Source organism: Perognathus longimembris, chromosome 23 (genome assembly GCF_023159225.1).
Source record: "Perognathus longimembris pacificus isolate PPM17 chromosome 23, ASM2315922v1, whole genome shotgun sequence".
NCBI lineage: Eukaryota > Metazoa > Chordata > Mammalia > Rodentia > Heteromyidae > Perognathus > Perognathus longimembris.
Window position 1 is genome coordinate 27,482,443 of NC_063183.1, and position 509,334 is coordinate 27,991,776.

The 509,334-nt window shown below is 41.7% G+C and overlaps 8 protein-coding genes and 2 long non-coding RNA genes across 18 annotated transcripts; 6 read left to right on the forward strand and 4 right to left on the reverse strand.

Moving 5' to 3' along the window:
- Positions 1 to 84,994: 84,994 nt before the first annotated feature.
- On the reverse strand, positions 84,995 to 119,544 carry Dtwd1 (DTW domain containing 1). The gene is made up of 7 exons (XM_048332811.1): positions 119,451 to 119,544; positions 111,664 to 111,938; positions 110,254 to 110,391; positions 108,748 to 109,000; positions 102,099 to 102,317; positions 100,088 to 100,284; positions 84,995 to 85,122 (listed from the first exon to the last, which is right to left on the reverse strand). The coding sequence occupies exons 2-6, from the start codon at positions 111,904 to 111,906 to the stop codon at positions 100,199 to 100,201; spliced, it is 939 nt and encodes a 312-aa protein (XP_048188768.1). The 5' UTR covers positions 111,907 to 111,938; positions 119,451 to 119,544; the 3' UTR covers positions 84,995 to 85,122; positions 100,088 to 100,198.
- Positions 104,090 to 115,895, forward strand: LOC125340913. The gene is made up of 3 exons (XR_007208835.1): positions 104,090 to 104,104; positions 105,452 to 105,455; positions 115,675 to 115,895. It is a non-coding gene; the product is annotated as an uncharacterized LOC125340913 (long non-coding RNA).
- A 3,059-nt stretch (positions 119,545 to 122,603) lies between the features above and the next one.
- On the forward strand, positions 122,604 to 222,275 carry Fam227b (family with sequence similarity 227 member B). The gene is made up of 12 exons (XM_048332808.1): positions 122,604 to 122,742; positions 124,026 to 124,079; positions 125,071 to 125,320; positions 128,461 to 128,528; positions 129,862 to 129,897; positions 130,746 to 130,850; positions 132,334 to 132,432; positions 132,983 to 133,084; positions 134,036 to 134,162; positions 136,177 to 136,311; positions 220,030 to 220,124; positions 221,595 to 222,275. The coding sequence occupies exons 1-12, from the start codon at positions 122,692 to 122,694 to the stop codon at positions 221,862 to 221,864; spliced, it is 1,392 nt and encodes a 463-aa protein (XP_048188765.1). The 5' UTR covers positions 122,604 to 122,691; the 3' UTR covers positions 221,865 to 222,275.
- Positions 141,004 to 197,020, reverse strand: Fgf7 (fibroblast growth factor 7). Its single transcript, XM_048332812.1, has 4 exons — positions 195,984 to 197,020; positions 194,830 to 195,382; positions 145,845 to 145,948; positions 141,004 to 144,770 (listed from the first exon to the last, which is right to left on the reverse strand). Exons 2-4 carry the CDS (start codon positions 195,113 to 195,115, stop codon positions 144,576 to 144,578), a joined length of 585 nt encoding a protein of 194 aa, XP_048188769.1. The 5' UTR covers positions 195,116 to 195,382; positions 195,984 to 197,020; the 3' UTR covers positions 141,004 to 144,575.
- A 10,355-nt stretch (positions 222,276 to 232,630) lies between the features above and the next one.
- On the reverse strand, positions 232,631 to 318,007 carry Galk2 (galactokinase 2). Of its 4 annotated transcripts, none has more exons than XM_048332804.1 (10): positions 317,806 to 318,007; positions 301,320 to 301,408; positions 297,984 to 298,107; positions 292,682 to 292,772; positions 289,766 to 289,912; positions 263,999 to 264,097; positions 262,566 to 262,718; positions 253,623 to 253,833; positions 241,730 to 241,931; positions 232,631 to 233,150 (listed from the first exon to the last, which is right to left on the reverse strand). In XM_048332804.1, the coding sequence occupies exons 1-10, from the start codon at positions 317,991 to 317,993 to the stop codon at positions 232,943 to 232,945; spliced, it is 1,512 nt and encodes a 503-aa protein (XP_048188761.1). In that variant the 5' UTR covers positions 317,994 to 318,007; the 3' UTR covers positions 232,631 to 232,942. The 4 variants fall into 4 exon arrangements, with proteins under 4 accessions (XP_048188761.1, XP_048188762.1, XP_048188764.1 ...); XM_048332805.1 differs by lacking the exon at positions 317,806 to 318,007 and adding an exon at positions 317,104 to 317,247; XM_048332807.1 differs by lacking the exon at positions 317,806 to 318,007 and adding an exon at positions 317,178 to 317,238.
- LOC125340914 lies at positions 253,286 to 268,824 on the forward strand. Its single transcript, XR_007208836.1, has 3 exons — positions 253,286 to 253,542; positions 266,304 to 266,314; positions 268,813 to 268,824. It is a non-coding gene; the product is annotated as an uncharacterized LOC125340914 (long non-coding RNA).
- Cops2 (COP9 signalosome subunit 2) lies at positions 317,565 to 343,078 on the forward strand. Of its 2 annotated transcripts, none has more exons than XM_048332809.1 (13): positions 317,565 to 317,808; positions 326,039 to 326,152; positions 327,630 to 327,707; positions 329,698 to 329,823; positions 331,491 to 331,601; positions 331,725 to 331,802; positions 333,412 to 333,586; positions 334,021 to 334,199; positions 334,328 to 334,380; positions 338,002 to 338,099; positions 340,226 to 340,308; positions 341,423 to 341,481; positions 342,328 to 343,078. In XM_048332809.1, the coding sequence occupies exons 1-13, from the start codon at positions 317,755 to 317,757 to the stop codon at positions 342,470 to 342,472; spliced, it is 1,353 nt and encodes a 450-aa protein (XP_048188766.1). In that variant the 5' UTR covers positions 317,565 to 317,754; the 3' UTR covers positions 342,473 to 343,078. The 2 variants fall into 2 exon arrangements, with proteins under 2 accessions (XP_048188766.1, XP_048188767.1); XM_048332810.1 differs by having other exon boundaries at positions 317,566 to 317,808; positions 331,512 to 331,601.
- A 36,409-nt stretch (positions 343,079 to 379,487) lies between these two features.
- Secisbp2l (SECIS binding protein 2 like) lies at positions 379,488 to 423,422 on the forward strand. Of its 3 annotated transcripts, none has more exons than XM_048331880.1 (18): positions 379,488 to 379,734; positions 387,819 to 387,997; positions 390,980 to 391,112; positions 393,120 to 393,255; positions 398,597 to 398,826; positions 399,334 to 399,358; positions 399,672 to 399,787; positions 402,982 to 403,116; positions 404,240 to 404,320; positions 405,066 to 405,233; positions 405,364 to 405,505; positions 408,869 to 409,038; positions 409,620 to 409,752; positions 411,043 to 411,205; positions 413,706 to 413,926; positions 414,726 to 414,880; positions 417,091 to 417,310; positions 419,441 to 423,422. In XM_048331880.1, the coding sequence occupies exons 1-18, from the start codon at positions 379,711 to 379,713 to the stop codon at positions 420,121 to 420,123; spliced, it is 3,114 nt and encodes a 1,037-aa protein (XP_048187837.1). In that variant the 5' UTR covers positions 379,488 to 379,710; the 3' UTR covers positions 420,124 to 423,422. The 3 variants fall into 3 exon arrangements, with proteins under 3 accessions (XP_048187837.1, XP_048187835.1, XP_048187836.1); XM_048331878.1 differs by having other exon boundaries at positions 379,489 to 379,734; positions 390,788 to 391,112; XM_048331879.1 differs by lacking the exon at positions 402,982 to 403,116 and having other exon boundaries at positions 379,489 to 379,734; positions 390,788 to 391,112.
- A 17,961-nt stretch (positions 423,423 to 441,383) lies between these two features.
- Shc4 (SHC adaptor protein 4) lies at positions 441,384 to 504,582 on the forward strand. The gene is made up of 12 exons (XM_048332054.1): positions 441,384 to 441,965; positions 463,271 to 463,341; positions 477,930 to 477,993; positions 479,184 to 479,303; positions 488,015 to 488,068; positions 492,181 to 492,232; positions 494,476 to 494,599; positions 496,922 to 497,093; positions 498,010 to 498,070; positions 499,235 to 499,414; positions 502,670 to 502,923; positions 503,905 to 504,582. The coding sequence occupies exons 1-12, from the start codon at positions 441,384 to 441,386 to the stop codon at positions 504,058 to 504,060; spliced, it is 1,890 nt and encodes a 629-aa protein (XP_048188011.1). The 3' UTR covers positions 504,061 to 504,582.
- Positions 482,162 to 483,111, reverse strand: Eid1 (EP300 interacting inhibitor of differentiation 1). 3 transcript variants are annotated; one of them, XM_048332570.1, is made up of 2 exons: positions 482,835 to 483,111; positions 482,162 to 482,726 (listed from the first exon to the last, which is right to left on the reverse strand). In XM_048332570.1, exons 1-2 carry the CDS (start codon positions 482,972 to 482,974, stop codon positions 482,405 to 482,407), a joined length of 462 nt encoding a protein of 153 aa, XP_048188527.1. In that variant the 5' UTR covers positions 482,975 to 483,111; the 3' UTR covers positions 482,162 to 482,404. The 3 variants fall into 3 exon arrangements, with proteins under 3 accessions (XP_048188527.1, XP_048188526.1, XP_048188525.1); XM_048332569.1 differs by having other exon boundaries at positions 482,162 to 482,729; XM_048332568.1 differs by having other exon boundaries at positions 482,162 to 483,111.
- Positions 504,583 to 509,334: the final 4,752 nt, after the last annotated feature.

A 509,334-nucleotide genomic window follows, 5' to 3' on the forward strand; every position in this document is an offset into this window, starting at 1 on the left:
GCATTCCTCCTATTTATGCCTAGTGTGTAGCTGAGGTTACAGGTTCATAAGAGCAAACCTAGTTTATTGACTGAGATGGGGGCCTCAGGTTCAAGGCCTAGGATAACCTTGAACTCAATTCTCCTGACGTCTGCCTCCTGAGTAACTGTCAGGTATGAGCCATCCTTCCTGGCCTGGAAATATGCTTTTGATTTGCTTCCTCTTATTTTTTTCTCCTCCTCCTTCTCCTCCTCCTCCTCCCCCTCCTCCTTCTTCTTCTCCTCCTCCTCCTCCCTCCTCCTCCTCCTCCTCCTCCTCCTGCTCCTCTTCTTCCTCCTGCTCCTACCCCACCTCCTCCTCCCTTTCCTTCTCTTCTTCCTCTTCCTTCTCTTCCTCCTCCTCCTCTTTCTTCCCTTTGAAGAAGTTCTAGCTTCGTTTCTCTCGCCTGCGCATAGCGTATACCTTGTTCCCAGAACCTGAGATGCCATTCCTTTAAGATGCACATGAATGGCTACATTACTTGAAAATGAAAAATACTTTGGCACTTGGTGTTGTAACATCATCACTGGACATAAGATGAATTCCAAATTTCAGAGATATTAAAATATGAAATAGTATTAGATCACAGAAGTGGTTAAAGAATACATGGTGGGGAAAAAAAGCAGTGGACAGCAACTACTCTTTAAAAATATTTGAGCAGAGTGGAAAACAAGAAGATGCTCAAGAAAGCGTGCTGGAAGGTTCCTGACTGGAGAATCACATTCTCCAGTCCCGGCAGCCACAGAGATTGACCACAGCCAGCACAGAGCTAGCGTCCTCACAACAACTCTTTCTCAGAGCCCAGCCTATACAGTCCATGAGATTTAAATGGTATCATTCTGACATGATCGATAAGAGTTTCTATTTAATTTTGCCACTGACACACACACACACACACACACACACACACACACACAATGAAAACATTACTCAGGGATCCATTCACTTTCAACTTCTCGGAGAGTGTGGCTGCTGAGTCTGTACTTGTGTCACAGGCCTTGGGTTCTCATTTTACCCCCGTAGGACAAGTTTCTTTACCATCCTTTAGGCTTTCCTGGTCTTACAGAGCTGGCTGGAAGTCACCCTACCTAGCAGAGATGACTCCTGTGAGGATCCGATGAGATAATGCTGGTTGCAAAACACTTGTCATATGCCTGGCTCACAGGGAAAGCTAAATAAATCCAAGCTGTTGTTACCAGAAGAGTAACCACAGCTTTGTATTCCAGAGGGCTGAATTTCACTTGTCCTGGGGGTGGGGTGGAAGTTTGGCTTAGGGAAGCTAGATAGAGCTGGATTGTTGGAGAGAAGAAGCACTGGGAAAGGAAGACAAGCCCAGATGACTGAATGCTGGAAAGCTCAAGGCTTTTCAATCTTGAGGGTTGAAAGGGAGGGGGTATTCTACTGATTTAGAGATCTTAATCCCACTCGGTCCAAGTGCCTCAAAAGATAACGGGACAGGACATCTGGATGTCTGAGGGGAGACCAGAAAGTACCATGAAGTTTGGAGCGATGAAACTTAGCCTCTGGCCATCAGAGAGCTGGGAGGACAATCAAACTGAGGTAGAAAACCAGACATCACTAGTGGCCACATGGGGGCCTTGGAAACAATCGCTTCTATCAGCGACTAAGGAGCAAGCCCTCTCCGGTTACCAGGATCCAAGGAATTGCAGGACAGGCTGTCCGAGTCGTTATGGAACGGTAGAGGCCCGCAGCCCTTCCTCCAGCTCAGTGCTGTTGGAGAAAGCCCACAGCCACTCAGTTCTTTGACCTCCTAACATCCATTCATTCTAATACATGCTACTGAACTCTGTGTCCGTCTAGTCCAAACTTCCCATCCACCCTCGATTCCCCAACCCTTGCCTCCAAAACTCTTCCTCCTTTGACCCTCCCCAATGGTTCCTTAGCCCATGCATTGGTCCATGAGGCGGAACCCAAGGGGATTTTATCTAGGACCCCAATCCCTACTCTAGATTGGATAGCCATTCTTACCATTTCTTCTTTGGAGAAGAAACTGAATGCATCCCTCTCACCTAATAATAGCTTTTCGAATATGTGAAGGAAGCTGTTTCTTCTTCAAGCTAAACAGCATGTGTTATTGACTGCCTACAGTCCTCAAAGTAGTCTGTAGTCACCTGGGATGCCTGTCATTCCAGCTACTTGAATCACAAACAAAAACGAAAGGGTTGGGAGTGTGGCTCAAGTGGTAGAATGCTTGCCAAGCAAGGGTGAGGCCCTGAGTTCAATTCCTAGCACTACCAGAACAATAAATGAAGTAAACCAAAGCAGTCTGTAGTCTCCTCATCGATGTGAATGGGAATAGTTCCTGATGTCGACAATGTTTTCATCTATCCTGGGAATTCTGTCTGTATCTGGGGAGGAGTATGTTAAGGTAGACAAACTAAGGGAAAGTGGAAACTGAGGGAAAATATTTCCAAATCCTGAAATTAATCGCCTCCAAAGAGTCAGAGGGTTTCTCGCACACTTCTGTTTAGGGTGGGATAGTCCAGAGTGTGCTTGGCACAAGTGTTGGTGAACAAAAGCCAGCAAGCAAACAAAACTTCCTCCCATGTTCATAGGAGGGTCTGGAGGACTGTGGGAAGTTGTAAAGGGAGATCACTGGAAGAAAGCCACAGGGCATGGGCAGAGTTGTAGGAAAGAAGAGAATCCACACTGTACCTCCAGGTAAAGAAAGTAGGACAGGACGGTCACAACGACTGTTCATCATCTCTGGGACAGTTTAGTAGATACTCACGGTCTCCAGATCTACTTCCTCATTTGGAAAGCGGAGATTGCAAGGTGGCTGGTTTGTCTTGAACATATCCCCCTAGAGCACCTACAACGAAGAGAGATGGTTGTATATTACTTAAAAGGTTCTGAGAAGTTCTGAGTACAACGTATTATGCAAAGCCTCACAGTTCTAACAACCACCCAGGGAGGTTAGTATCATTATCTCCCCTATTTTTCATGTGAGACAAACAAAACCAACTTGTTCAGAGACGTGCAGTGGAGGAGTTGGGCGTGAAACCTGGGAGTCTGTTTCTCTGGAGCCTGCATTCTTCATCAATGCCATCTTCTCATGGACACTTGGGGTTTGGACTCAGGCTTCACAGTTCCTGGTGACTTGGTTTTGGTCACAAATATACACAATTCTCATTGGGGCTCTTCTTTGTATCTGACACACTGAATAGTCTTCTGTACATCTTAGCTTATTCTTCATTTTATGTTTTTCAATTTCCCCATTGATGGGTCAGTATAAAGGCAAAAACATTTATTATTTTTTTAAACAATAGCATTTGTCTTGAGGTAACTCTAGGCAGTAGGTGTCCATTGTCAACCAGGCTTTGGGATTTTCCAGACCCATATCCTGGAACCAATCCCAATCCAAGTATTAAGGCTGATTGCTCCCGCATGACTTTATAAATTCCTCAGCATTTATATTACAATAGTTCAGTATCTGTGGTTTTGCTTTCTGTGTTCTGGTTACCCAGGGTCAACCATGGCCACAAATATTAATGGAAAATTCCAGAAATAATCAGTTCCTATAAGTCTGTCATTTGTCTTGGACTTTCCAGTGTATTAAAGGTGTTGGTACTCTATGTGGCTTCAAGTCTTCGCTGGGGTTGTTGGAACTCACTTTTAGGTGTCTGTTTGCAGCTTTGGGTAGAGCATTTGCAGATAACCTTGCTACTTTTAATCTCTCTTAACCTGTTAGATTTTTGTCTTTATTTGATAACAGGAGGTTTAAACAGATGTTCCCATTAAAACCTCCTATGGTCAGAAAGTTGATTTCCATCTTTCACACAGAGGATTGCCAAGACTAATATGCTTATGTTATGCAAGAAATTAGTCTCACTAACCAGGATATTGCAAAATGTCTGCTATAGAATTTCCTCACAGTCTTCCGTTGTGTTCTGGATGGCCACTATTTTTGGAGGTCACTGCTGCTTTGACTTGTCTTATTTCTCGTCACAAACAAATCACAAAATAGGGAACCATTGTGCAAAGCCATGGATACTTCTAAATTCTTTTGTCCTATGACTCCTCCAGGCTCACTTGAATAAGGACTGTCCCTCCAACCCCCAAACCTCTGTGTCCTTGTAACTGGGTGTATATGAATCACACTTTAGGACATACCCCCCCAATAACAATGAAATGACCATTTCCATTTCTACTCCTACCACCCCAAGTCAACCTTCATAACCATACTTGTTACTGTTGTGCTGGTTATAGATTTACAAGCGCATCTGCTTGTGAATAGACAGGGAAGTCCAATAGGGACAGGTCCGTGTCTCATTTGTCTTTGAGTTTCCGGTGTATTACACAGCAATGCCTTGCAGATCATTTATCGTCACAGCACTTGTTAAATGAATGAATGGTCATGATTCAGACTTACTGTTGAAATAAAAGTTCTGTTCTGTACAAAGCACTGACGTGTTCATTTTGGCAACTTATCCTTGGAAAACCCAGATACCATTTAAGCAATGATGCTTGCATATTGTATGCTGACCACATCCTGGGAATAAATTCTATAGTTTCATTGCTTTAATCATTCTTCTGGGTCGATATCCAATATGGGAGGAAAACCCCACAGGAGTTATTTAGCCCTTAAAAATACCTCATTGACTCAACCATATGCATGCAAGATCTATTTTCAATGTGCTACAGTCTTCAAGGATTTAGGCAGTTGTTTCCTTCCTGACTAATAAAGTATTTTTCCTTGGACATGACTTTTATATTTACGTTTCCCCAGCATTGGTCAAATTTACTTGGTTATATTTTATCATTGCTTGTTTTATCCATTCATGTTGTAAGCCACTTGGACTCCTTTGGAAAATGAGGTATGATACGACTAAATAAACAAAAAAGGCTGTTCTGTGCCATAGGAGGTGACTGGGGTAGAAGCCGGGCAGAGGTAGGTCTCTTCCGTTCCCGTGGAGGGCTGTCTATCGCTTCCACGGGCCACGCTGTGTTCACGCAAGTCTCTACCACTTGTGCCTCAGTGAGTTGACTTAGACAGATAGTTGAGGCTCATTCCTTTAAAAACCATGAGTGAAGAGGATTTCTGTTCTCCTTTTTCCAAAACAGTCACTAAAAAAGAACCCCCCAGTCAAGCCTCCTCAGTATTTCTTTCCAACCCCCCAAATTGCTATGGTTTTGTTCTGCAAGTCCTCAGGGCTAAGATGTTCATTAGGATAGCCCTACTACTTCTTGGGTTAAAAAAAAATGCACAAATAAAGCAGCAGCCTGCATGTCTGGTAGCAGCAGGGCATTCAGGAGCACCGGCGAGGGCCATCTAGCTGCCCGTGGGAGTGTTGGGTCAGGGAAGAGCAGAGCCTGGTCTGTAGCATATGTGAGCCACGCAAATGGCCCTGTACTTGAAATCACAATCCTTGGATTCATGGCTAGGAGATGAGATTTTGAGTGCCTTCCTTCATTTTTTCCAGACTTCACTCCCTGACTCGTCAAAGAGAGCAGATAGTGAGGCTGTAGGAAGAATTAATCAAGAGGACAGACACACAAAGGAGTTCACAGCTGGGTGCCAGTGGCTTCGGCCCTAGCTCCTCAGGAGGTTGACATCTGAGGATCACAGATCAAAGCTGAACCAAGGCAGGAAAGTCAATGAAGACTCTTATCTCCAATTCACCACTAAGAAGGCAGAAGTGGGGCTGTGGCAAAATATGGAAACAACCCAGATGCCCCTCCACAGATGAATGGATCCAAAAAATATGGTACCTATACACAATGGAATACTACATAGCGATTAGGAATGGTGAAATATTGTTATTCGCAGGGAAATGGTCAGAACTCGAACAAATAATGTTGAGTGAGACAAGCCTAGAACACAGAAAACAAAGGGGCATGATCTCCCTGGATATATGACTATTAAGAAAGGGAGACAGAGAGACAGTAGAGACCAGGTCTGTGAAACCAAAAACTGCTTGTCAAATGGTATTTCCCACAGGATTGGGGCAGCGACCCAACAGTATGTAACTAAAACCAAACAACTACTCAACATATAAAGGTCAAAAATTGACCTCTCAGGGGAATACAATAGCTCAAAAGCTAGGTATGTACGTTCATATAAGACTACTGTTGACATATTGTCTAATATCGACATTATATTTAAAGCCCTAGGCGAATTTTCTTGGGCTTGGTCACGTGGCTACTGTGTATGTTCTTGATACATTGTATATTGTATATATGTCTACCTGACCTAAAGAAGGGAAAGAAAAACAGGGTGTAAGATATCACAAGAAATGTACACACTGCCCTACTATGTAACTGTACCCTTTTTGCACAACACCTTGTCAAAAAAATTTGTGTTCAATTAATAAATAAATTAAATTAAAAAAAAAGAAATGAAAAAAAAAAGAAGTGGGGCTGTGGCTCAAGTGGTAGAGTGCTAGCCTTGAGCGGATAAAGCTCAGAGATAGTGCTCAGGCCCTGAGTTCAAGTTCCAAGACTGGCATTCACACACACACACACACACACACACACACACAGAGTTCACATTGCAAAATAGTTATTAAGAATATTATGTATGGGCTGGGGATATGGCCTAGTGGCAAGAGTGCTTGCCTCGTATACATGAGGCCCTGGGTTCGATTCCCCAGCACCACATATACAGAAAATGGCCAGAAGTGGCGCTGTGGCTCAAGTGGCAGAGTGCTAGCCTTGAGCAAAAGGAAGCCAGGGACAGTGCTCAGGCCCTGAGTCCAAGCCCCAGGACTGGCCAAAAAAAAAAAAAAAAAAAAAAGAATATTATGTATTAAACATTAAAGACACATTGGAAAGTATTTCGAGGGCCTGCAGACCTACATTAATAGGTCCTTATCAGCTGCTTAGTTTGAGGCAAAACTTGACACCTCTGAGTTTCCATTTTCTGATCCTAATCTAGACAATGGATTATGTTAGTGTCCGTTTTGTAGAGCTCCTGAGAAAGTGGGTGGAAACAAAGGGAAAACAAAGCAGAGTGGCTGGCACACCCTATGAACTGAATGAGAGAAAGCTTTCATTTCACTATTCCGAAGGCACAACAAGAGAAACAGCATATAATTGTGCCTACAACTTGCGGGCCTCACAGGAGTTCAGGGAGAAGAGGAACATGAGCCAGCCAAATTTAGGATGTAGTTCACGAGGCCCTCTATGGAGGACGAGTAAGTGGAGGCAGGCCTGGAAAGATAAGCAAGCAGAGAGGGAGAAGAACACTACATTTGTATCCAAGTTAGTTCTCTGGCCGTGGATGCAATAATGGAGTCAGGACCACATTTTTATTGTAACACTAGAGTTAACCACATACTGTCTGCCTCCTCATAACCTCTTATAAGGAAGGAAATGTGATCTTTCCATCCTTATCATCCTTTAGGTAAGTAGTGGCTCTTAACTCCCTAAATATCATGTGGAGAGCTCTTGAGACTCTCTGTGCTTTGGCCTCATACCATTTAAACTAGAATCTCAGCTCTGAGACCTGGGTGACAGTCTTTTTTTTTTTTAAACACACCTGGAGTTCATACAAGAATCCAGGATGGAAATTGCCATAAAGCCCCAAGCACACATGGGTAGACATGAGTTCAACCGGAGAGATGGCTGTGTGGAATGGAATAGTCCAGAAAAAGACCAGAAAAATGGGCTGGACTCACTGCAGGTTCTAGTTCCAGCTCTGCACCGACTGCTGTGTAAAACCTGTCAAGTTCTTCAGCCTCCCTGGGCTCTATGCCCTCATCCATAATGTAGGCAAGGCTGCACTTGAAGCCCCGAGGGTGTCCGATCTAGCCAAGCAGACATGGCCCCCCACGCTGGTATGAAAAGCCAGGCTGAGCGATGGAAGAGGGTGGCTGGCTGCTTTTCTTCCTTTCCAACACATGTCTACCCTCCCCGTGCCAGTCTCTCCAGATGTGCAACAGAGGACATTTGAAAACAGCTTGCCTCTCCAGCTTCCCTAAACGTCATGACATCATCGATCCGTGTTTATTTGCGCTCTGGAGAAGGAAGTGCGCCCGTGTTATTGGAAACACCTTGTGGGGAGGAGGCAACGCTCTTCTTGCAGTCTGGCCCTGGAGAGAAGCCCTGTTGGTTACACCCCACCTGTCCCCAGCGCTGAGAAGACAAGGCTCCAAATGCTTTCCATACGCAAGCCCCTGAGATGGTTCCTATGGACACAGCACGAATTGGGCTCTGGATGCTGTTCCAGGCCAAGGTAACTCAAACCACATGCCTGGAGAGGAATCAAGGGAAATGCGGTTCCCCAGTTGAGCAAAGAGCAAGTGGCACCTTCTCATCTTAGTCATGGACTGAGGATATATAACAGACATTGACTAAACCCATAAAGTAATAGCAAACACTAGTCCTTAAAAATCACTGTGCACGGGCTAGGAATGTGGCCTTGTGGTAGAGTGCTTGCCTAGCACGCATGAAGCCCTGGGTTCAAATCCTCAGCACCACATAAACAGAAAAAGCTGGAAGTGGCGCTGTGGCTCAAGTGGTGGAGTGCTAGCCTTGAGCAAAAGAAGCTTATGGACAGTGCTCAGGCCCTGAGTTCAAGCCACAAGACTGGCAAAAAACAAACACCTACTATGCTGCACTTGGACTAGGTTAGCTGATGATCCTTAAAGCCATTATTCTTTTCCATTCTTTTATTTGATTACTATCTGTAAGTACTTGTACAAAGGACTTGCTATTTAACAAAGCAGTTTATGAATCCCATGCGTCTTAATCAATGCATCTTTCAACATTCTCACCCACCCTCCCAACCAACCTCTTCCCTCACTTTTCCTAATTTTGTAAGCTACACCTTGGATTCTTGACTGTATTCCCATCCCCTTCTCATCTTCATTCACCTACCCCTCTCCCCTTGACTCTACCCGACTGACCCCCCTCTCACGTAGCCATTTCCTAGTGCTTATCTTGTTCAACTTTGACACTATTAGAGATCTCTCTTGAACCCACCACCTTTCCGTTCATACATTTGTACACCCCTGCATACCGCTCAACCTATTGACTTACAACTTCCACAGATGAAGGAAAACATGCACCCTCTGTCTCTGTAGGCCTGCCTTGTTTCAGTTTTTTATTACAGTTTTTTTTCCAGGTCTTTCTAGTTCTTCAAAAATGATATATTCTTAAGAAACAACTGAAGACTGGAAATGAGAAGGAAGTCAGTAGGCACATGGGGAATTTCATTTGGCGCCATGTTTCTCAAGCTAAGCTTCTACCCAGCAGGTCGGGCATAGAGCGCTCCTGTGTGGGGAACCCAAGCTCTTTCCCTAGACTCTCAAGCGAGCCTCAGAGAGACAACAAGTATATAGCCAGGGTTCACACTAGTGTTTCATGTTTGCACGTTTTGAGTAAGGGACCTTAACTAGTGGGCATGTGGTAGCAACCATTCTGAGAAAAGAACATTCTGCAAGGGGTCCCCTAGAAGTCTCTAAAAAATATCAGGTGATGATACCACCGCCTTCCTTGTGATTTGTCAACGTTTTTTATTAGATGCAATTGAGCTTTGGCTCAGCATGATGCTGTGGGAACTGGCTTCCTGAGTAGATTTCCAATAGCGCAGCAAACAAAAGCAACGGTTGACAAATAGGATTGCACCAAACTAAAAATCCTCTTCACAGGAAATAGTCACTAGATGATGAGACAGCCAACAGAATGGGAGAGAAATCTTCCCTAGCTATACATCTGACAAGGAATTAATAGCCAGAATATACAGGGAGGTCAAAAAACTCAATCCCCTCCCCAATCAATAACCCAACTAATAAGTGGGCAAATGAGCCAACCCATTTTTAAAGAAGAAATACACATGATCAATAAAGTACATGATAAAATGCTCCACATCCAAAGGAAAGTGCCAGTCAAAACGATGAAATTTTACCGCACTCCAGTCAGAATGGCCATCACCAAGAAGACAAATAACAAATGCTGGAAAGGATGTGGGAAAAGGAACAACGTACACATTATTGATGGAAATGCAAACTAGCATAACTGCTATGGAAATCATTATGGAGACTCTTCAGAAAACGAAAATAGAGTTACCATACAATCCAGTGATACCGTTCGTGGACATATAACTGAAAGTGTCGAAGTCAAGAAAATTACAGTAGAGGCATTTACACACCCACGCTCACTGCTGCACTATTCAAGACAGCCAAGCTATGGAAACATCCTAGGTACCTTACAACTGATGAATGGATTAAAAATGGGTGGTTTATATATACAGTGGAGTGTTACTTGGCCATAAAGAATAAAATTATGCTGTTTTCAGGGAAATCGATGGAACTGGAAATCGTTGTGTTAAGTGAAGCCAGGTTCAGAAGGATAAAGGTTTATGGTTTCTCTCATATGTGGACATTAGATGTAAGAGATAAACAAATACATAGACAAAGCATATATGTGTTCTGTACACACACACACACACACACACACACACACACACACACACACACACACCCCATGTTTGTAATTATGGGACTCTTCAACCAGAGTAAAGGGAGGGGAGAAGAAAAGAGAATGTTAGAGGATGAATAATACAAGGATACATTGTACTTGTGAAAGTAGAGGGCATGACAAAACTCAAGGAAAGCTGTTGTATAATACAAGATGGGGAAAGTGAGAGCAAATCAATCTGATTAAACTACTGTATATGTATGTGTGAAATGCCAGTTGAAACTCCTTTGCATAATTAACATATACTTCAAACTCAATAATGGAATGTAAAACAAATCATGTCCAGGGTTGTGGGTATTCGTGGGAGGGGAATGGGTGAGCTGAAGCGGTGAATCTTCCTGAGACACGTTTGGGAAGGGGGAAATGAGGGAGAATAATGGAGGGGGTGAATCTGATCAAGGTACAGTGTGTGCACATATGGACATAATAAAACGAAACCTCCTGGCATAAGTAATTGATGTCAGTAACAAATGTGGAGAAAAAGCTCCTGAAATACTGGTTGGCACAAATAAACACTCATTACAGCCATTAGCACAGCCACACATGCCCAGTGACGGCTGGTTTATTATGACTACCAAGACTATTATCCACTTAGTGGAGGGAAAGATGTCTTCCTAAATCTCTCCTTTCCTCTCTCTTGAGCTCCTTCCTGGTAGGAGTCTGACATCTCCCAAGGTGTCATCCTGTCCCTGAGGGAAGAGAAGGATGGGCAGTGGAATGACATGAACAGAGGAAAGACGTCAGGCTCGCAGCCTGGGCTTCGTGTGAGAGTCTTGGCTGAGAGTCATCTGACCTTTCCATGCACAAGCGAAACCATAACAGCCTTCACTTTCCCTGGCCTCTCCCTGACTCATTCTAAGTCATACCCCTTGGGGTTCCACCCCATAGAGAAAGACGATTCTTTGTAAACTAAGGGTGCATGGCCAGGGTCACAGGCTGTGGGCTCAGACCAGAGTGCTCCAAGGGGGTTGTCTGGCCTGGCAGAGGCCAGGGGCCTGGCACCCAGGGGTCTTTGAGTCTCTCTGGTAGTCACTGAAGACTAAGCTTCGATCTCAAGAACAAACATCTTCTGAGGTCAGAAGGGGAAGCAGCTAAATGATCTCAAGTTGGTTTCATGCATGATTGCTTTTCTCTAAAATTAGTCCATCCTTATTACTACAGACAGATGACCTTAACGCCCTTTCATTCATGATCGGAATATCAGCGGGTCTGAACTCTTCAGCATGTAATACCAAGCAGTATCCTCGATTCCTTCTCCCTTGCCATCTTCCACCCGTTTCCTGGGACTCTGTCTCCACCGCTGATTTTTAGTACGCTCTTCCTTCCTCTCCTCATCTAGACTGTGCCACAGATCCTTTTTGAGAAGCCAAACGGAAGCTTAAAAGTAGTCAGGGGTGCCAAGAGCCAGGAGGGTTCTAACCCAGTACACGTCTCTCATTTGTCCCCATGGTGAGTTTATTTTGAGCTCTTGTGTCACTTAGGGATTTGGTTTATTTTATGAGCATTCTATTGTGATTCAGAGCCTGTTGGGTTTTTTATTTTCTTTTTTTTTTCCATGATGTGTCCCCAACTAGAACACACTCCTTGTGGTCGAGGGCCATGTCTTTTCATTCTTTCATACTTTGGAGTTCTTGTAATGGTGTCCTCAAAACAAGTTTGAGAAAAAAAAGAAAAAACCTCCTTAAAACAAGCCCAAAGAATAGTTAAGAGCTTTCTGGCTGAAGGGCTTGCTGCCAAGAGAATGTAGCTGGAGCACTGAAAAAGTTGGGAGAGCTATTATTCAGAGTTGGCCTAGAGCCAGCTAGGTTTAGGTCTGGCCCTCGTCTACCTCTCCACTTCAGTCCCCTGTGCCCTTCCTCGCTCTTCATCCTCAAGACCGTTTCTTTTCAAGGGTGTCTAGGGTTTCACTTTGCACACTCTTCCCACTTCACTTTTGTCCAATTTAGTGCATCACTCTTGAAGCAGTAACTACTTTCTCGAGGAATCTCTCTGACCTCCCTTGGCAGGTAAACATCTGCCTTTCTAATATGATCACAGCACCCTATCCTCTTCTTCAGGGAACCTGATACATTTGTTATGGAATTAAGTAGTGTCAGTACCAGCCTCCCTTCCTAGATGGTAGGCACCATGTGCCTTTTATAACATAACCTTGGAAGTGACACCTCATCATTTTTTGGTCACGTTCTATTAGAAGCAATGCTCTCGATTCAGACCACATGCAAGTTCAGATGGGTCGCACAGAGATGGCGATTACTGGCTGCTTACCACAGTCTCTGATTGTCATTGTCATTTAGAGTCAGGAAGGACAAGACTGTTCTGTTTATATTTCAAGCATGATAATTGGGGGTTAGTGCTAATTAGCGGTCATAAAAGAGAAGGCTTACTTGGAGAAGATGGTTCTTGCTTTTGGGCACTGTGGAAATACAAGTGGACGGGACTCTGCTATGATAAAGTATGACTTCCGGCTTGAGTTCCTGCTTAGAAACTCTCTCCCAGAAAGGAAGAATAAGTCCTAAAATGATGGAAACATTTTAATGATCAAAGGCAAGATTTCAAGGACCTTTGGGCACTAGTACAACTCAGAGCTCAGGGGTAAGTATTTCCAACACACTGCCCTTTGTTTCCAGCTGTCATTAAATTCCTACTATGCCCCCAACACTATCTAACTCCCCAACCAGCCTCTCCTGAAGCTTGAAAGTCAGGAGAAGTGTTAGTGTAAGTGATCATCTAGGGGTTTGGTTGTTCTCCCAAGACAAGATTCCTATTGTGGTGAAGGACTTATAAGTCTTCCTTCCATTAAGGACTCTGCTGACATTGAGTAGCTTGCAAAGGAAAGACCTTTATTTCCCTCAGTTCTGGAAAAAGGTGCTAGAAGATTCAGTGTCTGGTGAGGACCTGCTTTCTTGTTCATACACAGCGACTTCTCACTGTGCCTTCACACATGGTGGAAAGGAATAGTTGGCTCTTTGGGGTCTCTTTTACAATTCTACCCCCAATTCTACCTCAAAGGCCCCTCGTGCCATCATTCTTAGGAGTCAGGCTTTCAACATATGAATTCTGGGGACACACAGATTCTCCAGTGAACATGTGCTGATTAGGAACAAAAGAATGTTGCTAAAAGGGGTCAACACAAAATAGGATCACCTCAAACAGACAGCAGAAAGACCTTGTGGGGGGAAGGGGGGGAATGGTAAGGAATCAGTGTTGATTTGATGGCCAAGGAACTGTGAGTATAAATCTCCATCTCCTGACAATGCTATTGCTTCTCAGTTGTTATCAGAGCTGAATCTGGTTCAGATGAAACTGTGTGCATTGCGGCATGTGGGAGAGGACTGTAAAAGAACATCAAAGAAGGACTCGAGAAGAGAATTCTGCGCTTCCTCCATTTGCCTGCCAACGGACATACTGGCCCGGTCCAAAGCACGTGGATTGCACTTTGGAAGGGGGGGTGGGCGGTGGATGGGAACAGCATTCTGGCTTTGGTGATGAGTGGGTAGCCCACAGGTTTTGAGAAGAAGTGAAGTAAGACCAAATTCACAGTTCACTTCACAAATAGTGGAAGATAGGCTAGATCAAAGAGAAATAATCTGGCAGACCATGCCTTCTTGTTTTGGAACTTGAAATAATTGCTTTAAAACATACACACACACACACACACACACACACACACACACACACACACACACACACACGCCAAGGGATTGGAATGTAGAACTTGAATGTTGTTTCTACCATAGAGGAAGCTGACAGTTCTTCCTCGATGTAGAACACACCAAACTCCTAGATTCTTTCGCAGGCCTGATTTCACTGAGACCCTGTGCCCTTCAATCTCCTCACTCCAATCCCTGAGGTTCTTCAGGATCAAAGTGTAGTGTGAGAGACGTGTGAGGAACTCTGGCAACACTTCTTAGCTCTGTTTCTGTTTATTCGGCAATTCCAGGCACATGATCTAACCATTCACCCATTTAAGTGCTTTCTCACTCTGGAAAAGGAGAAAAAATACCATCTACCCTGCTCACCTCACAGAGTTATCCTGGGAAATGAAATCGGTGACATCATAGGTAACAGCTTCTTCCTAAAACAACCTACGAGAAATGCTTCACCAGTTTCTTAGCTGATCCATTTGTTTGTCCAACCACTTATTCCTGTCACCTCACTTGCTTGGTTACCTACCCCTGTAGTTTGTATTTGGTTTTACTCCTTCATTCAATTCATCCTTGCTCTTTTGTTCTTCATCTTCCTTATGTATTTCCTTTGCTCACTCAGCCCCTGGTCATCTTTACCCTTCATTCTCTCTCCACCTGACCTGATGTCCTGGTCAGTTTCTGCCTTCAATTCCCTCACTCAGTCTTGTGTCAAGTGCAGTATCTCATCCTCAGCTGGCCAGAGATTGGCCCTGGGACTGGGAAGCACGGAAGAGGTCTGTTCCCAGCATCCTCACGATGTATGATGCAGATTTCCTCATCTAGGCAAGGAGTATATTCACTAACAGACTAGGATCAGTGACTTTATAACTCCCATTTTTTTCCTGAAAGTCCTATTTTAACCATATTTGCTAACAAAGCAAGTTTAGTAACTTAAAAATGGTTAACAGCTCTGGAATGTGTATCTTCAGTACTATTTAATTCATAGCATTTTTATCATTAAAATATGGTAAAGCTATAAATCATGTATATACATATAATTTGTATATTATATACAGGGAGGGGTGAGGGGGAAGAGTGATTTTTAATTAAAAAATTAGATATTTTTCTATCATGTCATATCACTTCTTAAAAGAAAAGTATGATTTCTGAAGAAAAGCACTCCACAGATGTTTTCATTTCTTGCTAAGAATGTAAGAAGGGTCTAGGGGCAATATTGGAACTCCACGGATAAGATGTAACATTAAAACTATGATCTAATCATGATTTGAATTGGATCTCTGGGGTTTATAAACCGTGGTCTACCAACTGCTTATAGTCACTAAGTGAAATTTCTTAACTTTCCCTGGAAGGTGATAACTGTACAACAGAGAAATCCCTGAAGCCATAGCTGGGAATCCAGCCTTGACTGCACTTTATTAGTTGTAAAATGGGACTCACTAGGCTGTTTTAAGAGTGAAATGAAATGATGTACACGAAACACACACAGACATACATCTGACTATTACTATTTCACTGGGAATCTCAAGGTCTCCTCTGCCAAAGAGAGCTTTTCTTAGCTCATTAAAAATAAAACAGACTTTAAACACCAGGCCTATGAGAGCAAAGATTCAGTGAAATCCCAGTGACTCTCCTGGCTTCTTCCCACACCATGGTCAGGATGTCACTCAACTGCCATTGGGTCAAAAAGAGTAAAGGAGCAGAAAGAACAGTGGCAGGAGCTTGCTGGTGGTTTTACCTAAGGCCCAAAGTTCCAAACCCGTGTGATTAGTCTGCTTCCTGGATTTAGTCCTCATCTTGGTTGCCATTAACCATGGAATGATCCTAAACCAACCCTTCCCCCACCTTGATAGAGACTCACCAAAGGAAAAAAAAAAAGGAGAGGGAAGTACTAAAATTTTGAATTCAATGTTCTTTGTAGTCTTTTTCGTAGATCACCTCTAGCTGAGTCAGCTGAAAAGCTTGTTTGTTGTTTGTTTGTTTTTAAATGTCAAGAAAGATGATACAGAACTATAATAGCCTTCTTTCTAGCTAAGCAAACATTTGGGGAGACAGTCTCTGTGTATGTCCTTCAATCCCTGAAGCATTGCCTATGTAATTTTTGGTGAATCAAAATCCTGTGTTACCTTGTCTCTTTTTTGGGGGGGGGGTGTCTTATGCCTTCATGACGGAACAGACAGACGTTGGGAGAGATCAAAGTTGGCTAAATCTCCTACGCTGTCATTCCATGCCACAGAAAGTGAGTTTAGCGTTCAGGGCCTTGCGTCCTAAAGTAACAAAAGACAATTGCTGTGAGACTTGAATGGGATCAGATCAAGGCGACAGTATGAGACCCACTGGGTTTTCTCGGGATCTTTCTTCCTCAACCTTCACTAGGTTCCCCAGGGGCATGATAATCTGCTAGCTCTCATAAAGTTGATAGAGACCCTCACCCACGGGTGAAAAAGAGTTGACTTTCCCACACCACGGAGTGATTTCTCATTGGGGGCTGCTCTCCCAGACTTGGAAGGCTGGCGGCAGCCCTGCAGATGGCGGCAGACCCAGACGGGCAAGCTGGAGTCCGGTTGCTTGTCAGTGACGTGCCGTGGACACATTTATAAGGCTTCCCACACTTTCCTGGCATCCCCTCGATTAGCCACACACCAAAGGCAGTCCACTGCACACACGCGCGCGCGCGCACACACACACACACACACCAGATGCCAGGAAGGAAGGCTATGTGCACATGTGCCGGCTGGGGGCTCCCAGCACAGCTTCATCTTTCATTACTCATTTCTATGTGGTTGTGGTCGACACGCCACATTACTTTTCATGCCAAGTCCTTTTAATTTTGTGACAGGCATTACTGTCCTTCCTTTCCCCTCAGATAACTCACTACACACACACACACACACACACACACACACACACACACACACACGAGTTGTAATACTGTAGACACCACCACCACAGGGAGCGTTTTCAACTCTTTTCAGTCATTTGAAGAGGGTGTCAAATGTTTTACTGTGCTTCAGAAGCATCCCACGTGCCTGAGGGAACCTATAACCAAAGCATTTGTTGAAGTCACTGGGTCAGGCCCTGGGAAGCACAGAGGCAAGTTTTCACCTTCCTTCAGGACAGACAGTGGTCCTTGTCTACCGACACTGCTCAAATGAGCTTTGAAAAATACTGATGACTCTGCCACAGGTTCACAGATTTCTGAGTTCATTGATTTAGAATGTGCAGCTCGGGGAAAGGAAATAATTTTTTAAGATGCCGAGGTTGAAGCCTACCATTTTAGAAATTAATATCTATATGGGATTTTTCCATAGTGTGTCAATTTCTAATCCTTATTTGTTTTCAAGATTGCCCTTGACCAAAATCAATACACTCTAAGTAGCAAAGAACAGTTCCGTAAGGTTGCCACAGACAGACAGCTGGGGCTTGGCTTCTACTTTCCTTTCTGCTTCTTTATGGCTGCTTCAAATCTGAGGTTATCATTGGGCAAATACTCACTGGTCCAGATACGTCTCTTTTCTACACCAGGCCAACATTCAAAACAAAGCTCTGACTTCCTTACAGGAAGCTTGAAGACATACCAGGAAAGAAAGGCAGTGCTATTGAGAGGAACAGACTCTCCTGGTTCTGTGGCCAGTGACATGCACTTGACATACATAATGTGTGAAGAGATAATTCAGTAAGGGGTGCTACTTATCGAAGAAAGCAATGTATGTGGGCTCAAATGTATGCAGGCACCCAAATGCTCCTCTCTAAAAACCATAAATCATTTCAGGAAACAAGCCACAACATTCTTCTTTCTGTGATGACAGCCATTCTGAATTCTCTGGAAAGGCTGCACTGATGTTTGTCTAAACACAGAATTGCCTGTTGATTCCCATAAATACCGGGATTAGATAGAAGGGTGGTTTCTCTCCCAACACTGATTTGGAGCCTGAGGTATTTATCACTTGACAGAAAATGATACTTTAAGAAACTATGAGAACTCTTTGGGGACATACAGTTATCATTTAATCCACAACTCTTCTGGTAAATTATTAGCCAAACTGGAGCTGAACTGACTAATCACTTATTCTTGGCAATCTCCAAACCTTATCAAGGAGTCTAAAGTTCAGTATCATGATCCTAACTTAAGCCAAGGTAACAGCTAATAGAGAAGTGATGGTCAAAGGGTACGAAGTGGTTCATGAGCCAACCTGGGATTCAGCCTAATTAGGAAAGGGTCAGTGATAGCCCAGTTAGGGTTCTGTAGCTTTTTTTTTTTTTTTTGCCAGTCCTGGGCCTTGAACTCAGGGCCTGAGCACTGTTCCCTGGCTTCTTTTTTGCTCAAGGCTAGCACTCTACCACTTGAGCCACAGCGCCACTTTCAGCCTTTTCTGTGTATGTGGTGCTGAGGAATCAAACCCAGGGCTTCAGGTATGCTAGGCAAGCACTCTACTGCCAAGCCACATTCCCAGCCCCAACACTTTGAAACTACTACAAAAGTTGGAAAATGGTAAGAAATATTGGTAACGGTGAAACTCATAAATCACACACACACACACACACACACACACACACACACACACACACACACACACACAACTGGACACCAGGTGCCAGTGGCTCACTTGTGTAATCTTAGCTACTCAGAGATCTGAGGATTATGGTTTGAAGCCAGCCTGAGCAAAAACGTCCCCCTGAGACTCTTTTCGCCAATAAACTACCCCCAAAAAACCGGAAGTCGTGCTGTGGCTCAAGTGGTAGAGTGCTAGCCTTTAGCACAAAGAGGCTCAGGGACAGTGCCCAGGCCTTGGGTCCCAGGGCCAAAAAAGAAAAGAACTAGACAAAGAAATTTATCCTAAGGCAAATGAATGTAATGATTACTACTGTCACCCTAACATACTTGAATGCTAAAAAGTTTGAACATATCCACATTAGCTTAGGGTGTGGGACATTGAGTCCTCTCCTACTCGGCTAGCGTAGTGGAGGCTACTATAGTCACGTGATGGTGGGAACAATTAAAATGCTGAGAAACCGCTCCACCCAACTCTTTAACACTTCCTCATTTGCCCTCAAAAAAACCGTTCTTGAGTTGTTCAGTAGATGGGAGGGAAAGGGAAAGGGGGAGGGGGGAGGGGGGAATGAGGCAGGAGGTAACAAACAGTATCCAATGCCTAATGTATGAAACTGTAACCGCTCTGTATATCAGTTTGACAATAAAAAAATTTTTAAATAAATAAATAAGGGGGAGACTGCAAATCAAAATAAATAAATCAAATCAAATCACTGAAATTGTAAAAACAAAACAAAACAAAAAAACACCATTCTTGTTCTTGTTCTTCATTATTCTTGTTCTTGGCTAATAATTTACCAGAAGAGTTGTGGATTAAATGATAACTGTATGTCCCCAAAGAGTTCTCATAGTTTGTTAAAGTATCATATTCTGTCAAGTGATAAATCCCTCAGGCTCCAAATCAGTGTTGGGAGAGAAACCACCCTTCTATCTAATCCCAGTGTTTATGGGAATCAACAGGCAATTCTGTGTTTAGACAAACATCAGTGCAGCAATGATGGTCATTTTAACATTTATAAACATGAAAACTGAAAAACATCATATATGGAATGGCTAAATAAATGGTGATATATTCATTCTTACAATTCGTTTTGCTCGGCACCAGTGGTTCACACCTGTAACCCTCAGAGGCTAAGATCTGGAGGTTGTGGTTCCAAGTCAGCCCAGGCAGGAAAGTCTGTGATATTCTTATCTCCACTAACCTACCAAAAAAGCCAGAAGTGGTACTGTAGTTCAAATGGTACACCACTAGTCGAGCAAAAGAAGCTCAGGAACAGTAGCCAAGCCCTGAGTTCAAGCCCAGCGACTTGCATACACAAAAAAGAATCTATTGGCATGGAAACTTTCTAAGACAAGTGGTTAACTTTAAAAAATGGCAAAAAGTAAGCACAGTTTATAACACACATAGCTATCTCTGTGTAAGTGTATAAAAATCTGTATATGTATGTATGCATATCTGGGTGAGTGTATACCCCACTATTAACTTAGACAGAAAAGGCTAGTCAAGGGTGACTTTTTAGCTTTTTCTGTATTACAAATCTTCAATAATAAGTGTTTTAATGTATTTTTTTGTATAATTAAGTATGACCTTCTAACAAAAGATGACTAACACAAAGTTCCTGAAACCTGAAGATGATATTCCGTTGAGTTGATGTATAACAATTTACTTAGCCATTGACCTACATTTGGCAGTTCTTATAGATTATGGATTTTTTTCTACACTGTAGCTTCTTTTCCTTCGTTTGATTTATTTCTCTAGGACAAAGTCCAAGAGTGGGATTACTGGATAAAATGGTACAAACATCTTTCTGGCTGGCAATATATTTTTCCACATTGCTTTCCAAAAAAATGGTTTGCTACTTCCCTGGTCATTACTACAGGAAGAAGAGGGAGTAGCTCCCCTAGGACCCTGCCCCAATCTATTTTTCTATTGCCATCTACTGGAATTTTCTATCTGCCACCCTCAGGAATGTGCACCCATCCATTTCCAACCTGTTTTAGAACTGGGTGCCCGGGAGATTTCTGCTCATTGTCTCTCCCCTCTGCCTAGCATCCATACAACCCCCAAGATAGGGGTGATTAATATTTCCACATTATGGATGAAAATACTGAAGTTTACCGAGGCCGAGTAACTCGTCTAGGGCGTCAAAGCTCATGAGTTGTTCTTCCTTTGGAAGTGTGGGGATTTGAACTCAGGACCTCACGCTTGTCAGATAGGCACTCTACTGTTTGAGCTGTGACTCCAGCGCTACTCTTTGCTGATTATTTTGGAGATGGGAGTCTCACAGACTTTTCTGCTGGGGATGGCTTTGAATCGTGATCCTTTGGATTTCAGCCTCTTGAGTAGCTACGATGAACAAGGCAAGAGCCACCTGTGCCTGGCTACAAGCAGGCTTTTCTTCGAAGGGTCAATGGAGATAGTATTGAGGCTTGAACCTGGGACCTCCCACTTGCTAGGCTATTCTTGCTCTACTACTTGAGTCACATCTTCAGGCCAAATCCTTACTTTTAATCAGGCCTCTATATTCCCTCCATAGCAGGAAGTGGTTTTCTGTCAGTTTGGTGTGAACAGAAATACCTGTTGCTTCCTCACAAGGTCTACCTCTGTCGCAGCCTTCCTACCCAAGCCATGTGTTCCCAACTATGTCCGTGTCCTCACTATCTTCCTATCTTGTACCCTTCTTCTTGGCCTGGTTCTTGGGTTGTCAAGTTGTTCCAAATATTCCAATTCCATCCTTTTCAATTTCATCTACTTTGACCTAAGGTGCTAGACCACGGGTTCACAACCCACGCTGGACACTACGATCCTGCAGAACTTAAAAGAAATGAGTCACATACAAATGAGGTCTGGGCTCTGTCCCCTGAAACCTGGACTCAATTCATTTGGGGATCATCTGATGTGGGGATTTTTTTCAAAGTTCCCATGGAACTTTGGGGGGCAATGTCTATCCTAGACTCCATATTCCTGGGTTTAGCAACCAACATGTCCTTCCCTTCCCTCCCCTCCTCTCCCTGCTTCGCATCTCCTCTTCCCTCTCTTCCCCCTTCCCTCCCTTTTTTCCTTTCCTTCTTTTATAAATAGAAGCTCATATCCCTTGGCTACCACTACTCATTGCAATAATTCACCTGTCTGCCCTTCTGTCCCTCTGTGACTTCCCCTAGCAAAAGCACATCTCTGATCCTACTTTTAGATCTTTGTATTTGCTACTGCAGCTGCTTGTAACTCCTCCTCTTAATTCTAATCTTGTTGTTGAAGTTTGGCCTCCTCCATGGGATTCTGTCCAATCACAGTCCACATAGCTGGCCATTTCCTCTGAACTTATTTAAATGATCACCTGCTTCATGTGAATAGTGCATTTTCACTTGGTGATGGAAGGTGATATATGATTTTCTTGTGTAGATAGGAGAAAGTTCTCGGCTCAGTGGTTAAAGGGAAAGGAGCAGATGGGGGGAGGCGGGGAGTGCACACCTGTAATCCCTGGTGGAGGCAGGAAGATTTAGTTCAAGGCCAGCCTGAGCTACACAGCAAGAATCAGAGTCAAAATTCCAGATGCTAAAGATACAGTTCAGTGGTATAGCACTTGCCTAGTGTGGCATTTGAGACAAGCCCCCCCCAACACCCCTCCCCCCCAAAAAAAAGGAGTCAAGGAAAACTCACCTTCAACATTCAGCCTGTCATTTACTTTACAACTCTAAGCCTATGTTATCATTTATAAATTGAAGATTGTGTGTGTCTGTGTGTGTGTGTGTGTTACACAGGTTCACAGCTCCAAGTAGACTGAAATGAGCCCCAGGCAGGCAGGAGGAAACATTTGTCATGTCTCCTTCTAAGCTCTCTGTCTCCTCACTGCAGTGCCTGACATCCCGCAGTGCGACACGCACACTTTACACTGCCACCAGACGCAAGCGGCAAGTGGCCAATGATGGTTACATACGGCAGTGGTCTCAAGGTTCTATGCAAGGTCACTTAAGAGAGCGCATGCGTTCACAACTCAAGGGTACAGCGGAGGACTGAGGTCTAGCAAATGGCTAAATCACAGTCCTGCAGAAGTGCAGGCCTAAAACCCTCCAGAGAGAACAATGGAAGAAGTCCAGTTGACTCCATTTACCCTTCAATATACTAAAGATGATACATAGTAAATAAATTAATACATAATGAAATAGATAAAATATATAAAGTGGTCTCTGTGTGGGTGAGCTTAACAGAGCAAATTTGACACACATTAGCTATTAGAAATAAGATCTATAGTAGTAAGACTGATTTCTTTCAACCTAAATAAGAAGACATTAAGAGGAGAAGGGTGGGGGAATGCAGACAAGCATCCAATGTATAACTTATAAAACTGAGAAGATTCGGGGAAGGGGTGGGTAGAGGGGGGATAGGTAAGAATGTTGATCAAGACATGTTACACTCACATATTGCTTTGTTAGATGACAACTCCTTTATACAACTATTTATATATTTTTTAAAGAAGTTATGTTAGCAAAGGAGCACTTTCACCTTATCAACTGATCTACAAACATCCTCTTTGTGAATGAATGGAGAGCTACGCACTTGCTCTGACAGTGCGGTGCTGCCCGGGTCTTTTCTAACAATCCTCTTTTGGAATTGCCCTCAGAGCCAGTTTATGAGTCAGAAGGAAAACGAGTCTTGTTAACTCCACACTCTGCTTGCTTTTACCAAAAAAGGTAATACTTCATTTCATCGCCCACTGTGTTCGTCAGCTTTGATGCCAAATGATGTTCAGCTTTGGGGGTTTATTTCCCCTGTTAAGTTCAGTCTAGGGGGAGAGACCAAACCAGAAAGCCAAGATGCCAAGACTCAGAATATGCATGAGAAGGTTATGGATTCATAAGGAATTTCAGAACACAAATTATTTTAAAAAAACCAAACGACCAGAAGGACCCTTCCCCAAGGGAAATGCCAATACTTAGATAATAGGGACCTTCTCTAAAAGCAGGACTTCTCAAGCTAGAGTCAATGGAAGTTGGGTAGAGGGTTTTATCTTGCGTATTTTTCTGGCTAGAGGGTCTCTGTAGCTTGGCATTGTCAATGGCATTTGTAAGAAAAGGGGGATTAAAAAGTCTGCTTTAAAATATTTTGCAGAAAACTTTTATATTTGCTAATAATAAGTTTAATATTTAAGGAATAAAAATGTGCTCTGTTTCATATGCCAAGATAATGATGTGCACTTCTCTGTCTTTGAAGAAGATTGGGGGCTGTCAGGATCAATACTGGGACTTTCTGGTTGGCATGTGTTAGAGACCCATTCAGACTCACCAACTGAAGTGAAACAAATGACACTAGAGTTACTCCTTGAAAGAACCAAGGAGCTAGCATTCAATGGTTGTTCTTCCAGTTTCCAATCTATATTTGTAGAAGCATTTATTTTGAATGGAGAGAATCCAGAGTTGAATACAGTATCACCATTAAAAAGGAAAAAGAAATTAGAATATGGGAAATGTAAGGAAGGTTCTTTTACCATTGTGGGTTATTTCATATTTTTAATTTTATTTATTTAGGCCAGTGATGTGCTGGTAAACTCTTTCTTAGGGTAGGATGGTAGGGGTAAGGGGACAAGCCCTAATTTGCCATCTGTGGTACAAATACTCTTATCACAGCCAGTTCCAAACTACTAATGTGAGGCTATGAAATGCGAAGGAGAAAAAGGCCAGACACCATTGCCCGATACTCTTGTAAACTAAAGGCCCTGGAGAAAAGGTTTCCAAGGGAGATTCAGCTTTACAATACTGCACATAGCTTGAGCAGAAGTGTGCATTAGGAAGGAATTCTACTGGAAGCTAGTGAAAGAGATGTGAACACAGTTTAAAAATACATTTCCCAAGCTTTTTTGGGGGGTAAAATTCATCCCTCTCTACTCAAGTATTCAAGATTTTCTCTCCCTTCTTCCTTCTCCAAATCCTCATCTACAATAATAATATGATAATAATAATATTAATTCCTCTCCAGGCAGCAGAGTCCTACTTCTTTATGAGCTGGTTGAGGTGGGTAAATAGTGAAGAGGGAAGATCTGAGTGCAGCAGGACCAGTAATAATCAATTCTATTACATTATTTGGCCTTGGGGGAGGGTGTAGAGGAAGAGGAAAATATGGAGAGAGGGTAGGAGATGGGAAGAGGGAAAGAGAAGGGTGAGAGGGGAAAGAAAGGAAGAATAAATCAGAGAGGAAAAACTATGCAAGAAAAACTACCTTTGGTAGTTGGGTTTATGGGGAACGAAGAGTGAAATTATGAGTCAAGTCTTAATTTTTGTCACCGATGGACATTTTAACATTTGTATGTGTATTTACTTTGATCAACTTTGAGTAAGTTACAAGCCGAGCTTAGGTCTATTCCAGCTGATTACATTTTGGCTATGTCATCAAATGGCCAAGTGGCCTGTCTGAACTTTAGTTATGTTATCTGATTAAACAACAGAATCGCAGCGCATAGATTTTAAAGTTGCTTTATCGTCATAGCCATAAAAAAAATTGTGTTGTACTTATACTGCATTTAGCAAGCAGTTTCACAATTTTTACGTGATCGAATAAAAATGTCTACTTTTAAAATGTCATATAACCTGCAAGTTTAAATAAGCACGTTTATACTATCTGACTTGATTAATTAGGATTCATCTGCAAACAGAAGAATCCATTCTTCTTTTTGTGGAGTAGGCTTTGGACTCAGGGCCCCCTACTTGCTAGGTAAGCACTCTACCACTTCTGCCTAAGCTAATAGCTGTGCTCTTGTGCTTCTAACCACTGGCCCCTCTGTGATGATACAGGAAGTTTCTAAAAACAAAGCAGAGTGTGAAATTAGAAGGCCACGTAAAAGCTTGAAGATGGGAAGAATTCAATGGAAATCGAATGTGAGCTGCTCAGATGAAGGGGACTACATACAGCTCTGGGGATGTGTTCCCTTCACTTGATTTCCTGTCTATCCCAACCCCACACGTGACTCAGGTGGCTCTTGGCTCAGCCCTGAGCTCAGTTGACTCTGATTATCAAACCCAGTTGGAAGTAGAGTCAATACCCCTAACAATGTCATTCTCGTTTCCTGCTTCCTCATCACTCATTCATATGTGTGAATAAGTAAATACTGGCAAAAGTCTTCATAAAACTTTGCATGCAGATCCTTCTCTAAGGAAAAGAAGCCTGAACCTAGTGTGCGGAACTCATTTTCATTTCCCAAGGCTGTGTAGACTCAGCACCTAAGGGAAGACGAAGACAAGGTGCGCTGCTGAAAGTAGGCAGCTGTTGGGAATTGCAAGGACATATATCCTAAATGTCCCATGGCCTTGCATTCTTCCATTGGGTGACTAGAGGCTTCTTGAGTCATGGCAGAAGGTTAAGGGCTATTTCCCAGGATGACTGAGCCCTCCACCTTCAAGATAATAAAATCACATGACAGGGAGAGAGCAAGATGGGTGGAGGTCTTTTTAATTGGTAAGAAAGCATGATGGCTTGTAGAAACATGGAAAAAACAACTCAGGAAGAAAAAAAAGTGCCTTTATAAAAGGTTTTTGAATTGTTCATCTGATGGGGAGGCTCCAAGATAAAAACAGTTTTGTTTCTTGTGTGATAATATTTTGATTTTGAAGTGAATAATGTTGTGAGAGAGGGTCCAAGGATGAAATAGAGATGAGGGACATAGGTGGGTTTTGTGGGACCTGAATCTTGTATAATGTACAGGAGTACTTTTAAGAAAAATAATGTAAGTACAAATTGAGGTCGAGAGTCTTGGGAGGAGTTCATGCAAACTTGAAATAAAGCTGCATTATTGTCAGAGAAAATCTTAGGCTGAGAAAATGCAATTTTTTTTCTCCATGTAGCTGGGAACATAGACAATTTTGAAGGATTCTGTACTGAGAGATGAAGGGTAAGGGAGACAGGTACAAAGGAAAAGACAAGGAGAAGCCAGTAAGACATAGAAGAATCAAGAATTTAGTAGGTGGTATTAAATATTCTGAAGAAGATTGTGCACATATGACTTCATACTGTTGGGTAATCTTTAAGAAAATAGTACACAGAAACATCCAGGGACCAGTGGATCATCTATATAGTTTCCTTACCCAGAATCTGAAAGGAGAAAGATGGGTCAACAGATTCACAACTGAAATGACTTTTTCCTTCTCTCTCCTGGGTTCCATTTTTTTTTTTGCTTAGTTTGCATTTTCATATGGACAACCTGAACATCCGGCACAATCCATCTGCTACTCGCCTCCAGTCCCCCTTTTAATCTAGTTATATTGATTATTAATTGATTACATTAATAACTGACTGCCAAAATAATGATGCAGCCCAGATGGAAAATTAAAAGACAATTATGAGACATACAGATCACTTCTTATTTTCTTTTGTTCTTAAATTAATAGATATGTGTCATATGAGTGAGTAACACTGTGGTAGGTCCACTGTCTTTATCATAGTCCCATTCCTCCCATGGAACATTTTTAAGTTTCTGAACATTTAAATCCTTACCACTTTCTTTTAAAACAACTACTTGTAGACACTTGTACACTTAGACTAAGCTGGTGATGTGCCCCTTTTAAACTCAAAGGCAATAGAAAAAAAAAGGTCTAAGTTAAAGCCAGCCCTCCAGACTGACCAGGGCTGTGGAGAATCCTAATTTTACAGAATGGGGTTGATTTGGATGGTCTGGTTACTATTCATAAGACTCTTAAAACCACTCAGCAGCTGACAGACTGCATTTCAATCGGAAAAGAAAGATTGTCAGAACCTTTTGTGGTGACAGGACAATCCAGCAACAAATCCTACATAATAGAAAAGATGGTACCTTAGAGGAAGAATTAAATTCACAAAAAAAAGCCACTACAAAACAAATACCTAAGTTTAAAATCTTTTACCAGAACAATGAGCAACAAAATATACGGCAGATCAAATACAGATGGACAAGAGGAGAGTTTCAACAGCAGATTGGCAGGGGAGTTTGAGAGGCATAATAATAAGATCTCCGTCCTGAAGGCAAGCCAGGAGAGGGCAGGAGGGCCAATTTCTCTCAAGATTGGCACGCGGCTTCCCATAATAATCAATCAAAAGGAATGTTGGAAGCCTGGTCTCTGGTTCTGAGTGATTGTCCAATGTGCTTTAGGGCAAAATACTCCCGCAGCAGGAAGTTTGTAGGAAAAGAAGGAAAGCCTCTTGCCATCCCAGTCCTAGAGACAGGGAGATGCAGGGTCTCTAGTGAGAGCACAACCTCTTTCCCATATGGTCCACACAGAAGTGAACACAGGAAGAGCAAGGATATTTTCCCCCAAAATAGGTCCAGGTAAGGCACTCTCAGAGGAGAGGACTCAAGGATTCAATAGTACCCTATCTTTGGTTTAAAAAGAGATGCAGTGACCTTTATATACTTTTATGAGGCTAAACTAGGAGGTATGCTTTTCTTCTCTTCCTCCTCCTCCCTCTTCTCTCTTCTTCCTTCCCCTCTTTCCAATTTACTTATATTTTCTATGGATGCAGATTTTTCAGTTTGTGTACACTCCAAGGTAACTCCAATTAGGGTTTTTACAGATCAAGACACACAATTCTCTCCCAGCCTGGTTTTATATAGGTGGTGGTCTATCTGATCGTCCATCTATCTATCCAGCCGTTCATTATCTTCATAGATGGTCAGAAGTGAGGTTTTTAAAGTATGATTTTTAAAAAAAATCTCGTTATCAACAAAGACAGCCTAACTTATTTCAGGATTAAGATGTCTCTATAGTAAATTATCAGATGGCAATAAAGTGATTATGATATTAGACGATCACAAAAAGCTTAGAAAGGCCAGGGAAGGCGTAAAAGGAGAAAGGGAAACGTGATCTACAATCTGAATGGATGGAAAGATTTCTGCATTCACTTAGAAGGTAGGGAAAAGGCTAAGTACAAACGGAAAACTAAGTACACAGAGCCATATACGTCTTCAGACTTGCATAAATCCATGTAAAAAGGGCAGAGAACAACTGAGTGCAAAAGTGGTTGGAATTCTCTGGCCCTCCTCATATCCACACTTGGAAATGTAACTGCCGGTCCTCTTGGGAGGAGGTAAACCATAGTCCCTTCCTTCTTGAATCTAGGCTGACCTAATAATCGCACTCACTGGGATTGTCGTTCTGAGATGAAGTAGAAATACTGATGGACTAATCTTGAGCCTAGGACTGAAGAGATCTTGCACGGTTGGATACCAATTTGTTGTAATATGGACTAGTTTTCTGTAGCTATTTCTTGTGCAAGAGTGTTGTTTTGTTTCTCCAAGTACTTGCCCTGTGCTGCAGTCATTCTGATTGGTTTAGCTCTTCTGGTGGTGAAACCATCTTCCAGGAACTTTGTGAGAATAAGAGTTTGAATGACTGGAAACGTCTTTATTTTACTTGCCTCGAACTTCATTGTTTGGTCATGAATGAAAAATAAATTTCTCTCATCATTTCTATAGTATATCTGACATTTCTGGCTTTTGACCTTTTATTTGAGGATTTTTATTTCTTTTTCTTACAATCCACTGGTTTGCTGCCTATTGTGATTGTGCCATTGTTCATTTGTTTTATTCTTTCTAGAAATTTAAGCATCGAAATTTCACTATGATATTCCTTGCTTGGTCTTTTTCTTTTCTTTTCCTTTCTTTTCATTCATAATGTGGGCAATGTAACAGATTATTTCATTCTGGAAACTTTGTCTTGTGGTAGATTTAAAAAAATTATTGTCATTTTCTCTCTCTGAAATTCTTGTTAGTCCTATGTTGGATCTCCTGGATTAATTCTCAAGTTTAAAACAAACAAAACTTTTCTTTCTTGTTTTCTATCCTATTCTGCTTCCTGGAAGATATTCCTAACTTTATATTTTAACTTTTGGTTAAGTTTTTTTTTTAATGTCTACTCAAACTTTATTTTTCCAAAGACTCTTTGTTATGACTAATTCATTCTTGCTTTCTTCCTAATGCATTTCGCTATGGTGCTATGGACACCATACCTCCACTTATTGCTCCTTGGAGCTTGTTGAGCCTCTTGTTTTGATTGACAATTCATACTTCAAAATAAGACCTATGAAGCTAGACAGACATTCTCTGGATGTGTTTAGTAAGGCCTTCCAAAGAATGATTCTTATAATAGAGTGATCAAGAACGGACCAAACTTTAGGAATCCTAACATATTCGGCACCTATAGGATATTTCTTTAGGATTTGCAATCTCTTTCAAGAGCAGTCTTTGAATCTAGTACAACAAGACGCTGCAACTGTCTAGACTATTCTGGAATCAGAGTAAAGGGAAAGACTGAAGAACACGATTTACAGAAAAGCTAAACATTTGCTTAATTATTTCTTCTCTATCATAAAGCTGCTTTTTCTGTGTCAGTATCTGAAGTGACTCTTACTCAGTTTTGCAAAACACAAATCTTCCTTTCCTATAGTCTATGGGAAAAGAAGTTATTTGCTTGTAGAAATTATTATTTTAAAGAAATATGCAACCAGAGTGTGAGCCTTCCTAAGACGTCTCTGTTTTTAACCTGGGCCAACTACAGTTCAGACTCATTATTATATCACGTACCTAAAACCAAAATTAATTTCTAACATGGAAATCTGATGAGTGACAAAGTATAAACTGAAGGTTCTGAAGGTTACGGAGTAAAATGAACAAATTACCCCCACAACACTTAAATTCGTGTGAATTTCTCCCTTTACAAACAGCTTCATTATCTCTATTCTTTTACTCAATGCTTCTACTCACTTGAGTATTTCAGCTCCAGACTTTAACTCCACCTTGTGGACCATACCCACTAACCAAATAAGATTTTCCTCAGGATCCAAAGCAAAGAGACAGAGTAGAAGGAACTTTTCCTCTAAAACAAAGAATTTAACAATTATTGAATATTATACTAATGAAATTTACACAAACTGATAAATGTCAGTGAAGTACTTAACCATAGTGACATATTGCTTCACTGATAGGTCTATTATCAGGAAATTAGAGGTTTGGTACATATCAAGCATAAGGTGATAGTTATAGTTATCATTTGTATTTAGCAGCAAATATATGTGAGAAAAACAACTCAAAGATAGAGACATTATCACCAAAGAATGAGAGAGAAGACAGCTCAGAGCTAACAAGTTCATAGAAATAGTATCCACCAACCATACTGAAATCCTCAGAACTCATGGAACATTGGTCAAAGTACTCAGAACGCTCTTGTGTCAATAGTGAGCAAAAACTAGCCATATTATGAATGCTGTTGGTCTAGCTCTACCTTGTGAATCAAAAAGCAAGACCAAAAAAGATCTATTAGTTTCAACATACTTTATATATTCCCCAGAATAATACTTAACAATATTTTTAAAAATCCAAAAATATCCAGAATCCAAGAATATGTATTGGGTAATTCTCAATATCTATGGTAAAAATAATTACTGGGCATGAAGATAATCCAAGAAATTATGACCTTATAATAAGGGGGAAAAGATTTTAGCCAAGAACTGGTGCAGATATTATAATGAAAAGGGCATGAGAACAGTTTTTATAATTGCATTTCAAATGTTCCAAAAGCTAATAGAGATATGGACAATAAAAAGAAGACTTAGACTTCTGGGAATGAAAAATACCACTTCTGACAGGAAAAAGTATTCAAATGAGATTAACTACAAATTAGAAATTAAAGAAGAAAAGATGAGTAGACTCGAAGACATTTTAATAGAAACTATCCAAAGCTAAACACAAAAAAGAAGAAAAAAGCACAAGATGAACAGAGCTTAAATTTAAGTAATATATTTGCAATTGAAATCTCTGAATGAGAGGAGAGACAGGAAAAATATTTGTGGAAATACTGACCAAAAATTCTCCAAATTTGCTGGAACTAAAACCTTCAGGCCCAAGAAACTCAATTAAGCCCAAGGATATAAACAAGGGACTAAGGGACAACAAGATCAAATTGAAAAAAAAAATCAAATTGCTCATCTTATAATCAGCCACAGGAAAAATACAGAAGTACAACAATAAAGAATGACAGCAGGCTTTTCTTAGAAATCTGAGAGATGCGGCTGAGAAGACAGTAGATGAACAATATAAAATATAAATTACCAGGGCTGGGGATATAGCCTAGTGGCAAGAGTGCCTGCCCTAGGTTCGATTCCCCAGCACCACATATACAGAAAACGGCCAGAAGCGGCGCTGTGGTTCAAGTGGCAGAGTGCTAGCCTTGAGCGGGAAGAAGCCAGGGACAGTGCTCAGGCCCTGAGTCCAAGGCCCAGGACTGGCCAAAAAAAAAAAAAAAAAAAAAAAAAATCTTAAAATATAAATTACCAAACGAAAATTAAATAATCTAATCACTTCCCAGAGGCTTCATCATGTTAGTTTCCACCTTCTTAAGACTCTGGTCATTAAAACTTCTGTGTGAGTTCAGATAAACAAACCACATTTAAACTATAATAAACAGAAACAAAACCAGACAAATCCTCAGTTAGGATAGCGGATATGAATGCTCCCCTCAGTCACATACAGGATAACTAGACAGAACTTCATTAAGTGTACAGCGTATTTGAATAATGTCATCAACCAATTTGATTGAATTGACATCTGTATAATATTCTAGTTAAAAATAATAGAATACACTAGGTACCAGTGACTCATGCCTATGAGCCTAGCTACTTAGGAGGCTTAGATTTGAGGAGCGAGGTTCAAAGCCAGTCCAGGCGGCCAAGTCTGCGTGACTCTTAACTTCTATAAACTACTCAGAAAAAGCCAGAAGTGGCACTGTGGCTCAGATGTCAGAGTGCTAACCTTGAGCAAATGAAGCTCAGAGACAGCACTCAAGCCCTGAGTTCAAGTCTGGGGACTAGCAAAAACAATAACAACAATAACCAGAATGCTATTTCCTTTAAATACAAGATTTATTTTTTTTTTGCCAGTCCTGGGGCTTGAACTCAGGGCCTGAGCACTGTCCCTGAGCTTCTTTTTGCCCAAGGCTAGCACTCTGTCACTTGAGCCACAGCACTACTTCTTGCTTTTTCTATATATGTGGTGCTGAGGAATCGAACCCAGGGCTTCATGTATATGAGGCAAGCGCTCTACCACTAGGTTATATTCCCAGCCCTAAATACAAGAATAATTTTTTTTTTATCAAGATAGACTATATTCTGGGCCACAAAATAAAACTTAATAGATTGTAAATCTATACAAGGTATGTTCTTTAACAACAATGTAATTAAATTGTAAGTCAACAATAATCCCAGAAAAATCTCCAGTATTCCCAAATCATTAATTTAATTCAAAATATCCCAGTAATTAAAGGAGACATGAAAAGAAAAATGAAGAAATATTTTGAACCAAATGAAAATAAAAATCCACAGTGTCAAATTTCTAGGATGTTGCTAGAGAAATAATTAAAGAAACATTTACAGCATTAAATGCTTTTATTTAGAAGGAGGAAGAGAAGGAAGAAAAGGAAGAGAAGGAGGAGGAGGAAAACAAGCAAGCTAGCTAGCTAGCTAGCTTTGAACCAAAGACTTCAAGTTTCACCTTTAAGGAACTAGAAACAAGAGTAAGCCTTTACACATGGGCCACTGGGAGATAGTGAAGTTGCACATGGTAGCAGTGAGGAAATCTACAATATTCTGTCAGTGCTCATGGATGGAATCAATATTGTCAAGATGTCCATTGTTCCTATCTTGACCTATAGATTGAATGTAATCCCATTCAAAATCCCCAAACATTATTTTATCAATGAACTGATTTTACAATTTATACAGAAGGCCAAAGACTAGATTGGAGGTATGGGTGGCTCTAGTGGTAGAAAACAAGCCATTAGAGATGATGTTAACACAGTGATAATAACATGCATTGGTGCTATAATGGTGGATCCTTCTATTACACATTTTTTCCACACACCTGGAATGGACGACATCAAGAGTGAACCCTAATCAATGATGAACTTTGGATGGTCGTGCTGTTTTAATGTAGTTTTTAGAAAGTGTAACAAATTTAACCCTTTCATTGGGGATGTTGATAATGGAGGAAATCGTGCAGGTACGAATGCAGTGCAATTATGATACATCTCTGTACCTTTGTAATTTTTCTGTAGCTCTAAAACAATTAAACATATTTTAATCTCCTTTGATGTAGCAATGTCCCTTCCTCTAAACCATGTCTTTGAAACATTTGTGGTTGGCGTCTTCAGATTCCAGCCCTATTTTCCCCTCCACACATTCAAGGTGAGTCTAATTCATCCCTATTTTCCTATTCACACAGAAAGATGAGAACAATTTGGCACTGTGAAGCCAGGTTTCAGGAAGGCAGCTCAAAGGAATGGAGGTACCAGAGTGTTGTCACTGGTCTGTCAGGCAAACAGAGGGACATGAGGATGACCTTTTGCCTGTGTTGGCACTGTCAGTGGCATTTGCTGTCATTCACTTCTCATCGACTGGGGACCTGGAATGCAGATCGAGACAGTCAGACTTGGGGCTGGGAATATGGCCTAGTGGTAAAGTGCTTGCCTCGTATACATGAAGCCCTGGGTTTGATTCCTCAGCACCACATATATAGAAAAAAGCCGGAAGTGGCGCTGTGGCTCAAGAGCTAGAGTGCTAGCCTTGAGCAAAAAGAAGCCGGGGACAGTGCTCAGGCCCTGAGTCCACGCCCCAGGACTGGCAACAAAAACAAAACAAATAAACAAAGACAGTCAGACTTGGATGCGCAAAAATATTCCAGGCCTCATCCTAAAGGTTATGATTTACTAAATATGAAGCAGAGTCATGGAATCTGTATACAAACCAGTATTTGAAACAATTATTACAAGTAAAATGATCATGCAAGTGAGTGTTTGTTGGTTTGTTTGTTTGTTTTTGCCCTGGTCTCTATAAGAACCATTAGCCATCATCTGTTGTTGTCCTTTTTTCCTTTTCATGCCATGTAAACTCCTTTTCCACTGCCTCATTTTTACCTATACAAAACCCAGTGATACCATAGGACATATATATCCCTATTTCCATATCATTTTTATGATTAAGCATCTCTCTGCACTTCTTCTCCCTTGTCTTTAGGTCCTATGACCCCTGATTCCTGAATCTAAACAACTAAATGATCCCAAGCTCTTTGCTCCAGATGAGTGACACAACAGGAAATACGCCCAATGACATCACATAACAATCCCTTATGGTTTCGAAGTAAAGATTTAGTTCTAGAAAAATGCCTTTCTGCATCACATAAGTCACTGAGGCAGATTCTTTTCAGTGTAGCCAGTTTTTGTTCACTAGCTGCAACCACTACTATTCCTCTTCTGTTTTGGGCTTAGGGTAAATGATGAAGGCTAAGAACAAAGATGTTTGTTTTTGTCATCCAAATTTCTAAGAAGATATTTTAGATAAGCAACTTGCCACTGTCTTTGATCTCAGGCTATCAGCTTCAAAGTATAACATTTAAAAATAATTTTATGTGGTTTCTCTCATGTTGGCTATCTTGTGAGCACTAAGGCTTATTTTAAGATGTCTCTCCTGTTTTGAGCATTTTTGTAAGATGATCAAGTGAAATGTTTGTTCTTTGTGATAACGCTCAACTATTTATATAAATATTTCTGACTTTATCCATTATTGTATCAGACAGTGGTCATGTGAAAGCATTGTTCTTTATATGACATTTACTGAACATCCAGGGTAGATGCTCACCCTTAATCTTTATGGAAGAGCATAGAATTTTTATTTGTTCTCCTTTGCAATGAAAGGAAACAGACTCCATTTTGCACATCTAATATATTTGACTGGATGGGGGATGAAGATCACACTTCTGTACAGAGGTAGATAAATCTTTTTGTTGTTGTTGTTCTTTATAGCCAGTCCAAAAAAAAATATCTGTTCCACAAGCTATTGTGAAAGAGGATGAATCCATACTTTATTCTGGTTGTCATGAGCAAAATGTAGCCTCAGGATCACATCAATATGAAGAAAGGAATGGATGTAGATTCAAGAATCACAGATTACTAGATTTCTGAGATTACTAGGTTTCTGAGATTATTGAAATCATGGACGTAGTGAGGGTAGTAACAGGCAACACAGAAAGGTCAACCTGTCCTACAGAAAACTTAAGCATTGAACTAGTGACAGTATGAGGCAATTTTCATTAGGAATCCTCAGTAAGTCTCAGTATTCCATAATGTTACTAGAGATAATTCTATAAAGACTCTTTTAGGGCTCTCTTAGGCCTTGTCTTTGTGATTAGGTTATCATATTCCTTTTCTTTTTTTTAAATTTAATTTATTTATTAATTGAACACAAATTTTTTGACAAGGTGTTGTGCAAAAAGGGTACAGTTACATAGTAGGGCAGTGTGTACATTTCTTGTGATATCTTACGCCCTGTTTTTCTTTCCCTTCTCTAGGTCAGGTAGACATATATACAATATACAATGTATCAAGAACATATACAGTAGCCATGTGGCCAAGCCCAAGAAAGTTCGCCTAGGGCTTTAAATGTAATGTCGATATTAGACAATATGTCAACAGTAGTCTTATATGAACGTACATACCTAGCTTTTGAGCTATTGTATTCCCCTGAGAGGTCAATTTTTGACCTTTATATGTTGAGTAATTGTTTGGTTTTAGTTACATACTGTGGGGTCGCTGCCCCAATCCTGTGGGAAATACCATTTGACAAGCAGTTTTTGGTTTCACAGATCTGGTCTCTACTGTCTCTCCGTCTCCCTTTCTTAACAGTCATATATCAGGGAGATCATGCCCCTGTGTTTTCTGTGTTCTAGGCTTGTCTCGCTCAACATTATTTGTTCGAGTTCTGACCATTTCCCTGCGAATAACAATATTTCACCATTCCTAATCGCTATGTAGTATTCCATTGTGTATAGGTACCATATTTTTTGGATCCATTCATCTGTGGAGGGGCATCTGGGTTGTGTCCATATTTTGGCTATTGTGAATTGTGCCGCGATAAACATGGAAGTACAAATGTCTTTTTGATATCTTGGGACTTGCTGTTTAGGATAGATGCCTAGGAGTGGTATGGCTGGGTCATAGGGTAGGTCTATATTGAGCTTTTTGAGAAACCTCCATACTGTTCTCCACAGTGGTCATATTCCTTTTCTGATCTGTCCTAAATTCAGATTTTGTAGGAGCAGGCTAGAGAATGCTCTTCAACTCTCTACTGCGTCTCCATGTTGGTGTATGCATACATGCAATGACTTATCCTATTAAAAGGTATGTCTATTTTCAATACTATTTTGAGAACCCTTGAGTTTTCCCTAGGATGTGGGAAAAATCTCCAATCAGCTTAAGAGTGATAAACCTACTATCACTACAAATGAACAGCCAAATAGCATGCTCTTCTTCTTGCCTAGTAACAAGAAGCATAGAGCATGACCCATAAATTTATCTATTTATTTTTAAGCTATTGTTAGAAAAAACTCACTCAAAAAAGTATTATAAATGGCATTATTTATCTTTAAGTCATATTCATTGTCTGCAGTACAAGAACACTATGGAAGACGGCTAAAACATTTCAGACAAAAAGACATGGAATTCCAGTTGTCTCTGTTGCTAGGTGATCATGGTTGGATTAATTTTTCCTCAAATAGCAATAATAAAAACTAGTAAATACAAATATTTTTAATCTTATTAAAGACCTGGAGAATGTCCAAAATCAAGACAAGAGGAAAGTCTGTTCTTGAAAGGAGAATTTTCATGAATGACATTTGAAAGTTTTCAGGCTATTATTTGCAACAGCAGTAGCAGCAGAAAGCTACCATCCTACTGGTATGAAGTATAAGAAAGAGTTTGGAAAAGTCACAACAGAAAATTAAATGAGCAACTCTGAAAAAGAAGATACAAAAAGGGAGAACTCCAAACATTTATATTTAATTTCACCTTAGCTGATCAATAAACTATCCATGCTAAGAAAGACTCTATGTAGCCCTTAAACAGTATCTGCCTACCAACTATAAAATAGAGTTAGGATACTGAATAAAATGAATGATCTACTAAAACTAAAATTACTCTTCAGAGGAGCATAGCAGAATCTAGACACAGTACCTACAATAATGAGTTGGAAGCAGGGCTCAAAGGTAGAGTGTCTGCCTAGCAAGTACAAGGCCCCGAGTTCAATCTCATGTACTTTTTTTTTTTTAAGGCAAAGAACTTAGAACAATGAGACTGGTCCTATTTTATCATCCCAATTTCATATAAAAGGAGACAAGTTAGCTTGCCTAGGTTTGTCAGTTAATAAGTTGAAGTGAGATAGTACCCTGGCAGTCTAGAGGGAAGATAAACGGAATCCAACAACCTTAGCTGCTGCTGTAGAGAATGCAAGATGGTACAACCACCTGGGAGAGCAATTTGGGAAAAGCCAAATTTGGAATTTTAGAAATTTTTGATAAATAGGAAAAAAAATTCCAAAATTTCCCATAAGCCTGTCACGAGGAGAAACACACAGGAATTTGGCGTTATTTTCTTTCAGTCTCTTGATTATTATATTACTAATCTCTCACAGATATTTTTAATGAATCCCTGAATAAAATACAATTGTTTTGTCTTTGAACAAAAGAGCCTTTGCCTTGGGGATTCAGATTGGGCTTGTGATACATGTTTTTCTAAAATGAAAACAAAAATGAAGCCAATAGCACTACTATTTATTAAAGACGGTACCCTGAATGCCAGGCATGTTGCATGCACCATATAATTTGAGCTAATTTCTTATGTAGGAACCATTATAATTCTTTTTTTTTTTTTTTTTTTTTTTTTTTTTTTTTTTTTTGCCAGTCCTGGGCCTTGGACTCAGGGCCTGAGCACTGTCCCTGGCTTCTTCTCGCTCAAGGCTAGCACTCTGCCGCTTGAGCCACAGCACCGCTTCTGGCGGTTTTCTGTATATGTGGTGCTGGGGAATCGAACCTAGGGCCTCGTGTATCCGAGGCAGGCACTCTTGCCACTAGGCCATATCCCCAGCCCCTATAATTCTTATTTTACAAAGATAAAAATGAAACAGAGACTCTAGTTTCTTGCTAAGTCAGAGCTAGAAGAGGGGTGGAGTTGAGAATCAAACTCAAAGTTTGATAATAGGAGATATATCATTTTAAAATTCCTTGGCAGACCCCAAACACAAACCTTTGAATTTATGTTGAATTTAAACATGTGTGTGCATGTGTGGTCTCTATACGTGTGTGTGGAGAAGGGAATAGTGGTGGTAGAGGCAGAGAATAAGCATATTTTGTTGTCTACTGCCTCTACAATGTCATACTACTTGCCAGACGCTTATATACCTCTAATATTCTGACCTCAGGATAAAATGATTTATCTAAAAGATCATAAACCAGGTTATAGTAAAGCCACCAGCACACCCATGTTCACTGCAGCTCTGTTCACCATAACCAAGGTATGGAATCAGCCAAGATGCCCCTCAATGGATCAAGAAAATATACACAATGGAATTTTACTCATCCATTAGAAAGAATGATATTGTTCATTTGTAAAGAAATGGAAAGATTTGGAGAAAACTGTACCAAGTGAAGTAAGTCAGGCCCAGAGAGACAAAGATTGCATGGCTTCCCTCATATGTGGAAGACAGAATTGGCCTATAAACCTATAAGTAAATATGCTGGGTGGTATGCAAGTGGTTACAAATGTTTTAACTGAAAGAAGGTAGATTCCAGGGAGAACTCAAATAGTGTGATTTCTTTGAAAGGCAAAGTCAAAGCCTAACAAAACAAGCACCAGGAAATGGGTACCTGCAAGAGGTGGGGTAGAAACAAGAAGAGAGGGGTAGACCCATGAAGAAGAGAAGAGGGATGGAGAATGTAATCAAGAATTCAATATATATCCTACAAAATTACGAAAAGGGAAGGATTGGGATGGGAGGGGTGGGTGAAATGTTGAAAGAGGCAACAGCGATCAAGGTGCATTCATAAGCTGCTTTTTTAATTGGCAGCTCCTTTGTACAACTACCTAAATTTAAAAAAAAAAGAAGAAGAAAAGACTCATAAAAGAAAATAAAGACAAATTCTTTACCACTGGGGGGGGGGGGTGGGGGATAAAAAGTATACCTGGCCCATTTTCGATGCGATGCTTCTTCCATGGATGAGGGGAGAGTATACTCAAGGCCAGGGTAAGTGTGAAGTAGAGCTCAGGCAGTGAAATATCATTTTTTTTCTTTTTATCTTTGAGATTATGTATTCCTTGATCATTATAGATTTAAAGATTATCTCTATTAGCCACTAGCTAACTCACCAGACGGCTAGTAAAATGAAGGACCCCAGAAGCCCACAGTTACCAGCGTCTGTGTTTTTGCACTTCTCCCAGGGGTCTGAGCACGTCCATCAAAAAATGTTCATGAAAAGATGATTTAACTGACATTTACATCTATGGTAAGCAAAGATTAAGTACTTCACCTAGGATAAGTACTTTACAGTAGACTATTTCATTTTATCTTCCTAACCACCAACCTCAGGAAAAAGGCGGAATTGTGGTTCTCATTGCAACAATGATAAAACAGACATCAAGAAGTTGAGGGGGCTTGCACAGCTCACACAGAGATAAGCGTGACAATGTTCCCACACTTTCAAACTGAGGCTACAAGCTCCAGAGCCCATGCTGTTTCTCGATTGTCACTCCTCAATATAGAAAGGCTTTATTCTATCTCCTTGTGACTAAGTATAAAGGTGAAGGGCTAATAGAGAAATTACATTTGATACAGAATCTCCAAGACACTAATACAGCACATCAGAGATCTCTTATCGTTTGTAAAGGACATCTTTTCCTTCAGTTTCTCCTAATAGGCCTTCCAAGTTTGGGTTGGATGTCTGCTGACAATTCCTGGTTCCACCCATTTTGGGTTCACGAATGGATCACCCAAAGAAGCCATGCTTTAAATGGCTTGTTGATGCACCACACATCACAGCCCTTGAAGGAAACTTGGATGGTTCCCAGTTTATAAAAGTAAGGAAATGAAAACCATGCTTCCTCAGAAAGAAGACTGCCAGTGATTGGAGCCAGGGATTAACCTTTCAAAATGTGATGGGAGGTGGAAGGAGGTCAGCAAATGGGATGGGAGAAGGATGAATCAGAGTGTAAAGTGAGTTTAAACCAAAGGACGGACCAAAACACAGACTCTAGACACTGAACAAACTCTAGTAACTCTCTGACAGATGGAGGGGAAAATATCTTTTAGTTGATTTTTCTTTACCTCTTGTTCTTGGAAGGTGAGGAAGAGTCTTTACTGGAGGCTTTGGAAGTTGAGATGTGTTCATTTGGATGGAGCGAAGGAAGTCTGGAAGGAAATGCACTTGTGCTGGGGACCCAGTTGCTCCCTTGGCTTTAAAGCAGCCCTCCATATTGGGGTGCCCTTTTGGTGTAGTGTTGGAGTAGATTCCAATTATCTTTGGATTTCATTACTAGCTACGGCTTCACTAAAGACTTTTCAGCCTGAATAATACTGCATACCCATAACAAATACAAATCGTTGATGTATGCTGGTATGCTTAGTCAGGCTGTCCAAAAGCTCATAATTTTCCATTTCCTCTGGGAATTTTTTTCATTTTCTTTGATTATAAAGCAGAATCAGAATATTTCCAACACTGGATCATTTTACGCATCTTATGGTAACTTATCTAAACACAGCTACCGCGAAAGCTCTTTGGTCAAAACAGAGCTTTGTTTCTCAGATTTTAATTAGCTGTGGTGAGATTTTTCTGAAGATTGTCAATTCACCTTTCACTGGGATCACCTCTTTCGAACTTAAATCAGACATTATTTTAGCAAAGGTCATATTTGACTGCTTTACTCACTGACCTGACATTTAGTGGTACAATTTCATGTACAGAATATGTCTTCATTTGGTATTTGCTGAATAAGTACCAAAAGCAAAACCATTGTAAATATAGAGGATCCAACAGTTAAAAAAAATTGTTGAAAGAACAAGGTTTATCTAATTAAACAGGAAGCGTAAACATGAAGATCATCCATATTCTAGGCTGGCCCAAACATAAATACCAAAGCAAAAAGGGCTGGAAGCAGGGCTCAAGTGGTAGAGTGACTGTCTAACAAGTTCAAGGATCTGCGTGCCAACCCCAGGAAAAAGGAGGAGGAGGGTATTAGAAAGTGGAAACAGCACAAGAAGAGGCAGAGAGCCATAAAGTAGGAGAAACTACAACCACATACAGTTGCGAAGCCATCCACACAAGGAACAAACAGTAGGCGGCCTGCACTTTGTGAAGGATCACCTCCCCCTTGCTTCTGGGATGACGGTTTGATGACAGTAGATTCAGGATAGTCATTTTGTCTTGAATGACAAATCCGCACAAGATAAATTGGCCCAGGAAGTGCAGGGTGGAAAGCACTGTGGAATGTCTGAGCCACGGGGTACCCACCCAATCTGTTTGCCTGTCACGGCTGTTGAGTCACCCAAAATTCAATCAGATTTTGTTTTTGACTCGCTGACTTCCTCATCCCAAAGCACTGCATCCTAAATATAAAGTGTCATTTACTAAGTCAGGATGGCACTGACCAAGAAAATAGACAACTTGATCAAATTCACCTTGAAGTTCTTCATTAAGCTGCTTACTCAGAGAACATTATTTCTCACATCAGCGCACTCCATTTCTTTATTCAGCCTGTTTCCCCAGAAAACTGGGGACTGATTGGTCCCTAAGAAGAAGAAACATGGCATTGTGTAGCTTCATTTCCAATGCCTAGCTGGGATTCTTCGCTTTGTCCTGATGTCAATGTTCCCTGAATAAATACAGTTTCCTCTCTGCAGAAAGAGGGAGTTTGTTGTGGAAATGCATGGCGCTTTCTCTTTCTTCAGGGCAGTGGAATGATCAGCCCTTTAAGAAGAGTGGAGAATCAAGCTTGATGAATGTCTTGGCTAAAGCATTCAGACAACACAAGAAAGGATTCACATTAAAGAATGAGGGCTTGGCTAAGCTTTTGCACATTTCCTTGCTGTTACTAAAGAAAATGTTTTAGCCTGTCTATTGATGAATAGCCTTCTTAAACAATATTTTCTATTTATTTTAGCAATCATCTACTCATCTCTTACTAGTTTATTCCTACTATGAGTAAGAAAAGTCCCTATGACTTCAATTCTTGATTGCAACTTGTGGAATTGTCCAGCATATATCCCTTTTTGGTAAATCACCAATGAACATTTGAAAATAATGTGCATTCTGTAGGTGCTGAGTAAAAATACTGTGCATAAATAACATTCTGCTTATTGAGATATTTAGATTTTCTATATCCTTATCCATTTTTTTAGTGTGGCCAGTGAGCTACTAAAGTACTTTATGCTAACATATGTGACCAGGAGTGTAGAATTGTTTTTTCCCCCCACTTAATTCTGGTATCTTATACTTTAGAATTGTTAAGGCCATTGTATTTGGCACATATAAATTTATTAGATCACCAATGATCTTTTTTTCACTTTTTTTTTTTTTTACTGTTTTGAGGCTTGAACTCAAGGCCTGGTGCTGTCTCTGGGCTTTTTTTTTTTTTAATCTTTAAGTAGTTGTACATCAATATAAAATGAAGTAATTCTTTATCTATGATAATAGTACGTGCATTAGTATTAACCCTACTTTTTTAATTTATCAAATTATTTTTGTATTTATTTCTAAAACTACTACATATTAAATTATGCTTTTATCTAGTTGAGATATGACAGGTTCCAGACCACTGGATCTGGGTTGAAAGGTTCCTGGTAAAAATGAAAGGACAGAGAGGAAACATAGCAAGATCAAGTTTATTAAAGCAAAGCAAAGTGAAAAAATTCTGACTCAAGAATGAACTGCTTTCTTGGGGGTGTGGAGGTAGGTCTCAAGAGTTTGAAGTTTGACTCAGGTCTCAGTTGGGTTTTTGTTGTTTTTTTTTACCCTAAATGGTCAGAATGGGGTTGTCATGATGTCTAGATGAGTGGATATTAGTTTATCAATGATGCTAATGAGTTAAGTAGCCTTAATTCACCTGTCACTGTGGCCAACAGAACCTTTTACCCTTCATGGGCTGCAAAGCTGTGGCTGTTGTATGGATGAGTTCATTAGTGTCAGTGAACCATTGTTGTCTGACAGCCCAGTATGTCAACACTAGCTACTAGAAAAGTTGTAATTACCACATTTTCACTTTTATTTCTTTGTCTGCATTATCCTTTGTCTTTTATTGCATATTCCCCTTCATTACAACATGCATCTTTGGTTTAAAATTTTCTTATTAATGTTTCCTGACATTCTGGACAATACAAAGACCTTAATATTTTAACTCTATGTATTTCAATTTTAACAGCTTAAAACTCATAGTATTGTCCCACTAAGTGATTAATATCTATTCTGTTTTACATTGTGGTTACTTTTTCTGTTGTTCTGATGATTATTTTTCTCTCCGGGATCACTTCCTTCTTTTAGTGTAAATCTGATCGTGAGGAATTATCAGGTCCTATTTTTCTGGAAAAATGACTTATTTTGTCTTCACTTTTGAGGGATATTTCAGTTGAGTATTTCAAATATGTGATTCCACTGCCTCATGGCTTTCATTGCTTCTGTTGAAAAGCCAGTTGCAAATGCTGCCTATTTGAAGATTAATGTGCTTGTCTCTGCTTCATTAAAAGTTTTCTCATATTCCGCTGTTTTCAGTAGTTTTACTTTGATGAATCATATAGACTTACTTCTCAAATTACATAAATGTTAAACTTTTATACAGAGTCTGTCTCTTTGTCTCTTTTAGAAACATTATTTATACTTTTTAATCCTGTAGACTTTGTTCTATTTTCTATTGAACTGTTTCTCAGCTTGGTAATCTTCGTCTCTACTATGTATATTAAGTTTATTAATTTCTTAATTTATTGCAATTTTACCCAAATTTAACTTTACGTATATTATAACATATAAGAGCTTGATGAAAGGCTACCTGCTTTATCAGACATATTAATCATAATTATCTTAAGTCTCTATTTGATCATTCCAATATCTAAACTTAGATATCTGTTGGTTCTGTTTCTATCATCTATTTCTCCTATTCTTTTCAGTCACTTGGTTTTGTTTTAGGACATACCTAGTAAACTTTAACTGAATGCTGGTGTAAGATCTGAAATATTATAATGGGGTTTTTTTTGTTTGTTTTTTGGGGGACTGGCCCTCCTGGTGCTTGAACTCAAGGCCTGGGTTCTATCCCTGAGTCTCTGTGCTCAAGGCTAGCACTCTACCACTTAAGCCATAGTACCACTTCCAGCGTTTTCTGAATAGCTTAAAGGAAATAAGAGTCTCACAGACTTTTCTGCCTGGGCTGGCTTTGAACTGTGATCCTTCAAGCATAGCCTCCTGAGTAGCTAGAATTACAGGTGTAAGCTACTGGGACCCAGTATATTACAGTTTTTTAAATATGGTCTTCATCTTTCACAAGGACCAACTATCTGAATACCTTCATGACTACATTAAAAGTTCACAGATTATAACTTGATTCTCTGTTAGATACTTAATTCCTTTCAAACTTAGCAAGTTTACTTCATTATTTAGAGACAGGGTCCTGCCATGTAGTCCAAGCTTTTCTTGAATTCATGTTCTTCCTGCTTCTGCCTCTGGAGTGGTACTGGGATAGTAGAAATGGGCCAATATGTCCAGCTAAATAATTCTTACCTCATTCTCTCTTTATCCTATCTTTATGGAATTTTATACTGGGAAATCTAGACAGAGAATATTACTTTGAACCTCAGTACAAATTTTGTGAGAAATTAGAGATATATACAGGGAGAGGCTCTTAAATTTGTCTCAAACATTCATTACTGAATGTCTAGTATTTTTAAACACTGCTATGTACTTGCTGAGAAAACTACTCTTGAGTTTGGATAAACTTCAAATAAGTATGTATTCCTGATTGCTTGGAAATGATTAACTTAGTACAAAAGCATTTTAAAAGGAGATCTGTTCTGTTTCTCTAAGGATTTGTTTTGATTCCAATCAATGAGCTAAGACTAGAAGACCTAGACAAAAATCTATTAATAAATTATTACCTTCAACTCTTCAATTTACATGTAGTCCGACAGGGCTAAGTAAATTAAGTATAAAATAATCTGGCCTCTATAAAATATGTCCCATACTGCTCAAAAATTGGCAATTCTCTTTCTTAAAAAAAGTTCTCTATTAAAAGACCCAATAATCTTAAGAGATAAATAGCTTGTATTTTGCAGATGTTAACACTGAAGCATGGAGACTGGCAGAGACTATTTTCACTGTTTACAAGATAAATTCAGCAGCACACAAAGAAGCAGATGACACATTTCTGTCCATATTCTTACAATGAAGTCCCACAACGTCAAGATTTTTACATTTCATACTATTGGTAGGAATTCAATGTTTAGTCTTCCCCTAAACAAAGAAGCTCATTATACCATGAGTGGTGGTGGAAAGAAAATGGGCTTTTCAAAAATCAACATATTCTACCCATGGTTGTTCTTAATTGTTAAATATTACCATCAGCCAAAGTAAGCAAATACCAAATCTTTTTCAGGACATTAGTGATATTTAAAAAAAAAAGAATTTCAAAGTTTCAAGTGGCTAACCCAAGTACTGAAATCTGTTTCATTTCAGTGCTACTAATCCTAATAGGAATATGAAAATTCTCCAAGCAAAGTCCTTTCTCCAAGGTTCTCAGAATAAGTTTGAACTTGACATAGAGATAACACAATTAGTGTCTCTTGTCTTTACATCATGTTGTATAAAGTCAGATATAACTACCAGGTAGGATCTTTACCTTGACATCTGAAGTTTGGATTACTTTATTTCAAGGGAATAAAGAAAAGACAACAGAAACTGACCTTCAATTATTATGATTGTTGGGAAAGTGGAGGAGAACTGAAAAGGAATAGGCCAGACTCGATCCTCAATAGGTGAGGCCGGTTTATTGAGGAAAAGTGAGGGATACAGAGCTTCCTGCAGGTTTGGAGGTTGTGGGAGGGGGTGAATTTGGGTCCAGGCTTAAGTGGGGTCTGAGCAAGGAGGCAGGTTATTGAAAGTGCCACTAGGTCTAGGAAGTTGGGGCTGAAGTTTCCTTTTGACCCACAAAGGGTTTTTGACAGCTAGGCCTAGGTGAAATGTATGTGCTGGTTCCCATATTGAGGTTCCTGCCTGGTATGGGCCTGAGGCAATAGGGTGGGGGCCAATCCTTCAAAGATGACATCCACATATTTAAAAACAGCAACAAAATTGATCACACTTGAGGCCTTCCACCTAAAGAACCTAAACACAACACTTTCCTCTTGGGTGCAGATATACTAAATTTGTAATTTACTATGACCGATGTGCCTAGAAGTTTTCAAATAATCCCAAGAAAAGTCTACTGAGTTTAATTATTCAAACAAAATTAGATGCTAACCAGGGAAACCCTTCCCTAAGCAGATCTTTAAATCTGTATACTTCTCAGTTTTTAACTGAAACAAACTGAGCAAAGAAAATAATGTAAGACAGCACTACGGATTCACCTCTGATCTCTACCTAGAGCCAGTTTTGATAAAACATGAGATTATTTGATCTTGGGCCTATGTTTTTAATCAGGATAGGCCCAGACAGTAGTGTAACTCTCTTTTCAGCTATGCTAGCAAAGATAAAAGTCTAAAGTTCCCATCACACAATTTATCCAACCTATTTTGACATTGCTACAGAGGGAAACTATTCTTTCTACATTTTTAAATGGATTAAAAGCCATTAGATGTTTCATATCTTGTTGATGAAGTGGAAAAGGGGAATGAGCCATCCTCTTAGGATGGGAAACAAAACAGAAGACTGTTTAAAGGTTGAAACTACAGAGAGAAGGGTAAAAGGTTGAAGGAGTGGCAAAGATGATCAAAGTGCTTGTGAGTGTATGAAAATAGAATAATAAAGCTTGTTAAAACTTTTTGTGGGGTGTGTGTGTGTGTGTGTGTGTGTGTGTGTGTGTGTGTGTGTGTACCAGTCCTGAAGCTTGAACTCAGGGCTGAGGTGCTGTCCCTGAGATTGTTTGCTCAAAGCTAGCACTCTACCACTTGAGCCACAGCTCTACTTCTGTCTTTGTTTGATGGTTAACTGGAGATTCAGACCTTCCTGCCCAGGTTTGAACTGCAATCATCAGATCTTAGCCTCCTGAGAAGCTAGGATTACAAGCATGAACATCTGGCTCAAAACTTGTTTTTAAAAGTGCCCCCCCCAAAAAAAAGTAGACAAAGAGTATATGCAAGAAGACTATAGGGGGTAAATCTGATCAAAGTACATCATATTCATGTATGGAAATACCACAATGAAGCTTCTTTGTACAATTAATATATGCTACTAAATGCTACTAATGCTACTAATATGCTACTAAAATAAAAACTTAAAGTCACATCGAAATGCCCGGTTCACATACAAGTTACTGATAGTCTTCAGATTCTAAAAACAAAAAACAAAAACAAAAACAAAAAAAACCCCAAAACCCTGTGACTCTTTTCAGAAGGTTGTTTCTATTGGCACTGGGAATTTATTTCTGTGGAAGACAATGTGTTCTCCTTAAGGTCAAAGTCATTGGTTAGACTGTTTGAGTTGTACTCATTATCACCAGCCTGTGGTCTTGCACTTGTCCTGAGCCTTTCCAAACGTAGAACTTGGCCTTTCTCTGATTCTGTCTCATGGAAGCACAAGCCCAGCATGAGCTTGCTTTCCTCCTTACAGCTGAAAAGTATAGGGAAAACTAGAGACCACTCAGCCAAACGCTCTCCTTTCGAGAATCAGGATCTCCACTGAGTCCACAGCGAGAGACAGGCCTCTCACTTCAAGGACAAAGATTCACCCAGCCCAGTGCTGTCTGGTCTGGGGGCCATTGCACTGTCCAGCCTCAGAGCCATTCAAGCTGCTATGCGCGGAAATGTGGTAAGGTTCTCACTGTGTGGTTCCTGTTCTAGCCCTCCCACATAGATCCACGGGGCTCCACCAAACATCCACCCAACCCCTCGTCGTTCAGAAACAGTCACAAGTTTGAAGCAATTCAGGTTTGGAAATGATTTCACAGTCACTTGGATCTGGATAAGGAACTCATTAAATGAAAATCCAAACTGCTTCAAATATTGGACCAATTATAGTCTGATACAAGCTGCATGCTAAAATGGTTTCAGATTTGAATCATTTCAGTCACTGGGAAGATCAAGTCAGTAAAAATATTAAATATCATCAAGTGTTTGGGGAGTGACAAAGAGGTATCTATTCTTGATCCTCTCACCGCTACCCCTTCACCCACTCCTGTTCCTCTCTCTCAAGAGGCATTCAAAGTTATATATTGTTTCTAGTATACTACAGAACTGTGTGGATTTTATTTTTTTTTACTGATCTGGCCCACTCCCTAGAACACCAGCCACACCCTGCCACTAACAAGACACAAGGAGCCTCCATCATTTCATTGGCTTTCATAAGCATCGCTTACTGGAAGGCACCAGATTGCATTTTGGATATTTGCTTTGTGTATTGTAAGAGACTGAAAAATTTCCAAGGCTTAAAAGATGACAAGGGTCAAGAAAACTCAAGATCTTCACCACTGGATATTGAACCACTCTTAGGATACCTGGCTCTCCCTTCAGGTGTGGGCCTGGGATTACCTCGTTTACCTCACGTTTGGAAGGTCTTTCTCATTTTAATCTGTTTTTCTGGCTGCATTCTATGGTTGGCTTAGAAAACCAATCACTATGACTAGGTCAACACTGGTGAACCTTTCCTTAAAAGGAATTTCTTTTCTTTTTCTTTTTTTTTTTTTTAAGAAAAATGGCTGATGGCAGAGACTTGTTAAGGGGAAGAGTGTTCACACTTGGTTGGCACCCTGGCTCATGAAACCATGGTACCCTTGGAGGAACTCGTAGCATCTTTTAGGTTTTAAAAAGCTTCCCCAAGTGGTTGAGTAGTTAGTATCCATCCACGTGAACGTTTGGGGAACGCTGATAGACAGCACGCTCTCTCCCCTTTCCTTACCTTGGTTCCCTAAGGCTCCCACCTCTACCACCGCATCCCCGGTGCCACCTCTGGTTTTCTGGGCTCTGCAGACTGGCATCAGCCTGTCCGCCCCACCTCTTCTCTGTCCCACCTAACAGATCGAGTATAAACCAATAAAATTATACTACATTGCAAACCGAATGAAGAACAAGGTCCTCCAGGAGTAAGGGCCAGGCATGGTGGTATACACCTATAATTAACCCCACCTCCCATGCACACACTGGTGAGGATGAAGGAGGAGAGTAAGGAGTTCGGGGCCAGCCTGACCTGCCTACTGAGAACTTGTTTCAAAAGACGAAATTGAGGGAGAATGGCTCATCGAGGGGGACGTTGCTCAGGAGGGAAGCCTCAAGACCCATAGAGATAGACTAGGCAAGGAATGTTTATGCCCATCTCTGCGGCACTGATTCTCACCTCGCAGACAAGGAGGGCGGGGCGGATCATTCACAATCAGGAAAGCCAAAACTGTCTCGCTATGGCAACATGGAAAGTCCAGAGACAGCTGTGCTGTTGGCTCCTAATTCGCTCCAGACAACACCGGGAGAGAAGTCCATCTGCTGAGGCTGTCTATGGTGCTCTGCCCAGTGGCCGCAGCAAGTCCAGCTGGGCGGATACCACTGCTGGGTGGCATCCTAGGACAGGCTTATGTTTCATACTTCGCTCGCTAGCCGCTCTTGACTGCAATCCAAGTCAGGGCTTAGTGTCCCACTGGTTTGAACAAGTTTCATGCCTCAGTCAATCCAGAAAAAAAAAAAAAAAGAAGAGTTTACAAACTTTTTGGAAAGCAGGAGCTTTCATTGTATTTGAATGAAGTATTGGGTCTTTATTCAAATACAAGGAAAATAATGTATTCTCTGAGGATCTTAACTGAGTATACTTATATTCTTTGTCCCATTAAATCCTTTATTGCTTTTCGGAACTTAATCGACAAAGGAAGCACCTGCAATGTGAACAGCGAAGCAAACACTTAAAGGTCGAAGGTGGAGGGGTCTTTATTCTTAGGTGCGTCCAAGGATATTTCTGTGCCAAAAACAGGAGCAGGAAGTCCAGTACATTTCCTCTTGATTTGTTCTTTCAGCTAAGTCTTCCAAGATTCTCAAGTGCTAGTTGAGATACTGGTCTCCTACAACTTGGAGAGAGTCCAGGGCTGAGCTCACCACGACCACATGGAATTCAACCCATGCTAATGACTTATGGCGCCTGCCAGCCTAAGACAGATGTAAGCACAGAGAATCAAGAAGCTGAGGTTCCATGGCCTCCCAGCCAGTCCCTCCCAGTCATCTCCTTCCTGAGCTCCAGCCATGGTCAATGGAAACTGAAGTCCTCAACTGGGCTTTAAGTAGAGGCTGAGCTGGAGAACCTTGAGTTAGATATGGCATTACACTCTGCATATTGTCTGCATTTGTTTTATTTTTAACTTGTGATGACTTCTTGAAGAAAAAAAAATAGCTGAAGGCTTCTGGTCTCCCAAGATGGACTATAGATGGCTGCTTTATGTCGAAGTCCCCTGACCTTGGCTGATCACAAGATTTTTAGGCCCTACCTCGTGCTACCCTGTCAGAAGCTCTGTTGCAGGACTAAGTATCGGGGTTGTTTTCAGTGTTCTGGGTGATTATGGCATGATAGTCCTATTACATTAAACTAGTTATACAATTTACAGTTCTCCTGTTCCAGGCTGAGAACTGGGTCTCTTGACTTTTAATAACTGGTTTGCCACTAAACTGGCTGCATGGCCTTGCCCTAAATGACCTGATTATCGGGGTGCCTAGTTCCTTGTCTGCATGAGGGCGGAGGAAGGCCAAAGAACAAAACCATACTAGTGATTTTTCAAATTGAATGCTCTAATACGTTCACTGGTAGAACTTTGTAAAAGTGGGGTATAATGTTTCACGTTTTTTTCTATCACATCCTTCTTCAGTGCCTGCCACCGCTCACTCTTCTGAAAACAGGACAGAAGGACACACACACATACACACTTTCAGCATCATCTATATGAGAATCATTCTTGGCAGAGGTTAATTTTGACAATCTAAAAGGTCTTAGCCTCTTTCATTACTATTCTGAAAATACACTAGATATTGAATGTTTCTTCAGAGATGATTATCTCCCATCTTCTCACAATATCCAGAGCCCTCTTAGCTCAATCAGATAGAGGAAACTAAGTGAATTTGGACAGGAGACAAAGCAATAGAAACTAAAGGACCTTGGGAAGAAAAAGAAGACCAAGAGAAAAGCAATCACTCACTCTTCTTCATTCTGTAAGCTTTTTGTCTGCAGGGTTTACAGTTTTCTGGAAGTCATGTAAATAATTGAGTTGGGCTCAGCCATTGAGTTACATAACACTTGCTACTAGAGTAGAACACACACACCTATAGACAGGCAGTAATCTAAATTTAGGAACTGTCTTCATCTATCTATTGATATATATGATATTATATATTCTTCATATATTATATAGATATATATGCTGCTATCTATGGATGGGGTGTCCATACTGCCTTTGATGACAATAATATGTTGTGCATTTCCTCTGGTTCTTAGAACTTCTCATGCTTTATCTCTGTATCTTCCAAATATCCATAAATTTGATAACAATTTGATCTCGTTTGATCAAATCTGTGAATTTTTCTCTCTGAAAATTCGTGTAAATTTTCTCTCTGTAAATTATGGAGGTTGTGAAGAAGGCCTTACTGTGAGAAAATTATGTTCAACTAGTCTGACTTCTTAATATCTTCTATTTGCATTCATCACATAGTTAATTAAGGTTAAGTATGAAAATAAATTTTAAAAAATAGCCCTATACCTTTGAACTGTGACCACATTGAGATTAAAAGAGATAATATCAGGGCTTATGATTGCTAGATAGGAAAACTGTGAACAGATCATTAACTCTGACTTTCCTTTTGTGGAACTATCTGACCAACACTGCCATAAATCCTAAAGCCACTGGACAATAACTGACCTACATGGGTGTAAGAGTTTTATCATGGGAGGCATAGAGTAGTATCTCAATAAATACCCAAGAGATGAATAAACAAATTGTAAATAAGCAAATAATAAAAAATTATGTTGGAAGTTCAGGGATTACATTAGTTGTTTTTCTTAAGTTTTCCTTGATTAAAAGGTAAAAGTCTGATGATTTTTGAGATGTTTCCAAATAGTAACCTATTTATAGAATAATGAAAATTCTGATTTAAAATTTGAGAAAATTGGTTACTTTCTGCCTTGAGCATACACATGATAAGTGTGTATGTATATGTGTGCATGTGAGTATTCACATACATATAAACATAACAGACACAATCTCATGGTATAAAACATGAGTAAAAGCATTTGGAAGAAAATAAGTTAATAAAATACCTGTAGATCAAGTAAGTTTGCTCTCATTCAGCATATCTACAGTTTGCTTAAAACTGAAGAGCAATAGACTCATTAAAAATGACAGGCCTATAAAGGAAATGCAAATCAAAACAACATTGAGATTCCATCTCACCCCAGTAAGAATGTCATATATCAAGAAAACTAGCAATAACAGTTGTTGGAGGGGATGTGGCCAAAAGGGAACCCTACTTCATTGTTGGTGGGAATGTAAACTGGTTCAGCCACTCTGGCAAGCAGTATGGAGATTCCTCAGAAGGCTAAATGTAGAACTCCCCTATGACCAAGCAACCCCACTTTTGGGTATTTATCCAAAAAACTACAAACAAAATCACAGAAAAGCCACCAGCACAACAATGTTCATTGCAGCGCAATTTGTCATAGCGAGAATCTGGAACCAACCCAGATGCCCCTCCGTAGACGAATGGATCAGGAAATGTGGTGCATATACACAATGGAATTTTATGCCTCTATCAGAAAGAATGACATTGCCCCATTTGTAAGGAAATGGAAGGACTTGGAAAAAATTATACTAAGTGAAGTGAGCCAGACCCAAAGAAACATGGACTCTATGGTCTCCCTTATTGGGAATAATTAGCACAGGTTTAGGCAAGTCATAACAGAGGATCACAAGAGCCCAATAGCTATACCCTTATGATACCATAAGATGATGCTAAGTGAAATGAACTCCATTTTATGAAAATGATTATTATATCAGAGTTGTAACTACTTTCAACGTCCCATGTGTATCTGTAGCTTCTACTATTGATGATGTTCGTGTATCACCTTCTTGTGATTGTATCTACACTATCTCTGTAATCTTATCTGAGTGTATGGGAAACAGTGTGTACTGGTATTAAAATTAGGAAATTGAAAGGGAATACCAAAATTGAGAAACAAAGGGTAAAATACGAGAAACAACAACAAAAGCAATACTTGCAAAACTGTTTGGTGTAAGTGAACTGAACACCTGGGGGGGGGGACAGGGGGAGGGGGGAGGGGGGTATGAGGGACAAGGTAACAAACAGTACAAGAAATGTATCCAATGCCTAACATGTGAAACTAACCTCTCTGTACATCAGTTTTATAATAAAAACTTAAAAAAAAAAAAGAAAAAGAAGACCAAGAGAAAAGCAATCCTTTTTGCTGACTACAAGACAAATGGCTACACAGGGTCACCAGGTTATGATACCGCATCAATCAGCGGAAACGGAGTGTCTACAGGCAAAACACAGTGAGAAAAGCCATGTCCCACTCCAATTCAAAGAGCCTTTAGTTACTGTGTAAGCAAGATAGTAAGGTATTTTATTATATGAGAATGTGCCTTCCACTTGCAGGTGCTGAAGTATACAGGTGGTTATTCTTGGAGCCTCTCTCTTGGTGGTAAGAGGCACCCATTCCCCCCACCCTCACCCCAAGTTATCATTCCTACTTCAGGATACTGGGTTCAGCAAGCAGAATGGCAGCCCAGATATCATCCTATAACACAGATGATTTATGTAGGGTATAGAGAGTACCCTATGACCAAAGGGACAGGGAAAAATGTCTGTCGTTGGGGATGACAGACTTGTGCTTCAGTCCTCTTTCTAGCTATTGCTTTTACATATAGATATATAATTGAAAACTACTGTTTTGGTAGATTTTAAGTGCGTCATTTGTCCAAACTTTTTTTTTTAAAGAGGCAATGCCTAATTTTAGAATCAGGTTTGTTTGATGCCAGTGCAATGTTCTTTTGGCTAACTGATTTCTGAAATGAGATCTAGCCAAATGCCCAAGTCCATCTATTTGTGTGTTTCTTCTGAATTATCTATATGGCAGTTTATAACCTCATTGGCCTTGCCCACGTGAGACAGAACTGTTGGCTCACTGGAAATTCCATCTTCCATTGTAATTTTATATTTATATTTATATACTTCTCTAACCAAGTTATACCACATGTACCCCAGGACATTTTTTCTGCTTTAGCTGTCATATAAGCATGGTCATATGAATCACTCTCTTGTATCCAATTATAACATTGCTAAAGAGGAAAGAATGGCCACTGATGGTAAAGTTATCCTAGTCAATATGATTAGTCTTTGTAAAACCATAAACAAAATCGGGAAGAGATCTTTTTTCAAGCATTTTGCTGACAGCTCTTGCAAAATCCTGTGATGACAAAGAGGAGAAGAAATACTTCTTCATCTACACGTATCCTTAGAGGAAGAAAATATTAAAATCCCATACATAATGGATCTCAATGATGCCTCCATTCTTTAGGCTTTCTTTATTCTTGAACTTTAGAGATGTGGTGGGGACTCGCTTGCCTCCAGACATTAGTGGCCAATTGGTTTATTGATAAGGCCACTAGAAAGTAATCAGATGCACACTGACCTTTGCTGAAGGAAATATACCAAGGATACACAGACCCTGAGAACTAAACGGGATTCATCGTGATGATTATGCCATGGTGGGACCTTTATCAAGGACATCATTCTACATGGAGCTTACACTGAGTGATGAATTTGACTTTGCCCATCTGTAATGGTCATCATAACAGCTCGAGACTCATTATGAGATGAAATGCTATACTCTTCGGTTGGCTTTTTGGGTTTTTTTGTTTTGTTTTGTTTTGTTGTGCTTTTTTTCTATTTTGAAAAGCTATACTCTAAATTGTCCAGTGAGACATAAGATCAGGTCAGTTTGTTCAGATCCTCTCCTCATCCTTCTCTTCCTCATAACAAGTCTTTGTTACAGACCAGATACAATGCTAAGTCCCTTACACATGTCACACAGTTCTGTGATTAAACCTCTGTGATAAAGTAGGCATTACTGTGCCTTTTTCCTAAATCATAATAATTTTATCTTTTTAGAAAACTCACACACTATATATGAATAAATAGAACCTAGAGTAGTTATTCTTCTACACACGTAGAAAAATAACCTACTCAAGTAATTTTAATATATGTTTAAATTTGATTTGTTTTCCCATTGACCAGAGAAAAGAAAACTGAAAAGGAAATTTACTTTCTGTTGAATTTTCTTTTTACTACAGCTCCATATTGCCTTAAGGTGAAAAAAAAAGGATAATGAAATTCTTAGAGCAAAAGTTTAACAGTCTTCGTGTTAGGTATACAAAATAACCAAGTAACAGGCAGTAGGGAATGCAAGAGTAAACATGGGTTGAAATTGGCTTTGCTCAGAGTAGAAACAAAGATTCAAGAAGAAAAGTAGGAGAAAAACACTGTAAGGGTAGACAAGGTGGTAGATTATAGTAAGTTCAAAGAACAACTCAAACAGCAGAGAATCTTTCTCATGCTATAAATCTCTTCATCCACATTATCTTTCACACTGTTCTTCCATTATCCATTAGGTATTCTGTTTCTCTCCCTCTCCCCTTCCTTTCTCCACAGCTAGAGCAGATTCTGTGCTTTCAAAGACTCATGTGAGTCTATTGAATCTACTTAGATAATCCATGTTAACCTTCCATCTCAAGTTCCTGTACATTAACCACATTGGGGGGGGGGGGGGAAGCCGCTTTTGCTATTTAAGGTAAGACATTCACAGATTCAAGGTATACCTTAGTTCATTTTGTTTGCTGTAGCAAAATGTATATGAGACTGGGAAATCGATAAACAGTAGTTTGCTTAGTCCACAGTTCTGAAGGCTGAAGGATTGATTCAACAGGATCTACTTAGCACCTGGTAAGGAATTTTCTAGCTCTTCCGTAACATGGCAGAAGGCATCACATGGTAGGGATAGCACAGGCAGATCTCTTCTTATGGAGCCACCAAGGCCACGATGAGGACTTCATCTTCATGAACTCACGTCATCCTAACTACTTCCCAAAGGCCCCACCTCCAAATACCATCCATTAGCATATGCATTGGGGCCTTAAGTTTCCCTCATATGAACATTTGATGGATACCTTCAAAATACAGTAAGAAATTAGAACATGAACATCTTTTAGGGACTATTCTTCTGCCTACCCACGCCATAGGATATTTTTAAGCAAGGAAGTGGCATAAAACCAGTGATATTTTAGGAAGGAAACTCTCTAATAGTAAACCAGCATGGAACTGATGTAGTTTCAAGCTTGAGCCACACATAGAAGAAAAGAACTTCCGTTCATTTTTAGTGTAGACAATGCACCTAGAAAGATAGCTGCAGATATTCTGGCAAGAAGACATCACTTTTACATGTTCATCTTTTTTGTTGTTGGTGGTGGTGGTTGTAGGGCTTGAACTCATGGCCTGGGTGCTGTCCTTGGGCTCTTTTGCTCAAGGCTAGTGTTTTACCACTTGGAGCCACAGCACCACTTCTGGTTTTGTGGTGGTTCATTGGAGATAAGAGTCTCATGCACTTTCCTGTGTGGGCTGGCCTTGAAGCACCATCCTCAGATCTCAGCCTCCTGAGTAGCTAGGATTACAGGCATGAGTCACCAGTACTGGTAACCCATGTTCACCTTTACTACAAGTGTCATTCAGATCCCCAAGGAGACAAATATCCCTAACTGCATAGCTCTGGAAGTAGTTTCTCACTTTTTGTTTTCTATCTCTGAAAATTTAAAGAAAAAAAAATCCACGGAAGAAGGATCTGCCCTACTAGATCTCAGAAACCAACATTTCATCCATCAAACAGAAATTTTCTCCTGTCAGGAGCTGGGATTTCAGGGGTGATCTTTCACATGACACATCTCCTCCAGTAGTGTGGTTGGGGTTACCAAACCTTGGAGTGAAAGGCAACTTTTCTGTGTTGTTTGTACTCACCAGGGCTCTGAAGAGAGCACAGTAAATTTAAGTGCTTTTGAGTAATAATTTATCAGGATGGGTAAACTCTGGAAGAATGCTAAAATGCAAAAGAAACCCACAAAATGTTGTTTCCAACATAAGCACTTTATAAAAAAATAATGTTTGTCTGGCTTCCCGATACATTTATGTGCAATACGTTCAGTAATTAAGAAAGGAGGACAGAAAGGGAATCCCTGTGGTATAAATTCCAGGAACCACTGCAGATTCATCCAAAGGTCACTTATAAATCAGAACAAGTCCAAATTCACAGGCCACTCTCAAACTAGAATCAAATAGCCTGCAAAAAAAAAATGAGCTAAATGATGAAAGCCATCATTCCCACCCCTTCAGAACATTTATAAAAAGCAGCACACTAGTTTGCTGGACAGGCAAACAAGAATAGCCAGGGTATTCTTAACTTAAGGATGTTGAATATTACAGCATTAAAAATGATCTTTGGCATCTGGCAACATCTGCAGTGTGCAACACAAATTGTTGGTTCAACTTTCTTGGGTGTGTGCAGCTCACAAGGATTGCCTACACATGTTTTCTCTGGGAAAAGATGTCATGAAGTGTGAACTATTCTTTAGCAGAACAAGCAACATTGGCCCCAACACTTTCTCACTTCTCCATTGCAGTTTTCTTCCCTTGAGGAAGCCGCCTCCCAGCCTTCTTCCCTAGAACTTACTCCAGGTGTCTGTGAGCACATTTACAGCTTGATACAGTTCTGTTCCTACTCCTCTGCCACCTTTCGAAACTTCATCTCTTTCTTCACATCCGAGGCGTTAGGCAGCTGATTATAGACAGATGGAACCTAATGGAGTGCTGTGAGAAGACTGTGTTCCCTTTCCAGCAATGTGACATTTGCAGCCTACACACCCAACCCGACCATATTGTCTGGGCTCATAATCTGAGTAGGTGTTGTGAGTAAGAGATGAAGTGGATGGTGATGCCTGGAAATGGAGGACCCAGGAAAAGTCCAAACTTTGGGAGCTGTGGGCATGTAGTTGAGTGAATGCATGTAATGAAGTTCTGGAAATACAAGTACATCAAGGGAAAATTGCATTTATTTCATAGGTTTGCCTTTGCTTCTGGTCTGCCTTGTTGTTGTTGTTGTTGTTGTTGTTGTTGTTGGCTTTTTGGTGCCCACCAATTGTACCACAGAGGCAGTTAAGTTCAGCCATGTATCTAAATAATTTGTGTCCTACTGTGGGAATTACAAGTGCTTGAGAAATTTCCTTTGCAATCTCAATTGTGTTTAGGCATTCAAGGAGGAGAAACCATGGGTCTTATGAGTTTGTGGCATGCCACATCTCGATAAGCCAAGGGAAACCTGTGAAGAGCCCTCCAAATACTTTGTCCAACTTTAGAAATCCAGAAATGGCGCAGACATACCCTACAGGGGCGGCCCCTCCCAGAGTCAGCCAGTTCCTAGAGCTGGTTAAACAAATTTCCAGGGAGCACACTGGCAAACAAACCAATCAAAAACCCAAGACCCAAAGATCTCCAAAGAGTCTTTAACCACCTACCCTAGTCACCCCAAGGCCAGGCACCAAACTACTAGGTATTGAAACTAGGCTCCAGGGTCAGTTGATGATACTCATACTCACCTATCTTTAACCTGCTTATTTCCCTTGCCTGTCCCTTCTTCCTCTTGCTCCCTGTTCTCCCCTCTCCCTTTGCCTCCTGACTTTGTGCTTCTCCAGTAGTCCAGGGGACAGTGCAGGAATTCCTTCTTGGTGTTGGTGAATACATCAAACTACCTTTTCAGTGACTGGGCCTCAGTGCACCCAGGTAGTAAAACCTGTATTAATTCACATGGAAAGGTGCCTGGAGCAGAGGATCTCAAGTCTATTCCTTTATGTGTGCATACATGTACATGTGTGCATGGTGTGTGTGTGTGTGTGTGTGTGTGATTTAGGGACCGAATCCAGTGCCCCCTGCATGCCAGGTAAGCATTCTCAGCAACTCTGCTCCCCTCCCCCAGCCCAAGCTCTAACATTCTTTTATCCTTTTACTTTAAATAGGTGATTAGGACACTGTCTTTACAATAGGCATTTCCGTTAGAATACGATTTTGAATCTCTGAAGTTAACCCAGTCGTTAATGCCAAGGGAATTCTGAATCAGGAGTCATGTAAAGAGAGATTACACAGAATCTTGTCTAAGAGTCATTGCTTAAGTGGGGACAAGGAAAATGTTAGTACTGTTTTGGGAAATCTTTCATTTTGCTCTATTACAGCTGAGGGATAAAAATCTTTTGAGCATGCCTTTTTTTGGACTCTCATTAGCTTTTTCTGCTTCCTTTAGCTCTTCTTCCTTCTCTGCCTTTGGATAGTGTGATTGTAAAAAAAAAATACCAGATATATGTTGGGAAGGATTAGGAAAATACTGAAAGTTCTCTCTTTAAAAGGCACATGAAATAGGAGAGAAAACAAAAAATACATTCGAGCATATTAAGAATTAGACTCTATGAGAATATTCCTGAATATTTACTGAATGAATGAATGACATTTTAATTTGGCATGAAGAGTGATTCACTGTGTAGTCCTCAGACTTCACTCCACCCTTCTTTGCTTTTACTTTTTGTTTGAAAAACAATTATCCCAACCTCTCTCCAAATATACTTCATAGAACTGTTATGAGGAATCATTTGACTTTCAAAATAAATCTGGAAATTGCTTTCAGATACTATAAAATTGCAGGAAAGGATTATGTGTGCAGGGCAAAATTACGCAAGCATCTGTTGAGGGGATAAACAAGGAAGTGCATTTCAGTTCAAGAATCAACACTTTAGTTCAAGCTGCAATAAAATTGTACCATGGCTATTTGAAATCAACAAAACAGTTGTGTTTTGTTTTTATTCAGAAAGTTTTGTGTGAGTTGTTTTATTATTTTTGATGCCGAAAAAGACATCCATTCATAAAACCTCTCTGGGAAGTTGGACAAAATGAAGTACAATACTTTGAAACAACCCAGGACTCAAGCTGAAGTACAGTTGGCTAGACATTTGGGAATGCAGTTAGGAAAAGGCTCACCTTTCTACTTCACCTGAAGCTGCCAAGTGAAACCTTCCAAATATTCTAGAGAAACAAGATGCCTCTGACTCATATTCTACTTGCCTTCAAGTCTGGCTCTAAATAGTTTTCCCAAATGGAAAGAAGAAGAAGAAGAAAAAGAATGCAGGCACAAACACTAAAAGTCAAGGAGCTAATTCTGTGCAGAAAATGAGCTGTGCAGTCTCTTGAATGACACTATATTTTTTAAAAAGAGAGAGAAAAATAGAAAAAAATCTAACATATCTACTGGTGTGACTTAAAGATGAAGTAAAGGTGGTAAAGAACAAAGGAACCGAGTCCTCTTTCTCCTGTACAAAACACATTGGAAAGAGTGTGTAGGCTTTCTTCCAGCCCCATATCTAAGGTTGGACAAGCCATGCTCACCTGTTGACTTCAAATCTGTCCATGGAAATTTACCCCACCTCCATGCTAGCTCCAGAGAGACAAAGGCAAACGTGTTCACGAGATCCTTCAGGGGAGTATGTGTTTAGCCACTTATGCCTTGCTTTAAGGTCAAAACAATCTTGAAAATCCCAAAGACCTTTCCATCAAGTAAGAGATGCAGGGGAGTAGTACCCAAACTAAATTTCTATCAAATTTCACCAAAACTAAATATCTATTGTCTATAGGATGAAGAATTCTGGGGCCTGGAAGAAAGATCAAACATTTAAAGATTGGGTATATTATTTACCTTAACTCTCCCCATTTCTGAAGATAAAACAGCTGAGACTTCAAGAGAGAATTGCACACTGGAAATTATCCTAAAGCCTCTTTCTATGTAATATGGGTCAGGCCTCTTTCTCGGCCTTCACTAACTGTGAATGCCTTCATAGGTCCTGTTGAAATTGTTACCTCATAAGGCATGAGGGGCAGAATTTGGGGATCCACATGCTTTTGTCTGCACTTTTTGCCTGTTAGATTCTAAAACACTGGAAGATTCTAATCTAGGTCTTTGAGCCAGATGAAATGAGCAAGACCCACAGGGCCTGGCATTCCCAAGGGCATTATTATACACTTTGCCTTCCCAAATTTGCCTTCATTTCTTTCTTTCCTCTGAAAATACTTTATTTTTAGCAAGACCCAATGGCCAGCAGAACATGGCTCAGAGTCACCTTCTTTCTCTAATTATTTGGAAGGTTTTGCTTGGCATCTTCAGGTGGTAAAGAAATGTGAGCCTTGCCCTTGTTGAGTGCTCTGTCCAGCAATTCTGTGTCAGCTTGAGTAGTGGCCCATTTCAGAGGCCCCTGCTTATACACTCCTTCTGTCCAACTTCTCCATTTTTATGAATGAGTCCAATGAATGAACCTATTTCCAGAACCGAAATGATTGACCCTACAAAGTGCTCAAATATTTTATTGTGTAGAGAAATCCCTAGGGAGGCTTGTTAAAATATAGGGTCCCGCCCCTATATTCTTCTACTTCAATAGGTCTGCAATGAAAGGAATTCTACTAAGTTCCAAGCGACACTGCCACTAGCCTCAGGGTTCACTGCTGATGGGAGCAGCGATTCCCTGGGACTCATCTTTAGATAGGCTGCTATTCACCCTACTGGCCACAATGTTTTCTGCTTAGCCCTTGCACTGACCTGACTCGGCAGGCAGCTATAGCTTATGTGGGAAGGAGGTGATGAAAATAATTGATAATGTCACCTTCTATAAGGAATATCGCTGGGTTTTATTCCTACTTCTTTAGTGAGTATTTTAGACTTCTCCTAGGCTCACTTACTTTATTATTTTATCCTTTACTCAAAAGTGGCTATAAAAATCCCATAGGTTCCATATTCTAAATATTTACAGAAACTCATTCACCTCTATCTCCTTTCTCACGTTATTATTAATGACTACTATGAATATTACATTGCTGGGGACTGAATCTAGATCCTTTCCTTGTATAGGCTAAGCAAGTGCTCTGCCAGTTGAACCACACCCTCAATCCTTTGTGGTTCTTATTTCCCCATTCTATTTTTAAGACAGCTTGGATTTCAGTGTGGTGGTGGATCCTATTAGAGGATCCTAGAGAAAGGTTCTTCGTCAGTAGGGATCCTTTAGAAGAGATTCAAGTATGTCTCATGGCACTCTGGTTAGTTTGGAGAGGGATGGTTGTTATAAAACCCTGAGCCTGGCCCCAGCTAAACCCTCTGCCTTCCAGTTTCAAGATGTGATCCTTCTTGCATGCACCTCATCAGTGGGCTTCTTTGGACTTTTAGCCTCTCAAGCTGTGAGCTAAATAAATATATATTTTTTTAAAGAAATGCCTGCCTTGGGTATTTCATTACAGTGATGAAAAAAAACAGATTAATACAAAAGTATGGTTTCTGAGTAGTTTTATTTGGAGCTAATCAAAAGGAGATTTCCTATATGGGCTTGTCCCAATACAATAGTCCTTTCTTTCCTAAGTGAAAGGTTCTAGGCGAGGAGAGAACACGCAGAGAGAAGTAGAGGTGATTGAAAGAGAGTTTATTGGGGTACGCTCCGGGCCTGGCTCTGGCTCTGGCTCAGGCAGGGTTTATATGGCAGGGGCAAAAGGCAATTGAGTTGGCAGTGGTAGTTAGCACGTGGCTTGTTCTGCAAGTCTGGGTGGTTCCAGTTGGTCTCGTGCTTCTAGGAACGGCTCATGCAGATAAGTGTTTCCCCGATAGGAAGGTGGTTTATTCCCTGCACCTGTAAGCCCTCTGGTGGTCTGGCATCTGGTGGTTTATTCTTGGCACCTGTGAGCCCTCCAGCGGCCTGACACTAAGTTTTGGGACTCTATGCAGCAGAAGCTCTCCTATCAGCCTCGAAGAAGCAAGCCCTCACAACTTCCGCAGACATAAGGAAATAAGAATTTGCCAGCATCCACATAAACTCATCCAGAGACCTATGGGTGCAGCACTAGGGGTGTATATGCGGAGACTTCTGACCCACTGAAATTGAAAATGTAAATGTATCGCTTTAAAAGATGCTAAATTTGCACTACCCAGTAATATATTCTTCCTGACTTTCCTAATACATCACCGTGGACTACCATGTCTCTCTTTTCATTCATAGTACATTACTACCAACACCCACCACTCCCCCTTAAAAAAAGGACAGTGGGGTAGAAGACAGGAACCAAACAAACATCAGACTGCACACTGGGCAGAACTGGCTTGGGAGCAATTCTATCCTTACCTATCCTGAACCATGATAAGTAGAATGGTTTTCAACAGTGCCGTTCTAAGGAACCAGAAATGTATTCTGGTGCAGCATGGCTTCATAAAGAGCAGCAGTGTGCTAGGACCGGACTAGAAGACATTCCTCTTCTACTTTCCTCAGGGCTTTTGTCCCTCCCCCACCCCCGCCCCCATTTACGGATTTCCAAAAGGTAAAAGTCGTGGCACACTAAAAGGGAGGGCTCTGCCTCCACGCAGGAGCAGTAGGCTGTGATCACTCAAGCAGTAAGCATCGGAATACTGAGCAAGCGTAAAGCCCTGAACCCAAGAATACAAAATGTCATGCCAAGCTCTGCTCGGTCCTCTGCAGTAACTGTTGAGGAGAATAATATGAGCACATGGGGACTGTTAGGTTACAAAGATAGCTGTACTTATGAATGGCACAGGCAGTTGTGCATGGGGTACAGAAACAGGCCTCGTTCAGATGCTACAATACCCACGGTCAGAGGTTAATTCTGTCATTAACTGGCTTGAGACTTTACTCCTTCACAGCACCTCTTTGCAACTGGGTTTCCTGGAATCTGACACAAAGAGCTTGGATGTTTGATGGTCTCTAATTTCTTTAGAAGTACACTGGCTTCCTCAAACAAATTATAGGAAACAGATGAAAATCAAAACTGCTCTGACTAAATTAGTATAAACACACACTTGCTACAGATGAGAGCTTAAAAGCCTTTCTGGTATCTTCTGGTGTCTAGCAGAGACTGGAAGGTATATCGACATGGAGGCCTGACAAGAGTGATATGGCTGGTGGAAAGAGGAGCCCCTACAAGGCAATAAGCCGTCTACTCCTATAGGACCTCCAGGGCATGCATCAAGAACAGACACAGCTGTCTTGCTTCTGGTCACTTTACCACTGGTCTTGCATCAAAGAAAGGCCCAGGACTGGGCCTTTGACTTAACTGGTTCATTGTATCAAACATTTAAAGAGGAATTAACACTAATCCTTCTCAAATTCTTCCAAAAAAATTTTAAGAGGAGGGAACAATGGCAATTTCAAGCTCCTTTTATGTGCTCGGCCTTACCCACATACCAAAGTCAGACAAGGACATTATTAGAAAAGAAAATTATAGGCCATTATGCTTAATGAGCACAGATAAAAAAATCAAAATAATAGCAACTGAAATTCAATATCACATCAAAAGGGATCATACTCCGTGATCAAGTAGCATTTATCCTAGGGAAGCATCGATATACACAAAGCAATCATAGTTATGTACCCATCACACTGACAAAATCAAAAAAATTTTTTTAAAAAAACCATCCTCTCAGTATTTGTAGAACATGTGACAGAATCCAACCAGCTCTTGAAAAAAGTTCAATCAACAAATCAGATATAGAAAATATGGCTTTCAACATACTAAAGTCCATGGATTAGAAGTCCAGACCTAGCTCAATGGTGACAGGATATATTTTTCCCTTAAGATCAGGGACAAGACAAGGATATTGATTCTGGAACTTCACTGAGTACTGACTGAAAGTTTAACTGGAGAATTTGGAAGAAGAGAAATAAAGAGCCTAAGAACCAGAAAGGAAGAAATAAAATGGTTTCTACTCACAGACAACAGGATCTCATCTACAGAAATCCTAAGGATTCTACAAAAGGTACTAAACATATTACATACATTTAGCAAAGTTGTAGGTTGCATTTCTGTACAGCAATAATAAATTATCCAAAATAAGAAAAGCAATCCCTTACTATAATGCCAACAATATTTTGGGATGAATCTAACAATGAAGTAAATAAGTGTGTGTGTGTGTGTGTGCGTGTGTGTGTGCGCGCTGGTCCTGTGGCTTGAACTAGGTTGTTGGGTGTTTTTTTTTTTTTGCTCAAGGCTTGCAGTCTACTACTTGAGCCATGTCTTCACTTCTAGCATTTTGGTGGTTAACTAGAGATAAAGGTTCTCACAGATTTCCCTGCCCAGGTTGGCTTCAAACCTCAATTCCCAGATCTCAGCCTCCTGAGTAGCTAGGATTACAGGCATGAGTCACTGGCGCCTAGCTGAAGTGAATAATTTGCACACTAAAAACTAAAAATACTCATGAAAGAAACTGAAGACAACAGAAATAAATAGAAAGATATCCTATGTCCTTGGTTGGGAAGAATTAATGTTTAAAAAACCAGAATTCCTGAAGGAATAAACAAGTTCAATCAAATCCTTCTTGAAATTCTAATGTCTTCACATAAATAGGAAACAAAAATCCCCAAATTATATGTATGCACCAAAGATTCCCAATAGCCCACGCAATCTTGAGCCTTAAGACCAAGCTGGAGATGCCACAGGGCCACAAAGTATACCACAAAGCTATGGTATTCAAAATAGTGTGGTCATATAATAAGAAAAAGACCTAGAGATCAATGGTACAGATTAGAGAGTCCCAAATTAAATCCACATTTATGGTCAGCTGACCTTTGACAAAAGTGCCGAGAATATACAATGGGCAAAGACAGTCTTGTCAACAAACAGAAAACTGGCTATTCACATGCAGGAGAATAAGACTGGACTCTTATTTCATACCTTATGCAAAGACCAACTCAAAAGAAATTAAAGACCAATCTTACAACCTGAAATATTTATTTGTTGCTTGGTTGTGGGGCTTGAACTCGTGGCGTGGGCGCTATCCCTGAGCTTTCACTCGACTAGTGCTTTACCACTTTAAGCCACAGCTTCTTGTTTTCTGGTAGTTACTTGGAAATAGAGTCTCCTGGAGACTTTTCTGCCTAGGCTGGTTTCGAAACATGATCCTCAGATCTCGCAGTAGCTAGGATTACAGGTGTGAAGCACTGGCACCCAGTTTACATAGTATTTTAAATGATGAATGATCAATGTTTATTTTTTGTTTTCCTGAGCAACTTAAAACATCAAAAACCCTAGCAAGCCTTAAGTCATCCAGTACTTTCAATAGCTCTAACATAAGATATCAACATCTCATTTTCTATGTTACTAATGATTAATTTTTGTCTCACATACTTAATTTTTTTTTTTTTTGGCCAGTCCTGGGCTTGGACTCAGGGCCTAAGCACTGTCCCTGACTTCTCTTTGCTCAAGGCTAGCACTCTGCCACTTTAGCCACAGCGCCACTTCTGGCCATTTTCTGTGTATGTGGTGCTGGGGAATTGAACCCAGGGCCTCGTAAATACGAGGCAAGCACTCTTGCCACTAGGCCATATCCCCAGCCCCTCACATACTTTATTTTTATTATCAGTTCTTTAGCTTGCTAGGCAAGTGCTTTACTACTTGGGCCACACCAACAGGCCTTCCTTCAACATATCTTTAAAAAAAACAATGGGATTGCTAAGTGCCTGTGTCTCATGTCTGCAATCCTAGTTACCCAGGAGGTTGAGATCTGATTATCTACAGTTTGAAGTAAGCCTAGGCAGAAAAGTTCACAAGCCTCTTATCTCCTATTAACCCAGTAAAACACCAGACTAGAAGAGTGGCTCGAGAAATAGAATGTCAGTCATGAACAAAAAAAAGGCAAGCCAAAGTGCAAGACACCGAGTTCAAGCCCAAATATCAGCACACAACACACTCAAACGCACAAAGTGACGTACTAGAAGGCACTTCATATCTCTGTCCTATGTTGCTGGATGTTGAGAGAGTTTCCTGAAACTTTATGACGATGACGTGGCAGCACAAGGACAGAAATTAAAAAGGTCTAGACAAAGGCAAAGCATTAAAGCCTGTGGATTTTGGAAAAGCGCTTTCTCTCTGTGGGTAGAACATGGTGTTGCTGAACAGTCAACTCTCATGGTCTCTATATTATCCTAGTGACCCTGGGGTAGGTTACTGAAAAGGTAGAGCTTATATCAGATTCCAGAGATAGAATAGCCAATGACGGTTAGCATAAATTTCCTCTTGTCTTTATCAGGCTGAATTTTACCCTTGCTCCAACCATTAAAGAATAGGTATCTTGATTGTCTAAGGCAATTCCCTAATTAAAATGGCCTTTCATATGCCATACATATTACTTATCTCTTCTTTTAAGGTAATGGTTTGTACCATGGCTCATCTCCAATTTCTTAGCTTCCTGGTCTTGGGCTAATAATAAAAGCAATGTTCCGGTGGAGATCACTTTCAATATGTACACTCAGACTTCCATTTCAGGGATTAAAAAATAGCTTTTTTGTTTCCAATTCCAAAGAGGGGGGAAAGTAGGCAATTTTTATAGTATAAAGAGGTTTGTGATTAAGTGACTGCTTCACTAAGCTCGATTAACTTCCACGAGGGCCACATGAACTGTCACAATTCCCAGACAGTATTGTAAAATAGGAGGACATTGTATCTGTCCCCACCCTCCATCTCTACCCAAGAGACAGTGACTTGGGCTCTGACCAATTCAATTTCAGTTACCTTTCCCTCCCTCCAGCCAGAAGCTGCTCTCAGAAAGCAGTCTACTCTCAGTAAGTTATTCCTTAACAGGAAAGATATTTATTTTGTTTTCTCTCTGTGAAATATATCTTACTATAGAAATATCATGACAGTCACCATAGGCCATCAAAAGGATCAAAACAGGAAGTGTTCTTCAGGTTCTGGGGGAAGCAAGGCCCATGGGACCAAACTTTGCCAGTGAAACAAAACCAGAACAGAGGCTGGGCCAGAGTGAGAGCAAAGGGTACCATGAGAGGGAGGGGCATACACAGCAATGACTCATGGGTAAATCCAAGATCAAAGTGAACCAATGGCTGAATGGATTATAGTTTAGGGTAAGGAATAACAAATAGGGAATGTGTGTAGTTGGTTTGGATGAAATCCTGGCTTAGTAAGGTTGATGGCATGGAGGATGCTGGGGAACAAACATCTTTGGGAAACTAAAGCTTGATGTGATATAGACACATTTCTATTGTTCTTATACAGAGAACTAACATTTACTAAGCGCTTTCTCTGTGACAGGCACTGGCTAAGGGATAGTATATCTCATTAAATTCTTGCAACAACTTTATGATGTTGGTCTTAGATTTATCCTCATCATTCATCCAAGCTCACAGAGGAATACACGTTGCATTCAGACTTTGTTCCCAGTTCTGGCTGACTCTAAAGACAACACCCTATATGAATGGCCATATGGCCTCCATATGGCAGAATGTTGGATTAACAACCTATGCATTTGACATACAGCAACACTTCCCAATGTCTACGTGGAGTGTGATCTCCTCAAAACTCCTTTGTGTAATGTTTCCTTCAGATTCCCAATGATCTCTGAGTTCTGCGATGATCATTTATCTTTCAAGACTTAGAATGTCATAAACTAGCCATGGCCTTCAGGACCTGATCTCTAAAAATATTAGCTTAGGGATCAGTCTGATATACATTTTAATCCAGTCCAGATGTGTCTAATGGAAACAGCCTTAAATGGGTATTACCACAAAGAAAATCATTACAAAGGCATAAGGATGATTGTTTAATATTACAAATGTGATTATCTAATAACGTGCTGGGCTGACCAAATTCTCCACTGGGATTCCTGATTCTCCAAGCACTGTGGCCTAATGAATATACTGCCCATGTCTCTGAAGAAAGTTCTCCTAAGAGTCAAACTATGCTGCCTAATTCAGTCATTCATTCCTTAAATTCTATTCTGGAATATGTATTGAAGCAACACTTGCCGTGGGTTTGCTCATCCAAGGGGCTTATGAACTACACTTCATTCACTGCCATTCATTCATTCAATACTGAATCACTGACCCTCTGTTCTGGTCCAGGATGGGCATTGTCCTTAGGAGCGCTCATAGCTCCCAAGAAGGAGCTGTTGTAGGGAGTAGAGCTGACTCCATCTTGATTAGCAAAACATGGTAGCAATTGTTAAAATGAAGTTAAATGTTAGGTCAACCTGACTGCAAAATTCTGCTTCTGTAAATGGCTTGCTGAGCTCGTTTGTTGCTTGCTCTACACCCTGCATCAAACCCCTACATCTGTGCTGCACTTTTACCTTGATAAAACCAGCTCGAGGACTGTTTGGGGGTCACAGTTGCAGCTCCCGAGTCTATGCTGCATCCCTGGCCAGTCAGCTCTCTTTTTACTTCCCCAATAAATCCATCTTTGCTTGAGACTTCCAACCAACTGCACTTTCCAACTCTTATTACAATATTCATAAAAGTCCTACAGCATCCTTGATTGAAGCAGCAGCTATTCTTGGGTCCCACTCAAATGAAGATCCAATGTGAAAGACTTGGTTGAGATTCCTGACCATAATATATTCTATTGCAATATGGAATAAGTGCATTCATGCTTCTGTATATTCCTACCATGTATTCAATTTACCCCTCCTGAATAATTTTTTTAAACTTTAATTCTTGCTTTCCTTCAAAGCCTAGCTTAGGTTCTGTCCTTCAGAGTTTTCTGAAACTCTCCTGCCACATAAATTCTCAAGACATGTCCTCCCTCATCTGTGACATTGATAATCATGATTCCTTGGGTTATTTATCACTTCTTATATCTACGTTCCAGAATATTTTTACATTTGTATTCTGTTGTTTAGGGAAGTGTCTAGCATGCCATAACTAGTCTAAAGTGTCTGTCACTGATATACCTATTTTTCTGTGAACTTGATGATTATCAGACCTAGGTCTTTCCAAGGTATACACTTTGTGATGATTGGGGTGGGGGGGGGGGTTGCCAGTCCTGGGGCTTGGACTCAGGGCCTGAGCACTGTCCCTGGCTTCTTTTTGCTCAAAGCTAGCACTCTGCCACTTGAGCCACGGTGCCACTTCTGGCCATTTTCTATATATGTGGTGCTGAGGAATCGAACCCAGGGCTTCATGTATACGAGGCAAGCACTCTCGCCACTAGGCCATATTCCCAACCCCGATGATTAGTTTTTGACTGAGGAGATTTGCTCTTAGTCTCAGGATCTGCATTTTTCTTTTAGACATCTCTCCATGTTTGGGACCATGAGGTCAGCTCTCTATAGCACTGATGCAAGGCCTGGTGGTATATTAGGAAAAGAAGGTAGGATAACAGAAGAAAGATTATAGTTTCTGAGATTGTTACAGTAGCTGAAACTCTTGGGAAAGTGACAGGTTGTTCGGTACTATGGGTTACATAGACACCATAACAACATAGACTAAAGGACTGGGTGAATCCCACAAAGACCACTAGACTTAGGAGAAAAAGAAGAAACAATGGGTTTAAACACTAAGAAACCCAACTCAATCAATAACCTGATTGTGGTGGTCCAGGCCTGTGATATTGGCTAAGTAAGAGGCTGTAGCTAGGAGATTAACAGTCTGAGGCCAGGCTAGTCATAAACATGAGACCCTACCTGAAAAAGAGAACCAAAAAAGCAAAAATATGGTTGAGGGCATGACTCAAGTAGTAGAGCACCTGCCTAGCAGGCACACGGCTTTGTTCAAACCCACTGCTGCGTTAAAAAAAAATAAAATAAAATCCTAGTCTTATCTTTGTGGTCCCACAAGGCTCTTGCCCCCGGGACAAGATGCTAATGTTTTTCATCCAGTCGAAGAGAAACCTTATGCTCCAGGTGCCAATTTTTGGCACTTAGGTGTCCACTAACTTCCCCTCTGAGAAGTGAGAAGAAATGGATCTAATTTAGCCTCTATGGTTATGGAGCTCAGAAAGAAATGAGGTGTTTACTTTTTCAAACCTGTAATTTTTATACGTGGAAGGAGAAAGATCCACAGAGTGGATTAGGGCTCAACAGATGACTACTATGTTCTGTCTTTCCAAATGGTCATTTTCCTGATGTGTCTAATTACCCTGGGAAACAGAATGCTATCCTTTCATTTAACCACTAGGGCTTAGAGCACGCAAACACTGACTACCTGTAGAATAAGCTGGCAAGATATTCAAAACAGATAGTTATGCCTGTATTATATAACAGGGAAGGTAAATAACGCTATGAAAAAGTGTTCTGGATTTAAGAAACTGGCTCCAAAGTTCAAATCACAGTGTCTGGGGTGAAAGGAATGGATTTCCCACCCTCAATGAACCAAAAAATGTGAATCTTTACATGATCACGAATGTGACACTCTGTTTAAAAATAAATTAAAATGTATGCTTATCAAAGGCATAGTGCAAGGTCTTATTTAATAACTGAATAACAATTTAATAGTTGCTGTATGTAAGTAGAATTGGAAAAGCAATGAATGTTTTCAAAGTTGCAAATACATTGTTACTTTCTCTCTAAATAAATTTCATATGGATCTATAGCTCAGTTCTTGAGCCACTTCCGAAAGTTTTATGCTACTGGTTTATTGATAAGGTGCTTTTCTTTCTAAATAGATTCTGCAGGAAGTATTAATTCCATATGTAAATGCAGAGCTTATTAAACTAGGTATTTGGAATATGTATCATTAACAACTCACAATCTGTGATTGTTTGATATTAAGAATATTACAGGTCAGTCCCTAGTGTACATAAGTAGACTGTAGAATAGCATTTAGCAATATGACATGAAAATAATGACTATCTTCATCCCTCTCTCATGAGGGTGGGGTGTTCGATGTTTATTGCATAGAGACACTTGCCAAGTACAATGGCTACTCAAGCCAGTAGCATTTATTCCAGCTGCATCTTGAACCGATTAAAAACTGTTTTTCCTTCCAACAATTAGTTTTACCTTGAGCCAAAGGAAGGAATTGATTGGATCATCTGAGAATTAGTGACACAGAAAGTGAGAATGAAATATAAATGTGTCCAGCAGGTATAACATGAATAAGCAATTACTCAACTTTGAGTGAACCAAACAGCTAGTTTCTGACTTAAAGATACAGATGTTACTTTTTCATTCCTTGGTTTTTAATATTTTTAAAAATCTGAAAAAAATGAATTGGTGGTAAAAATTTGAAGACACATTTAGTAAGACCAGGCACTCTAAACTTTCTTTTCAGTTTATGAGAGACACAAAAGAAATGTTCCATTTGGACAAAATTAGTAATACCCTGGGATAATTTAGAAAATTATCATCAGATATAGAAAGAAGTATTAACTCAGAGAAGGCTGAGACGATAAAAAGATGAACTGGCTATTTTGAAATAGCTTATACATTCCAGGGAAAAGGCAAGTTTTGAAGCTGAGGTTGCAAAGAAATACAGCTATTCTAGCTGGACTGGGTGAAAAAAAAATACATCATTCAATAATACTGATATTCAAGAAAAAACATACTTTAGTATTTTCTTTTTCTTTTTTGCCAGTCCTGGGCTTGGACTCAGGGCCTGAGCACTGTCCCTGGCTTCGTTTTGCTCAAGGCTAGCACTCTGCCACTTGAGCCACAGCGCCACTTCTGGCCGTTTTCTATATATGTGTTGCTGGGGAATCAAACCCAGGGCTTCATGTATACGAGGCAAGCACTCTTGCCATTAGGCCATATTCCCAGCCCACAGTATTTTCTGAACTACTCAGTGTTGTTTCAACCAGTGTCTAGCAAGCATAAATTAGATGTTAGTGAATGGATGAATCATCAAAACGCTGAGGAAAAATAATCCTGAAGTATATACGTAAGAGACTTTATCTTTTCACCTGCAAAAGAAAACTAGATAATTTCTAATCCCTCTTGAGCACCTCCCACAGAGAAATAGTTTAACCTAAGAGACTTTTCAAAGCAGACAGAAAAATTATGTCCAAAGGACGGTGAGTTAAAGAAAATATTAAGTTGCAATTCATTATTGAGTATCATTGAGCTATAGGTACAGGAAGGGGAGAGGAGAGTTTCTTGAAAGATTACAAATTTAGCTTATGGCCAGATGTGTGGTGCATACTTACAATACCAGCACTTGGGAAGCTAAAGTAGGAAGATTATGAGTTCTAAGCCTGATTAAGCTATAGAGACAAGTTTGAGCAAAGTTGGACTAAGTTAACAAGATCTTGTGTCAAAAAACAATGAGCTTGGGGCTGGGAATGTGGCCCAGTGGTAAGGTGCTCGCCTCGCATACCTGAAGCTCTAGGTTCGACTCCTCAGCACCACATATATAGAAAAAGCCAGAAGTGGCACTATGGCTCAAGTGGCAAAGTGCTAGCCTTGAGCAAGAAGAAGCCAAGGACAGTGCTCAGGCCCTGAGTCCAAGCCCAGGACTGGCAATGAAAACAAAACAAATAAACAAAAATCAAACGTGACCTCTAAAAAAAAAAAAAGAAAAACAATGAGCTTAGCTGGCTCATGCCTGTAATACTAGCTACTCAAGAGGCTGAGATCTGAGGATTGAGGTTTAAAACCAGCCCAGGCAGAGATTCTTATCTCCAATTAACCACCAGAAAATCGGAAATGGAGCTGTGCCTCAAAGTGGTAGAATGCTAGTCTTGAGCAAAAAAGCTCAGAAACAACTCCTGGGCCCTGAGTTGGGCACAAAAACAAACAAAATCAATTAGCTTATACAGTGTTCATAACTATACATAAACTATGTTTTAAAATATTAATCACCATTGAGCACACATGAATTAAGTGTTAAAATGTAGCTTTTCTCTTAGCAATGCCATGTGGAAAAAGATCAGGTTTTATAGATTAGTTCATAATTATCCACCCTAACTCTCTCCCTTGGGATAGTGGGATAGGTCCTTTTCAGAGTCTAGAAAGAATGCCTTCAGCCAGAGAATAACAGAGCTAGTATTAAAAATACTTGGCACCCTTTTTCTTTTTTCCTATTTATAGTCTCATTGTTCTTTAATAATATGTGAGTATTCCTTTGACAAGCACAAGTCTTGAATACACTCTTTATAATTAATCTTGTTCCAGTGATTACAGTTTACAGAAAGACCTACATGAGCCTGCTTGTAGAATCATGTAAATACTTAACACATGCCAGGTACAGTGTAAGAATAACCCTTAGCAAGCCACAGATCACAAATTTATAAAAACAGCTAGGAAGTTGTGCTACTTAGAAGTGAAATCATTAATGAGGAAAAAAGTCAAATGCCTCTCAACTAATTAAATATTAGTTCCTCTTTAGTAGAGTCTCATAAAGGGTTCCGATTTAATCCTTAATATAAGAAACAAATTACTGTAGCACTATCTCCATTATGTACAATAGTCAAATTTTAGACTCCTTGGAAAGAAATGAGTAATTGTGTATTTTATCCATGTTTTAGCTCTAGACCTGCAACAGCCTGTGAATGAATTTGGTGCTAGAAATATCCATGGAGACTTTTGCTTGGTGGAGGAGACAAAGAGAGACATACATGTGCAGCAAGATGTACTGATAAGGCAATGTGCAAAGTGCTATGAGAGCACAAAGAAGAGAATATCTAACTGCACCTGGGTTAGGTGACAGATGGTCTTCATTTGGGAACGTGGAGAGAGGTTGGCTTAGGCAGCCAATTTTGGAGCAAACGGTTGGCAAAATCATTCCTTGTCAGGTCATGAGGGATATGCAGAGGAGTAAGAGATAAGGTCAAGTTGGGAATTTATCCTACAACACATAAAAGGAAACTCGTGGAAGCATTTCATGTTACGACAGGAAAGACGTAAAGAATGGGAATGAAGGCCAGGCGCCGATGGCTCACGCCTGTATTCCTAGCTATTCAGGAGGCTGAGATCTGTGGATCGCAGTTCAAAGCCAGCCTGAGCAGGAAAGTCCATGAGACTCTTATCCAATTAATCACAGGAAAATCCAGAAGTGGCACTATGGCTCAAGTGGTTGAATGCTGTCCTTGAACAAGAGGAGCTCAGAGAAGGTGCCCAGGCCCAACCTATTATACAGTGAGGCTACAGTGATTCATAGAACTCTGAAGATGGAAAAGACTTAAATTTACTGAATATATATTTACATATTGTATGTCAGGCCACAGTCTAATCACTTTATACATATTAGCCCATAACTTGAGAATTTATAACCTCATCCCTAGGAGGTAAAGAGCATTATTATTCCCATTTAATGGTTGAGAAGCAAGGAACAATTTTGCTCAAGATCACAGAGCTTCTCTTAACCTTTCTACATCACTTTGCTTTATATTCCAGATGAGGAGTTCATGCTGTGGTACAGGTAGATAAGTGGATGGCATGCACCATTTATGGGGCATAGAAGGAGATTTCTTTCGGAAAAGTGTGGGGCTAATGAATTCACTTTTGAGATCCTCTGTCCAATACTTTACTCAGGTCTGAATCACCACAGATGACAATGGCCAGTTGTCCTCAGAGTCCTAGAAACTGGGCTAAGTGTCAAAGTCAATGCTAGTCTAAAGCTCCTTGGGAATTGGGCATATGGGAGCTGACAGACGAGGCACACCACTGAAGTTGGCAAGACGAGTGTACTCACATTCTTGCGCCCTACAACCCAACTCTTATTCAATCAGACCCCTACAGGGGGCAAGCCACTGTGTGCTGTACTACTGTACATTTTGGTGGAAGTTCAAGAATATGTAGTTCTTTCTTCTTGTCCCTCATATCACATTGCAAAAACAAAAAGACCATTTTTTCCCCCACATCGTTGGGCATGGTTTGAGGAACTTCCAAGGTTGAGAGGTCACAGAGTTAGAACCATTGTGACAAAAATGTCAAACAAATAAACATCCTAGAAGACTTCACTTTAATTCGGTTAGGACAAGGCAATGAAAATAGTATCTGTTTAAGGGAAGTAATCTCAGCCAAAATTCTTCCCTAACCTTCAGATTCAACTTTCATTGCTGTCAGCTGGAATTAGCCAGAAATGCTTAAAGGCGGAAACTCAGGTCTATGATGCTTCATTGTGCCAATGTTGTTGTTTTTTTGGTCTGTGGCTTTTGTTCATCCCTTCTCCTACTTGCCAAAGTATGAAACTGAGTACAAGATGAAATGAATTTTTGAAGCAGTGTTCAAACCTTTAGTGGTTGGTGAATTCCTTTCCTTAATATTCTTGCCCCAAGAGAAGAAAGGACTAAACAAATAGATACGTCTTGACATTTTATCCTGCGGTGCAACTAGGGGTTGGGACAGGAAATGGCCAGTGCTTTATAACTATAGGTGTTGTTTGAGTTGTGGTGGGGTCTCTGGAAATGTGTCTAAATTTATTCTCTTATTCCTAACTCTTCAAGATGTGTGTAGTTTTTTTTCCCCTAAGCTCCATGATGTAAGGGCTCGTTCAATAGCTTCTGCCCATTGTCCTAGAGCGCAATGCGTTCTCCTTTAATTTCTCCCAGAAGTTCACAAGTTAGGAAGTCAGCAAACCACTGCAGACAAAAAGATTGGCTGAGACTGTAGATTATATTAAGGACATCACTCTCTAAGTACAAGCTGTACCCATAACAGAATGAGTGGCATGCCAAGCTACTCAAAATAGTCCTTTCAATACCAACACATGGGTTTGTACTAAAATGCACGTTATTATCCATAGAGAAAGCCACACGTTTTTCTTTTAGGTTCTATTTATGAAAGTAATAGAATACAATTTATAGAGTTGAAACAATAACTATTAATCCATTCTCATCTTTTCCTATGGACTCACAACTCATGTGCCTGTGTACACATCATCTTTCCCAGAATGCCATAGATATTTCCGTCTCAAGGTGCTTAATAGCTTCTCTGTACAGACATACTTTCTCAAAGGTTCTCCTTCCCTTAGGGACATCCTCAAATCAACACCCAAGAAGACTTTGCACTTCCTCAATTTCCCCTAGTTTCCCACACCAATGGGCCAGCCTATCTCCATGTATGATCATCTCAACAACTGCTCAAGTACATTTATCTTTTCTCCACTAGATTTCCACAAGCATTCCCTTATTACAGGCCCATACTTTCTCTTCTCTGGACAAGAGTAATTGCCTTAAAGCTAGAGTCTTTCACCTTTCTATATATCCTCCCTCCATAGGAGTATTTCTAAATTATAGTTTTATTTTTCTGCCTCTAACCACCCTTCTCCACGAGGCTTCTGAAGTATTACATGTGAAAGGCCAAATTCTCCAGTTTGGCATCTAAGGCCTTCCGATCCTTCTAGAGCTAGTTCTTATCTTTCCTTATCTTCCAGTAATGAGATCCTCACTTCTGTTCCTTTATTGAAAAACCTATTGAGTAACATACAAAATAGCACACCGGAAGAACTCCCTCAGTGGTCACTATTCATGCATATGTCTATTAAAAAAAAAAAAACCTCTCCTCAAACATCTAAAAACCCTTCAGAGCCCAGGATTATCCTAGATTACCTCTTAGCTAAAATCTATGACTTTCAACAAGTCGTCCCAGTATTTTCCCTTTGGTTTCCAGAACTGTTTTATGGTCTACTTAGCTTTTACCCACTTTCTCCTTTAAAATTCCCCCTTATTTTCTGGCATCTAGTTCCAAATAGAAAAGTCCATAAGGAAAAAAATACTTCACCCTTATCTCCTGTCCCAAGTTCCTCTTAGTAGATCTCAGCAAGGCTATACCTGGAGCCTGGAATGAGTCTTTCTTTTTAGTTCTTCAAAATAGAGCTCAGAGAGCTGGGGATATAGCCTAGTGGCAAGAGTGCCTGCCTCGGATACACAAGGCCCTAGGTTCGATTCCCCAGCACCACATATACAGAAAACGGCCAGAAGCGGCGCTGTGGCTCAAGTGGCAGAGTGCTAGCCTTGAGCGGGAAGAAGCCAGGGACAGTGCTCAGGCCCTGAGTCCAAGGCCCAGGACTGGCCAAAAAAAAAAAAAAAAAAAAAATAGAGCTCAGAGATTGCCCATGTTGGGAAGATTTCCCTCTTTCTGAGTCTGGATTAAGATATTCATTTCTTCTGAGTTAGAGCTATGTTCCTTACATACATTTCTGTTTCATTTATCTTTCTCTGTTATATGATCTTGAGGAATATCTTTATATTTGTCCTGCCTGATTTATTAAAAAATTGAGACAAGCTGGGGACTAGTGGCTCACGCCCATGATCCTAGCTACTCAGGTGACTGAGATCTGAGGATCAAGGTTCAAAGACAGACAGGGTAGGAAAGTACATTAGACTATCTCCAATTAACCACCAGAAAACCAGAAGTGGTACTGTGGCTCAAGGTGGTGCAGTGCTAGCCTTAAGCAAAACAGTTCAGGGACAGTGTCCAGGTCTCAAGTTCAAGTCCCACAACTGACCAGAAAAAAGGGGGGGGGGAAGGAGGAGGGGAAAGGGGGAGAGAAAGAGAGAGAGAGAAAAGCCGCCTGAGTGGCCATCATATAGTAGGCCCTCAAAATTTTCACTATAGGTTGAAAGTGGAAAGGTTGTCTCTTAGTAGAAATAGCCATATAAAGGCTCAGGCTATATCTACTTTAGGAAATAGCAATTTTGGCAATGTTAAGTTCTAGTTATTTGCATGTTAAAATATGTGGCCTTTGGATATAGCTGGGTTTTCAATCTCACACAATGTTTTAGAGAACTAAACTAAGCAACATATACTTAAGAGCACAGACTATCTTTGTGTATCACCATCAGTAAATGAAGTTTTTACTCATACATTTGACTACTTCAAATGAAGCTGTTCAATCAATTTATTAGTTGCCCCATTTGGTGAAATATTCCGTCATCTATGGTAAACTGATGGACTTAGATCAATGATTTATAGATAGCACGTCTTTGCATAAATAGATCTTAATGTCAGTGTCCTATGTTGACTCAAATCCCAGGAAGTCACCTGAAGATTGCTTCAAGATTGCTTCAAAAATCTCTTTTCTATCTTTATTAGATCATTTAGTAGTAACCAATAATGGGGTCTTCATCTTTTCTTTTGTCTTTGTTCTTTTTACCCTCTTTCAGAAGTGGGGAACTTCCAGACCTCCAGCCACATAAGACCCTTGAACCTTATAAAACCTATAACTATACGCTCATACATGGTTCTCATATGCTTCTTGTTGGCTGCCAAGGCTGGCTGCCTGTACTGATAATGGCCTGCAAATGATGTTATAAATATTCAAATGGTCCTTGGCAGAAAATAGGTTTCCCACCCTTACTTGGCACTCTGAAAACCCATTTTCTTCTTCAAGATACTTTCCTCTGGGTTTCTACAATGCTGTTATTCTGATTTGTTTCAAAGCATGCCTATTCTGATTTTTTTTCATATGAATGTATGTTATTAACTTGCTTTGTTTCTTGAGTTTCTGTGTCTATTCTCTATTCTCTGCTTCTCTGGGATGGGCAGATGACAGACAGCATTCCTGTATCTACCCTCAAAATCAGTTCCCAATTTTTCTGCCAACTGATTATTTCCACTAAGATATGCCAGTCAATATTTTGTAACTATGTCCAAAACCAATAACTGCAACATCTCAAGAATGGATTCTGTCTCTATCAATAATGCCCTATAGTTTAGTCATATAGATATTTGATTAATGAAGAGAAGTGTGTTTTTCTCCTCTGGTCAATTAGAAAGAAGACAGGAATGTGCTCTTTTTCATAATTTTCATAATTTTTACTTATTCTTTAAAATTTCTAACATCAACATGGTTGAGCTTATCCAAAAAAATAGCCAACCCAATGAATAGTTGCCTAAAAAAGTGTGTGTATATATGTATGTATGTATGTATATGTGTGTATGTATGTATATATCTCCACAGCTTTTTCTCCTTGAAGGGGAAGATATGAAATTGGAAAAACAAGGCACAAAATTTTATGCTCTTAGGTCTGCAAATAGCAAATGGTATTCTGTGTTTGCACTGTCTTGTTTTTTACAGGTGATTTTCATTACCAAGAACTTTTTTTAAAGAAACATATGCACATTTAATTGCCAGAAATTTTAAGTAAATATGAAGAAAGAAAAGAAAAAGAACTTTCAGGGTTTTGTTTTGGTTTTTTTTTTTTTTTGGTTCCCTGACCAGGAAGCAAAGAACTTTCAGTTTTCTAAGTCTTATTCTTAAGGAATAAACTCTTTTGAGTTCCAAGAGCTTTAATCAATTCCAATTTGTACATCAAAATTTTCTACTACAAAGATCCTACAGTTTCCATTTTACAAAAACGTGAAGTAACAATTTCCATTAGCTCTGCACTCGCCAAAACACACTGTCTCACCATCCTTTTCATAGTCCCTACCCACACAAAGTGACTGTACGGAGAGATTCTCCTTGGTCATCCTTGCTGGTGAAGGTGAGTGTCCAGCTCTTCCTATGCTCCTTAAGCCCATGAAAACCATGTGTAAAGAAAATGCAACTGGCTGAATCTCCTCATCTCATTGTCTAAGCCTTACCCATGAGATGATTCAGATCACACTTGCTCAACTGTAAACCGTTTTCTGAACCCAACATAGAAAATCCATCAAGCCAGTTATTGGGTCTCCCAGAAGACACAAAGCTCAGAAAAAGTCCACAGGAAAGAAAAGAAGTTCTTTCCAGGGTTCCCGCAAAGACTTTTGCCATTAATTCACTGGAATAATGCTTTACCTGATACAAATTCATAGTTTTCACCTTATAAGCACAGATCCCAGAGGAAGTATTAAATGGTGACTATAAGCCTGATACACAGAAATCTATTTTTCTTCCCCGTGTCAAAAAATACGTCTGCCTATTTTTTTTTCCCTCCTAACAACAATAAAAACAAATGGGTCAAACACATGCCAAAGAGTGATGAACTGAAGGACACAATGCCGTGTCCTTCACAACTTAAATGTTGTGTGGTCTTTCTGCTTTAATAATATTCAGATGCTCAGCTAGTTTCTTTTAGATTTGAAAAATACAGTAATAAATGATGTGGGAAGGCACTGGGAACTCTAATAGTCAGAACTTAAGACAGTGGTTTGTCTCTTCCCACCCCTGTCTATTTGGTCTCAGGAGTCATTTGAAATTTGCATGAAATAAACATTTTAAAGTTCAGAGGATCCTTGCTAGTTTTCCTGTGTCAGTTGTCAGAAAATTCCAGCTAAGCAAACTGCCCAACCAGAAGTGGTACTGTCATGTTTTCCAGAATATCAGTTACTGGGAGAAAAAAAGTCATCTACATGAAGACTGTTGGTTCTGAATCCTGTCTGAAATGGAGTTTGAATTGTTGGTTAGTTTCTGCCATTCTAAACTGTGCTTTTTTTTTTTTTTAAGTCTAGCACCTATTTCCAAATAACACCTGTGGCTCTTTTACTAAGAACATTGACTGGAGCCATCTGAAGGACGTGCATCAAAGGCCCGTGTTTATATCAACATCCCACATAACCTGTATTACTAAATCTCTGCTTCCTATCAGAGCTAGAAGTATCACCAAATCAGATCTTAAAACCTAGCTGCAGAGTCATAATTTTTTTCCATTACCTGTTTGGACACAGACTTAATCACAAAATGTTTGAGTTGGTGATTATGTTTTTAATACCTCAGACCATTCATTCATTTAGGCTATTTTTTAAATTGCCCCTCTTTGTCCTCGTCAAACACTAGAAACTCATTAAGCCTCAAGTACTTTTTTTGTTAAAAATGTCTGAGAAGGGCATTGTGTGGAAAAGTTCTTTAAACAGGTACCAGTTGATAGAGCTGGCAGAGAAAACCATATCCAGAACTAAAAGGTATTTGTTAAATCCTTTAAATATTTCTCTATTTTAAATGTACTGAGTTGGAAATGGCTAAATCTCTAACGTAAAGTTACTTCTTCATGTACTTTTTCACTCGGTAAAAGCAAAAGGTGCTTCATACCATCAGTCTAGATGCTTCCAAAGCCACAAAGCTTGTAATTTTTGCTTGCTTTTTTTTAAAAAAAAAGTGTGGTGCATGCTGCTGTTACAGTCTCATTTTTATACCACTTTCTAAGAAATAGAATCTTTGACAAGTTTAGCAAGTAGGGGAAGAGAAATTGGGAGATGATGGCCTCATTTGAACTTGAAAACTTTAGATTTGGGACCACGGTTATGGGTGATGTGTAAGCTTTCCATCACTATGACTATCATTGAGAAAAATCAACTTAAGAGAGAAGGATTTCTTTGGGCTCATTGTCAAGAGCACGTGGCTTATGGTTACTTGGTTCCCTTGTTTCTGGGCTATGGTGAGGCAGAATATCATGGCAGGGAGCAGGTGGCAGGGTGAAGCTGCTCACTTCACGGCTGCCAGAAAGCAGAGAAAAGGAGCTAGAGGCAAAATACACTCTTCTAATGGACAGCCCCAGTGACCCATCTCCTCCAAATACATACTACCTCATTAATTTTCCCAATAGTCGCACTAGCTAGGGGCCAAGATGTCAAAACATAAATCTTTGGCGGCGGGGGGGGGGGCATATGTCCATATAAAATAATAGGTAATACAGGACTAATATAAGTATAATATTAATAATAGGTATTTAATAGGTATAACTACAATAGGTATTTACTACTCATTCCAGAAAGATACACACATACAATTAACACCGAGGTAGGAATTGCCAGATTTAAGAAAAGTCCTGATAATGACAACAGTCTTTCTTACATGCTGCAGGTATAGAAAAAGAAGAGTATTGAAGTTCAGACTAATGAAAACAATGTTGGGAAGGTTAGTCCCTTTGTGATTCTTCAAATCACACACTTGTCTGGGACTGCACACAAAAATGAAGGCTTGACTTATGGTAACAAAAGGTCTTGGACTATTAGGCAATAACACAAAACTCAACTATCAAAGAATTTTCAAAATTGTTCATAGCAACAATTGATCCAGATGATTATATTGTGGTTTGTGTCTTGTTAATTCAAATAGGACCTGCTTTAGCAATGTTAAATTTGGCACACAATGTTATGAACTCTTTTCATCAACGCTTGAAACATTCCTACGTCTGTAGAATTTTCCAAGCTTCTGAAATCATGTGTCAAATGGCTTGTAATCTGTTGAAAGCTATTTGTGACCTTTCTTTAAGCTTGAAAAGAAATAACTCAATCTGTTGGCTTTACCACCAGGGAATTCTGGGAAGGGAGAAAACTCAGGAGAAAGAAGAAAGGCAATGTTTGCTCCTGACCTTTGAAACTGTAATGTCATGTTAACTGAATATGAATTAACAGTTATTTCATTGGAACATTTCTGGGAACTGTATTAAATCAAATGTTTACAGAAAAGCAGGTGTTTCCTCTCATGTTTGTGTGTTTTCCTATTTTCTACACAATATCTATTTCTCCTTTTTTCTGAGTGGTTCATTCTCACAATGTGCTCCCAATATTTCATCTTGTATGTAAATCTCCTTTAGAGAGAAGTTACTTGTTTATCAAATATTTGTTCAATAAATAAATACTTGAAAATCATAGATTTACCCTCACTAACACTCTTGTGGTTTTATCAGTAATAATTTGAGACATCTGATAAATAATACTTATTTGAGAGATTGCCATATAAACATAGCCTGTATATCTGCACTTTATTTCATTTTAAAATCAATTAAGTCAGAAAGGTCTATGTCTGTATCTTTCTAAACTAATAAAACATATTTTTTACACTTACCTTTAAGTACTTCCAGGAATCTTCATTTCTTGGTGTAAACTAGAAGGAAGGAAAAGAGACAAATGAGTGGGGAGAGACACAGAGAGGGAGAAAAGAATACCAAGTAGCCTAAAACCATTTTAGGACTGTTTTTCTTAGCTGCCGTTAGTTGCCTGTTGGAGATATTCTAACTCCTCTGTGTTTCAACTCCTCTACCTTCTCTGAAAGAGCACTCACAATCATAGATCCAGTGAGTAGCAGGCTACTTCTAGAAGGAAGTAGAAAGTAGGACTGGGAAAGAGAAGAGTAACACTGTGAAGTTTCTCAGAAAGACTGAGTCTGCCCTGGGTCCACCAGGTAACACAGCCAGCACAAAGCTGGAGGCCTTCAACAGCCAAGACAACCAACCTCTCTCTTATCAAGGCCAGATGCCTGTTTTGAAAAAATCAGAACAATAACATGTGAATAAGAAGCTGAAACCTAACAGTGAATTGGGTGTAGTCTTTTGAACCACAGTGAATAAAGTGGAACCAACTGTCAGAGTCATCAATGACTTGACAGCCAGGAGTAAATCCTGTTCATTATTCAGGAAGGAGCTTCATAGGGCTCCAAAAGTGAAATGCTCCTCTGTAACATACTGGGTCTAATTAATTGGGGGTATTATAAGAATAATAACCCAATCTCAAATTGTCCCATAGGTTTCCCTTTACCTATTAAGCCTCTCCTGAAGTCCCTAGTAGAATCTCTTTATTTTCTCAGAAACCATCTCTTAGGAAATATTTCAATCTATAGCAATGCTCACACTCACCTCCTTTTATCACAACAGCCTCAAAGAAGAATTCCAAGTGATTCTGTACAGTCAGGAGACTGCTGATGCACAGTTTCTAGAATCTTCATTTGTGCTGAATTTTCCTAGGTTGCCATGTCATTCTGAAAAATAAATAGGATGTGATTATAGCTTGGCATTTTTAAACAAATCAGCCTTTTTTATTATTATTATACTTAAGGACTTGTCTGAAAAGGTTTCACTTCAACTTGTCAGTTTATCAGTCATGTTTTCTTGTTTTCTACTATAAGAAAATTCTGCCATAGATGTAAAACACACTCTCACCGGTTGTATACTACTACCTGACAGTTGAGAGAGTAAGTGGAGACATCAGATCAAAGAATAAAGTACAGCATATATGACCAAAGACTGGGTTGAGAAAACTAAACTACAACATGAGGACTAAATTTAGCAAAATAGTATTGGTTTTGTTCAATAGATTTTTAGCTGTTATCACCAAAATAGCAACCACGTAAGATGATGCATGTTAATCTGCCTCCCTCTAGTAACAATTTTCTAACTATGTGCATCCCATAACCACAAAAGCAGAGAAACTCTCAAGGTACACAACAATGTTTAAAATTCTTCTCCTTCTAAAGAATAAAAAAGCATTTGAGAAACTGAAGTTTCATTCAAGTCACATCAACCAACCTAAGGCTTTAATATTATCAAAAGTTGAAACACTAGAATCAAATACCAAATATTTCAAAAACTATGTTCTCTTTTTCCCACACATGAATACACAGAGAGCTTGCTCAGTTCCATCCAGAGAAAAGTCTGGTAGACACAATGAACAGAAAACCCAGGTCAAAGCAAGGACTTGATGAAGAAACCAAAGCTAAGAATCTATGGTATAGAAGAAGGAGATTAGATACAGACTAAACAAATCTATTCAAGGAAACCATAGCCCATTTTCCAAGTCTAGTAAAAGAAATGGACATCCAAGTACTCCAGGTATTATGGGTGAAGATCCTTGCTCTGTGCCAGAGGGTTAAGTCACCAAACACCAAGGCCCTATCCCCACTCCCTACCGTTCTCAGTGGGCCCACATCTGACTCTCTCCACAACTGCCTCTTCTGTCTGTTTCCCACACTGATCCTGTGGCAAGGTGTCCCTAGGCTCTGACTTGTGACTATTCCTTGTCTTCAGGTCCCCAGAGTGCTCAGTCTCAAACAACAGACCCTCTTCTCAAGATGGCACCTGGCCATCACTCTCCCAGACACAGGGAGTGACTCAGTGTATTTGTTTCTCCAGTGCTGGCCTGCCACTTGGGAGGAGTCACTGTCATATTCAAACCCCTGCACTGGGTTTCAAGCTTATAAGAACTGCAATGGTATCTTGTGACTAGGTCTGCCAGTCTGTTGTCACCAGGTATGCCTTGCTTAACAGGTGGTTGTGGCTTTGGCTTTGGCTTTCCCCCTCCTCGTATAGCTGAAGTTGAAGCTGTGGGTTATTTCCTACTTTTCTCTGTGCTTTTCAGCTGTTCTGTAACATCTTTCATGATGTTAAGGTTCTTCGTTACTTTCTTTCTTCTGACGATATCTGTCCTCTCCTCCTCTGCCTCCTCTCCTCACACAGTCACATGGAGGAAAATTTTCATCTGCCAACTTCCCAGAGCCTCCCCCCCCCCCCGCCCCAAATAAAAAATGTGGCAGAGAGGTAGTGGTGGCAAAGGACACGATCCTCCTCCTCATCGTGGCTCTATGACCTAGTGACTGTGCCACCCCTGAGGATTTTTGAGACACGTGAAAAGCAGGCCAACAACTTTTACTTGGCTTTTATTATTGTTTTTGTTAAAAACTCTCTATAGGAAAGTATCTACTATGGTTTCTACTAAGGCAGACTACTTCTTACAGCCTCCTGGTCATTTCTCCTTGGAAGTAGCCCTACTTTTAGGATCTCACATAGAAAATAAATAAATAAATACACTTACAATAACAGTAACCCCCTCCCCTAAAAAAAAAAGCCACCATAGTCTTTCAGCAAAAAATCCTTCTGCAGACCTGCCCATTTTGTATGCTATTTGAGAAAGGCTGAGAAACATCACGTGTTCCTGCTTGCAAGCAACTACGAGAGGGATGGATTTTATTTCCTGGGTAGAAGGCTAGGCAAGATTAGTCAGGAAAAATGATTAACCAAGAAGGCTTTGATCAATGTCTACAGAGTAAATGAAGCTTTCTCAATAACCATAGTATTTTCTTGGCTTGATGGTGGGGAGGGGGGATTAGACCAGTGATTGTCGAATTGGGCATAGCATACTGACTTGCATCAAATGGAAATTCTACATGAAGACCCAGCAAATCTAAGCCCAGATTCCAGTTCCACCACTGCCATTCTCTGTTATCTTGAACAGAGATCATTAAATAAGTATGTACTTTGGCTCTGCTTTTTAGAAGGAAAGTTGATTATATCTACTGCCTACCCAAAGGGTTGTTCTGCAACAATGTGAAGATGATTAAAGAAGGAAAACAAGTGTATCGAAGAGAGCCAGACAGAAACTCTGGGGCTTTACTTCTCATTGAGAAAACAGGCTTCTTCAGTTAGCTTCTGGGTCTCCTATTCCCAAATAAAACAAGCAACTACTCACTAAGAGGTATATTCCACAAGCTTCTACTGGGTATATTTTTACTTGTTTTTAATATCATAGACATGGGAGTTATTGCTCTTAGTATTCTTTGTGCCAGCTGAATATATGAAGTGATTTGAATCAGTTTATGGTCCCTTTATTTTCACAGTGATGATTACTTATTACAGTTATACTAATGGTGATTACCTGTAGAAAAGTACATAAATCATATGGATATATAGTTCAATTATTTATCACAAGTTGAACACATCTATATAGTTAGCACTATATAAATAGATGAACTAGAACATGAGCTGCACTTGGAGGTTCTTATTTGTCTGCTTCCCAGCCTTCCTTCCAAAGCTTCACTAGCTTGATTGTCAGAAGATTAGCTTTCCTGGTTATCTCTTTAGCAGGCTAAACCAGTACTTCCCTGCAATTGCTAGCAGCTCTTAAGCAGTTACAGATCAGATATCTGCCTTTGCTGAATGCTCCTTGATGGTTTGATAAAAGATGTAGGAGAGAAGTATAGAACACAGGGCAAGGAATAGAAGCTAGGATTGGAAATGATCTTCACAAAATATTGTCTGTTAAGACTGGTGTCATTTCCAGCAGGCATATGATTTTATTGTATTTTTGGGAAAGGAAAGCTTAATTGTGTTGAACTATTGTCAAATGAAACACAATAGTTTCTCTGATATATTGCAAAATACCATTTATAGAAAGAATCTCTTTTTTTTCCCCAAATACAAAAGAATTTTTTGTGGCTTAACTTGGTACATGTCCATACTTGGCAAGAGTTAGAGATGTACAATATAATACTGTCATCTTCAGTTTTTTAAGGCCCTTGGGTCATGATATTCCCAAGAGTACAAACAGAATCAAGTGCCAGCCCTTGCCCTGGTCAGCAAGGCACTTCCTAGATGATAAGGTTGGAGAGAGGAAGTGGGGGAAGGGGAGCTCTAAGGGTCCAGGCCCCCAACCACTCTGGGGCAGGAAACCTAGTTTCCTTTCCTTTCCCCCATATTAAATCCACAACCGCATTCCACTGTCTGGTGGGCCACCACAACTGTGGCTGTTTCCAAACTGAAGATGGACGGTAGCCACACTTGGATTTAGTTTTCTCTAGAACTGCTGTTCCCTAGGGCATTCTTTTCCCAAGTATCACATTGCATAGGGGCTTAATGTTTCTAACTAGTTTGTGAGTAATTGCAAATCCTCCCTCCTCCCCTCACCCCCAATAAAGATTGATGTGAAAGTTTTCTGTTCGTTACATGTTCCTTTGGGATATCCACATCTAGATGGGAAAAGAGCAGGATGGCTTGACTTGCCTATTTGTTTTTCCTCCAGAGCAGATAAATCACATAGCATAATCACCAAAACATAGCAGTGTGTTTGACACAAGTCTACCAACCAGCATTTTCTAAGAACCTAGACCCTACTAGGTAGAGTGTTAGCTACAAGTGACTAAAAGTTAAAAGGTTATCCCTACTGACAAGGACATTATAAAGGATTGGGACAACAAATGAAAAACCAGTAACAGCCATGTGATCATTGCTTATTATTATGAAAGTACTAGTATAGTGTTTGTATAAGATGATGATTCCCTTCCCCGAAAGTGTGGTCAGGTACGATATCACATAAGAGGTTTTGTAGAAATACACCCAGTAGAAGGAAAATACAAAAGTACAGAGAAATCACATAGCCTACTGTTCTTCAGAACTCTGGGGAGACAAATATTGTGTAAGTATAAGGTGAAAAGTGGCAATTAGGGAACTACAGCAGAAATGTGGAGTGAGACTGTGGGTGAACTTCATCCTCCAAAACCAATACAGTGGGCTGGGAATATGGCCTAGTGGCAAGAGTGCTTGCCTTATATACATGAGGCCCTGGGTTCAATTCCCCAGCACCACATATACAGAAAATGGCCAGAAGCGGCGCTGTGGCTCAAGTGGCAGAGTGCTAGCCTTGAGCAAGAAGAAGCCAGGGACAGTGCTCAGGCCCTGAGTCCAAGCCCAGAACTGGCCAAAAAAAAAAAAAAAAAAAAAAAACCAATACAGTTAAATATGTGGTTTAATGACCAACTCTGACATAGGAAAAGAAGCTTAGTTAGAAGAGGTTAAAGAAGGTGGCAAGAAATGTACTCAGGCTTAAAATATAACATGCTTTTAGTCTCATGTACACATTCATTCTCATCCTTGCCATTGTCTTCCTTACATCTGTCTTCTAAGTTTTACTACATCTGTACTTCCTCCCTACTCCTATAGACCTTCCTTTTACTTTATGTAAAAGCTATAGAAACTTTAGGACAAATCTTTAAAAATATTCTGCAACATTATTACAGCTAAGCTACCCAACCTATTAGTTGTGACATTTCAAACCTACAGTCATGCTCAGTTTTCTATTGTAAGTACTTTAGAAGAGATAGATACCTGTTTAAGAATAGGCATGTCTGGTAGCCTCTTTGAGATAGCAGAGTTGGTTTTGCTACCTTAATATTTTTAAGGTCCTGTTTAATGACTAATGATCTTCTGATGATGTTTACCCTGCCCTGGATAGATGACTTGGCCTTCGGCCCTTGTCTAATTTGATCAGACCTGTCACTGGTCCTGATTGGCTGTGACACAAGGGATTCATCTGCATACTCCTGTATGGCTTGACTGGCATCTTTGTGGTCCACTCCCTTCCAGAGGCATGAGTTTCCAAGGAAAAAGGAGGTAAAACTGCCTTATTTCTGAATATACAGAGGTGCTACAATTTAACCAGGTAGGGTAGAGGAGAATTTGTAGAGAGAAAAAAAAAAAAGACTGTTAGAGGACCCCCTAGATGGGCAGGTAGGATGGACATGAATCAAAAGAAATATGTTTTCATTTCCAACATGCAGTGTCACTCTACAGGAATTTCAGGAGACAGGAACAAGAACAATCATTTCCAGGGGAGACCAGAAATGATTATTAAAATCTTCAAGCCAAAAAAGTTTCACTTGCTTATACATATTCAAATATATGAAAAAGCATGGGATATTTGCATTTATGGGAAAGCAGTATGGGTTATGTTTTTGTTTGTTTTCTTAAGCCTAAGGAAACTCTGCTTGAATCTCCAACTCCCTAATCCACAATGGTTAGAAGTGAGGAGGAAAACCATCAGCCAAAAGGAGAAAGTTCAAAGTTGATACCCGGTGCAGAAAGTTAAAAGACTTCTATCTTCCATTATGCCTCGGTCTTTCACTCTATAACTAGAGTAGCCCTTTGAGTCCAAAACAATTATTCTTTAAAGGAGACAGTTGGGAGCGCATACCTTTGAAAAGTGAATCCCAACCTCAGAAAATATTATTAAAGCCTGTCTGCAATTATCAAGAAAATAAAATGGCTAAAAGTCTGATTGCAAAAAAAAATGAGGAAAATCTGTATGTTCCCAAAATAAGCTTAGCTTTTCCTTTTAAAACAAAGTAAATTCACTTACAGAAAGGAAGACTTATGCGCCACAATATCAACAGGGATCTTTTTAAACTGTTATAAATTTTTATTACTATTATTTCTTTTGCTGGTACCAGGGCTTGAACTCAGGGCCTCACATGTGCTTAACTAGCTTGTTCAGCTGTTCCTCTCCCACTTGAGATACACTTCCAGCCCAGCCTTTTGCTGATTAATTGAAGACAGCCTCATGAACTTTTCTGCCTGGGCTGGTTTGGAACTGAAATCCCTCAGATCTCAGCCTCCTAAGTAGCTAGGATTACAGATGTGATTATGGGTGTGTGATACCAAGGACTGGCAACTTCTTAGAGAAATGGGTTCAAACTACAAACTGAACTTCTACTGCTTGCTAAGATGGAGTGAGCTCACTACAATTGTTCCCACTCATTATATAGAACACTTGAACACTGTCAACCAACCTGAAGTGACTGACATTTGAAACTCCAAACAATCACTGTGAACAGTGTAACGTGTATTTTTTCCAAGTCTACAAGTAAACTCATGAAGATAGATCCTATACACTGGGTTACAGTACAAGTCATAACAAACTTAAAAGTAACTGAAATCTGACAATTTGTATTACCTGATCAAATATGAATATACACATAGGCACAACAGGATATTACTCAGCCTTAAAAAAAAAAAAAAGTAAATCCTGTCACTTGTGTCAAGTGGATAAATCCAGAAAACATTACATGAAGTGTAACAAGGCACAGAAGCAAACAGCATATGCTCTCACTTACATGTGGACTCTGAAAATAGCTGCGTTTCGAGAAGTAGGTGAATAAAATGGTGGTCCTTAGAGGCTGGGGAAGAGGAGTTGGACAGATATTGGTGGAAAAACACAGATAGGAGGAATACATTCAATTTTGACCATACAATGTGGTAAGAGTTAACAATGTATTGTATCCTTTCACCACAAAAAATAACTGCGTGCAGTGATGCATGTTAATTACTTCAACGGAGCCAAGCTGCATGTATATGCAGATTTTAAAACCACTGCGGCGCACCAAAAAATATCATTCTAGTTATCTAACTTTAAAATATAAAATTGTAGATAACAGACGGCCTTAAGGATTTTCAATCTAAATAAGATACTCATTTCTTCACTTTACTAAAAACAAAAATGTATTTAAAATATTTTTTTTTAAACCTGGCCTAGTAATCATAGCGGGTAACTGTTCCCACAAGGAAGAGGGCTCCTCTCTCAGATTATTGAAATAATTGGTACACTAAGTATGTAGAGACTTGCTGTGGGGCATGAGGAGGAGTTGGATAAAAGCTGCTAGTAATAAAGAGCATGCTAGTGTTTAAAATCCATAAACTGATAAACATACGGATCCAGAGATCTTAATGTATAAAGTTAAAGAAGTAGCTTTTATCCAAACTCATTGGTCCCTAACAGATTCCAATTTGTTTTCACTTAACTACAACCCATTGTTCATGAGCCTGTAATGAAAACCTCCTATACAGGATGATGCACATACTGTGAAATGCCTTTTAGGGTAATTACCATTTGAAACGACAAAGATTATTAGACAACTATATATGGATAAAAAAGGTAATTTGCAGTAATTTGTAAATCTACTTCAATGAGCACTAAAGTCTTATTTTTAATGTGTGTGTGTTTAAGTTCCAAGACCTAACATAAGAAACCTTGAGCAGAAAAAGTAACTGGAAAGTCTTCAGATTTCTTGCAAGAATGGCTACCTTCACATAACACAAAATTAAGCAATGAAAAAATTCAGTCAGTGACCCAGAGTTTTTATGTAGTGTTATGTGGCTTCGGGTGAACTAATTTCAATAATTGCTTCAAATGATGTCAGGTGTGATTACACTGATCCGCTGACTACGCTGAATAAGAAAGTTCTAGAAAAGCTCTCACACATGTCTGGGTCTTGGTGCTAATGACTGGAATACTTCAGTCATTCCTGGCTAGCCCTTCTTTCCTGTGACTGCAAGGATTTGCCACACAGTCCTTCTCTTCAACAGGTTAGCCTGGATTGCTGAAGATCCCATGGTTTTAAATATCTCTGTACATTGATTTCATCTGAGAGCTATTAATCTACTCTTAGAATAGCTTCTTAACTCCCATTGTTAAAATAAATTGAGGTGTCCAGACTTAAATTTGGAAAACATTTTTAACTTTACAAAACTATTTTCCAAAAGTAACAAAGACTTGTAGTTCTTAAATTCAAACAACATGTTTTCAGGGAAATGTGTTTGGAACTTAAAAGAAAAAAGATTGTAAAACATTAGACCACATGATTCCATAAGTATATTTTCTTCCTTCTTTTTCCTTCCCACCCTCCCTCCTTCCTTCCTTCTCTCTCCCACTTCTCTCCCTTACTCCTTTGTTTCTTTTTTATCTATCCTTCCTTCCTTTTTCCTATTTCCCTCTCCTTTTTTTCTTTCCTTCTTCCTGTATTTCCTTCCTTCCCTCCCATCCTTCCTTCCTTCCTTTCTTATGGACAAAATGTTTTAAAATCAAAACTTATGATACATTCAACTGTTGATTTTCTAAAGTTTCCTAAAATATTTGCAAAATACGTGTTTGAAAAGCTAGTGGGGGAAATTGTTGTGATAACAAATATTTAATAGTACAAAAAGAAATATTATACACACACACATATCACAGTGGGGAAAAAACCCTGAAAGTGATTAAAAAATTTTAAAATATTGGCCAAAAATAAAAGTTCAAAGTTCCAACAGTAAAAATGGTCCTAGAGTTAAGATAAATCGAAGGTGTTGGTATCATTTTAACAATACTTCATAAATTCTGTAGACTGGAGAATATTATGAGCCTATTCTACAGTACCCCAATTCTCAGCCCAAGCCAAAAAGGGCACATCTCAAGATTTACAGAAAAAAACTTTTGTCTAATAAGCTGGATATAAAGCTTTGAGCCTTGGTATAAATGCTCAATAATTTTGCTTTTTAAGAGAACAGTATTGATGAAGATACTCCCAACACAGACTGAGAGACCTGAAGCAATTAGAAGTCATTCTCCAACAAAGAATTGTTCAAGAGCTATCTTCCAAGACTAGGCTACCTCATCCTCTTACAATAGTTCTTGTCTCATTCTTGTGCAAAACTGTACTTACTCTTTACAATTTTTGCCCACTATGGCTTACACTTAAGTTCTGTATGGTATATCTAAATCATATTCATATAGGATATATTTTCTGTTATTCTCCCTAAGATGGCTTTTCCCAATCCAGGTTTTCTAAGATAGGAATACCACAGAAATGAAGGTCAGAGAAATGAAAGGCTTGAAACAAAATTTGTCCTTAGGATCCCCAACACAAAGGCAGTAGCGATTCCTTGATCCTGGTTCAGAGAGTCCTATAGGAGTCCTAATTCACTGCTTGTCTTTGTCCCTCGCTCCTCACTCTGGGATCTAACTACATCTTCCACCCATCCTTCCTTTCCCAGAAAAAATTAACATGTAACAAGTGAGAAATTCTTTCAAACGGAACAATTCCTTCCTTAGTTTATGTGTGTTGTCCTATTACTAAAAACAGCCATAAGACGTTAGCATTTCCCTGGAAATCTCATAAAAAGAGACTTACAAGCTACCCTCTGTGTTAACAAACATTTTATCATTACATAATTTAGTTAAGTAAATAATTACTATCCTCTGGTAGGGCCACTCTCTAGTAAGAGTCTGTTCACTATTCTTCAAGTTGTGGCTAATTCCAATTATTTTTCTCTGGCTTCTGCAACAAATTACCCCAAATTTGGCACCCATAAACAACAAAACTTATTTTCACATAATGTACGAGTCCAATACAGATCTCACTGGACTGAAATCAAGATTTTGGCTAACCTATAATTCCTTTCTGGAGGCTCCAGGGAGACTCTATCTTTGCTTTTTCCAGCTTCTTCAAAGCTACTCACATTTTTTAGTTTATGGTTCCTATTGTCCATTTTACAAAGCTAAAAATGGTAGACTGAATCATTCTCATTTTTCATCCCTCTGACATCCTTTTACATTATCCTTCTTGAACTTTTCCTTTCCGTATACTTGTGCTTATTTGGGGCCTATGAACAAACAAGTACTGAATGGTCAAATCCTAAGACTTCTCTTTGATGCCTGCTTGATGCCTTCATCCCTCTTTTTTGGCTTTCTCTTCCATTTTGGTAGAAAAGAACCTTCAGGTCTTCCTAATGATCTTTAATGTAAGGATGTATGGGAAATTTTTGAGAACCTCCATGTCAAATGTGATTGACTATATTACTAGAAATAGAACCCAATTTGAAAACTGTTCTCAGTTAAGAATTCTGAAGACATCTCCCCATGAGTTCTAGTTTCCAAAAATTATTTTTCAGAATGGTTCTTGTTCACGAGGCTTAGAATTCAAGCCCCAGTATCACAAATAAAATAAGTAAAAACTTACGTACTCAAGTTTGAGGAATTAAAAAACTGCCCTCTACAGTTAACACTCTGGAATTCTCATCATACAAATAAAGAAGCTCCTAGATTGATCCTTGATCTTAATTTTTTTCCCTACTTTCTTTAGATCTCAAGTGGGGGAAAAAACACTCCATGTGAGAGTTAGAAATGATTATTTAGAATGCCAAAACAACGTCTTTTTAAACTATTTAACTCACTTCACTAACAGTGGCAGAGTTACTAAACAAAGATATTGAAGTCACAGTTAATAAATGAATCAGTCAAGTGCTGATATGAGCACTACAGGATTGATGAGTTGACTTTCTCCATGAAACACAACACTCTATTATAAATATGTAATGAGATACGTAATATTTGCAATGGCAAAGATGTAGAATAAGATTGCAGACTGTCAGAACCTCGAGGATAACAGGAAAACTTGACAGTTCAAAGTAATTTGTATTAGAGATGTGGCTCAAGTGGTAACAGACCTGATTCACAAGGCCCAGCAAAGCAAGAAAAAAAAATTGGAGAGGGGTGATTGGCCCATCTCAGAATCCCACAAGGTACTCAGTATTTCAATGGTAATACACAGTGCATGTACAGATCAGTGTAAGAATAAACCTCCATTCTGCCTTCCTAAAGCTCCTGAATTTATGGTAACTATTATAGAAATCTGCACCCTCCTTTACAACAGGCAATAGTACAAGAATTTCCACTTAAGGTGTTTTTTTAAAAAAATTAAATACATTATACATATTTAAATAAGGCTTGAACTTAAGTTTTTGGAAATTACAACTTTCCTCCTTTTATTCTACATTTTGATCTTCTAACTACTATACTGAATTTTTATTTCAGCAATTACCTTTTAATTTCCAGGATCTCTTTCTTATATGTTTTGTACTGTTTTATACATACCCTTTTTCTGAAGCTATTTAATGGTGTTTTTTTTTTGCTGTTTCTCTCTGTTCATTGGGATTCATCCCACCTATCCACCCCAACCCCCCCCCCCCACCATATTCCTCGATTTTCCATATGGAGAGTTTTATCAGTTTTCTAGTGGTCATTGGCTGTTATGGATGGGTGATAAGTATTTGCTGGTAGTCTTCAATGTACTCTCAGTAAATATGCAGCTTAACTTTCCACTGGGGCCTTTTAACTTCCAGTATGTGGAATCAGAAAAAAATTAATAATCTCCCAGTAATTACAGAAGATAGAAAATGTACCTAATGAACTCATAACCTTTGATTAAATTTTGTAGAAGTAAAAGAATAAGATGTGTGTGTGTGTGTGTGTGTGTGTGTGTATTTTTTTTTTAAGGGGAAAAAAAAAGCTCAAAGCCTGGTGCTGGTGGCTCATGTCTGTAATCCTAGCTATTCAGGGGGTTGAGATCTGAGGATTGTGGTTCAAAGCTAGTCTAGGCAAGAAAGGCCTTGAGACTTATCTCCCTCCAATTAACCACCTAAAAACCTAGAAGTGGAGCTGTGGCTCAAAGTGGTAGAGCCCTAGCTTTGAGCAAAAGAAGCTCAGGGACAGTGCCCAGGCCCCAAGTTCAATCCCCACAACTTAAAACAGCAACAACAAAATGCTCAAAAATAAGGTGGTGGGCATACAAATGAAATGTGATGGTTGAAAAAGTGTCTTGGGAAAAGACCAAACCAAAAGGCCTCAAAGAGAAGACCAAATAAGACTATAGCCATATACTTCTTATTCAGACTTTTAAAGGGATTAAGGGATACTGATTAGCTGAATCAAAAGGTCCCTAGAAAGATGAGAAGTTTGATATGTTGAAGACTTACACGTTTCTACAAAGTAAGCAGTGACGCTGAACACCTGTGAATGTGTCTCTAACCTTTCCCCAATGCAGCCTTCCACAATGTCTTCCTCCAGCAGCTCCACATTCAGGGGAACCCTAATTCCCTTATGCAAATTCTTCCAAACTTACAACAGACTTGTCATGAGCCTGATTTCCTGACTAAATTCAGTTTAACATGTCCAACTTTATTAGAAGACATAACCCAGGCTGGTCAAGAAGCAAAGAAGTGAAACTAGCAAGAAAGAGAAGTTACAGTGACTGAAGCAATAGCTGCTACTGCATGAAAAGCTGTAAGTGACATTGTCAGTTTTGCTTAGCCAGATGGTATATCTCTGCACCAGTAAGATAAGACAGTGCTCCTATAGCTCCTATAGTATCAGAAAAAGGAAGAGGTATTGACAGCACTCCTTATAGTCCATTGATCCATTTAACCGTGCTAACGTCTAGTCTAGACTACAGCCCTTACCATTTTAAAAGAAGCCTTCTGACATGGTATTCCTAGCACAAGTGTTGGATGGGTCGGGGATTCTGAACATGTGGTTTCTTTGACCCCAAGCAGAGGAATTACACAAACCTATTGGGAGTCTGTCACTGTGAAAATTGGTAGCTAATGTAAAGTAACTGGTCAAAGGCTGAGGAAAAGTAAGGCTGAGAAGCTTCTCAGGTTCCTGAGATAGGTGCTATCTGATACAGTATCCAAAGACTGAATACCTATTGCCACAGTAACGCTGTAAAATAAATAGGTAAGTATTAATGGTATAACAATAGACATTCCAGTTCACAGTTAGGTGGCTCTCCTGATCTTGGCTGGAGATCACTTATGTATCTGAGGGTTGGTTATCAGCCAGTCTAGGTAGAAGTCAGCCAGGATAACAAGGGCAATCTGGCTCTATTCTAGGCCTGCCTTGTGTGTTCAGCACGTGAACATAGTCTTGCATGTTTATGTATCAACAGTTGAAACACTAGAGTGAATAGAAAGACAATAGATTTGTTAGGCATGCATAGGGATAGTTCAAAAGGAGAGTACTTCAAAGGAACTTGAAAAAATACCATCAACGATACAGGGAGAAGACCATTTTTGTAGCCTGTAATATCAAAACAAGACAAGTGCAGCCAATTTATGTTGTTCTAACAGGTACCTTCCTTTGGAAAGTACTTGAGATTTTTATCTGGCTTTAGATGGATACTGGCTTCTGCTGAAGTATGTGGGTCATCTTTTGCATGCCAGCTATGCAATGGGGGGGAAATGATAGGATTGTTCTTTCTTCTTTTCCTTGTCCCTTTTAACTGTTATGTTTAGTTGATTTGTAGAGCTGGTTAAATGGCAATAGATTTTTGGATCAGGGAAGTCTAAATTTAGCCCAAAGAAATCCAACCCTGGCCCTGCTTAAATCAAGTCATCCTCTTATTTCCAGAGCCAAGGTTTAAACATGAAGAAGTCTATTTTAATTCCATTCTTGTAATATAACTGTTAAATAAGTAAGCCACTGAGTTTATTTGGCTAAGACTATGGTGCTAATAATGTTCAAGCCTTATATAATTCACATTCCTGTTTATGAATAGCATAATACAAATAACACTCCTGCTGAACCAAACCAAATCAGAAATCTCAGACTTTAGATCTGTTGTGTGACTTATCAGAAGTTAACTAGTCATGTGACTTACCAAGAACTATTTAACCACTTCAGTCCTCAGCTGCCTTGTGCGTATGCGTGTATACTACTCTAAAACTATAATATCCCAAATGTTCTATTTCTGGGTGCTAACAGGCATTGCATGTTCAAGTTTAGGGCATGGTAACTTAAATAATTTAATAACTTTATTTCAGGGCTTCTAATAACTGTTCGCTCATGGCTGGCACGCTACATTTGAGTCATGCCTCCAATCGGTTTTGGAGGAGGTTTTCTTCCTGGTTAATTAGGAGTCTCATGGACTTTTCTGCTCACACTGACTTCAAACCGTGATTCTCCAAGTCTCAGCCTCCTTAGTAGCTGGGATTGCAGGCGTGAGCCAGCAGAACATACCTGCTGTGACTTCTGAATCTCCAAGAAGGAAATATATTTTTCACCAAGACCTGTGTTGTTGTGGTTTTTTTCGGGGGAGGGGGACTGTTGGGCTTGAACTCAGGGCCTAGGCACTGTCTCTGGGCTCCTTTTTGCTCAAGGCTAGTGTGCTATCACTTTGAGCCACAGCTCAAAGTCAATCAGATATAAGAGTCTCATGGCCTTTCCTGCCCAGGCTGGCTTTGAACCACAATCCTCAGATCACAGCCTCCTGAATAGGTAGGATTACAGGTGTGAGCCACCAGTGCCCAGTAAGACCTGTTTTTTTTTTTTTTTTATTCTCCTTCCATAAACATGATGCGTCCCAATGGTATGGATTTACTTCTATACAAAGATAGAGAGAAAAATGTACTGCTATTTCTAGGATCTATAGTCAGATCCCCAAAAAGACAACAGAGGGCAACTTCAAATGAGAACATTTGAGAAAAGCATCAAATGGATAGGCTGGGAAGGGTTTAGTAAAAGTAACTAGGGCTAAGGCTCTACGTTGGACCTTAGTAACAAATGAAACTGGTATTGCCCCTAAGTGAAAAGCAAGGATGCGAACCGAGAAATATAACCAGGATGACAGCTTGGGAAGGGAAGGACATATGGTAGGATGGCATTCTGTTACAGGGACATAGTCAAAGCACAGCCACCTTACAAGAAAGGATCCAGGAAAATAAATGATTTTCATTTCTCTCTCAACTTCTGTCTCCTGTTGGTACTTTCTATTTGTTGAATCGAACCCAAAGCCAGAGGGTAAGGGAACCTACCTCACAGAGCAGACAGCAGAATATGAAAGAGAAGAGGGGTACATCCAGCGGGCCCAACAAAAGGCATCCAGGATGACAGGGCTTTGTTCACCAGCAGCTACTTCCACGTGATTAAGTGATGTCATCAGGAATCAGTCCCTCTATCTGGACACTCTGCAGTCCTTTCCCAGATCCACTCCAAGACTGGCTCTTTTTACCTGGTAGCCTAGGTGGCCACCATCAGTTCTAGACTTACTCTTAGTTCCCAATTCCAAATTAAATAAAACAAAAACCACAGCACTTACATTCTAAGTGCTGCTAAAAGCCCCTATTAGATACACATTCAGTTACTTCTCGCAGAGATTGTATAAAGTAGCCACTCTAGCCTTCACTATTTACGGATGAGAAACCTGACATGACAGATGTGTGGCGTAGCTGAGATTTGGCTGTCTAGCTTTAGAGTCTCTGCATCTAACCGTGGTATCCTATTGCCTTTTACAAGTTAAACATCTTATACACCATCCATAATGCTTATTAGAATGTTCTTCGGTCATGTGCTCACTCATCCCTGAAGCTGTGTTAACAGGAAGAGCTAGGAAACTTGGCCTACCAAAGTAGGGCTTATGTCCATCTTTGTGGCAGGACCACATGATTATTAGCATTATTTTTTTGTGGTCGTGGGGCTTGAACTCAGGGCCTGGGCACTGTCCCTGAGCTTCTTTGTGCTCCAGGTTAGTGCTCTACCACTTGAGCCACACCACAGTGCCAATGCCAGCCTCTTCTGAGTAGTTTATTCGAGATGAAAGTCTCATGGATTTTCCTGTCCAGGTTCACTTTGAACCACAATCCTTAGATGCCAGGCTCCTAAGTAGCTAGGATTACAGGCATGAGCAACCAGTGGCTGGCTATTAACCAGTTTTATCCTAATAGAAGAAGTCAGGCCGATACAAAAGGCAGTAAGTGTCCATCAGATGCAGTGTGGATTTTCAGAAACTCCTTCTGTCTGTGTTTGTCACCAACCTCAAACAAATCATGATTTACTTCTTTTTAAGCAAAAAGATTCAAACAGGGTGCCGGTGGCTCATACCTATAACCCTAGCTACTGGGGAGGTAGGAACCCGGAGGGAGGATCATCTCAATCAATAGGTGCATACAGTGGCATGTGCCTATCATTTCAGCTACATTCGAGGATGAGATCAGGAGGACCATAGTTCAAGGCCAGATATGGCATAAATGTTAGATCCTCAATGAATAGATATGGTAATTGCATGCCTGTCACCCGAGCAGTGTAGACAACTGTCTGGATCATGGGTCCCATCCGCCTGGCCATATACAGGAGACCCTACTGGAAAACTAATCAAGTCAAAAGGGCTAGGGATATGGCACAAATAGCAGCGAGTGCTAGGCAGGTGCAAAGCCTCGAGTTCAACCCCAGAACCATACATCACACACACTCACAAAAGATTCAGACATTTTCCACATCTAAAAGTGACAGTGAGTGTATGTGAAAAGATAAGCTAAAAAGACATCTGATTATAGTTGCACAAATATAACACATCATATTAAAGGCTAAAATTGATGTATACTGGGCTGGGAATATGGCCTAGTGGCAAGAGTGCTTGCCTTGTATACATGAAGCCCTGGGTTTGATTCCTCAGCACCACATATATAGAAAAGGCCAGAAGTGGCAGTGTGGCTCAACTGGCAGAGTGCTAGCCTGGAGCAAAAGGAAGCCAGGGACAGTGCCCAGGCCCTGAGTTCAAGCCCCAGGACTGGCAAAAAAAAAATTGATGTATACTGAAACCAAACCAAGTGGAACTAAGTTTTTCAGTCAATATTATCTATCTTGAACAGTTACCTAAGATTGTTTCCTTTTAAGAAATACAAAACTGAAAATTTTCAATGTCATACAAGCTTTATATACGATTATCTCTCAAGAATAAACAAAGCACAACTGTAAGTTTATTAATTTTAGGAAAAGAAAATGACAGATGACTTATTAACTAATGGATAAGTTTTGCTGCTTCCTTACCTCCAGAGCATTTGGCATTCTTTATCAACTGGTACATAAAAGAATAGAAAAATAACAGATTGTCATATTGTCCTTCATATTTCTCTTTTAATACATCAGTGTGGTAGTCCACTAGAAAGTAATAAATGGCTTCAATTGTGGAGAGGAAAGTGTCTGGCTTCCCTTTCTGATGGCGCCAAAAGCAAGTTTTTCTGGTTTTCAATTCAACTTGTAACAACCCTGCCAAAAAGAAAAAACATAACTACTTACTAACTACAGGACTGGTACAATAATAAGGATTCCTTTTAATTATTTCAAGGATTATTTAAAAGAAGTACAGATGAGCTCTTTCCATAGTGATTCTAATCAAGGTGTTATTTTATTTGTTTTTGGTCAGTTGTGGGTCTTGAACTCGGGGCCTATGTGCTGACCCTGAGCTTTTTGCTCAAGGCTAGCACTTTACCACTTTGAGCTACAGCTCAAGAGCTAAGAGTCTCTTGGGTTTCCCTACCTGGGCTGGCTTTGAACTGCAATCCTCAGATCTCAGCCTCCTGAGTAGCTAGGATTACAGGCATGAGCCATCAGCTCCCAGCCAGGATATTATCTTAAACACATCAAGTTACACATAGAAACAACATTAGATGCAGAATAAAATCTTAAGATATAATCACCTCCCACTCAGACCTTGCAGCAAAAAAGGAATCAGCATTAAGATGTTTACTTCTATTTTGCAGTGTTTTTTACCCTGTGACAGGACTAAAGTCACCAAATTTCAAAAGGCTTTGATTAAACTCAACATATCACCTAAAACACAGAAAGAGAGAGAGAGCAAGAGAAAGAGAGAGAGAAAGAGAGAGAGATAGGCTAATGGTCCTTAACACTGGTAAACTTTTACTTCTAAGCTGTCACTTTAGTTTTATCTTCAGGAGAGGAATACTGTCACTATGCTCTGACACTGCATCTGCAGTGCATCTGCACTGCAGAACCCCAATGCCCCAGTCAGCTAGAAAAGCTTACTCTTGGACATTGAAAGAGGAAATGATGCGCGAAGCCAGTACTCATCTCCTGCAAGTCAGATGTCAGCAAACAAACCCACAATGCTTTCACAATGCATTAGATCAATGCTCAGATTCACACTGTTTATTTGCCATTCTTAGCAGCTTAAAGTGAGAAATTTTTTAAAAGTTATCAAAATTGGCTCACTGGCCTATATGGAACCTTTGGGTCATCCATGACTTCCTACTTACTGTAACATCTCACTTTTACTCAGATGCTACTTCACAAATGTAGCCAGAAAGGGACAAGAAATAGGTATGAAATTGCATGATATTAAAAGGCATGGAGGAACTAGCATTGAACAGTCTGAGGGGAAAAGAACAAAGAAAATGGAATGGAGAGAGCATTTTAAGAGACAGTGTAAAGCCACAGATCCAGAGAAATCAGTGTCTAGAGCTATCTCATGGTACTGAAACCGCAAAACCCCAACGATAAAAACAAGATTTTAAAATCAGCCGTTAAAAAGGGACAAATCATGCACAGAGCAACAATCAACAAAATGACAGGAAACTTTTCATTAGCAACAAAAGAACACAAAAGGCACTGGGATCATTTCTTCAAAGTGTCAAAGGAAAATAACAGGCCTAAAAATCATGTACCCAGCAGAATAATACATCAAAAGAGGCAAAAACATTAATAGACAAAATGAAAATTAAACCTGTGCCAAGAAGAAACCAAATGAAAGGAATTCTTACAGGATGTATTTCAGCAAAAGACAATATAAAATAAAAGAATGCTGAGCAAAGAGAAGAGTAGTAAACATCTACACAAGTCCAAATAAATGTTGTCTTATAAAACAAAAATAATAAAAATATCTAATTTGTGGGCGGACAATAAAACAAATAACAAAAATAATGGACAGAACAATAACATTGTGAATGAGGAGACTGAATGAAACTTCCATGTACTAAGTGTCCTCATATTCTTCAAAAGGACAAGTCAAAGTATTGGTTGGCTTTGAACTTTTTAAAGTGACCCATGCATAATTCTCTAAATGAATCCAGATATGAATATTTAAAAATAGAATATGAAAAAAATTTCAATCAAAGAAGTCAGGAAAAGAGAAAATAGTAAAGAAATGGCACAAGAAGAAGTAAAAAAATCAAGATGGTAAGAGAAATATCAATACAATATAAATAAACTTGCCATTTAATAACACTATGTAGGATGACCTTGACAAGATTTCTACTCAATATTACATTGAAGGGTTTAGTTAATACAGTCAGAACGAAAAATAAAATTAATGAGCTGCACTGGGAACCAGTAGCTCACACCTGTAATCCCAGCTACTCAGGAAGCTGAGAGCTAAGGTTCACCAATCCAGGCAGACATGTCTATGAGACTCTTATCTCCAATAAACTACTCAGAAAAAGGCAGAAGTGGCACTGTGGCTCAAGTGGTAGAGTGCTAGCCTTGAGGAAAATGAAGCTCAAAGACAGTGCCCAGACCCTAAATTCAAGCCCTACTAACAACAAAGAAAAAGATGCTTAAGAACTGGAAAGTAACAAAATTGGCTTTTTAAAATGAAAAATACCAAAGAATCTATAAACAAATTATCAGAAATATAGTATCTTTAGGTGGAAAAATATTTAAGACACAAAAGATACTCAACATAATTCCCATTAATTCTATCCTAAGATTTCTTTTTCCTCAAAAGTTACTATAGGGGCTGGGGGTATAGCCTAGTGGCAAGAGTGCCTGCCTCGGATACACGAGGCCCTAGGTTCGATTCCCCAGCACCACATATACAGAAAATGGCCAGAAGCGGCGCTGTGGCTCAAGTGGCAGAGTGCTAGCCTTGAGCGGGAAGAAGCCAGGGACGGTGCTCAGGCCCTGAGTCCAAGGCCCAGGACTGGCCAAAAAATTAAAAAAAAAAAAAAAAAAAGTTACTATAATTTTAAAAGATGAGACAAACTGCAAGGTATTTCAAACACTATTACCTATATTCTAGGATATATAAAGAAATTCTTATATATCAGTTAAGAATGGACAATGGTAATAAAAAAAATGGGATCTGGGTATTTCACAGGTATTATTTGGCTATACATCCACACAGCCAAATAAAGAAACAATACTTTGTCTAATTAAGTCACCAGAGAAATGCAATTATGTACCACTTAATGCAGACTAGATAGGCAAAAATGAGATATATAACAATACCAAGATAGGAAGAATTATGAATCAATAGGAACTTTTGTATATTAATGATGGTAGCACAAATCTACTCATTTTAGAAACAATTTGGTATTAAAAAGCTAAAAATATTTATACTCAATAGTCCAGCAAACAATTTCTGAAGCAGCTTGTACATGTGCAAGAATTGTCTGTAATACCAGTACTTATGATAACAGAAACAAGCATTTTAATAGACTAAACAACTATAGTCTATTCACATAACTAGGTATTATATTAGCAGTGAAAATGAATGAATTACAGCTACCACTAGGACAATATGGGTAAACTTCAGAAATAAACTGATGACTTTGGAAAGCTAATACAAAGGAAAAAGTATACAAGTTCAAAACAAATCAAAAATAGATTAATGTGTAGCTTATGAATACAGAGTATATAATAATACTATAATCTAGAAAAGCAAAAGACAGACATAATTCAGAATTGTCAGTGGGAACGGAAATAGAAGGAATTCCATAGAGGAAGACATAGAAGTTAACTGAACCTATTCTGGTGCATGGGTTTTTATTTATTCCTTTTATCATTATACTCTATAACTGCAGATATTCATATATAGAGATATAGACACATATAGTATACATATAGCAATTCTCTCTATGTATAGTATATATATATCATATATAGTCCCTCTCTCTCTTTATATATATATATATAGTAATTTGTTTCAAAATGTAATAATCTCACTTTAAAAAAGATCTTTGTTAGGTGGAAGAATTAAGTGTTTAGATTAAAAGAATCTAATCATGTCAATGACCGGCTACATACCATTTTTAATGATTTAGGACATCTCCCATGAAAGAAAATCACATTTCCTTCATATTTTCTCAAAGCTTCTTTTGGTGAGTCTTGAGGAATGTTAAGTCATTCTACACTTGTAGTTTTAGCCTGACCTTCTGTAATTAAGTTAGGCATTCCTCCTTCCAGTGTTTTATCCATGTAGATAGTCTCATTTCAGGTTTGATATTATAGGAATTTTGTTTCTTTTATTTTATGAGTCATTTTTTTCTCCTAAGTAAAATTATTAGATCCCAATAACAATAATTTAAAAAGTTACTTTACTTGCCCAGGTAACACAACTAGAAATTTAAAGCATAGGAGATGCTGTCTCTCTTACTTCTTATACCTTATGAGGTTTTCTCTGTAGTTCCTGTAAAAGATTTAAGGTGTTTTGTGTTTTTGGTTTTTTTGGTGGTGTTATTTTTGATGTTTTGGGAGTTCTTTGGTGGCTTTGTTTGTGCTTAGAAGGCAAGAGAACCACCCAGTTGGTATGAAGCAGTTGCTAAAAGGTTCAACCTGGGAGAGCTGCTCCCAGGCTATTGTTAGAAATATGAGTCATCTAGAAAAGAAAGTTTGAAACACTTCACTGGAGTCTGCTGTGCTAAATCAGTTCCAAGCTAAAGTGCATGACAAAAGCACATTTAACTAGCTTAACATAGTTTGTACCTTTGAGATGCCTATGCATGGAATGAGGTTGTTTTGACAGTCTGAGTGCTGTCTGTTTCTATGTGAGAGAGGAAGCAGAGGACACTACAGAGCATAAGACCCTGAAGAATTGTGCTGCCAGTGTCCATAGGAAAACAAACCCCCAATGCCCTGTTCTTTGAAAAAGGGAGAGGGAGCACTTGCCAGTCACATTCCTTTACATGTTTACAGCACCATGTTTACTCCTCAGTTTGAAGATTTCTTTTTCTTTCTGAGCTAGTTTTCCTTAGTATTACCTTATATGGTAATTGCAAGGATCAAATGAAAGACCTTAAGTGAAAGCCTTGAAAAAAGTAGAAGTGAAATTGCGGACTGGGGATATGGCCTAGTGGCAAGAGTGCCTGCCTCATATACATGAGGCCCTGGGTTCGATTCCCCAGCACCACATATACAGAAAATGGCCAGAAGTGGCGCTGTGGCTCAAGTGGCAGAGTGCTAGCCTTGAGCAAAAGGAAGCCAGGGACAGTGCTCAGGCCTTGAGTCCAAGCCCCAGGTCTGGCCACAAAAAAAAAAAAAAGTGAAATTGCCTAAAAATCAGATTTATCCAAAGGAGTTCTATTATTCCTTCCCAGTTCACAAAGCCCTATTCAATTCTGTGCTAGATCACAGCTTTTAAAAGGGAATTCTGAGGCCTTCAACATCATGAAATAAATTTCCAGAGGCAGACTTCCCTGTGTGTCCTAATTTGATCCCCATCTCTCTGGTTCCTAAGCTTACTACTGGGAATAATTGGAGTTTAGCACGTATTATCTTTATGTATGTGAAATACCAATAGGTTTAAAATCCCCTGACAGTGAAACTGCTACTTTGTCCAGCATTGCAGCAACAGTAGCTCTGAATGTTTTACCAGTGTCAGAACAGAACACTATTAACAATTATACCAAAACAATAGATAAAAACTGGAATAGTCACAGACAGCCCTGAATTTATCCTTATATATAATTATCCTAGACAAAGCATCTAACAACCTTAAATGTGAGGAGTTTAAATGCTGCATTGTCAAGGGGGTAAAATCTACAAAAGACATTTTTGCAACAATTAGGGGTATTTGAATAAAGACTGCATATTAGATAATATTGTAGATTTTTTGTTAATTTTCTTAGAAGTGCTATATTATGCAGGAGACAATACTTACTCTTTTAAATTTTTTGGGAATACTGGGATTTGAACTCAAGGCCTAAAATTTGCTAGGCAAGTACTCTATGTGTCCAGATCTTTTTTTGTTTGTTTTTTCCAGTCCTGGGGCTTAAACTCAGGGCCTGAACACTGTCCCTGGCTTCTTTTTGCTCAAGGCTAGCACTCTACCACTTGAGCCTCAGCACCACTTATGGCTTTTTTCTGCATATGTGGTACTGAGGAATCAAACCCAGGGCTTCATGTATGTGAGGCAAGCACTCTCCCTCTAGGCTATATTCTCAGCCTCCAGACCTTTGTTGTGTGTGTGTTATTTTTTGAGATAGGGTCTCTGTGCACAGGTTTGTACCTAGACCTAAATCCACTTACTTGAAGCTCTCTACTGTAGCTAGGATGATGACAGGTGTGTGGAACTGCATCCAATTCAGGGATGAGAAGTGGCCCTTCAAACTTTTCTGCCTGGGTTGGCAGCAAACTGTAGCCCTCCTAATTTCATCTGTCTCAATAGCTAGCATTCATTACAGGTCTGAGACTCCAGCAACCACCCATAAAGATGTATATTCTTAGAAGGCGAATACTTAAGTATTCAAAAGTGTTACAAGGCTGTCATTTGCTTTCAAAGGGTTCAACCAAAACTGTGAGTGATATAGAAACACATACATACAGATAAAACATAGACAGGAAAAAAGAAAACGTGGCAAATGTATATATATATATATATATATATATATATATTCTTGTGGGTTTTTTCAAAACAAAAATTGGTGGGAGAGAAATACTCAAAAATAAACAGCATTTTTCTCACCTTGCAGTCGCTCATCAGTGAATATTTTGTTTGTCTGGTTCCAGGTACTGTCTATGAAGATAATTTTTTTCAGTGTTGCGCCTCTGCTCTCGTTCAGTTCACAGCTCTCCTGCTCTCCAGTTTTCTTGCGTTTAAAAGGCTGCTTCTCGGGGTCATCATTTCTGCCTCTAGCTTTACTTTGGATTCGTTTTTGTAGATGAAAAGAAATATCTTGTATTGATATAGACTCAGGTCCAGGAAAAACAAGTGCCACCTAAAATGAAGAAACCCACCATTAACCATGTACTACTGTGATCTGCAACATCAATTCTGACTCACAACTTTTAGGAACAGCCAGTATGTTGGCTCTGTTACATGTGTTTTTTTCTTCTTTTTTATGCAAATAAAGTTTTATTTTTACCTAATTATATATTACCATATTATAGTACTGAAAAACATTACTTCAAAATAAGTTATACACTGATTGACAGTGATATTAATACCTGGAAATGAAAACAATATATCAACGTAAATTACATGATACTTTACAAAAGAATCACTGAAAACTGCTCAATGTTAAATGTCATTTTTGCTTAAAACAAAAAACATAGTGGATTGATTAGAAAATGGTCTAAATGGCCTTTATAGAGATTAACACCAGGGTTAAACAGGCTCATACAGGCATGAAGACACCTGACTGTAATCCTAATAACACTTGGCAGTGAATCTTGAGTCCAAAACCAACCTGGACTGTAATATAAACATATTCCTGGATCAAAACTGCTATCACTCACTAACACAATTTTCCAAGTAAATTCAATCAAAAATAGTTTGTAGAATAAATGAATATATTAATTTTTAATTTAGTTTCTCAGTGACCTTTACCCACTAAAGCTCCCATGAAACCTAAAAGATTTACGGATTCTTTCTTAAGTACTCAAGGCCTTATTGTTGGACATCTATTGCAAATTTATTATTTTAGCAAGCTGACTACTATCATTCCGCCAATGTGACAATTCCACATTATGTGAAAATCAACTGAGAATGTAGAAATGAACAAGGAAGATTAACTGCGCAGCCAAAAGTAATATTAGAAAGGCTGTGTAGTAAAGCTCTTGATTCAGGGAGAATTCCTGAAAATCCTTTTAACTCATTCTTTTCTTCTTTTGGAGACATTACAACATTGGTGATTTGGTCTCCCAGTATACATCAAATTAGATCATCTATATGCATATAAACAGAAAATGATAGAAGGAGTAGAATAAAAGCAGGCATGAATGGTAGCATTAGACAAAGAATAAAACCTTGAATAAGGCATAAAAAAATAAAAACTTAACAAAAGACTAAAGTAGCATTAATAGCTTAGGATCATTTGAACTGTGAAGAAACCAATGGAGAAAATAGTATATTTAATGTTCCATAAGAATAGATTTTTAAATTAATAGTAATGCTCAAGTAAGTTCAGAAATGCATTCAAGTTTAAGTTAGTTTTCACATCAATGTGAAGAACTGTAATAAGCTACTCACTTGATGGTCTTCATATTCTGGAATACAAGGGTATGGGTATATATTTACAAACTCAGGTGCTAAGAGCTTTGCATGTATAGCTGTACTTTTGCCATCTGTTTCATTTGGATGTTTAATAATGTCAATCTTCAGTGGTAGCTAAAGAAAAAAAGATACATAAATAAAATTTCTCATTTTTAGTAATACAAATCATGAGCAAACTCAAATTACTCCTTCAATATTGTTAATCATATGCTAAAACAACTATTTTTAACTCACTGAGTATAAAATCTGCTCTTAAGAGCAAAGATTCCAATGTTATTTTCATCTAAGTTATTTATATGGGTACTGAGTCCAACTCCTCGCATTTCAGTATGCATGCCAAGAACATTTTTTGTAATTCCTATAAACTCTAGATCTGTTTATTTTATGCTATTTTAAAAGGAAATGCAAGTTTGACCAATTCTTCAAATTTCAAATTCAAGCTGAAATTCTGTTCTTTCTATATCCTCTTAAGCCAAAGGTATTTTTTATGATGAACATCATAGTTTGCAGCACCACATATTAACAGTACAAATTAGATTACCAAAAGGAAAAAACAGTAATAGAATAGGATGAAGGTGTAACCTTATCTTACAAGTAACTCTTAAAATTATCGGGCCCAAGTTTTTCCCTTAATGGTCATTTGTTTGTTCACTGTCAGAGATTATAGACTGCCTTTGGATGAAAATAATACACCCTTGGATTTCTTCAGTTAGGCCTTTCTATTGTTCTATTTTTTATTTTTGTTCTTATTTTTATTTTTTTGCAATTGTAGGGCTTGAACTCAGGGCTTGGGTGCTGTCCCTGAGCTCTTTTGCTCAAGGCTTGTGCTCTGCCACGTTGAGCTCCAGTTCCAGTTTTTGAGTGGTTAATTGGAGTCTCACAGGGACTTTTCTGCATGGGCTGACTTTGAACTGCAATCCTCAGGTTTCAGCCTCTTGAGTAGCTAGGATTACAGGCGTGAATCACCAGTGCCCAGCTTGATTTTTTTTTTCTAAGCTGTCTTTATTAAGGCATGGGTTCAGCCATCACTATGGAAATGAAAGCCAAGTGACAGTCCCTCACTGTAAGAACTGCTGAGTAATAGCAACTGCTCCTCAAAAAAAAAAAAAAAAAAAAGCAGCTTGGGAACTGATACACATAAACAATATATCTGAGTCTTAAAATAAGTACTCTGAGAAGACAGATGAAGAGTATGTTGTATATGGTTCCACTTAGAAAATTCTAGAAAATGCAAATGAACATGACAGATACTCAATGGCTCAGTTGTTTGGTAGGATGCAATTTTCTATCAATACGATTCATCTTCGGGACAAAGAAGCCATCTTAACTATATGAGAGTAGGCAAATGTAAGCCATCTCTTTCCTTTCAAGCAATGAAGTTCTTACCTTCACAAGTGGAATTTGTTCAGTAGGTACATTTTCAACTGGGACGTAACACGTGTAGCAGTAGAACATCCGGGAACCACCACATTGGAGACACTTTGACCTCCCACTTTGCTGAGCTTTCTGAAGAACTTCTTGAGATGCTAAGCACAAGTTTTGAAGGGGCTCTTCGGACAGTTTGGGGTCTACAACTTTTGAATTCTTTTCTTCACTTTCTTTAGGATATACAGATTGATTGAGAGACATTCTTCCTTCAAACCAAAGTTTAACAGCTAGTCCTGCAACACATAACACAGATGCAAAAAGGATGTTAAAAAGGAGGGGAGTAAGAAAAATTACAAATAAATGGTTCACTCTCCATCCCTGCCCCCTGCTCCCAAAAAACTCCATTTAATTCATAACTGTGTGCTGTTTTTCGTATTTATAGCATACTTTAATAGATCAAATTTTAAAAAGCAATAAGCCCAAGATAAGAAATCACAGTTCTCTACTTGTTGAACTCTAATGAAAACAGAAGTTTGAAGTTACAGCAATCACACACACACACACACACACACACACACTTTCTGAACCATAACTCAATCTTAAATTTTAATCTTAAACCCTTCAGAAGGGAGGCTGTCCCACATTCTGAAGGAGTGCTGAGATTCTCCAACCCGTCTATTAGCTCTCATCCCTAGACAACAGTTGGCATTAAAAAAATCAAATCTCTGAGCTCATTTGCTCAAGGCTCTACCACTTTAAGTCACAGCACCACTTTTGGTTTTCTGGTAGTTACTTGGAGATAAGAGTCTCCTGCCCTGGTTGGCTTTGAACCGTGATTCTCAGATCTCAGCCTACTGAGTAGCGAGGATGACAGGCCTGAGCCTCCAGCACCCAGCTCTTCTAAGACTTTCATAGGTGCGAACCACACGAGTGCCTGGCTTTCCCTGGACTTTTAACCTGAGGTGGCACACATATAATTGACTCCCCCCAAGTCTCCTAGGAGATTTAAGCAAGTCTGTCTAGAAAGGACACGAAGCTGCAGAGGTGGCGTGGGCCGTGTGATTCATGTGTGGTAGCAGGGCACACTCCACTCGCGCCTCTCAGATCACTAAGGCTAAGCCACAGCTTCTCAGGATCTGGGAAGGCTTGGGCGAGTTAGGGCCCAGAAGGGACTTCTGGGATCGAGAAGCCTCTGAGCCTCGGCTTGAGATTCCTCAGCCTTGGATGGACGGACAGATAGATCCCGGAAGTAGGCTGAGGTTGAGGTTGGTGGAATCTGGAACTCAGACTTGGGCTGAGGCTCTGAGGATTCTTGACCCCGGATGTGGGCTGAGGCCCCGAGGAGTCCCGAACGCTCTCCCCCCCCCCCCAATGCAGGCACGCACTGCACCTTTGTAAACTAATTCACTTCCCAAAAGAATATTATCCAAAACCCCTCTATTGTGTATGGAGGGCCAGCTGGATACTAGATATGGTTGTTTCCCATTTCTTTTCTACAGAATTTTGTTGTTGTTCGGTGTTTTTTTGGTTGGTTGGTTGATTTTGCCTGTCCTGGGGCTTGAATTCATGGCCTGGGCTCTATCCCCAAGCTTTTCTGCTCTACCATTTGAGCCACAGCTTCACTTCTGGCTTTTTTGTTGGTTAGCTGGAAAGAAGAGTCTGACAAATTTTTCTGCTTCAGCTAGCTTTGTTGTAGAGCTGACTCCATCTGGATTAGGGAAACATGGTAGGAAATGTTGGGGGGAATAGGGCTGACCCCAAAATTCTGCTTCTGTAAATGGCTTATTTGCTTTACCCGCCCCCCCCCCCCGTCAACCTCCTACGTCTGTGCCACGCTTGCTTTGTTGCTTGCTCTGCCACCTGCGTCAAGCCCCTCCATCTGTGCTATGCTTTTACCTGTATAAACCCCAATTAGAGGACTGCTCGGGGGGTCACAGTGGCAGCTCCTGAGTCTGCACTGTGTCCCTGGCCAGCCAACCCGCTTTTCACTGGCATAGTTTCAGCTCCCTGGCCTGTCAGTTCACTTTATGCTTTCCCAATAAATCCACCTTTTTGCTGAGACTGTCTCTGAGTGGTGGACTCTTGGAGGGACGGGGACTCCCCTCCCTCAAACCCTGTAACATTGGTTCCCTGACCAGGAAGAGTCCTTAACCACCTCCTTTTTTGGAGGGGAAGACGCCCGAGTAAAGAAATGAAACCTCCAGAGGTGTAGGTGTGTGTGTGTGTTTGAGCTTAGTGGACCAATCTGTTTCTGTTTGTATCTGTATTGGAAAAGTGCACGTTTGTGGGCCTAAAACAGAGAGAAGCCGAATGCAGGAGCTCTCTAAGGCCAGGGTGGTCAAGGGACGCCTTGACCCCCTTCTGAAGGTCATCATAGGGAAGGACATGTATGAATTTTGTCAGAATAAGAATTTTGATCTTGTTCCTCATTCTGTTCCTCGTTCTCTATCCGTATCTGTCCTGGATTCTGCTTTTGCTTGCTAACAACAGAATCCTCCCTTCTCTGAAAAACCTCAGGTACTATTTGTGTGAGAAGAGGAGTTTGAGCCCTGTGAGAGGAGGCCAGAGAAGGAAGTAGCGGAAAAGGAATGTGGAAGTTACCAAAGGGCCGGGAGAATATCCACAAGCCTTTTCACTTGTTTGTGGACACTGGGGTAGGAAAAAGCACACCCCTTGGGAATTTCCAGGGCCCTGTGGTCTTTCCAAGGCTCTGACAGTTTGTCAATGCCAAGGGGCGGGGGGGAATCTTTTTGGAGTTACTTAGAAATCTTCTGGAAGTAAGTCTGTCTCTGTCCTGTTTTGTTTTTGCCTTACTCTTGAGTCTCTGTTGTGTTCAGTCTTGTGTCTCTATAAGGGAAATCACAGCCTGCTTTGTGCTGTGTCCCCTTCTGCAATGAGGCAGTTGGGAGTGTGCAGGCAGCTGAGGAATTGTACTAACATCTAGCTAAAGCTAGTAAATTCTAATTGTGAAGTGCTCCTGGCTAAAATTGGCCTAAGATAGTCAGGCTACCAGGTGGGCTAAGAGATCAGCCTAGGTAACAGCCCTTCTTCCAACTGAAGGTACTTAAAGGGTCAACTGATATGTAAATGCTCTAGCAAATTGGGCTGAGACTAAAGTACTGGGTGGGCTGACTTAGTCCAGAGAACCCCCTTCCAGCTATCGTCAGCAGAAAAGTATTTGGTGTTTTATTTTAAATCCTGACCCCCTGCAAGTGTAAGATTGGCAAATATATCTCTTGCCACTGAAAATGTATGGCCTAAAGTTCATTTTTGTGCTCTTTAAGATTTTATTGCATGAGTGTGTGAGTATGTTCGAGATTAAAACTGTCAGCATAATGTAAAAATGGGTGAGTTTAACCTCCAAAAAGGTCATCAAGTTTGGGTGTTACCAAAAGTCTAAAAAGATATTGCATTGTTTTAAAGAGAAACAACAGTTAAAATAAAAAGAAATTTGGTATCTTAATGCATAGGCTGTTTGCACTGTCATCAAGCTATCAGGTTTAGCAAAAGGCATTGGGAACTTGAAATTTATTTCCACTGTTAAAGTTTGGGACTAAATGTTAGAAATTTGGATATTAATGATTTGGATATTAATGCTTATCACTGTTAAAGAACTGCTTGGGTTTCTCAGTCAGAGATCAATAGGAAAAAAAACAGAGAAAACCTAGGGCAGGCCTGTGAGTCTATCCTCAGGAGGGGTGATCTGGCAAAGGTGTAGCTTAGCCAGTCTGCATGGTGGCACAGACCCTAGTGGGGAGTCCATGCATGATGGGACAGGCCCTGGGGGGAGTCCACGCATGGTGGAACAGGCCACAAGGGGAGGCCATGCATGGTGGAAGAGGGTAAGCTGCCACCAAGACAGTTCATCAAGCTCTAGGGAATGGGGTGAGTATATGTCCATTCTGTAGGACAGGCCAATGGAGGCCTTTCTTTGTCCTGTCTCTTTTGTTCTCAGATGAGCACTGGAAACCTGATGGTAAAAATGATTTGATTGGTATTTCTAAAATTGGAAAAGTCCTAAGAAGAGAGATTAAAAGGCTTATTTGTATGATGTAACTTGATTTCTGTGCTATTGTGCAATTTGGATTTATTGAAAAAGTGAAGATGCTAAGTCCGGATTCTTGTGCTTGTAATTCTGGTATTTGTAATTCTTGCATTAAGGAAAACCTCAGTTGAGTTCAGATGTTCTAGACAGTAATTCAGACTGAAGAAAAAAATGGCTCTTTGAGAACAAGCAGCCTGAAGCAATGGGTACCTGTCTAGGCTTCAGAGATCTTCAAATGCAGGTAAAAGCCAAAGTCTAAGTGTTAAAACACAGAGGTTAGTAAAATGCTTTAGAAATCAAGAATGGATTTCTAGATATAAAAGTTTGGAAGTGAGACTGTTCTAAATGTTTATTTCAAATTTGATAAAGGAAAAATCAGGGCTACCAAGATGATTGTTTAATTGCTACTCCAGTTTGCCTTGCAAGTTTTCTGTAAAAATTGCAGACAGGCCACAGAGGACAGACGATTCCTGCAAGTCTGTCAGATGTAACTTTGACCCTTAATAAGTCCCAGGTAAGCTCATGCTTAAAAAACAGTTCCGTGTGGACCACCTTGTTGCTTTTAATTGGAGTAAAGTGGCCTTTTGTAAGACTCATTGATCTGAGATCTGCGGTTCAAAGTCAGCCTGGGCAGAGAAAGGTCCCTGAGAGTCTTTGTCTCTAATCGGCCAGCAGGGTGCTGGGAACAGAGTTGTGAGTTGTGTGGAGCTCACAGTGGCAGAAGGCTAGCCTTGAGCTGAAGAGCAGAGGGAGAGCACTCAGGCCCTGAGTTCAAGTCCAGCGACCGTAAAAGTGGAAAAGTCACTCCTGGGACAAGTGTGATGGAGCATCTATAGGCAGTAAGCCACTGCTGGATGGCAGAAATGGTGTCAGATCTTAAAGTCATGTGTGTTTGGCCCTTCAAAAGTTAATCGGAGCCGGGAGGCTATAGGAGAATAATTTGTAAGTATGCCTTTCTAATGCCTTCTGATGCCCATGTCTGTCTAACTGGGCAGGAACTTGCCAGTCATCTGTGATAGTGGGTAGTAAAGCTAAGTTTGTCAAATGGGGGTATAGGTTAAAATCCCCTGCATCTGCTCAAAGTCCTGAGTGAATTTTGAATTTTGAGCTGGTGTATCTGTTCAGGAAAGAAAGGAAGCTTGCGGACCTGAGAACGTGTTTTTATTGAGATCTAAGGCCTGCAAAGGTAAAGTAGGCATTGTTAGGTCATCAGAGATCAGTTTTCCCAGCCAGTCAGGAAAATGCTTCTGTAAACCAGAGTGCTAAAAGACTACAATGTTGTAGCCCAAAAAGAGGTCTGTGCAGTTGTTAACTGTTGTATATAATTTCCAGTCTGGAATAAAGCTCCTGATGGACATCTGATCCTGGCAAAGTGGGCTAAGTAAAGTTATAGGTTCCTGGCTAGGTAGAGTCAGCGTCCCTGAGTCCGCCTGAAGAAGTTACAGAAGATGGATGATTTTCACCCATCAGCTCCCTTTAAGATACCCGAGTCATTTTGGGGAAGATGAGGCAGGATAAATTAGAGGCATGGAAAACAGTGGTAACAAATGTACAAGAGTGGAGACTTGCACTTGTGAGAGATGGTTCTTTGACCAGTCTATGCAGACAGTTGCAGGCAACCCAGCAAAAGGTATGACATTCTATTGGAGCCAATGGGAGCCACATTCCCTGCCCGTCCCGTTTGGATTGAGATCAAGGATGGCCTGACAGTCATCTGGAAGAAACTACAACTTAGCCCTGAGAACCCTTACCATGGTAAAAGCAGACGGGACTCCATCACATGCGGCTGATTCCTGCTGGAAGGCCGCTTTGGATATGCTGAAACTAAGATTTTGGGGGTACATTCTTTCTGTGGTAACCTTCCCACCTCTGAGTTGACAGGAGTTGACTCGCTCTATTAAGAAAATTGGAGGGCTGGGGATGTGGCCTAGTGGCAAGAGTGCTTGCCTTGTATACATGAAGCCCGAGTTCAATTCCCCAGCACCACATATACAGAAAACGGCCAGAAGTGGCGCTGTGGCTCAAGTGGCAGAGTGCTAGCCTTGAGCAAAAACAACAACAAAAAATTGGATAAAGCACACATGGCAGGCTAGAGAGTCACTCCCAGGAGATTCCTGGGGTGGGAGCTGTGTCCAGGTGTATTGAGGTATGTCCAAGTGTATTAGGGTGTGTCCAGATGGATTGGGATGTGACCTCAGAAGGGAGGGAGGTAAATGCCTCCAGGTGTGCCAGGTACCTAGTTAACTGGAGATTTAAATGGGTGAGAATACCTGCATGGTGTCCTCCTATGATTGGACATCACAGATACAGATATCACTGGCCAACCTTAGGCACTTAGAGGCAAAGGAAACTGGATTGGCCCATGTGTTAATGCATTTTCATTTGTACAAAGAATTGGAGCCATAAAACTGAAGGTCTTACACATCCAGTACACACCCGTCAGTGTTAATGAAATAAGGGTATGACTATGCTGAAAGAAAAGGGAGGATGTTGTAGAGCTGACTCCATCTTGACTAGGGAAACATGGTAGGAAATGTTGTGGGGAATAGAGCTGACTCCATCTTGATTATTAGGTCAACCTGACCCCAAAATTCTGCTTCTGTAAATGGCTTATTTGCTCCACCCCCTGCGTCAACATCCTACATCTGTGCCACGCTTGCTTTGTTGTGTGCTCTGCCCCCTGAGTCAAGCACCTACATCTGTGCTACACTTTTACCTTGATAAACCCCAATGTGAGGACTGCTCGGGGTCACGGGGGCAGCTCCTGAGTGTACACTGTGTCTCTGGCCGGTCAGTTCACTTTATGCTTCCCCAATAAATCCATCTTTTTGCTTGAGACTGTCTCTGAGTGGTGGACTCTTGGAGGGACGGGGGCTCCCCTCCCTCGAACCCAGTAACATTTCTAACCTCATAACAGCTTCAAACTGCAGTTCTCTGCCTCTTGATTAGCAAGGGTTGCATGTGTGAGCCACTGGCACCAGGCCTCTGCAGTATTTTTAAGAACAAGTTATGTAATATATACAGATCCATTGTTTTAAACCTAAGATGCAACCTTTCCTACACGATTATTAAAGGCCTTTCCCACAGCAACTAACATACCGTAATGTAGATGGTCTCTAGTTTTTCCTGGTAGGATGGGGTTCAGTCAGAAAAAGCCCTTACAGGGGACAACCTCAAAGCATCAATTTTATCATCCAGCTCCTTGGAGCTAGCACTTCAGAATGTTAATATGCATATGTCATTTGTCTTAGACATCCTAGAAATAACTCAGACAGCAGATACAAACTCCTCTGCTTAGTAGGTAACCATACTCAAGATTTTAAATGCCCTGGCCAGGTCTACATATTCCAGGGTCTACTTTAGGTTTTTGTGATTAGCATTCTCTGCTCTACTCCCACCCCCATATCACCACTCCCCCACCCCCACCCCCCAAAAAAAGGGAACTCCAAAGACTAAAAGTGAAAGAATAAAGCTCCTAAGAACTGACTTGGCTAGCAGATACTCCTTGGGGTGTAGAAAATCATGGAAAGGGAAGGGGAAATTGTTTAAATTTTCCTATGAGGCTATCAAGGGCCTACAAGAGGCAGAAAAGCCCGCGCAGGGCCCGGAGTCTACCTCACAGGTGACCCCCAGCATGACCTCGGTTAGGGTCGTGACCCCCGGCCGCGCAGCACCGGCAGTTCCACTGCCCCCCACCCCCAACCCCGCACAGAGCGACATGGAGAACAGACAGCTTGCGGGATTCCAGTGGGAGTCAGACCTGCACAGCCCGCCAGTCCACGCACAGCTCCGGCGCGTCTTCCGCTCCGCACGAGCCCCAAGGCGCACGCCGGTCCCAAATCAAGCACGGACCAGGTAGGGGCGGGGAGGAAGCGCTTCCCAGGACACCCCAGGGGGAGGGGCCAGGCTGTTGCTAGGGCTGTTGTTAAGGGCTGGGCGCAGCGGCGAAGGTGATTGGCCAGGAAACCTGCGGGGGCGGAGTTCCACAGGAAGTCCCGCCCCTCCCGCGCCTTTCAGGCTTCGGGCGTCGTTATGGTCTCTCTGAGAGACGCGGATGGTGAGCGCGGCCTGGAGCGCGGGGTTCAGGGGCCAAATTCCTGAAAGAGAGGTTGCTGTAGTGCGTGACCTCAGAACACTTTCCATTTTACCACAAAACCGTAGTCATGCCAACGTAATTTTGGTGGGGGAGATAGCAAGGTACGTACTTAGCGCCCTGGATCGTTCCGAGGGGGAAACAAGGCAAAACCCGCTGGTGTGTCGACGACTCGGTTCTGAGGAAGACATGTATTTTATCTGACACGAAAACAAGCGTCAAGTGGCTACGTTCTTACGTCATCTTTCCGTGGCCCCTCCCCACACCTGCAAGAAATACGGACCCGTTCATGTTTAACGATCTCAATCACAAATAGTTGAGTAGCCTCCAATTAATGTAGGAAGCCCTGTTAAGCATGAGTGGTAGGAAATACCATATGGCTTAAAAAAATAATAATAATAGTAAAATTTAAAAATGAAGTGAAAGAAAATACGCATGACGACTTAAGTTACAGGAATTTCAAAAGAGCTTCCCAGAGAACGGTCGGTGAAGGCTTTAATGACTGGATTTGGGGAAAGCCTTGATTGGTGATAGTATAGATCAGTGTTTTCAAGTGGAAAGACGCGTAGGAACCTTTGTTGGAAGTCCGGATCCATGTGTAAGCAAGGAAATTAGGACCACAGTTTTGCCCAGTGTGGTGGTGCATGACCATCATCCTAGCTAGTCAAGAGATGGAAAGTCTCTCCCCGAGTACACGGCTCGAGTGATAGTGCATAAGAGTCTGAGTTTAATCCTGTCCTGCCTCCGCCCCTCCTCCCCGCCCCCGGCTCCAAAAAGCTACAGTTTTTAAATGCCAAAATAATACAGAGTGGAAATAGTACTTTATAGAGACTTTAGATACACATACACACATGTATTGTACTCTGGTTCGGAAACATATTTCTTACTGTACACAGTACTCCGAAAAGTTTGAAAGAACGAATTTAAGCAGAATGAGGACCTTTCTGGATAAAGAGTGAAGTCACTCAGCCAGGAAAAAAACCCTCAAATCTAATCAATAAAGCCTGTAGTGCCTCCATCACAGGCATGTACGCTCATAGATTCTGGAGTTTTTGTTTGTTTTTGCGGTGCTGGGAGTTGAGGCCTCACTCATGTTAGAGCTACAGGCCCCAGCCCCAATCCATGGCCATTTATTAAAAATAAAAACAGCATAGTGAATTTAATTCTATAATGAAAACACCCAAAACCTCAATGGAAAGATAGTAATGAATGTTTCTAGTAAGATGTATTGTTTAGAATCAAGGACACAAGTTTCTTTTTATTTCTTAGTGATTCTGCTGCCTCCTAGGACTTGAGATCTGTAGATTATGTGTCAAGAAAGAAAGTATAGTGAAATCACACACACACACACACACACACAAAGTTATAAGAGGTCTGCCTTATAAATATATATATATATATATATATATATATATATATATATATATATATATATATCAAGTTGGCCAGCATTTAGCCTCAAAATTCCCACTTTTAACTACAAGGGAGCCTGGAAAATATAGAGAAAAATAAATGTTGATAAGAACTAATCACTTGTCACATTCTAAGCTGTTTTTTTTTTAATCTTGTGATTTTCCAACCCCCTCCATTCTTTTTTTTTCAATTTTATTTTTTTCTAAAGGAGAAGACATACTCCATTTCAAAGCACTTGGACAACTTGAAAGTTTAAACCCATCTTTGCCAATGTTCCACGTTTTGTCACTTTAAAGGAGTATATGCTCCACCACTGTGGAGTATCAGTGGCCTGTAATGTCAATAAGGTTAAATTGTTTAAAAATGTTTTTCAAGTCTCTTATCTCCTTTTTGATTTATGTGTCTGTGTGTACCAGAGTCGTTAGTTACTTGGAGAAATCTGTTAAATCTTCAACTAGAAATAAGATTTTTCTCTACATTTTTATAGTTTCTATAGTTTTTTTTAATCAATTCCTGCTATACTTATCAGGAAGAGCTGTTATAAGATACAAAGATATTTAGCATAGAATCAACTGATTCTGTCAGTAGGAAATACCCTGAGTTGTGTCTTCAAATGCTTTTAAGTCTTGAAGCCTAGTCTGATAATAAGCTCTCGTCTTTGTTACCTTATTGATAGTCCTCGAATTTCAATTTATTTTCTCCTATCCCTATTTCTTCATGTAGTATTGTGTCACCTATGTCAGAAGATCTTCACCACAGTTACAGTAGTCATTTTAAAGCCTGCTTGTGGTAATTACAAAAAGCATTTTTTTAGTTAGTTGGTTTATAAAAACAGTATTTATGCCTGGATTATGGGTGCCATTCTCCTCCTCTGTATGTCTTTCAGTATTGTTGTTTGTTAGACATTATGCAATAAACATTATGGAGGAGGCTGAAATTTCATTTCCTGTAGCCTTTCATTTCTCTGGAATTTAGAGTGAGAGACTGGCCTTTAGAAGCCTCCCAGATACAGCTGAGTTTCATTTTAGTGTTTGCTGCAATTTTCACTAGATTAACTTTACCTGTGATTAATTCAACCTCCATTTTTAAGGCTAGCTGCCATTTTAACAGGATAAACTTTAACTGGATCAACTCAGCCTTCAACCCTCTCCCTTCCAAGCTACCACTTAGAATCTGCTCAATATTTGAGCTGGGAGAAGTGAGAACTGAAGTTTTACATATTTTTGATGCATTATTGGGGTCAATTCTCTCTGGATCTCATAATCCAAGAACTGTAAGAATGTGTTCATGTGAATAATTTCTCTTTTAACAGTTGTTTCTTCACTGATACTTTTTTGACAAAACAAAACCAGAAGTAAAGTTTAAGGGCAACGAGAAGAAACTGTTTGGCGGATTCAGTTATTTTGCATGTGGGTATCTTTCCAATTTGAACGCCCAAATCACACTGACGCCTAAAGCCCAGTTGATTTGTCTTTATCAGCAAAGTTACTGCACCATGGCAAGCCCGTGGAAGAAGGTTTACTGGGTGCATAGAGCTTCAGTACGGGTAAGAAAAAGGCTTCACTACTTTCTTGCTCAAAGCTAGTGCCTTACCACTTGAGCCACAGCTCCACTTCTAGCATTTTGCTAGTTTGTTAAAGAGCCCCACAGACTTTCCTTCCTGGGCTGGCTTTGAACCTCAGTTCTCAGATCTCAGCTTTCTGAGATCAGAGGACCAAACACACTGACAAACACACTGCTAGTAGAAGCCAAACTGCTATACTCATTATCTCTGAAAGTACATTGAGCATTTTTCTGCCTGTAAGCCTTCATGTACTCTATCTCTTCTACTCTCTAGTCCTTCTCAGTCTGATTATCCCAAGAGTACCATCATACTTGCTTCATAGTTCTATTCATTTTTGCTTCTATCTAAATACTTATTTTATAGCACACATATATTTTATTTATTACTTTTTTTTTTTTGCCAGTCCTGGGGCTTGGACTCAGAGCATGAGCACTGTCCCGGGCTTCTTTGTGCTCAAGGCTAGCACTCTACCACTTGAGCCGCAGCGCCACTTCTGGCTTTTTCTGTTTATGTGGTGCTGAGGAATCGAACCCAGGGCTTCATGTATGCAAGGCAAGCACTCTACCAGTAGGCCACATTCTCAGCCCCCACATTTATTTTTTTATTATCAGGAACACAATTACTTATATTCCTTACATATGAGATAGTCCCTCAAGCTCAAAAGTGTAAATACTATTACAAAAGGTAGTCCTGTGATTTGATAATCTCAACCACTTTATATATTGATGAGAAATAGGCATTTTCATAAATATAAATGTCAGTTATTGATCTTGAATGCATTTTCGCCTCACAAAGAAACTACTAGATAATAAAAAAAAAGGAATATGACTTACCAGGCTGAAATATCCTATTTATCTTCACTGTCTTACAAGTAGAGCTTTTTGAAGCACTTCTTCAGCAAAAAGAGCATGTTGTTATAATTTTGGCTCTAGATTTATTAGAGATACTGTGCACAGTAGTCGGAAATACCTTGGAATTCTCATGGGAATGTGTAATGATGACATTCACCAAAATAGAGTTCTTTTTAGAGGTAGTACATATGAGGAAAATCTTTTATGGAATTAGGATAGAGCCTCAGAATCTAAACATTTATCTCTGTCAATGAGAGCAGGCACCTTACAACATGAATACTGTACAATATCTTACAACTCTGAAAATTATAACTTAAGTATACTTGAATGCCATATTCTATAAGCAAGTTATATATGAGTATGATGTATAATCTAAGTTTACATCCATAACCAATACTGAATTTCCTTTATTAGAAAACAGAAGAGCCTCCAAAGACCTATGAAGAGTTTTTAAAGTTTCAAAATTGGGTGAGTAAAGCATTCTACTTTATGTGCCTATATATTTTAATATATCTTAAATCGTATAATATAATAAATGTATAATATAAATACATAATATAATAAGCAATATAATGTACAATTATATAATATATATGATATATGTAATATATATCACATATACAATATATGATATATGATATGTAATGTAATATATGTGTGATTATATTGTATTATATCATTATATCATGTAACAGAATATATTGTTTACGTAATATGTTAATTGTATATTGCATATGACAGATATAATAAAATATATATTAAATATCAGATATTAGTCAGGTACCAGTAGCTCATGCCATTACTTAGGAGGCTGAGATCTCAGAGGATCACAGTTCAAAGCCAGCTTGGTCAGGAAAGTCCCTGAGATTTTTATCTTCAGTTAACTACCAAAAAACCAGAAGTGGAACTGAGGCTCCAGTGGTAGAGTGCCAGCCTTGAGCAGAAAAGTTAGTACAGTATTATATATTTTTAAATTGCTAAAATTGTAGATATTACCTTTTCTGACCACAAAAACATGCCTGTAATCTTAACTACTCAGGTAATTGAGATCTGAGGGTCACAATTTGAAGCCAGCTGGGACAAAAAAAGCCATTTGCAGTTGTTTTGAGGCTTTTAGTTATGTCAAATTTTCTTTTAAAGAAACATTTAACAACAGTGATATAGAGTGAAATTTCAAATTATTGTTCATTAGGCTAGACACTGGTAGCTCAAGCCTGTAATCCTGCCTATTCAAAAAGGCTAAGAGCTGAGGATTATGGTTGGAAGATAGCTTAGGCAAGAAAGCCTGTGAGACTCCAATTAACTATCATTTATCCTCCAGAAGTACAACTGTAGCTCAAGTGGTAGAGCACTAGGCTTTGAGCTAAAAAGCTCAGACAGTGCCCAGGCCCTGAGTTCAAGACCCAGGATTGGCACAAAGGTAAAATTGTTTACTTTGTCTCTTTCACATTTTTTGCAGGATTATTGGCCCAGGGATATGGATTTGGATACTGATAACACATGGGAAAGTGATCTGAAAAAAATAAAAGAAGACAATACATTTACATCAATTTATTCATATCTATGGAACAATGTTCCTAGAGTATTTGAAGCAGGCTGTAACATAGAGTCAAGGTTAAAGGACTGTTCTCGGTGTTTGGAAGAGCACGCTTCGAAATTATTTGAGTGGAACTTTATGACTACCAAGAGAAGCAAGCCTTCCTTTTTATGTAAGTAAATTAATGGTCATGTCTGTCTGGTCTGTCTGTCTATCTAGTTGTTGCCATTTGTAGGTTATAAAAGAAAATAAAATGCTAGCCCTAATCCTAGTTACTCAGGAGGCTGAGGTCTCAAAATTGAGGTTCTAGGCCAGCCCAGGCAGGAAAGTCTGTGAGACTCTTCACTAAACTACCAAGAAACGAGCCAAAACTGAAGATGTGGATCCAGAGATAGAGCCCTAGTCTTGAACAACAGTGCCCATGCCCTGAATTCAAGCCCCAGGACCACCACAGAAAGAAAGAAAAGAAAATATTAGATTATAAAATCTTATTTTTTTTCTTTAATGAGGTACTGAGGTTTGAATTCAGGGCTTCATGCTTGCCAGGCAAGTGCTTTACTATTGGAGCTAGGCACTCAGCCCTGAAGAGTAAAGTATCTTTTGTATCTAATTTTACTATATTTTTGTTAACATATATTAGTTGTAAGATTTTTTTCACATGCATACAGTGTAGCCTGATCAACTTCCCTACCTCTGTCACTCTCCTCTGTGCTACTCCCTACTCTATAGAACCATTTCACAGCTTTCTCTATTATCTTTTTATACATGCAAACTAACTTGGACCATATTCGTCATTCACCCTCCTCGTTAGCCCTTCTGCCAGTACCATCCCTGCAAGAGAGCCTGCTCCACTTTCCTGTCATCTACTTTTTATATTTTTTTTAGTGTATTCATCGCACCCAGGTACTCCACCTTGGTAATTTAGATGTGCATAGGAAACTTTGCTTAGAACAGCCACCTCTACTGCTTTTTCCCTTCCATCTTCAACCTCCTACTGATCAACAAACAGCTTTCCTGGAGATTTCTTATGTAGACTTTAATACACAGTTAAATGTATTTCAGAGTTTCTCACCCTCCATCTTTCTTTTCCCTCTCCCTGTCCCTCATCCTCTTAGATAGTCCCATCGTTTTCCCTGTGTACATATGTTCTCATATGTACATGTATTTTTGTGTCTTACATACAAGCAAAAAATATGATAGTTGGATTTTTGAACTTGCTTGCTTATCTCAACCTGGTGTTCTCCAGTTTGATCCATTTTCTTGCATCAGTTGAGAGGATCATATGAGTTTTGTTCTTGGTCCTGTTTGTGATGTATTGCATTTCATGATTTACTTATGTTGAAACCATCTTACCTCCCTGAGATGAAGTATCTGAATCATGTTGTATGATCTTTTTAATGCTCTGGTGAATTAGATTTGCAAGAATTTTATTAAGAATGTTTGCATTGATATTCACCAAGGAAATTGGTCTATAATTGCTGTTGTGTGTCTGGTTTGGGAATGAGCATAATACTGGCTTTATAGAATGTGTTCCGGCTGGGCACTGGTGGCTCAGGCATGTAATCCTTGCTACTCAGGAGGCTGAGATCTGAGGATTGGGATTCAAAGCTACCCAAGGCAGGAAAGGCTGTGAGACTCTCCCACAAACAACCAAAAAGCCAGAAGTAGTGCTGTGGCTCAAGTTGTAGAGCACTAGCTTTAAGCAAAAGAAGCTCAGGGGCAGCACCCAGGCCTTGAGTTCAAGTCCCAGGACTGGCACAATAAATAAATAAATAAATAAGAATGAGTTCAGTAGCATTCTCATTCTATTTCATGGAAGAATTTCAGGAGTATTGTTGTTAGTTCTGTTTTAACAGTACTGGAATTTAGAATAGAATAACAGTCCACTAGAATTTAGAATTGAAAATTCAAGTCTTTTTTTCATTGGAAGACTATTAGTACTTCGATCTCATTGCTTGCTGTAGATCTGCTTAAGTGGTTTATGCCCTCTTGATTGAATTTTGGTAGATCAATTGTATCAAGAAACTTATTATTAGATTTTTCAATTTGAGAATAAGTAGGTTTTCAACATATTCTGCATAATCATTTGGATTTTTCGATTTGAGTCTGTTAATTTGAGTGGTAGAATGCTAGCCATCAGTCAAAAAGCGAATTGAGGATGAAAGGCCCTGAGTTCAAGCCCCAATACCAATACATACAGACGCATAACAAAACAGCATAGATACTTTCTTATAAACAAACTTGTGTTAACCAAGGCTTGAAGTTAGGTGCTAGTGGCTCATACCTTTTATTCTAGAGACTGGGATTGGAAGTATTGCATTCATGAGACACTGTCTTAAAAATAGCTAACAAAAAACAAGGTTTGAGGAGTGACTATATTAGTAGTTTGCCCACTTAGCAAGATTGAGGCCCTGAGTTCAAATACCAATATGACTGAGAAAAAGAAAAAAAAAACCTTGAGAATGATAACATTGGTCTCTTCTGTGTAAGAAACATTTGATTAGCTATATTATTTAGATTTTAATGTCTGATGTTAGATTTTTCAAATTCAGAGGATATTCTTAAATATACTACTATTGGATTCACCAGTTATTTAAAAATTTTATATTGAATTGTTAATTTTATATGTAGTTTCTGTTTATAAATATGGACAGAGTGTCTGTGAGAATATACACACATATATATACACCAACTATGTATATTACATATACACATATGTCCTGTGTTTGTATAGTATATAAATTTTATGGTATATAAATTGTTCTCATAAGGAAATAAAATATCTGGAGGTAAACACTGAAATATGACCATATCACTTTGTACCTTCTCCTGCTTTAAAAAATAATTTTATATGTATTCATTGACTTTATGTCAGGGGTTAGATTCAAGCCTATACTATGTAACTTAAAAATCCACATAATCTTTCACTGGGCCATGCACCATAGTACACAGTTTATTGAAATTAAGCTATCCTTCAGATGACCAAACCAAAGTGGTTAAGTTATTTGAAAAATGCAGTCTCATTCAGTAGTTATCACCTGAGGTAAAACCTTAAATGTAAAAGCATTTATACATGTTGGTGGAATACTATTTCACACAAAAATATACAGAACATAAATAAAAGTTATTCATTAAACGTATGGATAGGTTATACTTAGCAAATTCCTAGTTCATCTCACTCAAGTATATATTATTTCTCTAGAGTATTTAAATTTTTAAGTATTTGAACTTGAATATTTCTTTAAAGTACTTAATTTTTTTCTTCATTCCTAAAGGATTTGATTAAGTATATTGTTAATTACTTTTTTAAAGATGCTCACGAAAAATTTGAAAAGTACAAGTTGTTCCTCCAGAAATACCGTAAAGAAAAGAAGATAATGGTATGATATTTACATTTTTTCCATTCCTCAAAAACTGTATTTTCATAGAATATGTAAGCATTGCAATCTCACAGAGAAGCACTGTTAACATTTTTTAAAACATTCTTTTAGTCTTAGGTTACCTCTACCTGTTTCAGAAATGATTGGGTTCATCCTCTCTTTATAATATAGGGTGGATAAGCTTTATCTGGCAAGGGCATTTGGATATTTATAACACATTCACACACCATAAGAAATGACCAATACAGGCAGACAGAACACGGAGGAGAAACCTAAGTGTTTGTTCTGTCATGTACCAAGTGATTTCTGGGGCCTTATACAGCCCATTAGCTAGGGGTGCCACCCTCTTGGTAGACTACAAGTATCTTCACATCATTACATGTTATTTAAAGGTTGACTTCAACTTATACATATTGTTTGAGGTTTATAATAATTTATAACATTGCATATTTCATAGTCTAAGTCCCATGTTTAACTTGTTCCTTTAGAATAAAATTAATACTTTTTATGATCTTTATTTTGTGAATTTTTTTTTAAATCTTCACATTTTTCACTAAAATTACAATAGGCTTTTGAATTATATAAATATAATTAGCCCTTTTCAAAAATGAAATTTTAAATTACATAGTATTAATGCTATAAAGATTTAAGTATCTGCCACCATTAGCCCATCCACTTAATATTTTAAAATTTAATTTCTTTTTCCAGTCCTGGGCATTGAACTCAGGGCCTGAGCACTGTCCCTGGCTTCTTTTTGCTCAAGGCTAGCACTCTGACACTTGAGCTACAACGCCACTTCTGACCTTTTTGTACATATGTGGTGCTGAGGAATCAAACCCAGGACTTCATGTATATGAGGCAAGCACTCTTGCCACTAGGCCATGTTCCCTGCCCCAAACTTAAAATTTTTATTTATTTTCTGTTGGTCATGGGGCTTGAACTCAGGGCCTGGGCACTGTCCCTGAGCTATTCTGTTCAAGGCTAGCACTCTACCACTTTGAGCCATAACACAACCAGTTTTCTGGTGGCTAATTGAAAATAAGAATCTCATAGGGACTTTCCTGTCTGGGCTAGCTTTTGAACTGTGATCCTCAGATCTCAACCATCTCATTAGCTAAGATTACAGGTGTGAGCCATCAGTAACTGACTCATGTTAAAATTCTTATTGTTGAATTTCATCAAACAACTTATCAGGTAAATTAGGTGCATTGTACTGACGAAAGGTTTTGTAATTTTTACTAAATGTAAACATTTCACTGTATTTTAAAATCAGGATTTTTACACAAAAATGTGTTACTTAGAGCTTTAAAATTTTTATTTAAATGTTTTGCAGCTTTCAGATGAAATGAAGACGAGGAAGAACATACAGGTATTTAAACTTTCTGTTCTTCAAGATTGTGTATTGAGGGGCTGGGGATATAGCCTAGTGGCAAGAGTGCCTGCCTCGGATACACGAGGCCCTAGGTTCGATTCCCCAGCACCACATATACAGAAAACGGCCAGAAGTGGCGCTGTGGCTCAAGTGGCAGAGTGCTAGCCTTGAGCAAAAGGAAGCCAGGGACAGTGCTCAGGCCCTGAGTCCAAGGCCCAGGACTGGCCAAAAAAAAAAAAAAAAAAAAAAGATTGTGTATTGAAAGTATTACATGTAACTATAATAATGTTCATGCTACAAGAGATACAGCTAAAAATATGGAGAAGAGTTCCAGAAAAGAAAGGTAGAGGCAGGAATAGAGGCTTTCTCTTTCTACCTCATTCATATTTCTTATGTCATCTAGTTAACATTGTATATACTCAGATAACATCTGAGTATATACCAAAACTAGTTCTGAAATATGATTGTGATTTGATTTTGCATTTGGCTTATAAGAATGTTAAGAGAGGGGCTGGGAATATGGCCTAGTGGTAAGAGTGCTTGCCTCGTATACATGAAGCCCTTGGTTCGATTCCCCAGCACCACATATATAGAAAATGGCCACAAGTGGTGCTATGGCTCAAGTGGTAGAGTGCTAGCCTTGAGCAAAAAGAAGCCAGGGACAGTGCTCAGGCTCTGAGTCCAAGCCCCAGGACTGGCCAAAAAAAAAAAAATAAAAAATGTTAGACTTCTTTTTCCAGAAGAAAATATGAAATTTTTTTTCTTAGAGATATATAAAATGATATAGTAACATGAAATAAAATCATTGTTAATTTATATTCTATGATATGTTTCTTTTTTTCTAGGGTTCTAATTTCCCAGGTTTCAAAATAAGTGAGATTACTCAATTACCCAGACATGTGGATGCTAAACGAATTTACCTTTTTATTTTAAAAAGCAATGTCATTGAAGTAGGTAAACAAGACTTTGTTTTTATTGTATAATAAACTTAGAGAAGATAATTTATAAGCCAGGTGACATTTAAAGCTATGAGAAATTAGTTATAAAGCAAAAATTGATCTTCGGTTATTAAAATTGGCAAGAAATACCAGTGATGTCAAACACTGTTTATCAAAAGATGTTGTATTAGGCAGTGTTGGTGCTTCAGAAATCTAGGGATATACTAACTGGGCATGTGACCAGATCCAGTGCATTTCCTTCCGTTTCTACACTCCCAGCTCAGGATAGTTTAGCCTGCTGCTTTGACTCTAAAATAATTTACAAGCCTAAAATTTTCCTAGGGGACTGCAAGGTCCCTAAAAGAGAAACACACAATGAAAAGTACAGGTATAATGGTAACTAGATCAGTGGCCAATGATTGATTGCCAGTGATGGAATGAGACTAGGACTTCTTATTTCCTCTATGCATTTAAGTTCTCTTCATGGTTATGTACATTAAATATGTTCTTCGTACCAAAATGTACTAAATCTCTATTGGAACTATTCCCAGTGAAGTCCCTAAGAAGGGCTCCCATCGAATACACAAAAAAGAATTTCCTTGCTATAAAATTTTATGCATCCTTTTTGTTGACTTGTATCTGAGGGATGAGAGGCAATATTTACAGAGTGCATTAAAAGTAATGTGGAAATTTATTGAATCTAGTATTGAAAAACTATTATGAATAAAAGTTTTCAATGATCTATGAAATTTACCTATTCAACCCAAAATTTATAGTTTCTAGTAGTCATGAAATACCATGATTAGACAGACTCATGAGGGGAATTTATTGAGATAGAATTCCATGATTAATACTTGTTTTCAATGAAAAAGGAGAGAAAAAATGGCATGGATCCTATGATTTTGTCACTGTTTCTCTGTTCTGCATCATCTTTCTGGTAACTACTCAACAAATGTGGTTGTTGAGGTTATAAAATATACTTGTATGACTAAGGACTTGATTTTTTAATTTTATTTCTTTGGAAAATTATATACAATTATAAAAATAACCTTGAATCAGTTATAAAAAACTGTATTATGTTTGGAACAAAATTACCAATATAAATTTTATTAAATTTAAGTACTGACATAGGATTTCTGATGAAAATTTAGTATTCAAATCAAGATAGTCTATAACTATAAAACATAAGGCATATTTTCAACAACTATCACCAAAAGAATGCAAAATATTTTATTATTACTTTTGTATCAGTTATAAGTTGATATAACAATACTGTAAGTGTATTCCGTTAAGTCAACCATGATATTAAAATTTTAACTTTTTCCTTTTTAAAGTAGCCACCAGAAAATTGATATCATAAATGTGGCTCATGTTAAATAGCTGTTGGACTATGGTGATCTGTAACCATGGAGCACATTCTTTGTAAAGCACATTTACTTTAGCATATTTGTTATCTATTTTAATTTGAAATTCACCTATGTCTTCTTTTCCATAGGAAAAACTTCGTAAAATCTGGAAATACCACTTCCTCTCAGAAGCCTCCATTAATCTTTTGCATGACTGCTTTTGGTGGTGGTTTCTCTATAAATTTAAGGTAAATGATATTTTTTAAAGTTCTGTTTTATGAGTTGATAGTTAATTTTTCAGTTGAAGTAACACTAGTACAAGAACATTTTTTTGGATCTTCTCAGATATTAGATTATGAACATCCTATACATGCTTTAAAAAGTCCTGTGTAAAGTCTCCTTTTTCATAGGAGTATGGATTTCAAAGATCTTGAACCCTTATTAATCAGAAAAAGATTGGTGACTCAAGCAGCATAGTGAATAATAATGTTGTAACTTTCCTCAATTATAATGTGTAATTTAAAAAAATTTCACTGAAAATCAGTGAGATTGAAGGAGGTTCAATTTGAAAAAGAGTCTACAGATCAAAGAAAGAGAAGGTCTTTATGTGACTTGGAAAGGGTGAGACTTATTATTAGAATTAAGATCAAAGTGGTTATCTGGGAAAACCCATGCTTCTTTCACTCCAGTGAATGACATATCCTTTAAAAGCAGATAAAATTACTGCAATTATGCAAATAATTCTAAATTGAAATTGTAATTTTGACTATTAATTATATACACATTTTGTTTTCTCAGCCTGACAGAAAAAATCAAGATTGCTTATTTGATAGAATTTCAGAAATCTATGTAGTGCTTTTCCTGAGCATTCCTCTAAGTCGAAAAGATGCATTCTTGCAGGTAACCAATGAAACTAATAATTATACTGATTTCTTTTAGAGTGAATGAAATAGAAAAAATATTATCTTGAATACATTAGAGAACATATGTCGTTACCTTTGAAACCAAAATTGTCTGATGTAAGTAATGGCAATATTTAAAAAGTTATGCTGTCACTGCCACCACCCGGAATAGTGTATTTGTTGCATCGAAGTCTTAACAGAAGTAGCATAGGTATTTTGTTTGGAAACTGTTATCTTAGTCTATATATGTTTTTGATTTGCACTGTTTAACTACAAAATCATTTATTGTGGTTATTTTACTGGTTTTTATTATTGGTTATTATTGGATTAGAACATGTATATCTTTTGAACTATCTAGTCCACCACAGTTCTTCTAAAGACACTTCCACTTCTAAAATCTTACTCAGTTAGGGACTTAACACATGAATGCAGAGTACCAAAATAGAGATATAAATTTATCTTCAATATAAAAAAAATCTTGTATCTTTTTTATCTAGTCATTCTTGGAGAAGATGTTAGTAAAGATGTTACTGGGATGCTTGTAGTGTGATATATTTTGCTTATATCTTGTTTTTAATATTTGAACAACAATGATTACAATGTATAAATGCTCCTAAACAAGCTCCAGTTATCTAAAAATGTGCTTTTTATGACAACCCATGTGCATCATTTGCTAAAAGAGGGTAGCAACAGCAAAGTTAAATGAAATAAAAGATTAATCATCAAATTACTTGTTTACTTCATCCTGTATTTAAGTGTTTTTTTTACAAAATGCTGTCAGATCAACTTCGTTTTCTTTTCTTTGTTCATGTCCCTTAATTAAAGTTACTAAAAAGCAATAAAATGGTTAAACATAAGCTTTAAGAAAAGCATTACACATATATTTTATACTTACAATATGTTTGATTAGGAAATATAAAATTAATCTACACTAACTCCATTTTTGTAGGTGTACCCAGATTGTCTGGCACAAGCTATCTGTGCAGCATTTTATGAATCATTTCCAGAGTCAACAGACCTCTTTAACGATGAATTTAAAGAAGACCTAGGCAATACCATTTACCTTTGGCTGACAGGTATGAATATGTCATTTAAGTAATGTTTATTACGCTGAGTCCTTAAAACTGGGGGATTGAGCAGGGTGCCAATGGCTCACAGATATAATCCTACCTACTCGAGTCTGAGACCTGAGGATTGCAGTTCAAAGCCAGCACAGGCAGGAAATGCCATGAAACTCTTATCTCCAATTCAGCACCAAAAAGCTCCAAGTAGAGCTGTGGCTCAAGTAGTAGAGTGCTGGCCTTTAGCACAAAAGCTTAAAGACAATGCCCAGGCTGAGTTCAGGCCCCAGGAACAGCACATTAAAAAAAATGGAAATTGGGCTGGGGATATAGCCTAGTGGCAAGAGTGCCTGCCTCGGATACACGAGGCCCTAGGTTCGATTCCCCAGCACCACATATACAGAAAACGGCCAGAAGCGGCGCTGTGGCTCAAGTGGCAGAGTGCTAGCCTTGAGCGGTAAGAAGCCAACAGGGACAGTGCTCAGGCCCTGAGTCCAAGGCCCAGGACTGGCCAAAAAAAAAAAAAAATGGAAATTGAATATTGTTTACTCAGATCAAGAAATGAATATTTCTTTGCCTTATAAAAAACTTTTTATTTAAATACAGTTATGTATTTAAATTATGTGTTTAGTTAAATATAATTATGTATTAATATATAATTTGTTATATCTTTATATTTAGATATGCTATACAGTACAATAGCACTTTTTTTTTTTTTTGCCAGTCTTGGGGCTTGAACTCAGGGCCTGAGCACTGCCCCTGGCTTCTTTTTGCTCAAGGCTAGCACTCTGACACGAGCCACAGCGCCACTTCTGGCCATTTTCTATATATGTGGTGCTGGGGAATCGAACCCAGGGCTTCATGTATACGAGGCAAGCACTCTTGCCACTAGGCCATATTCCCAGCCCCAATCGCACATTTTTTTAAATGCTATACTTAACAAAATTAGTTCTTAGCTTCAAAATACTTTTAATCAATGAAATTATTGTAGACTACTACATTACAACAGAAATAAAAATAACTTTTATATATAGCCACCATATGTATGGAAGGCAAATACTTTAAACTGCTGTGAGGAGCAGGAAATTCCTTACAGACTGAATTGTGTCTCCCTCTAGATTTTTATATTGAAGTGAAATTATAACCCTTTTAATGTGACTGTATTGGAGAGAGGGAAGATCAACACATGAATTAACACTAGGAGAGGACTAGAACAAGAAGGTAGAAGGAGGTTATCAGAATTAGGCACGTGTCTGGTATAACTGTGTCCTCAGTGGTCCTTCCTGCAGCAGACTATATCAATCTTTGCTGCTAAGGACCTCAATAAACAGCAGCAGCCGTAGACTCCTAGCAGCTTCCACAGTGGATATTCCCTTGGTGCTTAGCAATGGAGACTGTAACAGTCTGCTCCAGAGACAGAGGTCACCAATATCTTTTGGTTACCTCAAATGTATGCCTGTCCTACCTGCAATACAGACATTGGGTCTCTATCAGCGGAGCACATGCCCACACCTCAACATCAAAGCCGCCACAATGGTGAGCCAGCCTGCATCCTATATCCCAAGTCACTGTTTTCTGCACATTCCTAAACTCCAGACTCTGGTTCTTGAGCCACTCCATACACGCTTCCACTTTGAAAACCAGAGCCACTACTATATCACTAAAAGAAAACTGAAAAAGAGGAACTCAAATTAATCAAACTGAAAGCATCTGAACATAGTATCTACTGGACAGCTAATTCTAAAAAAGTAATTACTGAGGCTGGGCATGGTGAGTCATGTCTATAGTCTTAGCTACTTGGGAGGTAAAGATGGGACAATCATGGTTGGAGACTACCCCAGGCAAAAAGCTAGTGAGACTCTCTCAAAGTTCTAGCCAGTACTGGTGGTTTGCTCTTATAATCCCAGCCACATAGAGGCAGAGGTAAAAGGATCATAGTCTAAGGTCAGTCCCAGGCAGAAGATCTCGAACCTGTCTGAAAAGAGAAAATTTGCATTTGATTGGGCAAATGTGCATTTTCTATAAACAGGTGTAAAACCTCCAAAAGCCTTTTGGACCCATTGGAATGTGAAAGATCTCACCACCGCCACTGTACACGGGATCAAGAGAGCACCTACAGAAACACTGATGAAAAGGATAACAAGAAGTCAAGAACGCCTAACTAGTAAGTAAGGGTTTGTTGGGTGAGCCGACGAAAGAAAAAGGCAGCCCAAACCAAGAGATTAGGTAATTTTTTGGTCATGATTTCTTAGCTCATTTTTTGTGAATGTCTTGATACTATTTTATTTAGAGATTGTTGCTACAATGATACATGCTTAGGGCTTTTTCTTGTTCACCTGTTACAATGTTTTTATGTTGCTTTTGAGGGACTTTTATCCTTATAGATAGATAGAATGTCTATTCTCATTCTTAGCTTATATCTCCAGCTGGAGAGTAGTGTTCCTTTTTGTTGTTGGTTTTATGTTTTTGTTTTTGGTATGTGTGTGATGGGAAGGTTGCCAATGGATGAGTTTAGCATTTTTACTTAGTATATTGTGTTTGCTTTAGCATTTCAGTTTTGTGGCATTTTTATCTAGATTTAACTAAGATTATGAAAACAATCTACCTGTATTTTTCCACTACTTTCTTTCTTTATTCACTTTGTTTCTTTACTCTGTTTGGAACTTACTTTGTTATAAGGAAGACAGTTATTTTCCCATAGGGTGTTTTGTTCTAGATGACTCCTTTTACTAAATGGTCCCCTTGTAGATCATTTGAAAGTACCTATTCTGGGATACATTTTGCATTCTCATTTGGTCCTTGAACTATATGTCAAATTTACCAGACCTAACTCTTTAATTACTCTACATTAATCAGCTTTATAAGATAATTTTTCCCTCTTGTTTTTGCTATATTTCCACTACCAAACATAAATCTGATACTAGGGCTTTGTTTCTGAGAAGGTAAGTCTGATTAGACAGTCCTAGGATAATTCTCTAGTGCTTCATTGCCACTTTGACTGGAACCCACCCCCGATTTTATATTTTAAGAGTTTGTAAAATGGAACAACAAACAGACTAAATGTGGCCTGAAAAATGTTAAAATGCTATCTAGTCCTTCAGAGGAAAAGTTTGTTATCTCTGGTACTGTATTTTTTCCTCATATTTTGTTTAATCGTTCTACAACAGAGAGGCAATATAAAATGTCTGTAACTGAGAAATTATCTATTTGTCCCTGTAATTCTGTTGATTTTTGCTTTATGCATTTAAAATTTTGTGAATGTCTGTCTATATTCTTGTTATTCTATGACTTGCTATTCCCTGACTTCTACCCATATGCATGGAATAATCTTCTGAAGTAGTTTTTGACTGTTGAAGATTAGGGATAGATACTGGTGATGTAGGATTCATGATTTTAGAACTTTCCTCTCTCCATATCTGTGTGTGTGATATGGAGAAGGGGTTGTATACATTAATATTTTACTCATAGCCAGGTGTTGGTGGTTCATGCATGTAACTCTAGCTACTTTAGGAAGCTAAGATCCAAAGGTCACAGTTCAAAGCCAGCCTAGGCAGGAAAGTCCATGAGACTCTTACCTTCAGTTTACCACCAAAAAGCTGAAAGTGGAATTGTGGCTTAACAGATAGAGTATTGGCCTTGAGCATAAGTCCTGATCTAAAACATCCAGGTCCTAAATTCAAGCCATAGTACTGCCCCCCCCCCCAAAAAAAAAAGCTTGAATCTTTGTTCTGGAGAAAGGCTGAATCAGGTCAAGGGTAGAATTAGGGTAAAACATGAGATATGTACCTTTCAAGAAATAGAATAATCTACACTTCGTGTGTGCTGCTGTTTTAGAATTGCTTCTTCTAATCCAAAGCATATTTAAAACATAATTTCTTCTTATTGACATTTGAGATGCTCATTGTCATACAGAATTAACTTTCTTCCAGAATTTTAATGAAAAGAACTTTTTGTTTGGGTTTTTAATGAAATAAACAGACAGTGGACAGTTAAAGTTTGCCTTCCAAACAAACTGGCACAATATCTCCCTTTTTAGGTCTGGAATGTAAGCAGTTATAGAATTTCAGTATCTGGAATGACTCAGGATTTACAAGCCAGCTCTCCTTAAGCAGTGTATTGTCAGATTACTTTCACGACTGGTTTTAATGCTCATTTCTCCTATTGTGGCACAATACAATGTAAGCTTTTAAACTCAAAGATCATTTTGAAAAACTATAGTTTTCCCAATTTTTTTCTCTTTAGCTGAACTTTAAGGTTAAACATGAACAAACCTCATCATTTTTATAAATGATAAACTACAAGCACTAAGACAATTCATTATATTTAACCTATAACTTTGAAGTACCTAATACAGGCTAGTGTATTTGGTGCTATGCAGAAAAAAAATGGAAAGATGAGTACTAGTTACTCATGGGCAATTGCTATTGGGTATTTAGCTGATTGTGTTGTGGAAATACTTTCAATCATAGTCTGGTGGGTTTCGACTCCACATATCACAAAGAGCTACTTAAATTTTAATTCACGGGCTGGGGATATAGCCTAGTGGCAAGAGTGCCTGCCTCGGATACACCAGGCCCTAGGTTTGATTCCCCAGCACCACATATACAGAAAACGGCCAGAAGCGGCGCTGTGGCTCAAGTGGCAGAGTGCTAGCCTTGAGCGGGAAGAAGCCAGGGACAGTGCTCAGGCCCTGAGTCCAAGGCCCAGGACTGGCAAAAAAAAAAAAAAAAATTTTTTAATTCACATCTCTGTCATTTTGTTACCTTTCCATCATTTGCACTGCTCAGGACAATAGGGAAAGAACCCTAAAACCAAGGTATAAAATAGCACTTAAGAATTAAGCCAACAAAATCTCCACAATGTGACCCACCAAACAAGTGAAGGAGTAAGAGTGTCAGGCCACGATAAGATGGCTAAATGTGCAAACTCCTAATGTAGTAGCAACTTGATAAAGTGTATTATGTTGAATTTTATACTATACCAAGCATAATAGAGTACTCTTTTTAGGCATAGAATTGAGATATACAAAAGAACTGACAATTTTTACAGAAGTGTCCATATTCATTAAGAATTAGGTTTTCAGAATTTAGATAAATTTATTTTAAAATCATTTAATTCTCTCTTCTTGGGTACCCTGCTTACCAGGATATTTTAATTACTAGTTTGGGTTCCAAAATAATTTTTTATTGTCTGCCATAGGGTTACATGTAAGTGTTCCTGCCCTGAGCCTCCCACCCCAATACACTGGTCTGTTGACTGGCAGTACTTGTCACAGATTCTGGATTTCATTTTTTCAAACACTGGGTATCTATCCTATTGTAAAATGCATTATTTACACTTATTTTTTCAGTTGTGAACAATTTATTTAACCCAGTGTATCCGAAATATCATTTTAATGTGGCCAGTATAATATGTCTATATATTTTTGTTACTGTGTACACTAAGCTCCCAGCACTTCTCAGTTCATAACCACCCAGGTGCTTAGTAACTCCATACAAAAAATACTTCCCACATGTCAGGGCCATCTCTGAGAGCTCTGATGCCTGTGACCCCTGAGAGGTAAAGACATTGAAACCTCCTCTCCTGTTGAATCAGGAAACATGCCCTCCCTCCCAACACCTCACGCCCTGGAGGACAGTAGGGGAGTGAAGGAAGGAAATTGGTTTCTCTCCTGCTGTGTGGCAGGGGCCCAATCCCTTTAGACTTCACAATGAATAAACCATCCATATTTTGAGCCCTATCCACACCTTGACCACCAGAGTAGAAACAGTATACTGCATTGAATAATGTAAAAGTGTTATGAGCAACAAAAGTGAAAGAGCTTAGATGCTTCTAAGCAATTTACTCTTCACTTGGCACAAAACAATAGCACTTTTCTATTAGTTGCAACAACCACACTGGTTAGGAATAGAATGATGCTTTATAGTAATGTGTGTTCATTGTTCTACCACTAAATAGGAATTGGTTTGTGCATCCCTTCAATGAATACATTCAGAAATAAGTATTCATATTTCTGGGTGGGAATATTAGTGTACCAGATAGTGATAAATGTGGATATGCAAACCTCCATACAAAATAAACCATACTTTTTTTTTAATTGTAGAACTCATGGCCTAGTAAGGAGAAACCAATAAACATAAATTATGTAACATGTGTGATGGGCATGCATATACCTTTCACACATCTTCAATTTGTGCCAGTGGGAGAGAAAGAAAAAAATGATCTGAGAAGTGTGAGGATTGCGGGGGAAGCAGAGTCCTAAGAGGACCTCCAACATTGCGTTAAAGAGAATGAGCAGAATGTATAAATTTAACAAAATGTTGGGCAAAGTTCTTACTAATCAAGTCCATCTTGCAAAATGGACTTTCTGGACAATACTGAACCTTGTCAAATACATGAATTTTGGCAAAAACAGAATGTTCTTCAACCAGAAAGTTAACAAGAACAGTTTTGAAATTGCAGTTCTTGATAATGTACATTTCTCTACACAACTTGATGAACTTGTTGCTTTATGTGTGTGCATGCCTGCATGCACTTGTGTGTGCTTGTGGACACACACTTAAATTTAAGACACAAAGTTGAGCCTAGTACATGTGGGAAAATGGATCTCTGTATTTAAAACAAAAACACAAGCCGAGGACAGTGGCTCATGCCTGTCACCCCAGCTACTCAGGCCAAGATCTGAGGATCCTGGCTTGAAGCCAGCCTTAGAGAGAAAAGTCCATCTCCAGCTAACCACCAAAAAGTTATAAGTGGATCTGGGGCCCAAAGTTATAAAGGGCATTAGCCTTGAATTAAAAAGCTTAGGAACAGTGTCTAGCCTCTGAGTTCAAGCCCCAGGAATGGCACCAGAAAAAAAAAAAAAAGAAATAGAATAAAGAGTAGCCTGACAATGATTCTGAAGCATTTATAAAAGAAGTTTTAATGAATTACTTTATATTAAAATACATGTTAAGAACTCAAACCAGAGATAACAATTAATAGACATTCTCAACAATGGATTTAAGATCATCTTAGACAGGGTCACAGCTGATAATCATCTGGTATTCAAAAGTTAGTAGCCTGCGTCCATTCTGATGGAATAGTGGCATGTTTAGTGGAAAACCACCCGTACTGCCCATTAGATGTACATATTGAACTTAGACTGAGTTCTCATTTTCTTTAGCCATGTGTTACTTAGGTGTAGTGTCAGACAAGGGGTGGTGGCAGCTCTCTTGTATTGTGTTCATGCTCAATGGATGCAGCGGAGACGGAGCACAAATGAGACCTTGGATAAACCTTGTGAAGCATGACTATTGCTCCCAGGAGTTAACTGGTGATGGTTTCATAGTAAAGCAATCACAAATGTATACTGGAGTAAAACATTTTTTAAAAAACCCACATGAGTTATAAGAGAAAAGATTTGCCAACACATTTCTGTCTTTGGTGGCCATTTTTACACTTTTCCCTAGGATCTCATGCTACACCTTTACTACTGTAGTTATCTGAGTAAAAAATTATAAGGACCACAGCTTCAGGGTGTTAGTATTATAGAATTGCTTTTACTATTGCAGGTTCCATGGTCAATCTTGATCTTCTTTGGCACTCTAAAGAACCAGCAGAGCAAATTCTAAGAGATAGCATGGTTTTATTACTTATTTTGTTAATAGTTTACATTCTTTTTTTTTCAAAAAAATTTCCTAATTGTTGGAGACCAACATATTTATGTCATTCTTTTCAAAATAACATTTTAGAAAAGGTTATTCTGCCTATAAAATTAATTTGCATAATGCTTTATAAATAAAGGAGTACCCGTAAAAGTTGGAATAGAAATCAGGATTGGAAACTGTATTATTGCTTTTTTCCTTTTAGGTTACATGATTATGATACAGATTAATCATTGTGTATAAAGTGAATTGCCAATAGATCACATTCATTTGAAAATATAAAGATGATATCTCAATAGAAGCAAACCAAAACTTGAGATTGCTTGCTAATAATGATTAGAATCCTAGTGTAAGAAGCACATGTTAAGTGACCTAGACTCTTTGTAACAGTTCTCTTGTATCCAGCTACATGGTCTTGGATTATAAAAACCTTAATTTCCTGATCTATGAATGAATACATGATATAAAGACCTCATAGAATTTTTAAATTCTAGAATTCAAAGTATATGTAACTAAAGCAGATTTTTATTTCTAAAATTTGCATGATAAATGTAAAAAAGTAGGATAAGAATAAAAATTAAAAGTAACTATTTTTAGAAAGGTTTTGTAGCTTACCTTTACTTCCAGGATTGGTTTTGCTACTAAATCCTGGTTTTTGCCTAATTCAAAACAATCTCTAACACTAATTTGATGGCAACTGTAACTTCCTTTGTATGTATATACACTATTTCTGCCTAATCATGAATGACCCCAACTTTCAAAACTTACAATTAGTCTTACTACGTTTTTTTTTGCTATTTAGACATTGAATGGATTCATATAAAAAGACTGATTATAGATAAACTCTGAAAGCCACTAAGGAAACGAATATGAAAATTATCTTATTCTAACCTTTAAATGCTCATAAGACTCCAGTCATTTGATCTGGCTAGACTAGCAATATCCTTGAGTCAGACAGTAGTTCAGAATATCATGCATGGCATCGCTCAGAATATACTTGAGTAAGGCCACTTCTGCCTAACTCTATGCAGCCTGGCCTGGTCATATAAGTGAACCACAAGAAAATGCAGGGTTCTGTTGTTTCTGATAACAAGCAATATTTTATGTAATGTAAACAGACCTTAATGACAAACATTTTGAAGTTAAAAAATCACAATAATCACCAGACCAACAATTTAATTTAGGTAAATTTTGACCTGTCCTTGGTGAACATACAAATATCTGCCAACGGAAGAATTGTGAAGTAGATATTCATCTCTCTAATAAGTCCATAGCCCTAGGTCTTCATGGCATTCAGGGGTTCATGTCCCTAACTATATCCTCTACTTGAGCCATTGTGCTCTTGCCATTTAAAAGGAAAATAGCTTTCAATACTGCCACCTTTTGGATGGAAGGTATTCCTCTAGATTACAGAATTACTACCTTTAACTATACTTAATGTTTAAATATGACTTTTCTATTCATGTGCTCAAATATATTCTTACTTTAAGAGCTTTTCTCTGGAATGATTTTACTTCTGTGATCCAATTTAATTGGCAAGAGAATTGTGGCAAAACATTTTTTGCATATTTGTGTTGTTCCCTGTGAGACATCTATTGTAAGCACTGCTGCAGGCTGTCATTTTTGTCTGCTCTCCAGGATTTGCTGGCCCAAGTGCTGTGTACCAGACTTGGTGTCAGTCATAGGAGGGAAGGGCAACTTGCAGCTCAGCCAAACAGTTTTGTTATTCCTTTAAAATTAAAAGCATATGAAACAGATACAGCTTATAAAGGTTGGTTTTTTTATATAAATAACATAAACTTAAATAACAAAACAATAAAGTTCAAATACAACTTAAAATAGAGTTTAATGCTATAACACAGGAGGGGGGAAAAAGCATGATTATTTGTGGGAAGAACATTATTAAAAGCCCAAGTCCCAAACATGAATTATACAAAAGACAGATTATGTTACTTGAAAAAAAAAACTTAAAAGATTTCTGAATTTTGCTTTTGGGAATTATAAAATGTTATTTTATGGCAAGTGAGATGAAGTACAGTATTGTCATTGTTATTGCTATTTTATATACAAGATTAAAAAAAAACACCTCCCTTTGCAATACCTTTTCAATCTGAGCAGCATTGGGAATTTTTTTCCCTTGTTAATAAGTACATGCATGTTCCAAGCCTATAATTTTTCTGCAACTACTCATTTGATCCAATTCCATAATAGAATTTTTCAGAAGATTCCTTATTTTCGGATTGGATTGTGATTTTTCACTGGAAAGTATCACAAATGCTGCTCATCTCCTAGTTAGTATTGGCTTGATTATCTGACAGATCATTCCAGCAGCCTTTAGGTCTGACATATCTTATATAACATCATCTGCATTATTATTATTATTTATTATTATATATATAGCAGCCATTTGATAAGCAGATAGGAATATTTAAATAATCATCAGATAATCAAATCTAACATACTCTGAAGGGTAAATTAATTTAAGAAAAAAACATTACTATTACTAACACCACGATTGTACAACCAGTTTTACAACTTTTTACAACTTTTAGTTACTAAATCTGATTTTTGTGTATAGTTTTCAAATCTTTCTTTAATGCAGTCTCTTAAAATAAACAAAAATGCGCAAGTCCAGCTTGATCAGTTTTTCAGTAGTTTTCCAGCCTTTCTTGGTTACTTAAAAAAAAAAAAAAGGAAGAAATGAAAGGAAAAGAAGAAGAAAAAAACAGTCCACTTAAAGAAATCTCCCTGCTGAAACTGGTTTCTTATACACCACACATGACTAGGTTATCGCCATAGGAAGAAAGTGGGCTGTTTTTTGTTCTTTCTTCGTTTTCTTCCCCCTTACAGGAACCCCCTTTTGGTTTAAGGCAACGAACATTTCTCCTCCACTGTGTGTCCATTTAGCAGATGCATATGTGTTGTAATGGTTTTCCAGGATTAATTCTTTGAAGTTGCAATCTTCGTTGCAGTCTTTCTGTTAAAACAACAGACCATATTATTCAAATGATTTTTGGAAGGGCTCAATTTTAAACTAAAATGAAGCAATATTTGGGAGAAAATTTAAGCAGTATATGACTTCTTTTAAATCTCAGATTAAGCAGACCTGGCGAAATGCCATTGAATGAAGTTAGGTCAGACTCTGAGAAATGAAGGGCACCTGTGTTTCTCTCCTTTATGGAATTGGTTAATATGTATTAAATACAGCCCTGTAATTTTAAATTTAAAACAAAAAAAAGACAACATGATGTATAGTTTATGCAACATGACCACAAAAATATCATTTTGGCAGTCAGATTCTATTGTTCTATCATATTAGGACCTATTATTTCCCCCTTAATAGCTCTTCTATTGCTAAGCACTGGAAATTTGGAGTAGTTAAGATAGCATTTGCCTCTCTCTGGTCATTTACTGCTACACAGCCTTCAAGAATAATAAAAAAATTAAAAGTTCATCAATTCATTCAAGTAAACCTGTACTATTATGGTGTCAGACATTATGCTAAGCTGTAGGAATACAAAGGAAATTCAACCACACTTTATTATGGCGGGCTAACCTCTTACATATTTCACTTTGTAACAGAGGAAACAATGTAAATGCTTACATAGTTCAGAGGTCATGATCCTGAGATGCATGTGATAAATGAATTGAATACTTCAGGATTTTTTTTCCAAGAATTTTCATGTCAGCAATGTGCAAATTGCTGAACTTTAACAAAAAGAGCTTTAATACTGACAGATGGAAAATTTAGATTTCAAGTATCTAAAATGCACATGGGACTTTAGAGCTGGAAGAATTCTTAGAAGTCAGCTATTACAGCTCATTTTACAGATGAAGAAACTAAAGTCCAGACAGCTTAAGCAATCTGTCTAAAGTCACAAAGAACACATTTTTTTCCTTAATGCTTGGGTATAAAATTTTTAATGAAATCATTAAATTATACCTTTGGAAAGAAATTGGTTCCAGTTTTGCTTTCTAAAAACTCAAAATGCTTTTGACAAAAACAAGTTCGAAAATTTAATTCTAAGCCATCAACAGATGAAATTAATACCTTTGCATAGAGTTTTCCTTCCTTGTTCATTGCAAGATAGTATTCGCTTTCCACCCCTTTGATTGCCACAATTCCAACTGCCACTGTCCTGATTTCCATGATATCTGCAAGGAATCACAGAAAGATATTCTGATTATTGACTCAATCTTGTAGATTATCCAAGAAAGGCCATGTTTTTGTTTCATCTACAAGCTGTTAAAATTAGGAATGTGTTTAAGCAATGTGAGAACCAACTCCCCCCCCAACATACACAGTAACATAAGAAAAGGCATTCAAGTACAAAAATGGTGAGACTTTTATTTGGTAGGAAAAGATAACTGTACTGAAAGAGTTACTATACAAATTTCTCTACAACTATATTTTAATTTTTTTTCTGAACCTCAAAAGATTATACATGGGAGTTACAACATATCCATCTAAGAGTCCAGTGCTTCTTGACCAGAGTCACCCTTCCATCATTTTCCCCCATCCTGTCCCCTCCTCTCCAGACTCATTTTACATTTTTCACATACACTGAGTATTCTTGCTATATTTGTCCCATTCCATTTTTCATTCAACACCCTCCTTGTAGTAGCTCTCATCCTTAAAATCTTGTTTCAACTTCCTGATGCTCATTTTTGTAAAACATTTGGTAATTGTTCCAAAGGCTTATTACTCCATGAAGTTTCACTTCTGTATATTCCGTACTTTAGCCAAGTAAATCATATATATATATATATATATATATATATATATATATATGCATATGCCTCTGTGGCATTGATATGGGAGATTGTATTTTGGGTCTAAGATCCACATGAGAGAAAATGTATGCCCTTTGTCTTTCTGGGCCTGATTTACATTGCTCAATGACACTTTCCAAATCTATCTATTCCCTGAAAATGCCATAATTTCATTCTTCCTGATGGCTACCTAAAATTCCATGGTATGTATAGATATAGATGAATGGATGGATGGATACATAAATACATACATATCTGTGCCTAACAAAATATAAAGAAAATTCTAAGTGAAAATTATATACAGATGCTACTTTCCAAAATATTCACATAATTAACAGAGAATATGTTTATAGTCTGTATTCTCACTGTTCATCTGATTTATTCTTTTTACTTCAATGTCGTTTGCTTCATATATATGACACAAACAAGCTTTTTCCTAATGCACCAGGCTTATCACTAGTCAGAACTCATCCAACCAAGTTTATGGCTGCTCATCTAGAAACAGAGGTGACTAAGCCTTATAAATGTGATTTTAGGAAAAAGATTATGAACAATCAGCCAGGAGCTCAGTTCAAGTGGTAAAGAAAAATAATTACCTCTTTTAATGAACAAAACTCCCTGGTTTCTTAACTCCAGAATAGTAGAATAGAAATAGCAAATATGTCTATAGATATGACTTAACCAGTTATGTTTTATTTACTTATTTACTGCCAGTCCTGGGGCTTGAACTCTGGGGCCTGGGCTCTGTCTCTGAGCTTCTCTTGCTCAAGGCTAGTGTTTTACCACTTAAGCCACAGCTCCACTTTTGGCGTTGTTCTGGTGAACTGTAGATAATAGTCTCATGGACTTTCCTGCTCAGGCTGGTTTTGAATGGCAATCCTTAGACCTCAGCCTCTTGAGTAGCTAGGATTACGGACATGAGTCATCAGCACCTGGCTTTTAACAAATAGTACTTATTGTCAAACTCAATTCTAGGCAGAATTCTTATTGACCTAAAATGAACTGAGAATTTCGAATGTACCTCAATAAAGACAAATGAACTTAAATTTTTATTTTATGTTTCTTATATTAGCTCTTATTTAACTCAGAGTCCTTTATCATACTTTCTGCCATTAGCCATTGACTGCTAAAGTTGTAAATTTAGCAGGATAGGGCAATGGAGGGGCCTATTTATATACTAGTGACAGTCATCGTGACTTGAATAAATGATGAAAGGCTGAGTAAGTCATGGACAGATTTATCTCATCTCTCTGACTACCAGGCATCCAGGTTTGAAATGTTTGCAGATACACTCAAGACATGTTTTTCTAGACTAAGAAACAGTAAAATTAGTTTTTTTATATAAGTTTAAAAAAATATTGTAATTTGACTTTATTCTGTTTATTCACTTACATACCTTGGAAAACCTCCAGAGAGTTAGTGTACATTTGCTTAAGAAATGGTGAGTGGCATTTCTTAATTCAAATGGTGTTAATCATTTTTACAATAGTGACATATAGACATCTTATATTGAGTTTGCAAAGTGTGAAAACTATATCACAATTGGCTTGTCATCATCCAATTTTTTTTTGCTTAAGTTCCAATCTTTGTGTATAATCCTCATTTGTCTTACTTGTCCCAATTATTTGACTTTTCGCTTAGCCTTAATCTCAATTGTAAATTGGCATAAATAAATGATACATGAGAATGTTAATATTTAGGACACCCAACAAATTAGCTATTCTTTTCCTGTGTTTTTCATGGGCAAATTTGAGAAGTTTTCATCTGTAATATAATTGGGCTCCTTTCTTTTATGTTACCAATATTTTTAATAGCCATTGGAACTTAAGCATTTTGAACCTGGCTTTTTTCTTAAGCAGCAAACTGAGCTTTCTGTTCTTATCATTAAATCTATAGTTTTCAAGTCTTCAAGCACTTAACACCATGTTATTCCTTATATCATCCAGGCATTTAATAATGTACAGGCATTCCTTCCCCCCAAAAAAAAATCTGAGCAGAGGCAATTATTAATTGTTCCCCAGTTTCTTCCACAACAATAAAAATTTTTAGCCAACGCTGGTAGCTCACACCTGTAATCCTAGCTACTCAGGAGGTTGAGATCTGAGAATCACGGTTCAAAGCCAGCCTAGGCAGCAAAGTCTGTGAGACTTTTGTCTCCAATAAACTACTCAGAAAGGACTGGAAATGGCACTGGCTCAAGTAGTAGAGCGCTCACCTTGAGCAAAAAACACTCAAAGGCAGCACCAAGACCCTGAGTTCAAGCCCCAGGACCAGCAAAAAGTAAGTCAATAAATAAATTTTTTGCACTTGTCAGTATCTCTTGCAGCTCAGTATACCTATGTGACCAAATTCTAGATGGATATAAGTCAAGTGTCCTTTGGAAACTTCCAGAAATATTCCATGAGAAATATGGAGCTCTTTGTATTAATTTCTTTATTTCATTTTTCTGTTGGAACTTGGATTCTACCTTGGATTATGAAAGCAAAATGAAGTGGAAATGTGAACTGAATGAGCCTAAGACCACACCGGTCCTTCCCCCAACTTATCATTCCTCCAATATATCCGATGGAGAAATATACTATTTTAACTTTTTCAAACTGAATTTTTAACTAATGTACCTCAGTTTTCTGTCAGGCTCATTCTTCATAAATGTACCCCCATTTTTATCCATTATCTGAAGCTACCTTCCAGAAGGGAAACTCTCATTTTCTTTTTTTTTTTTTTTGTTTTCCTTTCTCCATTGTTTTTTTTTTTTATTAATTGGACATAAATTTTTTTACAAGGTGTTGTGCAAAGAGGGTGCAGTTACATAGTAGGGCAGTGTGTACATTTCTTATGATATCTTACGACCTGTTTTTCTATCCCTTGTCTAGGTCAGGTTGACATATATGCAATATACAATGTATCAAGAACATATACAGTATTCACAGAATTGGTCTCTACTGTCTCTCCGTCTCCCTTTGTTAACAGTCATATATCAGGGAGATCATGCCCCTTTGTTTTCTGTGTTCTAGGCTTGTCTCACTCAACATTATTTGTTCGGGAAACTCTCATTTTCAACACTATTATTAAAAACCAGGTGTTTACTTTCATGGCTTTTTTTTCTTTTTTTCTTTTTTTCATTTCTCAAAAGTCATGAATTAAGCTATAAGAAATGAAAACAGGGGCTGGGAATATGGCCTAGAGGCAAGAGTGCTTGCCTGGTATATATGAAGCCCTAGGTTCAATTCCCCAGCACCACATACATAGAAAACGGCCAGAAGTGGCGCTATGGCTCAAGTGGCAGAGTGCTAGCCTTGAGCAAAAAAAGAAGCCAGGGACAGTGCTCAGGCCCTGAGTCCAAGCCCAGGACTGGCCAAAAAATAAAAAAAAGAAAGAAAGAAAAGAAAAAGAAATGAAAACAGCATCTGTGCTCTCATGTCTTTCATTTTCCTGTTCAGAACTTCATTCACACTAGAGTCTGTTTCTTCCGGTGCTGCCATCCATTCATACATGTGTCTGCCCTTAGTTTTGTAAATCTTCCCTGATTCCCCTTTACATCCAGACACACATGTGAGACCTTTGGTAAGCTGCACTCACTCATGTCAATTGCTTGCAAGCCAGGGAATGGCCTAACTTTTCTGAATGTTCCTTATTGTTGTATAAAGCATGAGATGCTTTTGTGATCCTTTCAAAAAAGGCCAGATTCACCATTCTTCTTTGGTGCATCGTAACTGTTAATTTGTGAATAAGACACTTTATTGCACACTTAACTAGGTTCAGTCTTTTGCATATTTGTTCTTTTTCCTCTATGGTCAATTAATGATGGTTTGTATTTTTTAGCCTCCAGATTTTTTATTCTTCTTGGCTTCTTTTCTGAATTAGTTTCTTTTTTCTTCTTGGATTTTATGTTGTTTGTTTGTTTGGGAGTTGTTTCCTTGTTTGTAAGTCAGGGTTCTTCCAATGTTACCCATGCTAGCCTGCCTCTGCTAACTGACTAGCTGGGATTGCAGATGTGCACTCTACTACCTCTAAAACTATTTAACTTCTCAAATAAGCTGTAACATAGAAAAAATATTTCAAGCCTTTTTACTTTCATATCTAGCCAAGAAAAACAGCTCATCTTTGCACTGCACATGATCACTGACCATCTCAGACACAAGGACAGAAAAAAGAAATAGGACCCAAGTCAATTGAAATGGTTTCTTTGTTGAGTTGTTGGAAGCATTTCTTTTCTTTCTTTCTGGCTGATTCCCATGTTACTGCTTCTATACTTTATTAGTCTCATTGGAAGTATATAATATTGGAATGCACCACTTTAATAATATCAACTCTAGCTTCTTTCAGAAAATATGGGAGAATGCAGCAAATACTCTACATAAACTAGACAAATAGTAATCCAAACTATTTCTATCACATTTACTTCCTCAACTTTTAATAGATGTTGAGGCCAAAGCATAAGGAGTTGAAGTCCAAGATCATTTCAAACTACTCAGTTTGGGAGTAAATGTATGAGAAAAGTTAGGGGTAGGAATGATAATGTATAGGAATTTTTATGAAAACACTAAGTTTGAAGTGGTGGAGATTTTATGTATCCTAAACTTGGCATGAGACTATCACTTTCAGACCAAAATCCACAATACAATTGTCGATATAATAATTTAGAATTAACAGAATTGGCTTTTAGCGATCAGAAAAGCAATTTACAAAAACATTTCAGAAGATAATCTGACTTAAAATATAGTAATGTTAGTGTTTTTAATCATTAGTATTTAAAATTTACTCCATTTCCCCCATGCTAAAAATCATCAGTAGATATCCAAATATTGTTACATATGCTTTCCTCTTCTATTGGCAATCTAGTCACATTATAGAATTTCACTATTTTCCATGCTTTAATAACCATCTTAAAGAAGGACCCAAATCAAAATATCTCTTTGACCTGTGTTTGGAGCTTAAATTTTACTATCATAAATTATACTTAAAAAATACATCAAAATGCAATCACCATTTCTACTTAATGCTTTCACCTGTTGGTAAGATGGTCTCACTATATGCTTAATTGTTCTGTAGAAGTGAGAGTTGATTGGTTTGATGTGGATATGTAGTTTCTTGTTTCTCTCCTTTACCATCACTTCTTATTTGTAATTATTGTGACTCCTGAGGGTCAGAAAAGACTGAAAGATATTCAGTATATTTCAGCCAGTAGCATCTCAGTCACATTCTTGCTGTTAAAGGCACAGATGCCTTGTGGTGAATACCTTGGGAGTGAAGACGATTTCATTCATTGATGCCAATAGTTCCTGCAGATGGCATCTCATCTCCTTTTAGTCTGCCTCTTCATAAAATTAGGTTAACCAAGTTATTCAATTTTAATGATATCTAATAAGTTAATCCATGGCCACTGTTTTGGCCTTGACTACAAATAAAACATTATTTTTCCTATTCTGACTAAAATAGGGAATTTAAGTAGTTGCGCTAGAAAAACCCAAACAGTTTGTTGGTCTAATGTTTTAGAATAGTATTTGTTTGTAGTTTATACTAAATACATATAAAATATTCTGATAACCAAACTAATATTAATGCTAAACTAACTAAATATTCCTGTAAGTGGTAACAGTTTTATACATAGACAATATTCAGTGAGTGTGTCTAACCAAAAAAAAAAATACTTTAAAGCAAATATATTTGAAAGTTGAGTAACATCAATTTCATTCATTGTAGAATTGTTTATAAGGAAAGAAATAATGCAAGTAATAGTTTAAATATATTTCAGTCTCTTATTTTTTTTAAATCAGTACTAGGATTTGAACTGAGGAGCCTTACACTTGCTAGTCTGGTACTCTACTACTTGGACCATCCTTTCAGCTCTGTTTTTTGCTGGTCATTTTGGAGATGGAGTTCAGTTAATTTTTCTGCCTGGGCTGGCCTTAAACCATGAGCCCTCAGATCTCATTGTTCTTATAAGCTACAATTGTAGGGCTATGACTCTGAGCTCAGCTTACATTTCAGTTTTATATTTTTTTATAATTTGTTCATAAGTCACTTACATTTTTGTAAGCCACGCGTATGGAGTTTTTTCATAAACTGAATTTTATCAAATTTATGTGAGAAATGTTCACTTAAAAATAATGCACGGGGGCTGGGAATATGGCCTAGTGGCAAGAGTGCTTGCATTGTATACATGAAGCCCTAGGTGCTCAGGCCCTGAGTTCAGACCCCAGGACTGGCAAATAAATAAATAAAGTTTCAATATTTTACTTCAAGGGGTCAACCAAACTATAAATGATTTTCTAAAGGTCACTTGCTGTATTTAGTAGATCATTATATTTAGTAAGTCTATATTTAATAATTTATATTTATACTAGCATATTTAGTAATATGTGCTTGTTCTTTAACCTTAATTTCCTCAAAATTATAGCAAAACAGATTGAAAAACCCAAATTATGTGCATTGAGATTGAAATAAGCCTGTTCAATGAGTGAAACCAAGAGACTACTCAAGATTGATGGCACAATCTTTTGTCATGTTGATGCTAGGATGTACTATACTGACATGTTGGCTTTGCTGCCAAGAGAGACTGGGTCTGTGTTTGAACTGGGCTAGAAGCACATCCACCTTTCCTTGCATTTCTTTGTTGACTTTCACTTGGAGGAGGAGCATAAGGGATATTGTGGAGATAATGACCTCTAGCAGGCTGGACACAAAACCTGCTTCCAGATTCTTTTCTTTATTTTCCTGCTGTGAACTCTGGAATCCACTATTGTAAAATAACACAATTTATACATATGGTTGATAACATTAATCTTGTATTTGGATCATTTTTGTCTAAGAAAACATACCCTGTAACTGTTAAATAATAGATCTAAGACAGAACCTTGGAATACACTAAAAGAAATTAGAAAAATAATCAAATCAAAGCCAGCAAGAAAGAAACACAAGTAGATAAATTATTACTGAAAACCCAAAAAGTGTAATTCCCTTCAAATTAGCATGAAACTCAAAACAGTTCCACACACTTGCGTAATTGCTAGTATCAAATGTAACTGCAGCATGCTGGAACCACACTAATTCTATAGCCCCACATCCTTAGTGAGCAATAAGTCAGGTGTAGTACTTATCAATCCCTATCTCTACAGTGATGCCACAGTCCATCTAGATGACATGTAGGGTTAAGTAGAGAGAGAATCATGTCATTCATTGAGAGATTTGTTAAGACAGTAAGTGAAAACATCAGAGAACCTTTACAAAGTCCATCATCATGTGCATTTGTGATGGCAATGGTTTCTTCTGAAAGAATTTAAGTTGCAACAGCTTGTTTCAGCAGAGTTAGAACTAAGCCAGAATTAGAAGCAAACTCTTCGGTTGTGCAACAAATAGGGTCATATTTATCCAGTAGCATATTACTGAAGAGTGTAATGGGAACCTAGCTGGGCCATATTTACAGACTTACATTTCTATACCAGTTCACTGACCCACATTATGGTTTGTGACCTCTTTGGAACTAAAAGGACTCAGTTCTGTTCTCCAAACCAAGAAAAATATGTTCTCTGACTATACAAGAGGAAGTATTCTTTGTTTTCCTCTGTAATCACAGGAACTTATCCTAGGATGATGATATTCATACCTTCCATTGAGAAGGAATTATTTCTCTAATCTTGTAAACTATTTATATTTGCTAAATACCACACTTGGTGGTAACTGGTTCCAATAGATATGTATGAATACCACAAGGTATGAATACCATCATCCCAGAATATATGGGAACATATTTTTATGAAATAGATATAATTGAAGCAATCTCTTCTCACTAACCTAGAAAATCTCTCACTTGTTTTGGCTCTTCCTAAAATCCAAAATACCTTTGATAAGAAGCCACACTTTCATTGCATAGGACTAGAAGTAAGATTCAAAATACAAACGTATGTGCCAGGAATTCATACTCTGGTATCAATGAGTACATCTTTTCTCAGAGCAGAATTGGATGGTGTTAAAGGAAAGTGAGCACATAGGCACCAAGAATGGAACTGAAAGGAAACAGTAATAAAAGGAAGATGTGCACTGATGATGTGCTTTCAGCCAGCTGTGAGAATCAAGGCATCTTGGCAGACTTACCCATAGAGACACACCAGCTTAGAAGATCAGTGCTATTGGCAGGGAAAAAATCACTGTCTTGTAGATAGGGAATGTTACCTCTCTTCTCTCCCTCTTCAACTTGTATTTAACTATTTCACCACATGAGCAATAAGATAATTTTGAACTTTGGTTTCAGATCATTCTAGTCATCAACTAAAAATTCCTAGGAGAGCCATTGGCTCTGGCTCTCTTTGGCTCTGGCCCTCCTAGGAATTTCTATATAGCTGAGGGGTTTTTGTTTTTTGTTTGTTTGTTGGCTGGTTGGTCAGCAGTGTCCATAATTTTTCTGATATGGAAATGAAAATGAAAAGAAAAAGAAATAACATCTCATTTAACTCAGGAAGCTACTTAAAATATTAAAGGATGCCCCCCCATCTAAGTTTTTCCTCAAATCTATATTTTATACAAAAGTAAATTCTCCCAAACTATAATCCATTTAATCCTATAAGCCATCATTCAAACTGAAATCACCCTAGAAAGAGTAAGAAACTTTTATCTTACTGTGTTTTGGTAGTGAGGGAACACACGGAACCACTATTGAATAATTCTTATGACCACATCTCAGAGCATCTTCTAAGGGAGAAGATTGTAAAGACTGGTGAGAAAAGTAGGATGAGTAATAATTATATACATAGACACACACTGTCTTCTCTCTTTAAATGCTTTTTTTTTTTTTTTTTTGGCCAGTCCTGGGGCTTAGAATCAGGGCCTGAGCACTGTCCCTGGCTTCTTTTTGCTCAAGGCTAGCACTCTGCCACTTGAGCCACAGCGCCACTTCTGGCCATTTTCTGTATATGTCGTGCTGGGGAATTGAACCCAGGGCTTCATGTGTACGAGGTGAGCACTCTTGCCACTAGGCCATATTCCCAGCCCCTTTAAACACATTCTTTATTTCTGATATCAAAGATATACCAGCTGTGTGCCTGCAATATTCACCTGAACCCCTGAATTTCATCTCCCCAAGTCTAGAGCAAGACTAGGAAGGTTCCAGGAATGGTATAATAAAAAGAACACTGCATAAAGCTGTGCCCTACAGAAAAATAAAACTCTTGTACCCCAAGTTTTTAATCAGAAACTTCAATATTTCCTCTGTTTCTAGCTGCCAAATGCAGAGCCAGCCCTTGTCTTCTGTTTCCATTGCCATCAGTGTTATATCAGGCCTTCACTATTTATTTTCCTTACCAATTATTATAGTTTAACTAGACCTCTGCCTCCAGCCTCTTTGACTTTATGGTTATACTTTATGTATTCATAAAGGACATGGACTGAAGTTTATTCTTATGCTCCAAAAGCTTCCAGGGAGCACTCTAAAAAGCAAAGCAAAACAAAACCTTTTGTACTTAGAATTGAAAGCCCTGTAGAATCCCACTGCAGCCTCCTTTTATTATTTTTCTCCCATTGTTCCTTTACAAATTATCCTTGGGCTTCAAACAAATGACTTATTCATTGTCTTCTCCCATGAAAATACTAAGCACTTTCCCTGTTCTGCCTACCAGTTCTTATAACAACATAGAATTCTCCTCATTGCCTCACAGACTAGACTTCCTTATGCTTGTACAAATTCCCAGAACTTGATACAGCCATTTCTAATTGGCTGTCATTAAATGGGGAAGCAGATATCATAATATATAAACCCAACTGTAGCCGGTATTATCAGGTTATAAATTAACAAATAAAAGTTATTAATAATTCAGGGATTAAAGAATGTTCTGACCGTATTAAATGTCAGAAAAATTAATGGTCAAAGATTGAATTACCAGAGTATTTCCTTCTAATTTGCTTGGAGTTTAATTAGATAAGCACGGAATTCCATGGTTAATTCAAACAATAGTTCATCTTAGATTGTGTTTTATGAGGCCAATTCAAAAAAGTTGAATGAATTCCAAATATCTCTAGTTTTCCCATAAACTGTAGGTTTTCCAGTTTTGGTTTTGGTTATATGTCTCTTAAACATATTTATATTTTTAGCATGAAACTTTTATATGGGCAACAACTTCCATATGTTTCCTATTATTCTATGTAATGCAGCACATCTATTTATCGGTCTTGCTCCTAGCATATTAGACATTGAGAAGTACACACCAGCTCTAATGTTTTATGAGTTAACAAATCTTTTGTTCTTATGCATATTTTTATGTTTCTACAAATACTGAGTAAATAGTTCATCTTAATGGTCATTTTAATGACTTTTTCTTATTCTAGATTTTAGCCAATGTTATAATATACATCTATCATTAATTCATTCTAAGTCATTGTAGTATAAAGTCTCTATTAATGCCAAACAAAGACTATCTGTTTTCCAGATGTAAATATATAATGTTATATATGGAGAAATATTATAATATATTCTGTTTTATGTCTTAACATTCTTTTTCTTTTTTTCTTTTTTCTTTGCCAGTCCTGAGGCTTGGACTAGGGCCTGAGCACTGTGCCTGGCTTCTTTTTGTTCAAGGCGCTGTAGCACTCTACCTCTTGAGCCACAGTGCTGCTTCTGGCCTTTTGTATATATGTGATGCTGAGGAATCGAACCCAGGACTTCATGTATATGAGGCAATCATTCTTGCCACTAGGCCATATTCCCAGCCCCTTAACATTCTTTTTCTTTTATTCCTTTTATGCTGGTCCTGGGGCTTGAACTCAGGGCCTGGGAACTGCCCCTGAGCTTTTGTGCTTCAGGCCGTTTTTCTACCACTTGAGTCGCAACTCTACTTACAACTTTTGGGTGATTAATTGAGATAAAAATCTCACAGACTTGCCTGCCTGGGCTGGCTTGGAACCACAATCCTCAGATCTCAGCCTTCTGAGTAGCTACAATGACAGGCATGAGCCCCTGGTGTCCAGTAAACAATCTTTTTCTTAAGGTCCATTCTTATTTATTTTTTCCAATCCTGGGGCTTGAACTCAGGACTTGGGCACTGTCTCTGAGCTGCTTTTGCTCAAGGCTAGCATTCTACCACTTGAGCCATAGCACCACTTCCAGCTTTTTCTGTTTATGTGGTAGTGAGGAATCAGACCCAGGGCTTCATACATGCTAGGCAAGCATTATACCACTAAGCCACATTCCCAGCCCTTAATGTCCATTCTTGGACTGACTTTTAAAAAATACAACTTCACACTAAGATAGTATCTTTAGGGAAACATCCAAATTATTTTCTTGATGCCTTTTAGTTTTTTTATGAAGAAGTCATTATCAGGCAACTTTTATAAATATAATTTCAGGGCTGGGATGTAGCTCAGTGACAAAGTTGCCTAGCAAGTACAACATCCTGGGTTTGATCCCCAGTACCAAAAAAGAAAAGACATATATATATATATATATATATACATATATATATATTCAATTTTATTGCAAAATGTACTGCATTACAATTCTTCTGCAAGTTTTCTGCATATTCATTTATGAATATTCTATCTTCCAACATTTTATCATTATTACTTTACTTCACTGATTTAAAGATGTCAACAATCTGTATGCTTGGAATTTTCACTCTCCATTCTCACTTTTCTCACAATTCTGAAAAATGTAAGTTTTGAATCATTTTAGTGATTCCTGAAGAATCGTACTGTTAGACATTTTTATTCAAAATATTTATTCAGACTAATTACTTTTTTTTCCTTTTAAAAATAAATCAGTGTTTCCCAGTATGATAGACTGGTGGTGGGGGTGTAGTGGGCATTGCTAGGTAAAGCTATTTCCTTTTAGAAAAAGGTATCAGAAACACAGAAACTTTTACAAACTACACAAACTTTGAGGCAACTCTGATTACCCAATCCCCTTCATTCCAGAAAATCCATATTTTGCCTAACCCATACCTCATAAGCAAGTCAAATTTAATAGGAGAAAGAGACAGGGGAGCCAGTCATGATATCACTGAGCAAAGGAAGTTTAGCTTTGCTCTTACTGGAAAGAGCGTCCTACCATCCATACTCCAGCTCTGTGTCTGGATTATGCACAAAGGAATCAGGAGACACAAGTAAAAGTAGAGTCATGAGAGACTTGTAAACTATTTGTCCACAAGGAAAAGGAGAATTTCAAGGATGAACTAAAGACATTTCTGGACAAAGGCTCAAGTTCTAGCCAGTGAGGGGGAAAAGGGGGGCTTTGGAACAATCACATTTTAAGAAACCTCCTCTGAGAACATTTAACTTTAATAAATCGATTGATAAAAACCTTAGAGTATATATGTACTTATACATATATGTAAGAACTCTATTCATCTTGAAAAATATATTTGGGATAGTATTTTTTGCAGAGTAGTTTAACTGGGATACTTTTTAGTGCATTTATATACACTAAAGTACAAAAACAATCTTTCAAGCTATGTTACATAAATAAAACAGCACAGTGGCTATATGGAAAATAGTGAGCACTCAACTGTTGGCTTAAAATCAAATCAGTACAATATATTGTTAGTAGTATAAGATAAGAGGGCTGGGAAAGTAGCTTAGTGGTAGAGTGCTTGCCTAGCATGCATGAAGCACTGGGTTCGACTCCTCAGTACCACATACACAGAAAAGGCCAGAAGTGGCACCGTAGCTGAAGTGATAAAGTGCTAGCCTCTAGCCTTGAGCAAAAGAAGCCAGGGACAGTGCCCAGACCCTGAGTTTTAAGCCCCAGGATTGGCAAAAAAAAAAAAGTTAACTTTAGAAATAAATCAGAACTGCCCCTATCCTTTTTGGGGGCCTTGAGAAAGCACACAGTACCTACATGTTCTGGATACATAGTATACGAACTATTACTAGCAATAAATGTACAGAATCAATAGCACAAAATATGCAGTTTCTCAGATGAGCTAAAGTCTGACCTAGAATGTAGGCCTGATGGCATAGAACCTAATGCTCTCTCTTTGGCTTTATCAAGGAGTATGTATGTCTGTTTAGTAATTTTCACGTCTACATAAAGTGAACCAAAGTTACCAACGGTGCATCTGACTGATTGTATGTGATCCCTTATAACATACAAAGGGGGCAAACAAAATAAATTACAAGCTCTTTTTCTCTCTGTGTGTCTCTTTTTCTTTCTGGTTCTGGGGCTTGCAGTCAGGGTCTGGGCTTTGTCCCTGAGCTTTTGTGTTCAAGGCTGGCACTCTACCTCTAGTGGAGCCACAGCTCCCTCCGCTTCTGGCTTTCTAGTGGTTAATTGGAGCTAAGAGTCTTCAGACATGTTTTGCCCTAGGCTGGCTTCAAAGGGTGATCCTCAAGTCTCAGCCCCCTGAGTAGCTAAGATTACAGGCATGAGCCACTAGTGCCTGCCTAAGCTGTCTGCTTTTGAGAAAAGAATTGACTTTTGAAATAAGAAACCTGCAGTGCATTGGAGGCGTGGCTCAGAAAATATTGGGTGCTGAGTTCAAGTCCCAGTCACAGATAAAAAAAAATAATAATAATAATGGAAAAAAACTAGTGAGCCCAAATGACAAAGAGGATTCTAAATAACAAAAGAGAAAAGAAACGAAAAACAAAAAATGAAATCTTTGTCAGTAGTCATTGTTGAGAAAAACAGAAAGCCTTGGAAAAAGCCCATTACCATGGGCAATATTTGCTTCAGGAAGATACATACTAACAGGAAGCAGACTAAGAAAAATGACCAAGGTGAGGAGCTTTGTGTTCAGGAAGTTTGCCTTGCTACATAAAGGTCACCACTCCTTTGTGCTCCTGTGGGTGCCAACTAGCAATACTGGATTTTTCTATATTAGAATTTGGTATGGGTAATTTTCCTTCAAAAGAAATACCAATCCAAGCAAATCCTGAAAAACAAAACATAAATCAAACAAATAAACAAAAATCTCTTCTTTGATATTTGCCTCAGACTGCACGGTCTGGCTTCTGATACGTCTCTGCTCAGGGCAGAAAATCATGTTGCCAAAACCGAGAAGCTGCATAGTTTTTACAAGTACCAGAGGGGTTTCAGATTGTTTAATCATTATATACATGACTGGTATCAAGAGCCCTGTTTTTTTTCAGACTATAATGAATAAAATATGTGTGGGTTAAAATATTTGTTTTATAACTTGGCTGTTGCTAGAACATTTTTGGAATTTGCTAATACTCCCACCTCAAATATTTAGTAATGATCGCCTGGACTGTGAAGAACTGTCAAAATATAAGTAGGAAAAACAAAGGAATCGTGGTATTACAGATTTAGAATTTGAGCTAATCTGAATACGTGTGTTCAAGACTTAGCATGGAGCTAGAGATAATATGCAAACACCCTCTATACCTGAAACACTGAGGTGTTTCTCCAACATTCAACTTTTCCTCCAACATTCAACTTCACTTCAACTTCTTATGTTTTTTTCAACATATCTTTGTGGACCAGTGATATATTATGAAATTAACTGTGTAGTTTATCTGTTTTTAGAGGCACTGAGCATTTCCCCCCTTTTTTTGTTATTAAGGAATTATAAACAAACAAAGGGTAGCAACTTTGTAAGCCAAGTAATGAGTGCAATTCTTGGACAACATCACTCTGCTTTTGCTCTTCCCAATCTTCCCCCTTCTGTCCCTGCCCATAAGTTGCATAGTTGTTGGGGGGGGGGGTGGTAGGGCTTGAACTCAGGGCCTGGGCATTGTCCCTGAGCTCTTTTGCTCATGGCTAGTGCTCTATTACTTTGGGCCACAGCACCACTTCCAGTTTTCTGGTGGTTAATTGGCGATAAGAGTCTAACAGACTTTCCTGCCTGGGCTGACTTCAAACTGTGATTCTCAGATGTCAGCCTCCTGAGTAGCTAGGATGACAGGCTTAAGCCACCAGTACCCACTGGCATAGTTCATTTTTTTTTTTACAGTTTATATTGAATACTACCACCTACCACTGCATTTCTTTTCCCTTCATCCCTCCATTCCTCTACCCCTTTTGCCCCTAAAAAAACAACAAAATAAAATAGCAAAAAGAAAAACTCAAAAAACCCAATCAACACACCAACACACCAATAACAACAACAAAAACCAACTATGTTTCCATTTCCTGGGATTCATTTGGTAAGTAAGTAGTATTTTAGATATTCAGGAGTTAAGCCTTTGGGTTCCTCCCTAAGTATGTCCCTGATTAGTCTGTGTGAAAATGGATAGAGCCTTGTATAAGTTGTCATGTCCAGTTGTATTTTAGATCTAGCTTCCATGTGCCTTTTGTCTCTCTAAGCCTGGCTTATCTCATGATTTGCTTGTTCTGGGTTCATCCATTTCCCTGAAAATGATACAATCTTATTCTTTCTAAAATTCCATTGTGTATATGTACCACATTTGTTTTTACCCATTTATCTGTTGTAGGGCATCTGGGTTGTTTCCATAACTCAGCTAATTGTAAATAGTACAGCAGTGAACATGGATGTTCAAGTATCTGTAAAGACATATCCTTGTAATGTTCTGGGGAGATACCCAAGGATGGCATAGAGTGATATGGCTGGGTCATAGGAAAGTTCTGCGTTTAGCTGTTTGTTTTTTGTTTTGTTTTTTGTTGTTGTTGTTGTTGTTGTTGTTTTTTGCCAGTCCTGGGGCTTGAACTCAGGGCCTGAGCACTGTCCCTGTTTCTTTGTGCTCAAGGCTAGCACTCTGCCACTTGAGCCACAGTGCCACTTCTGGCTTTTTCCACGTATGTGGTGCTGAGGAATCGAACCCAAGGCTTCATGTATATGAGGCAAGCACTCTACCGCTAAGCCACATTCCCAGCTCCTGTGTTTAGTTTTGCAAGTAAGCTCCAGACCCCCATCCAGAGTGGTTTACTAGTTTACATTCCCACCAACAGCGCCATAGGGTTCCCTTTCCCCACATCCCAACAAGCATTTGTTGTTTGAATTCTCAATGTTGGCCAGCCCAACTAGAGTGAGATGGAATCTCGATGTTGTTTTGATTCGCATTTTCTTTCCTGGCCAGGGATGTTGAACATTTTCTCACGTGTTTATTTGCCATTCTGAGAAGTCTTTCTTTAGCTCTTTTGCCCATTTATTGATTGGCTTATTGGTGGGATTGTATGGAGGGGGGATTTTTTTAGAGCTCCTTGTATACTTTGGATATTGGGCCTTTGTTGGATATATTGCTGATAAGGATGTTCTTGCAATCTGTGGACTGTCTCTCTAGTTTATTAACTGTGCAGAAACTTTGTATTTTGATATAATCCCTTTTGTCAAGTCTCCTATTTATTATATCCCCAGGACTCTTTTCAAAAAGTTCCTGTGGATCACAGGTGACTCATGCCCGTAATCCTAGCTTCTCAAGAGGCTGAAATCTGAAGATCGGTTCAAAGCTAGCCTGGGCAGAGAAGTCCCTGTGAGACTCTTTATCTCCAATTAAACACTCAAAAACCAGAAGCAGCACTAGCACTATGGCTCAAAGTGGTAGCCCACTAGTCTTGAGCAAAAGAGCTGGGTGCGGGGGTGGGGGGGGTGAGGGGGAGCTGGGAATATGGCCTAGTGGTAGAGTGCTTGCCTCATATACATGAAGCCTTGGGTTCGATTCCTCAGCACCACATATATGGAAAAAGCCAGACGTGGTGCTGTGGTTCAAGTGGTAGAGTGCTAGCCTTGAGCAAAAAGAAGCCAGGCACAGTGCCCAAGCCCTTAAAGGTTCAAGCCCCAAAACTGACCAAAAAATAATAAGAAGAAGTTCCTGCTCATACCTATATGTTCTGTTTCTCCTACTCTATCTTGCTGTGGTTTCAAAGTTTGAGGCCTGAAGCACTTTGAATTGATATGGATACATGATGACCAGTGAAGATCCAGTTTTAGTTTTCTACATAAGGAAAATCTTAAAAGGCTTCAGAATACCCTTCCACGGAGACTAAAGAAAGACTATCTTTTTTTTCTTCTCATCATAGCCTAGGGCTGCTTGTGTTTCCTATAGTACTTAATACTTTGGCTTTCTTTCTTTGTACAGAGAGCTACAGCACTAACAAAAACATGAAGTCTGTCTTTGATAAAGACAAGGTACTCAGGAGCCATGGTGTTAAGGGAGTAAGTGGTAACTGTGGAAATTACGTTGGTAGGCTCAGTGGAAGGGTGCTAGCTTAACATACATGAATAATTTTTTGTGCATGTGCCAGTAGTGAGACTTGAATTCAGGGCCTGGGCACTATCCTTCAGCTTTCTTGCTCATGCTCTACCACTTGAGTCACATCTTCACTGCTGGCTTTTTGCTGGCTAATTGGCCCAGACTGCCTTTGAACCATGATTCTCAGATCTCAGCCTCCTGAGTAACAGGATTGCAGGGGTGAGCCCCTAGCACCTGTCCAGAAGAATTTCTTAAATATATCCTTTTAAATGTCTAAGCAGGCTGGTCATATTTCAATAGATTCTCTAGGAAATAAGGTTCTGCTTTGTAGCTTTTGCCAATTTTGCCAGTTTCCAAAATGTAAATACTCTGGCATGCCCAGTTTCATACCCATATCAAGCCACCAATATCATGTCGGGAGGAGATAAATGTGACTGTTGGCTCTCAGAAGCCAAGACGAGCCAGCTCCACCGATAGCTCCCAAGTTTATGCCATGGACCATAGCCTAGCCTTGGGCGCTGAGATTTTTTTTTTTTTTTTTTTTTTTTTTTTTTTGCCAGTCCTGGGCCTTGGACTCAGGGCCTGAGCACTGTCCCTGGCTTCTTCCCGCTCAAGGCTAGCACTCTGCCACTTGAGCCACAGCGCCGCTTCTGGCCGTTTTCTGTATATGTGGTGCTGGGGAATCGAACCTAGGGCCTCGTGTATCCGAGGCAGGCACTCTTGCCACTAGGCCATATCCCCAGCCCTTGGGCGCTGAGATTTTTATGAGATCATTTTTAAGAGCATAACCCCATAATACAGGATACAATACAAATAACAGATATCCTCCTCTAAACTTAGGAATTTACATGAGAGTGATTTTTTTCAAAATAGTAGAAGAGATATACAAGAAACAAGAGAACTATAAGATTTATTAAGATAAGGATAGAAGAAACTAGCTCCTTTATCAGATGGGAAAGGAAAAGCACTTTAACACAATTCTTATTACAAGTTCACTGTTTAAATCACTTCTTAGTGTTCTGTCTCATAGTAAGGAAGGAAAATAGCACTACAGAAAAGTGCAGCAAAATAGTCAAGGAGGTTTCTGAAATGCACTGGGTAGATTTACTCACTATAAATGTTTAGATTTTAGGAGTTTTGCGCTTGCTGGAGGAACCTAGTGATTGTGCTGTTGGGAGTTTACTCTTCCATGGTTGGAAGTAGTCAAACATAAATTCCTTCTTACCTATCCAGGACAACTTATATCTGTACTCCAACTGCAGTGTGGTAGGAGAAAAACACAGGCACATATATATTCTCTGCTGGGCAAAGATTTTGGAGATATATTCTATATTGTATTGGAATCACCAAGGAAGGAAGATAGCCACACACAGTGGCTCAAGCCCATAAGCCTATCTCCTTGGTAGGCAGAGATTGGGGGATCGAGGTTTGAACCAGCCTAGGCAAAAAGAAATTAGAATCCATCTTAACCAATGCTTGGATATGGGGTTCATGCCTATTATCCAGGCTGTGCGGGAAGCACAGTGGGTAGGCGCTGTGGCTCATACCTATCCTTACTAGCAACCCCAGGATTGTAACGCAGGACAGCTCAGGCATAAAGTAAGAGCCTAACCCAAAAGTAGCCAGTGAAGCCAATCACTGGTGGCTCACGCCCATAAGCCTAGCTACTCAAGAGGCTGAGATCTGAAGACCATGGATTCAGGCAGGAAAGTGTGAGGCACTTACCTCCAATTAGCCATCAGAAAACCAGAAGTGGCACTAACCTTGAGGTAAAGAGCTCGGGGACAGCACCCAGGCCCTGAGTACAAGCCCCCATGACCACCACCACCACCACCACCAACAACAACAACAACAAAAAAGCCAATGGAAAAAAATGGCTAAAGGCATGGCTCAAGTAGTATGGTGTCTGCCTAGCAAGGCCTACAGCCCTGAGTTCATTCCTCAGTAGCAACAACAACAACAACAAAAGGACAGGTAGGTACTAGATTGGCTATAACTACAGGACAATTTTATACAAAAGAAAAATTAAGAAAACAAATTTATATTGTTCTTTATAACATATTCATACTCTTACAGTCAATATTTTTTTACTAACTAGCCTAATGAAAAAATAAACTAATTATAGTTTAAAAGTAGATATTGGACAAGCTAGAAAAAATTAGACAAAATTCTTGTGCAACTAATGAGTACTTTGAATTTATTTGCAAGGCTTATTTTTTTGTATAGATTGAGTTTATATAAAAGACAACATTTTAGAAACTTCAAAAGTAGTCACAACTGTAACTAATTCCATTGCTTTTGTGAAACATTATCGTAAAGTTGATTTTGAGTGTTGTTTTCTGATGTATTACGTTTTCATTTGTATGAAAGTCAGAAAATATGAGAACATAAAGTTCACTCTGATTTCTATAAAGACAAGAGCTTGGCACTGGTAAAAAGCAGTTTTTTGGTCATTCTGTTCTTAAAGAGTTTCTTCTAGTGAGTATTATCTTAAAATGCATGAAGTGTGTTGAATCTTAAATTGGGAAAGAGGGAACATGAAAATCTTGGATGAAAAAATAATCCAAATAAAACTGAAACCTTTAAATGATAATTAATTAGAAACAAAAGTTTACTATGCTAGAAGTGCATGTTTATGAGTTCAAATGACCTTTAACGATGACTCAAAGCCAAGTAATAGCTTACTTGTGGATGATGACTATTTAAATGTTCTATCTTTTATTTTGGTCTCCCCTCCCCCGAGAATCAGTAGTTTGTAGGTGAATTCATACCTTTACTTTTCCATCTTATCAAACTAAAGCCTTTTAACTTTCAGAAAAGTTTTGCACATCATCCCTCATTTAATTTTCCCAACATCAATCTTGCTATGAAATAAGTATGGGAAAAATAACCTCAGTCAAGAAAGGCACCAGTGGGTCATGGCAATTATCCTCACTATTAAGACTGATATGTGAGAATGGGAATGTGGCTTAGCGGTAGAGTGCCTGTCTAGCATGCATGAAGCCCTGGGTTCAATTACTCAGTACCACATACACAAAAAAATCCAGAAGTGGAGCCATGGCTCAAGTGGTAGAGTGCTAGCCTTGAGCAAAAGAAGTCCAGGGACAGTGCCCAGGCCCTGAGTTCAAGCCCCAGGACTGGGGGGGGGAAGACTGAAATCTAGTCCAGGCAAGAAAGTCCATGACACTTTTATCTCCCAAAAAGCTGGATGGTAGAGCCCTAGACTAGAGTGAAAAACTTGAGCAAACTATAGAACAAACTTGCAGCACTCATACATACATGAGATTGTGTGTGTGTGTGTGTGTGTGTGTGCATGTGTGTGCACAATTTCAAGACTTTCCATCTCCTATTACTGAATTAATAGGCATAGCAAGCCTACTGTTATTGGCACCTTGGAAACACTTCAGAGATTGTGTTGTATGTAAGACCACCCTCAGTAGAGTTCTTTTCCATGTTGCATTCTAAGCCTTTTCTTCTATTTCTGTTACCAACACCATTGTTCCTGTTTTGGGGATATTAGAGTTTAATGGAATGCTCTCCCACCCTAATCTCTCCCACTCCATTCCAGCCAAAAAACTGCTTCTGCTTTCCTAAGAAAAAATAAAACACTGTTTATAAACACTATCCATGAAAGGAGATCCTCTAAATTATAGGCCCTCCCTATTTTGATAACATAGTATAGAGTAAAAATGAAAATACACTAAGCATCAGTGGCCCACACCTGTAATCCTAGCTCCTCGAAAGGCTGGGATCTGAGAACTGTAGTTCGAAGCCATCCTAGGCAGGAAAGTCCATGGGGGAAAAGAAAGCCAGAAGTAGAACTGTAGCTCAAGTGATAGAGAACCAGCCTTGAGCAAAAAAGCTAAGCGTGCCAAGCCTGTAATCCTAGCTACTCAGGAGCCTGAGATCTGAGGATCTCAGTTCAAAGCCAGCCAGGGAAGAAAAGTCCCCATGCGACTCATTTCCAATTAACCACTCAAAAACAGGAATTTATAGCTCAAAGTCGTAAAAAGCTAGCCTTAAGCAAAAGAACTCAGAGATAGCACCTAGGCCCTGAGGTCAAGCCCCAATGCTGATTTTAAAAAAAAGTAAGAGACAGTACCCAGACTCTGAGTTCAAACCCTATTACTGGCACACACACACACACACACACACACACACACACAGTGAAAATAACTTTGAGAGTCTTCACAATTAGATTTGTCTACACTCTAGCTCTGTGATCTTGGGCAAAGAAACTGAGTTTCCTTCACTATGATATGGGAGTGTCCTTCATTAACATAAATAACTAAATTAGATTGTGTTGTAACGGACTTACCACCGTGCCAAACACATAGTAAAAAAACAGTTAACCTTCGATTTCTCATCCACCCAGCCACACTGCTGTGTCTCAGCACTCGGCATCTTTTGTTCACACAGCCTGCAGGGCAACCTCCGACCCTCTGATTGCCTGTCAACATACTTGTCATCTTTCAAAGCTAGGCTCAAGGGCTTTCATTCCTCCTCCTTCACTTCGCCCTTTTTAGAAATCCCCAAACTCTGTCTCTCAGTCTTTCAAAAAGAACTCTTAGTGGAGCCTGCCTTACTTTATACTGACTTGTGTGATTATGTTTATATTTATGTCCCCATTGGCAGCATTCACTTCTTGAAGGAGAAGCTAACAAACATAATTCATGTGTATCTTTATATTTCATACTTCTAGCTGAATGCCTGCCCATGACAGAAATGCTATATTTATCGAATGTATGGAAATATAATAGTTGAGAAACTTTTAAGTAGGTTCCCCATATAGCATTGCATTTTACATTAACCTTTCTTAACCCTGTCTAGCAATTTTAATTGGCAGAAATGACTTGTCATATAAGACACTGTGCAGCTGCTTCCCTTTCCATTATTTCTTTCAGCTTCTAAATATAAGTCTGCTTCGTATTGCTTTCACAAAGGGTTCTGTTATGCTCATCAAATATGGTATGGGAATTGGGACTATAATTCAACTCTCAGCGGAAAATTAGGTAAAAAATGAAATTCTGAGGAATCAAATGAAATAACATATCTGTAAAAATATACTTAACCAAAGTAGAATGCTTGGATGTAGAGTCTAGACTTCCTTTAAATTTTAAGACCATCTCTAAAGGACAGTTCTAAGAGGCAGAAATGATACGGATATGTGTTCACATTAAGGCATAGGGCAGGGATACTGAGCCAATTCCGAGTTATTTATGTTAATGGATGGATGTCTCTTTCAGAGCATTCTGCTAGTAGGCTGGGGGCTCAGCAACAGAGCAGCAGCAGTGGTTACAACCCATCCTGAACTCCAGGGCAAAAATCAAGAGAAGCATTTCTGAGTACCAAGACTGGAGGGGGAACAGAGGAGGAGAATAAACCCAGGGTTTATAAACAGCCCACAGTGAAAAGATAGCATGTGTATGATGATTCAAAAATTGTATCCTATTAACTATACCGAAAGTAGAGCATTAAAAAAAATGTATACAAAAAGGTATCCTGCACCTATATTTAAAACACCAGAATCATTGATTTAATCTCTGCTATTTATAAATGTCTGCTTAGACATAAAAGGTCTGATTAAGAAATTGCTCAACTATTTCTTAAGGAATTTTTTGCTAATCTGTTTTTGTACCTGATGATTAATCTAACCACAACTTCAGTAGACAAAAGTATTTGCCTTATCTCTCTTTTTTTTTTCTTTTGGAGTGCTACATTTGAACAGTAGTCTACAGTGACTATAGCACTTACTTCTTTTTGTATGTTCTTACTACTTTTTTTTAATTGTCAAACTGATGTACAGAGAGGTTACAGTTTCATACATTTGGCATTGGATACATTCCTTGTACTATTTGTTACCTCCTCCCTCATGTTACTACATTTTTTTACTTGAAAGAATATGAATTATTTTGACCAAAAAAAAGGCTTTTGCTGCAATTTTTGTACAGGGGCTTTATTTTATTCATTTTGGTGGTGGTGGTTGTGGGGCTTGAACTTAGGGCCTAGGCAGTGTTCCTAAACTCTTTTGTTCAAGGCTAGCACTTTGAGCCACACCTCCACTTCCGGTTTCCTGCTAGTTAATTGGAGATAAGAGTCTCGTGGAGATTTTTCTGCCCTGGTGGACTTTGTACTGCAATCCTCATATCTCAGCTTCCTGAGTAGCTAGGATTACAGGCATGAGCCACCAGGGCCCAGCAATAAATAGATATTTTTAAATTAAAAACAATGCAGAAATACAGGTTAACCTTGCTTCACATACTAGGTGAATTCATGACAGATATGAACACTATACTTTTCAAATACCGTGGCCACTCTTACCTGTATGTATTCAGGACCTAGCACAGTGAGAGCACTATGCCTGCACAAATGAATACATAGATTTGAGGTGCCTAATCTTTAACATGCATTCAAATCACCTGAGAAGCCCATGAACAATACAGATTTTGATTTAGTGGGTAGAGGCTTGGAAAATATACTTTAAAACAAGTGAAATAAGTAATCCTAATGCAGGCCATCCCCAAGCTACAGTGAAGTCATACCTCTGTCTGTCATCTGGGTTCCTGTTACCATCTCAGCCCACTAAATCCCTAGAATAAGCCGACAGAGGATGGTGAGATTAGAAACTTGCAAGGAATGCCTAAGGAGTTCAGTTGTAGGGAATCCCAATCCTGGAAATCTTATTTAGAACAGGTAAATTCCACAGAACTGAATTTACTTAAGAATAGGGGTATAAGTATATATTTTCAAAATATAGAGCAGCCACTACTTAAATACTGGCTATGATTATTTGTTATTAGCATCATCAGTATTTCTGCCAAAAGTAATGTTAATGGTTCTTCCCTCCACTTTTATTTGCATAAGCTGTTTCTGAGATTCAACTAGAAAAGGGAAAAAAGTATATAGGAAAGATATGACAGTTGCTCTTCATTGTGAACCTCTCTGGCTGTATATTTTACAGATTCAGTTTATTTAAGTCTTTGTTTTTGATAGTAACATATCAGCCTTCAACATGGCATTTGCTTATTCTAAAATATGCATCATCATTGCTCAACGTACGAACAGATTAGCCAGTGAAAATACACAGAAGTGTGAAAAATACGGGGTATATTTGAGGTACAAAAAGCTGTAACATAGAGTAAAACATAGACTGGTAAGCTAAAAGGAAGCAAGCAATGTTAGAGCCACATATTTGAGCTTCCTGGTATACGACTGTCATCAAATTGTGAACATTAGATATGGGAATAATAATAATCATCAGATTTTATTTTCAGAAAATCTCTTGCAAAGCTGGAATTGGAGGTATGGCTCAAATGGTAGAGTGGTAGCCTTGAGCACAAATGTTCAAGTCATAGGACCAGCACCAAAAAAGAAAAGAAAATCCCTTACACATTAATAGTCTGGTAGATCATTTGGAAAAACACACACCATTGAAAAGATTATTGCAATGACCAAGGATTGTAGGGTGTGCCTTATGTAAGACAGTGTCAACTAGAAATATGAATAGTGGAAAGAGAGGAAATGGAAGGAATTTGCTCATATTGGCAATTGTCTTTGTGTACAGAGCATATGGTTAAAACCTTCTATCATCCATTGTAGAAGTGAAGAAATATGAACATTAAATATTTTGCACACTAGCTGACAAAGAATAGTTGCAAGCCTGGGTTTATTAACACATCTATTATTATTATTACTACTACTACTACAACTACTTCACACTGTTCTCTAGCTGTTACCAACTTCCTAAGAATTTAGTGATCCCTTTTGAGACATACGTAAGGGCTAGAATAGTAGGAGTCAACAATAAAAATGGGAGCTAAAGGAGATGAGGAATGTGAGGCTTCCAGCCTAGTCAACTGGGTCAGTGATGTCAGTCTCATATGCAAAGAATACAAGATAGCAGCCAGGTACAGTGGCACATGCCTGTAATTGTAGCATTTGGAGACAGCGGCAGGAAAGTTTGAGAGCTCAAGGCCAGATTGGGATGCTTTTTTCTACCGATATATTCTTGCATAATTACAGACATGCACCACCACGCCCAGTAAGAGCACAATTGTGTTTCACATATATTCATTATTTTAATAACCTGGTCACTCTATAAATGTTATATCTGTCACTAAAATGAAGAGATTTTTCCCAGGATGAATACTTGGGTTTTAACTCACACTAAGGTCTCTCTCTCTTTCTCTCTCTCTTTCTCTCTCTCTCTCTCTTTTTTTTTTTTTTTGCCAGTCCTGCGGCTTATGACTCAGGGCCTGAACACTGTCCCTGGCTTCTTTTTGCTCAAGGCTAGCACTCTACTTGAGCCACAGCACCACTTCTGGCTTTTTCTGCTTATGTGGTGCTGAGGAATCGAACCCAGGGCTTCATGCATGCTAGGCAAGCACTCTACCACTAAGCCACATTCCCAGCCCCCGCTAAGGTCTCTTTATTATACTTCCTAAAAGGCTATAATCAGGAGAGCTCTTTTTAAGATAATTAATTGCTCAAATGAAAATAACACTTTGAAACTGAAAAACAGCTTTGCACAAGATATTTCCTCCAGTGCCAGGAAAAAAAAAAAAGATATTTCAGTTTCTCTAGTAGCTTTAAACTTTATCCTTCTCACACAAAGTACAGAGTTAAATATCCACCAGAGTTTGTTTTAATTTTCACAAATGTAAATTAACAAGGTAGCTAATGTTGCAATCAGTGTCAGTTAAATCAGCCTTATAATATACATCATGTAGAGAAGTAGGAAATTACAGTGAGAGAAAGTTTCCCCACTTATCTATTTTCTCTGGTTATTAAGCATAGTCTTTCAAATTCTAAAAATATTCTGAATCCCAAGCTTTCAGTTTACTAGGCGCAGTAAGAAAAACTCACATGTAAAATAAGTCATTGCCTAAGAGGTTATAAAGTATGCCTTAGTTTTTCCTCCTAGGCAAAGGATTTACTTCTGTTGATTGGCTCTAAAAAATAGTGACTCTAATTCCACCTCACCCCAATAAGATTGTCCATTATCAGGAAAACTAACAATAACAAATGCTGGAGGGGGTGTGGCCAAAAGGGAACCCTACTACATTGTTGGTGGGAATGTAAACTTGTTCAACCACTCTGGAAAGCAATATGGAGGTTCCTCAGAAGGCTAAACATAGAGCTCCCCTACAATCCAGCAGCCACACTTTGGGGCATCTACCCAAAAGATTACAAGCAAGACCACAGTAAAGGCACCAGCACAACAATGTTTATGGCAGCATGATTTGTCATTGCTAAAATATGGGACCAACTCAGATGCCCCTCAGTAGATGAGTGGATCAGGAAAATGTGGTACATATACACAATGGAATTGTATGCTTCTGTCAGAAAGAATGATATTGCCCCATTCGTAAGGAAATGGAAGGACTTGGAAAAAATTATACTAAGTGAAGTGAGCCAGACCCAAAGAAACATGGACTCTGTGGTTTCCCTCATAGGGAATAATTAGTACAGGTTTAGGCCAGTCATAGGAGATCACAAGAGCCCAATAGCTACGCATTTGTGAACACAAAAGATGATCCTAAGTGAAATGAAAATGAACTCCATGTTATAGAAATGAGTATTATACCACTGTTGTATTTTCAACATGCCATGTGAAAATGTAGCTTTTTTTATGTTCCTCTTGTATCCCCTTCCTGTGGTTGTGCCCCCGCTATCACTGTATCTCATCTGAGTACCCTGGATACTGCATATACTTATATTAGAACTAGGGAAGGGAATAGGAATATCAAAATCGAGAGACAAAGGATAAAAAGACAAATAACTCCAAAAGCAATACTTACAACAAAACCATTTGGTGTAAACCAACTGAACAACTCATGGCGGGGTGGGGGGGGAGGAGAGAGAGAAGGGGGGAAAAATGAGGGAGGAGGTAATAAGTTAAACAAGAAATGTACCCATGCCTTATGTATGAAACTAACCCCTTTGTATACCACTTTGACAATAAATAATTATTCAGAAAAAAATAATGACTAAATAAAAATGGGTAGTATTGGGCTGGGAATATGGCCTAGTGGTAGGGTGCTTGCCTCATATACATGAAGCCCTGGGTTCGATTCCCCAGCACCACACATATAGAAAACAGCCAGAGGTGGTGCTGTGGCTCAAGTGGCAGAGTGCTAGCCTTGAGCAAAAAGAAGCCAGGGACAGTGCTCAGGCTCTGAGTCCAAGGCCCAGGACTGGCAAAATAAAAATAAAAAAAAATGGGTAGTATCAGCCCTCATCAAAGCCTTGAAATTATGAAATGTGCTGCCCCAAGATTGGAGACATACTTCAAATTCTATAGGTTCATGGTTGTATTTTGTTTCATGTTTACTCAAAATATTAATGAAAATGAATAGATTGCATAGCTAGCATAAAGGTATATTGAAAATGAATCATAACAGAATTTGGGGAACATTATATAAAGAGAATTTTAGTTAGGTTAAGGCTTCAGAACTTTATTGTTAATATTATAATGTGACATATATTTTGGCAAGTGTTAAATGCATATTTATATATCTATATGTATCTATTTGCATAGATATCATCAAGGAATATATTTCTTGATGTGACCCTAAAAGTATTCATTATTTCCTCATTCCAACACTTCACAGAAGCAAAAATTAAATAAAATAAACACTGTGATCCTAATTATGTGCCCAATAAACTTCTTTAAATTATTTCTCCTTGCTCAAAAACTTCAGCTTTGGGCTGGGGATATAGCCTAGTGGCAAGAGTGCCTGCCTCGGATACACGAGGCCCTAGGTTCGATTCCCCAGCACCACATATACAGAAAACAGCCAGAAGCGGCGCTGTGGCTCAAGTGGCAGAGTGCTAGCCTTGAGCGGGAAGAAGCCAGGGAAGGTGCTCGGGCCCTGAGTCCAAGGCCCAGGACTGGCAAAAAAAAAAAACAAAAAAAAAAAAAAACTTCAGCTTTATGACATAGATGCTATTTGCAGTTATCAGCCTGTCATGGCAGAAAACCACTGAAAGATGAGAAAGCAGGTGATCAATACATAATTTTTTTTTGTTTTTTGCCAGTCCTGGGGCTTGAACTCAGGGCACTGTCCTTGGCTTCTTTCTGCTCAAGGCTAACACTCTACCACTTGAGCCATGGCACCATTTTTTTTCCGGCTTTTTTTGCTTATGTGGTACTGAGGAATCGTACTCAGGGCTTCATGCATGTGTAAGGCAAGCAAGCGGTCTACCACTAAGCCATATTCCCAGCCCCAATACATAATTTAATCAGTTATCCAATTAATGCCTTCTATTAGCTGAATCCTGACATATACACTAAGTTCACTTCTGTCCTAATTCCATTATGGTGACTATCTTGTAGCTAATTTCTCTTTGAGAAGGACTGTTCATTCTGCCACTTTGTTTCATACTTGTTTCTGGGTCTAGGAGATGTGTTGCTGACCCACTCTTCATTGGCACTTGGGACTGTGTTTGCGTAAATGTTGATGTCATGGTCCAGTTTGTGATTGAGCGTGATAAGCCTCTAGAAAGTTGGCTCTGTTTCTAAAGGTCTCGCTCCTAACTCAGAAAAAAAAAAAAAACACTAGAAAAATCACAGGATGATATTATCCATAAAGTTAAGTAATCACTATAAATATCTGACCATTCACATGTTACATTTCTAGACAGACTGTTGTCTTGGGAAAGAGTCAAGAAAGGAAAACCCAACAAGAATGGCAAAGTGCTTTGAATACAGACAGGTTCACCATGAGTGTGGTGTTGTCAAGGAAACAGTGATATGCTCTTCCTTAGCCACCCTACTCAGCCTGGAGCACTGTGTTCTGGGTACCCTATTTTAGGTGGCTTCCATAGAAAACAGGTGGGTAATGAAAGGCTGTTAACTGTTAACTGTAATGGCTGAATTTACGTTGTTTAGCCTAGAAAAGATTAGGTTACATAAAAATGCAACAGATTATACATATGAAAGTCACTCTCCTATAAAAGATGATTTGTGAATACACAGTAAAATAAATGGTTTCATGATAGTGATAGTCCATATAGAAATAAGTAGCAATAGCTACTGGGAGCTAATATGGTCCCAGGTATATGGAAATAAAGGAAAATGAAAAAAGTTGGACTTATCCAAGGTAGTTTTAGAGTGATTCTCTTTAGACCATTAGTGTCCTACTCAAGTCCTATCTTTTAACCAGGCCAGCATTTTAAGTGGCCCCAAATTACTTGAAATCATTTCGGACACTCCAAGATATTTAAGCCAAAAGAGTCAAGCAAAAGGAAGGCTTAATCATGTTATAAAGAATTGAGAAAATTCTTTAAAAACTTGCGTAGCTCATAATCCAAATTACAGGGTAGATCAGGTGCCAGAACTCTGGCTTACCGATTCCCAGTTCAGGGTAGAGATTAGTCATTATTTAAATGATCCTCGGGGCCATGGTTTTGTCTTCATCATATAAAATGGTAATTATAGAAATCTTTCAGTTGTTTTTGTATTTACTAACCATCTCACTTTGGTAACTATCGCCAGAAGGTAAGCAGAAAGACTTCTAAACCATTAAAGTAGAAGTACTAAAACTTTTATGCTTCGAACTTACAAACTACAAATTGAAAGTCTCACTCAGGTCTCTTTGTAGTCACCAGATCTATTCAAAGTTGCCTTTTTCCTCATTTGTAAAGAAAAATAATAATGCCTACACTTTGGGATTATTTTAAAAATTAAATTAGTTCACTTGTGAATGAATTGCTTATCTTGCACAAAGTTAAGAAGAGTTCCTTAACTCGAACAAATAATGTTGAGTGAGACAAGCCTAGAACACAGAAAACAAAGGGGCATGATCTCCCTGATATATGACTGTTAACAAAGGGAGACGGAGAGACAGTAGAGACCAAGCCTGTGAATACTGTATATGTTCTTGATACATTGTATATTGCATATATGTCAACCTGACCTAGACAAGGGATAGAAAAACAGGTTGTAAGATATCATAAGAAATGTACACACTGCCCTACTATGTAACTGCACCCTCTTTGCACAACACCTTGTAAAAAAAATTTATGTCCAATTAATAAAAAAAAAAAAAAAGGGCTAGGAAGGTGGCTTAGTTGCTTGCCTAGCATGCATGAGGCCCTGGGTTTAACTCCTCAGTATCACATAAGCAAAAATTTAAAAAACACAACAATTTATTAATCCAGTTTTCAAGGGGATGATACAATGCAGAAGAAGGGGAGTTCAAAGGCAGTCTGGGCTACATGCTAAGACCTTGACTCTAGAGAAGTAAAGGGACTGGGAGTTCAAACCACAGAAACAGGCAATATTAAAACTGGGCACCAGAGCTGGGGATATGGCCTAGTGGCAAGAGTGCTTGCCTCATATACATGAGGCCCTGGGTTCGATTCCCCAGCACCACATATACAGAAAATGGCCAGAAGTGGCGCTGTGGCTCAAGTGGCAGAATGCTAGCCTTGAGCAAGAAGAAGCCAGGTACAGTGCTCAGGCCCTGAGTCCAAGGCCCAGGACTGGCCAAAAAAAAAAAAAACCAAAAAAACTGGGCACCAGGCCACATGGCTACTGTATATGTTCTTGATACATTGTATATTGTATATATGTCTACCTGACCTAGAGAAGGGATAGAAAAACAGGGCATAAGATATCACAAGAAATGTACACACTGCCCTACTATGTAACTGTACCCTTTTTGCACAACACCTTGTCAAAAAAATTGTCTTCAATTAATAAATAAAATTTAAAAAAAAAGAGTTCCTTAAGTGTCAGCCTTTATCACTATTAGTCACTTTTGGAGATATCAGCCATTATTACTATCTGCTAGTCACTTGTGGAGATCTGACACAATGGCCTTAGTTTCTGTAGGAGAACAAGAATGATTTTGGTACACTGGGTATTGTATATATGCCTACCTGATCTAGGGAAGGGAAAGAAAAATGAAGGTGTAAGATATCACAAGAAATGTACTCACTGCCCTATTATGTAACTGTACCCCTTTGCACAACACCTTGTCAACAAAATTTAATTAATAAAAAAAAGAATGAACCTGGATTCCATAAAGGGCCTAGTGAGGGTCTCAGTCCATGGCCAGCAATCAACCTCTCATATGCTGTGCAATGGACAGCACTCCCATGGAACAGAGTGAGTATACCTTCTAGCCTCGGTGTCCCTCATCCTAGCACTCCACAAAACAAAGACCTAGTCACAGAAGAAGAAGAAGATCTCTTTGTGCTGTCTGCTGAATATTCACTTTTTTTTTTTTTTTTGCCAGTCCTGGGCCTTGGACTCAGGGCCTGAGCACTGTCCCTGGCTTCTTCCCGCTCAAGGCTAGCACTCTGCCACTTGAGCCACAGCGCCGCTTCTGGCCGTTTTCTGTATATGTGGTGCTGGGGAATCGAACCTAGGGCCTCGTGTATCCGAGGCAGGCACTCTTGCCACTAGGCTATATCCCCAGCCCTGAATATTCACTTTTGAATATACTACATGGTTGCAATGGGATAATCACTGCCTTCAAAGGCCAGCGCTAAGGATGGAGTCAGGACTGGCTCTCCCACAAATGGACCCTGGCCTTGAGCAATTTGAGCTCACTCCATCTCTAATTTGTTTGCTTTGAAATGGCATCCATGCTTTCTTTCAGTAAGACAATACTAGCCATACAGCATGTATGCCTACTAAGAGAAACACAGTGGTTTTTCTCATTAACCCTGAAAGGAAAACTAGAGAAACATTTTTATAAATAATGTTCCAGAATTATAAAAAGCTGATTACTCAAGAGTTCTCATATATCAGAAAGACTCTGATGCTAGCTGTAGATTAGAGATTTTAAGACTAAGATGTCCTCTAAATTATCTAAGATACTTGAATCCATCCCTGAATGCAATTCAGCACACCTAACCCAACCCTTAAAGTACAGGTCAATATTGAGCCATTTCTAAGTTTATTTCTTAACGTTTTCCTGTCTACTGCATTCATGTTTCCTTTGATGTAGATATAATTAACATATTATTTAACATTAATATTAATAATATATAAATGTATAACTAATATGTATAATTAAATTATATACATATACATTTGTCCTAATGCCTGGCCCAGTGCCTGACACAGTACTCACTTAATAAATATTTATGGAATTCATCTATTCCAGTCCTTCAACAAATGCCTGTTGAGCACTTAGTAGGTTCCAGACACCACTGAAGGTACTAGGCATATAACCGAAGATAAAAGAGAAGAAAGTCTCCACCTTTTCTCAGTTGGGGAAATATAGTGTGTTAAGTGTGTTAAGGACAAATGCTAAGAGGAAAAAAAATAAAAGGACAAGAGTATGTGATTGAATAGAAAGGGAAGGTCCTGAAGAAAAGTAACACTACAGTGAAGACTAGGAAGAAGTACAGTAATGTGCTCCTGATGGGGCGGCAACAGCAAAGGCCACGGCAAGGGAGGGTGAAGCACGCAGGTGTTCTGGAGTTGGTGTAGGTCATAGCAAAGACTTCAGGCTGTGAGTAAATCAGGAAGACAATGGGAAAGTTTTGAGCAAAGAATGATCTAATTTGTATTTTGAAGGAGTAACAGTAGAATCAAGGAAATCAATTAGAAAGCTCCACCATAATACAAATAACAGATAGTAGTAACTCAGATTCAGAATCTAAGCTAATGGCATAAAGTTCAGTCATTTTCCTGTGCATTTTGATAATGCTGTAAGTCAGAGGGGTTTCTTTTCAGATGTGATTTATACATATGCATGTGTATACGTTTTCATTTCTTTTTAAATTCAATTTAGTGATTAGTATATACTCGAGTTCCTTATGGTCTCTAGGTAAAGCAAAGGAATAGGAAAAAAAATTACAGGAGAGAAGAGAATAGGAAAGAACAGGGGAAAGGAGGAGTATAAGGAAGCAGGAAAAGGAAGAGAAGCAAGTGTAAGAAACAGAAAAAAGGGAAATAAAATAGTGAGACATCACGTAGGAGAAAAATTAGGATTTTTGAGAGAGCTCCTTACTACTCCCTCTTATCTGGCCCCCAAAGAAGTTATCTCTAAATAGAAGCACATGTCACTTCCTATTTTGGGACTTTCAAGTTCAAACTATTTAGTTACAGTAGTCTATCCGGAGCAGCCTGTGAGGATGAAAATCCATCTATATTTGAAGTTACAGTGAGATCCATAAAGAAGTGTAGCCTGAGAATTTTACCTCTCCACAAAAATCAAAAGGCAAACTAATTTTTTAAACCGGATATTCCACATCTGTGAATTTTGGATTTCCGATCTTTTCCCATAATATTGGGAATGAGTTGTTTGATCTGATCATTAGGCATCATATACACATGTATATGTTTGTATACACATATATATTTCCAATTTTGTGTTGCTTTCTTATAAATGTTTTAAAGTAACAACATAGTGCAAGATCACAACGGAGATCAGTTTTTGACTGTGTGCCTCATTTTAGGAAACCACAGGCTTTTGTACCTGACCTTATTCAGCCTGATTTCAGTCGTTGCTACAATGATACAATTAGTGAGATCAGTGATCCCACTATGGATCATAGTCCATTTACTCAGAATAAACTGTCTCACTCTCTATAACCAGAACTCCCAGTGGGTATTCTGCTTCTACCTATCAGAGTCTCTGGGCCTCAGAGCATCAGCCCTCTGCTCTCACTTCTGCTTTCCTGAGGTATCCTCCTCTTCCTCTGTTTCTCTATTTACTTCCTAACATCTGTCCTCGAGTTGACGTCCACCATTACCTTTTTTCCCTGTGTCTTCTCTTTGCATCTGAAGTGAACATGGGTTTTGAGGTATTCTATCTATGGACTGGGTTGGTGTCACCATTTGGCTCTCACCCTATTCTACACCTGGCCAGGACTGGGTTCCTCATTCTTCATGCTGGCCCAGCGTATCCTGGCCTTCTTCATACTTGGTTCTCTACTTTATGAAATCTCTTTGCCCTCTGTTGAAATCTCCTAATCCATTTCCTCTCTGTACAAATGTACCTTTTCCAGGGAAACTTTCCCTTTCTGGTTTTTCTACTCTGCCCCCTGCATCTCTTCAGTTGTATTTGCAAGATTTCTCTTTCTCTCTCGTAACCTTCCCTTTGTTCAAATGGAACTTACTGATAACTTTTAAAGCTTACCAAATTATTTCTTATGGAAGTACATTGAAGGCAAAATCTTCATCTTTATCTGTTTATCTTTGTACCTTTATTATATAGTGTCATAACAGTCAATAAGATCATCCAATAAAACATTTTTAGACATCTACCATAGTTTTAATGTACCAGAAAAGTAAAATTAAACATCATATCTTTATTCTAGTAGGGAATAACTTTGCAAGTTATATAAAATTGTAATATGGTTAGGGAAATCTGATGTTAATGTTTTTAACAAGAAAATATTAATATTATTAATATTTACCTGTAATAATATTGTTTGCTTACTGATGTTGCTATCTAATCTCAGATGATTATGTTGTATTTTAGTCATTGCAATTTACTTGTTGATTAAAGAGTTTCATATACATCTTATATTCTTTGTATGTGTGTAAATATGTATGTGCTAGTCCTGGAGCTTGAAGCCAAGGCCTGGGCTCCTAGAGACACAGCTTTACTTCTGGCTTTTTTGGTGGTTAAACGAAGATAAGAGTCTGTCACAGACTTTTCTACTCAGACTGGCTTGGAACCTTCAGAGCTCAGCCCTAAGTAGCTAGAATTACTCTCATGAGCCAGCAGTACCCAGCCATCTTTTTTTTTTTTCATTACTATTTCTTGGTGCATGAGCAGGACTATATTTTAAATAGTTGTTTGTCATATGTCAAAATATGTTAGATATTATCATCTTAGCCAGATAGATCATAAACATTTTATGTGAACTAAAATAGTAGTTTTAACAATATAAAAAAGTACTTAAATGAAAGGTCCATTTCCATTTGTTTTTGCATTAAAATACCATAAAGAAACAACAGTAGGAAACTTCAATTTGAGTGGGAAAAATGTTTACAGGAAAAATTTAGAATGACTAAAACTTAAAATTACATATTTTTAGTCTGAAAAGGATTGCAGAGGATATACTGAATTATATACTATTATCAGGACTTTAACTAGAATGAATTATAATACTTAATGAGTTATAGAATGTCACAATATTGATAATTGAGGCTTGCTTTGTAAGTTGGAATTAATGTATTAGGACAAATCAGAGAAAAGTCAAACTTTATGCCTTAGGTCGTAAGTTTACTATCTTTGTAAGCTCAAAAAAGGGCTTAAATTGATTCTTAGATGACAGATTGATACAGAGAAAAGACCTGAAGATACTGAAATTTATTTCTAGCTTTTGAGATAAAAGATAGACAGTAAACACAAAGGCTTATGATTGTTATTAGCAAGAGATTAGGTGAAAAAAAAATCCTGATCCAATTCAGATCTGCATGTGCTAGCTTCTTCTGAGCCTGAGATAAACCTTATGCTCTCTAAGTCAAACTACATTCGGCCCAGTGGTATTAGACTCAAATAGGGCAGCCTTGGTAGCCGTTTTTAAGCAGATCCATCAATGTTATTTCCTTGTCTACCTACTTCTTATATTAAAACTATTTTAAGTCAAAATACACACAAATCTATTTTCCTTATCTTTTACTTTTTTTAATACTACAAAAGAATCTATTTAGGGCTGGGGATATGGCCTAGTGGCAAGAGTGCCTGCCTCATATACATGAGGCCCTGGGTTCGATTCCCCAGCACCACATATACAGAAAATGGCCAGAAGTGGCGCTGTGGCTCAAGTGGCAGAGTGCTAGCCTTGAGCAAAAAGAAGCCAGGGACAGTGCTCAGGCCCCGAGTTCAAGCCCCAGGACTGGCCAAAAAAAGAATCTATTTAAACCAACATCGATTCCCAAATTTTCAAGATGTTTTTGTAACAATATACTCTTCTGAAATGATAAAATGTTAGAAAGAATCAACACTGCGCTAACTTGCCAGATTATGGGCTTTTAATGTTTTCCTTTTGTCTTGAGAGCCACCATAATCCTTGATGAGGGAGAGAGATACTACAATGGAAAAATTAAATAGAACACATGCTTTTCCCTCAGTGAGCATTTTACCATCCACCAGCGCCACTGCCTCCCCAACTTTACTGCCAGCAACAAATTCTCTGGTTTGCACCCACTCTGGTTTGCAGTTTTACACCTGCTACCATGAAGTAATTATTCGTAGCACCATCCTTTACCATCAGAAGTGTATTAGTATAGATGGGTGAAGTATATATGGAAGAGTCCTGTAGAAGTTTCAACAGCTTTCAGAGAAAAGCTCACTATGCATATGTACAGTTTATTATTAACTTTACAGGTATAAAAGAATCATAGTGGGCTGGGAATATGGCCTAGTGGGTAGAGTGCTTGCCTCGTATACATGAAGCCCTGGGTTCGATTCCTCAGTACCACATATATAGAAAATGGCCAGAAGTGGTGCTGTGGCTCAAGTGGTAGAGCACTCACCTTGACCTAAAGAAGCTCAGGGAATGGTGCCCCAGAACCAGAAAAAAAAAAAAAAGTCAGTCAATCAGTCTAATTTGAAAACCTAAGTCATGGGCATCTGGGAAGCACTGCAGTGTTGTCTAGTGAGCCCCCTGCCCCCCTCCCCCCGCCACCATCTTATATACCTTCTCCTAAAACAATGTTCTCAGGGCTGAGATTAGGCCTAGTGGTAAAGTGCTCACCTCCTATACATGAAGCCCTGGGTTCGATTCCTCAACACCACATATATAGAAAAAGCCAGAAGTGGTGCTGTGGCTCAAGTGGCAGAGTGCTAGCCTTGAGCAAAAAGAAGCCAGGGACAGTGCTCAGGCCCTGAGTTCAAGCCCCAGGACTGGCAAAAAAAAAAAAAAGCCACCAATATTCTCACTGTATTTCACTCTTCTATTACCTTATTCACTCATTCATGTTAAGATTCATAAATCTCCATTATGTTAAAGCATAATTTCAAAGAAGACAAACAGTTCCCAACAGTGTGTCTTCACTGTATGTTTCTATACAACCACACACATAGCACAGCTCCACTTCCAGCTTTTTGGTGGTTAATTGGAGATAAGAGTCTCGTGGATTTTTCTGCCTGGGATGACTTCAAACCATGATCCTCAGATCTCAGCCTCCTGAGTGGCGAGGACTATAGATGTGAGCAACTGGTGCCCAGCTCATATGTGGTGTTTTAATAGCACCAGTTACCTTGTGTTAGAGTTAAAAGTACGCTCAGGCTCCCGTCCCAAGACTGACAACTGCTAGCTCTGTAACCTAAAGCAAGTTATTTAACTCTGTGACCCAGTTTTCTCATCTGCAAAATGAGCACAAATCTGCCAACTTTATATGACTCCTGTGAAGATTAAATATGCTAGTGTATATAAAATGTTTAGCATAGTTCCAGGCACACAACAAACACTCACACATAATAGTAATTGTTATTAGTTTCTTAAAATAATGTTAACAACCCAAGTTTTCCATTAAGGGAATGTTACTTTAAAAATGCCTTACTTTTTTCTCCTCTAAAGTGTCATAATGGTTTTTCTTAGTTATAAGTAAGCCAGGAAGTTTAAAGAAGTATTCTGTGTATGCTGTTCTAATACTCCTGTAGATAAGCTTTCTGTTTAAAATCTAATAACGCTAGTCACATAGGAATTTATCAGACCTACTATTCAGTATCTATTCTTTGCAGATTACCAACTATACAAATGTTTCCATGAAACAAATCAATCACAGCATACAGAAGTTTTTTTGTGGGTTTTTTTTAAATTTAATTCACTAAATCCTCTGCGAGTTTGGACGACCAATATTTCTTAATTAAAATGAGCAACACAGAGATAGGAGACAAAACTATGGTTAATTTTTTTTTTTTTTTTTTGTGCCAATCCTGGGCCTTGGACTCAGGGCGTGAGCACTGTCCCTGGCTTCTTCCCGCTCAAGGCTAGCACTCTGCCACTTGAGCCACAGCGCCACTTCTGGCCATTTTCTATATATGTGGTGCTGAGGAATCGAACCCATGGCTTCATGTATACGAGGCAAGCAGTCTTGCCACTAAGCCATATTCCCAGCCCCAACTATGGGTAATTTTTAAACTAAAAATTATATACCTATGAACTTAAGATGACCATCTTCCTGAGAGCTTTTTTCCTTGTGTAAATGGAAATGTGTGGTTGCAAGCTTGTAGCAGGAGATATTTGGAGAAATAGTTATAATGGAATAAAATAGTGTGTACCACTTAAGCTATATATTTAGACACTCAATAAGAATCTTCTACAATTTTGCATAGACTAAATTAAGAGTTATTAGTGACAGCTCCAACAAACAAAATTTATACAGTGTGGTAACATTACTGTGAATACCTGATAAACTATAAAATAATACTTTATAACATTTTAAGGCACAGTTTAACAACCATGTTATAGATTTATATTCATTTTCCTTTAGTTATATTATTATTCAATATCTGATAAACTCTTAAACAGTGAAAGAATATTTAAAGACCAAATTTGGTCAAAATCTTTAGAGCCCAAAGCACATCTTTGCATCTGTTAAACATTCAACATTGTTTTGTGACACATTATTTATAAAAGGGAGATGAGCCTAAGTTCTTAGAAACAGAGACACCTCAATAGTCTTTATCTAAGTATGGGAAAACCTCACCTCCTTGCCATAATAGATACACAGGTGCTTGACTACTGATTGATCCCGTTACATAGTTGAGTAAGGTTAGATAGAACATCTATGGCATGCTAAGAGTATGGCTTCTCTTAATACAGCAGATAACCTCCACAATTCTGTCCTTAAATGCTAAACATATGAACTTGAAAACCATCATTTTTCTGTGTTTTGGGAACTAGTATGGAAAAACATCCTCTATATTAATAATGTAACTTTGATAGTGATTGTATATAGTTGACTTCAGCAGGTTGCAGTTATGATCAAATATTTTTAAAGAGAAAACCATGAAGCTATTCAGGAAGAAAGAAACAATCAGTGTCGATCTAATTAGTTGAACTTGAATTCATCATATGAAACTTTGAAAGATAGGTGACATCTTTCTCATCTTTTATTAATTCATCAGTAGTCACTGTTACCTTCCTTTGCCACATTGATGATTAGTAGGGACAAAATCCTCAATGTGTGTTTCTTAGAGAAATATCATTCAATTGGAGGGAGTTCAATTTTTAATCCATACACCAATTATACCAAGTAAGAAAATTGATTAAAAGCAAATGTTCTCCTAATTTTTTTTTTCTAGTCCTGGGGCTTGGACTCAGGGCCTGAGCACTGTCCCTGGCTTCTTTTTGCTCAAGGCTAGCACTCTGCCACTTGAGCCACAGTGCCACTTCTGGCCTTTTCTATATATGTGGTGCTGAGGAATCAAACCCAGGGCTTCATGAACACAAGGCAAACACTTTTTGCCACTAGGCCATATTCCCAGCCCCTAATTTTTGAAATATAGAAAAAGTAAGGATTACCTTGGTGAACTCAACATTGATATTTGGAAATTTATTCAATCACTTTCCATTTCCCAACCTCACACCTTCATAACAAGCTTTTATAAAAAGTAGTTCCTTCAGAATAGTGTATCTGTTCTCTATGTTTTCATGTTCTGTAAACTTGGCCCCTAACTTGTAGTTATTCCCTAACCTTCAACTGAACAGTTAACCCTCTAAAAAATGGGCTATGAACTTGGGAACAGAATAGCAAAGAGAGGTATCCTGCTGTTTGTTGAATTTAACAAAAGAATGCAGATTGAGGGGAGGTAAAACACCATCGGTCTTTCAAAGTTTTATGTGATGGGCTCATTATTCATGCACCCTCTTCTGGTGACTTCCCTTAACACCTGCCCCAATAAGCAGAGCTATACCTATGACCAGAAGTACAACTAGAGACACCGTGGGACACCAAAGGCCTCCTCAGAGTATCAGACCACTGGTACTAAAGTAAGAATGGACAGCCAGGTCCTGGTGGCTTACCCCTCTAATCCTAGCTACTCAGATCCTCAGATCTCAGTTCAAAGCTATCCTGGGCAGGAAAGTCCATGACACTCTTATCTACAATTAACCGACAGAAAATCAGAAGTGGCATTGTGGCTCAAAGTGTAAAGTGCTAGCCTTGAGTGAAAAAGCTCAGGGACACTGCACAGCCCAGAGTTCAAGCCCCACAATGAACAACAAAGAAAGAAAAGAATGGATTCACCAACTTTCAGCTTTCTACTTCCAATCCACTCCACTCCCCCTTCTTCTTTTCTTCCCACTCTCTTTTTTCTTTCTCCCTTTCCTTTCTCTCTCTCTCTCTCTCTCTCTCTCTCTCTCTCTCTCTCTCTCTCTCTCTCTCTCTGTGTATACATCAACCCTTTCTCAAACTTCAATTCTCAAAACAAGTCTGGGATCAGTCTGATTATTAGACAGATTCCCCTACCTAAAAATACTCAGACCACTGCATATTTCCTTCTCATACAATTCTTTCAATTCTTAAACCCTTTCTCTATGTCTTCTTGCAACACAGGTACTCCTTAAGTCAATATCAACTGTGAACTGTGTTTTGCTCTTTAGGGGCTAGCTGACAGTAAGGTGAAACAGTGCTGTTGAGGAGAGGCCTCGCTCTCCAGGAGGGCCTTGACTTCACTGCTCCAGCACAGTGTCCCTTGTATTCTCACCCACAAGATACCTTTTCCCCTAGTCCCTTGAAATCACCTACAAAAACATTAAGTTCAATACTCCAGAAGCCAGGGTTGTTTGGGGTGTTTTTTTTTTTTTAATGATAGACAATAAAATGTGTTTTTCTAGTTCAGCAAAGCTTTTCATTCTTACCCACATTAAATTTCCATCAAAATTGAACAGTACATATCTTATATTTGCTTCCTTCACTAATTTTTAGATATGTAATGAATTAAAAGGAAAAGTACATTTCGTGGTTATAAATCTTTGTGCCTTCTTTCAGCTCTTACATTGGGCACCGAGGTGCATTCTCTACCACTGGGAGAAGAGGGAGAGTAAGATAGGGTGCCCATCTTCAAAACTGGCATTCTAGGGGCTGGGAATATGGCCTAGTGGCCAGAGTGCTTGCCTCGTATACATGAAGCCCTGGGTTCGGTTCCTCAGCACCACAAATATAGAAAAAGCCAGTAGTGGCGCCGTGGCTCAAGAGGTAGAGTGCTAGCCTTGAGCAAAAAGAAGCCAGGGACAGTGCTCAGGCCCTGAGTCCAAGCCCCAGGACTGGCAAAAAAAGAAACAAACTGGCATTCTAGTGGCAGTGCCCAATGCACACAGAAACAACATAGACAGCAGAGGTACTAAGTACAGATGGGGCACGAACTGGGGCACAGGAGAGAATATTACTTGCTGTCTCTAAAAAAATAGTAAATACTCATAAAATTTTCTTTTGGAAATTTAAATTTTCTGAATAGCTTACAGTCAGTGAATGAAACCTTTGCTTTTATTGGTAAAAATCAAAGCAACTGTAAACTATCATTTTTGCTCAAATTACTTTTTTGAAAAGAAAAGAGTTTCTTGTTTGGGGTATACATGATAAGAATTTGTCAGTCTTGATGGCCTCTTGAAACACTTTAGATTACCACATGGGAAATGCTCTTGGCATTTTTAGGTTGCCCAAATTTAGTAGTTGGGCACCATAGCATATAAGGAGAGTGGTCCCATAAAGCTACTCATGACTCAAAACTTAAAATTAGGCTGAAATCCCACTGCAGCTCTCTGTATTCCAGCCCAGCATCCTTGCCCAGAATACCACATATCCAAGCTCCTAACTTCCATAGAATTGCTCTTGGTTTAGGGTCAACTTTTTAGCCTCTTTGGTGATGAAACAACTAAGTGGAAGCTTGATTTGGTTCTTGACTACACCAAAGACAGATGCCAAGACAGTAACTTTGAGGTTGCAATTTAAGAAAACTCCAGGAATCAGGCTGTAAGGACGGCCAGGGAGAGAATTCTATTGTCATGGAAGCTTGGACACCCATACATTTACAATTCCTACTGGTGCCCTATGGATCCATAGAAATTCTGCTGTAAAAGACTGGTTCAACTTTACTTAACCTAATATTTCCCAATCAGCTAGCCACAGAAACTGTGCTTCAGGAAACACCACTAATATCTCAAGGGACACTAGTGTTCTAACAAACAGTTTGGAAATACTGCCCTAAGAAAAATATGCAGGCTGAGTTGATTCTGAATTTGGTCTCAAGTAAACTTTTCAGCATTATCTACAATTACATCTGAAATTCGAATAGAAAAAAAAATAAAATGGGAAAAACTACAATAGAACATGAAAACATGGCATTTAAGGATGTTGAAATGTGCCCCATTTTTCTTGTACATTCATCATAAAAATAAACTTGAGTTTCAGAATCATTCTGATAAATTAGCTCAATTTCAATTAATTTCTTCTCCAGATTACTGATATATACATAATTCCTGCTTTTCCTTCTATGTGCCATATGTGAAATTTAAGATGCAGAAAAGTACCATAGTCCAGTAACAATATTAGAGAGGTTGTGTCACCATCAAAAATTATGCAATACAAAAGAAAATAAAGCCGTGTCTTACAACGCATCTTATAATTTCATATCCTTCTCACTGACCTGGATACACTTGTGGTTCTCGCCTCACTGGGTTTTGTTAGGTTCAATGCCATCTCTTTAAATCTTTGCTTTTGAACTGGGTGAAGGGCTGTGAGATGTAAGAGCCTAATTTGGAGGTTTCTAAGTTCATAGTCAAAAGTTGCATGCTTAGTGCCAAATAAACTGACACTGAAAAGCAGCCTGTACCCCAGGTGCGCTCTTTAAGCACTACTTGAAAGAGTCTGAATAATCTGCCTGCGGCCCAAGATCTGTTCTTCCTGCAACTGTCACTCGCTCACTAAGGCAAACTCCTTAGCTTGTTTTATAGAAAGCCGGATACAAAGTTGTCATTAACATACATTTCTAGGCCAGTTCACCAAAGGTGAAGCCACTGAGATTTGTCAAGGGAGGTCAAATGGACCCAGAAGAACTAATTGAGTATGTAATTTACAGGCTCATTTCTGATGAAGCCTATTTCCCTGCGAGGAGATGCAGGCTGCATTGCAAATTTTTGTTCCCCATAAGCAGTGGTTTGCAAACCTTATCTGCACATTAGAATCACTGGAGAAGTTTACCAAATACGGAATCCTGGGTCCTCCCTGTCTTCATGAGATTGTGATGTAATTGAGCTGCAGTTTCCTCCACATCCTAATGCACTCCCTTCTCCCCAGTGGTTCTCAGGCCTTGGCAGTGTATCACAATTACCCAGGGAGCTTTTAAAATTCTCCATGCTGAGAATACACCCCAGACCAATTTTAATGGTCTTTGTAGATGGGACCTGGCACCAATACTTTTTTAAAGGTCCCTAGCTGATTACAATGTTTAGCCAAAGTTAAGAAATAGAAAAGTCTAGAAAAGACAGCTCCTTTCACATAGCCCAAGCTGGCTTCTTGTGTTCTGCCCAGTTCATTTGAGCCTTGGAATGCCTTGATTCTATAAAAAGTTATCATATAGCTATGGCAAAGGGAAAGTAAATCACCATATGTTCTAGATTGATATAGAAATGGTCAGTTCATATGAAGATTTACAAAGCAAGCGATGACAAGAGATGCACTTGTGGCAATAAATGGGGCTATTTACATTGAACAAGTGTGAGGCGCTTGTCATAGCAAAAAAGAAAAATGAAAAATAGTTCTTAATATTAGAGTGCTCAAAGGACAGCTGTTTCCAAATCTGCGCCCCAGAAATGTCACCATTCTTTATCATTCATTTAAGGCTTGAGAAGTTATTAAGGAAATGTATGTAATCAATCCTATAGGATCCCACTTTGTCAATGACTTTGAGGATTTGGTTTCATCTATGTGTTCCATAGAACTCTACTAGATATTCTTTTTTTCTTTTTAAGGCAGGAGTTATGTTGTTTTTGTTTTGACAGTGTGAGTTATTATTCTTTTAGGCAACTTGCAAAGAACTCTTTAGAACCAAAGTGAATTTACCTTCTCCACATTCCACAGTGATATGCACATTTTATAGCGAGTAGACCAGAGTACTGTCAAGCGGGAGCCAATCCAAAGAATTGTTGACAATTGAGTGGCTGAAAGTTTCATGGCCAAAGTCAGATCCAACATCACTGTTTATTTGCTTTTTGCCAATTGTTAGGCCATATCCCATCGCAGTCTTACAGTCCAAAAGAGAGTATTGCCAAATCATTGGCCACTTTTCAGAATGGCTAACCCTTTTCTTGCTTTTGGAACTAACAAGCAGTTGCCTCAATGGCTTGTAACAATATAGGATTTCCTCTCAACAGGAATAGGTGATCCTATTGCTGGGGACAACACGGCTTTTTAGTAAGTGAATACCAAAAGTGAGATCTTGAAGAACTGGGCTCATGGAGACAGTTGTTGGGTACCTAGCACACTGCTGCCATCTCTCACTCAGCAGCTCCATTCCAAGCTTAGACAGCAGTGTTATTTTTGTCATGTGTGGAGTGATTGCCCCTGTCTGCTGATGGTCTGCTTGGGCCAGCAATCATCTAAATCCATCCTCTGGCGTTATCTCCAAGGGGAGAGTTCTGACAACAGAAGTCTGAATATTGACCCTTCATTTCCAGGCCCTTTATGATTTTTATCAATGTTCTCCTACAGATAGCATGAGTATTTAGTCCTGCTTTTATTCTCCCTATTCTCCTTACGTTAGCTCAGGTCAGATTCCAGGTTCATCACTTACACATGTACCAGAAAGCTAAATGGAAAGCAACAAGGCTCCAGTAGAGAGGAGAGGTTAACCACCCCTGGGTGAGAGCATTGTGCAATTCCTTAGGACCAGCTTTCAGGTAGCACCTTTTCTCCCCTTAAGAACAAGAAATATACAGTCCAGTCTTTGGCCTCTCCTAGAATTCCCCCATCTTCATCATTAGTTCTTGCTTACATGTCTATAGCTATAAATCATTTCTTGGTGCAATTTATTCATTCTACTCATTCAGGTAAACCTGAAGTGAATGTGATATACTGAATCTTCATAGTCCAGCATGACTTAAATAATTTTTCAATTTGCCTAAAGACATGAGGAATGACTGGCCACACCCCCACACACCCCCAGTCCTTCCCGCGCTTCCTCTGTCTCAACCTAACTCCTTCTGGAAGCAGGATTATACACACTCAGATAGTTCACCTCTCCCTGCCAGTGCCAATCAAGTTTTATCAGTATCTTATCAACCACATTCGAGTACTAGACTAGCTTGTACCAGACCCTGGGGAGCGGGGCTGCTGCTCCCATCCAAATCCACTTGCCCTGTCATTCACAGAAAACATGTGAGAACGGACAGTAACTTTTCTGTAGTAATCCAGATAACAATTATGTTTACCTAACTGACACCTCGAAGATATTAAAATCTATACCATACTTAAAAGACCTTTAAACAGATAACCTGTTTAAAATTCGAAGGCATCAAAACATTGAAAACAATGAGTTTTCAGCGTTTGGGACCTTTATGACTTCCTAAATTCTGCTGCGTTTGACTCCAGTGGGCAATCTAACTATTTTAACTTCCATTTTGATGATAATAGGAAGACAATATCTTTGATTCATGTCACTCATTCATTTATTGAGGTTGGTAAGACAATCATCAATATTTAAGAGGGGCGGGGGGAGCAAGAGGAGAGGAATGGGAAGTAATAGAGGGAGCGAACTTGCTCCAAGTAATACTGATATATGTACAGAATCATCACAGTGGAACCTCCTAATGTATGCTAACTCAAAAAAAATTCACTGTAATTTCAAGTCTCTCATCCTCCTTGATCATTTTAACAAACTCTGCTAACTACTTTCTTTGTAGCTGGCTTTTCTAATACAATAGCTTCAACTTCACAAAGATCAGTTTGCTCGTTTACCTGTGGCATTCATTTTTTAAATGAGTAAGGCTGCTATTAGGTGAGAAGATTGTCTTCTAATTATTCTCCAAATATTCTTCATTGAAGTATTTGCTTATCTAACTTAGTCTCTTCTGTAGACAAAGGTGTCTTAGCCCTTTTTTTTTAGGTTTGGAGAAAGCTTGTGGACTCCTTTTGCCATAGGGTAGCAATACAATTTGACAACAGTTTTAGGGTTTGTTTGAAGGATTCTCATGAAGGTCTCCCCTTCTATGAGAACTGACATATCAAGAAAGTACACCCATCTACAGAGACTATAAAAAAAAGCTTGCTAGTGGTGATTATTTATATACTGCGTATCATATTTTTAGTACATTAGTATTGTGACATTCTAATTTATAATGTATGGGATGTCTTTTTCCTTTCTTACAAGAGGAGAAATAGTTTACCAAATTGACTTTATGGATACATATATTGTGTTTAACCTACAGAATAATTCTAGCACTTTCTATATGTTTATAAATACCTTAGTCTAGTGGTTTTAAGAAATTTAACACAATATATTCCAGTGCATTCTATTTGCAAATACTTTTATCCCGTATCACAGATTTTTACTAAATTTTACATCTTCTCTTAATGACTTATTATTTTGCAAAAACCACCTCCAAAATTAAGTCAAAATATAGAATTCTACAGCTTAGGTCTAACAACCTTATTACTACAATTTGAAATGCTGACAGATCATCTTTATTTTCATTCATTTGGAGCAGCATTGATCTAAGAGGTTCTAAGGCTTCTTCATACTTACATTCTGTGGTCTATAGTACAATAGACTGTAACAACTGGAAGGCATGTTGGAAAAAAAATCTCAGATTTTATAGATTAGAGATTAGGAAAACTGAGAAATTGTCCCCAAGTCATTCACAGAAATTGGACATGCGTGTCATAAGTTCCACCAGAACCCTAGCCTTTCTACCAGATTTCATCATCCATGATAAATCTCACTAACTTTTTTAAAAAATAAACTGATTCCAAGCCAAACTGTTGATCACATAGAAATGGATATCAACTGAAACTTCTCTGTATAGCAATTTCCGTCATTAAACGAGTTTAACCAGAGCAATCTTCTAGAATTAACATTATACCTCTACAAATAGCAATAATCATAAGACAGTCCAATCCATCAAATGGACTTAGGAAACTGTATTCTATTATGATTAAATAAATTGTTTCCACTTCATATTAGAAACATACTCCCCCAAGTTCTCATACATTGATTAATTAGTCTACAAGGCAAAAAGTATAAGCAGGCAACCCAAGTTTCAAGTAATTACCATAGGTCTGCTGCTGTTCGGGGCAAGGGTTGTACCACCAGCCCTACACCAACACTACTTTCTATAAGACATGCAACAATTAACATTGTCCAAATCCTAGTAATGGAAACCAAGTTTATTTTTGTCCAGGGCTTTTAAATCCTTAAGGTAAGTGTTGAAGTATATATTTTACACCATTAGCTATATATGGACATTGGTTATTAATCATAACCAGTAAGTGAAAAACCAAGTGCTAGTATTTTAATGTCAAAACAACTGTTGAGTAGGGAAACCGTAAAGCTTTCTATTGAAAACCAAATCTTCCAACTGACTTTTATTTCCTCACACTTATGCTTCTCTTAAAGCAGCATAAAACTTAGATGGCATAGGAGATTTAAAGAAAATGTTAGGAAAGTGTTTTCTGCCTCACTAGGTAATTTAAGTAATCTTCAACAGGGCACATTATGCTATGGAGGCCACTTGACTGAAGAAAATGTGTTTTTAACATAATAAAGTATTAGACATCCTGGAATTATTCTTTCAAAGAACATATTAAAAAATAAATAATAAATTCTTATTTCTCAAACTAGTGATTACTAGCAGTTGGGGTGAGAATTTACTTCTGAGAACTCTATGAAAGCCCCTAAGTGATTTTTGTTGGGGGGGAAGGGGGAAAGCAGCCCTAATTTTGTGTGTGAATACTATCACTTACATTTGGCTTAAGTGTATTTTGAGCTTAGGACATAGAGCATATATTTTGCAGTTGGCCTGAGTGATCATTTCCAACTATAATATTAGCAGATTTGTCCTGTTCCAAGAGATATTTTTAGGAGCATAGTCCAACAGTCCCAATGTAGCAAAATTAGAAGATGATAGTTGTATTTAATACTTTTCATGAAAAAGGAAACTTCAAAAGCATGCCACCTGAAAAAGGATCCCTTAACAGATTGCTAAGGATTAAAGCAGTGCTTTAAATAAAACACATTACTTACTGTAATTGTTCCTCATATCTTGGGTCCCTTTCACTTTGCCCCGTTTATCAATCCTCAGATACCACTGTGTTCGACAGAAAAGTCTTCTCACTCTTATATCCCCTCCTTCCATGTAATCATAACTTCTTGTATGTCGCTCGGGGCTGGAACAGTTCACACTTGTAGCCATTTGCTCTGGAGTCATGTCATTGCAAGCTAAAGCTATAGTGCCCACTAGACAGATAATGTGAAAGCATGATCTGTAGAGCAAGGTTGGCAGGATCCATGTCAGTACCCATTTGTGCATTATAGTGTAGTGCTCCGGGTGTTCATGAATAACATAATGAAAATTAAATCTTGAGTTGATGCTTATTCCTAGGTCATTGACCTTTTCCACTCTGCGAGCTGTAGATTGATTTAAGAGAGAGTGGTTGATCTTTTCAGACTGTTAACCCTTGTCCTTTTAGTTTCTGGTGACAATACTGGATTCTTCCTCACGTAACTCTGTTCATATATCCTTATAAAAACAGGTTGAGTAAGGCCAGTTGCTGCAACGCTGATTGCTACTTGACTTCTGTTTGCAATGAGAGATTAAGAATGGGGAAGGGAGGAGAGAGAAAGATTAAAAAAATTGTATGTTTAAATTTCAGTGGACACACAGCATTATGACACAGAGTGCAGTTTGTACTCTGAAGGTACGACTTTCACAGAGAATGTCAGCATCTTCCCACTCTAGATGTAAATTTATGCAAGTTATACATTAGGAGACAAATCAGAACCATGTATTCCATTTGCAGTTTTATGAGAAACATTCTGCACGGAGAGCTAATGATTTTAATCAGATCTACAACCACTATTCACAAAGTATAAATGCTTTCCCTAGATCGGTCTCTTTTGCACTTTTACATTTGTGGTTAATCGATTATCCTCTCCTGAACGGCTCACATTTTGTTGTTGTTGTTGTTTTCAAGTTAAATGTCAACATTGCTCTGGAGAATGTCAACGTTATCTTTACATAAGTTCTTTAACAGAATTACTCTGGACATTTACATGGCTCAGAACTTGAGTAACTTTACTCCCCCCCTCCCCCCCCAGTAGTATAACCAGAGAAAGAAAGAAAACGTTTAAAAAAAAAACATACAGCATTGTTTTAAAGACAAATAATAGTAACTTACTTGTTCTGTTTATAACAGCTGGATACTCAAGAATTCCATGTCTGCTCTCTGCCCTGTGCAACTGGAGCCTCTCTGCTGTAGCTACAAACTATTTCTCAGCTGAGAAATACTCCAGCAGAATCATAATTGTTTCCATAAATCAAGAGGCAAGAGGATTTTCTCTGTGTGTGTGAGCGCGTGTGTGCCTGTGTGTGTGTGTGCCTCTGTGTGTGTGTGTATGTGTGTGTGCGTGAGCGCGTGGAGCCCTTTTATTCAGGGCTTTTCGATAAATACCTTTGCTGACCTCATTGGAAGCAATTAAAACTTAACCAGTGAGCTGTTAGTCCAATACAACAGCGAGAATAAAAAGACGCCTGTAGCATATTCACTGGTCATGAGAGGGAGCTATGGTCATGGTTTATGTTGAAATCTACAAGTGGGTATCTGCTTTGTGAAAACAGATCTCTGCTTCTGAAGCAGTTAAAGAAGAAAGGGAATGGTTCAGCTTCACAGAGAAGCAGCCACATGGACTGTGAAAACATTTCCTTGAAAGTATATATAAAATTGGGGGTTTCATAGTTAGAAACTCTTTTCCATAGATCTATGATACATATGTTTCTTCACTTAACTCCTTTGTGCTCAAAATGTTAGAACAAAACTACCAATATGTATTAACTCATGTCTTAGTGTCTTAAAGTATATACCTGAGTTGAGAATATACCTTTTCACAAAGGGACAGCTCACCATTACTGATGGGGGAGATTTTTTTTTGCCTTCTTAGTCTCAAAGTGAAAAGACCCTTTTTGTTTGTTTGTTTGTTTGTTTACCAGAATTGGGGCTACTCATAACCAGAATAACCCTGGGCACACCACTTTATGTTCTAAGTTTCAGTGCTGCTAGATTGATAAAATGGATGCTACTTTGTGACTTCCAAATCCTGTGTCCTATGACTTTATGCTACTGCTTGTGAAGTATAGGGTTTTTAGTCTATAATCCTAGCTACTTAGGAAGTTGAGATCTGAAGATCCTGGTTTGAAGCCAGCCTGGACAGGAATGTCGGTGAGAGTCTTATCTCCAATTAACCACCAAAAAGCCAGACTAGAGCTGTGACTCAAGTGGTAGAGAAAAAATAAAGGCTCTGGGACAACACCCAAGCCCTGAATCCAAGCTCCAGGACCACATTCCCCCTCCCCCCCCCCCGCCCCCGCAAAATACTGCTATTAAAAATTAAACATAATATAGTTTTTGCCCTGGTTATTTGCCTCAATAAGAACATTGTTTCACCAGTAAATACTAATTTAGGGCTAGAATCATCACACTTATAACAATATAAAAGAAAGCTCTTTTCCTTTTCAAATGAAATTTTCACCTCTTTACTTCCTGTACTGGCATATAAATGATGTTTGAGAGCTTTATTAGATATTTATATCTAATTCAGTATTTATGAATATGTATTTAAAGTTTTGTTTCCATGTTATATTACACATTCTCTCTCCCTCTCTTCTTTCCTCTTTCTCCTCTCCTCCTCTCCTCCTCTCCACCCCCCCAACATGTAAAACACACTGCGTTACCACTAGGTGGCGCATGCAGACCAATTAGATGAAAGAAATCCATTCAACTGAATTATAGTCTGTGATTTCCCTTTACATTCTGTGCTTTTAGAGGACAGAATGAAGCTCACAGAATAGTTAAACATACTGAGTTACCTTTTATTCAAACAGTAATATTCTTTAAACTGCTAAGATTTTTTAAGCTGCTAAGAGTAGGCTGCGTCTGTGAAATCAAGATGGCTCAAAGCATACAATAATTCTTCCTAAACGTAATAGAGAAGAGAATATGCTGTTGTGGGACTCTGGATTATACCCTGCTAATTTTGGAGACAATAATAATGAACAGAGTTCAAATTCCTAAGACTCAGATATTCCTTCCAAAGAAGTGAAAGTAAGCCCGGCACCAGTGACTCACGTCTATAATCGTAGCTTCTCAAGAAGCTGAGATCTTAGGATCATGGTTCAAAGCCAGTCCAGGTAGGAAGTCTGTGACACTCTAACCTCCAATTAAGTACCAAGAAGTCAGAGTGGAGCTGTGGCTCAAGTGGTAGAACACTAGCCGTGAGCACAAAAGCTTAGGGAAGGTATCCAGGCCCTGAGTTCAAGCCCCACAATCAGCCTTAAAAAGGAAAAATAATATAGAAGTGAAAATAATGAATAGTCCATTCACAACATAAATCTATTTAAAAACCATTAAATCCAGCTCTTCCACACTAATACTACAGATTTTAAAACAAGACGTCAACATATTAGAAGTCAGTATTTGGTAATCACATGCTTTAAGATTTAAATTTGAGTAGTAAGTTTTTAGTGACTCCTTAGTTGATTCAACATAGCCCCCCACATTGGTTCACTGGTACCACAGAGGCGATAGAGACCTCACTTGAACCTCTACCTTATTATGCCTCAATGAGGATTCTCTAAAAACCAATAGCTGTGGCTGTGTCTACTTAGTTGTAGAGATAAACAGAGATGAACTCTCACAGGAGTTTTTCTTGTACTTTGACAATCCTTTACCGCTTTTATATAATGTACATAGAGTCATTGACTAAGCATAGAAATTTTTTGATGAATTGTCTTTTGTTGTTTCCTTGAGTTAACTTCGTTGTTTGTTACTTTTAGAAACTATATTTTGTGAGCTTGAAGTTTGGAAAACAAAGCATCTTCCCCTATTTCTTTTAAAAATGGCTTTTTAAATGTCCTTTGAAAGTTAGCACTAAAATTTTTTTCAGAAAGAAGCAAGGCTTAATATTGGGCCAGTTTGCTTTGTGAATAAAGTATATGAAAAGAATATAGAGAATTTCTTACAATTCCATAATTACCACCTAATTTTGCTTATGTGAGCTCTATCTTTTTTCCATGAACCAATAAAAGACAGGCAATAAGTTGTACTTCATGAATTTTATGTTTCAGTAATTAATTTTGAAACTGTGCTTCATAATTATGGTTTTGAACTGTGATCCTCAGATCTCCGTCTCCGAGTAGCTAGATCACTGGCGTGAGTCACCGGCACCCAGCTTTTCTTCGTATTCTTTTTTTTTTTTTTTGGCCAGTCCTGGGCCTTGGACTCAGGGCCTGAGCACTGTCCCTGGCTTCTTCCCGCTCAAGGCTAGCACTCTGCCACTTGAGCCACAGCGCCGCTTCTGGCCGTTTTCTGTAAATGTGGTGCTGGGGAATCGAACCTAGGGCCTCGTGTATCCGAGGCAGGCACTCTTGCCACTAGGCTATATCCCCAGCCCTTTCTTCGTATTCTTACATGCTCTATCCTGTCCCCCATCCTTCCTGTTTCTATCCTTCCCCAAACATAATTGCTAGTTATTAGTTTCTAACAACTTTCCAGAGTTAATTTATGCTGTCGCATAAACTACATACATGTGTATATATGTTTACTTGTCCTCTCCCTTTTTTATAAAAAGAGTAGCATGCCATATACATTATTCTGGGCATTGCTTTTTTTCACTTAGCAACAACAGAAAATCTTCCCATTTCACTAATCATCAAGCTTTCTCCCTTTTTACAACTTAATAGCATTCCAATGACTGGGTATTCTAAGTGTATTCTAAAAAGCCTCTGTTTTTGATCATTTATTTTCTGCCCATATTTCCTATTATAAAAGTATATATTTTTATGAGGGTTTGAACTCAGGGCCTCATGGATGTTTGGCTTAGCCTGCTTAGCCAGTGCTCTACTCCTTGAGTCACATCTCCATTCCTTTTTTTTTTGCTGGTTATTTTAGAGATGGAATCCTGACTTTCTTGCCTGGGCTCATTTCAAACCATAATCCTTCATATCCAAATTCCTGAGTACCTAGGATTTACAGGTGTGAGCCATTGCTTTCCTAGGGAAAAAAGTATCATTTTATAGTATGCAGATATATCTGTAGAATTATTCTTCTTAAGAGATAGATGGGAGGGAGGGAGGGAGGGAGGGAGGGAGGAAGGAAGGAAGGAAGGAAGGAAGGAAGGAAGGAAGGAAGGAAGGAGATAGAAAGGAAGGAAGGAGAAAAGGAAGGAAGGAGGAAAGAAGGAAGGAAGGAAAGGGAGGGAGGGAGGGAGGGAAAGGAAAGAAGAAAGATGGTGCACAAGTTTTTTCATCTTAACAGTACAGAAAAGCACTCATTTATTCAGCAGTTATCAGGCTAATGTGACAAAGTGAAAATGGCGTTTCATTTTAGTGTTTCCCTTCTTGTGACCAATCATGCACAAATTCTAGGAAGAAAAGGCACCTGGTGCTGTCTACAAGTGGCAGGTTTCCCTGCAGAACTTCCGGCAGGCTGCAATTTGAAGCATGAGTGGAGTGGAGCAGGTGAAGAGAGCCCCGCAAATGCAGAGAGAGCTCCTATGATGACCAAGGGCGCATGCTTTGGAACACGATTCCAGCCTGGCCTTAGGAGAGAGCAGGGGGGGTGGGGAGTGTGTGAATAGGCTGGAAGTCTCACAGGACCCCCGTGGGCCCAGTCGAGTTTGACCTTTATTCTAAGAGCAGAAGAGTGCCAGGATCAGAATTGTACTCTCTGCCCCTGATCCAAACATAATTTCCATTGGCAGAATAAGTTTATGAAATACTAACTTCACATTGTCCTTCACATTGTCAAAAGTATAGTCAAACTCTGTCATTAGAATGGCAAGGTTGGGGCATTGCTGGGGAATAAAATGGCATGTATGCTTCCTGACTTGGGTAAAACCTGAATATATTTCAAAATGCCAGGCTGAATGCCTTTGAAATAAGGAAAGCCTAAGAGAGAGCTCTTGCTAACCAGCACAATGAAAGTAGAGTCCATGATCTAGGGACCACGTAGCTGGGGAAGGGACCCAGGGGGGTCCCAGCTCCTAAATTTCTGCTAGCACAACAGATAGCAGAGAAATTTAAACAACAACAACAAAAAAAAAAAAACTACAGGAAATAGGAACTGTCTTATGTGTCTATACACATAAGCCTATAAGCAAGATTTCGTGCATTTTAAAGGAAATCTAGAAGCCTCTTGGAAACCTAGACCTGAAGGAGCTATGTGAATAGACTCAGTGAACACCCCAGAAGTAACCAGTGTAGACAAATAGCTCAGTGACCGAAAGTCGTTCGTTGCTTTGCCCTGCATAAAGCCATTGAACCCTATTCCATCCTGAAAGCATCTTGAAGGAAACCCAGGCACAGAAGAGGTCAAGGATTCCACCAGTCTAGGAAAATGGAATTCCCACAAGTAGAGCCAACTTAGTTTATTTTCGTCAATACAAATATATATTATTCCATGCATTTTTAAATTGTGGGCCAAGATTTTATGTCCACTACATGCCTACATCTCTCCTCACACAAGAATTGGTCTCCGTCCTTTCTTCTGTCCCATTCCCTAAATGCAGCCCTGACTCAGGATCTCACCAGACAGCCAAGCTCACTGGTCTTCTAGATGCATCCACTTGACAAATATTTATCAAACAGCCAGATGTTGTGTTCGTTTTCTGGGGATACAATGGTGACTATTTTGGAAGTGAGCTGTGCTCTTACAGAGTCTGCATTCCAGTGGTTGAACAGCATAAACAAGTAGGGCGGGGGTGGGAAGGTGAGGGTTGTGGGGCTCATAGGGACGAAGTACAAGTAGTGACGTGAATGAGGCCGAATGCAGGCAGGAGCGCTGGTCATCAAGCACTTTGTAGGTCCTCGTAGGAACTTGGGTGTGTTGTAACTAAGGGGAAAGTGGAATCCAGACAACAGAGGATGGTCCTGGGCAGACAGTAGTTTAAACTCGGGGGCAAAAATCCCAAAAGTAAATGAGCAAGCCTGAGGTCCCTATAAAGCCTCAGTTATGTAAACTTCGTGCTTACACTGGGATGAATGCCCTGACATTTAGAAACTAACTGTATATAAGATGCAAAGTCTGAATCATGTACTCAAAATTGTGGTGTGGATGCTGGTGACTCAATTCTGTAAATATCTGCTTATAAATGCTATCTGATTCTTTGTGTCTCTGAGTCTTTATAAAACTTGGCTTTATTTCAATTCCTATGTATGAAATGATCATCTAAATTTAAGTGTCTTGAAATTACATTGATGAATCTAACCTACAGCCCAAGTTTAGATCCAAAGCAAAGATCTCTTGCAGGAACTATTAGGCTGTTGTTTGATTGGGTGTTTGATGTAAATTTCTATATAAATTAACACATATGGAATAACTCATTCTTGATTGTCTTGATCCCCTTAAATTGCTGCTTAATTTTAAGAAGGAATCAATATCCTGATTCAATGCAATACATAGGTGCTTGCTGCCATCCAAAAAGTTGAAAAGTGTTCTCGTGCCAAGAGTTTGGCTTCACCCCTAGATAGGTATCATAAAGCACATAAAAATCCTATACAGTTGGGGCTGGGGATATGGCCTAGTGGCATTTAAAGGGGGAAATGGAATGAGGGACTGCGACAAACGGGGTTGAGTTTGGTTAGGGTGCTTTGTATGCATTCGTGGAAATATCACAATGAAAACCTCTTGTTGGGCTGGGAATATGACCTAGTGGTGAAGTGCTCGCCTCCTATACATGAATCCCTGGGTTCGATTCCTCAGCACCACATATATAGAAAAAAGCCGGAAGTGGTGCTGTGGCTCAAGTGGTAGAGTGCTAGCCTTGAGCAAAAAGAAGCCAGGGACAGTGCTCAAGGCCCTGAGTCCAAGCCCCAGGACTGGTAAAAAAAAAAAAAAATCCTATACAGTTAAGATTATTATTTCATTGTTTGAATTTTCACCCCTTGCACCACATGACAAGACGACAGCAGAATGAGGGGTAGCATCAGCAGAAACCATTTTTAAATATCTCACAGATGTCAATGTGTTTGTGGCAAAATTGGTTTGATTTTTATTTCACTAGGTAAAAACGACAACTTTACAAACTCTAAAAGTGGGAGGAAAAAGGTTGAATAAAAGTAATAGAGGGGACACAAAATGAGAAATAGAGGAAGCCAATTTGACTGAAACCCTTTGTACAATTAATAGACACTGAAAACTGATGAAAAATGTCAGGAAAAGAAAACAGCCTCTACTGGAAGACAGGTTTGGGGGAGGTGGCAATGGAAAAGGTGAATGAGGTAAACCAGGGTAAATGTAGCCAGTGTACTTGATAAAAAGAACCGCTGAAATTGTTTTAAAGGGGGAAATGGAATGAGGGACTGCGACAAAGGGGGTTGAGTTTGGTTAGGGTGCTTTGTATGCATTCGTGGAAATATCACAATGAAAACCTCTTGTTGGGCTGGGAATATGACCTAGTGGTAAAGTGCTCGCCTCCTATACATGAATCCCTGGGTTCGATTCCTCAGCACCACATATATAGAAAAAAGCTGGAAGTGGCGCTGTGGCTCAAGTGGCAGAGTGCTAGCCTTGAGCAAAAAGAAGCCAGGGACAGTGCTCAGGCCCCAAGTCCATGCCCCAGGACTGGCAACAAAACAAAACAAAACAAAAACCACTTGTTCAGCTAATAAATTCTAACTTTTTTTAATTCTTAAAAAAAGTAATTATGAGGGCTGGGGATATGGCCTAGTGGCAAGAGTGCCTGCCTCATATACATGAGGCCCTGGGTTCAATTCCCCAGCACCACATATACGGAAAACGGCCAGAAGTGGCGCTGTGGCTCAAGTGGCAGAGTGCTAGCCTTGAGCCAAAAAAGAAGCCAGGGACAGTGCTCAGGCCCTGAGTCCAAGGCCTAGGACTGGCCAAAAATAAGTAAATAAATAAAAGCTGGAAGTAGAGCTGTGGCTCAAATGTAGAGTGCTAGGTCTAAGTGGAAAAAGCTAAGGGCCAGTGCCCAAGCCCCATACTGAAAGAAAAAAGAGGAAAGAAAGCTATGGAGACCTACAGGGATTACTTTAGATTAGACTGCAGGCACTACTTGTTAGGGAGCTGGGGGACAAGGGAACAGCAGATGCAAGCAGAGATTTTTCCCAGAGACACAGGTTTTGTAAAGGCAGCCATGAATAGCACCCAAGAAATCTAATCAACCAGGGAAGAGACTGAAGGATGACCTCACAGCCAGTGGCCGGGCTCTGAGGGCGGCTTCAGGGCAGCTTCTCATTCCCTGAGAGGCTTTTTGCCCATCGTACAAGACAACCATGATTCGCCACATTTCCTCCCCTGGGCCTCCCTGTCTGGTCTCCACCACCACCCCCGGGAAGCCCCAAGCCTCTAATCCTTTCTGTAACTCAGACCCTACAGAAAGGAAGGCGTCGGCTGACTTTGAATAGCATATTTTGTGCAACTCTTGGGCCCCTGTCGGTGATTAATTTTTTTTCCTACTGTTAATCTGTCTCATGTCAATTTAATTCATTTTCCTATCTGACTTATTCACAAAGGTAGATGGTGGCTATCTTCCCTCCCCTGTAAGATTGAGCCACAAATTGCTAGGCTCTTGGTAAACTGTGCATTCATGTAAAACCGGTGTACCAAACACAGAAACCTGTGCATAAGAGAAAAGCCATTTGTACTTACCCTTGTGCCAGCCGGGGCTCTACACACCAGACAGCGGAGCAGGAGGAGGCCACGGAGCCAGACTCCGAAATAACCGGGAAGTAGACTGAAAACCCAGCACAATTTCCCCCAACACCTTCTTGTTAGGTGTTAAATGACTACCACAGGGTCTATCAGCACCTGCTTCCTCCTTTAAGATGTTTAAAAAGCTGCAAACTCTTCACAACAGGGGACACCTAGAGAAAACAGGTGGGCCTGTCTGGGGAAAGGAATTCCTGAAACTCACCTATTGTTCCTGTGTTTGTGTAGGCTCTGGTCATATCTCCACATTTTAGAATTAAAAAACAACACCTTAGCCAGAGTGAACCACTCTCTAATGGTTAGGACCTGCTAGCAGACCTGACCATAAGCCAGCTCAGCAAAGATAGAGCCCACCAAAAGGTTGCCTTTTTGAAAAAAAAAAAAAATCTGTCTGTCTGTCTGTCTGTCTGTTTGTCTATATCTAGGCCAGTATTGGGGCTTGAACTCAGGATCCTGGGCTCTCCTTTGGCTTTATCTACTCAAGGATGGTGCTCTACCACTTGAGCCCACCACACCTTCCCTTTTACTTTTTTGCTTAACCTGCTCTTTAAAAATTATTAGCTTCTAATGGTGATTCAAGAGGGGTTCATTCTGACATATCCAAGTTTGCTTAAAAGGCTCCTGATCAGACTGTCCCCTTTTATCACTCTCCCCCGTTCTTAAAACTACTTCAGGCTGGGTCTGGGAATATGGCCTAGTGGCAAGAGTGCTTGCCTCCTACACATGAAGCTCTCAGTTCGATTCCCCAGCACCACATATATGGAAAACGGCCAGAAGTGGTGCTGTGGCTCAGGTGGCAGGCGGGAAGAAGCCAGGGACAGTGCTCAAGCCCTGAGTCCAAGGCCCAGGACTGGCAAAAAAAAAAAAAAAAAAAAAACTTCAGGGTTCATTACATCCTTCAGCTTTCAATTTGCTTCCCCCTCTAGTATTCCCCACTAATGGGACCTATTTTATTTTACATTTCTGTCATTCACTTTTAAGCACATATAATTGTTCTTAGAAGTTGATTTACCCCTCAGTTACTTTCTTTCTCCTTCCCAATAACCCCCTCTTTATTCAAGACTCCTACGCTGCCTTGAAGCTCTTCAAGCCTCTTTCTTTTTCCTTTCTCCTTAATCCTCTCAAATAGTTCCACAACAGCAAAGATGTTCTCTCTCTATATGTATATATGATGCTACATACACATGTTTATCCTTTAGGTCTAGCTTCCACATATGAGAGAAAACGTGAGACTTTTGTCCTCCTTATTTCTCTTAACATGCTATTCTCCAGTTCCACCATTTCCCTGCAAATGACATAATTTCGTTTTTCTTTATGGCTCAGCAACATTCCATTTTGTATATATAGCACCTATTCTTGATCCGATCATCAGTCCTAGGGCATCTGAGCTGTTTCCATGGCTTGTCCATTGGGAAGGGTGCAGCATTGAACGAGGACGTGTTAGCGCCTCTGGTATCCTGACTTAGCCTTTTGAGTGGCCTGGCGGGATTGAATGTGAGTTTTAGCTTAGTTTTCTGAGGAAGCTCCATTCTTGTTTTCATAGTGATTGGGATAGGCAGCACTGATGGAGATATGCAACAGAAATACAAAATGGAAAAATCTTCCAGACCTCTAGTTTCTAAGAGGGAAAGTTAGGCCGGGAAGAAAGAGGCATCAGGCTTCTGTAAGGCTGACCTGTCACTTAAACACACCACCTCAGTCCTGCAGGCTGCTTCTGTTAGCATTTCCCTTGCCTCAGGACCTCAGCTCCTCCCACTAGCCCCCAGATCCTCCCACACCTAATGAGCCACTCCTACTCACTACCTACCTACTTCCCCTTTACCCCCAGAGAGAGAAGCTGCCACCTGGATAAGGTGCCCACGCCTTGTAGCTCCCTCTCCCGTGGGAGATATGACCCCACTAATAAACCTCCTCTGAACCTTCTTCTCCTGTCTGTGATGATCTCTGCATGGTCCCCTGGGATGGCCGGGACATATCCTTTTAGCTCCTCTGATAGGAATGTCTTAAATCAGTAAATACCCAAATCCCAAAGGCTACTGAAAACATATTTGTAACAGTGTATATAAACTGTTTTTGCTGCCACTAATTAACTCGAAGCAAGAGAAACGTGTGGCACCTCTGTCTCTTTCCACAGTCCCTTGGCAATCACTTTGAGTTTGGGGAAAGGCAAGACTAACCCACAACCTCTTTATAACCAGAGACTAAAACTACCCCTAAGGAGCAGCCGAACGCCCCTAAGAGAGGATGATTATCTCTCCATCTCATGAACAGGTATGATGACCCACTAGGCTACAGCTGTAAGGGGACACTCTGCATACCTTTTGCTGACGGCCCCTGATTCTGAAACCAGGTTCTAAGACCCCAGGCCCCCAAAATCCAGGACTCACATGTCAGGTCAGGCCACTGGCCACCAAATAAAGAGACACAGTGAAGGGCAGAGAAAGGAGGTTTGTTATTGTTAGCACTTCCCCGGCCTTAGGCCCTCAGCCCCTCCCATTAGCCCCCAGATCCACCCAAACCTAAACTCCCTGCCCTAGAACTATAATGGGCCATTCCTACTCGCGATTAAGACCTACCTACTTCCCCTTTAGTCCCAGAGAAGCGACCACCTGGATCAGGTGCGGAAGTGAGACACTCTGTGGCTCCCTCTCCCGTGGGCGATATGGCCCCACTAATAAACCTCCTTACAAACCTCCTTCTCCTGTCTGTGACCATCTCCACATGGTCCCCTGGGATTATTACAAGGCAGCCAGGGAAGAATTGTTACCACTTTACTATTGGTATGGTCACCTGGCAGGAGATGATCTGAGTGTTGAACTGCTTCCTTTAAGATATTAAGAAGCAGCCTGGCACTGGTGGCTGAAGCATATAAACCTAGCTAATCAGGAAGGTGAGATCTGAGGATCACTTTTCAAAGACAGCCATGACTGGAAAGTTCCTGAATTTTCAAGTATGCAGTGCTTGGTTCTGTTTATGAATTCAGCTAATTCCTCCAAGTCAATACTTCCTATGTATTCAGAGACAGACAATGTGATGGAGATAGTCTGTCCAATATTTTATCAAGGACCCTTTCTTCATAGGAATGCAACTGTCAAAGAGGAGGAAAATGATAAACATAAAATTCCACATTCCAAGAAAAATAAGAATGTCACTGTGGTAGCAAATAACAAAAAGGAAAGAGGTGTTTAGAATCCAGACATAGAAAGTCTTTATAAGGAGGCGACATTCAAGCTGAGATTTGAAAGCTTAGAAAGAAGTGAAGATAGATTATTCTAGATAAAAGTAATGGAGGGAAACAAAATTCTGAAGTGAAGTGAGCTTATTGTGTTCTAGAAACTGAATGACCACATACTGGGCATAGTGAACTAGATGGAAGTTTGGTGATGAGACCCATTCATGTTCGACTTTGAGCTCAGTGGGCAATTCGGGATTTGGGTAGAATGGCTTGTAATCAGTAAGAAATGCAATCATCCTGAACACTTACTTGAAGAATGATCTTGGAGGGGCTGGGAATATGGCCTAGTGGCAAGAGTGCTTGCCTCATATACATGAAGCCCTGGGTTCAATTCCCCAGCACCACATATACAGAAAACGGCCAGAAGTGGCGCTGTGGCTCAAGTGGCAGAGTGCTAGCCTTGAGCAAAAAGGAAGCCAGGGACAGTGCTCAGGCCCTGAGTCCAAGGCCCAGGACTGGCCAAAAAAAAAAAGAATGATCTTGGAGCTGTTTTTATAATCGAGGACAGAGGTAATTGTTCTTGGACGGCTGCTATGACAGGAGAGGTGAGGATACATGTCAGAAACAAAGCTTGAGGTTAGACATAAGGTAGGAGACAAAGAGGAATCACATCAAATTCTGGAGCTCTGCCATTAGTAAGTGGATCAGAAGGGGTGTCATTTGCAGAATGGAGCCTGCAACCCTGCTGTAGAGGAGATTTGACAGTTGGAAAGCTTGGGCATAAGGAATGTGAGTCCCCCAAAGCCACACTCTAAATCAGAGAATCAGGACATCTTACTCCCTTGAAGTGAAAACCAGGCAGCATCTTGAAAATCGATTACTGCAAAAGTGTGGAAGTAAGAGCACAATCTCTTTGTAAGGATAACTGGTGCAAAAGGAAGTTGTTGTTTTGTTGGGGTTTTTTTGCCAGTCGCAGGGCCTGGGACTCAGGGCCTGAGCACTGTCCCTGGCTTCTTTTTGCTCAAGGCTAGCACTCTACTTCTTGAGCCACAGCTCCACTTCTGCTTTATCCTGTTTATGTGGTGCTGAGGAATCGAACACAGAGCTTCATACATGCTAAGCAAGCACTATATAGCTAAGCCACATTCCCAGTGCTGATTTTTTTTTTTTTTTTTGTACAGTGCTAGCCTTGAGCAGAAAAGCTTAGGGACAATACCCAGATCCTGAGTTCAAGCCCCAGGACCAGCACAAGGGGGAAAAAAAGTCACAAGGTACAGGTGACTGACACCTATAATCCTAGCTTCTCTAAGGATCATGGTTTGAAACCAGCCTGAGCAGAAAAGTCCATGAGACTCTTATTTCTAGCTGCAATAAATAAATAAATCCAGAAGTGGAGCTATGGCTCAAGTGGTAGAGCTTTAGCCTTTAGCAAAAAAGCTCAGGGACAGTGCCCAAGCCCTGAGTTCAAGCCCTAGGACCAACACACACACACACACACACACACACACACACACACACACACACACACACACACACACACCCCACACACACCCCCCCCCCACAGAAGGGGGCAGTGCAGGTCAAGCTATGTTTATAATATCTTATTGTGAAAGCATAAAACAATTTTATTCTTTGATTTCAGCTTGAAACTTCGCAAGTGTAAGTTAATGTACAATATTAAAGTCAATTGTGATGATACTTTCTGTAGAACATTAGGAGGAACTTTCTGTAGCATATTACCCAGGTGCCAGGGGCTCACACTTGTAATCCTACTCACGGGGCTGAGATGTAGAGGATCCAGGCTCAAAGCTAGCCTGGGAAGAAATGTTGAAGAGACTACATTTCTAATTAACCAGCAAAAAAGCCAGGCTGGAGATGTGGTTCAAGTGGTAGAACACTATCTGAGAGCAAGCAAGGTAAGGGAGAGAGAGAAAGATGCCCTGAGTTCAAGACCAGGAGCCAGCACAAAATTATATCTCCTTTGATTACCCTCTCCACTTCTCCATTCCATTGTACTTTACTCAGCATGCTCACATATTATGGTAAAAAAATATGCTTTATTTCCAAAATGATCAAATATAAAATCAGGAAGCAAACTCAAAAGTACAAAAAGAAATTTCTCTCTCCCTCAACTAGTAAACCCTAAGGGATGAAACTGGGAGGAAAAATTGGCTCACTTTTACCATATCTGGAATATTTCACATTTTCAATGTAGTAAATTTTTATTTCTTTTCAAGATTCCTCATGCCATTAGTACTTAATTTATATCTTATAGACTGAGAGGCTGTTTTTCTCTGCTTTCTAGTTGCTTGCTTTGCTAGATAAAATTAAATTATGCTATTTCCTTGTTGATCCTAAATATTTACAAAGATTAGAAAGGTTTGTTTTTTTGTTTTGTTTTGCTTTTTTTGCCAGTCCTGGGCCTTGGACTCAGGGCCTGAGCACTGTCCTTGGCTTCTTTTTGCTCAAGGCTAGCACTCTGCCACTTGAGCCACAGCGCCACTTCTGGCCATTTTCCATATATGTGGTGCTGGGAAATTGAACCCAGGGCTTCATGTATACGAGGCAAGCACTTTTGCCACTAGGCCATATCCCCAGCCCGCAGAAAGTTTTTGGTATTGTTCAGTTTTGTTGATTTCATCCTTCCCTTTCTTCATTTTTCAACTGTTTAAATTCAGATCATTTTGAGCTTTCTCTTTCTCTCTCCCTCTCCCTCCCCGCCTCTCTCTCTCTCTCTCTCTCTCTCTCACACACACACACACACACACACACACACACACACACACTTTTCCTATCATACTTATCATGGTTCAGGTTTTTAGAAACTTCCATAAGCTATTCTTTTACTAATTTTTTAAAAAAAATTGCTTGCTTTTTTTCAGTCTGGCCTCAAAAATACAGCTGGTTTCTATTCTGGTCAGTATTCCTCTGAGAATAATTTCATATTATAGAAGACAAACAATTCTCAAATAATAAGCCATAATGATGCAACTCCTGGTAATTTAAACTTTTATCCAGTAATTTTAAAAGTGCTATTCATGTTGTCTAACTTTTCAAGCTTGCTTACTTTCCTTTCTTCCTTTCTTCCTTCTCTTTCTTTATTTCATTCTTCCTTTCTCTCTTTCTCTTCATTTCCCTCCCTTCCTCCCTCCCTTCCTTCCTTCCTTCTTCCCTTCCTTCCTTCCTTCCTTCCTTCCTTCCTTCCTTCCTTCCTTCCTTCCTTCCTTCCTTCCTTCCATAAAAGTTTGTGAATGCCAGACACTGCTGGTTTATGCCTGTAATCCTAGCTACTCAAGAGGCTGAGATCTGAGGACCATGATTCAAAGCCAGCCCAAGCAGGAAAATCCATGAGACTAGAGACTCATCTGCAGTTAATCACCAGAAAACTGTAAATGGTACTGTGGCTCAAAGTAGTAGAGCCTAACCTTGAGCAAAAATAGCTCAGGAACCGTGCCCAGGCCCCAAGTTCAAGCCCCAGGAGTACCCTCCCCCCCCAAAAAAAAAAGTTTGTGAAGGTAAGGTTTTTACCAGAAACCATTTAAACCAAGTTAATACTTGAAAACCTTTTTCTTTTTTTTTTTAAATGAGAGCTTTTGGAAACTAAATATGGAAAATGACTCACTCTTCTCATTAGCAGTTCATTTCTGAGTATTCACAAGTATAATACAAATACAAGTAATATACAAATTATAATGGGAATGAAGAGATAGCAAAATCTGTGTGCTAAAAAAGGGAAGTCAAAAATTTGAACTGATTAAGAGAAAGCAAACCAGGTGCTGGTGGCTCACACCTATAATCTTAGCTACTCAGGAGGCTGAGATCTGAGGATCCCTGTTCAAAGCCAGCCCCAGCAGTAAAAATCTCATGAGGCTTTTAGCTCCAATTAACCACCAGAAAACCGGAAGTGGTGCCATGGCTCAAGTGGTAGAGCACTAGCCTTGAACACAAAAAGGCTCAGAGACAGTGTCCAGGCCCTGAGTTCAGGCCCTGAGTTCAAGCCCCACACAGGAGGAGGGGAGGGGAAGAGGCAAGGCGGGGTGGGGGAGGAGGAGGAGGAAAAAAGAGAAGGACAAGAAAGAAGAGCAAATAGTCATTAAGTGAGACAGTATTGAAAACAACTCCCAAAACCTAAAGTATTAAGTTTTATGAGCAGAATCCTGTCATAATGAGAAAATACATTATCTAGAGGCCGTATGGATCAAGCTAGTCTAAGAGCTTTCAGGATTCAGATGATTTATAGCCAAGCATATGCAAATTGAATTACTACTCATAATAATTCTGTAACACAGACAAATTAGATAAATTCTGAATCTATTTTTTTTTCTTTTGCCAGTCCTGGGGCTAGGGACTCAGGCACTGTCCCTGACTTCTTTTTGCTCAAGGCCAGCGCTCTACCAATTGAGCCACAGTGCCACTTCCAGCTTTTTCTGGATCTATGGTGCTGAGGAATTGAACCCAGGGCTTCATGCATGCTAGGCAAGCAGTCTACCACTAGGCCACATTTCCCAGCCCATCTGAGTCTATTATATGCAAGAAAGGTTATCAAAGCTGGGCACCTGTGGCTCACACCTGTAATCCCAGCTACTCAGGAGGCTGAGATCTAAGGATTGAAAGTTGAAAGCCAGCCAGCATAGGAAAGTCTATGATATTCTTATCTCTAACCACCAAAAAGCCAGAAGTGGAGGCATGATTCAAGTGGTAGAATACTAGTCTTGAGAGAAAAAACTAAGAGAGAGCACTCAGACCCTGAGTTCAAGCCCCAGCACATGAATGAGTCCAAGTGTAGTAGAAGATCTGAAGTGGGAGTCTGGTTAATAAAAAAATGAAGGATGGGGGCTGGGAATATGGCCTCGTGGCAAGAGTGCTTGCCTCATATACATGAAGCCCTGGGTTCAATTCCTCAACACCACACATATAGAAAAGGCCAGAAGTGAAGTGGCGCTGTGGCTCAAGTTGGCAGAGTGCTAGCCTTGATCAAAAAGAAGCCAGGGACAGTGCTCAGGCCTTGTGTTCAAGCCCCAGGACTGGCAAAAGAAAAAAAAAAAAAAAAAAAGAAGGATGTTTGGGCAATTGTAGAAGCAGCGTTCCAGCATTTCCATGTTCCTTGCTGTGTTTTGTAAAAGTAACTGATGTAGTTGCCCTCAGTCCTCTTGGAAAAGGATCGGTGCTCCCTGAAGGGAGCCTTGCCCTCCTCCCATCCGACAGCAGTGGTGCCTCAGAAAAGCTTGCAGAACTCACTTTTGCCCACATGGAAGGGACCGAATTAATAGCCCCCGGGGGCAAATTCCTTAAGCAGTGACTGGTGAGAGAGGGCTAATGAATGCCACTCCTTCCCTCCCACCCCTTGTCCCTGGCTGGGGTAATTCTGAGCTGCGTGCTTGCATGTTGCCTCCTGGTCTCTTTGGGGCAGGTCAGAACCTTCACTGCGGTATCTGCTGGTCTTTCATTGCCGGTCCTGCTTCTCCTACATCACTCCCCACTCCTTCCAAAAAACAGCTTGCTCTTGAATCCTTGGCACAGAGTTTGCTACTGGGGAACATGAATTATGTCTAGGCATAAACAGTAATAATCAGAGATATTTAAATACTTTTTATTTGCTTCGTTTTTAATGTAACAGTTTGCAACTCATTTTCAAAATGATTTAACTAAAGAAATACAGAGAAAGTAAATGTGACAAAATGATTTACATCAGTGGATCTAAGGATACAGCAATAGGTATTAATTGTAATGGTTTTACAACTTCAAGTGTTTTCAAGATAATAAGCTGAAGAACATTCTGGATGACTTCTGGCTTGAAGACATAGCATGAAATTTGTGTGCCCCCATCTTTTTATGGAAGGCATCCAGAAGCAATAAAGAACAGAAAACATAGCACAGATTCTACTTAAACTAGAAGACAGATAAAATCAAAACACAAAAAATAGAACAGAGAGAGAACCGGAGTGGGAGGGGGGAGATGGATAAGGAAAACAAATAAGGCATGAAAGATATTAGAAAAAAAAGGTACAGTACATAGTATAACTAAATATTTTATCACACATTTTTAAACTTCTACAGATGAAAAATCAGAAAGCATAGAAGAAAAGTATAGCAAAGGGTCTGATTGAAAAGACACGGAAAAGAAAGCCTTCATCAGAGGCAAAGGTACAATTGGAAGGAACCCCAGGGAGAATAAGAAAACATTGGTGAGAAGGTAGCAGAGAGCATAGAGGAAACAAGAAAAAATAGCAAAAGGGAAACGAAAGAATTTTACATATCAGAGAAAATGATAGATCGTAAAGACAGCCACTCACATAGAATGTGAAAAAGGTCCATCTTCTAGAAGTTGAGAATAGATGCTAACCAGAGGCTGGGAAGCAGAGGAAGGCATAGGAGTTCTATTTAGGTAGGAACAGCAAGATGACTACAGATGACAAGTGTTATGTTTTGTATATTTCAAAAGCCTAGAAGAACAGATTCAGAATGTTTCCACCCTAGAATATGATTGATTTTTGAAGATGCAGGTGCTTAACCTGATTTAAGCATTACAGAACATATACGAAAATATCACGTGACATCCCACAAGTAGGAAGCATTTTGTTTTCACATACTAATATAAAGAGAGAAAATTACAAACGGGCTATAAGCCAGGCTGTCATAATTAAAACCGTCTATAAAGATGAGTTTGTTTTTTTAAAGGCATTTTCATTATTACAAAAGTTGGACCTTGGAATATGGCAACCGTAATACTAAAAAATTCAAGCATACTGAATGCTCAGTCCTTTCATTTTGTGTCTCCACATGTCTGTGTTTGACTTTCACTAAAAATAAAGGATATTTTTGTAGAATTTGTATGTGTAAGCTACGAGGGTTTTGATTTGGTTTGTCTTGTCCCTTTGTTGTTGTTGTTGTTGTTGTGGGGCTTGACCTTTGAGTCTGGGCACTGCCCCTGAGCCAATTTGTGTTGGAGGCTAGCACTCTACCACTTTGAGCCATAGTGTCACTTCCAGTTTTCTGGTGATTCGTTGGAGATAAGAGTCTCACAGACTTTCCTGCCTGGTCTGGCTTTGAACCTTGATCCTCGGATCTCAGCCTCCTAAGTATCTAGGGTTACGGGCATGAGCCACCAGCACCCAGCTTGCTCACCCCTTTTCCCAACAGCATGTGGTGGGTTTTACTATGCTGTTCTGGTATTATGTGATTTATATGTTTGTGTGGAGGGGTGGTGGTGCCATCTTTTCATCTTCTTTTTTTTTTTTTTTTTTGGCCAGTCCTGGGGCTTGAACTCAGGGCCTGAGCACTGTCCCTGGCTTCTTCTTGCTCAAGGCTAGCACTCTGCCACTTGAGCCACAGCGCCGCTTCTGGCCATTTTCTGTATATGTGGTGCTGGGGAATTGAACCCAGGGCCTCATGTATACGAGGCAATCCAAGCACTCTTGCCACTAGACCATATCCCCAGCCCTCTTTTCATCTTCTTTCCCCTTCAGTATCTCCTCTTTCCCCTGCTCCTTTCTCCCTGACTCCTTCCTTGACAATCCTTCTTTTATACCCCTGACCCATTACCACCCCCACTGCAGTCGTTGTAGTAGTCGTTGTCATGGTCGTTCTTCTTCTTCTTCATCATCATCATCACCATCTTAGGTCTTTGCTCCACCAGCGAGCAAGCACATGAGATGGTTGGCTTGTCGAGCTTGGCTTGTCTCTTTCAACATGACGTTCTCTAGTTCCTTCCATTTTCCTGCAGGCGATGTCCTCTAATCTTTCTTTAGGCTGGGGGTACTATATCATGGTGTGCATGTGTGTATCAATTTTTAATTCCTAAGTGAACCTAAACTCATCATGGCCTAACTTAAGTGGACTTAGCTCCACCAGATAATTACAATCCGTCTCATTTCTCTCCCCCTAGACAACTGGGTCCACCTTTCTTCCCTTCAGATCTCCAGCCCTGCCCCTGCCCTCCCCATCCTCAGATGACCTCTCACCTGGCATGTCAGCAAGGCAGAGTGTATGGAGTGTATGGCCCCCGCTCCTCCGCCGTCCCTCGTGTCTTCAGGAACATCTCTCCCTCTGGTGATGCGGGAGGGCTGCCGACACAGGAAGGACAGGCACACTGAGATGCACAGATCTGAGGTCACGTGGTTACCGGGGGACCCCGCGGGGCTCTGTGCTCCCCTACCCACCCCACCCAGGCATCACCCACACTTGTGATTGCATTAGGAACCACACCTACCCCAATTTTTCTTTTAAAAAAGGAAAATTAAAAATCTCCTGGTGTTCCTTCTGCCATCCGGAAGCGTAAAAGCACACCCTGGGGTGCCATTTTGTTCTGTCTCACGCGCTTTGTACTAGAGAAGAGTGACGCTAATTATTTTGAAAATGAAAATGGGTTCTTAGATCAAGGAGTTGCCCTCGGTCTTTCACCTTGGGGAGGTGTCATTATGCAAGACAGGTCCTCCAGAGGTACCAACTGGGACCTTCCAGAACCCTGCCAATGCCCTGCGATCTGGAGGGGCCTCGGGTGGCATCCTGCCCTGGGTGTGATTAATTTGATTAAGGTTGGATTCTGTGTGGGTCTCTGCAGTCAGGGTAGGAGCTTAGTGGTCGGATCAAAGAATCTGGGGATTACTAGCCTCACAAGAGCCCATTCTTACTCTAATCACTCATTTTAACTGTTAATTTCTCATTCACTGAGAAATAGCTTGAGTTTAATTAAAAGCAGAAGCAAATTTTCGCAAATTTGATCTTGGAATAGGGGCTTTAATTTTGAAGACATATTGTTTAGTGATGAATATTGAAAAAATCCACCCATGGAAAGAGTTTGAGAGCCTATAATTTATTTTGTAAAATAATGGAATCAGATGCCCCCTTTCTTTGCTGGGTGCTGAAGTCTGACTTACAGTAAACACGGTGATGGAAAGACTTGGCTGAAAAGGTGGGGGCTGACCCTGCGTCACCAGGGCTCTGGCGAGCATTTTTCCCATTAGAGAACAATGGCGGGACACAAAGAGGAAATGCTAGGGGTGAGCCACAGCACCCTCCATTGAACATCCATACCAACTGGAAGGCACCACGAGCTGGGCAGTCTTCCTGCCCACTGTACCTCACCCTTCCACCCATTTTGCAAGAAACATTTGTATTTCCTATACAGCCTACATAATACTGTCCTCACCCAAAGGTAGTAGTGTGTGTGTGTGTGTGTGTGTGTGTCTGTCTGTCTGTCTGTCTGTCTGTCTGTCTATCTGTCTGTCCCTCCTTGAGCTTTTTTGCTTACGGCCAGCTCTCTACCACATTGAACCACAGCTCCATTTCCGGTTCTCTGGCGGTTATTGGAGATAAGAGTCTCATGGACTTTCCTGCCCAGGCTGGCTTTGCACTGCATCCTTATCCAGCCCCCTCAGCTGAGAAAAGACAGTAGCCCTCAGCTAACAGAAAGTTCGAAGCCCATGGCAAACATTTTTTAAGTTATTAGATGTTAATAAGTAAAAGAGACATAATTGCTTTCAACTTCCAATAAACTGTCCTGTTATTCTCCTCCCTGACCAATAATCTATGGCGAAATGAAGTTTAGGATAATTTGAAATAATTAGGTTCATTAACAAGTTTATGACTTAAAGGGTAAAACCACATCACTCGCATTATTTGTGAAGCAACTATAGTATTCAAATGAACTCGTAATTACCCACCAATTATTTCAGTCTTTCTCAAAGATTTAAACTCAGTGTAGTATTTCCGGACAGACACATTTTAAAAACTCTTCTTACACTAGGATAACCACTTCAACTTAATGTCCTTTGCTCTTTTTCTTTTCCCCATTCCCTAAGTAAGGACATTGCCAAAGGAGCCCTTCACTACAACTAGGGTGGTCTCATATTCCTGCCTCAATGCCTTGTTACCCAGCCTTACCCCATGGCTGAACCTTTACAAAGCTAATCAGGTTTTTGGGTAAGACTTTCCTGATTTCTTTACCCCGTAGATTAGTCACTGATCCTAGGAGTTTAATTTCCTATAAAGCCTATTTTCCCTTTCATGTCATATTTTTCCACTAGAGAAATTTCTGTAGATTTAAGGAAAGCAGTTAAGCCCAACTTCCTTACAGTTGTTTGGTTTGTTTGTTTGTTTGTTTTGTTGTGGGATTTGAATGCAAGGCCTGGGCACTGTCTCAGTGCCTTGTTGTTGTTGTTTTTTTTGGCTAAAGGCCAGCTCCTTACCACTTTGAGCTACAGCTCCACTTCTGGTTTTCTGGAGGTTAATTGGAGATAAGAGTCTCAAGGACTTTCTTGCTAGAGCTAAGTTTGAACTGTGAACCTCAGATCTCAGCGTCCTGAATAGCTAGGATTACAGGTGTGAGCCACTAGTCTGGGGTTCTTCCAGTTTTATCAGTTAGAGACCCTTGTAATTTTTTAGGTCAACTCCTCAAGCTTTCATGGATGCTAAAAAACAAAGGTATAGGAAAACTATGTTTTTTCCTTAAAGCAAAGGGGAGGGCAGAAGGAAAACTGGCTAGTAATGCAGCCATCATAAAGTCACGTTAATACACGTATCTATGTAGTTTTATTTACATAAGTTCTTTGAGGTTTTTTTTCTTTTATTCTTCTCTCTCTCTTTTCTCTCAAAGCTGGCCCCTACCATCTTGGCCACAGCTCCACTTCTAGCTTTTGGTGTTCATAAGTGGCAATGATAATCTCACAGACCTTGTTTGTTGTTGTTGTTGTTGTTTTGGTTTTGGTTTGGGGTTGGTTGTGGGGCTTGAACTCAGGTCCTGAGCACTGTCTCTGAGCCTCTGTGCTCACGGCTAGCACTGCTGCACAACTTCTCGTTTTCTGGCAGTTAATTGGAGATAAGGATCTAATGGACTTTCCTACCTCGGCTGGCTTTGAACCACGATCCTCAGATCTCAGCCTCCTGAGTTAGCTAGGATGACAGGCCTGAGCCACAGGGGCCTGGCTGGTTGGTTTTTGTTTGTTGTTGTTTGTTTTTTTGAGGAATGGTTTAAAATTGAACAATTTTTTTTTTCAATATTAGGGATTGAACTCAGGGCTTTGCATTGGCCTATCTACTCTTGTACCACACGAGCCATGCTCCAGAGGGTTTGCTTTTATCGTTGCTTATTTTCAAAATGTGGTCTCCGCTTCTGCCTGAGCTGCCGTTCTCCCCGGTGACACCCGACGCCTCCCCCCCCCTCCCCCCGTAGCCCTAGCCCAAGCAGCAGATGCGCGGCACCTTGCCAAGCTCAGTTTGCTGGAGATGGAGTCCGGACAGCTTTTCCCCCAGGCTGGCCTCCAGCTGTGGTCCCCGCCCCCATGTCTGCCTCCCAGTTGAGCTACTGGGCCCAGCTTAAAACTCAGCAGTTAAAAAAAAAAAAAATGACCATTTTTATTGCCATTCTTTACTGTCATTCTTGCCCATTCCAGCTCCAACTTGCTTGATTTTATTCCAAATTTAAAGTGTATTTATATTTATTACCCAAGCTTTCAATCTCTGGTGGTGTTAACTACTTTTCTACCTCTAGTATTCCAGGAGGCTAAGATCTAATGTTTCTTAGTGTGTAATGTCAGAAATCAATTCAAGTGGCTCTCTTCAACTCTACAAGAAGTCTGTCATCAACATTAGAACCCCTAGATTGAATTAGTCTCCCTGGTAACTAACCATCAGTGCCAGAATCTAAACCAAACCTAACAGGTAATCTTTTCTCTTTATTCTGGGCTAAGATATACTGGAGACATCGTGTATATTTTTAAGTTAGTTGACATAGGTATTTAATTGTCACAGGTTTTCTCTTGTAAGATGTGCAATGTTACCCTCAGTACCCTCGGGCATATTCATGCTGGTAGAAAACAAAGTTTATCTTATCTTTCCTTCTCTGAATATGTTGTGGACCCTGATACCCTGAGCGCTAGCCTCCTGCCGTTCTTAGCTAGAAGGTCATGGAAGGAACTCTGGACTTGGATTCTGCATCTTCCCCCTCTACTGCTCCATAAACAATGGCTTAAAGGAGTCATGGCATTTCCTGTACTCTAGTTTCTGTAAATTGTGGACAGTGTTACTCAGCTCTCTGAATGATTTTATAAGAATGAGAGATACAGTATAAATGAATGAATTTTATAGACTCAAAATCCCTACTTAGTAAAAATATGAGATGAAATATTTATTTTCCCTGACTGGGACATGCTATAATAATATCCTAACTCTTTCTTACCCATATTTATATAACTCCATTTAAAGTTTGCCACTAATAGGAAAAGGGATAGCATAGCTTTTTACCACTAATAGGAAAAAAGAGAGCATAGCTTTTTGTGAAAGAAAAAAAAGGCTGAATTTTAAGAAGTATTTTCTTCTCTGTTTTAGAGATAGATTTCAATATTGGACCCATTTTAGAGAACCCAAGAAACTATAAAAGAATGGAAGTCAAGGAAGTACGAACTTCAGCACCAACAATAAAGGTTTGAAGAATAGTGATTATTTTAAAAGTTTTTGAATATTTGCAATATACTGTCACTGGAATTAGCCAGCTTCACATGAAAATAAATATGTCATGGCATCTTCAATGTATGTTTTACATGAATGTAGGACTCCTGACATACTTACGGAATTAAAAAGGTGTCCATAGAGCAAAAGAATTGCAAGAGACTTTCATGTCTCAGTAAAAGCAAACAAAAATTCAATCTTATTTCCCCACAGGAAGTAGAATCCAAAACAACTCTCTCATCTTTGCACTACAAAGAGGAAGGAAAATACAGTTGCCCTATTGAACATCTCCTGTAAGAACAGCATCTCAAACTGGGCGCTGGGAGCTCAGTCTATAATCCTAGCTACTTAGGAGGCTGAGAACTGAGGATCATGGTTCAAAGCCAGCCTGCGCAGGAAAGTCCATGAGACTCTTATCTACAGTTAACCACCAGAAAACTGGAAATGGAGCTGTGGCTTAAAGTGGAAGAGCCCTCGCCTTGAGGGAAAAGCTCAGGGACAGCACCCAGGCCCTGAGTTCAAGCCCCACTGCCAAAAAATAAAAGACTATCAGAACTCAGAATAAATATATTTCTGGTTGTTTTCTTGACTTGGACTTCTTGGTCCACAGGCTTTTGTCCCCAAGCCACTTGGATTGTGCGATCCACTGCCCCAGGCTTGCTTGGTGTGACTGTAAATCAGTGGAGAGGTGATGGGTTGTTTTTCTCCTGTTGCTTTTAAGATTTTCTCTTTGTCCTTAGACATTTTGTCTATAGTGTGTCTGGACATGAATTTATCCTACTCAGAAGTTATTGAACCTCCCATTATTTTTTCATTAGTCTTTCCTAACCTTTACCTGGCTTGCTCACTTTCTTCATTTATTTTCTTTCCATTGTACAGACTTAAGTCATTTCTGTTGACCTATATTCAGACTTGATGACAAATCACAAAGATAGGAGACCATAGACTGATGGTTCATGACAGGAAGCTGAGATCCAGAGGGTCACAGTTCAAAGCAAGCCCAAACAGAAAAGTGTGCGAAACTCCATCCCCATCCAAAATAAGCAGCCAAAAGCAAGGCTGGAAGCATGGCTCAAGTGGTAGTGAGGGAGCTGAGTGAGCACAAGGTCATGAGTTCAATTCTCAGTAATGGAACAAAGAACCTTGCTGCACCTAGTCATGGATTCATACCTTGATAAATTCCTCTAGTTAAGATGTTCTGTCAGCCTTGCCTGTAGTGAGAGCACTCCAGGGGCCAAGGCTGAAGGACGAAAGAGGACAGTGGCCTCGTCCACAAAGCAAGTTCCAGAACTGACTCTGTCTCAAATTAAAAATCAAAAAAAGAGGCCTTGTAAAATTTCCTTTCCAATGATAATCTTATTTATGTTTATAGCACAGTTAATTTATTTACAGTTCCTTAAGATCACATTAGTAGTTCTAGCTCACTTTGTTTTTCCTTTTTCCAGTCCCATTATAGGAGCTTTGGGCCTGAGTTTTGCCGCATTCTCTTCAATTCTGGAGGTCAGAGCCCACTGATTTTATATTATCTTAAGAAGCATGAACCAACTGGTAAATTCATAACTGCTAGATCAAACAAGTTTAAAATCACCGAGATAGCCAAAGAACCATATCCTTTTTTATACTTTGCTTTCATGTGCTCAGCTTCTGAACTATTGAAAACTCAAATGTTTCAATTTAAATGTCTCAGTTTAAAGAGGAACTTAATGCATTTTTGACCATTGCACAAAACTTTCATAGCATATTTGCCTAACCTACTTTATGTTTTAGCTCTGATGCTGTCATTTTACATGTAAGAACAGTAAAACAAACATAAAACCTCAGAAATATAAGAACAGGTGTATTAGTTGGGTGCTGGTGGCTGAGATCCTAGCTATTTAGGAGGCTGAGATTTGAAGATTGCATTTCCAGGTCAGCCCAGGCAGGCAAATTCGAGAGACATTTACTTCCAGTAAGTCATCAAAAAATTAGGAATGGACAGACATGTGGCTCAAGTGGTGTAGCACCAGCCTTGAGCGAAAAAGCAAAGCATGAGGCTCTGAGTTCAAGCCCCAGTACTGTTACAAAAAGCAAGGGAAAAGGCATACTTAGATACCTAGCTCTTGGATAAGGGGCTATCTTTGAGACTGTAATGTCCAATGTTTCATTTTACTTGTTTATTTATTTTTTTATTGGCCAGTCCTGGGCCTTGGACTCAGGGCCTGAGCACTGTCCCTGGATTCTTTTTGCTCAAGGCTAGCACTCTGCCACTTGAGCCACAGCGCTACTTCTGGCTGTTTTCTACATATGTGGTGCTGAGGATTCGAACCCAGGGCTTCATGTATACGAGGCGAGCACTTTTGCCACTAGGCCATATTCCCAGCTCCCATTGTTTCATTTTAAACATTTGTCAGGATTGCTAGTTGTAAGTGTCTAGACTTTTCCAAAGAGTGGCTCCTTTGTTCAAATAAAAATGTACCAGAAAGCTCGGTGTATAAAATAAAAACTAAATATTGGAGCCCTGTGGTTGCAGCCCAGGTGAAGGCTCAGATTTGTCTCCTTCCTCTCTGCCCTTCCCTCCTGGGCCTCCCGGGACTGTGCTGAACACGCAAGGCACAGAGCACAGACATTGCCAAATTGGTGCACATGCAGCTGTAACTATGAGGAAGACATCGGGATGCTCATTCCTAGCAGGAAGCTCAGACTCAGGAGGCAGCTGCCTTCCTCGCAGCTTGAGGTTTGCCCCCCTTTCCTGACAGAAGCAGCAGACACGGGTATGCCCCTGCTGTCTCCCAAATCACAGCTCACTGTTGCTGGGCCTGGGTGCTGTCCCTGAGCTCTTCAGCTCAAGGCAAGCGCTCTACCACTTGAGCCACAGCTCTGCTTCCCATTTTTCTTTTCTCTTTCTTTGTTTCTTTCTTCCTTTCTTTCTTTTTGCCAGTCCTGGGCCTTGGACTCAGGGCCTGAGCACTGTCCCTGGCTTCTCTTTGCTCAAGGCTAGCACTCTGCCACTTGAGCCACAATGCCACCTCTGACTGTTTTCTATATATGCGATGCTAGGGAATTGAACCCAGGGCTTCATGTATACGAGGCAAGCACTCTTGCCACTAGGCCATATCCCCAGCCCCCACTTCCCGTCTTTCTGGTGGTTAATTGGAGATAAGAATCTCATGGACTTCCTTGCCAGGGCTGGCTTTAAACTCTGATCCTCAGATCTCAGCCTCCTGAGTAGCTACGATGACAGGTGTAAGCCACCGGCACCTGGCTTAGCCCTTTTCCTTCTGCAAATTATCACATGACCACACACTCTATACTGGAGAGTCCTTTCGCTGATTTAGTAAGAGATTCTTCCTACTTACTTGAGCTCAAATACAGAACTGTCTCATATTTGGTCACTACGCAATCTTTAAAGCGGACTCGTGTGGAGCTGATCCATTTAAAAATAAATGTATGGGGCTGGGGATATAGCCTAGTGGCAAGAGTGCCTGCCTCGGATACACGAGGCCCTAGGTTCGATTCCCCAGCACCACATATACAGAAAACGGCCAGAAGCGGCGCTGTGGCTCAAGTGGCAGAGTGCTAGCCTTGAGCGGGAAGAAGCCAGGGACAGTGCTCAGGCCCTGAGTCCAAGGCCCACGACTGGCAAAAAATAAATAAATAAATAAATAAATAAATAAATAAATAAATAAATGTATAGCCAGGTGCCGGTGGCTCACACCTGTCATTCTAGCTACTCAGGAGGCTGAGATCTGAGGATCAGAGTTCAAAGCCAGCCTGGGCTTTGACCACCAGAAAAGCGGAAGTGGTGCTGTGGCTCAAGAGGTAGAGCACTAGCCTTGCAGGGACAGTGCCCAGGCCCAGAGTTCAAGCCCCGTGACCAACAAAAATAAAAAGAAATGTGTCATCATAGATATTTTTTTACTGTAGTTTTAACAGGAAAACTTCATTTTCAAGTAGTTAAATGACCTTTGAATGTCAGGAAACGTGTGTGTGTGTGTGTGTGTGTGTGTGTGTATACATGCATATGCCTACATGCATATGCACTGGTTCCGGGGCTAGCACTCAAGGCCTGGGCTCTTTCCCTTAGCTTTTCTCTCTCAGGGCTGGTGTTCTGCCACTTCACCAACAGCTCTACTTCCAACTTTTTTCTTTTTTTGGTGGGTAATTGGACTTTTCTTTCCCAGGCTGGCTTTGAACCATAATCCTCCTATCTCAGCCTCCTGAGCAGCTGGGATGACAGGTGCAAGCCACCAGCTGGACCCATCATTTCTAAGATCCTTGGTTTCTCCATATTCTGTGATTCTCTAAAAGGAGGCCAAGGACTCCAGAAACTGAATTCAGGCCTCGGGGGTATCTCAGCCTTTGTTTGTTGCCTCCAAACCTTGGTGTGGTAAAAACCTAGAATAGTTCTTTGTCCCTAAATGACTCCTCCTCCGTGTAGTAGTGCATGGGAAAATGAAATGTGGGCCCAATTCAAGGAGTCATCCCTGAGGAGTCGAGTAGAGCCGCTACTTACAATTTATAAGTTTCTGTACCCTCATTTTTCTACAGTTGGTGAAAATGATGGCTTTAAATATCTGAAGGGAATAACAATTAGGACAATCATTAACACACATGAACAGAAGTTTACTGAAACCATCACCATTCAGTAGGAGAAGAAAATGCTGAGGCCCCTAGTCAACACCCACAATAAGACAGCCCAGAGCCTCACCACACAGTGCAAATGCCCAGCCGTGACCAAACCGTGTGAATAATCGCAATGATTTTATAAAGAACATAGACCCAGTTCATTTGAATAAAGCCATCTGTTCAAAATTAATAACTTATAAGAAATAAAACAGAACTTTATTTCAGTACCACTAGTATTTTTTAGAAATCCCCATTCGTGGAGTGTGGCAAACCTACCCTCTGCCTCACGGCTCCGTTGCCGAGCCCGCTCGTGGGCACTGAGTAACTTCACAGAAGAAGGAAATCTTTGAAACTTTTTTTTTTTTTTGCCAGTTGTGGGGCTTGAACTCAGTGCCTAGGAACCGTCCTTGAGCTCTTTTGCTCAAGGCTCTACCACTTTGAGTGGTTAATTGGAGATAAGTGTTTCACGGGGACTTTTCTGCTTGCAGTAGCATCGAACCATGATCCTGAGTAGCTAGGATTACAGGTGTGAGCCACTGGGGCCCAGCTTCTTTGAAACTCTCTCTCTCTCTCTCTCTCTCTCTGAAGCAGAAATAATAGGAAATAAGCATTACAGTAAAACTGAAGCAGCTTGAGAACCATCTACACTGGGAAAAGTACATCGCTAAGTATACTATAAGAATGACACGTATTTTTCCGCAGCTTTTACTCAGCCACTTGAAATAGCAGAGAAAAGTAAAACAGGCCTGGCTTGCTTCAGGAAGCTTGCCCAACCTTTTCTTCTAACACGGTCAGACTCCAGCCCTCACGGTCTGTGACGGGCAACGATGGGAACAAACTAACGATGGAAATTTGACACAAGTGGGATCGCAGGCCCCTTGCTTATGTGATGGATAGAACTATGGCCGCTTTTGTCTCCCATATGCCTTTCTGCAGTTCCAACACACACGCATGCACACATTTAAAATATGAGTCATAGGAGGGTGGAAACCTAGACTGTCTTGTCACCCCTAAATCTCCAGAGCCTAGGACTGTGCCTGGCCCTCGGCGCATGCTCAGTAACTTCAGAGTGACTCACAGTGGTGTCCTCCGCTTTCGTGGTTCTTCATGGGTCTGTGAGTTTGACCTCTGTGATATGAATCTTGTTGGTTTGTTTTGTGCTGGTCCTGGGGCTTAAGCTAGGGCCCTGGGTTCTATCCCTGAGCTTTTTTGTCCAAGGCTAGCTCTCTACCACTTGAGCCACCAGCTCCACTTAGGGCTTTTTTTTTGGGGGGGGGTGGGGGGTGTTTCAGAGTCTCACAGACTTTCCTGCCCAGGTTTAGCTTCAAACCTGATCCCCAGATCTCAGTCTCCTGAGAGTTTGTTGAAAATGCTATTAAAATATTTCTTGTCCATTCTAACATACCCTTCAAATGGACAGACTTTGCAATGTGTTTATGATGATGGCATCCTTATCTTAGCCATGTTTGGTTATCTCTTCATTTCCCTTCCTCTCATGTAGTTTCCATATCCAGAAATAAGTTTTCTTCCTTTGAAAACCTTGAACTCCGCCTCATATTGCCCAGGTTTTGCCCATCTCGCCTTGGCAATAGTTTCACACTTAGTCTAGCCCTCTTTCTAATAGATCCTGACGCAAGGGGCTCGGAGCACTGGCCGGCGCCTCAGAGTTCACAGATAAAGGGAGAGGACCGGCCCGCTCAGCTCCTGCTCCCTGGTCCCTAAATGGTTAAGCAGATCTGGCCCCGATCTCCAGGATGGGCCTCTTTCTAGAATCCATTTCCATGAGAGGACAGAGGAAGGCCAAAAAGATAAGAAAGAAGACGGAGAGAGCAGAGGAATGCGAGGAAACGCTTACACCTGGTGTGTCCTTGTCTTCCCGCCTTCTGGCCCTGCAGTGAGTGTGTGGATTGAGTCCGCCTGTCCCTGATTGCTGCCCATTGTCCCTGTTCTCACTGACAACAGGTGCCGCTGGCCTCCTCCTGGGGGTGCCAGGCACTGTCCCCACCCTGGCTTTTACCTTCCCAGTGCAATTGTGAGCTCAAGATGGTGCACCACTGTGACATTAAATAAGGCCCGTCGCTTTCTTTCAAGAAAAATAACATTCTGCCGTCCAGACCTACTTGAGATCTATCTGTGTTTCTGAGAACTTGGGTGCAGCTCTGGTAACGAGGTGACCCCGCCCCGCTCAGGATGGACGTGGGTCCCCGTCCGTGTCCCTCTGCAAGCAGTCAGCCGGCTGCTGCTGTTCCAGACTGCTTTAGACAGAGCTTATAGCCTCCAGTCAGAAGCTAGCCATCACTGTGGTGGGGTGGGGGAAATTGTTTCCAGGGAAGCAAAAGTCAGTGCTAGTGCCCTTGGCTTTAAGAACTTCCTGTCCAAATTTTAAGTAACAAATTGTTTTCTCAGTAGTTTATAGGACATAAAATTTTAATCATTATCTTTAGTTGTTCAAGAGGGGTTCCAAGGGGCTGGGGATATAGCCTAGTGGCAAGAGTGCCTGCCTCGGATACACGAGGCCCTAGGTTCGATTCTCCAGCACCACATATACAGAAAACGGCCAGAAGCGGCGCTGTGGCTCAAGTGGCGGAGTGCTAGCCTTGAGCGGGAAGAAGCCAGGGACAGTGCTCAGGCCCTGAGTCCAAGGCCCAGGACTGGCCAAAAAAAAAAAAAAAAAAAAAGAGGGGTTCCAAGTGAACATGTCAGTTATATATGTTCAAGAAGCGTCATGAAGCCGGGTACTTGGTGGCTCGCGCCTATATTCCTGAGATCTGAGGATCATGGTTCAAAGCCAGTCCAGGCAGAAAAGTCCTCCCTGTGAGACTTTTTTTTTTTTTCCTGTGAGACTTTTATCTCCAATTAACCACTCCAAAACTGGAAGTGGAGTTGTGGCTCAAAGTGATAGAGTGCTAGCCTTGAGCTATTAAATAGCTCAGGTACAGTACCCAGGCCCTGAGTTCAAGCCCCATGATTGGCAGAAGAGAGAGAGAGAGAGAGAGAGAGAGAGAGAGAGAGAGAGAAAGAGAGAGAGAGAGAGAGAGGAATTTAACTCAAGTTTATCATGAGAATTTAAGTTATAGATCTATTTATATTTCTCAATTACTTCAATTGAGATAAAGTCATTGAGGTCTTCTTACAAGGTTGATGGTCTACAAGGGTGCTTTCCCCGGAGCCAAATCTCCTGGGTTTCTCCTGACATTCTCACATTGAAGAAGCTTTAAACCAGTGTCTAGAATATCCTTAAAATGGAAAATGAGGTTTTTTTAAATGACCAAGTTGCATTCAGGGAGAGAAGGAGGTAGTACTGAGCTCTGTCTGGGTTGGGGCCTGGGTCAGAGGAGCGGAATCTCATCATTTGGCCTTGGGGGTAGCGGATGTTTGGGACCACCGTGGAACAACGAGGTGTTTAGGCTTGAATCAGAAAACAGTACAATATTTTATTGCCTGCAGTCCTCACAATTCCATCTCCAGACCCATTCACCCTGCTGGTGCCCCGAGACCTACCCCTCCCCATTTCCTCTCGCAGCCCCCTAGGGACCCAGCAACTCCCAGGCCGCCGTTCCCTAGCTCTGTAGACTTGACCTTGGGTTTTCAGCTTCTCCATCTAGGAGCCATCACGGGATGCCTGTCTGGGGGCGGGGGGGGTTGGGCTGGCTGACCTCCCTCAGCGGTCCTGAGTGAAACTCCTTCCTTAACCCTCAGCCTCGCACATTACCTGCTCCGACATATCGGGAGATTATAAAGGAGGCAAAAAGACAATTTGCAAAGAACCAGAAGGATTTTAGGATGTAAGTACATGCCATTCCATTGTGCTGTATAAAATGCTTCCCCCCCCCCCCATAACTGGAAGCAATTCTCCAAACCCTCCAGACTTAGCTCCTTAGGTTACTGACGAGGAGACTTGTTTCTGAACATCTTCAAACTTAAGGAGCTTCTCTCCAGGTACGAATTCAAGGGGGGCTGGGAAGGTGGCCGAGTGGTAGAGTGCTTGCCTAGAACACACGAGACCTTGGATCCCATTCCTCAGTACCACATCAATGAAAAAAATTAAAATAAATGAAAAGCATAAGGAATTAAAGACGTGTGTGGGGTTCAAGGAACCGTGGCAAGTGTCGGGGGCTGTGGAGGGAAGGAGGCCTTGCCGGGCTCTGGGTGGGGGATTTTACACCCCGACACAGACAGGCCGGGAGACAACCGTCTACAAGGCGGAGCCGTGCGTAACAAGCAGGGCGCCCCAAGCCCCATGGCTGGGGTGCACAGTACCCCTGGGGAGCACTGCGGGCTTGCTGTGCTAATGGCCGGTCGTGGCCTATTTATGCACTAGGAAGGGAATTTTTACAAGGAAAACACAAATGGCAGGGTCCAGTTGTTCCGTCCAGGGCGCCAAGGTGACTTAGCGAGAGCTGGTCGTTGCCTTGGGCGGGGAGCAATGGCAGACATCCTTTGGGTGCAGGGAGGAGCCAGCGGCCCTGTTCTGCCTTCCTTCACCCCCTCCCGCCCGCGTGAGCTGAGCCGCGCACTGGCACCCCACGCTCAGCGGCAAGGGCAGGAGAGGTAGAGCCCCCCCCAATGCGTGTCCCGCACGCGTCACCCCCCCCCACCCCCCCACGCCGCCCCAGAGGAAAGGGCTGCTCTGTAAAGAACTGTTACCGACACGCAGATAGCAAGGCCTGGATTCTTCAATTACCACTGCCTTCTTTAAAAGTCACTCCAAGCTTCGATTTTATAGAGAAAAGCACATGATTGCTGAAGAAATTAAAGTCCTGAAAGAGCGACAGGAAAGAATTGACAAGGAACTCAACAGGTTTGTTTCGCATGCAGCTTTGTAGTGTTTAGGATCATTTGTAGCTGAACTGATGTGTGGCATAAAACCACAACAGGTGGGCTGGGGATATGGCCTAGTGGCAAGAGTGTTTGCCTCGTGTACATGAAGCCCTGGGTTCGATTCCCCAACACCACATATATAGAAAATGGCCAGAAGTGGCGCTGTGGCTCAAGTGGCAGAGTGCTAGCCTTGAGCAAAAAAGAAGCCAGGGACAGTGCTCAGGCCCGGAGTTCAAGCCCCAGGACTGGCAAAAAGAAAAAAAAACAACCACAACAGGCTTCTTGTGTAAAAATCTATCAACTAGAATGTGTATACATCGGGTTTTCTACCTTGCAGTTCATCTGAACCAACACTTTGTATGTGCGCCATTACTGGGGCTTGAACTCAGAACCTTGGGCACTGTCCCTGAGCTTTTTTGCTCTATCACTCGAGCCACACCTCCACCTCCAGTTTTGTTTTTTGGGTTTGTTTTTTTTGTGTGTGGTTAATTGGAGATAAGTCTCACAGACTTCCCAGCCTAGGCTGGCTTTGAACCATGATCCTCAGATCTCAGCCTCCAGAAGAGCTAAGATTACAGGCGTGCAGCAGCAGCACCTGGCCTGAAGCAACACTTTTAGCTTATTGAATTCCAAAAATTCATTTACTATCCTAGTTTAATTGCTAAACATTACCAGCATGTTTTTTTACTCTAGCCATCAACTTAAGTCAAGCCCTTTTATTTTTAATTTAAATTATATTTGTATTATCTTTTAAGTCGTTATACAAAGGGGTTGCCATTCAACATCTGGTTTGTGCACCTTGGTTGATGCTCCTCATTTGTCATCCTCAGTTTTATTAGTTTCATAGGATTTGCACTGAGTATTACAGGGCTCCCTTCATTCCTGAGGCCCGCCATCCCCCCCCCCCCACCATCCCCGACGCCTCCCCAGTGCCTTTATGGTATTCATTTTGTCAGACTGAGTATTTCTAAGGACTGACACCATCTGAATTCTCTCCCCTGCACACAGCATACTCCAGTCAATATGGCTGTGTAAACTCTGCATACAACTTCCTATGTGTTCACTTGCACGTTTAGATCTAGCTTCCACATAGGAGAGCAAACATATTTCCTTTCTCCTGTCCTTTTAAAATTAACCCCGGAGCTGTGCCATGCCCGGGAAGATGTCAGCTGGGAGCCCCGCGGTCAGCCGCTCTCCACTGCTTCCCCAGAGCAGGAAGGAAGAGCACTTTCCACATGGAGTGTGCAAGGGCAACTGTGAAGCACTGAGACCAAGCCACTTGGTCCAAGTCACCCACATGAACCAGAGCCACGGAGCGCAGCCCTTCAAGAGGGGCCTGTGGAGCCGCGGCACCTCCAAATACCGAACTCACAGCCGCTTTCCTGACCCTGCTCTAGGCTCTTCACTCTCCTTTCACCAGAGCCACCGCCCAACCCTTCCCTACAGAACACTTAAATCAGAAGGTCTGGGTTCAAGTCACACTTGTTTTTCAAGGTTAGAATCTTTCCTGCTGGAGCTGGCTTTGAACCATGATCCTCGGATCTCAGCCTCCCAGGAAGCTAGGCTCTTCTCTGCTTCCTGGTGCTTCCTTTGTTCAGCCATCACAGGGAAGCTTCCGGTGTAAACAGCTTAGCAAAAGGCTGCTTTGCAAATGTGGGCTATTAGATGGTATAAAGATAATCAGCTTGGTGACCATCTTTCTTCATGATTAGGCTCCAAGAAAAGGCTACCAAGAAACCTTTCGAAGCGAAGGCTGACTGTGAAAATTTCCTGCATCAACTGGTACGTTTTCTTCCTGCAAAGGGAGAATTCTTTCTTATCTAGTAGACATCTGACAGTATTTCATAAGCAATGAAGGGGTCACAACCATGTTCCAGCACCAGAACACGTTCTTGCTGCTACTGTTATTTGACAGTTGAGTTTCAACTCCGGGCCTTTTAATTGCCACACACAGGGGCTCTTACCACTTGAGCCACACCCTCAGCAACTTTTTGCTTTGCTGCTTTCATTACATAAGGTCTCAAGTGTTGCCCTAGGCTGGCCTCAGACCACAGCCGTCCTCCCCAGGCTTCCTGTGTAGCTGGGGTCACGGGTGCACATCACCACGCCCAGCTTGTCGCTTGAGATCTGGGGGTCTTGTAACTCTTTGTCCATGTTGGCCTCCACCTCCGAAGGAGCTGGGACGATCAATGCGAGACAGCATCATCCCTGCCTCTGCAATGCAATGCCTTCTTGTTCTGTAACCATCCACATGCAGAGTATTTACTAACAATCCTATTTACCCCATGCCTTGCTTCTGACCAGGGACATTGATTTTTCCTTTCTGGATGGTCCTTGGGCTTGAACTCAGGGCCTGAGCAGGGTCCCAGAGCTAAAGCTCAAACCTAGCACTGTACCACTTGAGCCTCACAATGCTACTTCTGTTTTGGTGGGTAATTTCCTGTCTGGGCTGACCGTAGACATCAATTCTCAGATCTCATCCTCTTAAGTAGCTGGGATTACAGGCACGAGCCACCAGCACCCGGCTAAAATGCTTTATTTTTTTGCCAGTCCTGGGCCTTGGACTCAGGGCCTGAGCACTGTCCCTGGCTTCCTTTTGCTCAAGGCTAGCACTCTGCCACTTGAGCCACAGCGCCACTTCTGGCTTTTTCTATATATGTGGTGCTGAGGAATCAAACCCAGGGCTTCATGTATACGAGGTGAGCACTTTTACCACTAGGCCATATTCCCAGCCTCTCCTCGGTCCCCCCACTTTTTTTTTTTTTAAGATTTAGATGAACCTTGGATTTTCTTCTTAAGTCTGTCTTTTTTGCCCCCCCCCCCAATAGGTGACCCTTACTATCTTTATAGTTGGGGAACTCTCACATTCAGGTATACAATGTCTAAAAAGATCTATGCATTTTTATTTCTGTAGCGTATGGAGGCAGATCAGGAGAGAAGCCTTATGGGGTCATCATCATCATCTTCAGTATCATCATCATCATCAGGATCAGAGGACAACACCTATGAGGAACAAAGTGAAAGGAAGCCAGAAATGAATCTGCATTCAGTTATATCGCTTTGAATGTAGCAATCTGTTTAATGAAGTCCAGTTCAGTGTGTTTACCAGTAAACCATCCTTCAAAGGTCTATCCAAGAATAATCTTGGCTCTTATTGATTGAAAAAAAAAAACCCACATATTTTAAGATGGAAAAATAATCGTTATAAAGTGTAGAAAGCTTTCAACCGTTTCTTTGGAAATACATCTTGATAATGGCAACCATTCATCATAATATAAAACAGAAAGAGGATTAATTTACTGTGGCATACCAAGTCTTGCCAGTGTCTAAATGCCCTAAATAGTTTCTCTGAGATTTTTTACATTGCTCAGGCCTCAAGGAAAACCAGCGCCCCGCCTCCAGGTTTGGTAGCAAACAAACTCTGCTTCTCGGGCGCTTCGCTGTGATGGCGTCTCTTGTAGTAAGCGTCGTGCACGTTGGCGAGGAAATCGGGCAGCTTGTCTGCGGGGACTATCGACACTGTGCAGCCGCCCCAGCCTGCTCCGGTGAGCCGCGACCCTTGAGCCCCAAACTTCCTGAAACAATGAGAGGAAAAGAACATTAGCACCTGGAAATGGAAAGCGGGGGGTTTGCGTGGTGCTTGCGGAGCGCACAGCAGGCCGGGTGAAGGCTGAGCGCGCTGCCAAACATTAAGACATAAGGAATTCTGCACTGGTTTAGAATGTGAGCTAGATCGTTCTTTTTTTTTTTTTTTTTTTTTTTTGGCCAGTCCTGGGCCTTGGACTCAGGGCCTGAGCACTGTCCCTGGCTTCTTCCCGCTCAAGGCTAGCACTCTGCCACTTGAGCCATAGTGCCGCTTCTGGCCATTTTCTGTATATGTGGTGCTGGGGAATCGAACCTAGGGCCTCATGTATCTGAGGCAGGCACTCTTGCCACTAGGCTATATCCCTAGCCCCTAGATCGTTCTTTTTTCTTTTGGAAATACTGGGGTTTGAACTCAGGACAAGTGCTCTACTACACTGAAGTATTTTACTTGTATCTAAAGCTAATGCCTCGTTTGGACTGCCAGTAGCAATGGTTAGCAGTGTTTTCATTTTATGAACTTTGGCACTAGCTCCCTGGAGCCTCCATTCCATAAAGCAGCCATAGGAAGACTTGTGACAAACCTGCAGGCGAGTCAGGAAGACAGGCAAGTAGGCATGCTATCAGAGCACTTAAAAGGAGTTCAGAGGCTGGGAATATGGCCTAGTGGCAAGAGTGCTTGTCTAGCATGCATGAAGCCCTGGGTTCGATTCCTCAGCACCACATAAACAGAAAAAGCCAGAAGTGGTGCTGTGGCTCAAGTGGTAGAGTGCTAGCCTTGAGCAAAAAGAAGCCAGGGACAGTGCTCAGGCCCTGAGTCCAAGGCCCAGGACTGGCCAAAAAAAAAAAAGGAGTTCAGAGTAATGGCACACATTATACAAGGGGGGGGGGGCTCTCTACAGTAGTCTCAGATGTATTCTTAAGGTGTAGCTAGTTCATGTAAAATAATTAGACTCCTAGCACTAGGAGAGTGGGGCTCATGGTGGAGGGCTTGCCTGGTATGCATGAAGCCCTGGGTTCAATCCTCAGCACCTCAAAAATAAAAAGATCAGGCCGACACAAGTGATTGCCTAGATTTATTCTGAATACATTTACTAATATATCTGCATTGTTAAGCTCTAGACTGGCAGGTGAATTGCTAACTGAAAACCGTGCAAACCTTTCCACAAGGAGCAGGATGCCCCACCTCTCCCCCTGGACCTGCCGCAGCCGCTGTGACCCCCTGGACTGAGGATTTCCCTCAGACGAGAGGGTGTCTGGTTGAGGTGGAGTCCACTACACAAACCGCCGCCCAGCAAGTCATGGTTTCGTTGCTGTCGCAGGCAGTTTCAAAGGTGAGATCTGAGCCCCAGTGAAAAGGCTTATGACGGGGTTGCTCATCTTTGGAAGACGCACTCATTGTGACAAGTCTAAATATCCTTCCAATGCATTCTTCCTAACCAAAGTTACCCCAAATTAGTCACAGATTAAAAACATTCTAATTAGGTTAGCACAGTTTTGTCCTTTTCTTCCATCTAAATAAGCTATTTTACTTCCTGGAAAATATCAATAGAGTGTTATCCCTCTCCTCTAGGACATCAGAATTGTTACACCCCAGTACTTCATTTCCCCCTCAATAATGCTCTCAACTGATTTTTTTTCATCGTCTGTCTTACTAAAATGTTTTTCAGGCCAAGCGCTGGTGGCTTATGCCTATAATTCTAGCTAGTCAATAAGCTGTTATCTGAGGCTCACAGTTCAAAGCCAGCCCAGGCACACAAAAGTCCATGAGACTACCAGAAAACTGGAAATGGAGTTGTGGCTTAAAATGGTAGAGTGCTAGGCTTGAGCAAAAGAGCTCAGGGACAGAGCCCCGGCCCTGAGCTCAAGCCCCACAACTGATAAAATGTTTTTCAACCAAAAATAGATTTTTCTACAAAATACGGATAGACAATAAGATTATTAATCTTATTGCCCAACATTCAGCTATAGTCCAGCTGCACTGAGCCCAAACTCCTTTCTCTATACAACCTACAAAGTTTCTCTGACCGCATGATTCTGGGATTATTCTAAATCCCTGAGCTGGCAGTTGCTTCATTTTTTTTATTGTCATATATACTCACATCAAAAACTACCTGTCACTATGGGAGAAACTATGGTGTCTGTGAGGCATCTCAAAAAGGCCCTAAAACGTGGATATTCAAGCCAATGGCCGTATGGTCGAGAAGAGTCAATCTGGATTTTCTATGACCCCAAAAGACCTTTTTGCTGAGCCCAATTCGCCAAGTCCTTAGTGGGCTTCTTAGGCTTTTTCATCTCAAGTTTCTGAGAGCCGTAGTTTCAAAATGGAACCTAAAGCCAAATCAGAGGTTTGTTTCTAATCTGGCTGGGGAAAAAACACACACACAAGAAAACCAAACCCAGTAGGAATTGTGCCCAAGGCACATGAGTCTCCCAGCAGCTTCCAGAAGCGGGAAGCGCTTGTAGATCAGTGCATGCGCTCCGTCTCCACCCCACAGCCGTGGAAGGAAGTGGACGGGGCGGCACGCAGCACGCGGCCCGCAGGCAGCGGACTTCACTTTCTCCAAGAAGCCCTTTCCCAAAGGCATCGAGGGCCCGCCGCTCCCCGGCCTGCGGCCTGCCGGCTCCCGCCCGCGCCAAGGCCGAGGCGGACCTGCCCGCCTCTACAGCACTGGCACCAGCACAGGCTTTGCACGGAGAAAGAAAAGCACACCTGTCACCTCTGAATTCTTTTTCCAGGAGAGCAGGCAGTTAGATTAAAACTACACCCTGAGCTGGGGCCCCGAAGCCCCGAACCCCGCGTGATGGCAGTACTGACTGGAGGAGGGGTGCAGCGGGACAGCGTGGCCCGTGACATGCGGTGAGTGCAGCACGGGGACGATGACACAGAGCCCCCCCCTCCGTCCATGCTCCTCAGTGCATCCGTACCATGAACGGCGCAGCGCTGTTTCCTCGTTTTGACACTAAAGACCCTACTAAGGGGGCTGGGGATATGGCCTAGTGGCATGAGTGCTCGCCTCATATACATGAAGCCCTGGGTTCGATTCCCCAGCACCACATATATAGAAAAAAGCTGGAAGTGGCGCTGTGGCTCAAGTGGTAGAGTGCTAGCCTTGAGCAAAAAGAAGCCAGGGACAGTGCTCAGGCCCTGAGTCCAAGGCCCAGGACTGGCAAAAAAAAAAGAAAGAAAGAAAGAAACAAAGATCCTAAGTTGCAAGGCACAGGGTAATGGAAACAGGGGTGGGGGGTGGGGGAGTGGGGGGGGGGGGGCGGGGGGGTCCAGAAAGACCCAACTGTGCTACAACCTAGAAAGAGGGACAATCAGGAGCCGTGCCTTGCATTTCAGCTCTATCTCATTTAGTCCAAAATGAGCAACTAATGTTGAATTGAGAGAAAGGTCATCTCCATCTCTCTAACCCCAGCCAAGGGCAATTCCAGGCATTTGGTAGATCCTACTGGAATATATTTGTTTTAATATATAAAATATATTGTGTAAATATGATCAGGCAGTAGCATATTCTTTAGCTGGAAAGACTTGGAGCCTTTGCTCCCTGGGAACTGCCAAGAATCTCAGGAAAATAGAGCTTCTAGAACAATGCTGATGGTGTTTAGTCAGGTAAGAAACATGTTCAGATTGCTTTAGATTCAAGACACCACAGCTTTTGATTCAAATAAAGAATTATGGAATGTGCTATGAGTGTAGTGTAGAAATGGAGGCCGTAAAGGTCACTGACGAGCAGTTGCTTTGGGAGCAAATGCTGTATTCAGACTACACCAGCCGGTGCGGGAAAGAGGAGAGGCAATGCGGGAAAGACCCCAGGCCTCCGGTGACGCCCTCCGCCCCGTGCGTGCGCAGAGGTCAGCAGGACGGGCCAGGGGCTGAGCAGCCCAGCGCCCGGGAGCGCCCAGGAGCCTCCCGAGGGCACGGAAGCCCGCCCGCTCCTGCAGTCGGTCCGTTCCGTTTGGTCAGGTCTCCCTGAGGAGCGTGGGCAGCGACTGCAGTGACACACACAGCCATGCAGGGGCTCTGATCTCAGCAAGTGCCCAAACGGAAGCCACAGGCATGGACAGTGTGCTCCTGAAGGAACATCAGGGAGCCCCTGACCTGTTAGCAACTTGGTTCCAAAACTGCTCTGTGCTCCTTGGGATAGTCTACTTTAACACTTAGCTGTTTGTTTAAATTCACATTTTGTTCATTTGTGAGAGATCTAAAAACCCTGGACACCCATATTCCTTCATTATTTTACAAAATTACAGTTCACATAATTACATTAATTAAAAAAATAGCCTGTGTTAAGTGATAGTTTCCTTCCTTCTACTCTGGTCCTTTCTTAGGACTCTAAACTCATTTTCTCTTGGAGAGCAGTAAATGACTCAACTAATGAAGCAAACACTAGTGATGGAATGGCTCTTCTGTGTCCCCCCCGCCCCCCCCCCCCCGGCCCTCCCGTCGTCCTGAGTGAGTCCGACGCCTCTGCCTGGGCAGCCGTCCACGTGCGGCCAGCCTCAGACCCCCTAAGTTCTGCTGCCGTGGGGCGCCCAGGGCACCGTGGGTATTTATCAGGCCCTGTATTCTCTGTTATCTAGTCATGTATGTTGGCACGTGCTCCTCCTCCATCTTGTCCTCAAAGACGACAACCTGCCCGGTCTCGGTCATACCTTCTCCTCGTGCTAACGTTTGTGGAGGCGGCCGGGCGTGTGGTTCTTGAACACGGCCAGGCCTCGCCGGGGTCCGGCCAGCGCCTGCAGCGTGGCCGCCCCGGGCCCAGCGACACAGCGCCCAAGCTGCTCTGAAACCTGCCCGTGCCGACTGCCAGCCGCCCCTCCGCAGCCGCCCCCCGTGCCCACTCGCCACGCATTCGCCCCATCTTCTGGGGTCTTTTCAACCTTTCTTTATGCCTTCAGCATCACCATTAGAGAAAGTTCCCACAAATATTCACATCAGAAGCGAATGCCGTCCTCGAGCCTGCCCTGTCCTGTGAGCTCTCCAGCCGCCGCCCGCCGCGGCTCCACGCTGCTCCCGTCAGAAGCATTCAGTGTGTCGGGAGGCCACTTTTCTTTCTTCTGGGCCTGGGGCTTGAACTTGGGGCTTGGGCACTGTCCTTGAGCTTCTTTTGCTCAAGGCTAGTGGTCTACCCTGTGAGCCACAGTGCCACCCCAGCTTTTTCTGAGTAGTTTATGGGAGATGTGGATCTCATGTGCCCAGACTGGCTTTGAACCCTGATCCTCAGATCTCAGCTTCCTGAGGATTATAGGCACCTTGCTTAGGAGGTAGCTCTTCAATATGGGAAACTCAGATCCACATGGCTGTGGAATAAGTAGACGTTCACTTTGCAACTTAACCCTTGGCCTTCCAAACAAAAACAACTGTGGAAAAAGGAGTGAGGTTCCTTCTACTGATTTCCCCCACTTAGGAAACGAAAGCAACAGATGAAAAGTCTAGTCACAAACACTTTTAGCTGCCCTTAGGAAAGGAATTTCCCAAAACACATTTAAAAATAAAAAATGCTCTTCCAAACCTACTTAACACAGCCATAAAAAATCTTGCACATTTTTTTTTTTTTTTTTTTTGCCAGTCCTGGGCCTTGGACTCAGGGCCTGAGCACTGTCCCTGGCTTCTTCCCGCTCAAGGCTAGCACTCTGCCGCTTGAGCCACAGCACCACTTCTGGCGGTTTTCTGTATATGTGGTGCTGGGGAATCGAACCTAGGGCCTCGTGTATCCGAGGCAGGCACTCTTGCCACTAGGCCATATCCCCAGCCCCTTGCACATTTTTAAGACTTAAAAAAACAGTTTTTTGTTGGTTAGTCCTGGGGCTTGAACTTGGAGCCTGGGTGCTATCCCTGAACTTCTTTGCTCAAGACTAGCACACTACCACTTGAGCCACAGCTCCACTTCCAGTTATTTGCTGCTTAACTGGAGATAAGAGTCTCATAGATTTTCTTGTCCAGTCTGGCTTCAAACTGTGATCCTCAGGTCTCAGCATCCTGAGTAGCTGGGATTATGGGCATGGATACCCAGTTTGAAAACTTATTTTTCCCATATGAGTGTGTGCCAGTTGTGGGGTTTGAACTCAGAGCCTGGGCACTGTCCCTTAGCTCTTTTGCTCAAGGCTAGTACGCTACCACTTTGAGCCACAGCGCCACTTCATTTTTCTGATGGTTAATTGGAGATAGAGTCTCATGGACTTTTCTGCTTGGGTTGGCTCTGAACTGCAGTCCTCAGATCTCAGCCTCCTGGGTAAGTAGCTAGGATGACAGGCGTGAGCCATTGGTGCCTGGCTTGAAAGATTTTTTTATTTTTTTTGGCCAGTCCTGGGGCTTGGACTCTGGGCCTGAGCACTGTCCCTGGCTTCTTTTTGCTCAAGGCTAGCACTCTGCCACTTGAGCCACAGCGCCACTTCTGGCCATTTTCTGTATATGTGGTGCTGGGGAATCGAACCCAGGGCCTCATGTATATGAGGCAGGCACTCTTGCCACTAGGCCATATCCCCAGCCCTGGTTTGAAAGATTTTTTTTTTTTTGGCCAGTCCTGGGGCTTGGACTCAGGGCCTGAGCACTGTCCCTGGCTTCCTTTTGCTCAAGGCTAGCACTCTGCCACTTGAGCCACAGCGCCGCTTCTGGCCGTTTTCTGTGTATGTGGTGCTGGGGAATCGAACCTAGGGCCTCGTGTATCCGAGGCAGGCACTCTTGCCAGTAGGCCATATCCCCAGCCCCAGCTTGAAAGATTTTTAAACCACATATTTAAAGGACTTTTGGATTAGAGATGGGGATGTTAAGACCATTGAAAAGAAGCAGAGCTAGAACTCAACGGCCCCAACTTCTAGCCAACTCTGTGCCTCCCCTCCACACTGCCTCTGCTAGGCACGGCACTGCTCCACACTCACATGCGGAGAACCGAGGGTTTGCGTGGGAAGGCCTCCGAGGGCAGGCGAGAAGATGGCACAGCTGGGCGCAATCCCGTCTCGGGGGGAGAAAGGCAGGCTTGCCACCAACACATATCAACTGGTTCAAGTCACTTTCATCGTTCCCCTCTCTTTCCTGCTTAATCTCATGATCCTGTCAGTTTGTGGAAATGGCTGCCGAAGACGCAATTTTAGAGGAACTAGGAGATGTCTCAGGCCAGAAGCCCAGGGATCACCGAGGTGCAGCTTTCTGCACTCAGCAGCTGCCCCCAGGCTCCCGGCACGGGGCCCCTCCACACTCCCATCATCCTTTTCTCCAAGCCGTTTCCCCCCAGCCCCCAAGACGCAGCTCGCTCTCCCCGCACCTGCTGCCCGCTCCTCCCTGCACTGCCCGCGCCGGACTTCAGGCTCTGTCTCTTCAGACTGAGCAAGTGCGGCTGACCATCCGGAAAGAGAGTCCACGGAGGATTCCGGGAGGCTCATGTTCTCCTCCCCGGCTTCTCAGGTACGATTAAGCGTCCTACTTCCCCCCGGGGCAGAGACGCCTCATTTCTGCCCAAACCAGCCCACTTCTTATTTCCAGAACTGAACAATCGTGGTCCCCTCCATTGACTGGCCCTTGATATTTCAGGACCGAGCGCTCACAGTGCAGGCTCTGAAGGCTTTTTGGCAGTTACCGAGCTAGCACTGACGTCAGCAGCCATTCCCAGTCATGCAGTGTTCAAGTCTCTGGACAAGTCGGTTACACATGCCATTCGTGATCACTCGAGCTACTTGGCGTACACTTTTCAGCTGGGAGTGTGGTGTGAGTGAGGCAAGCCACAGGCGCCAAGTGGTTGATTATATTTCCATTACTAATTGCATGCAGCCCTCTATTATCTTCTCACAGTGGAACAGTGTCTGGCCTTTGAGAGTTCTCCAGATTTCCCTTTCAGTTTCCCCAAGGTCAGTGAGCTTGCTCCTGTACCAAGGGCACCCCCCCGCACTGTCTCACACCTCCCCAGATATACTCAGGTTTTCTGGAAGTTTCTTTCCTTCCATCTCCATCTCAGCCAACTAGAGACTTGCTTTCTTTTTTTTTTTTTTTTTTTTTTGCCAATCCTGGGGCTTGAACTCAGGGCCTGAGCACTGTCCCTGGCTTCTTTTTGCTCAAGGCTAGCACTCTGCCACTTGAGCCACAGTGCCACTTCTGGCCATTTTCTATACATGTGGTGCTGAGGAATTGAACCCAGGGCCTCATGTATATGAGGCAAGCACTCTTGCCACTAGGCCATATCCCCAGCCCCTAGAGACTTGCTTTCTTCAGGCCCCCTTCCCTCAAATGCCTGGACTAACTCTGGAAGGCGGGAAATGCTAACCTTCTAGTGATTCTTTCAGACTCCCAAGCCCGCCATCCGCTGTCCATTCTGAACAGAACAGTCAGGACACCGACAGGTTCTAGGCCAGCCACAGTATAGTAAGGAAAATGGCGTGAGGGAGGGAGGGCGCGTGTGAGAAGAGACGCCATCCCAGGAGGCTTATTCCTCACACCGCTTAGGCTGCTGAGAAGCCTGGCCTCCACACTGGCGCTGTGCCAGGGGAACCCCTCGTCCACGAGGGGTGGCTCACGTACGCGCCTTCGCTTCGTGGGGCAGCACTCGGCCCCCTGCACGCTGCGCCTCGGCCTTACCGACAGATGGCCACCAGCTGGTCCAGCTCCGGGCAGCTGCACTCGTACAGGTCCCGGCAGCTCCCGTGGCTCTGGTCCATCAGCTCCCCCAGCAGCTGCACCGTGTTGTCGGGTGCTTCTTCACAGATGGCCTTGAAGCGGAGCACTCGGGCGGCCTCGCTGTACACGTGCTTGGCCCGCTGGTGGAGTTTGAAGGCAAGCACTGGGGAAGGAAGGGAGGACAAAGGAAGGAGTTTGCAGATTACCTACTACAAACAGAGGCAAGTGCGTAGACGTGGGTTTCAGACAGGGCCACACTAAATAACCCAGCCCGCCTCCAACCCGTGCTCCTGTCTCTGCCTCCCAAGCGCTGAATTCCAGGTGTGCACCGCTGCATCTGTGACAGCTCTGAGTGCCTCCATGGTCAGTAGCTTAGACTTTCAGTGGGTCTCTTTTCCACTGAAAGGATTCTGCATGGTTGAAGTCTATTTGCAAGTCCATTTGCCTTCTCCCTTGACACTGAATAAGCTGCAGACGAGCGCCTCGCTCTGCGGGCCATCGGCGCGTCCACTGGAAGGTGCACGCCGGCGCCAGCACGCACTTCCCGCCTGCCACGCGTTCCTCAGCGAGAGCTTGGGCATGTGCGGTACTGGCCTGCTGCACAGGCCAGGGCAGAGCAATGTGTGTCACACACCAGGGAGGGGCACAAACAGACCAGACTCAGGGACGTCTGGTCTTGCAGCCACGTCCTGCCTGCCTCACCCCATCAGAAGGGACCGCCGGCAGGGCCTGTCTGGCAGCGATGGTCATGAAACCAGCATGTTGGTGAGCCGGAAGCATTTGATGCACACGGACCTCGATAGGCAGTGTCATTGGCCACGACAGATAAAAAGCCCAGCCGCATGTCTAACAGCAGTCCACAGCTGAAACTTTACTATACCCACGACAAAATACTGCTGCCATTAAAACCCAGATTCTAAAGCCATTTGTGTGGGAAATGGTTCATTATGAAGTAAAAAGACAACATATAAAACTATATGCACTGGCCATAAAGAAAATGCAAATTAAAACAACATTGAGAATCCATTTCAGCCAGCATCAAGAACACGAGCAATAACGAAGATGGGGGGGGGGGGGGGCGGGAAGGAACCCTAGTGCACTATTGGTAGGAATGTAAACTACTGCACCTACTATGGAAGGCAGTTTGGAGAGTCATCAAAAAACTAAACACAGAATTTCCCTACAATCCAGCCATACCACTCTTGGGCATCTATCTACCCGTGACATTACAAGTCAGGATGCGATGAAGACATGTGCACACCCGTGTTCACAGAAGCCCTGCTCACAATAGCCACGAGAAGAGCCAAATGATGGAAACAGCCCAAATGTCCCACAACAGAGAAGTGGATCAGGAAAATGAGGTACATATATACGATGGAATTTGACTCAGCTATGTCACTGGCAAGCAAATGAATGGACCAAAAAAAAAATGATATTAAGCGAAGTAAGGCTCAGTGGCAGACGGCACGTTTGCCCATATGTGGAAGCTAGATCTAAAATACAACCATATGCGATAACATATACAGGGTTCCATGCATATACACATAAACAGACCAAAGGATTGTATACTTCGGGGAAGAGTTCAATGGTGTAACTCCTATTCAACAAAATGAACATCAGAAAACATATGGGGGGGGTAGGACAATGGGAAGGGCACACAAATGGAGGAAGGTTGAGCAAATACAATCATCATATTCCATGTACATTATGTAAAAATCCAACTAAGTAACTTGAGGTAGGGAAAGGAAGGGGAATAACTGGGGGGAAGGATGGACGGGGTGACATTGATCAATACACACTGTACTCATAACTGGCTTATGGAATTGGAACCGCTTTGTTCAATTACTTAATAAAAATATGTACAACTGGATTATGGTTTTGCATAGAGACAGATACACACTTGTGTACATCTAAAATTTTCAAAGTGACAAGAGGACTACAATGTTGATAGTCTGTGCCGTAGCCTCGATTTCCACAATGGCTCTGTAGCTGTGGGAATGGAAGCAGGTCTTACCGTGTGTACCCTTGAGCAACAACTGAGAGCACTGCCAATTTCATACATGCTCAGTGGAGCTGGTGTGCTAGGGCTGGGAAACTTCTGGAAAATTTATGGAAGCTCCTTGGCCTGGTGGAAAGAGCCAGGGCTGAGAATCACAAGGTCTGTGAGCATTAACTAAACCCACGTTGCTATGTCCACACGGCTCTACTTCATCCTGTGAAAAGAGGCCCAGACCTGGGGAGTCTTGCGGCTCCCACGCTTTTTAAGTATACAGAGAGCATTGTGGAAGCACGTCCCTCCACCATCCATCCCCCCAAGGTGTCACCCTGTCACTTCTGCCTGCACCTGCACCTGCCGCTGCTCTCTGCCCTCCAGGCTGGCCCACCGAGCTCCCAGATCTTCCCGGAGGGAGGAGAGCCGCGAGGGGCGGGAGGAAGGAAGGAGGTCGCCCTAGCGGTGGATGAGAAGGCGGGCCAGGGCCAGCAAGCAGGCCAAGAGCCGAGGCCTCGGGGTGACCCCGTTTGGGTAAGGCGGTGTGAGTGTGGCTCTAGGATGCAGCTTAGTGTCCTCACGGGAAGAGAAAGAGACTAGAGCTCCGACGCCAGGAAGACGGCTTCACCGGACAGCGGAGCTGTTGGCACCTCCATCTTGAACTTCATCCTCCAGCCTGAAAACTAAACTCCTGTTGTTTAAGCCACTCGGAATATGGTGATCTTGTTATAGCAGGCCACGCGAACCAATAAATACCCTGTTGTTAGGATTTATGTAAAAGCTTCGTCACGACAGGTGTGGGGCTAAATATTCTGTAAAGGAATGACGAAATGGAAAGCTTCTTTCAAGAGTGCTCAAGTCATGACATACTAAAGTGAACTACTTGTACCAATGAAATATAAATTCATGTGACTTTTCCTATGTGTACTCATCAAATCGAATTAGTTGTTCTTTCCCTTCTTCCTATTCCCACTGTCATATCAAATTTACACTCTTATTCTCATTTCTTCTGGACTGTTTGCTGTGACCTGCTAATTGACGCCCCTGCCCGGCACTCACTCCTCCCTGCCTTCCGGCCAACACGGCCAGACGGAGTTCCTAAAATAGCCTTCCCCACGGTAGTTCCTCCCCGGCTTTCCGTCCCCCCAGCTCCCCCAGCAGTGCTGCCTCCCACCCCCCCCCCACCCCCCAGCCACTGGACGCACCCCGTCACCCCGCACAGGAAGAGCGTCTTTCTCTCGGTGTCAGAATTGTACCTCCTTCTGAAAGTTCACACTACGCTTCCACCGCCTCTGGAACCACGAGGCCGCAGCCCGAAACCATTTCTCCTCTCTGAACATGCAGGGTGCTTGTCCGCCTGTCCCATCAGTGTTCAGCATACATTTTCCATTCCTTTTTTTTTTTGTTTGTTTCTTGCCAGTCCTGGGGCTTGAACTCAGGGCCTGAGCACTGTCCCTGAGCTTCGTTTGCTCAAGGCTAGCACTCTGCCACTCTACTACAGCGCCACTGCCGGCTTTTTCTGTCTATGTGGTGCCAAGGAATGGAACCCAGGGCTTCATGTATGCTAGGCAAGCACTCTACCGCTAAGCCACTTTCCCAGCCCCCATTTTCCATTCTAAATGAAAAGAGTTCCATGCATTGCCCTGAAACAACACCCCCCCCCCATAGCACCTCCAGCAACATTTTACAGGGAGGAGCTCCATAAGCGGTTACACTCAGGAATCATGTAACTCAGACTTTTTCCTTTGAACTTCAGTTTAAACCCACAATGTTTTCAGCTGGGCACTGTTGTTCAAAAAAGTGAGATGCTACTATTCACAGCCTAACAAAGTACGGAGGCTGGCGTAGGAGGCAGTAGGATTCTGCTTACTATTCAATTTTCAACTGCCAGGTGCCGGTGGCTCATGCCTGCAATCCTAGCTACTCAGGAAGCTAAGATCTGAGGATCGTGGTTCAAACCCAGCCTGGGTAGGAAAGTTCTTGAAACTATCTCCAATTAACCACTGGGGGGGAAAAAAAGCCAAATGTGGAGATGTGGCTCAATTGGTAGAGAGAGCACTAGCCTTGAGAAAAAAAGCTCAAGGACAGCACGCAGGCCCTGAGTTCAAGCCCCAGGACTGGCACAAAAATAAATCGTAATTGCTGATACCAAGCTTGAATGAAAAATGAGAGAGATGGAGAGAGAGATGGAAAGGGGTTGGGGGAAATAAGCGAGATGATTAACTGTCGCTGGGGAAAACCCCACAACAACATGTTTTGTTCCATCCGCAGCTGGGTTGCATGAGTCAGCCCACACTGCAATACAAACTTGTGTCCATTGGTGAGCTCCATGGAAATGGGAATGATTTATTTTAGGGTCTGGATATCAAAACATCCCAAGGGAAAAATGTCTAACCAACATCCAGTATTGGCACAGACTGTCTACAAAACGCTCTCCGTGGAGAAACAAGAGCACAGCAGCAGTGGCAACGACTCAAGTCTCCTCCGGAGTAAGGAAAAAGGAGGGCAACTGATTGACCAGCGTATGCCCAAGAGGGTGCCAATCACTTAATCCATGGTAATCTAATCCAGGTTGTACAAGATACGTTTTGAAAGAAAAGAAAATGACTTTGGTAACTGTAGCTTACCGTTATTCTTTTTTCAAACTTGAGGTTGAAACAAAATGTCTAAAATAGCAGCTCGAGGATTCCATATGTTTCAGTTTTACTTTTTCTCCTCCCACAGTCATAGAGTTACAGCACAATCATGGAGTCACAGAATCAGAGCCGAGACAGAGGGGAACGAGAGGGAGGAGGGAGGAGGGAGGTGGAGAGGGAAGAGGGAGGAGAAAGGTCCCTTGTGTCTGCAATGCCTGTCGTCGGATAAAGGAATCACCTAGTTTGCAGGTCCACTGCCATTTGTGGGTGCAGCTCATAGGCACATGACAGCGACCTCTACAGGTATAAAACAGTACTGCGTGTTTCATAATGAAAAAAACCCCAAAACCCCAAAACCTAACTGAATTAAAAAGAAAAGCAAAAAGACAGAATAAAAACTATAATAAAAGACATAGGTCCATCACCTACGTAAATAAATATTATCTAAAATAAGTTATAGATAACTTGCACATTTCCTCCTTTTATATCTAATTGTGATCCTCTAAATTTAGGATGCTTTTTTATATAAATACCATGCCACTGTCACACCTAACATAACTACCAATGGCTCCTTAAGTTGTCTTGTATCCTGTCTGTATTTCAGTTTCCCTCTAGTTTACATTTCACGTGTTTCACACCAAGATCCAGAGTCCACATGCTGTATTCAGTTGTTATGTCTAAGTCTCTCTAAACGAAGACTTTACAGCGATTTTTGATATTCTGCAGTCTCGAGGACATGTCTAGGCACATTTCAGGCCATATCCTGAAATAAAACAACACGGTTTTATGAGGGAGAATATGCTTTGCTTTTCCCTTAGGATCACACGTTCCTTTACAAATCGGTATGTTCCTTTGGGATTAGATGTTTTCCGTGAGACCTTTGGGGCGTGGCAGCTTGTGTCTGACCACTGTGTAATGCCCAGGTGCCCTCCCCGCGGCCCCGTCATGCCCTCACGCACACAAGCAGTGAGCGGGGCAGAGAGGGCATCTGTTTCCAATCATGATCTGAAGATCTCGCCATCGGAGACCACCCTTCGGGAGGGAAAGCGGCGCTGGCTTGTTACAAGCTGGTAGCCCACCAGGTTTCTATTATACAGATACCCCAAATCCAAAAAAAAACCCCAAACTTGGTCCATATCAGCTTTCTTCCCTGTGCGGCAGTGAACTTTACAACCAGATGTGCCAGCTGTCTATAAGCTCGTGTAATCCATGAGAACAATTATGCTGTTAAAGGGTGAAGGAAGCTATTTCTATGTTCCTTGCATGCGCGATTACTTTCTAGGCAAATTCAATTTCAGAATCTAACACTAATCTAACAACGCTGCAGCCGGTTCCCTCCGCTGCTCAGGGCCCGCCAGCTCGACTCTGGAGCCCTGGGGTGTCCGGTGTGAAGCCAAGCCAATTCCTGCCTCGATCGAATCCCACAGTTGTGACACGCATTCTGAAATCGAAATCTTCTGAATTGAAATCTGTTTGAATTACAAAATCAACACTTCCTTTCCAGTTGTATAGTCAGCTGTCGGCTAGCTGGACCCCTCCTCAGCCGTCTGGCTTCACCGCCCTGGAGTTAGAGATGAGCAGCATGACGGGTTCTAACAAGGACGGGAGTCAGGATGCTTACCTGTAAGCAATGGAAATCCGCGCCACCCAACTGAAGTATAAGAAGAACTCATTTGGAAGGTGTTGGGGCACTCGCGGAGTCTGTTAGGAGTGACTGTGTTTCTGTTGTCCGTGAGAATGTCACCACGAGGGTGGTGTGGGTGGACACGCGCGAGGCGGGGCTGCAGATCTGCCCATCCGTGCCTGCCACGGTCAAGGGCGCAGACAGTGGCCACCAGGATGGCGGAGCCAAGGACCCTTGCTCCCATCTCAAGGTCCTCTCTCTAGTCCTGAGGTGGACCAACCTGACCCCTCAGCTCCTGCCACGGAGGTGAGAGCCCCCTTCTTGCCAACACACACGGCAGAGGCTTCTCCAGGCCGGGAAGGGCAATGCGGGAGTCTCTAACCTCCCCTCTCCAGACCTCCGCCCAGCTTCCCTCCTACACGCGACTTCAGGTCTCCTCATCTGACTCCACCTGGGCCTCTGCATGCCATTCCCTTCCACTCCGCCGCCGTGCTCCGCCACGGAGCGACCCCCGAGCGCTGTGCCCACCCTTCTCAGGGGGCGGGGCCAGAACAAATGGCGTCTGGAGGTGACCGGATGCCGGAGGAGAGGGGGGGGCCTTACATCAAGGCGGGGCTCTCCACGTCCCCCCACAGGGCCCAACCGCACCACGCTTTATCAGCACAGGAGAATTCAGAACACCGACTTCCATTTTACAACTGAAAAAGTGATAACATTTTGCTGGACATCAGACTTCACTTCATGATGAGTCAAAAGAGAATGAATAAATATGCTAGTCTGAAAGAAGTGCAAGGCTTTGTTATGTGGGAGTATAGTTCGTCTTTCTGAGGCTGTCACACCCCACAATCCTTTCCCCCCATCTGGGTGGGGGAATAAAGCCTTGGTGGCTTTTGCTGCCTTTGCACAATCGTGTCACTGCACGCTACTGACCAATTTCTGTGCAAAACAGAAAGATCCGCGGGGCTAAGCCAAGAGCTGGCTTCCAAGAACAACAGTTCAGAAGTGGGTGGGAAACCATCACAGTCTGTGCCGGGTCCTCTGTTTCCCTATGCAGCAGAGCCATTTAACAATGCCCTCATCTGAGGCTCTGGCTCTTTGGAGTACTTAAGCATTATAATGGAAAAACACTATATAATCCTCCTTGAAGTTGGACTGTGGTTTCAAATTTATTTTCCTAGTAATAATATTTTTCATAAACGCAAAGTTTCTGAAATGGTCAAACCCACAAAAACTTAACTGCTGTTTTGAGCCACATTAGCATCCCATCCCATGCTGCAAAGACTAAATTAAATTAGCATTTTACATTCAAAGGGGGAAAAAATCTTTAACTACCTGCTTTTAAAGGCAAAACCACTGACCAAAAAAAAAAGCATATATGCACTTTGAACACAAACCACATCAATTCATGGAAAAACTGCATTCCAAGAAGCATTTGTGAATTCTGTAAAATCCACAGCATAATGCCATTTATCCACGGAGAGTAACAGTGCCCACATGTTTATAGCTTCCTTTCCCAGCGCTGCAAAGAATCAAGAGCCAACACTGCCCGTTTCCCAAGACAGTTCACTCCTCTGATCTTCCGGCCCCGCTAGAGCCACCCCACCTGCGCTTCACACCCCGGCGATGGGGAGCTCCGGGGAGTGACCCCAGGGCCACTCAGGCGACCGGACAAGACACGGCCCACGGCTGCCGCTGCCCCCTCTGCGCTCCTCCTTCCTCTTTGGCCACCTTATCGCCTTCCCACTGCTCTCCCTTCCCCCAAGACCCCTACACAGCCGCCACAACAAACTCTCCAGGTCACCATCTCCACGGTGGCACTCCTGAAAAGCTAGGGGTGTGAAAAGCTCGCGTTTCCTTCACCGTGGGGCGAGGGAGGGCCCCTGACGCTGTCCGTCAGTGCGCGGTGGTGCCGCCCTGACCCCCGGCCGCTGTCGGCAGCAGCATCCCACCCAGGCCGAGGCCGACGGTGTTTCCGGTCTGTGAGGAGGCCATCAGGCTCTCCAAGAACAGGAGGAAGAGTGGCGGGCAGGTGGCCCTCCCCCTTGGGCGCACAGCCCCGTGCTCGCCACTGCTCTGCTGCGGGAGGACGGGGCCGGGCCTGGGCCCACACACGGCCTTGGAGCTTTGCAGGTCTTCGGACCTCACGTGTCGGGAAACGGCCTCTTGCTCCCATCTCATCGGCAGGGGGAGAATCTGGAGCGGCCCCCGGATGGGCCACATTTTTATGCTTCCTTCCCAGCTTTGTTGTTGGGAACAACTTTGTTCTTGGAAACGTGAATGGAGGAGATGACCTCAAGACACTCTAACAGGAGCCTGGGGAGTTGGGCAGGAGACGTGGTCAATCAGCGCTGAAGGAGGAACTGGGAGAACAATGTCATGCTTGCCTACAGCCAGCCTGGCTTGGTATTTTGACATAAAAGGGGATGAGTTCCTGTCTTAGCTTTCTTCTATTAATTGAATTACAGGGGAAAAAAATGTAAGAGAATGAAAAGGGATGAAAGAGAGGCAAAGGCAAACCACAGCACTTATCTGACAAGTAAGTAGTATATTCCCCACAGTAATTACTTTCTTGTAATGCTAACTGAAACGAGGGCGACGATAAGGCTCCCTCCCTCAGCACCACGGCACGGTACCGAGCCCTGTCTTTAAATGACGGGTGCTCAGCGAAGGACTTGTTCAGCCAACGAGTAAAGACCGACGTCTTTTCTTCCTCATTTCTTCCTCCATGTGATGAAGCCCCGTCACGGAGCACGTTACAACCCGCTAAGCAAGTGTGTGAAGCTCTGTTGTCTGCCACGCAGCCCCAGTGACAGCCCACGGGTGCCTTCCTGCTCAGCTCGTGTCCTCTGGGAGGGGTGTCCGGGAGCATCCCCGCCGGAGTGACCCGGGCTGGGCGAGGGGGGCCTGGGAGGGCGGGAGCTACGTGTGACACCAGGCTGAGGGGACTCGTGGAGTGCTTGCCTGCAGACAGTGCACGGCAGGCACTACACTGGAACCTTCCAGAATGCAGGGAGGTTACAAAGATTTCCTTTAAGAAGCGTCATGCTCACAAACAGCTAATGAGTTGGCATCCGATGGCTTACACAGGACGTGAACAGGACGTGAGCACACACTCGTGTGTGCTGGCTGGGTACACCACGGCCTGCGTCCCTCTGGCAGCATCTCTGGTCCTGTCCCCCGCAGCCTCCCTGTCATCCTTCCCACACGGCTACAGGAGAACCACGGGCCTCCGGGACGCGGGATCCAAACCACACGGTAACGCCAAGAGTGTGATGGAGAAGCCGTCCAGGAGACAAGTGGTTCTGTGGGCAGCTGTTTGCGGGGGGCTGCGTGGCTTTGTGCTACTGTTGCTTCTTGCCCTGTGTGCATCGAAAGCCACAGTGTCACTAGGGGCTTCAGAGTCACAGAATCCAAACAAATGACCAAGCGGGCAGTACTTCATCTGCAAATGGTCACAGGCGAAGCCGGTAATTTTTGTAACAAAAGCTGTCTTGTTTAGATAGCTCAGGTGAGCAGCCAGGCCGCCCCAACTAGCACAGACACTCCGCGGAAGCCCCTCCTCTTCTGACCTGGCCCAGCCTATTCTTACCTGAGTGCTCAGTCCCTGTGTGCATCTGTGTGTCTTCAGCGATCACCTGTGCGTGACACACACAGCCATCTCTCCCGGATCCGCCCACGGCTTCCCTCCTCCTCCTCCTGGATCAGGCCTTGGGGATCCCCTCCATACACCCCCCACCCCCAGCCCGCCTCTGCGGCCCCAGAGCAATGGCCCACACGCTCCAACTGGTCATGTGGACAGGCAGTGCCAAGCCAGCAGTCCTAGAAGCTATTCCTAGCCAGTTCCTGGGGGTGCTTTGTAGCTTTTCTAAACATCTAAAGGAGCTAAGAATGTTGCTTTGTGTGTGTGTTTAATTTCAATTGTCTTTGGGCATTTCTAAACCTAATTATTAGCAATGTGGGAAGAGAAAAGCCCAGTTGCAGCACGGGGGCCTCCGGGAGGGTGGCTGGCCCCACCGCAGCTGCTGGCCGCCCTTGGTGGCAACCTCTTTCCCTGTCACTTCAAGGGCAGCGTGGCCCGGACACGCCTGTCAGGTGAGGAGGCCACGTGGGCACCATGAGCGCACAGGCAGCGGGCTCCACCTCCTTACGTGACACGGGGCTCCATACTAAGAACCCAAGTTCGAGTCAAAGCCGAAGTTGGCCGTTGGAAGTGGAGGCGTCGGTGCTCTCCAGCGCGGCCCATCTCCACCTTCACCAACAAGAGTCTTGTAGACGGCAAGGAAGAAAAAAGCCTTTGCTTCTAGACTTAGGCCAAAGAAAGCAAGAACTGTCAGGAAAATCCAAAGATATAAAAAGATCGGATCCCTAAAACTCAACTGGAAATTTGGCTAGGCTGGATGGCTAGATTTAGAAAGTCAACCCCAAAAAACTGATCTAGGCAACTCCAGAACCACAGACTAATTTATGTTCCTAGGGAAACCCTTTGAGGACGGCAGCATTACAAAACAGATTCATGCCTTGATCATCTCTTTCTCCCTCCTTCCCTCCCAGACACGGGCAGTCGCCAATTCCCAGAGGGGCCGCTGCTCACTGTCCCCACGCCTCTCGGCAAGTCTTCTCCAGAGTTCACCCTGATCCTCGGGGTTCCCTATGGCCTCCAAAGCCACACAACTTGCTTTCAGAATCTGGCTCAGATCGGAGCCCCCTTCTTCAGCATTGAGCCACTCCCCACCCCCCCACCCCTCCCACCCCGTTCTCGGGGCTGACTGCCGGCACTATCTATGGGATTGGTGTGTGGCATTCTCCCTGGTTAGACACTAAGTCACGAGAGGGTAGAGAGCGTATTCCACTTATCTGCGTGCCCCAGTATCTGTCATGTAGACATGCATGCCTGCATCAACACCCCCCACCCCCCACTCTCCATAGCACCTTCGTTCCCAAGCCCCGATCTCAGGGCTTCCCTCGACCGCTCCTCCAGGGGGGCTCCTGTGACAACTTTCATCAACTGCATGTGTTTTGGCTTTGTGAGTGTTTCAGTCTCTGTCATCGATACTCTGCTGCGGTAGTGCAAAAGCAACCACAACAAACACTAGTGAGAGTTTATTTTGCCCAAAAGGTGGCAGGGGGCGCTTCACCACAGACATCCTGTGCTCATCTCAGTTCTAAAGGCTCAGCTGACGATCATCAAATTCAAAACGACCGAGCAACGTCAGAAACCAAAACCCAATCCCTGCCCTCCAATCACGGGATGGAAATGGGGCCCAAATCCCACCCTCCCTAGCGCCACCCCAACAGGGAAATGCAACCTCAACTAGATGCTTGGGTCCCTAGTACTGATCTCCCACACAGACAGCGTTCACCTCTAAGAGAAAGTGTCTTCAGACGTGGCTCCAACATGTACCTGGTCTCCAGCAGTTTCTGATGTTCTCAGTATAAAAGCAGCACTATTTGAGATAGATAAGCGTCCACACTGGAGTGGGCTTCAGTTTCTACATGAACAGTTAGGACTTTCTGGAGCTCCAGAGTAACCTGGGGGTTTTCATCCATCCCTGGGGGGGGGGGGGTGGTTAGGCCTGGCGCCCCCCCTTCCTCCAGCAGACTCACCATCGTGGGTGTTTGGACTTAGGATTTGGGTCTGGAGGTCCTCCAGGCTGATTCCCAGACACCTGCAGATCTCCTCCCGGCTGTAGGGTGAAGGGTGAAGAGCGTCTTCCGTGAGCAGCAGCATCGCTTCCAAACTAACCCCCAGTTTGGCCTGCACCTCTTCCAGCCTCATGACTTTGTCCCATTGTAAGCCTTTGTACTTAGCCAGGAGCTGCAAGTTCACACCAAGACAATGGTCAGTTTTCCTTTCATCATCTGATATGCACCATGTTAATTAGCCAGCTGTTCCGATTTGTTCCAGTCAACCTATCCAAATTTCCCACCATTGCTTGGAAATGCATGCTGGGTTCAGATGTTTAGAATTAAACATGCCCTTGTGTCACTCATAGGCTAGTTAAATTCGTGTACTCACACACACACACACACTACTAATCTATATTGATTTTTTTAAACGATCATTCTTGTATCCCTATTTAACTCATCCATACTATATCTTCCCTCTGGGTGAAGTCCAGAGAAAGCTGTGCCATCTCATCTGACCTGGTCCTGAGATGGGCAGTTGGCCTGATTTCATTAGAGCCCTTCCTGTTTACTACACGCCTCTTTGAAAATGGCTAATGAGTTTAAGTATCTGGGCGTTTGGAGTCAAGTCCCAGATTTTAAATGAAAACCTCATTGGTGACCTTATGAAAAATCCCTTTGTTAGGTCACTGGAGTGGTAGAGCTGTATGCTTCGCCACTGGCAAGGAGGGAGCTTGGCTTCTGATTGTAACCACAGGCAGCCCCACCGTGGCTGACCAGGCCTACCTCCTCGAGGGAGCCCCGGTCTGGAAGAGGGTCCCCTCATTTTCCCCCAGCCACTAACATCTACCCCCTTCCAGGCAGTGACAACAAAACACTGAAGATCTTTCTCTCGCTGAGGTCTAGGTAGTTCACTGCCTGCATAGGAGGCACAGGTGCAAGACAAAGCTGTGGGAAAAGAGGAAAGGAGGCTTCCAGGAAACGCGCATCGGATTCGCTGCTCTCCTCGGTGCACGGTCTCATTTTCTTTTCTTGACAGGAAGCAGGACTTACCCAAAGACAACTGTTGTTTGGCAAGGGCCACTCACTTCTGAAGAATGTTAATAATTACCTTTTTCTAGATAAAGCCCTGGCTCATATATTTAAAAGCCATTGGGTTTTAAGACAGAGCTGGGAAAAGAAACAACAGGATTATGTTCCTCTGTTCAATTATTTTATAGAACATATTACCTCTTTTAAAGGAAGGATATCAACTAAGACCTTTCTCCTAGCCTTGTCCACTTCACTTATTAGTGTTGCTGGCTTTCTTCCTCTACAGATAAACCCATTCGTTCATTCATTCATTCATACCCTGTATTTCACAAATAATTTGAGAAACACTAAGATACATATAATGTGAAGAAATAAATGTACAATTTGCTTACATGGAAAGAGAGCTGATATAAATGATCTCCTACAGCAATGCTCCCTGACAAAACAAATCTAGCATCCAAGTGAGGCAAACAACACAACAACATAACAATAGTAGCGCTATCTATATGGATTAAACTGTGCCTTTTATTTTCATAATTATTAACAGTCCTGCATGGTAGTTATTAGCACTCTATTTAAGAGATGAGAGCCAGGTGCTGGTTGCTCATGTCTGTAATCCTAGTTACTCAAAAGGCTGAGCTTTGAGGATCCTGGTTTGAAGCCAGCCAGCCAGGAAAGTTCATGAGACTCTTCTCTCCAATTAACCACCAAATAGCCAGAAGTGCAGTTATGGCTGAAGGGGTGGAACACTAGCCTTGAATGAAAAAGCCCAAGAGAGGGCCTTGGCTCTGAGTTCAAGTCCCACTGTGTTTATGTGTGTGCGTGTGTGTGTGTATGCGTACGTACATGCACGTGCACACACACACAGACAAGTGCCATGTCCAAAGTCATGTAATACCAAAGTAGAAAACCACTTGAAGGGGAAAGAGGCCAAGAAAATGAAAAGAAAAAGCATTGGGGAACACCTCTCTTCCCATGATGGAAAGCGGACACTTACTTAGAACCTTTCAGTCAACAAGTTCCCAACCCCATCCGCACTTGAACTCATCACACTGGCCCCAGGAATAGGATCCAAAATATACCCTCGGCCAGTGACTGGAGGAGGAAGTCCACAAGCGAGGCCCGCAGCCCTCAAGGATGGATTTTCGAAGCCAGCCTCCTCTGGGTAAGGCTTTCCCTGAAGACAGAGGTCCTATCAGACACAAGCTCATGTTCGTTCCAGCAGGATGCCGGTGTAGCCCACTCAGCCCTCAGCTAGAGGGTCTGTCTACACAGCCACTTCGGGGTGCGTTTCAACTGAGGATAAAATCCAACACATGCTTCAACAACAGCTGCACAGCCACGAGCTGGGGAGCTGCACTGAGGGAGTGAACTAGGAAAGCCACTTAAGCTCTTCAAGATTTGGCTCGGGACACCGAAAGATGACTTGCAGATGAGCAAGGAGGGTGGGAGAGATGGATGTTGCTCAAAGACAGCACTTAATGAGCGAATGTGTCACTTGTGGCCCTTGTGACTGACAAACCTCACATTTGGGGGACAGGACTCTGAGTCATTGCATCACAAGCCATGGGTTTCATCACAGGCCGCTGGCTCGGCCTGCAGTTCTTTGTCAACGTCCACCCTTTCCCTTCACTACAGCAAGCACTACGTCTTTCTATCGCAGCTCCTTCTGGGAGGTTCCTGAGCACTGTGGGCAAGAGAAGAACAAGTGCTTTGTCCGCAGCCACAGAAGCAGGCCCTGAGACAAGAACCTAAGGGCAAGCACTGGGTGGGAGTGATCCTAAGGGGCAGTGGTAGGGAAGGGGGAAGTGAGGGAGCCACCGGTCTGCAAGGGCCCACCGCGGACCTGCACCGCACCTGCCAATGGAAAAAGGAAGGCTCCCCACCAGGTCAGCGGAGCAGAAGAAACATCCTGAAAGCGGCAGCAACTCATTCGACAGGCGCTTTCCCACACAACAAAAAGCAGTCGTGTCTGGTTGTATGAATCATGTATGTTTGTTGTAAAGTTTTCTGACAGTCCAAAATGCAAAAACCAAAAGCCAAAATAATCTCTAACCACCCCCAATGAGCTAACCACCAACTGCCGTTTTGGAAGCAAACTACTATACATTTCTCTATGCATTACCTCCATATACAGTTTGACATAATGGGACCCTATGCGTCTTTATTTTAACTGTGGACACCATTTTTTTATCTCTTCTCACCCCTCTTCCAACTACACCGCATTCCAATGCAGTGACTCCCATTCACAACTACCACGAACACTTCTGCCATGATGGCGAATCATCACCCCATTGTCAAAGTCTTCCTGGTCACGTGTATGCTAAAGAACCAACCTGTTTGCGCGTGATGGACCTATCAGCATCCTCTCTGAACCTCCCACAGTCGTGCCTAGTTCCTAAGGGGACGGGGAAAGGGCAGAGGCTGAGTCACACCTGGACTCTCCACTCACTTATAACCAATCGCCCCATGTTTTGGCCTGAAATTCTCTGGTCTGTGGAAAGAGGCATCTAGTGGTTACCTTACAAGCTGTCATGCAGATTAAATAAGAGTAAAAAATTAAACAGAAATCACCTTGCCTGGCCCCCAGAAAGCATTCCAGGAGGAGCGATTTCCTTTCTCCTGACCTTCCCCTACCTCTCTCGTAAATTCTCTCCCATTTGGCTCCCTTGTTTTAAGCCTTCACACTCGCAAATGTTCCCTGTTCTCAAATTCCCCAGTTACCACTTCTCCATCACTTTCGCTGCCCAGCGAGGAGAACCAGCGGCCCTGTGCACATCCTCACTAACCAGCCCAACCCGACGGCCTCCCCGGCCTTCTTCCACAGCTCCAAAAGCCACTGGCAAATCCATTGGTGCTCCCTCAGCCCTCTTAGCTTGTAGTGAGTCGGTGACTCCAGGCATTCTTCAGGACCCACCTTCAAACTCTGCTGCGCAGGCTGCCCTACATCGTTCCTCACTCCCCTCACAGCTTCTGGTCCTTACACCGCTTGCTTCCACAACTTGTTTCTCTCCTTTTACTTAGTCGATGCCCAAGTCCTGGCCTTCCCATGCCCTGGCCTTCCGATCCTCTATGGCCACAGTCTCTGCTTCAGTCAAATCCTGTCTCAAACCAAATCTGTGGACTATAGTCCTAGCCAAGCTGGGGTCCCCAGTCTGAGTAAGATTCCATGAAGAGGGTCCAGGACTACCTTCCCAGTCTCCTTCCACCGTGCCTTCTCCAGACCTTTCGGTGACATCTCAATATTGTGCACTCGTCGTTCCGGCTCCTTTCCTTCCTTCCCACATGCCTATACTCACAGTAAGTCTTCTGAGGACTGAGCATCCACCGGGTCCCTAGCAGACAGCTGGGAATGGCATACCTGGCCCTCCCCCGCCCCCCATCACAGTCCCCTGTGGGGGAGGGGCGTTAGATTACACAGCAGAGAACTTAATCCAGCTGTCACAAAGTGACAGAGCTGGAAACTATAGGCTAGGGTGAGAGCAAATATAAAGGCACTTAGCCTAATGGGGAAGGGGGCCCTGGAAAACTTCTCAAAGGAGTAACAGGTAGGACCGGGATGGGGCTCCTGGGAAAGGGCTTGTCCAGTACGTGCAGGCTCTGGGTTTGATCTCAAACATCACCAAAAAAAGGGAGTGGGGGAGGAATAGCATTTATGCCAGGAGTGAAATAGAAACCCAACACCAAAGGCCTTTCACTCAACCCTTTGCTATGGCTTCTCTCATCTCTCCCCCATTTTCATTTTAGCCCACCTTCCTGAAAACCTACAACCCACTCTTCCCTTCAATCAAGTCAGGCTGATGTTTGTAAAGCCCCTGCCATTCTTCTAAGGCCCAGCCAGTGGACCCTGCCCTGGTCACTGCACACACGGTCCCCGTCCCTCCCCCCCATCCCTCTCCACTCCCCCCCCCCCCCGCCCTGTCCTCTCAGCCCTGAGCCTGGAGCCACGGCTCTCCACAAACTCCACACTTCTCTTGGCAGACTGTGTGCTAGTGGATCAACAGAATGAGTGAAACTGACCACATTCTTGGGTATTTGGCTTTTCTCTGCTCCAATTCAAGGAAACTGCAAAGCCCTGAGAGGACTATGCCAACTTCTCACATTCTATCAGCAGACCAAGAATCAGTTCCATATGCAGCACGAAGTGACAGGAGCTGAGCAACTGGGGGAGCGATGGCTCTTGACCAGACAAGCCCTCGAAAAAATCGCTGCAAATTTTCCTTGAAGTGTCAAAGGACCACATGAAACTCCCAACTCCATTGCACCACACACAAGTTACCACAAAGAGCTGAGGATATGCAAAAGGCAACAGTATAATTCCCCTTCCCTCCCTGACTTCCCATAATACTTATTATTGGCATCACATATTTTATCCCTCAATGTAACTAAAGGATACTCTCTTTTATAGACATAAAATATTTCTGGAAAAGCTTAAGCCATGAAATATGTGTAAAATATGAAGAATTTTGTGCCCATTAAAGATCCCTGGCTACTTTGTTAATTTAAGAACATAAAAATGTGCCTCACTTAAAAGTATCATTTACGTAAGTAGTAATTATAACTCTCTATTGAGTTTGTTTTGAAATGTTTTTACTTTAGTTCAAATGCTCTACTCGACTGACTTTTAATGAATCTAAGTCAATTAAGTGTGTGTGTGTGTGTGTGTGTGTGTGTGTGTGTGTGTGTGTGTAGACAAGATCTCTCTACGTAGCCCACTCTGGCCTCAAACTCGTGATCTTCCTTGTATCTGCCTCCTAAATGCTACAGGTATATGCCACCTGCCCATTTCAACTAGTTTTGGGGAGCTGATGTAGTGAGACAGAGAAAGGAAACTTGAGAATAGATGGAACTGTCAACATTAAATAAAAATAAATTATGTCCTTTTTTTTTTGAGGAGCACAGGTCACTGAGGTTTTAATGAGTCTCATGGGAATTAAATGATTTTTATTGGTTTTCTACACTTTCCTGTACTAAGTATGAAAGGTACTCTGTTTCAAAAAAGGATCTTGGAAGAATGGAAGGTAAGGAAAAATAAGTGTTATGTTTTTCTTGGAGAGTTCTCTTTATGTCATTTTCAAAACTCTCCTGGTTGGCTATTTCCTATGAATTCCTATTACTATTGCTTGAAAATGAAAGGCCCACCTGGTTGAGCTCACCTCCCTTACCTTTTCACCTGAGTGTTTGTCTTCTTACTCAGTGAGAGTGTCCTCCAAGTAAACTTTAAATTCATAGTGCCAAAAATGCAATCTCAAAACAGAATCTCAGCATATGCTCCTGAGCAGAAGCACATTTTCCTAACATCAACTTCCTGGCTGCAGCCCATACGAGCAGGTTATCATTAACTCCCTCTGAACAGAACCCTGGGTTTTCATGAGCTGCAGAAACAGGATTAGAAAACATCCTCTACCACTTCCCCCTTCCACATTGTAAAAGAGAAAAACAATTCTTTAAAACAATGTGTTCTATCTATATCAGCAAGAAGGAATGTGTAGCCAAAAGCTAAATATAGATGCCAATTTCACTGACCAAAATACCTCTCAAGTATACAGTTATACAGTTAAACTCAGAGACATCCCCAAGAATAGGAGGCTCTGAACCAAGCAGCAGTGGCTCACACCTGTCCTCCTAGCTATTCAGGAGGCTGAGATCTGAGGATTGAGGTTCAAAGCCTCAATCAAAACCAGTGTAGGCAGGAAAGTTTGTGAGACTCTTATCTCCAGTTAACCACCAGAAGTAAAGATGTGGCTCAAGTGGTAGAGTGCCAGCCTTGAGCCAAAAACCTAAGGGACATTGTCCAGGCCTTGAGTTCAAGCCCTAGTACCAACACATACAGAAAGAAAGAGAGAGAGACAGATACAGAGACAGAGCAGAGGGACACAGACAGAGAAAGAGAGACACAGAGGGAGAGACAGAAAGAGAAAAGGAAGAAATATAGGAATAGGAGGTTTGAGAAGACTAAGATTTTCAGCTACTATTTCTTCCAAAAGAGATACCATTTTTCTAGTTGACAATTAAAAACATTCTCCACACGCCAATAATTTCTACTATTGAAGCTCAGCACATTTTCTTCCTGTTTTTTTTTTGGCCAGTCCTGGGGTTTGAACTCAGGACTTGTGTGCTGTTCATGAGATTCTTTTGCTTAAGGCGTGTGCTCTAGCACTTGAGCCACACCTCTATTTGCAGCTTTTCTGGTAGTTAATTCGAGATGAGAGTCTCATGGACTTTCTTGTCTGGGCTGGTTTTGAACTATGATCCTCAGATGTCAATCTCCTGAGTAGCTAGGATCCTAGGCATGAACCACAAGCTCCTGCCCTTCTTCCTCATTTTATACATGTGTACGTGTATGTGTGTGTGTGCGTGTGTGTGCTGGTCCTGAGGCTTAAATTTAGGGCCAAGGTACTGTCCCTGAGCTTCTTTTTGCTTAAGAGTAGCACTCTACCACTTGAGCCACAGACAAAGTAATGTATTGGAGGTAAGTGTCACTGACTTTCCTGCCTGGCCTGGCTTCAAATTCTAATCCTCAGATCTCAGCCTCCTGAGCAGCTAGGGCTACAGGAGTGAGTGCCTTGCTCTCATTTTATTCTTTGGAAGAGAACTCTCAATCTGAACCCATGGTAATGTTTTTAGCTCATCTATGGCTGTGGTAGAGGATATCTTAATTTCGTGATAAAGCCTTGAAAACAATATTGTGTATGTTTGAGGTCTCCTTACTCATCAACCTCAAGAGGAAACGTCAACAAAAGTAAGCCCTCAAACAAATAAGACACTAATTTCTTCCATCTCCTGAAAGAGGAAGTGTGCCCTAAAGGGGGAAAAAGTTCATTGGACCCTTGATATTGAAAAGTTTACTGAACTACTTCTCTTGAATGTAAACACTGATCAGATGCTATGAAGAGCTTAATGTTAAAACATTTTCCTACATGATCTTTAGAAATTGAGGAGGAAATTGTGGTTGAAAGCTAGCCAGGGCAAGAAAATCCATGAAACTCTTATCTCCAATTATCCAAGAAAAAGCCAGAAGGGGAGGTGTGGCGCAAGTGGTAGAGAGCCAGCCTTGAGTGGAAAAGCTAAGGGACAGCTCTCAAAGCCTAAGTTTAGAGCCCCATTGCTCCCCTCCAAAAAAAAGAGACCTGATGAGGGTTGGTGACAGCCAACACAACAGCTGGTTCCAAACAGGAAAGACAGGAAGAACAGCAGAAGGCAGAGAGGACTTCCTTCCTTGGCTTCCAGCCGGTTTCCTCCAGTCCTACATCCCCCCAGTAGCATGTCATTTGTATGGCCCTTTTCACAGCTCCAGACTACTTGGCACCTGGTTAAATGCTAACCATTTCTATCTGGTGTCCTCCTGCTTTAACTCTCCGCTCTCTCTATTTGTAACTGCTGAACCCTGTCTGCTGTTGGGTGCACCACAGCCACATGAACTGTGGAACAGAGAATCCCAAGACTCCCTTCTGGCTTGTGTCCATCCCTACTAGTCACCAAGAAGTCTCCAGGGCCTGGGGAACTACACCAAGTCTATACTTCTGAAACGACCAGGGATACCTATGTGAAACAGCACATCCAGGAGGACCAGGCTGGGTGAGGACCAGGAAGGAGGGGCTGACAGGATTCCAGTTGAGGAAACAAGACCAGCGGTTGTCACTCCCTTTTCTACCTGCAGTGCTACCTCATGGCCTGCTGCTTCCCAGCCCATTCCCTGGCCCCTTCTCCACGGCGGAATCCAAAAGGCCTAAGAGCTAGACAGGTGTACTGATTTATCTGTTTGGAGGCAGACTGCTCTGCATCCGATGACCTTCAGCTAGAATGCCTCGGCCCTCAAAACGCTCCCCTCAGAACATTGGGGATCGTAAAGAGAAAAAAAGCCTACTTAGTGTTTCACCCTGTCCGTACCTTTGCTGCCAGTCGGCATTCCATCACCCTCACATTGAAGTGGGAAGTGGCAGCTTTGTTCATCTCCACACAGCTGTTGGCAATCACAAACACCGCTCCGCTTGGGAGCTTCACATCCGTTGCCCTCAGAGGATTGAATTCTATCAACTTGGCCTATTGGAAAAACAGTAACAAGTGAGATGGTGTTTATTTGAATTCAGAAAATGTCTTAGGATCTATGCATTTATTTTCCTGAGCAAGTCTTCCCTCAAAAGGCAGTCATTCATTCAAATACTATTTACTGACATCCAGGTCCTGCTCTAGATGTTGGAGATGCTCAGAGACACAGACAAACACTGCCTCTGCGCTCACGGAGCCTGCAGGGGAGAGGAAGACACCATCAAGCTATTTCCAGCACAGGTTACAGAGACACAGAGGCGAGGCGTCTAGTCAGGTGCTGCTGAGTCTAGTCTCCTCTGAAAAAAGGGAAACTTAAACTGAATCCTAAAGGATGGACCGAGGAAAACAATGTCAAGAAGAAAGAATTTCTGAGAGTCCAGAGGGAGCAAGGGATGTGAGCGTGCTGAGACCCGAGTTTTGAAATCTGGTTGGACCTGGGAGTTTGGGGGGCAGGGGAGGGAGGGGGAGAAAGGGGAGGTGGAGGCAGGAGCAGCAATCAGATGGTGACATGCTCTGTGCAGGCCATTCACACTCTACACCTCATCTCCACGGCACGGCACGGCCAGAGCCCCATGTCCGCTTGTCGGGCCTCATCCACACTGCCCGGAGTATTTTCTGAGTATTCTTGTCTTTGGCTTAGGAGAACCAACAGCAAATATTCTTAATAAGAAAGAATGTAGGTGTTCTTGGGCAACAGCCAAGTCTGATGCAAAATTAAGGAAAGATCTTAAAGAAGTGTCTGTTCCTATTTTGGAAATGGGCATTTTATGGGCAACAGGCAAAACTTGTGCGTGGCTTGAGGACTTGGGAGCCAAGAGGAAGTGGTATCCAGAGGAAGAATCCATTCCTGGCTCTCTGTCAACATTCTTGTTCCCACCCACGGAAGCCCCAAAAATGTTGACAGGGAAAAATGATACCAAAGAGCCAATTACAAAAAGAGGGGTTTGTGAATAGAAATGGTAGGAGAACTAACATTTGAGTTGAAAACCAACATGAGAGCATGAAAAGGCTGTGAGATGGAGTGATTTAGGGCCGGGGAAGCATAGGAGGCCCGATAGCTTAACAACGGAGGCATGATATGCTATGATTCCAACTACTGAGGGTCAAACAGTCAATTAGCTAGCAGTAGCCTTGAGTTACAAAGCAGCTGGGAAATCTCCTCCAATGGAGCCTATCACTACACGGCCTAGAGCCAGCATGCTAGGGACCTCAAGGCCTTCCTCCCCACGTTAATTTCCCCCATTGGGATTTCCAAATAACTTGATGCCACCTACAGTTCCTTCTTCTGCAAGAAATGATATGGACTGGTCCATGCCTCCTCCTTCAGTGCCAATATAACGCTCACTCTTGGCACAGATTTCTGCCAATTCCACCTGGAAAAGCAAAAATTGGTTTGAACTGTGAATAGGGTCATGATCTATTTCTCACCTACTCGATAAGTCTAGATATGACACGCAGGTTTGAACTCCAGGGCCAACTCTAATTCATTCATAGTCGCCACCTGGGGCAACATGTTAACTGAGGCTCCAGACTGCCACCGAGCCCCGGAGGAAAACATACCAAGATCCACGGACAGCTCTGCTGCGGGCGTGGAATGAGACACTCGTCGTGCGGGCTGCTTCTAGACTTCAGAGACTAGCAGTTTCTCCACTGTTTCTCTTCACGCCACCCCTATCTAGACACATCGCTGAAAATCTCAGGCGGGCACCCATTCATTGCTGCTGCCATTGCTTTTATCTTCTACCACTGGACTAGTCTTTACAAAGCCTTCCGAAAGCCAAAGTGGAATCACAGTTGCTATTCTAAAAGTGGTGTCAGCTCCCTGACATTGCCATTAAAAATAGAGAGAGACCCTTTCATTAGGCACTTCTTTCAACCAAGAGGAAGAGGCCCAAGGGATGGACACAGTTCGGATCCAAGCTGAACATTTCAAAAGGCTGCTCAAGAATCTAATGGAATCAAATCCAAACTCCTTGGCTGAGCAAATCAAAGCCTTTCAAAATCTAGGACCAGTCTGCACTTGAATTTGCAAGACTTATCATTCTTTTCCAGTTAGATAGGTCAGACTACCTCACACGTGTTAATACAGCCTGGTGTTACTTCCTCCTTCTCTCCTGCTACCCCTCAATAGTCAGCTTGTTGGCCTCCTACATTGGGCTGGTTGCTATGATAGCCACCGAAACATTCCTCCATCATGAAGCCTTCTCATTATCCCCTCGGTGACATCTGCTTTCTCTGAACACATGACTATTTCATCCTTTTAGTCTCCTTGCTATTCAATCAGCCAATCTTCTAAGACTGGATTCAGAACTTTCTGTCTTTCTTGTTTGATGAGAAGAGATTTGTAGCATAGTCATCCTGAAGCCTTCACAGATGGTAGTCATTTCTTGTCTGCATGGTGGCCGATATCTTCTCCTCAGCACAGTACACCAAGTCTTGAATGATCGGAAGACTTCTGTGTGTCCTGCTTCACACAATGCCCAGCACGTAGTACATACTCACTAAACACCTGCTGCTTTCACTTGAAGAATAGTGGCCCAAACACCATCTGATAGAGTCTGCTTTGCCTTGTGATGTGGGGTAACCTTGGGATTTTGACACCAGGGACAGCGCGCATGATATGCTGACACACAGAGCCACTGAGCTGGCCATAATAGGCATGTTAAAAAGAAATTAGCAGCCAAAAGGTCAAAACACTTTGCCTTACCATGCAGAGGAACAGCACACACGCATACAGCACTCTATGCAGCCTGCCGGGGTTCATGGGGGGCCTGGGGGCAGCGCACCGGGTCACTGCCTCCTCACGGCAGTGCCGGGTACACTGTGACTCCCCCTCACGTGTCCAGCGGCACCGCTTCTCCCGGCGCACTGGTGAGGACCACAGGGCTTAGACACACACAGGCAGGGAGGAGCCAGGGTATGAGCTGCACCCATCTACCCCTCACCCAAAGCCTGTGCTCCCTTCATTCTGTACCTCAGTTACATTCCCCAGCGTGGAAAATACAACCCATATCTTCCCTACTTCAGAGTCATGTGAAAAGACCAGATCTGCCAGTGCTTAAATAGTAAAGAAACTAGAGCATGAAGTCTAGGTTTATTAAACACCTCCTGATGCGCGAGTTAACTATGTTGATGACCCTAAGACATTAATTTCTCAAAACCAGCTACAGATCAGCCCATACCTCTGCCCCTTGGTTGCCACCTCCTGTGCTACATTCTATCAGGTTCAACATGGAACAGGATGGACAATACCCAACCACTCTAAACGGAGAAAGCAAAGAAAATGAAAACAAAGAAGTTAAAGGATAAAAAAAGCCAGGTGCCAACGGCTCATCCCATCATCCTAGCAACTCGCAAGGCTGAGATCTGAGGGTCTCGATGGGAAGGTAGTCCAGGCAGACAAATCCAAGAGTTAGCTCCAATTAACCAGCAAAAAAATCCAGAAATGGAAATGTGGTTCAAGAACTGAATGCCAGACTTGAGTGCAAAAGGCAAGACGGAATATGAGGAACTGGTGCACATGTACGCATGTGCGTGCACACATACACACACACACACACACACACACAACACACATAGGTACCATCTATGTCTCATCCATAGTTGTCCATCATCAGTTGTCCACCCATGTTACGAATGAAGGAACTTCCTAGGGTTATTAGCTGAGTTTAGGCCAATGATTACTACAGCTACAGTTAAAATGCTCTTAATCACCATACCATATAACATGGGAAACTATGACTACAATCTAGCTGCAGAGTTACTGTGAGAATCCTAATAATTAAATGACAACCCCTCAAATAAGAGCAACTCGCAGTGCTCTACAGCCCTACACATTGGCTGAGTTTGTTCATTTTACCAATGAATAAATTTGTACGAGAAGGGAGCTGAATTTGAAGCCCAATGTAAAGATATCATAATTGTACTGAAACATGGAACTTTACTTTTTTAAGTGTTCAGGGAAACACAATTTTTAAAGATTCTGGATACCCCTACAAAGGCCAAATCAAAACAAAGAGTAATCAGGTCTGAGGAAAACAGCAAATTGTATGCCTTGTTTGAAGTGTCGCAGCCTGACTGAGGAGTGAAGTCCCTACCACTAAACAAAATAGGCCCATAGTGAAGACCTCAGGTGCAGGCTCAGCAACTGGTCCCCAGTGAGCCCAGCCCTTCCCTCTGCTACCAACAGCAAACAGGGAAATCCTAAATGTTAGGGGAAGCAGAAAATGGTGCAATGAAAGTTAAAAAGAAATCCAAGTTCTATTGAAGGAAACAACTGCATAATTAGACAGTAGTACAAGACTCAGGCTTGTAGCCCAACACAGAGACAGCAGGACCTGAACTCGGAGTCATTAATGGAGGGACCCAATTGCACCAGGTTGCAAATGGAGGGAGAGAATGAATATCTGTCATTCTGAGTGATGAAGGGGAGATATGTGAGCTGGCCAGGCATTCTCGGTCCTTTGGGATGCTGGATATAGAACCATAAAACATCCTCTGAGAATTATAATCTAAGAGACTTGTAAAGGCACTCAATCAATGCGCCTTAGCTGCTTATGTTCTATAAAATCTCAACTGACTTCACAGGAATAAGCAGCAGCTGTCAAAAACACACGAACACAAGTGTACAGAAAAGAAGAATGCTGGAAGCTAACCACAGAAAAATCAATAGGAATGCAGGCATCCAGTTTTGGTTAGCAAAGGACCACATCATCTTTCCATGGGACGGCTGAGGAGGCCTGAGGCTTTCCTACTTCTCTGCACCCCACAAACACATCACAACCTGAAAACCGTCAAGCAAGAACAGCAAAGCTCTAACCAAGCTGGGGTTCACCCTCCTTCCTTCCAATTCGTTTTCTTCTATTACACCAGAGCACGTTAATGACCTCAGGAAGTTCCCATCCAGTCCTTTCCTTCAAAGCACTAATGATGAAGCATCATTAGTGAAGGGGAGGCAATTTGCCTGAGAAACTCTGCTAATATTTGTGGCCAACAATTAACTATCTATTCTGACTTCTGCCCTCTAAACAATTAGAAGAACTTTGACATTACGCATAGGCCATCTTTATTGAGTTACTGAAAATACTTAATTAGGCTACTTTGCCTTCAGTGGTTCTCTTGAAACACCCCAGGGACCAAAAATCACACAGGCTCCCAGGATTAGCCAGCCTGCCCCTTCGCTGGCCAGTGAGGCTCCAGGGGAAAAGAAGAAACAACGGGGTTAGATTTAACAGTCACTTAGAAGCTAACGACTCACCAATGTGCTGCCAAACTAAGCCTAGATATTTATACAAACGATAAATTTAAAAAAAGATGAGAGATATGAATACAGTGAGGTCTTTGTTTAGCTGTTTTAGTCATGAGCTATTTTTAACCAATCAGATTGTTAAAAGGTACATTACATGAAAAGAAATGTTAATCTCTTGCCTCCGAGAAGCCTTACTATTCCGAACACACCACCTAAATCAAGACAGACTCACACTGCCACTGTTGAGCCACCGGAAGTTCAAGTCAGGACAAAGTCAGAAATCAGCAGCCCCGTTCGTGCACTCATGTAAAGGGTGTCCTATGGGCAGGTGAACCTCCAGTGGCTGCCCTCAAAGAGGTTACAGTATTGACAGTCTGCTGGTCTTCAACAGAAAATATTCTGCTACCACACTACACTCTCATTTGGAGACACTCTAGAGTGCTCCATGGAAAATAAAGGAACAGTAGTAATCATAAGCCTGCTGTAATTTTAACATAAAAGGGGAAGAGCATTATTTCTGCTTCACATCTCTCGCATAAAGAGATATACCTCAAAGGTATTAGTAACTTTTGCATTCTTTTACTCTAGGAACAGCTGTCTGAGGATATTGAGAATCAGTGTCCACAATGCGCACAGCAGACACGACGAATCCTGACAGTTTAAGACTGAGAAGTTCTAGCCAGTACTACAAGAGCTCAGATCCGAAAAGCAACAGAAACTAGAGGAATAAGGTTCTGGAGAAGGACACTTGCTAAAATCCCCAACCATTGAACCGTTGGAGAGATGGAGCCGCAAAAGGCCCGTAGTAGATGTTCCACTGCAGACGGCAAGAACTCGGAGGGCAGCAGTGAGGACAGGCGGCATTAAAGACACCGCAAGTGTCCAGGGCAGGATCAGTCTCTGAGTCAGTGTCCGTAGCGAGTAGCAGTTCCAGGACCCGAATCCAGAACTCAGAGACTTGGCTCTGTGCTCCTAAGTGCAATATTACATTTTTACCCTTAAGACTGAGAAGAATGGATCAGGAGCTCGACATTCATAAACTCAAAATGTTGAGTTTTCTGTCCTTACTTTATTTCTCACTAAGGCAGACAAACACAATTAGCTGAATCCTTCTCATTGTTTAAATTCTTTTTTTTTTCCTTTTAAAAAAGTGGAACGAGGCAGCAAATACATACCAGTGTAACTATTATTGGGATGAAGTGAGAGAGAATTGCTGAAGGAACACATTGTTGTGGGAAGGTAGGAAGAAGCATGGTACGAGGCTGGAATGAGACCCCAATATGAGCGCCGTCACTGCTACTGAATGCCACAGAGGTCCCCAATGCCTGTGGTGGAGACTGATGCTGCTTCCTTGTCTGGCAGACGGTTTATTTTGGTTCTGATCTTCCCAAAATGCTCAATAATGATGATAATAGGGGGTGGTTGCAGGTCTGCAATCTGTGGCTTGGCAAGTGTTATCTTGGAACCCACGGCCCTTCCCAGGGGCCCCTCATGCTCCACAGGCTGGGGGGTGGGAAGGCTTCATATTGGGTTTTCAGCAATGTCATCTCGGTCCCTGGCTTGAAACCAAAGTCTAGAACTTTTGACTATAAACCAATCTAAACCATTCAGGAGAAGGTAAAGAAAAGAGAGGGCATTCAGGAACTGAGTCCATTATTTCCCTTCCTAACGTAATAACATGCATAATAATAACTGTTAGAATTAACACCTGGTAACTTGTCTAATACAGACTGAATATAGCTAAAACTCAAAAAGAAAAATAATTTCCCCGAACCATGATCTGAATCAACCATTTACAGGACAGGTCTGTGTCTTTGCCTCCTGCGCTCCGTTACCAGAACTCTGTGTCATAACGCTATCTGAGAACTTAAGAGGCAGGGAATGAAATCCAGAATATTCTAGAGTAGAGTTCAAGGGGAACAGAGCTGCTGTAATAGCTCTGTTGATTCCCATATTGTGTTTAGGAGACTCACTTCTATGTATGCGTACAATGACCGACAAAGCCTGTTAGCAGCTAGGAGACCCCAGGACGTGCACAAATGCCTATAACATAGGTCAACACTTTCAGCAGCTAGTGTAGAATGCGCCTGGAACAGAACTAGAACAGACTGCAGCTACGGGAGAGGACAGGGACTTACTGAAGGTTGAATCAGCCCTTCTGGAATAGAATGCCTCAATAAATGGGGATAAATGAAATAAATCATCAGAATGAACAATAGCCTCTCAAGTGGTCATATTGAATTCAAAGCCAACATAATTATTTACATTACCGCCAGGAAATTTGATCTTTTTTCTTCTTTTCTTAATAGAGTTAGATATCATCACAATGCATGATCTAAATCAGTTAGGACCTGAGTCTCTGTGGAGATGACGATTTTAAAAGGGGTATTGTGTCTGTGCTTGAAAACCTCGCGGTGGTCTAGAGAGAAACATCTGCAACACACAATGAAAAGCACTATAGGGAAGTTAAGGGGTTAACTGAGACCCTCTAGGGCAGGGAGCGTGAACCTGAAATAGGGGAAATCCACTGAACCATTTTTCAACACCAGAGTTAACCCACAGTCCCAGTCTGCCATCTGGCAAAATCAAGGCATGCTGGGTGACTTGGATGGTACTGAGTGAGCAAACACACGGTCAATGACCAACACAAGCGTCCGTCGCCTCCTAATGAAGAGGGGCCAACCTCATAAGCAAAGGCCGCGCTGTTTATCTTTCTTTCCCATAATGCACGAACTACACGGCTACAGAAACCAAAATGATCAAATGACAGTCCTGACTTCTATCAACACCACCCACCTGGAAAGAAAAAACAAAGATTAATACATCTAAGAAAGCATGCAAATGACAGGTGGCCCTTTCCTCAGCTGGGACACGGAAGTCCACCTGTTCCCCCTGGAAGCTTGGGCTCACCCTACATTCATCCCGGCCGGCTGCTAGGAGGAATATACACTCCTATATTCAATATATACTACTATTGACTTCTTTTAATCTAACATAAAGCTTTAACGAACTAAGCCTGGGGAGTATAAACCCTTTCAAGAGCACAACAATTAGAGATATGCAGACATGTAAATATTTGTTAGGCAAACCAAATTTGTGTTGCCTGGCATTTTCTTTGGAGCCTGCCCATGTCATTACACTGAAATGTGATCTATACAAATCCTGAGTGACTGCAAGTGAAATAATGTGACTCTATATACACAGTGATGGTTTAAAATTACATTGGCTTTGGTTATTTTTATGTCAGTTTATTCCAAGCTTAGTACATTTTGTTTCCCAAACAGTGAAGCAAAACATGAAAATACACTGCAACAATAAGGAATTTTAACTCCTTTAAAAAGCTGTGAATTTGTCATTTTAAGTCACCAGCATTTTTATTAATTCAACAAACATGCATTAAGGATTGTATCTACTAAGATTCATTATGGAATAGCTAAATATAATGGGTATTTCATAAGTCTTTCATAACTTAGTAACTAAAAGTATATAAACAGTGAGTATATACATATTTCTATGTATATTTAAAAAAAGAAACAAGAAACAATACTATTGGAGAAATAGAAGCCATGTGATATTTCACCAGGAAGTGGACATCGATACAATTTTCTGTTGGGAGAGTTGGGGAAAGAAGTTAGGCTCCATCCAATAATAAGTCAACCATTTGACAAGTTAAAATTATGGAAGTCTCTCTCTATCTCTCTCTCTCTCTCTCTCTCTCTCTCACACACACACACACACACACACACACACAAAACCTACTTTTAAAAAATGTCATTGTTACCAGGTGCTAGTGGCTCAAGCCTGAAATCCTAGCTACTCAGGAGGCTGAGATCTGAGGATCACAGTTCAAAGCCCACCTGCTCAGGAACCACCAGAAAACCAGAAGTGGAGCTAAGGCTCCAAGGGTAGAGCACTAGCCTTGAGCAAAAGCACTCAGGGACAGCACTCAGACCCCGAGTTCAAGCTATTTGATGAGATCTTGTCTCAAAAATAAAACAAAAAAAAAGGAGGTGGAGGTCTAAGCTGCTACACTAACAATCTTTTAATCTATTAATTGCATTTATAATGTGCTTTGCCACAGATGGATAATCATGAGATTTTACATTATTGCTGACAAGTAACAATTTTATCCCTAAAGCTGAAGCAAATCCAGAAAAACATCTAAATATAACAGCACTTTACATTAGAACATAGATGACATGTTCCTAAGGGAAATGATTTATTCCTAAGGAAACATTACATCTTTAAATTTTTTCTGATATGTTTCTGTTTCACCACCTCATTTTCTTTTGCAAGTAGTTTGCTTTATCATCAGATTTAACCATTACAACCTTATTTTAAGAACTAAAACATTTATAAAATCTGACCATTTTATTTTAAGCCATGAAAATAAGTGCAAATGAAGTTCAATCATAAAAGTTAAAAGGAACATTTTCATCTCTTTACAGTAAAGTCTTTCCAAACACGTAGCATCCTAACTGAATTTTTGCATGATTTACAAGGCAGAATCGCAATTTTATCTGAGAGGGAAACGTTAATTAGATATTCCCTGGGAGCCTCAGGAATCAGGGCCAATTCTACCTTCCCTGTAACTTACCTAAATTGTTGGAGATTACAGGCTTTGATGACCATACATAAAGTTCCACAGGCCCTGCTTCCTCTTGATTTAAATAAACATGGCCGAAATTAGCAACTGTTAATAGCCCAGAATGTCTTCTTATGTGGAGTATTACCCAAGATCTTTGAAACAATTGTGTTTTATTTGCACGCTTAAAAGAATTCAAACAGTATATTGGTCAAAGGGTAACCTGGGTGGCACTCATTAAAATCTATCATTTGAAAGTGATACCAGAGCCAGCCCGCCCGCCAGCCCGCCAGCTGGTGTGTGTTGTGAGACCAGACTGTTGCTGATGGGAAGCAGGCACGCGGGTGTTAATGGCACATCCTGGGTTTCTGGAAGACGAAATGAAATGGGATCCCAATTCCTGCTTCCTCTATCGCTCCAAGAAGTCATGAGGGGCCACAGGAAAGAGTTTAATTACAGGGTAAAGCTTGCACAGGAAAAAGTACTTTAACATGTCCATCTGCAACTCGATAGGACTGTACAGTCTACCCATCCAAAGTGACACTTAAGCAAATGTTAACTTTGCCATGCATGAACCTAGAAAACACATCTTCCTGCTCGAAGGGTTTATTCTTTAAAGAGTTACTATGGAAGAATATGAATGAGATGTACAGTAAGAGGTTAATGGGTATTTGGAAACTGTTTTTGCTAAAAAGCACTGCAAATGTAGTTACAAGGCAACTAAAAGCAGGGAAGAAGCTTGGCATTGGTGCCTCTGCTGGAAATCTGTCTGCTGGGGACCAGTCTCTTCTGTACCCACCTTGGGGCCACTCTGGATTCCAGGAAGGCCTAGATGGATGGGTAAACATCTTGTGATGAGAGTGGAGCTGTGCTCCAAGCAACACTGATTTCCTAATCAAGATGAGGTCCTGTCTGACCATCCTGAGGTGATGATCAACTGCACACCTTTGACTACAGGAGCCTCTCTGTGCTGGACTGTTAAGCCATGCATATTATCTATCTCCACTTCCTTCTACTCAAACCTAAAGCTCATGCCTGTACTTCTGAAATTTCTTGCATTTTTTTAATAACCAAGAAAACTTAATTTGTAAAAAAAAAAATCATTCTTTCCCTTAGTCATTTTGGAGATATCTAGCTAAAATATTAGCAAATCACTCTTATATACTGCTATTACTCATAAGGCAGAAGTGAATGATATAGGCACTGGCCTAACTAAATTATACTATTTTTCTAGTCCTACTCCCTAGTGTTATCGCCTAGAATTTGATCCTCATCTCTCACTTTCAATCATCAAAGGCATTAGAAAAATGGAGTTGGAGGGGAAAAAAACATCACAATGTACTAGCTCAAATGCTTCCCAATTCTGAAAAAGTATCAAGACTTATAAATTGCTCAATGTGCTTTTAAGAGAATAAGCTACTAAAAAGTTAATAGAAAAATACTCAAAAGAGAAAAAAAAGTTTATAAAAACCAACCCTAAAAATTAAATTTGAGAAATAGGGAAATTTAGGAAATGACACTTTCTTAGATTTCTCAAAGATAATAAATTAGACACAACCATTTCAAGGGATATGGGTACTTGCAAATTAGATAAATGTCCTTAGGTTTTTAAAATTACTATTGCAAAATATTTTACTGAATGAATGTTTGCTAAATGCCATTAGACCTGAGAGTGACCACGTTTCAGCATTACATTCATGTGGAAAAGTATTTATTGAATTTAAATTTTATTAACTTGAGGACTATAAGTATGAAAGAGAAAAAACTTTTCTAATCATTTGAATTTTCCCTATTTGAGGTGATGCATATGTTAACAAGCTTTATTTAATTATCCATATTGTATTCATAAATGTACTTAATTTTAATGGCAGGAAATAAGCAATGCAACTTTGAAATGCTTCACAATGATTTATAGGGCAGGTTTGGGGTTTTTTTTTTTTGTCTGTACAGCCATGGGAGAGCTGGATTTCACTATTATTCCTCACACCCTTTTGGTGGTAGTTGTTCTTTCCTTTTAATTCTTCTTTTTAACTGATTCACTTTAATTAAAACTAAGCACTCTGCCCAAAAATAAAAACATGTGTGGCCGGTTCACGGGTTTGGTTACCCTAGTATCGCCATCTAGTGGACACTGTTTAGGCAATAAATTTCTCATCACCCACTTTATTATACAAAATAATTGTGAGCAAGAAAAGCAGAAAAAATATGGTGAGGCAGGTGTTTTCCTACCAAAAGAATTCTCAACTAGAAATACCAAGAGATTCACGTTAAAGTGTTACACTATAGTACTATCATAGTGTTCAAATTACAGCTATCATCCAAAAACAACCAAAGCTGGCAAGGATGTGGAGGGCGGAGGGAGGAAGGAATCTTTATGTCTGTGGGAATGTAAATTCGTCCATCCACCATGAAACTCAGTATGGAGGTTCTTCAATAAAGTGAAAATAAGCTCAGTTAAACTAAAAATGAGCTATCGCTCAAGCCTATCATCCTCACTGCTTGGGGAGGCAGAGATCAGAGAGGATCACGGTTTGAGATCACCACCGTTGGTGAGACTCCATCTCAAATCAAATGACTGGATCTGGTGGTGCATACCAGTTTGCTCAACTTCAGAGGAAGTACAATCGTTGAGCACAGTGGCCCATGCCTTTCATCCCTAAGCAATATGGGAAGCGCAAGTAAAAGGCTGGCTGCCCAGGCCAGGCTTGGCGCCAAGCAGACCCTTACGGTCATAAGCATTGATGAAAGGGTCTGGAGGCAGGGCTGATGCAGCAGAGCTCTGGCCTAGCAAGCACAAGGCTCCAAGTTCAATCCTCAGCACTGCCAGAATAGATAGCTAATTTTTAAAAATAAAATAAAAATATCCTATGTCAGAGGGAATGTAATTCAATATACAAGAGAATACTTGAACACCTATTTTGTTGAAGCGTTCACTATTCATAATAACCAAGCTACAGAATCAGCCTAGGCACCCAAAACCCAATGAACGGGCAAAGAAAAGGTGGTATGTATGCATAATAGAGTATCATTCAGCAGTAAATAAGAATGAAAATATTTTGTTTTCAGGAAAACAAATGGAACAGGAGATTATCATGTGGAACAAGATAAGCCAGCTCAGAATGACAAATACCACATGTTTTTGCTCATCTGTGCAATCTCTATCTCATAATGAAGACAATAATATGACATGATTGTTAAAGGGAGGCTGTTAGGGTGAGTAATGGGGAGGGGGGAAGAGGAGAGGCCGGCAGGGGTGACTACAACTGAAGTACACTAGACATATGTAAGAACTGTTAAGGATGGGGAGGAGAAGCTAAGAAAGAATAAGAGAGCGGGTAAATTAGACCACAGTACACTATATGCACATGTAGAAATGGCACAATGAAATCCCTTTGTACAAATATTTACTCTTAAAAAACACTACTTCTGTCTTCTTTATGTATGGTGTAGTTGTGTATCTTTGGGAGGGGAGGGAACGCACAGAACTGGAGGGAAAAAGGGTGAAAAGTGCAGCAGTGGAGCTCACTGAACCCTGAGAAGTGAACTGTACAGCTCGTGGGTAAGGACCGAAAGAAGAGACTGGGAGAGAACCAGGTAACAGATGACACAGTGCGAAAGGAAATGTGCTCGTTACCTAACTCATGTAATTGTCATTTCTCTGTACGTCACCTTTACAGTAACAATAAAGTGAATAATCAAAATAATCATAAATAAGGTAAATTAACATTAAAAAGTTTAATATAACTTTCAATGCTTTTTTTTTTGGCCAGTCCTGGGCCTTGGACTCAGGGCCTGAGCACTGTCCCTGGCTTCTTCCCGCTCAAGGCTAGCACTCTGCCACTTGAGCCACAGCGCCGCTTCTGGCCGTTTTCTGTATATGTGGTGCTGGGGAATCGAACCTAGGGCCTCGTGTATCCGAGGCAGGCACTCTTGCCACTAGGCTATATCCCCAGCCCCTTTCAATGCTTTTGTTTCCAATTAGATCTATTCCTAAAAAAATCTGCTAGAATATTTACATGTATATATGAGTTTATTATGAAACTGTTCATACAATTAGCCTAAGAATTACTTCAACTCTTAGATCTCAGAATCTTAGTGCTAAGAGGGACATCAAAAACTACCAAGAAGGGCTGGGGATATAGCCTAGTGGCAAGAGTGCCTGCCTCGGATACACGAGGCCCTAGGTTCGATTCCCCAGCACCACATATACAGAAAACGGCCAGAAGCGGCGCTGTGGCTCAAGTGGCGGAGTGCTAGCCTTGAGCGGGAAGAAGCCAGGGACAGTGCTCAGGCCCTGAGTCCAAGGCCCAGGACTGGCCAAAAAAAAAAAAAAACTACCAAGAAGCTGGGCACCAGTAGCTCATGCCTGTAAGCCTAGCTACTCAGGAGATCTGAGGAGGATCATGGTTCAAAGCCAGCCCAGCAGGAAAGTCCATAAAACTTTTATCTCCAATTAACTACCAGAAAACTAGAAGTGGCACTGTGGCTCAAGTGGTAGAGCATTCTTAGGCCTTAAGGCCCAATGTGGGCATCAACAGTGTGATCTACCCAATCCACTGGCTCCACACGGTCCAGAGTTCCTAGCAACAGGGCTGTACCAGGCTCCACATTGCTCCAGAGGTGGGACATTCTAGTCTAAAAAGTTGGCTATGGTAGAACCTCACTAACAGATGGGTCATGATACAGTTCTTTGAAATTTCCCAAGTGCTAAACAGATGCTAAGCTGAGTTATTCATAATTCAAAAAAAGTACATATCTTACTCCCCAAATTTGATTAGTAAAGTATTCCTGCTTTCATACACATCTGTCACAACTTTGGTTCTTTGGAGTAAGTTTCTGTAGATGAAAGATCACACAGAGTACTGTGGAACATTTAAAGGGGAAGGTGCTTACTCCTGAGAAATCCTGACTATAAGCCTTGAGTCGATCAGGCTTTTCTGTGAACTTGTCCTTTACTTCAAAATGAAACAAAATATGGAGAGTACTTTCAGCTCACAAAATATTAAACGCACAGACAACAGCCTCACTCCATGTGTTAAAGAGAACTGAAGTGACTTTGGCTTCATAATTATTGTTTTAAAAGAAGTTAAAAAACATACACGTGTAACCCCAGCACAAGGGAGGCAGCAGAGATATGAAGATAAGGCAAGCCTGGGCTAAATAATAAACATATGAGAGATTGTCTCCAAAAAATAAAGAAGTCTAACAGAAATTGGGTTTGCAAAAAGGCAGATATTTGAAACACATAATAAATGAATGGTTAACATTTATGGAGTTCTTGTAAAACAATAAGAATGCAATTAATGAGTAGGAGAAAATTAGCTGAGGAGATATGCATTCAAATCCAAAAATAGAAGTAAGCAATAAAAGACATGGAAAAGATGATTATGCCCATCTACCAGGTTAGAAAACATCTTTTAAATGGATAAGAGTATTGATAAGGTGAAGGAAATTTCGTTGCACGGTAGCTGGTGAAATCTTTCTAGATGGCAACTTGACAGTCCATTTCAACACTTAAAATGGAACTATTTTTTAAATTCTTATCTTTAAGTAATTGTACAAGGAAGGTGTCATGTAACAAAGCAGTATATGAATACAATACATCTTGATCTGTGTCACCCTCTTCACTAATCTCACTCCCCTTTGGCCTGTGCCTTCCGTTTCTCAGTTTTGTGGTACATACAATGAATTGATTACACTCTCCTCCCCTCCCCCCTTCATTGTCTGTCTCTTTCCCCCTGCTTCCCACCCTCCTTGCAAGTACTCATTTCTTGGTGCTTATTTTGTTGGGCTTTGATTTAGTATTTCTGAAAAATTTGTACTCCAGTATTTAAGCTCCCCATTGCATCTAGGGAACTAACTCTTTTTTAATCCAATAATTTCATGTCCTAGGATTTATGCCAAAGAAAGAACTAAGTCATTCTAAGGATCGTGGTTTGAAGCCAGCCCAGGCATAAAAGTCCATGAGATTCTCATCTCCCATGAACTTCCAAAATGTTACACGTGGAGCAGTGGCTAAAATAGTAGAGTCCTAGCCTTGAGCAAAAAAGCTCAAGGACAGTGCCTAGGCTCTGAGTTCAAGCCCCAGACTGGCAAACGCACACACATACACAAACACGAATATTAATAAGAGCCTCATCTTAAAATAATAGCAGAAAATTGGAGGAATTTGAATATTCTACTTCTGCATAATATCCCTTTTTTATGTTAATCTAAACTTTCCACCAAAACTGTAAACTCCTTAGGCCCAATGGCTATAAGTAGATAGGGATGTTCTGAATCCTGACTACCCAACCTTTTTCATTGGATGTTGCAGGATTTCAAGAACTGGTAACTTGACAAACAGAATAAGCTCTGCAACTTATTTAAAACATTCAGTTCACCAAGTAAAGTATTAGTTATCAATGTGAATTCCAGAGCACGGTGCCAGTGGCTCATGCTTGTCATCCTAGCTACTGAGGAGGCTGAGAACTGAAGATTGCAGCAAAGTCTGGGAGACTTATCTCTTATCACTAAATTAGGAAAAAAGCCACAAGTGGCGTTGTGGCTCAGGTGGGTGAGTGCCAGCCTTGAGCAAAAGAAGCTCAGGGACAGCACCCACGCTCTGAGTTCAAGCCACAGGAATGGCATTTAAAAAAAAAGTCAAAACATGTTTTGTAGGGAGAACAAAGGGGGAGGGTACACAAATGGAGGGAAGAAGGGTGAGTAAATGCAGCCATTATAGTCAATATACATCATGTAAAAAGTGAACTATATAACTTGAGGGGAGGGAAGGAAGGGGGAAAATAAGAGAGAACATTAATAAGGGTGACAGTCACCAAGAAGCATAGTACTAATAGCCTGAGTTATGGAATTGTACAACTGGAATTTATACAACTACATAATAATATTTATTTCACATTATGAAGTAGATACATGAACACTATTCATTTCCAGCTCTTTCAGGACTTCAGAAGGTTCACAGAATGTAAAAACACCCTCAGAGTGTTTGTTTCCTGTGTACAGGTAATAGCCTGGCTGACTGAGAAAGCAATCATATTTGGATCAAACACTGTGCTGAAATCCAGGCAATTGCACTCACAAATGACTTGTCTTTGATCACACTATAGAAATTCTCTAGCCCCAGTATTTCCTCTGAAAAAGTTGAAGAATAAGGGACTGGGAATATGGCCTAGTGGCAATAGTGCTTGCCTCCTTCCTACACATGAAGCCCTCGGTTCGATTCGATTCCTCAGTATCACATATATAGAAAGAGCCAGAAGTGGCGCTGTGGTTCAAGTGGCAGAGTGCTAGCCTTGAGCAAGAAGAAGCTAGGGACAGTGCTCAGGCCCTGAGTCCAAGCCGGAGGAGGAGGGGGAGGGGGGGAGGAGGAGGGGGAGGAGGAGGGGGAGGAGGAGGGGGAGGAGGAGGGGGAGGAGGAGGGGGAGGAGGAGAGGGAGGAGGAGAGGAAGGAGGAGAGGAAGGAGAGGAAGAAGAAGAGGAGGAAGAAGAAGAGGAAGAAGAAGAGGAAGAAGAAGAGGAAGAAGAAGGAAGAAGAAGAAGGAAGAAGAAGAAGAGGAAGAAGAAGAGGAAGAAGAAGAGGAAGAAGAAGAGGAAGAAGAAGAGGAAGAAGAAGAAGAAGAAGAAGAAGAAGAAGAAGAAGAAGAAGAAGAAGAAGAAGAAGAAGAAGAAGAAGAAGAAGAAGAAGATAAAACTTGCTTTACAAAACTACCACAGATTAGAGATGGTGTGTTTTAAACAACTAAGTGCTTAATAGTAACAGGGGAAAGGCATGTTTAAGTAAACCCTAATACAGAACTTTAACTTAAGTTCATGTTGTTTTCGTAGTAACTTTAAGATTTCTATGTCTGTAAACCTGCAGTGCATGTCTTAAACAGTCTCCAGTTGTTTACCACCCCCCTTGTTTTTTTGTTGGTTGTGGGTACTCCCCTTGAACTCTTTTGCTCAGGGCTAGCACTCTACCACTTTGGGCCACAGTACCACTGCTAGTTTTCTGATGGTTAATTGAAAATAAAAATCCCCATGACTGACAAAAAGAAAGCATAGCAGGCACACATATGGATTTACAGCAACATCCTTCGCTTGAAACCATTTGGAAATGGTGACCCACACTGCTCCAATCTGCTATTCTCTAATTAGTCGTGTTTGCCTTTGTTTATGCTAAAGGTAAACAAGTATTTAGCCTAGGGAAGGAAGTGGAAAAAACCAAAGGTGGCATAAACAACCTCTTCTGAGCAAGGCTTCTAATCTGCAATCAAACAGATTAGTCATAGCACCCAAGTGAATCCAAACCACTCAAAAATGATTAAATAAATGATTCACTCTCCAATTTGCCTCTTAAAAAAGAATGCAACCAGAGACACAAACACTATCCCTCATCACCTAAAGAAATGTGGTACCTTTTTAACTGATAAAACTATGGGAATGGCTTTGAGCTTGCATTATTAACTGAAAATGTCCAACATATTTGAACACGGGCCACCCAGGACAGGACTAACACTAAAGCTTCCCAGTTTTTGTAGCAGTAAGCACATGGCTTCAGTCCATGTTCAACACTTAATTAAGAGATTCTTTTCAAAGATTGTACTCTGGATTTACCATCTTCGAAGAGGCCAGCTGCTGCAGTTCATTAACAGTCAACATCTGGCTGGAATGTTCTAAACTACTATTTTTCTTAACTATTATATGGATGAGGTTTTTGTTATTCTAAGCAAACTGAAAAAAATGCCCTTGTATGGATGTCTAAACGTAATAATTAGTGACAGTGCAAATTAGTTTCTGATTTCTCTTATACCGTGTAGCAAGCTGCTATTAAAACATTCAAATTATATGTTAAATCTTTGCGTAACTGTGAGATTGTTTTCATTTTATAACGTAGACATGTCTTTGCATAAGGTCTCATCCCATAAGGCCAAAAACAATTTTACTCAAATATAGTTATATAGTAAGGAAAAAAATAGCCTTCAACTTTCTCAAGGAAGTGGTCCTTTAAACTCAAAAAAGTGAAGACTGGGACATACTTGGCACAGAACTTTGAACATTCCGCTTCTGCCGCGGAACCTCAGAGGTCCCCTGCACAGGATGGGTTTCAAACTTCAAACACAGCCCTCTGAGAAGAGACCCAAGCCATGTCTACGCAGCTCATTTACCCCCGAAATTAAGTTAACTAAATCTGTTCGGGGACTTAACCAACTAGAAAACATCCCTGTAGTCAAATAAGTTTTTAAAAGGAATTTCATGAGGCTGCAGAAGAATTTCTAGGCCTCAGCTGACACATATTTATAAGTCTGGCTCGGAGAGCTGTTATAGCACACGAGTAGGCTCCCTCTGCCTGAAATGCCCTTGGGCCCCTCTCCTAGGACTTCATGTCAAGACAGTCTTCTCTTTCTTAAAAAAGGTCTTAGAACTCAGCACTCATTTAAACCCTCACTGTTGAACTTAAGCAAGAAGCCATTATTTCAACTTTATCCTCCACTGGCCCATGAAATACTTACACCCTGTATGAGATTGATGTTCAATGAATAAACCGCTTCGTGTTCTGCTATGTGCATGTAGGTTCCACAGGAGTATTTAGCATTTCTCTTTACTTTGCCAGTGTGGGGTACAGACAGTAAGGTTCTCCTGGGAGAAATAACCACTGGAAAACATATCTTGCTGTCCATGGCTCAGAGCTCTCCAAAGTCTTCCAATCACTTAGGATGGAAACCAAGGAAGTCTCCATATAACATAGCACCCCCCCACACCCCAGCAGGGTCCTGGACACCCTCTTAGGGGTTCCCTCCTGTAACAGGAGGAACTTGCCTTTACCTCAGGCTTTTTCACCTCAGTGCTCTTTCCTCCGCCTCCCTTCTCTGCACACTCCTTGGGTCTTTGTGCAAACTTTCCCTCCTGGGAGAGGACTTCTCCTAACACCCTGATTAAAGCAGCTGCTTCCCCTTGACTTTATAAACCAAGCTCAGGTCACAGTGCTGGGCTGCACCCTCCCGCTGTACTGCTCCACTATAACTTCCAGGCCCCCCAAATCGGCCCTTCTACATCACTTGCTCAGAAGCTCAAAACCTTCACCCCACCCACAGAAAACAGTAGTTTGTGGGCAGAATGCCTGCCTGATACATCTTACTTACTACTTAAAGCTGATAATTACAATGTTTCCCAGGGCAACCAGCTACTCCAAGACCCCACAGTAGGCACTTAGTCCTTTTTTTCTTGGACATCAAGGACAACTTCAAGAATGGATAAAAACTGGATATAAATCTAGAGCAACCTGAATCTTTAGCTAAAAAAAAATAGGTCTTCCTTGCAGAATACCTCAACAACATTTTCCTAGTGAGACACTTCTTGACTTTTTGTAGTTAAAACTTTCTATTCCTATTTATTTACACAACTTTTTTTGTTTTTTTGAGACTAACTCAGATGCAGTACAGAACTGGAGATACAGCTCAAGTGGTAGAGGAAAAATCATGCGTGAAAAAGCTGATAGAAAATGCTGATCAAGAGCACAGGCCTTGAGTTCATGCCCAAGTACTGGCACCAAACAAACAAAGATGGTATGCAGAGTCCTAGTAGACCAAGGGTCAATAGAGAATGCATCTGGGCATTATTATGAAAAATAGCTGCTTATTCACAATCTTTTTGTTTGATGTTCAAGAAAATTGGTATGGGGCTGGGAATATGGCCTAGTGGCAAAGTGCCCGCCTCATATACATGAAGCCCTGGGTTCGATTCCCCAGCACCACATATATAGAAAAAGCTGCAAGTGGCACTGTGGCTCAAGTGGCAGAGTGCTAGCCTTGAGCAAAAAGAAGCCAGGGACAGTGCTCAGGCCGAGTCCAAGGCCCAGGACTGGCCAAAAAAAAAAAAAAATTGGTATGTTTTTTTCATACTACTTCTGTATTTCCTGCACCGAGGAAATTGTATGGCTTTTTGGGGGTTTGTTTTGTATTTTGGGTTGTTGTTTTTTTTGACAATGCAGGAAAATAGAGATTTTGAATTGGAGAATGATACATTCCATTGTTTCTCTTTAAAATAAAAAGATTTGGTGCAGAACATCTGATCTGGGGAATGGACACCTGCCATTAGATGGACGCTGCTTGTATTTTCTTGGATGCTTTCACCCAAAACCCATCAACAGGCTTCTTTCTCCCTGGGCTGTTCCGACTTGGGCACCATCCAGCAGCTCGTCTGTTCTCAATTTCTGCCCGGGATTCACTGAATCCCTTCCTGTCTCTTCCTCCTCTGGTCCTCCTCAGGTCACGCAGGGCATCGCCACCTCTTACTTTTCACACTATTTTATTTCTGTTTACTCTTTCCTTATTGTTCTTTCACCAAAGGGATACATGCACATTACCTACCAGAACACATGGGGCGTAAGGCCGAGTTCTCATCTCTCTCCCGATCCCTATGTGGTGTGCACATAGAGAAGCACTCAACTCTGCTCATGCTGCAGATGACCAGATCTTCAGACTAAACCATCACTTCCTACTTGTTCCATGGCTAATGAGGATTTGACTTGTCTTCTGGGCACCTTTCTTCTCCTACCCCGCACAATGTTTCTCAATAGTTATATTTTAAAAACAACAACAACAATAAAACCCATTTCAAACTTGATTCACTGTGTTAATTTATTGAGGCTATTGTTCACAGAGGAGTCGAATACTGAAGAAAAATGACTTTCTTGTCCCCCAATTTTTTTTCTTAATTTAAATTGCCTGATTCCCTCAGCTGCTTAACTTTGTAGATATATCCAGGGAGGCTTCCCACACGTACTGAGAATTCTGTGAAATCAGTCCATTTTTCCACCTGGCTTAATTCTTTTTATAAATGGTAAGAGTTATCATTCCATTTCTCCTCCTCCCTCTTTTAATTTTAACTGCACTGTTTGTAAACTGCTGGACGTGACAAGTGTGTGTTCGGACTGCCCTCACCTAACACTTGACAACCCCCCAGTCCCTCCCACGGGTATTGGCCCTGCCACTAACCCTGTCACCTTGTTTCATGGTTTGCTCAATTGTTGTGGTGGATTATAAACTTTGGATTTTTAGACTTTACATGTTGAAAATGGTTTATATGCCAGGTACCAATGTCTCATGCCTATAACCCTACTTAGGAGGCTGAGATCTGAGGATCAAAGTTTGAAGCCCATGGGGTAGAAAAATCCAATTCAATTAACCAACAGAAAGTTAGAAACAGAGGCGTGGCTCAAGTGGTAGAGCACCAACCTTGAGTAAAATCAAGCACGAGTACAAGGCCTTGAGTTCAAGCTCTAGTACCAGTACCAAAAAAAAAAGTTTTATATCATTCTCACATTTGATTAATTCATTTACACAGTTATTCTAAGCTAAAATCAACTGCTATTTAAGAGACTTTAATCTGCTACTTGTTTTGTTTTTGCCAGTCCTAGGCCGTGAACTCAGGGCCTGAGCACTGTCCCTGGCTTCTTTTTTGCTCAAGGCTAGCACTCTGCCACTTGAGCCACAGCGCCACTTCTGGCCATTTTCTGTATATGTGGTGCTGAGGAATCGAACCCAGGGCCTCATGTATACAAGGCAAGCACTAGGCCATATTCCCAGCCCCTGCTACTTGTTTTACAATGTTATTTTATTTTTTTTTTTTTGCCAGTCCTGGGCCTTGGACTCAGGGCCTGAGCACTGTCCCTGGCTTCTTCCCGCTCAAGGCTAGCACTCTGCCGCTTGAGCCACAGCACCGCTTCTGGCGATTTTCTGTATATGTGGTGCTGGGGAATCGAACCTAGGGCCTCGTGTATCCGAGGCAGGCACTCTTGCCACTAGGCCATATCCCCAGCCCTACAATGCTATTTTTGAGAAATTTCTTCCTGATTATTCTGACATGATCTCTTTTCTCTTGTCCTCTCAATCACCTTTTAGTGTCTTTGTTAACAGTCTCAAGATTCCCAGATAGTAAGCTTCGGTTTGGCTTTTTCCCCATAATCATGCAAACACCCAGTGAGTCCTTTTAATTTGGGAATTTACAGAATTTTCTGGAGAAATTATATTTAAAAACTAAAAATTTTCTAATGACCTTCTTCTCTGTTTCTCCTATTTGGAGCTTTTCCTATCTCCTCTCTCTCTCAGTTCCTTCCTTTTCCTCCTACTTTACCAATTAGGCCTTTGAATCCTTTCACAGCATTTTTTTGTTTTAGCTTTCTTTTTTAAATTTTTTTTAAGTTTTCTATTTTATGAGTTATCTTTTGACTTTCTTAGTGGTGTCCTTTGTTTATTTGTCTTGTTTTTGTTGCCAGTCCTGGGGTGGACTCAGGGCCTGAGCACTGTCCCTGGCTTCCTTTTGCTCAAGGCTAGCACTCTATCCCTTGGGCCACAGTGCCACTTATGGCTTTTATCTGTATATGTGGTGCTGAAGAATCGAACCCAGGGCTTCATGTATACGAGGTGAGCACTCTACCACTAGGCCATATTCCCAGCCCAGCTTTCATATTTTTTAACATCCATATGTTTTCTGTTCTTCTGTTCTGTTCTTCAAGGATTTGGCTTATTTTTTAAGCTTTGAGAATAACTTGTCTTTTTGAAGGATTCTCTTCTCAGCATTGTCTCTGCTTCTCTGAATGCCTCTTTTTGTTTGCTTGATTCATTTTGAAGGCTTCCCCCACCCCAAATCAGACTATCCTTTTATGCTCATATTTAAAAGTGAGCTACTAAAGAGCTGATCAGAACTTCTGAAAATAGCCTCTATCAGCTTCTAGAGTAACAAGAAATTTTATGGCAGGGGGTCACCAAAGTCGAAGTCTGCAAACTCTCTGTGGGACAGCTCTGGTTCCTTTCAGAAGGATTCTCCAGCAGTCCTGGGAGGGGGCAGGGTGGTGGGGCGCCCATAGAGTCCGTCAGGAACGGGAACTGGAAATTTCACTGTACATTCAGCATGTCCTTTAATCTATTTCTTGTCCTCCCTATCTTAGTGCTCAAGGTCCGTAGTCAACCAAGTCTTTGTTACTTCATCTGAAACTCCAGTGTAGATGGGGGAAATGGTCCCAGATAAGGGAAGGCTTTGAGGGTCTAACTAATCCTCCTGGAGACTTTCAAAGAACCCACACACCACTGGGAATGTAACTCAGTAGTACAATGCTTGTCTACCATGCACAGGGCCCTGATTTGATCCTTGCCACAGGAACAAAAGACAACCTGCTTTCTTCCTAAGACTTCCAGAGAAGTCATCCAGTAGATGAGTCAGCTTCCTTCCATCTGTATCTCCTTCCATAAGCACTTGGCTTTGACCTTTCTCCTTTCTGCTAAGTCATGGACCATCCTTCCATCTACTTTCCATCTTTGTGTTTTGTGGTTTAGAGTTATTTATGTCTCCTTGGTTTCTCAAACACAGGGCTTATATTTCCTTCCCTTAGGTTTCCCTGTTTTCTGAGGATAACTTTTGAGGAAAAACAAAAACAAAAAAAGACTGATAGTCAGAAAGAGTAGGTATGTTTTCTTATTCTGACATCTTGAAACCAGAAGTCTCTATTCTTTCTCATAAATATCTGACCACACTACACTCTTCTACCAGTACCAGTAGGATTTATAAATTCTGCTTTTGGGGTTTTGTGTTTGAATAGCCATTTTAATTTGCTGCTTTCTACTTACCCCATCTCACTTGAAGTAATAACTGTCTATAATTAAATGGGATGTATAAAATGTAAGATAATTAGTCACCCGCTTTTATGGGGCTCCACTTTCAACCATGTGATTCCTTTCTTCTTGTCTTGTTGGATTTCTAGCAAAGTTATGCTATATGTAGCCTTAGCTCCTAAAGTATAATTGCCTCCAGCTTGAGAAAAATGCCCTTTCTACTTGGTTCTTTTTTAAAATTATTATTGTTAAGGTGATGTACAGAGGGTTACCATTACATGGGCAAGGTTGTGAGTATATTTCTTGTCAAATTTGTTACCTCCTCCCTCATTTTTTCCCACCTTCCCTCCTCCCCAATTCCACCCCCCACTTAGTTCTTTTGTTTTTTTTTGTTTGTTTGTTTGTTTTGTTTTGTTTTTTGGCCAGTCCTGGGGCTTGGACTCAGGGCCTGAGCACTGTCCCTGGCTTCTTCCTGCTCAAGGCTAGCACTCTGCCACCCAAGCCACAGTGCCACTTCTGGCCATTTTCTGTATATGTGGTACTGGGGAATCGAACCCAGGGCCTCATGTATATGAGGCAAGCACTCTTGCCACTAGGCCATATCCCCAGCCCCCACTTAGTTCTTTTGATATTCCAATTATTCTAAATACTGTGCCTCTAAATATTCTCTTTATTAAATTTTCTTTAGTTATACCTTATGTGTCATTTGTTCTACTAAAGCAATAGCTGACACATTTATATAAAATAGGATTTTGAAGCTGCTCCTCTAAAGTTCCTTTAGTTCTTATGTACTATGATTTTTACAAGTCACATACACAGGTGACATTTAATTAAGGATTAGACAAATTGTGGCTTTCATGCCATGAATTGATGAATCCAATTCTCATTCTTTTCCTTGCCATCTCTCTAAACCAAATCAGCTCTATATTACTAATAGCATTAGTCTCAAATCCAGACTCTATAATATAGCAAAAGCTATCTTTCTAAAACACAGATATGATGTTGGTCCCTTCAGAAAACCCAGTACTGACGTCTCATGACTATCATGATGAAGTCCGAACTCCTCAACATGGTTTACAAGGCTCAGCACCTGATCGCCTCTGTTATCCGAAGATTATGTGTGCCAGCCATAGTAAGTCCCTTGTAGTTTCTTTGTCAGCTATGATAATTATTAATCTTCAATTTTCCCATTATATCCCTTTCACCTGCTAATAATAAGCTCACCTGAAATTATCAGTGTTATCAGATCAACTATTTATTTACTTATTTATTTGTTGCTAGTCTGAGACTGAACTCAGGGCCTGGGTGCTGTCCCTGAGTTGTTGTTTTTTATGAAGACTAGCACTCTAGCACTTCAGCTACAAATCCATTTCTGGCTTTTTGGGTGGGTAACTAGAGGTAAGAATCTACTACGGGGGGAGAGGGGAATGAGGGAGGAGGTAACAAACAGTATAAGAAATGTACCCAAGGCCTAATGTATGAAACTGTAACCTCTCTGTACATCACTTTGACAATAAATAAGAAAAAAAAAAAAAAGAATCTCAGACTTTTCTGCTGGGGCTAGCTTCCAACTGTAATCCTCAGATCTGTCTCCTGAATATCTAAGGTTACAAGCATGAGCCACTGACATCCAGCTTAAGCATGTCTTAAAGGAACGAGAATAAAGTTAACTTTCTCTTGATCTTTGATGCCCGTATGTTCTCAAACCATCTGTAAGTTGCTAAGTTCATGCACATGGGTTAAAAAGAACCTATGGGAACATTTTATTGGAACCAGACACTAAAATGTTAATTAAGCTAAGAACACCTGCTCGGAATGGCAAAGTCAGAGATTTATGTAAACTTGTAAAGTTAAGGCTTTCTGTCCTCTCGTCAGATTTATGTAGTCTTTAAACAAGCATTTCCTCTGTGTACCACAGTGTTTTTTAGGGTTATCTCAGTGATTAGCCTGCTGGCATCAACAAACATGCTCTGTAGTCCCTTTCTTTCCTGGTCTTTACCCCTTTTGCCCACTGATGATCAATATGTAAAGTATGGCATGAATATAAGCAGTCTCAACCATGAGGCCTAGATTCTTGACCTAAATTTAAGTTAATGAGGTAATCTTTGAAAAAACATATCCGTGCCTGGCACTGATGGCTGAAATCTGAGTTGAGGTTCAAAGCCAGCCCTGGCAGGAAAGTCAATGAGACTCTTATTTCTAATAAACTTCTAAAAAGTTAGAAGTGGAGCTGTGGTTCAAGTAGTAGAGCACTAGCCTTGAGCCTTTATTAAAAAAGCTCAGGGACCAGGCCATGAATTTAAACCCCAAGACCAGGGAAGAAAGAGGGAAAACAAAAAAAAAAGAGAGATAGCTTGTATTCTAATTCCATATCTAGTCCAAGACTGTTCTAACACAGTTGTATCTATCTGTGTTTTAATACAGTTGCAGCTATCTGTTTATTCACTGTTTACTCCTAGGGCTCTATCACAAGCAGAACCTGTTATGTAACCATGCTTGCCTAATCCTTTCAGGCTAGACTAAGTTTTCTGATCAAGGAAAACATTCTGATTATGAGACTGGGAGGCTGATGCCTTACAAGAGGATTCTCTGAGGTTTTCTATTACAGATGGCTTACCCTGGAGAGGTTCATTCCCAGCACCGTGAGTGTCACTAAGCCGGCACAACAGACCAAGGCACTGGAGCTAGAGAGGCCAGAACTCGGTGGGATATTTCCATCTACCAGGCAATTCATTCCAGTTGGGTTACTAAGACCAAAATGCTCCTGAGAAGGTAAGGCAGAACAGCAATAGCAAGCTCAGTGTTAGACTGAAGAAGCATAAAACCTTCTTTCATTTCCCAGAGAACAAATGTATCGATAGACTTATTTGTATTTACAGAAACTAGTTATGTCATTCAGTTTAGTGGAGATCATGCATGATGTCTGATGACTCTTGCCACAGGGTAAGAGAAATCTAAAGATCACTTTCTACTTTGTTCAATAAAAAGTTAGTGCAACTGCCCTGAATATTCTTTTTCTTGAACATTAAGTTTTGAACAAATATGGAAGAATAGAATGCAATTGTAATTCAGCCTTATAGGCAAGCAAGATAAGACAAACACAATTACTAGTGGCTCGTTTACACAAAATGTCTGCTTCATAAAAACTTGTAAAGAAAGAGTTTTAAACTTTCTCAGTTCTGTTTTACATATAGAAAAAAAACCTAAACACCATGAGATTAGGAGACTTTCCCCAAAGCACACATAGGGAGCTGGGCCTGGGGCCCAGAGCTACAGCTCCCAGCTGAGACTTCTCAACTGCAGTTAGAAACCTGGGCCAGCATACTGTCACTGTGATTTAATGTAAGTCGGCTATAAGAAGAAACCCAGATTTTTTTTTTTTTTTTTACTGAAGCTTATAAGTACAATTTAGCCATAGGGTAACTTTAAAGAAAGCCAAATTCAAATTCAGCCACAAATGAGAATGCAGACTCCTCATGAGACAGGTAAACTATTCCTACTAATAGGAAAGCCCAAGGAAATAATCAGACCTTATAGATAGATAGCTTGAATATATTTGCAAGAATATCTAAGACTAGGTCCTTGTGCTTTGTAGAGAACACTATTCCTCTAACCTTTGTGGTTTAGGATTAAAACAAATTCAAGGCTACATCCTCCTCCAGAAAAGGTGCCATCATCTTCACAAATTAAACACTATTACATTCCCTCCTTACATAGTTCATCATGCATATTACTGCTGGGAGAATTTTCAATAAACTCATTAGAATAACAAAGGAACGATAAAACTGCAAATAAAAGATTGGTTTTCTTTTCCTTATTTTTTTTTTGTCCTTTTCCTTAGTTGGAAAAACTCATGCACCACAAAAGAAGAGATTCAGTTGGATGTACTTCTTGATTTCAAGTCATCTAAAAATTTCCTTCCAGAAACACAAACAAATTATAAACTGAAACCGCACTGCTGCCAATGCCCTTCCCTACAGAACATCAGACAGCTTGTTTAAACATGTGATCCTTGGAGAATACTATAGTTAACTATAAACGGATCCACAGGGTGTCTTGAATGTGAATCATACTTACAAACTTATCACGCAATGTTTAAATTAAAATGTACAACAGATTCAAAAGCACAAATGAGTTGTGCCAAATTCCGTACTAGCTCTATCCCAAAAGGATAACATGTTTGATTTCATATAAACAGATTATCCCCTGGAACTTTCTAGTACTTGAAGGTTTCTGAACAGGCTAACATTTAAATCATTTTTTTTTGCCAAAATCTTATTGTTACAAACTTGCTTTTTTTAGACATAAGTTGTCAAATCAAAGGAGGAATCTTTAAGCCCTAAAAGGCTCAAAAATAATATATAACAACATGCCTTATTTAGGCCACTTTACCCATATGCTAACAAAAGAGCATATTATTAAGAGAAGATCAGATACAACTTCAGGCAAATGGTTCCAAAATGCTGTAACGTGTATCATAAACCATGCAATCCGAAGATTTAAAACCTGTCAATAACTTTTCCCAGAAGTTGCTAGCATGTATCAGGGAGAAAGTAACATATTCAAGAAAGAAAGAAGCAGATGCAGTAACTCTAATACCAGACCTCTCTGGTTACGAGCACCACACTATATACACATCAGGGATCAGTTGGGTATGGGCCTATGCAGGCAAGGTCCCTGAGGAACAGCAGGTGGGTAGAAACACAAGCTCCCCGAAACACAGCTTGTTTGCCTATTTGCTTTTGATTCACAAAGGCAAAATCATGGCTTAATCTCCTTTACCTAGGACTGTATACAAGAGTCACAACAATTCAAATCACAATTGAAACATGAAAGTGGCACTGGAAACAGCAAACATTCATTTCTCTATTTGTGCTTTCACACTCTTTGACTCTAAGAGAAAGTAGGAAAATTGCATTTTTCTGTCCGGGCTCTCTACGTGACATGAAGAGAATGCCACTGCTTCTAGGAAACTCCTGGTGCTCATCCACATCACTATTGCTCCCTTCCACCCCACCTGGGCCAGCAGAAACATTACTGACTTTACCAGATGCCTGCGGCTGCCCAGCACCATGTCATCCTGCGAGGACTAGGGCAGTAGTGATGTCATTTCACAGATAAATCTGAGACTTCAGTTAAATGAACACAGCTGGGCACAGCCCAGATTCAAACATGGGGCTGTCGGATGCTAAATCCCATTACAGTATACTCCCCTATGTCCCAAGAATGAAATATAAATAATATTACTAGAATAAATCCTCAACAGAAAGTATGAACAAGGATGTAAGAATCAGACAGATGTTTGTCAGATGAACCTGATTTTTGAGCAACAGCCAGCTGTGTGTCACCCATGAATATCTCCACACCCCCTCCCAAACAGTCATAGCTCCCTTGCTTTCTGAAGCAAATCAACAAAGCAGAAGAGAAATACTAATTAGGATTGAAAGGAGGAAAAAAATGATATAATAAGCATAATGGGATAATTATATAATACACATACAACTTCTACTAGGTGTCTTATGAATTGCTTTACCTGAATTCCTTTAAATCCACATAGGAAATAGTTGTGCCACAAAGGTTTTGTTTTGTCAATCTGAATGTTATTAACATTGGTACTGAAGTCCCTGCAAAGCCAAAACACATTGTTAAAATTTAGGTCTGGTGGCCCTGAGCTGCAAAATCAATGGCTGACTGCTGCCACCTTGTGCTAAGACAGTGACTGAACTCTCCTTTTCCTTTTCAATGTATGTACTTCAGGCTACCCCAGGACAATGAACATGCCACCTGCTACAAGTTGAGAGGGGAAGTTGTAGTGGCCTTAATAACTAAACTATCTCTAAGTGACCCTTCTTGTTTCCTGAACCAGAGAACAACCAATACACGTTAGCATAATCTACAGCAATTTTCTCTTTCACACTGGCCCTTGGTAAGCTGGGGTAAACCACATGAAAGTTATCCGGAGCCCACTGTTTGGCAGACCCCCAAATGAAACAAAGTACTCAAGGCCCTCTTTCTACTCTGTGCCAGCCATCCAACTTGACCATCTGCACAGTTTAAGAAAAGGCAAGAACAAGAAAACAATTATTCTAATGGATTATAACCACTGACAAAAGTAAGATTCCAAGTTGGGCACTAGCTACTTGGGAGGCTGAGATCTGAGGATTGAGGTTCAAAGCCAGCCTGGGAAGAAAAGTCCCTGTGAGACTCTTCTCTCTAATTAACCACTCAAAACCCAGAAGTATTGGGCTGGGAATGTGGCTTAGCAGTAGAGTGCTTGCCTCGCATACATGAAGCCTTGGGTTCAATTCCTCAGCACCACATATATAGAAAAAGCAAGAAGTAGCACTGTGGCTCAAGTGGTAGAGTGCTAGCCTTGTGCAAAAGAAGCCAGGGACAGTGCTCAAGTCCTGAGTTCAAGCCCCAGGACTGGCAAAAAACAAACAAACAAACAAAACCTTAAGTGGCATTGTGGCTTAAAGTGTTAGAGCACTAGCCTTGAGCAATGGAGCTCAGGGACAGGCCTAGGCTCTGAGTTCAAGCCCCACAATGTACCAAAAAAAAAAAAAAAAAAGAATCTATACTGAATGAGTATATATTCCATGAGTCTATATTGAAATAATGAGTAAATAAATAACACAATAAAGAAGGAAAAACACTTATTTAAAAAATCAACTGCTAGGAGCTGGTGGTTCACATTTGTAATCTTAGCTATTCAAGAGGCTGAGATCTGAGGATCACGTATCAGTTCAAAGCCAGCATGGGCAGGCAAGTCCATGAGACTCTTATCTCCAATTCATCACCAAAAAGCTGGAAGTAGAGCTATGGCTCAAAAGGTAAGTGGTAGCTTTGAGCAAAAAAGCTCAGGGACAGTGCCCAGGCCCTGAGTTCAAGCCCCAAGACTGGTGTATGTATGGGAGTGCATACACATGCATGCACACATGCGTACACAATCAACTCACAAATACTGAAGAAATTATGGAAATTAAAAATCACTATGTGATAAAGAAATTCCATGTTAAAAGAAAAGAATCATCAATGTTGGATGTTGAAAATAGAGAAACAAGATATTTATACAGACTAAGTATTTTTTTTTTTTTGCCAGTCCTGGGGTTTGGACTCAGGGCCTGAGCACTGTCCCTGGCTTCTTTTTGTCCAAGGCTAGCACTCTACCACTTGAGCCACAGTGCCACTTCTGACTTTTTCTGTATATGTGGTGCTCAGGAATCGAACCCAGGGCTTCATGCATGCTAGGCAAGCACTCTAGCCACTAGGCTACATTCCCAGCCCAGACTAAGTATTTTCTTCCACCAGATGCTTATTAATTGTGAAGAGACAACAGTAACTTTATGTTAGATAAATCTGGTAGACAGCACATTAACCAACTGATTAAAATTAGTATTGTCAGCAAAGGGACATTGTGTACTTCCTTGATATGTAGCACTGAGAATAACATCCATGGATATGTTTGAATTCTCTGCAGCATTTTTGTGACTTCTTTGCAAGAAGAAAAAACTCCAAAATGAAAGACAGGGAGGATGGGTGGATAGACAGGCAGGCAGGCAGATAGAATGGTAAATCAAAGGATAAAATATGACACAGAAAAGGCAGAGAATGAAGCAGCATTTCCCATACCACATAATTTAATAAATATCTGCTATATGCTACCACTGCAATAAGTTCCTTCTATGCTTTATCCTAGCTTAGAAACAGAGTAAATCATCTCTATGGAAAAAAAATGCAATGATTGACTGCTTAAATGTATGATGCTGGCAAGGAAAACAAATGCGAGAGGCAGAGATCTTGTCTTTAAGAATGAAATTTAGTCAAGACTAGCAATCACTAACAGGCAATAATTCTATATGAGAGTTTGTAATTCTACATGGGACATGAGGCTAAGAGGCTGATATTTCTGTTTTTTGGGGGTTTTTTTTGTTTTGTTTTGTTTTTTTTGGCCAGTCCTGGGGCTTCGACTCAGGGCCTGAGCACTGTCCCTGGCTTCTTTTTGCTCAAGGCTAGCACTCTGCCACTTGAGCCACAGCACCACTTCTGGCCGTTTTCTGTATATGTGGTGCTGGGGAATTGAACCCAGGGCCTCATGTATATGAGGCAAGCACTCTTGCCACTAGGCCATATCCCCAGCCCGAGGCTGATATTTCTATAGTCAGCATTGAGGAAAGAAGGAAAGTCTTCCAGGTGGCTCAGAAATACTAGCTTTTCAAGGATACACAGTCAGATACCAGCTCATAAGCACTTTATTGTATTGTTATCCATGAAACTTAGAATGACTCCCTCAGTCAGCAAGGGTCGCAGAATTTAGAAGCAAATAAAGCTATTTAGCAAATCTGATGGATCCTATTCCTAGCTAAGAAGAGATCTTGAAATCACAAAACCCAGAAAGGAATGGGGAAAGAGGAGGACGGTTTTATAGCTGTAGAAAAAGCTAGATGAGTAACATTAAAGAAAACTCCCCAAAGTGCCAACTCCTACAGGGTTAGACGTGTAGCTTAAGTCTCTCATAGAAAACAAAAATGTTTATCTTTGCTGTTTCCAGCAACCTTGTCTTGCCTTTCTGCTCAGCATTTTCCTATGGTTCAAAAATGGGCCCTTCTTTTCACACCAACCCTATTCCTGCTTTCTCCATTCCTACTCTCATTTTGCAGAATTCTGTGAATAAAATTCTTGAAAATGTAATAAGGCATGATTCATGAGGCATGTACCTTTGTGCCTAGTTCCCACTCATTCATTTCTTCACTTGTTCTCCCAACAAATATTTTTGCACTGTCTATGCTATTTGTGTCTGGTGTTAAGCAAGATGATGTATACTGACGATACCATTAAAAAAAGAAGTAACTTAGATGTACAAGACACAAATCCTAAAATAACCTCTGGAATTAACTGATGATCTAAAAATAAATGGATATACATATATGTGAACATGTATGTAAACTTGTATGCATTCACATATACACGTGTGTATATGTTCACATGTACATATATTAACCAAACCTACTTTTGAAAAAGGACTTTTTATAAAGTTACATTTATCAGATAATATGATATTGGCATAAAGACAAAGAGATCAGCAGAATAAAGTCCATAACTACATTCTCACATTGATTTATTTCTCTATGTTTATGCCAAAAAATGGTGAAGAGTAAAAGGATAGCAATATTTTAAAAATCCTCAATCCCTATCACATGCTAGATACAAAAACACACTCAAAAAGTATCACAGACCAAACATAAGAGCTAAAGCTATGGAACTTCTAGAGAAAAAAATGGGGGGGAATTAAGTGACTTAAGTTTGCCAAAGACTTCTTCAATAGTCAAAAAGTACAAACTGGATGGGCACTGGTGACTCATGCCTATAATCCTAGCTACTCAGGAGGCTGAGATTTGAGGATCACAGTTCGAGCCAGCCTGGGAAGGAAAGTTCATGAGACTCTTATCTCCAATTAACCAGTCAAAAATCGGAAGTGGCACTGTGGCTCAAAGTGGTAGAGCACTACCCTTGAGTTAAAGAAGCTCAGAGACAGTGCCCAGGCCCTGAGTTCAAGCCTCTCAACCAACAACAACAACAAAAGTACAAACTGAGAGTTGGGACTATAGCTCAAGTTGTGGAACACTTACTTAGCAAGCATGAACCTCTCTGAGTCCCAACCCCAATACTACCTCTCTCTCTCTCTCTCTCTCTCTCTCTCACACACACACACACACACACACACACACACACACACACACAAATCAAAAGACAGTGTATAAGAATATAGAACACGAAAACCCCAAGCCACAAGCTTTCTTGACAAAGCATACATACTAGAAACATCTAAACATCAAAGACTATTGGTGGTGGTAGTGGTCGTGGTGGGCTTGAATCAGGGCCTAGGTGCTGTCTGTGAGCTCTTTAGCTCAACACTAGCACTCTACCATTTTGAGCCACAATACCACTTCTGGTTTTCTGGTGGGTAACTGGAGAGAAGAGCCTCACGGACTTTCCTGCCCCGGCTGGCTTTGAACTGCGTTCCTCAGATCTCAGCCTCCTGAGTAGATAGGATTACAGGCATGAGCCATGGGCACCCTACTTTAAAATCTATTCTAGGTAGGGTAGGGCATTGAAAAAGAGAAACCCCAGTGACTTAAATCAGAGTTTATAATGTGAGAAAACTAGGTAAATAAACAGATAATGAAAACACAGCAAGGTAATATGCTCTGGTAAGAGAACTAGATGGTGTTAGACCTGACTTTACTGGAGACAGTTACCTCAGAAGACAAAAAATACATTCCAGGCAAGAAAAGAGGATTCTAATATTTACATTGCCCACAACACCACATAAGACAATGTGTAGTATATGGAAACTCTTCAGTAAATACTGATTAAATGAATGAACAAAAGGTCCAGTTGGGTACCTGTGGATCACACCTATAACCCTAGCTACTCAGGAAGCTGAGATCTGAGGACTAAGGTTCAAAGCCAGCCTGGGCAGAAAAGTCTGAGATTCTTATCTCCAATTAACTACCAAAAAGCCAGAAGTGAAGGTGTGGCATTGTTAGTAAAGTACTAATCTTGAGTAAAAACGCTAAGGGAGTGACCCAAGTGGTACAGAACTAGTATTAAGCAAAAAAGTTCAGGGACAGCACCCAGGCCCTGAGTTGAAGCTCCAGTACCAGCACAAAAAAAAAAAAAAAAAAAAGGTCAAAGAATGACCACAGATTAAATAAATTACGTGATTTCTTTGTATATCATATCGTCTACAGAGTTTATTCTGCATATAAACACATACACACACACACACACAAGCACACATTGCACATGCACTGGCAATCCTGAATACTCACGGATACAAGGGATTTGTATTGGCCAGCTGTAGTGTGTGTGTTTTCACAGGTTCCACAGCTATTAACATGTCTTGTTCGACAGCCATAGGAAGAACAGAATACCCACAGTAGTCGATATGCTCTCCTAGAAAAAAAGACATAAGCTCGTTTTCTCAATGGTGGTGAAATAAGAGAACCTCAGGTAAGATAACAAGAAAAAGCATGACTATGAACCAGAAAATAAAAACACTAAGGGTATGAGTGGGTGTGGCTCAAGTGGTAGAGCGCTTGCCTAGCAAGCACAAGACCCTGACTTTCAAACCCTAGTATGAGTCAGGCCTTGGTGGTTCACCTCTGTTATCCTAGCTACTCAGGAGGCTGAAATAAGAGGATTACAGTTCAAAGCCAGCCTGGGTAGGAATGTCTATGAGACTCATCTCCAATTAACCACCAGAAACCAGAAGTAGCACTGTGACTCAAAGTGGTAGAGTGCTAGACTTGAGTAAAAAAAGCTCAAGGATAGCACCCAGGCCCCGAGTTCAAGCCCCACAACTGACCTCCCCCCAAATTAAATAAATCAATAAAGCCCTAGTACACACACACACACAGTATGGACAGAGTGATTTGGTTTCCTTTTTCCCCTAGACAGTGGAACAAGGCACTTCTGCTAGCCATAGTATATCTGTTACTTTCTGGTTGTTGTTTGTTTGTTTAAACTCCTTTTCACCTTAAGCTCTTTTTTCTATTTCTAATTGATAATCATTATTCTCATTTTTTTTCATTTCTAGTGTATGAGCATCAAGCCAATCAAATATCTCCTTTGTCTGTTGTTTTTTAGCATTAGCATTTTTAACATGAAAAATTGAAGTTTTAAGTATACTTTCCCTTGTATTAATGGTAGTTGGAATTCCACTATCTTCCTTTCTAGACAATAAATTCACTGCTTACCTTTGTAGCCTAAACAAATGTCTAGCAATTAAATCAGAGTGGTCAAGTCATGGGTAATATGCCAGTCAAAGGTAGGAAAAGAAACCATAAAAAGATTTACTCTCATCTACACTTGCAATGTCTAAGCAAATAAAGGAAACCATCTCTTCTCCTTCGCATGCTAATTTCCTCTATGTGTCACTCAAAGAGTTTTTCCTATTATAGTATAATGTTCTGTAGAAGCTACTACTTAAACTCATTATTCACATAACAAATTTTTTTAAAAAGATAAGCTCAGCAAGTTCACTGATTTCATATTGTTCTGACTGCTCCTTAGCAGCTGATCAACTGAGAAACATAACATTAACAGAAGACAATTCATATACATTTTTATCCTACTATTATTATAAGGTATTATTATAAAAAACAAATCATATTTCTCCACTGGTATGCTCTTTAAAATGGAATGATGAAGGGCTTTTTAATGAATTAACCAGGATGGAGAACTGGTTTTCAGAGTTATCTTTCTTCCTTCTTACCTTCCAAAAGACAGTAACATGAAACAAATACAAACAGATATTCAAACAAATAGACCTCCAGCCTGGCCTGATGATATATGCCAACAATTCCAACCATTCGGGAGGCAAAGATCAAAAGGACTACAGTTCAAGGCAAGCAGGGAAAATGTTCTCAAGACCCTCAATCTGAACAAGCAGTCTGTGCATGGTGATGTGTTCCTATAATTCCAGGTATGAGGGAGGTGTAAGTAGGGATTACTGCTGTCACAGGTAAGCCCAGGCAAAAAGTAAGAGATCCTGTCTGAAAGGTAATTAAAATACAAAGGACAGGGACATGCATGGCTCAAGTGGTACGCCTAGCACACCACCACTTCCCCCCAAATGAAAACAGGCCAGTTTGGAGGCCTGTAGGGAAGATTACAACCCGAGTGGCAAGCTGCTGAGAAGGAACAATTGTACTAGTTGCAGCCCTGACCCTGGGATTCAAATCCCAGTGCCAGAATCCCAGGCAGGTGGGCTGTGGAAGAGCGGGAAGTAACCAACCTCTGGCTTCCTACTTAGGGGCAGAATAGGGGTACTGCTCAGCGTGGACCCCGCTACTGCAAGGCTGCTCCTGTTCTTTTTCATTTGTAGAGTGCTTCTGCCACCAGGAGGTATGTGTCCTTGTGGGATATGGAGGAATGGGGATCAGAAAACTCAGGACAGGAGTCACCTTAGCTTTTGCACCAGGACCTTGTCTGGACTGTCAATAGCCGAGGGCACTGGCCTCTCCTTCCTCCTGGTGCTCTGCAATCACAGGCTTCAGGAAGGGGGGACAGGATGTTACCAGAGCTGAATTCCCAGGTTACATGCCAAAAGGTACACTGAAAAGTGGAAGTAACTATGTACAATGACAAATTTTCTTAAGTTGCCAGGCACTAGTGGCTCACATCTTGTAATACAAGCTAGCTACTGTGGAGGCTGAGATCTGAGAATTATGGTTCGAAGCCAGCCTGGGCAGGAAAACCCATGAGACTCTTATCTCCAATTAAATGCCCAAAAGCTGGAAGTGGCGCTGTGGCTCAAGTGGTAGATCACTAGCCTTGAGCAAAAAAGCTCAGGGATAGTGCCCAGGACCCACGTTCATGCCTCAGGACTGGCACACATACACGTGCACACACACACACGTGCACACACACACAAAAAGACATTTTGCTCGGTAAATTAATACAAAATCAACTCCATAGCTTATTATGAAGGTATTAAAATAAGCATTATGATCTCTACAAAAACAAAGAAAATACTTTATTTGTTTTGATTTTTTTGTGCTGGCACTAGGGCTTGAGCTCAGGGCCTCAACCTTTCACTTGCCTTTTTTGCTCAAGGCTGGTGTTCTACCACTTGAGCCAAACCAGCTTTTTTCTGGTTAATTAGAAATGAGTGTCTCACAGAATTTTCTATCCCAACTGGCTTCAAATCTGGATCCTCAAATCTCAGCCTCCTGAGTAACTAGGATTACAAGCATGAGCCACCAGCACCCAGCAAGAAAAGTTTATAATAACTGAGAAAGAACAGGAACAATATATACTCTCTAAGTATATCAATTACTATGAAATACGGAGATAGAAAAATAGTATATATTTTTTAAAGATTAATTTATTATTAAACCTAAAAGTATTTTGCAAGAGAAACAAAAGAGAAGACCTGAAAAAGTTGGACCACAATTTTTTTTTTTTTTGGTCTGATACCTGGACTTGAACTAGCTAGGTAACTGATGTTCTAATTCACTGGCTGGTGCTCTCCACCTGAGCCATGCCTCCAATCCAAGGACTACCTTTTAAAAAGCAAGGAACAGAAATGCTTAAATATCCCTCCAACACAAATAAAGCCATCAAAATTAAGAAGGAATTAAGACAAAGAACTTTTGAAATACCTATTATGTTGACTCTTCCTGGCGCTCGAACATAAAACTTGGGTACGGAACCAAACTTAGATTTAAACATCTCTTTGAGCTTCAGCAATCTGTAAACAAGAGTATTTCAAAATATCAAATATTAGCCTCTTAGTGGAGGGGCTGGGGTGTAGTCCCATAACAGAGTGCACATACAACATACTCAGGGCCCTGGGTTAATTCCTCAGCACTGCAGAAAGAAAGCCTGGCAGATACACGTGCCTATGTAACCATACAGCTAAGCACACTGAAGAATTAACAAGGTTGATGTGCCCAACAACAAAAGCAATTTCTTTGATTTGTGTAGAAAAGTAACTGTCCATATACTTTTTCCAATAATATTTAAGAAAGCAGTAGTCAGGAGTCATTATTATTTTGCAAGGTGCCATAGTCACAAGGCACCATAAACCGTGTCAAAATGTCAGAAATGTATTCTTTTCCAGTTCTGTAGGCCAGCTGTCTGAAATCCGGAGTCAGAGGGCCATGTGGCACCTCCCCAGCTTATGGAGGAGAACATTCCTGGCCTCTTCCCACCTTCTGGTGGTGGCTTGCAGTCCTGGTACTCTCTGCCCCTGTTGCCACTTGGCATTCTCCTGCTGACTTTTCCTTGCAAGATAGATACCAATCATACTGGATTAAGGCCCACATAATTGAGTATGGCCGCATCCAAATTTGATTATCAGTGCAAAGAAGCCAGTCCAATGAAGTCATAGGGTAAGCACGAAAGTGGGTATGAATTTTAAAGGACACGCCACTAAACCCAGTAGATAGGGTCAACTGAAAACTAGAGCAGACACCAGGAATCCAACTACGAAATTCTAATAGAGCCACAGCCATAATTCTAATTCAATGCCAAACTTTACCATTTCCCCTTGGCCTCTTTTCTAAACAATGTGAACTACACATTCCTCTCAGGTCCTGTCCAAATTCAAAATTTTTATGGTGAATTTAACAATCTCATACTGGTAAGTCATGTCAATTGAAGAGCTTCCACATTCATTCTGCTATGTCTGAGTAATAACCTTAGCACAGTGCACATTTGTTAAAGCCTAACATACTCAAATTTTGAATAATCAACTGGTCTTAGGGATTTATTAGTTGCATTCCCAGGTTAGCCTAAACCCTAAGATCTTCCTGTCTTAGCCACCTAGCAATGAGGATAATCACTGGGTGGGGAGGGGTGCACGCATGGGTGGGGGTGGGGTGGTGTGCCTGCTGGTCATGGACCTTGAACTCAAGACCTAGGCACTCTCCCTGAGCTTTTGTGCTCGAGTGCTGGCACTCTACCACTTGAGCCACAGCTCCACTTCCAGCTTTATTGGCAGCTAGTTGGAGATCAAAGTCTCATGGACTTTCTTGCTGTGCTGGCTTCAAACCACAATCCTGAGTAGCTGGATTACAGATTACAGATATGAGCCACCAGCACTTGGCCACAAATCACTTTTAGAAGGCAAAAAGCTATGGGCAATGTAAGAAAATATGAATAGAAATACATTAACAATAAGGTTATAAAACACCTCTTGACAGATCATATAGACAAAAATACACAGAACACAAAAGAGTCAAACAGGGCTTGGAATATTGCTTACATGGTAGAGTGCTTGCCTAGCATGCCTGAAGTACTCAGTTACACATGAACAGAAAAAGCCAGAAGTGGCGCTGTGGCACAAATGGTAGAATGCTATCCTTGAGCTAAAGAAGCTCAGGGACAGTGCCCAGGTCCTGAATTCAAGCCGCAAGACTGGAAAAAAAAAGACTCAAAGAGAAGCCAGGTACCAGTGGCTCACACCTATAATACTACCTACTCAGGAGGCTGAAATCTGAAGATTGAGATTTGAAGCCGGCCTAGACAGGAAAGCCTGTGAGATTCTTTGTGGGGCATGCCGGGATGCCTTGCCTCAGAGGAAGTCCCAGCCAGCCCCACCTGTTTCCCAGCCCCAGGGTCATGTGTGGCTATTACACGGGAAAGGCGGCTCTAGCTGGCCCGGCCTCCCAGCCTTGGGACCACCTGTGGCCAAGATGGTGCCTGGTGGTGTGAACCTGGAGGCGGTCCTGTGGGCTGTGACATAGAATTAGGCCGCCTCTTAGGATTGGTCCCTCAGCCCTCCACCCTTGACGGACAGCTCAGGCCGCCCCTCACAGTCCTTAGATAGGTGCATGCACATACAGCCCTCCCCTTCCTGCCGATCTTTGACCTGATTGGCTCCGGTGCCTTATTTAAAAGAGCGGGATCAATCTCAATAAAGGAGACTTTGCACTGATTTAGCACCCAGGCCTTCTGTTTGTCCTCCGGTAAGGGAGGGCTGGGTGTGGGCGGTCCATTGACCCTTTCCTCTTCTTGGCTCGCCTGGTCAGGGTGTGTTTCCCCATCTCTCCTGCAGGTGGGGGGGGGGGGGGGGCTAGAGACCCCGACAATTCTTACTTCCAATCAACTACCAAAAAGCCAGAAGTGGAGCTGTAGCTTAAGCAGTAGAGCATCTTCCCTGACCTGAAAAGGCCAACTGAGAGTTTGAAGCCCTGAGTTCAAGCCCCAGTACTGGTGCATGCAAACAGACACACATGCACCATGCACACACACACACACAATGGATAAAGTAGATTTTATGGCTATATAAAAATGTCAGACACTATATCTTGGTAATACGTAATTTAACAGCACATGGACATTCACAAATACTCATACAGAATTAGCCACAGTAATTAGTAAAATCTACAAAATAAACAATACTCTGCAACAACATTCTGTAACAACACTCTTGTAAACAACACTCTGACCCCAATGCAACCAAACTGGAAATAATTAGCTAGAACAAATCATGGAAAGGTTCAAACTTGCCTGAAAACTTCTCAAGTACTTCTTCAAGTAACTCTTGGATTGAGACAGACAGAAAGAGAAAGAGGCAGTTAGACAGAGAAAGCCAAAGAGAGAGAACTGAAGTATAGCCTTTCTTAAAAAATAACAGGGGCTGGGGATATGGCCTAGTGGCAAGAGAGCTTGCCTCGTATACATGAGGCCCTAGGTTCGATTCCCCAGCACCACATGTACAGCATGTACAGAAAACGGCCAGAAGTGGCGCTGTGGCTCAAGTGGCAGAGTGCTAGCCTTGAGCAAAAGGAAGCCAGGGACAGTGCTCAGGCCCTGAGTCCAAGTCCCAGGATTGCCCCCCCCCAAAAAAAAATAAAAATAATAACAGGGCCGGGGATATGGCCTAGTGGCAAGAGTGCTTGCCTTGTATACACAAAGCCCTGGGTTCGATCCCCCAGCACCACATATATATAGAAAACGGCCAGAAGTGGTGCTGTGGCTCAAGTGGCAGAGTGCTATAATTGAGCAAAAGGAAGCCATGGACAGTGCTCAAGCCCTGACTTGAAGGCCCAGGACTGGCAAAAAAAAAAAATAAACAAATAAAATAAAATAAATGTACTAATAATATTCAAGCTACAAAATAATCCTATAATCAAACACCCCAAAACAGTGACATGTGTCAGGTACCAGTGGCTCATGCCTTTAATCCTAGCTATGCAGAAGGCCAAGGTCTGGGGGTGACAACTCAAAGCCTAAAAAGTCAGTGAGACTCTTATCTCCAACTAACCACCAAAAAAGCCCCAAAAAAAGGTGTAGATCAAGTACCAGTCTTGAGTGAAAGAGCTAAAAAACATTACCCAGGTCGAATACAAGCCCCAGTACCAGCAGAAAAATAAACAAACAAACAAAAATGGTGAAATATATCTTTAGGAATAAGCCAGAAATTTAAGTGAAAAAGTAAGATATACAATTCTTTCACTTATTTAAAATACCATGTCTTTTTTTGTTAAGTAAGGAAATGATTCGGAATTGTAAACCAAATGGATAAACTTCTAGGAAGGAAAGTAGGAGCAAGCAGCAGAGGGTAGAATCATAGGTAACAGCTAAGAAACTATGAATTCAAGCTTTACTGAATATGCATTTAAATATTCCCAATCTTTTATATTAAAATGCATTTGGGTTATTCAGATAGCTGAGGTGGTAGAACTCTTCTTCAAGTGTTCATACAGTAACACATATGGCAGCATTCTTCCTAAGAATAATGTGGAAGCAATCTAAAAGACAACTGATAAATGGGTGGACAAAATATATACTCTATATATACAACAGAATATAGACTATAAAAAGGAATAGCATACCAATACATATTGCAATACTGATACATCTTGAAGTCATGCTAAGTGAAAAGTCCCACTAAACAACATTCCCACACACACACACAAAAAAAAACAACAACAACCTGTATTGCCAGGTGCTGGTGGCTCATGCCTGTAATCCTAGATACTCAGGAGGCTGAGATCTGAAGACTACAGCTGGAAGCCAGCCCAGTTAGACTCTTATTTCCAATGAACTACTCAGAAAAAGCCAGAAGTGGAACTGTGGCTCAAGTGACAGAATGTATTAGCCTTGAGCAAAAGAATCTCAGACACAATACCCAAACACAAGTTCAAGTCCCAGGACTACCACAAAAAAAAAAAACAACAGTATTTTATGATTTCATTTATTTGAATATCTGGAGTGCCCAAATCTATTATGACAAGAAATAATTGATAGATGCTTAAGGCTTGGGCGCTGTGGGGTGTGGGATGACCCAGGGTAATAATTTAAGTGGTGCTGGGAGTTTTCTGAGGTTAGAAAATGCTCAAAATTTGATTGCAGTGATGGTTGCAAAACTCTGTAAGACTAAAAACCATTTAATTGAAAACTTCAAATGGGTGAATTATAGGGGATATGAAAATCAAGTAAGAATCCAACAATTTAAAACTTAATCCTTAAAAGAAGGAGAGAAAAGGGCTGGGAATATGGCCTAGTAGTACAGTGCTCGCCTCGTATACATGAAGCCCTGGGTTCAGTTCCTCAGCACCACATATATAGAAAAAAGCCAGGAGTGGTGCTGTGGCTCAAGTGGTAGAGTGCTAGCCTTGAGCAAAAAAAGAAGCCAGGGACAGTGCTCAGGCCCTGAGTTCAAGCCCCAGGACTGGCAAAAAAAACAGGAGAGAAAAACATTGCTGATAAAGATGCAAGGAAAGCTAGAACCTGTCTTAACACTTCTAGTGAGCAAGCATGTGTTGAATACAGCAAGAACATACCGTGCTTTTTTTTTTCTATTTGACTCTCATAGGAAAACAAAACAAAACAAAACTGTCAAGCATTGGTGGCTCACAGCTGTAATCCTAGCTACTCAGAAGTCTGAGGTCTAGCCCAGGAGGAAAGTCCATGAGACTCTATTCTCCAAAAAAAGCTGAAAATGAAGCTGTGGCTCAGGTGGTAGAGGGCTAGCCTAAAGCACAACAATTTTAGGGATAGCACCCAGGCCCTTGGTTCAAGCCATAGGACAGTGCACGCATGTACACATACACACACACACACATGCAGTACAAAATGTATAACATGGTTAACTAATGCCACTGCTCACAGCCTATGAAGTTGAAAGGGCATCTCGAGGAGAGAGCTAGAGTTTCTGACAGAGAGACAGGCTCTACTCAAGGTCCCAGAGAATTATATCTACCAGTCAAGTAGATTCATAGATTATTCTGTTTAGATTTAGCAAAAACCATCCCTCTTAAAATCAATATGTGCCCTCAAAACACTCCTGCAAGCCAGGAGCCTGTGTAATCCTAGCTACTCAGGAAACTGAGAGCTGAGGATCCCCGTCCAAAACCAACTGGAGCAGAACATTCTCAAAGACTCTTATCACCAATTAGCCAGCAGAATGCCCTAAGTGAGGTGTGGCTCAAGTGGCAGAGAATCAGCTTTGAGCAAAAAAGCCAAGCAAGAGTGTAAGGCCAATTTTAAGCACTAGTACTAGCATGCACACATACACGCACCAAGACTACTCTTACACAGATTCCTGAAAACAAAACATAGCTGGAAGCTAATAACTGCAGTGCACACCTATTTAGTAAACAAGAAGATAGGGGAGCTTATTATGAAGTCTTCTGTAGCTAGCACAGAACAAATACCAACATTAAGAATTTGTTGGGATAGTCTGTATTTTATATATTTAGAGGTTTATGTACTATTGGGGATGTTTCTCTGTGCTGTTTTGGACAAAATAAAGACTTCCAGTGTTAAGGCCACATTCTTAAACCAAGAAAAAAGTTGGGGGCGGGGGGACCTGGGAATGTGGCTTAGTGGTAGAGTGCTTGCCTAACATGTATGAAGCCATGGGTTCCATTCCTCAGTACTACATCTTGAAAAGGCTGGAAGTGGTGCTGTGGCTCAAGTGGTAGAGTGCTAGCCTTGAGCAAAAGGTGCTGAGAGTCCAACCCCCAGGACTGGCAAAAAAAAAAAAAAAGAATTTGACACATGACTAAATACAATAAGAATCATGAGGGCTGGGGATATGGCCTAGTGGCAAGAGTGCCTGCCTCGGATACATGAGGCCCTGGGTTCGATTCCCCAGCACCACATATACAGAAAACGGCCAGAAGCGGCGCTGTGGCTGTGGCAGAGTGCTAGCCTTGAGCAGGAAGAAGCCAGGGACAGTGCTCAGGCCCTGAGTCCAAGGCCCAGGACTGGCCAAAAAAAAAAAAAAAAGAATCATGAAAGACAAAGCACACTGAGGAAATTGGCTAAACATTGCTTCACTTTTAGTGTATGTACTTTTGTTCATCATCCCTCCTGCAGAGTAACTGTAGGCACTAATCTTTATATTAAAATCATATAAAATGATCATATAAAATCATTTAAATGAGGCATGGTGATACATGCCTATACGCCAATCGACTCAGGATAAGAGAGAAGGATCCTGGTCCAAGGCTGGCCTAGTCAAAAGCACAAGATCCTATCTGAAAACTAAAAAGCAAAAAGACTGGGACATGGCTCAAACGGTACAATTCTTGTTCTGACCAAAGGGCGTGAGTTCAATCCCCAGTACTGCCAGCAAAAAACAAACGTGTGTATGCATGCGTGCAAATCAATAACATATATGTGTATAGTATGTGTGTGCATAATATAAAGAACATATTTCTAATTTATACATAAATATATTTCCTGCAACACCACCAAAATAGGGGCTGCATTTACTTTCAGGTGACAAATTCCTCACGAGACTCTTTTGAAGCAGGGTTTTCTCCGTGTCCTAACTCATTCAAACCCATCAGGGCAACACAGTACAGTGCAAGCACCTCCAGAAAATGTTACAACACCCAAGACATTAAGTAGTAGTCCAATGCCATGCTGGCCTCTATTTAAAAAACAGAACAAAACATTCCTGACAACTAAATTTCATCCTTTTGCTGGATTAAGCACTCCTTTCAAATTATGCTGAAGTATAATATTGTCAGCTGACATAAAACTGCAATCAACCAGGAAGTAGGAAGACTTTAGAGGAAAAAAAGAAAAAAGAAAAAACCTGGGGGGGGCGGGGGGGGCAGTTAACAGCCAAGCAGGAGAGGACCCCACTTCAGAAAGCCCCTTGGCTAATGCAGCAAGTGAGACGTCAACGCGGCCTCTGCCTGATAAAAATCGGAACAAATGTTCTCCCGTGGGCGCCGCTGAACCGGGAGCTCCTCGGTGGCTTAGGGACTGGCGACGCGGGAATCCCTTCGATGGCAGTTCTGGGATTCCTGGCTTCGTTTTGTTTTTGAACAAGAGGTAGCCGGAGAGCGAGGGAGAGCGAGGGAGGGAGCGCTGGGTTTCCCCCTAACCACGGGCTCGGAAGCGGTGTCCCCCGGCGGGCGGGCGGAGGGCGAGGCAGCGCCGGGCGGGCGGTGTAGGGGGGGAGCCCGGCAGGTGGGAGCGCGGCGGGGAGGGTCGGGGGCGTCTTTCCAGTGAGACCAAGCCCCGGGCCCACGGAGGCACCCCCGGGGTCCGGTCCGCCTCCCCCGGGACAACGCAGGCCCGGGCCGGGCCCCAGGCCGCGCTGCCCTCGCCCGGCCGGGCCGGGCCGGGCCAGCCCCGAGAGGCCACGACGTGGCGCCTTCTCCCCACCTGGGCTGCGCCAGCGCCCGGGCGCGCGTGCCCGGGCCCTCCGAGGCCATGGTCGGCGGGCTCCTCGGCTTTCCCGCAGCTTCAGGTGGGTGAAGCCCAGCCAGCTCCCGGCTCCCGGGCAGTCACGAGATGGACAGGGCCCGAGCTTCCTTCCGGAGGACCCGGCCCGGGGCTCTGCGGAACTGCGGTGGCTCGGTGGAGGTGCTCCCCCGGCCGGCCGGCCGCTCGCTCGGCTCCGCCCCCGGGCCCGGCCCCGCCCCGGCGAGCTCAGACTCCCGCCGGCCGCCCGCCTCGCTGTCAGCGGTCTCTCCCCCTCCTCCCTCTCCACCCCCCCCCCCCCATCCCCACAGATGCAGCACTTGATAGATGGCTGTGCTCATCCAGAATGCGGGCCTCAGGGCACACGATCAACAGTGGAGAGGAGGAGGACATCGAGGCTGACCCTCGGCATCCAGCTCAACTCCTCGATTTCGAGTCACCTAGGCGCCCTGTCTCCAGAGCTTCACCGGGCCCACACCTCGCGACCAAAGTTCCGATCGTATTTTCAAACAATACGCTGCACATTGTCTGCCTCACCCCCACACACACCACTGCCACCTCTGGATCTCAAAACAGGTCCCAAGGGCGGAGGGCCCCCAGTACCCAGGACAGGGCCCAGCCCGCGCTCGGTAATGAGCAGGCGTGAGCCGGAAGGAAGGGCTGGGAGGTGAACCGTGTGTCTAGGAGCACATTGGTCACTGAGAGCAAAACGCGAACTAAAATGTTCAACTCTGCACTTTGTAGCCCAGAATACTAAGATTAAATGCAAATGAAGCCAGCTAGCAATAGAAAAATCCTAGGGCTTTCCAATTAAGGAAGTTTGGGCCAACACGCTTTCATTACTCCATTGCTATAATAAAACACACGAGAATCGGAACCTCCCTAGACACCTCCTCAGATCTACCAGTATTTATCCTACCTTCCTTGTGCCAAGAGTCATACTAAGAAAGCACTCTCCACAATGCATCACTATCTCTTTTTGGTCCCCAACACTCCTCATGGGGTTGAGCAAACATTGTCACTTTTAAGAAGACATTACTAAGACAGGGATGGAGTGGGTGGTAGGGCACTCCTATGCGACTGGGGTTACAGGGATGAGCCACAGCACCTGGTCCACAATGTGTCTTACTATCCCAAGGCAACCTGGGATAAATTGGGGAACACTTGTGACTGACCGTTTAATGATTATACATACCTCTTATCCCTTATTTAAACCTAAATCTTTCCTCTCTTAAGCTGCATGTCATAACTGAAAGCTAAGCTGAAATGCTTACTCTGCCTTTCCATGGAACGGTCATACCACATTAAAAATCCTTGTCTGCCCTTCACCACGACTCATTCATCTCCCCTTTGCTTGTTGGGGTGAGTGGCTGGACCTGAAATGTGGAACCCCCTAGAGTGAAGCCTCTGACTTAAAAATCACACACTAGTCACAAATTTGATTCCTTTCCCTAATAAAGTGTATGAGATATGCTACAGCTGAACTTAAGAAGGCAATTTTGTTTTACTACTGGATGCCCGTTTGACTTCTGCACTCCTCCACCTTTCACTATGCTCCTACTAGCTGACAAAGCTTTATGGACTGCACTGGATGCCTTTATCCTACAGCTTCTGCATGCATTTGGGCAATAGAAGAACTGGCACTGGCACGACATGACAGTAATAGAACTGAGAGGTTAAAGTACCCCTCGATGGCGGCTACTGGAAGGCCCTAACCTCTATGGTTCGGGTCCCTGCTGAGCTCTTGGCTCTGGCAACCCATTTCTTCCCTATCCACTTCAAGCTCCATGGGCATCACACTATCATGACTTCTAGACTACTGGTAATCTCTGTATTTTGCCTTCTTTGTTTCCCTTAATTGTATCAACACTCCTGCTAGAGTAGCTGGAAAAGACTAAGTACACTAAGTATTGGTGAGAATATGGGGCAACTAGTATTCTATACACATATGATGGGTGTGAAAAATAATAAAGCCACTTAGGAAAACAATTTGCATTCTTAAAACTTTAGACATATAACTACCTATGATCCAACCATCAATACTAAGAATTTATCTATGTTTGGATCAACTACTATGCAACAATATTACCATACACTTAGTGGCATCAAGCAAATATAGTTACTGTTTAGAGTTTGATTTTTTTTTTTTTTTGCCAGTCCTGGGGCTTGAACTCAGGGCCTGAGCACTGTCCCTGGCTTCTTTTTTGCTCAAGGCTAGCACTCTGCCACTTGAGCCACAGCGCCACTTCTGGCCGTTTTCTATATATGTGGTGCTGAGGAATCGAACCCAGGGCTTCATGTATGCGAGGCAAATACTCTACCACTAGGCTATATTCCCAGCCCCGAGTTAGATTTTTTTTTAACTGTATTTTTTGGTCTTTTCTTTTTTTGGTACTGAGGATCCAACCCAGAAGGACGCAGTTACTAGGTAAGCACTTTGCCACTGAGCCACAAACACACAGCTATTATACCACAATTTCTTTGACTTTCAGAGTCAGCTGAAATGGGTCCTCTAGAGAAACACAAAATCTTATCTGAGACTCAAATGGGGAAGGATTCATAATCCAATGGCAGCTGGCTTTTAGCAGAAGTTAGCTCTCATGGGTTGTCAGACTAAGACCACAGTTGTCTGTTGGCTTTTGGCCAGACACAGCCCTCAGATTCCTGCCACATGGTCCTCTGAAACCTGGGCACTTGCTTTCCTCAAAGCCAGAAAAGCCCCTCTCTCCTAGCTAGAGGGGCTTAATAGTTATATGTAATGTAAATCATGTATACACCATATCAAAGATATCAACTGTTTCATACTGTATTAGTTAGAAGCAAGACACAACTTCCACTCCCACTCAAAGGGCAAAGAATTATGCAGCAGCATCAATAACCTTGTGGACACCAGAGTTTATCAGGTTACCCACAAGATAGGAAATCTGACCACACAAAAACCTGACTCTGAGACATAAATGGAAAGAAAACAAATATTCAACAGCAAGCAGATAAATTGGAATCATATCAATATAATAGATTACTTAAGCCATAAAAAGGACCAATTGGGTGCTGGGGTATAGCCTACTGGCAAGAGTGCTTGCCTCATATACATGAAGCCCTGGGTTCAATTCCCCAGCACCACATATACAGAAAACGGCCAGAAGTGGCACTGTGGCTCAAGTGGCAGAGTGCTAGCCTTGAGCAAAAAGAAGCTCAGGCCCTGAGTCCAAGCCCCAGGACTGGCCAAAAAAAAAAAAAAAAAAAAAGGACCAATTTGTACGTGCAACAATCTCACAAATCACCAATTATACTGAGAAAGAGAAGGCAGACAAATGAGAGTATACATGTTTGATTCCAATACTCTTAAGTGTTGAGCCAGGCACTGGTGCCTCATGCATGTAATCCTAGCTACTCAAGAAGCTGAGATCTAAGGATCATAGTTCAAAGCCAGCCAAAAGTCCATCTTATCTAATTAACCACAATTTTTTTTGTTTGGTTTTGGTTTTGGTTTTTTTCCAGTCCTGGGCCTTGGACTCAAGGCCTGAGCACTGTCCCTGGCTTCTTTTTGCTCAAGGCTAGCACTCTGCCACTTGAGCCACAGCGCCCCTTCTGGCCGTTTTCTGTATATGTGGTGCTGGGGAATTGAACCCAGGGCTTCATGTATGGGAGGCAAGCACTCTTGCCACTAGGCTATATTCCCAGCCACCCTGGCTTCTTTTTGCTCAAGGCTAGTCCTCTGCCACTTGAGCCACAGCACCACTTCTGGCCTTTTCTATATATGTGGTGCTGGGGAATTGAACCCAGAGCCTCATGTATACAAGGCAAGCACTCTTGCCACTAGGCCATATTCCCAGCCCGCCACAATTTTTTTTTTAAAAGCCAGAAGTGGGGCTGTGCATCGAGTAGTAGAGCCTTGAGCAAAATGACTCAGGAACAGCACCTACGCCCCAAGTTCAAGCCCCAGTCCCAGAACCAAAAAACAAAAATAAAAATAAAAAGGTGGAGGGGTTGAAACTGGAAATTAAGGCATAGGAACAAAAAAATAGATTAGTGGCTTCCTGGGGGAAATGAAGGGGGTGGAGATAAATGACCAAAGACCCTCTGCAAGTATTTTATGAAGAAACTTCTGGTGCTAAGAGATGTGACTCAAGAGGTACAGGGCCTGCCTAGCAAGTGCAAAGCCCCAAGTTCAAAGCCCCAGCACTGCACACACACACACACACACACACAAAAAGAAATTTCTGTGGGCTGGGGATATGGCCTAGTGGCAAAAGAGCTTGCCTCGTATACATGAGGCCCTGGGTTCGATTCCCCAGTACCACATATACAGAAAACGGCCAGAAGTGGCGCTGTGGCTCAAGTGGCAGAGTGCTAGCCTTGAGCAAAAGGAAGCCAGGGACAGTGCTCAGGCCCTGAGTCCAAGTCCCAGGACTGGCCCCCCCCAAAAAAAGAAATTTCTGCAGTGATAAATGTGTTCACTATCTTGGTATGGTGATAGTCTCACAGGTGTACTTATATAACAAAATTAGATTGGTCAAGTATATTCAACTTAATACCTCAATAAAACTCGTTACCTTAATAATGCTGTTGTTAAAAATATTTCTTAAAAACAAAAGATCTGGGCCCAAGGCCCAGGACTGGCCAAAAAAAAAAAATCTGTCTGTGTGTGTGTGCGCACACGCACGCATGCATATGTATGTGCTGGTCCTGAGGCTTGAACTCAGGGCCTGGGTGCTGGACCTGAGCTTTTCTGATCAAGACTAGTGCTCTACCATCAGCTCCACTTCTGGCTTTTTTATTTTATTTTATTTTGGTGCTTAATTGGAGTTAAGAGTCTCACAGACGTTACTGCCCAGGCTGGCTTCCAAGCAGGATCCTCAGACCTCAGCCTCCTGACCAGATGGGATTACAGGTGTGAGACACTGGAATCTGGCTCAAAAGATCTACTTTTAACTAGGGCACTGTGTCATACCAAAGCACTCCATAAAATAATTTACCATCGAATAAAACTGGTGCCAAGAAAAATAAAAAAGTGTCTTACCTGCACAAAGTACTCAGTATAAGGTATGTGAAGGAATATTAAAATGGACTTTTATGAACAGGTGGATATTTTGATATACAGAAACATATAAGATTAACTCATTAGTGTGTTTATTAATCAGCAAGTATTCATTAATAACGGTATACACACGTGAAGCACTGTAAAGACCGTTAAATTGCTCCTTTAATTCAGACTGGGCTAAATAAATTTGGGTATAACCAAAGAAAAACTATGGTCAAAATTTAGCTACCATTTTCCTAGTATTTCGGCTTACTTGAATAACTATTTCCCCATTGTAGGAGAAAGATATTACACTGAAAAGCAGCAAATCATACAATAAATTTAATGTAAGTCACCATGCAGTTATATAGATGTGATCATTATGCCCATGGTCAATAATTTCAGATTTTTTTTTATCTTGAATATAAAGCAAAACTAGGAGCCAGCAAGCCTCCTAAAGACCGTGGGATTCTATTTGCTCTTTTGAAGACCGTAAGCTGTTATAGTAGATTATGTAATTTACTATCCTAACTTTTGAGAGGGATGAGTGCTATTATTTTGCTGGATCAACAGTACTAAGCCAGCCTTATATCTAGAAAATGAAGGTTTTGCTTTGTTTTAAAGTTATGAGCTCTGGCTGTGTGGCTCCAGTGATAGAACACCTGCCTGCTGAACAAAAGGCCTTGAGTTTAAACCCCAGTATCCCTACACACACACACACACACACACACACACACACACACACGTTGCAAGGACTAATCCTAAGCTGGACCTCAGAATCTTTCAATCAGCACTTCTATGTGGCATTTAAAAGGCTCTGGGACACTCAAGCCGTGTTGTAAAGGGCGCTTCCAATTCTACAATTTTATGTTTGAAGATGAATTTTTAATATACACTATGTATTAAATGATATCAGGGAGCTGTTCATTGCAATGATCATGTGATGATTACATAGACTACACTTAATTTTAGAAAGTACACACAGCTATATTTAGAGGTGATGTGTCATAGTATCTGCTTCGTGTGTTCAATATACACATACATACAATAAAAGCTGAGTGTGGGCATACATGTGTCCACTATTCTTTCAGTTTTATATATATTTGAAATTTCTCATAGTGAAATGTTGGAACAAAAGGGCTATGAGAGAAAATATTTGTTACAGGTGAGACAGTACAATTGTTTTAAATACAACTTAAGAGCACTATGACCAAGAAGATGTCAAGTGATTACTAAAAATATTCAGACTTTTAGAGAAAATTCCTCTTTTGGAGCTTTTTTCCTAAAAAATATTCCTCTTTTGGAGTTTTCCTAAGAATAAAGGGGAAATTATTCCTTTTTGGAGCTTATTTTTCCTAAGGGTGGGAATCCTCTTTTGAAGCTTTATCCTAAGAAAAAAATTAAACTAACAATAACATTAAATTACAATTGTTTAAAATAGTGCCATTTTTGATACATTCTGAATGTGTAACAATAATAAATCATGCAGCACTGGTACATTAAATGTAGAGCTTAAACTAAAATCATCAAAATAATCACAATAAAAAAAATCATAATCAATGCCTTGGGATGTGGCTTAGTGGTAGAGTGCTTGCCCAGTATGCATGAAGCCCTGGGTTCAGTTCAGTTCCTCAGTACCACATTAACAGAAAAAGCCTGAAGTGGCGCTGTGGATCAAATGGTAGAGTGCTAACCTTGAGCAAAAAGCAGCTCAGGGACAGTACCCAGACCCTGATTTCAAGACCCAGGACTGGCAAAAAAAAAAAAAATCTCAATCAAGAGTGTAATGGGCTTGGAAGTGTACACCTGTAATCTCCGCATTTGGGAGTCTGATGGAGAAGGATCTCTAATTCAAGGCCAGTTGTAGCTCATAATAGTAGTACTACAGGGTCCTGTGATACTAGTTACTCTGGAGGCTGAGATCTGAGGATTGCAGCTGGAAGCTAGCAGGGGCAGGAAAGTCTTCTAAGATTCTTATCTCCAATTAACTAAATAATAATTTTTTAAAAGGCCATCAGTGGAGCTGTGGCAAAAGTGGTAGAGTGCTAGCCCAGGGAGAGAGAGAGACAGACAAACAGACAGAGACAGGCACACAGAGAGAGAGACAGAGGGGGGGAGGGGGAGAGGAACAGGGAGAGAGAAAGAAAGAAAAGGTCACAGGTAGCACCCAGGCCCTAAATTCAAGCCCCAGGACTGAGTCACTCACTCACTTACACATATCAACAAAAATCAGTATGTGTGTACACTAATCTATACTGCCACAATAACTAGGAGCAAAAATATTTTTAAAACATCTATACAATAACTATGAAACATTTGTAGTTCCAAGCAGACAGAACTGGACGTTTACATGGGAATTACTTCCTGTGTGAAAAGCATGGGTTCACCCTTCCCACCCTACCCCCCACCTCCTATTTATTTCAATTTTACTTTTTTCTCTTACTTCGAAAGCCGCTAATGATTTTGTGTGAAACAATATTGCTATATTTTAAAAAGCAGTCTTTAATTCGTTACCTTAATCGGCTCTCTAAGGGCAATAAAATGTAGCTTTCTAATTCGTTGCGGTACTGAATCAAGGAGCCTCAGCTGATGGATGGATGCGTAATTTAGGATGTCCCTTTAATTTTTTGAATATATATTTATGGTGGGCTATGTTACTGAAAAAAAAATCTAACATTCCAGGGAAGCACCCCAGCAACGTGTGGCCTAAGTGTCAGAACCATCATAACATCCGAAATAACTACCTGCTATAGAGGACCGGCGTGCCAGCCTTTCCTCCCCGGAAGGCTTCTGGTCCTAGGCTGCCCATTATTTTCACCAGAAGGGAGAAGAAGGTTCCAGAGTGTAGAGCTTCTGGCGTGAGCTCAAGATTTTCCGAGACCCTCAGAGGCGACGCGTACCACCGCCACCAACCACCACCAACCACCACCGCCACCAACCACCACCAACCACCACCACCACCACCACCACCACAGGGCCCAGTTGCTATGTCTGGTTGCTAAGGCACCAACCGCCCCACCGGAAGTGGCGGGGGGAGTGCACCTCCCTTTGGACGCCGGCGCGAATCTTCCGGAGGTGGGGCTTATTAGTTCCGGGTGGGAAGTTCAGCTCCCCATTTTAAGAGCGTCGGGGACGGAGGGAGGGGAGGGGTGGGGGGTGGAAAAACAGAGCGAGCGAGCGAGCGAGCGGTAGAGAGAGAAAGAGAGAGAGAGAGAGAGAGGGGGAGAGAGAGAAAGAGAAGGAGGGGAGAGCGAGTGGGAGAGGAGTTGGGAGCGACGCGGCTCCGCCGCCGCGGAGCATTGTGGGAGGAGGTTGTCTCCTATTTCTCCTCCCTCCCCACCCCCCGTCCACCCCTCCTGCTCGCCTCCTCTCCTCCCCTCCCCCTCCCAGCCAAGATGTCTGACATGGAGGATGATTTCATGTGCGACGACGAGGAGGACTACGACCTGGTGAGGCGCCGGGAGCGGAACTCGGGGGTCGGCGATGGTGTCTGGCGGTCGGGGCCGAGGCCGTGGCCGCTCGGGCTTCTTCTCGTCGAGCACGGGTCGCTTCCCCCTTCCCCCCTTCCGTGCAGTGACAGGACGGGTTTACCTCCTCCCCCTCCCCGCTCGGGGCCCGGGCCCGGCTTCTCCATCGTGGGGGGAGGGGAGGGCCCAGGAGGTATCGGGGAGGTCGGGGTAGGGGTACGGGGGTGAGGGGTGTCTCCGGCCTTGCCCTCCACGTCGGAGCGCGTCCTGGGGTTACACGGACGCCCCTGAACCTTCAGGTTGGGTCGGGTTCCCCTTCCCCCCCACCCACCCTCCGCCTTCTCCTCCCCCCCCCGCCCTTCCTTCCTCCTCCTCCTCCCCCCCTCCCCCCCCCCACCGCGCGAGCCGCCTCGAGGGCCGTGCAGGGGAGGGAGAGAGCTTTAGGCCCGGGCTGGCTTTCCTCTTTCACGGGGCCCAGTTAGTTTTGCTGTGCTTCCCCCCCACCCTCCCCTCTGATGATTAAGACTAAAAGCGGGTGTGAAATTCTGGGAGAAGTGTCTGAACATTGGAGTGGGTTGGGGGGGGGGACGGGGAAAAGAGAGGTGAAGTGGTGAATACTTGCTCTGCCTCCCACCCCCCTGCCCACCCCCACCCCCAGGCCTGACTGGGAAATGCTACCCTGTGCTTCTCCTGGAAACAGCTTTCCCTCAGCTGGTCGTGCAGGCTGGGTTTTGGTGGAAGCCAAAGGTGCAATGGAGAGTTGAGAGCAAAAAGAAAAAAAAAAAAAACAGCAAAGCTGAAGGGTTTGGGGGGGGGGGGGGGAGTAGTTGAACTACTTGTTTGGTTCTTTGAAGAGAAAAAGCTGGGAGGAGGATTTGTGTTTTGCTATTGTTGATGGGTTTTGGGGTGGGGTGGGGGTGGGGATCAAACCAAGGAGTTGTGTGCGTTTTGTTTGGGGAAGGGCTTTTTTTCTTCCTTGATTTGAGAAAGTGTTCATCGGTTTTGAAAGTTTAAGATATCAACGGCATAAAAGGAATATTTGGTTGATTGGTGATCTTTTCTTTTTTCCTCTTGAAGATTCGGGATTTGTGAATTAATTCACAGGTTTTAAAACAAATTTAGCCGTTGATCAGATACACACACACACACACACCACTGTGTGGGAAGTACAAAAAATTATCTTGACCCAGAAGTTAGCATCAGTTTTCTATTAATAGTATTTTGTTTGGTTCTTGCATATTATGGGATTCTACATTAGGATAAAATAGTGAAGTAAATGCCTTGGGAGGCCTGGCTCTTTTTTTTATTTAAAGAAATGTTGTCAAGATACTGTTTTGAGTTAGTGTATAACTTAGTATAGAGAAATAGTGGTTTCTGGTTTGTCTTAACTACTGGTCAAACACATGGGCTATTAGGACTATGATTAGCTTGAAGATGATAATTGAAAATGTAATGTAGAAATGGCAGTGGAAATGATATTGTACTCTTCATTTTTAGTTAAACATCATGCTAAACATGTAGTTTTAACTTTTTTCCAAAAAAATCGTAACAGCAGAAAAGATTTTGCACTACTACAAAATTAAGTGAAATCCTCTCCTTTTTTCTTTTTCAAACATTCTATTAAATAATTCTCCCCCTTACCTGACTCTCACATTTAGGATTCCTAATCATGTGTCAAATAATGGGAACTGTCACACTCCATCTAAGAGTTGAAAGTTTGGGTGACAAAAATGTTTTTAGTAATTTTTTTTCTTGGTAGTCAGTTTCCTTCAGTGTTTTTTTTTTTTTTTTAGAAAAGAATTAAGAGGGTAGGTAGTTGTCATTGCATGCTTCCATACTGCTAAAAGAATTTCTTATGCTGAGTACCAGTGGTTCACACCTATAATTATTGCTGGAGAAGGCTGAGATCTGGAAGATGTTTATTTGAAGCCAGCCTGGGCAGAAAACTCTTTGAGGCTCCATCCCTAAAATAACCAGCAAAATGCTGGGCTGTTGTGTGCACACACACGTGTGTGTGCGCATGTGTGTATGTGTGGTGTATGTCTATACTTTGTCTTGAACAAAGGTTTTTGCTGGGCTTTCTTGCTCATGGCTGGAACTCTACCACTGGAGCCACCCCTCTTGTTCAGCATTTTGCTGGCTAATTGGAGTTGGAGTCTCCTAGCTTTTTCCTTCCAGGTTGCTTCAGACCTCCATCCTCAGATCTTCTTGAGTAATTAGGATTATAGACATGAGCCAGTGATGCTTAGCAGGGCATACTTTTTCTACTGATACATAGATTGTATGACTGTACCCTATTCTATCTGACTCTCTGGTGATAAGAATTTGGCCTGTTTTCAGTCTTGACCTTTTCTTGTAGTTGCAACTATAGTTGAAAATTATATTGAGTCGGACTTGGTAATTAAAGTGGATCATGAGGCCGGGCAATACAGTTTTAGGTTAGAAACACCTGATACCAATAAAGTTACTTCTCTTGAGAATTCAAGAAATATGACTGCAATTCATGTCAATATTATTGGAATAATTTTCCTGCTTTAAACTACTGCTTCAAAGAAAAATGTAAGTTTAAGGAATTATCACGAAGTCTGTTGCATTGTCTAAGTGTACCTTCTGTAATGAAATTAAAAAGATTCAAAGATAGCTAAAATTAAATGATGAGAGACATCTCTAACGTGTTAATTAAAAAGATAAATTTAAGCAGTAAGTTATTTCATTTTGAGCATACGAACCAGCCTAAGTAATAAGATAAAGAAGCTTTTTTTCATGGTTACTTGAATTGGGGTTTGAGTAACTTCTGTAACTGTGAGTTACAAGTACAAAACAAAGTGAATTTATGATTGTACATTACATTCAAAAATATGGGGGAGAATGATAGAAAGTGATGACTGATCAAGAAGTACTGGTCACTTCGCTAGATGTGTTCATTTGCAGCCCCCTTACAACCTTTTGAAGTGAGAAAATAAAAATGAGTGCCTGGGCCTGCATGGGAATCAGAAGCTTCCTACAGGAAAGCCCCAAACTTGACTGAAAAGAAACTAAAGCGTTGAAAGTGAGTGATGGACCTAAATACAAGAGATCAATTCATGGGAGAGTCAGAACTGTAGCCCAGGTTTAATGACGTTCATGTCTCTCCTTGAGAAATTCCATTTGAAGACTGAACGCTCATAATAAGTAAGAGATCGTTTTGATTTATAACACAAATAACCAATTAAGACTCCTGTTTAGTACTTAAGGGTAACGGGGCATGGCTCTAGTGTGCCTCATATCTGATAAAACTGTCTAGCCATGGTCAAGTTCAAAAAAGCATTGTAAATAATGAGTCTTGTTGTCCTAAAACATACTTCTTAGGCCTGCATTGGCAAGTCAAGAGTTGATTTAAACTTAAAAGTAGGAAGGTTTTTTTCAGAGGGATAGTTGTTGAGGAATTCTTAGCAAAAAGTACAGATTATGCCAAAGCAGAAAATTTAAATTAAGTAGCACATCTGGAGGAATCAGAATAGATTTGGATAGTGTAGATGGCTGACAGATTGCTGTGGGTGGGAGATAGTAGGGCGTAAGTTACATAAATATCCTGCAACTATTACTGTACTTTAAGGTTTTAAAATCCCTTTTACAATGTCCAAGAGCTTGTCCAATTTACATATATTGCTGGAAGTTTTTGCTTTTGAAAGCAATCTTATATTGATTAAAATTTCAGTGTTTTTTTTATAGAAACTTTACATAAACTTATCAGTGGCTATCTCATTTGACATAAGTGAATTCAGTTTGTTAGTATTTATTCCATGTTTTTTTCTGTATTCCCTATTGGGATAATGGCACCTGTGTCACCAAGTCATTGGAAGTTATTATAGGTAATGTGTCTCTTTAATTTTGCATCCCTAGTATCACTTAAAATCTTGTATTTATAGTCCATTCCCTTCTACTACTTGATATCAAGCCTCTATTTTCATATCCAGACATGGGTTGCTTTGTCTGGATCATCATCATCATTATTATTGTTATTATTTCAGCTGTCCTTTCTTGTAACGACTCCTAATCTATTTTCTCTCCCTCCCTTCTTTTCTTTCTTCTTTTCTTTCTTTGCTGGTCCTGGGGCTTGAATTCAAGACCTATGCACTGTCCCACTTTGTGCTCAAGGCTAGCACTCTACCAATGAGCCACAACAGGACTTCTGAGTAGTTTATTGAAAATAAGAGTCTCAATGACTTTTCTTCCTGGGCTGGCTTCAAGCCACAATCTTCAGATCTCAGCCTCCTGAGTAGCTGGGATTACAGGTATGACCCACCAGTGCCTGGTCTACTCATACTTTTTATACCTGATTCATTTCTTTCCTTTAACTCTTTCCGCCACCCCCCCCCCGGGGGGGGAGGCTTGCTTGAACTCAGGGCCTGAGCACTGTTCCTGGCTTCTTTTTGCTCAAGGCTAGCACTCTACCACTTGAGCCACAGCACCACTTCTGGCTTTTACTGTATATGTGGTGCTGAGGAATTGAACCCAGGGCTTCACGTATACAAGGCAAGCACTCTTGCCACTAGGCTTTATTCCCTCCTTTAACTCTTGAGTAGTTGGTTGTTCCTTTTTTTTTTAGTTATCCTTGTACTTGGCATGTGTCTCTGTGTATTGCTTGTCATGTATTACAACACCACAGTACCTATTTCTATGACATTGCAGATCTATTTCTTAGATCCTGGGTGAGTTGAGGGAAAGAATTTAACTTGCATTTGTGTTCTCAATACTTAATTGCTGGGGCATATGTATTTACATAATGATGTTTGGGTGATGAACCACATAAAATTAGCAGGCATGTAAGACGCATCCCCTACATTTATGTGCATGGCTGTAGCCCCAGCTATGCTAGCTAGCTTTGTGCAAATATATTTTATGATGTTTATGCAATGAGGAAATTGTCTAATGACAGTTTTTTCATAATAATACTCATTATTAAGCACAACATGGCTATTACAGATGATGGAATGAGCATACATTAGTTTTGTAGAGTAGAATATCCTTGTGGCATTTCAACACATATATACATTTATGCCAATTGCACTCCCTTTATAACTCACCTTTCCCCCTTCCTAAAATGATTTCAACAGTTTTCAGTATTCTTTCCATACTTGAAAACAATCTACTTCAACTATAATTATCTTCATTCACCCTTCTTAGCCCATTCCCTCCCACTAATACCCACCACCACAGCAAGCCTGTTTTTGTACCCCCCCCAATTATGCTTTTTAAGTATAAAGAATAAAAGTATGATGGACACCTATGACTCATGCTTGTCAGAGGCTGAGATCTGATGATCAAGGTTGGAAACCAGCCCTGGAAGACAAATCTGAGAGACCTTTATTTCCAAATAACCAACAAAAAGATAGAATTGGAAGTGAGGCTCAAGTGGTAGAGTTCTAGACTTGAGTGAAAAATGAAAAAATAAGATTGTCTAAATGATATTTCTCAAGACTTTAAGAAATATCATCTGTTTAAAAAATTAGCGATGTCAGGTCCAGGTGCTGTGGCTCACACAATCCTAACTACTTGAGAGGCTGAGATTGGGAGAATACCAGTTTCAGGCCAGCCCAGGCAGACAAAGGTCATGAGACTCCCTCTCAATGGAGAGAAGCTAAAGCTAGCATGGTGCACCCACCTATCATTGCATCTGTACCCTGGAAGCCTACAGTAGGCAAATAGTAATTGTAATCCAGGCACATACTTGGACAAAAATTGAGATGCACTCTCAGAAATAATCAGTGCAAAAAAAAAAAAGAACTAAAGCATGGCTCAGCAGGAGGCCTTGAGTTCAAACCTTCACACCACTAAAAAAAGAAAGGGGTAAGACCACTGTAACAACTGAAGGGTAGTTGGCTGTTGTGTGCAACCTGAGATGATGATTCAACTCATTGAGCTTTAAGTTCTGTTCAATCCACATGAACATAGTTATGTCAGTTGGTACATCAGTTGTGGTAATTCTCGTGTATTTACACATTTAGCAGTAACATTACTTAATAGTTTAATGATAACTATGCAAAAATATTAAACATTGCCTACAATTAATTATATATCAGAACAAAAGAATACATTCACAAAATGTTGAGAACTGGATTGACTCTTGATGATGGTCACTGGTTTGTTTTGTTTGCCCCTTGTAGGTCTTGAGTCTCACATTTTCACATGGTTTATATGCTCAGAGCAGGTGCTCTGCCACTTGGGCTACACCTCCAGTGAGACTCTTGGCTTGTTAATTGGAGATAAGAGTCTCAGATTTGTCTGCCTGGGCTGGCTTCCAACCTCAATCCTCAGATCTCAGCCTCCTGAGAACCTAAGATTACAGGCATGACTTATCAGTGCCCTGCTTCTATGAGGTGGTTGGTTTTTGTTTTTGTTCTTTTCTTTCAAAAAATGTTTAATTTTTTAATTGTTACTATAGCTGGGCACTGGTGGCTCATGCCTGTAATCCTACCTACTAAGAAGACTGAGATCTGAGGATCATAGTTCGAAGCCAGCCCTGGGAAGGAAAGTGTCTGAGACTCTTATTTCCAATTAGCCACCAGAAAACCTGAAATGGCGCTGTGGCTCAAAGTGGCAGAGTACTAGACTTGAGCAAAACAGCTTAGGGACAGTGCCCAGGCCCTGAGTTCAAACTGTACAACAGACCAAATAAAAATGTTATTATAAGGGTGATGTACAGAGGACTATGCATTTCTTTTTTTTTTAACTCCACAATTTATTTTAAATGTAAGTGTTTAGAAATGTTCCAAGCTAATTAGACATATCAAAGAACTGACTTCCAAAAGAATAGAATGGGTTTTATAGCTATGATTGTTTATCCCAAGTCTTCCTTAGGGAAGGAAGAGGGCACAGAAGCTGAGGTCTGAACTATGTCTTAGTGGACCAGATGAGGAGATAGCAGTGGAAAGAGGTTGGCATAACATGTCCATGTAGGAAGGGGGGTCTTGCTACTTGTGCAATAAGGCCAGCATGGCTGCCACAAAGTGAACTAGGGGAGCACTTGATAGACAAGGCTAAACATTGGAGTTGGGCTATAGAGCAGTGGGAGGCCATTTGAAGGAGAGGACTAAGAGAATTTACATGTAAAGATAATTCTGGCTGGTTACTATGAGAAGATTGGAACTCAAAGCTTGAAAAGGAGACCTGAAAGGTAGTTTAGAGTTTGTGGACACCAGGCACCAATGGCTTACACCTGTAATCCTAGCTACTTGGGAGACTTGAGATCTGAGGATGGTTGTTCAAAGCCAGCCCAGTCAGGAAAGTCCCTGAGATTGTTATCTCTAACTAACCTGCCCGGACACCAGAAGTGGTGGGCTGTGGCTCAAAGTGGTTAGAGTGCCAGCCTTCAGCAAAAAAGCTTAGAGAGAGCTCTCAGGTCCTGAGTTCAAGCCCATGACCAAAAAAAAGAGTTTGGAGAGATCCAAGTTGCTTCACAGGGGAAGATGTAGCCACAGAGGAAGGAGAAAGGGTGGTTTGAGCTTTATTTTTATTTATTTTTTGGCCAGTCCTGGGCCTTGGGCTCAGGGCCTGAGCACTATCCCCTGGCTTCTTCCCGCTCAAAGCTAGCACTCTGCCACCTGAGCCACAGCGCCCCTTCTGGCTGTTTTCCATATATGTGGTGCTGGGGAATCGAACCGAGAGCTCCATGTGTAGGAGGCAAGCACTCTTGCCACTAGGCCATATTCCCAGCCCTTGAGCTTTATTTTAATGGAAGAATCTGTAAGGCTTTATTCCAACAGTAGAACTGCTCTTACTTCCTCAATCTCTCCCATTGTTTATGCAATTCTGGTGGGTACAGTCCTCTTTAATGTCTCCTGTTTCGTCTGGGAAGCAAATTTCCACTTACTTTTCACATTCCATCTTCAAACCCATCACTGTCAGGCTTCATTCAGTCAACTGAGCTACACAGTTGGTTTGTCTGTGAATTACCTTTTCAACGGTATCTACATTAACAGGCGTCTAAGTGAGTGAGTGATTATGAAGTATTCATACTTCAGAATTTGAGCATGGCCTTAAGTGTTCCCGGGGATTTTCCAGGGAATTTGAAGTCTTCAGTCTGTGAGACCCAGTGACACTCATGTCCTCACGTGAGGAAATAATTATCCTCCAGAGGGCGCACAACACAAAGCCAGTTTGGTTATTGAAAAGTTCATCTTGTTTTGGTGTGTTTTTGAGCTACAGTTGATATCTTTTTGTTTCTACACAGGAATATTCTGAAGATAGTAACTCGGAACCAAATGTGGATTTGGAAAATCAATACTATAATTCCAAAGCATTAAAAGAAGATGACCCCAAAGCCGCATTAAGCAGCTTCCAAAAGGTTTATATTTTTCCAATTGAATCTGTCTTGGGGGGGCTTTTTTCCTCAGATTTTATGATCTTTCACTTGAGCTATGCCTCCATTCTGGCATTTTTGAGGGTTAAATGGAGATGGGAGTTTTGAAGACTTTCCTTCCCAGACTGACTTTGAACCTCCATCCCCAGATCTCAACCTCCTGAGTTCCTAGGTTCCTAGGGTTCTAAGTGTAAGCCACCACTGCTTAACTTGTCTTAAAAGTTTTTTGATGTATTATATGAAATGAAGTCCAAAGTGATTTTTCTCAGAAATGGGTTTTGAATACATATTGATAATCTTGTAAAATGAGATTGCCTTAAATACCTCAAGCATATATTTAAAAGAGATTTGGAGCCAGCCACCAGTGGCTTATGCCTACGAAGGAGGCTGAGATTTTAGGATCACAGTTCAAAGCCAGCCCAAGCAGGAAAGCCCTGGAGATTCTTATCTCTAATTAAGCACCAAAAAAGCCAGAAGTGGATCTATGGCTCAAGTGCTATAGTGCTAGCCTTGAGCAAAAGCAGCTCAGGGACAGTGCCCAGGCTCTTGAGTTTAAGTCCCAAGACTGGCCAAAAAAAAAAAAAAAAAAAAGATGGCGAGGGGCTGGGAATATGGCCTGGTGGCAAGAGTGCTTGCCTTGTATACATGAAACCCTGGGTTCGATTCCTCAGCCCCACATATATAGAAAAGGCCAGAAGTGGAGCTGTGGCTCAAGTGGCATAGTGCTAGCCTTGAGCAAAAAGAAGCCGGGGCAGTGCTCAGGCCCTGAGTCCAAGGCCCAGGACTGGCAAAAAAAAAAAAAAAGCAGCAAAAACTGGGGCTTAATATGTGAATCATGGCTTGCATGGCTAAAAATAAAATAAAAGGGTACAGATTGTTTTTCCAGTGAAGCTTTCTGTGAAACTGAGTTGTCCTGGAAAAGCATATTGCAAGAGAGCCTGTATAATGGTCCATAGACATTATCACTCCATCTTACTCTTCGAGGGACAAATTACATAGATTCCTTGACTTCTGATACACTTGGGTTGTTCTTTTTTTTTAATTAAATTTTATTGATAAGGTGATGTACAGAGAGGGTATAGTTTCATAATAAGGTAGTGGGTACATTTCTTGTCATATTTGTTATACCCTCCTTCATTTTTCTTTCCCTTCCCCAGTTCAGATAAGCATATAAACCTTTGTTCTTAACAAAGGGTTTTGTTGGGGAAGAGGGAGTACTTCTGAGTCTGTGTAATCAAGAAACCATTGTTAGTCTTTTGATGAAAAAAAAATTAAAAATAAGCTCAGTTATCCACTAGTAAGTCTCAGGACTTGTCTTTTAATCCTTTTAGAAGTGATAGTGAGAAATGATGTGATTCTTAAGAAAATTGTTTTCATGAATATGATGAAAAGTTAATTCAAAACTATCACATTGAATGTCATAGTATTAGTATTTAGACTAAAAATTTCTTCCCTTCTTTAGGTTTTGGAACTTGAAGGTGAAAAAGGAGAATGGGGATTTAAAGCACTGAAACAAATGATTAAGATTAACTTCAAGTTGGTAAGATTCGTTTTAAGGGGAATGAAAACTAATAATGAGTATATTCTGTAGGTGAACATCTCATTACAACAAAAATGCCATTATATCTAACTTCTCTAATAGTTCTGTTGGTATGTGTCAGGTTTAAGTAGTCTGCTTCTCAAAAGTTTTGACCGCAGTAATATTACTCTTAAGATTCTGCATAGGATACAAAAGTTGTTTGTTAAGAAAGCTTATTCTAGACAATATGTTTGTGTCTATTCATTCTTGCCTGATCAACATACATTTATTTGGTGGGGGGGGGGGTGTTTGCATGCATATATATATCAAATTTTAAATTTAAGAACTAAAAAAATAAATATGGAAAACATTAAGATTAAAGCCAAATTCAAATTTTATGTGAAGGACCACATAATATTCTAGATAACATAAAATGATATAACCATGTAATTAAATTTTTAGATCTTTTTTAAAGAAAAAAAAAGAAAACTTATTCTCTAGGTGTGTACACAGTGTTTGGCTGCATTATTATAAAGTAGCTTTTTGATAACTCACTGCCTTGTATTTAAACCAAGCCCTATTCCTAAGATTCTATATATTACAAACCATTCCTGTCCAGTATCTAGGACCAAAAACTACAGTTATTTTGTTGTGTCTTACCCAACAAATAATTCATTGGCATATATCATCAGAATACACCCAGTATCTGACGAATATTTAGTGTTTCCACTGTGGTCCAAGCTAACATATATCGCCTTCTTTATTGTAGTAGCTTCTTACATGGCCTCCTTACTTCTGTCCTTGCTCTTCTACAGTCCAATCTCTATAGGTAGCAGAGTGATCCTTGTAAAACGTAATCAAAAGTAATTTGAGGGGCTAGAAATATGGCCTAGTGGTAAAGTGTTCGCCTCGTATACATGAAGCCCTGGGTTCGATTCCCCAGCACCACATATATAGAAAATGGCCAGAAGTGGCGCTGTGGCTCAAGAGCAAAAAGAAACCAGGGACAGTGCTCAGGCCCTGAGTCCAAGGCCCAGGACTGGCAAAAAAAAAAAGTAATTTGATACAAGTAAATAGTATATCATGTATTTATTCCTTACCTTAATAACTACATGTGTCCAGTTAGTCAAAGAAAAAAAGCATTTATACTTGTCAGTGCTTCATCTCCTGATTAAAAGAAGCTAACTCAATAAAAAGACTAATAGCAGTTGGAGATTATGGGGACTGGATCTAGGTTAGACTCCTAAATTGATTTACATAGTTACTTACATAAGTAAACTTCCCCCTAGATACTTAGTGCTGGACATTACACTAGTAGTCTTTTTATTTCTGACCTTTTATGATTCTTGGAATAATCCAGTAGTATATAAATACAAGGGATAACCATATGAACTGTATCTACTGTTGAGTAGGACCTTGGGTAGGAAGACTTCCTTCCTCCCTTCCTTCCTTCCAATCCTGGGACTTGAACTCCACCTGGGCACTGTACCTAAGCTTTTTTGCCCAAGGTTAGAGTTCTACCAATTGAGCCACAGCTTTTTGGTAGTTAATTGGAAATAAGAGTCAGGCTGACTTCGAATTACAATCCTCAGATCTCAGCCTCCTGAATAACTATAATTATAGGCATAAACAACCATTGCTTAGCTTTTTTTTTCTTCTTTCTTTCTCTTCATATTTTTGAGGCAGGGTCTCATGTAGTACAGGCTGGCCTCGAGTTCTGTTTTACCACCTCAGCTTCACAAAGGCTATAATTTAAATAGATGTGTTGTGCAATAAGGAAGAATGTCTGAATTTTGTAAATTACAAATGTGAGTTAGATTTGTTTCATAGGCTAAATTCCTAAATTTCGCTTGTATATCTGAGTAATTTCAAATTTAAGGTAAAATAGTATTCCTGTTATATATAAAAGCATTTATGAATTACATAAACCATATTTCAATTGGGTAGGTACTGTTATATACTATTTATTATTTAAATTATGTGTCTAACAATAGATTTTTCTTTCCTACAGACAAACTTTCCAGAAATGATGAATAGATATAAACAGCTATTGACCTATATTCGAAGTGCAGTCACAAGAAATTACTCTGAAAAATCCATTAATTCTATTCTTGATTATATCTCTACTTCTAAACAGGTTAGACGAATTTTTTTCCTATCAGTTGTTTTGTTTGGTTTTTTTTTCATTTGTAGTAAGGCTGTGTTCTTAAAAGAAGAAAAGCCCTAGAGGTTGTACTAACGCAATTATACTAGTTACTAAAAAATAGTTGTCAAAAATAGTATAAACTGTCTCTTGATTGTGTAATACTAGTTATGTAACATTAAAAGGTAATAACTGCACCTTGTCTCTTTAAATGTTTTCAGGTACTAAAATAGTTGGCAAAACAACCTTGATAGACTTATAGTACTTGTGTTAAGTGGTAGTGGTGGTGGTGGTGGTGGTAATTGAACCCAGGGCTTCTTGAATGTTAGGCATCCCTAACTGAGCTGCACCCCTATCTCTCATACTTCCTTGTAACAAATTCAGTCACCAATTTTGCTAGCTTTGGGAGATTTAAAACCTCAGGTCAGCTGGGCACCAATGGCTCACGCCTGTAATCCTAGCTACTTGGGAGGCTGAGATCTGAGAAGTGGGGTTTGAAGCCAGCCTGGGCAGCAAAAGCCATAAGACTCTTACCTCCAATTAACCATCAGAAAACCAGAAGTGATGCTGTGGCTCAGAGTGATAGATGGCTAGTTGAACCAAAGAACCTCAGGGACAGCACCCAGGCCCTGAGTTCAAGCCCTGTGACTGACAAAAACAGAAAACCGAAAAACTGAAGTCCTTCTACCTCCCAGTGCTAGGATTACAGATGTTCATGACAGCCTCCAGGTTAAATTGGTGTGTTTTGTCAGAACGTTAACCCTTAATTACATTAATCATTGAATTTAGTTATATATTGTAGAACTCTTCTTAAGTGGAAAAATATTTTCCAAGTCATACAGACAAATCGCATCAAAACTTTTTTTTATATAGTAAACTGTAAATGTTTTGCTAAGTGTTGGGGGATAGAAATTAAGTCACTTTAAAGCTTCTGTGAATAAGCCTTTTGAAACTAAGAATAGATAGGGATGGGTGGCACTCTGACTTACCCATCAGTAATTAGAAGTAAGTAGGTAACTTTTTTGTGAAAGTATCCAACTTTCCTGCACTGTTTGATCCTGCTAAGCAGAGACCTAGAGATCCAACTACTCAAAGGCAGAGCCAGCAGTAGTGAGAGGAAGATGAGCTAAGAAGCTTATAATCACGTTGCAGGGAATCACACCGAGATTGGTGAATTAGTATTGATTAACCACAGCCAAATTGTCCTAAACGTGTTTTTCCTGCCAGTTTCAAAGTTTACCAGTTACTTTAGACCTAAAGAATCCAGTTAAATGTCACATTTTAAGAAGAGAAGAATTTTGAGAGAAGGAACTTACTGTTTCTCTATCAGTTTGCTTAGTGTTTGCTATTAGTAGGTACCAGATAGGGTTTGGCAGATAAAATACACATGATTAGCTGTTGTCCAAATGCATCACGTACCTCTGTCAACATAGATGAGTTACTAACTGTGAAGCACATACCTTTACTATTAAAGCATTATAGCATAAATAGATCTTGGCACTTAGCTAATTTTTTAAATTTGGTCATTATTTTTGGACTTTAGAAGACATTTGATAAGATACAAATAATGTGTCCTATGTATATTAAAGTTCAAAGATGCACTTTTAGTTTGTTCAAATTAACTTTATTAACAGGTACAAATTTGCTGTTTACAATTATAGAATTCTGATTTTTTATGTCAGATGGATTTACTGCAGGAATTCTATGAAACAACACTGGAAGCTTTGAAAGATGCTAAGAATGATAGATTGTGGTTTAAAACAAACACAAAGGTAACAATTGCAATTACATTTTTTTGTTTTTGAAGAGTGGGTGGGTGTCCTTAGTAATCTTTCCTAGATAATAACACTTCTATTAAGTATTTTTATTTTAATGAGTTGCTTTTTTTTTTACAGCTTGGCAAATTATATTTAGAACGAGAAGAATATGGAAAGCTTCAAAAAATTTTACGACAGTTACATCAGTCCTGCCAGGTAGCATTGTTTTGTTTTTTTTTCTTAACATTTTTTAATGATAAAAAAATGTGACATAATTGTATTCAAAATATATTAGGGACATTTTTGTTTAGACATCCATCCCACAAGTACAATTTAGGAAATAGGTTCTAAACATACTAATTTGAGGCTGAAGGTATGGCCTATATAAGAATGCCTTTTCTCCAAAGAAACGAGCAAAAGTAAAAACGATGTTAATCTAATTTATGCATTTCTTCTTGTCAATACAAATTTCAGTTCTTATCATTTGTAGACTGAAGTACAGGCATCAATAAACAAACAGATTACTTGTAATTGGTATTTTGGTATTCACCTCAAGAATATAAGGCACAGGGCTGTGAGTATGGCTTAGCGGTGGTGTGCTCACCTCGTATGCATGAAGCCCTGAGTTCGATTTCCTCAGCACCAAATAAACAGAAAAGGCCAGAAGTGGCGCTGTGGCTCAAGTGGTAGAGTGCTAGCCTTGAGCAAGAAGCTAGGGACAGTGCTCAGGCCCTGAGTCCAAGCCCCAGGACTGGCCAAAAAAAGAATATAAGGCACAAATATTATACCATACAGAAATGTTCCTGCTGACAATCTATGAATCCTGAAGCACTGCTGTCTACTACACTAGACCTTCAGGATACTAGAAATGTTCTATGCCCCTGTTAATCCACTATGGTAGTGCTGGGTGCACATAGCTGTCAAGCATATGAACTGTAGCAACTGTGGCAGAGTGAGTTTTAATTTCAATTAATTTTATGAACGAGATGGTCAGGACTACACAATGCTAAATTTTTTACTGGCTCTCATTTTATACTTTGTTTTTTATCTTCATCAAATAGCATTACTGATGAAGATTTAAAAAAACATTATAAATAGCACTATCATATATAGTCATTTGGTGGAATTATGTTGAGACAAGTACATGATAACATGGATTTACTTTTTTTCTTAAAAATTGTTTTATTGTTATAGAGGTGATGTACAGACCTTTTTGTCATATCATACATTTCACTCTGAGTATGAATTTTTAGTGAATAAACCCAAATTTAAAGGTGTGCAACTCAATAGAACAGTATATTTTTGTTTATCTTGTGTAAGTGTTTGATATTTATGGACATCTTACTGTAGACTATGTAAGGTGAACTCAAAAGTCACCACCTTTGAGATTCCTTGAACAGTTGGAGATTGCAACTCTATCTTCCTTCGTATTTCCCCATAGGACACTCTGGAAGTACTTCTTAATTGACTAGGTGGACCTAAAGCAGTTTCATATAAACATCAAAACATTTATACATAACACACACACACACGCCACTTGTTTTTTTTTTTTGTTTGTTTGCAGTACTTCATCCTTGTTAGGCAAACACTTTACCAGTTAGGCTACTCACTTTGGCCACTTTTTTCTTGTTCAGTAACTAGGAAGTAAAGAAGATGTGAGAGTTTCATTTTGCCACTGCAAGTGGTATTTGGGGTGTACTAGTTCCCAAATAAAACGTGTAGTACTTGTTCATCATCAGTGGTTATAGCTGGAAGATTTCCTGACTAAGTCAACTAAATAAGGGTTGTTTGAATTCTATCTTACCTTAAGTATTTGTTTTCCTAGACTGATGATGGAGAAGATGACCTGAAAAAAGGTACACAGTTATTAGAAATATATGCTCTGGAAATTCAGATGTACACAGCACAGAAAAATAACAAAAAACTGAAAGCACTCTATGAACAGTCACTTCACATCAAGTCTGCCATCCCTCATCCGCTGATCATGGGAGTCATCAGAGGCAAGTTTGATTTGGAGAGAATGTGCTGTCATACAGGGCGCTATCAGTTATTGTGTGTGACTGACTGATTGGAAGTCTTTTTTTTCTTCCTATGCCAAAAATAAAGTGATGTAGCATTAAAGTCAATGAAATGATCTAACCTTTGGAAGAATTAGGGTGGGTTCTTGCCTTATGAAAGATAGGACTTCTGATAAATTACATTTTTTTGTACTGTCATTAACAGAAGTCCAGTCACAGTGGGTTCTGTTCTGTTGCAACTGAAGGTAGAGATTTGCAAATGGTTGTTTGGCTGATGTTTCATGAGGAATTCAATTGTATACCCTTGGGACTATTCAGGTTCTAGAATTAAAAGTCTGAAAGCCAATGAAATTGTTTGCATTTGATCTTCATAAAACTGAAAATGTTCTTTTACTCTCATGTTTTATTTTTAATAGAATGTGGGGGCAAAATGCACTTGAGAGAAGGGGAATTTGAAAAGGCACACACTGACTTTTTTGAAGCCTTCAAGAATTATGATGAATCAGGAAGTCCAAGACGAACTACTTGCTTAAAGTATCTGGTCCTCGCAAATATGCTTATGAAATCTGGAATAAATCCATTTGATTCACAGGAGGTGTGTGTAGTTTTGTTAATTTCTGCTACCAGCTATCTTTTGTAGGGGGAAAAATGGGATTCTTTTTGTACATGTACGTAATTAGTTTTTTTGTGTTTTGTTTTGTATTTCTTCTTTACTGTGTTTAGGCCAAGCCGTACAAAAATGATCCAGAAATTCTAGCAATGACGAATTTAGTAAGGTAAGATTTTATATTTCAGTTAAGGTAAATTTCTTTAAAGCAGTTAATAAGGAGAGAGGAAAAAAGAAACTTTAAAATTCAGTTCATGTTCAGTATTTGCTCTTCTTAAAATTTTTGCAAGACATTAAAATTCATGAAATTTTATCGTCTAGAACCATTTATTCTGTTTCTGTTAGTGATAAAATTTTGTAAGTTATCCGTTTGGTTTATTGGTTCAAGTCAGAAATCTTTAGTAAGAAAAAGCCAAATGTGCATATTTTTTTACTCATGTACTTTCTCAGAGGCAAGATGTGAAAATACCATTTAAAAGTGTTCTCTCTGTGTAGTTTTTGAGATGGAGCATAAGGAAGGAAGTAAAGAGTCAAACTGGGCATGAATATTTTTGTGGAGAAAGATGTGAATGAAAGGGTAGTTACCCCTAAGCAGTTACTCTTAAATATAATTTTTAAAGGTCAAACTAAGCAAAAGGCTTAGAAGGGCAGCCCTATTTCTGCAACAGAAATCAACAAGAGAGGGCTGGGAATATGGCCTAGTGGCAAGAGTGCTTGCCTCCTACACGTGAAGCTCTCCGTTCCCCAGCACCACATATATGGAAAAACGGCCAGAAGGGGCGCTGTGGCTCAGGTAGCAGAGTGCTAGCCTTGAACAAAAAGAAGCCAGGGAACAGTGCTCAGGCCCTGAGTCCAAGGCCCAGGACTGGCCAAAAAAAAAAATCAACAAGAGAAACCTTCCACTCAGCTAGGAATAAATGGTACTCTAGGCTTCTCTGAGCTTTGTGGAGAAGTGGAAGACGCCTCCTAAAGTTGCTTCAAGTCTTTCTTGTGGTTGTGTAGCTAAGTTTTCCAAAGCTGCAATGCTTTCATGAGGACAATCACACAGGGTCTTTTGCAGCTATATCTAGATAAATTGGCCTTTTACCATTAAAATAAATTCTGTAAATTATGTATAAGCTTTATATGCTGGGAGAAAATAGTTTCTTTCATGATATTAGTTCCTTTTTGAAATATCCTTATTTATTTTGTTTTTATTTGGCTACAGCTTCTACAAGTAACTAGGCTTGTTTTTAAGAAATGTTCATTTTAGCCAAGCACTGATGGCTGACACCTATAATCCTAATTACTTAGGAAACGGAGATCTGAGGATTGAGGTTCAAAGATAGCCCAAGCAGAAAGTCTGTGAGACTCTTATCTCCAATAAACCACTCTAACAACAACAAAACAGAACTGGAACTGTGGCTCAAGTGGTAGAGGGCTAGCCTCAGGGACAACACCCAGGCTTTGAATTCAAGCCCTAGGACTGGCACACACACACAAAAAAAAGAAACCTTAATTTTAGCCATAAGAAGTAAGGATTTTTAAGGGAACTGGGAATGTTTGGAGGATTTAGAACCCTAAATTGCCATGTTACAACATCAGTTTTTTTTCCATTTGCCTCTTTAATCTACTTTAATACACATTTATTGAAATCAGGTTGATTTTAGTTATGAAAGGGCACTTTTCCATCTTAATTTCAGGCAGTTTATCTTCCACCTGGCCACATTAACTGAATTGATCTGGTTGGAAATTAACTTCAGAATGATTTTTAAGCCAGATGAGGTGGCTCACACCTATAATCCCAGATACTTGGAAGACAGATATTGGAAGGATCACAGTTTGAGGCCAGCCTGGGCAAAAAGCTCATGAGACCCCCATCTCAACCAATAGAAGCTGGGCATGGACCTAGCTACCTGTCATCCTAGTTACAAAGAAAGTATAAATGGGATCTTGGCTCAGGCATAAAGATGAGACTGCATTCTAAAAATGCCTAAAGGCAAAAACTACCTGGGACGTGGTTCAAGTGGTAGAGGAACCTGGCAAGCAGGTTAAAAAACCCCAAAACGGGGCTGGGGATATAGCCTAGTGGCAAGAGTGCCTGCCTCGGATACACGAGGCCCTAGGTTCGATTCTCCAGCACCACATATACAGAAAACGGCCAGAAGCGGCGCTGTGGCTCAAGTGGCAGAGTGCTAGCCTTGAGCGGGAAGAAGCCAGGGATGGTGCTCAGGCCCTGAGTCAAAGGCCCAGGAATGGCCAAAAAAAAAAACCCCAAAACCCTTTTTAAACATTCTGTGTAACTTGAAACTACTTTACAACAGTACATTGCTAAAGAGCAATATTAAGAAAAATTTATCCCTAGATATTATCATTTTATAAAAATTGCATTGGTTACATGCATTAACATGGATTGAAGAGCTCATTTATCAACCAACTCTTTGAAAAGTTGTGATAACTACATTTATATTTTATATCTCTCTGCCCTAGCAAAATTTCTGTCAGTGAACTCAGAAACTTAAAAGTTATAAAATGTGTACCCTAACTAGTGGCCCACGGTAGTCCTCCATTTTGTGTAAGATTAATGAAAGGAGGAAAAAAAAGAACAAGAGCAAGTAACGAGAAACTATCTCACATTTACAATATATGTATGCAAATATAAGATAACATATGTGCAAATGTTTTCAGTACTTGAATATATCCTCCTTAGTAGATTACAGTAATGTGTTTGGAGTAGGTAAGAAAGTAATGCTTCCTAATTTTATCTTCCTAGTCAGTTGCCAGCAGACTAGAGGAAACTAATTCCTGTTGGAGCACTTGAATCACCTGTCCCTAACACGAAGTTACATTGCGACCCAACAGATGGAAGCACAGCAGAGGCGTGCAGAATGTTGAGGATATGTCTTACATATAAAGCAGACAGTGGTGCCATATCCAGAAGGTTGGCTTCTTCCTTCTCAGCACCCTTAGCAGTCCCCTAGTGCCTTACAGAATTACTGTGAGAGGAGACGCCAGATCCCCAGAGCCAATGCGCGCACAGTTCAGCCTTTGGCCCGCTGCAGCAGGGGTCCACTGCTCTCGGTGTGCACTCATTCGTTATCCACCACTGGTGTTGCACCTAGGGTCTCTGCTCTATAGCCAGAGAGTTTGGACAATCAAAATGTTTCTTTTGAAAAGTTTTGACAATTGCTGGTAGCTTTCTAGAAGATAAAACTGAGGAATAATCTTTAGAGAGGATATATTTTTTCTATTTAAAGATAACACCAAACTCCTTCATAGAGTAGTAGTAGTAGTAGTGGTTTCTTACATTTAAGAGTGATTAGGAATCAAAGGAATAATTTAACTTGAAAACAACATCATTGAATAGTTACTAAATGTTGCATTGTCAACTTTTAACAGAACTAATATATTTTTTAATTTTTTTTACAATAGCTGTATATAAATATAGTCCATAACTCAGAAGGAGATGTATTTATTCTTTTTGAAAAAAAATTAAAGTATTAAAAAGGAAATTGAGTGAGGGGTGGGAGTGCTAGAGATTTGAATCTCTAGGGCCTTGTGCATGCTAAGCATATGCTACCATTGAGTGCATCTCCTACCTGGAAGCTGGCTGGTTTTGGTTTTTAAGCACAAGAGTGTGTGTGTGTGTGTGTGTGTGTGTGTGTGTGTGTGTGTGTGTGTGTGTGTGTTCCTGATTTCGATGGTTTAAGTAACAATTTAGACTCTTAAGTATAAAAATTGAGAAAGGCTCTAGATTATGATTTAACGTAAGAATTCATATTTGACAAAATTTACTTTTTTTCCTTATTAGTGCCTATCAGAATAATGACATCACTGAATTTGAAAAGATTCTGAAAACAAATCATAGCAACATCATGGATGACCCTTTCATAAGAGAACACATTGAAGGTATGCTTCTTCTGATAACTGGAATTCTGTTTCTGTTAATGCAAACAACAGAAATGCCTCGAAATGCTGTTATGGTATACAAAGCTGCTTTAAAAAACTCAATAGCCAATTTCATTTTAGTTATAGTCAAGTTCTTCGATGATTTTTTTGTTAGAGGTGGTCTTTTATACTTTATCTTTCTCATTCTAAATTAGGTATTATTGCAAGTTAGTTTTCCGTAAATTAGAAGTTATTTTTAAAATGATTTGTCAAAAAGCTTTCAGAATATTCTGCTATCAATAACTAATGGTTAGGTGTGTTAACTACACAAAAAGCAAGGTCACATTGCAGGTCTTCATGCTTGTAACTGAATGAGATTTTTAATAACTTATACTTAATTGCCAGACAAAAACCATCTCTTCATTTTGAGGCCACGTGTAGCTTGAGTGCAATCACCCTATTATGTAGCTCTTTGGAGATTTTTAATTTATTTTTATTTTATTTATTTATTTTTTTTGTTTTTGGCCAGTCTTGGGCTGTGAACTCAGAGCCTGAGCACTGTTCCTGTCTTCTTTTTGCTCAAGGCTAACATTCTGCCACTTGAGCCACAGCGCAGCTTGTGGCCGTTTTCTATATATGTAGTACTGAGGAATTGAACCTAGGGCTTCCTGTATATGAGGCAAGCTCTCTTGCCACTAGGCCATATTCCCAGCCCCTCTTTGGGGATTATTTATTTATTTATTTATGTTTTGGCCAGTCCTGGGCTTGGACTCAGGGCCTGAGCACTGTCCCTGGCTTCTTCCCGCTCAAGGCTAGCACTCTACCACTTGAGCCACAGTGCCACTTCTGGCCATTTTCTATATATGTGGTGCTGGGGAATTGAACCCAGGGCCTCATGTATACGAGACAAGCACTCTTGCCACTAGGCCATATCCCCAGCCCCTCTTTGGAAATTTTTAAATGACCTTTTGGAACTGTTCATTTAAAGTTCCAGGTGCATCAGAAAATTTTGAAGAATAGTTCAGAAGTAACGCCTGTTGTTTCCTTCAATTGTCACATTGTTTTAATGACTAAATTATTTAGGTTTATTCTTACTCTAAAAATGGTTATAAACCTTCATAATGTCACTTGGTAGGCCAGAAGTGAGTAGGCTAAGAACAGGTATAACATAACTTTGTTTTGAAGGAACCTAGTTGTCGTTTCTTAAAACAAGTAGAGCTAGCAGTGTGGCTCAAGTAGTAGAGTGCCTGCCTCAAAGCATAAGACCCTGAGTTCAAACCCCAGTGTAATCAAAATAAGAAAAATAACAATAGAGAAAAATTTTAAGCCAACCACTAGTGGCTCACACTTATAATCCCAGCTCTTTGGGGAATAAAGATTGGGAGAACCCAAATTCTAGGCTAGCTCATGCAAAAAATGAGCGAGACCCTATCCTAACTTACAGCTAGGTGTGGAACATACCCCTGCTATCTATCTCAAGCACATGGGAAATGTAAATAAATAGGAAGATCCAGATCAGCCTGGGCATAAATTCAAGACCTTTTCCCAAAAATAACTAATGCAAAAAGGAAAAAAAAAAATGCCAAGGGCATGACTGTGAAGGGATAGAGTACCTGCTTGCTTATTACCAAGCAAGCCTCTCTCCCAAGGCCGTAAGTTCAGACCCAGTACTGCAAAAAGAGAATTCTTTAACGAGTCTGGAATGGTAGTTTACTTTGTAGGTGTAGACAAATGTAGAAACATTATCCATGAACTTCAGTTTTAAATTTTTAAAGTATGTGAAGAAATTAGGGAATTTAAAAAAATGTATGAAATGTATTTGGCTGACATAGGGCAGGGAACTTGGCTTCTGCAGAGACCCTGTTAAGGGTATGATGGGCCATGGAATCACATTGAGAAGGATGGAGGACGTTGTAGTGGAGTTTACATAAGCAGAACGTGGGTGGGACAAGCGTTGTGGGAGAGGAAGTAGTCATACCGTGTATTCATTGGACCCAGGTATTTAGATCTAAAAACTTGTGAGGCTTCAAAAAGCACAAAGATACATTTTGAGAAGACCTACTATATTCTAAATTAATAAGGCTTAGAAGTACGTGATTCATGAAGATTTACAAGCAATTATATACAAATATATTTTTGTCTTTCAGAACTTTTGCGAAACATCAGAACACAAGTGCTCATAAAATTAATTAAGCCTTACACGAGAATACATATTCCCTTTATTTCTAAGGTACTTGTATTCATGGGTTCTAATGATGTTTATTATTTATACTTATAAATGTACTCTATTCCTTTTCCAAAGAGTGACTCTGAATTGGAGGTGTTATATCTATTTTTCAATTTAGTGTAATTTATCTGTTTTGTTATTAGTGTGGGTATAAATTGAGTTAGAGGAAAAGGTCTTTTAACTTTATATCCAAAAAAGATCAAATTGCTGCATTTCTAAAGTTCTCTCTAGCCTCAGCTATAACAGTAGTGGCTAAAAGATATCATAGATGAAGACTCACCTAAACCACTATAAAATTGAAGGAAGAATATGTTTCAAAGCTGGGAGCCGGGTACTGGTGGCTCACGCCTGTTTGTAATCCTAGCTACTCAGGAGGCTGAGATCTGAAGATCTTGGTTCAAAGCCAGCCTGGTCAGGAAAGTCTGTGAGACTCTTTTATCTCCAATAAATTATTTAGAAAAAGCTGGAAGTGCTGCTATGACTCAAGTGGTAGAATACTAACTAACCTTGAGCATTAAAGAGGCTCAGGGAGAGCACCCAGGCCCTGAGTTCAAGTCCCAAAACAGGCCAAAAAAAGGAAAAGGCGGGGGGGGGGGGGGGAAAGGACGAAGAAGCTGTGTCCCAGTGGCTTACAGGCCTGAAGATCATGGTTCCAAGCCAGCCTGGGCAGGAAAGTCCATGAGACTCCAACTAACTACCAAAAAAGCCAGAAGTGGATCTATGGCTCACGTGGTAGAGCACCAGCCTTGGGCTTTCAAATCCCAGGACTGGTACCAAAAAAAAAAAAATGCTTTTTCAAAAAAATACAGAATTAAGATTCTGGTTGTAGGTCATCAGTTGAATACTTACCTAGCATAGCACGTGCAAGTTCCTGAGTTTGATCCTTATCATCAGATCTTTACCAGATCTATATTTTAGAGGATATATTGAAAAATAACTCTATACCTAGGAGTTAGCTCCATAGGCAAGCACATGCCTAGCATGTCTGAGGTACAGGTTCACCAGTATGGGGGGAGGAGTGGAAGTCAAATCTGAAAATAGAAAAAATGAATTTAAAATCAGAATGATTGTATAAGATGTTGACGTCTTTTAAAATGTTAATGAATCTTTTCTTTAGGAGTTGAACATAGATGTAGCTGACGTGGAAAGCTTGCTGGTGCAGTGCATATTGGATAAGTGAGTACTCTAGAACTTCTTAAATCGCAGGATGTTTAGGACCATACCTCTTGAATAAGGATGACAGAGGTAGCAGTTGAATTGTTGATTTTTCTGTACCTATATTTTCTATTAGAAGAGATATTTGTATGTATGGATTTTTGTTGTTGTTTTGTTTTTGTTTTTGTTGTTCATGGAGCTTGTACTCAAGGCCTAGGCATTGCCCCTAAGCTTTTTTGCTCAAGGCTAGCACTCTACCACTTGAGCCACAGCTCCACTTTGGGATTTCTGGTAGTGAATTGGAAATAGACACTCATGGACTTTCCTGCCCAGGCTGGCTTTGACCTTCAGTCCACAGATTTCCCCTGAGTAGCTAGGATTATAGATGTAAGTCACCAGTGCTCGGCTTTGTGTGGACATTTTTGATTAGTTGATACCTTGAACATAGGATCTCATAAAGTTCCATGTCTTTTCAGAACGAGTTTTCATTTCATATGTGACCTATATACAGTGACATAATTATCAATGAATAGTAATTTTATGTTTTTAAGCCTAGAGAGTATATAGTACGAAACAGGAAATTATTTTTTTCCTTAAAAGTGGTACGTTACTGAAAGTTTCACTGATACCATTTGCCCTTGATTAAGCAGATAAGTATATCCAAAGATCCTTTTAGTATAACTGGTGAGAGGGAGGTGAAGCCTGCTTTCCTGCTAGTTTGAAGAAGCTAGTAAATGCTCTGACTCACTCTAAGTTCACTCATTTAACGTAGGCAGCAGGTTTTTCTTCTGCATTTACTGATAATGTGAATATTTTGTGAAACGTTCAGGAGTCATGCTTTGTGCAAATGTATCTATTTATTTCTAGCACTATTCATGGCCGAATTGATCAAGTCAACCAACTCCTTGAACTGGATCATCAGAAGAGAGGTGGTGCACGGTATACTGCACTAGATAAATGGACCAACCAACTAAATTCCCTCAACCAGGCTGTAGTCAGTAAACTGGCCTAACAGAGAACAAGCTTTTACAGACGTGCTTAAGACAACAGTGCAGAGATGTAATCCTTAAGAGAACTGGGAAAGGCAAAACTACTGTCGGTTGATGTGTCCTGAAAATTGTTGGAGTTATGGCAGAAGTGCTTTTTTGATCAACTGGTTTGTGTTTTGCTGCTGCATTTATCCCAAGAAAAACAGCTTTAATCTCCAGAAGAAAACCAAAATACCATGGGATTTATGCTGTACTGACATCTTGCCCTAAACACACAACATCATAGTAATTTGTCCTGGGCAACATGACCAGAGAGAAGATGTTTGTCATGATTTTAAGTACACTGACACGCTACTGTTGGTTAAATTTAAACATGTTTTACCTGCAGAAATTCTCTCACAAATAACCTGCAATAACTTGAAATGCATACCCTTTTGAACACTTCCTTTTCTCATGTATAAATGAAAATGTTTGCTGCATTTTGCAAAATGTCAATTCTCCAAAAAATGTGTCCGTATATTTCTGTACCTGCAGTGTAGTAAAGGTTTAGATGAAACCCCATAATTACAGTGGCATACTGTCACTTAGGTTTCAAGCAGCAAAATAAACAGTGCAGCTCAGAAATTGTAGTTTGGTTCTTGATGTGTTTTTATTACTTTTGGGGTTGTTTGTTTTGTGTTTTTAGTACCTTAGAAATTTGAAATTTTATCTTCAGTTAATGATACAAAGTCTGGAAGCAAATAAGCTGGTTATTTGCTTTCACGTTTGTTTGTTTTCTTAAGTAGTCTTTATTGGTAAAGAGAACTACTTCCTAACAAAATGCTTGCATAGTACTTATTTTGACAGTAATGCTTTAAAGGAATAAAATTCTTTTTTTAAAGAATGATATTCCTTTTAGAAAGAATAGATTTTAACTATCAGAATGTCACTTTAAGCAAATATGCCAGAACATAGACAGCTAATGAATGTTACCCTATGTAGCGACTGTGCTGGAAGGTTGTTTTCTAATGCCGGCAACCTACCATTGCTCAGAGCCTCTTGGGTTTGCTCTTTTAGAACTGCATTCAAAGTTAATTTAAATCACAGGCTATTAGTTTTATGATTAAACATTATTTCACGAAACAAACACAAAAACCTATTGCCCAGCTTGATGGTTACCATTATTTGGCACAAAATGGTAGTTTTCAGAAATGAAGCCTAACTTTCAAATAATGTAGAAAGTATACACCTGGCTTTGAAAGCAATCCCAAAAGGGTTTTAAAGGATTTGGTTACTAATATTGCAGTGGTCTTCCAAGGTGACTACCTTTAAAGGAACTCAACTCATTTGAATGTATTGAGTTTGAGATGTATTTTTTTTTAACGTTCACATTATTTTGTAGTGTCAAAAAGGAAGAACTGAGATGAACATAATTCTTTGGTTTCCCTATTGCTTGTTATGTCAGAAGTTGAGTGGCAGTTCGAAAGAAAGACTGTTGTAACACAAGAGTGACCACCAAGAGCTTTGAGCACTAAATCAGATTTTATAAACATCGGAAGGAGCATGGACTATTCAGGCATGCCTATTCAGTTTTGTCAAATTTTACGAAAATATGTGATATATATTTATACTAAAACTATATAATCCTTAGATTTAGGAGAGCAGTTAATGTCTTTAGCAGATTAAAAACAGTATTAAATTCAGGTATAAGTTGGAAATTGTAGAAAACGGAAAGAAAACGCAAGACAAAATGTCAATGGTAGGGAATAAAAAGTTTAAGCTATTATAAAATTATGTGTATTTTCTTCTCTTTTGCATAAATCATGTGTGAAAAGTGTGCTAATTTTTTTTTACAGGAGTGATATTAGGATTATTTTTCAATATAATTTGGACACCCTTTGTTACCCAAATAAAAATGCCAAGTTTCTATGCCTGTATTCAAGTATGTATGCATGTGATAACCTTGGAAAGGTAAAAGCCCTACTTAACTTTGAGTTGACAGGATTAGAATGGGAAGGATTTGAATGGTGGGATTTAACTCCTGTCCTCCAGCTCTTCAAATATCCATTTCTCCAGTAGTACCTTTGCTGCCTGCAGTTAGTGGATCCTCTGTGTTCTGGAACTCATGTGCTTTTTACTCAGTCTGGGCCAAGAGTATATGATATCTAAAGTTATAATTCTCACTAGTGTAACTACATAAGTAACACAGGCTTGATTTGCTATAATACTTATCAGACACAAGGCTTGTTTTTTTCTGGTGACTTGTATGCCATTTTAGTTCTAGAACACAGGGGTTTTTGTTTTTCTTAAGCATTTTTCTGGAGTGTTTTCTTTTTTGCATCAAGTTTTGTGTCAGATTCAAATCTTAATGCTTACCAAAAACATAAGTGAAGCTTAAAAACAAAACTAGTCAGCAAATTCCTAGATGCTTATCCATTGATTAAATGTTTCTATTGTGAAAACCTATGTTGAGTACTTGATGTCATACTATGATGTGTTTATCTTTTATTTTTTATCTCACAGCCTGGCTCAAGTTTATTTCACAGTAGTCTTTGGCTGCCACAAATACATGCTGTTGCCTCTGAGTAAAATGTACTCTCCGTATTATACCACTTGAGCCTCCAGTTCTGGCATTTCTACCCAGACTGGCTTCAAACCGCAATCCTCCAGGTCTCAGCCTCCTGTTCCCACATCTTTTTTATTTTTTTTATTTTTTTTTTTTTTTCCAGTCCTGGGGCTTGGACTCAGGGCCTGAACACTGTCCCTGGCTTCTTTTTGCTCAAGGCTAGCACTCTGCCACTTGAGCCACAGTGCCCCCTCTGGCCATTTTCTGTATATGTGGTGCTGGGGAATTGAACCCAGGGCCTCATGTATAGGAGGCAAACACTCTTGCCACTAGGCCATATCCCCAGCCTGTGTTCCCACATCTTAATGTCACACATTAGGGTTTGTTTTTTTTTGTCTTGTTTTCTTTATGCCAGTACTAGGGCTTGAACTCAGGAGCAGGGCACTGTACCTTAGCTCTTTCTGCTTAAAGCTGGTATTCTGCCATTTGAACTACACTTCCATTTCCATCTTTTCCCTGATTTAGAGATTAAGAGTCTGATGGACTTTCCTGCTACCGAGACATACAATATAGTATGCCTCCCAAAACTTAAAGCAAAGCTTAATGTGCTTAATTTAAGTGGGAAAGTGAAATTTTTATTTTTTTTAAACTTCAAAAATAGGATGCTTGTTGAAAGATCTCTAGGGAATTGGGCAGTGTTGTGAGAAAAAAATGAATCAATCATCTGATTGATTCAGTGTAGTACTGAACTCTGCATCCTGGTCATAAACTGTCTCCTCAATGGAGGTCTCTGGAGTCATAGACCTGCCTGTACCAAGCTCTACTATATTTCCTGGGTATGTGTATATGTATTAAGTGACAAGTTTGTCAAATGGCAAAATCCTTACCCTTGTTCATCATAGAAATAGTTCATCCAGTTTCTATTACTTAATACTCCTTTTTTCTGACTTGTGTTTAAAGATATTTTAGTTTTTTAGAGGTTATGTTTAAGATGTTTGACTATCCCTTACATTTGTTACAATGCTTTATTTATTTTATTTTTGCCAGTTATGGGCCTTGGACTCAGGGCCTGAGCACTGTCCCTGGCTTCTGTTTGCTCAAGGCTAGCTCACTGCCACTTGAGCCATAGCGCCACCTCTGGCCATTTTCTGTATATGGTGCTGGGGAATTGAACCCAGGGCTTCATGTATGCGAGGCAAGCACTCTTGCCACTAGGCCATATCCCCAGCCCCCACAATCTTTATTTTTTAACTCAAGGCCTGGGTGCTGTCCGTGAGCTCTTTTGCTCAAGGCTAGCAGCGTTCTATCAATCTGAGCCACAGCTCCACTTCCAACTTTCTGGTAGTCTCACTAACATTCCTGCCTAGGCTGGCTTTGAACTGTGTTCCTCAGATCTCAGCCTCTTGAGAAGCTAGGATTACAGATGTGAGCCACCAGCTCCAGCTACAATACTTAATTTTTATTCATCCATCTTAACACTTTGAGATTAAAATTTTTAACTACACCCAAGATATGGGGCAATGGTAAGAAAAATGCAATAGATTTCACATTGTATTACATAATTAGTTGTGTTAGGAGTTTTTAAAACGTTGCTTATACTAATATTAAAGTTCTTGGGCTGGGGATATGGCCTAGTGGCAAGAATGCTTGCCTCCCATACATGAAGCCCTGGGTTCAATTCCCCAGCACCACATATACAGAAAACGGCCAGAAGTGGCACTGTGGCTCAAGTAGCAGAGTGCTAGCCTTGAGCAAAAAAAGAAGCCAGGGACAGTGCTCAGGCCCTGAGTCCAAGCCCCAAGACTGGCAAAAAATAAATACATAAAATTCTTGCTGGACACTGGTGGCTCTTTGACTGTAATCCTACTTAGGAGGCTGAGATCTGAGGTCTTTTTTTTTTTTTTTTTTTTTTTTTTGCCAGTCCTGGGTCTTGAACTCAGCCTGAGCACTGTCCCTAGCTTCTTTTTGCTCAAGGCTAGCACTCTACCACTTGAGCCACAGCACCACTTCCAACTTTTTCTGTATGTGTGATACTGAGGAATTGAACCCAGGGCTTCATGCATGCTAGGCAAGCACTCTACCACTAGGCCAGATTTCCAGCCCATTATAGCCATTTCTAAGCATAAAATTAAACCAAAGGAAGAAGTAGGTGGGAGTAGTAGAGATGTATTCTCCCAAGTCCTTAATAGTCTGACTTAAAATCAAACCACTTGTGAATTTATTATGTATCTGAAAATGATACTGTTCTCAGGTGTAGCCTTCAACCCTGTGGAATGGTCAAGACCTATCTCCCAAGTACAATGATCATGCCATCAAGACAGCTTTTGAAAGTCAAAAGAACAGACTAATAGGTATGTGACCAAATTCCAGTTGAAATGGCTAAAGCCCATATTTTGTGTGTGGCAAATCCTTCTGCCTGCCAGGTAGAAGAGGGAAGCAGGTTAACGACTTCTGTTTCAACTATATTTCAAACAGCAGTGAGTGGGAGCATTTTGCTGATATCATTGAGCCAGCCCATGGAGAAGTTCATTTGAAAAAACAGACATTTTGAGTTATTATGTTTCTGACACTTTCCAAGCGATAACTGCAAGTGTGTAGTTTTCTTTCTAGAAATCTACTTCTTGTGTTGTGATTGAACCATTCATTGTAGGTTACTGAAGAAAGGTTATCAAATTTGTGAAGTTATTTTGCTGGGCACTAATGGCGCATACCTTAATCCTCGCTACCCGGGAAGCTGAGATCTGAGGATCTTGGTTCAAAGCCAGCTTGGACAGGAAAGTTATGAGACTCTTATCACCAATTAACCAGCCCAGAAAAATAAAGGTAACTTTGTGTGTGAGTGTAGATAACAAATTGATGAGCTTGATTAGATAGGTCATTTGACTTCCTCCTTATTGGCTATATCACCACAAAGAGAAATCCAGATGTGCTAGAATAGTAAAAGAACTTGTCCCTTCATAGACGTTTAAGAGATGTTTATAGAGTATTTGCCACGGGCTAGAGATTGGTCTTAAGCTGAAGTACTATCTGGAAATCATCCTTGTGCTTTGAGACCTTTGTTCTATGGAGAAAGGCAAACAAGTTCTTTTCAGGTAGAGTAAACGAATTGTCTTATCAATAACTGAAAGTTGGATTTCACACCTGATTGAAGACAAGAGGCTGGAAGAACAAAGGTCAAGTTAGGCAGAGGTGAGTATCACATTCAAGCAAAGGACTGTATGTGATGTAAAGTGGACAAGATTATGTTGAGGTGAAGAGTTGAATTTTTATTCTAAATGCAACCTTGAAACAAAATTGTGTAAGGATTATTGAATGGATTAGGCATGTGGTGAGGGAGACAAGCAGAGACATTCTAGAAGAATGGAGGAGAATGGAGCCTAAGATTTGAAGAAGACTATATACACTCAGGATAGAATTCACTTTTGAATTGAAATCAGGCTTTATGAATAATCAATGTACCAAGAAGCTCTTGGTTTTCTTATTGAGCCCATAAATGGTATTAAGTGTAGAGAATGAGAAAGCATATGTTTTGCACCAGAGGTGGAGTAAGCAAAAGAAACAGTGGGCAGGGATTTTCAAAGTAAGTGTTACAACCAAAGTTAGGCAATTTAATTAGGAAATAATAATTGACTGAAAGCTACTTACAGAGTACAGTAAGGTGAGGACAGAGAAAGGATTTTTGCAAGATGGAAGTCTTCGTTGCTAAAGATGAGCATTTTCCGGTGTGAGGATGAGGGGTAATCCAGCTTTTCCATTTGACTAATTTGAACAGTCACTTTCCCATTAAAAATGGAAATTTAAGGTCTCTTATGGGAAATAAATACACTGAACATGAGATAGACCCACTTTTCAGATTTTTAAAAAACTTATTAAATAGTGGTACAAAAGAGTTAGAATTCTACAAATCAGGTAATGAGGACAGTGCTTCTAGACCATGTGACCCCTTCGTCATTTTCCCCAATTTTTCCCGTCCTGTCCCTGCCCATAGTTCAATTTTTACACAGTTTATCTTGAATACCGTGATTGCATTTGCATTTATCAGATTTTTAAAAGAGCATTACTGTTGACCCCAGTGTTGATCTTGTAAAACTGAAACTGTACACATTAGTAACTCTCCTTCCAGTCTCTGACATTTTTTACTCCTGAGTTTGACTATTTTGGACAAGGTATGCACATACAATCATGCAGCATTTGTTTCTCTGTGAGAGTTCATCCTTTATTTCTCCTGAATGATGTAAAGGATAACTTGAAATTTTTGACATAATACCAGCCAAGTGCCGGTGTCCTGAGAGGCAAGTGACTTTTATGTTTTTCAGCAGCCTATAAAAAAATAACTGGCCTTAGTGGCAACAGTGCTTGTCTCGTATACATGAAGCCCTGGGTTCGATTCCCCAGTACCACATATATAGAAAACGGCTGGAAGTGGCCCTGTGGCTCAAGTGGCAGAGTGCTAGCCTTGAGCAAAAAGAAGCCAGGGACAGTGCTCAGGCCCTGAGTCCAAGCCCAGGACTGGCAAAAATAAAATAAATAAATGGCCTATTTCTAATGTCCATAAATGACACTTTTTCTTTATCATTGCTTTATTCATGTCATTTTTAAATGTTCATTATTTCTGTCTGTCCCTTCCTCTTCATATGTCTCAGATTTACCTGTTCATCTTTACAAATCTGAAAAGAGGCCAGGTACCAGGTTCACACTTAAAATCCTAGCTACTCAAGAGGCCAAGGTATGGAGGATCATAGTTTGAAGCCAGCCTGGGAAGAAAAATTAACCAGCAAAATGTTAGACTGGGGACATGCCTAAAGCAAAAGAGTGCCAGCTGTGGTCAGGCAAGGCTAGTGAGCTCCAGGCGCTGAGTTCAAGCCCCAGTACTGGCAAATGAAAGATGAGAGGGAGGGAGGGAGGGAAGGAAATCTGAAAGAGGTCCTTCTAAATATTTTAGTTATCAACATGGATATTGCCTTATGGGCTTGAGCAAGCTACTCTAGATTATATGTCTAAAAACACTGGGCCTTAATTCTACAATTAACTCAACAAATATACCATTTATGACCTTAACCTGTAGGCTAAGCTGGTACCTGAACTCTCATTTTTGTGATTGCTAACGAGATCTTAAACTATAACGCGACAAGGTTGAGTTTCATTCATGGTTTGGTTTCAAAAGCTTCAGTCCCATGGTTGGTTGGCCCAGTGGGCTTTTGGTTCTGTGTTGAGTTACTACATCATGGAGGGAGCACAGGCTGGAGGAAGCTGTTGAGTGTTTCCAGGGTAGCTGGGAAGTGAGAGAGAGAATAGGAGATGATAGCTTTCCAATATCTTCTCAAAGGGCACATCCTCAATGACCTAACTTCCTTCCTTTAGGCCCCTCCTCTTAAAAGTTCCAGCACTTCTCAGTAGCCCCATGGGATAAAAATTAAACCCTCAAATTATGGGCTTTTGGAGGAAATTTATATTCCAAATTGTAGCCCTACTCTTCACTACCTTTATTATTATATTTCACTGATTTGTGGGATGTTATTATCTTTCCTAAATACTAACCTCTGATCCACTCGCAAATATTCTCTAAAGCATTATCTCATATCCTTTATAGAATGTTACTTCTATCCTGTTTTTTACGTCATCACCCATACGTTTTTAGGTAGTGTTGAAGAAATCTTTTCCTACACACAAAAAAATGTTATGGTTTTACAGTTTTCCTCTTCATATCTAGGTCTTTGTTTGGAGTTCATTTTGTTCTATGACAAGGTAAAAAAAAATCTTTTGTCCTCAAGTGTTGAACGAATTTTCTCAGTACAATCTATTGAGTAATTATTTCCTAGTGATTTTTCTGCTACCAACTTCCTACATATGCTAGGTGTATACTTCAGTGTTCTCTTATCTGCTTAATTGTTCTATTTGCTTCTTGACCAGGGTCCTCTTATGCATTACATCATTGAAAAGCTAGCTATTCTTTTTCATGGAAGTTTGAGGAGGTTGTTTTTTTGTGTTTGCTCGTTTGTTTGGTGGTGTGGGGACTTGAACCTTAAGCCTCACACGTGCTCTGCTAGTACTCTACCATTGAGCTATAATCCCAGTATGTGAGCATTTTTTGTTACATTAATTTCCAGATATTCCTAGCTTGTGGTCTCTTATTATTTTCTGACTAGTTCCTGAGTAGTTTTTATCAGACTTAAAAGAATGATATTAGTATTTATATACTGAATTTTGTATATACCAACTTTGTTGAATTTTGTCATTGTTGACCTGTTGATTCACCTATCTTAATTTCTTTTTTTTTTTTTTTTTTTGGCCAGTCCTGGGCCTTGGACTCAGGGCCCGAGCACCGTCCCTGGCTTCTTCCCGCTCAAGGCTAGCACTCTGCCACCTGAGCCACAGCGCCGCTTCTGGCCGTTTTCTGTATATGTGGTGCTGGGGAATCGAACCTAGGGCCTCGTGTATCCGAGGCAGGCACTCTGGCCACTAGGCTATATCCCCAGCCCCCTTAATTTCTTAATATCTTAATTTTTAATGTTTTTTTCTCACGCATGCTCTGTTTCTCTCTCTCTCTCTCTCTCTCTCTCTCTCTCTCTCTCTCTCTCTCTCTCTCTCTCTCTCTCTCTCTCTCTGCTGGCACAGAGCATGAGTGACACCACAGCCAACTTTAAGAACCTCTTAATTTGGCAGTATAATTTCCATATGCATTTTCATCTGGTTTAGAAATTTTGTTGCATATATGATATATACCCATTATCTTAAAACTAAACTCAAGAGTACCCAGGGTTATATAGAAAAAAAAGTGAAAAAAGAAAAAATCCAACCCCTATTCTTAGATATAAAGTTACTAGCAACAAATTATTTTCTGCCCTTCCAGAAACTATCTATGCATATGAATGCTGTAATTTGTGCATAAATGGGATCTGACTCAATGTTCTGCCACTTGCTTTGTAACAAATGTGTCTATTTTAAGCTGATATAAAAAGACATTTGCAGGGCACAATGCATTATGACATTTCATGGCATTATATGCTTTTGTTCTTGACTGTAGCCTAAAGTGCCTGTAAAGTGGCCTTTTGTTTTAATGTGTGTTGTAAGGAGCCTAGAAGTTGTACAATAAACAATATCTAATGATAATGGCTCATTGTTTGGAGGGGGGAAAAAAATTCCAGCAAAGGTCTTTGTCAAATGTCACCATGCATCTGGCGGTCAGCAAACTTGAAGTGGGACTCCTGTCCAACTAGATTCCATACCGAGTCCTACAAAGAGTGGAATTGTGTGGAGACAAATTTTAACCAGTGACATGTTTGACTAAAAAAGAAAAATTGGGACCCAGATACTTCCACCATTTTGTTGTTGTTTTGTGTGGTTTTTTTGTTTTTTGCCAGTCCTGGGGCTTGGACTCAGGGCCTGAGCACTGTCCCTGGCTTCCTTTTGCTCAAGGCTAGCACTCTGCCACTTGAGCCACAGCGCCACTTCTGGCCGTTTTCTGTATATGTGGTGCTGGAGAATAGAACCCAGGGCCTCACGTATAAGAGGCAAGCACTCATGCCACTAGGCCATATTCCCAGCCCATACTTCCACCATTTTTAAGACCTCTCAGCTAGTCTGATTTTTTTTTCACTTTTTAGAAATAAACTTCACACTGAACGCTCATTTTTGTTAGCACTGCGATCAATTGTTTTAATGCCTAGTGAGCTATATGCATTGCTATGAGGACACCATTAAGCATGTGATGCTCATTTAATCCTCAAGAGTCACCCCAAAGGCAAGTAATGACCTTTTGTGGACTCTTCCCCATTCGCAAAACAGAAGCATACAAGGTTGAACAGTGCCTTCTAGACTACATTTCTAAGTAGGGTACTAGGATTGAGGCCACTCCGACTGCAGCGGCCACAATGCCAACCTCTATGCAACCTGTCCCTCTCTTCCTAACCCAATTGCCCTTGTTCTGTTGGGATATTCCTATTGGCATTCTGTCTTAGCTTAAACAGCATTTTTAAAAGTTGTTTTTGGTGGTGCAGGAGTTGGAACACAGGGCTTTGCATTTGCTAGACAGGCAGGCTACCACTTGAGCCAGGAACCTCCCTTCTAGAAAGACCTATTGATTCAACCCAGACCCATCTCATAGAAGCAATGTCATCAGACTCTGACCATCAAACTGAAAGCAAGGAGTTCACATTAGCCAGGTTCCCTCTTCCTGAAACCTGGACAAAGATGGTGCCATGATCCACTCTGCAAGCAACGTGGGCCTGTTCCCCAAACTCTGGTTTGAAATATGACCTTGAATCCTGTGAAGGATGTGAAACTCACCACCTGTGGCCCTGCCCTTGAGGAATCCTCAGTTTGTGTCCTATCTCCTAACTGTCACCATCTTGGCAATGCCTGAGACATAGGAAGGAAACATAAAGCACAAGTAAATTCCAGGTCCTCTGTCTTCCTTTTCTTCTGATGTTATTATTTGCCAGTCCTGGGTCTTGAACTCAGGGCCTGAGCACTGTCCCTGAGCTTCTTTTGCTCCAGGCCAGCACTTTACCACTTGAGCCACAGCGCCACTTCTGGCCTTTTCTATATATGTGGCACTGAGGAATTGAACCCAGGGCCCCATGCATACTAGACAAGAACTCTACCACTAAGCCACATCCCCAGTCACTTCTGATGTTGTTTTCCTAGTTCACTATCCCAAACCACAGTAGCATCTCATCCAATCTATTGAGACCCCAACTCTTCTGCTTAACACGTTTAGGTTTTTCATAAGTACAGTGTACTTTGATCAGACTCCCTCCCTGTCCATCACTCTCCCTCATCCTCCCTTTTTCCCAAACTAACCTCAACAGGCTTCATTGTTCACACATGGATATGAAGGATTTCGATTTTATTCACCCTCCTTTATACTTTGTTGACCCACCTCTCCCACTAATACACACACTCCAGGCAGGATATGTTCTGCCTTCCTAACATTCATTTCTTTAAAAGTACATGTTAATTGCTCAAAGGGACTACACACACACACACACACATCAGAGAAGAATGAAAAGTTTCAGGGAAATGTATGAATGTGGAGACCATCATATTAAGTGAAAGAAATCAGGTTCAGAAGGACAGAAATTATATATTTTCTCTGATTTGTGGATGATAGAACTAAAAGATAAACATATCCATTGACACAAACATAAATACATTTGTATGTATGTGTGTGTGATGTGTACAAATGAGAGAGTACTTGGGATTAGAAGGGTAGTGGGAAGAAAAGAGAACATGAATAATATTGAAATAATGACTATGAGTGGTGATGACATAATAAAACTCACCAAAAGCTGTTGAATAATAGGGGATTGAGGGAGGGTTAGGGAGATGGAAATTGGGTGAGGGGGTCAATCTGTGTTGAGTTTTATCTGCCCAGCTTGAGGGCGAAGGCAACATAGAATTTCTTTCCCATAATCCATTGCACCTCAGAGTGATGGCATGTAGGCAAGACAGATTCTGTCTCCAGCTAACCAGTCTTTCAACATTAAACTGCCTATTGGATTACAGCAAGAAACTGGAAAAAATGGTATACATATTTTTCCCCTTGAATTCTTTGCTATAGAAACTTAAATAACTCAGAAAAGTTCGCTGTCTTCTTGAGAATATTGGATATCGAGAATTTAGAGAACTACGAAGGCTGTATAGAAATCAGTAATGCCAGGCACCAATGGCTCACACCTGTAATCCTAGCTATTTAGGAGGCTGAGATCTGAGGATTACAGTTCCAAGCCTGCCCACCAAAAAAAGTCAATGGAACTCTTTTTTTTTTTTTGGCCACTCCTGGGGCTTGGACTCAGGGCCTGAGCACTGTCCCTGGCTTCCTTTTGCTCAAGGCTAGCACTCTGCCACCTGAGCCACAGCGCCACTTCTGGCCGTTTTCTGTATATGTGGTGCTGGGGAATAGAACCCAGGGCCTCATGTATACAAGGCAAGCACTCTTGCCACTAGGCCATATCCCCAGCCCTCAATGGAACTCTTATTTCCAATTAGCCACTAAAAATATCCAGAAGTGGAGCAATGGCTTATACGGCAGAGTGCTAGCCTTGAGCACAAAGGTCAGGGACAGCACCCAAGCCCTGAGTTCACACCACACACACACACACACACACATACACACATAAAATCAATAATTTCAGTGATGATATCTTGAGGTAAGACTAATATGGTCATAATTTTTACAATAATCTATCTCTTGGATTACCACCTAAATCTGTCAAGAAGGAGGTAAAAAAGCCAAGTCCAGATATCCATCTAAATGCTGGAAGGTAACTTTAAAACATCAGATGAGGGCTGGGAATATGGCCTAGTGGCAAGAGTGCTTGCCTCGTATACATGAGGCCCTGGGTTTGATTCCTCAGCACCACATATACAGAAAATGGCCAGAAGTGGCGCTGTGGCTCAAGTGGCAGAGTGCTAGCCTTGAGCAAAAAAGAAGCCAGGGACAGTGCTCAGGCCCTGAGTTCATGGCCTAGGACTGGCCAAAAAAAAAAAGACATCAGATGAAGGGCTGGGAATATGGCCTAGTGGCAAGAGTGCTTGCCTCCTACACATGAAGCTCTTGGTTCAATTCCCCAGCACCACATATATGGAAAACGGCCAGAAGGGGCGCTGTGGCTCAGGTGGCAGAGTGCTAGCCTTGAGCGGGAAGAAGCCAGGGACAGTGCTCAGGCCCTGAGTCCAAGGCCCAGGACTGGCCAAAAAAAAAAACATCAGATGAAGTTTGGAAGACAGTTGAGCAGCTTCTCAAAAATGTCATCAAAGCTGCCCTGTGATCCAATAGTTCACTTCTAAGTATCTACCCAAGAAAAACTGAAGGATATGTTCACAAAAAGACTTGTCTATGAATGCTCATATCATCATTGCTCATAGTAACTGCAGACTTGGAAAAGTCCTGAATTTCAAATGAGAAATGGACAGATGATGAAGTGTGGTATTTTTGTTCAGATAGAATATTCTGGAGTGAAAGGAAGTAAGCTGACAGCACTTGGCACCTGAATATACCTCACAACTGTCATGCTGGGTAAAAGAAGCCAGACAAATGACGCATTGTTTTAGCTCTTGTTTGCATGGAATGTACAGAAAAGGCAAATTAATAGAGACAGGGAAAAGACTGATGGTTGCTTAGTGCTGTAGGTAGTCATGAGCTTGATGCTAAATGAGCATAAGGAACCTTAATGGGTTGTTGATCGTGTTCTATGACAGACTTCTTGAAAGGTTTGTATCACTTGAAAAGTTACTAAAGATCATTGAATTGCATACTGGAAATGAGTGAATTTTCGGGCATAGAATATATATTTCCATGAAATTAGTTTCTTAAAAGTCAATGTATCATTTTCTGGTTTTCAAAGGATACACACTCATGTCAGTGTACAGGAATGCATAGGGGAGAAAATAATCAGTACTTTTCGAGAGATTTTAAATGATCTTTATCCTTTTCAGTTCCCCCTTGGATGTGAATGTTTTACATAGTTAAGCTCATTCTCTTTGTTGTTGATGTTGTGGTTGTTATTTTATCCAGATAGGGTCTCATTAGGCAGCTTGTACTAGGTTCAAATTCATGATCTTCCTACCTCTACTTCTCTTATATCCTGGATTTCTGAATCTCTTATGCTATATGCATTGAGTCGAAGCCTTTTACTAAATATCCTACCTGAATAATATTTCATCATGGAGTGATTATAAACTACTGATCAGTAAGTACTTCATTGCTGGAGATTTCCATTTTATAAGCAGCACATGTTGAACATCTTTGTTAAAAAAAAATCATTGTCTTATTTTTCAGTCTAGTTTATCTCCAATTCATCTTATTTTTCTATTATTTATTTAATGTTTGCTAACACCTGGGATTGAACTCAGAGCCTTACACTAACCCAACTTACTTGCTCATAGCTGGTGCTCCTACCACTTGAGCTATGCCTCTAGCCCAGTTTTTTTGCTAGTTATTTTAGAGATAGACTTTTCCCAGGCTGGCTTTGAACTATGTTCCTCCAGATCTCAACATCCGGGATTACAGATGTAGGCTTCTAAGTGCCTGGGTTCTGTCTTGCACAACTTAAATTTGGAAACATGACCTTTGAAATGAGGGCTTCTTTACTGGTGAAGTAAGACCCACTCAAAATACAGAGAATCACTGATACTTTCAAAACAGTGTACTAAGGTCACAGCAGAATGGAGTTGGTTGGCTGAGCTTTGCTTACATTGGAAAGAGGGCCAAGCAGGTATTGAGGTCTGAGAACAACACCTACAGGAGGAGGTGTCCCAGCTACTGGAGGAGGACTCCAGTGTAGCAAGAGATCAGAAGGAAGCCAAGAGCTTGGGGAAAGATGGCTGAGGTACTAGACCAGACTCCCAGGAATCAGTGTGTTACCGGGAGTCAGGAGTAGGCCGGTATCTTGTCTGGAAGCCAAGAGGGACTCAAGCATAAAGAAATTGTCAACTCTCCCAACTCTTGTCAGAATTAAGGTAGATCCAAACACAATACTAGCAACAGGAAGCCAGAAATGAGCCTTGCCATTAGGGCAAAGATGGTTTTCTACCCCCTGTCTTGTCAAAGGGCCTAAGGAGCACTGTGAGAGCCATGTATGAACCCTACCTAGCCATCCCATCTATTTTTTGTTGTGTTGTTTTAAAAGTCATGTTTATTGCAGTAAAATTGACCTAGTTAAGGATGAGATTTGACAAGTGCAATCATGTTATCACCATTATAATCAAGAAATAAAATCACTTAAAAAAAAAAAAAAGGACACCCGAACCAAAATATCCCACATGCCCCACTTGCAATCAATCCCTGCCTCCTCTCTTGGAATCAGTGATTTGCTTTTTGTCAAGAGTCAAATTTAAGCTATGTAATAATAGTGGCTTGTGCCTGAAGTGCTAACAGGGTAGGTGGATCAGATCAGGAGGATTGCAGTTCAAGGCTAGGCCTGCCATACTATGAAACTTCTCAACCGATAGCTGAACTCAGCAGCACTGGCCTGTTATTCTAGCTATGTAAGAGGTTGAGATCAGTATCACAGCTACAGGCTAGCTCAGGCAGAAACATCCACAAGACTCTATCTCAACAGAAGAATCAGAGCGTCTTAAGGCATGTACCTATTATCCCAGACATAATGGGAAGGGAAAAGATGTGCTGTGCAGAAAGGGAGGTCTTATTTTGAATGTTATCAGTGTGAGTAAAAAGCTAAAGATGTGGCTCAGTGGTAAAAAGCGCCAGCCTCACAAGTTGGAAGACCCTGAGTTCAAACCCCAGTACCACCAAAAAAAAAAAAAAAAGGTTAGATCTAATCACTAAAATGATATATTGCTATTGCAGAAAAATATGAAAGGACACAAAATAAAAACCAGTGTGCCAGGTTTCAGGTTAGGACTCATTACAGAAAAATTACTGAAAGCTGGGCACAATGACTCAAGCCTGTAATCCTAGCCACTTGGGAGGTGAAAATCAAGGAGTGAGAGTTTGCTAACCAATGGCTGGGTATGGTGGTATGTACCTCTTATCCCCAGGAACTGGGATAACCACAGCGGGTTGTGACTCAAGTGGTAGAGTGCTTGCCTAGCATGCATGAAGCCCTGGGTTTGATTCCTTTGTACCACAAAAACAGAAAAGACTGAGAGTAGGGTTGTGGCTCAACTGGCAAAGTGCTAGACTTGAGCAAAAAGAGCTCAGAGACAATACCCAGGCCCTGAGTTCAAACACCAGGACGGGCAAAAAAAAAAAAGCTGGATGCTGGTGGTTCATGTCTGTAATCCTAGCTACTTAGGAGGCTGGGATCTGAAGATTGTGGTTCAAGTCCAGCCTAGGCAAGAAAGTCTGTGAAATTCTTACCTCCAATTAATCACCAAAAAATAAAAAAAAAAAACAGAATGGAATTGTGGATCAAGTAGTAGAGCACTAGTCCTGAGCAAAAATGCTAAGGGACAATACCCAAGTCCTGAATTCAAGCCTCACACACCGACACACAGACACATTAAAAAAAGGAGTCTGAATTATGAAAAGCTATGGTTCTGCAAAGTTAAAAGAACTAGCAAAGTAAGGGGAAGGAATAGAATATGTATCATACTTATTTGGAGATTTTGTTTCTGAATATGTGCAACACAATGAATTTGAGACTGATAGCTATATAGACAACCTGAGCAATCTTCTTGGTTTCTTCTGCTTCAGATATTTAAAATACCAAAAATATTGTGTACATATACATTCTTATTTTATGCACTATTTTAGAATGAAAGCTAAATGCTTCTAATGAGTCCATATGAGAAATTTTGTTAGCTGGAAAACACAGATGATTGCTACTTTTACCATTGATTGATAAACTGATTTCAGTCGTGAGCCTTGTGCTAACATTGAGCCGGGTCGCCAGCTACTTTTTTTTATCACTTTAAATGTCTTTTCTGTGTGTTTCAAAGGTAGGAAGACAAATTCAGAGAGGATTTGTCAGAACTCAGCCTTCTGAGTATCTACAATTACAGGCATGAACCACAGGCACCTGACTAACAAAAATTAAAAAATGGTTCAAATGTAATACCTATCCTATGTGAATGTTGCTACTTAACATTATAAACTGAAGGACTGGCAGATTTCGTGAAGAAGAGCTTCAGAAAAATCTTAAAACATGGCCTAGGTCATATGCTATTCAATGTCCTATTTTCAGTGGGTTTTTTTTTTCCAGAGCAGAAAAATGCCCCAGAGTTATACAACATGCCAGGGCATCCTCCTTTTATTTTATTATTTTAGAAGATGAAAAGCTTTTTCATGCCCTCCCCCCTAAAAGAAAAATCTGTTCCATCAAGCACCATAAGAAGTTACACGCTGTTCTGAGCCCCCTACACACTGACTGTGATTATAGATGTCTTCCTTCGCCTCTTGCCTCTATTCTTGGGGCCTGGGATTTGGACACATTTTCTCTTCTGAATTCAGGTTTAACAGTAATATGCTCAGTAACCACACACATCTTCCAGCGCCTTTCTGGTGGAGAAGTGGTTCCCTCAACATAAGAACTCTACTATGAGAGGCAGGTTGTGTTTTCTTAGCTCACAGGTGAGCCTCTGTCCTGTCCTGAAATGACAGGAGAGGGCATGCGTACAAGTGACCACCAGAGAACCAGACAACCACAGCCTGGTAGCGGTGGCTCACACCTGTAATCCTAGCTACTCAGGAGGCTGAGATAGGAGGATCGGGGTTCAAAGCCAGCCTAGGACAGAAAAGTCTCTAGGATTCTTACCTCCAATTAACCACCAAAAAATAAGCCAGGGCTGATGCTGCGGTTCAAGTGGTAGAGTGCCAGCCTTTAGTGGAGCAAGCCAAGTAAGAGTGAGGGCCTGAATAATCTGGTAAATTCTTACCAGGTTATCAAGGTAGAGAATTTCTTCCTTAGAGATAGATAGAATAGATGATCAAGGACTTTCTAAAGTAAGTCACTCTTCTTTTTATCAAAGCCCATCATTCTCACACTATGAAACAGTGTATTTGTCCGCAATATATTCATGATACAAGTACCTTTTTCCCCCTTTTTTGTGACAGGGCCTCATTATATAGCCCAGACTGGCCCCAAACTTGAGCTTCTCCACCCCAATGCTGGTATTACAAGGGTGTGCCACCACGCCTGGCTTATAACATGTACTTCTATGTATACAAACGTATACTTCTTGTCCCTACTGTTGATAAATACCCAGCAAGCATAATAAATAGAGATTGTTGGGTAGAGAATAAAAACTCAATCTCGGTCTCTCTTCAACACAGCTGACCATTTTTACCAATCACTTTGGATGAAGATGCCCTGGAAAGTTCACCTTTAGGGGTGTGTGTGTGTGTGTGTGTGTGTGTGTGTGTGTGTGTGTGTGTGTGTGTGTGTGTTGGTTGATTAAGGGGCTGGAACTCAGAACCTAGGTGCTGTCCCTGAGCTCTTTTGCTCCAGGCTAGCACTCTACTACTCTGAGTTGCAGGGCCACTTCCAGTTTTTGAGTGGTTCATTGGAGATAAAAGTCTCTTGGAGACATTTCTGCCTGGGCTGGCTTTGAACCATGATCCTCAGATCTCGGCCTCCAGAGTAGCTAGGATTACAGGTGTGAGCCTCTGATGCCTAGCTGAAAGTTCACATTTAGAATGAATTATGTCTACCTCAGCTGTCCTGATGGACTTCAAACTCTTCTACATAGCTGACATCTATCTATCTTGGCTTCATTGCACAGATAAGGCAGAGCTAAAGTTAGAATTCTTAACTGATTTTTGTACAGGAAGGGAATCCTGATTTTTTTTAGGTTATTGTTAATAAGTACTATTTTATTTATTTAGTCAGGATATCACACTTGGTAAATGAGGGACCATGCCTGCAGCCCAACACGGAGTATTTATTTAGCTTAACCCTGGTTTTCTGTCATTTCTTTGGTCCAATTACTTTAGCTTTTTCTCTAATTCCTTGCTCAGAATGAAATGCTTTTGTCACTTGTGCAGACTGACTGACCTTGTGCAAGTTTTTCTATTGCGCCAAATTAATTCTCTATTATCTCACCTCGATATCGCTGACAAACTTTGCTAAAGGTAAAACAAACTCCTGCAGGTACAGTGCTCAGGTTCCTTCTTACAGCTTGAAACACTCATTTTATTACAAGATACATGGCCCTGAAATCTCAGCTCCTTTCTCAGAATCTTTGTTGTTTTCTTCTATAGGCTGTGCATTTATTTACTTTGAATAAAATGGCAGTGTTTTGTTAGTTCTAATTAGTTCGGCTCAACCCTTGAAGACTCCTAACAATAGACCAATTGTCAGTGAAATTAGCCTTTTATCTGTCACTCCCCCTCCTCCACTTTCTAGCCTAGTGTAGCTTCAAACTAGTTACTTCATCGCTGAGCCTCATTTCCCCAGTGATTACATACAGCAGAGGACTGCTGGGGAAAATGGGTCCCGTTCTTCTGAACCAGCCAGTATTTAATTGATGTGAATTTCTTTGCTCTCAAAGAAGCAGCTAGAAGTGGAAGGGCTGGACACCAGTGGCTTATGTTTAAACTTAGAGCTATTCAGGAGGTCGAGATCCGAGGATTGAGGTTCAAAGCCAGCCAGGGCAAGAAACCAAGAAAGTCAGTAAGACTCTTTATCTCCAAATTAGACACACACACAATCTCTCTCTCTCTCCCCCTCTCTCTCCCTCTCTCTCCCTCTCTCTCCCTCTCTCCCCCTCTCTCCCCCTCTCTCCCCCTCTCTCTCGCTCTCTCCCCTTCTCTCCCCCTCTCTCCCCCTCTCTCCCCCTCTCTCCCCCTCTCCCCCCCCCCCTCTCTCTCTCTCTCCAGAAATGAAGCTGTGAGAAGTGGTAGAGCATTAGCCTTGAGTAAAAACAAAACTCAGGGACAGTGGCCAGGTCCTGAGTTCAAGCTCCAGGCCCAGCACAAAACCAAACCAAAATACAGACTACAAAGAAGCAGTTTGTAGGAAATGATACCAGCAACCCCAAATCCCTGGAAAGCAATAAGTCACTTAGAGATCTGAGTTTAGCATTCAAGCTTTGGTACGTAATACATGGTTTTGTTTTTGTTCTTTATTTTTGTGTTGGTATTGGGGCTTGAACTCAGGGCCCAGCCATGACTAGTGCTCTACCACTGAAGCCACGCCTCCACTTCTGGCTTTTTAGTGGTTCATTGGAGATGAGTCTCTCAGATTTATCTTTTCAGATGGGCTTTCAACCTCAAAACATTTAAGCAGTCAGGATTAGTAACCTGGAACTTTTTTTTTTAGTGGTAGTACCAAGGCTTGAACTCAGGACCTTGTACTCTTGTTTGACTTTTTCCCCTCAAGACTGGGGCACACTTACACTTCTGGCTTTCTGGTGGTTCATTGGAGGTAAGAGCCTCCTGGACTTTTCCAGCTGGGGCTAGCATAAAACTAAGATCCTAAGAGCTCAACCTCCTAAATAGCTAGGGTTACAGGCTTGAGCCACTAGCACTGGGGCAATCAGGGTCTTTTTTTTTTTTTTTTTAAGCAAGTTTATTCCAGGGTATAGATGAATCCACATGGAATCTATTTTCATTGTTAGTGTTCTTAAAGCACTTTCCTAAAAGAGCAAAGAAGAAAATAGTTTTGGACACATTCCATTTGTAGTTGCTTTCCTATCCTAAATCAAAATCTACTTGGAACAAGTTTTTAGTGTTTAATTAAAAATTCATTGGAAGTTTGTGTCTTAAAAAAATCCATCTGTAGGAAAGGGAAAAGGATTTAACATTTCTATGAAGCAGGAGTGGGAATGGAAAGAATGCATACTGGGTTTGAATTCCTCAACTACTTTTTTTTTTTTCCTGAGGGTTGGTGGGGAGGATTGGAGGGGTCTAGAGAGTTATTGTGATAGAATCTTTTGAGACAGGCAGTTCTTTTGTAATTGTTTTTAAGGCTCTTATGAGTTGGGAAAAGGGTCTATGAGGGTTGGAGCTTGAGCTGACTAAACACTTGAGATGTTGGATTTTTTTTTTTTTTATTTCAAAGGAATTTCTTAAAGAACATGAGATTCTTCAGCTTTGCGAAACACAGTTTGGAAAACACTCTTCTAAAGCTGAGTATAAATAGTCCCCATCTTACTGCGGCTCTTAAAACAAAGCTCTCTGTGTACTTAGGGATTACACTGAAAGCTGTGATGATTACATGTTCAGTCAATGCATGGCTTGGCTCAGGCATTGCATTAACCAGCAAAGGCTATGGGTCTTCACCAGTGATCAGGAAAATAGACTCAGGGATAGAATAGTGGGCAACTGAGTTCAAACTGGCCTCTTGCTTGTTTTTCCTTTGTGTGTGTGTGTGTGTGTGTGTGTGTGTGTGTGTGTGTGTGTGTGTGTATACACATGTGCCTGCACCCAAGTGTACACCCATACTAGAACCTGAACTTGGGGCTTGGGTTGCTATTCCTTAGCTTTTTCTCTCAAGATTGGTGCTCTACCACCTGAGCCACAGCCCGTCTTCTGACTTTTTTCTGGTTAATTGGAAATAACAGTCTCATAGAGTTTCCTGGCTGGGCTGGCTTAGCACTCCACCAGTTGAAACATAGCTCTGCCTCTAGCTTTTTGGTGGTTAATTGGAGATCAGCATCTCATGGAGTTTCTTTCCTGGGCTCTGAACCAACATCTTCAGAGGCCAGCCTCCTGAGTAGCTAGGATGACAGTTGAGAGCCACTAGAATCAGGCTCTGTCAGGTCCTTTTTAAGTCCATTTGCTAATGCTAACATTAGAACAGTGTTCTGTCCCACTTCATTCCTGTGTCTGCAGGCTCACCATTAATACTTCCCCAGCTGTTTGGTCTTGGATCTCTGTGAACTACATTGGTCATCTAGAATCTTCTAGAGTACAGTAACCATGGGAACCACATCCATATGGAGCAATGAGAGGATTTAGATGTGTTTGTGATGGTTATCACCAAGGAGATGGATGTCTTAAGGAAGTTAGCTTGGACTAACTATGGGTTATGTTGCTAACTATGCAGTTGGATGATTTCTAACTGGGACATGTGAGCTGAAGTGATACGGAATGCAGATTTTGGCTAAGGAGAAAGAAAGCCCTCCTAATAAAACAGTAGTCATAAAAACTCTAGCTAGGAGTGGAAACTCACATCTGTTCTTCTTGCTACTTGGGAGGCTGAGACTAGAAGAATTGATGTTGAAAGACATCCTGGGCAAAGATTTCATGTTAGCCTATGAAAACTCGGTGTGGTGGCACACACCTGCTATCCTAGCTACTTGGGAAGCATAAATAGGAGGATCTAATCTCATGCCACTTGGATCAGGGAACATTAATGGAGCACCTGCCATGTAGAAGGCACCCACAAACAATGGTGATGCAAAGACAAGGGGTACCATGTTTGGATGGAGTTCCAAGTCTAGCAGAGATAATATTAGATCTTGAGCAAACACGTTGCAATATTATGTGTGGGATGCAAAGTAGAAGAGTGCTGGCATGTATTATGGGCATTTGAGTGAGCAAGTTTCAAAGGTTCCAACCCTCAAATTCTAGTTGATCCCACACGGAACAGCAACCCAACTCCCAATGCCTGGCCAAGCTGCTGATTTGTGAGCCAAACACATATGGTAGTTGTGTTAAGCCCTGTTTTTCAGTATGGTTGTGAAGCAGTGAATAATTGGAACAAGGATGGGATGCATCCATCTGTTTAGGAGTAGACAACTGTGTGCTTAGCACACAGTACTACAACAGGGTGCTGGTGGCTCACACCTATAATCCTAACTACTCAGAAGACTGAGATCTAAGGATTGAGGTTCAAAGCCAGCCTGGGCAGGAAAGGCTATGAAACTCTTATTTCCAATTAATCACCAGATAATCAGAAGCAGAGCTGTGTTTGAAAGTGTTAGAGCACTAGACTTGAGCAAAAAAGCCCCCAGGGCCTGAGTTCAAGCCCCACAACTGACAAACAAGAACAATGACTATTTTGATGATCATTGTATTATTAGTGTGAAAATTCTTGTGTGAAAATGATATTATTGAAAGAATGTTATAGGCCATGATCTATGTGAATTTATTCAGCTTTGTCATCCCTGAGCTCTGTCAGCTCACCTCTCCTGCCTTTTCTCCCTTCTCTTTCTGTTTATCTGCGTGGCTCAGGGTTATATGCAGAATGTCTGCAAGGAGCTATGTATTTCACACTGAACTGTTTGCCTTCCCAAGATGGCTGCAGGACTGTCTTTCCTAGTCAAGCTGCTTGCAGATTGTTTCTTCTGATCCATTCTCGAACAAACACAGCAATCAGAGAGTTATTGTTTTACAATTCAAATCAGACTGGACACCGTCCAACTTGAAATCTTTCAATGGCTTCCCACAGTTCTTAGCATACAGCTTCCAGTCCTGATCGGGGCTTCCACCCTTGTGTGCCCGGCCCTCTTCCTACCTCCCCAGGCTTATCTCCTAGGTCTAGGTCGATGTGCTCCAACTGGCCCTACCTGCCTGTACCACTCTCTTTGGGCCTTTGGCTCCTGGAATGCACTGTGCTATCCTGATCTTTTCTTGGAAAAGCCTTGTTACTAGCTTAACTCCTTGGTCTGGGCCACCATTTCATGTTCTACTTCCTGGCAGGAGACCCCTGTTCTATAGTACGTGTGTGTGTGTGTGTGTGTGTGTGTGTGTGTGTGTGTGTGTGCAGGTCCTAGGGCTTGAACTCAGGGCCTGGGCCCTGTCTCTGAGGATTTTTTTCACTCCAAGCTAGCACTGTACCACTTCAGCCACAGCTCCACTTCTGGCTTTTTGGTAATTCATTGGCGATAGGAGTCTCACCAAGTTTCCTCCCCAGATTGGCCTCAAGCTATGATCCTCAGATCTCAGCCTTCTGAGTAGCTAGGATGACAGGCATAAGCCACAGGCACCTGGCTCCATGGTACTTCAAAAAAAAAATTAACAATCTATTTTTTGTATAATTATACCAGGTGGCTTTTATTGTGACATTTTCACACATGTATACATTTCATAGCACTTCTTAAATGGGAAATAAGTGATCATAATTATTTTGTTACTGTATAATAATTATTTCATCTTATTAATATAATGGCAATTATATTTTGTTATTATTCGTTATTATTACTGGTAGTACTGGGGATTGAACTCGAGGACTTCAGGCTTACTAAGAAAACACTCTACCACTGGACCCACACTCCCAGCTCTTTTTTTTTTCCACTTTAGTTTGGTTTTTCAAACAGGGTTTCACACTTTTACCCAGGGCTAGCCTCGGATTCATGTCCACTCAACTTTATCCCCTGAGTAGCTAGCATGACAAGGATGAACCACTGTCTCTGCTGCCTGGCCTAATTATTTGTTTAATTTGTCTATCTCCAGAGAAGCAGCAATGATTTCTTCATAGCCACAATCTCAAAACCAAGCACTTAGGAGGCAAATGAGTGTCAAATTGACTCCTTTCCATGCGGTGTATTTCATACACAGACACTGTACTTAATTGTTTTAGATGGTTCTGCATGCCCTCCTCCATCATCAGTATCCTCACCAGTGGCAGATTTATTACAATTGGTGAAGCTTCATTGATACATCATTACTAAGTCCACAGATTGCATTAAGGTCATTCCTTTTGTTGTTGTTTGTTTTTGTCAGTTGTGGGGCTTGAACTCAGGGCTTGAGCACTGTCCCTAAGCTATTTTACTCAAGGCTAGTGCTCTACCACCTTGAGCCACAGTCTCATTTCTGGTTTTCTGGTAGCTAATTGGAAATAAGAGTCTCATAGACTTTCCTGCCTGGGCTAGCTTTGAAATGCAATTAGAAATCATTAGGAAGGATAACGTAGATCGCAATATATGTACGTACCCAAGTCTAGGGAACTCAAACTTGAATATGTGTCAGTATGCTCTGGAAAAGCTTCACACCCAATAGGTGTGTGATGAGGACCAACGATCCCAATTGTTCCAAGTTCCCACGTGTTACTGACACGACTGGCCTGAGAACTGTGCTTTGCGAATTGATGACTGATTATTGGATCTTGTTTAAGAAAAGATTTTTGTTCTGATGTTTGTTGGTGTGTTTTCCATGCTAGAGATTAGATCCAGAGCCTTGTAACACCCTGGCCATGCATTCTACCACTGAGCTACATCCCTCCAGCTTCAAAGACAAATTTTCATGTCTCTGGGAGGTACTTCATGCTGTCTTAAGTGTAGTGTTCCAAAGCAAATGGCTTGTTATTAAGAAGCCATTGTAATAAGTACAAAAGCAAAGTCAGGAACTGTATTTGGTGTGACAGCAAGTGGTTCTCTGAGCTCTGCATAATAATAGCAATGGATTGTTGGATTTCTGAGGAAAATTAGGGGAGAGGAAAACAGAAGTGGGAAGGAAAATTACTAGAGACACATGGCCAGGGGAATTTTGGAATACATGGAAATGTTCCATTTTAAGTTATTTGCTGTCCTGTGTTACAATAGATCTTATTCTACTGTCTCCAAATATTTTGATTCCACCTTGTCAACAGTATTTTGGGGGAGTGAAGGGGTCCTCTGAGTTTGGTATGGGGTGGTACAGAAAAGGGACAGCTCTGGAGGAGAGACCCAGAGCAAGGATCAATAATTCAGCAGCGACAGATCAGAATCAGAAGTAAGAAGGAGACATGCAAGCCTTGCATGGAGTCTCTGGGGAGGAAAGATGAGAGGTGAGGCTTAGAGCCATTTTCTTTTTGCATATTATTATGAAAATGGGTATGCCCATTTGCTGGGGGATTTAAAAATAAGTCCATTAATTATCAGTTGGTACCCAGCTAGAGACCAATAAGAGTAGACAACAATAAAGCCCAGTGTGCTAACATTTATATGTTGCTTGACTTTTTCACTTAAGACTGACAGGCTACCAGTGGAGCCGAACCTCTACTTCCAAAGATTTTGTGCTGGTACTGGGGCTTGAACTCAAGGCCTCAAGCTCTTGCTTGGCTTTTTTTTTTTTCTCACTCAAGTCTAGTGCTTTATCATTTGAGTCACATCTTTACTTCCTTGCATGTTACAAGTAACAGGAGTTAGTCATGACTGGCAAGGAATTGAATAAAAACATAAATTATAGACTATTCTTACCCTTAGACTAGTGTCTCCCAAAAACATATTATAAATAATTATTGTTGTTGTTGTTGTTGTTTTGCCAGTTCTGGGGACCTGAGCACTGTCCCTGGCTTCTTTTTGTTCAAGGCTAGCACTCTACCACTTGAGCGACAGTGCCGCTTCTAGCTTTTTCTCTGTATGTGGTGCTGAGGAATTGAACCCAAGGCTTCATGCATGCTAGGCAAGCACTAGTGACCACTAGGTCACGTTCCCAGCCCTGTTGTTGTTTTGTTTGTGTTTGCTTTTTTTGCTTCTAGATGGGGTCTCACTATTATAGCTCAGGCTGGCCTTGAAGTGTCTAAGCTCCTCCTCAGCCTTTGGAATACTGAGATTATAGGTAAGCAATATGACATTAGTGTCCCTGATGAGTTTCACTCGTTAAAGTTTGACCAAGAGAAAATAAGACACCAGCAAAGATTTTTCTGGTCAATAAGGGTGTAGCTTCATACAACAAGGAACATTATCCTTCGATACAATCTGTACCTTCATGCTCCATGGCCTCAGGGGGCCAGCAGAACACCAGAACATACTAGAAAACAGCATGGTTAACAGAACCTGCTTTTCATGAGAATAAATTGGCACAGGCTCTTGAGGTCAGTACCTGAACAGTCTGAAGAAAGAATTGCCTTGTGATGCATCCAGTTTGCTTTATACTAGCAATGCAATAGCTCGGCCTTTTGTGGAAGACAGGTTGAATATAAGCAATACCCCTCCTATGCCTCTTAGGGGACGCGTAAGGGTTCCTGTGATACCATGTGCTGGTGTGTGTGTTTGTGTGTGTGTGCGTGTGTGTGTGTGTGTGTGTGTGTGTGTGTGTGTGTGTGTGTGTGTGTATGCTGGTCCTGCGGCTTGAACTCAGGGCTTGGGCACTGTCCCTGAGATTTTTTTTTTCCCCTCAAAGCTAGTGCACTTATGTGTTTTATTTGTATGGAGTGTGTAGTCCCCAAACCCTCTTTTAATTAATGATGATGATAATAACGGCTACCATTTATCATGTAGTTACTTTGTTATAGGTTTTTTTCTAACGTTAACTCATCTAATGCTCAGAACAAGCCCATGAGGTCAGTAGTTAATCTCACTTTATTCTGGCTCACATTCATCCATCTGAGCAGGTAAGGCTGGATTCAAATCTCTGATCTGACTGATTCCAGCAGACTATTCCTGTTCTTAATGACCTAGAAAACGAATTCATACAGTCCATAGTAGGCCATATAACTGATTTGACCAGCCTTTGTTTGATAACCAACTCTTGTTTTATTTTGCCAGTCCTGGGGCTTGAACCCAGGGCCTGAGCACTGTCCCTGTCTTCTTTTTTGCTCAAGGCTAGCACTCCACCACTTGAGCCACAGTGCCACTTCTGGCTTTTTCTATATATGTGGTGCTGAGGAATTGAACCCAGGACTTCATGTATATGAGGTGAGCACTTTACCACTAGGCCATATTCCCATCCAGTAACCAACTCTTTACATGCTTTTCTCATTGCAAAAACCTTGCCTGTTCTCAAGTGAATGATGAGGATTAGTAGGTGAACAATAAACTTGACTTTGTAGATGCCAAACAAAGGGGGGAAAGCTAGAAGATATCTTGTAAATTACCACCCTCTTGGAAAATATTTTGGAAAATCTGTTGACACCTTCCTCAATTAGATTTTCTTTTCAGTGCCAGTCCTGGGGCATGAATTATGGGCCTGGGCACTGTTCCTGAGATTTCTTTTTTTTTCTTTTCTCAAGACTAGTTCTCTACTGCTTGAGTGACAGCTCCATTTCTGTTTTTTTTTTTTTGGTAGTTAATTGGAGATAAGAATCTCATGGACTTTCCTGCCCAGGCTGGCTTCGTACCACAATCTTCAGATCTCAGCTTCTCTGAGTAGCTAGGATTACCAGTATGAGCTCCAATGCCTGGCTCCAATTATACTGTTTAAAGTCACAGCTACTCTGTACCTCGGCCCCTATATTCCTTCTCAAAAGGCTTTCCTTCCAGAAAGGACTGGTACTACCCTCTTCACAAAGGAGTCTTTGGCAGGATCAACTGTGTGACCATTGTAATGTTGAAAGATCTTGGCTTAATTTGGTAATGTTGGCAATGTACCTCATGAAAAAAATACATTCAAGCAAAGTCTTTATTGATAATGGAGAGGTCAAGTTGTATGTTACCCAATCCTGTCACTCACTCATTTTTTTCCTGTGAAATGTTCTGAAGGTTCCTGAGGCATTTATCCTTAACCTTCTGAATATGATGCAACGCTTTGGATCTTGGTGACCTGAGACTAATCCAGATCATCTGAGATCAGGTGATGTGACCTGATGGTATAAATTCTGGGCTTCCATCCAAGAGCATTTGAATGGCATGCTCTGTCAAGGTAGCCTTTCCTCATTCTGAATCTGCACTCTAAATCTTTAAATCTGTGACTCACCACATTCTCCAACAGAGGTTGGTATGCTTGATAGCAACCCACAGATATTATAGAACACACAATCCTTATGTCCAGCTGTCTCTGTTGTCCAGGGTTTTTGCCAAAAGAACTGATATATAGATATGTTATATATATGATATGATATCATATATGTCATGCATTATAGCATATATATGACATATATATCTTTTTTATTTTTTTGCTGGTCCTGAGGCTTGAACTCTGGGCCTACCCACTGTCCTTACATTTTATACTTAAGGCTAGCACTCTACCACTTGAAGTACAGCTCCACTTCTGGCTTTTTTGGTAGGTCATTGATCTCACAGTTTTTCCTGCCTATACTGGCTTACAATCACAATCCTCAGATCTCAGCCTCTTGAGTAGCTAGGATTATAGGCGTGAGCTACCAGTGCCCAGCTGCTTCTTTACCAACAGTGCTAGTGAGCAGTTTTTCACCATCTAGTGTTATCTAACTTTCTTTTTTTCCTTCCTTCCTTCCTTCCTTCCTTCCTTCCTTCCTTCCTTCCTTCCTTCCTGGGCACTATCCCTGAGCTTCTTTCACTCAAGACTAGTGCTCTTCCACTTGAGCCACAGTGCCACTTCTGGCCTTTTCTGTTTATGGGGTGCTGAAGAATCGAACCCAGGGCTTCATGCATGCTAGGCCAGCAGTCTACTACTAAGCCACATTCCCAACTCCATTGTATAACTTTCTATAGAAGAGCAATGCATCTTTTCCCTCTGAATATAAACTATTTCCCTGAGAACATCACTCTCCTGGAAAGACCTTCATGCATTTGAAATGGAATCCCAACTAATTATGCTAGCATACGAATTCATTCTACTAATGTGTTAGAAACGCAAACATGAAAAACACCAAGCTAGACCCTAAGCGGGAATCACAGATTCCTCTAACAGGCAGCAATCTCTCTCCTGCAGCAGTGGAAACTGGAAAGTGCTACAGGTCACAGTTGCCACAGGATCCAGGGTGAAAGAGTCAAGGTCTCAGGCCAGAATCACACTACTGACAGTGTAGTAATGCTATCAGATTTTGACGGGTAGGATCAGACTTCTGTGCAAATAGGACACAGGTCACTTTGGATTTCAGTGTCTCACTCAGCTCATTTCCTAATACAACCTGGTGAGAAGTCACTTTCCAGAACTAGGGCTGGCAACTTTTTTTTGATTCTGTAAGCTTCTGAATAAGCCATGGGTAGAAGGGTAATGAATGAAGGAGAAATGGATAAAACCATGGCAGAAAGGGACTAGTGCTTTTGTTCTGTGAAAGGTTTCTTGGCCCTGCCAAGATGAATGTTTCCTTGGAATCTTATCTTTCTGGCCCAGTCTGATCTCATCACTAATTTGAGGTTATTTTTCATGCCAGAGTATTTCTGGGAAAGGTAACTTTACCCTTCCCCTCCACCCCAAACCACAGGCTGTACTGTTAGGCCTGATGTATCCTATAAGGCACATAGGAGGCTTGCCCAGCGCAGGACATAACCACCCACGAGCCCCAAAGTCCTTTGTTGTGTCCACTTGCATTCATCTAGCTTGGCCCAGCTGAAGAATTCAAGACCTCAGGGTTATCTCCTGAGTAAGTGGCTTCCTTTTACTAGCCAACCTGAAGAAACAGGACAGGTCAGTCCAAAGCAACAAGCCAGGATCGCTACAGAAGATGTCCTAAGAGTTCTTCTGCCTACTGATGGTAGAATTACTGGAGGAGAGGCTAGGCTTGTTTATTGTCCTTGTTGTTTTTAAATAAATAGGTATAGTCTCCTCCTCCTCCTCCTCTTCTTCCTGCTTTCTTCTCCTCCTCCTCCTCTTCTTCTTGACAGTTGGATGAAGCAACAACAGGATACTTCTGATATCATTCTCTGTATCTCCAATTCCAGGATGATGATGATGATGATTATTATTTTGTCATGCAGCTTGAACTCAGGGCCAGGGTGCTGTCCCTGAGTTCTTTTGCTCAAGGCTAGCGCTCTACTACTTTGAGCCATAGCACCACTTCTGGATTTCTGGTGTTTAATTGGAGCTAAAAGTCTTACACACTTAACTGCCTGGGCTGGCTTTGAGCTGCAATCCTTAGATCTCAGCCTCCTGAGTAGCTAGGATTATAGCTGTCAGCCACCAGTGTCCGACTTCGAGGGTTTTGTATTGGTATTTTTCTTTTTTCCTCTCCCAATATTTATCTAATAGTACCTTCTACTTCCAGGCTTGATAATACCAGGCCTCTGTAGTTGGGCAGGGAGTTTGAACTCACTAGAATTATCATCAGGAAGTCTTTGGTTTCATAGTAAATGAATGGAAGCCCTGTTCTGTTTCGAGGTGTTGGATGGGTCCGCTCATCCTCCTCATTCAGATATCAAGCTCATCAACTTTATGATCAGCAAAGACTCCACTTCTTTCAGATGCTCTTACTGTATTTCAGGCTCTTTTTCAGACTCCTAGATGTCAAGTTCACAGAGCAGAGGCCAAGGAGTTCTTCCTAACCTCATTTCTAGAAAGTGAGCTGGTAGTCTGTTGCAAGATAGCTCTGAGCTCCTCCAGGTTACTCAATTAAAAACTTGTCATGGGGGGCTGGGAATGTGGCCTAGTGGTAGATTGCTTGCCTCATATACATGAAGCCCTGGGTTCGATTCCTCAGCACCACATACATAGAAAAAGCCAGAAGTGGCGCTGTGGCTCAAGTGGCAGAGTGCTAGCCTGGAGCAAAAAGAAGCCAGGGACAGTGCTCAGGCCCTGAGCTCAGGCCCCAGGACTGGCACAAAAAAACCCAAAAACTGTCATGGGCTGGGAATGTGGCTTAGTGGTAGAGTGCTAGCCTTGAGCAAAGAAAGCTCAGGGACAGTGTCCAGACCCTGAGTTCAAGTCCAAGGACTGGCAACAACAACAACAAAAAAAACCCAGAAAACAAAACAAAAACAGAAGAAACCTGTCATGTAAGCCAGGCTCACTCCTGTAACCCTAGCTACTCAGGAGGCTAAGATCTGAAGACCCCTCTTCCAACACAGCCCAGGAAGCAAAATCCATGAAACTCTAATCTCCAATTAAGCACCAAAAAAAATCCAGAAATGGAGCTCTAGCTCAGAGCACTAACCTTGAACAACAAGAAGAAAATGCTTAGGGACAGTGCTCAAGCCCCTTTAAGCCCCAGCGCCAGCACCAAAACACACACACACACACACACACACACACAAAGAAAAAAACCCCAACAAACCCAACTGTGATGTAGATGGCTATCTATGCTTTTTTTTTTTTTGCCAGTCCTAGGGCTTAGGACTCAGGGCCTGAGCACTGTCCCTGGCTTCTCTTTGCTCAAAGCTAGCACTCTACCACTTGAGCCACAGTGCCACTTCTGGCCATTTTCTATATATGTGGTGCTAGGGAATCGAACCCAGGGCTTCATGTATATGAGGTGAGCACTCTTGCCACTAGGCCATACTCCCAGCCCCAACAGGAACTTTTTTTGAGAGGAGTTACCCCACTAGTTTTAGCTGTTGAGCTGCTGCTTTTCTTCCCTCTGAGGCTGGTCAGGCAAGCCTTGAGCAACCTGGTGATATATTGAAGTGAGGAAGAGTTAATACAGCTGGAGCTTTATAAATTCCTGCTTCCCAAAGCCAGAACTACTGTTGTCATTCAGTTCCTGCTGCTTCTGAATGGACATTCCAGGAAGAACAGAGGCTTGAAGAGATGTGGATGACTAGTATTTGTTTACAAAGGCTTTTTTTTTTTTTAAAGGCAGGTTTAACAGGAAAAAAATAAAACACCTGAGTTGAAGGAGACTTTTCAAGTCAGATTCTATAGCTTTTCTAAATAAAGAAAAACTCAGAGCATTAAAAAAAAATGACCTTTAAGGAAAAATTGAGATTTGGAATGAAGATATCATTTATAGTGAAGACATCCTTATGAATCTTACAAGTTTTATTTCCTGTTTTCAGCTGACCTGACCTGAAGTCCTCACTGGCCATAAAAATAAATGTCATGACTAAGTTTTTATCTGACTCTCAAAGTCCACTTTCATTCCTTCTTAACTCTTACCTAGGTTAGATTATTCACATGATACTTTATTGTGGCTGGTCTTCATTGTAGTGGATCATATCACCCACAAATGACTAAGTTATGATATCATCTTCTATTTTTATGTTATTCACATGCATTTAAATTCCCAAAGAAGTTAAGGAGTTTTCCCTTTAAATCCATCAGCTTCTTCCTTCTTTGGGTGAATTTGAGTCAGCTAGAAAGGTAAAGTCATTCACTCATTCAACAAATATTGTTGAGTAACACTGTCCTTCTGAAGGAGTCCACATTCTGAGAGAGGAAATTATTACATCAATAGTTAGACACGGCACACACAGAATTTAAGGCAGGATGTGGCACAACAAATGAGGAATAGTGAGGAAATGGAGGGAAAAAAATCACTCTGTGAGAAAAGATGCCAAAGAGATAAGAAAACACCTTCAAAGATACAATAAGCCATCCCTGAAGTGGCTTTGTTTTGTTTTGCTGTTTTGGTAGTTCTGGGGGTTTGAACTCAGGGAGGTGTTCAACCGCTTGAGTCCATAACCATCTTGGCTATTTTCCAGGTAGAGTCGTGCAGCTGGCATGGGTTGCGATCCTATTTTTGCTTCTTCAATGTTGCTTGGGATAATAGGTACATACCACTCAGCCTAGCCATTGCATTTTCCCTGTAGCTGGGATAACAGGTGCGTGCTACCACACCCAGCCATTAGTTGAGATAGAGTCTCACCAATTTATGTTCCTTTCTTTATGCCCAGGCTGGTCTTGAACCACAATCCCCTGATCTAGGATTACAAGCTCGAGCCACCTCACTGGGCACCATCACTGAAGGGTTTTGGTTTGTTTGTTTTTGTTTTTAATGAATAAGTGGCATGCTTAGAGACTGAACAATACAGCATACCCATTATGTGCTAGACAATAGAATATCCACAGCAAGCAAAGCAAGTAAGCAAGCAAGCAGATAAAATCCCTGTCCTCAAGCAGCTGACATTTACCTGGAAATTGAGAGTAATAACAAACAAATAAAATATATCATGTTTTTCATGGTGGTGTAAACAGAAGAAAGACTGGAAAGGGAATACACGCATACCTACCTGCTGTCTTAAAGAGAGTGGTCAGGGAGAGCCTTCCTCAAAAAAGGGCTGGGGCCCATATCTGCGCATCCAGCCAATGAGGGCAGCGGCCCAGTTTGTGGACAATCACGGAGGCTTTCTCCGCCACTACAGGACTTTGGGGTTTACTCTGCGATGGAAGTTCCATTGGAATGTTTGAAGAGAAGGAGGTAATGAATTTCTAGCAATGCTAAACTTGGTATAATCTCCTTTCACGTGGTCTCAAGGAGTACTTACTACATCTCATAAGCAGAACATGGAAATCATTTTTAAAAAAGTCTATCAGTGAGAGTTAATCGATGACTGGGTACACTTTCAAATATACGTAAGCATTTTGATGATAACTTCTTATGTTGAAATTCTATCAATTGATTAAATACAGAGTAAGATGCAGTAATAATGGTAGTTTGTAAAAAAATATTCATACTTTTTTTTTTTTTTTGGTGCTAGTACTAGGGCTTGAACTCAGGACCTGGGCTCTGTTCCTGAGCTTTGGTGCTCAAATCTAGTGTTCTATCATTTGAGCCACAGCTCTACTTCTGGCTTTTGGGGGGTGGTTAATTGGAGATAAGAGTTTCAAAGACTTCCTTCCAACTGTGACTTCAGATCTCAGTCTCCTGAGTAGCTAGGATTACAGGTGAGAGCCACCAGCACCCTGTTGTAAAAATTATTTTAAGGACAATACTGCCAAGAACTTTTAAGTAGCCAGGCCTAGTGGCTCAGGCCTGTAATCCTAGCTACTTGGGAGGCTGTAATGGGAAGAACTCTAGTTTGAGGACAGCGATCCTATCAACCAATAAAAAGCTGGGCCAGTGTAGTTCACATCTATCATCCTAGCAATTTTTTTGTGTGTACCAATTGTAGGGCTTGAACACAAGGCCTTGTACTCTTGCTTAGCTTTTACCATTCAAGGCTGGAACTCTATCACTCAGGCCATACCTCCACTTGTGGCTTTTTGTTGGTTAGCTGGATGGATACCAGAGTCTCAAGGATTTTTCTGTGTGGGCTGACCTTGAACTGAGATCTTTAGATGTTTTTATTTCAGTAGCTAGGATTACAGGTGTGAACCATTGGTATACAGCTTCCTTTCCTCTCTTGAAACAGCTTTCCTACTTCTTTTCTCACCTATTACAACTCCCAGTCCAGATCTTTGTTTAGGTGATTCTTCAGCTATCTCTTCTCTGATACTCCAGCCTCAGATCTATTGACTCTCCTTTTTCAGTCAATCATCCCACTTTTAATTACTTGTTCTGCACACACACACACTCACACACTCACGCATGCACCTGGCTTTGCCTGTAAAACAAACAGGGCTTTTGCCCTCACCGTGATTCATTAATTACTATATTTCCAATGTTCAGCATGGTACCCAGCACATTAAATATTGATTACTAAATGAAATCATTTAAATGTACTTGTTTTATCTGTAATATATATGTATATATATTTAAATGTCCATTTTCTGCATAGATTTTGAGAGTTTTTTCCTAATGGTGCCATTTTTTTTAGGATTACATAAGCAAAGCACAATGACATTTTTGTTCCCATAATTCTTATAATTTCTTATGATTCTGTTCTAATTTACATAAATATCTCATACATGGAATGTTTTCAAAGGGAACAATTTCAGTCATAAAAATCTCATCATTGTGGAAGGTCCTTGGAGATGCCATGTTTAAATTTCTTCATTTCATGTCTCAGAAGAAAACACAAAACAAATCCTATGGCACATTTAGACTGCATTAGGTTATTTTTTTAAAATCCAGACAGTCTGAAAACTCAGAGTTCATATTCTTTTTCAGTTGTGAAAGAAAGATAGAAAGATGATCAACTGTTATTTTATATAACCACATCATATAAACAGCTTTTTTAAGCAATCCTAAATTCATTCAGCATTCAATGAACCTTGTCTTAGTATAATAGACACTCAAAATATAACATTACATCAAGTGCACATGTTCACAACATCCGTAACTACATGTGTAATTGAAACGAAAGTGCATATATAGCAGAACAAACTACACAAGTGAAAAATCGCCATATAAGGATCTCCTTATAGAATTGTTTCTACTGCCAGCCTTGATATTTTCTCATGGACACAATATAGCTTCTTTCATTAGCATCAATTGAAATTATAGACCAGCTTCATCTTGGAGTCTTTATTTAAATAAAGCCAGTAAACAAGGCTGGGTATATGGCCTAGTGGTAAGGTGCTCACCTCATATACATGAGGCCCTGGGTTTGATTCCTCAGCACCACATATACAGAAAAAGCCAGAAATGGCGCTGTGGCTCAAGTGGCAGAGTGCTAGCCTTGAGCAAAAGGAAGCCAGGGACAGTGCTCAGGCCCTGAGTTCAAGCCTCAGGACTGGCAAAAAAAAAAAAAAATGAAGAAAAACCCCAAAACAAATAAAACCAGTAAACAAACAGACAATAAACAAAGAAACCACAATGTGGACTAACCAAAGGGCAGATCCATTCTTTGAAGCAGGACAAAGCAAATTTCTTAAAATTTGCTTTCACTCTTCCAGCACTGGATCTCAACCATGTCCCAAACAACAGCCACCTCTGCCCTCTTTCTTCACTTAAGTATATCTTAAGCTTATTTAGTTTAGATTTCTTTCTCACCCTGGAGTTGCCCATCAAAGCAAAAACTCTTTAGGGGCAGGTGTGTATGGGTGTGTGTGTGTGTGTGTGTGTGTGTGTGTGTGTGTGTGTGTAGGCTGTGCCTGATTTTCCAGAAGGATTTTGCCATGTTAACACAAGTGTCCAGTTTCAAAGCAGAATTTCTCTCTTCCTTCGAGGAGGTAATGATGTGAAGATTAGAAGGAATAATAAATAATCAGAGTGGATGGAGCAGTAGACTAGAGTATGTAATTATCTGTTGAGTAGTGTTAAACAGATTCTAGGTGCACCTGGGTTCTGAGAGGAGCTGGACATTGAATTTAGGGGTGAGCCCGGAAAATACATTAATCAATTCTCATATTTATGGACTGTTCTAGTGGGCCTTTTTTGTTTTTTTTCCTGATGGCTACTCTTTGTGTGCAATCTTATTTATGCATTTTTTTTTTCTGGGTCAAGATCCCATTGGCTTTGGATCCTGAAAAGGTTCCTAAGTCTTCTGAAGACCAGATGGTGGTTCGATGCCGGCTCCCCCAATCCTGAACGCCTCACTCAGGGCCACATCCCGCCCGGGCCACCCGCTGGACCTCGAGGCCCCGCCCCTCCGCGGTTCATCTAGGTCGCCCCGCCCCCTGCCTCCTCCCCCACCCCCGCCGCCCCGCCTCCTTCCCCTCCTGCTCCCGGCTCCACGTCCGGCTTCGCTTCCCGCCCTTTCGAGCCTCGTCGGCTTCCGTCCCAGATGATCCCTCCCCTGGGCCGCAGCCGCCCCGCCGCCGCCGCCGCCGCCGCCGCCGCTGCCGCCGCCGCCGCCGCTGCCGCCGCCTCCGCCGCTCGGCGTCGGAGCCGCCTTCTCAGGCAGTGGCGTAGCCGGCTGGGTGTCGCGGCTTCCCCGAGTGTGGCGGAGGAGGTCAGTCCTGGAGGCGAGCGGGGGGCCATGGAGAAAGCGGCCCGGGGCGCCCCTCAGACCTACTAGAGCGGGCCTGTCGCGGCTGCAGGCGCCATGGACCGAGCCCCGGCTGACCAGGTACGCGGGCGGCGGGCTCGGGCCTGGCTGGCGGGGGTAAGATGGAGGGGGGGGGGGTCGCCGCTGTCTTGCAGGCCCGGCCCGAGGCTCCGAGCGTGGGGTCCCCGGTGAGACACCCCTCACCCCTCTCCCCCGGAACACGGTTGCACCCGGTTCCCCTGCATTGTTCCAGCCGCTGCCTCGGGCCGTCGCGGGTGTGTGTCTGTGTGTGTGTGTGTGTGTGTGTGTGTGTGTCGGGGGTGGGTGGGTCTCCATACTTGTCCCCCCCTCCCCCAAGATGGAGGGGGGGTTCCCTGGGGCCTTGACTCCCCGACAGGGACAACCCCCCCCCCCAACCTAGGTGCCCAAGTTGTTGGGTGCCCTCCGGAGAGGAGGCGTTCTAACTTCCAGCACTCCCCATCCTCCCCGCCAGCCCCCAGCCCCCAGTCCCCCTTCAGTTCTGGAATGTGCTGTTTGCTGTTGTTGTTGTTGTTGTTGTTTTGTCAAGGTGGCACCAAAGCTTTCGGAGACGCAGGATCCCGTGGTTCAGTCGTTGTTTGTTGTTTTCTTTGGGGCCGGTCCAGGGGCTTGAACTCAGGGCCGGGCCTGGGCGCTGTCCCCGAGCTCTTGCGCTCCACCGCATGAGCCACAGCCCCACTTCTGGAATGAATTGTATTTATTTATTTGTCTATTCGTTTATTTATTTATTTATTTTTCGGGTGATGCATTGGAGATAAAAGAGTCTCACGGACTTTTTCCTTCCCCGGCTGGCTTTGAACCTCGATCCTCCTCGGGTCTCAGCCTCCCGAGTAGCTGAGATTACCGGCTTTTGTTTATTGGTTGGGCATTGTTTTTAAAGTGCCTTAGGGAACTGTTTTTTGTTTTTTTGGTTTTTTTTTTTTTTTTAAAGAAATGGTCATTCCGGTTTCCCCTTGCCAGGCTTGTCTTCCCGATATTTTGTAAGATTTGTGATCAGCGGGTTTTTTTGTTGTTGTTGTTGTTGTCGCTGCTGCTGTTGTTGTTGTTGTTTTTAAATGGAGATTACGTTTTTTTAGTGAGCTTGAGTTCGGTTCCAGCCGCATTAGTGTTATGTTTGGTTTTTGGATTGCAGTTAGATTCTTGATTATCCATGGTGCTGGGAGGTAGGAATAATGACAGTTGGAAAAACAGTGTAGAATCATAGTCTGTACTTCCCATCCCCAAATGTTTTTTTTCAGTGTTAAGGTCCCTGGGAAACAAATTGATTGGATGAAATCTTAAATCGTGATTACTGCCCATTCCCCATTCTCAAGGCCTTCCTTGTCCGAGGATGAATTAGGCAAATGGGTGAAAAGAAGAAGAAAGAATACTGACTTTTCCTGTTAATTTTACGAATGGCCGGTTAGCACCTGAATAAGGACACCAGATTTCCCAAATTCGCATTTCTACATCTAGACAGCAGGCCAGAGCCACTTTTGATTTGGAAACCAGACTCTTAACCATCAAAGCACAGCTTCCTACTTGTATATGTACACTTTTTTACGAACCTTCTTTTTTTTTCCCTCCTCCTTGTTTGAGGCAGGGTTTTTTGTTTGTTTTTTATGTTGCTCAGACTGGGCCGCAACTCCTGAGTTCAAATGATCCTCCAGACTCAAGCTTCCCAGAGTAGCTAGGACTAAGACCGATGCCCTAGTACCCAGATACACACACATTAATTTAAACAACAACAACACCACCCCCCCATACACCCCAAGCTCTTTCTGTGAATACAGCTTTGAAAACACAAATGAGTTTTATAAAACAACACAGGAATTACCAAAGCAAAAGTGGTGTGGAGCATCCTGGGCTTTACCAAAGAATTCTGTATGCAGTCTCTATTCAGTTTAGTTTAAGAATTTTTATTTTGAAGATATTTGCCAAAAACACTCCAGATTTCAAAGCTTGACAATCAAATAGGAAATTTACTTGAACTATTTCCTTGTGTGTCACTAATAAAAGGGTTGGACGGACATCTTGTTCCTTCACTGAGGCCATCCAACTGTAACCAGTAATGCTACCATATGTATACTTGGGGTTACTTTCATCCTAGAGGAATCATAATTAATTAGATGGTACCTTTGGGCATAGCAGTTTTTGTGTGATTATTTTAAGAGCAAGTTTTAGCAAATTGTTTAGACAGTTTCTCTCATCCCACATCCTTCCACAAGCTATTATATCCTTGTAGAAATTTAAGAGCTAGAGAAAAGCCATGGAGAAAGATTTTATACTGGAAGTTTGTTTTTGTTTTTTTGTTTTTCTTCCAGGACCTTTTGCCTCATCCCCATCCTGACTCTAAATGGGAGAATGATTTGGAACTTTCCTACATTCCTGTGTTCTCAGAAAAACAGATCTAGAAAAATAGTGTGTCTGCCTCGTTATTGCATTAGGCAGCTAATTCAGGGATCTGTGGTTGGCCTGGAAAGAGTAGACTGGAAGGAGTGTATTTCATTTTATGTATGCAAGACTCCATTGTTCTTGACTTAGTCTCAAAGAGGTCTTTTTTTTTCCTTTTTTATGAGGTCAAATTTGAACTCAGAGCCTCACATGCTCTAGCACTTGAGCTTTGTGCCTTGCCCTTTTTTGCTTTAGTTATTTTGGGGATAGGGTATCACAGTTTTGCCCCCAGGCGGCCTAGGACATCAGTTCTCTTATCTATTTCGGGATAACAGACATGCGACAACAGCTTTCCATTCTGCTATACAGTAATGTGATGGCTTTTTAGGTTATTTGCATTATGCTTTTATATTTTTACTACTGAGATGAATTGATAGGCAAAAAGCATTAAAAAGTACATATGGTATGTTCTGAATTCCCATTTTTCCTCAAAATGTTTTGTGTGTTTTTTTTGTCTTAAAACCTATGTTGGCTTATATTAAAATTTCTTTTTTTTTGGCCAGTCCTGGGCCTTGGACTCAAGGCCTGAGCACTGTCCCTGGCTTCTTTTTGCTCAAGGCTAGCACTCTGCCACTTGAGCCACAGCGCCACTTTTGGCCATTTTCTATGTATGTGGTGCTGGGGAATCGAACCCAGGGCTTCATGTATATGAGGTACTCGCCACTAGGCCATATTCCCAGCCCCTAAAATTTCTGAAAATGCTTACAGTGCTAAGTATAAGCTTGGCTATACATGTTGATCGATATCATAAAAAGTAAGTCACTGAGATGGGAATAAAATACTGGATGAATAATGGTAACTAGTAATAACTATGAAAGATGCTATGGGCAGAAGAGAATCTCAGGAGTATTCTCTTTCATCAAGACTTAAAACTATAACCTTAATTTTAATTTTCAGAGTTAGTTGTTCTAAAAACAGTTATATTTTCTTTAAAAATGTTACAAAGGGGAAAAGAACGTAAAGAATAAATTGGGATTTGTTTCATTTATAAAGTATTAGTGTTTCTATTTTTAGGAGATTTAAAAGTTTTGTTATTTAAAAATAAACAATGGGTTCATAACACTCAAGATTCAGTTATGTATTCTAACAATTCAAATTTTGGCTTAATTTTTAGGATGTTAACATGAGATTTTTTTTTTTTAAGTTTATAAATTTCTTGATTCTTAACATCTTTAAGTCTTTTTTTGTATGTGCCAGTCCTGGGTTTGAACTCAGAGCCTGGGCACTGTTCCTGAGATTTTGTGCTCTATCATTTTGAGTCACAGCTCTATTTATTCATTTTTTTTTTGGCCAGTCCTGGGCCTTGGACTCAGGGCCTGAGCACTGGTCCCTGGCTTCCTTTTGCTCAAGGCTAGCACTCTGCCACTTGAGCCACAGCGCCACTTCTGGCCGTTTTCTGTATATGTGGTGCTGGGTAATCGAACCCAGGGCCTCATGTATACGAGGCAAGCTCTCTTGCCACTAGGCCATATCCCCAGCCCTCACAGCTCTATTTTTGACTTTTTTTTTTTTTGGTAGTTAAGAGATAAAAGTCTCATGGACTTTCCTGCTCTGTCTAGCTTTTAACTATGATCCACAGACCTCAGCCTCCTGAGTAGCTAGGATTACAGGTGTGAGCCACCAGTGCCCAGTTTATATCTTCAATTCTTAGCAAAACAAATGGGTAATGTATATATGTGATTTCATGTAAGGTTGTTTACCAATATTGAAAGAAAAATTATTTGGCTTGTAACTGTTTCTTTTCAAGTAGTTTTTAAAGTTCAAATAATACTGGCACTGCAAACTAAATTCATAGTCAGTTCTCCATATGCTCATGGAGAGAAAATAACATGTGGAGATTTAAAAGGACATTTTCAAGCTTTTAGGTTAAAGAGGAAATAAGAAAAACAGAATGTGGGTTATATAAAATATTTATAAGCTATTGTAGACTATAAAATATCATATGAAAATCTATGAGATAAGGCTGAAGCTATATACTCAGGCAAATGAATGTCATAAGTGCTTTCATAATTAAACAGCTTAAAAGGAAAATAAAATGACACATCCAGTACAAGAAGTAAGGTGCAAGGGGGAGGGAGAAACTCCATCAAAGCAAGAAGAAAAAACAATCAAGTAAAAACTGGTATTAATGAATTAGATCATGTCAAGTCTAGAAAGTTGGTTTTTAGAAGAGTACCATCAGATTTTAACAGGACTAGATTTGGCATCTCTCAAAAAGTGTAAAATTATGGATAGGGAAGCATGTGGGCAGATTGTGTGAAATGCTTTGATTTTCTTTTTTTCTGGGTGTTTTCTGAAGTCTTGGAGAACTTGCAGCCAGTACAGTTCTTTTTGGTATGTAAACCAATAAGCAGGTATCTTCAACAGTCATCTTTTTTTTTTCTTTTTCAGAAAGCATTTGTTTTACCTATGACCAGGGGATGTAAAATATCTTGACATTTTTCATTACCACAGATTCTAGAGGGCTTTCAGGATTCTGTGTTCTCTGTGGGTGTATGGTACATACTCTGAAGTTGCACTGTAGGAGAATGTCTCATTATGTTCTGCTTCAGTTTTTATCTTAAGTGGGTGTCATTTTTTTGTTGCTTAATCTGGGACAATTATTTGCATTCTCCTGGAGGCTTTTTCTCCTACTTGAGTGCATTCTCTGCTGGTATGTGCTTCCCAGGAATGGTTTGCCCATTTCCCTAAGCTGCTCTGGTACTGGGCATTTTCAGAATACCACTCCATGTGTATTTGTGGAACTCTGTAGGCTCCCTGATCTGCATGCACTTGTGTAATAAACACTTTAAGCGAAGTTGGTTTTTTTTTTAAATCATGTTCTGATAAGTGTTGTCTTTTCTAGACTATTCAAAGACATTTTATCTCTTAGTATTTGCTTTAATATATACAAAATTAAAAATGAGTGAAACTGCTAGAATTTTTCCCCCCAAACAGAGGTTTCCGGAATTGCTACAACTTTTCCTTAATTTGGGAAATTAGGAAATAGTTTCTGAAAGATAAAGTCATTATTACAGTATAAATAGTTGGATTTGGGGGGAGGGAGGGGGGAGTGTCAGTCGTGGGGCTTAAACTCTTGGCCTGGGCTCTGTCCTTGAGAGCTCTTTAACTCAAGGCTAGCACTCTCCCACTTGAGCCACAGCGCCACTTCTGGCTTTTTCTATATATGTGGTGCTGAGGAATCGAACCCAGGGCTTCATTTATGTGAGGCAAGAACACTACCACTTTCTGCACATATGCTGCATACACATACAGGTATGAAATGTAAATTACTATGACACCTTTTTGAACAAGAGGTTGCTTGAGTTCATCTAAATTTTTCTATGCAGTAGGAGTGAAACTGGACATAAAAGTTTGTTGGAGCTTTTTTTTTAAAATTTAGGTCCATCATGGGGCTTGAACTCAGGGTCTCAGCAGTGTGCCTGAGCTCTTTTTTTGCTCAAGGCCAGCACTCTACCACTTTGAGTCATAGCACCACTTCAGGCAGAAAGTTCTGGTAGTTAGTTGGAGATCTCACAGCCTTTCTTGCCGGGGCTGGCTTTGACCCCAGTCCTCAGATCTCAGCCTCCTGATTAGGATTACAGATGTGGGCTATTGTCACCCGGCTACTTTGTGATTTAAAAAAAAAAATCTTAAAAATTATATTTTTAATGCTGGTAAAATGTGATTTCTTCTTGTGCATATATGTATATATGTAGCTATATGAAGCAGATCTATATTATCTATGCATTATTGTTGAAAGTTAGCTTTTTTCATGGTTAGAAAATGTTTATTAGTTTGATATATTGTACTCAATAATACTCTATATAAATAAATTTTGAGTTCTAGTGAATATCACAGAATTACTGGCATTCGGATGTGGTTTGGGCTCACATAATTTTAAGAAACCAACACTCACAGATACTTACATTATTTATTACTAGATATGTCACATTTGGTTTATAATGCAAGTATGGATTTCAAACTTAGATGAGTAGGAAGAATACTGAATTGATACTGCTTTGTAATTCAGATTTCTTCCCAACCTCTCAGCATTTCTGAATATTTACAGAGAAGTGTGTAGTGTGTGTGTGTGTGTGTGTGTGTGTGTGTGTGTGTGTGTGTGTGTGTGTTCTGGTCCTGGGGCTTGAACTCAGGGCCTGGGAACTGTCCTTAAGGTGTTTTTTTTTATTGTTTTGTTTTGTTTTTGTCTCTGCTGGGCCTGGGCACTGTCCTTGAGCTTTTGTGCTCAAGACTAGTACTCTACCACTTGAGTCACAGTTCCACTTCTGCCTTTTTATTAGGGGCGGGGAGGAGATAATAGAGATATGGCTTTCCTGCCTGGGCCTGCTTTGAACCATAATCCTCAGATCTCAGACTCCTGAATAGCTAGGATTACAGGCATGAGGCTCCTGTACCTGGCTTAACAGAAATTTATCAGATACTCCAGGAGCTACTGAGGTGCCTCTTCCTAAGAGAAATTCCTATCCTGGTATTTATACATCTTATGTACTTATATTTGTATCTGTTAATACTGTAGTTTTTTTTTTTTGTCTGAGCATGTATAGATTTATTGTTACAAGAAGAGATACAGGGGCTGGGAATATGGCCTAGTGGTAAAGTGCTTGTGTCGTATACATGAAGTACTGTGTTCGATTCCTCAGCACCACATATATAGCCAGAAGAAAAAGCCAGAAGAGGCGCTGCGACTCAAGCCTTGAGCAAAAGGAAGCTCAGGGACAATGCTCAGGCCCTGAGTCCACACCCCAGGACTAGCAACGAAAACAAAACAAATAGATACAGAATCAGCCCCTCCTCCCCCCCAAAAAAGAAAGAAGTGAAAAAATACAAAGAAAACTAGAGTATGTTTATGGGTTATTTTAGTTTGCTCAGATGTTTGCTGGGAATCTGAAATTATCATTTTTTTCTCCAGCCTAACCGTGAACCAGAATTTTTCCCCCTATGTTAAGTATAATTTGTTTCTTCTTAGACATTTTCTTTCCTTTTAATTTAACAATACTAATCTAATTTCCTGAAATTCACAGAAATAGACTACTTTTTAAATTAATAGAATAAATATGATTATTCAGAACTCTGTAAATGATTTTTCCCATAACAAAATTAGTTGAAAGCATGTTGTTTTGTGAAGAGCTGGTTTTCTTGCTACCACTTTATTTTTAGTTGCTGAGGCATGGCTTCCTTGTGCCCTTGATTGTTTTTAACAATTTTGATTATTATTCCTTTTTGCCAGTCCTGGGCTTTGAACTCAAGGCCTGAGCACTGTCCCTGGTTTGTTTGTTTGGTTTCGTCTAAATAACTTCATTTTCACTTATTTATTTTTGCCAGTCTTGGGGCTTGAACTCTGGGCCTGGCAGCTGCCCCTGGATTACTTTTTGCTCAAGGCTAGCACTCTACCACTTGAGCCACAGGGCCACTTCCAGCTTTTTCTGTGATTAATTGGAGTTGAGAATCTTACGGAGTTTCTTTTCCAGGCTGGGTTCCAACTGTAGTCCTCAGATCTCAGCCTCCTGAGTAGCTAGGATTACAGGCTTGACCACCGGTGCCCAGGTTCACTTACTTTAAAGTGACATTGCATCTCCTTTTGGAGCTTTTGTGAATATTGAGAAGAGTCCTAACTATTTGTAAAGATGACCATCTGTTGTTATGCCTTTGTTTTGCTTGCTAACCAAATGCATTTCATTTTTCCTTTGAAGAATGTTAAGCTTTCGGCGGAAGTAGAGCCATTTATTCCCCAGAAGAAGAATCCTGATACCTTTGTGATTCCTATGGCTCTCCCAAATGAAAATGGAAGTGTTTCTGGTGTAGAACCAACTCCAATTCCCAGCTACCTGATTACTTGCTATCCATTTGTTCAGGAAAACCAATCCAATAGGTAATTTCTTCATTATTTTCTTCATTATGTATGTGTGGGGTGGGGCTGTGTAGAACTTATCAAAGCATACTTCTTTTTTTTTTTTGGCCAGTTCTGGGCCTTGGACTCAGGGCCTGAGCACTGTCTCTGGCTTCTTTTTGCTTGAAGCTAGCACTCTGCCATTTGAGCCATAGCGCCACTTCTGTCCGTTTTCTGTATATGTGGTGCTGAGGAATTGAACCCAGGGCTTCAAATATATGAGGGGAGCACTCTTGCCACTAAGCCTTATCCCCAGCCCCTTATTTTCTTTTTTTTTTTTGGCCAGTCCTGGGGCTTGGACTCTGGGCCTGAGCACTGTCCCTGGCTTCTTTTTGCTCAAGGCTAGCACTCTGCCACTTGAGCCACAGCGACACTTCTGGCCATTTTCTGTATATGTGGTGCTGGGGAATCGAACCCAGGGCCTCATGTATATGAGGCAGGCACTCTTGCCACTAGGCCATATCCCCAGCCCCCTTATTTTCTTTTTTAACAATCATTTATCTGTTTATTAAGAAGGGAGAGTAAAACCAAATGGTGTAGAAACTTGAAAATTTGTTAACTTGGATTATTTTCTCATTGTTTTTCAGAGGAGATGTAATTTTAAGGACATGAAACTTTATCAAATCATTAAGTTTATTTGAAAGGAATTGACCCAAAGGGAAAAGTGAAATAATGCTAGACATTGTCTGGCACAAGAAGAAAATACCAAGGGATAGTTTTAAGTGAAACTTCCATGGTTGTCAGCATGTATTCTAGTTTACCTAGTGTTTGTGTTGTAGTCGCAGGGAGACTTAGCAAAGTACCTGCAGTTCAAGCAGGTATATGACAAAGTTACCACAAGGTAGTAAATTGTAATCATGTCATGATACCTTCCTAGCCTTTCTGTAGACTGAGTGATTGGCATTCATTGGTATAGTTCATTTCATTGCTATATGGAAGTGCTTTCAGCCTTTTCCAAGTTTTATCACTTACAGAAAAGAGTAGTCCTCTAGCATTGTGAACACAAGTGGGCTGAGTGGATGAGGCAGCTGGTGGCATTGCTCAAACATCCATAAGCCATTTCCAAACATCCATAAGCCATTGTGGTATACCAGTGTGCTAGCATGCGGAATTTGAGAAACTCTGCGTGGATGCTTTTTTATGCCACTGAGCTACCCTCCCACATACTGAATGCTAATAATCTGAGGTCTTTGGGAGGTTGGCAAATAGTAGAAACTATAGGAGATCCTTTTCAATTGAAGCTAGTGTTTTATTAACAATCTGATAATTAAAAATGAATGTAGCCAGGCACCAGTGGCTCACACCTGTAATCCTAGCTACTCAGGGGGCTGAGATCTGAGGATCACAGTTCAAAGCCAGCCTGGGCAAAACAGTCCTGGTGAGACTCTAATCTCCAATTAACCTCTCAAAAACTGGAAGTGGTGCTGTGGCTCAAGTGGTAGAGTGCCAGCCTTGAGCACAAAGAGGCTCAGTGACAGTGCGCAGGCCGTGAGTTCAAGCCCCACAACTGACAAAAAAAATTAATGTGCAAGATGATTAATAGACTAAGCTCAGTAATAGTTTTTTCTGTTGGACAGAATGGTCAAGTGTGCAGTGTGATGAATTTGTTTTCTAGCCTTATTGAGTAATCTTTGGGAATTCATGAGTAAGCTAGTTGTTAAATTTTAAGACATTTTTAGATTTTTTTTGAACATTTTTCCATTTTTCTCTGTCATCCCAGAAGCAACTGAGGACAAACTCTAAGCTTCAACCCCCCCTACTCCCAGCAGCAACCTTTGGTGAGGGACTGCAGGGACAGGAAGAACCCCTGCTCTGCTCTGTAGGAGCTATGCTAGAGGAAGTGTAGTACTGAGGACAGGAATCAATGGAGACTTGACTAGCCCCCTAGGAGAGAAGCCAGGAAAAGTGCAACCCTTGGCCAAGTGGCTAGGGGCATATGGGAGAGGGGAGGAGGAAGAGGCCTTGGAACCAAATTGAACAATGAGAAGGTGGAGCAAATCACCTTGTGTAATGATCACCTTACACACTGCTCATCTTACTTTGCTTTCTGCTTTCAGAGGCTGTCAGAGCTGTTAGCATTAGCATTGGATAGGAGCTTTGGATTGCCATGTTTGCAGACCCAGCCCCTAGATTTTGTGGTGGTGTTGGGTTGTTTTTTTGCCAGTCCTGGGACTTGAACTTGCACTGTCCCTGCACAAGGTTAGCATTCTATCACTTGAGCCATAGCACCACTTCTGGCTTTTTCTATTTATGTGGTACTGAGGAATTGAACCCAGGGCTTCATGCATGCTAGGCAAGCACTCTACCACTAAGCCATATTCCCAGCCCTGCTCTGTTTTTTGGTTTTTTTTTTGCCAGTCCTGGAGCTTGAACTCAGGGCCTGAGCACTGTCCCTGGCTTCTTCTTCTTCTTTGTTGTTTTTTTCTTTTTTCCTCAAGGCCAGCACTCTACCACTTTCAGCCACAGTGCCACTTCTGGCCATTTTCTATATATGTGGTGCTGAGGAATCAAACCCAGAGCTTCATGTATATGAGGCAAGCACTCTACCACTTTCAGCCACAGTGCCACTTCTGGCCATTTTCTATATATGTGGTGCTGAGGAATCAAACCCAGAGGCTTCATGTATATGAGGCAAGCACTCTACCACTAGGCCACATCCTCAGCCCCTGTACTGTTGTTGTTGTTTTTTTTAATAAAAAAGATGAGATTTTACATTAGTATTATTTTTAGACTTGTTAATTTATTCTCTTAAATTATTATTTGGTTTTTCAGACAATTTCCTTTATATAACAGTGATCTACGATGGCAACAACCCAACCCAAGCCCTACTGGACCATACCTTGCCTACCCCATCATATCTACTCAGCCTCCTATTTCTGCAGAATATACATATTACCAGCTGATGCCAGCACCCTGTGCCCAAGTTATGGGTTTCTATCATCCTTTTCCTACTCCATACTCTAGCACCTTTCAAGCTGCAAGTACTGTCAATGCAGTAGCCACAGAATGCACCGAGCGTCCCAGTCAGCTCGGGCAAGTCTTCCCGCTGTCCACTCATCGAACCAGAAACACTAACAGAGGACCAGCAACACCAAAAGTAAGTGATTATCTTGGGTATTTCTATTGTTAATACTAGTATAGTTTTCTGCTTGTGTTGATGGGCCTTTACTTGCTGAAATTACTACATATTTTTCATTCCTGAGATGATTTTTAGAGTTCTTCCCCTTTGATTGATGATATATTTTACAATTGTTTTTATTATTGCCTCAAGAGAGTTGTACATAAACATAATACATAAATCTTTCCAAATTATTTTAATTTTGGGATAAAGTTGTATAGCGGTACCAGCATTGATAAGTGGATCCTCTGCTGCAATGTTGAATGGCTAACGCACGTCAAGATATTTCAGTCTTCAGAAACCAGTGGGAGACTTGGTAAAGAACATTTGTGATTCATTAGATCTGTCCTTCAGAATCACTATTTCTAGTCTGTGAATTTTTAGTAGGAATAGCACTTTGTCATTTAAGAAGTGCTTTGTTGTTCATATTATTTTAATTTTATTTGCATTATTTTTTATTTATGGAAACAAATATTCTCCTAGGGATGAAGAAACTGGCAAGACAAGATTTAAAAAACTGGGCTGGGAATGTGGCTCAGTGGTAGAGTGCTTGCCTAGCATGCGTGAAGCCCTCATTGATTCCTCATTACTACATGAACAGAAAAAGCTGGAAGTGGTGCTGTGGCTCAAGTGGTAGAGTGCTAGTCTTGAGCAAAAGAAGCTCAGGGGGCTGGGGATATAGCCTAGTGGCAAGAGTGCCTGCCTCGGATACACGAGGCCCTAGGTTCGATTCCCCAGCACCACATATACAGAAAATGGCCAGAAGCGGCGCTGTGGCTCAAGTGGCAGAGTGCTAGCCTTGAGCGGGAAGAAGCCAGGGACAGTGCTCAGGCCCTGAGTCCAAGGCCCAGGACTGGCCAAAAAAAAAAAAAAAAAAGAAGCTCAGGGACAATGCTTAGGCACTGAGTTCAGGCCCCAGGACTGGTAAAAGAAAAAAAGAAAAAAGCAAACACCTTTTACTGAGGACCAGACACTTAACTTTAGGCATAGAGGAAAGGTCCTAAAATCAGAAGAGAAATAAGGCTATTCTAGGTGTTGGCTTTCCATTGACACTAATAAGAGGAGCCACCTCTTGCTTTTTAAAAAAATCTTTAGTCACAATTTTTCTTTTTCTTTTTTTTTTTTTCTGTCTTTTGTTGGTCATAGGGCTTGAACTCTGGGCCTGGGCACTGTCCCTGAGCCCTTTGCTCCAGTACCACTTCCAGTTTTCTGCTGGTTAATTGTGATATTCCTACCCAGGCACACTTTGAACCATGATTCTCAGATCTCAGCCTCCTGAGTAGCTAGGATTACAGGCGTGAGCCACCAGTACCAGGCTGGTATTGAGGTTTGAATTCAGGGCCTGCACTTGGTTAGCTGGCTTGCTCAGTTGTCACTCTACCACTCGAGCCACGCCTCTAGCCCTGGTTTTTTTCTGCTCATTTTGAAGATAGAGTCTCCCAAACTTTCTTGCCCAGAAAGCTTTAAAGCACAATTCGCAGATCTCAGCCTCCTGAGTTGCTAGGATTACAGGCATGAGTCACCAGTGCCTGGCCTAATTGCTCTATTTTTAAATGAAGAGACAGATCAGCTCTTTACTACTTTCTTTTTCAATTCCAAAGGAGAGGGAGGGAGGGAGGGAGGGAGAGAGAGAGAGAGAGAGAGAGAGAGAGAGAGAGAGAGAGAGAGAGAGAGAGAGAATGTATTATATGTATCATTGTTATCATGCAATTAAAATTTAGCATGACATAGATTCCCATGGTTGGTCTTAACCTTGTTAGATAAAAAATGTACAACTTTTAATATGATTTGGTTATACTCTTGTTTTTAATAATTGAGAAAATATAACAATTAAAAATGAATTTATATTTCAACAGTCATAGTAGTTTAATGATTATTTGAGGAAGCGTGAGAATGTGTGTATTGCACATCTTAGCCATAGGCTAAGATTTTATAATGTTCAGTGCATTGAATAGATTTCTTCCTTTTTTTTTTAACTTAAATTAGCAACAACTTTCACAACAGCATATAAAGAGCAAAAGGCCACTGGTGAAAAATGTAGCTACTCAGAAAGAAATGAATGCAGCAGGTCCTGATACCAGATCGAAAATTGTTCTTCTGGTTGATGCTTCACAGCAAACTGGTAAGGAATGGGTCCTTATGTATTCATCACAGGCTTGGATCTGTGTTCTTGCATGGACTTTTCAGGGTTCTATACTTTCATCCTTCCATTTGTCCTGCCACTTTGTGAAGTACCATCAGAAGCCTTGCAAGGTTTGTGTTTTTGTTTTCTTTCAACTTCCTGACTGGTTATGTACACATTTGAACAAAGTTTAAGTTTTTCCTTCCCCCTGTATGTGTAGAACAGTGTAGAAATCAGAGGTGGGATATGGTAATGTAGAAAATGGAGTGATTATTTCTGATAGAAATCATTTTTGTGTGCTGATCTTGGGGCTTGAACTTGGGTGCTGAACTTGGGGCCTGGGTACTATCCCTGAGCTTTTGTGCTCAAGGCTAGTGCTTTACTTCTTGAGGCACAGCTCTACTAAAGGCTTTTTTGGTGTTTAATTGGAGATAAGTGTCAGAACTTTTTTGCCTTGGCTGACTTTATAAACTGCCATACTCATATCTCAGCCCCTGAGTAGCTAGGATTACAGTTTTAAATCACCTGTGCTTGGCTTAGAAATAAAAACGTTATTATAACAATATTAAAACCCCTTGCAAAACATCCTGACATCCTGTAACATCTTTATAGAAGGAACTTAGCAAATTTTCTCCACCATTTTTTTTCTTTTTCTTTTTTTTTCTGCCAGTCCTGGGGCTTGAACTCAGGGTCTGAGCACTGTCCCTGACATCTTTTTGTTCAAGGCTAGCACTCCACTACTTGAGTCATAGCACCACTTCTGGCGTTTTTTTATATATGTGGTGTTGAGGAATCGAACCCAGGGCTTCATGTACACAAGGCAAGCACTCTGCCTCTAGGCCATATTCCCAGCCCTTCTACACCATTTATTTTTATTTATTTATTTATTTATTTATTTATATTTTATATATATATATATTTATTATCAGACTGAATTACAGAGAGGTTACAGTTTCATACATTAGGCATTGGATATATTTCTTGTACTGTTTGTTACCTCCTCCCTCATTCCCCCCTCCCCCTTTCCCTCCCCGCCCCATGAGTTGTTCAGTTCATTTACACCAAACAGTTTTGCAAGTATTGCTTTTGTAGTTGTTTGTCTTTTTTTACCCTGTGCCTCTCGATTTTGGTATTTGCTTCCAATTTCCTAGTTCTAATACCAGTATACCCGGTTTCCAATATACTCAGATAAGATACAGAGAAAGTGTAGATACAACCACAGGAAGGTGATACAAGAAGATCATCAATAATAGAGGCTACAGTTACTTATGGCACATTGAAAGTAGTTACAACTGTGATATAACAATCGTTTCCATAACATGGATTTCATTTCGCTTAGCATTATCTTATGTGTTCGTAAGGGTATAGCTATTGGGCTCCTGTGATCCTCTGCTGTCTATACCATTTTTAAGCATAGATCTGAACCAGACTTATCAGCAGTGGTATCTACATTCACAAAAGCAAATAAACTGGGAGCCAATGGGTCTCACCTGAAATCTTAACTTCTTGGGAGGCTGAGATCAGAGGATCATGGCTTAAGGCCCTCCCAGGTGTACAACCAATGACTGGAGCTGGTAGTGAGTTCCTGTCATCCTAGCTATGTGAAAGACTGAGATCAGGAGGGTTGCAGTTCTAGGCCAGTGGGCAGAAAAGTCGACAAAACAATCTCAATGGAAGAAGCTGGGCAAGTGGTCCATGCTTATTATTGTAGTTACAACTGTAAGCCTGAAATAGAAGGCATTAGCCTTCTGTACCATGAGATACAGTCATGTGCTAGGGCAGTGAATGTCACCATATGTCAGAAATTATCAGTGGGGAAAAAAAAAAGCTGTGGGCATGGCTCAACTAATATTAGAGTGCTTCTTAACCAGACTAAGGCCCTGTGTTCAAACCCATATCAGCCAAGAGGGGAAAATATTTAAAACTAGTCAGATAATTTGTCAAAAAAATGTAAAGGACTATAACAACATTAAATAAAAAAATGTATCCTGACAATAGATAAGAAATAATATCCTTACAATTTTCTAGCTATTTATTAGCTTGTATTATGAAATTGCAGTTATGTGTCTCTCATCTCAGTTTATTCTCTGTGGAGTAGATATTGATCTCTCTTTGCCATTGTCATTCACACTAGTAATCCTTTTTAATGGTCCGTGGCCAAGCATTAAATCTTGTCTGAGCAAAATTGCTTTTTATTTTTCTTTAGCTTCTATTTAAATAAGGTCTGGGTTGAGGCTATGTGGTATGACATATGCCTGTAATTCCAGCATTGTTGGAGTCCTGAGACACATAGCAAGACACTGTCACAAAAATCACACACGGAACTCCTCCAAATAGGTCTGAATTGAAGTGAATAAGATAGCCCATGCTTTTTTTCCCCTTGGGTTGTTCTGCATCTATTGTATATCCATTCACGTGGTCTTTTACCATTTCTTAGGTCCTTTAGGAGCAGAGAGAAAGGATCCTGTTGATAGTACCTGCACTGTGTGGCTTGTAGGGCGCACACTGACAAATGCTAGGGGCAATACATTCCCCAGTTTCAGTTGATTGTTCATCATCGTGATCAATTCCATATCTCTTCAGTGCTGGAATGGCTTTAAAAAATTGACCTTCTCTAGTGAATCACCATAAAGACACCTTCTGAAGCATAAGGATTACAAAGCAGAGAGGGGAAGGCATAGTGTGAGTGACAACTGTGTATTTTATCAGTATTCGCCAGTTTGTTTTTGACCTCTGAGGATTGATGGATTGCTGTCACCAAGAGACAGAGTTAAATATAGACATAGAAATAGCTTGTTGAAATCAATTTTGCTTTTGAACACAAGCCTATATTATCTAATAAGAGTTTAATAAGATGACCAAATATAAAGTAATATACCAAAGTTAATTCTAGGTCAGCGTGCCACCAACAAAATTTAAGCAAAGATACGGTTTATAATAGCAGTAGAAGCGTAGTTTCTAGGAATTAGTCTTGGGGATATGAGACACAAGCAGAAAACTGAAAAACACTATTGCAGGGCCTTAACCACATCCTGTGTGCATGTCCCATCCCACCATGCAGGGTGATGGGATACTGCAGATGTCACTTCTCCAAAGCTGCTCTGCAGACTCAGCACTGCTCTTATAACAATTCCAGTAGGAAGTTTTGGGGAACTTGACAAACAAATTCTAAAATTAGGAGCATTGGTCTCAGACACAAGCCTTGGGAAAGAACATTTCCCCTATATTTAAAGACTTACAAAATCACCTTAATTCCTGCAGGTTCATATTATTGGTACAATGTGCAAGAATCTACAAAGCATAGAAACAGACCCCTATGTATGTGTACAAATACATATATGGGAAACGACAGGGAAAGCATTACAGGTTTCTTATTTATACCCTCTCAAATCTGTTTCATTTGGATTAAAGACGTCATGAGAAAATCCAATGGTAGAAGAAAATATTGGTAGAAAATATAGGTAGATATCTTTGTGGCTGCCACCAGAGAACTATTTCTAAAATTCAGAATTTAATTTAAGAGAGGCCAGATTTTGTGCTTCATGCCTGTAATAACTAGCTACACAGGAAGGAGAGATCAGGAGGAGTGAGGTTCAAAGCCAGCCCAGGCAGAAAGTGACATTCCCCATCTCAGTTAATGCACTGGCATGGTTGTACATGTCTCTAAAATGATTTGGAAAGCCCTTAAATAAGAGCCTTAAATAAGGCTGGCCCTGAGCAAAACACATTGCCGTACCTGAAAAATAAAGCAAAAAAGACTCAAGCTATGGCTCAAGTGGTAGAACACCTGCCTAGTAAACATGAAGTCCTGATTTCAAACCCCAGTACTAAGAAGAAGGAGGGGGAGGAGGAGATAAGAGAAGAAGAGGAGGAGAAATAAGTGACAGTATAAAGTTGTCTGCATTGTGTGATATCTAAAAGAACTCATGGAAATAATTGTATACTGTCCTTGGGGCCTATAGGACATAATGCCAGAGGGCACTGTTTGTGCCTACAGGGCACCATTTGACAGGACTGGGGGAATCTTTCCTTTGACTCATTATCCATCCTTATGGATATGTTTAAGTGCAGTTTCCTGTTTGCAAGAGAAGGGGCTGTTTGAGGAAAAGCACACATATCACAGTGCTGCAGACACAGTGAAACACAGTGTCCAGAACAACTGCCAAGTCATAGAAGATGCAGAACACTGCTCCACATAACCTCAGATTGTGTCACCCTTGTATAAAATCTATAAATGTGAGCTGGGTGCTGGTGTCTCACACCTGTAATCTAATGTACTCAGGAGGCTGAGATCTAAAGATTCACTATTTGAAGCCACCTTAGAAAGAAAAATGTTTGAGGCTCCATCTCCAAAATAACCAGCAAAATGTCAGGTTGAAGGTCAAGTGGTAAAGTGCTAGCCAAGCAGGCTTGAAGTACAGAGTTCAGACTCTGGTATTGCCAAAAATAAAATTATGAATGGGTAGTAATGGAGAAAAAGAAAACTTGTAATTTATTGGAAGACAACTTATTGACTTTTGGTTTAAAAAATGTCAATGTAGTTATAATTTGTGAAATTAAAAAAAACCTTAAAAACAAGACAAACAACAAGTTAAATGATACAAAAGTAAAATTTGTCAAAAAGAATAGTGGCTAAAAGCATCTGGAAAAATGTTTAACCTTGTTATTTAAGTGAGAAAATGCAAATTAAATCCTACACTGAACCACCTTTTTATGCACAACAGAGTGTCAAGAATTACAATCTAGGAAATGTGTCAAGTATATAGAGAATGTATGGCTCAGTGGGAATGTTTATGTCCTGTTGGAGTATAAATTGTAGCCACTTCTGAAAATGATGTGGCATTTTCTAGTAAAGTTGAATCGGTGCATCCCCTAAGACCTTATCATATTGGCCTCATAGAAACTTTTGCATGCACACCAGCTGCCCTTTTTTTTTTTTGCGTTGTTAATTTTCAAGACATGTTTTTACTTTGTTGCTATTGTGTTCTGTCACTGTGCTTTCTCTGGCTGGGGTAACAGGCGCATGCCACTGCGCCTAGGCTCTGGTTGAGATGGAGTCTCCAACTTCTATGTGTGGGCTGATCTCAAAGTGTGATCGCCTGGTCTGCATCTCCCATGTAGGAAGGATCACAAACTTGCGCCACTATGCCCTTCTTATTTTAGTATCTTAATGATACAATATTTTATTTTCATAATAGAAACATGTTATGTCAGTCAACTTACCAGGAGTATCTTACCTTCTAGTCTTAAAAAGGTCACATCGTTTACTGTGTATGTACAGCTTGTCACAACCTACTGATTAACACGGGTCATCATCAACACTTTCCTTGTCTTCTTACAGATTTCCCATCAGATATTGCTAACAAGTCTCTGTCTGAGAGCACGGCCACAATGCTTTGGAAGTCCAAAGGCAGGAGGAGAAGAGCATCCCACCCCACAGCCGAATCCTCCAGTGAGCAGGGGGCCAGCGAAGCTGACATTGACAGTGATAGCGGCTACTGCAGTCCTAAACACAACAATAACCAGCCTGCTGCTGGGGCTTCCCGTCATCCTGACGCTGGGACCATGAATGTGTGTAGCATGCCTTGTTTCCGTATCAGTGGCTGCATCCATCAGTTTCTCATGTCCTCTGCTAAAGCAAACAGTTCCTATAGTAATGAGATGGTTAAAATAAGGTTTATATATCAGAATGAAAAGTATTACGAAGCAACATTCTGCCATTATAAGAAGCATGTGTGCTGAGTGCCGGTGACTCACGCCTGTAATCCTAGCTACTCAGGAGGCTGAGATCTGAAGATTGCAGTTCAAAGCCAGCCCAGGCAGTAAAGGCCCCAGGAGACTTTTCTCCAATTAACCACTCAAAAACTGGAAGTGGTGCTGTGGCTCAAAGTGGTAGAGTACTAGCGTTGAGCAAACAAGCTCAGGAACAGTGCCCAGACCCTGAGTTCAAGCCCCATAACTGACCAAAAAAAAAAACAAACTTGAAAAATGCTAGTTTAAATGATGAAACATTTGTCAAGTATATAGTGTTGACTCGTGAGTGGAAAATAATTGTCTCCTTTTTCTTTTTGCCTTTAGCATGTGGAATCATCTGTGTGTACAGGTACTTATTTTCTGTGTTGTTTTTGCTATAATCTCTTCATCCGCATCCATTTTCTTTTTTAAGTATATAGCTCACTAGTGTTACAAAACCAGAAAGAGAAAAAGAGCCCACAGACATAAATCTTTCAGTAATTGAATTTAATTTGAAAAGTACAGTTTTAGCAAGCAAGTTGTGTGACTAACAACTGAGTGTCACTGAAAGTTATAGAAAAATCTCAGTATTTATTGTGACTGATTTTAGTGTATAAAGGTAAGGGGCAATTAGATTTTGGCTTCTTTTCGAAGTAAATCAAATCTTTAAATATGTGTTATAGGTGGTGTAAATTGGACCAATGTAACTTGCCAGGCAACCCAGAAAAAACCCTGGATGGAAAAAAACCAGATATTTTCTAGAGGTGGAAGGCAAACTGAGCAAAAAAACAATTCCCAGGTAATTTGTATTAGATTGGAGAAATTTGATTAGATGTAAAATGAATTGTTTTCAATTTGTGATAATGATCGCATCATGATTGTGAAAAGACACTATCTTTAATGTTTGCAGTTGTTAAATTATTTGGAAGTGAACTATTCAGTGGCACATGGCTCATGCCTGTAACCTTAAAGAGGCTGAAATGGGGGAGATGGAGGCAAGCTCAGCAAAAACTTCACGAGACCCCATTTCAACTAATAAAAAGACACAGTGATACCTGCTTGTCATCTTAGTATAAATAGGAGCATTGAGATCTGAGGCTGGCCCAGGCAAAAACACAGAACCTTATTTGAAAAATAATGAAAGCAAAACTAACTGGCCTCATGGCTCACGTGGTAGAGTACTGGCCTAACAAGTGCAAGGCCCTGAGTTCTCAATCTCCAGTACTGCCCAAACACAAAACAAAAAAACAGTGAACTATCTTGCTATCTATAGCTTTAAAATGGCTTAATCCATAAAGTTTACTTAAATAATTTTTTTTAAATGATGAAATATTGGGCTGGGAATATGACCTAGTGGCAAGAGTGCTTGCCTCTATACATGAAGCCCTGAGTTTGATTCCTCAGCACCACATATATAGAAAAGGCCAGAAGTGGCGCTGTGGCTCAAGTGGTAGAGTGCTAGCCTAAAGCAAAAAGAAGCCAGGGACGGTATTCAGGCCCCGAGTTCAAGCCCCGGACTGGCAAAAAAAGAAGGTGAAACATTGAATGGAGGTATTAAGTGTATGATGTATATTGTACTAATTTCTTACTTTTCTGTATTTTTTAATATTTTATTATTTTGAAGAAGAATGCCCTCAAATACTGCTACCTCTGCCATGTCTTTTTCCTATTAATATTTAAAAAAATATAAGTGCACTCTGTGCTATAGCTTTGTGCATGTGTGCTTTATTTGAGTTGTTCACCCCTCTGTGGTAGTGGTAGGGAGGCTGCCTCAGCCTTATGTGGAGGTCTTAAGACTAGGTCATGAAGGTGATGGGCCTCTCTGGCTGGGGTCCCTTGGGTAGGATTACTGATCCCATTCATGATGGCTCTGATCTCATAACCCAGTTACCTCCCTGAGGTGATCCCTGAGGTCCCACCTCCAAATACCACCACATTCGGAATTAGGATTTCAAGACATGGGTTTGGAGGACACACACATTTAGTCCATAACTAGGATAATAATTTATACTGTGGGAACAAGATTACTTTTGGTAGTTGAACTCAGGCCCTCACCCTTGCTGGCTGAATCATTTGAGCCGCATCGCCCCATTCTTTTTTGCTTTAGTTATTTTTTGGATTACCTTAATGTGAGCCAGATATCCTTGGTAGTGAATATTGCAGTTTTGGGCTGGGAATGTGACCTAGTGGCAAGAGTACTTGCCTTGTATACATGAAGCCCAGGGTTCGATTCCCCAGCACCACATGTATAGAAAACGGCCAGAAGGTAGAGTGCTAGCCTTGAGCAAAAAGAAGCCAGGGAACAGTGCTCAGGCCCTGAGTCCAAGCCCCAGGACTGGCAAAAAAATAAAAAATAAATTGCATTTTTTTTTTTTAATCCAGGGCCAGCCTTGGATTGTAGCCCTCCTACGTATGCCTTTCATATAGCTGGATTATCAGGCCCAGCTTTGTTTGTTGACCTGAGTGTCTTGCTGACTTCTTGCTAAAGCAGTCCATGAACTCTGATCCTCTTTATTCCTGCTACCCCAGTAGCTGGGATTGCAGGTGTGCCCCACCATACCATGCTCAAGTAAAGAAAGATTTTTTATTAATTACTTGATACTTTTTCCTAAGGAGGAAGCAGGCAGGGAAGGGGGGAGAGGAGAAAGTACGTGAGAACAACAATAACATTTATTGGAAAACAAACTTTCAATAGACTGAAAGTGGGTTGGCTCTAGGTTAAAATGACCCTTAAGACTGTTTAAAAATAAATAAATACCTGCAGGTACCCAGGTATCAGGCTTAAAATAGTTATATAAAAATAAAAAGCATTGTACTATTCTCTTTGATGGCAACATCTTGCAGAACTAAAGTACAATATTCTTCACCTAAACAGGATACTTAACCTTGAAACAGTCAAGAAATAGAGTAGTTACAGCAGGGTCTCTTTATGTCACTGTTTTATCCTTGAGTCTCATCCCAGAGAAGAAGTCATCTATTCACAGTAGAAAGAACTTTCCCTCTGAGGAATTGTTCATATGCGAGGAGCTCTGACATAGAAGACCAGAAAAGCATGCTTAAACTCTGTATAGACTTATTAACCCTTTTCTGCTCACTAAGCTCTATTGGTTGAGTCAGAGGAAAGCATTCAGCTACTTGTGCACAAGTGCCCGAGGGAAAAGCACACACACACACACACACACACACACACACACACACACACACACACACACAAAGAAATAGAGTAGAACCACTGCCATGGGGACCCAGTGTTGCCCTGGAGATCCTGCTGTCTTTCACTCTCCTCCTCACTAGTCACTCTGTCTTCCAAACCCCTTCTCTGCACTCACTTTCCTGGTCTGTGGTGGGGCAGACTGGGTGTCAGCTTTGTTACCACTTCATATTTTTATTTGGCTGAGTACTGACTGTCCTGCTGGAGTATAGAAGTGCCCCGTTAGTGTGACTTCCCCACCCCCCCATCCCCGCCAAGGACATCGTCTGGCATTCAGGTCAAGGCCCTTACCAATACGGCTGATGTAGATATTCATGTAGAGGGAAAGAAAGTAGGGTTTATTAATGATAGCATTTTTAGCCAGGCATCAGTGGCTCACACTTGTAATCCTAGCTACTCAGGAGGCTGAGATCTAAGGATTGTGGTTCGAAGCTAGCGTGGGCAGAAAAGTCCTTATGAGACTCTTATCTCCAATTAACCACTCAAAAACTGGAAGTAGAGCTGTGGTTCAAAGTGGTAGAGCACTTGCCTTGAGCAAAGAGAGCTCAGCCTAGGCCCGGAGTTCAAGCCCATGACCAATGCTCCCTCCCCCACAGAAAAAAAATGTCACATTTTTATGTTTTCCTTAGAATTACCTACTTCACAGAGATTTTGGCCTCTGGAATGGTGCATTTGATAAAAATTTATTGAGCTTTTTGTACTTTCCTGCAAATGTGTTTTACTTCACCACACTAGTTGCTTAAACATAATAAGGTTTTCTTTTCCCCTGTGGGGTTACTCAGGCTGGACTCCGATGCCGAGGACATAGTACTTCCTCAGAAAGAAGACAGAATTTGCAAAAGAGACAAGATAACAAGCATTTAAACCCTAGTCAGTCCCACAGAAGTGACCCAAATTCGGAGTCTTTATATTTTGAGGTATTTTTTTTTTCAAATTCTTTGTAAAGTGTTACAGGAAAATGCTCTCACAAACAAATTAATTAAGAGTACATTTCAGTTACTCCATCCAGAATACCTGTGTGTGGGGGGTGTGTGTGTGTTTCTTAGAGCTTGAACTTGGCTTGGGTGCTGGCTCTGAGCTTTTTTTTGCCCAAGGCTAGCCCTCTACCACGTGAGCCACAGCCTCACTTCTGTGTTTTTGTGGTTAATTGGAGATAAGAGTCTCATGAACTTTCCTGCCCAGGCTGGCTTCAAACCGTGATCCTAACATCTTAGCCTCCTAAGTAGATAGGATTTACAGGCATGAGCTACCAGTGCCCCACTCGGAGTAGTTTTAATATACCCAGATAGGATTGTGCTTCTCTACTTATGTCTAAAGATGTCATGGCTAGGCCTGGTGGTTCATACTTGGAATCCCAGTTACCTGGGAGGCAGAAATTGGGAGGATCAAAGTTCCAGGACAGCCTGGGTAAAAGTTCTGGAGACTATCTCAGTAGGTCAGGTACATTAGGGCATGCTCACAGGTAGCCAAGTGGAGTTGATGGTAGGATGATTGCAATTGGAGGCTTTTTGCCAGTCTGGGCAAAAAGCACAAAATACTACCTATAAAATAACTAAAGCGGAAAGGGCTGGGATGTGTGGCTCAAGTGACCCTGTGTATTATATGACTTCAGTAGTTTGAGGCCTTGAGTTCAAACCCCGGTAGTACAAGGGGGAAAAAAATTAGTTTAGGTAGAAAAGTTTTTTTTTTAATTTTCAGCCTTTAGTCTTACAGTTGTGTTTGATAATGTAGAACAGTGAATATATTAACAGAATTAACTATTTAAAATCTTCAACATTATCTGGATGTGATGAAATCCAGTATGGACTTTTTAGTTATAAAGAGGTGATAAGTGTGGATATGTGCACATGTATGTGTGTGTACGTGTATACACGTATGTACACACACACACACACACACCCCAGGCTAGGGTAGCAGGCAAGGTTTTGCATAGGAAAAGGAAGGTTTCCTTCTGAAAACTGAGTTTCCTTGGCTGACAATGAAAACTTTCTTCAAAGTTTGCTCTGACCTATTTTTACTTAAAATGTATAACTATTCCAGGATGAAGACAGCTTTCAAGAACTAACCGAGAATGGAAAGGCTAAGGATGAAAATATTCAACAGAAACTTTCTTCAAAAGTAGTAAGTGACTTTTCAGAAGTATAAGTGAATTGTGCAAGCTATGACCTTTGACTGTATGAGAAGAGCTATTACAGAGAAGTAGAGAGACCCAAGGCCACATGGTTTGGAGGAAACAGTACACCTTTTAACTTTTTATTTTCACAGAGCCAAAACAAAGATTACTTCCTGTGAAATTCAGAGTTCTGCTATTAGACAGGAAGGTACCATTAATTAAATAACAGCACACAGTCTGTGCACAAATTTCCCCAGTTGTTACAACATTTTATTGTGGAGGGTTTGTTTTATTTCAGTCCAGGATCCTGATAAGCATACACTATGGATGTTTGCCCCCTTATCTCCTAGTCTAAAATGGTCCCACCTTCTTTTATTTATTTATTTATTTATTTTTTGCTAATGGGGCTTGAACTCAGGGCTGGATGCTGTCATGGATCTCTTTTGCTCAAGGCTAACACTCTACCACTTTTGAGCCATGGTGCCACTTCCATTCCAGTTTTTTGGTGGTTAGAGATAAAGAGTCACCTGGGCTGGGTTTGGACTGAGGTCCTCAGATCTCAGCCTCCTGAGTAGTTAGGATTATAGGCAGGAGCCACCAGCATCCGGCTTGGTCCCATCTTCTTTATGACATTGGGTCCTTTGAAGAGTCTGGCTCAGTTATACTACGGGACACCCTTTCCTTAGGCTTGTCTTTCCTTAGGATTAGACTTGTATGAGATTGCTAACAAATTTTTTCCTGTGGTTCTTACAGTTGGATGACTTACCCGAAAACTCACCCATCAATATAGTTCAGACTCCAATTCCCATTACCACCTCCGTTCCTAAACGCGCAAAAAGTCAGAAGAAAAAAGCTTTGGCAGCTGCCCTTGCAACAGCTCAGGAATATTCAGAAATAAGCATGGAGCAAAAAAAATTACAGGTAGAGTCATTTTTATGAACAATGGTCATAGGTTGGTTTGTTTTTTTGCTAGGTTTGGTGGCACTGCTAAAAACCACCATGATTCATCTCACTTACTGTAACAAAAAATGTTTTCTTATCTGTCTTGCAGGAAGCATTATCAAAAGCAGCTGGCAAAAAGAATAAAACGCCTGTGCAGCTAGACTTAGGGGACATGCTAGCTGCCCTGGAAAAGCAGCAGCAAGCCATGAAAGCGCGGCAGATCACCAACACAAGACCTCTGTCATACACAGGTAATAGCCTTTATGTGAGCAGCGTTTGACTTTGTAATGTACATTACACGTATAGTATTGTTGCCTTTGTAGCCGGCACACACACACTTTTTAGTTTTCTGTGTTCCTTCTCTTTCCACATTGAGTCTTGTAGCACATCTGTCTGTTCTTCCTTTAAAACAGACCTATAATTTACTCACAGTTCCTTCCTTTCTCCTGGAAGTGCCCATTTCATACACTCCAGTGAGTGGCCTCTTATCTACTACCAACTTCCCCTGCCCCCAAACCCCGGCCTACTTTAAACCCAATGATCTTTGCAGATAGGCCAGGTAGTATCACCCCATGGCCCAAGCCTTCCAGGAGCTCTTTTTCGAACTTGGAATAAAGCCAGAGTCCCAAGGCCACATCTTGGCTAACGCTGTTCCACTTTGCCTTCATCACCATTCTCGCCTGGCACTCTGGGCCCCGTGTACCCATATATGTTCCTGGCTCAGCATCTATGGGCTTGTTTCCTGGATATCAGCATCTTTTACTGCATCAAGACTTCAGCTCTCTGCTGCTTAGATGGCAGCTGGTGTACATTATGAACCCACCATGTTTTTCTTCAGATTATTATAACACTCACAAGGTAGTTTGGCTCTGTTGACTGTTATGATGTCCAGTTAAATGATAAACAAGTTTCGGTCAATTTCGTGTATATATATGAGAAAATGAATGTGACTTTCTACAGAAGTCGTAATTTCTATTTTAACAAATGCAGTAGCGCTGAGAAGCAGGCTTGAGTTTTGTTAGGTGGCAGGTGAGAACCTGTTGCTTACAAGACAAAAAGAAAAGCAACAGTGGGTAATTGTAGCCCTGGGTACAGAATGCTTAAACCTATAGCTAATTCCATCCACCCCAAACCTTGCTTTGAGTAACTATTAGGAAAAATAACATTAAATTATATTAAGCTTTCGAGGAAGTGAGGCATGTGAGAACCGAAAAGAGGCAGGAATTTGTCCCCATGGCCCACTGTAGGGAATATAACAAAGAGCAGTGTTTTAGGAGGAATGTGGCCTAATAATAGCTAAAAGCAGGGGCTCAGAAGTCAAGCTGTCTGGATGTAAGTCGTGCTTTTTAAAAAATTGTTATTGTAGAGGTGATATACAGAAGGGTTTCATTTACATGTGTCAGATAATAAGTTCATGTCCTTGTGTCATCTGTTCCCTCATTCTCTCCCATTCTCTCCCTTCTGTCTCAATCCACGAGTTGTATAGTTCACTTTCATCAGTGTCCACTGCTGTACTTTTTCCTTGGATTCTGTGCCCTCCCCGTTACCTTCCCAAAGATATTCACATGAATACACCATGTATAAGGTAAAGAACACCAAATCATTGGAAAAAGAAAAAACAAATTAAAAAACTCTTTTGCTTCCATATCTTTGGAATTCATTTAGTATGTATTTTATATAAATATGAAGAGTTACTTAGGCATTGTGCCTTTGTGCAAATCATGCTCTTTTGTGTATTTCTTTAGGAAGTTGCTTAACCTTAGTGCTAGTGCCTACTTCAGGATTGTTTGGGGGGAGTGAAAGAGACAATATATGTAAAGTGGCTAGAGAATCTTAGTGACAATTACTCAATAGATGTTAACTAATATTATCAGGAAGAGAATGTCAGCCTGTAGTATTTCAAGTGTTTTATCATTACAACTTGGATTTACTTAGCAAATGGTAAAATATGTAAAAGTAAATCTATGTAAAACATGCTATCAGGAACTCTTAGGATTACAGAGATGATTAAGATATACTTCTGTACAAGAAGTTTATAATTTGCTGGTAGGATAAGACCAATGTAAATCACTGATCAAAAGTATCACCTTAGGAAATCTACCTGCCAAATTGTATGGGTGTGCAAACGAGAGTGATTTATATCTACAGAGGGTATGGGAAAGGTGTTATAAAGGAGTTCATAGAAGAAAGGAGGGAGTAGGATTCTTGACAGATGGAATTGAGATGAACCTCTGTCACCAGTGTTTAAATGTAAAGTATTGATTATGAAGAAAGCTATTGGGATGTTCAGAGAATGAGACAGAACTGTAAGGAGTTGCTAGGTTTCTAACAGTAAGATGTGAAAACAAACCAGATGTAACTAGATCTAGCCCTGGTTTGGAGTGGGTGAAAAGGGCCTTGGTGATATTATACCAGATAAGATCATGGATGAAGAGTTGTGTTGACAAGAGCAGACTTGTACTTGACATGCCAGCAATGAGAGCCTGGTGCTTTCTGACATGCGGTTATACTAGTGTAGTTTAGATGAGAAGTCACCAAGTTTCAAATGGATTGTTGAAGCTATGAAATAAGATTGTTGGAGGAAGGAAATTTTAGGGGAAAAGGTGTTCCAGGACAAGACCTGCACAAATGCTCAGATTTCAAAAGGAAGAAGAAGAAAAGAAGTAAATTTGAAAAAGACTTTAAAAAGTATGAGAATATGTCCCAGAAGATAAGGGAAGGATTTTGAGGCAAAGGATGTAGTCCTGTGCCAGATGCTGAACACAGCTAGATTAGAGGTTTTCCCGCCCCAGTCAGGGATTATATTTGTCAGTGGTAAAATCAGTTTCAGAAGGTGGACAGATTGCAATGATTTGGGAAGCAGTGACAATAAAACTTGAGAAATTTAGCTTGGAAGGAAAGGGGAGTTGCAGCACCTCAGCCTGAAGGGAAGACAATCACAGGAAGGTCTTTGTTGGTGTGCACCCTCCCTTCCTTCTTTAGCTTGTTGCAAGGGGTCAGGAAAGAGTCAGGCTGGGGAGGAAGTTGGAAAATGTGGAAAGAAGTAAGGTGAGACACTGCGTGGGGAGTGAGGACAGAGGTGGTTGGTGAGCCTGGGCCTGGAGTGAGAGTATCTGTCATCTCCTCTCAGGTGCTTTGAAGGCCTATACGAGATATCATCTTCCCAGGGAAGTGGCAGGCAAGCGCTGCTGGAGTGAGATGATTGAGATCAGAAGTTTAGAAGCTGAAGGGCTATAGAAGCAACTTGGGAAGGATGAATAGCAAGCCCAGGAGTGAGGAATGCCTTAAGGTTGAATTGTTTCAGTTGAATACCAGTTGCAATGAACATTTGTGCTTGGGGATTGCTGCCATCAGAGTAGACCTAGAAACTTACTTAGAACTACTAAATTGGCTAATGTTATCAACCTTTTCTTCTTTATGTTATGGAGACTGAAAAGCTGGGCTGCCTCTGGGGGTCCCTGAATGGCCACGTACTGTTCTTTATGCTACTTCCATGGAAATAAGATGTTCTTGTTTTTGTAGATGCAGGTTCTGAAAGTATGTGGAATTGGTCACAATAAATAAAATACAATAAATAAGTTAAATAAGATAAAACTAATGTTCTTTGTTTGCAGTGGTTACTGCAGCTTCTTTTCATACTAAAGACTCTACTAATAGAAAACCTTTAGCGAAAAGTCAACCCTGCTTGACATCCTTTAATTCTTTGGACATTACTTCCTCTAAAGCAAAAAAAGGGAAAGAGAAGGAGATTGCAAAACTAAAACGACCCACAGCACTTAAAAAGGTAAGCTAAGGGCTAGGGAGTTATTAACTCAGTGAAATGGCACTTGTCTGGCAAGTACAAGGCCCTGAGTTTGATCCTCAGCTCTGGGGGAAATAAAGGCTCTCAAGCCCCGGATCTCAGTACTAATTTGCTCTGTGTGTAGTTTTAGGCAAACTTCCTTTTTTACTTTCATTTTCATCTACAAGTTAATTCTGCTTAAGGGAGTCAGAAGGAGATAATCTGTGCCTAAATAATTGAAAACTGAAGTGCAGTCAAATAACTTGTATAAATTGGTTTCTAAACTTTTACCTTAGTCATTGTTTTGGAAACTCATATTTGTTACTCAGGATTAGAGAATGAAACAGTTATAGTTTGTTTAGCTATGTGTTCTTAAGCATCATTACCTGCTTTTATTTTGTGTACAGTATTTCCTTCAACTTATATTACCTAAAATTACATTTATCATTTTGCTGGTGGCCAGCTAAAATCCTTATAGTCCCATTTATGTAAACAACTTCACCTATATTTTGCTGTATATTATAATCATTCAGTCTCCAGTGGAAGAGTGGTTAGTAATTAACAACTGCTGTAATGACTTTCAGGTTATTTTGAAAGAAAGAGAGGAAAAGAAGGGACGCTTAGCTGTGGACCACAGCATTTTGGGATCTGAGGAACCAGCAGAAGTGCATTTAGATTTTATTGATGATTTGCCACAGGAGATTGTTTCCCAGGAAGGTAAGGGTATGTGGGGTGCTCTTTCTCATCATCTCAAGGAATATGCTGGAGTATTTCATTGCTAGCTAAGCTATAACTGCTATGTTCCTAAGTGGAGATTGCATTCCATATTTTATATAAATTTATTTTTGAGAGATTTCGTTTGAAGGCAGATGGCTAAGGGGGTGGGTAACTGGTTACATAATAAGTCTGTGACATATTTGAAGCTCAAACCCAGAGTTTATAGTAACTCTTCAAAAGTAAGATTTCACCAGTGCATGAGCTCACTTCTGAAATTTGTCTTCAGTATCATTCCTCATGAGGTTATTTTTCATTGCTTGTTTTTCTTTTTCCCCATGAGTAGAGAAATACAATGCAGAGCCTATTTAGTAATTGTCAGGCCCACATAGTAAGTAGCCAGCATGTAAAATCCCAGCCATGCGATTCAGTCCATGGAGTTAGTAATCATCACATGTGATTTGTAACACATGTAAATTTGATTTACATACAGATTCAGCTGTAGTATTTCATTATTACTTTATTTCTAAGGATATAGTGGGCTAGGATTCTCCTTTACCTTCAATTTAATATGATGCCCCTTGTACTTATGAACATCCCTCCATCCTTTCAGCAAATATTTTTTGAACATCTCTGACAGGTATTTTAGAAACTGGGGGGAATTGAGAGGCTAGAGGTTGGAGCATTGAATGGGCAAGTGATTTTATCCAAGAGGGAGACAAGATAGGTATATAACTTTGCTAATTTTGGAGTTGAATGTACAAATATACTCATTTCCTGATTTAGCTGTTTAGGAACTGAATGAAGGATGGGGTAGATTCCCCAAATGGCATATAAAAATGTGGCTTTCTGAGTACAGGAGCAAAGGTCAAGTAAGAGACAAGCTGGTGTCATGCCTGGAGAATTACGATTTGGGTGGAGAGAATGAGCAGGATAAAATGTGTTATGCCAGCAACAATGTAAGAAGCAGGTATAAAAGAGATGAAGGGGTAGATGGCAGGATATAGGAAGAGGTACAGCTCTTTGTTCCTTAAGTCCTCTGGAACCACACGAGGTAGATAATGGGGCTTTCTCCCACCTCCTCTGGAGATTGCTAGGCAATGCTTGATTTTGAGAGTATATGTTAATAGATAACAAGAAGGCTTCATTTTTCTAGTATATGTGAAATACTAATTGGTGAGAGGAAAAAAATGATTCAGAAGTCAGCTGCTATTCTAAATTGTACAACTCATTATAGGGCCTTTGAGCCGAGAAATTTCTCAATTATTTCACCATCATCTCACATTTCCACAGATACTGGACTGAGTATGCCCAGTGATACATCACTCTCTCCGGCAAGTCAGAACTCTCCGTACTGCATGACCCCTGTGTCACAAGGTTCTCCTGCTAGTTCTGGGATAGGCAGTCCAATGGCATCATCAACAATAACCAAAATCCACAGCAAAAGATTTAGAGAGTAAGTTGGTTTTTTTCCCCCTCATTATTATGATTAAGGATCTTGACTGAAGTGTTACCATTGTTACTTGGTGAGTTGAGTAGGCGAATTACCAAAGATCTTTAAGTTCTTTCTGGGATTGTTAAACAGCTGGTTTTGCTATATTTAAAGCAATCCTTTCTGTCAGTGTTTGTGGAAAGCGTAATAGATGTCTACTCTATTACATGAAATAAACATATCACATGAAGGTATTTGCTTATTTATCTGTTTATGAGCCCAGGGCTCCCTGAAGTGCAGGTGCTCTATTGCTGCACTACATATTCAGCTCAAACTGTTTCTAAGGAGCTGTTTCTGTGTCTTAGGACTCAGAGAAGTAGGGGGAATGTAGAGTCCCATCTGTGAATGAACAACCTTAAAGTAAGTTACTTCTGTGAAGCATTTTAGTGCTTTAACATTTGTGTAGGTAAAGTTTACCTTTGAAAACAACACATGGAAGAGTCCTAGGGTAAGCATACAGCCAGTTAGAGCTCAAACTAGATTGTTTTGCTTTGTTCCCTTTCCTTTTCTATTGTTTTTGAGCAAGCACTTCTTGCTAAGTAAGCTATGAGAAGTTAATTAAATACCAAATAACAGATGTGGAATGAGGCAATTCTTGGCAGATGAAAGACATTACGTGTGTATAAAATAAACAGCCTGAAAGAAAAGGGAAGGAAGAAAGTTGCATTTTTGACGTTTTATTCTCTAATTTTGAGTACTTATGACAGTTCATCTTCCTTTAGTCTGTCCATTTGTGTCCTTTTTTCTGAAGTAGTGTAGTAGAGGTACTTATTAAAAACATTTTTCACATAAAGCAAGATTTCCAACACAATGTGTTTTTTTTTTTTAGGGGGTGGGGTGGGGTTTTGCTGGTACGAAAAGGCAGGCCTACATAATGTAGAAGTAGACATGTGTTTGCCTAGTCAGTACTAGATTACACGTTGTATTACTTCTGCTTGTTAAATGCTGTGGTGGGGATGAGATGAGAACTAGCACAGAGTGAAAGAGTGACAAGAAGTGTGCTTGAGGGCTGGGGATATGGCCTAGTGGCAAGAGTGCTTGCCTTGTATACATGAGGCCCTGGGTTCGATTCCCCAGCACCACATATACAGAAAACGGCCAGAAGTGGCGCTGTGGCTCAAGTGGCAGAGTGCTAGCCTTGAGCAAAAAGAAGCCAGGGACAGTGCTCAGGCCCTGAGTCCAAGGCCCGGGACTGGCCAAAAAAAAAAAAAAAAAAGTGTGCTCGAAGATCTTATCCCAGAAATGAAGTGTTGTGGTGAGCCCATACTTCCATTCTGTTTTCTCATTGTAGCTATATGTAATCTCTGATATAAAACATGTGACTTTTCACCACAAGGCCTCTTTGGTTTTGACTTCAGTTTAACTAGTGGGTTTATCTTCCATAGCTATAGGTTATCAGAGCTGCTGGGGCCAGCAAGGCCATCTTACCTGATACCTTATCTATGATTGAGACTTACCTAGGCTGGCAGATGAGGTATGAATATTAGGACATTCAGGTGGAAGTTATATTTCTCACTAGAATAACCTTTCTTATTTATTGGAAAGAAATAATCTTTTATGGAAAACAATATGTACTTTTTCCACTTTTTTGTAGTTTAATTTGTATTATTATTACCTTTAAGTTTATTACTATTCCCTTTAATTCAACATACCAGTTTATAAGTAGTTGGCATCACTCTTTCCATTGTTCTCCCCACCCTCTGTCCCAACCTCACTCAATTCCTCATTACCTGGTTCTATTTTCACACGTGGACACTGAATATTATAATTGTATTTGCCCACCTTTCCTGTCTCTATTCACCGGTGACCCCGTTGACAAAACATGTTTCAGCTTCCTGGTATTCATTTTGTTCAGCTGTGCATTAGTTGCTCAGAGAAGTTACACTGTTGGGAGTCTTCTCTGAATATGCCATATTTTTGTTAATTTGTGTCTATGTATGCATATGACCCTGTATATGTGGAAAACAATGTATTTTTGCCTTATAAAAAGCTGATATTTGCATTATATCATTAGGAATTTCATAATCAGGAGTTGAGATAGTACTTTCTCTTTTTTTGCCAGTCCTGAGGCGTGGACTCAGGGCCTGAGCACTGTCCCTAGCTTCTTTTTGCTCAAGGCTAGCACTCTACCACTTGAGCCACAGCCCCACTTCTGGCTGTTTTCTATATATGTGGTGCTGGGGAATAGAACCCAGGGCTTCATGTATACAAGGCAAGCACTCTTGCCACTAGGCCATATCCCCAGCCCCTAGATATTACTTTCTTGAAGTTAACCTACCCTCCATTAAAAGCTAGCTTAGAGAAAATCAGAAAGAAGAAAATGTAGAACACTTTCCTGCCTTTCAAATTCACTAAATTATTTAGAACCTTTAAAATCTTTATTGCTTGTGTTTTCTCTCAGATATTTTCCTAATGTAATTTTGTAATTGTAGGATAGCATTACTTATTTTTGCTTCTTTTACAGGTATTGCAACCAGGTTCTTTGTAAAGAAATTGATGAATGTGTGACCCTTCTTCTCCAAGAGCTAGTCAGTTTTCAGGAACGCATCTACCAAAAGGATCCTGTGAGAGCAAAAGCAAGAAGGCGGCTAGTGATGGGTCTGAGGGAAGTTACCAAACACATGAAGTTGAACAAGATCAAATGTGTTATAATTTCTCCAAACTGTGAAAAAATCCAGTCCAAAGGTATGTATTTGGTATAGTTGTAGAATATCCTGTTTTAAAGTGAGAGCTATTTGTAGAATATAGTCATAAAATGAGTACCTGAAGTTGAGTTAGGGTAACTGAGATTGGCCTGTAAAGGAAGTTCTAAGTTGTCCCTTCTGTAGCAATAAGAGTAGGCACTTGTCAGTGTGCATTTCTTTACTTCTAGTACCTTCTTTTGATGTCCTGTCCTCTTAAAAAGAATTAGAAAAAAAGTAAAGCTCTCTGCTCTTGCCTGTGGTAGAGATTTGTTCCTCAAGAACCCAGCCTCTTTTTAGAGAGGCTCTTGGGGAGCCAGTTTGCAAATACTTGCACCATGTGGGTGCAGCCCAATTTTTCCTTTGAGGTGGAGGAGCAATTGGTAGGTGATTAAAGTAGACACCGGATCAGGGGGCAGGGACAGGTATGTGCATCCAGGAGGAGACCATGCATGGTGACAGGTCACTTCTTGGCTGAGTTTGCCCCAAGAATAACAATTTTAAGTATTTCCCTATAATGGTTACTAAATTGAAATTTGATTGCTGTTATGCTAACCCCTAAGGACCAACAAAAACAACTTATGTTTGAAGGAACTTGAGACTTAGTTGAGGAGAAGGAAAGTTATATATACAAATATGTAAATGCGTATGCAATACAAATTCAAAGTGGAGAATGTGTTCAACAACGTAAGTACTGGACACATTGAAAGAATGTTTTGCTGCAGTGCAAACATAATTTTAGTTAGAATAGCTCATTTTAGGAAACAATGAAATGAAACCTCCTCATACGTTGGTTTTCTTAGGTGGCCTGGATGAGGCGCTCTATAACGTTATAGCTATGGCCCGGGAACAAGAAATCCCTTTTGTGTTTGCCCTGGGAAGGAAGGCTCTGGGACGCTGTGTGAACAAGCTGGTTCCTGTCAGCGTAGTGGGAATCTTCAACTACTCTGGCGCTGAGGTAAGACTTAAGGGACATGCTGTCACTCTCCAGGCAGGACTGGCACAACTTCTGTTTAAAGGAATGAGATGACAAAGAAAATTCTGGAGTGTTAAATTTCTTTTTTAGTGGTGAATATGTTTACATGGATTAGTCCTGAAGCAGAATTCTCTGCAGGAACTAGAAAGATTTTTAGTTTGTATTTCTGCCAAAGCAGTTTTCTCTTCTGGACTCTGTAGTACTTGATAATTTATTTAAAATGGCTGGGTGATGATGTGAAATAAGTTTTCAGTGTCTGTTTAGAGAGAAAAGATTCCTTTAATTGAGGAAATTGTCCTTCTCATTCACTTCTGAGATGGGCTCTGAGAAAGTGAAATAGCAACCAAATACCAATAACTCACATCTGTAATCCTGGCTTCTCAAGAGACTGAGATCTGAGGGTCACAGTTCAAAGCAGGAAAGTTTGTGAGACTCTTTATCTCCAATTAAACACTTAAAAAAAAAACTGGAAGTGGATCTGTGGTTCAAGTGGTAGAGTGCTCGCCTTGAGTGGAAAAGCTAAATTCCTGAGTTCAAGTAGCTAGGATTATAGGCATGAGCCACTAGCACCTGGCTAAAATTTGTTATATAAATAACCCCTAGAAGTTGTTATTGTCTTATTTATCCTTCTTTAACACTATGTAAACATTGCTATTTTATCAAACATTATGGATGCTTCATTCACCTGTCTTTTTTTTTTTTTTTTTTTGCCAGTCCTGGGGCTGAACTCAGGGCCTGAGCACTATCCCTGGCTTCCTTTTGCTCAAGGCTGGCACTCTACCACTTGAGCCACAGCGCCACTTCTGGCCTTTTCTATATATGTGGTGCTGAGGAATCAAACCTAGGGCTTCATGTATAGAGGCAAGCACTATTGCCACTAGGCCATATTCCCAGCCCCCACCTGTCATTTTGCTGGGGTTTTTTTTTGTTGTTGTTGTTTCTTGTTGTTTTGTCAGTCCTGGGGCTTGAACTCAGGGCCTGAGCACAGTCCCTGGCTTCTTTTTGCTCAAAGCTAGCACTCTACCACTTGAGCCACAGTGCCACTTCTGGCTTTTTCTATATATGTGATGCTGAGAAATTGAACCCAAGACTTAATGTGTGTGAGGCAAGCACTCTACCACTAGACCATCTTCCCAGCCTTTGCCGTAATTTTTTTTTTATCCCCTTCTAATTTTGTTTCATCCATGGAGGAACTTTTAGTTATTTAGCTCCATCTTCTATTTTCAGATTCTATTTCCAGATTGTTTTTATCATTTAACCTTGTAACTATGCTTGCCTATTTTGTATCTTCATTGGCTTCAAGGCCCTAGTAGATATTTACACCACTCATTGACTTCCTTTTGGCCTGTTAAATTCTTCCAATAGGCTAACACTACAGGCCTCTAAATAATAAGCCTACTTTTCTGTAGAAAGTTTTACATTTAGCAAAGAATGCTCTATTTTACCCCTCAAATTGTACCTATTTTTCAAATCCTGTACCAGATGCCATCTTCCTTTGTGAATCTCTCAGTGATGCCCAGAAATTGAACTTTAATGTCTCATGTTAAAGCCATAGCACTTTCACTTCTCAAAGCACTTAAAGTGCTATGCCTAGAACTGCAATGGCCTCTTTATCTTCCTTCCAGTTATATAAAAGGTTCTACAAGCCTGGTGTCAGTGACTCACACCTGTAATGCTAGCTACTCAAGGAGACTGAGATCTTGAGGCTCATGGTTCTGAGATAGCCCAGCAGGAAACTGTGAGACTCTTTATCTCCTATAAACTACTCACAAAAGCTGGCAGTGGCACCATGGCTCAAGTGGTAGACCACTTGCCTTGAGCAAAAGTAACTTAGGGACAGCACCCAGGTCCAGAGTTCAAGCCCAAGGACTGGCAAGAAACGAAACAAAGCAAAAAAGATTCCGCAGGAGCAGACATGGGCTTCCATCTTGCACCAACCTAAAGGAGAGTACAGTCGTTGAATTGATAGGCTTCGTGAGAACTTTGGCTATATCACATTCAGTGTTAGAATCAAGAAATTTCCTGAAGCCTGTGGAAATTATATAAACACTACGTAGAAGCTACAGTGTATTTTGTAATTTAGATAACATGCAGATTTTTTCCTGATTAGAAATTGCATCTGACCTAAAACAGAGCCCTGTATTGCTAAATGTAGGAGTAATAATGGACTGATGGAGTCTCTGTGTTTCTAGAGCCTGTTTAACAAGTTAGTGGAGCTCACGGAGGAAGCCCGGAGAGCATATAAAGACATGGTTGCAGCTATGGAGCAGGAGCAGGCAGAGGAGGCCCTGAAGAACGTGAAAAAGGCGCCACACCACATGGGACACTCCCGCAATCCGTCGGCAGCCAGCGCCATTTCCTTCTGCAGTGTGATCTCAGAGCCCATCTCAGAAGTGAATGAGAAGGAATATGGTAAGTGGTTGCATGTCATTACATTAAAGTGCTTAAGTTCACTTGGTAAGTAGCTTTCCATCTTACCTTGTTATCTTTTAAAAAAATCTTGTTCAACTTTTTTTTATTAGCATATACTGATTGATTGATATTTCTCATTATTCAGGTTTTGCCCAAAAATTTGGTATGCATTTGCATTAAATGTGTCCCTTAAAAATTAAAATCCTACCTACTTAAGAGGCTGAGAACTTAGGGTCATGGTTCAAAGCCAGGCAGGGCAGGAAAGTCAATGAGATTCTCACCTTTAATTAACGAGCAAAATAGAAGTGGCACCGTGGCTTACGTTGTAGTATACTAGCCTTGAGCAAAAAATCTCAGGGTCAGCACCCAGGCCCTGAGTTCAAGCCCCAGGACCATCACAAAAATAAAAATATTGGTGTCTGAGACTTTCTGTGAGGCCCTGCAATTTAATCATCTTTCCGATATGTTTCTCCTATATTAAATCTATGAATTATAACTTTATTAACAGTGCAGATAAGGATGGAGGGGACTTTGTTCATGAGGAAGGGAAGTGAGTGTAGGAAGAGCCTGTTCTATTCCAAAGTACCTATAGGAAAGGAAGAATTTGTTCTGTATAAACCATGTGACCTGATTTCAAGTTTCCCAAATATGCTCTATGTCAATGTATAATCCATGAGTGATAACCAAGTTGAATACATTCATGTGATTATTCACTACAGCTAGATAGCACTGGTGGCTCGTGCCTGTAGTCCTAGATACTCATGAAGCTGAAATCTGAGGATCAAGGTTTAAAGCCAGCCCTGGCTGGAAAACTTGTGAGATTCTTATCTGCAATTAGTTATCCAAAAGCTGGAAGTGGAGCAAACTTTGGCTCAAGCAGTAGAGTGCTAGCCTTGAGCCCAGAATCTCAGGGACAGCACTCAAGCCCTGAGTTCAAGCCCCAGGCATGACACCAAAAAAAGAAAAAAAAAAAGTACACCTATAAAATGCAAATAGTTGTAATTGTTTAATTAAACAATACTTTCATTTTTTAAAATTAACACAAAAAAGAGACTGAACTGAACTATGTCTACTGATTCCTGGCACATGCATGCTTGTCTAGTAGTTTGGTTCTAAACTGGTTTCCTAGCATTAAAAATAATTCAGATAACCTTGTTTTCTGTCCTGTAAAATTACTGTGTAATCCCTGTCCCTGCAGGAGAACACAAGTCTGTCAGGCCCAGGGATAACCAAGCTCCCCTGCAGGCCTCTTCAGGGCCTCTTCATTCCACTTCCCCTGAAGAGACAGGGCTGAACAGATGCACCCCTGCAACTGTGAAATCCCACACGCTCATGCTTCTGCTTTCATTGACAAAGCACTATCAGGAAACCCTTGACTCAAAACTAAAGTAAAAGGATGAGGGGAAAAGAAAAACGGTTAGGTTGTAAGCCAAGCTATATATATTATAAAACAAATTGCCAGAGATGTTAGAAATGCATAGATGGACTCATTGCTTATACATAAAGGGGAACACATGACCCAAAGCTTAGGTGACATGCTGACTAAATGTGGTGCAGACTCATGAAATCAGCATTATTTTGTTGGTTATTTTGGCCCTGCCATGTGTGAGTTGTGAGTCTGAGCTCAGCATACGTCAGTGTGCCTGGTACCCGCACACATACACACACATGCATGCCAGTACCAGGGCTTGAACTCAGGACCTCAGGCTTGGCTTTTCTGCTCATGGCTGGCACTCTACCACTTGAGCAGTACCTCCAGTTCAGCCTTTTTGCTGGTTAATTGGAAATGAGGTCTCTTGGACTTTTCAGCCCAGGCTGGCTTTAAACTGTAGTTCTCAGATCACTTGAGTGGCTAAGATTACAGGTGCGAGACACTACCACCAGGCTAATGCATTCATCTTCATGAGTATATAGATTTTATGCATTCGTTTGTTGCCTTATTTCTTTACTTTGAGTGCACATTCTTTTGAGAATTGATTTTTCCTTTTAAACCGGTACTGGAATAAACTAAATTTTAAAAATTTCCAGTCAGTTCCCGAAGCCAAAATACTTCTGCAATTTGGCGGCTTTGTAAGTTCCATGATTTGGAAACTGTATCCTGGTTGTTAAAAATCTGCTTGCTATTTATAGAGACCAATTGGAGACATATGGTGGAAACATCAGATGGACTGGAAACATCAGAAATGGAGAGAGAGGTCTCCTGTGAGCATAGCCCTTCTGAGAAATCCAGTAAGCCTTTAGGTGACACAGCCCCTGCTGGCAAGCCTCCACCCTTGGTGGCCCCAGGCAACACTACCTCCGCTACGAACCCGGGGAAGTCTGCCACAGGTGACCGAGAGGAGGGGAGGCCCGATGACCTGGAGTGGGCCTCCCAGCAGAGCACCGAGACCGGGTCTTTGGATGGCAGTTGCCGAGATCTTTTGAATTCCTCCATCACCAGCACCACCAGCACTCTTGTACCCGGCATGCTTGAGGAAGAGGAAGATGAAGAGGAGGAAGAAGAGGAGGATTATACTCACGAACCCATATCCGTCGAAGTGCAGCTCAATAGTAGAATTGAGTCATGGGTCTCCGAGACCCAAAGGACGATGGAAACCCTCCAGCTTGGGAAAACCCTTACTGGTTCTGAGGAGGACCACGTAGAGCAGAGTGGAGAAGAGGAAGCAGAAGGGCCCGAGGTTTCAGAGCCAGGGATTAATGGTGACACCTGGACTCCTGACCCGCAGGCCAGTCCTGAGCAGCCTAAGCCCAGCCACTGCAGCTCCGTGAACAAAGAGCGCTCAGACGCCACACCTCCACCCCAAAATATGTGACTCAGGAAACGGGACCACCACACTCTGTGTCCAGCTGGGTGAAGGTGGCAGCTCTAACCCTTGATGCTTCATCTCATCATTTTGCTCTGCCCTGTAGTTATTCTATGTGTTAATGCCGGCATTTTTTTTTAAGCTTTTTACCTGTTTTATTATAATCTGTAGCTTAGATTTCAACTAGCATCTAAGTGTCTAAGAATTGTGTGGGAAGTTCAGATTTCAACTTATTTTGTTGTGAAAAATGATTAAAGAAGATCAAGTTCTAATGGAATTAAGTTCTTAAGTAATGATTTAAGGTCATTTTTAAATCTAGAACTAGAGCAAGGAGCTAAGGATAAAAGCACCCACACCACCAATATTTCCTTTGGAACCTGCAACTCCTTCACTCTTCATTTGTCGAATCAAGAAATAGTTTAGGCTTCTTTTTTTATTTTTAAATAAAAAAAAAAGAGCTGGAGGTAGGGCCAGAAGTCCACAAAGTATATATTATGTTTAAAAAAAATCAATGCAGCTTTTATGTGATGATTGGGGTGGGCTAAAACAGAGCTCCGGCAAATGATGGAGCCACTGGGCTGGACTCGAGCGGCTGCCTCAGACGTGGGAAGCAGTGGACATTATCTCCAAACAGTGAGCAGTTACCATGATGGAACCCATCGGGTTCTGTTTTGTATTCGCTTCTTACTTACCTCAGGAATGCTCTTGTACATAGTCTTTTTTTTTCCACAAACCTAGGCAGGTTTTTTGACAGGTGAATAACTATAACTGATTATATGCACTTACATGTAAAACTATCCCGAAACAGAGCCATTCGGGTGTATTCTTCCTTGCTTCCAGTTCAGGACTCTTTTGATTTGAGATAGGGACTTGTTTGGATATCTAGACTTATCCTGAGTGTAAACCATTTCATCTTAAAAAAAAAAAAGCAAACAAAAAACCAAACATTTGTACCTGTCCATGAGCAGTTTCCACCCACCCTAGTTGCTGACAGGAAGTCAGGGAAAGGCATTTTGCACAACTTGTAACACATTCTGCTGAGGCCTAGAGGAAAAAGTTTTAGGAGAGAAAGGTGTTGTAATTGTGCTGAACCTATTAGATGATATAGAGTATACAGATATATTCAGAAATTAATTTTTTATTCACTTATTTATCTCTGCCCTTCTCCAGGAATGTGTGTACTTGCTTGGGAGAAATTAGATGTAATGAGCTACATGTTTTATTTGCCAGTCCGGCTCCACCTGGAGCGGTGGGGGAATTGCAAATTACCCATTTTCCCCTCTTCCTCCCACCTCTTCCATCTCCACTGGCCAGGGTTCACACATCCTTTTCCCACTGAGGAGCTCCCCTAAGTAGACACAGATGGAGGAGGGAGGGGTAGTTCCCTGCCCTGGCTGCTCTATGGGGCAGGGCTTTGCCTCTCAGAGGCAGAAGAGAAGAGCTGGGAAAAGCCTTTGCTGAGTTCACCAGGACTCTGTGCTAGTTTGAGTATATTACAGTGCCAGCATTAACTACTGGAGAGATTAGACTCTTGGTTGGTGACGGAGTGTTTGTGAATAGTGAAAGTGTAGAAGCATCACTGTGTAGAAAATGTCAAGTCTGTCAACTTTCTTAGCGTGTGGAAAGGGGACATGATTGTATTGTCCTGTCTAAATGACTCTCCAGTATAGACTTCAAGTCACTAATTACCGACACCTAAAACACAGCGAGTAAGGAATGAAGCCTTTGATGTTGTAATTATGCGTTGATAGCTGGCCGATCTTACTGTCTCTAAACTTGTCTGAGGAAATGATAGAGGTTTTGAACTACTGACAATCCTAGGATTGATTTGGAAAGCTTTTCATACTTTTTAAGGTGTTCATTTCCTTAGCTCAATTGTCGGTGATTCAGACAACTCTTGATCTTGAGTTAATAGGTTTTCAAAGGTTTCTTATATTTTATATCTCTTCTAAACATGAATTGTCACTTTAGATTTTTGACATTGTATCAAAAGAGAAGTTGGGGAGATCTTAGAACATCAGGAACTTAGTTTTGCTATCAACTTATAAAGTGTTTATGTTTGATAAATGTTCTTCATATGTAGTGCCTCTTCTGGCAGCAAATCCAAGGGACCAGATTCATTCACCTTTGTTACATGAAACGGTCACTTCTAGAGGACAACCTAAGACTTACTAAAGGAAATGCTTCTATTATGCTGAAGTATACTTAAGTATGCATCAATATGTTTATCATTTGTTTCCTTTCAGTGAATTTTGGAACTTGTGTATATTGAACTGCAAGCTGTGTGAAAAGTAGGACAGATTTGATTAGGCTTTGTCTTAAGTTTCTTTTGGTTTGGAAGTGCTTGTGGTTCACTCCTTGGAGACTTAAGAGAAAGGATTCATCAGTGCAGAAAATGAAAAAAGTGATTTCTTTCTTGGTGCATAGAAGCTATTTCAGTACAGATATGTATGACTTAAGAGTATGGGTTCCATTCCTCCTCAAGTTAGACTTCTGCTTCAGTAGGGTTGTTTGCTTTGAGAACAACTTCTCAGAAGATTTAATTTTGGGTTTGAATGGTTGTAAATGATGTAATCTAATTTCTTTTAACTAAACACAGAAAAATAACGTGTTACACATAGAAAAGTTTTTACAGGCTTTGACTGGAGGTCATTTTTTGCAGAGATGGTATTTTATATGCTTCCAGTATTTGGAAAAGAACTAGTCAAGAGGAATTTACATAGTTTCAATATTGATAATTTAATATCTAAATAATGTAGTGTCTGATTTCTTAATAAGCTGGGGGAGGTGGGCGGGGTGGGAATTACAATGTGCGAATGAAATAGCAATCTCTACATTCATTTCCGACTTAACATAAAACTGCTAATCGTAACACATTGTTACTTTAATATATGTATAAAGAAGTATTACCGTTTGTAAAGCTGTTTGCTTAAAAAAAATCTTATCATGTAAGTATTTTCTGTACATTGTGCCAACAGGTTAGGACATGAATCTGCTAAAAAGAAAAGCAACTTATCTTCTTTTCAATTAAGAATTTTTTCTGTGAAATAATTTATTTACACATCTTCCTCCTCCTCCCTGTCCTTACAACCTTTGCCCGCACCAGGGATCAGCCAGGCTGTTCACCTGCTGTGAAATCTGAATTCTTAATCAGTGATAAAGATTGAAACCCTGTTGGCACATCACACCTTAAAAGTATTTGTATTATTTTGTAATTTAATTTCTAAATATACCACACAAATTTATAACTTAATGTTTTAATTGTAATGCTCTAATAAAAACTAGCAAAATTAATACAAGTTACAACATGAGAGCTTCTCTTTGTTCTTTGGCGGAATGGAGGTTGTTGTCACACTCGGTTTTTAACTCTTTTGCACTATGTAAATATTAGTGGGAGTTTTTCTATACTAATAAAATGATTGTAATGTAGTCTATCTTTCCAAAATAGATATTTGAATTGCCCACCATGTAGGACAGAGGAAAAAGAAAGGTTTCGCTCATGGTACACCACAGTGCTCATATAGCTTAACCAAAGAATATAAGATCTTCAGGAAGGAGCTGTTCATAGGAATCTATCTTGGGGTGGTGGTGTGTTCTTCAGCACAGGCCTCCACGTCTCGCCAGAGCATCCTGGATTGGATGGAAGGCTTTGTAGAGTCCTCTTTCCAGTAACCTATACTGTGTGCTCTGTACTTGATAGCTGTTTCCAGGCACTCAGTCCTCACAACAGCCCCCAAGGGCAGATGCCATTACTTCTTCTCACATTTCAGGTGAAGAAACTCATGGACACATCACATAACTTGTTCAAGAGCCCACAGCTGGTAAGTGACAGACCTGGGATTCATACTCAGTCCTATTACACACCCATGCTTTTAGCCAGGGCTTGGGGTAAGGATGGGGGTGGGGGAATGATCCTGGGTACAAACTCAACATCCTTCTATCATCTCCAGGTTTCCCCTGCTGTGTAGAAGGTGAGACGTGAACTGACTGCCTTTCAGACTGCTCTTACAGGCCTTGACTCATCACTCCCTATCATAGTCCTGGTCTGAGAGTGTTTGTTTGCACTTCTGCCTTTCTTTTCTAGTAGTAGTTTCCCTAGCTGACCAGAAGAGGGTGTGCATAGCACCTGCACTGTAACTGATCTTAGTGCCCCAGATACTGTATATATGTGTATGGGAACTAGGGAAGGGAAAGGGAATACCAAAATCGAGAGACAAAAGATAAAAAGACAAACCATTGCAATAGTGATACTTACAAAACAAATTGGTACAAACCAACTGTACAACCCATGGGGGGATTGAAGTGGGGAGGAGGAAGGCGAGGGAAAAATAAGGGAGGAGGTAACAAGTTGGATAAGAAATGTACTCACGGGCTGGGAATATGGCCTAGTGGCAAGAGAGTTTGCCACGTATACATGAAGCCCTGGGTTCAATTCCCCAGCACCACATACATAGAAAATGGCCAGAGGTGGCGCTGTGGCTCAAGTGGCAGAGTGCTAGCCTTGAGCAAAAAGAAGCCAGGGACAGTGCTCAGGCCCTGAGTCCAAGGCCCAGAACTGGCAAAAAGAAAGAAATGTACTCACTGTCTTACATATGAAACTGTAACCCCTCTGAATTTCACTTTGACAATAAAGAAGAAAGGAAAAAAAAAATAACCAGGCTGTTTAGGGTTAATAATGGAAGACAAAATAAGGCAAGTTTATACACACACGAAAACCTTTGAAGTCTACTACATAGTATTACTTCTGAGTATGAGGAAAAGGAAGTACCTTAAACTCTAGGCCTTGTCATAAAGGGTGCTTAGTCCGAGTCTGCTCTCAAGTTGGAAACCATGCTCACAAATACCATTTCTTTCTTTTTTTTTGTGCCAGTCCTGGGGCTTGAACTCGGGGCCTGAGCACTGTCCCTGGCTTCTTTTTTCTCAAGGCTAGCACTCTACCACTTGAGCCACAGTGCCACTTCTGGCTTTTTCTGTAATATGTGGTATTGAGGAATGGAACCCAGGGCTTCTTGCATGCTAGGCAAGCACTCTACCACTAGGACAGGTTTCCAGCCATACCATTTCATTTTTGAAAGACCATTAAAGACATGGGATCCTGGTGGGATAACACAGGCCTATAATCCCAGCTACTCAGAGGGGGAGGTAGGAGAATCCAAAGGCCAAACAGCAAAAACATGAGACCCTAACCCTACCTGAGAAAAATAAAAGCAAGATGGTGGAGGGCATGGCTCGTCTGCTTTTGGAGTGCCTGCCTAGGAAACCTAAGGTCTTCAGATCCACTGGCAGTATTAAGGAAAGAATTTTTTTTTTTTTTTTTTTTTTTTTGGCCAGCCCTGGGCTTGGACTCAGGTCCTGAGCACTGTCCCTGGCTTCTTCTTGCTCAAGGCTAGCACTCTGCCACTTGAGCCACAGCGCCACTTGTGGCCATTTTCTGTATATGTGGTGCTGGGGAATCGAACCCAGGGCCTCATGTATACGAGGCAAGCACTCTTGCCACTAGGCCATATCCCCAGCCCCAGGAAAGAAATTTTTGAGTTGTTCCATGACATACCTCAACTTTTTCAGGAGTTCCATCAATATGTTTGGCTTACCTTGGACTCCTATGTTGCTGACATGAAGTATGACAGCTGGTTCATTATGTAACAGACAGGAGTGGCTGAGTAGATTGTAGAGCCAAAGCCTGCGGCAGTCTAATTCCCACAATGCAAAGTTGGAGTTGGGAGATGATGTAGGGTCCCTATAGTCCCTCCATCTTGCCGCCATGTTGACTGCATTTGCCAACCCCAGGCAAAGCAAAAGGGGCTGTTTTCTGTTGCAGGAATGGGTTAGGTATTTGAGTGGCTTTAGCCAAGAAGCAGAGGTTTGGCCCAAGCAAGAATGAGGCACTTTCAGCGTTGGAGCTTTCAGTTGAGTGGGGTGCTCTTACCCAACTGTAGAGGAGCCAAACAGAATGGGATTGTGGGTTGGTGAGCCGTGCCTTACGCCTTTAGAGGTTAGAGTAATGTGATGTGTGGCAGTACCAGGTCCTGAACTCGGGTCTTGAGCCTGTGAGGCAGGCCTCCAGCACTGAGCTAGGCTCCCGACCCCGCAGGAGTGTTGATTTCTTTTTTATTTTTTCTTTTTTCTCCTTGCCAGGTCCTGGGGCTTGAACTCAGGGTCTGAGCACTGTCCCTGGCTTCTTTTTTCTCAAGGCTAGCACTCTGCCACTTGAGCTACAGTGTCACTTCTGGCCGTTTTCCATATATAGGGTGCTGAGGAATTGAACCCAGGGCTTCACGTATAATATGAGGCAAGCACTCTTGCCACTAGGCCATATTCCCAGCCCCAGGAGTGTTGGTTTCTGTGGAAGGAAGGGTAGCTTCATTGAGGAAGGACCAGCTACAGACATGGCCTTGAATTACCCCAAAGGAACAGGTTCTGACCACAGGCGCTCCAGGTTGGGGCTTGGATTTGAGGTAGTGTCAGGCAAGCTGCCTGCCGGGGGAAGGTGGCACCTGGTTATGTAGGCACTTTCTCCATGTCATTGTTGTTATCCTTTGAATCTCAGCATTATCTCTACCTAAATTGGAGAATTGTTTTGTAAAGCCTCAGCTTGAGAAAGGAAAATGAATTTACTGTTAAAAAAGAAAAATCCTGCCGGGCACTGGTGGCTCATGCCTATAATCCAAGCTATTCAGGAGGCTGAAATCTTGAGGGTCACAGTTCGAAGTCAGCCAGGGCAGGAAAGTCTATGAGACTCTTATCTCCAATGAGACACGAGAAAAGTGGACGTGGCACTGTGACTCAAGTGTAGAGTTCTAGCCTTGAGCAGAAAAGCTCAGGGACAGCGCCAAGGCACTGAGTTCAAGCCCCACAACCAACCAGAAAAAAAAAAAAATCAGTGATAGTAGGGGTTAAGCCAAGGCCTCGCACTTGCTAGAAAGGCCCCCTTTCACTTGAGCAATGCCTCCGCTCAAGCTCTTTGCTTTTAGTTTTTCATGTAAGGCCTCTCATTCTCATTTTTGCCCTGGCCAGCCTTGGACCACAAGCCTCTTATATATGTCTCCATCATAGACTGGATTACAGATATGTACCAACACCGGATCCAGCTTATTAGCTGAGGTATAGGGGTATCCTTCCTCCCCTCCTTCCTTTCTTCCTTTTTCTTTTTTTAAACTTAGGTTGGCCTCACTACATACCTCCATAGTAGCTGAGATTACTGGCTTGAGCCACTGTGCCTGACACAGGAAATGGAATTTAAATAGTTAACATCATTTGTTATCCGTGGTTTAAAAGAATGAGAAGGAAAAAAAAAGAAAAGTTCCATCACCTTGGGCTCAGTACAGTTCTAATTTTGGGTATATATTCTACCGAAGCAAGCATGGCTGTTCAATTTTTTTTCTCTAACACTGAGGCTTTCTCTCTCTCTCTCTCTCTCTCTCTCTCTCTCTCTCTCTCTCTCTCTCTCTCTCTCTCTCTCTCTCTCTCTCTCTCATTACAATACTGGGGTTTTTTAACCCAAGACCTCATACTTTCTCAGTTTGTTCATCTGGTGCTCTACTACTTGAGCAATACTTCCAGCTCAGCTTTTTGTGTAGAGCTTTTTATGCTGGAAATACTGAATCGTAACACACAGCAGCCGGCTAGCAAGAGCACAACCATTTTCTACTCCATAGTGGCTTCCCAAACTCTGCACTAGTTGACTTCAATATGTACACAAAGAAAATGAGTGGTAGGCAGAAATGCAAGCCAGGTTCCACTGCCGTGTTCGTAAACTCAGCAAGTAATGACTATCTTTTAAATAGCTAAGAATGACAAATTTTGCCTTCACACAGACTAGAAGCTGTCTCCCTTCACCTTCACCTTCCTTTCCAGTAATGAGAAGCCTGGGGTCCACCTACAATTCTCCCATCTGCTCCTTAGCTAGGGCAAATGTTTCATCCTCACAGAAAGATGGGAAATTGTGTCTGCAACCCACTTAGCTTGGTTTCCTTAGCAACAAGAGCACAGAATTTAAAGTGACAGCATCCCTTGCTCAGAATAGGAATCGAGTAAGCTTGAGCATAATGCCTCGGGTCTACCCAAGGCTGTTTTAGTCCTGTAGATACTTCCTTACCTGGCTTTTCATAGTAGCAAATCTCTAAACAGATAAATAGTCTCACAAAAGCTCCACACCTGCATATCGAGCTAACTTTACCCCTGCCCGTTACAGTGGCCCTAATCAATCCCAGCAAACTCGCTTTCAGTGTCAGTGTCTGAGAACAATTTTCCATACCTGTATGATTTGGGGCAATTTATCTAAGTTGCTACCAGTTTCCATACAATCTGAGCAAAACAATTCACAACAATGAAGCTACTTCAGACATTTAGAAAAGAAGAAAAAAAAACATACTAGAAAAGAAAATTTACTCAGTGCTTGGATCTAAACTCGGCTTCCTGTAAGGTACTTTACCATTTGAGCCACTGATCCACTTGTGGCTTTTTGCTAGTTAGTTGGAGATAAGAGTCTCACACTTTCCTGCCCAGGCTGGCTTTGAACCCTGACCCTCAGATGTCAGTTTCCTGAGTAGGATTACAGGTGTGAGCCACCAACATCCTGCAATATATTTGGAAAGTTTTTCTACATGCCAACACTGCTCTTGCTCTAATAGCATCATAAGTCAACCCAAATTGCTTTTCCTGCTGTTCTGTATAACACAAGTAATAGAAATGGAAAAGATTGAAATACTGGAAAACTTACCCAAAGGAAACACAGCACACAAAGTGAGCGTGTGCTGCTGAGAAAATTGCACCAGTAGACTTGCTCAGTGCAAGTCTTTCGATTTGTGCAAATTTTCAATTTGTGCAAACCACAAGCAAGCGAAACAAAACGTGCCTGTCGCTGCCTTACCCCTTCACTCAGGACTAAGGCACCTTGTGTCATTCAGTTCTTACCAGCCTTTTTTGTTGTTGTTGTTGTTTTGTTTTGGTTTTGTTTTTTTTTGGCCAGTCCTGGGGCTTAGTCTCAGGGTCTGAGCACTGTCCCTGGCTTCTTTTGCTCAAGGCTAGCACTCTGCCACTTGAGCCACAGCGCCACTTCTGGCCATTTTCTGTATATGTGGTGCTGGGGAATTGAACCCAGGGCTTCATGTATATGAGGCGAGCACTCTTGCCACTAGGCCATATCCCCAGCCCAGCCTTTTTTTTTTTGTTTTTAAATGGCCTATTAGATCGTCTCATTATATGACAATCAACTTTTCTTAATCTCTATGTCTCCATCCAGTTGCCCAAAAGTGTTTTTTTTTTCTTTTTCTGTTGTTGTTGTTTGGTAATCCTAGCTACTCAAGAAACTGACATCTGAGGATCAGGGTTCAAAGCCAGCCCGGGCAGGAAAGTCTGTGAGACTTGTATCTCCAATTAACTAGCAAAAAGCCACAAATGGAGCAGTGGCTCAACTGGTAAAGTGCCAACCTTGAGCAAAAAAAGCTCAAGGGATAGTGGCTAGGTCTTGAGTTCAAGTTCCAATACTGATGTATGCGTGTGTGTGCATGCGCGTGCGTATGCGCACACATACACACAAACCAAAAGAACTTTCCAAATATATTTCTGAAGAAATGATCCTGAGAAACTGTTTTCTTTTTAAGTGCTCTTGTTTCTTTATCAATTCATTTCTTGGCTCAAAGCCTTCACTCATGACTAACATAGGTGCCTTTTGTCATTCAGGTTCTTATCACTTTTTTAATGTGGAAAATGATTGTGTTTCCTTCTTTGTAAGGTCAGCTCAGAAGAGCTCAGAATTAAGTTGGCAGTACTAGCCAAGTTTACTTGTCCTTGTCCTTCTGTCAAATACTTTATTTATTTATTTATTGCCAGTCCTGGCACTTGGACTCAGGGCCTGAGCACTGTCCCTGGCTTCCTTTTGCTCAAGGCTAGCACTCTGCCACTTGAGCCACAGCGCCACTTCTGGCCTTTTCTATATACGTGGTGTTGAGGAATCGAATCCAGGGCCTCATGTATACAAGGAAAGCACTCTTGCCACTAGGCCATATTCCCAGCCCTGTCAAATACTTTGTATTCTAGTCACTGCGGCTTCCTTAATTTCCTTCTGGTGTCTTTCCTTTACTTGGCTCTAAAATTTATTTATTCCATAAATTAATGCTTGAATACATCCTTGTAAAAGATGAAAAGGACTGCCAGCTGCCAGAGTCTCATGCCTGTCATCCTAGCTACTCAGGAGGCTGAGATGTGAGGATCTTGGTTTGAAGCCAGCCCAGACAGGAAAGTCTGAGAGACTCTTATCTCCAATTAACCACCAGGAATCCTGCAGTGGAGCTTTGGCTCAAGTGGTAGAGCACTAGATTTGAGCAAAAAGTAAGGGACAGCACTCTGGTTCTGAATGCAAGCCCATTATCTATAAGGAAAAAAAAAAGCTGAAAGAACTCAGAATTAGACAAAAGTAAAATTTAAAAACTATTATTTATGTTGTGTGACTCTTAGATTTATGTGACCGCAAACCCATTGGGAACAATATTAGGAATAATCAAGTTTGTGAAATCATAAATGAGTATTTGAAAGCTTATTCCTGGGCTAGACATATTTCATGTTTCTTTGTTCCCCGTTAATAAGGTGACTAACATACGCCTGTTTTGGAAAGCAGACCACTGACCAAAAGAGGTTAAAGAGCTATCCAAAGACAGAAACAAGAAATGACAAAGCTAGAATGAATCTCAGGTGTACGATTTCTGCATGTTAGTGGAAGCATTGGGGTGTGTGTTTGTGTTTCTTTGTGGGGTTGCGTGTGAGGGAGGGGGAGGGCAGGTCTTCCAGTCCTTTCTACCTGCTTCTCTTTCTCCAGGAAGGCTTTGCCAGAGGAGACACATCATGGGACTTAAGCGACTCTCAGCTAGCAGGCAAGCACGTTTCTATTTTCATCTGAATTCCCAGCATCGTGGGGAAAGAACTTGGCTCTTCCTACCCAGCAGACCCCTGAGGAGGGAGGAAAGCCTGCGGGCTCCTCTGTAACCTTCCTTTGACTTGCACTCTAAAGACAAAGGTGAACTTGAGCGCTGGAGAGACACAGCTTTCCTTTATGCTCCCACCAGGCCCTGGGGCCTGCTTCTCGGCAGCACTGAGGCCCTTTTGTCCTAGCAGGGGACCTGTGGCCTGACTGCCCACACTGTTAGGGCGCAGCTTCAGCGCCGCCGCCCCTCCCCGAGCGTCTCTGGGCCTGGGGAAGAGCTTTGGAGTTGCACGAACGCACACTGGCCCTTTTCTTTCCCCGGCGCCTGCAGCTTTGATGCTGCGAGCCTGGCAGCCGGGCGCTCCGCGGCTCTTTTCCAGGGAGGCCGTGCGAAAGCCCAGAACTGTGCTCTCCCCGCCCTAGGGCCTGGGCTTCTTGAGAGAAAGCCAAGGTCACGGTCAAGGTCACGGTCATGGTCAGGACCACGCGCAGCTGAGAGCGGGCGCTGCAGTTCCGCGTGCCGCCGGCAGGGTGCGCTGTGAAGCGCCGCACCCAGCCGCAGGTCCATTCGGGAAGCTCTTGCTAAGGGATCTATGAGAATGATTTCTCTCTCTCCCTTCCTCCCTCCCTCCCTCTGTCTCTCTGCCTCTGTCTCTCTCTCTCCCCCCCCCCGTCTCTCTCTCCTCTCTCCCTTCCTCCCTCCCTCCCTCTCTCTCTCTCCCTCTGTCTCTCTTTCTCCTCTCTCCCTCTGTCTCTCCCTCTCTCTGTCTCCCTCCCTCTCTCTGTCTCCCTCCCTCCCTCCCTCCCCCTTCCTTCCTCCTTTCTTTCTTCCTTTCTTTTTAAATTCAAATCTTATCACAAAAATTGTGAACATGGAGAAAAGTGGAAAGAGTGGTGTAGTGGGCGCTCACATACCTTTTATCTAGAACCTGCAATTTGCTATTTGTATGGGAAGATATAGCTATAAAGGAGTGATGGGGTGTCTAAAGGTCTATCATGTCACCATCTGTTCAATTACCGAAATTTGTGCAATGTGCTGTAATAGCATATTAAAATAATAGATCTGTTACATGGAAAAACGTGGGAGTTTTTCTAAGTGCAAAAATAGGTAGAAAACTGCATGTGCAATAGTGTGTGTGTATGTGTACATGTGTGTCTGTGTCTGTGGCACTACTGGGTCTTGAACTCAGGGCCTATCCCTTAGCTTTTTTGGCCAAGGCTAGCACTCTACCACTTGAGCCACAGCTCCACTTCTAGCTTTTTGCTGGTTAATTCGAGATAAGAGTCTCATGGACTTTCCTCCTCATTAGTTTCAAACCAGGATCCTTAGGTCTCCGTCTTCTAAGTAGCTAAGGTTATAGACATAGCTATAATTACAAGAGTGTCCCACCAGACAAAATCTTTGAGGTCCACATTTATCTAGTAATAGTCCATTCAAGGAACTCTAGGCATTATTATTATCCTCCAAATTCCCAAATATTGCCTGTTGCCCAATTTCAAAGCCACTCTACATTTTATAGCATTGAGTTCTTGGTGATAAAATCTTGTTCTGTGTCCTGTTGGCACCATAGCTAATTACTACTGGCTTAGCTTGAACAACTCCACCGTATCATCTTACGACTGTATAGATTGCAGTCGAAGTCATACAGGCAGGCTCATCAAGCTGAAACCAAAGGTTGGCAGGGCTGTTTTGTTCACTGGAGGCTCTAGGAAAAGATCTGGTTGCTAACAGCTTCCTCCTCCGTGGCCAGCTATGAGCCAAGGGTTCTTCCTGGCTTCCTGGATCTTGCCCCTCTCTGTCCCCTAGGCAGGTTATAGCAGGTAAATCTTCTCATGCTCAGATCTTCCTCCTTTATTGTCTCAGTCTCAAATCTCCAAGCTCTTAAAACAGCTGGGGAATGTCTCCTGCTTTGAACGATCCCTGTGTTTCTATTTTGGACCACTCAGGTAATTCCCTCACTTCAAGGTGTGTAATCAGAATCACATCTGCAGAGTTATTTTTGTTCTGTTCCTGAGATTAGGGTATGGATCACTTTGGAGCCTTTAATCTGCCTTTCCTACCGAGAGCATCTAGATTTGAACTTGCGGCTGTTCTGCTTACATTTGCACATTCCCTATTAGTCTCTGTAATCACCTCTCATCACTGGGCTTCTTGCGCATGTCTTAGAGGCCTGGCTTATGTCAGACACCTGTTCTTGCAGTTGCATTTGGTATTAAGATAGTAATGCTGTGGGCCTGGGAACGTGGCTTAGCAGTAAACTGCTTGCCTAGCATGCAGGAAGCCCTGGGTTCGATTCCTCAATACCACATAAACAGAAAAGGCCAGAAGTGGCGCTGAGGCTCAAGTGGTAGAGTGCTAGCCATAAGCATAGGGAGGCTCAGGGACAGTGCCCAGGCTCTGAGTTCAAGCCCCAGGACTGGCACAAAGAGAAAAAAAAGGTAGTAATGCTTTGGGTTACCTAAAAGGAACAGAGAAGCTTGGAGTAGCAGCCTGGGCAGGAAAGTTCATGAGGCACTTATCTCCAATTAACTACCCCAAGATGTCAAACCTGGAGCTGTGGCTCTAGAGTACTAGCCTTGAGCATAAAAGCTCAAGGACAGTGCTCAGGCACCAGACCAGCACAGGAAAAAAAGTAACAGAAATCTAGGTACTAGTGGCTCACACCTGTAATCCTAGCTACCCAGAAGGCTAAGAGCTGAGGATCAAGGTTCAAAGCCAGCCTTGGCAGATAAATCCAGGAGACTCATCTCCAATTTACCACCAAAAAGCCAGAAGTAGTGAAAGTGGATGAGTGGTGAAAAATCTGTGGTAAAAGTGGATGAGCACCAGCTTTGAGAGAAAAGGCCAAACCAGAGTGAGGCCCTGAGTTCAAGCCCTAATATTGGCACACACGTGTACACACAAAAGTGACGAAAAGGATGGCTAGTTGCTGCTTGAGCTGCTTAACTTGGTAGAGATTTCTTTTTCTCCCAGGACAGTCTATCTAGAGCTGGCTACTGTTCTTGGTTCTTGGATTCAGTGGTATCAAGTCATTGGCTGGATTTTGGTCTTTTTCTTTCCCACCTGTTTGCAATGTGGCTGCCCAAACTCCAAACATCAATCTCACCCACATGCAAGACAGAAGACAGGAGGAAAACGAGTGACCATTCAGATTCTCCTGGTAGGACAATGGATTGGTCAGTCTGTCAATCCAGTTTTATTCCTTGCAGGCTCTGACCTTGTCTTTTTTTCCCCTGGCCAATTCACATTAGAATTGTGATCCTGCCAGTGAATCACAACTCTCGTGAGATTTTCTCTAACTACTTCTCTAACATCCACACTTTAAAAAAATTTTTTTAAGTATTCAGCACTAGGGTTTGAAATCAGGGCAGAGTCTCCCACTTGCTCAGCTGATACTCCACCACTTGAACCACGCCTCCTGCCAGGCTTTTTGTGGGTTATTTTAGTGAAGGAGTTATCAAACCTTTCTGCCCTAGACTGGCTGCACACCTCAATCCAAGATGTCAACCTTCTGACTAGCTAGGATTACAGACATGAGCCGCTGGAGCCATCCCTTCTCCTGAGGAGATCTTCCTGACTCCAGTGGTCAGCAGTGGCCTGGGTCCACTGCCTGTCATTCTTGTTGCTTGACAGTGGAAGCCCCTGACCATCGATCTGAGGCCCAGAGACTACATCAGTTCCACTGGCTAGGCAGAGATATGTTCCTACTTGGGTAACACCTGTTTTCTCATGGACCAGCTTTCAACTCTGTGTGTGTGTGTGCGTGTGTGCGCGCGCATGTGAGCGTGCATGCACGCAGAAAAAGAAAAGAGGAAATTGGGCCACATTGACCAAGGACATTTTTATCCTAACCTAGCTTTGGATTCCATCTAAATAGGTCTTCTGAAAATAGAAACACAGAGGAGATTACTATTGTGTACACACAATATGCATTCTCCTCTTCTTTCTCCTCTTTGACTTCTCCTCCTGGAACAGAAGTAGGGTTTTATGTGCAACAGCCATGCACCCAGACAAAGGACGTCTTTATTCTCTGATGGAGAAGATTCCATCTTCTCTTCCAGCTAGGTACAGACATGAAACTCGGTCCTGACTAATGAGATATAAGTGGAAACATTGTACGGGGCATTCAGATGTTTCCCTAAAGAGATAAGGCATACTATCCTTTATCCTTTGATTCCATTTGCTATGTAGAGTGTAGTTGCGATGGCTGGAGCCCCACTACCTATTTTGGACTATGAAAGCGAATAAATTTGGAGCAGACCAAGAGCTGAGTCTAGCTCTGGATATTCCACTTCCTGGGGAATAGATTTTAATTTTTTATTTTCTGACTTTAGTGCTGGTACTGTGGCTTGAATGCAAGGTCTCTAGATCTCATTTGGCTTTTTCACTCCAGGCTGGCATTCTACCACCAGAGCTATTCCTCCACTTCTGTTTTTTTTTTTTTTTTTTTTTGGCCAGTCCTTGGCCTTGGACTCCGGGCCTGAGCACTGTCCCTGGCTTCTTCCCACTCAAGGCTAGCACTCCGCCACTTGAGCCACAGCGCCGCTTCTGGCCGTTTTCTGTATATGTGGTGCTGGGGAATTGAACCTAGGGCCTCGTGTATCCGAGGCAGGCACTCTTGCCACTAGGCTATATCCCCAGCCCCCACTTCTGGTTTATTTGGTGGTCAACTGGAGATAAGCACCTCTTGGATTTTTCTCTCCGGGATGGCCTCAAATTGGGATCCTTAGATCTCAGCCTCCTGAGGAACTGGTTGGTTTACAGGTGTGAGCCACCAGTGCCCAGCTTAAATGTTATATTGAAGCTACTGCACTTTTTTAGGCTTGTGTATTATTTGAACCAAGGCAGACATAGTTCATCTCATTGGCATGGTGTCTACGTCTTTAACTCTGCCGGGCGCAGCCCTTCAGGTATAGGTACTGAAATGACCTGTTTTCTTGTGCATTTCCAAGCAATCTTGGTTCTAGGACAGCTAACTGGGGTCAGCAGCAGTCATCATGGCTAAATATTTGAGGGGGTGGGCAGGGGGCAGGCATGGAAAGCATTTGACTCAAGAGGCAGAAGACCACATTCCTTGAGTTAATTATAAATCTGGATGAAATGGCCCTGTCTTCTTCTTTTTTTTTTTTTTTTCAGACTAGTGCTTAGAGATTCAACCTTTCCTTTCTTCTCCTTAAAATGAGGCTCTGGCCCAGAGCCAATGGTTCACACCTGTAATCCTAGCTACTCAGGAGGCTGAGATCTGAGGATCAAGGTTCAGAGCCAGAGAGACTCTTATCTCCAATTAACCATCAAAAGAAGAAGAAGAAGGAGAAGGAGAAGAAGAGGAGGAGGAGGAGGAGGAGGAGGAGGAGGAGGAGGAGGAGGAGGAGGAGGAGGAGGAGGGAGGAGGAGGAGGAAACAGGGGAGGGGACGGAGCGCTGGGAATGTGGTTTAGCTGTAGAGTGCTTGCCTAGCATGCATGAAGCCCTGGGTTCGATTCCTCAGTACCACATACACAGAAAAAGCTGCAAGTGGGCTGGGGATATGGCCTAGTGGCAAGAGTGCTTGCCTCATATACATGAGGCCCTGGGTTCGATTCCCCAGCACCACATATACAGAAAATGGCCAGAAGTGGCGCTGTGGCTCAAGTGGCAGAGTGCTAGCCTTGAGCAAAAAGAAGCCAGGGACAGTGCTCAGGCCCTGAGTCCAAGCCCCAGGACTGGCAAAAAAAAAAAAAAGAAAAGAAAAGAAAGAAAGAGAAAAAGCTGTAAGTGGTGCTGTGGCTCAAGTGGTAGAGTGCTAGCCTTGAGCAAAAGAAGCTCAGGGACAATGCGCAGGCCCCGAGTTCAAGTCCCAGGACTGGCAAAAAAAGACAAAAGTGGAAGTGCAGTTATTCCAAGAAACAGTGACAAGAACAGCTCTGAAAAGCTGTCCTTTTGCGAAGAAATCCATGGCTGTCTGTATCAGTAAGGTAAGAGGTAGCTGTAGAATGAGGAGTTTCTTTCTTGTCAGTTGTGGGGCTGGCGCTCAGGGCCTAGGTGTTGACCCTGAGCTTGCTCACTCAAGGCTAGTGCTCTACTACTTGAAGCCACAGTACCACTTGTGGCTTTCTGGCCTCACAGATTTTCCTGCCTGGACTGGCTTTGAACCATGATCCTCAGAGCTCAGCTTCCTGAGTAGCTAGGATGACAGGTGTGAGCCACTGGCACCTGGCTTCCAAGGGGGTTCTAACTGAGAACCTGCTTTCTGCATCAGAGGGGTCTCCCCATAGAAAGAAAACCCTGGGAGCCTGACACCTGGCCCAGATAGCCGGTCATGGGCGGCTGACACCAGGAAGACTCGTCTGCAGATGAGACAGCACTGGCTTGCTGTAGACGCTTTGGGAGAGTATGAAGCGAGTGGTAATCACATTCCCGAGATTTCCTGCCCCGTGCATTCATCGGTTTGTATGCCTTTCCTTTTCCTACTTAATCCTGACAGGGTGAAGGGCAATTTTCCTTTCCTCCCTACACTACCAAGACCTTCCTATAAATGCTGTCTGGAGGAATTTTTCCCACTCCCACTCTGTGTTCAACCAACACCCTATGTTTCCCTTCCTTTCTGAGGGGCTCTTGGACAATCCAGCTCAGAGAACGATCTTCAGCAGCAGGTTGGCTTTGGGGGACTGGTGGTGGTCTAGATTAAGTCCCTGGTTTGCTTTCTTCCAAAGTAGCAATCGCCCCATCTCGCCCCCATCCCTCTGAGTTATTTCTGACTTATTCTGCCTTCACTTCCCCTCACCCTCTACCTCACCCTTCCTCCATCTCTAGTGGATTCTCTTTGACAGCTGGGCAGGCATTTCTGCCAGGTGCTCTTCTCTCCTGAGCCTTCAAGAAACCCTTGGCAGAGCCTGGCAGAGGACTTGAGCCAGGCTCAGCCCCGCTTCCTCCAATTTGAATCTGCCAGTTGTACCCAGCGGGGCAGGCTGTCCCTAGAGTAGATGCCAGAGGGGGAATGTCTCAAAGCCAGGGAGACTCCCCGCAGTGGTGCAGGCTGGACTCTTTGCCAAGGGCAGCGAGGAGAGGGGTTAATGAGACTTCCCTGGTTTAATGACAAAGATGGTTTTTCTTATCTATTATTCATGTTTTTTATTTATGAGGTATTTCGGGTGAATTTCCTAGGTCTGATCTCCAAGGAGGACGAGAGAGGAAGAATGAAGGCTGAGTGAACATGGACAAGGAGTTAGGTTCCTGCGCCTTCCGGTAGAATGACTGTGGTCACAGACAGGGGACTGGCGTGGCCCACGGCTCCATCCCAACCCAGACCTGCCACTTCCTGGCTCTGTGCTGGCGACACGTCAGTAAGTGATCACTGTAACACCTGTCACCTCAAAGAGCCCAAGGCTCAAATGTGAAGCATTCTGTCCACCACCCAGTCTAGAGGAAGAGCCCCACTGATGATTATTTCTAAGGATCATACCCATCTTACAGAGAGGAAGACCGAGTCTCAGAGTGGTTGAGTGGCTTTCTGGACATCACACGGCTGCTTCTATCTCACTGAACTGCTGGGCTCGGTCTCTGAGGTCGCCACACACATTCTCCTGGCCATGGTGGAAGGCAGACACACACAAAAATCACAGGCTGGAGGATGTTCTACAAGATCTCTGAGTCATCTGTGAGGGAGGATACATGCCCTGTACCGCTTGTGCCATGCCCCCTAGTTAGTCATTTTGCATTTAGTGTGCTTTTCAGATGGTCCAGCTGGGTCTCAGACTCTGATTCTCCACCTTCTCAATGGTTGGGATCATAGGCATGTACCTCTAATGCCCAGATTATTATTATTTTTTTTTGGCTATTTCTCAGGTTGAACCCAGGGCCTGGGTGCTGTTCCCGAGCTCTTTTTGCTCAACGCTAGCACTACCACTTGAGCTGCAGGTTTTTTAGTGATTACTTGGAAATAAGAATCTTAGGGGTTTTCCTGCCTGGCCTGGCTTTGAACTGCAATCCTCAGATCTCAGCCTCCTGAGTAGCTAGGATGACAGGCCTGAGCCACCAGCGCCCAGCCCAGTTTATTTTTGAGATTGGGTCTCCCTAACTTGGCCTGAATTAGCTTGGAAGTCTCATCCTCCCATCTCTGCCTCCCAAGTAGAGGGGATTACAAGGGTGCCCGAACCTACTCAGTCCTTCAATGGCCATTAAAACACACAAAAAGAACAGCTATCCAGCCTATTCAGTGAGGTAGGCACTCTGTGGAGAGCATTGTGCCACGACTTTCCAGAGTTTAGTAGGACCACACATGCCCTCCTACAACCTCCATGACAGAGCTGCACCCAGAGGTGAGGAAGTGACTTTCTCAGGGGAAGGAACGAAGAGGAATAGGGAGACATAACAGACTCCACGTAAGTAGCTTCAAAGCCTTGTCCAGAGCTGAGTGTTGAGGTAGCCCCAGATCCCACCTTCCAGTTTGTGTATGGATACCAGGCCCTCAAGGATTGAAGGGGGGGGGGTGGAGCTTTACACAGATGCTGAAAGGTAGGAGGATGGGGGTGGGGCAGGGAAGGGGAGAGGCCACATCCGGTCAGGTGTGGCAGGCAGGATTGGAGAAGGTCCCCCTTTCCCACGGAGGAGCACAGAGCCTGTGAGGATGCCTTTATTTCGGGTCACTACAACCATTCCACCCCACCCTGTGTTTGGATTCCCAGGGAGCGCAGGCTCTCGTAGTCATGAATATTCATGAGCCTCATCAGCCTGCGGTAAGCCAAGGAAAGTGGTGTTCCCTTGGTTCTTAGTTTGATTTTTGAATGAATGGACAAGTTCGCATACCAGAGCGTTGGCCCACTGAGAAAGGCAACCTGAAGCTATTTTCTTATCCCCCACCCCCACCCCCAGGATTATTTATTTATCAGCAGTTTTCTGCATTTCCGTTTGCCCAGCTTGGTCCTAGCTTCTTGTGATACTATACCTCTTGTGGTTGTCATTATGACTTGAGAATGCATCGGAAAGGTTCAGGAAGCTGAACCAGAAGGAAGACAGAACCAACAATCAAGAGGAGGAGGCGGGGGGGGGGGCGGGGGTGGGAGATGAGAAAGGAGAAGGAGAGGGACGGGGGAAGACAGAAGAGAAGGAGAAGAAGGGAGAAAGGACTGGAGAGAGGGAGAAGGGAGAGAGAGAGGTCTCAGAGAAGAAGAAAACAAAGCACCCCCACTACCTGTTTCTGTACTATACAATCTACTGTCCCTGAGACAGTGTATCTCACTTGGGTCTCTTCGGTTTGACCATCTTGCACAAGCAAAAGGGTCTTGCTGCTCTCCACAGTTCTAACTGATGATCTCAGCTTGCTCTTCCTATTAACCCCTTCCTCAAACGTCAAAGCATAAAGTCTCTCCCTCTCCCCCCACCCCCCCACAAACACACCCACCTCACCCTAGCTTTATTTCTCCCGGCTACTAGTGTAGTATATTTATGGTGCATGAGTCATCAATTTACTGCCTGATTGGCTACAAAAACCAAAGGGAGGTGGGGTGGGGGGGAAACACCAGCAGTCAATTACGGCTCTTCTCAGCTTCATTCACAGATGTATTAGCTTGCACGCGCATGCACAGACACGCGCGCGCGCACACACACACGGAGAGAAATCATCCGGTCAAGTTCATTCATAAAAATTTCAACAACTCTGCAGATCTTTCTCTGCGCATCCCAGCCTTGTGTGACCCACGGGCTCGTGGAAAACCCACCACCACCACCACCAACACCCAGAGGGGGGGGTCCAGGGTGTGTGTGTGTGTGTGTGTGTGTGTGTGTGTGTGTCCCTCCGAGGGAGGAGCCCCTGAAGGGCGGATGGCACAGGCAGGGTCTTCGGAGTGTTTTCCCCTCCCTCCTGTGTAGGTTGGGGATCTGGAATCTTCTCCCGGCTTGCTTTCTGTTTTGGGGTTGAGCGATCCCCGGGTCACCTAAGGGGTTAAGCAGCCCGCGTCCGCCCCGCCCTGCGGGTGGGTGCAGGTTTGAAAGTTGCTGCGGGCAGGGGCGAGGGAGGCCGGGGACGGGCTGGGCTGGGGACGGGCTGGGGTGGCGGTGGCGGTGGTGGCGGGGACTTGATTCTGCCGCCCAGGCTCCGGCGAGGCTCGGAGGCTCGGAGATGCGGCGGCGGGGCGGGCCGGCGGGAGCCCGGCTGCGTCGGGTGAGGTGGCGTTGGGGGTGAGCGGTCCCCGCGCGCGCCTGGGGCTCCGGGACGCCCCCGCGGCTGCCGGGGAGGGGCTGAAACCGGAGCTGGGTGTGCGTGTGCGTGTGTGGCTGTCACCCCGGCGGCCTCGGCCAGCCCAGCGTCCCCGAGGAGGAGCGCGCGGCGGGGCGCGCGGGCTGCCCCCGGGCCTCGCGGACCCCGCACCGGGCGATGCGCCCCGGGGGCGCGCGGCGCGCAGGGCTCTCCGGGCCCCCGGGAATGCTGCACCGAGCCAAGTACAGCCGCTTCCGGAACGAGTCCCTCACCTCCCTGGACGAAGGCGGCAGCCCCGCCGGAGGAGGCTCCGCGGGGACCAAGGGCTCGCCCCAGCCTCCCTCCCCGGCCCCGGCCCCGCACCTGCCCGCCACCGCCGCCGCCGACGATGCCACCGCGCCCGCCCCGGACAGCCCCACCCCGCTGTGCGCCCTGGTCCCCCGCCTGGCCAGCGTGAAGCTCACCAACCCCGTCACTTTGTGGAGTCTCAAAAACTTCTGCCTGGGGACCAAAGAGGTGCCCCGGCTGAAGCTCCAGGAGAGCCAGGACCCAGCCCCCCGAGGACCCCCGGAAAGCGCGCCGTGCGGCAGTAGGACGGGGGCTGCACCCGCACTGCCACCGCCGCCGCCTCCAGTGTCCCCCTCCTCGCCGCCCGCCGCCCGCCCGCTGCCCGGCCCCGCGGAGCCCGGCCCCCGGGCCCGGCCGGACAGACACTTCCCCAAACACTTGTTGGCCCTGGGCATGAACTACTGCGTGAGGGTAAGTCCACTGCCTCCCCCCAACCCCCAAGCTCCAGGGAGGGGAAGGACAGGGGGACGGCTCTGGGGGCGGGGGGGGGGCCTAGGTTTGAGCAAAAAGAAGAAAGGAAGCTGGCTTTACCCAAGCCCACCCCCCCCCCCCCGAGAGTGGGCATGTGCGCCTGGTGGCGGGCCTTTGGATGGAGGGCATGGACAGGGGGGTGTATCATAGGTGGTTGCTGTTGTGTGGGGACCACTAACTCCTGCTAGAGCCGGGGGGGGGGGGAGGGCACCTGATTGCCTCCCCCGCCCCCGCCCCCCAATCCTTTAAGCATCCTGGCCGAGCAGAGTGAAGAAATTTCAGATCTGATTAGTGATTCCAATCGACTGGGTGACACCGGCTATTTTTAGCCCAGATGAATAGGGTAAATGTTTTTGTGTTACAAGAACTGTATGGAAGGGGGCTTGGGTTTGTTTAAATCTTTTGTTGTTGTTTAAATTCCACAAAGGCTCCTCCAATCACAGGTGGGTCTCTCAGGCCCCGGCTAGAAGCTGGTCTTAGTATTTGCCCACACTGAAACCCAGTAGGCCTGGTCCATGAGGGAAGTGCAAAATCCAAGTCCTTCCTGGCTTGACATGCTGTCCTCATCCCATTGAAAAGATCTGGTGATCCCCAGGGATGAGGATGAAGTAGTAAGTGTAATAACGAGCCACGGAGAGCTAGTGTGAAGCGGAGGAAGGCATTTAGAAAAGAGGAATGGTGGGTGTGATGTGGGGTTCATTCACAGGGACCCAGGAGAAGGGTGTGTTGATCAGATCTTGATGGGGGTGGGGGAGATTCTGGCAGGGAAAAGGGACTTCAGTGGCTTCAGGGTCCATCCACAGAGGACAATAGTGAATGACAGAGAGAGAGAGAGAGTTCAGAACACAGTGCTCACGCCAGCACGAGCTGAGGAAAGGCAAATGTAGATCATGGATGGCTGAGGTAAGATGGGGCAGAGGTCAGTAGCTCCCCATTGCCAGTTAAGGAAGTTGTGATCTTGGATTGGTGAGCAAAAACCCTTCTAGGTCTCTAGATTTCATTCAGCCTGGGCGCTGTCCCTTGGCTTATTCCATTCAAGGTTGGCACTCTACCACTTAAGCCATACATCTACTTCTGGCTTCTGGTTTTGGGGGTGGTTAATTAGAGATAGGAATGTTATAGATTTTTTTCCCCCATTCCTGGGTTGTCTTTGAACCATGATCCTCAGATCTCAGCTTCCCGAGTAGCTAGGATTACAGGTGTGATCTACCTAGTGATAAATCATTTCTTCATGAAAGTCTGTTGAGTTTGACGGGGATGGAAGCAGGGAAACATTGGAGACGGGGTGGAGGGTGGCAATGAAGAATTGTTGCTTAGGTAGGTTGTGGGTGATGATGACTGAAGGTTGTAAAACATGAAGACTAGACGTCCAAATTTAAGTCTTGGGAGACAGGAGTGAGGTCAGTGGGAGGAAGAGGGTGAATTGGGAAGGGGAGGGGGGTCCATGTTACGTTTACTTTGGGTTTAATAAATTACTGATATCTAATGGTGTTGATACGTAGGTAGGCAGTTGTGTGTGAGATTAGCCCTCCGCCGAGATGTCAGATCTGAGAGTACAAATATGAACATTAGTACAGGAAGTATATCCTGAACGTCCTCTAGAATCTCAAGGAAGGTCTAACGATGGATACAGGGAGAGCGGAGCTGGGAGGCCTTGGCAAATGGTACCTAGAACCTCTAAGGGAGATAAATGTATGGCACTTCCCCACCCCATGCAGTGGGTGGCCTAGACTGGAAAGGTTTGGTTGTCCCTACTGAAAGAAAGTTCACGGTCTTTCCCTACTAGTCACGCTTCAGTGTGCACCCTGGTTTGGAGTCATTCTCCAAACCTATTGCAGATCCTTTGCTCTCCGCCTCTGCCTTGATTTCCCTCTTGTGTTTCCCCACACCTCCCCCAAGCCCACATACCCATATAATGTTTAAGTAAAAAAGAGTTGCGGTGTGATCTCCATTTTTCCCCTCAATGTGCCCTTGCTGGCATTTTAGATCTTTAATGAAGACACCAGCTGTCTCTTCATAGCACTGACCCCTGTGACCCCCTGTGACCCAGATCGACACGGGGTATTGCCATTTGCTTGACATATGACTCCAGTTACAACCTCTCTTACAAGAAACAGCTTAGAGTGTGTGTTTGAGTGTGTGTGTGTGTGTGTGTGTGTGTGTACCGACAATGGGGCTTTAACTCAGGGCCTTGCACTCTTGGTTTGCTTCTTTCTTTCAAGGCCAAGGCTCTCCCACTTAAGCCACATCTCCACTTCTGACTTTTTGGTGGTGTTCACTGGAGATAAAGAGATCGTCAGATTTGTTTGCCCTAGCTGGCTTTGAACTTTGATCCTCAGACCTCAGGCCTCCTTTCTAGCTGGGATTACAGGTGTGAGCCACTATCACCTGACTGGAGCTCGTTTTTCTTAATTTTGAGAGAATCGTAACTTTGAAAGATGGAAGGGTTGAATGTGTCACGTCTCCAAGTTCAATGCCTCTCTGGGGAAAAGGGAATCCCAAATAAGTATTTTTTCAAGGTTACACCTGTGAGATATAGTGAGTTCTGAAACCCAAGCTTTCTTAGCTTGCTTTACCTCAGGGTCCCGTCCTGGCTAACATTCTGTTTCTGAGAACTCTTTTGAGATGTGAAAGAAAAAGATGTTTAAAACAAATCCCAACTTACTAATTTGTACTGAAAAGTATTGTACCAACTGAACCACAGTAAGGACCCATGTAGGGAAAAAAAAAACAAACATTTAAGAGGATTTAAACCCAGCTTGCTTGGGGTTGATGAATTCAACTCAGAAAAGGCACACGATGTTCTTTTTGCTGGTTACTTGGAGCTAAGACTCTCCCAGACCTTCCTGTCCTGAGTGGCCTTGAACCTTGATCTTCCTGAGTAGTTAGCATTATAGGCATGAGCCACTGGTACCCTAGCCAGATTGATGTTCATATTGGCTTATACACATAGGGCAAGTGGACTTAGTAATAAACTTTGTAGGCAAAAGGCAAGTCCATGTATTATCGCACTGGCATCAGTGAATGAATTAGAGAAAATCCTGTTTCATTCTAGAAACTTTCATTCTGGAGAATAGAGAGAGGCCCTACTAAAGCAAACAAGGCAGTAAGTACAGTATCCCATATGGTAAAAAGTGCTACGGAGAGAGAGCAATAGAACAGGGTAGATAGAAAAGCGGGTTGATTGGGTAGAGATGGAGGTTCTTCCTTTTGGATGAGGAGCTGGCATTGCTACAGCATGTCTTTGTTTTCTTGCATTCTTATCTGTTGTAACTGGGGCTGTATTTTCCATTTACCCTAAGTTAGAGCTGACTTTAGGTTGAGTAACATTTTTGTGTGTGTGTGTGATGGTATTAGGGCTTGAACTCAGAACCTGGTCGCTGTCCCTGACTTGCAGTGGTAGAGCTAGTGTTCTGCCACTTGAGCTATACCTACTTCCAGATTTTGGGTTGTTAATCAGAGATCGGAGTCTCACAGACTTTCTGCTTGATCTGGCTTTCAACCACAATGCTCAGATCTCAGCCTCTTGAGTTGCTAGGATTACAGGCGTGAGCTACTGGCACCCGGCCTGAATGGTGGCCACTTGTGCCCAGCTTGGGTTAAATAACATTTTTTGAAAAAATGACTTCTTTTGGTCTCATGTAGGATTAGTGACCATGTTGAAAACAGTCTGTAAGCCCTAAGTACTTAGTTTCGAGTAACTTTTATTTAAGCTCAGACTTTGATCCTTCTGAAGGTCTCTCAGGCAAGATGGCCCAGCTAATTGAGAGATACTGAGCCAACACTACCACACTAGGACCAAGCTTCAAACACACAAACAACATACTCAAACCCTAGCAGAGCCCAGAGAGCATTGGCTCTGCCCATTGCACCCTTTTGTTTAAGAAGGCCTCATGGGGATAGCATGTGCGGCCAAGACTTACATAACATGCATGGACCGACCTCCATTTTGCTCATCTTCTGAAACCCTTGGGGTGGTATCATTTTCCCAGTAGGGCTTCCTCTCACTTCCGTGTCCATAAGTCTACATGGATGGGACTCAACGGATGGTGGTTTGCCATATGAGGTTTCTGCCACCTGGACAGAGAGCTAAGTGGTACCCACAGCTCAGGAGCCAAGGTTATGTACATCAGCCCCCAACTTCACCCACTCAGCTGTCTACCACTGACGGTGGCTAGGTTTGCACACGCACGTATGTGAGAATGCGAAGAAAGGGCTGGCTTCTTGTCTTTGATCTTCCGATGAGAATACCTGGTAGAACGAAGTGGAGAGGGGTCTGCTCTTTGGACTGGGTCTTCTGGGAGAGCTTGGGGTGAGACCCAACAGAGGGATCCTGTTACCCCAGGGAACAGAGTTGGCTTTTTTTTTTTTGTCTCATCTTAACAATTGTTGCAGTTTTTCAGAGTAGCAGAACTCCGGGACAAGCACAGTCTGTTCATATCCCATGAACAAGTTAGGGGTCAAAAGTCAGTTTGTACCTCAGTTCCTTGGGACAATGAAATTTCCAAGAGACATAATGTGAACACTTGACAAGTTTTCTCATATGATTAGGAAAAGGCTGACAGGAGAAAATATATACAAAAAAATAAAAACCACCTTAAAAACGGAGGTTGCAGGTTCAGGGAAGAGAATGAGTATTTAAAGGTATACTTTTGGGGAAAACAATGTAATGGACAAAACGACCTTGGCATTTGCCCATGTTCCTTTGGCGTACCAACCACCTCCTAGCCAGCAGTGCCACCCTAGTGTCATTTCCTTCCCTAAGCCTTTCCTGCAGGCCAGCCGGAGGAGGCTGCCAGTCTCTCCAGAGCTGCCCCAGAATCCCTCACTGTGTGGCTCTCGGGCTCTCCCGGCACCGCAGAGTGAACACCACTGGTATCTGGTAACCATGTTTATTGACTTCACTGATTCTTCATTGCTGTTTTTCCCAGACTTTGTCCGGGGAGTGCACCTTTACCAGTTGAAAATGCTTATTAAAGGCTAGGCATGGTGATGAGTGCTTGTAATCCCAACTGCTCAGGAGGCAGAGATAGGCAAATCAGGGTTCCACGTCAGTTGGACAAAGTTACCATGAGACCCTATCCGTAAAAGAAACTAAGCTGGGTGGTAGCGGCTCACACCTGTAGTCCTTACTCAGGAGGCTGAGATCTGAGGATTGCAGTTTGAAGCCAGCCTAGGCAGGAAAGTCCTTGAGACTCTTATCTCCAATTAGTCAGCAAAAAAGCTAGAAAGGGGCCCTTGGCTCAAGTGGTAGAGTGCCAGGCTTGAGTTTAAAAAATAATCTTAGGGATAGTGCTCAGACCATGAGTTCAAACCTCAGTACCAGCATATACACACAAAAAAAAGAAAGGAAGAAAGGAAGGAAGGAAGGAAGGAAGGAAGGAAGGAAGGAAGGAAGGAAGGAAGGAAGGAAGAAAGGAAGGAAGGAAGAAAGGAAGGTTCAGGATTGTCAAGAGGGCTGAATAGTCAGGAGGACTGCATTTTCTAGTTCTTTTTTTCTAAGTTAATTTTTCATCACTGTGGGTTTTTAGAAATGTTAAAGGTAAGACGTGCTACCTGGGGTGGGAGGGGGGGAGTAAAAGCAGCAGAAAGAGTAAGACGTGCAAGTCTCTTCTCTAGGGTGAATGACACCATTAGCAGTTTGCTTTGTATTCTTTCAGACACATTGCCTATTTCTGCGCACACAAACCCATGGGCCCCGATGAAGAGTATTCTGAGCTTGCTCTTCTTCACCACGCAGCTTTCTGTCAGTACCAGCCAATCCCCCAGGGTCCCGGGAAATAGTGACATTTCTAGCTCTCTCCCTCTAGTTAGAGACCTGAGGTGCCAGAGAACTCTGACCCCAGACAGATCTGTCATGATGCTGGTTTCCTTGTGGCTTTGGAATCGATATTTAAAAAACAAACAAACATGTATTTTGGGCCAAGATGAAGGGATATTTAGCATTTTTTTTAAAATTGAAAATGCTATTCTTTTGGAGTGCTCAGTTTTTTTGGGTTTTTTTTTTTTTGCCAGTCCTGGGCCTTGGACTCAGGGCCTGAGCACTGTCCCTGGCTTCTTCTTGCTCAAGGCTAGCACTCTGCCACTTGAGTCACAGCGCCACTTCTGGCCATTTTCTGTATATGTGGTGCTGGGGAATCGAACCCAGGGCTTCAAGTATACAAGGCAAGCGCTCTTGCCACTAGGCCATATCCCCAGCCCGAAAATGGTATTCTTTTGCGTGCATGTGGCCCTGTGCTTTGTGTTTACTAGGCAGGTGCTCTACTGACTTGAGCCATGTGTTCAGCCTTTTTTTTTAGCTTTAGTTTGTTTTTCAGAGAGGGTCTCACACTTTTATCTAGGCCAGCCTCAAACCGTGATCCTCCCTCCCATCTCCGCCACCTATGAGCTGGGATTACAGGCAGGGATCACCACGCTCAGTTTCCTGAAAACAAAGTATCTTGGACGTACGGAACATTGGAAATATGTGCCTGAAGCTTTTCATACTTGCCCTTCCAATCCCAAACTTCTCCATCATATGGGAGCACCATATACCTGTCTACCTAAGTGTCTCTTCTTGACCCCTTTGTGTGTGTGTGTGTGTGTGTGTGTGTGTGTGTGTGTAATCAAACCAAGGTCTTCATGCATGCTAGGCAAGCACTCTACCATTAAGCCACATTCACAGCCCTTAATATTTTTTTAAAAGAATATGTTCACCTATCTGAAATGGCTGTGTTCACCTAAAAACAAAGAAGTCCTTATGCAACACCAGATCTTAAATTCCTAATCTTTCATAACAAGCAGCAATAAGTTGCAAAGTCCTGTGGGGGGGGGACAAAAAGGAGGGGGGGGGGCTAATCCTGCTAGAAACATACCATTGTGCCTCGTCCAATGATAAGAATATGTTGGGAAGACAATGTTCCAACTTTACTGCCCAGCAAGCACAGAAAGATGATGATAGGTCAAGGGGAGGGAAAAAGAGTCCTACAGTGAAAATCTGAACACGATCCCCCCCCCCATATCGTTAGCATTTTATTATTATCATTTTCAAATGAAAGACAATCTGCTCTGTCCCTCGTGAGGAATTTCCAAATCCATCTCCTCTTGTGAAAGTGTTCAGAGTCAGATCCCCTAGCTGGGTTCTCACCTAAAAGGAAAGGAGAGGAGGCCGAGGGGGGGGGGGCGGGGGGGAGGTCTCACACGGCAGGGGTTGGGGGAGAGGGAGGAAGGAAGGATGGTGAGAGGAGACATGATGAGCAGTTGCTCTGGGAGGCCAGTGGGCCTGGCAGGAAGTGAGTATTGATTCCAGAAGCCTCCGGGAAGGAAGCTAGGTGTACAACCCCGTGGGGTGATCTATTATGTTTATGAGTTACACCGTGCCAATTTCCAGAAAGGCTGGGAAGTTGGCTCACCTAGAGGGATGCTGCTTCCTGCGGCACTGAACAGCTGTGAAGAGGCAGGAACCATGCGTCACCACCCACCTGCGTGCAGGGGGGGCTGTTTCCACTGTGACGCACTGAGCAGCAACAGCCCCCACGGGGCAAGACCCCTTCAGTGCACCTCACCAGGCCAGTGGGGGCATTGTTTTCAGATCACCCAGGCCTCTCCCTTTAGGAGACACTAAGCACCTCGGAAGAGGTCATCTTGTGCATCTCACGTGCTCTGTGTGAGGAAGATAACCGACTTCTATCTTGCCACCTATCAAACAAAAAAAACAAATTAAGAGGAAAATGCCCTATTTTTTCTAGATCTTTGGTTTGTAAGCAATTTGATGGAGATTTAAATGACATACCCATGAACTTTAAGTGTACAACTTGGCAGTTTTTATCCTTAAAATATTTTTTAAAAAAATGATGTGCCAGTACTGAGGCTTGAACTCAGGGCCTTACATTATTGTTTTTCCCTCTTTCCCTCTTTATTAAAACATAAATTTCTAAAAACAAACAAACAAAAACCTCCAAGCCAGGTACTGATAGTTCACACGTGCTACTCAAATTCACAGCTACTCAAGAGGCTAAGATCTGAGGATTGCAGTTCAAAGCCAGCCCAGGCAGGAAAGTCCACAAGATTCTTATCTCCAATGAACCACCAAAAAGCCAGAAGTGAAGCTGTGGCTCAAGTAGAGCTTTAGTCTTGAACAAAAAAGCTAAAGGACAGTGTCTAGGCAAACCCTAGTACTTGCCTATCTATCTACCTGCACACACACACACACACACACACACACACACACACACACACGGAATGAATCATCTCCAAGGTCTCTTCCAGTTCTAGTGTTCTTGTAAGTCAGATTGCTGAGTCAAAATTTGCTCTCTAGAAAGCTCGTGTTTCCTTGAAGAGAAAAGAAGTCAAGGGAGGTGGTTCACATTTGGGCAGCAGTTTTGTAGAGGCATATTGTTGGTGGTTTCAGGAAAAATGTAAAAGCTGGAAAGTGATAGGGCATTCAACAGTTTCCCACCTTGTCGGGGATGGGCTAATGGGAATCCCAGTTCGGCATAATGAACACTACCCATTCATGGAGGTCTTGAGTGCCGAACCTGGAGAGAAGATGGTGGGAATGGGGCCCTTTGGCCCCCATGGGACCAGATAGGACCACACACTGGCCAGGCTGAACTCCCGGAAGGCCGGGAAGGCTACCTTGCTCATGTTCCAATTGGGACATTGGGACATGGTGTTTCACCGCACATGGTAACCCATGACAAACATCTTTTGGTGGTTTGTTTTTTTTTCAAATTGGTCTTTTTAGTAAAATTTTTACTAAAGGATAGCCACAAATAAGTCTCCATCCCCCTCCTCTCAGTGGTAATACTGGGGCCTTGTGCTTTTCAGGCAGCCACTCTACCCGTTAAGCCACAAACACGCAGAATGTCTTGCTTCAGTCATTTTTCACATAGTGTCTCACACCTTGGACTTAGACGGTAATTCTCCTATCTGTACACTGCTCATAAAGCCGGAATCATAGATGTGTGCCACCATGCCTGGCCTAGCTACAGTTTTTAAGAATCATCTAGTTAGATATCCTGCTAGCCAGTATATGTAACTGGCTAGTACATATACTATTTGGTATTTATTAATTGTATATATAATATTTAGCTAGTCTATAAGTGTGTATCAAAATCTCAGGTAATTTACTGAAAGTAGGGTTTCATAGGCTCTACAAGGGCAGGAGCAAATGTTGAAAGGTATTGGAGTCCTTCGGGGGGAGCAGTACAGATACTTGTGGGTAGGGAAAGTGACAAAAGGGAGTCTGATTGGGCATCTAGTGTTGGTCAGTCTTGTGCAACTCTTTCAAGCTGCCTCTATGTGATGTGTGATTTATGTGTACAATTTTCCTACAGTAGTTTTTAACTTAATGAAATACTCTTGCCTACTCAAAAGGCTAAGTCATATTGCTGCAGTTCAGGGATGTTGGTTATGATTATTTAAAATTTTGAGGTACTCAAGATTGAGAAAGACGGGTATGGAAAACAAGGTGTTCCACTTGAAGTAGATTATGGGTTGTTAAGACAGACCACACACACACATACACACACACACACACACACACAGACAAAACACCACCACCACCACCACCACCACCATGTTATTATTAGGTTAAATTGTATCCCAAATATAATTAGACAGAGAAATAAAATATGATTGGTAGGTCATTCATTCAGCTCTAGGAGTGATTCACTGAGTTACAGTGTTGCTCTGGCGGCAGCAGAAAACATACTAAGGCTGTAGCCAGCAAGATGGTGGACACCTTAGGCCATTGACACCATGGCTAGGCTGGAGCACTGGTATTTGCATCTTCCTCTAGGCACCTCTCTCTCCACTGCTCTGCGATAGGATGCACCAGGCTGCTGCCGCCCTTTGATCGCTCCTCGTGGGAGCCAGAGAATGGCCCATGAGCTCCCAGTGGCAGACCTGGGAATTGCACTGGCTATCTGCTGGCTAGCCGCCTAACCCTTTCAGAGCGAAGGACATTCAAGCAAGACTCTCCTGGGAGGTAGATTAACTTTTGTGAGTCATTGCTTTTCCCTCTCATTTATGATTCATGATCTGGGCTATATTTTTAGCTCTTATTTATTTGGGTCTGAGAAGTGGGCTGGAAGTAAGTGTAGTTAGAAAACTCAGGGAAGAATTGGCATTCCACTGAAGCAGAAGTTGCCTAAAATTTGAGTAGAATACTCAGACCTTCAGCAAATACGAACTGGGAACCTACTATGTGCTACACGACGTAAGGGGAAAGGGAAAATGAGACTCAGCCTCTGTCCTTGGGAGCTCATGGATAGGCCCAGACAGATGAGGAGCCACAACCCACTTCAGAGAGACAAGAGGAATGCAGTCCTGTGTGCAGAGGAGCTGAGCAGCTAGACACACGTGTGGGTCACCCCTAACGAGGTTCACATCCGTGAAAGGGAGGAATGGGGGAGAGAGAAAAGTGAAAATAAATGCAAGATGAAGCCAGGAGACTCTTATCTCCAGTTAAACCACCAAAAAGCTAGAAATGGAGGTGTGGTTCAAGTAGTAGAGGACCAGCCTTGAGCAGAAAAAAAATGAAGGGACAGCACCCAGGAAGGGAGAAGAGAAAGAAGAAGGAGGAGGAGAAGGAGGAAGAGGAGGTAGAGAGAGAGAAGAAAGAGAGAAAGAGAGAAAGAAGAGAGAAAGAAAGAAAGAAAGAAAGAAAGAAAGAAAGAAAGAAAAAAGAAAGAAAGAAAGAGAAGAGATGGAGGGAGGAAGGAAGGAAAGAAGAGAGGAAGGAAAAGAAGACCTCTCCAGAGAAATAAGATCACTCTGGGAATAAGAAAAAGGTTGCCTTTTTGACAATAGTTGTCTGCTGGGATCAATTATTCAGTTGTTGCTCCTGTAAATAGCACAGAGAATGCTTCTTCTCTTCTGAATGTAGTAATGCTTTGACACAGCCTGGGATTTCCCTGGCTTCATCAGGAGAGACAGCCAGTTGCTATCACAAAAGCAACCTAATCTGAGTAGGGCAAGTTTTTGCAAGCCAGCCAGTGTTTCCACTCTTGTTTTCAAAATGAAGATCCAGTCTCACCGGGTTGGAGACGTGGCCCAAGATCAACAGAGAAAGGCATTCTTGGTTTCCTAGGATCAGGCCACTCTACCATGATAAAAATCTCTTTAACAATTGCTTAAACTTGGACTTAGTGCCTAATTGCTTCTCCCACAAAGACTGGTTAAAGCTATTAGTTGCAACTTTGAATCTCAATAACAACATTAAAACTGAATACAAGGTGCAAAGCCCCCAGGGAGTTTCTGCAAAGAGCGCATTGAGAATATGTTGTCCAAGGAGAATTTGCCTTTGTACAAAAAGCAGTTTCTACTTTCCTAGAACAGGAAGAATAATGGATAAGATGCAGAAGTGTGTGTGTGTGTGTGTGTGTGTGTGTGTGTGTGTGTACTTTGTTTCAGATGGCTGTTGTAGTACATTTTCTTTTTCTTTTTCTTTTTGTCGGTTGTGGGGCTTGAACTTAGGCCTGGGCTCTGTCCCTGAGCTCTTCAGCTCAAGGCTAGTGCTCTACCAGGTGAGCCACAGCTCCACTTCTGGTTTTCTGGTGGTTAATTGGAGGTAAGAGTCTCACAGACATTTCTGCCCAGACAGGCTTTGAACTGCTATCCTCAGATCTCAGCCACCAGAGTAGCTAGGATTTCAGCCGTGAGCCACTGGACCCCTGCTCCATTTTCTATTACTGTAACAGAATTCCGGTGACTGAGTTATTAATTAATTAATTTATTTATTTATTTATTGCCAGTCCTGGGGCTTGGATTCGGGGCCTGGGCACACTGTTCCTGAGCTTCTTTTTGCTCAGGGCTAGCACTCTGCCACTTGAACCACAGGGCCACTTCTGGCCTTTTCTATATATGTGGTATTGGGGAATCGAACCCAGGGCTTTATGCATGCTAGACAAAAACTCTACCACTAGGCCACATTCCAAGCCCATGAGTAACTTGTTACGAATGGAGTTTTATTTGGTTTAGTGTTCTAGAGGCTGGGAAGTCCCAAGAACCTAGTGTTATCATCTGCTCTGCACATGATGAGGGCCTTCTTGCTCCGGTCATAATGCACTGAGACAGAGCAAGTGTAGCAACCTGGGCTTTTCATCTTCTTATAAAGGCACCCATGCCATTGCTGTCACACACCCCCAACCCTCATCTAATACTCATTACTAGAACACTTATCCCCGGATACAATTAAGATGATAAATTTGGGGATCTTTTCCAACACATGCACGTTTGAGGGACACGTTCAAATCCAACACTCAGTGGATGCAACTATCTTTGAGTCATGTTGTTAGTTACTACAGAATGTAAAAATATTTGCTACCCTCCGTAGGTGCCTGGCTTTATTGCTCTTCTTTTTCATCAGGGCCTCTATGTATCTATCAGTTAGTATACCTATCCTAAGGATTTGGAAGGGTTGATGCAGGAAAGGTACAATGAAGTATCTTTTTTGGGGGGGGGGGCAAGGGGCTGATAGTAGGGTCTGAACTCAGAGACTTGCACTCTCACTAAGCTTTTCATTCAAGGCTGAGGGTCCACTCTTTGAGCCACACCTCCATTTCCGGATTTTTGCTGGTTAGTTGGAGAAAAGAGTTCCATAAGTTTCCAGGTTCCTGCATTCATTTTCAGTTACATCCCCCTGGAGATGCCTGTGGTATATGAGGTACCTCAGGAGACCTTGCAAGCATCCTGGGGAAACTTGTCTCACCTGACCTGGGTATGCTGGGAGAATTCATCTCCTCAGCTGCCTCGTGGATCAGATGAAACATTCTTGGGGTCAAGTCAGCCCCACTAGCAGTGTGTTCCATCTGTGGTTTTTCTCCCTGATGCAGGGCCTGGGGTCACCTGTCGATGATAAACTTCAGAGCCAACAGTGAACCATCGCACTGGGTAAAGGTTCTGCCTGGACTCACTGGCAGACAGAGCCATGTGTAGATTCATACCCCACGGGTGACAAGTTCCGGGGAGAGGTCGGGGCCCTTCAATGCTCTCAGAGTGGTTTTGCCACAGGAGTGACCTCAGGCTGAGGGATTTCATCTGTGGCTCAGGTCTGTGGGTGGAGCTGAAACCTCTCTCAGTTCCCCAAATGGCCCATGTGTAGGGGGGCTTATAATAGGAGTGGGACTGCAGGAATGAGACACTGCATAGCTGCCGCTGGGCTCCAGATGGCTGGCATACTTTTCTTGCCCACAGAGGACTTTTTTTTTTCTTTTCAAATGAACTAGAAGATTTCTATGTAGGCACACTGCCCAATTGTCGGCAGATTGCCCAGTTCTCAGTATCTTAGTGTCACCGGAGCGCTCAAGGCTAGCATTCTGCCACTTTGAGCCACCGCTCCACTTCTGTTTTCCTGGTGGTTATTTGGAGATGAGAGTCTCATGGATTTTCCTGATCAGGATAGCTTTGAACCATGATCCTCAGATCTCAGCCTCCTGAGTAGCTAGGATTACAGGCGTGAGCCACCAGAGCCCTGCTGGCTATTTTACTCTTTGAAGGAGAAGCTTTTCTTCTGAATCAACCTAAAACTGTACTTGTTGGATTCTCATGCTCACCAGGAAATTGTGTATAGGATGCAACTAGCTCTTCTTCCTTTAAGAGAACTCAGGATGGAATCAAAGTAGAGATGATGGTGGTCTGTCTCCTCCTGCTGCTGGTGATGGAGTCTCTTTAGAGGGGAAAGAGAAAAGGTGATGAGACTGGGACAGGTCTTTCCTACTTCATAGCCCTGCCTCTTGGCTTGGGCAGGAGCCCTGGAGAGAGATCTCTCTCTCTTGGAAGAACAATAATTCAACAATATAGTGCCATTATTGGGTTCGAACTCAGGGCCTGGTGTGCTGTGCCTGAGCTTCTTTTGACTCAAGACTAATGCTCTACCACTTGAGCCACAGTTTTCCTTCTGATGTTTGTTGAGTAGTTTATTGGAGATAAGAGTCTCATCAACTTTTCCTGCCCAGGCTGGCTTTGAGCTGTGATCCTCAGAACTACAGCCTCCTAGTTAGGATTACAGGCGGGAGCTACTGGCACTCCGCTTCCATTTTTTTTTTTTTTTCTTAATCACTAAGGACTTAGAGGGTTGAAATTCCTTGGACGCCAACTCCTCAGTTGTAAAAGCAATAAGCAAATCTAAATTTTAGGCCTTCAACTTGCAGCAGAAGGAGGAGCTTTGAGGAGCTTTGAGAATGAATACACACACACACACACACACACACACACACGTACATTAACCAAATAGATTTTGAGGTGCTACTTTTTTTTTTTTTGCCAGTCCTGGGGCTTCTTTTTGCTCAAGGCTAGCACTATGCCACTTGAATCACAGCGCCGCTTCTGGTCGTTTTCTATATATGTGGTGCTGGGGAATTGAACCCAGGGCTTCATGTATACAAGGCAAGCACTCTTGCCACTAGGCCACATCTCAGCCCTTCCCTGAACTTCTTTTGCTCAAGGCTAGCACTCTGCCACTTGAGCCACAGCACCACTTCTGGCTTCTTCTCTTTATGTGGTGCTGAGGAATCAAACCCAGGGCTTCATGCATGCTAGGCAAGCGCTCTACCACTAAGCCACCTTCCTAGCCTGAGGTACTACTTTTTGTCAAGCAGTACTCTAAACTCTAAATGTTGGGGATACTCCTGGTCTTTGCTACAAAGCAGGGGAGATCATCAACCAATAAATACACAGTATTTGCAGCAATCAATCAACAGGCAGACTAACAGAAGAAGCCAGAGAAGGTAGATTGAGGAAAGATGTTAGCAGCCCTGGACTCCTAGAGGGGTGTTCTGTGGGGCCTGTCTTTCTAACTCTGTGGGCTCCTACGCCTGGTTCACATCCCAGGGGGAAGGATGCCAGCTCTCCTTGTCCATCTGTCCATGTTTCCTTTGATTGGAAGGAGTTTCCATTCCCTTCTTATAAAATCAATATTCCAAATCAAACCTGGCATAAGGAGGACTTTTGTCAATTTACCTTCAGGATGGTCTTAACTGAGGAGGTACCCCTTTAAGAAGAAACTCATTATACATGGTCCAGTTAGGGCTCAGGTTATTTTGAGACTTCCTGAGCATCATTTTTTTTTTTGGCAAACTTATTCCAATAAATCATTTATGGCTCTGTAAGAGGTGCAGGCCATAATGATGAGTAAGATTCGCTCCCTGCCCTTGAGAAGCCCCTAGTTCATTGGGGGGTAGGGTCGGGGCACAGAATTGAAACAGACAAATCACAACTCCACTGCCTCCATGTGCGATCTAGATGTGTGACCAAGGTGCTCAGAAACCCCAAAGCAAGAACAGTGAGGTCTAGGCATTGTAGCAACAATTTCTGAAGCCTTGGTCATTTATGCACGAGTCATTCATGCAAAAATGTTTCCTGAGCAATTTATATCAATGGTCACATTCTGTCTGCAGATATTGCTTCTTTGGCCTCTGATAAAAAGGGATTTATCCCTACTTTATAAACTGTGGTTCCAATGTGTAAAAATGATAAACTTGTTTACATAATGTTATAACTCTATCATAATACTACTACTACATTTTTTTTTTACTCATGGGGCTTGAATTCAGGGCCTGTGCACTGTCCTTGAGCATTCTTGTTCAAAGCTCACACTGTACCACCTTGAGCCATAGTGTCATTTCTGGTTTTCTGGTGGGCTAATGGGAGGGAGATAGGAATCTCAGGGACTTTCCTGCCTGGGCTGGCTTTAAATTGCAATCCTCTCAGCCTCCTGTGTAGCTAGGATTACAGGCATAAGCCACCAACGCCTAGCACTACCACAGAGTTTTAAAGATGAAAGTGTAAAGTAAAAAATAAAAGGCAGCCCCCTTTCTCAGTCTCACTGGGACAACAGTGCAACACCACTGTCAACAGTCTTTCCCAGGAGGTGCCACTGTCTTTTATTTTCCCCATAGGTAACAACTCTTGAGATCATCATTTTCTAAAAGCATTACAAGATGAAATGGTCCCAGAATCTACCATTCCCTTCTTCCAAAGGCCACAGCAATTTCTTACCTGCATTGCATCACTTAAGAAATCCGAGGCGAGGGCTGGGGATATGGCCTAGTGGCAAGAGTGCCTGCCTCATATACATGAGGCCCTGGGTTCGATTCCCCAGCACCACATATACAGAAAATGGCCAGAAGTGGCGCTGTGGCTCAAGTGGCAGAGTGCTAGCCTTGAGCAAAAAGAAGCCAGGGACAGTGCTCAGGCCCTGAGTCCAAGGCCCAAGACTGGCCAAAAAAAAAAAAAAAAAAAAAAGAAATCCGAGGTGAGCACTTTACCACTAGGCCATATTCCCAGCCCCAAGAAATCCATGATCATGACCGTGTTGGGGGTCCAGGGGAGGGAGTGGATTGGGAGAGGGGCGGGCCATCTATCTGCAGGTGCTGAAGCGGAAGATTGTCTGAACACTGCTGAGGCTCTGTCACTTTTCTCCCCCATCCCATATGCTTCTATATACGTCTTCAATCCCATCTCCATCAGCCACGCTGACAGGGATTATGGGAGGTCTCCTGTTTCCTGTACCAATTCCTGCAGTCCCAGAGGAGCTTGAATTCATGTCTGCCATCCCAATTGTGGGCCTCGGTCTCACTGCTGGGTTACTTACCTGGCTAGATCCAAGGAAGGGGGGGTGGTGGAAGTAGACTGGATAACTGCCCCCCCCTTTTCATTTATTTTTCTGTCATATGGACAAAGGACTCTTAGAATAAATCTCTGATTCAGTCCCAGCAAATAAATGAAATGGAGCCAGGTGCTTCCCTTTAATAGGCTTTAATTTCCTCATCTACTAAATGGAGCTAGCAACAATGACTCACCTCATAAAAGAAAGATAAGTCACCTCTTCCCGTAGTTAGCCTATCGCAATGGGAATGGCCTTCTTAAGAGCAGAAACTGTGTCTCATGCAGATCGGCTTTTAATAAATGAATGAGAGGAATTATCATCTCCGGTTTATACCTAACGGATTAACCCTCTCTTCCTTGTGGCCTAGCTCGCCAGCCTCCCTCAGCTTATGCACTTACAAAGTTCCTAAATGAAGGGAAGGGATTCTTTTTCTGCCCTACCCTTTCCCTGCTTCCCTCCCACAAATGATTTCTAAGTGAAAAAGGATTGTGTAACAATAGGAAGACCAACTCTGTTCCCAAAAATCAGTCATGGCAAAAGCCAGGGGCGGAGAGCTGACACTTAGAACCCAAACTACTGAGGAGGCTGAGATCTGAAGATCCAGGTTTAAAGCTAGACCTGGGCTGGGAATGTGGCCTAGTGGTAGAGTGCTTGCCTAGCATGCATGAAGCCCTGGGTTCAATTCCTCAGCACCACATATATAGAAAGAGCCAGAAATGGCGCTGTGGCTCAAGTGGCAGAGTGCTAGCCTTGAGCAAAAGAAAGCCAGGGACAGTGCTCAGGCCCTGAGTCCAAGCCCCGGGACTGACCAAAAATTTAAAAGAAAAAAAAATAAAGCAAAAAGAAAGTTGAGGAGGTAACAAGTTGCACAAGAAATGTACCCACTGCCTTGCGTATGAAACTGTAACCCCTCTGTACATCACTTTGACAATAAATAAATAATTATTCAGTAAAAAAAAAAAGCTAGACCTGGCAGGAACGTCTGTGAGATTGTTACCTCGAATTAACCACCCAAAAAAGGGATGCTATGACTCAGGTGAAAGAATGCCAGCCTTGAGCAAAAAAGCTAAGGAACACTGCCCCAGGCCCTGAGTTCAAGCTCCAGGACCTGTGTGTGCGTGTGTGTTCACACGCGCACGTGCAAGTGCACACAGACACACAGAGCTATGGTACTGTTGAATACCAGATGCTTACTTTGCTTAATTCATTCTTTAAGCCAGTGTTTATAGCGCACCCCCAAGTACTAGGTGCAATCCTAGGTACTAGGCACAGCCCCTGGTACTAGGAACCTGATAGGTGTCATGGTCCTTCCTCTTAGTGTACCTACAGCCCAGGGAATAAACCAGCAAATTAACCAGTAAACCTGGTCCTCACTGATGACAAGTAGGGGCTGTCACAGAGAGGTGGCAGGAGAAGGGCTGGAGGCCATTTTTTTTTGCCAGTCCTAGGACTTGAACCCAGGGCCTGAGCACTGTCCCTGGCTTCTTTTTGCTCAAGGCTAGCACTCTATCTCCTGAGCCACAGCGCCACTTCTGGCTTTTTCTGTTTATGTGGTGCTGAGGAATCAAGCCCAGGGCTTCATGCATGCTAGGCAAGCACTCTACCGCTAAGCCACATTCCCAGTCCCTTGAGGAGATTTTACTGGAACCAATGCCTGAAGGAAGAAGAGGAATCAGATGTGCAGCGCACAGGGGAAAGAGTTTGGCAGAGAGATGAGCAGGTACCAGGGCCCTGGTTCTGCAAAGAGTTGAGTGGACTTGAGGAGAAGGAAGGAAGTCCGTATGGCAACAGAGTGCACAGAGAGAACACCGTGGAAGGGATAAGCATGGACCGGAAGGCATGAGGACCGGATGTTTATAGGAGGGTTTTTGATCGGATGATAGATTTTTGGGGACTCCATGTAGTGGAGGCATATGATCTAATATGCACTTGGGAAATGATCACTTGTGGTGGAACAAAGCGCTTCTTCGCCTTTTCAGTGACTTCCTCTGTGCCCGCCCGTGCCCCATCAGGGTGTCCCAAACTCTGTGTGGGGGGGTAAGGGGTAGGGGTGCTCAGTTCTTTCCAGGAGATGGGGAACCAGTGCCAGGTTGAGGAACAGAAGAGCTAAAGGAAGGGCAGGGAGAATCAGAGCAGCTAATGAGGTCAACGCAGACAAATCCATTGCATCTACCTCTGCATGGAGCTTCGGTCCTCCGAATCTTCTTTCACAACAGTTCTGAAATGATTTTCTTTCTAACACACCCCTAAATCTAGCTTTCTTTCCCGAGGCATACTTTTGCTTCCTATAAAACAGATCTTTACCCATCCTACTTCCCTGAATGACTCAAACCTTGGAAAGTTAGGCGTGATCAGGGCAGAACAAAATATCCAAAATGTTTCTTGTGTATTAAAGACCCTGAAGAGAAATGGGATTCGCAAGGGTTTGGCTGAAAAGACATGACAACGACAAATCTCCCCAGCAATAGGACTGAGCTAACATGTGTGCATTGAGCTGGTTTTAGAGTGCTAAATCTATGAAATCTACTCAGAACTTGTGTTAAGTACTGTCTGGGGAGCACCCTTACCCCCCCAGGTCCTGCCATCTTTCCATTATACTTTGGCTATTTTCAAGCAGAAGGAGGCTGGACAACTTCCAAAGGAAAGCTAAAAGAGGAAGCGTATCGCTTCCAATGGGCAGACAGACAGATCACTTTCAATCAGACCACTTGGCTCTCCTCAGATTTCCAGGGCAATCCACAAACACTCTCTCTACTCAATGGAGGCTCAGATAAGAGGATTTCTCCCCCCAGCCTCACCTGGCAAAAGCTACACCAAACACTCCATCTGCCTCCCTAGACTTCAGCTCTTCTAGGATCCAGCATTCAGTTGTCAACTGCCAGCCTGTCATTTCCTGGCTGTTCTACCACTGTCTTACAGTCAACTGCTCCCAGACCAATCTGTAGCTCTCTCCCTACCCCTCATGTTCCTGCTTCTGTGAATGGCGCTACTCTTTCTTCCCGCTGCTGTCCTGCCTGGAAATGTCTGAATCATTCTTGACTCATCCTTCTCTCTTATTCTCAATTGCAAATGAGCTTCCCCACCCCATAGCTTCTGTTTCCATGATGTCGCTTGAATCCATTCCTTCCTCCTTCCCTCTTGCCATCATCTCCCCATAGTGTGAGTTGTAATACTTTCTTCTAGGGGGTGTAGGGACGGTGAGCATCCTGCCTTTCCTCCCTCCCTGTGAACCCAGCTTCACAGCGAGGCTGACGTAAGGCTCCTAAAACACATCACGTCATGTTGTCACTTTTAAACGCTTCCCCCCATCCTGGTTCCTTTTCCACTGCTCCATGTTTAACCTAAACATAACCAGTCATAACTAGCTGTTTTCCCTTCTTAAACTGCCATGACATTTCAATGATCTTGCAAAAAGATAGGATCTCTTTTTTTTTTTTTAATAATTACCTTTAAGTGGATGTATAAAGGGGTTTCAGTTCAATGTGTCAATCAGTGTAGGAGTTGGAGGCATCATTCCATCATTCTTCTCATGTCTCCAGCCCCACCCATTCCCCTCAAGTTTTCAGGCTCCACGTTCACATATGAACATTGACGATGATGACTGTTTTCTCCCACTCTTTCTCTCTCCGTTGGTCTGCCCCATCTCCCCTCCCCCAACACCTGTTCCAGTGTCCTGTGGTTCATTTTGTCAAACTGTACGTTAGTGGATCGTAGGAATGACACCATTAGGATCCTGCCCTGTGCATATGGGAATTCCTCCTCTGCGTCTACCATGCTTTACTCAGTCTATCTCTGTCTACCTTTATATGACCCGGTATGTATTTCCATATATGTTTATAATTTAGTTCTAACTTCCACAAAAGAGATGATATTTCTGAACATTACTAAATCCTGTGTTTTGTGCATTTGTCTGCTTATTTAGAAGACTGACCATTCCTCTATTATTTGTCTCACACTTCTTTTTGCTACCTCTAACCTTTGGGCACGTATACATGCTAGGCATTATTCTAAAAGCATTACCTATGAGAAATCATTTGGCTCTTGCAATGATTCTGATTGTATTTCCATTTTGCCAATGGACAAAAAATATGATGAAGAGAAGATGAATAATTGGCTTAGATAGACGAAGAATTGGCAGAATCACGACCCATAATTATGCCATTGGACCACAGCTCTCACTCTCTCCAAACCATGAAACCAGCAATAGGCTTTGTTACTTGAATTCCTGATGTTTTAGTTTAGATTTAGCTGATGTTTTATAACTGAACTGAGGCATGTGTCCATCAGCAGAAATATCTGTGGTAGTTGGGAGTGTGCAAATGTAACTTGATACACCAAGAGATGACTTAAAGTTGCTTTCCAGTAGGTCACTCTGATGCTAACAGAAAAATGTATGGCTCTTTGTCTTTTGTTCTGCTGCCAGTACTCAGGGTTGATCTGTCCCTTAGCTCTCCTGCTCAAGGCTAGCATTCCACCACTTAATCTGCAGCTCTAGTTCCAGCTTTTTGCTGGTTAATTGGAGATAAGAGTCTCATGGACTTCCCTGCCCAGGGATGGCTTTGAACCATGATTCTCATGATATCTCAGTCTCTTAAGTAGCTAGGACGAGTCTGGATTATGGCATTTTCGCCTTACTTGTTCTCTTTTATTCTAGTACATGGGCTGTATTGAAGTACTTCAATCCATGAGGTCACTGGATTTTGGAATGAGAACCCAAGTCACAAGGTAAGACACCCCAAACTGCAAGCACATTAAGAACGTAAAGTCATAACAGTTTCTCTTGCAAGAATTTCAGAAAAGTCTTCAAAAATTGTAGCCTTTAAAAATTTTTTACAGAGTTCTATTTGCCTTCTTGTTTCAATTTTTTATTGTTATTATAAGGGTGACAAATAGAGGGGTTAGAGTTACAGAAATCAGGTAAAAAGTAAATTTCATCTTGGACAATACCCTTCCCTCACTTGATCATGGATTTTTTACCCACATGGCTGGAAGACAGAATAGATTTCCACTGACCTCTGTTGTGCCAAGTTGCAAGACCACCCCCAAGAAGACCACCGAGATTCAGACACTCCGAAATGCAAAAGCAAGGCAAGGCTTTATTTAACGAGCTGCCAACTCGGGCCTCGTCCTACCCACCAACACAGCAGAGGTTAGGAGGAAGCCCCGAGCTGTGATTACACAGGGCTTATAAAGGCAAAGAACAAGGTTACAACCATCAGCTGTGCAAGCAAGATTAGAACACAGGTACAAATCTGATTGGCTCGGGGTTCGATTCTAAAATGGGGTTCACGTGGTGGGGCCTGACTTCAAAGTCTGGCACTTCACTCGAGTGAGTGGTTTTATTTCATCCATGGGAGAAATTTCCAACTGGGTCAAAGCATCTGTGTTCCATATGGGGATAAAAAAAATGTTTCTACAGAATAACTGGTTTCCCAGGTACCAAATTATATATGTCTGCAAACAGGACATTAGAGATACTCAGACCTGTCACTGATAGCTGAAAATATGACCTGTAAAAACCCACCAGCGTGCTAGGCGCTGGTGGCTCAGGCCTGTAATCCTAACTACTCAGGAGGCTGAGATCTGAAGATTGCAGTTCAAACCAATTAGGGCAGGAATGTCTATGAGACTCTTACTCTTTTTTCCCCCAATTCTGGAGCTTGAACTCTCAGCCTGGGCTCTGTCCCTGAGCTTTTTCAGTTCAAGGCTAGCACTCTACCACTTGAGCCCCTTCTGGCTTTTTCTGTGTAGTTTACTGGATATAAGAGTCTTACAGGGCTGGGAATATGGCCTAGTGGCAAGAGTGCTCGCCTCATATACATGAAGCCCTGGGTTTGATTCCTCAGCACCACATATATAGAAAAGGCCAGAGGTGGCGCTGTGGCTCAAGTGGCAGAGTGCTAGCCTTGAGCAAAAAGAAGCCAGGGACAGTGCTCAGGCCCTGAGTCCAAGCCCCAGGACTGGCAAAAAAAAAAAAAAAAAGAGTCTTACAGACTTTCCTGCCTGTGTTGGCTTTGAACAGTGATCCTCAGATCTCAGTCTCCTGAGTAGCTAGGATTATAGGCATGAACCACTGGCCTCTGGCTCATGACACTCTTATCTCCAGTGAACCATCAGAAAACTGGAAGTGGCACTATGACTTCAAGTGGTAGAGCACTAGCCTTGAGCAAAAGAGCCCAGGTCCTGAGTTCAAGCTCCACAGCAAACAAACAAACAAACAAAAAAGACCTATCATCATCAAAAAGCTCAGGCTGCATCCTTATGTGTAATCCCTGACATGAGAACCTGTGAGGGTCTTGCTTCTTTTAGTACAATGACTTGGATGAAAGAGTTGAACTAGGAGAAGCAGGGAGATCTTTACTCAGGGTGGCTGGAGGCAGCACAGGGAGAGAATTCAGAGTCCGTCTTACGTGAGGCTTAAGTTAAGAGGTAGCTGTTAAAGACATACAATGGAATAAACATAGCCTCTTCAACTACTGGTGCTGGGAGAACTGGGCAGCCATATGCAGAAAACTCAAAGTAGACCCAAGCCTATCACCATGCACCAAGATCAACTCAAAATGGATCAAGGACCTCAACATCAGACCTGAATCCTTGAAACTACTGAAGGACAGAGTAGGAAAGACACTAGAACTTACAGGCACAGGAAGGAACTTCCTGAATAGAGTCCCAGGGGCACAACAAATAGGGGAAAGACTCGACAAATGGGACTACTACAAATTAAAAAGTTTCTGCACAGCTAAGGTCATAGCCACCAAAATAGAAAGACAGCAAACGATGTGGGAAAGGATATTTACCAGCACAGCAACAGACAAAGGCCTGATATCTGTCATCTACAGAGAACTCAAAAAACTAAGCCCCTCCAAGCCCAATAAACCTATTAGGAAATGGGCAAAGGAGCTAAAGAGAGACTTCACAAGAGAAGAGATAAAAATAGCAAAGAAACACATGAGGAAATGCTCAACATCCCTGCTAGTAAAGGAAATGCAAATAAAAACAACCCTGAGATACCACCTCACCCCAGTTAGAATGGCCTATACTCTGAACTCAGGAAACAACAAATGCTGGAGGGGCTGTGGGGAAAGAGGAACCCTTCTCCATTGTTGGTGGGAGTGCAAATTAGTACAACCAGTTTGGAGAACAGTATGGAGGTTTCTCAAAAAGCTCAATATAGACCTACCCTATGACCCAGCCATACCACTCCTAGGCATCTATCCTAAACAGCAAAACCCAAGATATCAAAAAGACATTTGTAGGGCTGGGGATATAGCCTAGTGGCAAGAGTGCCTGCCTCGGATACACGAGGCCCTAGGTTCGATTCCCCAGCACCACATATACTGAGTGAGACAAGCCTAGAACGCAGAAAACAAAGGGGCATGATCTCCCTGATATATGACTGTTAAAAAAGGGAGACGGAGAGACAGTAGAGACCAAGTCTGTGAACACTGTATATGTGCTTGATACATTGTATATTGCATATGTGTCTACCTGACCTAGACAAGGGATGGAAAAACAGGGTGTAAGATATCACAAGAAATGTACACACTGCCCTACGATGTAACTGCACCCTCTTTGCACAACACCTTGTAAAAAAATTTATGTTCAATTAATAAAAAAAAAAGAAGAGGTAGCTGTGTAAGGCACAGTTCCTTAAAGCCGTGCTCAAAGCAAGGCCGGGAGGGAGAGCCGGTGTGAAAGTGGTAACTGGGACCATTGTGAGGCGGGGTAAGGGAGGCTGGATTGACAAGTGACGTGAAGTGAAGACCTGAGCCCGTGATGCCAAGTGTGTGTCTCAGGGGTTTGCCACGCGCCCATCCGGATCTGCGGTTGCAAAGCCACTGGTTCCCAGGTGGATGTTCCCATGGAATTCTCAGCCTCGGAAAACAACCTAGGATTTGTGTTTTAAAGTTTGGTGATTTTTTTTTCCTCCCCCAGCCTTGGGGCTTGAACTCGGGGCCTGAGTTCTGTCCCTGAGCTTCTTTTGCTCAAAGATAGAGCACTAGCACCCACTTCTGGCCTTTTCTGTGTATGTGGTGCTGAGCAATCAAACCCAGGGCTTCATGCCTGCTAGGCAAGCACTCTACCACTAAGCCACATTCCCAGTCCTGAATTTTTTTTTTTTATTCTCAAACTGCTACACTAATCAAAATTTAAAAGTGAATTAGCTTAATTTACTGAAGAACATATCCATTTGAGTGTGTGTGTGTGTGTTCCAGGACTAAAGCTTAAGCTCAAGCTTCATGCTCTCAGTCAGACTTTTTTGCTCAAGGCTGGTACTCCATACAACTTGAGCAGTACCTCTACCTCTTGCATTTTGCTGGTTAATTGGAGGTAGCTTGCTGGCTTTGAACCATGATTTTCCAATCTCAGCCTCCTGAGCAGCTAGGATTATAGGCATGAGCCACTGCAAATTCTTAACCAGGCATTCATCCCTTGATAGGATTGGGTTTAGAGCTCAGTTGTTAGTCATAGAATATTCACACACCAGGTCAACCCAGGAGGCTCTTCCTGATAGTAAAAAGGAACAAGAACATTCTGAAAACAAAGGTTTACAACCATCATGGACTTCCACATGTCTGGAAAACAGTATCAAAAGGAAACAAAAGATGGAGGAAGTGAAAATAAGGTTGGTAACAGCATAGTCAGTTGAGTGCTCTCCCTCACAAAACATCCTTCTCAACAAAGTTAGAACAGCCCTTCATTCGGTTTAAAATGAGAAACACACACACACACACACACACACACACACACACACACACACCAGATCATATCATTAAAACCTAATGCCCAAGGGCTGGGGATATAGCCTAGTGGCAAGAGTGCCTGCCTCGGTATACCCGAGGCCCTAGGTTCGATTCCCCAGCACCACATATACAGAAAACGGCCAGAAGCGGCGCTGTGGCTCAAGTGGCAGAGTGCTAGCCTTGAGCGGGAAGAAGCCAGGGACAGTGCTCAGGCCCTGAGTCCAAGGCCCACGACTGGCAAAAAAAAAAAAAAAAAACACCTAATGCCCAAGCTACTCTAATCCCGGCTATTCAGGAGGCTGAGATCTAAGGATCACAGTCTGAAGCCAGCCTAGGCAGGAAAAATTTTAAGACTCTTATCTCCAAGTAACCAACAAAATCCAGAAGTACAGTTATGGCTCAAGTGCTAGAGTGGCAGCCTTGAGCAAAATAACAAAGGGACAGTACCCAGGCTCTGAGCTCAAGTTCCAATACCAGCACACACATGTGAAAACAACCAGTTGGACCACTGATCACATGGAAACCTTTCTAATTTCTTATTAATTTATGTTTTTGATACCCATCCTGGGCCTTGAACTTGGGGCCTGGGCATTGTTCCTGAGCTTTATTGCTCAAGACTCTACCAGTTGAACCACAACTGGATAATTGTGGAGGTGAGAGTCTCACAGACTTTGCTGGTGGGGCTGGCTTTGAACCATGATCCTCAAATCTCAGCTTTCTTAACCCTTTATTTTTCAACAGGCAGTTCCTATAAAATTCCAGAAAGCTTCTGGAGGTTTTTATTGTTAAGAAAGGTAGCATGCCAGAGAAACTAGAGTGGTGAGTTTTAATTCTTCTGTATCTTTTATTGGTGTGGGGGAGTGGGGCTTGAACTCAGGGTTCTGTCTTGAACCATAGCTTCACTTCTGGCTTTTGGGCAGTTAATTGGAGATAAGACTCTTATGCCCTTTCCTGCTCAGGCTGGCTTTGACCCTTGATCCTCAGATCTCAGCCTCCTGAGTAGCTAGGATTATAGGCCAATGCCTGGATAATTCTACTTCCTAAGTAGAGAGAGGAACTAATGATACAGTAATAATATAGCACCCAAATACAGTAAAAATTAATCTCACCTTGAGAAAGTCTTTTATTTGATTAAGCATGAAGCCAAAGGAAATGTCCCATAATCAGTGTAGGTCTAATACCTATAGGGAATATTTATTCTACTTCTTGTGATATTTTCCTTAGGAAAAGTAAGAAATGACAAGAAGGTACATTAACTATAGCCTTGGTCATTTTAATGATACACGATTAAGTTGGCTCTGTGAGAGTGACATTTCCTCTCTAGATGTGTTCTGCTGATGTTTGAAAACAAAGGTGAGACTTTTTGGTCAAGTGTCATTGAAGAGATGTTCTCTTTTACTACTGTATGTAATAATAGATTAAAGAAGGAAGGAAGGAAAGAAGGAAGGAAGGAAGGAAGGAAGGAAGGAAGGAAGGAAGGAAGGAAAGTAGGTAGGTACTGGTGGCTCATGCCTATAACCCTAGCTGCTTGGGAGACTGAGATCTGAGGATCAAGGTTCAAAGCCAGGCCAGGCAGGAAAGTGTGAGACTCTTATCCCAATGAACCACTATAAAATCAGAAGTGGCACTGTGGCTTAAAGTGGTAGAGTGCTTGCTTTGAGCTGAAAAAGCTCAGGGACAGTGCCTAGGCCCTGAGTTCAAGTCCCACAATCCCAAAACAAAGGGGGAGGGGAAGGAGATGAGGCGATGACATCTAGTTAGGTGCAAATGCACAAGTGAGAGGCACAACTGTGGCCCAGGGCCCTGGCAGGTCTCAGGTAGATGAAGACTTCAGTGAAGGGGAATGGGGTAACCGGGGCTGGGAGGAGGTGGGGGTGCGGACAGTGAGAATCTTACAGGACAGGCCTTGGGATCAACCCACAGGCACATAGGGAGCTGGGGCCACCCTTCTGAGTTGGGAACCTGGCATTTGGAATCCCACTCACTGGATGTCGTTTGTGTCTGGAGATGGGACCAATGCCCAAGCAGTGACTTCTGTAGAGGAGGACAATTTCTCGAAAAGATGTTCATCTGTGAGAGCTTCAGCAGTGTAGGGGGCGAATACTTCTATCCTGAAGGGGAATGTGTACCAGGAGACAAAGGTCACACTTGGTCTCAATGTCATAGAGATGTCCCCAAATGTTACATATTAGACACATCGTTGCTGCTAAAGGATTCTGTTGGGTGCAATAGTTTATCAAAAAAAAAAAAATCAGCTCTGAATTCTGCCTTTATAGAAACTTGGATTGTCCAGTACTATCTGCACAATGGACATAATTCAGCCTATCGCAGACAGGTCCCACGGAAGACTTCGGTGTTGGATGTCACACAGAGCAGCTGAGATCCAGTTCGTACACAGATGAAGCAATACCAGTAGCTAGTATTTACTCAGCATAATTCAAAGCGCTACTATCACGTCCACTTTATACAACTAAGGAATTGAGACACAGAGTTTTTAAAATGTGTTCAGGGTCACTGAGATTGTAAGAGACAGCTAGTGTTTGAACTCTGACTCTCTCCCTGTAGAGTCCGTTTAACCAGCCCTCTTTTTTTTTATTGTCTTTCATCATGAGGAAAAAGAGTTATGGATACATAAGAAGCTCTTGATTTCTGTTTTTGAAGTTTACTATAATTTTGTACTTTGGTTTATTGTTGTGACCATCAAACACTTTGTACTGGGGCTGGGGATATGGCCTAGTGGCAAGAGTGCTTGCTTGCCTTGTATACATGAGGCCCTGGGTTCGATTCCCCAGCACCACATATACAGAAAACGGCCAGAAGTGGTGCTGTGGCTCAAGTGGCAGAGTGCTAGCCTTGAGAAAAAAGAAGCCAGGGACAGTGCTCAGGCCCTGAGTCCAAGGCCCAGGACTGCCAAAAAAAAAACAAAAAACAAAAAAACACTTTGTACTATATCACACTCCTGGGATAACTTAACGAAGGTTAGTTGCTACTTAAAGAAAAATAATTTACCCTTTTTTTCTTTCTCTCTCTCTCCTCTGAATGCTGGTAGGAGAGACTAAAAAAGAACATGAAATGATAATTAGAGTATATAAGGACTTCCATAATTCTTATATTGACCGGTAAGACATCCGTGTCTTGTAGTACCCAAGACCTTTATTTTTTACATTGTTTTTCATTTTTTTTGTTTTTATTGTTATTATAAAGCTGATGTACAGAGGGGTTACCGTTACCTAAGTCAGGTAATGAGTACATTTCTTTTTTGGACAATGCTACTCCTTCCTTTGCTCTCTGTCAGTTTTTCCCTCCTGTTCCCATCCACAAGTTGTATGGTTCATGTTCAACATAGTGTCTAGTGAGTACTACTGTTGCATTTGTTTGCCCTTTGTCCCCCCCACATTAGCCTCCTAAAGACAGATAAAAAGAAAAGAAAAACAACAAAGCAAAACCCCCTTGTTTCCATTTGGTGGGGTTCATTTTGATAAATATTATTTTTTATGATCAGATGCACATGGACATTTCACCTTTGTGTCCCTTTCCTAAGAGTATCCTCCTTTGGTCTCACTGTGTGAATGCCTAGATTCCCGTATAATTTATCACGTCCCCGTGTATTATAGATCTAGCTTCTGCATATGAGATAGAACAAGTGCCATTTGTCTCTCTGAGCTTGGCTTCTCTCACTTAACATGATTTATGCTAGGTCTATCCATTACCCTGCAAATGACATAATAGTATTCTTTCTAGTGGCTGTGTAAAATTCCATTGTGTGTAAGTACCACATTTTGGGGATCCACTTATCCATTATAAGGCATCTGGGATGTCTCTACAACTTGGCTATTGTGAATAGTGCAGCAATGAATATGTGTGCAAGTGTCTTTATGGTATTCTGGCTTGTGATGCTCTTGGTAGATACCCAGGCTTAATCTTAGGGAAGGTCTATGTTTGGTTTGTTGTTTTCTTTTTAATAGCTTATGACTATGTACATTTGTTTGTTTGCTAGAGGAACCTCCAGACCGCTGTCCAGAGTAGTTGTATTAGTTTCCATTCCCATCAACAGCCTATGACTGCTTTTTAAACTACATCCAGTAACAGAGTTGAGGCCAAGTCCATGTGATCTACAAAGCCTTCTGATTTGCTCTCTGGCCTTTTTTTTTTTTTTTCAGAGGAAGTTTGTGGACTGTTGGAGTAGCATGAGTCTCGACTATCCTGGGTTGGAAATAACTTAAGACAGGTTGGATCATTCCCAGTCCCTAAGCTCCATACTGCACTAATGAACGAAATCAGAATCTCTGGAGATGGCATCTGGTCTTCAGTACTTGGTGGCCCTCCCCAGTATTTCTCCAGGGCTGCAGCCAAGGCTGAGAGCCATGGCCTAGCGCACGAATGCCTTTCCAGGGCACCTGATCTCAGCCCCTCAGCCTCCAGGCTGCTGATGGGAGAGAGAAGGCAGGGCCATCGTCACCACCTGTGCGATGGGAGGTGTAGGGCTGCCAGATGCCCTTTGGTAAAACCATGTCTATGAGCAGGCAGGGATTGAGGTGGCAGAAAGGGGGAAGAGAGGATAATACCCAATATCTCTCCCCGTAGATAGAGTGAGAAGTTAAAAACAGATTGTTTATTCCTTCACATGGGCAGTGTCATCTCCCCTACCCTAGCCTCTAGAGACAGGTGACCTAATTCTCTAGCATCTACCAACAAAGCCATCTGCCCCACGCTATTAAGCAGGACGCCAAGTCACCCTGTGTAGTGAGTCCAAGAGATTTAATCAGTAGTCCAGGAATTACTTTAGAATCACCAGTGGGATTTGTTAGACTGCTGATGTGCCAGCCCCATTCAGAATTACGGAATTAAAATCCCTAGGACTAGCCCTTGACTAGGACTAGCCAGCTCCCAGTGATGATTAAGGACTTCAAAGAATGGCTATCAACAAGTTAGATACGAAATGCACTGCCTTACATATGAAACTGTAACCCCCTCTGGACAGCACTTTGATAATAAAGAAATAATAATAAAAAGAATGGCCATCTCTTACCTAAAGGGGGATGGTGTATGCTTGACCATCATGCAGGCCGAATGAAGTTGTCTAACCATAGTTTACCACAGGAGATTTTGCTGGTATGTTAGTTAAGGATACCATTCAAATATGCACGCACATTTAAAGAGTGGTCTTCCTACGTAAAGCCTGTCATGTGTAATACGTATATGCCAAATGATCTTTAAAAGAACTAGTTATAAAAAAAAAAAACAAAACTTGGGCGTTGATGGCTCACACCTGTAATCCTAGCTACTCAGGAGGCTGAGATCTGAGGATCGGGGTTCAGTCAGCTTGGGCAGGAAAGTCTGTGAAACTCTCCTTTCCAATTAATCAGCAAAAAAGCTGCAAGTAGCGCAGTGGTTCAAGTGGTAGAGTGCCAAATTTAAGTGAAAAAGCTCTGAGACAGTACCAAAGCCTTGAGTTTGAACACCAGTACTGGCACAAACAACAACAACAAAAACCACAACACAGCAGTGTTGCTGTCTCATTCAATTTTATGGTAAACTATTTTAAATTACATCAAATAGTGCCAGATCTCCCTTCTTTGAAGACAGGCTTAATTTCTAAACTTCTTTTGCTCAAGGCTAGCACTCTACCACTAGAGCCACAGCACCACTTCTGGCTTTTCCTGAAAAGTGTATTGGAGATAAGAGTCTCCTGGGTTTTCCTGCCCAGGCTGGCTTTGAACTGTGATCCTCAGATCTCAGTAGCTAGGATTACAGGTGTGAGTCAATCGGCATCCGGAAGACCTGTGCCTTTCAAGTAGTTGTTTTCCAACCAGTGTGTTTCTTAACTTCAAAAAGCCAGCATCTATAGTATTTCTAATATGTTATTTTTAATGGAGCACAGCTTATCCCCAAAGTAGAGGAAAACAATCTTTGAGGTTGACAAATTGCATTGTGTGTTGTACAAAACCCACCACAATTTCTTCATTGTCGTATTCCCACAGCTTGCCTCTTTATAAAGACTATAAAGCCATCCATCCTTGGGTGTCCATGTTAGAGTACTGAAATACGTGAGTCTCTTACAGGAAGTCAGCGTGGAGCTAAGAGAACGTGGGCCCTTGAAGGAGAAGGAGAGGAGACACTTGGGTTAGAGTGACCCTTGGCTTCTTGTAGTTCAGTTAGAGCAAAAGGGCAGAAGTAGAGTGGACAGAGCAACCCGTGAACCATGGCTGGGTTGAGTTGCAGGTGTACTTTAGACATCAGATTTGCAGTCTAATCCCAGCGGATGGAGTGAGGAGAGTCAGGACGCGGGTACAGGCCGGGGGTGGCCTTGAAAGGTTTGATTCGACCACCCTGCGATCTGAGAGGCCTGTTTCTAAAATGAAAGGCTATATTCTGCGAGCCGAGGGCGTCCCTGCCCCGGTGCTGGATGATGCCTGTTGATAACAGCACAAAGAGAATTTAAACAGCTTTCCATTTTTAACTGGTCTGTGGGCATTGACTGTGTTCATTGTCTACTTATCACCGCCAGGGCAGGCTCAGGTTCTAAAGTATCCTGTCCCAGGCCTTTTTCACCCTTTGGATGTCTTTAATTTCACCACGCTGAGCAACATTGAACACATAGACCACTCAGCCTTGATGCCCTGAGGGAAAGATTTAAAAAGAAAAGAAAAGATGGCACTGAGTTTATGTAGAACAATCAGGACAGCATAATACTTCCAGTGTGGTATTAAAAGAGTTTAAATTACTCACAAATGTCTTCATTCATAATGTCAAGGAATTTTGAGACATGTATGGGACAACTGGTCCCTTAGACAGACATTGTTAACTGCTTCTCCCCCCCCCCCCTTAGGATCCATGTTGGAGAGGAAAAGTCAGGGACTGTCCCTTGAGGAATATAAACAAACCAGTTTTGCCTCTATTTTTGTATTTTTTGCCTTTTTGAGTATTTTTGGCTCTTATTTTGGAAAAGCCCTTCCTTGATTGATTCTCCTTGTCCCTTCCTTCCTTTCATTTCTATTTGCTTGGACAAAACTGAAAACTGGAACCCTTCCTTCAGTGTGTGTGTGTGTGTGTGTGTGTGTGTGTGTGTGTTGGAGAGGAGGATGTGAATGTCCCCTTTAATCATTCTAGCTAGGGCCTCTGCCTGATTTTATATTACCCATTTTCTGCCTGTGCTGTTTACTGAACAACTGCATTTTCACTAGGAAACCAAACCAAAGCATAGCCCCTCCTCTCATTAGGTATTCTACTTTGTGATATTTCCTTTCAAATTTTTTTTTTTTTGAGGAAGGAGCGTTAGGCAACATTGCTTCCCAGAGGAGCCAAAAAACTGTTTTAAACACACACACACACACACACACACACACACACACACACACACACACATCAAAACTTAGGCTCTGTAGTAGCATAGGGTTAGTGAAGAAAGATGGCTTTGTTCAGATGATTGGTTTGGACTTTGTTAAGAAAGACAAAATATCTTTTTTGTTGTTGTTGTTGTTCTTATGGTGTAGGCAGGGTTTTATAGTCTTAAAAGCAAAAAAAAAAAAAAAAAAAAGCAAATCTTCAACTGCATTCTCCTTCCCTTACATCAGCCATTTCTCTCCCCTCTCATGTGGTCCGACAAGAAACAAAGTGACCACTGTTGAGAGACTCTCTCTCTCTCTCTCTCTCTCTCTCCCTCCCTCTGTCTCTCTGTCTCAGTCTGTCTCTCTCAGTCTGTCTGTCTGTCTGTCTGTCTGTCTCTCTCTCTCTCTCTCTCTCTCTCTCTCTCTCTCCTTAAGCCATTTAAACTCTAAGAATTCTTCTCCTCTAAGAGGAGCAGCTCGTTTTCGAGCTGGAGAGAATCCCCTGTTGGGTCAGCCACAGCAACTCAGGCTGATAGCACCTGCTGGAGGGCCTGGGACCCCTTGGTCCTCCTGGGAGAAATCGCTACTGGGGCCCCTCAATTTTTGTGTTCTTTAGGATTTCTGAAGTCCATGCTCGAGTCGGGAGGGTGTGGCTGAAATGCCAGCAAAGCTCTAAAAGTTCTGTGTGTTCTTGAAAATGTTAAGAGTTAATTTCTTGGTCCCAGTCTCTGGGAAAGAAAAAGATCTTTGTGAAGAAAAGTAACAAAATGCAGGCTTAGGTCTGCCATCTGCAGCCACGATTTCAGACTCCTTGACACTGAGACCAACAAAGAGCAAAAACCTGAGAGGTCATTTTTCAGTGATGCTTCTAGAAAGTGGACTCTTTAATGTTGAATTTTGTACAGATGTGTCTGGTTTTTGAGAGATCCTGTGGTTTGTTTTGGAGAGAGAGAAAGAGGGAGGGAGGGAGGGAGGGAGAAAGCCCTCCTCTCCCCTTTTCCCTTTTTCTCCTTCCTTCCTTCCTTCCTTCCTTCCTTCCTTCCTTCCTTCCTTCCTTCCTTCCTTCCTTCCTTCCTTCCTTCCTTCCTCCCTCCCTCCCTCCCTCCCTCCCTCCCTCCTTCCCTCCTTCATTTCTTTCCTTCCTCTCTCATTCCCTTTTTACCTTTTCCTTTTTCCCTTCATCTCTACCTTAATTTTTACAAATCCTTGCTACATAGCCCAGGCTGCCCTGGGAACTGTTAATCTCCTTGCCTGTGCAGTCTCAAATGCTAGGATTCTAGGCATGAACCACCACACTTGGCTTTACTCTTTCTATATCACTATTTATACAGAATGATTTGTACATGGCTGCTACCAGTGTGTCTTTACCATTCCCCCTTGTATTTCTACAGTCCTTATACTTTACATTCAGGGTGACAATATTTCTGTTTTTTTTTTTTTTTTTTTTTTTTTTTTTTTTTGGCCAGTCCTGGGCCATGGACTCAGGGCCTGAGCACTGTCCCTGGCTTCTTCTCGCTCAAGGCTAGCACTCTGCCACTTGAGCCACAGCGCCCCTTCTGGCCATTTTCTGTATATGTGGTGCTGGGGAATTGAACCCAGGGCCTCATGTATATGAGGCAAGCACTCTTGCCACTAGGTTTTCTGTATATGTGGTGCTGGGGAATAGAACCTAGGGCCTCGTGTATCCGAGGCAGGCACTCTTGCCACTAGGCCATATCCCCAGCCCCCAGGGTGACAATATTTCTATGGTACGTTTTATATCTATCTACAGTAAGTGTTTGTCTTATATACATGTTTTATGTAATTTTAATAAAATTTTCCCTATTATTCTGATAAATTTCATGTTTATCTTTTGTTAAGTTTCTGTTAGGAAGCTTATATGAGTAATAATCTAGGCCCCTAGCAATGGATCCAGATTGCTATCTTTCCCAATAGTGGATTTTGTATTCGTTTCTTTAGCTTTTTGGTGGTGCTGGGGTTTGAACTCAGGGTCTTATGTTTGCTAGACAAGCACTCTGCTATTTGAGCCAAACCCCTAAACTTTGTTGAATTAGTTATTTTTCAAATAAGGTCTCATACTTTTATTTATTTATTGGTCCTGGTTAGCCTCTAACTACAATCCTCCTACCCCATCCACCCCATAGCTAAGATCACAAGCATGAAACTTATGCCCAGTTTCTTTCTTTCCTTTCTCTTAGCATGCTTAGTTGTTGTGCAGGGGACTTGCTTTGTAACATTTCTGCACATGTGTACAGAGATCGACCACACCGCCTCTTATCACTCCTCCTTACTCCAGTCCTTTCTTCTTAAAACAATGTCAACGGGCTTCTCTGTTCTATTTTCATCCATGCAGAGACAAAAGCTTTTTAGTTAGAACTGCACTTCGGGAGAGGAGAGCATCTGCTTGCTTATTCACCACTTCCATTAAGGCTCATCTACTTAGTTTAGTGGTGCCTTTCTCTCAGGAAGTGCAATATATAGTAAGGGCAGAAAAATAAAGCAAAGGAGGAAATTTGATATTGATTTCCTTTTCTTCTGCGAAATTACATGAACGGTCAATGGCTTGTAGCAGTAACTGGGTCAATAAGGTTCCATTTGAGACCACCTTGAGCCTCTCTCTGTTCTGCAACATCCTCTTCTGGCATAGACGTCTGTTTGGGATCGTCTCCGGTGCTCAAAAACTATGAAGTGTTGTAGTTTTTGTTGTTTTTAATTCATAACACCACAAATAAGGATTATGTTAAAGGTATAACTGGGATGTCACTTCTGGTTTTCTGGAGATAAGATTCTCATGGGGACTATCCTGCCTGGGCTGGTTTTGAACCTCAGTCTTCAGATATCAGCCTCCTGAGTAGCTAGGATTATAGGTGTAAGCCACTAGTGCCTGGTTACCACTTCCGTTTTGATTTTTTAAAAAATCAACGACACACAAGGCCAAATCTGAATATACGTGTGTGTGTGTGTGTGTGTGTGTGTGTGTGTGTGTGAAGTTGATAAGCAAAGTGAATGGTAGGCCCTTTAGCTGTGAAACAACTTTTTTTGAGTATTAGGGTGTTGCTGCTAGACCTTCCTGGGTTTTTAACTGCGGAAGGATTGAGCATGGTCGGGTTTGAGGGGAGTTTGTTTATGTCAGTCTCTCCATCATGTCTAGGTATAATTTGGTCGTGATCATTTCGAACATTTCTAGAATACTCATAGCCTGTAGGTAGTATGCTAAGTCTCTCTGGTTTCTCTTCTGTAGGGAAGCAATAAGTCGCCTGTGTGAAGCAGTCCCTGGGGCAAATGGAGCCATTAAAAAGCGAAAGGTATATGGGGTTGTCTTGTTTTATGTTCCTCCAACTATGGCAAAGAGAGTATCAAAAATAGTGGCTAGGGGCTGGGAATATGGCCTAGTGGCAAGAGTGCTTGCCTCGTATACATGAAGCCCTGGGTTTGATTCCCCAGCACCACATATGTAGAAAATGGCCAGAAGTGGCGCTGTGGCTCAAGTGGCAGAGTGCCAACCTTGAGCAAAAAGAAGCCAGGGACAGTGCTCAGGCCCTGAGTCCAAGGCCCAGGACTGGCAAAAACAAAAACAAAAATAGTGGTTAGATGGGGCTGGGGATATGGCCTAGTGGCAAGAGAGCTTGCCTCGTATACATGAGGCCCTGGGTTCGATTCCCCAGCACCACATATACAGAAAACAGCCAGAAGTGGCGCTGTGGCTCAAGTGGCAGAGTGCTAGCCTTGAGCAAAAAGAAGCCAGGGACAGTTCTCAGGCCCTGAGTCCAAGCCCCAGGACCGGCCAAAACAAAACAAAATAAAACAAAAATAGTGGTTAGAGGCCAGAGGCTGGTGGCTTGCACCTGTCATTCTGGCTCCTTAGGAGGCTGAGACCTGAGGATCTTGATTTGGAGCCAACCTGGTCAGACATACCTGGACCTCTTTATTTCCAATTAACCAGCAAAAAGCTGAATGTGGAAATGTGGCTCCAGTGGTAGAGCTAGCCTTGAGCAAAGATCCCGAGGGACAACCCCCATTTCCTTCCCTCCCCTCTCCACCCCAGTCTCCCGTAATTTTTCCCTCTCCTCCGCCTCTGCAGTGCTGGGGGTGGGGGGGGGTGGAGGGCAGGGTGTCAAACCCAGAGAGCCTTGTGCAGCATGGGTTCACTAAGCAAAAGCCCTAGTCCCTGGTGGGTTGTTTTTTCTTTTGTAAGATTTGCATTGAACAATTCGACTGGTCTCAACTCTCATGAATTTGTTTATTTAAAACAGGCCTCACTCCCGGGGAAAAGGGAAGTAGGAGAAAAGTTTTGAGACCTCAAATTTCACTCATTATGAGTTTTACTTTCTAAAAAAGGTGTTTTTTTCTTTAGTAAAGAAAAAAGCCATTCAATCTCATTTATGTGCAGTAAAATACAGAGGAAGAATATGGGTTTTGAATCATTAAAATTTTGAAAACATTTAAATCACTAGCAAAATCCTTAATTTATAGTGTTGTTTTGCTATTTTTCAAGGCCCCGGTTAAGTTGCTATCAACAGTTCTTGGCAAAAGTCATCTTCAGTTTTCGGGAATGAACATACAACTGACTATCTCAACATGTAGCCTCACACTGGTGAATCCGGACAATCAACAGGTAAGAGAGGGACTGGGAAGGGGGCTTAGTGGTAGACTGCTTGCCTAGCACGCATGAAGCCCTGGGTTCGGTTCCTCAGCACCACATACACAGAAAAGGCTGGTAGTAGCGCAGTGACTCAAATGGTCGAGTGCTACCCTTGAGCAAAAGAAGCTCAGGACAGAGTCCAGGCCCTGAGTTCAAGACCAAGTACTGACAAAAACAAACAAAAATGTTGAGAGCCAATGTTATTTAATACCATTTTTCTCGAAGTCTGGGCTAATAAAGAGATGTGTGGCTATGTTTCCAGTTTAATAAACCACAAAGGGAAAAAATCTGTCCAACATTTATGCATAAACATAATTAGAATAGTATGACCAACTTGTCACTGATTGGGGCATTGAACTGTCTACACATACTTGCTGCTACCTGACTGGGTTTGTATGAAGAACCTGATACCTGATTACTGGCTTTGGTCATTGGACTGGGGTGTGGATGAAGGAACAGAGGAAGGGCGAAGCGTTCTATGGCTGATACTATAGCAAACTGAAACTTAAGCAGAGCCCATTCTCATTTAATTCTTTAGGTGGAAAAGCTTTCCAGAATGCTAAGCTACAACATTCTTGGCATTGCTTTTTTTTTTTTTTTTTTTTTGCCAGTCCTGGGGCCTGAGCTCAGGGCTTTTTTTTTGCTCAAGGCTAGCACTCTGCCACTGAAGCCACAGCGCCACTTCTGGCCTTTTTCTATCTATGTGGTGCTGAGGAATCGAACCCAGGGCTTCATATACCAGTCAAGCTCTCTTGTCACTAGGCCATATTCCCAGCCCAGGCATTGCGTTTAATGAAATCCTTACATCAGGCCATTTCTGTGTTAGGGTGTGATTTTTCTAATATTTACTGGCTCAAGGTTGAAGGTTTTACTGTACTGTATGGAGCACTGTGGATCAAGGTCTCCTGGAAGATTGAATTTGCAATGGTCATGTCAGAAGAGGCTTCGAGGCCACATGGAGGGTGAAAGGTTGGGTTCTATCACCTACTAGAAGTTATCTTAGCTTTGGGGCTTTTCAGTTTGTAGACATCAAGCATTTTTCTGGGCTTTTTTTTTTTTTTTTGCCATCTTTATCTAGAGGTAAATGCAACCATCCAGTTTATTGGTCACTGGCATCTCACTTAAGAGTACCTGTCAGTTTACACTGCACACATTACAACCCACAGACTCATCTGACTGCAGCTACCAGCTACAAGAAGGCAACAGAAGACATTAGGGGAGAAGCTCTAGGATTCAGAACGAGCATTTTACTTCCTGTTTAGACTCCCCATCCCCTTCTCCTCCCAACCAAGCTAGTGTTCCGAGTAATTCCAATTATCCTTGTCACTGTCCTGCAATATATGGGATTTCTTCTCCAAAAGTGTATGAATGGGTAAAAGGCTGAGTTGTCCTATTATGGAGCAGTATCTGAATCTTTGAACTGACCATGTTGAGAGCTGCTCTTATACTCATTGTGCTTGGCATGGCCTTCTGTTGTAACCATGGCTCTCATAGAACCAGCATCTTAGTGAACACAGCAGCAACCATAGGGGAAATTTTCCTAAGTTGGCAAATCCTTTTAGGCTATACTTTCCTTAACTTTTAACTTTCAGAAGTTAATTTGTAAATCAGGTGTTTGAAAGTGGATTGATTCCCCTTATAAACATTATTTAAATTTAAAATAGAGGGGCTGTGAATGTGGCTTAGTGGTAGAGTGCTTGCCCAGCATGCATGAAGCCCTGGGTTCAATTCCTCAGTACCACATAAACAGAAAAAGCCAGAAGTGTTGCTGTGGCTCAAGTAGTAGAGTGCTAGCTAGCCTTGAGCAGAAACTCAGAGACAGTGCCCAGGCCAAGTTCAAGGCCCAGGACTGGCAAAAAATAAAATAAAACATAGGAATATGCACAAATAGAATACGAACAATAGAAATATGCAAAAGCATGTATGCAATATTATCAAGCAAACAAAACACACAGAACAAGGAATTTTATTATCTCCAATGCTGGTGCATAAGGAATAACAAGCTTAATTAGAGGAGGAGACGGGAAACTTCAGATACTGAGGTGGATTTCTGGCTAGGTTTAAGACCTTCAAAGACAGTATAACTGTTTGTAAAAAACATTTTGGGATTTTCCTTTTACTTGAGAATTTTTACTACAATATGAAGTTCAACCATCAACTTAAACAAAGAACAGCAAGCAAGATAAAATATATACCTTAGTATACAAGAGTGCTAGAAATAGCTTTTCTTCTTTGTACCTTCACATATTTTAATGTCTAAATTGAAACCTTGAAAAAAAGGGTGATTTCTGACCTCAAAATAGTCACGACAATGAATTTTCCTGATTATAAATCACAGTTGTTTTATAAATGATCAAGATACATGTACTAACAACATTTCAGATTTCCTTAGAAACACATCTTAAAATAATAGCACATGATAGATCTATATGTATTTAATTTCTTCATCCTTTTGGGATATGAATATTTAATTAATCTCTAACAATGCCAATTTAGTCTTGGATAATTATGACTTGCCTACGATCACAAGGTACAATTTTGAGTTTTCTCAATAGGTATTCAAGTCCAAACAATTCAAAGATGTATTTCTGTCCGTGGACTCTTGTACTGACAGTTCATCTGGGTCATGGTTTCCTCTTGCAAAAATCATCTGTAAAGTGGACCGTGTCCAAAAGATGTCTTCCCCAAGGCAAAGAAAAATCTCGATCAATAACAAAAGTCAAAGCCACAAGTGTTCCAGGACATTCTTGAAAACGGGATTTCCACAGTCCTAAGCTCTTTCTTTCCCCCATTCCTTCCTTCCTTCCTTTCATATTTCTTTTCCTTTTCCACAACTGTCCAGTTACTGTCCTATTGTCTTCTCTTCGGGGAGACAAAACAAAACAAAACAAAACCAACCCAACTGTGTTTTTTCCTTTTTTTTTTTTTTTTTTTTTTTTGGAGATCAAGTTTTTCACTGGCACAGGACTATTTGGAAGGAAACCCAAACGATTGTGGAATGTTGGAATCTGTCCTTAAGTAGTTTCCCCTCCTCTTCTTTTTTATTTTTATTTTTTTGCCACCAGCCTCTTGATTTACTCTCTATCAATAATCTCATCGCAACCGAGTTCTTCGGTCAGGCGGTTGACCACCATGAGCGAGAAGAGCTCCTCGATGAAGGCTAGCTGGTCGAAGGGGGTCTTCTCGTAGTGCATCTGGAACCCCCCGTCCAGGGCGGCTTCCCGGGCCCGGGAGGTCCGCAGGAACATCTTGTTGGCCTCTTCCAGGGCGGCGGACACTCGGTAGCCCGCGCCGCCCAGCCGATCCGCTTCGGGGTACTCGTACTCGTCCTCCCAGTCGTCGAACTCCTCGTCCTCGCTCTCGAAGTCGAGGCCGGCGGCGGCGGCGGCGGCGGCGGCGGCCATGGGCCCCGGCTGCTCCCCGGGGCCGGGCCCGGCCCCCAGGCCGCTTTTCCCCCGCGGCGCCGCCGCCGCCGCCGCCGCCGCCATGGGCTGGGCCGCGGCCCCCGCCTCCTCCTCCATGGGGCCTACCTCCTCCGGCGGCGGCGCAAGGTCGCCCTCGCCCAGCATCACGTCCATCTGCAGGTCGTTGCACTCCTCGTACAGCTCGGACAGTTCGGCCATCTCTGCCATGGTGATCGACATGATCGCGGCTTTTTAATTCCTTTTTTTTTTTTCTTCTTTCCCCCCCCCCCAAAAAGCGACGATCTGGTGGTGGTGGTGGTGGTGGTGCGAGATAAGGAGATGCGCGAGTGGGCTGTGCGGGCGGTGCGCCTGCGCGCCGGCGCTGGGCTTTGGAGAGCGCGCTGACGTAATGCACTGCGCCTGCGCACTTCTTGCAGACGCGCCGGGATGCGTGGTGGGGGCCTCGGGGAGGCCTCCTTCTGGGCTCGGGTTCCACACACACACACACCCCCACCCCCTCCCCGGGCCCCGCCACAATGGCGGGGAGCAGGCGGCGGGCTTTGCTGTCGTCGGTCTCTCTGCCCATGGTTCCGTCCTCACTCATGGTGGGTTGCATTTTGATCGGCTTGAATCTGTGCACACCGAGAGGCCCCTCCTGTGCACGCGCATTACTTTGTGTTTGTGTGAGTTAAGGGTCGTCGGCCCCTTCCAACCCCCCCCACCCCCCCCACCCCGCGCGGCCCCCTGCGAGGCTAGGAGCTGGACCGTACGTGGTCTCCATAGCAACACGTCGGGCCCCGCCCCCTTCTGTCTTCATCCTCAAAACCCGGCCTCCTGGTCCATGGCTTAAGGACCTGCCTGCCCCTCCGGGCCTGAATAACTGGAGAATCCACGACTCCAGACTAGACAGTGATCCTTCCTGCTCATCTACCTAGGTCTATCTTCTTATGTACTTACACACACACACATATTATACACACACATATATATGTACAATCATTCACCACAGTACCACAGTGAAGCATACATTTTTGGTCCCATTTCTTTTCCTAAGAGCTTGCTTTCCATCATTACCAATCTGATGGGTTTTCTTTGCACGGGTGATGTGTTTCCTTTAAATCCCCTTGGCTTTGCCTTCACAAGGATTTTAAGGTTACCCATAGGATTTGCATGTGTTGACATTGTCTTTGTGGGGGGGGGAGGAAAGTCTCAGCAATGTTGTGAAAAATTAGCTTTGGTTCAGTTTTTTTTTTTAAATTTGTGTAAATGTACTGAAGTTGGCCTAAATGCATTGATATTGTAAACAAAGGAGCATCCCCATGTTTCAATGCTCCTGTAGAATAAGAGGTGTGATGGGAGGGTTTTCATACTTTAAATGCATGCCGTCAAATTGCTGCCTAGAGGTAGCTGTACACATTTATCACACCCCAACCACGTTATTTTGTTGAATTTTAATAATTTTAAAATCAGTTTAGTGGCATCTTGTTTTGTTTTCCATAGCTTTAGTTTCTTGACGGTTGATTATTGTCTTTCAGTATGGTTTCCAAGCATTCGTATTTTTTTTATAAATTAATTGCTTCTATTTGGAGTTTATTTCTGTTTCTTATTGATTTATAAGAAATCCTTATAAACTCTATATGGAACTTTGTTTTCCATTTTACAAATATGTTCTCCCTGCCTATTATTGTTTGTATTAAGAGTCTTTTATAAAGGCTTTGAAATTGGTTTTTATGTAATCAAATACAAGATTTTTCTGTATGTCCTTTGAATATTAGGATAATTTTTTTCAAAAGATATGGACTTTTCTACTTCAGTAATATGTCGAGCTAGCTGATATAGAAAAAAAAATTAATCCAGGGGCATGGCACTGCCCATTAGCTTTATTTCTCAGGCTAGCGCTCTACCTCTTAGCCATACCTCCACTTCCAGTTTTTTTTTTCTGCTTAATTGGAGATAAGAGTCTCACAGACTTTCTAGCCTGGGCTAGGTTTGAACCTTGTTCTTCAGATCTCATCTTCCTGAGTAGCTAGGATTATAGGAGTGAGTCACTGGTGCCCAGTGAAAATCTTGTCTTTGTTTTTTTTATAAATGCCTTAGCTCTTCTTGAGCATTTATTCTTCCCTATTTTATAAATGATTTATATATATGTCTTTGTAGTATGTCTTGTTATCTAATGAGGTAAATCTTTTTTTTACCTTTTTTTCTTTTTTTATTAATTAAATTTTGTTGACAAGGTGTTGTGCAAAAGGGGTACAGTTACATAATAAGGCAGTGAGTCCATTTCTTGTGTTATCTTACACCCTCGTTTGCCTTTCCCTTCCCTAGATCAGGTAGGCTTATATATACAATAACCCGTGTACCAAAACCATATACAGTAGCCACGGGGCATAAGCCAAAGTAAATTCACCGAGAACTTTAAATGTAATGTCAACAATGGAGTTTGCTTATCCTTGTCTTATATGATCATTCATACATAGCTTTTGAGCTGTTGTGATCCACTGAGAGGTCTATTTTAGACCTTTTTATGTTTAGTAGTTGTTTGGTTTTAGATACATAATGTAAGGTCGGTGACCCAAACCTGTGGAAATACCATTTGACAAGAAGTTTTTTGTTTCGCAGACCTGGTCTCTACTGTTTCCCCAGCCCCCCCCCCCCCCAACAGTAATATATCAAGGAGACCATGCCCCTGTGTTCTCTGTGTTCTAGGCTTGTCTCACTCAACATTATTTGTTCTGACCATTTCCCTGCGAATACCAATATTTTATCATTTCTAATCGCTCTGTAGTATTATTCCATTGTGTATAGGTACCACATTTTTTGGATCCATTCATCTGTAGAGGGGCATCTGGGTTGTTTCCATATTTTGGCTATTGTGAATTGTGCAGCGATAAACATGGATGTGCAGCTGTCTTTTTGGTATCCTGAGACCTGTTGTTCAGGCTAGATGCCTAGGAGTGGTATGGCTGGGTCATAGGGTAGGTCTATGCTAAGTTTTTGAGGAACCCCCATACTGTTCTCCAAAGTGGTTATACTAATTTGCACTCCCACCAACAATGGAGAAGGGTTCCTCTTTCCCCGCATCCCTTCCAGCATTTGTTGTTGCCTGAGTTCAGAGTATAGGCCATTCTAACTGGGGTGAGGTGGTATCTCAGGGTTGTTTTTATTTGCATTTCCTTTACTGCCAGGGATGTTGAACATTTTCCTCATATGTTTCTTTGCCATTTTTATCTCTTCTCCTGGGAAGTCTCTCTTTAGCTCCTTTGCCCATTTAATAATTGGTTTACTGAGTTTGGAGGGGGTTAGTTTTTTTGAGTTCTCTGTAGATGACAGATATTAGGCCTTTGTCTGTTGCTGTGCTAGTGAAGATCCTTTCCCATATAGTTGGCTGTCTTTCTAGTTTGGTGGCTATGTCCTTAGCTGTGCAGAAACTTTTTATTTTGTAGTAGTCCCATTTGTCGAGTCTTCCCTATCTGTTGTGCCCCTGGTTGTCTACTTGTTTTGTAAAAATTGTTTTATGGGCTGGGAATGTGGCTTAGTTGTAGAGTACTTGCCTAGCATGTATGAAGCCCTCGGTTCGATTCCTCAGCACCACATAAACAGAAAAATCCAGAAGTGGCACTGTAGCTCAAGTGGTAGAGTGCTAGCCTTGAGCAAAAGGAAGCCAGGGACAGTGCTCAGGCCCTGAGTCCAAGCCCCAGGACTGGCAAAAAAAAATGCTTTAGTTCACTGTACACTGATAGCTCATGCCTGTAATCCTACATGCTTAGGAGGCTGAGATACTCAGCTTAGGCATAAAAGTCTGTAAGACTTTTTATCTCCAATTAACCAGCAAAAAGCCAGAAATGGAGCTATGTGGTAGCTTGCTAGGCTTGAGTGAAAGTTAAGGGACAGCACTCGGGCCCTGAGTTCAAGCTTAGTACAGGTACATATACCCACACTTCCCCTCATCCCCCCACAATTGCTTTAGCAATCTATACTTTCATGTTCATTTATATTTTCATATTAATTTTAGGAACATCTTGTAAAGTTCCACTAATGACATTGGTAGTATTTTTCTCAGAATTATGTGGAACTTATAGATTAATTTAGGCTGGAGAAAATTCACATCTTTGTACTATCTTTCTACTTAATCAGGTCTTTTTTCATGCTCTCCAACAAATCTTTCCCAAAAATTTATATGATTCTTATTAGTCTGTCTATCTATCTATCTATCTATCTATCTATCTATCTATCTATCTATCTATCTATCTATCTGTCTGTCTGTCTGTCTACTGGGGGAGGGGAGTCGGTTGTAGGGCTTGAACTCTGGGCCTGGGTGCTGTCCTTTAGCTCTTTTGCTTAAGGCTAGCACTCTGCCTCTTTGAGCCACAGTGCCACTTCCAGTTTTCTGGTGGTTAATTGGACATAAGTGTCTCATGGACTTTCCTGCCCAGGCTGGGTTCAAACCATGATTCTTAGATCTCAGCCTCATGAGTAGCTAGGATTATAGGTGTGAGCTACCATCACCCAGCTTAGGTATATTCTTATAAAATGTACTTCTCTCCTTCTCCCCACAAAGTGTCTAAATAATGGACTATTGCTGATAAAATTACATTGAATTTTGTACTTATTGATTTTGTCCTTACTGGAATAGAAATATAGAAACACATGCAAATAATGCATGTAGCCTAACTGTCATGAAATGAACTTGTTTGTGTAACTCCTACCCAGATCAAGAAATGCCATTTTCAGCATCCCAGGTAATCATTTGCTTCCTCTTCCTGTGCCCAGGGAGTAACCATCATCCCGACTTCCAACACCATAAAGTAACTTTGTCCACTTTTGAACATCAGTAAATGAAACTATACACTATTCATCCTTTTTTTGTTTGTTTGGTTTTTGCCAGTCCTGTGGCTTGGACGCAGGGCCTGAGCACCGTCCCTGGCTTCTTTTTTGCTCAAGGCTAGCACTCTACCGCTTGAGCCACAGCGCCACTTCTAGCCTTTTCCGTGTATGTGGTGCTGAGGAATGGAACCCAGGGCTTCTCGCATGCTAGGCAAGCACTCCACTGCTAAGCTGCATTCCCAGCCCCACACTATTCATTCTTTACCTTGGGGGCACTTTGCTCAACAAACAAGTTCTTGCTCTATAGGAGTCCGTTATTTGAGAATCATGGTGGTCCTCCAGCTCACTGCCATTAGAAACAGAGCAATTATTACCTTTCTTGAGGTCATTATCTGTTACACTGTATAACTAGGAATGATTGCTTAAGTATCCTGCATGTTTGTTGATGTTTTTCAGATTATTGCCAATCATCATATGCAGTCTATTTCATTTGCCTCAGGAGGGGATCCTGTAAGTATGGCTTTGCAAAAAGTTCTTTTTAGAGACGTTCAGAGGACTGTCATGTAGAATGTAGGAACCACTGCGTGTGTTTTCCAAGCGTTTTCCTAGTCTGCTAATAGATAAATATGGCAACTAATTAAAAAAAAAAAAAGAAGAGTGGAGCAGAATATTTCCTGTCACTGAATTTTAAAATGCGGTTGGAGGTGTGGCTCCGCTGGAGGAGGGCTAGCCAATTCAAGAAAGCAGCAGGTACCGGGTTTGAGTCTCAGACCTTACAAGAATTTTGGAACACTTGGATTCGTAGTTGAACTGATCATACTTCATTGTGTTACTAGCCATGAAACTGTCATTGGATAAGCTGCTTGTTGATCACATTGAAGTCACAAGAAACAAGTATGTCTCTCCTACCTGAGTCACCAGGTGTCTCTCAAAATTATTCTTAACAGGGCTGGGAATATGGCCTAGTGGTAAAAGTGCTTGCCTCATATATGTGAAGCCCTGGGTTCGATTCCCCAGCACCACATATATAGAAAAGGCCAGAAGTGGCGCTGTGGCTCAAGTGGCAGAGTGCTATATATATATATATTTTTTTTTTTTTTCAACAGAGTCAATTGGACTCAATGTGAGGAAAATAGGCATGAGGGAAGGCTGATTTTCCATCCTCTGAACCAAAGCAACTAAGCCTAACCAGAACAAGCAAGCAGGATGGTAGAAACCCATGGCAAGAATGGTTAACTGGAGAGAAAGTCCTTAGATTTCCTCTCCACTGAATCATGCTCACTTGCTGTGTGTTGTGGAAGATTTCTCCCAAAAACCTGTACAGAATGGAGTGTTATTCCTTGTCTCCCTGCCCTATCCAGTTCTGGGCCAGAGTGTTTGGAGAGAGATATCAAAACTAGAGGGCCGGGGCTGAGGATATGGCCTTGTGGTAAGAGCGCTTGCCTTGTATACATGAAGCCCTGGGTTCGATTCCCCAGTACCACATATACAGAAAATGGCCAGAAGTGGCGCTGTGACTCAAGTGGCAGAGTGCTAGCCTTGAGCAAAAAGAAGCCAGGACAGTGCTCAGGCCCTGAGTCCAAGGCCCAGGACTGGCAAAAAAAAACCAAACAAAACAAAAAACAAAAAAAAAAACCAAAAAACCCTAGAGGGCCTTCGGGGACTGAACAAGAAACAAATCTGCTTGAGAGAATAGATGCCTTTCTGTTTCACTCCTCTGTGACATTGTAGGGCATAGAATGATTCTCATAGAGGTTGATTATAAGAAACATCAAGAAAAGATTTGGAGGGGCTGGGAATATGGCCTAGTGGCAAGAGTGCTTGCCTCGTATACGTGAAGCCCTGGGTTCGATTCCCCAGCACCACATATATAGAAAATGGCCAGAAGTGGCGCTGTGGCTCAAGTGGTAGAGTGCTATCCCTGGGCAAAAAGAAGCCAGGGACAGTGCTCAGGCCCTGGCCAAAAGAAAAGATTTGGAGAACACATTCAGACCTTTAGTATCCGCCACAAATTTATATCAAGTTTGTATGCAGTATACATATATATCATATACATATATGTACACACACATACACACATTCTTGATGACTTGGTTAGAACCCCTGTGCTCTCTGCAACTGGAGAGAAAACACAGAAATTCTGATTTATCTGATTTATCTGGGAGAGCTGGAGACATGGCTTATTTAGTAGAGTGCTAGCCAGTGAGGGAAAGTGGCAGGTACCGAGTTCAAGTCCTGGTCTCAGAACTAAAAAAATGAGGGAAAGAAATAAAAGAAAATAGTAAGCTGGGCCAGGTGCTGATCTGTAATCCTAACTACTCAGGAGTCTGAGAGATCTGAGGAACACAGTTCAAAAACAGCCTGGGCTGGGAAATCCGGGAGGACTCTTAACTCCAATTGCCCCCCCTCATCCCCAGCCAGAAGTGGAACTGTGACTTAAACGGTAGAGTGCTAGCCTTGAAGGAAAAAAAAAAAGCTCAAGGACAGCAACAATACCTGAGTTCAAGCCTCAGTTCCCCCCACCACACATACACACAAATAGTAAACTGGCTTCATCCTAAGTGCTGGGATTGAAACTCTTTCCAATAAACTTTAGCCTACATTTCTGGTGGTGTGGTACACAGTGCCAGGCATTGGAGTTGTGTAGACCTTCCTCAACCTCTTGATGGTTCAGGGTCCTTGTCTGTGAGGGGAAGGGGTGCTCTTGTGAATCACATCCATGTTATGACGAAAACGCAGTTGTGTCCATCCGGCCTGCCTTGTCAGGCCCATCTCAAACCCCTCACTCAGCAGAGGCTCCTGCAGGAGGCGGTATTGTTGGCTCCAAGCCGCTGCTTCCGCTCACGAGGACTTGGTAGAGCCAGATGCAATTCTGCCATTTCTTCTAGGTTGAGAGAAATACAAAGGTCTTAGACATGACCTTATTTACTGGGAAGATATTTAAGCCATTTTTCTTTCTGCACAAGAAATTTACTTAGGTGTGTGGTTGTTGTTTTTTTTAAATAACTTAAGACAAGTTATGCTGACCCTGAGTTCTGCTTCCGGTATGATTCGTTGTGGGTTATTAAGTGATTGTCCTGGAGGGTATTACAGACCTGGGCTTTTATTTCCTGAGAGCTGATTGCATCTGCCCTCTAGAGAGCCATACTTCTCATCTGCAAAGGGCACTGCATGTATTTTTTTTTCCCTGAGAACTGAGATAACAAAAAGCATCTTTAATTATTCAAATCTCATCATTCATCATCTTGCTCTTTTCAATAAAAGCTGGAATCACCAAGGAGCTTGTTTTTTTTTGTTATTGTTGTTGTTGTTGCTGCTTTGTGTTTACCAAGTCAGCAGCATTTTTCTTTTTGACTTAACCTTTCACGGTTTCTTCCTTTTTAAAAATGATTTCTTTGGGGGCTGGGGATGTGGCCTAGTGGCAAGAGTGCCTGCCTCATATGCATGAGGCCCTGGGTTTGATTCCCCAGCACCACATATACAGAAAACGGCCAGAAGCGGCGCTGTGGCTCAGGTGGCAGAGTGCTAGCCTTGAGCAAAAAGAAGCCAGGGACAGTGCTCAGGCCCTGAGTCCAAGCCCTAGGACTGGCAAAAAAAAAAAAAAAAAGATTTCTTTGTCCTCTGACTGTATGGATCAGATAAATGCATTGTATTCTTGCTGTATTTTTCTTTAAGCTAGCTGGTGCTGCACTCATGCAAGTTGCAAAGTACAAAACCCAGTATCACTCTTTGATCACCTTACTTTCTGATGTTCCTGTGTCTAGTTGAACAGTAGGGATATCTTGAGGTGTGCCACATGCTAGTTTATAACACCTTTGTGATCACATAACTCCTGAGATTTGAAGTTTCAGCACAGAGTCATGGGCCTAGCCATTCAACAAGAATGTGTCAAGCTCGGGCCTGATGGCTCACACCTGTAAATCCTAGCTACTCAGGAAGCTGAGATCTGAGGATCATGGTTGAAAGCCAGCCTGGGCAGGAAAGTCTATGAGACTCTCGGAGGTGGTGCTGTGGCTCTCAAGTGGTAGGGCACTAGCCTTGAGCAAAAGAGTTCAGAGACCATGCCCAGGCCCAGAGTTCAAGCCCCACAACTGACCCCCAAAAAATGTGTATTACATATCTAAATTCTCTTTTATTCTTAATGGCATAGTCTGTCTTAAAATTTTTTTTGTCTCCATCTTGGAAGCTTCTAATTTTTTTTGCCAGTCCTGGGATTTGAACTCAGGGCCTGGGCACTGTCCCTGAGCTTCATTTTGTTCACAGCTAGTACTCTACCACTTGAGCCACCGTGCCACTTCTGGCTTCTTCTATTTATGTGGTGCTGAGGAATCGAACCCAGGGCTTCATGCATGCAAGGCAAGCACTCTACCACTAAGCCATATTCCCAATCCCATGGCCTTTAAAATTTTAAGCATACTTTTCCTCTCAAGGGAAACAGAGTGTGGGCCTCACAACTGCTGAACTACATAACATAGATTAAACTCCCCTTACAATGTTATCCTTTTCTCTTGAAACAGAAACATTCATAAGTAAGTCCTTATTTCATTGTCATGTCCTAAATATAATCATAGCTTTCAATGATATAATCCATCTGAAATGTAGTTGTTTTTCCTTTTTTATAGGATACTACAGACTATGTTGCCTATGTAGCTAAAGATCCAGTTAATCAACGAGGTATGGGAAACAACTCCTAGCTAGATTCTGTTAAGCTATTAGATACCAGCTGTAAGTAATAATAAGCGAGGAAGCGGAACTGTGGCTCAAAGTGTTAGAATGCTAACTTTGAGCAAAAAAAAAAAAAAAAAAAAGCTTAGGGACAGAGCCCAGGCTTGAGTTGAAATGACCAGGAAAGAGTTTGAAATCCCTGAATAAGAATATTAAAAAAGAAAGAAAGAATAATGTTCTAAAATCACCCCCCAGGGAATTTAATTCTCCCAGGAGAAAATGGCAGACAAGTTCTCCTAAGGAATAGATCTTGAGGGTTGGTACCCAGAAGAAGGTGGGTAAAGAAAGGGAAAAGGAGAGAGGGAAAGGAGAAGAGAAGGAGAAGGGAAAGAGAAGGGAAAGAGAAATCAAGGACCAATACCTGTAGAGACAGGTTTGGAAAACTGCAACGTGTCAGCCATAAGAGGAAGTGATAATGGGAGAGCAGTAATGAAAGGAGATGGGACGGAGCGGTAGGAGGCAGTCACCCAGGAAGGAGGAAGAGCCACTTTCTCCTGGAGATGGCAGCGATGGCCACACACTGAGATGGAGATGCGGAAACACGCGTTCCAGTGCGACGCTCAGGCCGTGGGTCCCCTCGGAAGGCACAGGTTTGGGTGGGCTAGTAAAGACAGGAGCCACAAGCCAGGGCTGAGAAGGAAGGGCGGGGGGTGTTGGAGGCGGACAGAGGAGACTGGGCTTTTAGTTAGTCTTCCAGAATGTTCCCAGGTTTCCAATGTGCCTTTTGCACTAGTTGCATTTGGATCAAGACCCTTGTCACTTCTGCCTTTCTTGGCGAGAACTCTTTAGGGAACTTTTTATTTCATAAAAGGCCTTTTTTTTTTTTTTTGGCCAGTCCTGGGCCTTGGACTCAGGGCCTGAGCACTGTCCCTGGCTTCTTTTTGCTCAAGGCTAGCACTCTGCCACTTGAGCCACAGAGTCACCTCTAGCCTTTTCTATATATGCAGTGCTGAGGAATCGAACCCAGGGCTTCATGTATATGAGGCGAGCACTCTTGCCACTAGGCCATATTCCCAGCCCATAAAAGGCCTTTTTTATACCAAAGGTAAGTTCCAGCGAGAAGGCTTTGAGTTTACTTGGTGACAAGCACAGCCTTCTCCTGTAGTTGCTATAAATGAAGGAACCTATGTTCTCTTCACCTCTTGCTCATAATCTGGCAGAGTGCAGGAAGGTTCCAGTATTTTCTCTGCGATAGTGTCCAAAGAGGGCCTAGTTTACCTGGATTGCCAGGATCTAGGAAGGGGATGGCGTTATCAAGTCTCAGAAGAAACATAAAAAACAGATAAATTGATACAAATGCCATGACGCTAGTTTAAAAGAACAGACTAATTTATATTTAGGTTTATGATTGCAAAGTGCTTGCACCCTTGTCGCCATGACATTGGTTAATTCCCACTGAGGTCTCCTTTCGGTCCCCTAGCACCATCTGGTGGAAAACTTGAGAAATGGAACTTGGGGGAATCTCTAGTTTCCTAGCTTTGGCTAGTTCTAGATCAACACAACCGATGAAGAAGGGCCTGCTGCCTTCTAAGAGTAATTCTCATCCTTTCATCCGTGACTATGTGGTTAGGGAGCCTGGTGACAATAAGAAAGGCAGAATTCTTTTACATCTTAAAGGGTTTGAACTTGGGACCTGGGCGCTAATAACCTTGAGCCTTTTTGCTAGAGGCTAGAGTGTTCACCTACTTTTGAGCCACAGGGCCATTTCCAGTTTTCTTATAGTTAATTGGAAATAAGAGTCTCAGAAACTTTCCTGCCCAGGTTGGCTTTGAACTGCGATCTTCAGATCACAGTCACCTGAGTAGCTGGGTTTACAGGTATTGAGCCACTGGTACCCAGCTTCGAAGAGCTTTTATAAACTTGTTTTTTTTTTTTTTTATCAACTTGTCAATTCATGTTCTGGAGATCTTAGGAATTTTTTTTTTTTTTTGCCAGTCCTGGGCCTTGGACTCAGGGCCTGAGCACTGTCCCTGGCTTCTTCCCGCTCAAGGCTAGCACTCTGCCACTTGAGCCACAGCGCCGCTTCTGGCCGTTTTCTGTATATGTGGTGCTGGGGAATCGAACCTAGGGCCTCGTGTATCCGAGGCAGGCACTCTTGCCACTAGGCTATATCCCCAGCCCCTTAGGAATTTTTATCATCTCCTTTTACTGAAAATGTATTGTAGTATTAACTTTTATATGTCTCTTTACAGCGTGTCACATACTAGAATGTCGCAGTGGAATGGCCCAAGATGTCATAAGTACTATAGGGCAAGCCTTCGAGCTCCGGTTTAAACAGTACTTGAAAAATCCTTCTCTGAATACGTCTTGTGAAAGGTCAGTCGTGAGTTCGATAACTATGTGACTTCCTCTGTCTCTCTCTCTCTCTCTGCATATACATACGTACATATGTATTAATATGATGTTTTAATTTTAAAGTGGCTAATAAACCTAGTAACTTTTTTTTTTTTTTGGCCGGTCCTGGGCTTGGACTCAGGGCCTGAGCACTGTCCCTGGCTTCTTTTTGCTCAAGGCTAGCACTCTACCACTTGAGCCACAGCGCTACCTCTGGCCTTTTCTATATATGTGGTGCTGAGGAATCGAACCCAGGGCAAGCACTCTTGCCACTAAGGCCATATTCCCAGGCCCCAAACTAGTAACTTTTTTCTTATAAGTAGGTCATTTCAGTTCAAAATGATAGGGAGATCTTCTACTTTTTCTTCCATTCCTATTTATCCAAACATTTCTTCTTGATTTATGATGAAGACTAAAGAAGACCCTCAAAAGGAGAAGGCATTGGTCCCGTTGTGTTATACACAACTCTGAGCTAAGCAGTTAAAATATGGTAGACAGACATCAGGAAAATTCCCAGCTTCGCTTTTGACTCCAGATTGCTTGCATACTGGTAAAAAGAAAAAAGCAAAACCAAGAGCCAGGAGCAAAATAGTAAGAATGGTATGTTGGCTGCAAATCCCGGTGTGTCCTCTGGTTTACAGCGGGAAGGAAGCTGCAACAAACCATTCTGCGGCCTGGGAGGAACTCCACGCCCAGTGATCGGCTTATTCCCTCCAAGGCCCAGAAAGTCCGGGAGGGAAGCTCCACGCTCCACCCTCCACCCGGGGGTGGAGTGCCAGGAGGTCTCTGGCTCACACAGTAAACGCTTCTCCTTTTACAAGGAGTGTGTTTTCACTATGCTCTTGTATTGATATTTTGTGTATCAGCAAACAGTGGGTTTGGAGATCTCCTTTTAAGAGGTTGTCTTGGGTAACAAAGAAAACCAGGTTATTAGCCGGTTAGTGGTGGCTCACGCCTACAATCCTAGCTACTCAGGAGGCTGACATCTGAAGATCGAGGTTCAGCCAATCCCTGAGACTCTCATCTCCAATTGACCACCAGAAAACTGTGGCTCGAAGTGGTAGAGCACCAGCCTAGAGGCAAAAAGAACTCAGAGACAGTGCCCAGGCTCTGAGTTTCAGCCACCAAAAAAAAAAAAAAAAAGAAAAAGGGTTTATGAAGGCCTGGTGCTGTCATTTTGTGTACGTGAAATGAACCCAAGAACACTGTGAGGCTTATAAGTAGAATCAGCTCCTTCTAAAAAGTCTTCATTGCCTGGTGCCAGCAGTTCACACTTATAACCCCAGCTACTCAAGAGGCTGAGATCTGAGGCTCCCATTTGGAAGCCAACCGAGGTAGGAAGGTCTGTGAGAGTCTACTGTCCAGCTCACCACCCAAAGGCTGGCGCCACCTAGCTATTCTGGGGATTGAGACCTGAGGATCACCATTCCAAGACAGTGCAAGCAGGAAAGTCCCTGAGACTCATATCTCTACTTAATCATAGCAAAAGACAGAAGTGGCGCTGTGGCTCAAGTGGTAGAATGCTAGCCTCGAGCACAAAGGAGCTCAGGGACAGCGCCCAGGCCCAAAATTCAAGGCCCAGGACTGGCACAAGAAAATATAAGCAAAGAAACAAAATGACTTGATTATTGTTTTTAGACAAAGCTTTTGCTAATTCCAATTGGGAAGAAAAGTACTTTCATTTCTTGTTTTACCCTGTTTCAATTTTTTAAAACAATGGTGTGTTTATATAATCTATCTGCTTGACACATATGGTTTTAATATTTCTTTATGAATCCCATAGATGCTAAATTTGTGAAGGCAAGGTCTTAAAATACTCTCTCTCTCTCTCTCTCCTTTCTTACATTTTACTCTAGGCTAGGGCCTCTACCCTAAGAACAGTATCTAAATTTTCTGAAGTTTGCCCAGCAGAACAATAGAACTGAGGTGGATATACTCAAGAAAGACTTTTGCATTTTTATGATTCTGAGACCAAAAAAAAAAAAAAAAAGTCTTCCATGTAGGGAGCTCCTTCGTTATTGCTGTTATGCTTCTGAGCATTGTTGATCACCCTAGGGGATCCAGAAACATCACCCTTCACCCTTTTGGTTGGCTCTCTCCCCTTCCATTGTCTGTAGCCATCTGAATAACAGCCATCTAGATGCTTCCACCCAGATGTTTGGCATCACTCAGGCCCCAGCTATCAACTTAGAACAGCAGTGCTGAGTTTTTTTTTTTTTTAATGCAGCATTTGCATTCCCACCCAACCTCTTGGGAGTTTTGTTTTGTGTTTGTTTTTTTTTTTAATTTTTTTCCCCCTTCCAGTGAGGAGGCGCATGTGGATAGCCAGGCCGAGGAAGGAGAAGATCACGAATACTACAATGAAATCCCAGGAAAGCAGCCACCTGCAGGTGGCCTCTCAGATGTGCGGATTAAAGTTCAAACCACAGAACACATGGCTTACTGCCCCATCCGGTGTGAGAAGTTGTGCTATTTAGTAAGTGATCGTTGTTATTTCTTTACATGGCAACTGGAACCAGGAATGTGATTCTGCCTTGATCACCAGAACACTTTTAGCTGGAGGGTGTTTAGCCTGGACTATATCATTTCCCCTCGGAAGCAGATGATAACCCCAGCCCTCCCTCCCTGGAGAAGAGGAGGGCCACCCAATTTCACATCCTCAGATTCACCCTTCGCTGCTCTCTCCTTGCCTCTCTTCCTTAGCAGCTGTCTCCCAGGCTAGCCATTTCTCCATGCTCCTGATCCCGGTGCCCCTCTGCCAACTCTATGCCCTTGTTTTGTCCATGAATCCAGTCTGCCAAACTCAAAGTTAGCTGGCTGCGTGGCCACCATTAATACAGATGTCCTCAAAATCACTTTCTCACTGAGGCTTGATTGTGTGTCCTAGAATGCGGGTAGTCTTTATAGACCCCCCCCTGCCCAATCTTCTCTACCTCTGTAGGACCAAAGGCAAACTGAAAGGGGTGTGGTCTCCCCATCCACAATCTCAGTTTGTGATCTGCCAGAGAATGAAATCATGTGCTATCATCTTCTGGGAGTATGATTATTAAGAGTTTTCTTTTTCTTTTTCAAAAGTTTGAATGTGGGCAGGCTCTGGTGGCTTACACCTGTATGCCTAGATACTCAGGAGGCCGAGATCTGAGGATGGTGGTTCTAAGCCAGCCCAGGCAGGGAAGTCTGGGAGATTCTTATCTCCAATTTTCTCAAATTAACCACCTGAAAACCAAAAGTGGGGCTATGGCTCAAAGTGATAGAGCACGAGTCTTGAGCAGAAAAGCTCAGGGATAGCACCCAGGCCTTCTGAGTTCAAGCCCCACAGCTGAGAAAAAAAAGAGAGAAAGAGTTTGAATGTGGACTGTTGATAAATGTCTCGCCCTTCGTTGTTTGTACAGCCTGGCAAGTCCAAGTGCAGCAGTGTATATGAGAACTGTCTGGAGCAAGGCCGGGTGACAGGTCGGTATAGCGCCCTTCCCCATCTGTCATTCCTGTCCCTCTTGCCAACTCTATACCCTTCTTTTGTCCATTATTCTTGGTGTGTGTGTGTATGTGTGTACGTGCGCACACGCACATGCAGATGTGTTCACATTCATGCCAGTACTGGGTTTTGAACTTGGGTGTGGATGTTGAGAACCTCTGGTTGAAGCACTGCGCTGGGGGCTAGGGACTTGTGTAGTTGGGCACGGGGAAGGCACGCTTTCCACAGATCATACGGAAATCTAACTTCATTTGGGGCATTGGGAGATCTAGAAGGTTTCTTTAATGAAGTGACAACCAAACCAGGTGCTGGCTGGTAGCTCACGCCTGTAATCCTAGCTACTCCAATGGCTAGGATCCGAGGCTCACAATTCAAAGCCAGCCCAGGCAGGAAAGTCCGTGAGACGCTTACCTCCCATTAAACAGCAAAAAGCCCCTAATGAAACTGTGACTCAACCCCAAGCCTTGAGGACTAAAAGCTAGAGGATAGTACCCATGCCCTGAGTTCAAACCCCAGTACTGACCTGGTACCAAAAAAAGTTTTGGTTTTTTTTTTTGGCCAGTCCTGGGCCTTGGGCTCAGGGTCTGAGCACCTTCCCTGGCTTCTTCCCGCTCAAGGCTAGCACTCTGCCACCTGAGCCACAGCACCCCTTCTGGCTGTTTTCCATATATGTGGTGCTGGGGAATTGAACCGAGAGCTTCATGTGTAGGAGGCAAGCACTCTTGCCACTAGGCCATATTCCCAGCCCCACCAAAAAAAATTTAAGGGAGCTTTTTAAAGAGTTTTTGACAATAGACATTCAAGTGCAATATCCTGTGTGTGTGACTCATTTCTGGGTTGCTCTGAGCTGCAGGGCAGTCAGTACTAGAGTAAGAGTCTTTTCCTTCTCTGGTCATTTCTAGTTGGGGTCTTTTTGCTTGTCTCCTGTCTACATTTGAATTGATGAGTCATCTGAGGGATGGGACAAAGTAGGTTGTTGTTTGGTTGGTTGTGTCTCCTTAAGCAACCTAACAGCCCGTATTCAGGCTTTGTCTAGGGCGGGCATGACTTCTAGCTTCCTGTCAATTATCCAATCAAGTCTGATTTACTGCTGAGAAAGCCCATGTCAGCTGCGCACTGATCACCGCTGCTACTCCGTACAGGTAACGCCCACGAGCGAGGGCCACAGTCCCAGCCAGATGCGTCCTTCACGAAGCACGCGTGCCGAGTGGATCTCTTTGATGATCCCTGCTACATTAACACCCAGGCTCTTCCCAGTAGCCTTGGTTCTGCTCGAAGTCAAAGCTCAGCTCCACCCCTGGGCAGCCCGTGGCACGGAGGAAGTGAGTACTACTTGTCCTCTGGGCTGGTGACCGAGGAGAGACAATAAGAAGCTCCTCTCTCATGGCTGTGGAGGTAGGACTCCTCCTTCCAGGAGGATCGGCCCCCTCTCCACACATTAGCTCCCATTCATAAGTGCCAGTTAGGACTTGAGCATGTCTTTTGGGGAGAGCTCTATTTAGTTCTTGTTATAAAGAAGATTGTTTCCTTGGCTTTTTTTTTTTTTTGGTCAGTCATGGGGCTTGAACTTGGCTCCTGGGCACTGTCCCTGAGGTCGTTTGCTCAAGGCTAGCCTTCTATCGCTTTGAGCCACAACTCCACTTTGGGATTTTGAGGGTTCATTGGAGATAAGAGTCTCATGGGGACTTTTTCTACCTAGGCTGGCTTCAAACCGTGGTCCTCAGATCTCAGCCTCCTGAGTAGCTGGGATTATAGGCATGAGCTACTGGAGCATAGCCCTTGGCTTTATTTTATTTATTTATTTATTTTTATTTTTAGCCAGTCCTGGGGCTTGGACTCAGGGCCTGAGCACTGTCCCTGCCTTCTTTTCGCTCAAGGCTAGCACTCTGCCACTTGAGCCACAGCACCTCTTCTGGCCTTTTCTGTTTATGTGGTGCTGAGGAATCGAACCGAGAACTTCATGTATAAGAGGCAAGCACTCTTGCCACTAGGCCATATTCGTAGTCCCTTGGCTTTATTTTTTTTAGGGAATTAAAAATATTCTTTCTCCATCTCAATTCTTTACCCTAGTTAATAATATATCAGAACTTTGTGGAAATATGTTTGGGTTTCTAGGTGGTACTGGGGATTAAACTTAGGTTCTTTTTTAAAAAATTAATTAATTATTATTATTATTATTGGCCAGTCCTGGGCCTTGAACTCAGGGCCTGAGCACTGTCCCTGGCTTCTTTTTGCTCAAGGCTAGCACTCTACCACTTGAGCCACAGCTCCACTCCTGACCTTTTCTATACATGTGGTGCTGAGGAATCGAACCCAGGGCTTCATGTATACGAGGCGAGCACTCTTTGCCACGAGGCTATATTCCCAGCCCCTAAACTTAGGTTCTCATGCTTGCTCTATCACTTGAGCAATATCCCCAGCCCATTTTTGTTTATAGTTATTTTTTGTATAGGATTTTCTATTTGCCTGGAGTCGGCTTCAGACAGCGATCCTCCTAAGCCTATTACATATGTGGGAATATAGGTGTCTACTGTACCCAGCTTGTTCATGGAAATGAAGTCTCACTAAATTTTACCTGGGCTGGCTTTGGACTATGATTCTCCTGATCTCAATGGTGGAGCTTTGTTTTTTAATCAACCTTCCAAACACTGAGTTTATTCTCAGCATTTGTTTTCTCCTTGTATGTTTTTGCTGAAAGAAGATCCAAAAATCAGAAGGTAGAACAAGGACCACAATTTTCATTCTTATAGAGGTGTTCATTTCATCCATTTCAAAACGTCTGGTGACTGTTTGCACAGGTTGGGTGCTGGTGGCTCGGAGATCTGAGGATCATGGTTCGAAGCCAGCCCAGTCAGAAACGTCCATGAGACTTTTATACCAACTAATCACAGAGAAAGCCAAAAGTGGTTCTGTGACTCAAAGTGTTAGGTGCTATCCTTGAGCAAAAGAGCTCAGGGACAGCACCTGGGCCCAAAGTTCGAGCCCCAGGACCGGCAAAACAACAACAAAAACAGTATTTGCACAGCACTAAAATAAAATAGCTTCCTTCTCCAACCATATACTGTGAGTAAAATACAGTAAGAGAAACCACTGTCCTGCTAAGTGGCTTCCAGGGTCAAATACATAAACAGGAACACATCTGAATGAGTGAATGAGTAAACGAATGAATGCCAAATAAGCCAAAAATCTTCACTCATCCGACAAATAAACCAACAGAACAGCTTTTCATAAAATCTTGAAACTTGTTGGGTTCAGAGATTGGCTTGAGGTCAAGTTTGGTTTGCCCCACACAACCTGACAAAGGCCGCCCTCCGGCTACCATGGCGGCAGTGGCAAGACAGGACTTCAAAGGAGTTTTGTTTTGTGGGGCCTGGGCCTCAACAGACTGCCAGAAACCCTCTAGACCAAGGGCAGAGTCCTCACTGCCAGCCAGGGATAACATGGAGTGTCTCCCTTTGCAGACTTTTGTAAGATCAGTTTTGGTATCTTGGAAGGAGACACCAGGATGGAGCTTGCACCCATATGGGGATCCGCGTCAGGCAGGAAGTGAAGGAAGGAGGGTTGTGATGAAGAAGAGGGGATGGGCTTTAGTGGAGGTCTGATAAAACCTTGGCCAGTCCCACCGAGGCCTGCATTCTTCCAGAGTTGCCCTCTATCAGGCCTTAAACCTTTGTGTCTCCATGGAAGTGAGGGCCACTGTAGGGAGGACGAACCCTTGGACCTCTCAGGCAGGACATGCAAATACTCCCTTATGTTCACAAGACAAAGGCTGCTTTATATGCCAAACATTGTTTACATTAAAAACAAACACCAAGTCGTTGCTAGGTGCTGATGGTTTATGCCTGATGGGAGGATCTTGGTTCGAAGCCAGCCTTGGGCAGGAAAGTCTATGAGACTCTTACCTCCATTAACCATGAAAAGCTGGAAGTAAAGCTGTGGCTCAAGTGATAGAGTGTGAGCATTGAGCAAAAAAGCTCAGGGACAGCACCCAGGCCCTGAGTTCAAGCCCCAGGACTGGCCAAACAACAACAACAAACAACCCCCGAACAACACCCCCTGCCCACCCCCCCCCCTGGTTTCTACGGCCATTTCCCTGGTACATTTGCTAATAAATTTGGAACTTTTGAAAGGAAAAGATAAATGTTAAAAAGGAGGAGGAAGCAGATAAATGTTAAAATGTTGGCATACTCTGCTGTTAGTTTAGAAGTGTTAAGACATAGAGAAGTTTTCAGTCCTCCAGATACACTGTACGAGTTTTCTCTTTCACACACAGCCCCTGGGGTAGAAAGAGCTTCTCTCTGCAGTTCTCAAAGCAGTTCTCAAGGGTTGGTTCCGTGTTTCTCATCTGAAAGAAAAAACATCTGCACGTGAGCTAGCCTGTGGTGGAAACAGAAGCCAAAGGCAATGCCTGGCTCGACCTTTCCATTAATTACGGCCTGGTGGGAAGTTTGAAAGGAACAGCTTCAGCAGTGCTCTGGCACACAGTAGGACCTTGGAGTTGTATTTGCTGAGGGATCCATGGACTGGATGAACAGGAAGGCACCTGGGTGATGGGAGTCTGTGTGTTGTCATTTCAGAGGCACCGGAAACCATGCAGCCGGGGGCCACGGCCCAGCCCCCCAGCTCCCGTCCTCTGCCACACATCAGGCAGCAGCTGTGGAATGAAGAATGCTACCATGGCAGGCTGAGCCGCAAGGCCGCAGAGAGCCTGCTGGTAAAGGATGGGGACTTTTTGGTTCGAGAGAGTGTCACGTCCCCTGGCCAGTACGTACTGAGTGGACTACAGGGAGGCCAGGCCAAACACGTTCTCCTGGTGGATCCCGAAGGCAAGGTAACCACGCCAGTGGGCAGGACACGTTTCACACAAAGGAGACTCTCAAAGACAACTCCCAAACCCCATCTCTACCACTGTACAAGGCTGAGTTATGGGCCTTTTCCATAACCTGCCAGCTGGAGCTGGAAGTGGTAAATAAAGATGAACGGAAGTGTCAGAAGAAGCGGCCCTGCGGTCAAGCAGAGGACAACTCCTTCTGCTCTTCTCAGTCCAACTCAGTGGATTCAGTGAATACCTGCTACCTGCAAGGGCAGGCATTCACTGTGGAGCCTTGTTCAGTATCACATAAGTAGGTCTTATTCTCAGGATGCATATAATTCCATACAACAGGAGGCTGAGATCTGAGGATCGTGGTTTGAAGCCACTCTAGGCTGAAAAGTCTGTGAGACACTTACCACCAATTCACCACCAAAAAGCCAGAAAGTAGAGCTGTGGCTCGAGTGGTGGAGTGCTAGCCTTGAGTGAAAAAGTACACAAGACTTGAGTTTAAGCTCCAGTTGAGTTTAAGTCCCAATACCAGTGTGTGCTTACATGCACGCACACACACACACACACACACACACACACACAGTAATGGGGATGAGAGAATTATTTATTAAGCAATGTAGGGGAGCTGGGATGTAGCTTAGCAGGCATATTGCTTGCCTAGCAAATGCAATGTCCTGGGTTCAATACCAAAAAAAGAAAAGACACACACACAAAATGCAGTTTTAAAAGAAATATAGGAGGTTGACAGAATGGCTCATTTGTTAGAGTACCAGTCATAAGCAAAAGCATCAGGTATGGAGTTTGAGTCCTGGCCTCAGACCTAAAAAAAATAAGTAGGAAGTTGGAAAGTACTTTATCTTTTCTTTATCCATCCACATGTCTACTACTTTAGGGTTATGTCTGAGGTTTTTTTGGCCTACTGATTGTGTACACCTTTCAAAACAACTGCTGTGATTTATCCTATATATATATTTGTACTTCCTTTTCAAGGTGAGGACCAAGGATCATGTCTTCGATAATGTTGGCCACCTCATCAGATACCATATGGATAATAGTTTGCCAATCATCTCTTCTGGGAGTGAAGTAAGCCTTAAGCAACCAGTGAGGAAAGACAATAATCCAGGACTTTTGCTTCCCAAGAAATGACAACACCATCAGGGTGATTTTCAAGAAATTCCATTTCTGAACCATAATTCAGACTTTGTCTCTAGATAAAGCAGAGCACAAACTGTGAAGTTCATCTTCCAGAGACCATCGCAGGCTAGGTCTTTTATAAAAACAACTAACAATATACCTTTAGAGAGTGCAAGTCAGAAGGAGGGAAGACGATTGGTCTATTTGAAAAGAAATGATACATTTGCACGGATGTCACTTTTTAAGGTCATACTACATTGATAGCAAGCTAAAAGCACAATTAAAATTTCACATGCTAACGATTCAACTCGAACTGCTCACGCAGTGGATTGTGCCTTTCAACTTGATAATCTGGGGACATTTTCATATGGGGGAGATGAGTTTAAAGTGTCTTCACGTTCTATAACTACAGAACCATTTGCCAAAAATAAGGGGTTTTTTTCCTTGCGAAAAATATAAGATGCAATTTACCTGATAGTTACTGACTTTCTTACATGTTCTGTTTATCAGCCTTTTTTTTTCACTGCAGTATTAAAATAAATACAATGTTGAATTCAGACCTTATGCCCATGGAATCAATTCAAAAGCTACTCAGAGGGGTTAATCTCTTTCCTTGGTCTGTCTCATTTGCTGCTTGCTGGTTCGGGGCCCAAATTCTTTGGCCTGATATTTCTCAGTCTTTGCTATTTAGACTGTTCATACCAGGCAAGAAGCTAAACAGTCATTTTTGATCTTAGGATGACATTCTTCTCCCTTCATGAAAAAAAAAAAGACTTCATGAGTGCATGGATTTAAAGGATGACAAACAAAATCAGTGTTTTCCTTATTCAATATGCAAACTGGTTCCACTCATACAAAAAGTACAGAGTGTATTTGGAAGTACGGGGTTCTCTTTTCATTGAGTACCACTGAATCACGGTCTCACACCCGCGGTGTGTCCTTGTGCCTTGTTTAAAGATGATCAGACAAAAAGCAGAAGGGAGAACACAGATGGTATGAAATATAAATGCAAGATGGCTGTTGGTGGCTCATGCCTATAATCCTAGCTATTCAGGAGGCCGAGATCTGAGGATCTCAGCTGGAAGCCAGCCCAGGTAGGAAAGTTGGTTAAATTCTTTTTTTTTTTTTTTTTTTTTGCTGGTCCTTTTTTTTTTTTGCTAGCCCCTGAACTGAGGGGCTAGGTGCTGTCCTTGAGCCTGTTTGTACTCAAGGCTAGTGTTCTACCACTTGAGCCACAGTGTCACTTCTGGATTTTTCTGAGTAGTTTATTAGCCATAAGTGTTTCATGTACTTTTCTGCCCAGGCTGGCTTCAAACCATGATCCTCAGATCTTAGTCTCCTGAGTAGCTGGGATTCCAGGTGTGAGCCCCTGGTGCCTGGCTCCTGAGACTGTCATCTCCAATAAACTACTTAGAAAAAGCCTGAAGTGGCTCTGTGGTTACTAACGAGTGTTGCTGTTGTTTTTAAATCCTGAGGTATACAATTGTCCTAACTCCCTTATCATTTGGGGGAAGTAGATATAACTTAATCTTTGCAGTTATCAGCCAGTTGATAAATTTTAAGTCAACTATGGAACCTTTTTTTTTGTATAGAAATCAGAAACTAAGCACACTGAACTCTAATACTTTATGAAGGCTTCTGATTTTATTGCTGGCTGCCACTGACTTCTTAGGTTTCCTTTTATACAATTGCGAAGCCATGCATTTTTCATTAGTTTCCCATACACTGTAGTCCTTGATCATTTTTTCTCTAAACAGAATCAGCATGGCTCTAGATTGTAGAAACTTTTGGGTGATTTAACTAACTACTGTTCTGAGAGACAGGGCAGGGCTATTTGTCTCAATCTGGCCGAGCAGAACATTACTGGGTAGCAAGAAATAGCTCCAAATACAAATGGGTACATTAATGGTGTGAACAGCACACATGGGTAACCAGTACTTGATTATAATGGTACGGTAATGACACAAGCAAATCCTGCGCTGTAGAAACACCACAGGCATGGTTCAGACAAAACAGAAACCAACATGTTTGCATATTGTTTTAGTATTACACAGAGTAGAAACCATTTGGCTATAAATCTAAATACCTGTAAGTTATTTTTCATTTTTCTTTCTTAAGTAAATGATTATTGCTCTGTGACAATTGAGAACCCACCTCTGGTTTGGGAGATTCTGAAATCTTACCATTTATATCCAGGTCGTGGCAGGAAACAGATGGCTCACTCGAATTAGAAATTTGAGGAGTTTAATCAAGGGGACAATTTAAGGTATAGGGAAACCACAAGGGGAAAATGCAATGCTTTGGGGCCCACTGAAAGGAAAAGGGGAGGGAGCAGTTAGAGAATCTGGAGAGTTCTGTGCAAGGGCTGTCTTTCAGGAGCCTTAACCTCTACTGCAGAGAGCTACCAGCTCTGCCTGGTGGCTTAACAAACAGGTGGCTAGTAGCATTTGGAAGCTGGCTTTTCCCTGCTCCTTCTCTCACCTTCTGCTGGAATCCTCAAGAAGCTTCACAGAGTAAGGCAGCTCCGTGATGTGGTCCTAAAGTCAGAACGAGGATGGAAAAGCACAGAGAAAATCTGTAAGGGTGGAAGGCGTGTATTGAAGACAGTCAACCTTCAAAAGGCATCGGAGAGTAAGGTCAGTACGGTGGCCTCAGTCTCCTTTGGCTTGTGGAAGTATAGCTCCGACTATTGCCTCCAATTTCACATGACTTTTTTGTGTTTAAGTCTTTATTATTATTGCTATTATTATCATCGTTGTTGTTGTTATAATGCTGCTATTGGGCTTAAAGTCAGGGCCTTGGACTCTTGCTTAGCTTCTTTTTTTTTTTTTTTTTGCTCAAGGCTGGCACTTGAGCCACACCTCTACTTCCGGCTTTTTGCTGGTTCTTGGAGCTAAAAACCCTCTAGGGTTTTTCTGTCTAGGCTGGCTTCAAACCTTGATGCTCAGATCTCAGCCTCTTCAGTAGCTAGGCCTACAAGAGTGAGCCATCAGCGCCCAGCTCTGAATCCTCGTATACCAAAGGATAACTAGTCACCAGATGTAGGGCCTACTCTAGTTTGGTATGACCTCATATTAACCAATTTTATCGGCAAATACCCTATTTTTAAATGAAGTCACATCCTTAAGTTCCAGGCAGACACAGATTTTGAGGGAACAACGTTCAACTACTATATGATCAAAGCCAGCTCAATTCAAAAGGTATTTTACGGTGCAGGCAGCCTTGAGTTCAAGAAAAGCTGAGCTACTAATACAGGAACCAGCCAATGGCTGTCAGTAGCAGAAATTCATCATCATTAGTCAAGGTTCTGCCAGATATACACATGGACATGGACACAGCCCACAAAACTGATAAATGACATTCGAGGCTGCTTCTCTTTGCTTTGGCCTCCACAGTACTAAGTTTCAGAGTACTCTGAAGTATCTATTTCAGATATCCAAATCTGGTCCAGATATCCAGAAGGGAGTATGGCTAGTACTGGAGGCAGGGATAGTGGTGAGGTCACAGTGGTTGTTAGCAGGACCAGGTTCTGTGAGAAGGGATGTGAGCAAGCTAGGCACTTGGAACCATCATCCGTGATTAAATAAGCCTTTGGAATAGTGCTTGGCACACCTATATGCTTAAAAATACTGCTGAACAAATGAGCTATAAGAAAGTAGAGAGTACAGGGGCTGGGAACATGGCCTAGTGGTAAAGTGCTCGCCTCGTATACATGAAGCCCTGGGTTCGATTCCTCAGCACCACATATATAGAAAAGGCCGGAAGTGGCGCTGTGGCTCAAGTCGTAGAGTGCTAGCCTTGAGCAAAAAAGAAGCCAGGGACAGTGCCCTGAGTTCAAGCCCCAGGACTGGCAACAAAATCAAAACAAACAAAAGGAAGTAGAATACAATATGAAAGAATAGGATTTAGGTTGGGGCAGTACTCCTTTCCTTCCCCAGTCTCTCAGTTATAGCCTAATAAGCTATATGTACTTTAGAGAAACAGTAGAAAAAGAATCTTCAGTGTTTGTGCATTTTTTTTTTTGTTGTTGGTTGTGGGGTTTGAACTCAGGGTCTAGGTGCTGTCCCTGAGCTCTTTTTGCTCAAAGCTAATGCTGTACTACTTTGAGCCACAGCATCACTTCCAATTTTCAGGTGGTTCACTAGAGATAAAAGTCTCAAGGACTGTCTTGCCTGGGCTGGCTTTGAACTGCGAGCCTCAGGTCTCAGCCTTCTGAGTTGCTAGGATTACAGGTGTGAGCCACCAGCACGTGGCTGTTTGTGTATTTTAAAAACTCTTTCATACAATTTCCCCTCATTTCATCTTCTCCATAATTGTGAGAAGTAGGTATTGTTATCATTTTTATTTATTTTCTTATTTATTGTCAAAGTGATGTACAGAGAAGTTACAGTTTCATATGTTAGGCCTTGGGTACATTTCTTGTACTGTTTGTTACCTCCTCCCTCATTCCCTCTATTTATTTATTTATTTTTGCCAGTCCTGGGCCTTGGACTCAGGGCCTGAGCACTGTCCCTGGCTTCTTTTTGCTCAAGGCTAGCACTCTGCCAACTTAAGCCACAGCGCCCCTTCTGGCCTTTTCTATATATGTGGTGCTGAGAAATCGAACCCAGGGCTTCATGTATAGGAGGCAAGCACTCTTGCCACTAGGCCATATTCCCAGCCCTATTATTATCATTTTTATTGTCAGTGTGGACTTGGAGGCTTTTAAGGGCTAAATAAATTGCTGTGGACAAAGCTAGTAGGTAAGAGGTGGTCCTTAAACTTAGATTTTTATTATACTCTTTGATGACGGCATTATGGGTAACACTTTGGTGAGGAAATTGCTTTGTTCTGATAGCGTTGATAACGAAGAGAAACCATAGAAAAGTAAGGATGGGGGCTGGGGATATGGCCTAGTGGCAAGAGTGCCTGCCTCATATACATGAGGCCCTGGGTTCGATTCCCCAGCACCACATATACAGAAAACGGCCAGAAGTGGCGCTGTGGCTCAAGTGGCAGAGTGCTAGCCTTGAGCAAAAAAGAAGCCAGGGACAGTGTTCAGGCCCTGAGTCCAAGCCCCAGGACTGGCCAAAAAAACAAAACAAAACAAAAAAAAAAGAAAAGTAAGGATGGCTTAGCTCCACTCTGACGCAAATACTGTTAGTAGAAGAGATGCCAGCTCATCAAAAATGTGACATTTCCCCTTCGAATGTAAACACATCTGGTAGATGTGAATGGGGGCACCAAGCTCACAGGTGTGTCCATTTAAAAAAAGGCAAGGCAAATATGGACCCAACTGTCCACAAA

What these genes read in the sequence shown, in the direction of transcription:
- Dtwd1 (XM_048332811.1), bottom strand. Translation starts at nt 111,906, where the DNA reads ATGTCTCTCAATCAATCTGTATATCCTAAAGAAAGTGAAGAAAAGAAT. An exon ending in AACAAATTCCACTTGTGAAG is followed by an intron (nt 110,392 to 111,663) that starts GTAAGAACTTCA and finishes TTTTTTCTTTAG; the next exon opens with CTACCACTGAAGATTGACAT. An exon ending in GAATGCCAAATGCTCTGGAG is followed by an intron (nt 100,285 to 102,098) that starts GTAAGGAAGCAG and finishes CTAGGCTACCAG; the next exon opens with GTAAAAAGAGCCAGTCTTGG.
- Fam227b (XM_048332808.1), top strand. Translation starts at nt 122,692, where the DNA reads ATGGCAAGCCCGTGGAAGAAGGTTTACTGGGTGCATAGAGCTTCAGTA. An exon ending in TAAAAAGCAATGTCATTGAA is followed by an intron (nt 130,851 to 132,333) that starts GTAGGTAAACAA and finishes TCTTTTCCATAG; the next exon opens with GAAAAACTTCGTAAAATCTG. An exon ending in AAGTCAAGAACGCCTAACTA is followed by an intron (nt 136,312 to 220,029) that starts GTAAGTAAGGGT and finishes TCTCTGTTTTAG; the next exon opens with AGATAGATTTCAATATTGGA.
- Fgf7 (XM_048332812.1), bottom strand. Translation starts at nt 195,115, where the DNA reads ATGCACAAATGGGTACTGACATGGATCCTGCCAACCTTGCTCTACAGA. An exon ending in AGATATGAGGAACAATTACA is followed by an intron (nt 145,949 to 194,829) that starts GTAAGTAATGTG and finishes GATTCCTTGCAG; the next exon opens with ATATCATGGAAATCAGGACA. An exon ending in AAGGAAAACTCTATGCAAAG is followed by an intron (nt 144,771 to 145,844) that starts GTATTAATTTCA and finishes TTGTTTTAACAG; the next exon opens with AAAGACTGCAACGAAGATTG.
- Cops2 (XM_048332809.1), top strand. Translation starts at nt 317,755, where the DNA reads ATGTCTGACATGGAGGATGATTTCATGTGCGACGACGAGGAGGACTAC. An exon ending in ATCCATTTGATTCACAGGAG is followed by an intron (nt 334,200 to 334,327) that starts GTGTGTGTAGTT and finishes TACTGTGTTTAG; the next exon opens with GCCAAGCCGTACAAAAATGA. An exon ending in ATATTCCCTTTATTTCTAAG is followed by an intron (nt 340,309 to 341,422) that starts GTACTTGTATTC and finishes TCTTTTCTTTAG; the next exon opens with GAGTTGAACATAGATGTAGC.
- Galk2 (XM_048332804.1), bottom strand. Translation starts at nt 317,993, where the DNA reads ATGGAGAAGCCGGGCCCGGGCCCCGAGCGGGGAGGGGGAGGAGGTAAA. An exon ending in AGGAAGAGTCAACATAATAG is followed by an intron (nt 298,108 to 301,319) that starts GTATTTCAAAAG and finishes CTTTTTTTCTAG; the next exon opens with GAGAGCATATCGACTACTGT. An exon ending in TGGGAATGAACCTCTCCAGG is followed by an intron (nt 264,098 to 289,765) that starts GTAAGCCATCTG and finishes TTGCTTTTCCAG; the next exon opens with GTGGAATTGGCAGAAATCTG.
- Secisbp2l (XM_048331878.1), top strand. Translation starts at nt 379,711, where the DNA reads ATGGACCGAGCCCCGGCTGACCAG. An exon ending in GGAGATTGTTTCCCAGGAAG is followed by an intron (nt 409,753 to 411,042) that starts GTAAGGGTATGT and finishes ACATTTCCACAG; the next exon opens with ATACTGGACTGAGTATGCCC. An exon ending in TCAACTACTCTGGCGCTGAG is followed by an intron (nt 414,881 to 417,090) that starts GTAAGACTTAAG and finishes CTGTGTTTCTAG; the next exon opens with AGCCTGTTTAACAAGTTAGT.
- Shc4 (XM_048332054.1), top strand. Translation starts at nt 441,384, where the DNA reads ATGCGCCCCGGGGGCGCGCGGCGCGCAGGGCTCTCCGGGCCCCCGGGA. An exon ending in GGAGCAAGGCCGGGTGACAG is followed by an intron (nt 498,071 to 499,234) that starts GTCGGTATAGCG and finishes TACTCCGTACAG; the next exon opens with GTAACGCCCACGAGCGAGGG. An exon ending in CAGCCCGTGGCACGGAGGAA is followed by an intron (nt 499,415 to 502,669) that starts GTGAGTACTACT and finishes TTGTCATTTCAG; the next exon opens with AGGCACCGGAAACCATGCAG.
- Eid1 (XM_048332568.1), bottom strand. Translation starts at nt 482,974, where the DNA reads ATGTCGATCACCATGGCAGAGATGGCCGAACTGTCCGAGCTGTACGAG.